At 45.1% G+C, this 576,716-nt stretch overlaps 11 protein-coding genes and 2 long non-coding RNA genes across 32 annotated transcripts; 7 read left to right on the top strand and 6 right to left on the bottom strand.

Moving 5' to 3' along the window:
- Positions 1-114,369: 114,369 nt before the first annotated feature.
- Positions 114,370-119,995, bottom strand: LOC142813945 (uncharacterized). Its single transcript, XR_012894750.1, has 3 exons — positions 119,922-119,995; positions 115,722-115,807; positions 114,370-114,582 (listed from the first exon to the last, which is right to left on the bottom strand). It is a non-coding gene; the product is annotated as an uncharacterized LOC142813945 (long non-coding RNA).
- Positions 119,996-141,277: 21,282 nt separating this feature from the next.
- Positions 141,278-250,040, bottom strand: LOC119172129 (uncharacterized). Of its 2 annotated transcripts, none has more exons than XM_075893079.1 (6): positions 249,314-250,040; positions 148,420-148,565; positions 146,769-146,852; positions 145,012-145,050; positions 144,422-144,472; positions 141,278-141,435 (listed from the first exon to the last, which is right to left on the bottom strand). In XM_075893079.1, the coding sequence occupies exons 1-6, from the start codon at positions 249,426-249,428 to the stop codon at positions 141,406-141,408; spliced, it is 465 nt and encodes a 154-aa protein (XP_075749194.1). In that variant the 5' UTR covers positions 249,429-250,040; the 3' UTR covers positions 141,278-141,405. The 2 variants fall into 2 exon arrangements, with proteins under 2 accessions (XP_075749194.1, XP_037279032.1); XM_037423135.2 differs by lacking the exon at positions 249,314-250,040 and adding an exon at positions 155,576-155,763.
- On the top strand, positions 178,040-189,740 carry LOC119172739 (facilitated trehalose transporter Tret1). The gene is made up of 3 exons (XM_037423885.2): positions 178,040-178,262; positions 178,981-179,247; positions 187,935-189,740. The coding sequence occupies exons 1-3, from the start codon at positions 178,193-178,195 to the stop codon at positions 189,104-189,106; spliced, it is 1,509 nt and encodes a 502-aa protein (XP_037279782.2). The 5' UTR covers positions 178,040-178,192; the 3' UTR covers positions 189,107-189,740.
- On the top strand, positions 217,092-267,651 carry LOC119172127 (facilitated trehalose transporter Tret1). 3 transcript variants are annotated; one of them, XM_037423133.2, is made up of 3 exons: positions 217,092-217,474; positions 261,678-261,920; positions 264,161-267,651. In XM_037423133.2, exons 1-3 carry the CDS (start codon positions 217,408-217,410, stop codon positions 265,351-265,353), a joined length of 1,503 nt encoding a protein of 500 aa, XP_037279030.1. In that variant the 5' UTR covers positions 217,092-217,407; the 3' UTR covers positions 265,354-267,651. The 3 variants fall into 3 exon arrangements, with proteins under 3 accessions (XP_037279030.1, XP_075749191.1, XP_037279028.1); XM_075893076.1 differs by lacking the exon at positions 217,092-217,474 and adding an exon at positions 234,142-234,326; XM_037423131.2 differs by lacking the exon at positions 217,092-217,474 and adding an exon at positions 250,571-250,938.
- Positions 261,814-286,922, bottom strand: LOC119172131 (uncharacterized). Its single transcript, XR_012894930.1, has 4 exons — positions 286,856-286,922; positions 280,226-280,283; positions 264,136-268,574; positions 261,814-261,934 (listed from the first exon to the last, which is right to left on the bottom strand). It is a non-coding gene; the product is annotated as an uncharacterized LOC119172131 (long non-coding RNA).
- Positions 286,923-286,954: 32 nt separating this feature from the next.
- Positions 286,955-303,445, top strand: LOC119172128 (facilitated trehalose transporter Tret1). The gene is made up of 3 exons (XM_037423134.2): positions 286,955-287,104; positions 292,416-292,664; positions 300,940-303,445. The coding sequence occupies exons 1-3, from the start codon at positions 287,098-287,100 to the stop codon at positions 302,133-302,135; spliced, it is 1,452 nt and encodes a 483-aa protein (XP_037279031.2). The 5' UTR covers positions 286,955-287,097; the 3' UTR covers positions 302,136-303,445.
- Positions 303,446-303,708: 263 nt separating this feature from the next.
- On the top strand, positions 303,709-323,731 carry LOC119172132 (facilitated trehalose transporter Tret1). 7 transcript variants are annotated; one of them, XM_037423137.2, is made up of 5 exons: positions 303,709-304,148; positions 304,223-304,364; positions 309,215-309,371; positions 319,065-319,304; positions 322,377-323,731. In XM_037423137.2, exons 2-5 carry the CDS (start codon positions 304,326-304,328, stop codon positions 323,573-323,575), a joined length of 1,635 nt encoding a protein of 544 aa, XP_037279034.2. In that variant the 5' UTR covers positions 303,709-304,148; positions 304,223-304,325; the 3' UTR covers positions 323,576-323,731. The 7 variants fall into 7 exon arrangements, with proteins under 7 accessions (XP_037279034.2, XP_037279033.2, XP_037279038.2 ...); XM_075893073.1 differs by lacking the exon at positions 309,215-309,371 and adding exons at positions 305,238-305,335; positions 305,436-305,563 and having other exon boundaries at positions 303,710-304,364; XM_037423136.2 differs by having other exon boundaries at positions 303,709-304,364.
- Positions 323,732-325,023: 1,292 nt separating this feature from the next.
- Positions 325,024-328,007, bottom strand: LOC142814363 (uncharacterized). Its single transcript, XM_075893077.1, has 4 exons — positions 327,746-328,007; positions 325,981-326,081; positions 325,744-325,897; positions 325,024-325,323 (listed from the first exon to the last, which is right to left on the bottom strand). Exons 1-4 carry the CDS (start codon positions 327,978-327,980, stop codon positions 325,295-325,297), a joined length of 519 nt encoding a protein of 172 aa, XP_075749192.1. The 5' UTR covers positions 327,981-328,007; the 3' UTR covers positions 325,024-325,294.
- A 14,410-nt stretch (positions 328,008-342,417) lies between these two features.
- LOC119172133 (nonsense-mediated mRNA decay factor SMG9) lies at positions 342,418-378,963 on the bottom strand. The gene is made up of 13 exons (XM_037423143.2): positions 378,724-378,963; positions 378,517-378,594; positions 373,889-374,084; positions 372,287-372,378; positions 370,734-370,850; positions 367,451-367,555; positions 363,326-363,427; positions 360,768-360,853; positions 357,538-357,635; positions 356,560-356,667; positions 353,267-353,368; positions 344,524-344,668; positions 342,418-342,600 (listed from the first exon to the last, which is right to left on the bottom strand). Exons 1-13 carry the CDS (start codon positions 378,775-378,777, stop codon positions 342,522-342,524), a joined length of 1,362 nt encoding a protein of 453 aa, XP_037279040.2. The 5' UTR covers positions 378,778-378,963; the 3' UTR covers positions 342,418-342,521.
- Positions 363,298-396,549, top strand: LOC119172136 (uncharacterized). Of its 4 annotated transcripts, XM_075893053.1 has the most exons (5): positions 379,140-379,215; positions 380,246-380,461; positions 384,721-385,089; positions 389,039-389,153; positions 391,773-396,549. In XM_075893053.1, the coding sequence occupies exons 3-5, from the start codon at positions 384,777-384,779 to the stop codon at positions 392,521-392,523; spliced, it is 1,179 nt and encodes a 392-aa protein (XP_075749168.1). In that variant the 5' UTR covers positions 379,140-379,215; positions 380,246-380,461; positions 384,721-384,776; the 3' UTR covers positions 392,524-396,549. The 4 variants fall into 4 exon arrangements, with proteins under 4 accessions (XP_075749169.1, XP_037279046.2, XP_075749168.1 ...); XM_075893054.1 differs by lacking the exons at positions 379,140-379,215; positions 380,246-380,461 and adding an exon at positions 363,298-363,429; XM_037423149.2 differs by lacking the exon at positions 380,246-380,461 and having other exon boundaries at positions 379,096-379,215.
- Positions 396,550-403,361: 6,812 nt separating this feature from the next.
- LOC119172134 (facilitated trehalose transporter Tret1) lies at positions 403,362-468,956 on the top strand. Of its 5 annotated transcripts, none has more exons than XM_037423144.2 (5): positions 403,362-403,605; positions 424,401-424,652; positions 426,197-426,594; positions 463,526-463,921; positions 466,921-468,956. In XM_037423144.2, exons 1-5 carry the CDS (start codon positions 403,512-403,514, stop codon positions 467,314-467,316), a joined length of 1,536 nt encoding a protein of 511 aa, XP_037279041.1. In that variant the 5' UTR covers positions 403,362-403,511; the 3' UTR covers positions 467,317-468,956. The 5 variants fall into 5 exon arrangements, with proteins under 5 accessions (XP_037279041.1, XP_037279045.1, XP_037279042.1 ...); XM_037423148.2 differs by having other exon boundaries at positions 403,382-403,605; positions 424,406-424,652; XM_037423145.2 differs by lacking the exon at positions 403,362-403,605 and adding an exon at positions 409,146-409,169 and having other exon boundaries at positions 424,406-424,652.
- On the top strand, positions 468,438-571,040 carry LOC119172137 (uncharacterized). 4 transcript variants are annotated; one of them, XM_075893058.1, is made up of 9 exons: positions 468,438-468,768; positions 523,471-523,608; positions 531,145-531,242; positions 535,969-536,066; positions 539,089-539,210; positions 539,334-539,500; positions 565,329-565,408; positions 565,765-565,925; positions 570,828-571,040. In XM_075893058.1, the coding sequence occupies exons 1-5, from the start codon at positions 468,438-468,440 to the stop codon at positions 539,168-539,170; spliced, it is 747 nt and encodes a 248-aa protein (XP_075749173.1). In that variant the 3' UTR covers positions 539,171-539,210; positions 539,334-539,500; positions 565,329-565,408; positions 565,765-565,925; positions 570,828-571,040. The 4 variants fall into 4 exon arrangements, with proteins under 4 accessions (XP_075749173.1, XP_075749172.1, XP_075749171.1 ...); XM_075893057.1 differs by lacking the exon at positions 539,334-539,500; XM_075893056.1 differs by lacking the exon at positions 539,334-539,500 and having other exon boundaries at positions 565,250-565,408.
- On the bottom strand, positions 562,002-562,775 carry LOC119172740 (tigger transposable element-derived protein 6). The gene has a single exon (XM_037423887.1). The coding sequence runs from the start codon at positions 562,773-562,775 to the stop codon at positions 562,002-562,004; it is 774 nt and encodes a 257-aa protein (XP_037279784.1).
- Positions 571,041-576,716: the final 5,676 nt, after the last annotated feature.

Raw genomic sequence — 576,716 nt, 5'->3', positions numbered from 1 at the left:
CCAGGGAGCTTTATTTCGCGAACACTGTCGGAACAGCGAAACTCATTTGCGCCCTTCATCAGACTATATCTCGATTCGATATCTTTTCAAGTCTTCTTTCAATGGCGCTCAGCTTAGGCCTGCCTGGCGCGAGCATCGTGATTGGCTCGGCGACGACATGCCGGTTCTCGCGTCCGCTCACGTCGGGTGGCTTCTACTTCGGGAGAATGAGAAAGGTTCGCCATCTTGAAACCGCAATCACCTTAGCATTGACACTAATACGACGCTATCTTACACTCCCCTGCACCTCGCCGTTACCCAATTTGCCATGTTTCTCGAAGGTTCACCTCTCAACATCTCCCACTCTCGGCCTCACCTCTCGCAGCACGGCATTCTCCTTCCTACCAAGGCACGCTCTCGCCACAATACGAGGCCACGTGATCAGTTCTATGCTGGCCCATGACACGGAAGCATTACTAAGAACAACTTCCCCCTGTTAATAAAGTAATGGAGACTTCTGGGAATATAATGGATAAATTCGTGTAGAAGTTATAGCACGAGTCGACAAAATCAAGCGTTGGGTACAAGGGTACTAAGAACATCTGGAAAATAAGGCATACAACTAATAACAGCCGTAAGCTATAAAGAGAGATTGCCCACCACTATAATCTTATGATAACGTTGTAGTATCAGGGTCACAAGTTTTATTCTAGTTTATTTTATTTTACCTTCAATGAAGAAGGTACATTACAGAGGGGAAGGGCTGTCTTATATGTATATATATATAATAGGCAAAAATACTATTGAACTTGGCAAGGGTAAACAACATATAACCTACAAAACACGTAAGTAGAATTATACACACAGTAAATATACAAAGTGATTCGCAGTAGTACAAAATAGAGAAAATTTCACAAAGGCAAAATGTAGGTATTTAATTAGTTACCAAGGCATTTTTAAAATGTTTGTGGTCTTCAATGCTTGTCATAGAGTCAGGAAGCTGGTTTTATTCTCTAAAAGTCTTGGCTAAAAATGACAATGAATGGGTAATTGTGTTACTTTTGCGCACATGAACCTTCTGGCGATGATTTAGACGCACTGATATGAAAGATGGCGCATGTATTAACAGTGAAGATATGTGTGTGTCATGATAGTAAATTTTATGATAAAGAAATAGGCGAGAATGTGTCCTGTGAATGGCAAGTGAAAAAAGTTGTAATGATACTTTCATGGCGGGTACGCTGGATGTTCTATGGTAATTAAATAAGATGAAAAGGGCAGCGTGGTTTTGTATTGTCTCTATGCGTTGGGTTGATGTAATAAGTTGCGGGTCCCACAAGGTTGACGCATACTCAAGCTGTGGGCGTACGTGTGTGGTGTATAAAAGTTAGTGTTCTGCTTGGGGTAGTTTTTTTTTTTTTGTAAACACGTGTGGTCATTGCATTGTGCCGCTTTTCTTCTGCCTTATCTTTTCCAAAGAAACCATACAACATAAACAAAAACGTTCAATAAGACTTTAGTGTCACAATGACGGCAAACAAAGCTTCACTAAAATAGATTTGATGTGTTTCGAATATATCTAGTAGCCTGAAAGCAACACTTCACCTGGATAGAGCAATGGGAAGGGTATAATTCAATAATAATGAAATAAAGAAGCTTTAAATAATTGGTGCTACTGGGTTACAGAATGCGACGCGTTGAAGGCAGAAAACGAAGCGAAGATTGTTCTATGCAATAGCTGGTTGATACAACTGAAGAATATAGAATGGCTATCCTTTACTTACTTGATCTTTTTCTAGCACTTTATGCATAAAATACTGAAGTATGGACGATGGTCGCCAACGGTAAATGCCACATTTTCGTGAAAGTATAAAAAAAATTACCATAGACGCAATCAAGGGTTCGCTATTTTGTGCGGTGAACTCTTCTCGAAACAGGCGCGGTATATTTACTTCACAAGCGCCGAAATACAGGAATTGCAAAAGATACTTTATTGTTTTTCCGCAAAATTACAGGAAAACTAGCCGGGAAAATATGCATTACTGGCGAGGAACCGAGCATGTCGGTTGCCATATTCCTCTCGCGGTGCCAAATTGTTCACTTCAGAAATGCAATGCAAAGTGTCGCCGGAGAACTTGCAGCGAAGGCCGCCTTCGCCGCCCCCATAAACTCACGGTTCAACCCACCGCTGCAATTTGGCGCTAGCTCTGTCCTTATGATAGAGAAAGAAATAATGTTTCTTCAGCAGCACATTAGAAAAAAATCATGAGTCAAAGGAAAGCCGGCAAACAAAGTGCAACCTTTGGAGCTCACGTACCAAAACAATTATGCGGCTAGGAATAATCTTATTACAGAGACGGCGACACTCAGCAAGCCCGCAGTCCGAGAAGGCGCTTTGAATATTCATGATCCCCGCAAACGGGTAAGAACCAACGGGAACGCCCACGAAGCGGCACCTGTGCTCAAGAGAGAAAAAAATTACAAAGCAAAGACTGAAAGGCTACACACAGCCGCAGTTTCTGGCACCAAAACAAGGGGGAGGTGAGCTGCGTGGATACAGCGGTAAACGACTCGCATTTGTGGATGCGCGCATATCCAAGACGTAACCTCCTCGCATCAGCCTCTGCTCCTGTTCAAGAACTTGCCTGGCACGCAATGATTTCATTACGACGTAAATCGTATCAAGTGGCACGGCCGCTGGATAAATTATCCAGCGGCCGTGCAAGTGGGTTTATGTCTGTGCGCGCACGCCACTAGCGTCTTGGTGAATTTGCGTGGCGCTACGCGCTTCCAACCGAGAAGTGGGCTGGTGCTTATTCTGGCCGTTATTTTAATTTGATGTGTCTCGTCTCACTGGTGTCGACTGCCGTGTGTTTAGATGCTCTGGAAATAGGGAACGTGTGTACGAAGCTGCATGGTTCGGTGGAGCGTCGATTGGCAACCAAAAACATTCCAGCCGTTACGTAATGTAATGAATGGAAAGCAGTGGCTTGCCTGCTTTGTTGCATAAATCATACATTGCAACAACCGACTCCGCCTCCAGTTTTTATTTTTATGTTTCTGAATAAGCACACAGAAGAATGGCACAGTGATTATGAGTGAAAAGTAAACTGTATACGTAATAATTTGGTATGTAGCTTTAGGGGTGAAATTAAATCCGCGAAACAGCGTAAATGAGTCTGAAGCTTTTTTTTAATCACAATTTGGGACAGAACAGTGATTCAAGCAATCAGATGAACGAAAATTGTTTTATTTGCATTTATTGTGTGGCTTTGCTTACACATAAATTTGAAAGGTGCTTTTCACCGGTTCTCAAAACCTAAGAGCTGATTTCAAGACAAAACTATCTTTAATATTGCACCTATAATAGCATTACCAACACGAAACATGTCACTTTTTTATTTATTTATTTATAATACCTCAAGGGCCCCAGTCAAGGGGTGTTACATGAGGGGGTAGACAGTTCACAAACAGATGATTTGTTCGATGGCTTCTTTGAAATGAGCGATACTGGAGTGGTGCACAATGTCAGCAGGAAGATCGTTTCATTCTGTTGATGTTTGCACAAAAAATGAAGAGTGATGGGCAGTGGTATGCGCACGGGGTGGATAAACCGCTTTCGAATGGCTGATATGGCTTGAAAGACGATGGGCTGGAACGATAACATGGTTTAGGTGCAATGCATGATAAAATGTGTGAAACAAACACAGTCTTGAAATTTTGCGGCGTGAAGCTAAGTTAACCATGTTACCTTTAGATTTTAGTTCGGTGACGCTGCTAAGATAGGAATAGTCAGAATAAATGAATCTGGCTGCACGATTTTGGATAGTTTCAAGCATTTTAATAAGATTTATTTGATGGGGATCCCAGATGGCACTTGCGTATTCTAGCTTCGGGCGGACTAGTGTTAGATAGGTTAAAAGTTTAACAGAAGGTGGGGCTAGACGTAAGTTTCTTCTGAGATAGCCAAGCACGCGGTTGGCGTCATTAGTGATATTCATAATGTGGGATGACCAGGTCAGACCTGAAGTTAGAGTGATACCGAGGTATTTACATGAATTAGCTGCTGTTATTTCAGAATCGAATAGGAAGTATTTATTGGAGGAATAGGATTGACGGCGATGGAAGGAAATGACACAACTGTTTTTTATGTTAAGGTACATCAGCCATTTTTCGCACCATGATTGAATCAAACAAAGATCAGACTGTAGGATGACAGGGTCGTTAGGATTGTGAATAGGACGATAAATGACACAGTCGTCTGCGAACAGACGAATGTTTGACGCTAAGTTATTGGGGAGGTCGTTAGTATAGATTAGGAATAGTAGAGGAATAGTAGAAACGAACTGCTTACGGTTAGTCAAAGTCATATATCCAAATAAAAACAAGACAATTAAGGTTAAGACGTGAAAGCTTCAAAAATAATCTGTTATGAGAAACTTTGTCAAAGGCTTTTTCGAAATCAATGAAAATGGCGTCTACAGGTATGTTATTATCCAGGCTAGAACTCAGGTCGTTAACGAACAGGGCGAGTTGAGTGTCACATGAAAGTCCTTTTTGAAAACCGTGTTGGTTAGGGTTAAAGAAATGTACTGAACGTAGAAAAATTACTATGTGGGAATAAATTATGTGTTCCATTAATTTAGAGCATACACTTGTGATGGATATGGGGCGATAATTACTCGGTGAAGATGAAAGACCTTTTTTCGGGACAGGAACGATCTTACCAAGCTTCCAGTCTTCCGGCACCACTCCGCATGAAATGGACTGCTGAAATGTGCGAAAGAATAATGCTTGTTATAGGCTTAGTGTTTTTCAGAATTTTGGAATTGATGCCATCCATTCCCGCGGATGACGTTAATTTCAATTCGTCAATCAGTTTTGCAATACCGTATGAATCGAAAGTAATGCCTGGCATGAGAGGATGATCAAGAAATGGGGAGTCTGGAAGCGGGCTGCAAGATTCAGGGGTAAATACGGAAGAGAAGGCAGTATTTAGTACTTGAGGGGTAACATGTTCTTGAATAGGATCGCCGTGTTCATCAAGTAAGGATAACGTTTTTGTGGGGTTGGGTTAATGGCCCTCCAAAATTGCTTAGGGTTATTTCGTAGCATATTAGGTAATGTAGCAGAGAAAAAAGAATGCTTAGCCTTCGCAGCGAGTGATTCAAATTCCTTTGCCGTTCCGCGGTACTTGTTCCAAGCGCTCGCGCTGTTAGACAGTTTAGCCGAGCGATATAATCGCTTTTTCTTATTGTTAAGACGCTTATGAGATATGTTGAACCAAGGTGAAGATGCCCGTTCCGTAATTGTAATTGTGGGTATAAATCTATTGATCAAATCATGGATTTTGCACTTGAACAAGGACCAGTTAGTTTCAAGGGGGCGTTGGAAGAAGTCGTTTAAATACCATTCACAAAATATGGATAGTTCGTTGTTAATGGCGGCATAGTTACCCTTATCGTAGAGTGTGAGGGTTTTCTTGGAATGGCTTTTGCCTGGTAGTTGATTAGAAAACGAAGTGTGAAGCACAGCGTGATCACTAATCTCTGGGAGAGGAACTAGGGATGCAAGATTGTCGTGGTGTGACGTGAAAATGAGGTCGAGAATATTTGAAGAGTGCTCAGTAGCTCGCGTTGGGAATGAAACAAGTTGAGATAAACCAAATGTTAGGCACGTGTTAACAAAGTCCTTTAATTAACAAAATACTTGAATGGTAACAAAGTACTTGAATTATATTTTCAAAGCCTACTCAGCTATTGTGCAGCAACGAGGGAACACATGTAGCCTGTCGTTATACTTACGGCGTCCAACTTGACAATGCGGTTAAGTTGGCACTCATGGCATTCAGGTTGCGATGAGTTCAAGAATGCTCCCGGGCTCAAACTTCGTCTCGTCCTATAGAACCCAATCTGACGTACAATAGCTAGTCGTGAGTCGCAACAGATATGTCTGTACCACAGAAACAAATAGCGAAGCAAGAAATGCCGTTATTCAATATTCGTAGCGAGTGGCAGCGGAGTAAGTCAAAGCAACTGTCCGTGTTATGTACTTGGCGTATTTGGCGTAAAGCTCATATATACATGAAGGAAGAGCCTGTGTGAAAAAAAGGGAACTGCCATACTCATAGCTAAACGTAGGGGCGGAGTCCTCGCTAATCAACAAATCTGCGGAACTTGATGTTCTATCCCCACAAAATTGACCCATGTTCTTATCCTTTTGCCGCTACGATAATATGTATGACCGATGGAACCATTGGAGAAAGAAGACTCTGGTGCTTTTACGACTAGTTTTACAACTTCCGTAGAGCATCATGAAAGCACTCTATAGCTCTTGCAGTTGATGCGTCGCTGGTGACAAAGCGAGCACAACGAGCCACATTTTCCAGGAAAACAGGCCGTCAGCAGTGAGAGAAGAATGACCGCGCGTTTTGACTGCGTCAGCAGTTTGCTTCCGTAGGATGCTCAGTCAGAAGATTGTACTGATCGGACGCTTCTCCGCAAGGCTTTCTAGAAAAGCGGTGGTTGTTTATCTTTCTCCTCTGAACGCACACTTGCAGGCAAACAACAAACTAGCTATAGCACTTTCATTAGAGCCAGCAGCGCTCAGAAAACACCCCAAAAAAGGTACACAGGCAGACGCGTCACTTTCAGCCAAATCTGAAAGCGTTTAAGCGCCCCTTTTACAGAAACTACGGTGTCAGCATCGGCGTCGTTGATCGTGGAAAAAAAATATCTTTTCCGTCACCAAAAAATCAAGTAATATCGAACAAAATAGATATACTATTCCGTTTCAGTGAAAATCAAATCCAAGCTGTCTGCGTGGCAAGCAGACATTTTACCATTCGGTAATGCTTTTGCTTAAAGCTCACTTGAAAAAGCAAACGCTCTCTGAAAGCTATCTAGCGGGTGTAGTGTTCAAAGTGCAACTAATATTGAGTGGCAGAAGCCTATCGTGCCAGTTGGGAAACAATGTCAATCAGCTAATTATTGACTGTTCTAGTTACACATTCCTTACAATGTGCTCATATATATTCAATAATCATCACTCAAAAAAAGCATCAACAAAGTGAGCACCTTAGCAGGTTTTCGTGTTTACTTACAGATGCGTAGTGGGCTCTCAGCTGATCCGTAAAAGGGAGAATCACAGAACAGTGGCTCATTATTTAACATCTGTACTTGCCGCAAGCACTTTAAGACAGTTTGAAACGGGCAATGTTACTAGCGCAGTCATTTTTTCCTTCTGAGACGTTTGAGGCATGCATTGAGAACGGAAGCAAGTCTAGCGATTGAGAAGGCGATGCGTATGGGCTCAGATTACGCAGTCGCGTTCCACTTTTGAAAGTGAAGCCGAAGAGTCTTCCAACTCCTTGCTGTTCTACCATCAGATTGATTGATTGATTGATTGATTGATTGATTGATTGAATGATTGGTTGATGTGTGGAGTTTAACGTCCCAAAACCACCTTGTGATTATGAGAGACGCCGTAGTGGAGAGCTCCGGAAATTTGGCCACCTGGGATTCTTTAACGAGCACCCAAATCTGAGCACACGGGCCTACAACATTTCCGCCTCCATCGAAAATGCAGCCGCCGCAGCCGGAATTTGATCCCGCGACCTGCTTGTCAGCAGCCGAGCACCTTAGCCACTAGACCACCACAGCGGGGCGTTCTATCATCAGGACTTACAATGAAAATTAACAGAAGGGAAGCCAAGGAAGCAATATGAGACGTTATTTGCGCTCCTTTAACTGTGTTGTAGTAATTCTGAAATAAACTTGAAGGAAGCATAATGGAATAAAAAGAAACAATGCTGTCTTGTCGCTCATTTTGCTTCGAATTTTTATCATGGTTACACAAATGCTGTTACGTTAGCTCAAATAACGTCCGCTATCTCTGCTGTATGCCATCATTTGTTGCTTCTCATTAGGGTTTTGTCAAACAAATAAACGATCCCTTAACATTTTCATTTTTTGTTCATCACAGCCGTGGTGAACGCACTTTCGACGGAGGTGAAAATTCCTGAGGCTCGTGTACTTTAGGTGCACGTAAAAGAATACCCCTGTTGTTCAAAATTCCCGCCGCCCTCCAATGCAGCATCATTCATAGTCATGCATGGTTTTGAGAATATAAAGTCCCAACAACAAATAATATCCTAGGAACGGATATAGAAGAATCTCGTTTTTGTATGCATGCTGAGGAGACTGAATACTGGCCATTGGCTCACCAGCCTCACTAACATATACACATTCAATTAGAGACTGTTGGGGGACTTTTCGCAGTTTTCTGAACTCTGTTGTGGCTTCACCCAACGAGTTAATAGGTTGGTTGGTCCGTACTTGTGGCTTTTACAAACGTAGTCATTAAAGTGGATAAAAGAACAAGGGCGCGTAACAAGGTGGAATATTGTGTTGGGCACGTAACTTTATAGATGAGGCGAAACTGTTCGTCAGGGTGTTCATAGAATTTTTTTCGTTAAGTCTCGCAGGTGAAATAGCAGAAAAGGTTAACTTTGAGACATATAGTTTCGATAAGCTTGCAGTTTCTGAATTTTCATTTATCTGTAAATCACTCTAGTGCGTCGAAAAAGAAGGAAAAAACTGCGTTTGAAACTGCATTAAACATATGCAACCAAGTTCCTCTTGTATAAATGCTAGCTGTCTAAAATGAACAGGTGTTTCCTCCAGGAACGTCTCTAGGTTGCAGTTTTCTGGTTAAACACAACGTCGAACCTTCAGCCTTCTAAAATTTTGGATATGTGTCAATAACAGGATATGTGAACTATAAAGTCATCTTGCTCGTGAAGCTTGTGGGCTCTCAATCAAAGAGTACTGTGATATCTTACAGGTTTTATTGTCAGTTCATGTTGATCGTTGGTTTTGACCGTGGTTACGGTGTTGCCATACTGAAAAAGAGGAGTGGTGAGGTCTTTGGCACTGCCTGATCAGTGGTCGGTACATTTCAAGCTCGAGTTACTGAACGAACACTGACCCCGCATTGGAACTTCAGTATTACAAAATAGCATTCACATAATCACAATTAAAGGACCTGTACCTTGCCGAAAAAAGCATGGGCTCACTTATGTTAACTTTCAGTGCAACTGTTCAATTTGCATAGGGTCGATTTTTCCAATCGATGAACCTTTATTTGCCATTCTTTTTCGAATAACTGATGTCGCACCAGCCATGACAAATATTTCTTATCTCTGCGCTGACGATAAGGGAACCATCGTAAAAAAATACACGCACACATTTGTTATAGTTGCTTAGCATTTGACTGCTCTGAGAAACAGGAAGTGATTCCTTTTTTTTTTATAATTTAGAAGATGACTACATGGAATGAGAAAAGTTAAGGCAATTTTCACTGGTAGACACCGACCAGGTTTGTTTTTTTTTTGTTGTTGTTGTTGTTCCGTAGCGACGATTCGTGATTTCACTGGTAGATTCGGAGTGCGTCCGCGCTTTTCACTGGTATTTTCAGAGCAACTCTCTCCAAGGCGAATTACTCACTTCTCCACGGCCAAGTCACGAATTCGGGCGGAAATACGACGAGCAGCATACGTCACTTCCGTCATTGTGCGTGGACTGAGCTTTGCAAAATGGCTCCGTTTGCTGCTGTGGAGGAACAGCTACCGCAAAATTATCTTTTTGATCCATTTCTTTCTTTTTATAATTTGCGTCTCTACAGTTACGTCATGATTTTAGGATCTCAAGGTAGGCCGCGGAAACTTTGATCCGTGGATTCTAGGGGTCGTGCCACTACCCTTGAAGTGATCGTGGTGAGTAGCGGCAAGACGCGCAGGCGGAGAGATTTTCATGTGCCCGTACATATTCATCCGCTCAATGCAAGAAAACGGTATCCCAGCTTTAAATGAGAGTGTGGTTCAGATTTACGCTCTGCGAAGCGACATGTTTCCATGGAAACGTACAGAACGGAAAAAAGAATAATTTCTGGCAGTGTTTTACTGACGTTTACGTAAGTAACTTCCGGAACGACCTCCTACTGGGCGGGGCATTCACGTGTTTCACTGGCAGACTGGCTTGGTGCAATTCAAGTGCTCGCTTCATAATACCGGTGGCTGCTACGGATCTCCCAGTGAAAAAAAGCCATTATTGACCGTCTTGTAATCCGCCAAGCGGATAGTCAAAAACGTTCCGGAAGCCGTTCTTGAGGACAAGCACCTCCCAAAAGGCGTAAATTGATTTTGAGGCCTCTGGGTAATTTTTTTTTCATTCCGTACCTCATCCACACTCGACATTTCTTCACAGAAGAAATAATCTGACAAGCCGGTAAAGAAGAGGAAAAACCAGACAGGCACACGAAGCGCCTAGAAAAAAAATTATTTTTTGGTGTAAGTCACTGTCACACGGCAAAGCACTCACGCACCAGTAAAATGAAAACTAGCAAAGTAAAGACAAAAAGACGAGAAGAGCAACAATGAAAGATAAGACTTGGCAATCCGCGTATAAAAATGTGAGTACCCAGTAGACTCACAGAAGTTCACCAGAAACAGTCTCTCACATTCTCCTTCTTCCGTTCACTTTGAAATGCGAAGCATTTCTTAGCGAATTTCGGTTACTTTGAGCATATCTATCTATCTATCTATCTATCTATCTATCTATCTATCTATCTATCTATCTATCTATCTATCTATCTATCCGCCTACGACATTTAGCTCTTTTCGATAATAGTATCGATACCGAAACTTGCTATGGCATACCATGACTGTATTACGAACATAAGTGACTAGTCATAACATGAAGATCAAGTCATGTACGTCATGAATGCCATGATTTACATTTCATGGTCTTGCTGCTCTTGCAGTGGCTTCGTTCACATGACATGTTGCAAAACTCGTATGGTATGACATTACTACATGGCGAACACAAGTGACAGACGGTAACATGAAAATCATGACATGCCTGTCATGTAACAACATGATTACATACCACACTAATGATGCACTCGCGGGCGTTTCGCTAGTGCCACATATAGCAAATTTGGTATTACGGTACATGAATGGATGACGAAGGCATGTCACTGGTACAAAGATGATAATCATGAGATGCGTGTCATGTAACATGACTACAAGCCACGCTCATGATGCGCTGGCGGCCGTTTCGCTAGCTCCACTTATACCAAATTACGAGACGTGAATGGATGACGAAGGTATGATACAGGTGCTAACATGGTAAACATGAGATGCGTGTTATGTAACAACATGACTACATGCCACACTCATGATGCGCTCGCGGCCGTTTCTCTAGCTTCATATATGCCAACTTTGATATTACGTCACCTGAAGGGATGACAAAAGTATACGTGTGACTGGTGCAAACATGATAATCATGAGATTGGTGTCATGTAAGAACATGAGTACATGCTACACTAAAGGCGCCAATACACTTCAACATGACCCGGCGCGCGTGCCCGCCGGCCTCGTATTGTTGCCTTGCTTTGACACATGCACGTTCGAATTAACTCGGCGTCCCTCCGTCACGAGGAGAGGCAGACGCAGTGCTGTCTTGGTAACGGCATCGGCGCGAAATGTCGCATTTCGCAGTGGTTGCCACCGGGCCACGCTGACGGACGCCGGTCGCGGCTGGCGTCAGACTATAGATTATTCGCGTTTTGCTAGCGTAGCGTCGCTGCGCCCACCGTACGCGCACGTCAACGTTACGTCGCAGTATATTGGGCCTATCATGAGACGCTCGCGGCCGTTTCGCTAGCTCCACATGTACAAAATTTGGTATTGCGATACGTGGATGGACAAAGAATGTAAATAGCAGGTCCACACATGATCATCGTGATATGCGTGTCATGTAAAACATGACCACATGCTACGCTTGTAGCGCGCTCGCGGCCGTTTTGCTAGGCCAAATATACCATAGTAGGTACTACGTGACGTGAATATACGATGAAGGTCTTTTTATTACAGAAGCCACAAGATTAACAGAAAACATCACTATACGTGACTTCACATGTGTGTAACAAACATGATACCATATCGCTGGACTGCTAACAGTCATCTTAAGCGACCATTTACCAGTCTTTTGTCTACTGCCAAACACGCAGGTCAAACGCACAACCACCATTGAAGCCTTATCTTGCAGCATCAATGGCGCAGGCTTGGAAGTTTTCCGCACACATATTCAGTCAACAGATTGGGCATGCATGTTAGAACCAAGAAACCCCAAAGCAGCATACGAGGTTTTCTTTGAGAAATTAAAGCATGTTATAAACAAGCGTTTCCTATGAATTTGCAAAATCAGAAGCACAAACGGAAAAGGAAGCTGTGGATTGACGGAAAACTACTTAAATGATTAGGACGAAGAATAAATTGTACCACACATTTGTTCAGACAAGAAATTTGGAAGCTTTGTCAGAGTTTAAACAATACCGTAACAGGTTGACTACCGAGATAAAGCGAGCGAAAAAAAGTATTTTATGAAAAGCTGTTTACGAAAATAAAAGATGGCTCTAGGAAGGTGTGGAATGAAGGGAAAAAATCTAATGCAAGACAGACATGCCCCACCGCTTTGTCTTCAGACTAATGCAGACCTCTTATCTGATGGTGAAGTAGCGAATAAGATGAATGAGTATTTTGTGACCACTGCCGAATAAAAAACAATAGCAATACAGTTCCTCGTATTATATGAAAAGAATACATTCTTAGAAACTCTGTGTGCCTATATGCAGTGACATCGGATGAAGTAATACATTTGATAAATGAGATTAGGAATAATATAGGAGCTGGTTTTGACGAGATAAGGGCAACTCCATTAAAATTCATTGCTGATATTGCAGCTCCAGTCATTGTGCGTATAATAAATAGATTGTTCCAGTCTAGAATTTTTCCAGACCGCCTAAAAGTAGCGAATGTATGCCCTGTCTCTAAAGGTGGGGATAAAGGGCAAATAACTAATTATAGGTCAATATCCGTCCTTCTTGTTCTCTCTAAAGTGTTTGAGAATGCAATAAGCATCTGTTTGTATAAGTTGTTTACCAAGTATATTGTGATCAATGAGGCTCAATACGGTTTTTAAAAAAATCCTGTGAAGCAGTTTTGCTAATTGTTAAACATGAACTAATTGAAAATATCGAACATTACCTGTACTGACTCGGCTTGTTCGTAGATTTTAGGAAGGCATTTGATTCTGTATGCCACAAAGTACTAACGTGTAAACTTAGCAAGTATGCGGCGTACGTGGTGTAGTTTTTGAATTATTGAAGGACTATTTATCAAACAGCTCTCAATATGTTTGTATAAAGAGTAGCACATCATCTTACGGAAATATAATAAAAGAAGTACCACAAGGGTCCATACTTGACTTTCTGTTATTCATAATTTATATAACTGACCTGTGTTATATCCCACGTTCATCCAAGTTAATAATGTATGCAGATGACACTATCATATTCTTCAGTGGTACATCCATCCTAGTGCTTGAACGCTAAGTTAATGACTACGTATATCAGCTGTCTGGTTATCTTAGTTCAAAAAAATTGCAACTAAACGTTAGCAAGACGAAATACATAGTATTTGCCCCACCTAATAAGCCGCGTAGCTACAGTCCGACTGTTTTATTTGAAGGCAGCGAGCTAGATCCGGTCACTAGCCAGGAGTTTCTAAGTGTATGGTTTACCGGAGGCTAGACATGCAATAGACATGTAGATAAATTAACGATAGAACTTAGTAGAACCGTTGACTGCTTATAAAAGCTCAGTGCAGTTTGGCCAAAATGGTTTAAAGCAGAATTATATTATGCACTTTTCTATTCTAAAATGACACACTCTATATTAGTATGGGCACAGCTGCTCGATCTCACCCGTTGGTGCGGCCCGCCGAATGCTGCTCTTCGCCTTGGAGACCGCTATAGTTCCCTTTCCAGCTGCCGCATCAGCTGTGGCGTTGGCTATCGGCGACACATGTGTTTCTCCCTAACCTCCCTTCAGCTGTAGTGAGCTGTCTGCGCCGGTAGTGTCACGTGTTTCAGATCAGTGCGTTGTCTTGGTCACGTGAACAGGCCGCATTACTTTAGCTGGATTAGTGGTCTATGAATAAGTGACAAACATTATCGCAAGCAATATAACGAACACGGGAAACAAGATTACTCCGGCCACGCGGCCAAGGCCCGTGTACTATGCGATGTCACTGCCCGTTAAAGAAACCCAGATGATTGAAAATATGCTACCCATGCTCCCACTTCGGCCTGTCTTATAATTTTATTGTGGTTTCGGCACGTAAAAGCCAAGATTCTACTATTATTAACAATGGTGTGCCTCGGTGGAACAGTGCTTAATGTGCTCGACTGTTGACCCCATAGTGGCGGGTTCGATCCCTGCGGGTGCTTTTCGATGGTGGCCAACAAGCTTGAGGCCCGTGTGCTATGCGATGTCAGTGCTCATCAACGAAGACCAGATGGTCTAAATTTCCAGAACCCTCTACTACGGCTTCCCTCATAATCTTATCGTTGTTTTGGGACGTAGAACCACACATATGTATAGGAAATATGAGTTGTATTGTATCTAGATGGTTCATTCGCTGCTATTCGCTTTTTTACGGGCTAATTCAAGCCCCGTGAAATCCAAATCTACCCCTGAATATGGAAGAAAGTGGGCTGTCTAGGTAGATTCTGGGGTATTTTGGAGACATGGGCACACGGGCGAAAAAATTATTAGAGCAAGCGTAACGATATTGGCCGTAAAAAAACTACGTTTTTCTCGGTTTCTCCAAGAAAACGCATGTGTATATGTGCGCCGTTAAACCGATGATGTGCATACAATAAAGTAAAGCGATATGTCATATGCTTGCGCAGACGCGTAACCAGAAATTTTTTCGTGAGGGGGCTTGATTTCAGCGAGGGCATCACATCACTCTTTGCTCTGTATGCCATGGCGAAAAATATTTGGGTGGGGGGGGGGCACTGTCCCGGTGTGCAACCCCCTGGCTTGCAGTAATATGTCAAAATTAATCATGCACAACTAATAAGCCCCGACAGTTAATTTTTAGAAGGTTGATGGTTCTTCACACAGGCGCTCTATTAGATGCACGCGGCGAGTTTGGCTGTCCGATTGAAGCAATTAAAGAAGCACAAGATCCTTGCCTTGATCTCGTTCGTAGGACAACTCATCATTGCAGTATAGTGTTATTGGAACTATTTATAACGTTGTGGCTCTAAATTCAGTCTCAACTAAATGGCCGAGGTCAATGTGTATTTTATTTATAAACATATACTGTGGGGATTACGCATTGATTTCTCCAACATATGTGTTGGTATAATGTCAATCAGACACTATGATCCATAATGATTCTTTATATATATACCGTGTTGTAAAGTGGGGGCAAAAAACGTCTGGTTCTGGTCGGGACAAAATGACCAATAGAGCAAAGAAAATTCCGTTCACGACAGCAGCATATGGAGACGAGATTCCTTCGTACTCATGTATTCTGCTGCATACGGAAAAGCAGAAAGTTGACTCCGGTGACTCCTTAGTTTTTCAAGCTGTCGTGGGCTATCTCGAGCAGAATTCGATTGAGATGACTGCAAGGGCGAAAAGAAAGGCTGCTGTCGAGAGGAAAAAGGTACACGCGAACGAGTGCTTATACCGAGCAATCAGAATCATTAAAGACTTTCCGATATTATTCAGAAACTAAGTATGTGTCATGCATTATAGGTGCGAAATTAGACAGACAAACACAGAACTTTATTTAGATCCTGAGGAACACACCTCAAGAAGGTAGAGCCACGGACCGCTCCCACGTCGGAACGAGTAGGCCGAACCTCACTGCCGCATCATGGGTCCTCTGGACAGCCCAAAATTGATGTGCAAGTTCTGAGCTCCTGAGCGCAGAGCTCCATTTTTCTTCGGTCATGTGCCGAGAATCGCGTGCTGAGGGGCACTGCCAGAGCATGTGGTCTAACGTAGATACGGCGCCACAATCTGGGCTGTAGGATCAAGGATTTTAATAAACTGGCTGTGGAAACGAATACTGGGGTACGAGCTCGTTTGTAGCATGCGGAAGGTAGATGCCTGGGCCCTACAAAGTTGCATACGAGGGAGGGGGAAAATCCTTCTGTTCAGTGGATAATGTTTGGCCACCTCGTTGAAAGTTAGGAGAACATTCTTAAAGACCACTAAGCTGGAGTCTAGAGGTCCCACAGGCTGCCCAGCACGATGAGTAAGTTCGCGTGCTAGGGCGTGGGCGATCTCGTTTAGGTTTGCCATCCAAATTATGGCGTGTTCAGAGATATCCATATTACCTAAGGTGCGAGCCACTTCACCGATACCAATCCAGAGGCAAAGGCTCTCACTGCCTCTCGTGAGTCTGTATAGATGTGTTGCCGAGAGTCGTCAAGGAGAGCGAGAGAATGAGCAGAAAACTCTATTCATCCCAAGAGGGAAAGGTGCGGTGGTGGAGTGTCAGAGGAGCTTACCCCGCCTAAGACTCCGCTACCCTCTTGGCCCAATCCAAGATCTGGTCCTGGAGCTATGGCTACCTGTTCAGCTTTAGCGGGAGTGGTGTTCCTGATAGACTCGGAGTGAATAACACAACCTGCGTGGTCAACTGCAACGACCGTGAAGTTGGCTGTTCGACAGTATTGTGCCGCGTCTAAGAAGCATGCAGACTCCGGGTTTGCACGAACACTCTTGAGCAGTGATTCGCCCCTGGCGTTCCGCCTGTTCGCGTTGTGCTGCGGGTGTACGTTGCGGGAAAACAGAGCGACCATAATGTTGTCTCTTTGCTTCTTAGTGGGAGACTCACTACGTTCCTCTTCTACCGCACTATACCCTAGGATTGTCACGATGCTCCTTCCTGCAGCCGAGGAGGAGAGCCTGGCCATCTGAGCTGTATGCTTTGCCTCGATGATCTCTTCCAACTGGTTGTGTATACCCAACTGCAAGAAGCATTCCGTTCTGGTACCCGAAGGGATCCCTAGCAATCTTTTGATGCTCTTGTGGATCAGGAGATTAATCTTAACATTTTCATGACTTTGCCAACAGTGCATGGCAGCAACTTAAGTAATGTGCCTTATTAAGAAAGCGTGGAATATCCTTAGTTAACTGTCCTCTCTCAAGCCACCTTTAGATTTGGAGACCCTAAAAATGCGCCAAAACATGCCTGCCCTTTTAGCTGTGAGCTTGTTTATGGTCTGTCCAAATGTACAGACCATTTGCGCCATTCGCCTCTATAAGCATTTTAGGACTCTGATTTCCTCTACCTTAGGGATGATAGGACCAGAGCTGGTGCGAAGCACTATATTGATATCTGGAAGGGGGACCCAGCCTCGAGGCTTTACACCCCTTATATTAGGTTTGTAAAGCAAAAGTTTCGATTTGGTGTGAGAGAGTCGTAGTCCAGTGCCACTAAGAAAAGCTTCGGTGTATTCTACAGCCTCTTGGAGTGCCTCTTCTACTCTGCCCTCACTGCCACCCGTGCACCAGACGGTGATGTCATCGGCGTAAAGGGGGTGAAACATGACATATGCCTTGTATTTCTGAGAGCCTTTTGGAAAGCTCAAATATAGCGATATTGAACAGAAGTGATGAGACCACCAAACCCTGTGGCGTATCTTTGGAGCCAAGAACGAAGGGTTCTGATTTCATATCTCCTATCTTAATCATGGTCTTTCTGCTTTTCAGGAAAGAGCTGATGACTGCGTGGAATCGATGCCCCAAGCCAAAACTAGAGAGGGAGTTGGAAATATAAGTATGGGAGAGATTGTCAAATCTTGTTCTAAATCTAGTCCCAAGATTGCCCTGACATCTCTCGTTTGAACGTCGAGAATCTGGCGTTTAATCAACTTCATGGCATCTTTGGCCGATAATGCCGGTCGGAAGCCAGTCATGTACGAAAATAAGGCATGATCTTCAATGTGTTGAGTAATGCGGCAATTAATGAGGTGTTCGGCCACCTTTCTTATATGCAGGATGTAAGCGATATGGGTCATAGATTACAAAGGTTCAGTGGACGTACCGGTTTCGGGATAAAGATGACTGACGCCAGCTCCCACGATTCCAGGACACTGCCCTGTTCCCATACCTTGTTAATCTCGTCCGTGAGTATTTGTATGGAAGCATCGTCCAAATTACGCAGAATTTGATTTGAGATACCGTCCGGGCCGGGGGCTGATCAACTATTCAGTTTCATGAGAACTTCCCTCACATCAGCCGTGCTGAAAGGTTCGTCTAAGCACTCCACGTGCGGACCCTCGTTAGGGGGATAATTGGCATCGCACGAGAGATCAACTGGCAGAAAACTTTTCGCGAGGCATTTGAAAACGTTTCGTTCTGAGTCTTCTTGTTTGGCCATATGTAGGATTTTGTGTATTGCACCCCTCTGGTTGAAATTTGAGTTAGATTCTTTTACCAGGTGCTTCAGCAAGTCCCACCTGCCTCCTGTGCGCATCTGGGCATCGATTGAGTTGCAAACTTAATCCCATTGTTGTCTGGAGAGCATCGGGCAGTGTTCCTCAATCTGGTGATTCAGCTCAGCGGTTTTTTTTTCGCAGCCCACGGTTCAGTTTCGGTCCTTTCCATCTTGGAGAAGGGCGTTTTTAGCTTCGAGCAAATGCGCTGAACGACTATCCATTCTGTCAACTATAAAACCAGTAACTATGGACTTAAGGAGGATGTTGCTGCAGCTACATCCTCCTTCAGCTGTGCGACCCAGTGATCGAAAGAATCTGGTGATTGCCGGTTTTTACTTTACTGCGCCCTGAATTCGCGAAAACGATCCCAATCCGTGAACTGAAATTCCCTTGGAGGTTTGCTCTGTATTTCCATCGAAGTGACGAGAATGTAATGATCACTGCCAAGACTTACGCTGATATTGTGCCAGGTTACCAACCCTGAGTTTGCCACAAAGGTTAAGACCGGGGTAGTGTCCCTGGAGCATGAATTTCCAATTCTGGTAGAGAATGAACGATCCATGAGCAGAGTTAGGTTGTAGTCTGAAGCAGCCTGCCAGATATCTCTGCCCTTAGCATTAGTGTGGTGATATTCTCACTCCTGATGTGGGGCATTGAAGTCCCCGGCAATAATGAATGAGGCCCCAGCTGCCTTTCCTACTGCCCTGGATATTAGAGACGTGAAACGCTGTCTCATGTCCCTAGAAGTACTGCAAATGTTCAGGATGTATAGGCTGTTACAAAGCTGCCCGCTTGGTATAACCTCGACAAACAAGTGCTCAGTCTAACTATGGCTCATGGAAAGATCATGAACTACGGTGGTAAACTTCGTCGAGACAAGGGTGCAGATACCCCTTGTATCTTGCCCAAATAAGCAGTGGGACCTGTAGCCCGATAGGGTAAATGAGTCCGTCAATGTTTCTTGAAGTAGGACATTATCCGGCTTGTTAATTTGAGGCCGAATAAATTGCTGAAGGACTGCCTTCTTACGCAAGGATCCACAACAGTTCCACTGCCAAACTACGATGTTACTATTACTAGTCAAACGCGTCATGATTGCAAATTTAGTTTGATTTACATTGCGGCACATTAAGTATAGGGGCCTGCTTTCCACCCTTTGGAGTGCTCCTAGCTTTGAAGATACTCGATGAAAATGAAAGACTTGCCACTGTCTAACCTGATGACCCACTATTACCCTTTGATTCGAGTGTTGCAACCCTCATGCTCAAATTAGAGCGCTTCTCTAAGAGACTTGAGCGTGTTCCTCAATTCATCCTGAAATTCTTTCATGTCATTTTTAAACTCCTTAAAGGCAGATTTAACGTCTTCCAGCCCCTCATCTCGTAAAGGCTGGGAGAGAGCTCTCTTTTTTGCGGGACGTTCGTCTGCAGGTGCCTCAGACGGCACCTCAATGAGCACGTCTGCTGTTCCCGATGGGGGACGTGACTGCGAGGGCGACGACGTGGTCACCAATTTTAGTTCAGTTACCTCTGCTTGAAGACGCTCAAAAGCACTCCTTAGCAAAGCGTTCTCGCGTTCGAGGTTGCAATCCTAGCCGCGCCGTGCTCTGACAGTGGAGGCACTGCCCTTGTTACCAAAGATGGCGTTCCCTTGACACAGTCGGTCCAACGGGTATCCCCGGTGGGCGGCGTTTGTAGTCGAACAGCAGATGGGTCCTTGGATCGATAGCGTCCCCTGGATCTGGAGCAACCGCTCTTGGATGATGACCGTGGCGCTGGTTGTCCAGTGCGCCCCCTCGACAGCGATCTGCTGCGACTCCGCAGGTGCTCGGTGCCGGTCAGCACTGGGGACTTGGTGCGTTGACGTTCACGTCTTCGTCAGCGAACTACATGTGGTACTTGAAAGCGTTGTCTGCATAGCCTGTCCGCTGTAGGTTGAGGCTCTCCACATAGGCCACACTCGAGGATGCACACGTGATCATTGGACGGTGACGCCTCGCCCCAACTTCTGCAAATCACATCTTCTGGCGCCGGGAACACGTCGGCGCCATGGCCTAGCCTTCTGCATGCATAGCACACATCGGTTTGTCTACGATAAAGCATGCACCGTAACATACGTTGCCCACACATCACGTAGTTAGGCACTTTCGAGCCGTCGAAGAGAACGATGACCATTGTGGTGTTTTTCATGCACTTGACCTTTAGTGCTCTCAGGTTTTTCGGTTGAACAATCATGCTGCTCAGCTGCTCGGGATTGAAGTCTAGTTCGACGCCTCTGACGACCCTCTTACACGTGTTGTCTGGTGTGGCCAAGTACGAGCTGACCTCATAGCTGGTCTTCCCGATGTGATTGCTTTGACTCTTGAATATGCTCGGGCGTTCTTTTCAGCCGGTGTACTAAAGACGAAAATTTTCTGCGTAGGGTTGGGTCACACAACGTCATCGGCTATTTCGGCCGGGCTGAGTTGCGCTGCCAATGTCAAAGCACGAGCCACTTTGATTTGACTAACATTCTTGACGTTCATACCTACTCGGTGTCTGACGATGACTCTATAGTTCTCCCTTGGTAGGCGAAGTAGTCTCGATGCAGACATGAGAGGCTTCTTTACGCCGGCGAGTGCATGACCTTCACCGGAGACGTCACAACGTTGTATCAAACTCGCATGGGCGTCTTGCTCGGATGCATCGTGTTGCTTGCGCCTCGAAATGGCCGTTGTCCAGGCAGACTCAAGGCACAGTTCAGGCGCAATGTCCACCTATTCTACTTCAACTTACATAGACATGTTCTTGTTCGCAAAAGCACGGCCGCGCAAGAGGCCACGTGAGGCACTGCATGAGAGGCGCGAAATGCGTTCGACGTGGCCTGGCAGAAAAGTTCCAGAAATTCCGCAGTGGGATCACTCACCGAGAAAAGTCCGGTATCGCTGTGATTGATAGCGCGAACTGCGTTGAAGGACTTGAAGCTCAGTCAAAAACAATGTTGGCACTAGAGGCTCCTAAAGCGTTGGGGTTGCTGACGTTTGTGTGAATTGCTTCAGTATTGGGAAATGCGCTGTCAACACACCAACTATTATACGGATAGTTACTTCTTTCTACATCATTATTACTATTATTATTATTATTATTATTATTATTATTATTATTATCTGATCATTGCTTCTGCACGCTTCGAACATGCAAGTACGTTCTGCTTTGAAAATTGTAACATGCTTGTAATATTCTCATTCTTAACGAAAGGAAAAAAGCATTAGAGTGATTCTGCGGTAACGATGACGACGCACTACTTGTAATCGAGAATTCTTCTTATAGTAATACTTTTTCGCCTGCTGATCAAAGACGGAAGCGTTCCAAAAACATCTAGAAATAGCGTAGAAGTTGCGATAATTCAGTGAACTTCGAGTCGGGCAGCACTACTTCCTGACGTGCGCATGCGCGTGCACTTATAGCAAAATGAGAAAAAAAGAATGGTCATATGAACGGTATCAAGTCTGTGAGGGCATGTGCTCTCTAGAAAATTTTGCGTTTTGCAGATGCTCATCGCGTAATTGTTTCTGCGATTCTTTTATTATTTTCCTGCATGCTGAATCAGGACGTACTTCATTCTGACCTCAGAACTTGTGATTAAGTTAAACCGATGAGCAATGTTCCGCAAGAAAGAGATCGGCAAGAATGTAGGAATGTTTTGCAATAAATGAATAAATGAATAAATAAATAAATAAATAACTTCAGTAGCGTGCGTCTATGTATGGAAACCACTGAAGTGAAGTAACCAAAAAAAATCCTAAGTGCCAAGTACATTCACACAACTGTAAAAGCATGTCTTCTTTCAGTAACGCTTGTCCCAGGAAGGCGCTACAATATAAAAAAGATAATGTGTTGTACTGTTTAGTGCCGTAACCTTTGGAGCTGCTCTGAAATAGAGATTGTGTGTCATTTTATGTACGAGCAAACGGAAATACTGTAACTGATTGCGTTGCGATAACTGAGGCGGCGTTACATCATGTTGTTCAAGAAAATTCAAAAGTGCATTGATATCAAAGTGTCCCGCTGCATAGCTCAGACCTTGGTATCTATACGTGGACAGTCCAGCAACGTGAGGCGGCGTTGGGGCAAGGCTTGACGTTCTCCCGTGGAAGACCTTGGACCCGGACACGTTAAACCTTACCAGGTGTCCAATAAAGCTGTAACCATAAATCAATGCATTATTGAGACTCAAGATCCCGACACGCACTACGTAACCATACGTGAAGCCTAGGCTGATGTGAGCTATACTGCATAATTCTAGTGCATAGCTTTATTGAATCACCACTCTGTACTAGAGCGTCATTAATATAACCGAAATAAACTAGGTTTTGCTTATCCGTTGCGCAAACGCCTATTTCTCCTAAAGCTCGTGCACTGAAGTGAACAAGGGGATGTGGGCGATAATCTTGTGGTTGCATATTATCGCGCGTCGATTTAACTGAAATCAATGCCCTTTCTGCGGTCGCGAAAAAACCTGTCTCCGTGGGAATAGAGGAATGATCGAATGGAAGATAAAAAAAAGCGAGACCAATCGTTGCCTTAGAATCAACGTCGAATAGCGCAAAAGGAGAGCAACATCTTTACAAAGTCACGTTACGGTGTTGATAAAAGAGAGAGAGAAAGAAGTGGCGATTTAAGAGAAACTTTTTCTTTATGACCGTGAGCCACAATCTACGAAAAGGAACAAAATGCACGTCGGGGGGGGGGGGACAAAGAGAGAGACCCTAACGACATTCTACCCCAAAACCGACGAAATAAAAGGACGTGCGAAGGTTCCCGAACAATCCATTGCGCTGTCGAATCAAACTAGATGAGGAAACAATGCAAAAAACGTGTATCGGTCAATCACGCTTCGCCAGCGCTGCCGCACTTAACGCTCTGTTACCCCCGGGTCAGCATTTACGGGTCTTTTGTGTGTGTGTGTGTGTGTGTGTGTGTGTGTGTGTGTGTGTGTGTGTGTGTGTGTGTGTGTGTGTGTGTGTGTGTGTGTGTGTGTGTGTGTGTGTGTGTGTGTGTGTGTGTGTGTGTGTGTGTGTGTGTGTGTGTGTGTGTGTGTGTGTGTGTGTGTGTGTGTGTGTGTGTGTGTGTGTGTGTGTGTGTGTGTGTGTGTGTGTGTGTGTGTGTGTGTGTGTGTGTGTGTGTGTGTGTGTGTGTGTGTGTGTGTGTGTGTGTGTGTGTGTGTGTGTGTGTGTGTGTGTGTGTGTGTGTGTGTGTGTGTGTGTGTGTGTGTGTGTGTGTGTGTGTGTGTGTGTGTGTGTGTGTGTGTGTGTGTGTGTGTGTGTGTGTGTGTGTGTGTGTGTGTGTGTGTGTGTGTGTGTGTGTGTGTGTGTGTGTGTGTGTGTGTGTGTGTGTGTGTGTGTGTGTGTGTGTGTGTGTGGCTTTGGTGCTCTTCGCTCTGTGGGCGGTCATATTTCTTCTTCTTTTCTGTAACCTTATACGTTTCCATTCTCATTTCGCTTTCCCGGGAGCGTTTGCAGCTGTATCCGCGTTTCGTTGCGGCGCAGTTTGGTGTAAAAATGAGAGTAGACAATGAAAAGAAGGGCGTGCGAACGTACATTGTAACAGGAAGTGCTGTAAGAGAAAACGGGGAAAACACGGAAGCGAAGCACCGTGGTTATTTCCGCGTTTCTGCTTTTGGTATCTTCATACTTTGCACACGCTCGGAACGAAAAGACATAGATCAGTGCTACGGCCTCAGAATTCGGCCGTTCGTTTGAGAAGCTAAGCATACATGTTCGAAGGTACCCAAATCACATGCAGGTTTCGCAGTACGAGAAGCAATCCTCAGCGCGAAGTTTTCGTTGGGTAAAAAAATTTCAATTCAGCGTAGATTATTTTAGAATATTTTGCTCTATTGTCTCCAGTGCCTTTTTTATTAAAACCAAGAAGCTCTTCTAGCTTGGCTTAAATTGTGTAAAATGTGTTAACGTGCAAGAAAAAAATTGGCAGACCCCACGTACAGTGAGAATCGATGATATGCGAAGCACGAATCAGGAAGTATGATAGCTCACATCAAAATCAACACAACGTTAAGAGGCGGAGGTAAATTATGCCATACGTGACTTACATGTCATGATTATCATGTTTGGACGTTATTTTACCTTCGTCATCTATTAACGTCACCTGGTGACAACTTCGGTATATATGGAGCTAGCGAAACGGCCGTGAGTGTGCTATGGGCGTAGCATGTAGTAATGTTTTACATGACAACCATATCATAATTATCATATTTGGACGTGTCATTTACTATTATCGTCCGTTCACGTCACGAAATACCAAATTTTATATATGTCAAACAATAGAAACGGCCACGACAACGCTATGAGCGTAGCATGTAGTCATGTTTTACATGAGACGCATATTATGATTATCAGGTTTGAACGTGTCACTTACCTTCGTCGTCGGTTCACTTTTCGTGGTACAAAGTTTGGTACATGTGGAGTTAGCGCAAGAGCGGAGAGCGCGTCATGAAGGGCCCAGTATACTCCAGCGCAACGTTGACGCACGTGCAGGCTGGGCGCAGCGACGCCAGGCGTACTGGCGCCTTGAATGTGGCGTGTAATAATGTTGTTACAAGACACGTTCCTCATGATTATAATGTTTGCACTAGTCGCACACCTTCTTCATCCATTCACGTTGCGTAATACGAAATTTTCGCATATGTAAAGGTAGTGAAATGGCCGTGATCGCATCATGAATGTCGGACGTAGTCACATTGTTACATAAAACACATGTCATGATCATCATGTTTGGCCGTGTCATTTACCTATGTCTTTCGTTCGCGTCACGTAATACTGATTTTGGTACATGTGAAGCTAGCTAAACGGCTGCGAGCACATCGTGAGCGTAGCATGTAGTCATGCTTTTACATGACACGCATCTCATGATTATCATGTTTGCATCAGTCACATACCTTCGTGATCCATTCCCGTACCGTATTACCGAATTTGGTTTTTGAGGAGCTAGAGAAACGGCCGCGAGTGCATCATCAGCATGGCTTGTAGTCATGTTGTGACAGGGCACGAATGTCATCATTATCATGTTTTCACCAGTCGCACACATTCGCCATCCATTCACGTCCTGTAATACCGCATTCAGGATATGCAAAGCTAGCGAAACAGCCACGAGCACATCATGATCGTGGCATGTAGTCATGTTGTTACACGACACGCATGTCATGATTTTGATGTCAGGGTCTGTCGCTTATGTTCACTGTGTAATCATGTCATACCATCTCAGTTTTGCAACATATCATGTAAATGAAACAACCGTAGCAGCAGCAAGACAATGACATGTAAATCATGACAATTATGGCAGGAATGTCATGATTTTCATGTTGTGACTAGTCAGTTATCTTCGTCAAGCAATCATGTTATATCATACCAAGTTTGGTATCGATGCCATTATTGAAACGGCCAGGAGAGCTAAAAGACGTAAGCGGCTAGATAGATAGATAGATAGATAGATAGATAGATAGATAGATAGATAGATAGATAGATAGATAGATAGATAGATAGATAGATAGATAGATAGATAGATAGATAGATAGATAGATAGATAGATAGATAGATAGATAGATAGATAGATAGATAGATAGATAGATAGATAGATAGATAGATAGATAGATAGATAGATAGATAGATAGATAGATAGATAGATAGATAGATAGATAGATAGATAGATAGATAGATAGATAGATAGATAGATAGATAGATAGATAGATAGATAGATAGATAGATAGATAGATAGATAGATAGATAGATAGATAGATAGATAGATAGATAGATAGATAGATAGATAGATAGATAGATAGATAGATAGATAGATAGATAGATAGATAGATAGATAGATAGATAGATAGATAGATAGATAGATAGATAGATAGATAGATAGATAGATAGATAGATAGATAGATAGATAGATAGATAGATAGATAGATAGATAGATGCGTCCAAAGCCGCCGAAGTTCGCTAAGAAGCACTTCGCATTTAAAAGTGTGGCACTTAGAACATTTACCTTCAATATAATAATACCGTCTTTACTCTCCTGCCTTCGCAAATAACATTTGTTGTAACAAATGTTGTTCGGCATAACACGCACTCACAATACAGCCTGTAAAGCATGTTTTGTCTGTAGGACAACACTATCTTGCAAGGCAGCCAGACTTTGAATAGATTGAAATATAGGGGGAATTAAGCTATGCATAGTGTATATTGTATGGCTCACTCTTAGTTTATAATCCTTTTGATCTCTGCCTCTTTCAGTAACCTCTCGCTCTCTCGTGTAATAACTTTGCGAATGAATACACACAAGGAAAGAAGCATACGAACAAACAGGAATAGAAAGGAAGATATAGAGAACTATTTAGAGAAAAAAAATAGCCTTGAAAAAATTTATTCGCGATTCGATATTCGAACGCACGTACCTCTGTTTCAAAGGTGTGTTTCGTAACCTGTCCGCTCTCCACACTTTTTCACAGCGAAGGCTATATATGGCTAAGAGAAACGGAAAACTGTTCGGCTTGGGTGTCACGAGTGGTGTCGATTGGCTGTACTGTAAGTTACGTCGTTCTCAGCGTAGTACCCAGGCATGAGCACCCCTCGCTGCCTTGTTAGTGACGTCGTTCACGCCGTTGCAGCTGGGGCGCCGAGCACGCGCGCTTAAGTTTCTACTGAGACCTTTCACATGGGTACGCCACAAAAAACTCTATCGTTGATAGTGGAAACATAAGACAGCTCGCATATGCCGGGCAGATGACACAAAAACAGGCACAGGGGCCGTGAGTGCCGTCAGAAACTGCGCACCAATGATGCGGCAGCCTTCTAAGCCGCACTAATACGCGAACGAAAATGCAAGCTTCGGTGGCGGGCGGATCCTGCAAACCACGCAGCCGAGTTACCTCGCGATGTTGATTGATTGATGTGTGGGGTTTAACGTCACAAAACTACCATATGATTATGAGAGACGCAGTAGTGAAGGGCTCCGGAAATTTCGACCACCAGGGGCTCTTTAACGTGAACTCAAATTTGAGCACACGGGCCTACAACATTTCCGCCATTGTGCTGTGCTCATCTCTCTTCCCTCTCTCCTCTCTATCTTTCATCTCCCCATCCTCCTCCCATGTGCAGGGTAGCGAGCCGGCTGCCTACAGGCTGGTTAACCTCCCTGCCGTTTTTTTTCCTGCTATTTTCCTTTAAATACGCTGTTACGTATGAAGTTATCAATGAAATAGCTGAGTGAGATATTGTGTAAAAAACAATGCAGAAAGAAGTGGAACAAGAAATGCATAGTTTTACAGAAGTGAGCCTTGACATTGGTTTCTGGCCTTCCAGTGTTCGCCGTTTTGTTGTCCATGTGCGAATTGTGTCGTTTAACTTTCATGGCACACATCAGTGAGTGTTTATCTAAGTATGGCGAGGCTTGGCGTGGGAAAACTAGCGAAAGAGTAGAAGACGAGCTCCCTCAGTTCACTATTTTACTTTATCTATCCTTAGACTGAATCGAGTATTCCTTTACTCGTCGCCATGGTCAAGGGGATACGTTGAATGGCCGCTGACCTGAGGAACGTGGGATCCGATCCCTGCCGCAGTGGTTGCATTTCGATGCAACACAAGATTGTAGAGGCGTGTGGGCATATATTTAGGCGCACGTAAAAAAAATTCAGGTGGTCGAATATTCCCAAGCTCATTACTAAAGCGCGTCGGATAATATTGTGGTGTTCAGACGTAGGGCCCCAGCTATTATTACTTATTTATTACTTTTCCATACGTCTCATTTGTTTTCTTTTTTTACTCCCTCTTCAGCAAAATTGCGATGTGTCTTTGTTTTTGCGTTATCAGTGCAGCAATACAAGCCTTTCATTTTATACGGCCTTATCGAATGTTACCGCCTGGTATTTTTCATATGTAGTATGAGCACGCAGCCACTAACAGTCGAGACCAACGGCTCGTAAGAACTTCGTCTGTTTTCTTTCTTACGAAACTCGTTATCACCTTCGATTTACCAGCCTTTTCTACAAAGCCTACTAAGCACCTTAGAAGCGTCGAATGCATCGGCCGTCGTGCACCTGATGTGTTGCTACCTCACTGGTCATTACCATCCACTAGACCGGAAAAGCACAGTCCTCACACATGAAGCTGCAGCTGCTTTCTCATTGTGAAAAGAAATGGCGACAAAGAAGTGCGCAGCTCCGCCCCTACCTTTTTTTTCTTGCTTTTCGATGCCTTCATTCAGTGTTGTGTTCCATTCATCTTTTTGTGCGTTTATCTACCTGCCAGCTATCACGATCTTCCTCTCAGCCCATATCTGATAAACAACCCCAAAAAGGGCCCCCTTCCGCCTTTTCGGCTTTCTTTCCTTTTATCGCAGTGCTGCAATCCATAGCACGCAATCGAACACTCCCATAATGATCCTCCAAGCCGTGGCTCCCAACTTGAGGCCGGAACGAGACAGACTGGCCGCTTTTATTTGTGTTGACGAGGGTTCGCTTTCTTGCTCCGCATGGTTGCTCGCGCGAATCGATGTATTCCCACCTCTGTGCTGCGTTCACAGGCAAGTTTTGGCCGGGATTCCGAGAAGTGTCATTTCAACTTGCAGTCTACTTTTTCTGTGTTCGTTTCTAAATATTTAAAGAAGTAGCCGCTATCCCTTTTTTTCTCACGTGTTTTCTGGGTAAAGTCAACAAACTAATCCCTGTCTTTCCATTTGAAATCGGACAGCCTAGGTTCACTCAGGATGCGCCGGCTAAAAAAAAAAGCTCTGGTTAACCAAAAAAGGCAGTTTCTTCGCCAGGCTCAACGAATGAATTCAATAGTGACAATATAGAATGTCGTATGCAGTAAGGCGAGCAGACGTAGGAGCCATATAAAACGTAGTAAATACAAGCGGAGTAACTAAGCAAGCGTACCGTGATGGGGTCACGTATATAAAGACCGCGAGAACCTGCATGTAGAATGATGGTGGTGTTGATGACAAGTTAATTTCATTGTCAGATCGTTTTAGTTGTGAAACACAAGATGACTTCCAAGGCGCGTAGGATAGTGAGCGTCCCAAAGTACTGGTGTTCCAACATGGTGGTGATGGGGTGACGTGAGTGCATCACACTCAATGACATGACACACTGCCGGCGTGTACGCGTAAACTTACGCCATAGCGACGGCGAACTTCAACGTGTCCGGGACACAACGAGGATGTTTGTTCTCATTCGCAGGTCCACGTTCAGGTGGCAGGGAGCTCTAGCAAGCCAGCCCTGTTTAATCAAAGGCTAAGACATTCGGCTGCTTACCTGAATGCTTCAATTCCGGCCGTGGGGTTCCCATTTCAGTGGAGGTGGAACGGTAAGCTCCCCTGTGCTTTGCACTTTAGTACTTCATAAAAAACCGCAGGTGGTTAAAATCATTCAGCACTCTTCACTAAGGAGCTCCTCATAGCGTGCCACTCACTTTGGAACGTTTCCCACGACAAGCTAGCTAATGAACCAACCTACCAAACACAAATAACTTAATGGTGGGGGAGACTTCCTGAGCAAAATATAATATATTTATCGGGCAAGACCTGCTCAACGTACGTCAATGACATAAAACTGCGCTAGTTAATTAATATTTATGGTAACAAAAGCGAGTGCCGAGGATCCGGAAGCACACGTGACTTTGTTCTATGAGAGCGCATTCATCTCATTCGTAAATGCATTGATATGTAGGTGCAGCTTAGCGAAGTATCAAGCGCGATCACTTCCAAAACACGAGTAATTCGCCGGTACCATCTTCTCGACGCATGCGACTGACAAAAGAGCATTAGGATGATGCAGCTAAGATAACAGGCGAGAGGCGCTAATTATCATCCAATCGTACCTGACTGACCCTTTCTGGTCGTATAACAGCGTTGGGTTGGTTTTAACAGAACACGCTCTGGAAAAAAGGCGGATGTTTGCGCCACGCTGACATTATTTTATACCGTTCACTCCTCAGTGCTCAAGTTGCAACGCTGATCCGTAATTGCCATCGCAATCAACGCTAATCTCTGTTCGATCTGCTCTTTGTCGCATGCTGCTGCACGCAAAGCACATTTTTTATTTGATGTTCTCTGCTTCTCTATCAGTGCAGAAAGATTTGGTAGGCTTGCGTATGTCTTAGTCTTACCTCAACGATTTTTTCTTTTGCTATCCCTATCTCTTTTTTTTTACCCGGCTTCGCTCTTCGGCATGTCTTTCTGGCTTTTATAGTAGTTTGAGCATTGTCTGCTTTAATGAATAAAATAATTCATTTGAGCTAGGCAACTGATATAGTGATCTGCAAACTCGAGAACTATTATTAAGTCGTGGTAGCAAGCATGCGCTTTGGCTCTGTAGCTTCTACATTAAAGTCAAGACAACTTGTCGCCGAGTGTGCATAACGCTAATAAAATTCTAAAAAAAACTGAACAAAGCATGGGCAATGTGCAAGCTATAGCGTATGCTAGCAGTTTTTCTTTATTATGTCGCGTGCTCGCTGACTGCCACCTTTTTTGACTTCCTAGCATGATACAGCTTCTCTGCTAAAACTGCCTCAACTCTCTAGCTCCCGAAAGGAATAAGATTTTAGGTGCGTATATTTGTATGCGTTATTATCTACGCGATAACTTATTTTACCGGAAAAACAAAAGCGACCAGCCATCACAATGCATAGTCGCTTGTGACTGTTTTATCTGTTCTCAAATATTACAATTCGGGTACGCAACGAGGGTTGTATAATAAACGACAGCTTTTCTGTCCCAAGAATTCACGGCTGAGTTTCTTCAATTCCTCTCTAAATCACAAGACGCCAACATTGAAAAAAAAGAAAACTTTCTCGCAAAGTCGCGACAATCACAGCCATTTCCAGACAGCAGGAATTTAAGAAAAGGCTTTGACTCTATGCGAGGCTGCAAAAAGAAGCTTTGCGCGCTTAATTATTTCTTTTTCAAAGAAACGCACATACGAGTGACACATTATCTCCGGGATCGGGGTTCATTGTACTCGTCACTCTGATTCCTCTGGTTCCTATGCCACCTTATTCGTTATGTTCTTCGTGCTATTTTATTCATTGCGTTTGTTTTGTGAGTGGTATGCGAATTATCGCTGTCATTGCCTAGCGAAGCAATCGTAGCCTCCCACTCTTTTTGTGCCGAAGCTTGCCATGAAGATATAATGTTGGTGGTAGTGATTAGTCTGCTTCCGCCTTCTTATTAAGCTTCCGTTCAATTTTCATCCCAGGCGATGCACCGAATGACTGGCGCAAGGCTTCTTAAGCCTGAAAAATGGTCGTAATTTCCGGTGGAATACAGTTTAATGTCCGCGATATCTGCTAGCATGACAAACTTTTTATTCAAGTGCTAGGGGCAACAGAGCCCGCTAATAGCACCCGAGAAAGAGAAAATAAGAGAAAAAACGTGGCATTATGAGCTCAGGCTGGGAGTGGGAGAGAGAGGAAAGCCAGGGGTATTCATCATCAGCGTAAGATTACTCGATATGCTGCGGAAAGGAATGCGATAAAAGGGGATGTTGAAAGTGGTACGCAGGAACGCAAAACGTAGAGGGGAAGTGGAGGAGAGAAATGTCACGAAGTCACAGTTGTCACCGTCATGACCTTACTAATATTCTATTAGCACCTGTGCAATGTTTTTGCCTACAAGAAGTTCAAAAAGTAGTGAGTTTGAAAGAAATGAAGCAAGAGGGTTAGTTTTTTTTTTTTTTCGCTTCTCCAGATTCCTTTTTTAGTTCTCCTAATGACTTACTTCAATGTATATATAGCGCAATCTAACCTCAAAAGAATCGTTTAAAAGTAATCATGCGGAGACAATACACGCAAAGCCAGTAACCACAGTGGCTTAGTGTTCAAGTTTAACCACCCAGAACCAAGACACGTTCATGAGAGAAGCCCGTAGTGGAAGTCTCCAGAGATTTCAACCACCGGGTGTTATTTAATGTGCATTTGAGTCAAAGTACACGGACCATTAGCATTTGCGGCTCCGTCGTAAATGCGGTCACTGGTCGAGAATTATAACCCTTGACCTTCGGCTCGGGCACCATGACCAGTAGACAACCGTGGCGATAACCTAAGGGTGCTTGGCTGCTGACTCAAAAGACGAGAGTTTGATCTCCGCTGGAGCAACCTTATTTTAACGGAAGAGAAAAAAAGAAGCTCATGTACTATGCGACATTAGTGCACATCAAAAAGCCCGATGGTCGATATTATCCGGAGCCTTACAGTACGGCATCTTTGAGTCGCTTTGGAAATATGACTGTTTGAAAACGTAACTATGTCATATTGCGGTACATGGGAAAGGTGGCTAAAATGGTTAATATGAACTTTATTAATAGAGCACGACAGTTATCGTAACTCTGAGTTTTTAAATTTGTTGAGGCACGCAGTTGGAGCAACAATGTTGAAAAATGGTCGCCATCCAATTAAAGTTTTATCTTTCATTTCACTTCAATGTAACGCACCACGGGCCCGCTTTTACTTCTGTTTGATAGCGTAATGAAAATAAGTTGAGGTGTTGTGTGCGACATGACAACTAAGCTTTGTTTGAGCCCACATAAAGAAAAGTTCGCTCATTGAGCCACGTGTCATCTCTTGAAGAGATAGTGCATTGTGACCGTGACCTGCTTCAAAGACGTGCATTCGCATTGATTATCTTTCACTCGTGTTATTGTACTCTTGTTTCCACGTTGTCATAATCATTGCGAGGGCTTGAAATGCGGGGAGAGAGATAAATAGGGAAGAAAGGCAGGGAGGTTAACCAAGCTTGGCTCGGTTGGATACCCTGCACTTGGGGTCGGGGAAAGTAAGAATACTAGAAAGGAAAGAGATAGAAAAGAATAGGAGTAAGAAAGAGAAGGATGAATAGTCACTTCGACACTAAGCAGCATTATCTCATACTGTCCTTTCATAAGTGGTCGTGAAATCTGGTGATCCTTAGGAACTACAAGAGGGCTTTCATGGCTTTGCGTGTATGGGAAACTGTCAGCCAAGGTCACAGGATCTTCTCATCTGTAAGCGGCCATGAATCAAGCTGACAGAGCTTGGCTTCCATAATACGTCGTTCAGACAAGTATGCTGGGCAATGGCATAGAATGTGCTCGAGCGTTTTCTCGCCGGCGCAGATGTTGCATGCTGAAGTGCTCGCCATTCCAAGGAGACGAGAGTACGCATTCGTAAATGCCACGTGCAACCTCATGTGACACAGTAAAGTTTCAGCGCATCGTGGGAGCCCGGATGACAAACGAAGTTGCAAGTTTGGGTCAATCTAATACAGGTGCGTGTTGGAGAAACCCGGCGAATTCCGTTATTTGAGAGTTAAACGACGAACAAGTGGCATTATCAGAAATGAAATCTAACCTTGACCTACCCAATTTAACTGTCCGGAGGAAACTGGCGCGACTGCATTTTTTTCATAAGATATTTTTTCACAATCCATCAATGAAGCGAGACCTCATTTCACAACCGTCATACCACTCGTCGCGCATTGATCATCAGCATAAGGTTGCCATTCCGTTTTGCCGCACCAAATTCTTTTCAGGAGCCTTCTTACCGAAAACAGCCGCCGATTGGAACCACCTTCCCTCTTCCGTTGTATCAATAACAGACCCTTTGTTATTCAAGACTGCAATTTCTCAGCAATGCTTGTAACTATACGCAGTTTCCACTATCTATCTTTGTCTTGTATGTGCTTGAATTCTTATACATTTTTAGTTGACTTATGTTGCCTTCCTGATTTGCGCATCTGATACTTGTTTCTTTATTTTGTCTTTTTTTCTTGTGTGTTATATATGTTGTACCCACCCCCTCTGTAATGCCCTACGGGCCCTGAGGGTATTCTAATAAATAAATAAATAAATAAGTGATTGTAGTTGCCTTGCAGCGTCCGTTCTAGAGAGAGGTATGGGCGCACGCAGGTCTTGTTCATGAGCCGATCGAGCAGCTTCATCCGCGCGGTCATTGCCGACAATTCCGCAATGACTTGGCAACCACTGAAATACAATAGCGTGACCTTCCATGAGCGCTTCGTGGTAGTCGTGCCTTACCTGATATACTGATTATTCGTGTAACCCGTGCTGAATTACAAACTATAGTGTCTGTAAGGCTGACCTCGAGTCGCAAAAGATGGCCCATTGGCTAGGTTTCTGCCGAAGAATGTACTTTGCTGCACATTGAAGCGCTGCGAGCTCTACTGCTGTCGACGTCATGGTGTGAGAAAACTTGTATTGACGCAATACAGTATCAGATCGAACAACCACTACTCCTGTAGAGCTGTTGGAATTAGTGGAGCCATCGATGTAAACATCTATGCGGTCAAAGTACCTTTCCTCCAACAGACGCAGAGTCAAATGCTTCAGGGCTAGCGGTGACATGCGTGCCTTCTTAACAATTCCAGGAACTGATAAGGGCATGTCATGTTGATGGAGACTCCATAACGCAGCTGCTGGATGCATCGCAAGTTTGAAGCCAGGCGGTAATATGTCCTCATGTTTTGTCACAATACCGCAGAACGAAGAATGGGGCCTCCACGCTGTCAAACACGCTAAATGATGAGACGGTAGCCGTTATAAATGCCGAATGTGCGCTCTCAGCGTCTCGAAAACGATGAGCGATATCGATCGGTATAGAGATGTCGCCGGCGATCATTGGACAAAATTTACTAGATACATTAAGCTGCGAGCGACGTTGAAGTAGCGCCAGAGCGGCGAAGGGATGGAGCTGTTGCGGATGCGAATGAATACCTCGAAGAGTCCTCCATACGGGAGACAAAGGCTTTCGAAGGTCTAGCATATCATGGGGAGGACACCACGATATGCTTATGAAGTAACCCGCAGTTGAAGGCACCAGAAATTTCGACAGTGTCGAGTTCTATAACATCCGTCGAAATCTAAGTGCACAGGCTCCTAGCATTCAACCGTCGTTGAAATGAGACCACCACGGTCGGAATAGAACCTGCGACTTTCAGATAAGAAGCTGAGTATACAGTACACTTCGTACGACCACGACATTGTCTTCATCATGGCGAGTAGTTACGAAGTAAAGGTATTGAAAACCAACATTTCTATTCCCATTACCCTCCCTGCTTTTGATGTTTACTCTCGTTTAGTTTCTGTCTCCACAAAGACGTGACGTCATTGACATGTGAGAACACATCCAATGCCGTTTTCTGAATTGTCTGAAAACAGACGTTCCTACGCGCTCTGTCACAATATTGTTTCCTCTATTGTGTCGCATATGGTTCCTACAGCGAACATCTTCGTCGTTACTCACAAAAATGCAAGAAAAGGAAAGAAATGCGGAGTAAAGAGACAACCTACTGTGTATGCAACGGCCATTGTGCGCCATACTCGTTGTATACGAGGAGACAAGGAAAGAGGAACGCTGCTCCTCATTTCTTCGATCTCTTGCAATCTACCAAAGAGAGACGGGCATTTTCCTCTTCTCACGGGCCTCTCATAGCAGTAGCAGATTATCATCTCTGCTTGGATTGATTCTTAGTAATGACACAGGGCTGAACCGTTTCTTCCTTTTACTTCTGTCAGCGCTGCATCGACGCTGCAACCAGTCCACACTTCCCGTTTGCTGTTTCCGTTATGTCGTCCTTAACTATTATTTTTCTTCTTGCCTGCTGCCAGCTGAACGACAACGTTCGCAAACCAGGACGGCATATGTCTCGTCCCGTTCCTAACAAGCCTCGCTTACACACAAACGTTGCCGCGTAACAGGAGATGATCAAATTTGGCACGAACAAGAGAAAGTTTCGGAGAGTAAAATCGACATGCTTTAGGCTTGTAGAGGGAAGACAGTGATGCGAAGGGAGCTAATGCGAGCTGATTGGATCAGGACAGGTCAAAACACGATGAAAAAATAGGCGCTCTTTTTACGCTTCGCGTGGTCGCGCTTGTACACCCATTCCATGATCTTATCGTTGATCGGCCGTCTCAGAAGGCAAAGTACTTTTGCTCGCACTGACGGACGGTATACAGTGCCGCGTTAGTGTTGATAGTTTAAATTTCCGGTCATGTGCTAACGTGGAGACTGAGGCAATGGGTACACCCTTATTCGACATTGGTCCACGGGGGTGTGAAGCCCATATTCTTAAGTCCTGACGCGGATACAGTGTGTACGCCTTGGCAAGTCCCTTCTCAGAGGCGCCTGCGAAGCTGAGTAGAAGTGCCTACTCTTATCTGGTTTCGCGGCCATTGAAACGAGGCACGGACACTTCGCCACTGCTCACTTCTTTTAAAAGTCACACGACCGCATTTCCCCGGCCACTTGTTCGTCTTTACGCGGTATTACGCCATGACTGTCTTTCTTCCTGCAGTGTTTAAGGTAACTCTGTATGCCTTATATACCAACACATAGCCGCATATCAAAAAATGGCAACATATCCACGAGGTGAATGATGAGATTGGGGCGAAGCATCCGTCCGTCCATTTCTCCGTCCAGAACTAGGAAGGTGTGCTTATGGAAGTTTTGTGGCAATGTGAACATGTGCAAGCGAACTGTACTTTACCATGTTGTTTTAACCTGTATAGGTGCAATTGATGCGTTCTTTTTTTCTCTTTAGCTAATCAATATGTAATTTGATAACCTTCTTTGTTTTCTGTGGTGAAGTATTTAGAAATGAATCAGCTGCAGTTATATTAACCTGAACCTCTACACAGCGAAACGGGTATAACATAACAGATGTTCTTCATTTTTTTATGGTGCTGTATTGTCCATGTTTACGACTCAGCTATTTTTTCAGTATTTTTACTTTTACTATTTGATGTTATCGGTGAATAAAACAAAGGCTTGCACATTGAAATGTACTAGCCAAGACGCCACGCAATTTTTTCATAGCAGTGTGGAGAATCTCTCGAGGTAAGGCTCGAAAGCGAAAAAAACAAGAGTCGGCCCGTTCAGCGAGGTCATTACCCAGAGCACTAATGAACAAAATGAAGGTCCTTGTGTGCTCATTTCCCGTAAAAAAGGCCGCGAATCACTTTTCTCTTTTACCAGCCAAGCTGCTCAGGCTAGCCGTAATTTGTGCGGCTTATTGAGCATGTGCCATGGTGTGGCCGGCGCAAGACAACTGTGATCGTCATAAAAGGAAATGCACCGCACAAATTGAGTAAATTCCTCAACTGTGTTTCCAAAAGATTTATTCTTAAGCGAAGATTGAGCCCAGGACCAACACTTCTCTTATTCTTTCCGCCACCTTGCTACCTTCCGCCATGATGGGAGTGTGATTGTTACAGAATAGCTGATAAAAATCACTAAGAGAGAGAGAGTATATAAGGTTAAGTGAAATGCAGGGCTGTTGACCAGAAGAAAATTTTTGATTTGCGACCCTACTTCAAGAAAGGGGCAAGGGTGATAGCCAGACAAAAGGACAAAATATAAAAAAACAGTTCAGAAAAGTAACGAGAAAAAGACGCACAAACGGTCAAGTACAGGAGCGTCATACTCGTTTAGCGAGGCCTGCTCAGAGCAGAAACTTCGGCACTTTTCTCTTCACTTATTTGTTGGCGTTTCGGCCTTCCCAAAACGATTATTCATAAACGTGCAAAAAGACGTACTGTATATCATAAACGGACAGATAAAATGCGTCACTAAATTGCAAAAATTAAAGGAGATTGACTTAATTTTTACCAAACGCAAAGCATTGACCCAGAATCTGCAAGGCGACGAACGTCATTGGAGCTGACCTAAACGCAATGAAAGAAGATACGTGGTGCACAGCAATGAAAGCTCTCATTCGACAGAATTGCTATTTCGTAGAACGTGACGTACTACCAAGTCACGAATCGGCTTCCTATTCGTGGCAGATCATTCAACTAGCCTACGGACAAACAGCATCGGAAATAGCAAACCTCGCTCTGTACGTGATCGAAGCATCGATCACGCGGCTCAGACGATGAATTGATAAACACGGAAAGAGATACCAGGCCGCGCGGTCATTCCTTACTACTCTGCGAAGAAGCGTGGAAGTCTTGCGCGTGTATGATCTCGACAAGTGGTCCCAGCGTTTTGCTGGTCTATTCGTGCTTTGAGCAGGTGGCACGTTCCTGTTTCTCGTATCTGATCAGAGGTATGTGACATGAATAAAACAAACTAAGCGAGACAGCCCATTTACAAGATTGGTATTGAATCAAGACAACTATTCTGTTAAAACAGATAATAACAAATACTAATATTTAGTATCAGCTTGACAGAACAATTATAGCTAATATAGGTGAACTTAATCTGCTGGTTCTTTCCCCGAATCATTCTTTCATTTCCGAAGTTCAAGCAGTCTGCTACTTTCCACCAGTACAGCGAAAACTCGACTTCAAAAAAACATATAACAATAATACAAAGAAAACAAAGAGAAAGTCTCCTTATCCAGTCGACGTAAGCAATACGAACAAAGTATATTTAAAACAAGGCAAAAAGGCAGGACGCAAATTCACCGACTGAAACCTTATTCGATTCACTGACCTTTGAAGCGAAGTTTCCTTTCCTGGAACGTCAACTGCAATAAGGTAAGGTCCAAACACTGCGATCAATCCTAATCCCGGACACGCAGGGCTTTTATTGCTACTGTCGCACCGGTCTCTGATCTCTAGCAGGTAGTACGGAAGTATGCCACCTCCTTCAGGCACAATATGTCTTGCTATATTCGTTACCTCGATGGTCCATACGAAAGTCAAATACGTTACTGAAATTTCAGTCTGCTGTCAACGCACTTGCGACTTTGGTTTCTTTAAACGAAGTTCACTTCAGTGCGTTTCTTTTTTACAAAGCTTGAAAACGTAGAAATGTTAGGAGCGTAAGGTTTTATCAACGTGCATTCTGATATATATATATATATATATATATATATATATATATATATATATATATATATATATATATATATATATATATATATAGGAGCTTGTCACATAAATAGACATTTTAAAACATTCTCCTTGTCGGCACACAAAACAGGAAAATAGCCTATCGACACTACGCTGCCCTCCGTGAGATTTGAGCATGTACTTCTTTTCAGAAGCACCACAGGCAGTACTCGGAAAAACTTACGCGGAAGTCAAAAGATATTATAACTGAGAAGTAAAGGACAGAATATCATACTACGAACTAGCTTGTAAACAAATAACAGGTCAGCGCCATGTCGTCGGCAGTAAAGTGAAGACAGTAACAATAATCCAGCAGTGTTAGAACGAGATCCAGAAAACTTCTTGAGAAACGATGGCTAGAAAGGCTTACGATATTTTTTTCTTGACTCGCCTAAAGGTGTTACTGCTGGATTTGCCAATGTCATTTCAAATCACAGATGCATAATTGAGTTGAGGAAGACATATTGCTGTGTAAAGTTTGCGGAAGACTGTAGGAATTTGAATTCTCCAGAGATTCTGCAAACATGGCCGACAAGATGAAGGCCTAGCATGCCAACACGCTTAGTGTGAGCCAGAAAAAACTAGCGTGCTATCAAAAACAACACTAAGATTACTGAATTCATAAATCTTTCATAACGACACAAAATTAAAAAGCATGTGAATGACATGATGAATGTTTTGCGAGATATACTCATGACTTAGTCTTTGAGATATTGAGATAAAGGTTATTGTGGCTATAATATTAATAATATTATAACCTCGAATATGGTTACAAGACAGGCCATAGTAGAAATCTCTGAAAATTTAGGACGATCTGGCATTATTTAGCGCGCATCGACATTGCACAGTGCATGGTCGTATAGTATTTCACCTCTACCGCAATGCGACGGCCGATGCTGCAATCGAACCAGCGTCGTTCGGGTCAGTGAGTTAGCACTTTAGTCATTGTGGTGTACTTAATGTAAGAAAACCAAAGAAAACTGCATGAACAATGACCTCATGTCGTCTGAAAAGAATGCTTCTACTCGCCCGCGTAAATGTGACACAACCTGCTTAGTCGCCGAAAATACGTGTAATCTGGTTACAGACACTCCTCGAGATGGCTGTATTCACTTTGGCCAGGCTTGTTTGTGAACGCGGCTGGAAGGTTGGGAGAAGCGGAGTTTTCTTTTTTTTTTACGTAGTACGAATGACAAGTCATTAAAAGATTCACATCATACACACTTTCAAAAAGTGTAAATGGGAACAAACTGCGTGAAATAAAAGAATAACGCTAGTTTAAAGAGTAGCCGAAGCAGCTCGATATTGTAATGCCTGAGTTCACAGAGACGCTTACAGCAATGTGAAAGTCGGAGTTCTTGAGCCAATAGTGTGGATATAAGCAGTGCTCGGGCTGATCGATTTTGAGATTTTGTTCTACATTGGTCTCAAGTATTATGAGGTTGCAGATTGAGCGGTGCAGTGGAATATTTGCAGACCTAACTCACCTGCGAAGCTTGGCGTAAATTCGCTAAATCGAAGAATGCCAATGAGCGCAAAGCTTGCTTCGTAAAAAAAAAGTTACCATTGCGACAAACGGCTCTTCTCTGCATGTCTTCGTAGCATTTGTAGACACGTTTTTGTAGGCACCAAGTTGTCAAGGCAACCTCGTGCATGTACACATAGATTCAATATACAGCTCTCTCAAAGCTTTACTAAAGAATAACCACCTTTGAGAGCTCCCAAGCTAGCTTTCTTGAATAATCATACGTGGTTTTTTTTATAGTAATAGTTGCTAATATTTTAAATTGTGAAAGAGGCTTGCTTCTCCTGTTTTTTTTTTTGTGTGTCGATTGCTTAACTGTCGAAATTCAATGTCCGTGCGGCATAGTGGGCCCGGTTTTGTTGCTACACAAAATACCGCGGGGTCATGGCACTGTAAAAAACTGCGTCGTCTTCGTGGCGAGTTCTGTATTAAATTACCCACCACTCGCACATAAGTCAAATTCTCACGAACTTGTCAAAGGCAGAGCTACAACGCGAACGAATTAATACTGAGAGCCGCTGAAGCTCCACATCGTCCTTTTGGCATGCTGGGTTCGCTATCTGGAGCATTTTTTTTTTGCCCTGAAAGCAATTTGAAAAATAATGCGTACTTGAATTTGTGTTCTTGTTGTGATGGTCATAATATTACGTAAATGTAAGCGTAGAATGCAGCTCCCATGACTTTTCTGACTCTTCGCATGGCTGAGCGAAACGGCCGATTGTGTCGAAAAGGCCAGCGATCATTAGAGATGGAGCTACTTCAAATTCTTGAACTGCGTTGTGACACTGAATAATATGATGTAGCGCCAGACAAAAGTAAAAAAGCATGGGGCGCCTCCATGTCACAGATTTGGTGTAGCTGCGGGTGAAGGACTGATACACGACTCGGTTAACAGCACACCCCTTATTAGAAAACACTGACATCACTCGAGAATATACAAAAAAATGTGCAACACAAATAGTAATAGCCCCAAACTATAATACCGCTAATTTACAAACAAACCCGCATACAGACTAAACTTTCCTAAATAGCGTCATCAACTATGTAGCCTTTGAGCTCTTTGTCGACCTTTCTTGTCACAGCAGACACTCTTCTCGTCATTGTCCCGCTCAATTTTATTTCGAAAAAGATTTATTTCGAAAAAAAAAGGGTACGCCTGAGCAGTTACTGGGTGACCAGAACAACGCAAAGTAAAGAAACCATTTTCTGAATTTCAGGGCATACTTGGTCGGCATCATTGTTTTCCTTTTTATAAAGATGCAAGAACTTCCTGGAGACGCTCACGTTAATTTTTTTTTTCAGTTGACGCGAAGTAACAATGGGGAACAGAAATCCTGGCACCGATCAGTTGTGAGCGGGCGTCTGACGTTCGATAATTCAAGGGGGTGAAAGGCAATCTTTACTTGACCATGAACGCTGTTTTTGCACAGTGAACAGGGTAATACACATGAACGTGTCTGTTACTCAGGCAAAGTGCAAGGAACGGCTCCCTCTGCAGGCACCGACGGGGGCCGTGTTACGTTACGCGATCTTCAGCGTTATCGTATCAATAATATTAAGCATCCAAAACACCGAATATGTATGCAACGCAATTTAGGCAAAGGGTAATTGGCTTTACGCACAGTTTACAATCGTACATTTTCTTCCAAGCAGCGCTGGTGTTGCTGAAAATTGGCAGGTCGCCGGTGTCACTTTCGAGGTGGCTATAGCGATTAGAGTCCCACTTTCGCTGATGATATCACTCACACACAAATTCTCGGTGATTCCATATGCGGAAAACAGAATATTTCACGATGCATCGCTGCCTTCGTTTCACCCTGCTCGATGAATACAGATCACCTAATGAACGCGCCCTCATGCTCGCTCACAAGCTTCGATGTTAACTTGCTGCAACCGAACAACGACATCGATGTTTATTGAGGCAGACAAAAGGTGAAATGGCACCAGGAAACCAGAAAACTAGAAACGGCAAAGAACGAAAGACCTACACGGGTGATCCTTTTTAATTATTATGCGAACAATCTTGAACATAACATTTACTCTTTTTTTGCTTATATTTCCCATTATGCTACACACTATACAAAAGTTAGCGTTCGTGGACTACATGCAGAAGCGTAGTAAAAAATGGCATGCTAGGGCTTTGCAGCCTTGGCTGTGCTGCCACAAAAAGTTATCGCCTCTCCAGTGAGATATCTGGATGTGCCAAGCGTGTGCCAACACTAGCGTTGCAGCATCTTGCCTCGACGAAGGTATCTTGATGATTTCTGCCGAAGCATCATGTCCAGCTTTCACAGCGTCACCAGCCCGATCGTTGCCTTGTGTTCCGCCGTGGGCAGGTATCCACTGCAGGACAATGCGGTAATGGGGGTGGCAGGCTTTCTAGCATAGGCGTTTGATGTCCTTGACGAGTTGGTCCTCCATGCAAAGAGACTTCAGCTACCGCAGCGCTGCTCTTGAATCAGGGAACATGAACGAGGAATGAGCTGTTTGGTCCACACTGTAATTTAAGGCAGCCCACAGTACACCCACTTCAGTGGCTGCGGATGAGGTGCAGTGACAGAGAGTGACAGAGATAGTGACATTGGCACATGAAATCCAGATGCCAATGTTGAATGATGTAGATGTAACGGTGCCGTCAGTGTAAATATGACGATGAGCTCTGTAGTTGTTTTCAAATTCTCTAGAGTGAAATATGTGAGTGCTTGCCCAGGTGTCGTGTCCGTCTCTTGTCCCCACACCCGGCAACAAAGTGGCTATGGTCCACGAAGGAGTTTAGCGGGAGTAGACAGGACCACTCCGTGAAGCAAGCGTATGATCCGGAAATCTGGTGGCATAACGCAAATGTACTCGTGATCGCCCTATTTTCTATAGTCTCCGCGTTCTTATGCATACCTATTGCTCCATACCAAAGCAGCTTGTCATGCCGAATGAGTATCTGAGGTGACAGGCAAGACTGGTTCATATACATCCGATTGCGGTGTTCCTGCAAATGGCGCTAAGGAACATCTGTTGGTGCATTGGAGCCTTGAGCAGCTTGACATGAGGGACAACTGTTTTATGAGGACGTAGGACAAAACAAATCGAATAAACGTCCCTGTAAAATGATGGTGTTAACCTGCCCCTAAGAAGTGTGAGACTGATGCGAGCAGCATCAAACAAGGTATTCTTTATGTCTGCTGATTTATTCTGCTCTCTACAGAATTCGCTACATTGGGCCTTCATTCTATAGTACAAAATAGCGCGAAGTAAACAAGAACGAGAACACACAGTAGCAGCACTGCATTTGAGTGATTTCTTGTCTGCTTTTTCTTCGCGCTGTTTCCAACTACGAATACTTACGAACTGGCTTGCATTTGCTCTTTTTTAACTTCATTCTACTTCATTCTTTGAATGTAGAGACCAGACCAATTCAGTGACCTTCACTGAGTCTTTCAGGTAAATTTGCATATAGGTAAGAGCAAAAAGCAGGCGTGGGTCAGTGAAAAAAATATATTAGGCAACTTATAGTACGTTGACGCTTACTGAAAGCAAAACTATCTTCTACCGCCAAAGCAAAAAAATATTGTAAGGTGAAGGGAAGGAGTAGACATAGATTAACTGTATGCATAACATTATTTTATGAGAACAGACAGAGTACACTAGTAAGCGATAATGACACGATGGCAACAATAACGTCCATAAAAGCACGTTGTTGTCATGTCAATTTATGTGAAAAACTGTTCAATACATTTTGGGCAGCATATCTCAAGCTTTTTCTTTGAGTATTTAAAAACTAATACAGTCATGTACATTACGCTGTGACCAGCCATACACACTGCACTCCACTGGTCCTTTAATTCAGGCCTTCTGTCCTCAATAGATTACCTTTTTTTTACTTCGAGTATTTCTTTTATCACGGTCTCACCACGAGGGTTATTCATCACGCTTACACGGCTGGATAGAGGTTTACAAACTGCAAGAATGCTAATTACGTGGCACTGGATTCCTGTCGATGAGTTCTTCCATTTAGATAGTTGCCCAACTGCCTTGCTTAACACCCATTTCGCAAATACCGCCCCATGAAAAAAAAAACAGTGAACTGGTCAGGGTAAATATCTCAGACCCCTCCTAATTAGCTTTGGATTTACGAAATACCAAGATATCTTAGAGTTTGGCATAATTTATGAGTGTCTGAGCCCATTGCGCAACCGCGAAAGTCAACAGCCGGCTTCGATCTTCGTTGCTTTCGAACTTGATCGCCCCAGTATCGATCTTTACGGGCAGTCTGCTTTTTATGCGCTTCAAAACGGCAGAATACCGTGCACTAATCGGTCTATATTGAAAGGAAAAACTAGTAGCTTGCTATATTACTGCACGCTTAGATACACATACGATTTTCCATGCGTGGTTTCTTCCTTCGAGTATATGTGGTGCCACAACACTATGGTCATCTTCCTAACATGGCCGCCCTTCTGCCATAGCCTTCTGCAGCACTGCTCAACATCCGCGTCGCGTTGACTGCTCGGCGTCCACGTAGCATCTGCGGCGCGAGCAGATGCTATGGGAAGGCTGAGAGAGGCAGACGAACGAGCCGGAAAATAAAAGTTGTAAAAGCGAAAAAGACTGGCGCGTCGAAAAACCCAACATGGCAGCACCGATGGGTGCAGCTTTTTTTTAGCCTCGATCTTATCAGCTCATCGTCCTGCGCTGTGTGGCCCATAATTTCACAATGAATGCAATTATTTGTTTCATATTTACGTCCTGAAGCTTCGAAAGCGGTGTATTCGTTGGTATCTTACAGTTTTATAAGATCATTCTCAAACTCTCGAAGATAAGGTTTAGACAGCATGGCTGAATAAACACAGCTATATCTTATTTTTTTCAAAAATACAGAACATACTTGATACTTTTATCCACAGCGTGAACTAACTGAAATCGCTAGCTGATTTCACCATTTATTTATTGGTGTGAGGACAGTGGGCGAGCGGCAAGTGCGAGTTTCAATCGAAGCGGGTGGTAGCGTCGGAAAAGGTGCTGGCATGTTGGCTTCTAACCACAGCTACGGCCTCCGTCACTTCGCAGGCTCAGTGTGTCGGCTGAGGAAACTAGCTGGGAGAAGGCCACTTACAGTCACGTGATCAAAAAAGACCGTACTGCGGAAAATTGTCTATACACAAAAAAAACCACCAATACTGAATATGCTGACATATAGTGTTCACAACAAGCATAATTTTCATACACTCGTACCTATAGTACCACAATTAGTGTGCTCGGCGTGTAATCTGAACATGCAAATTTGCTTTTTATGAGTGCACAACATTTTGGAGACTATGTGTGGTATGGCTATACCAACTGTTGAACAAAGAGAAACGAGAGAACTGAAGTTTACAGGGCATGCAAGGGGGCAGGTTCTTCCGTGCATTGAATTTTCTTACTAATATTTGGAGTGTAGTAGTGCCAAATTAAGCCAACCATTTGGGCGAAATTCGGAATATTTTGTTACCGTCAAGGTATAGATGCACCAGCAAAATAAAAAGTACAAATTCAGTGCTCTATGACAATAAGCATGTGAAATAAGTGTAACCGGCACATCCTCTTTTGCCGTGCTCAAATTCGCCTGAAAGCTTAAGCACCGTGAACGAAGGTAGCAAATGAAAAGGTTATGTTTACGAATATAAAAGTATGTCCCTTTATTTTTGTAATAGTTATTATGGCTTTATAGTCTGTGCGTTTGAGGCAAATAATGAAACTAGTGTTTTGGGGTCCTAATATTTCTAATAATAAAATGTTGAGGACTTAAAGGAATGTAAATACAAAAAATACTTGCTAAGTGCGTCCGCTATTATTATCTTTGTAATTTTATTTATACTAATTGCGAAAAGTTCATCGACATGCATTCAGAACTGTTTTGAGTAGGCCTGACCATGAAATATTTCTTTTTCGTTATGTCAATGAGCATGATCATGTTGTTTAGTTTTCCCGACGTTTACTCGCAGTGAAAATTGTACAATGTTAGGGTGCTTGAGGTTGCTAAATTATATATATATATATATATATATATATATATATATATATATATATATATATATATATATATATATATATATATATATATATATATATATATGTATATATATATATATATATGTATATATATATATATATATATATATATATATATATATATATATATATATATATATATATATATTATATATAACCTAGCAAGCTCAAGTGCCCTAACATTGTATGATTTTTACCGCGAGTAAACCTATCTTTTGCCACAAGCTACTTAATACGTTTATCTTCTCATGCCTCATTCGCACTTGCCGTTCCTTCATTTCGTATGCAGTCATGTCCTACGCAAAACATTTTTGCACATTCAATAGTTTCACGTTGTTTTTTTACATGCATTTCATGTCCGTCTTTGCACCCATACAGAATGTTTCGTAGCAAGTTATGGCAAAAGACTATAAAAAACGGCAAAGATCGCATGTGCTATAGCATTTAAAAATAACATCTCTAATGACTGGGAGAGGTAGTATGGTACGTTCAAAGTAATTATAACAAAACAAAACTAGAAAGCCATTGCATGGGGCAAATAAGAAAGAGCAAAGAGTGCTCACTGCGTACTGGATTATGTATCAAATAAAATCGAGCGCTCTTGCCCTTCTTTCTTGGACAACTTTGTTGAATTCACCTATAGTTTGGCACGCCATAAGAAGATTGAACCGCCGCTGGGTGCGTCGCCTTACCTTGATTTCTCAAGTGGAGTTCATAAGTTAGATTGTGCATTACAATACTGAAGGTGTGAACCAATGCTTGCGTACCATTAACTGTTGCCATTCGCCAGCTTCGAGAATTGCAAAAAATAACTTAAAATACACAAGCTAATAGTGTACGTATACTTCAAGTTTCACTCTGATATGTTTTTTGTATTACGTCATTTATGATGCATGATGCTGACATACATATTCATTGTAAGAGTGCCAGATTTGCAAGAAACGACGATGCCATGCATTTATGCGTTCATCTGATCAACTTTAGATACCAAGAGCCACATTCCAAAAGCCTGCATCTGACTCTGATTTACAATAAACATTAAAAATTTGGTTCATTTACAAAGTATGTCATGAGCTTTGTGTTAGATTAAAGATTGGTGGTAGAGGCAAGTATTCATTTTATGTGTTCACCACTTACGAGTCATGCTAAATTACTGTAGCATATATTACTAACTGCTGCTTAGTGTGGATCTCCGTGGAGATTTACATCAGACCTCTCGACTAACGAGACGATATGAAGGTGATTCTTCTTGTCTATTTGTGTAATCTACTTTGGCACCTGTAAAGATTCTATGGACCGACACTAGAGCAAAATTGAAACCTATCATTTTGTTCTTACCAGGACTAAAGCTCGACACAATATGATAAAACTTAAAACCAAACATCAACGGTGAGAGTCTGGTACTTAGTGTTTCATTTCGTAGACCAAACTGGAAGGTGAGACGCAGGTTTCAGAGGACTCGTAAATCCGAGTTCGAAGGCCGGAGAGTTGTTTCTTCATCACTTTCACTACTCTTGCGACAAGCACGAAGGCCTCTCTGACACTCATTTTTTCTTCAAACACAAGATCAATGCAAGCACTAACTGTGAGCCAATTACGATTTTTTTTTACTTTTTCAGTGACACGCTGTTATGTTCGTTTTTGAGCGGCGTGCTGCAAGTTTTGAGCTGCTTGCCGTTCTTGTGGCATTCTCATTTGCGGCTATCGCATTCATTGCTTCACCCCTGTGGTGAAAATGTGACCTCTTTTTTAGAGGTTGTTTAGGGCCCCCTGGAAGGTGGAAGGCTGCCGGCAAACTCAGTTCACACCATTGTGAACGCAAATTCCCTTGTTATGCAACCAAGTAACTCTAGAACTTCTACTTAATACACAAAACAGGAGAAAAAACATCTCCACAAGACACGTACGGGCAAAAACTGGGGTCATTCAATGAGACAGCCGACTAAAATGAGTGCTAAATCGGGACCCTTCATACAAATATGAATATTGCGTAATGATGGGAGGAGGAGTGGTTGCCGTGAAATTACTCCCATAATTCTACGGCGGGCGTCAGACACAGGTTAAAATTTAACACCATGCAGATCAACAGTTCTCTCTGCTAAAGAAGCCTTTTTTTATTCTGGAGGTTTCTTGAGCTAGTATTTGCTTAAATTGCCCTGCGTATCTGCAATAACTTATATTATAAGAATCATGCACTTACCCTGTCTTATTTCTTGTTCTTGGGTCTGCTATCTGCGCTTTCAAGCCCCACATCAGCAGCAGCGCATTAAGCATAGAGAGAAAGAGGGTAAATGTTGAGTATAAGGGAAAGAGTCCAGCCGGAAGAAAATTAGCCAGCTTTAAACTCTGCACTAGAAAATGGCTTAGGCTTCATTCATATAGGTATCTAACAGAAGCCGCCTTGTGTGCCCCTTCTTAAAGATGGTACATGTCTTGCAGTATGGTAACTGACCCGTGTAAGGAATATGTCACCTCGCATTTTGCACCATTTGTTTCGGAAAATTGCAGTTTCAAGAATTTGAGTGCAATATTAGTAACCAAAAAATCTCGAAGGAAGAAATACAGAAAGCTTTATATCTATTTCGCATGTTTTTGCATTAACCGTGCTTAACTCTTAACAGGGATCAACTCATCATATTAAAAAAAAATAAGCACACGACGCGAAACAAGAACGCGCAGAATAATGTAGTCTAGACTCTGCTCTAGCCTCGTTTTTTGAAAAATTATTATTTTTTTGTTAGTCTTCAAGTGTGAAGAAAAGACGCCCGTCTTGAGACAATTCTGTGCCGGCAACTCGCTATGAAGATGGATGAGGCGCATTCTTTGGCAGACTCCCTGTACGTGATCTGCATGATTATTACCATCGCAATTTCAATTACCATCGCAAAAAGATCGGAAGAATGTGGGAATCGATGATATGCTGTGGGAATCAAATATATGCGAAGCACGAATGAGCAAGGTAGATATAGCCCTTTAAAATAAGGCCAACGTTATGAGATGAATGTAAATTATGCCGTACATGACTTCCACGCCATGATTATCATGTTCGGCTGTGTCATTTACCTTGGTCGTTTGTTCATGTGACTTAATATCAACTTTCGTATATGTGGAGCTAGCGAAACGGCCACGAGTACGCGATGAGCGTAGCATGACCATGTTTCACATTACACGCATATCATGATTATCACGTTTTGGCATGTCATTTACCTTGGTCGTTCATTCATGTCACGTGATACCAAGTTTGGTATATGTGGAGCTTGCGAAATAGCCACGAGCATGCTATGAGCGTAGCATGTAATCATGTTTCACATGACACGCACATAAGATTATCATGTTCAGACATGTCGTTTGCTTTCGTCGTCTATTTAAATCACCTGATACCAAATTTGGTATATGTTGTGTCAGCGAAACGGCTGCGAGCGCGCTATGAGCGTAGCCTATAGTCATGTTTTACATAACACTATTATCAAGATTATTATGTTTGGACATGTGATTTATCTTCGTCGTCCATTAACGTCCCATAATACCAAATTTGGTATATGTGAAGCTAGCGAAACGACCGCGAGCGCACCATGAGCGTGGCATGTAGTCATGACAAGTCATAACATGAAAGCGGTGACATCCATGTCATTATATTCACGTTAGAGTCTGTCACGTATGTTTGGTATGCAGTCATGTCATACCATGCCAGTTTTGCAAAATGCCATGAGAACGAAACCACCGCAACAGCAGCATCCCATAAAATGTAAATTAGGAAATTCATGACATACATCTAGTGATTTCAATTTTATGGCTAGTCGATTACGCTCATGTTACAGTCATGGTATGCCATACCAATTTTGGTATCAATACAATTATCGAGATGGCCAGGAGGGCTAAAAGACATAGGCGGATAGATAGATAGATTGATTGATTGATTGATTGATTGATTGATTGATTGATTGATTGATTGATTGATTGATTGATTGATTGATAGATAGATAGATAGATAGATAGATAGATAGATAGATAGATAGATAGATAGATAGATAGATAGATAGATAGATAGATAGATAGATAGATAGATAGATAGATAGATAGATAGATAGATAGATAGATAGATAGATAGATAGATAGATAGATAGATAGATAGATAGATAGATAGATAGATAGATAGATAGATAGATAGATAGATAGATAGATAGATAGATAGATAGATAGATAGATAGATAGATAGATAGGCTCAAAGTCGCCGAAGTTCACTAAGAAGCGCTTTACATTTAAAAGTGTGGCACTTGGAACTATGAGCCTTCAATAAAATGTTGCTACGATACTGAGGGGACGCGTGGAAGAAGAGAACGAGGTTGGCACGAGCGGTGATCGGCCAGATCTCGGGACTCTCGCACTCATCATTTCCGTAAATAAAGGCATCTCACCGTAACAAGATTGGTGGAAGGTGCGGGGTACAGCGGAGCGATCCCAGACGAACGATCCCGGAAGCGCTACCTCAAGAACTACGCCGAAGCCGCCGACTGGCTGGTCTACCACCGCTCTCTATGGATCCGATTGCTGACGGCAACACCACGCACACTTCGTCTGGCGCTACGTGGCCCCGACACATAGTACCACGAAGCTTTTCTGGGAGGGTCGGAGAAGACGTCGACGAATGGCTGAAACACTTCAACCGTGTGAGTAAATAGAATAGTTGGGATGCGGCCTCCTGGTTGTCCAACGTCGGATGGTTTCTTCAAGGGACGGCGTTGGTGTGGTTTGAAAACCACGATGAAACAATAACGACCTCGGAAGCGTTTGAGAAAGAAATAGTGAGCTGCTTCGGGAACCCATTGATGAAGAAGAAGCGCGCTGAGCAAACCTTGATGCAGTGTGCTCAAGCTCCCGGTGAAACATGCACAACGTACATTGAAGAGATTCTGAAATTGTGCAAGTCTGTATACACACTGATATGCCCGGGGAGGGGTTGAGGCTGCCACCCAGGATCCGGCGAAGGACGACGCGTCTCACGAACAAGTAGAAGATGCGTTTAATTTACAAATTAAGTGTGAATGCACTTTATAAGCGACCCCAAACCATCCGCGGCCGTCGGCGGCGTCCGCAGTCTTCTCTCTATCTTTAAAAGAAAGAGGACTTGGCGGGCCGCAGCGCGACGCTCTACCGAATAAGCCACGGACACGACGCTGATATCGGTAACGCGCCTTATATCTTTAACGCCGCTGCGCGCGTCCCCCTCCCCCTTCACTCGCTCCTCCGCTCTCCTCGCTCGCTGCAGCTGCGCGCGCACCCCTCTCTCTCGCGCGCCCGCCTTCTCTCTCAGTCTCCCGTCGAGAGCGGGTCGTGCGATGGATGTCCCGGAGGCAACGCTACCATCAACAACGAATGCAGTACAACCGAATGCCAGCACTGCACTCGTCGTTGGATGTGACGGTACCGCGGTGGTTTCACCGACGTTGGAAGACAAGGCGGCGCTGCGAAGGGCTCGTGAGACCCAACGTAAGCGGGCGAAGCGTGCAGCAGATGCCGAACTGCGCGCTCGCGAGGCCGAGTGCAAGCGGGCGAAGCGTGCAACGGATGCCGAACTGCGCGCTCGCGAGGCCGAGGACAAGCGGGCGAAGCGTGCAGCGGATGGTGAACTGCGCGCTCGCGGGGCCGAGATGAGGCGTCAGCATCGAGCCGCGAACGCGGCCCAAGAATCGGAACGACAACGCAAGCGTCAGATAAAGGCACCATAGTGTGATCAATAAATATAATAGTGCGAATTAATAAATACTCCTCATAGCATCACCCCGTGCATTCGCACTTAACCATGTTCACCCTCGGGGTGAACATGGTTAAGCTTGGGAGTTTTTTTGCAAGAGAAGTACATTGCAACGAGAGCGTACAGACGCGTCTTTCCATCACAAGGACCCAGAGCGCACTCGAGACGAGCGTGCCAGCGAAGTCCAGAGAGAGAGAGCTCCGACCGCACACGCGACGCGCTTTTTATACCCCCGTCCGTGCACGTGCATCTTCTGAGACGCAGGCTGTGTGTCCCAGCGACGCTGATGTGCGTTTCTTGCGGCGCACACGCCTCCCGCGTTCCTGCAGGACGCGGACAGCGTTTGACCGTTACGCCGATGAGCATCTCTTGCAAGCCACCTCCTTGCTGGGCCGGTCATAACAGCCCGTCCGCCGCCCGAAGAGGTCACGGAAGGGCTGCAGTGGCGCTGCTCCCTGAAGTGTCCGTTGTGCTTCCTCTCGGGCGTCTCACTGACTATCAACCACCACCCACACACGCACACAACACAGCACAGCACACCCCTGCACAGCACAGCACAAAGCAGATCACCCAACAAGCGCATCTCGGCGTCGCCACGATCCACCGCACACCCACACACAAGGCTAAATAGTAGCACTTGCTACCGTGAATCGCTTGGGACTTTCCTGGCGTCATGCAGCTCTTGAACATCGCGTCAACTTTCATGCCGATGGGCAAACGTGCCACGCCCGCCTCCAGTGTTGTTGCGAGCTTGTACAGCCAGGCCAAGTGCATATCGGTCATCTGGGAGCGTGACAACAGGAACTTTTTGCGAGATGCCCAGCCTCCACAAACGTGAGCACCGAAATCGTCGCAAGGATCCACACTTTTGTTCAGCTGACCTTTGATGCGACGCTTGCGTTCCTCGCAGCCTTTCGTGGTGCAAAACCTCTCGCGCTGCGCATTTCCACGGGCTCGCAGAAAACTATGAATCCCAGGACGACAATTATGACAAACAGTACCAGCAGCACCTTCACAATGCGCCACAGATCCAGGCCGGCCTTTTCTTCCTTACAAGAGGGTGTCTCGGCACGAACGTCGAGCAATGCGATCACGGCATTCAGTGATTGCGTACCCCTCTTGCCCTTGTTAGGAGAGGCTCTTGGCGCAGCGGTATCGCTTGAAGATGAAGCAGGATGTTCGGATGACCCAAGTAGAGATGTAAAGGCTGTAGCCTTGGGGTTCTCGGAAGTTGCTGGGTGAGCAAGTTCCAGGTCGCCTGGCTTAGCGGGACCATCTGCTGTGGCCTTGGATCCAGCGGCGCTTGGAACGTCGCCTTTTTGGACCCCGCCCTCCGCTACCTTCTCGTCTGCCTGGGTGTCGTGAGTCATCCACGACTTCGATGCACTAATCGATACCGGTGCTTGTGGCCCGCGCTCAGCTTTGCTCTGCCTGTGGAGGCGCTGCCGATTCTTGCGTCGGGCCGGAGCGAGCTTATGGTGCGAGGCGGCAAGTTTGGGGTTCGCCAGGGCACCGTCCGTCACTGAGCCCGTCGCCGAGCCCGTCACTGAGCCCGTAAAAGAAAACACTACCTTCGGTTTCCGACAGCCAGCCGCTATGTGTCCTGGCTCTTGGCACCGGAAACACAAAAGTGGCCCTTTCAACTCAAAACTCTTTTCCTTCCCCGAGTTTTCCTTTGCTTCGGTCTCCGGCGCGTTCATTGCAGAGCTGGCGCCCTTACGCACTCAGCAATTTTTGAGCGGCCGTTTGCTGAATGGACGAACGCGTGCTTTTTCTGACTGGCGATGGACGGTGTACTCATCAGCTAGTTCAGCCGCGCGTTCTTGTTCCTCTCCCCAGGTCTATCTTAAATCCACAGGCGCATCTCCTCATTCAAGCACCCGTAAAACTGCTCAAGGCAGATCAAGTCCACCAGCTTATTCCGATCCTCGTAGACACCTTCTCCCTTCAGCCACTCCACAAAATCGGCCTTCATGTTGAATGCGAATTCCTGAAATGGCTCGCCCGTTTTCTTTTGTGCGTCCCTAAACCGGCGGCGAAACGCTTCTGCTGAAAGCTGGAATTTCTTTAGAAGGGCAGCCTTCACTTTGTTATAGTCATCCGCGTCTGTTGCTGGCAAACGCGCAAGCGTGTCCGCTGCTTCGCAGGGCAATACCATTAGTAGCTTTTGAGGCCACGTGGTATGATCAAACCCCATCCTCACACAAGTTCTTTCGAAATTTACAAGGAACAACGCTATGTCCTCGCTCATTTTGTAAGGCTGCAAAAGGTCCCTCATGCTCACTCGTGCGCCTGCCTGAATCTCTGCATTTTCGGTTCCCAGATCTCTAGCGCCTTTTGCCGCAAGCGCTCAAGCTCCCTTTCTTGGCTTTCCGCTTCTTCTTTGCGCCTGACGGTTTCTCTTTCAAACATAAGGAGCTCTCGCTCTTCGACTTCTTGTGCCCTGTTTATCCTCTCCTGAATTAGCTGCCAGCACTCGGTGAGCTCCTCCGCATCCGCGCCAGAATCCCTAACCGCCTGTATTAAAAGTGGCTTTCTATGTAAATCGCCACCTCAATACCCAGCTCCTGGCACAACAGCACTAAATCCGGTTTCCTCAATTTGTTCAAGTCCATGGTGACCCCGTGCAGACTTCCGTTACTCAAACTGCCGTGAAGGTATATTTAATAAACCCAATCCTTCGCAGAGCAGCAACTAATCTACCCTTTTGGATAAACATCACCATCTATCCAAAACACCTGGCAGAATCTCTACGGAAAGTGAGCACTCACCAGCATCGGTACCAGGAAAGAACACGAACCGATCCCGCCGCTGCCAACCAGTTGATATGCCCAGGGGGGGTTGAGACTGCCACCCAGGATCCGGCGAAGGACGACTCTTGCGACGCGTCTCACGAACAAGTATAAGATGCGTTTAATTTACATATTTGCAAGATAAGTACATTGCAACGAGAGCGTACAGACCCGCCTTTCCATCACAAGGGCCCAGAAGGCACTCGAGACGAGAGGGCCAGCGAAGTCCAGAGACAGAGAGACAGCTCCGACCGCACACCCGACGCGCTTTTTATACCCCTCGTCCGTGCACGTGCATCTTCTCAGACGCAGGCAGTAGGGAGCCTACATGAGCGGCCGTTTTTAGGGTGATGTCAGCCTTTGACCCACTACATGCCGCCAACGCACCGCCGCCCGCCAAAACACAATGCTGCCAGACAGCAACGCCGTGCTGTCGCCCCATCTTGGTGCCCGCACTGCGTCTATGCCCGGTTGCGTTTAGTTCTCAATAATACGGCGTCGAACGTTGCGGTAGCGTGTTCAACGCTGCCGGTGAAGCCTTAGAATGCCTGTATGCTGCGTACCGCTCTGCACTAACCACAACAGAAAGGGCGAATGTTCCGCTTCCCAGCGAGCCCTGGCCGACGGCAACTATGGCTGGCTCAAGTGAAGCGAGACGGCTGGGAGCCCACCAGTGCATCTCGTATTTGCTCTGTGAGTACTGCGTATTTCGTTCACTGTTTTTTCCTGCGGCACACGTATATGTGTTTCGAGGTGTTCGCGAATGAGTAGATAACCGAAGTGGTCGTTGCTGCGTCTACGCATTGCGAGTAGAAAGCCCACAAACGGGACGTGTCCGCGCGTTCGTACGGAGACGCGCTCGCTAGTCTGAGCTGTTGCCGCGCTTGCGTTCGTGTCAGCGTAACCTCAGTATTATGTCGCAAGTGTTTGTGTGTGGGCTGCGAATTTCTTCGTGCGCTCACTTTGAGAACTGGGTCGCTTACACGGTCGGCTCCTTTTTGTTGCGCCGTACTTCGCGTAGCTGGAGGGAGCGGCGGCTGGCTCCAAAATGGCGGCGCACAGAAAACGATGCTGAATTTGGTGGAAGCTGGCAACAGCGTGCCCCGTTGCCCGCTGGTTTTGGCAGAGTTTCTTGAAGGCACTTATTAAGATGTCTCCACCCTAAAAACGGCTGTTCATGTAGGCTCCCTAGCAGGCTGTGTGTCCCAGCGACGCTGATGTGCGTTTCTTGCAGCGCACACAGACGCCTCCCACGTTCCTGCAGGACGCGGACAGCGTTTGACCGTTACGCCGATGAGCGTCCCTTGCAAGCCACCTCCTTGCTGTTCCGGTTATAACAACACGCATGAAAGAAGATGATAAGGTAGGGCATCTCCTCAAAGGGGTTGCCGAGGGTGTCTACAATTTCCTCATGGGCAAGGACACCTTGGCGTCTGTAGCGGCCCTTGCCACCCCTACCCTTGCTTCTGGACTGCTGCTTCTGTTGATGACGACCGTTTCACTGCTCAATTAATCTTTGCTCTTCTTTCCACTTTTCTCCCTTTTCCCTTCCCCGCAGGCACTGCGCCGTGCTCCCGACCGGGTTGCAGAAATTAGGTGCCTTTTCTCATCTTCTAACCACTACCACCACCGTCTGTAGCGGACGTAATACAACACTGCCGCACGTTTGAAACCCTGAAGGCTAGGTGTATCACTCCGATATTTGGTAGACTTGCCACCGTCACCACCGTTGCAAGTGTCGACGTCCCTCCAACATCCTCCTGGGATTTTGCCTCAATGATCAGGCAAATCGTACGCGAAGAACTTGGACGATGTGATGCTGTCAACCCGCCGAGGGCACCTGCTATCAAAACCTCCCCGCCATACGATGCAATGTGTGCTGCCGTTGATGCCACGCTATATGATGTGCCCCAATCAAGAGCACCAGAGCCTCCAACCGACAACTTACATCATCGCCGTGGTTTCCAGAACGCCTCCCGCCAACCACCTACATTGGTGTCTTATTGGGACGATCATGGGCACATGGCACCACGTAAAAGGTTTGGCGACGTGCGTGAGGCTCCTGTGTGCTATAACTGCGGTTTCCGTGGACATGTGGCTCGATTCTGTGGTCAAAATCCTCGCCCCCAGCAGCACTACTACGAGAGATTATCAGCTTTTTTTCGACAAAACCGCTGGCGCGGTGGTATGCGCTCAATGCGGGACGCGTACGTTGGGGACGGCTTCCAGCAAACGACCCACAGTGATACACATGTAGGACGCAATTTCCACCGGAATTTACGCAACGAATCGCCTTCCTCCGTGCGAAGCTTGACGCCCCCCACAACACGCCGGTTCCGTTCCCCGTCTTCTGGTCGACGCGTCACCTCCCCGCCTCCGGGAAACTAGGTGGTGCGGCCAATGGAGGTGAGGTCGCCGAACATTTTTCACTACATCCGCCTATGCCTCCACCCGTTTTTATGACGCAAAATAGGATCCCCGTGCTTATTGATCGACTTCATACGATGGCTTTGATAGATACTGGAGCATCTGTTTCAGTGATGAGTCTTAACTTCAAATTGCGGCTAGGACATAAAGTAATGTTTCTCTGGGACAGTTGTGCATCATTTCGTGCAGTGAGCGGGGAGACACTGTGCCCGATCGGTGTGTGTGTTGTTAGTGTCATTTTGGGTCACAAGGTCTTCGAGGATGAATTTGCTGTCCTGACCAGCTCCACCCATGACATCATCATGGGGATCGATTTTCTACGCGAGTGCGGGGCTACTGTAGATTGCGGTGCTGGCGAGATTTCGCTATCGGCATTTACTGACGATACTAGGCGCTGTCAAGGATTTATAACCATCATTGAGGATGTTGTCTTGCCACCCAACTCGATGAAGACCGTACGCGTTGACGCCTCTGCCCAGGACGCCAGAAAGTTTGTTCTTGTGAAGCCCATAACTCTCAATTGCGCCAAAAAAAATGTGCTTGTTCCACGTTGTGTTCTGTCAATCAGTGATTGGCGATCGGCCTTATGGGTGTCGAACTATTCAAATGAGTCTGTCATGCTACCCTGCGGAATGCGACTCGCCCTGTTCGAACAAAATGCGACCAGTTTTATTGCATCTTTAAGCGACGAGAGCGCAGATCCTATTCGTGTAACGTACCATACCGAAGCTAACTTTCTGAGTGTGGTAAACTAGTCGCAATCGTTAGAAAAACGTCAAGCATTGGTCGAAGTCCTTGCAAAGCGCGCTACTATATTTGATTTTGCGCAGAATTATGAGCAAATAAGTATACCCGAGTCACGTACTCGCCATGGGATGGACACAGGATCCGCTCACCCTATCCGGCAGAAACCATACCGTGTCTCATCTGCGGAACGCAAGGTCATTGCTCAACAGGTAGAAGAGATGTTAAAGGAAGGGTCATCTAAGAGTCGTATAGCCCTTGGGCTGCCCCTGTGATTGTTGTCCGAAAAAAGGATGGTACATGGCGATTCTGCGTCGATTATAGACGGCTTAACTCTGTTGCTAAAAAGGATGTCTTCCCGCTTCCCAGGATTGATGATGTCATTGATTTTGTACATTTGGCATAGTATTTCTCCTCCGTGGATTTGAGATCTGGTTATTGGCAAATCCCCCATGCACCCGAATGACAAAGAGAAAACGGCCTTCTTAGCCCCAGACGGTCTGTTTGAATTTATTGTAATGCCGTTTGGCCCATGCAACACTCCACCCACGTTTGAGCGCTTCATGGACTCTGTGTTACGTGGACTAAAGTGGGAAGTTTGTCTTTGCTACCTGGTTGACAATATAATTTTTGGCCGTACATTCTATGAACACAACCATCCTCTATACATTGTTCTCACCTGCTTTGAGAGAGCTAAGCTCACCCTGAACTCTAAGAAGTGTCCCTTTAGCAGCCGTGAAACTCTCGTTCTCGGTCACCTGGTGGACAAGCATGGCGTTCGACCCGACCCCAGAAAGTCACTGCAGTGAGTAGCTTCAAACAGTCGGTACGAGAGTTGCGAAGATTTTTGGGCCGATTCCCGTACTTCCGTCGATTCGTGCCCAGGTTCGCCGACCTCGCTTACATTTTGACGTCCGTACTCAACAAGAACGCACCTTTTCGGTGGTCAGCGGAATGCGAGTCGTCTTTTTCGCAACTCAAGTTTGTTCTTACTTCAGGGCCCGTACTTCACCACTATGACCCATCTGCTGCCACAGAAGTTCATACCAACGCCAGTGGTGTAGGTATCGGCGCCATCTTGGTCCAACGCCATGGAGCTGCTGAACACGTCGTTGCCTATGCCAGTCGCTGTTTAAGTAAACAGGAGCGAAACTATACTGTCACAGAGCAGGAATGTCTCGCGGTCATATTCGCCGTGCACAAGTTTCGCCCTTATATCTATGGACGCCGATTCTCGATTGTCACGGACCACCGTTTTTCATGTTGGCTCACTGGACTACGGGACCCATCTGGTCGTCTTGCTCGTTGGGCGTTGCGAATGCAATAACACGACTTTGAAGTCTGTTACAAGAGCGGTCTGCGTCATGCCGACGCTGATTGCCTTTCACGACTTCCCCTTCCGACAACCGAGTGTGACGCTGACAACTTTGATGAATATTTGGCTGTAGTGGATACTCCGTTTCCTGACCTAACAACTTTTCGAGCAGAGCAACGCAATGACAACAGTCTCGCTTCTTTCTTTACTTCCGGAACGAACGGTCAACGTGGTTTCGACGCAAAGGATGGCGCTCTTTACAAAAAGAATTATTCCGGCGTAGGCCCTCGCCTACTTCTAGTTGCGCCTACACGCCTACGACAACACGTACTTCGAGCAATGCACGACGACCCAACGTCTGGCCATATGGGTTTTTCTAGGACATTTTGTTGCACGCAAGAACGCTTCTTCTGGCCGAAGATGCGTTGCGAGCTGTGCGAGCTGTGAGCAATGTCAACGCCACAAGCGTCCTACAACTCCGCCAGCCGGACTACTTCATCCCATAGCATCCCCGAGTTCACCATTTGACGTCGTAGGTGTTGACCTGCTCGGCCCTTTTCCGCGATCAACGAATGGCAACCGATGAATTATTGTGAGCGTTGATCACCTCACACGTTACGCCGAAACTGCGGAGATTCCTGTGACAACGGCCACTCAAGTTTCACAGTTCATGCTATCCCACATTATATTACGCCATGGCAGTGCCTCCTGTATGAAAATCTGTGCCGGGCACACCACCATCAGGGGGCCGTCGAACGCCACTTTTCTCCGCTCCCGCTAGGGGCGCTGGGTAAACAGGGTGCCGCTGTTGCCATTCTGTCCGGGTGTTGCGTGCAGCCTGTTCAGTGGTGCGCAACTTCGTTTTGTGGGACAGTTTTCGGCAAGTACATGCGTAGAATGCTTTACGATGGCCTACTGCTGTGTTCCGCTGTGCAAATCGGATGAGAAAAAGAAACCGGCAGGGCTTTCCTTTCATGAACTACCCGCTGACGCAGACGCTTGAGCGCGCTGGCTTGCCGCAATACGACGAGACAAGTGGTTGCCGAACACCACCTCATGCTACACCAAAGTATGCAGTCGCCACTTCAAAGAAGAGGACTTCATCGAAGGCAAGCGGCGACGCCTAAAAAAAGGCGCTGTGCCGTCAGTTTTTGAAGAATACCCGCCCCATCTCCAGCCTAAATCAACTCCCGCGAGAAATACAGCAAGCATCGACAAACGAGTGAGTGCTACAATGGCGTGCAGCGACTCCGCGAGCGTCAACGTTGCTTCCGCAGTGGCGGATATGTCGGATTGTTTCGCGATGGACACATCGTCGGAGGCCAACTTGCGTGATCAAGGCGTCCAGGTAGACAACAGGTCAACTTCAAGTGTGCTTGTCGCTGAGAAAGCGAAGTGGAGAAGAAAATAAAAGGAGTTGAGGAGCCAGCTGCTTCGACTGCAACAGACCGTCGACAAGTACAAAATGGAATTGAAAAAGCTGCACAAGGACGCCCTGGTTGCGGATGTTTCTTTCATCAACGAAAGGGCGCAAGAAAAGGAATCTGCAGCTTTATTCTTGATTGATCAGATTGAGAACTTCAAGAAGAAGAGGCCGAGCTGGTCTGAGGAGACAACCCGACGTTGTGTAGTTTTAAGGCATTTGTCGACAAGGGCATACGAACACATCCGCGGTGAAATGCTTTTGAAGCTTCCTTACAGAAAGACTCTGAGCAACTACTTGGGAACCACCAGTGGAGAAACGGGCTTCAGCAAACTCACCGAAGCCCGCCTCAGAGTAGAAGGCGAAAGCTTGACTGTAACACAGTCAAGGATGTGTTCACTCATAGTCGACGAAATGAAGATCAAGGAAAAGCTGCAGTACAACAAACAGCAGGACTGCTTTGGGGGGCACGCCGACGTCTCTTTGGAACAACATGGTGGGGACCTCACCTTGGCAAACTCTCTTCTATGCTTCCTAATTACAGGACTCTCAACGTCGTATCGCATTCCAGTGGCCTACTATATTACCAAGCGTTTAACAGGCCCACAGCTTCACAAGTTGTTGATTTTTGTGCTTGAAAAAGTAGAAGCCTGTGGTTCCAGGGTAGTTCGCTTAGTGAGTAATAACCACATAGTGAACGTCATTGCCATGACACTTTTGGGCGATGGTCTTCTTACGTACCGGATAGAACATCCCTGTGACCGCGACAGGCTCCTCTTTTTAAGTTTTGATGCATGCCATGTGTTAAAAAAAGTGCGCTCGCAGTTTCTGGCCCACGACATTGGTCCGAAAGGAGAGGGCTCATCCTGCTACATCAAGAAGCTCTACGAACTACAGAAGGACCTGGTTGTAAAGCCTGTCCGCTACCTCAGCCGAAAACATGTCTATCCGAATAACATAGAAAAAATGAATGTCGCAAGGGCAATTCAGGACTTCTCGCCTGATGTTACTGCAGCCCTGGAGCATCTCAGAGACCAAGCTGGACATACATCGAGTGTATCATTCGCAGCTGCAGGCCAGACCATCATTTTCATGCAAAACATCTATCGATGGTTCGTGCTGCATGATACAAGCAATACGACCCAGCACATCCACAAAAAGTGGCCTGACACTCGGCAGTTTGACGATGCTGAAGATGCAAGACTGGAGTGGCTCGAGGTCACGCTACCCATGTCTGTAAGACAACCGTGTCTTGAAAAGCAGCCAGACTTCGAATAGTTAGAAAAACAGGGGGAATTAAGCTGTGCATAGGTTATATTGTATGGCTCACTCTATTCTTAGTTTATATTCTTTCTTGGGAAATAATAATTCTTTTATTCAGTTTTTTACTCATATTAGTCACATTTTGTACGCTGCAGTTCTTGTTCGAAAAGGACTAGTGCCGGAATCGCAATCAATTCTTCAGCTTGTAAAGCGTGCTTTGTCTGTAAGACTTTTATGGTATGCAAGGCAGCCACACTCCAAAAAACACCCAAGCATTTCCCCAAGGGTGAACATGGTTAAGTGCGAATACACGGGGTCATGCTATGAGGGGTATTTATTAATTCGCACTATTATATTTATTAATCACACTATGGGGCCTTTTGGGTGTAATGGTTCCTGGGAATCGCAATTCGATCACGCGGGGGAGTTTACGTTAACTCACTGGCGAATGCCAATGGATTTTAACTTTACTTCCCCTCACGACCCGCTCTCGACGGGAGACTGAGAGAGAAGGCGGGCGCGCGAGAGAGAGGGATGCGCGCGCAGCTGCAGCGAGCGAGGAGAGCGGAGGAGCGAGCGAAGGGGGAGGGGGTATAAGGCGCGTTACTGACACCGATATCAGCGTCGCGTCCGTGGCTTATGCGGTAGAGCGTCGCGCTGCGGCCCGCCAAGTCCTCTTTCTTTTAAAGATAGAGAGAAGACTGCGGACGCCGCCGACGGCGGTGGATGGTTTGGGGTCGCTTATAAAGTGTATTCACACTTAAAAGCCGAACAAACAGTGAGAATCACACCGTGCGTACTCTTTGTCATATGGTCTGGTTAATGCATAATTTGAATTTCACATTATGAAATAATCTTTTTTTTATTTTTTTGTTTTTTACTCATATGCTGTGCGCTACAATTATTGTTCGGAAAAAAATCAGTGCCACAATCGTTCTTTAGCCTGTAAAGTGTTTTGTCTGCGAGACAACAATGACGTAGAAAGCAGCCAGACTCCAAGAAGCCAAACAAATAGTGGGACTTAAACTGTGCGTAGTGTGAAAGACATGGCCCACTTAATTCTCAGTTTGAGTTCTTCGTTTAGTAATAAGCACTCCTTTGTCAGTCAGTTTGTTTGTTTATTTGTTTGTTTGCTTGTTTGTTTACTGACAATGTGTACTCTACAAATTTTGTTCGGAAAAGGCTGGTGTGGCCGTCGCAGTCATTTCTACCTTGTAAAGTACAACTTCTCGGTAAGATTTTTGTGGCTGAATAGGAAGCTGAATTTTAAAATCCGGGTTCGACGGAAAATGCAAGCAGTGTGTAGTGCATCTGGCCCCCTAAATTTATGTTTGGTTGAGAATACGTACTTTTGAAAAAAGCCGGGCTATTAATTATCAGATCATTCACATTTCATATAGTTTGTTTTGTGTTCTGTGACTGCGCAGTCTTTGAACGCAGCGGCTGTGCATTTACTTTATTGTGACCTAATCGAGAAAAATCATTACGTCAGTTTCACTAAGTCGCGTCATACATCGCAGAAATCCGCTACCTCTCACTTTTACGGCAGGTTTCTAAGACATATTTCTGCTCATCAATTCGACAGAACAGTTGCAGGAACATAGACCATCAGATCTGCATGATCTGTGTAAATTATATGTATAGACCAAATATCTCTCCTGTAAGAGCACAGAAGGTCACTTACGCATTTTTAATATTATTCGCAGCTGAAAGCAGGCATTCCTAATATCAAAATTATTTTAATCTGAACTTGAAAAAACACGTCAGTTCTAATTCTAACGCATTTCTTTGTCGCACGATGTCGCGCTTCGGCCTCAACGGCACCGTCCACACCCCCACTGTGGAAGTTCGCATCCCGTGACGACCCAAGGAGATATCCGCAATACTGTCGCTCCAGGAGCCATTAAAAGATAAGGCATAACCGGGGTTCAGCAAGCCGAGCATGTGCAATGCGGGGGGGGGGGGGTCCTCTCCTCCGTACTCCTCTCCCTCGAACACGGGTGGTGTGTATATAAGCGCGGAGCGCACGTTCGGAATTGAGGCAAAGTCGTCCTTACTTGTCATTCGCTTGACTTGACGCTTTCTTCAACCAGTAGTAGGTCACAACCTCAAATAGGGGCTGGGTTTTCTAAATTTTTAAATAAACTTCCCAGAGCTCAAAGTAGTGAAGGTACCCAGATGAAGGTTTGTTATTTTGTACGCTTCATGTCAACATGTGATAAGCAAACAGAATGTTATACTGAAGTGATATCATTACATCAAAGAGTCCAGCTGATCTCAAAATAGTACCTGATACTTCCCATTATTATTTGGTTTCGTCTACAAGGTTTGCATCTTCCATTCACAAGAACAATTGTTATGTCGTTGATATCGTGAAACATTTTTTCTGGATATATTTTCGGGATCTTTTTGGTGCCAATAATGTACTATTTGGCGTTTAGTTCTACCCTTACCTTGTTACGTATATTTCTCCATGTTTCGTCCACGTATTTGCGTATGTTAGTGATTAGGCTGTACTTAATGTCGCATTTGATTCTATGAGCTTTGTGTAAACAATAGCGGACACAAGCAACGGCGATTCTATCCATCGTTGCGCAAGAGATGGTTGACGCACTAGCTCTTGCAAAATAGGTGAAAGGTTCTGCCGGAGCTTAGAACGTATCACCGCAAATGTTTCTTGAAAGAAAGTGAAAACATACAACAAAATGACAATGGCTTGTTAGCACGCTGTTAAGCCCAATGGTGGGGGTCTGATTCCCGGCTATAGTGGCCACATTTCGAGGGGGTGAATTTCAAACAACTCTGCGCTGATTTAGATGATTTTAATGCATTCGAAATTTATCTGAAGTCGCCCCACTACGGTGTCTTTCATATTCATACCATGCTTTTGGTACGAAGAACTTCAGTATTTTTTTAATTGGAAATCTTTGTGTTAAAGAGCCAACTGGGAATAACGGGCCAAAACAGCTGAAGGATATTGGAAATTTACAACGTGTTGTCCAAGTTTCTTTTTCACGTCCACAATCAGATGTGTAAAGATGTCCCTTTAAAGTGTAGTGGATGGTCTGTCGTGCTTGTTCTGCTGTATTATTACTAGAATCCATTCCACCGTGGTGGTCTAGTGGCTAAAGTACTGGGATGCTGACCCGCAGGTCGCGGGATCAAATCCCAGCTTCGGCGGCTGCATTTTTAATGGCAGCGAAAATGCTGTAGGCACATGTGCTCAGATTTAGGTGCTCGTTAAAGAGCTCGAGATGGTCGAAATTTCAGGAGCCCTCCGCTACAGCCTCTGTGATAATTATGTGGTAGCTTTGGAACGTTACACCCCACATATTATTAATAAATACTCATTATTACTCAAATTCATTTCGTTTTCTACCATATCCTCTTTTTCCTCCTTCATTTAAAGCTATGAGAAGCACTCAAGCTGTGTCCAGGGTTCATATAAATAAAAAATAAACGAGATTTTTATGAAAATTCGCATGCACAACTTTTCGAGTGGTTTTTGTGATTCGGTCCTATTTAACCAGCTACCATGTTTTTGCTGAAAAAAAAATAACAGTCTCTACTACTTGCGCACTACATCGGCTTCATCGGCTGCTTAATTCTTACGTATTAAAATGACTGAAGTGCTTCGTTTCGTTATTTTTGGATATACTGATATACCAATCAGCCGCTAATTTTGAAGCTGTCCACTGCACAACGTCCGTTATATATTCATTATTCCGTTACTGATTCCATCCGTTACTTATTCAAAATAGTCAAACAGTAAATACATACATTGATGTGATAAATTAAAACGAAATTTATACTTAAAACATTTTCGAATGTTTCGGAAATTCCATAGAACAGAGGCAAACGTAAGGATCAATAAATCAAGGCGTTCGCATTACTCAACTTAAACTATTAATTTAAACAAAGCACCACTAATGGGAAGCCAACAGTACAGAAGAAAGATCGCACATGTGTGTATGCAGCGCCAGAGTGAAAACAATAAGAAAGGGGAGAATGTATGTCAGAGCGTATTAAATGACATGTGCGATTTTTTCCCTACAAACTAGGTTTCAGGTGCATGGCATTATTATGTCAACTAATTAGGGAATAGAGCAGACACTCACTTTATTTGCTCCTCGAATGTATGTTCGTTGTGTAACGCTTTTTTTAATCAATCGTTGATTCTGCAGCTTGTTGACCACTTTTACCCTAATCCTGCAAAGCTATACGTGTACAACGTGCACGTATAGCTTTGTAATATAGCTTTATATAGCTTATAATAATTATATTATTATTATTATTATTATTATTATTATTATTATTATTATTATTATTATTATTATTATTATTATTATTATTATTATTATTATTATTATTATTATTATTATTATTATTATTATTATTATTATTATTATTATTATTATTATTATTATTATTATTATTATTATTATTATTATTATAGTAATAATAACATTTTTACTAGTATTATGATTAATATTCTCCCTTTATTTTTCGCTTCCTTTGTATAACTCTCGTCTTGTCATTTTATTCTTGAAATTTCATGCTGTTTTATTTTTTTCTGTGTATTTTCACTGTTTATTTGATTTTTCTCAAGAGTACCTATATTGTTCTTTTTTTTGCATTGTTTTATTGCTATTTGTTGTTTTGTTTATTCGTGTTGTTCTATTTTCGCGTGCGCCTGCACTAAGACCTCATTATTGTTCCTGAGCACAATATATTATTATTATTATTATTATTATTATTATTATTATTATTATTATTATTATTAATATTATTATTATTATTATTATTATTATTATTATTATTCACATGCGCTATGTTTGTTGGACGCAGAATTGGTTCACAATAGTTTGTGCGGCAGTGGGAAATCAACCAAGGCGTTTTGCAGTTTAGTTCAATGCATTGAGTCAAACTCACGTTATAGAGAGATGATTGCCTAGACATGATCACTTCGCTATTATTGCAATGAGCAGACAAATTGCAAACTGTAAGTCGTACAAGAAGAATGATTCGTTCTTTGAGATCCTCACTGCCCCAGTTAGGTAACATAAAAATGCATCGCTATGTATAGTAGTAACTTTGAAGTGTGCATAAGCTGAAGAAAACAATATCGAATAGGCAACTAAGAGTTCGGAAGTTGAACTTTCTGATTTTTCAAAAATCAGTACCCTGTAACAAACGCGAGTCGTGTGTGCCACGATCCAACACTTTTTAGCCAGTTTCAGCAATGACTACAAACAAAATCCGGAAGCGCATCCAAGTCAAGAACGTTCGTACTTATTGAACGATATTTAAATGTAGGACGCGGAAGTTATTAGCAAACAGCAGCCGACTTAGGATATTCGCGATGAAGAAATGCTGCATGGAAATCCACTTCATTTACTGCCTGCATTTTTTCATTGTTGTTTTTTTTTTATTTTGCACACTCGCGTTTAGACTGAATCTCATCTTTTTCTTGGTGCTCACTCTGCCGCATGCATTCACTGTCGTGCGTGTCTGCTGCTGAAATGAGAGAACTACTGGGGCGGTCCCATGGGGGCCTCTTTATTGCGTATTGATTTAACTGAAATCAATGCTATTTTTTTTTTCATTTAGAAGCAACGGCTGTATTAAAGATGTTCATTTCAGGGTTAAAAGAAAAAAAGTTGAGGAAGGCTGAAATAAAAATTTAGAGCGAAGATCGTGTTTCGACAATCTTAAAATACGGACAACCATGCATACAATGTTTATAACGAAGAAAAACTCTGTAAAAATGTTAGAAGTAGAGGAGGATGTATGAATACAAAGTGCAGGAATGAGAGGATAGAAAGATACCCGCGTGAAGGCAACGCGTATGTAAGGAAATTTGGTTGAAAATTACGAGGAACTTTTATTTGTAGCTTACGCTCTAGCGGCGTTCAAATGTAGGGCATGATACTCCACGACAGCGTGCGCATTGGTTTTCCCCGAAGCGTCATGTCTAACGAATAGTTATGTTTATATCTGTATGCTGCTTCCTGTGTTACCTTGGTGGTCAAGCATGAAAATGTGGTGCTTGTTTGACATATTTCTTTTTTCTTCGGTCCGCAAACCTTGAAGGCACAGAAAGTAAGCCCCTTTATGCTACTGCGGTGCCAGTGTTGCAATATAGGGTACTAAGACTAGACGATGGACAAAAAAGAGGCTTAAGTTGGTTGGAATATGGGGAGATTTTTCTCAATTCCAAAGATATTTTTCTGAAATGCTGCTATAGTTCACTTTCCGAAGAATACAAGGCCAACACTTCAATTATTACCTTCTTGCATACTATATGTTTTTTCGTCACTATAATTGTATCAACAGCGGTGAAACAAATATTTTTGCCGCTATATTCATTACTGCAAAAAACGATCCTTGTGCTAGCAACACTACCCTAGAAACTAACATGGCTACGCTCAACAGGGTCAACGCGGCAATTTCAAGTGTTACTGTGCTGAAGTTTCTTCATTGTGGTATCTGACGGCGTTGTTTCATTGAAAACGAAAAGGGTGCTGGCCGCGGACCTACCTCATTCGCATCGTCCTACAGGATTTCACCTGGGAAACAGCGGAAATAGTTGCGCTGTGCGCGCAAACATCGAGCCCTTTTGGCGAACCGCATCAGATTTAAAAACCTTTCCAGCGAGACCGAGAATGAAGAAGGCATCTCCTTTTGTGCAGTGGGTCTCCCTGAATCGTGCAACCACTTGTGTGCTTCGTTACTGCTTTGCTACGGACAGGGAGTTCGCAGTTTTCGAGATAGCTCTGCTCTGCTACTCGTGCTGCCGATTACATGTGTGCCAATGAGTTTCGTTGTACCTTCAAAATCTTAATATGCATGCCAATCACTTAATTAGAGATGTAACTATGCCTGGGTCAGTGTATCTTGTGATAAGGCTAATCGTTGTTTCGATCGTAATATAGGTCATCATTTGTTTTCATTCGCCTATTCATATGTTTTGTAATAAATAAGCTCGTGGGCTTCCGAACACTCTCTTGTTCGTGTTGGCAGTTACGGGTATGACAAAGATATTCGCGCACACTACGCATGCATGAACACACTACGTACGCGCGTGCTACACACTCGCGAACTTACTTACTCGGTGGTGTAATCCCCACCCCTGTCCACCTAAAATGTCAGTAGTACGATCCTCGTTAAAGTATTGTTACGGGGTCGTGACGTGGCCGAAGACAGGAGAGTTTATGTTGGGGTTTAACTGTTTATTTGGGCGAACCTGTGCCCGATAAACGGAAAGTTCGATTACAGTAGCAGTCTTGCAGAGATAGCAGTGAACGCAGCGTCGGCCGTCGATCAACTACTGACAAGCGGCGAAGCGCGTCGGCATTTATAGTCTTGCCGTCGAATGTTCTAGCGTTATCTCTGGCGGTGGCGTAGGCTCCAGAATAATCTGTACAGTTCGCAGAGTAGGCGTGACCTTATCGAAATGATCTACTACAGTCCGGAAGCTTCTCGAAAACTGCAGGCGCGGCTTGCGCTGAGAATTGTGCAGTGTTTTGGGACGATAACAAAACTTGGGAAATCGAACGTGGCAGTATTATTAAATATAAGAAACGACTAGCTAATTAAAGTAAATCATATAATTAACCTTGTTATGTTTCCGGAAACAAGCAATCGGTTATTCAGGAAAATTGCGATAAAAGCATCACACGAAAACAAGACTGTAGCGAAACAAGTTACGCTTCACTATGTCAGAAAGGAATCAAGTGATGTGCCCGCGATTCGAAGGCTTCAGAAGCTGAAACAATCACTTTTTGCAGTCTCTCTTCAGCTTACCTAAAAAGGATCTGAAAGTCATCGCGCTGCGTTTATTGAGAAGCAGCACCGTCTCTAGACACTGCAGAGCAAACGCAGGCATAAACACTGTAAGTTTGTCTATAATACATATATTTTCGGTTTTTCGAGTAAAGTGGCGTAGCGAGAAGTCTTTTCGATGAGGTACACCCATTCTTTATGTATGTTCGCGCATGCGTTTCTGCACGTGTATATACACACATGTAAAATCAAATTTTAGAAACAAAGGATTACAGCGGTCACTTTTAGAATGGAAAGCACAACGACTTATGCAGGAAACAAGCATACGCGGAACACACTCACACATAACAGAGCTGATTTCTTAAAGCACTTGCTTATATGAACGAAACTATACTCCGTGTTTAGGGAAGCCCGAATATCTACAAAGAAGTACAAATGCTAAATAACGGTGTACTCGCTGGGGAGCACGAAGTCGTCTCGAGCGAAATAATTAGAACTGACCACCATAGTCTTCGTCACCTTCTTCCCAATGCGTATGTTTCTGATTAATGCCATTCTCCGTCACCCATCATCTGCATCCTTCAGGAAGTAATACCACAATGCACTGTCATATTTAGACCACGCATTCCGGCACACAGCAATAGTCATTAGACATGGCTTTCTTCTTTTTCGGGCTCCCGCGTTCGGCATGACGAAAATATGCCCGCTTCTAAACGTTCGCAACATATAGTTTCGTACAATAATACCTTGGTAGGAATCTGGCGCTGCGATTGTGTACCTACATGAAAATTATGGGAACTACAATCTCCGGATTGGATAGGTTTAGCTAGCGACCTGTCTACGAACTTGTTTCTACAATTTCAGTTTCATTCTTCCCGCAGCGCGGGTAATGGGGTGCAGTAAAAATCACTGAAGCAGCGCCTTTCTTGTTCAAAGAGGCTGAAGACCAGTAGGTGTGAAGTTTGCTGCAACGTTGAAGCTTTACGAGTCGTATTTGACAGTTTAAACGAAGCGTCATCCACTCACCGCTGCGTATAGATGTAGCGTCTCATGCCAGTGCAGGATATTTCATCGAGTTGATGTTTTTTCACGAGCGTGCCTTTCCTAAACTCGTTTTAAATTGATTGCAAAACGATGGCGAAGCTAAGTAACGTGCCGTCACGCTCCGAAGACTCTACTTCACAACAGAACCAGAGGTGCTTTAGGGAAAGACCACTTGGACAGACACACCTAGCATCGCAGGAGACGAAACGTTAAGCGTTTCTCACCAAATACTGTACTGGTATTTCCATAAATAGATCATTCGAGATCATTCGTATTTTCGAGAGAAAAACAAGCATGTTTGTTCTCAACTGTTGTAAAAAAAATAATCTATTGAATCTTGATGCCAAATCTGGAACGCCATTGCAGAACAATGCATACCCTGATGGTTAAATTTGCCAAGGTTTCACTTTTGCCGGCTCGTCGCAAAAACTTTTTGGAATAAAGCTTGCATATATACAAATAGGACAATTTTCAGTTAAATACAAGTTCCTATCGCTTCGTTTTCACACTCGGAGAAGGAGCGTCGCGAACCTCAAGAACGTAATTGTTCCGAAGCGGATCCGAAGCCTGAACTTCCTATAATTTTCATCTGGGTACAAGCACCGCTGAAGGAGCCCGCGTAGACACTAGTGCCAGATTCCCCTCGAGGTATTATTGCGTGAAACTCTATGGTGCACAACGTGGTAACATATCTCATTTCAAGGTTAAGCCTGTCGGTGCTGTTTTCAGACGCGACCGCTAGGTGGCCAGCTCTCACTTGAAATCGCTAATTTCTCTTTACATTTGAATTGCGAAAACTGCTTTTGTGTGGGAACATACTTTATTTGATATTTATTAAGAAGTTTCTGGTCGCATAAATGAACGCTGCAACAAGAACTTTGTTTTAGAGCACTTTTTTTTTCGTTTAAAGGCGTCTATGTCCGTTTGAGTATTTTATGCTAGGAAAGGTGTTCTTGCTTGCAATCTTTTGTATTTCGAGTCTAAATTTATTTGCCGAGTTTCCCACAAGCTAATCCCTTGTGAAGAATTTCTACGATTGTGCGAGTTCGTTGCATGCCTGAGCCAATCATTCACCAAGAACTTAAAGGTACCGTCTACTGTCCTTCAGTGGTTCTCTGTTTTGTGTCGCAATAAAAAGCACACCATCTGAATTGTCTAATATTGCAGCCGTTTCTCTGGAAAGTGTGTAGAAACTTTTAAAATATATTTTTTATCTGCGTTCTGTCTCCTTCCACCGGTGGGAGGAATGCCCACAACACAAGTCGGTGGTGGTGATGGCAATCGTACTGCCAGTAAAAGTCCAAAACTGAAACCACGCGCGGTTTTTGCAGGCTTCATCAAGATTTGTTTAATAATTAAACAAATACTTTAGTGATCGTTAAAAGCACGCATGCACTTTTTTGTTATTCCTATGAGCGGCGGAAGACGCCGTGGACGGCAGACTTTTGAGGCACCTGTCGGAACCTCAGCATGGAAGACGCCGTGCAGAGGTTTTCACAGGTGCCCCGCAATAGAGACCATCCACGTTTTCTTTGTATATATCTCGACAGCAATCAACATTTTTATACCAAATTTCGGCAAATTTTTCTTGTATGTGTCCCTGCTTACAGGCGTATTATTATTATTATTTAAGTATGGTCAGTATACTCCTATGGAGCTCTATCCAAAGTAATAAATATTTATTGAGAATCAATCATAAGCATTTTATTAGTGCATACAGAAGAAATTTATCCAAGTCTGAAACAAAGTTATGCTCCAAATTGACATGAGCCAAACATTACCATTACCATACTCCAGAGCCTTTGATTTTGTATCGGATTTATTCAAAACATCCTGAAAAACGGCCTGTAAAGTGCATGACAGCGTTAATTCATTCAAAGTTAAAAACAATATATTGCTTGATATCTTGAGCATTCTTTAGGCTTTAACAGTATTATCAAATACAGAAAGAGTCGGCAAGTAGTACCTTATTAGTACTGTTGTGCGAGTGTTGCCTGAAAACGAACGACAGAAATCAAGTACAAGACCAAACGCTGACTACCAACATTTTTTTTAAAGGAACATTTGCCGATATCTGTGCAGCCTTCAGTGCATGGGCCCTACAGTGATCAGATGTCCACATCGTGAGATTTTCGACTCTCACTTAATCAAAACACTAACAGAGGATTATGTCAACACGCAATTACGGTGTTTATTAACAGTGAAGTCATTCGAGCTGGGCGTCAAAACTGCGCGAGTTTTGCACTAGATTACACAAAGCTAAGCTCTGCGAAGCACCGGCGTGTCACCGCTCACACTCGGCTTACATCACGTCGGGGTCTTGGCGTAGCATCCTCTTTTTCGCTGTTTCTTCGTCGCTTTCTCTTCGAGTGCAGTCACGATCGGCTCATCACTGCCTATTCGCGTCTACCCCAGGTGGTCTAAATTTCCGGAGTCCTCCACTACGGCGTCTCTCATAATCATATAGTGGTTTTGGGACGTTAAACCCCACATATCAATCAATCTATTCGCGTCTGCTTCTCTGGCCAAATAGGCTAGATCGGCCCGTCAAAGCTGTGGTGTTCCCGTCGACCGACACGCTTAGCTTCGAGGTGCACAGGTTCCTCCTCGAAAGTACGCCCTTCCTCAGAACGCCGAATGATTGTCTAGGCGTAGTCGGGTGTAGCCAGAGGATGTACTGCAGAGCGGATGTTGCGCGCGATGTCTCCATTGGTGGGCGTGGCCTAAATATTGCGCATGAGTCGCTTAGTCAGGTGGTGCAATATGTAGTCTCTAGACGACGCAATGCGAGTCGCAGCTTGTACGGTATGTATTATTTTCGAGACAGCGCAGTGTGGTAGGCAGTTCCCCTTCAGTGGTGCCTAATCTCAAAGAAGGGTGGAGTCAGATGTCTTTATTTGTTTCTGCGTTTCTTTTATCGGGGAAACACCAAAGGGTCGAGCCTTGTCCGTCCACAGTGTTAAGTGTCTCAGTATCTCCGTCCACGAAGATACGGAGATGTGGGACACAGTAAAAAGTTTAACAATGGACTAACATCAAGTATATTTGTCACAGGGGTATATTTCTAAAAGGTGTTAATAGATTCCAAATAAATCCCAATGAAAAACATTACTGCAGCTTGCACGAATTCTCCCAAGGAGAAAGAGACGGATAACGATGCGAAAGCAAGAACGAAAGAAAGAAACAATTTAAGCAAAAACGAGCGAAAGTAGAATGAAGGGAAAAAAAGAGGCAGCAGAAAAGGAAACAAAGGAAAGCAGGCAAGAAAAGAAGACGGAAGAAAGAAAAGAAAGCAAAAGAAACATAGAAACAAAGGAAAAGAAAGAGTAACAAAGAAAGCGTGAAAGAAAGTAAGAGAGGGAAAAGAAGGAAACAGGGAAAGAGAAAGGAAGAAAGGAAAGAAGAAAGGTAAGTCAGCTACACGCACACGTCAAGCTTTGCTTGCCTCCATTTTCCCAATTGGGGAATACCTCCCGAACTTTTTTTTTTCATTTTTCTACAGAACCTGCAAAATGCCGCTTAGTACGACAACACCAACACATAGGAGATGACTAACACACATTGCCAGATCGCGCTCTGTACATGTCATGTTTTCTAAGTTCTCGTCGAGTCACAGTGCACATTATTATGGTTTTCCTCGTCGCGGTGGCGCAGTGGCTAAGGTATTCGGCTGCTGACCCGCAGGTCGCGCGTCGCGGTGGCGCAGTGGCTAAGGTATTCGGCTGCTGACCCGCAGGTCGCGCGACTGCATGTCGGCTTCGGCAGCTGCATTTTCGATAGAGGCGAAAATGGCTCGTGTGCTCAGATTTGGGTGCACGTTAAAGAAACCCAGGGGGTCGAAATTTGCCGAGCCGTCTACTACAGCGTCTCCCATAAACATATAGTGGGTTTGGAACTCCACATATCTATTAATTACCTTATGTGTTTGAATCAACCTACCAACTAACAGGTATTTGAATACGCGCAACAAGTAAACAGGACGCAGGCAGCCCACATCGAAGTCATTGACGTTATTTTTTTTACATTGGAAGATTGTGCGCTCAGTGGTGAAAGATAAAGTGCGCCGACGGAAGACAGGTTCGCAGCCACGTTTCCCTCCCTGTTCTGCAATGCTGATGAGGAGACATTCATAGCTATGCCATGCACCGCAGGGTTCCCTTGGTTGGGCAAGCTTCTCAAAAGAAGGCAGCAGTTTATTCCTGAGGACATCATCTTCGCGCCTGCAGTGGTGTTGCTTTTTTTCCTGCTTATCTGCAGCAGGCAGCGCCTTAGTAGAATCACGCTCTGTTTGCGAACTTAGCCAAATGCCTGCATTTGTACGAGCCTTACCATCTTACTCGAAGTGGCTTACCCCTTTAGTTTAGTTTGTAATTTACCTTCTCCTGTCCTGGCGAAGCATTCGTCCGTCCATTCGTTCTTGCTTCCGTCCGTTCCTGCGTACGTCTGTGTAACCGTCCATGCGTCCATCCACCCGTCCGGGCGTGCGTCTGTTCGTGTGTTCGTCCCTGCGTTCGTCCATGCATTCGCACCTGCGTCCGTTCATGCGTCCATCCATGCATCTGTCTGTGTGTCGGTTCGTCCATCTATTCAGCACTCCAAGTACCACCATCTCGCACCTTTTCATCACATATACTCCATACACAAGCACCGCCATCCAGCGGACATTTCAAGGACTAAACGAGAGGTGGCACATGCACACTTTCTTACGGCTTGCGCTTCGGGTTTACTTCCCACCTTTAACCACCTCGAGTTCATGGTATATACTAGTTCATTGTATTCATGGCCCTGCGGCTCAACGCTCGCTAAACCTTTCTAAAACTAAGGCGGTCAAACCCAGCGAGTATAATGTAGCAACCCTTTCTTGTCAGATCGTGCTCAATGTACATGCCAATAGTGGGGATCGCAGCGTGCGCGTTACCTAAAGGCCGAATGCTCCTGTCTCTCATTCCCCCTTATCAGCCATTAACATGTGCATTGAGCACTATCTTTTATTGTTCAACAACGCACAGAAGAAATCTCTCACCGGAACCACCTTGGAGGTCAAAATCGTAAGGACCGCCATTTCGGGTATGTGCCACTGGTGGTTACGTACTACTAGGGACGCACAAGCCACGCCATAAGGAGCTTCGCCCCTAAAAAACAACTATCTACGGATATTTACTGCATAACACAAGGTTCTCAAACACGTGGCCCGCGAGCTTCTCGCTGGTATCCCGTGATCTTTACACGACTGTCTTCACCCCCCATTTTTCTCTTAATAGGTATTGTTGTGAGCTTCCCAGCGGTGACTGGTATAAAGCATTGTTTGCGTGAGGCACCCCATGTTGTCAACATGTCATGAAACGTAACCGTGAAAAAAAAACATTTCAGAATCGGCGTCCAGATATTATAAAACATTGAAGCTCGCTATCTTCTCGTTTTCAGGTTCCTGAAACAAACTGTTTTTCGAAATTGACCTGTATAAAAGGGATTAGAAAGAACTTCTTTGAAACGGCTGCATTTTCTTAGCATTCCTGCAAAATAGTCAGTCCCTCTTTCCAACCCACTCTTACTTTCTTCACTTCCCCGGCCCTTAAGGATGTTATGTCTGCGATTTCAAGCCGAACTTCATATCTTTTCCAAGGAATTCAAGCTGGTCTGGTCTGATGCAAGTGGCGTCAGCATCGATAGACGGATTGACGTAAACAGCGTCGAAACCATCGAGCTATAGCCAGTCTGATGCAACAGACGGCATCTCTTTCAGTGTGTCCTACGCAACACACGGCAATCCCTTCACCCACAGGCCCAATTTCATCCAGCGACCAGCAGCGCTTTCTGATTGGAGGCTTCGAACTACTGGCTGATGCAAGGGACCCCCGGGGCCAATAAAAGTACCAAGCGGCGCGAAGAGAGAGTGACCGAAGAAATCCTGGCTCGTCGTCGCAACTCAGTGCGAGCTCCTTGAGCTGTCATCCCCAGTGCCGAAGATGTAACGCCTCTGTTAGTATTGTACATAAATGTTGTCTTAACTCACCTCCGCCTTGTCCACTCCGTCTATCAGCTCTGCGCAGAGGCAGCCGCTAGCTAAGACACGCGGTACCCAACAAGGGAATAAACTGCGTGACCTTCGGCCCGCTGACCGAGATGAGTTTGAAACCGCTGTTATAAGTGATCACACTCATACCTGCAGTGTAACTAGAAAGTTTACTGTGGCATCAGAGTATAACGTTCAAGTGAACAAAGCACGTAGACCATAATGTGGCGTATTGGTAAAGGGCGCCTACATAAGGGACTATGTCTCTCGGCTCTACAGTTGACGATAATTCCAATTCAGACCTTTCAGAACTAAAGCCTGCAAATTCATGCCATATGTCGCTGGATAAAGATATGGTGGTGGGCAAGACTTGCACACCATTACGTGGTGTCGTATATTGAATGCGCAAGCCAAGACGCAACATTTCCAAGGGAAAGCAGGTCATTGAATTTGATTGTGCTCATGCGATTTTACTGATGGCAGCAACCTTCATGACCATTTGCACCAACATAAACTACCATTTGTCTCCGCTATCTGTACAGCCTCTATACTTCTCTCTGGCTTCCCTGAGGCAGCGACGTGCGCACGACAAAATCAGATGATTTTTTTTTTGCCGAGTGTAAAACACTTCAATCGGAAAACCACGTAGCTTGAAAAATGCATCAGCGTTGGAAAGTGCCGCGCTGAAAATCTTGTAGCTGGTCCCGCTTATCGTCTTTCGCACCGAGCCCTTTTCGTCAACAGCTGGTGGCCATTGAGTGTGTGGACGCTACCCATCCAAAACTGCGATTGTTGAGCAACGTTGCCCCCTTGCCAAGCTGCGAAGTGTCGAATCAAGAGCGCCAAGATTTGTAGTAAACAACTCTGGTCGGTAGTATGTGGTCGCACACACACACAACTTCAAGCGAAGCGTTCAATCGCTCATCTTTCCAGTAGTTGTCGCTTTCCCAATAAGCCTATCTAGAAAAAGCTGTCCAAGGCATCCAACCATTTCCCGGAGCCTATCAGCCAGTTGTTTTTAAGTGCTGGAATTGAGAAACGGTTTCTCTGATGAAAAAAATATTAAAAATAAAGATATCAGGAGCACTTGCGGTAAAGCAATTGTCCAATACGCTATCGAACGACAGCCGAATCACTCGTTTCCCCCGCTCCAGCTGACAAGCACACGAAGTGCTATTGTCTGCTTGTTGAAAAGTGGAAGTAAAGATAAAAGTGGTGACATTTTGTTTCCCCTGCCAACATTTAAGATGATTGCTTTGCATTTTATCTAATATAATAACGTGTCTCCTTATTACAAGGCTGCATTTCAACGACTTACGGTCAACAAAACTATAAAACAATACCATATCAGTTGAAAAAAATGACTTCATCACACTGTTCATGTGGAATTTATTCAATGGTTAGGTGGTATTTTAGTGTTTAAGGCCTTGGTCATCATAAGGTCTGGTGTATATACCATGCTCTATAAAGCGGTTTAACATAACCTGCCTTTGGACCCTCATAATCGCGTAATTTGCAAGTGATACCATGGTTGTAAACGTAAGGATGGCTTAGTTGTATTGATACAAGGTGTAACCAGTGTTTCAAATTCTGAAGTTCACAAAGACTGAACTTATTATTTTACATGTCTGCTACCGTTTTGAGAATAGCTCCGCTTCTGGTTTGCATTCATAGTGCCCGTAAACGGTAAGCCTTGAATAGTTCTGGTGTGAAATTTATAGAAATTTTCTCCTCCCTTGGTAATCGGCAAGGGACTCTGTTCTCGTGATGTTTATTTCAGAGACGATAGTCTTTCTTGGGCACCTTCGACGCAAAAGTTTTGGTCTGTCTCTCTGTCTGTCTGTCTGTCTGTCTGTCTCTCTCTCTCTCACTCTCTCTCCCTCTGTCTGTCTGTCTGTATGTTTGTCTGTTTGTCCACTTTTAAGGCCACCGGGTACTTGAAACGGCCGACCCCATCCGCGGCGCCCACCAATGTTGCTCAAACTTCAGCGTTCATACTTGTGCAATTTTCAATCATTAAGCCATTATTGCGCATGTCTGGGGCACCATAACAAGTATATATTCTTCATGTGCATCTTTTACTAGAAAAGGCATACATAGGTAATTTTAAGGACCGTAGCGCTTATCACGCTGCGCTGATCATACAATGCTTGCACGAAAAGGTGAGTGTTTCCAACGCTTTGTTAAGACGAGATGGTGGTGGCCCCTACCCGTCGCCTTACGTTCTACACCTTATCACCTCTGAGACGGGCGCGCACATCAGTCTCAGAGTCACGCTCTTCGTTTTCGAAGATAACAGCCAGATGGCGCTCATGTCGCACGTGTGACGTGACTTGATGCACTCGTTCGTCTCCGCTGCACGCTTTAGGCACTCTTATGCAGCGCCTCCTGAATACCATTCACCGATTTTCTTGTGTAGAACATCAAATAAATTGTTTACTCTCTCCACACACACAAATCAACGATATTTGCACATTAACATGCAGATACGGGGTCAATTTTTGTTTTGTTTTCTCGATGTTCCCACGAATGGATTGGTAATCACGGTGATTGAGGCCTGGTTTTCGGTCTTGCTGCTACTTATAACCACACCTTGTTTGGTCTTCCTCTCTCGACACAAGCTTTTCACCGAGACTTCTACATACCGAGCCACCGCAGCGTCCATCTCGCTCACAAACTTTATCACATACTATGTACACAAACTCCCTCTAAAGCATATAAGGAAATATGCGGCAATGGTTTTCTCTACAAAAAGAATGCATCTCACAAAGTGAACCCGGAGGTATGTTGCTATCACCTCTAAGTGGTGCACGCACAATGCTGCGAGAACTTTCGACCAGACAAGAGGATGGCAAATCGTGCCCTGATACAGCGCGAGGCGCAGGTTGTTGTCGATGTCGTCAGTAAGTCTCTACGGTACGTACGCATAAAAGTAGCAATAGAAAAGTAAAGCAAGTAAGTTGGCGAGGAGTGCAACGCTGTGTTCTCCTCCTCCTCGCTCAGGCGGCGCGTCTCATTCTGGATCGAGCAGGAGACTAAATCGAAACGCTACTTTAGAGCCATTTCGCCCTTTCATAAAGAGGTAATATCCTCTCTGTCATCCTCAGAAATTGTTGCGCTCTTTCTCCATTCTTATCGCATGCTTTATCTCCTCCCCTTTCCCCCACGCGAAGTAATACTAATTAGAAGAAAGCAGATGGGAAGGCACGGGCAGTTTCAAATAGGAGCTGGAAGTAATAACAACGACCCTGCTTTTATTTTCCCGAATACCATTTTCTCTTCGCTACGTGGCATTGTCACTAAAACGGGCCCCTACGGCGAGCTATTCGGCGTTAGAGTGACTCAATCGTTCCAACAGCTGCGTTTAGCTGTTGGGCGTGCATGTTCACACACCTAGCTGTACGTGCGCCATCGATAAAAATATGAGCGGTCATGGCTGCAAAAAGTAAGACGAACACAAGGACCGCGTCAAAAGAATGCAAAATTAGGATTAGCGAGCAGATGACCAGCAGAACAAGCAGGCAAGAAGAGATATTGAGGCCTATTGATGTGTAGGAGTATGAGGACCGGCAGCTAAAAAGGAATGAACAAAAACGCGTGTTAGTGGCCCAAGTGTGTCTAGAGTGTGCTAACTCGACACTGGCGAGCCGAGTTAGTCGCTTCGTAGAGGATTTATGCACTTTGGATATTGTCTGTCGACGCCTTCCTAGGGGCCTATGGAGCAGGTCGTGAACAATTGGGCACCGTTAAGGGTAGTTCACTCCAGCTTTCTTGCTCTTTGGATTCGTCAAGCTTTACCACGTGCAAGCGCTGTTGAACTGGTGAGTAGTATAATGACCTGGTGCACTGAGTCGTTAGTGTTCGCCCCGAATGCGACCTTCCCTGATCACCATCGCTTCTTGGTTTCTCTATGTTTTGTTAGGTGAAGCTTCTTGGGGCTAGTCTTGTAGGCGTCCGACACGCTACCCAAAACCGAGACTTACAGTGAACACCTCCAGAACTAAAAACTAAGTTATCTTTGTAAAGAAGCGACTTTATGTGTAAATGAATAAAGTATATGCCAGCATAATACATGATGACCTACATGAATACATAATCCGTACATGCATGTGTCCATCCGTCCATCCATCTGTGTACCCGCACATTCGTTCATCTCTCCGCCCGTCTATGTGAGTGTCTGTCCGTCCATCGGTGCATCCATCCATCCAACCGTCGGTCCTATATACTGGTTCGTGACTTCTACGTAGACGTTATAGAGGATAGATTGGATTGGATAAACTTTTATTTGGTCCTCCAAAACACAGATCACTGTGTTGCGGGCAGCTCCCACGTGGGGACTGAGATGCCAATAGAGCATAGAGCCTAGCTTAAATCTCTCTTCATCATTCACTTCGGGGAGATGCAAGAATCGTTTGAGGGTGGGACAGAGTATAAAAGGCGGGTGGGGGGCTTTTTTGCTTCTAATTCGTTTTGCATCATAATTGCAGACAGTTATCTCGAGGAAGCGTGTCCCAACGAAGAGTTTTCATAGATTCCGTGTATATCAGCACATCGGTACACTTCGCGACACCTCCAGTGCTAAAGGTCAGGAGTCTTGTAGATGTCTGGCTTCAAAAGGGAAACTTTTCTAGTGCAACTAAATGCAGGCGTGTAATATTTTACGCGCTGTATACGGCTCATTCGTGCACATATTCGAGATAGATGATCACTTGGCGACATTTTCGCCACCTAACAAAACGAAAGTGTTCAGCCTACAATAGTCCATTTTGTGAGCATATTCACACCTTCACATATGCATCAGGGATGAGGCACTTCAACTTTATAAAACGCATTGCTGACAAGACGCATTAAACATGGCAAATGAGAAAACAATGCTGCATCAGTTTTGAAGTGTGGTATGCGCATTTCTTACTGTTTCAGCAGCATCATGATGAGGTAGCGCCCATGCAACGCTACAACCTCCTCCCGCCTCCCCAGTTATTTCCTTCCTATACCAATGTCATTGAGTTCTTGGCGTTCACCCTAATCTGGCACATGTCGATCCTGATTCACAGTGGCAAATACGGAATCTTTGTTTTTAAATGCGAAGCATTTCTTAGCGAACTTTGGCGACTTTGAGCGTATCTATCTATCTATCTATCTATCTATCTATCTATCTATCTATCTATCTATCTATCTATCTGTCTGTCTATCTATCTAGCCGCCTAGGACTTTTAGCTGTCCTGGCCGTTTTGATAATGGTATCGATATCGAACTTGGTATGACTTGACATGACTGTATGAAGAACATATTTGACTAGTCATAACATGAAAAACATGACATGTATGTCATGACTGTCATGATTTACATTTCTTGGTCCTGCAGATCTTGCGGTGGTGTCTAACATGGCATGTTGCAAATCTGGTATGGTATGACATGATTGCATGGCAAACACAAGCGACACACCTTAACACGAAAATCATGGCATGCGTGTCATGTACCAACAAGACTACATGTCACGCTCATGATGATGCGCTCGCGGTGGTTTCGCTAGCGTCACATATACCAAATTTGGTTACACAGTACATGAATGCATGACGAAGGTATGTTACTGTCGCCAACACGACAATTATGAGATGCGTGTCATGTAACAGCATGACTACATGCCATGCTCATGATGCGCTGGCGGTCATTTAGCTAGCTTCACATATACCAAATTCGGTATTACGGGACGTGAATGGATGACGAAGGTATGATACTGGTGCAAACATGATAAACATGAGATGCGTCTCAGGTAACAAAATGACTACATGCTACGCTCATCATGCGCTCGCGGCCGTTTCGCTTGCTTCACATGTACCGAACTCCGTATTACGCGACACAAACGGACGACATAGGTACATGAAACATCCAAACAAGATAATCACGACATGCGTGTCATGCAACAACATGACTGCATGCCACACTCATGATGCGCTCACGGCCATTTTGCTAGCGTCACATATGCCAAACTTGGTATGGTATTACGTAACGCCAATGGAGGACGAAGATACGTGACTGGTGCAAACATGATAATAATGAGATGCGTGTCATATGAGAACGTGACTACATGCCGAAGTCAAGGCGCCAATACACTTCAACGTGACGCAGTGCGCGTGCTCGCCGGCGTTCATTTCGTCGCGTCACGCCGGCGTTGCCACGCCAGGCGCTGGTCCTGCCATATACTCGCAGACGCGCGCCGCACTACGTTGCTTTGACCCATGCACGTTTCAGTGAATCTGGCCTCCCTTCGTCATGAAAAGAGGGAGACGCAGTGTTGTCTGGGTAACGCATCAGCGCGAAATGCATCGGTAACGCATCAGCGCGAAAGCGTCCGTCGGGCCGCGCCGACGGACGCTGGTCATGCCGGTCGCGCCTGGCGTCCGACCATAGAATGCTCGCGTTTTGCAAACGTAGCGTTGCTGTGCCCAGTGTGTGCGCGCGTCAACGCCATATTGGAGTGTAATGAACCCTTCATTATGCACTCGCAGCTGTTTCGCTAGCTCCACATATACTAAATTTAGTATGTCATGACGTGAATAAATGACGAAGGTTAACAACACATCCAATCATAATAATCATGACACGGAAGTCATGTACGGTTATCATTTACCTCCACCTCGTAACGCTCTCCTTACCTTAAAGTGACAAGTAAATCTTTCTCTTTCGTGCTTCGCGTATCATCGATTCCCACTGTAAATGGAATCTGCCAATTTTTTCACCCATATACATATGTGAATGCAATGTATACGTTAGGCCTCTAATACTAACGAATACTCAGATGTCTTTCTTCTAGTCACCTTAATTGACACAGAACGAGTAAATCCTGAATAAAAGTGCCCTAAACGTCCTTCATTTATAAGCTAGAGCCCATTCTAATCAATTTCGTGCGTATAGTTATTAAACGGAGCCGTCAGTACAATTACTTCTTTTGTTACAGGAAGCGCACGTCATAGGTTATAGAACTCTTAATGACTCAGGGTTTTTGTTTTGCATTCAAAATCTCTTCAAAATTTCAAAATGCAAATTCTAACGTGCGAAAAGTGGTTTCCCGGGATATGGACGAGTAACTATGCAACTAGGCTCTGATCGCTTCTTTCCTTAATTACATGGAGACTTATCGCCATAATCTTTAGAGCTCAAAGACTGAGCTCAAAGACTGAACAGGGACTATTACAGATTTAAAACGATGAGCAGATGGCGTAAACACCTATGCAAATGGCGCCGAAGAAGCAAAATTTGCATTATTGAGCGGGTTTTCAGCACTCAGAGAAATTTTGCTGTCCGCGTTTAAATAATTGTTAACAATTATTTAAGAAATTTAAATAATTGTTAACCCCGCCTCAGAAAAAAACCTTTGCCTTAACTGTGCGCGATTACTCCACGCGCACACATTATTTGTTAATAATAAAAGGCAAACTTCCCTGCCAAGCGCATTTTGGTATTTTGTTTCAGCGCGTCGATACGAATTTGCATGGCTGCCTCGAGCTTTCAATGGTCGAAATATCGCTTAAGGGAGCCTACTAATCCTCCCTTCAGTAGACAAACTATTTATAGCATCAAACTGTTGCTCCCCTGGCATGATATTGAGATATATTTTCCGACTTCATAATCCTGAATACCGCACTGCAGTGTGAGCAACGGTGGTCTCGAATAACACGTGAGGGGTTATCGCCTGCCTTCCTGAGCGCACGAACATGACCTCCGAACTACACGTTGGTGAGAGGTACTATGCTAGTCTCTTTCTTAACATACCTTCTTAACCTCAACATTGAAGCTGGTCGGTATTCATTGAAAACCGCTTTGCAATCACGCATTCTAACGTAGACCGACCCGCAATCTTAGGGACGACGCACCTTCGGGTACGTTGTCCATTGAGCGTTGTCCACTTTCTGGCACAGTACATGCAAGGTGCCCACAATGCAACCACCATTTATATTGATTGATATTTGGGGTTTAACGTCCCAAAACCGCCATATAGTTATGAGAGACGCGGTAGTGGAGGACTCCGGAAATTTTGAACAACTGAAGTTCTTTACGTGCACCCAAACCTGAGCTCACGGGCCTGCAACATTTCCGCCTCCATCGGAAATGCGGCCGCCGCAGCCGGGATTCCATCCCGCGATCTTTGGGTCAGCAGCCGAGTACCTTAGCCACTAGACCACCACGGCGGGGCCACCATATTTTTTTAAGAAGCACCCACTATGCCTCTATGTCATTCGTCATTATCCTGATAAGAGAGGTACCCGCTACACATCTGTAAGGTATTGTCACAAGGTGGAAAGAATAGGACAGAAGACTTCGTTTCTACAAGAATAAGAAGGCTGTATTGGCACACATGATGAAAACGCAAGAGCAGACACCCAATGTCGTCTTTCTCAGAACGCTATTAAGTTGCCACTCGTGATGCTCGCTTCGTTTTAGATGCGGAGCATCTTATACTCGCGCCTTGTAGTGCGCCGTCCGCACCGCTTCTCGAACATTCGACAGCTGACGCGCGCGCATGCGCCGACGCGCCGTCGCCCACTCTTCCACCATCTGTGCATCCCTTCCTCCTCTACACACCGCGCGCGCTTCACTCCTCCACCATCTGTGCACCCTTCCTCCTCTACACACCGCGTTCGACATCTACAATTCTCCTGATTCTCCAGTGGACGCGCATGTGGCGTCGCGCTTCGAGAACATTCAACAGCTGACAGTGCATTGGCCGTCGTGCTGTATATATACTCAAGGTCGGCGCTCGCTCGCTCAGTTGCCGCTCGTCGGTTGGTTTGTACGGCGCGTCGACGTCCAAGGTCGCGGTGAAATGAATTCCAACGAATCCACAAACACAATGATCGACGTCCCTTCGACCAGCGCCGCCCTTTCGCATACGTGTGTACGTGTTCACTCATTTAACACCCCCTCCTACAACCACGTTAACCAATTTAGCCATCGACCCAAGTAAGTCGCAATTTAACACCCCATTTCACAACCACGTTAACCAATTTAGCCATCGACCCAAGTAAGTCGCACTTTAACACCCCGTTAACCAATTATATGGTCCGCATCCTCCTCAGTGTTCCCCCGAGGGAAGCTGCGGGCAATTTTTTTCTCTGTTGTGCTGCCGGCTATTAATTATTGTGGCAATAATATGTGCACTTTGGGCTGATGCTCATGATGATGAAAAATAAGTGCATTTCGAACTACACATTTTCTATATCCGTTATTTCTGATCGCACATTTATCATTTATTTTTGCCCTTTTTCACTAGTTTAAAAACCGTGAGTTTGCAAATTAACAGGATTTCGTCAGAAATATCCGGTTCTTGGCCAATCTCCCCGCGTGGGTGTGTGCAACAGTTTTCAGGCACTTCCTTCCTTCCTTCCTTCCTTTTTCTGGCGTGGATGAACATGCACGTGAATATGCTCTCACCTGTGAAAGGCCACGTCGACGCAGAAAGCAAGCTGGCCTGGAGGTGTATATTCGGGAATCAGCGGCAAAGCGGCTACGCCGACCAGAAGCGGCTACTCTGGAGGCGAGAGTGCTGCGTGCCGTGGCCCGTGGCTAACGTCCATGCAGGCAGCAAGCTACCCCAGAGATGCGAGCTCGTGAATCGGCGACTAATCGCTCTGCGGCTCCCGTTCATCAGGCACCTAACTTGCGGCAACGAGCATTACATAATCAAAGGTCAAGTGCTCAACGTCTCAAAAAATGTTCAGAAATCGAAGCAATGCCATGCTAGAAATGTATTCGATGAAGCAGCCATCGACGTGCTCATGAAGCGAAAGCTGACAAGCAATTCCTCGTACAAGTCCGGCCTATAGATAATATAGTCAAGAAACGAAACGTTCACGCGTGTTTGAGGTACCTCAAATACTCGCCCCTAAACTAATACCTAAATTTAAATAAAATGCGCACAGACCATCTTTTGCCCACTTCATGCTAAATCCCATCAAAAATGTCTTGTATCTCCATTTCATGGACCATAAAGCATGTCGTAATAATGAAGGCATTAGGAAATGTAGATGCATGGATGAAAAAAAACTTCTTTAATTGTCCGGTCGGTTAATGGCGCGGGCTTAAGTCTCCCATGTCGGAACGTCAAGGCCATGCTTCTCCCCCGCTGCACGTGCCTGCTCGACTGCGTAGAGTCGGTCGGTGAGCTTGGAGCTCCTCAGAGCGGCCTCCCACTTCGCCTAAAGAACATTCGAAGTAACACGTTTCGCTTTACACATAACTCAACAGAACATACTAGTTGTGACTAATAAAACATTGTATTTGCTGTACGCTCGAGTTGTCACTCATTTACATGTGTGAGTGGGCGGGCGACTGAACTCCCCAGTGGTTCGTTCACTCGTAATTATTCACGTCGTGGATATGCGTGGATTTTTTTTCCTGTATGTGCATCGTTCATGTAATATTCCATGATACCTTTGAGATGCTGTGAGTGAGTTAGTGAGTGAATGGGTGAGAAAGAAAATTTGGTCAAAATAACTGACACTTATCTAAGCGGGTACACGAACAAAGAAGCACAACGACAAAGACAAGGAGCATATCAGCACAAACACAACATTATCATGTATCAGACCTTTTTATCAATGCGGCGATATTTTGACAGTAGACCCTCGCTTTAATAAATTCGTAGGTGATGGTTTATTCGTCTTGTAAGTCTCTCATTGTCATGGAAGACATCATTGTGTGTTTGGAAAAGGGGTTAACAATTTTGAGTACTTGATACTCTACCATGGGAGAGCATACACATGCATGTATATTAAAATGAGTGAAGGAAATGGAATTCGTTTTGTCCCAGACAGCGCCCACCATGAATAAGAATAAGCTGATGAAAATTATGTGGGAAGAAAGCACAAATAGTACGACGGCAACTATTCAAGATGAGTATGACAACTGTTACGATCTGCGTGATTTTTAAAGTATTGAAGTAATTATGCCCTTCTCAATTTACACCAAACACAACAATGTCCCAAAGCGTCTGTATTAGTGTTTAGCATAGGCTTTAACTTTGCTGCAGAAATGTAGGAAATAGCAATTCGTTTTCTCTTGGTAGGCGACCACAAAGCTCATTGGTGTCTGTTGGCCTCGTTGTCCTCTTGGCGACTAACATCCCTAACTTACTGCAGTAAATGGCACTTTGCCACAGAAGCGCAGAACTTCATCATATTTGCTGAAGATGTATGGCATTTGTGACATCGTCAGAATTAGGAGCAAGTTAATAAAAAACCGTCATTTCAAATTCCGTATTTGCGGACATCTACAAGAAATTACGAGAATAAGATATCAGAGATCTACTTTAACGATTTTAAATATGCACTATTCTATCACGCATTTCAAAGATTTTGTCTATCGCTTCTAACTCTCCATACGCTGTTGGAGGGTGGGCACGCATACATTAGTTTTGAAGCGAAATATTCTTGCAACACAGGGTGCAAGTGGAGTCAACGTTTCGGCAAACAGTCTTCTCTTCTTCAAGGCGGAAGGTTAGAAGCACCACTTGTGAAAAATTTTACACCATCGACATTTTGTGTTGAAGAATTCATCTGTTTTGATGTCAGTATTCGTCTGAGCATTTATGCTTTCACAAAAACATTTGTCACTGTTTTGTAAACTATTTGCACTACCTGAAAAAATACGTTGCGCGTTTTCAAATGATGTGCGCATGTGCGCATGAATTTATAGAAGGAGTTAAGAGAAGATTCTCATGTTAGTTTTCATATATCATGGCACTAACACATTTTAAAAATGTCCTATTGAAGACTGCCACTGTTAGGGGCATTCAGTTTTAAAGCATATTTTGTATATATATAAAAAAACTGTTTGTCAGTCACTCAAACTTTCGCCCACCAGTCCGTCAGGTCACGACGACCAAAGATAACGCCTGTGCAACCCTTCTGAAGCATGGTTCTCTGTGACCCTAATACGAAGGCTTGTTAAAGTGTGTGTGGTGGGAGTGGGGTCAGGTAAAAAAACTGCGGAATGAGGATTGTGCACTGGAGAGGGAGGTCGATGTCCGCAATATGTTTACGCGAGCGCCAATGAATCGTGAAATGGGTAGCCGCAGTCATTTTTCGGCTCACTAGGTTGTGTTAGATGGAAAATGAAAAGACAGATAAACCGACTGAGGAGGCGACTTCCATTTAGTAGCAGGGCCTGACCCGCAGCCGCTGTGAACCATCGGGCCGCACAGGACTCTAATGATTTTTTTCCCGCAGGCGTCTCTGTCGTCGGCCGGTCGAGGCCACAGTAATTTGTTGATGACTCCTCTACCGACCATGTCTGTGGAGGCGACAGTTTCTCGCTTATGAATCGGGAATCGAAGTTCATGGAAAATAACAGCTCACAAGGTTGCAGAAAAGTGTGAGACTTTGCTTCTCTTAAACCAGAGAAACAGAACCAGCATTAGAAAAATACATATATAGTGTTATAATGGAAAATTAGTTAGAGCATATGCTAACTCTCCACCAAGTGTTTTAGATTTTATAGCGTGTGGGGTAAATAAAACGTTACACCATCTCCTGCAAAAGTGAACCATGTGTAGGCGTGAAGCAACGGGCGCTAGCGCTTACAATGGCGGTGGCCCTGACGCTGACGCTTATCATGGCGCTGCGCAGGAGAGAAACTAGGGAAGCCGCAAAGCACACAGTGAATGAACTGGTGTTTCTTTAATAACATGCCAATCACTGTTTATGGTCAATGAGTGACAGAAGACTCCGATTGGACAGGGGGACCTGCAGTCTGCTTTTAGTTAACGCGCACGCTGTGAACTTGTACTGTTCAAAAATTACCAGGAGAAATGACCCACCCACACTGCTTTGGAGGTATAAGTACGTATGCGTATATGTATGGGGTGGTCATTGTACGGTTATGTGCAATACGAGCAGTGTTTTGAAATGCGTAGAATCGTTAACCACCTCTTCTAAACACACATTTTTGCGGCCTCAGTGAGGCCAATGGTATGGCTTCATGGTATCCCGTAATAGAGTACCTTGTACTATAAAACGTTACCAACTTTTTCTATAGACGTACCATTTATTAGTCACACTATGTCACGCACCGGCGTCCGAGTCGTCCAACACCCCTACTGGGCATGTCCGGCTCGTCGCATGTCTCGGGTCTCGTGCACGTGACATGAGTGGTGGAGCGCACGTTCGGAGGCGTATTTACATGGCTTTCGCTTGACTTGACGCTTTGCTTGATACGAGTAGACACAACATTCACGAGTTACCTCCACCACTCCGCGACACATTTACTCGATTTGCTCCATGGGAAGATGCGGGGGCCAATTTTCGAATCACGAAACTTCCTAGCAGACGCTGCCTGCGTAAGAGTTGTGAGGCGAGAGTGGAGGGGTGCAAGAGAGTAGAGTGGGGGAGGGGCGTGCACGTGCTATGTGGGTGGTCACGCCACACACCGGACTGAGCTCGACCATGAGACGCTTCGCATCTTATAATCCATGATGGAAGACCTACGTTACATAGTCGGACTAGGCGCGCGTGCTTTCCGTGAAACCATTATCCTAACCTTCTTCCATCCCGATGTCGGCCAAACTTCCTGACACCTGTAACTCCTTGAACACCTGCAACTCACTATTGAATATTCATTATTCTCGTCTTTGTTTGTCCTTCAGAGCACTGCTGCGCCTTAACGGATTGTGTGCGCACTCACCACTTGGTCGATAAAAGGCAGAACGGTGACACATTACGTTTTTTTCTATTTCTTTAGCAGAAGCTGATTAGACAATCCTAATTTGTTCTCAGTCATGTAAAACTTCTAGGGTGGGCCGCAGGAATTGAGCGACACCCACTGCCCCGGTGCAACGGCTGCGAGCATTGAAGGAAATCTCTGCACGGTGAAGTGAATCGCATGAAAACACGTGAAGATAGAAAGGAAAAAATAATATAAACTGAGAGATGGAAATAGAAAGAAACAGAGAAAAAGAAGAGAGTGACAGAAAAAGGACGTAGAAAGATGAAGAAATTAAAAACGACAAGCAGATAGGAAAAAAGACAGAGACGTGATATCAAAGCAGATAAAAAGTAGGACGTGATACAGGAAAGAAAACTAAATAAAGAGCAACAAAGAAAAAGAGAAAGAAAGAAACGGAGTGAAGAGAAATATTAGTAGAAAGAGGAAGAGAAAAGAAAGAGATGTATAGAAATAAATAGAAACAATTATAAACAAAGCATTAAAAAGAAACACGTAAAAAGACTAAATACAAGACACAGAAACAGAAGCATTGTGAACTTGAAAAGAAAAATAAAGAGAAACAATGGAAACCACCCAGCTGCGCTGTCGTTTCACACTATGCATCATTTATTAATAAACACATGGCGTGCAAACACGCACACAACAAAGAAGTCGAGACAACGCAGTCAGTCAGTCAACAAACTTTATTCGGGTCCTCAGTAACTACTGAGTCGTATTTGTGGGCCGCACCTTCGTTGAAACCGAAGACCGTGGTCCTCTACCCAATCACGGGCCCTTTTTGGCAGCCCTTAATTTATCCCTCAGTTGTTCCTGAAGATCGTCACTTTTGAGGGCGTCCTTCCAGTTCTCTTGTTTATAAAGGCATGTTGTAAGACCGAACAATACCAAAGCATCTGCGTTAATGAGCCACTTCATAGCACTCAGGGCAGTGTGGGCCGATATCCTTATCAAATCGACTAAACCTTTTTTTTGAGTGGAAAGATGTCGTTTGTAACATTTTCCGTGTGGAATATTGGGGTCTAGTCAGCTTTGGGTGCTGATAGTTTTTCGCTATTTGGTGAAAAGAGAGTAATGGGTTCGAGTTATGCTCACGACCTGGATTCTCTAGCGTATCGGCACCATCACAGAATGTAAAAACTCACGCTTGCAGACGCCGATTTACAAATACAAAGGTATCCTTCAGGGGAAAAGATAGGAGGCGTGAAAACTTACTTTCGCATACGCATGAAATATAGGTGACCATATCACTCCGGCATGCGTGAAGCCCTTGTATCCGCTTTTTTTATGCTAGGTATTTTAGAATCATTACATACTTAGCAATCAGTTCAGCTTTCTGCTATTCTTACCACCTCTAGTGTGGTGCTCCCTTAAATTTTCACGGGTGCTGATTAATATCACATTTATTCTTTCCCACGCAGAGACCCGTGTCACTGCTGCAAAGGATGATGAAAGCCTCCCCCCCCCCCCCCCCCACAAAAGAAGAATGCCCATGATTCGCATGTCACTAAAGCAACAGCCATTTCATTTAGGTCTGTTATTTTTTTTTGTGCTCTTTCGACGAACTTATAAACTTTGCTTCAACCTCGTACGTAAACACTACAATGAATTCGCACAAACGAATTTATAAAGAGCTAGCTTTGAGGAACCACTCGCTATTTATACTAACGCGCGTAAGTAGCTGCGCTTTACGTCGAAGCTTAGCTGACTGATAGACCAACTACGCTAGGCAAGAGCATCACTAGCTGAGTCAAGCAACTGCTTTCTCAACTTGCGAGAAGTAAAAGCCTCTATGTGTGATGTCAAAAGAATGATCAGTGTCAAGAACGAATACTGCTTTGTCTCCTCGGTGCTTTCTTTGTCGTGTTAATTCTATTTTAGACGAATCTCATTAGCTTAGTATGCGAACGAATTTCCATACATGACTGTGAGTGACCAATGTAGCTGCAACAAATTTAGGATTACAGAAAATTATCAGCCGATAGAGAGGTCGTAGTGTATGAACGAATCTTAAAAATTGGCCCAAGTTTCATATACTTAGATAAACAGCATAACCACTGCAGCCACGCCTTCGCGAAAGTAGTGTAATTTTAATTGTATATTCAGTGGAAAGCCATGTTTCTTTGATTGTTTTTTTTCTAGAAATTCTGCCACTAGGTTTCTGTCGACTATGTCCAACAATATAGAGAAACAATTCAGTGTGCGTGAGTGCCTGCTCGGCATCACAATTCGATCATTTCTCATGCGAGAAGTTCACCATGATAACTGGTGATGATGATGATAACTGATTATGATGGTGTGTGGCACATAGTGGTGTAAAGGCTAGTTCTGGCCAAATATTGCCGGGGCATAGTACATTCTATGAGCAATAGCGTAATCTAAGACACCAACCTAATGTAAGGTGGCTGTGGTAATAACAGCTGATAATGGAGGTAATCAGCAACACTCGTTTGAGTCACAATATAAAGAGGCGTGTGCGGCGATGGCGTAGTGGTTAGAGCATCCGCCTCGCATGCAAGAGGTTTGTGGTTCAAATCCCGGGCTGCGCAGTTCCCAACCGGAAAAAAAATCCGCGTGTTGATGGAACTGCATTAAGAGGCCTGGGGTGCGGCCTCACCGGTAACCACCGCCGGGAACGCACTGCCTCACCAGAGAAGGATTGGTCACCCTGGTGCAGTATCTGGCCACTACCTCCCACATGCATACGTCAAATAACTCACGGCCCTCAGTTCCCAGCAGCTGCGAAGCAACTGACCATGGCGGCGGTCAGATCTGCAACGCAGCAGAGGGTGCTAAGAATCTCTGGACTACACGCCGCCTTTGGAACCTGAACTTGGCAACGTTTAACGCTAGAACCTTATCTAGTGAGGGAGGTCTAGCTGTACTATTCGAGGAGCTAGAGGGTGTTAAATGGGATATAATAGGGCTCAGTGAGGTTAGGAGGACAGATGAGGCCCATACTGTGCTACAGAATGGGCACATCCTTTGCTATCGGGGCTTGGCAGACAGAAGAGAACTGGTAGTGGGGTTCCTAATTCACAGAAACATAGCTGGAAACATAGAGGAATACTATAGCATCAATGAAAGGGTGGTAGGTATTGTAATTAAACTGAATAAAAGATACAAGATGAAGGTAGTACAGGCTTACGCGCCTACATCCAGCCATGATGACGCTTCAGTTGAAAGCTTCTATGAAGACGTCGAATCGGCAATGAGTAAGGTAAAAACACAGTATACCATAGTGATGGGCGACTTTAATGCAAAGGTAGGGAAGAAACAGGCTGGAGACCAGGCAGTAGGAGATTATGGCATCGGCACTAGAAACGCCAGAGGAGAGCTACTAGTAGAATTCGCAGAGTGCAATAATTTGCGGATTTCGAATACCTTCTACCGAAAACGAGAAAACCGCAAGCGGACATGTAGGAGCCCTAATGGCGAAAATAAGAACGAATTAGAATTTATAATGACTGCACACCCAGGAATCGTGCAGAATGTGGAAGTGGTTGGCAAGGTACGATGCAGTGACCATAGAATGGTACGGTCTCGAATTCGCCTAGACTTGAAGAAGGAACGACAGAAACTGATACGCAAGAAGCCAATCAATCAGCTAGCACTGAGAGGGAAAGTACAGGAATTCAGAGTGTCGCTGCAGAACAGGTACTCGGCTCTTAGTGAGGAAACCAACCTTAGCGTAGATACAATGAATGATAATCTGACGAGTATCATTACGGAGTGTGCAGTGGAAGTTGGAGGCAGGGTAGTTAGACAGGGCACTGGCAAGCTTTCCCAGGAAACAAAGAACCTAATTAAGAAGCGTCAAATCATGAAAGTGTCAAGTACAACAGACAAAATAGAACTGGCAGAGCTTTCGAAGTTGATTAATAGACGTAAAGTATGCGATGTAAGAAAGTATAACATGGAGAGAATTGAACACGCTCTGAAAAACGGAAGAAGCGTCAAAGCAGTGAAGAGGAAACTTGGGATAGGCAAAAGTCGGATGTATGCACTAAGGGACAAAGAAGGCAAAATAACTACCAATATGGATAGGATAGTTAAAATAGCGGAGGAGTTTTACAGAGATCTGTACAGTAGCCGAGTCAACCACGACCTTAATACCATAAGAACTAGCAGTAACCCAGATGACACCCCACCAGTAATGATAGAAGAAGTCAGAAAAGCTTTGGAGAGCATGCAAAGAGGCAAAGCTGCTGGTGAGGATCAGTTAACATCAGATCTGCTGAAAGATGGAGGACAGATTGTGTTAGAAAAACCAGCCACCCTGTTTACGAGGCGTCTCCTGACGGGAAGGGTACCAGAGTCTTGGAAGAACGCTAACATCATCTTAATACATAAGAAAGGAGATGACAAGGACTTGAAGAATTACAGGCCGATCAGCTTGCTCTCTGTAGTATACAAGCTATTTACAAAGGTAATTGCTAACAGAGTGAAGAAAACATTAGAATTCAATCAACCAAAGGAACAAGCAGGATTTCGAACAGGCTACTCAACAATTGACCACATTCATACTATCAATCAGGTAATAGAAAAATGCTCAGAGTATAACCAACCACTATACATCGCCTTCATAGACTACGAGAAGGCGTTTGATTCAGTAGAAATATCAGCCGTCATGCAGACACTGCGGAATCAGGGCGTAGATGAAGTATATATAAACATTCTGGAAGAAATTTACAGGGGATCAACTGCTACCATAGTGCTTCATAAAGAAAGCAACAGAATACCAATCAAGAAGGGTGTAAGGCAGGGGGACACAATCTCCCCAATGCTATTTACCGCGTGCTTACAGGAAGTTTTCAGAAGCCTAGAATGGGAACAGTTAGGGATAAGAGTTAATGGAGAATACCTTAGTAACCTGCGCTTCGCCGATGACATTGCATTGCTGAGTAACTAAGGGGACGAATTGCAACTCATGATTACGGAGTTAGACAAGGAGAGCAGAAAAGTGGGTCTTAAAATTAATCTGCAGAAAACGAAAGTAATGTACAACAACCTCGGAAAGGAGCAGCGCTTCGAGATAGGTAATAGTGCACTTGAAGTTGTAAAAGACTATGTCTACTTAGGGCAGGCAATAACCGCAGAGCCTAGCCACGACATTGAAGTAACTAGAAGAATAAGAATGGTGTGCAGTACATTCGGCAAGCACTCTCGAATTATGACAAGTAGATTGCCACTATCCCTCAAGAGGAAGGTATATACCAGCTGTATCTTGCCGGTACTTAGCTACGGAGCAGAAACCTGGAGACTTACAAAGAGGGTTCAGCTTAAATTGAGGACGACGCAGCGAGCAATGGAAAGAAAATTGGTAGGTGTAACCTTAAGAGACAAGAAGAGAGCAGAGTGGATTAAGGGGCAAACGGGGGTTAAGGATATCATAGTTGAAATAAAGAAGAGGAAATGGACATGGGCCGGGCATGTAGCGCGTAGACAGGATAACCCCTGGTCATTAAGGGTAACTAACTGGATTCCCAGAGAAGGGAAGCAGGTTAGGGGGAGACAGAAGGTTAGGTTGGCAGATGACATTAAGAAGTTTGCGGGTATAAATTGGCAGCAGCAAGCACAGGACCGGGTTAACTGACGGAACATGGGAGAGGCTTTTGTCCTGCAGTGGACGTAGTCAGGCTGATGATGATGATGATGATAAATAGGCGTCGTCTCTCCCTACACAACAGACTCGCACGATAGACCGAATTACCCTGCGTCGTGCGTACGACGTCCGCATATTGAATTATGCAAAAGCATCACAGTTCCGCTGTGAAGTGTCGGCTGAAAATTCGCATGAAAAACCACTGACCCCAATTAAGGCCACGATGTCAAAAACAGATGCGATAAACATGCTAGTGAGTCCCAGTGGACATCACAGCAGCAGAGAAGCTATGGCGGTGTAGCTGACTTTGACCAAACCGGAGGGTGACCGTCTCTTCACAGCGCCGAGTTGAAACTTTTTAAACAGGGTCACTCTTGCAGAAGGGAAGATGAATAAATAAAAGTCGTGTCCCACAGAGTAATTTTACATGTGCCATGCACACTACCCACTCCTGTCTTCTTTCCAAGAGTGCGTGATGGACAACGTACCACGGTCATGGTCAGAGCTACTGCAGGGACAGTCGCGGGAGCCGGTGTGTTGCTGGACAAACGCAGAGCACCCCCGCGACAAAATGGCTCGCGGGGACGACCGTGATGCGCGACATGGTCATGTGCCTTCGACTCACCCGAGCTCCTCCTCCCTTCGGAGCTGTTTTCCCGAGAAACTCAGTCCACCAAGCGGAAGCATTATAGGTTCCGCGCTATACAAATTACCCCATGACCCCTGCTGTGCACCCAACTGAACCCGCAATTACTCACATTAGCTGAGCGTGGAAAAGGAGAATGAACGGACCTTCTTCTAATGACCACCCATTCGCCACGCTCAGTCACCCATCATTCCCTCCCCCCTCCCTCCTTCTACCCCAGTACACCAGGTTCGTTGGATCATGTACGTCGATACGGGCAGGACATAAAAGTGCCGTGTTACCACAAGACGTATGCAGTCGCCGGTGATATATGCTAATAGCGGCGAGGAAGAGACCCAAGATGCAGAGACTATTTGGTCAGCAGCCAGCTCGTAATAAGTTCACGTGCTACGTGACGCCACACAGGTTCGGGTCCTGCTCACGGCAAGGTATCTTTTCACCAACTTCTCTTTCTTCTCATTTAGTTTTCAATTCGGTCTAATAACTTTCCCTATACTTTGCTTGGCATTATTGTCTGTTAGATCTCAATAATACTGAGTCAAAACACAGAAAAACGAGTCTATATATATATATATATATATATATATATATATATATATATATATATATATATATATATATATATATATATATATATATATATATATATATATATATATATATATATATATATATATATATATATATATATCATTAAAGCCTTGCATCTACGGAACATGATACCAACTCGCCGACGTATACGTGGTTCAACTAATGCCATAAAGGACGAAACGATAAACTATATGCACTTCTCATGGCGACCGCAGTTTGTGGAAGCTATAAAACACCATGGTGAGCTCGCAGCCAATCTGCTTAGAGGTAATTGACACCTTTGAATAAGAAGGGAGCACTGCGAGTCAGCGTTTCCTCGATAACTTTTCCTAGCAATAAGTAGAAGGTATTTATTATAACCTTGTAAGCCAAAGTACTGCTCGATCACACTTAGGAATTGAGCACGCAAGTCACTCAAGTTTACGTCGGCATATCAGAATTCGTCAAATAAATCAGCTGAATATTGACACCGATTCCGTCGTCGTTCGTAGTCCGAGCTGTGTGTCTTGTGTTTTATATTTAATTATGGGTTTGACGAAGTTCGTCCGTGTATGCCTTCACGTCCACCCAATTGACTTACTCCATACACTGGTAAGATCAAATATCGAGCGTCATAAACCTAAAATAGCTGACATTACTTCGATGTCTAACATGTACGCATTCCACAATGGAAACGAGGAATGCTTATGCCCTATGTCTATTCCTCTCTCCCGCTTCCTCAAGAAAGACTACGATAGTGTTTGTATCGACACTTGTAACGCTGCCGTTTCTAAACTTCATCACGACTCAGATTCAGTCAGCAGCATACGCGTATATGCTGGATAACTCTAAAAAGCAAGTTATCGACACCTACGTGCAGTAAATAGCGACGGGTGGTGTGAACAAAACAAAAAAATCATCACCGTGAGCTGCCACGCGCTTTCTTTGTCCTCTTCCTCTTCTTTGCTACCACGACACGTGCGACGATTTATAAAGCCGTGGAACGCAACAGCTACGATGAGAGAGTATGGTAAGTGCTTCACGCACCATCCCGAAACAAGTAGCCGCGTCTCCAAAATCACGCAGCATCGCGTCACAAACAGACGTAACATCTATACTCGTGACTACAATTATACGTAACATTTACTCAGTGAATAAATAACAAACTGATAACCAGAATAGTAACGTGACTGAAGAAGTAACATCACCGAAGTAGTCACCTATTTGAAATATCTTAACATATGACAAAAGTCCGTCATGTGAGATGTTCCCGCCATAAACAATGCAACGTACCGCAACTTGACTGAAATCACGTAAGTTCTACTCGTGAGATAAAATGCATGTCAAATTGCACTACAGCTGATCTTTTGGGGTGTTCCCGCCATAACCCACATAACTGGGCACGTATGTAAAATTGCGTTACACCACGCAACAACTAGTTACGAGACCAAAATATGTTAAGATTCAGTGACTATTAGTCACTTGACTAAAAGCACATGCCAAAGCGTAATAATTAGCTCCGTCACATGCTCTCGCCAATACATACGCAACAGGTAATCATGGGACTAAAATGACGTAACAATATGTAACAACGGATCACGTGAAAAATTATGTAACCTGAAGTAACAACCAGTCATGTCAACAAAATAAAGTAGCAGCGCGCAACAACTACTCCTTGAATAGTATCATGTACCATCACGAAAGAAATATTCACGTCGCACGCCCCGACCAAAAATCACGCAGCCACTAGTCACGAGTTCCGTGACTAAATTCACAACACATTAAAGTAGTTGGTAACATGAACTGTTCTCGCCCAAAAACGTAACACGTGCGTATACCGACTGAAACCGGAGGATACTAGTCAAACCTAGGCGCCCTTCGTGCCCTTGCAAAAACCTTACTAGCGAAACCTCAGTATTACTACTTACAGGGTCAATCTCATAACCCTTCTGGTAACTGCTCGCAAAAGCTTAGAAGGCTACTCGAGCTCTAGCTCCTATGTTGGTTCCGTCTCTTCACTACTTGTGCCAGCTGTGAACGTTTTTTTTTTGTCTATTTTTTCAATTGTTTTGTTCACTTGCAATAAAGCATCAGTTATCAAAACTTGCACAAAAACAAGAGGCAACCTTCTGTGTGAATAGAGATGCTTCAGTGTTACGAAATCCACCATTTTGTCCTCCGGTGGTGCATCCTCTGAAATACGCTCATAATAATACGATAGGGCTGCATCTAGATTGCTTTTGCTAATAGTTGCAAAACTCGGTATTGCTTATGCCGAGCATTTTAATAGGCTAGACAGCATTGATGAGTCCGAAATGAGGCCCTCCATTTTTCGTGAAGCGCGTCTAGTTTGATGATAAGTAAACGCGAAGTCCAGACGTCTGGCTGTTATTTCTTTTCCCGGCGAGATGATGCGCCATGAGTTCACGTCCCGATCGATACACCTTCATCTCGTTAATTACGGCAAGCAGCTTTAACGGAGCATAGTTATCTCCGTTTCCTCCAATGTTCTACGTTACAGACATCACGTGATGATGCCGTGTAACGCGTTCTCGTTAGCTGACAGGATTGGCAGATTTACTAGGACATCATCCTAATATGTCGTATTAGGATGATGTCCACCGCTCAAGAGAGGACAGGCAAGTTTCGGACACCATCTTGTCGGAAAGCCTGCACGATGCCTGCGCAAGGATCGATAGGGGTAGAGTCGTGTCATGATGCCTGCTGTATTACTGACACAAATTCAAGGGGTAAAACGGCCGGAGAGGGGGATGGGGGGTTAGGAGGGACGCCAATCGGTTATGGTTGTGAAATTAGGTTGGTTAGAAGAAAACTCCCGTGTACCGCAAAACATACTATCACTAACACGCAGCCCCTTCGCATGAATCAATATACTATCGAAAGATACCTTCTCCGGAACAAGTATTACGCAACTTGCCTCCTTCGAGATTGGTACATGTCATGGCTTATGAACAAACCGAAAAATTAACTTCAACACGAGGCACGCAGTGGCTTTATTTAGAGCCGAAGCAGGCAACCTAGACACCACTCCACAAAACGAATGAGTGGTCAACACATTCTCGCAACATTTTGATATTTGGTAGACCTTTCTCACTGTAGTCTTTTCACTTTTTATGTTGCATATGAATGAATGCTATAAGCGTACCCTTCGTAACAGGATGGTGACATGTTTTCCACTAGGCTTCAAAAAAAAAACGAAAAGAAAACTTTTTTATGTTGGCCAAATTCTTATAAACTTCGATAAAATCAATCTTATTAAGAAAAGCAATATGAAATCATGGACTGTCTCTCAGCCCCTTCAAGCAGAATGACCTTATTTTCCTCACTACTTCTGTTCTTTATCTCTACTTTACTACCACAAATACTGTAACGGTCTCTTACATGCTTCTATCCCGGACGTATTCAGCTTTCCGTGGTTGTCCCTGAAACTCAAGGCCTCGTGTAGGCTCGTGCCCACACGTATACCTGGGTAGATATCGCCACATTCAACCAAACATGTTCCACCGTTTCCTTAGCTTCCTCGCAGCATAGCCCGAGCGTAGCCGCTCTGTCCCATCTAGGCCCCTTAGCCTTCCTCATCTTGTTTCGATTTTTTCGTGCTTCTAAGTGTCTCGTTCTCCATTCCTGAATATGCACTCCCTGGTATGTATTCGGGGTAGGAGAACGAGCACCGGCTGGCAGGTTATTCGCCCTTGAATGATGCAGGAAGCACGAGAACGCCGACAATATTTTTTTTTTAAATATGGCAAGTGGAATTATAATAACAGCTATAAAAAACTCGCAAGTGCAGGGCGACTACTGTACACACTAAGATATCAGTGGATGCAAAGCTGCCCAGATTTATACACGTTGTAATAAGCTCGTAGGCAGAATATTGTATAAAAAGGATGTCACTCGAGTAGCAAGGAAGCATCTACATATTATTAAGCTGACTGGCTGCTAAGTCTTACCTCAAATATTCGTACGCGGTATTGTTCGTTCACAAACATAGGAATGTGCAATGTCGACACTCAATAAGAAATCAGGTGCACAAACGGTGCTCTCCGTAGTATGTTCCGTTTGATGAAGTATCGCAAATTTGAGTAAGGGAACGAAATACAGAGCGAAGGCAGCAATTCTGCTGCAGGTATGTTTCCTAAAGAATAACTTGTAAATAGCAGGGGTGGAAACCTATGTTAAAGCATTGGCGAAAATGGCAATATCTAAGGCTAGAATCAGGTTCTTATTAAGGCAAGAAAATTTTAAATCTATGCCATAACACGAAACACAAAGACGCTGACTTAAATCATCGTTACGGACAATATACCACGGACCACAAACTTTAAGGACACTTATGGAGGCATGGCCAACAAGAGATTTTCAGAAGTGCGCTTCAACATAATTGAAACTTTTTTGAAGTTTATGGAATTCTTGGCCGTTACTAGCCCAATTATTGGGTGCTAGTAACCCTCTTTCACCTCGCAAGGCCAACAAAAGCAGCGTCTGCTAGTGAAAAACTGACTGTTCGCGCTGCACAACCATTCAATGGCCGCCCAATATATGTGGGCACTGGATCGTGCGTTTGGAATTCAGTCAATGGCGTCTTAACTTGGCTTTCCCATAAATCGACGATTTGCTTGACCAGAGTAGATGCAACAATCCAACATCAGTGCAACATCGAGTAGATTGAAGCAATAGTACGTTCAACCAGCAGTGGAGCACAACCGAACATCCCACCACTCGTTGAAGGAAACGCCTCCCCTTCTTTCAATAAACGGGAGTAATAGCGACGAAATAACAATTAGGCATTCTCAAACCATACCCAATTACGCAACATTCACGCAATAACCCACAATTCTGAAACGCATTTACTCGAGTTCCCCCCCCCCCCCATATAAAAATGCGGTGTGCTTTTCTTTTGTTTCTTTTATCTCTTTCAACATCACCTCATACGATTTTCAGAGTTACGATAATGCAGATTTACAAACTTTCTTTAGTCAATGTCAAGTACGTTGGGCATACACAGCATTAAGTAAGCGTTACGACTAATGAAAAAAAAAATCTTGTAACAAAGACAGTGCTTGTTTACCAGGGGAAGGTTTAGCAGGACTTAACGATTAAAACACAAGAACAACAGCTACAGTTTAATAGTGTAGCAACTAGCACTCTTTTCTAATATAAAGTACTTCGATACTGACCTGCTGGAATGATTGAGCAACAGCAACTATGATAGGAGTCACCTTCATGAAATACACACAAGGGATACTATTGTGCTTTCATCTGCGTCGCCTGAATTGTACCGCGCGTTATATATCTACCAAGAATCTGGTAGTATATTGCGTAGACCTGACCAATTAAACAACGGGTGTATACGAGCCAGTTCCGAAATATTTATCAAAAGGGAGATTGTCCTTGCCAAAAGAAAGAGAAATACATAACACGAAATACCGGACTAAATCTGAAACGTTTGATTTCATCTAGCTTGCGATTGATAGCACCCTGAGAAAAACAAACACGGCAAGATAACGACAACAGCACAAAGAGGTAGAAAGCGATCAGTGTGCCTGGAGAGTAACTTCACTTGTCGTTTGTTGCATAGAATACGGGGCTACCCAGACAGAACGCGAAAAAAAAAGCAGAGTCCACAAAACAGTGCACTCGCACTTAATGACGGGCTCGGCGTATTTTGGGAGACATCTGCAAAGTTGAAAAAAGGACAGTATGGGCGCGGTGACAGCTCTTTTTGTAAAGGGGAAGGGATGCAAAACGCTCTAGCAGGCAATCTTTTCTAGGACTACAATTCTCGTGATTTTCGCCGGCTTTCGAAAACAGGGATAACAGTTTGCAGATGTCACTCCACCTGCCTTGTCAGCCGACTCGTCAAACTGCCGCGGAACAGACATTTTTTGCTGGAAAAGCACGTGATTTCTGGATTCATCAATGAACTAATATCTCTCTGTATTCCCCGCAGCAAAATGCACGACATTTTTATAGTCTTGGAATTTGGAACCAACAGGAGCCAGCCGCACCCTTGCTCAGTCCGCACATTTTTCGCCTATTTCCCGATTCTCCTTTGACCTCGTTTGTACGCAGTCACCTTGCACACTTGCGGTGACCTATATACTCTCTATAGTGTACGCAGGAAAATACATGCACTTACAATTAACTTCTTTTCTTCCTTTCTGCCACAATTTACTAAAACGGACGCCGACACACACACAAATATTTGTACATCGGTATGCTGAAACGTCCCGCCATTTACACAATGCATCACTGGTTTCCATTCCGGTCCCCGGTAGAGCATCATACGGGGAAGAAAAAATAAATCTGAGTACAAATGGAAATCCATTCACGCTCCATTGATCGCTATTTTTCTCCTTTTTTCCCTCTCTCTTCGTGATTCTTCGCGACTTGTTTCTCTCTGCCCTCGCTCCATTGAACACCCCTTTCCACCGAGCTCCTTGAACATGCAATAAGGAGGCAGCTGCTTGAAGGCGACATCGGCGAGCATGACGTCATGCTGCTTGCGGATTCTGCTGCATCACAGCAGCACGGAGGTTGATATATCCACCCTATGGAATGGAGTCGCCGTTCCGATTTCGTCGCATTCGGTTCGCCCCGCAATAAAGGTCCAAGAAGTCGCACAAAACGAAAGAGCCGCGGCTTCTGGCGCGTATTCTCCGACTTTTACCGACTCTCCTTTGATAGTTTTCTCATCTGCTCACTCAGTTTGTACAGTGTTTCAGACGAAATGACGCCTACGTTGCCTGTTGGCGATGGCAGTGGTGGACGCGTATAGAGAGTGAAGCAATTTGTCTTTGAGATTTTGCGACTGTGCACACACTCCCTTGTTTGCTTGCTTGTAGTGAAGTGGGGCAGCTGTTTCCCGCGGTGCAGGAAATATCAGTAGCGAAAAAGCGACACGTGGGCCCTAAGACTTCGCCTGTTTACGTCCGTTATTTTGGACAATTGGCTTCTCAATGGCACTACGTTATGCCTGAAGCGTTTTCAGGACATTGCAGCGTACCGCTGTTATTGTCATTGGAGATTTAGGTAAGGTACATGGGGGTAATTTGCGACAAAAAAATTTAAAACAGTAAATATTTACTTTCATTTCAATCCTTAGAATTAAACATCAACTTTGCTTTGGTTACAAGGTATGAGCTACGTATATATTGTCATGTTGCCACCGTTCAAAGCATTTTGAAATTAAATATATACGCTCATGGTGGCTCATTTTGTCCCACCTGGAAGGTGAATCGAGACGCTGAGTGGGGCAAAATTAAACAGCGTGGAAAAAATGTATTCCTTCAGTTATCGCTGTAAAAATACTTCTGATTCGCTTTGTTAGCCCTTACAGATTCTCAATGAGTCCAGCCCTAGGATTCCACGCATTTAATCTAGACAGAACGTGGTCTTGTCTTACTCCAAAACTTCTTGCAGATGAAATACTGTCGATCGTTCATTGTGCTAAAGTTGTCATTTGTTGAATGCTTGCGCCTCATTTGACTATTCAACAATTGGGGAATAGAGATGTTTTGATGTATCTTATTCACCCCTTTGTGCCGTTTCAATGCATACCTGCTCAGGGGTTTCACGGCTTTTAACTTCGTCTGGTGGGCTTTGTGGGGCAATGAGTTTAAAACTGAGCTCGATTCACATATTCTAATGCTTTTTTTTTTCAACTAGGGTATTGTAGAAACGTCCTTTAAATTCAATTTCAAGACATGTTTGGGAATGACTTGACTTGGAGATTCCGCCATTGTTTATGCGTCTCATGAGAGCATCGTTGAGAACACAGAAAAACGTCGATGCAGCGCGAATGGAGGGAGTCGTGTCCTGAATGACAATCAGTGCTTATTGTTGTTGTTTTCTTCCCAGGAATCTCTATATAATATTTCTTGTAAGTCCAAACTCTTCGAAACCACTAAATATAATATATCATTAGCGTAAGTTAATGGTTAATTAATAAGACACGCTCCAAAGCATGTGGATGCCTTTTGTCGCGTTTGGCTTTCTCACATACCAGTATAAAAAAAAATCCGCTTTGTCCCCGGACACCAAACAAACTAAACTTTTGCTGTTATGTAGGCCGTAATTTAAAGTAACAAAATAAATATGTACGTCGCTGCGCTGACGCAAGAGTAACTTCATGCACGGATCCGAATGTTCGGCTGAGCAGAATATCGCCCCTTTATGACGGGTCACAAACACACTGACACCAGCCACGAAATTTTTACCACGCGAACGGTGCGAGCAATCAACTTTTACAGATGAAAAGGTGGACAAGAAGCAGCACTTGTCACTGCAAAAGGAAAGCAAAGAGGTAGTCTTTGTATTAGCTACACAGGCCGATAAAGTCAAAATGTCCCAGTTAGCCCCATGTGTTATTTTACCCCACTCTACCCTATACATAGAATAACTATCGTAGTTGCAGCAATTTAGTGTTTACCTCAAGGGGACTTTTACTTAAACTCTTGCTCAGGTGGAAGTTTCACTAAGCAGAAGGCACGTACGTACACGGGCCACTTGCTTTATCGCTGATCAAACAATGAATATTGCTACATAGTTCATAATACAACTTGTTTAAACAGATCTTGTTTAAACAGACGCATATGACACTGATGCTATTGATAGAGGCTACAAAAAATACTAAGAAAATATGGCCATATCAGCCAACTCCGCTCATTCCTTCATTGCTCCAATAAGCGTCTCCTTAATTAATTTACATATTCTGAAAAGCACATAAAAGCAGCAGCATAAGTATCCACATAGGACTTTCAAGCCACAAAATTTGTTTCCTCAGCCAAACAAGAAACGAAAATAGAACACACAACATACAACGACCCTGCAATTCAATTACGTCCACAATGTAGTAGCGCTCGAGCTGAAGTTGTCGGATGAGTTTGGCTAACAAGTTTTATCAACTACCTTTATAGAAAAAGAATATAGTTCAGTCAGAAGTAGATTCTAATTATGTAGGACTTTTTCTCTGGGTATGTTTCGAGTTCCCAAGCATCAAATAAAGTTCTTTCTTCCTCTGTTGTTCTTGTCCTCCCCCTTATTTGCATCTTTCTTTCCCCTGCTCGTTAGTGCATGGTAGCAAACAGCATGCTCTGGGGGACCTCCCTGCCTATCCCACAGCTTTTTATTTCTCTCTCTCGCTCTCCCTTTTGTGAATTCGCTCTATTTACGTACAGCGTAACGTCAGAATAATGCATGCCTGATGGCAAGGCAACAACCAATCAACAGGTCGGCAGACAGTAGCGCAGATCTGGGCATAGAGCGTCACCAAGCCCCACTGAAGTTGGCGATATGACGAGTGACACTTTAGCAAACTAATGTACAACACTCTGCCGAGTAACTTCACCAGAGAAAATAGATGTACCGCGTGTCGTGCATGTTCTGTATGTGCAGGCTTCCTCTATGTGGAAAATGGGGGAACTACAGTCCAAGCTGCAAGTGCCCCGCGAAACAGTTCCATGTGGTATGCGTACTTGGCCAATTCGGTTAAGAGAGAGTGTTACCTCGAAGGCTTTAATCTAAATACACGGAAACGCAGACACCGTTTTGCCTACTACGTTGACGAACTTGGTTGCATTTTTTACGTAAAACCTTAAGCTTCGAGTGTTGAAAAGCGGTCCTGTTTTACGCAGTGTTTATATAGTTCGTCAGCTGGCACACAACCCGAATCTTCAAATGAACCGACCCATGCTTCCTTCGTCCTCTTCTTCATCATCGTCGCCCCCTTCGTCACCTCCTGAGATAGCAGCAAAGGCGAGAGGGGAAGCAACTCTGCCTAGATGATAAGTTCCTTGTGAATGGTTCGTAAATTTAATGAGCTCTTTGTCGTGCAGGAGTAACTTCGACCAGTGAGGAACGAATAAGTCCCACGCTAAAGATTTAAGAGACATGAGGCGGCTCAGTTTGTCCACTAAGCGCAATCTTCTTCCCGCGCAAAGACTTGGCAGCTTTCAACATTGAGTCCAATATTAGCGGTGTCATTGCCTGTTTGCCTTCTCTATCTATAGGCAACCTATCCTGTTATACTCATGTGAATATTAATGCCGTGAACACCAACAAGAAAAGTGGCTTGTTCGCAAAACAAGTTCAGCTGTTAGAAGGTTAGTAACGCCTGTAACTCGATTTAAAATGTCTATTTCATAACAGTACAAACCAATTCTCAAAATTTAATCAGCCAGTGTCTTATACACTGCCGAAAACACCTTGTATTTCCAGCATCGTCGTGACAGCTCAGTTTCCTAGCACAATGCTTCGAATGCAGTGAGTGGCATTGAATCGTTGTTTGTAACTTTGAATTTTGACTTTTATGGGCTATTTGGAATGTTTATGGCCCTTTTGCTGGTCTTAGTGAACACTATTATGTTAACGTAAAGTTTTGTCGCTTGTATAGCCTGTTAAAGCTGCTTTTACTGTGAATAATTTCGTGCTTTGTCATAGTAAAGTACAGTCTACAAAATGCGTGCCTAGTGCTAGAAAAACAAACTTGGGAAGCGTACCCTAACGCAGATATAGTTTCAGGACATGCCCGTCTAAGCATTCAGCTTGCTAATTTTCAAACTGGCTTGAAATTAACTCGCTTTAAAAACAAACCCTACAAGTAAGCAGCGCATCATTGTCAGATATAAAATAATTCAGCAGATCTCTACGTACCTTGGAAATTGATGCTATGCTAAGCATGAAGATGGAAGGTGGCTGTGTTTTAATGTCTTTATTGAGCGAAACGTACGCACGCACGGACATACGTTGAACAGCCGCATAAGTTTTATATAACCAGCAGTTTAATGTTACGTGGTGGTGCGAACAGCAACAAGGATAGAGGCAGTATGCTGATAGGAAGCACTGATGCTCGAGAAGATGGCAGCCCTGGAAACTGTTATCAATCTACTTCAGCAGATCAGTGCACTCAATAAAATCTTTTTGCGCAGCCGGTATACAGAAACTATTCCTCTAGATTAATATTTTGACTAGAGCCCTTTTGGCTGATGAATAGATGCGCTGATAGTTGTATACGTGGGTACATACTATCAGCAAAAACACAAATATGCAGGGATGAACATGCCAAAAGCAACACACTATTATGACGCCTCCTCCTCCTCTTACCCCAAAGCAGAGTGTCTACCACCTGGTGTTTTCAACGTGCAATTACATCCCACAGTACATGGGCCCTTTCCACTTCCTTTTCTTAGAAACGTAGGGGCTGTGAGCGCCTCCTTTTGACGGGGTGGTGGCATAAACACCACCACGCTCAGTTCATCTACTTCGGCCTCATGAATTCTGCAGCATAATTACTTTTCTTCCTTGCGAATGTTTTCCTTTCTTTTACCCAATTCATCCACCACCATCCTGCCCCCGCTGTGGTGGTCTAGTGGCTAAGGTACTCGGCTGCTGACCCGTAGGTCGCGAGTTCGAATCCCGGCTGCGGCGGCTGCATTTCCGATGGAGGCGGAAATGTTGTAGGCCCGTGTGCTCAGGTTTGGGTGCACGTTAAAGAACCCCAGGTGGTCAAAATTTCCGGAGCCCTCCACTACGGCGTCTCTCATAATCATATGGTGGTTTTGCGACGTTAAACCCCACATATCAATCAATCAATCAATCAATCACCACCATCGTCTACATATCTTTATCATGGACATGTTTACTTTTTCATTGCTGTCCTTTGGAAGCAAGGCTCAACGTAGGCCCGCTGCCAAATACATGCAATAACGGAAAACATCGCATTCATTTAAAATGTATTGTATTCTCTCCAAGACTTTATCATAGCATGTACATCCATTTTCTTCCGTACTGAATCTTGCTCTAGAATTACGCATTTGACGCGTACTTATGAAGCGTTGTACGCCTACTTTCCCCGGGGTTCCTGATGTTCTTCTTCCCCCGCCGCCACGGAGTGTGGAGGAGGTAAAGCATCTAAGCGCCCTTATTTTCACGGGCTAGCAGCGCCCTCTCGAGCAGCGCTGAGGAACTTCCTCAGATGCGCGGTGAAATTTGAGATTTGGAGCGCCGTGTTCCAACACAGAGGTCGTATGAGCTCAATTGCGCTGTGCTTTCTCTCGCGCACCATAAATAAGCGCTTACCAAGATATATATCAGGCGGTAGCCCGTCGGGGCTCAGTCAGGAGAATAAGGTGGGTGCTACGACGATTAGTGTTTGAAATCATGCAAATTAGCCATTGCAAGAAGCCCTTTGTGCACCGGTGCATTGCCATGATGAAATATTACTTTTTCCTTCTACATGCCTGTTTTTTTCTTGCGAATTGCCTCATCTATTAAGCTAAAAAGTCATAATAATAATCCCCAGTTATGTTTTTACCCCTTTTAAGATAATCGACAAACAGAATGCCTTTAGCATAACAAAAGAAGAAAGAAAAAACAGAGACCATCACTTTTCCTGTGGAGGGAACTGACTTGGCTTAATTTATTTTGTTTTATTTTTTGGCCCTGAGGGTAAGCTTCAGTTCACTGCTTTGATTGTTGTTTTGATTCCGGCGTGTTACAGTGAACGTTCATAATTGAAATTTTGTTCAAGCGCATTGAAACAAAGCGGGCAGAAGAGGCTGGCAAGGACGTCTGTTTTTCGGTGCGCTTCAAAAAAATTCCAATTATAAACTTATTCAACTGGCCCTACTTGCCGTTTTACTGTAACGGTGAATTCAAGTTTCATTCATTGTGATGAATCTGCTCCAAAGCATGGTGTAACATCGTCATGTGGTTGCAAGTTTGCTCGGGGGTAAAGATGCACGGCACCCATCTTGCACAAACTTTTTCATGTGTAGTTAAACAAATTGACCTACACGTTTCATTGAAATACCAACATCCTCAGCATTTTCCGACAACTTCTCTCTCCTGTTTTTTAAAACCATATCGTGAGCACGGTCGATCAAGTCCGAAGTTGCTGCACTTTATGGATGCCCTTCGCGCAGGTCATCTTCAATACTTTTTCTTCCCCGCCTAAACTCAGCAGCCAATTTCTTCACTGTGGAGGATGAAAGTGAATCTTTCATGTAAACTTTGCCATAGCTTTTGTGAATTTCATTCAGAAATAAACCTTCCTTTACAAACAACATTGTCACCGCACGGCACTCAAGCTTCTCCGTACCCTTCGCTGCTTCCCACTACAACCACAGTAATCGACTGTCAAAGCCAACTCGCTTGTCGGTGCACTATGACATTTCATCCGAAACTTTCAGAGACTTGTATGAACGTCCAAATGAGTGCTGCAAGTTGTAGCTCACATCATTCTTATTGAGCCCGAGAACCTTCCAGACCACCCTCGTAGCCTATATGTACGGAAGCTCACGATTACTTGGCGCCTAATAGCTCGGAGCTATTCTAAACGTCACGAGGCATAACTGAACTTACAGGAAAGTGACACGTGGAGTACTCTGGAATTTACCTTTCAGAGCCAGTAAAAAAGACTACGTGCCTCATTGGTGATGAAAAAAGCTTGCTTTATTTTCTTTTCCAGACCAGGTGAACACATTCATTTTAGGGGTTGACTTTTGAAGGGAGGCGGGGACAAGGAGTCGATACAACTGACTCAAAAAAAATGGTATTCACCTTCGAGTCAGTTTAGTGTGATTGGTGAGGGACCCCGTGAGCTTATGCTAGAAGGTCTGCTACCATTCCTCGTCACCGTTATCAGCAGCGACCCACCGCGATTGTCTGGTGGCTAAGGCACTCGATTGCTAACCCGCAAGTCACAGGATCAAATGCCGGCCGTGGCGGCATTTGTTCCTGTGACCTGTGGGCGGGCAGGCCGGCATTTGATCAAATGCCGGCCTGGCGGCACCACAGATAATTGTGGCGCACATATCTTGCGTACTGCCTCACAAGTAACACAATACTCGTTCATGAAAGGAACTGCTATTTATTTGGCGAAATGCTTCGATACAAAGAGCAAAGTACCTGTTTATCCGTTTTTGTATACGGTGTTAATGCTTTTTATGTGGCATCAAATCCGTTTTCCTGAAACATTAAAATATAAAAGAATTAGAAACAGCACAGGAACTTTGAGTCATAAATCATCAAAGATTAATGAAAGTTTGTACTCAAACTTCTCAAAGTGGAGTCGCATACGTGTGCTAATTGGAATGTCGTAAACGGATGCGATTTTTCAGTTTGTATGACTCCTCTCAATGATATTCCTGACTGCGTGACTGTGCTCAACAGGGCCGTAATAACTAGTTCATGACAAAAGCGAGAAGCGGGAAGGGGTAGACTTTTGCCTTCCTCCTCTTCTTTTACTGTACATCGTAGGTCGGCACCAGCCACTGCTATTCCATGCTTTCTTTTCTCTCTTTTGAACAGTCTCTCTATATTTCTTTCTTTATCTTTCTTTTTTTCCTGTTTCTTTCTTCCTTTCGCTCTCTGTATTCCTTTTTCTGCCTGTCTTTCATTCTTTTGATGTTTTAACACCAGAGTGTTTTATACCAGGGTCCATGAAGGTTTCAGTCACGTACTTCCGCTACGGAAATGATGTCGAAATAAATATGCGAATTCAGAAAACAAAAAATTCCCTCATCGTTACTCAAACCCATGACCTCCTCGCTAGCGAGAGCTTATGCTGGGCACAGCATCGACTGCACCATAACTTTTAGTTATTACATTCTTTTGTACATCATACAGTAATATTAAATACAGTGCATAAACAGCGCGTTAGCAAAAATTATGGTCAATATAATTATTTTCTGCACATCAGCGGCTGACGTTTTCCGAGCCACTCTGGTAACTCGTCCCTCATTTCACAATCTTTAGCAAATTTTGTGATCACCTGGCAGATATTTTCTCGAATAGGCAGTGTATTGATATCGGCATGGCAGGCCGCTGACATCAAGCCCCGCCGTGGTGATCTAGTGGCTAAGGTACTCGGCTGCTGACCCGCAGGTCGCGGGTTCAAATCCCGGCTTCGGCGGCTGCATTTCCGATGAAGGCGGAAATGTTGTAGGCCCGTGTGCTCAGATTTGGGTGCACGTTAAAGAACTCCAGGTGGTCGAAATTTCCGGAGCCCTCAACTACGGCGTCTCTCATAATCATAGGGTGGTTTTGGACGTTAAACCCCACATATCAATCAAGGCTGCTGACATCAATGTCTTTATTCCTTTTTGAAGTACTGTAAGGCGAGCAACATAACACTGCCATATGGTGCTCCATCACCTTCTTCATTAAGTGGTAAAAACCTGATCTCACAGACATTTAGTCGCGGATCTGTTCTTTTCTAGTTCTTTGCAGAATGTTCCAAAAATACGTGCCCTCCCAAGAATCCAGAGAGACGTCTTCGATGGTTCCAGGCTTATGACAGATATGACAGCGCGTTCTCCATGGTACAAACAGACCCCTCCTTCTCATCCACTTAGAAGTGGGGTGGTTTGGGCTAGTTGGTATGACATGACGATAGTTAAGCACGTGAAACGAACGACGACAAAGGGACAAGAAGGAGACGAGCGCTCATATCCTTCTTGTCCCTTTCTCGTCGTTCTGTTTTCGTGCTATAACGTCCTCTCATCCACGTTTCAAATTCTATAGTCTCTGTACGGAGCTTAAATAAAAATTATTTTAAACTATATATGATACAGCCTTTTTTTTGCACCCGGGCAAGTGCAGTTTTATCATGTCCAGCCCGATACAAGCTCTTGTAAAATGGTACCAGTAAGACAATGTTGACAAAGTTTTTATACAACGTTTTTCTCTTTGCTCCCGGTAGATACTCGCTAGAAAAATGCTTCATTAAAAATGCATGTGTCAATGACTTCTTTTAAATAAGCATGAAGCGCCCCGTGTACTTGATTTGAGGGGACAAGGAGTGAAGGCAGAACTCTTCCAAGCCTCAGCACAACAACTGCACGTAGAAACGGATCTCTTCTCTTTTGGAAAAACATAAACGGCTAACAACCTGGCTTAGAAACACGTGTGACAGACGGAGACAACCGTACCGAACACGACGAAAAAAAATTGCTGTGACTAGACCGTTCCCACACTAATTTTCTTATATATACTGCGAAGACGCGGTGCAGCTTTGCAGATTCTGCGAGTTTACACGTGAGCAAGTCAAAACCTGTCTTGCGTACCGGAGTTTAGAAACGAAAAAAAAAACATTGCATATCGCGGCGAGAAGATCGAAAAATTCCATCCACCAACTTTATCCACTTTTTCACGCAGTTCAGTGGCTTGCCGCCACCATTACGGCTCACTATCGCGACAAAATTCCAACGGTTAACCCAAACATTTCACAGGCTTATCCGCCTATGGCTTGTTGCCTACTACCGTTAAAATGGTCGCAGGGTGATATCGCTGTCAACAGTACTTGCGAATATATTCCCACTGCTTGCCAACTCTACTCTGTCGCCCCGCCTTTTATAAAGCACGAATGAGAAAGATATTATTCCAACGTATGTGCGTATACACTGAAATACCCCTTCACCACTGTATACTCACGACTACGGCCCGATGAATATAGACGTTGTCACTAAATGCGGGAGCATCGTAGTTCAGGGTCTCCTTGCGTTCGATCAACAGTACTGTGTTGAGATAACTTGTGTGCACCAGAAATCCCGAAGGGGCATTTCGAATGTAGACCGTGAATGACTCATTCTTCTGCAAGTTGATGTTTACATAACCGGATGATGAATTCGACGCCCCCGTAAAAAATGTCAAATATAATCTGAAATTAGAAAGACCCAACAACGAATTATGTAATGGTACAAGTTCAATAAAAAACAAGTACTCATGACATTTCTCCTAAACAATCAAGAGTTATTCTAGAAGCTGATTGATACATATATGACATACCAATCAGCCCACACACCTCGACAAAACTTGCTAAATGGTGCATTGCCGCTGCCTCAGTGGGAGCTTGCGCACTGAAAGTTCACTCGGGTGTCATGGAAGCATTTTCGAGTTCGCATAAGACACTTTCATCGGCTTTTTTCACCCGTACATCTGTCCGTCCGTTCGTCCGTCCGCCAGGCCGTCCGTTTATTCATTCATTCATTCATTAGCCGACGTGAGTGCACGGCATACACGATGCGCACGCCATGACATGAGTAACGTAATTTGCCCTTTGTGTAGGTTGTTTCTCCATCAGTTATGTGTATCATGTACTCGTATACATTGCAGCCTATATTATACGAGTATGCACCATAGATAGTTCACCGTCTATCTCATCCTTATGATAACAGCAATATACTTAGCAAATTTTAACACCAATGAGCCTATGTTGCAGAATGATTGCGGCCAGATTCGGTGACAATTTCAGTCAGTGAAAAACAATAGGCATCTGTGCAATGATTCAAGCATTGAAAACGTAATAAATAGAAAAAAAGGAAGAATATTTCATGAAAAAGTGTCTGAAGCCCATATTGCACGGCTTCACTGGCCTCAGTAGTCCACCGCGCCTGGTCCAGGAGCGCCAGCCACTTGGGCATTCCTTTCCCAGCTGGTGAGCAAGGCCTAGCATTGCTTCCTCCGAATTTCGCGCGCCAAAATCAGTCCCACGTGATAGCCCTCTGCATCCTGTGCGGTACATTGGCTAATAAACTTCACAAGAGAGACTTCTATGACACTCTTCAACTTCCTTGAGTAAAAGCCCACCTGAATAGCTTTTATTTAATGCTTAATTTTTGCACAACCTCACTTTAAAGAAGCCATGCCAGTCATACATTGACAACGAACGCTGCAGCATAGCGAATGCGCCGTAGTGTTTTCGACGTCATCAAAGCGCTACGGTGTGGTCGTATTAGCACAGCGACATAATAGGCAAGTCCGTTTCAAATCCCATCAATTGCCAACCACCACACTTACTTATCGCTTCCTCCTTTGTATACCAGGTCGTAGACAGCAAAGGTACCAAATCCCGAAGGGATTAGCATGCTTGGGCTTCGTGTTCCCTGTGTAATAAAGTTTTGATATCAGAACATTTTTTTTTTTTGGTTCTCGTATTGACACTCTGCCCTGAAAAGCTTCCTTCTAGCGATGCAAAGATATCATGCAAGCATTGCAGTTTTTAACGCACTCAAATGAATAAACATCCGTTTAACTATTGCTAGCAGGTTGTCGCGACAGTACAAAAGCACTATTTAACTGACCCGGCCTTGCACTGTGCTTACGACGAACCTTGTCAACTTCGGAAAAAGTTGTCATTTTCCTGACGAGTACGTATATAACCATGGCCTTATACGCCTGTTTCTACGTTAGGTGGAGCTACGTTTTTCCCCTCGATCAGCTTCGGAAAAATAAATACTTCACAGTTGGCGGGAGAATGTATTTGGGTGAGCACATACTCATTAAAATTGCTGGATTTTGGTTTACTGCTTCCTGATGCAAAAAGTGGTAAGGACACAATTTTTGGAATGCCACATCGGGGGTCATCAGCCAGCATCATTGTCAACAATCGGCGTGGCCACGACTCTATAAAATGACGGGATGGGTAATACGGATATGGAGGCTGACATAACGCCCATATATATATATATATATTGTATGTCATAGCAACCACGAAGCGCGGCAAATTTCAATACGCTTTCACGCGTCTTCTTTCTTCTTTTTTTTAGGATTTTAGGATTACCTCAGACAAGGCAGAAGAAAACAGTTAGGTCTAATGTGGTTACTTCGGGTATCTCTCTAGACCGTACGTTGGACGCCAACCTACGCCACGTCAATCACCATCGGCTGAATCTAAGGCCGTTGGCAAGATTTTGCATCGTGACCTACATAGTTACCACGGCCTCCCTGGGTGTCGCCACGTGCCCACGTCCACGCTCATGACCACACTGAAAGTAAGCCACGCGTTTTATGAAAATAATGATCGGAAAGTTCTCAAGGACATGACGCGCGCTGACGAAGAGGCGCGTCTAAGTGCCACCCTGTTATTCACCTCCCTGCGTAGATTGTATACCACTCGCTGGTACAAAACGAGCGCCAAAACTCTTAAAGAGTGTGTAGATCTCTAACTCCAGTCGTACTGCATGGGTTTTAAAACATTTTAGGCTTTTAATTAGTTAGGCAATAAAATTTTATTAGTGAAGCTGTCAGACGATTATTTGAAAAGCGTTGCAGGGCCAGTTCATCGCTTGGCTCAAAACGCGAAATGTGCCATAGCCTGTCGCATTTTGACTGTTTCGTATAAATTGAACAATAATGCGTGGAAACTATCAGATTCCTGTTGTAATCTTATTGCTATCGCCCCGCCACGGTGTCTAGTGGCTAAGGTACTCGGCTGCTGACCCGCAGGTCGCGGGATCGAATCCCGACTGCGGCGGCTGCATTTCCGATGAAAGCGGAAATGTTGTACGCCCGTGTGCTCAGATTTGGGTGCACGTTAAAGAACCCCAGGTGGTCGAAATTTCCGGAGCCCTTCACTACGCGTCTCTCATAATCATATGGTGGTATTCCGACGTTAAACCCCAAAAATCAATCAAACTTATTGCTATCAAATCGGAAGCCTTTGTTAGTGAACCAAAAACACTTTCATGGCTTTTATCCATCGATCTATCTATCCATCTATCTATCTATATCTATCTATCTATCTATCTATCTATATCTATCTACCTATATCTATCTATCTATATCTATCTATCTATCTTTCAAGCCACCTACGTCGAAGTGCTCTCGTGATTACCTCTTTACCTTGGAGTGGACCAAAATTAGTATGGAAGGGTAGGAAGTTTTGACGAGTATGATTGCCTGGTCATGACATAAACAACTTGAAAATCCTATGGCGTACCTGACCAAACCCTTTCCTCTAGATACGTGGGACACATACCCGTACACCATGGGCCATGGTCTGCGGGTGTGCACCATAGGTGTTTGACAGTCAACAATAGATAGCGATAACTCACCGAAGCAAATCTCCCCAACCAGGTCGATACACTCAAGCCCTAACCCACAGGGTGAGCACTCCTCTTGCGTACAGGTTATGTAACCATCCTAGAAACTCACAAAGAACGCAAGTCCAAAATGCCGTATCAAAATTCGCCTGGAAGTTAAGTGGATTTCTCGCAACATGCATCCTCAACGTCAACAAAGAAGGTGGATCGTCAGAATAAATTCTACCATGAACAATCAATCAATTAATTAATTAATCAATCAAAAAGCTAGAAATCAGGCCGAGAAATGCTCGTTCGTTGATGTGGCTTTCTAGTCGAATAATGGAGCCTTCGCGACAGTACTTTTGAATGGCAAACATGAACTCTGCTACCACCTACACCACAGAATCTGAAATCGCCTGCATAGGCACTTTTCGACACAAATTGATCGATGATCCACACTCATTTTAGGGCAGCCGTCTTAGCCTTGCCAAATAAGTAGGCTCTGGCCATGCACAAGAGGAAAGTGATTAAAACCACACACAGTTGCTTCGTTCTCTGCTCACATGCGAGAAATCAATGATGCTCCCGCGAAGCTCAAAGAATCTGCCCACAGTGCTGTACGGGGGCTTGTCGACCATGCAGCCACAAGGCAAAAAGATGCTAAAGTTTCAGAATGCAGGGATCACCTCCTCTCGTAAATGAGCTAACCGAACACTCAGATGCAGGTTCTCCTCTCCTCCACACAGTAAAAATTGAGGAGAGCTCAGACAGTCAGGCTAAGGCTATCACAAACAACTTACTTTAACCCGCTGTTAACAAATTTTATTCGGAGTTCTCTATTCCTACAGCATGCGATAAATGCTAACTCACTACGAAACCATACATCTCGCTCCTATGCTCTGGCGTTGCTCCGCGTTACGCAGTGACTAGGAAAGATGGAAGAACGGTTGGACGCAGCTATATGTAGCCCTAAATTTTAGGGACAAATATGGGTGGTCCAACAGGGACCCAAAGCGGCAGCAATCGCTCCCAACAAGGAAGTGGTCTGCTTCGGACTCGGACACTAGCACACCAATTGGAAATTAATAAACTTCTTTCATCCATCCAATCATTCATCTTCAACACAGCGTCACTCATGATTATATCCTAGTTTTGGGGCATACAACCCCACTTTTTAAACCTATAGCCACTGGGATATTTCAATTGTTAGTCAGTAATGCATTGGTTCTGCCTTCTCATCTGTCCACGTTGTTCTTTTTCGTTTTTCTTTGTTGTTTTTTTTTTGTGCGCTGTAAGGCAACTCGGCATGGAAAGGCAGCTTGATCGAAAAATAGCCCTTTACAGTATTGTCAATTTAGGATTTGCTACTTTTTCACGGCCAATCACTTTGATGTTTAAAGTGAGATTTGCGTAGATCATGCATGTAACGCTATTCTACCCTTGCTGCTCAACAGTACTCCCAGTATCAATGTTTTTCTGCTGCAGATTTCGTACCAAAGTTTTTGTAGTTTTTTTTATCTCGCGACTGCGCAAGCATTGGTGGCTACCATCGATTATATGGCAAGCATTTTCCCATAAACAGTGCAGTTTCCCTCTTAGCATAGACACGATGACTCTGCTGTTTGTCAGCAGTATTGTCCGAGTGCTCTTGGTTTTTCTGGGCACAACGTCTCTCAAAGAGCCGAACGTTCACTTCGCTTTTCTGGATGGCTAGACCATGTAAGTACGAAGGAGAAAACTTTTACCAATGCCATTCTAGGGATGCAAGATTGTGTCATAAGTGCATCAGTGCTTGTGATGACAAGCTAAATTTTTTGAAATGGTCAAAGTGCTTTTTTCAGAAAGATTACTGCGCAAAAATTTTCATTGTAGACAATGATGATGATTGATTTGTGGGGTTTAACGTCCCAAAACCCCCATATGATTATGAGAGACGCCGTAGTGGAAGGCTCCGGAAATTTTGACCACCTGGGGTTCTTTAACCTGCACCCAAATCTGAGTACACGGGCCTACAACATTTCCGCCTCCATCGGAAATGCAGCCGCCACAGCCGGAATTTGATCCCGCGAGCTGCGGGTCAGCAGCCGAGTACCTTAACCACTAGACCACCGTGGCGGGGCTGTAGACAATGGCTCACTCTGAAATATAATGATATGCTATTCGTTCTTACGTAGAAAACAAATGTGATTCTTACTAGGCCATTGTGAGGTATCTTGGTCTTGTTTTCGCAATATGCATGTGTTGATACCACATAACAGTTTAATATTTGTAAATTGTATTCCCACGTATAGGCTGCAGAAAAAGAAACAAGGTAGAGGTTAGAATTATTGATGTTTTAAAAATGTTGCTAATAAATCCAATCAATTAACTTTGTTACAAGATTGGAATGCAGAGAAAATGCAGCTTTTTTTCGCCAGCTTCATTTAATTATCGTGTTTCAGTTTATTATGAATTAAAAAGAAATGTGCCACGCAGTCCACAATGAAGCCTGAAACAGCATCCCTTGTGCGTCATCTATGACTCTGAGAAAACCAGCATTCAGTGACTAGTCAACGGGAACTTGCCATTCTTAGTTTATTGAAAAATGCTGCTACGACTCCTAAAGTATAAAAATGACCTGTATGGTCACGCATTACCGTGTGCATTTATTTGCGTTCTGCAGGCCCATGGAGCATTTGTATATCTATCTATCTATCTATCTATCTATCTATCTATCTATCTATCTATCTATCTATCTATCTATCTATCTATTTATTTATTTATCTGTGAGTAAGTAACCACCAAGGCTCTGACCAAATGCGCCGCGGATCCAGCACTCAACAACTTTGTGTTAACTTGATCCATTGCCTGCATGCGCAGTGTCACTAAAATCAAACATGGCGCAAGCTCTCGAGCTTTCAGCTTTGGTTCGCATGCGAGCATTATATTCGTTAGCCGCAATGCGATGGGTGAGCTATCAGTTGATAATTTTCAGTTCACCAACAGATTCAACTGCACGAGCACGTGGTGGTATTGGTCACAGCAAGTAGCAAAAAACAAAAAAAAAGGTGTGGGGGAAGGGGGGGGGGGGGGCGCTGCAGAGCACATTTTCGCATAAGACAAGGGAGGCTTGTGACGTAGTCACAGTGTGGCAGAAGACACGATAGACGAAAATGACGGCCTCTTCCCTGCTGCTATAGAAAATGGATAGAAGGCTCATTGAATAAAAAAGGGGTATTGATGCAACAGGCATTTATTTATTGTTTTTGTGATAATTAATGCGGCAATTTTTTCGCCGTTCTTTCAGATTCGAATCACTGGGCAACACAACAGGTTTTATGCTGCATTTTCGCGCTATTTAACCAATTCCGAGTGAACGTAACATTTCTTTTTTTCTTTTGTAGATTTCAAAAAAGAACAATCAAGTATAAAATAGCTGCGAGTTTCTACATATTCAACAATAAAAATAATTACTTATGTCGTTTATGAGCCACGATACCCATCGTTGTTTACCCAGAACCACGATAACATTATAAAAGACGCCGTAGGGGAGGGCTCTCAAAAATTTTGCTGGAGTGGACTCCTTAACGTACACCTATATCTAACTACATAAGCCTCGACAATTCCTGTCTCCATCGACGATGCGGCCGCCACAGCACGACCCATGACTCAGCAGTCGTGCTAAGCCACTATAAAGCAATAGCCACTAGAGCAATATGACGGGTTTCTGCGTGTTCATTTCAAATGTAACGAACTATTGCTGTACACGCAGAGAGGCGTAAGCATACATGGCATGAATGCCTCATGTATAGTGCCTTTCTGTTGATGCTTCCAAGTATTTGAAGAAAACGCGCTATATTGCATGGTGAGTGAAAACTATCAGGAGTCAGTTGTCTGTGTTATGTCTGATTAGAGCACAGGGACTGCAACGTACAGCATTCGCTTTGAAAAATGTGCCCAAAAATTTCTGACATCGCTCTAACATCAGTGACGCACATATCAGAAGAATTGTATTGCTTATTACTTACACATTACTGCTTTCATGTCCTGTAATGGGGCTTTCGCCCTATTGCAGATTGCCTGCAACATAGCAAGAGTGGTAGAAAGTTAGATTTTCATGTTTACTACTCGCCTCACAAACTTTCAATCGCGATGCTATTTAAGCTAGCCATAATTTGATTGGCCTCATCATCATCGGCATCATGAACACGTATGCGCTACCGACACTGGGTAAATACTACTGTTCACTATGGGTCCAATTTAGACGAAGTCACCTGCGTTGGTGTAAGTCTAGTTTACACTGACTGCCTGACCTAATGCCGACTGATGGCGAATGGTGACGACTGCCTGACCCACGCGCCTGTTGATCAGCCGAGAGGAAGTGCTCACTATGTCAGCAGCTTCGGAACACTGAGCGTGATGACTTCGCTGAGCATCCTCAGAGAATGAAATGGTGATTAGTGCGTGTAGTTGAAATACATATAATGCGAACCATCCAGCAACGAGCTCCGTACAATGAATTTTTTTTTCTTTAGTACAGATCATTGCAATGTTGTATCTACCAATGCTTTACAGCTAATAAATCAAACTTTTGAACGGAACACGAGTTTATATTTTTCATTTTTTTATGTTTGTAGATATATGAAGATTTCCGCTTAATATTCACTTTTTAGTAATAAAAAAATACAAACCTACTTAGACTACCTAGTATATTTACAGTTACCTAAATGGTAATAACTAACGTTTGTGAGAATTTTGTTTGAGCCACAATACACTACAAAAAGTTAAGCACTGCCATGAATAATGAATGTTATTTTGAGAAAAACACACAGACCCCATAGGAGTACGCTACATATTTCTGTCAACGTGTCGAAGCAAAAGTATGTAGGTTATTTCGAAAGTGCGAGCACTCAAGTCTTTTGCACAGTCTATATCACATGGCTGCAAGATACAAAAAAAATTGTTTTGTTTTTTTTTACCTAACGAAGCGTCATTCCATTTTTAGATGTAATAGGCATTTCGCAACTGTGCCTGCAGTACGCAGTGGCGTAGTAAGAGGGTGGAACTCCGGGCCTATGGCGCCCTCTCCCCCGAAACGCTTTTTTGCCATGCATACATAGCGCAAATTGACCATTTCCCTGTCCGGCTCCGAATTCAGGTCAATAAAGTCCTCCCACTAAAAAAAAAACTACTCATAGCCTGCGCGGTAACGCCAGACTGTCACAGCGTAAGCTTGAGTAACGGCTTCTGTAGAGGTAACCCTTGGGGCAAGTGGTGCAGGTACGTGTGATAGGCACCACTGCACAATGTTTTAGTGATTTGGTAAGTAAATCAGGGCACACTACACCGTATTGACTGTGGTATTGTAACATGCAAACCTGTACACCTACACGTCTGGCTCCTGGAGAGATGAAATATGGTTGGTGCTGGGGTTGCTCGAGATTATCAATTCCGGCACACCCGTTTTTTATTGGTGATGAAGGGTTCGTGGAGCTTGTTCTCAGCAAAGATTTAAGAAAATGGGGCTGTTTTGTTATCAATCATTCATTGCAACATTGTTAGGTTGGCTTTGCGATCTGAAAAGTATGTTGCGAATGACATGCACACGCATGCAGAGTTCGAAATGATCAGTGTTACTATTACGAACCTAACACAGCTCACGCTATAAAAGTGGTTCAATTACTTACTCGAAAGCCGTTTCCATCTAACTCAATGGCTAATGAGCAGACGCTACCATCAAAATTCTGTCTTGGTGAATGTTCTTTTCTCTCCATTACGCCACCTGTTGCACTGGCACTCCATGTGATATAGCCGTAACCTAGGGCTATCGTACTAATGTACCAGGACTTGTTATAGTAAACTCCAAGAATCGTGGTCGCCCTGGAATAGCAAAAAAACAGTGCAGCTGAGTTTAAGTAATAGGAGCCGCAAGGTCAACTGTACATGTTTGGCCTTTGTGAAGACATCTTTATGAATGGTAACGTTTTAGTGAAATCTGCGTTTGGCTAATTAATGCTGCGCTTTATATTAGGTGCGCATGTGCGCAACTAACCACAGGCTTTTGAATATAAGAATGCACCTATTAACGAAGCACTTATTAACGAAGCTTTAAGATGAAAACCTAAAACATTACTCTACCAGCGAAGTATTTCGAGAAGAAATGATCTTACTCCGCTTATTGCATGTCTCAACTTGTTAGTGTTTCTGGGTCTAGTTCGTGTGACTTGTTCAAAAATCATTATTCATTTGAGACTTTGCACAATTATACAAACTGAGTCTGTCTTCAGATGAGTCTGTCTTCAGGTCATGCGCATGCGGAAAGAAGCTAACTGTGGTGTATTTTTTTTTTTTTGAGATACACGTTACGAATTTACGGTAAACGTATGCAGAAATGTTATTGCTGCTGAATAGGCCCCGCCGCGGTGGTCTAGTGGCTAAGGTACTCGGCTACTGACCCGCAGGTCGCGGGTTCAAATCCCGGCTGCGGCGGCTGCATTTCCGATGGAGGCGGAAATGTCGAGGCCCGTGTGCTCAGATTTGGGTTCACGTTAAAGAACCCCAGGTGGTCAAAATTTCCGGAGCCCTCCACTACGGCGTCTCTCATAATCATATGGTGGTTTTGGGACGTTAAACCCCACAAATCAATCAAATCAATCAATTGCTGCTGAATAGTCGCACATGTATATAACCGGTTGTGTATAATTCCTGTAACAACGCTAAGACCAACAGTGGCATTATCAACGCCAGAAGTGTTAGGCTGCAATGTAGCGTTTGTGCTTGCGATGATGGTACGCCTGGATAGCGCTACGTAGACCAACTTCAGGGGATGGCACTTAGGTATACAATTGAGGCCAACCTGTTGTGAGGTCTGTATCAATAAAGTAGATATGTAATGTTTATAGAATTAGTTGGGCATCACTCAAACCACAATAGATGTTTCACTAAAATGACGCCTGCGCATGATATTTTACGGCGAAAGATGTCTATGGCTAAGAGAAACGAAAACCTTTGGCAGATACCATGTACCTTGGGAATTGACGTTAGGCGAAGCATGCGGAAGGAAGGTGGCCGTACGTGTAGTAATTTTTACTGACTAACATGTTATCAAATCACACTAAATTGATGTACAAATGTTGCCTGCACAGACATATGTTGAGCAGTTGCAGGTGTTAACATAACCAGTTGTTTGCCCCTGGGGAATGATGCCAACAGTAACATGAGTATTAGCAACTTCAGAAGCGATAAGCTGATAAGAAGCGCTGGTGCTCGCAAGGATGGTCGCCCTGGACACTGCTTCATAATTCTAATTATGTGGATGACCCCTAACTGCATTTGATGTTAAGCCGACGTGGCGGCTGTATCTTAGGACGGCATATGTAATGTTTAGGAAATTGGATAACTAGCACTGCAACCATAACTGACATTTCACGAATATTAGGGTCTATTTGAAAAGTCGCTCCAAAATGTGGCGTGGGTTTGTGGTTCAATACGTGATTTCCACGCAGAATCCCAGGGTTCAAACCCAGCTGGGATCCTGACACTTATTATTTTCATTCGTTGTTTCAAAGCGGCCGACTTCAGCTTTTTTTAACGCTCACGGGTCAAAACTACCCATGCGGGCTCTCGCTGTTCTTGTGTAGATACAAAGTGTCAAGCACCTGTGTCATTTACCCGCGTACCAGTGGCACATAGCTGCCCGCGGGTCCGTGCCACTGTGTTGCGTAAAGTGTTAGACGACGTATGCGATGTGACTCCCAACATATTCATGTCTTAGTCAGCGCACCCCATTTGTAAAACCATCTTACCCTACTATACTACTTTTGGTTCATTCTAAATTAAGATGGATGGATGGATGGATGGATGGATGGATGGATGGATGGATGGATGGATGGATGGATGGATGGATGGATGGATGGATGGATGGATGGATGGATGGATGGACGGACGGACGGACGGACGGACGGACGGACGGACGGGCGGGCGGGCGGGCGGGCGGGCGGGCGGGCGGGCGGGCGGGCGGGCGGATGGATGGATGGATGGGTGGATGGGTGGATGGGTGGATGGATGGATGGACAAACGAACGGACGGATGGATGGATGGACGCACAAACGAACAGACGGACGGACGAGCGGATGCACGGGTGGACGGACGGATGGATGGACGAATGTACGGATGGATGGATGGATGGATGGATGGATGGATGGATGGATGGATGGATGGATGGATGGACGTACGGATGGACGTACGGACGGACGGACGGACGGACAGACGGACGGATGGACGGATGGATGGATGGATGGATGGATGGATGGATGGATGGATGGATGGATGGATGGATGGATGGATGGATGGATGGATGGATGGATGGATGGATGGATGGATGGATGGATGGATGGATGGATGGATGGATTCAAAAGGCCTCCAGTTTACAAAAAGATTCTTCGCACTCAAATATATTACTTACCCGTCACTATACCCGTAGAAGAATACTCGGTAAATTAGGCCATCATAGAGTTCATCTTTAAAGTTTTTCTGGTGGGTAATGTCGTGGAAGTAACCGTACTTGAAAAGCATGGTAGAAAAGACAACAGAATACCCCATCCGGGTTAAGAACGTCATAAATTTACACTTGTTTCTCATAGCATTTTTATTAACTTGACATAAAAGGGGGTGAAATATACAAGGGCTGCATACGACTTGCCATTTATTCAAGCTTAGCCACCTCTGGTATTTGTTGTATACAACAAAGTTGATTCCCTCACCTCTGTGAACGTATACTTTGAGCTCTGTTTCACAGCTTTCAAAAGAAACTCAATTTCGCCGCAAGGGCGAATCGATGAACGTGATAACAAGAAAATGTAATGTTATATGAAACAAGGCTTAGTGGCTCAGTCCTTTAACATGACAGCTGGCGTAGAAAAACGCCGTCCCTGCAGAGAGCGAAGCGACCTTCGTGCTGTATACGGTTCAACACAAGCTTCCAAATGAAAAAAATGGGAGATCCTTAAGCTTCACCTTTCAGAGATGAACGTGACAGCGAAATCCGGCGCCTAGTGCAGCCTTCAACTGCTAAGTGCATACTTATTCTTATGTTTTGTTACATACACACGCACGCACACAAACACGTGCACAATAGATTAGACTAGCGCGTGCTATTATCCCCGATTGGGTTCGCTTTTGTCGTGACGCCTGTCGAACAAAATGTGTCAAAGGTGACCTGAAACACTTTTTCAAGTAACCATGGAATGAATTCACCAGAAGAGCTTATTGCCTCACGTATTGAACACCGCAAAAATTTTAAGAATCCGTACAGTGTGAGTGGAGTTACAAAAGCTTGTCGCATGCTGCAATGCATTACCTCTTCTCTCGTCCCAACGAAAGCGCTGGAAGCTATGCAGAGAGGGGTGGCAGGGCAAATAAACTACCACTCCTCGTGACCTTGAGCACTTTTTTTTTCTTTAATTGCGCGGCTTTTCAGTGGGATCGCGGGCGCGCGCGTCCACAAGTAGCGGCCTCCCGCGGCTATCTCGGTAACTTGATTTTTCGGTCACAGACGCACAGACGATTTTTCGCTCACAACCAACGGGGCCGACGCCGGCGTTAAGTTTTTTGCGACATGGGCTCTTTAACGCTATCGTGTTAAAAGCAACCCCTATCCGTTGTTTGCTCATCCTCTCTCAATGACCGGCACCTGCACCGCGGGCACCAACGTCTTCTCGGTCAAAGTGCAAATTTCATGCCACACCCACACAGTGCCTTCCTCTGCTCCAACTCCTTTCTCGAGATGGAGACGGCAGCTGGATCGCTCCACCTTTGCTTGAGCTGTGTTTCTTGGTAACGCTATCTCGCTTTCCCTCTGATCTATTGTACGCGGATATACGGTGCACGGAACATGACGGCGATCAGTCTGCTATTGGACAAGGTATTGGGCAACACAGCAGCAGTAGCAGCACAGTCAAAAAAAAAGATCTACGCATCTTCACCAAGTGAACGATGACGAGTGGCAGGAGCTAGGTCCTAAGGTCAGTGATGTCTACGTGGAAGCCACCGCCTAGTATAAAACTCGAACGGACGAACAGACGCACACATTTGCGGACTGATGGACCGACATAGGGATGGATGCGAGGAGGCGTGGACGTACAGATCCACGGACACACGGACGATGGATGGATGGACGAACGCACGGACGGCGCAGATGATCTTGTACTGTGTTGTCATATACTCGATTGATATACACATAAAGTCGAATTTAGGGGCGAAACTCCTTAGTGTCTGGGTCGTTCCCTCGTAGTGAGGTACACTAGCCACTTCTGGTTAGTTTTAAGAATTGCTCACAAGATTGCCTTTTGTGTATGTCTTGGGAAATAATATCACTAGATGGCGTTGGTGGTTTTCCTATAGTTGACGATTAAAGAGGACAGATGGTGCTGTTCTAACAATAAACTCACTGCATATTCACTGGCGAAGCGTTGGACCGTCCGTCCGATGCGTGCTCTAGTGTGATAGGAGCGGATGAACAGACAGACAGACAGACAGACAGACAGACAGACAGACAGACAGACAGACAGACAGACAGACAGACAGACAGACAGACAGACGACCGGACGGACGGACGGATAGACGGGTAGGCGGACGCTTCACCCCACTCATCATCATTCACTCTTTGGATGTGTTATGAATTTTTTTAGATGCAAAGCATCTCTTGCTCGGGTCTAGGTCCGGCGGTATCGGCGGTGTCTGCACTCACACCACGTACGCGCACCTCTCCTCCTTCCCTCTCTCCAACAGCTGCGTGTTACCATGGTGGACCATTGAGGGACCATGGTGTTACTTTCTCCACATCTCTCCCACCACAACTAACCTGCTTGCGTGCTATCCCCTCTCTTTCATTTAGACAACCCTTCTAGCGGCGTTAACACCCCCATTGCGCATGCGCTGCTCTTTACCTTTCTTTCTACTCCTACTCGCTGTCACCTCGCAACGCCGACAGCATCTGCTAACCTACGCCCACTTCCCTCTTTCTACTAGGCATTCCTACCCGCGACATTTTCACCGCCATTACAGTGTAAATGCAATGGCAGTCCTAAAGAGTGCCCATGCAGCCCTAAGGAGCTTCGTCCCTAAACATCTCTTTATTTGCCCTATTTCACCGTCAAGCACACAGTACACCAAGCACATTGACGACAATAGTTTACGAACCGCATGGTCACGTGCTGAAAAGCGCCACTTACCGCTAGACACAGCACTGCACCTTATTTGTGAATTTGTTATTTACTGACACATCGGATTTCTAGCGAATCCCGGCTTTGGCAGCCGAGTTTAAATGGAGCCGAAGCGCTTAAGAGTCATTTACTTCAATGAACTGGGCACAGTAAACGGCACATAATGGTGAAAATTGTCAGAGCCCTCCACTTCAGCCTCCCTCATAACGAAATTTCAGTTTTATGCTGAAAACACCCAAAATTAATTACTTTCGGCACTAATTACTCACTTCCACGAAAAGCGCTCATCTGCACAATGAACTTCACAGTTTCATTTTGAATTTAAAAGCCACCTTTTGCGACGTGCCATCAGCAGTATGCAGTTGGGCTATTTATCGGCATAACTTTTTTTTACAGTTGTGCTGATAGACCCTTGTACTATAAATTGAACTGCTTTATTGTAAAGTATCAGAAGCGTAGCCAGCAGAGGCACTCATCATCTGCGCCTAGCGACATTAGGTTTTATGTGAGCATGCACGAAAATATAGACGCCCACCCATCCCACCATAATACAGCAGTATTCATGCAGTGCCCCTCAGGACGAGGGTTATTTGTACGCGGTTCAAGTTTGGTCAAGTTAGGTTAGACCTTTGATATCCTCGAGCCATCATAATGCCGAGAAGGTTCCATTTCATAGAACACGTGTCAACCCGCACCATACGCAGCTTCATTAACAGTAGACGTTCGGCATTCTCCTGACGGGAAACTAGTAGATAACATAGTCATTTGAGCACAGATAACTTCTAATAAATTGGTCCAGTTACTTGGAATAAGCGAGACGCCTAGCAATCACGAGAACAAAGAATTAGGACAGGAGAAATAAAAATAGCGAACGCCCTGTCTGTTTGTTTTTTTTTTTTTGTCTCTTACACCTCGTGGTGGTTTTTCGGCATCTTGTTCATTCAGAATAATATATCAACTAGTGCAGCAAAAAATGAAGCTCTCTTGCACTGATATCGTGGATCTTCACTACGGGAACCAGCCCTCTCTACCTTTCTTTTAAAAAAAACCTAGCGTACCTTGCAGCGGTCGCTTCGACTACAAGAACTGGTGGTATTTCTGATGTAAGCATCCATGAAAACTTTTGAAATTTCATCCATCTAGGCTTACGACAAGTACAGGACTCGATAAGAATGGACAACAAATGAACATCGCATCGGAAATAGCACCGGGTTAGCTGGGCACCACCGACACGCCTATAGCAGTTTTTGAGCATGGCGCTTTCACTAGTGAATGATTGCAGTGGCGCCGATATGGTGGACGAGGAAGGCATCAAGCAGCGCGACTGGGTGCTGCCACTCGACACCTTTAGTACACTACCCTAGACTGTGGCACATAAACTATGCTATACAAGGCTGGTCCATGCTTTTGCCTCTCTACTCATTTTCTTATTTCTCACCCTCACATGGCTCCTCCTCTCCCACAGTTCCTTTTCCCACCGTTTTGCTACTATGTACTGCGCATCGCTATCCTATGCTAGTATATGCTTAGCAGACACAGGATTTACTGGACGCCTGTATCCACCGATATTCCTTTCTAAAACGCCGACCTTACTGCCAAACTAATCAGTACCGCTGTATAAAGAAAAAGTTTGGGGAGCGCTGAAGCTTCGCCAATGAAAATTCCACTCAACCAACACTTTGCTCGCCTCTGAGTGTGCAGCCTAACTGGGCATTTGTTTCAAAAATCAATATATATTTTCTCTACAATTCGCAATAAGCAAGACACCAACTTACCGGAAATCTGAGATGAACTCCAGGACATTCCATAACTTCCAGCTGAAGGCTGAGGATGTCTAAGGGCATCGCAACGAATGGTGGCAAGGCCATTGGTGAAAAGAGTCTGTGTGTACGAGAGAGTAAATAATGATTTCTTGATGGTTGCGCACCAGTGTCCACCTTCCTTCATACGTCAGGGACGTAGCTTCACAGCCACACAGCCATGAAAAATTAATGCCATGCACGGTTCAATAATAATTTCTTTCAATGAATTTTCGTCAACCACGTCTGGTTTTTAACTCTATAAAATACCTACGTACGCAAGTTAGGAGGGCCAGCTATCAAATAATAACGTGCCCAAAAACCTAAGGTAGCACGCAGCGGGACATTCCAGAAGTGCCAAACACCCTGGTACACATATACCAACCACTGTATTCTGTATAGACCCACGCTTGCGGCAAGTGCCGCTTTATCTTTTCTGAAAGTGAAAGAGTCTTTACCTGTCTGCGTTTGAGTGCAGCGTTCAACAACGCCTATTCCTTTAAGGTCGAACTCCGTCATGTAATGGCGCCAGCACAACGCAATCGACACAAAAGTTTTATTAGCTCGCATTGTCTCGGCAGCATGGAGCTTGTCATGCCGCGGTGGTCTAGTGGCTAAGGTACTCGGCTGCTGACCCGCAGGTCGCGGGAACAAAATCCCGGCTGCGGCGTCTGCATTTCCGATGGAGGCGGAAATGTTGTAGCCTCGTGTGCTCAGATTTGGGTGGACGTTAAACAACCCCAGGGAGTTGAAATTTCCGGAGCCCTGCACTACGGCGTCTCTCATAATCGTATGGTGCCTTTGGGACGTTAAGCTTCACAAATCAATCAATCAGCATGGAGCTTCCCCTTGTACTCAGAGGATTTAACTCCTATATAGTTTCAGCGTGCAGGTCGTCGGTAGGCTCCAGGCAATTTTATACTTTGAATGAATATTTTGGGAAAATCCTTCGTGGAAGCACGCAAATCATTGAAAGATTCGTGAAATAACTGATTTCCATGCAGAAATTTTTTCGAGGAGCTTTTACAGTAAACGCGGATTGCCCTACACGGAATGCCCAAATAGCAGTGGCTACGCTTGTGTAAGCAACATTAAAAGATGATAGTTTTTCTTAAGCACCTTCGACGCCGAAATTTTGGTCTGTCTGTCTGTCTGTCTGTCTGTCTGTCTGTCTGTCTGTCTGTCTGTCTGTCTGTCTGTCTGTCTGTCTGTATGTCTGTCTGTCTGTCTGTGTCTGTGTCTGTCTGTCCATTTGTGTGTTTATACAGTTTTTAACGATTTTGAGTACTTGGTACTCTACTATGGGAGAGCATAAAGCCATCCCGCGCTTAATATTATGCGATCTACGTGAAATGTTCCGTGGTACACCGCACCTCTGCCTGTCTGCGGTAACAATATTTTCAACGGCACCAAACGACATGTTAAAGGGCCAACCCCATCCGCCGCGCCCACCAATATTTCTCAAGGTTCAGCGTTCATACTTGTGCGATTATCAAATAAACAGCAATTATTGCGCATATCTGAAGCACCATAACACCACCTCGATGTGTTGTATGTGTGCCTTTTTACTAGAAAAGGCACACGCAGGTAATTCTAAGAACCATAGCACTTATCCCGCTGCGCTGACAGTGCAACGCGAGGCTCAAAAAAATCGGCAGATACCACGTACAGCGGGAATCGATAATATGCGAAGCATGAATGAGAAATGTTTATACGTCACTCCAAAATCAAAACAAATAATGTTACGAGGTGGAGGTAAATGATGCCGTACGTGACTTCCGTGTCATGATTATCATGTTTGGATGTGTCGTTTGACTTCGTCGTCTATTCACGTCACGTGATACCAAACTTGTATATGTGGAGCTAACAAAACGGCCGCGAGCACACTATGCGCGTGGTACGTTGTCATTTTCTTCAATCACACGCTTGTCAGCATTATCATGTTTGCACTAGTCATGTACTTTCGTCATCCATTGACGTCATGTAACACCAAATTTGGTATATGGAGAGCTAGCAAAGCAGCCGCGAGCGCATCACGAAGGACCCAATATACTCCAATGTAGCGTTGACGCGCGCGCACGCTGGGCATAGCGATGCTACGTTAGCAAAACGCGAGCACTCTATAGTCTGATGCCAGGCGCGACCAGCGTCCGTCGGTGCGGCCCGATGGCAACCGGCGTGAAATGCAGCATGTCGCATTTCGCGCCGATGCCATAGAGTAACATTACTCTATGCCGATGCGTTACCGAGACATCGTTGCGTCTCTCTCGTTTCGTGACAGAGGCATGCCGGACGCGCTGAAACGCGCATGCATCAAAGCAACGCAGCGCGGCGTACCTGTGAGTATATGGCAGTACCGGCGCCTGGTGAAGCAACGCCGGCGTGACGCGACAAAAGGAACGCCGGTGAGCACGCGCACCACGTCATGTTGAAATGTATTGGCGCCTTGACTGTGGCATGTAGTCATGTTCTCACATGACCCACATCTCATGATTATTCTGTTTCACCAGTCAGATACCTTCGTCATCCATTGGCGTTGCGTATTACCAAATTCGGCGTTTGTGAAGCTAGCGAAACGACCGCGAGCGCACCATGAGTATGGCATGTAGTCATGTTGTTACATGACACGCATGTCGTGATTATCATGTTCGGATGTGTAATTTACCTATGTCGTCCGTTCGCGTCACGTAATACCGAGTTTGGTACATATGAAGCTAGCGAAACGGCCACGAGCGCATCATAAGCGTAGAATGTAGTCATGTTGTTACATGACACGCATCTCATGTTTATCATGTTTGCACCAGTATCATACCTTTGCATCCATTCACGTCCCGTAATACAAAATGTGGTATAAGTGAAGCTAGCGAAACGGCCACCAGCGCATCATGAGCGTGGCATGTAGTCATTTTTTTAGATGACACGCATCTCATGTTTATCATGTTTGCACCAGTCACATACCTTCGTATCCATTCACATACCGTAATACCAAATTTGGTATATGTGACGCTAGCGAAACGGCCGCGAGCGCATCATGAGCATGGCATGTAATCGTGTTGTTACATGACACGCATGTCATTATTTTCGTGTTAGGGTCTGTCGCTAGCGTTCTCTGCAATCATGTCATACCATACCGATTTTGCGACATGTCATGTGAACAAAACCACCGCAAGAGCTTCAGGACCATGAAATGTAAATCATGACATTCATGACATACATGTCATGATTTTCATGTTATGACTAAACAGATATGTTCTTCATACATTGCCATACCAAGTTTGGTATCGATACCATTATCGAAATGGCCAGGAGAGCTAAAAGTGGGAAATGGCTAGATAGATAGATAGATAGATAGATAGATAGATAGATAGATAGATAGATAGATAGATAGATAGATAGATAGATAGATAGATAGATAGATAGATAGATAGATAGATAGATAGATAGATAGATAGATAGATAGATAGATAGATAGATAGATAGATAGATAGATAGATAGATAGATAGATAGATAGATACGCTCAAAGCCACCGAAGTTCGCTCAGAAATGCTTTGCATTTAAAAAGGCAAGTGCTTCTAACACTATGCTAAGACGACATGGTGGTGGCACCTGGACGTCGCTTTGCGTTCTACATCTTATCTCTTATCACCTCCGAGGCAGGCACGCATCTTTCTCCGGGGGCGCGCACGCCTTCCTTCGTTTTCTAAGATAACTGCCAGATGGCGCTCGTATTTAACGTGCATCGATGCACTCGTTTGCCTTCGCTGCACGGATTGAGACTCTTTAACTCAGCGCTTCCAGAATACAATTCACCGATTTTTTCGCGCACGATGGTCTTGCAACCATCGGGACGAGAGAACAAAACGATGGTCTTGCAAGTGGAGAGACTGAACAAAACATCAAATAAACGTTTTGTTCAGTCTCTCCACTTGCAAGACCATCGTTTTTAAATGACATTTGCAATAAAACATGCAGATACGGGGCGAATTTTTATGCTAATTTTGTCAGCATGTGGCGAAAACAGAGCAAGACCACTTGGTCATTGTATGAATTTAAAATCGGCATCACCCATTCGCAGACATCAGCAGTCATGCAGACACTACAAAATCAGGGCGTTGCCGAAGCGTATACAAACACCCTGGAAGAAACCTACAGTAAATCAACTGCCACCATTGTGCTTTATATAGAAAGCGACGAAATAGCAATAAGGAAGAGCGTAAAACAAGTGTAGACATTCTCCCCAATACTATTTACCACGTGCATACAGGAGGTTTCCAGAGACCTAAAATGGGAAAAGTTAATGATACGAGTTAGTGGAGAGTGTCTTAGTAGTATGTGCTTCGCCGATGACGTTGCATTGCTGAGTAGCTGAGGGGACGAATCGCAGTTCATTATTGCCGAGGTAGAAAAATAGAGCAGAAAAGTAGGTCTTAAAATTAGTCTGCAGAAAACGAAAGTAATGTACAACAACGTCGGAAGAAAACAACGCTTCGAGATAAGTATTAGTGCACTTGAAGTGGTGAAAGAGTAGGTCTACTTAGGACAGGAAGTAACCATTTATCCGAACCACGATATCGAAGTAATTAGAAGAAAAAGATTGGGGTGGAGTGCATTCGGCAAGCATTCTCAAACATGAATGGTGGATTGCCGCTATCCCTCAAGAGGAGGATATATAACAGCTGCATTTCACCGCTATTTACCTACAAAGCAATGGAAAGAAAAATGGTAGGTGTAACCTTAAGAGACAAGAAGAGAGCAGAGTGGATTAGGGAACAAACGGGGGTTAAGGATATCACAGTTGAATTAAAGAAGAGGAAATGGACATGGGCCGGGCATGTAGCACGTAGACAGGATAACCGCTGGTCATTAAGGGCAACTAACTGGATTCCTAGAGAAGGCAAGTGGGGTAGGGGAGACAGGGGGTTAGGTGGGCAGATGAGATTAAGTTTGCGGGTATAAATTGGCAGCAGCAAGAACAGCACCGGGTTAACTGGCAGAACATGGGAGAGGCCTTTGCCCTGCAGTGAACGTAGTCAGGCTGATGATGATGGTGATGATGATGATGATGATGATGATGATGACCTACAAAGCAGAAACGCAGAAGAATACAAAGAGGGTTCAACTTAAGTGGAGGACATCGCAGCTAGCAATGGAAAAGAAAATGGTAGGTGTAAAACTAATGCACAATAAGTGAGCAGATTGTATTACAGAACAAAGGGGTCTTAAGGACCTCATAGACGAAATCAAGAAAAGTGGTCATGGGCAGGGAACGTAGCACAAAGGCAAGATAACCGCTGGTTATTAAGGATCACAGATATGATTCCAGGATAATAGGCAAGCAGGTGAGGGGGAGAGAGAAACTTAGGTGGGCAGATGAAATTATGTAGTTTACGGGTATAAAGTTGCAGCAGCAAGCACACGACCAAGTTGACTGGCGGACCATGGGAGAGGCCTTTGTCCTGCAGTTGGTGTAGTCAGGCTGCTGGTGGTGGTGATTGTGTTCAATATGTTATGGCTGAAACACACTGTGCTTCGTTTGGCTGTAGCCGACCACTTTGTCGAAGGCACTATACACGTTACTTGACAAGGTCGTTCGACGTGTCGCATATCATATTCTAGGTGAAAAATGTTACTTTTTCTTCCTCGATACGAATGCCACCAAAAACTAATTGCACGCGCATTTCGAGTGTATTTAATTTTCTATATGCCCAAGTAGAACATTACTGACTGCACAAGAACGAAATATTGAATATCATGCTAATTAAAATTGGTGTCAGGAAGTCATACAACACAAAACAATACTTCATTTTCTTTCTTGCAATGTAATACTGATATCCTTATAATTATGGTATGTGAATTTCGCGCGCCAATATGCAGTGCATCATAATTAGTGACTCAAGAAGATATTTCCTCGTTCACAAAAAAAGTCCTAATCTGGAACTTGAACCCGGAACTAACGCTTCCTCAAACTGTTATTCCGCCTTCAGAGCACACTTGGATGTCTTTGATTGCATTGTCTCCTGGTTCGCTTCGTGATTAGTAGCATGAGAGAAGTTTTTTTTTCTTTGTCGTATTTGGACTCACTGTTTTGAAGTCAATACAGGAGAATCTGAAATACAACCGTGAAGAACAAGTAGTTCGAGGGATGAGTTAGACAAACTGGAGCTGCCGGCCCAACAATTGTTCGCTCTGAATACTGGCTTGATCTGCTGAAGCTCAGGCGGCGGGGATTTCTTGGTTTAAGTAGAAAGTGGGGAGTCATAATGTCTGCCAGTTTCATCCGCAGCTGTCATTCCCTGTGCTAAGTGCGCATGCACAAACGGGGCGATAATAAATAACGTGGAGTAACACAATGCTTATTGTGACCAACTTTGAAGCCTCCGATCAAAGGCGTTAGAAGTTTCATTTGGCATCCTTTGCACAGATCTTTCATACCTATTCTTAACGGTATCATTTCAATACTGTTTCTTTACCATATGTGGAATGATACAAAGCCACTTGCCTCTGTTTATTGCTAAATTGCGTAGTTCTTTCACGCAACAGCTGAATGTGAGGTTTATTAACGGCAAACGAAACAATCATGGTGAAATCAGACGTCATAACTCATGACGGCTTGTGAATGAGGTCTGGCCATATGATTAGATCATTTTTTATGCAATGGCTATTCTCTTTACGTACGGTGCCTCCATTAAGTAGACTGATATACTGCATCGAAATCCCTGAGCTGACATAATTGATGGCATGTTGGTACCTTTCTGCTATGGGGCATTCATCTAAAAAACTTTGCTATTCTTAATTAAGAAATATGTCCAAGATATTTCTAGCGTATTCGTTAGATTATAATAACAACAGTAAACCTCCTAGAATAGCCGAACTTTTTCTGATCAGCGTATAACGTAAACGAACACTAAACATTTTGCGTGCCTACAACGTAGAGTGCTTTCGTCGCTTGTCATGTCATGTCAATGAGGTGGCTGTTCCGGAGAAGGCAGAGGCTTGATGACGTCAATATTATGGAACATGGGGTGGTGTTGGAGATAACTATTCAACAAATGCTGTCATCTTCAAGGCAAGACCACTTGTGGAAATGTTCCCCTCAATAAAAATAAAGAAACACCACAGTCACCTTCCCTACTCATGTTACGCATAACCTTCATTTCCATGGGACGTGGAATCGACCGAAAAATTATTTATTTATTTATTTTTGAACGTCTGCACGTCTGCACGTAAAAGGTTGAAGCTTGGGGCACGAAAGAGATGCTCGTTCTAAGGGGCTTGTGGAGAAGACCAGAGGACTCCTCTTCCTCGAGGTGGAATGGTCGTAAGTGCGGCTGTGCAAATAGACGACCAGATCCATTGTCCTCATGAAAGCAGACCAAAAATACACCCATATCTGGTGAATCTGGTTGGGTGCGATTCGGGGTGACTGGTCAAACAACTCATACAGGACACCAGGCTGACGCCCGTGCGAACAATAAAATGTCCTTTATAGAACTGATTCAAAGGTGGAGCTTCTCCACAAGAGGTGTGCGGCCATACCTCAGGCTAGACAAACCAGGCACTTAAGGCTGCGTTACGAGCGTCGGTTTGCCTTGCTGGTGACAAAAGTTGGCCGGTCTTGGTTTGATGGTCTCTGCCCCACATTTTGTGAATGTGCCATGTGGTGGACGATGTACATTCCCAGGATCGTATGCAGGTGCTTGAGGTCGTTACGACGATTGCTACACACGTACGAGGGGCCACGTTTTGGCCCCATTCATAAAAGGCAAGTCGGGTGCGCAACCGAGACGGGGGCCCAAAAAGTGGAAACAAAACTGGACCTAGGTAATTGTGTGGAAATAGCAACTGTGCACGCAGCCTAATGGGTATTTTTCGCTTCCAGTTACTCCTTCATGTACAACAATACATTTGACACTTGTGATATACCCCTCTGCTCGCAGGTGGTGTACTTCAGCTCGAGTTGTCCTGAAAACGGCATAGTCTACTCCCCCCCCCCCCCCCCTTTCAGTGGCAGGCAATGCAGGTTGCCTGCGAGTGAGTGTATACATAATAAGGTCACGGAGAACGATGTAGCCTTTCTGCTATGCTCATAATGTCCAATGTATGACCAGGGGTCCAATATTAGTGACAGTTTATTCTTTAAGCCGTTGGACTGTAGTAGTGCCTGACTCGTAATCATGGCAAGCTATACCGGTGCCATCTGGTGTCTCAATGGTGCCTGCATATAGTTGAATGAATTCTTGTGCCAGCTTGTATGTCGTCCTCGCATGTCGTTTTTCGGCAGATTTACACCTCAGTTTATTCGCGCAACTCATATATTGGGCAGTGGCCTAGCATGCCCAAGGTCTATCATTTCCCATAGTGCGATAAGTTCACAGCTCGTAAAACTAATTACTTATCAGTCACTCAGCTTCCCACCGTGGTGGTCTAGTGGTTAAGGTTCTCGGCTGCTGAGGTGCTTGATAGCGGGATCTAATCCTGGCAGCGGCAGCTGCTTTTTTTTTAGAGGCGAAGCTCCTTATAACGGCCCCTTGCGTCCTCCGTAGTATGTAACGATTATAACATTTTGACCTCCAAGGTGGTGCCAGTGAGAGACTTCTTCTGTGCGTTGTTGAACAATAAAAAATAGTGCTCAATGTACATGTCAATGACTGCTAATGGGGAATGACAGATAGGAGCATTCGGCTTTTAGTTACCGCACAGGCTGTGATTACCATTAGCAGCCATTGGCATGTACATTGAGCACTATCTGACAGGAAAGGGTTGCTACGTTATACTCGCTGGGTGTAACCTCCTTAGCTTTAGAAAGGTTTAGTGAGCGTTGAGCCGCAGTGCCATGAATACAATGAACTTGTATATACCATGAATGAACTCGAGGTGGTTAAAAATGGGAAGTGGATACGAAGCGCAAGCCGTAAGAAAGTAAAAGCCGAATTCTCCGCCTCTCATTTCCCATTAGCCGCCATTGGCATGTACATTGAGCACTATCTGACTGAAAAAGTTTGCTACGTCATACTCGCTGGGCGTAACCTCCTTGGTTTTCGAAAGGTTTAGCGAGCGTTCGGCCGCAGTGCCATGAATACAGTGAACTAGTATATACCATGAACTCGAGGTGGTTAAAGGTGGGAAGTGGACCCGAAGCGCAAGCCGTAAGAAAGTGTGCGTGTGCCACCTCTCGTTTAGTCCTTGGAATGTCCGCTGGATGGCGGTGCTTCTATATGGGGAATATATGATGAAAAGATGCGAGATGGTGGTACTTGGAGTGTTGAATAGATGGACGAACGGACACATAGACAGATGCATGGATGGACGCATGAACGGACGCAGGGGCGGTTGCGTGGACGAACGCAGGGATGGACGCACGAACAGACGCACGCACGGACGGGCTGATGGACGCATGGACAGTCACACTGACGGACGCATGGACGGACGGAAGCAAGAACGAATGGACGGACAAATTCTTCGCCCCACTTTCCATCATTCACTCCGTGGATATGCTGCCATTTTTTTTTTTTTTTTTTGTAGAGGCGAGAACGCTGCAGGACCGTGTGCTCAGATATGATTGGTCGTTGAAGAACCCCAGGCGGTCGAAATTTCCGGACCCATCCCCCATGGCGTCTCTCATATATATATATGGTGTTTTGGCACGTTAAACCCCACATAGCAAATAATCAATTATCAGTCACTCGGAAAGCCAGATTTATTCATTTCGCGTATTCATATGACGTAAGTGTAACTTTAGCAAAATCATAGCGTATGATTTCACCTTTCACATATCGTCACTGCCTCGCTAGCTTATCGTTCTACCAAAATATCTTTTTTTCAGCGCTCTTCCCCAAGAACCTTACACTTGACGTCCAAATTCAGTGTGCACATCTATCCGCCTGCATCATTTGCACCAAATTTCGCGTCTACATGTATCTCTACTTTTTAATCTGCATTTTTTTAGGAGCGGAGGTCCTTAGGGTCAAGCCATGCCCGCCGTCTTTCGTGACAGGTGATGACGATGACGCTGATGACGATGAAATACAAACGCGTTCGAGACTACTCATTCTGTTTCTGCCATCATGGCACAGCAAATGCAAGATGCCCACTATACAGCATGACGATTACGCTGATGGCAATGAAGAACACGTGCGTTTCAAGAAAAAAAAAAGAAGATCGTGAAAGTGCTGTGACACGCGAAAGGCAAAGCGGCAACGACGACAAGCTCTTTCTGCGGAGTCAGAGCATGACACGAGGTGACTCAACGTCTCATTTTTTCTGATTACTCTCACCCTCATTTCTCACCCTATCACTCGGTCGATCAAACATCTCTCAAGAGAAATAAGGGTGTCTGATGGATCGTGCCATAAAAGCCTTTACCGCAAAAAGTACACATGCACTGTCAGCCGTGACGTTTCAGATGACGCACTGGAGCTTCTAAGGCTGATGTTGATGAGCAATCAACCACACTTTAACTAGGAAAATACTCATTAATAGCTTATCACCAACTTCATGTTTTTGTTTTTGTTTTTCAAGATAAAAGGTAAGCAAAACTGTACTATATATGTCTTCTTTTTTTCATTCAACCTTTATTGCGTATTCAACCTTTTTTGCGCAAGGTATTGCGTTAAAAAAGTACAAGGGAGTGTTGGTTATGAGATTTTAATCAACAGCTTTTTCGAAGTCCAGCCGGATTCAAGACGGAACACTTGCTTTGATGCATTTCTGAAAGAAAAGGAAACAACGTTTACGCTGTACATAAGCGGGGACAACGTGAACAGGGCCCTCAATGAGAGCTTAGTTTGGTTGGGTGAAGGGAGAAGAAGGAAAATGTGGCACACTTCTGGTTCCCTAAGCTTCTTTTCACTACAGAGCCAAGGGGAAAGATCATTGTTACGACGGGCGCTTCCCTCTTTGAACCTTCATATGCATAAATCTCCCATTTAGTTTTACGGTGAGGCTTAGTACCTCCCGTTGGAAAGCACCTCCCGTTGGCAATATTTCGTGGCGTAAGCCCCAAACACCAAGTTAAATGGCCCCTCCCTTCCAGCAGACGCTTGTGCACTGTGTTAGCAGATGTATGTGCTCGTTGCGTTTTCGTCTTGCACGCTAAGTGAGGGCTTCGCAAACAAAGAATGGCAAGCTGGCAAACTCGTTCGCTGTTAAGTCGAGCCCAACTGCAACGCCACAACTGAATTTGGACCTCTGGGTGGTTTAGGAACACTTTAACAATTAAAAGCGAACGACATGTCTTCTTTTGCAATCAGGCGTACAGCATAGACTTCAATATTCGTTTCAATAGAAAACACAAAAGCATTAAAACTGAACTGCTGTATTATAAGGTGCTAGTGAACTATGGAAGCACCCTCCCACGCGTTCCTGATATATGTTAAGCTGTAGCTGTTTTGAGCTTCATACGAAAGCTCTGAAGGAAGTCAAACGGCCCTTTGTTCTCCCCACTTGTGTTTGAGGAAAGAGAGACCAGCCTAGAAACTCATTCAGATCCCTATAAGGTGGCCATTGGTAGGCTAAAAAAAATAATGACACCAGAAAGCATGATTACAATGCCCAACGAAAGGAACCAATTCCCCTCAAAAGTAATCGCAGCCTACCACAGTGACCACAAAGTGATTACCGCTATCATTACTGTAAAGTACTAATAAACATCCTCTCACTCACGAGGTGTTGTTTGGGGTACAGATTCAATAGAGGCGGAAATGTTGTAAGCCCGTGTGCTCAGATTTGGGTGCACGTTAAAGAACCCCAGGTGGTCGAAATTTTCCGGAGCCTTCCATTACGGCGTCTCTCGTAATCATATGGTGGTTTTGGGACGTTAAACCCCACATATCAATCAATCAATCGATCAATCGCGGTACAGCTTCATTGGAAATTCATCCTCGCAAGGCGAGATGGCGGCCAATTTTTTTAAGGCCAGTCACTTAATCATCAAGCAGGCCTTTTCAAATATTATAACTTCCTCTTTCTCACTAAGGACTACGCTATACAACATTCCGCCTGAATACGCAGAACAAATGCTGCATTTCCTTCAGGACGAAGGGGGTTGCTAAGCAGCTTTACTACTTTCCATGGTTTCTCATGTTTTATCATGCAAACATGACAATTTTGATAGCTTGAAGAAAAACCATGCGCATCTTTTTATTTCATTTTCTTTGACGCTAAGGACCACCAGAAAGAACAAGAAAATGGCGCATAAAAGCTATGTTTTGCTTGTACTGTTAATATTCAATTCCAAAATTGGGCCGAAACAACATATTGTGAGTGCTGATTGCTGAGACCTGCCGGGGAACTAGGCTATAAGGGTATGAAAAGGCTAGACTTGTCCAGCCAACCCATCACAATGGCTGAATTTGCAGCCTCACGGGAGGACGTTCCCACAGAGACGAAGACGAAATGTCAAATTTCTGGGTGCCATTACAGGTGGTCCGCATTACTTTTTCAAGTAGTGATCTAAGAAACTCAGTATCGAAGTTTACTGCCTCGCGAGTGGATCACCGCAAAAACTTCTAGAGTCCGTCAAGAACATGCGGAGTTACAGGGATTGGTCTAGCACATTATTAGCTTTGTTCTCTCGTCCCGACGTGTGCACTGGAAGCTACGCAAGGATGGATGGCAAGGGGGAAGGAAGCTACGTCAAAGAGTGTCATGACCTAGTGAGCACGCGAACTCTTTCCCGTGGTGATATGTGTGAGCGAGTGTGGCTCACTGTGTAAGCTGAGAGGACAATGGAGCCTGTGGCAAGACACGTAGCTGATAAGATCGCTGCTCTTGATTTATGTCGTTTATTGCGTAGAGTTTCTTAAAATTAACTTGAGGAGACTCTGGCGCTGCGATCATTCAGCGACCAAGGGAATGATGGGTAGTACACGGATTTGCCTAGCCTTCGTACTTGCGGGCAGCGAATCGCACTTGCGGCTTCGTTTATTGCTGCTTTCGGTATCGTTTTTATGGAAAAAACGATTTTTTTTTTACTTTGTGACCTGATTCGAAATGGTAAGCCTAAAAAAATAAGGTTGTGTAGTGCAACCGCTGAACATTTACTGATTTTCGTTTTGATAGGAAACAGCTCCAAGCCACATGGACACACATTGAGGCAGAAGTAGGCCAGAAGTACGAATATTAGACAAATACGTGTACTATCCGTCAATCCCGTGCTCGCTGAAGCACCGTGCGTTGCAGCTGCCACAGACACTAGCGCCATGATATCCCTCTAGCGTATATTAGAAAACTCTATGGTTTATTGGCCAGGAATGCGCTACGTGCACTATTCGACGTCAAACAGCAGGTGCCCATAGATTCGAAGAGAGTGAACACATGCCCCTGTAGTAAAAGGAAGTCTCAGAAAACGGCAGCTTGCGAGCTGCACTTGTGAACGTTCCTTGTCGCGGACGACCACAACGTTTGGCAGACCTGTTCATGGCACTGTCTGGTTTCTGCGGGATGTGCTCTTTTTTTTCCCACCTAACCTATTCTGGTGCATGGTTCATTACCTCTTTAATTAGATGCACTTGTAGGATACACAGGCGCTATAATTTATCCGAAGCTTCTTGCTACGGCTTGCAGTTACAACTGCTAACGAAGGTCTCCAGCTACCTACGAAATTGCTAATGAAGGTTTCAAGCTACCTCAGGTATGAATAAAATACACGTGGCATGATCAACGGAGTAACCTGGAACATGCAGATGATACTCACTCCGATATTGTCAAGGATCCTCCTTTCATCGTGTGTCATTCCGTTGGATTTCTGCAGATAGACAGTGTTGTATACGTCATGCACCATTGTGTGCAAGCGCGCCTTTTATGCATACTCATATAACGTCGTTGCTACCTTGTAGCACTACAAAAGCTAGAATTCTCGAGTTTTAAAAGATAAAAACAGTGTGAAAACAGTTACAAAAAGTGCATTATTTCAATACAAGTACCCATTGTATAGCTGTGGCTGCAAAATATCATACCACGTGACAGTGTTCCGAAGTGTTAACAGTACTAAGAAAGTTTTATTTCTTTTCGTACAGTTACAGGGGACAAAGCAAGCAAAAAAGACTGAAATGGTTCTAGGAGATTTCCCCTCCTGAGAAAAAAGGATGGCTTTTGTTTTTCGCTATAGCTCGCCATGGTTTAAGTGCTTACATACGTGCGTTCAAATAAGGCTTCAGTGTAATAACAAATGTGGGCACTACCAGAAGTCAAAACGAAACGTAAGCTACAATGGTCAGTGTGAACTATAGGATTAACAATGCAACGAGGTGTGAAATGCACACAAAATGGACTGAAACACCTTACCATGAATTCCTGTAATTTTTCAGTGAAGCACTGTTTCATCTGAGGGGTAATAAGATGGCAGATTGAATTATTTTGGAAAATGTTGAAATTTCATAGGTTGAACTTTCACAGTCGTTATTGAATACAAGCATTAAATACGTTGTTATGTAATTGCCTACGCAGAGAGCTCTTGCCAGACTTTGCTGCATAGTTGTAAAGGTGGCTGTAAAATGTGAACTAAGAATAACACGTACCACAAATCAACCAGGAATGCCTTGAGAAAAACAACTTGGTATGAGCTAGCACCTAAATGTACTGAGCGCAGTATTCTGAACATGATCCGCTGATGACTAAAAAGACCTGTGGTGTATCCGTCTTAAGTCTAATGCACCCAATTTTACTTCAACTCAAGTCTAATGCTGACTGCGAAATCTCTGTCTTATATTTGAGAACAAAAGAAAACAGTAATCTTGGATAATTTTCACAAGGTCTTCACGGAGTGTAACACTAGTTGCTGCACAACATTTTGAATGTCACTGATATAATTTCGTGTACATGAAGATGTAAAGCGTGCATGTGTTATACCATAACAAGGGAACAGCAGCAAAATTAGTAGAAAGAAACGTGAGTGTATGGTTAGCATCCTTTATATTTTTATTTCTGTCAATTTACTACGACAATGCCTTCTAACTTACTGTTGTGAACGTGTTATCGCTGGTTTTATTTCGACGCGACTAAAAAATGTGATGCTTATGTATATAATCAACTCCTAGAACTTGTGATAACTGGATAATTAACTAGTAAAAGTTTGAATGCACAGTCATGTACTCATATTTTCTCAATATAATTGTCATCTTCTACTAAATTAACAGATTATTCGTCCTACAAATACGTTGCACAACCCTCACTGCGACTGTTAAATAAGTTTAGGGGTTATTTACTTCGCCCACGTACGTGTTATTGTCCGGGGAAAAATTGTAGCATAAGCTGCACGGGCCGAGGTTGAGCGTTTTTGCGTGGTTTATCAAAAGCCATGCTGTGCAGCCCAAGAAACAGTGACGTCACACGGCGCACAGCCGGCTCCATGAAGAAGACCTAGAAGGTCCCGGAGTGACGTGTGACTAGTTCGCTGGTGCTTGATTTGCGTGAGCTCACTCACTAGTCCGTCTGTCCGTGCATCCGTCCGTCCTTCTGTATGTAGCTCACGCTACGTATATCGTGGCATAGCCGAGCTAAGCCACTGCTAAGCTTTTCATTTTGCTTTTGTTTTCTTTTTCTGGTTCCTCATCATGTAACTTTAGAAGCATGCAAAAATCATACACATCGTCATGAAGTCATGACGTGGTTGAAGGCGAGAGACTGAATGGACAGATGAAACTGTTTATTTGGGCAAACCTGTGCCCGGTAAACGGAAAGTCGGGTTACAGTAGCACACTTGCACTAATAGCGGTGAATGCAGCGTCAGCCATCGATGAACTGACAAGCGGCGATGCGTGTCGGCATTTATACCCTTGCGATCGAATATTCTAGCGTTATCGCTAGCGGCAACGTAGATTCTAGAATAATCTGTGACGTTCCCGAAGTGGGCGTAATCTTGACAAAAATGATCTACTAAAGCCTCGAAGCTTCTCGAACATCATAGGCGCGGTTTGCGCTGAACTTATACTATAACGTAACGGGGTGATAACAAAACTTGGGGAAAGGAACGTGGCAATATTGGCTAACGGTTTATGATGCTCTAAATCTTTAGAAATTTCTTGTGAAATTCGGGTACTCACTGCAAGTATTTTTGCTGGAGCTTCCATTATGTCTTTGATCCTACCGGCACATTCAGTCATGGTCGGGATGATACCGCTGGTGAGCTATTCGTGAAAGAAAATACAGCCAGGTAAGACATTCAATTGTTCTTTGGCATGCACCACAGTGTTCAAGTCAGGAACTACATGTTAAACAAAAATCAGAGAACATCCATCATGCTTTGGGGAGCCTTCTTGCACCTTACCATTTTGTGCAAGTATGGAGAATGCGCAACTTATGTGTTACCACAAAGCAGTAAAATATCATATGGCTAATAGGTTGGCTAATCGCCACGTATAGAACGGCAATTTGTCATGTGTGATCTTTTTCGCTATCTTCCTGCCCTGAAACAATGTATCTTGAAATTATAGTTTGATTTAGAGGAACGATATGAACGTACACTATGCGATGGGCAAAAGTTCACAGCGTGAAACGTACGGAGCAGTGCCTCCCGGTAGATCAAGCTCAAAATTCACATATCAGTGACGCGGCAATGAAATAACATATATAGATGTATTCACTGTTCTTACAATTACCCGCCCTAACACCGGGGCACAAAAAGAAAGAAAGGGCGAAGTGTACACTAATTCTCCCAAGACATCAAACAGTGAAACTTTATGATTCGGGAGTCTAATCTGTCAACGATTCTCACCGCAGAGAGGTTCGCGTAAAACCCAAGACAGTCACAGACACGACACGGATGTCCAAGCTACAGGAACGAACTCGGGCTGAAACAAAGTGTTCACACCTCTCATATATCTACGGACACGTCATCATTAGCGTAGAACATCCATCCCCTCGGGAACCTTTCGCAGCTGCAGTTGCTGTTCCCGTTCCCGAATATTCACTCGCAGCCATTTGTTTGGCTTCTTTATTTTTTTAGTGTAACAGGGAAATTTATCCAATTTTTGAGGCCCACAACCGTTTATGAGGATGATATCGTTTTCCTGTCATATGTTTTACGTCCATCTTTAACTGTTTCACTGTTAAGTTTCGCCGCAAGGGCGAAGCAATGAATGTGACAACAACTGGAATATTAAGCGAAGAAAGACTAGCAGCAAACTTTTTGGCACCTTATCTCGCGTAACTGAACAAAAGCCGCCGGTTTAAGAGAACATGGCCGCTGCTTCGAGCGAGGTGATTTTGGGGCTGTGGGTTGTCTCAGTGCGATGAAAGCTGTGAGAGCGCAACACGTAAACGAGCCGCCTAGTGATGACTGTCGAGATAGCTTACGTGACTTCGCCCTTGCGAGCAAAGTTCGCAGTTGCTGCAGATTTTATGGTATATTTCGTGCAAATGCCGCAGGTGCCTTTGCGATGTGAATGTGCAAATCGCTGTCGCAAAGAGACACATGCTGACTCTATGAATGAACATTATGAGGGAATATTCTACACTCCAGAACAGAAAAAAAAGAATGAAGGAGCACTGGAGAAAAGCGCCTAACTTGCTATCAGTGGTGCATATGTGTCTAGAACTTTCTTTCATAACTCTGTACCAAATAGTCCCGCAACAAGTATCTCCATTAGTAAATATTTACTTTGGATGGCACCGCGTGAGTGGGTTGTCATGTTGACTGCCTCAACTTTGTCCACGAGATTTGATCTCTCTGGTTAGACATGTACCAGCGCTCACCTTTTTCATTACCTCCTCTCTGATTCCTCCGGTCATATTAAGGCATTCACGAGCGCTCTCGATCTTCTCGACCAATGTTTCAGCCTTTGCTTTGTCACGAACAAAGTCATTCACCATGTCCTTAAGCTGGTCGATGATGGTGTCCACTGCGTCATATGAAATAATGGCGCTGTAAAGTTGTTTTAGCACAAATTAAAATTGAAATGACCAAGAAACAATCGCAATGTTTGCTGTCATGTCATTGCAGCTACTTTCATGCGACATCATATGAGAGGACATTTTCGAGGTCGAGAAGGGGAAGAGTAAAACGAGATGCCTGTTTCTACTAGTCGTTGTCCTTTCGTAGCTTTCATCCCACCATTTTGTGACGCAGCTCTTGATTCTGGTAGAACCAACAGCTTGGCTAGTTGATTACATGTCTCATGTACACACATATACAAACACACACACACGCACGTGTGTGTCTGTTTGTGTGTACACGAGACATTAAATGAGACATGCACACACACACACACACATATTCACTCACATGTGTGTGTGTGTGTGTGTGCGCGCGCGCGCGTGTGTGTGTGTATGTGTGTGTGTGTGCGTGTGTGTGTGTGTGTGTGTGCGTGCACTTCCGTGCGCGCGTGCGTGTGTGCATGGGCGTTCAGTGCAATATATATTTGGTTGTTTTCTTTCTCTACTCCCGCAAAATTCTAATGCGGCTTGTAAAACGATTATATTCAATGTTGTCCCTACGTACACCGAGCCCAAGCTTGTTACGTCATCCTGGGAATGAGTTTTTATGCCATTGTTGTTGCTTTGCTGCATAAGCACGTTATCGTCTACCAGAGTGGCTTTCGTTCGTTCATCGTACCTTCGACTCCTTATCATTCAGAAATTTTACGGACTTTTTTTAATAGGAATGCATTTCTTAGTTGAGACGTGTCAGGCGTCCGGTGGCGTCTACGCGCCGGCCCGCGTTATCTCTCTGCTCTCACTCCCTCTTCCATAGCAAAAGCTGCGGGCGCCCACGCTTATCCTCGACCCTACAAACCGGAGCAGGTAGTGGGGGCGGAGTAGCGTAGAGAGAGTGGAGAGGAGGAGCACACTCTGGCTTGTGAGGGCGCTTGCATCGTGGCAGCTCGGGGGAGCTCCCACGTGCGTGAAGGGAGTGCAGGAGAAGGTAGGTGAGTGCTTCGCCGCTCCTTCTCTAGCCGTTCGCTCGCTTTCCTCCATGCACTCCACTCTCCCGTACCGTCGCTCGTTCGCATATATAAATGGAGTGAAGCGCACGCCTCACTCTCGACCTTTCGCTGGCTGATAAATGTGTAAGTGGTCGTGGTACAAATCCTCCTCTTGTCTTCAATTTACGCCATTAAAATTACGACGCCATGTACTCTGGGTGCAAGAAATGCGTTCGCATTTCCTCACGATTTCCTTCGGGAGATTGGAGCAAATTTTAGCGGCGAAGCTCCACTTAAACTAAACTTGCGCTGCGTCAGGCGTAGCCGGCCACATGGACAGACATACGGACGGATGGATGGACAGACACCCAGACAGACGGACGGACGCTTTGCACTACTCATCAGCCTTTACTCCGTGGTTAGAAGGGCAAGAGTGGGGGCTAGTTGGTTGAACATTGTTGAGACTCACACCGCGCTGGAATTAAACACACAAATAAAAGACACACTGAAGCACAGGTAGGACACACACGAGCGCGAACTAACAACTGTTTATTCGATGGAAATGTGACACACACATATATAGGTTGAAAGGAGAGAAAAAGAAGAAAAAGAAAGAGCGTGAACATGCGCACTGCCCACCAAGATAAAGCGCCCATCAGTGCTAATCAAATCCAGCCTTGTCAACTATCTAAAATGTCTACGTAAAAAAGTATATTCATTGTTTGACAAATGAATAGATGGCACACTAACACATTTGTCCTCACCAAACCTGCGCATCATGAAAGCTTCAATGATTTCTCTTTCCCTTTTGTCTTCTGATCTGGATAAAACAATGGTCTTTTCAAAGTTCGGCTTACATTGACACTTCATGCAATGGGTAGCTAAGTTACTGGGGTGACTGATTTGCTTGCAGTTATAATCATGCTCGCGTAAACGTGAGTTAAGGCACCTACCAGTTTGCCCAACGTACCAATTTCCGCAAGGCAAAGGAGTACCATATACAACATTTGTTTCACATGGAACAAATTTGTTAACATGCCTAACCGAACATATGTGGTTGTTCCCTTGGTTGCCGCTGTTTACTTGGTGACAAAGCGAAATTAATTTGTGAGGTGCCGTAAAGGTCATGGGTATGCCATGCCTACTTGCAATTTTTTTCAGTCCATGCGAAATGCCGTGAACGTAAGGCATAACAATAGGCCTCTCCTCTGGCTTCTCTTTTATTCCTACGTTCGTGTTGTGCGTGCTGCCGATGGTTTTTAAAAGCCTCTCGGCCAAGGCTGTGATTAAGGCATCAGGGTAATCACTGTCCCTAAGTCTATCAATCTGTTATGTTTCCTTCAATCTATTATGTTTCCCTAGGTCGAAATGTGCCAACATAAAACCCGAAGTTTTTGTCGCGATGTTTAAAACAACATTTCGTGGTCTTGATTTCACTTACGAGTTGCCCACAAGTTCTGGCATAAAGTTTTTAGACATCATGATTTCGCAAGGTGAGGGACACATGTGCTGGGAATATGACGTTAGAGGTGATAAAAGTTTGTTAAGCTACAGCTCGGGTCACTCCAAGCTTGTGAAAAGAAGTGTTGCATATGCGTGCATGTTAAACAGCTGCCAAAAGTCGTGTGACCACATGGTTGCACGTAGTTTGATGAAGCAGATTGATAGACTTAGGGACAGTGATTACCCTGATGCCTTAATCACAGCCTTGGCCGAGAGGCTTTTAAAAACCATCGGCAGCACGCACAACACGAACGTAGGAATAAAAGAGAAGCCAGAGGAGAGGCCTATTGTTATGCCTTACGTTCACGGCATTTCGCATGGACTGAAAAAAATTGCAAGTAGGCATGGCATACCCATGACCTTTACGGCACCTCACAAATTAATTTCGCTTTGTCACCAAGTAAACAGCGGCAACCAAGGGAACAACCACATATGTTCGGTTAGGCATGTTAACAAATTTGTTCCATGTGAAACAAATGTTGTATATGGTACTCCTTTGCCTTGCGGAAATTGGTACGTTGGGCAAACTGGTAGGTGCCTTAACTCACGTTTACGCGAGCATGATTATAACTGCAAGCAAATCAGTCACCCCAGTAACTTAGCTACCCATTGCATGAAGTGTCAATGTAAGCCGAACTTTGAAAAGACCATTGTTTTATCCAGATCAGAAGACAAAAGGGAAAGAGAAATCATTGAAGCTTTCATGATGCGCAGGTTTGGTGAGGACAAATGTGTTAGTGTGCCATCTATTCATTTGTCAAACAATGAATATACTTTTTTACGTAGACATTTTAGATAGTTGACAAGGCTGGATTTGATTAGCACTGATGGGCGCTTTATCTTGGTGGGCAGTGCGCATGTTCACGCTCTTTCTTTTTCTTCTTTTTCTCTCCTTTCAACCTATATATGTGTGTGTCACATTTCCATCGAATAAACAGTTGTTAGTTCGCGCTCGTGTGTGTCCTACCTGTGCTTCAGTGTGTCTTTTATTTGTGTGTTTAATTCCAGCGCGGTGTGAGTCTCAACAACTTTACTCCGTGGATATGCTGTGAATTTTTTAACACGAAAGTGTTTTCTGCCGGTGTCCATCAATACTTCATTGACGTATTTCTGCCGCGCATATGAAGTCGTAAAACTAACGCTACTATATAAGAAAAAAGAATCGTTCGAAAAAAAAATTGCCCGCAGCTTCCCTCGGGACAACACTGAGGAGGGTGCGGAGCATATAATTGGTTAACGGGGTGTTAAAGTGCGACTTACTTGGGTCGATGGCTAAATTGGTTAACGTGGTTGTGAAATGGGGTGTTAAATTGCGACTTACTTGGGTCGATGGCTAAATTGGTTAACGTGGTTGTAGGAGGGGGTGTTAAATGAGTGAACACGTACACACGTATGCGAAAGGGCGGCGCTGGTCGAAGGGACGTCGATCATTGTGTTTGTGGATTCGTTGGAATTCATTTCACCGCGACCTTGGACGTCGACGCGCCGTACAAACCAACCGACGAGCGGCAACTGAGCGAGCGCCGACCCTGAGTATATATACAGCTCGACGGCGCATGCACTGTCAGCTGTTGAATGTTCTCGAAGCGCGACGCCACATGCGCGTCCACTGGAGAATCAGGAGAATTGTAGATGTCGAACGCGGTGTGTAGAGGAGGAAGGGTGCACAGATGGTGGAGGAGTGAAGCGCGCGCGGTGTGTAGAGGAGGAAGGGATGCACAGATGGTGGAAGAGTGGGCGACGGCGCGACGGCGCATGCGCGCGCGTCAGCTGTCGAATGTTCGAGAAGCATTGCGGACGGCGCGGACGGCGCGGACGGCGCACTACAAGGCGCGAGTATAAGATGCTTCCGCATCTAAAATTCACACCATTTCCCAAAGAATACCGCGATGGCAGCAGCAGCGTTGCGCACGGACGCAATCGGCGTTCTTCACTCGCGCCTCGTCGGTGTCGTTGATCTTCCACTGCTGATGCTTGCGTTCAGCTTCCCTGGCTCGTGTCTCGTCGGTCTTGAAGGCGTGACGTCGCCATTCGCAGACGTGATCGGCTTCGCCAACCCTCGCAACGCTGGTGACAACCAGGCTGGGCCTAATCGCTTTGGCGGATATTTCGGCGGGCGAAGGAGCGTCGTCTTCCAACGTCCTTGTTAACGAGCCGAAAGAGTGTTGCCACTTGATATGCGCTCGAGCGTTTCGAGTGATATAGTGGGTGAGGCGAGAGAGAGGAGCCACGTACAGACATCAACGTGCTCATTTGGTGCACAAACTGAGAAATCAGTGCTGTAGCGAGAGGTGGTAGCTTCAGGTGTGGCGGGCGAAAGGAGGAGGCGGCAGCTGCGGGCGCTACGGCGAGTGCGTGGTAGGCGAGGCGCAGAGCGACATCAGCGCGCACTGCGAGGGTAGCGTGACTTCAACGCGCAGCTACAGCGTTACTTGCTTACACCGCTCCAACACCTGTTACAAGGTGAGAGCATTGCCGCGCGTTCATACAGATACACGGGGGGACAGTGTTACACAGGCTAGTGAAAGAGCTGCTTCACATATGAAATTTCTCTTGCTTGGCGTTGAACCTCTCACTCCTTGAGTAACTACGACAAGCGCCTGGTGCTCTACCGACTGATCCATTGAGGCATTTGTAGAGAGGTGTACAAATGCACTTTATATCTTTCATACATTCTCTCTCACTGCCTGCTCTCTTTTGATAAAATGGGACGATGCTGCCGCCTGTGAGTGCTCAATAGAATTAATGCGGCATCACACAGTTGAAGCATGGCGTCCAAGATTGCGTGCCGGTGCGCAGCCTTGGATGCCATCGTAATAACTTCTCGATAGCAATGAGAAGTCTTGACCGAGCGTGCATCATAGAGTCGCCGACGCAGTTATGCGCTTTGCCTTTCGTTTCGTGTTAGCGCATGACAGCTCATTGTTGAAGTCGTGGAGCTTCAAAATTCACCAATGATGGTTCACCACCGACTACTTCGAGTGTGAGAGCAATGCCTTATTGAATAAAACTGCTCTAGGAACTACTGCAGAAAGGCAACGATGTCGACGGGCAAATGCGGTAGCTTAGCGGATCGCAAATGAGTTCAGAAGGACGTGGATTTAGAACGCCGGCACATGTTCCCAGATCAAGCTACGAACCTCGGCGTCCCACTTTGCTGAATCGCAGTATGCGCGAGCACTAGCCTAGGTTTCAGCAGCACACACCGTGGTGTTTCCATAACTTACCATTTTTGAAGACGCACGTATCGAGCAGCAGTATGTAATGGGAGATTGTTTTGATATCAACCTTGTGCGTGATTCACGGTAGGCTATGTTCAGGTGTACGCTAAAAACTTCAGTTACCACAACGGGTAACTCATTACCATGGGTGGTAGTCGTCGCGATGGAGACGTTTTACTAGACGTGAACGTGGCTGTGTTCACGTTAAACGGTGCTATTGCTTCAAAACTCTTGTAAAAACTGTACAAGCTCTCATATATCACTACACAATAAGCACTTCTATGAAGACATGTTTCACTTTCGTGTGATACCGATTCCTATGACGGAGAGATCAGCCATGGTATTCCCTTGTTATTTAACATAATATTTGTATACGGTGAATATATATACCTTGCTTCCAAGTCACAAATGGGAAAATGCTGCGGGTCACATACAACGAAATAGATCGTAGAAAATGCTCCAAGAAACGCAGTGTGGAAGCATATTCAAAGACAAATTTTTGCATCATTGTTTACCGTATGATTGCACATTTCCCCTTAATACTGGAAACTGCGATTAAGATACGACCGCCCAGACGCAATACGTTTTTCACAATCAGTCGGGCTTCAGAAGCATGCGTTATTCCTTGTCGATATCTATTTTTGTAGCTTATCGCAAAGGACGGCGTATAGCACACTTAGGCGCAAACTGCTAGGACTTCCAGACAATCCCCGAATGGCACATGTTGTTAAAATGTAGCCAGTGTTTATTTTCGTCTGTAGGGCAAATTATTTTGTTCTGTGCAAGCACCGGGCACACACATTCTGGCATTTCTATAGCCAATAAATTCCGCAAAAAAAGGTTTTTATATTTATGTATACACAGTCGTAAGAAATATGAGGGGGACACTGGAATTACCTGCTAACGCCATAGCAGCGAAACGCGGATGGCGAGCGCAAAACTAAATGCTGAGACAAAAAAGTATCTAATAAAGTTTAGCACGTAGTATTCATATATGTACATTGCCGGCAATCGCTGATTAAAAGAGAACGTCATGTTTCCTTATATATTGCCCCTGACAGCATGCACCCACAAGGTTACTAAATTTAACAGCGGTGGAAAATGATATTCCTTCAAGAGGTTGATTTAGGACAGTGTTCTGCAAGCATTGATTTCTTCCTGTCTATATAAAAAATGGAATAGGGGTCAATACCTCTCTGTCTCCAAATTATCTGGATAAAAGTGAGGGTCGCATGGTCGTTTACAAATGAAAAAATCACCAACCTGTCATTGGTTCCTCAGTGGTACTTTGAGCTGCAACGAAGCTGATGCATAGCATCGCAACAAGTACCACAACTAGACCCATGATGCTCAAGTCAGTGAGAGTATTCAATTATTCGTAAACTGATCACTGGTTCAAGTTAACGTAAACTCCTTGCCGTACCTCAAAGTACGCTCCAGGTGGGGCTTGTTCCTCGTGTGGCGTCATGTACATCACCACTCGCTTTTTATAGAACATTTCTAAGTTATTCTCGTTTCAGCTGCACCCACATCCGCAGTCACACCTCCGCGACGCGCCCACTGAAAGGCGTACAATTCCATTAGGGGCACCATGCCAAGTGTGAACAAGCGCCACTTTTTTAGTGCTTGTTTGCCCCTCTTCTTTTCTTTTTTGAATACGCGGCATTGTGGGCGCATTGTTCAGTTATTTGCGTGCTCTTACATCACCAGAATTCTGTGTGGCGAAGCAAATACTCTCACGGCCATTGCCATAGTATCAGCTGTCCAATTGTGCTACGGCAGTCAGAGGCGCTCACACCATGGTCGCTACATGCAAAGAAACAAGTATTTAGTGTCCACGCTTGCACATAGCCTGAATGTATTGACGTGGCATGCGTCGGGCATAGATCTTCAATGAAGGCAAGTACACCGAAGGTAACAAGTGCAACTGTTTCGACGTGAAGGTAATATCACGTGAGCTACAGATAATTACACATTTTCTTTCAGTATTTCACTTGTCGTACAACATTCTGTTTCCCCAACACGCTCCTTGGTGGCCTCGTGCTAAGTATAAACAATGGCTAGAAAATAGAGAAGCACCTATCTTTCCACATCACTGACTCTTACGTCAAACATTCTATCGGACAAAAGTGCTATCATCTGTAATACTGATCTGTTTAAAGCAAGGAATTGCTTGTTTAAAAAGAATGGTTAAAATCACCTCTATCTGTAAAGATATATCACTTCACCACATTTTCAGTTTTTATTGTATTAAGTAGCGACTCAACAGCTCTGACAACCCCATTACATATATAAAATAATAAATAGGAGTACTTCATAAACTCTTGATAGGATATGAATGTATATATATATATATATATATATATATATATTGTAAGATGGCGTCGAGTACACTCAAGACTCTCCTTTATTGACCCGAGTATGAGCCCCACAACCTAAACTTGACTGGTGATGATGTAATGCACAGATGAAAATATGGGACGCATAAATAATGCTCACACTTATTTTCCCCGCGCACTTGAGCGGCCGGCCCGGCCGAGACTTAGGCGGGAAAGGTACGGCGCACAAAGGGTTTAAGACGTGAAACGTGGACTATCTCGGAGGCACGTTAACGATGGTCCGAGGAACCCTCGACGGGAGTGACAAGGTAATTGACAGGAGATGTTCGTTCACAAACAACGTAAGGTCCTACAAAGCGAGACTGAAACTTTTCACACAATCCGGGTGTGCGAACAGGCGTCCAAAGTAGTACTTCATCTCCAGGATGGAAGGTGACGTCTCGACGAAAGCTGTCATAGCGTTGCTTGCGGTCTTGTTGACTGGCCTCCGTGTTGAGTTGAGCACGTTGCCGGGCCTCAGCAAGCCTGGAGACGAAATGTTCTGGCGTAGTCGTCGACGTTTTTGACATTGCATTGAAGAAAGAGGCGTGAATGGTGAATGTTGGCGCACGACCATAGACGAGGAAGAAAGGTGAATACCCGGTGGTTCGTTGAACAGCGGTGTTGTGTGCAAATGTTACGAACGGCAAGATATGGTCCCAATTATCGTGGTTCGGTCTGATGTACATGGATATCATGTCGATTAGAGTATGGTGGAATCGCTCTGTCAGCCCATTTGTCTGCGGGTGGTAAGCGGACGTGGTCTTATGAACTGTGCCACAAGTTTTTAGAATTTCGTCCAGAATTGTCGACATGAAGGCCTTTCCTCGGTCACTTAACAACGTGCGAGGTGCACCATGACGCAACACAATGGCTTCTAAAAAGAAGGCGGCAACGTCTGAGGCGGAGCTAGTGCGTAGAGGAGCGGTCTCCGCGTATCGTGTGAGGTGGTCGACGGCTGTGACGATCCAGCGGTGGCCCGCTGACGTTACGGGAAGTGGCCCGACGAGGTCTATTCCGACAACGGCAAACGGTGTGTCGGGACATGGAATGGGTTGTAATAAGCCAGCAGGAGCTGAAGTTGGTCGTTTCCGGCGTTGACAAAGTGCGCAAGAAGCGATATAATTAGCCACAAAGGTGGAAAGACCAGGCCAGAAGAAACGGCTCCTAACGCGGCTGTAGGTCTTTTGAAATCCCAAGTGTCCAGCTGACGGTTCGTCGTGCAATGCTTCGAGAACTTGTTTTCGCAGCGAACGGGGAAGTACTGGCACCCACCGATGCCCATCCGCATTGTAAGTATAGTGCTGCAGGACATTGTTCTCTAGCTTGAACAGCCGTAGCTGACGACGTAGTCTGGCATTAGGTGGAGAAGGCGAGCCATTCAAGTATCCGATGATGCGGTTACAGTAGGGGTCGTCACGTTGGTACGCGGCAAACTGGGCGCTGTTGTTTAAAGGTAGCGACCCAGCAACTGCCAGGGGTGATAACGTGAGTGAAGAGGAAGCCGCTTGATCACCTGAGGGGCATTCAGGATGCGTGGTTGGAGGTGAAAGTGACAGAGGGCAGCGAGAGAGAGCGTCAGCATCCTGATGCTGTTTGCCGGATCTGTACACAACGTCAAAAGTGTATTCTTGCAAACGCAGTATCCAGCGACCGAGGCACCCAGACAAATTCTTCAGCGAGGGCAACCAGCATAGGGCATGGTGGTCGGTAACCACAGTGAAGTGGCGTCCATACAGATAAGGTCGAAATTTCTGGATGGCCCAAACGACAGCGAGACATTCCTGCTCTGTTATCGAGTAGTTCTGCTCTGCAGGTGTTAGTGCACGGCTGGCATACGCAACTACTCTCTCACGTGAAGTGTCGTCGCGCTGGAGGAGGACAGCACCGATTCCGTGGCCGCTGGCATCTGTGTGCAGGAAAGTGGGTGCACTCTCATCAAAGTGACGGAGGACGGGGTCTGATGTCAAAGCACGCTTAAGGGCTTGGAAAGCACACTCGCACTCGTCAGTCCACGTGAAATCCGTCCCTGACGTCAGAAGCTTGTGTAACGGCCCCGCAATGGCAGCAAAGTGACGGATGAAGCGGCGAAAGTAAGACGCCAGGCCCATGAAACTTCGCAATTGTTTTTGATTGTGCGGACATGGAAAACTAATTACGGCAGCAACCTTGTCGGGGTCGGGTCGAACGCCGTCTTTGCTCACAAGGTGACCCAATACTTTGATGCTTGTGCTGGCGAAGTGGCACTTTTTTGTATTGAGCTGTAGGCCAGCGTTCGAAATGCACGTTAGAACTTCGTCCAATCGCTTAAGGTGCCGAGAAAAAGTAGATGAATAAATGACGATGTCGTCTAAATAACATAAACAGGTTTTCCATTTGAGACCACGTAAGACGGTATCTATCATGCGCTCGAATGTTGCTGGAGCGTTGCATAAGCCAAAGGGCATGACGTTAAATTCGTAAAGCCCGTCAGGCGTCGCAAACGCTGTTTTCTCCTTGTCTGCTTCGCGCATACGTATTTGCCAATACCCGCATCGGAGGTCGAGGCTGGAGAAATATTCTGCGCCTTGTAGGGAGTCCAGGGCATCATCTATGCGTGGCAACGGATATACGTCTTTTTTCGTGATCTTATTGAGCACTCTGTAATCAACACAAAAGCGGACAGAGCCATCCTTTTTCCGGACCAACACTACAGGAGACGACCAGGAGCTGGATGAAGGTCGAATAATATCCCGTTTGAGCATGTCGGCGACGTTCTCCTCAATGATTTGCCGTTCTGCCGAAGAGAGACGGTATGGGCGGCGGCGTACAATGTAGCTGCCTTCGGTTTCGATGCTGTGCTCTGCAACGGAGGTGCGGCCCAGAACTTTGCAATGTACATCAAACGAAAGGCTGTGCTTTTGGAGAAGGTCTAAGAGGTCTCTCTTTTGCTCGGCAGTGAGGTGAGGACTTATGGTGTCATTTAAGGTAACAGTGGTAGTCTTGATATCAGTAGTAGCAGACAAAGGCGGTGATTCTGCGTGAAGGGGAACCAGCGAAAAGGGCTCACTGTCAGCAAAGCAGCTCACAGCAGTGCCCTGGGGCAGCATCACTGGCGAAGAAGTTGGATTCAAGGCGGTTACCAATGCTTTACCGTCGTTAAACCACACACAGCCGGGTGCTATAGTAAGCCCTGCAGGTTTGGAGCGAACTGATGGAGCTATGAACACGTCACCATTAACTATAGTATCCGAAGCGATCGTTAGAAGTTGTTCATCTCCTGGCGAAATGAAACAGTCAGTGGCAGCAACTAAACGGAAGCTGTATGGATCGACATCCGATGAACTCTCAGTAGCTGACATTTGAATGACTCGCTGACGACACGATATGAAAGCTGATGCTGAAGAAAGGAAGTCCCATCCTAAAATTACTGTGTGAGTGCACAAAGGAAGTACAAGAAACTGAATGTGGTGAAGGATGCCATCTATGAAAACGCGGACTGTGCAAACACTTGAAGGCTGAATAGGGACTCCATCTGCGCAACGAAGGGGAGGACCATCGTAGGGCGTCCTAACTTTCTTCAAGCGGGTACAAAAGTCTGCACGAATTACGGAAAGTGATGCGCCTGTGTCCACCAGTGCCTCTGTCTGTATACCTTCAACATACACCAATAAAACATTCGATGGGCGGTCCGGAGGAGTTTGACGCAGTTCGAAAGATGCAGCTTTCCCTCCCGAAGCTGCACTGTTCAGTTTTCCAGTTGGCGGTCGAGAATTAAAGTAGAAGGTCGGAGAGGAGAAGAGGAACGCCCTTAAGCGTGAAGGAACGGTGAAGCCCTTAAGCGTGAAGGAACGGTGAAGGTTAGCGACGACGTGAGAACCGGGAACTGCCAACTGGGTCAAAGTTCTGCGGAGACGGCGACCGACGTGTGCTGTTCGGATACAGCCGACGATAGGGTGGGCCAGTCGCGTAGAAGTCGTCCCGTTCAAGGTTATCGTAGCTTCGTCGTTCGTCTTGCTGACGGCGTCGGCAAAACCTTGAAATATGACCACGGATGCCGCAATAGAAGCAAGTCGGTCGCGAACTGCGCCAGGCGTTGTAAGGCTGGGAAGATGGTCGCGGTGCGAGTGAGTTGAGCGAACCATGCACTTCGGGCGCTGGTAGCTGCATTGGGCTTTGCTGGGGTGCAGGTGTCCTAGCAGCAACCTGAGCATACGTTGGCATGGCCACAGGATATGAGCTCGGGACAGGTGTGACAGTCATCGAGGCCAGGCTCTGGTGGGGCGCAGGCGTCGTTGCAGCAACGTGAGCATAACTGGGCATGGGATGTGAACTCGGAGCTGGTGTACTAGTCATCAAGGCCAGTTCCTTCCTCACGACGTCCCGTAAACTAGTAGCAGGTGGCGTCGTTCGAATGTCAAGGTGGCGAGATGAAGCCTGTGCATAAAGCTCCTCGCGGATGAAACAGCGGATCAGTGCACGCAGCTCTGTTGTATCATGACTTGAGCTCAGATCAGACATATCAGGTTGTACCCGAGTGGTCTGAAGCTCCTCAAGGCGCCGACATGTAGCGACAACATCGGCTACGGTTTGGGGATTTTGCACCACAAGCGCGTTAAAAGCGACAGTCGCAATTCCTTTTAGCAGGTGGCGCACACGGTCGTTTTCCGCCATATCGTTGTCGATGCGGCGGCAAAGGGCGAGAACATCTTCGATGTAAGAAGTGTAAGACTCGCCAGGGCGTTGAACACGTGCACCAAGCCTCTTTTTGGCGATATCTGAGCGCACTGACGGGTTGGCAAAAATTTGGCGGAGCTGACGTGTAAAGGCGGGCCATGTCGGTAAATCTGTGGCGTGGTTGAAAAACCACGTCTTCGCGACGCCGCTCAAGTAGAATGCCACGTAGGTGAGTTTTGCAGGCTCATCCCAGTTGTTGATAACACTCACGCGGTCATACTCCTCGAGCCAGTCTTCAACGTCTTCACCCGGAAGTCCTGCGAACAGCGGAGGATCCTTTTGAGGGCTGGTGACCAGGTGAGAAGGGTTTCTTGGCGGTGGGAGCGGTGGCGAAGCTGGCACGCTGGACTGGGCGGCTTGCGACATTACCGGACCCAGGTCGTTTAAGCGGTGGCCTGAACGGAGCTCCAGGGATGTATTCTAGAAGACGCTGGGGTGTCCGAGAACGCGAGAGGACGCAGGAACCGGGCAGTACTCTCCACCACTTGTAAGATGGCGTCGAGTACACTCAAGACTCTCCTTTATTGACCCGAGTATGAGCCCCACAACCTAAACTTGACTGGTGATGATGAGTATGTACAGATGAAAAGATGGGACGCATAAATACTGCTCACAAAATATATATATATATATATATATATATATATATATATATATATATATATATATATATATATAAATATAAATATATATATATATATGTATATGTATATAAATATATATATATATATATATATATGTGTGTGTGTGTGTGTGTGTGTGTGTGTGTGTGTGTGTGTGTGTGTGTGTGTGTGTGTGTGTGTGTGTGTGTGTGCGTGCGTGCGTGCGTGCGTGTGTGTGTGTGTGTGTGTGTGTGTGTGTGTGTGTGTGTGTGTGTGTGTGTGTGTGTGTGTGTGTGTGTGTGTGTGTGTGTGTGTGTGTGTGTGTGTGTGCGTGTGTGTGTGTGTGTGTGTGTGTGTGTGTGTGTGTGTGTGTGTGTGTGTGTGTGTGTGTGTGTGTGTGTGTGTGTGTGTGTGTGTGTGTGGACAGACATCAGCTCCTCTCCCAGTAGATTCCGGCGTACCGCAGGGTAGTGTTCTAGGTCCGCTGCTGTTTATAATTTATTGCAATGATATTGTTAATACTATTACTGGTCTGGTTAAAATAAGACTTTTTGCAGACGACTGCATTATTTTCACAGATGTACACTCGCCAGATGACCAGGTCGCTCTCGACACTGCCCTTAACAATATTCTTTCGTGGTGTAACAAATGGGGCATGGTGCTCAATTTCGATAAATCTGTTTGCCTTCGAATTTCTAACAAGAAAAATCCCCTTCAGTTTTCCCATTCCTCCAAAATCCAACCCTTAAAAGAAGTCAGTCAATACAAATACCTAGGTATAACGATAACGAATAAGTTGTCCTGGAATGCACACATTGCCGATGTTTCGTCATCGGCTTTCCGTAAACTGTGTCTTTTAAGGCACAAACTCAGAGACGCCCCGTCGCAAGTGAAACTATTAGCTTATAACACTTTAATACGTCCAAAGCTAGAATATGCTTGTATTGTATGGGATCCGCATACTAAGTCTAACATATATTCCCTCGAAAAGATTCAAAGACGAGCAGTGCGTTTTATTTACTCGAAGTATGGTCGTGGTACATCAGTTACTGAACTAATGCAAGATAACGAGTTCCAGATGCTACAATCGTGGCGCCAACTTCTCGGTCTGAAATTCTTGGACTCACTAATTAACAATAAACTTGGGCTAGAACCATCACATTACGTTACCCCATTTTCGACCAGGCAAACTCGTCATTCTCATGTCCGATCTTTAACTCCGTATTCCGCGCGGACAGATTTATTTAAGTTTTCCTTTTTTCCGAGAACTGTAACAGAATGGAATAACTTGCATTGTGATTTCCTCCAAACCTTCGATCTTGATGAACCCAATGTTTAATTCTGTGAATCTTGACCGCCCCCCTCCTCCAAATATCGCTTGATTTTTTTTTGTTTTGATGTTTCTCTTCTACTCGCTCTTCTCTTACACAGATGTATTTTAGTCAAGCTGGGTTACTCGTGTACTGAACGCGTGCTTTCTTTGTTTTGATGTTTCTCTTCTACTCGCTCTCCTCTTACACAGATGTATTTTAGTGAAGCTGTGTCACTCATGTACTGATCTTGTGGTTGTGTTTGTGCCCCTCCTGCTTGGTCCTTTTTGGCCTGCAGTATTCCACAAATAGAATATATATATTCAATCGAGAGTTCTTGCATTACTCCTTTTTATTATTATAAGCATATATTTTTTTCCTTTCTCTAACACTACCAGTGCGTTCATACTGCAAACCTGACGATAGTTATAGCGCGAGAACCAACTATAGCCATACCAACTAGCCCAAGCTACCACACTGCAAACCTGACGTTGTGTACCCGAACAAAACATAAACCGCTATACATAAACTCCTTCAATGTCGTCAGTATCATCTACGTCTGAAAACGTAATAATGATTTGTGACTACAGTTGAATTCTGGTTCTCGTAAGCTTCTCTGGTCGTGCTTCTAAAATCAGGCGCAGGGCTAGGGTACCTTGTCCCACTTGCTGTCTGCTCTGCGTTTATTCGTTTTAGTTCACTCTTTTTTGTCCTTTATTAGGTCGGTTCCACCCAAATATATAAGTCGAGCCCGGAGGACGCCTTGGTATGCTAAGACCTCTACGTGTCCCCCCAATCTTCAGGTGCTCGTTCGCGTGATGCATTCTTCGGCTGGACACTCCAGAAGATTGTGCCGTTTGCTGTGCTCGGAATGGTGGCATCAGGTTCGTTTTCCCAAGGATTGTTTGCGTTTGACATGTCAACAAGATGTAAGCCCGTCCTCCGGGAACTACAACTATAAACAGTGGCTGAAGCTTTGCAACCAGGTTACTGAGTGGTTGTGGAACCAGGTCAGACCCACGCTTCCTGCAAGAACAAAAACTATGGTAACATAAGAGAGCAAAGTGCTCAGTTTGAGCGAGTGTGATGTGTTCCTCAAGCACTTTAACATGTTGAAAAAGAGTCCTAAGTTTTGTGTGGAACCAGCCCTTCTCCCGGCAGAACTATTGTCGTTGTCAAGGTCCGTGGCTCGAAGAGTGCCCGAGGACGGCAGGACTACTTGTGTGGCGTAGTGCACCGATGCTCTGCTTAAGCATAGACCAAGGCCAGTGTATGATAATGTCATGTCTTCTGTTGTTGATTTTTTGCATTCCTCTAGCCTCACCTGTGTAGTGTCCAACAAGGAAGGGTTCTTCGTGATTCTGTCTCGGGGAATCTTTACCGAGAAAGCAAGCGCGGCCATTTACAAGACTTTTCGCGAAGTGTCGCACAACCTTTCCAAAGTAAAAAAGCAAGCAGCGTAACTGCTCAAAAGCCTAAGTTTAGATAAACTGGTCAATAAGGTAAAGAAATAAATAGGCCATTCTCTAGATGTTTTTATTACCACTAAGACCTATAAGCCCGACATTCCTTTCCATACCATCGTTTCTCAAAGGAAGACTTAGCTTCAAATAGTGTCTCAATACCTTCAAAAGATCCTGGAATCTCTGGTTGTGGTAGACCCTTTTCAAGTGCCCAGTTCCGACATGTCCGTATATTTTCTTAGGCGCAACGAATCAGGAGGCTCAAGGGCATTTAGCCTGGACATCGAGGATCTTTACTACTCTTTACCGCAAGCCCCTCTTCTCCATAGTGTAAAAGAGTGTACTGGTAATCAAGAGGATGAACATGCGTTCAGCTCTCGTTCGGATGTGTCGGTTGACGGGGTCCTCGAGGTACTGAGGTGTTACCTGGAAGCGACGTTCGTCACCTGAAAAGCGAAAGTGTTTGCTCTAAAATTTGGCGTATGTATTGGTAGTTGTGTCGTGCCTGTTCTGAGTACAATATTTTTAGCAAAAGTGGACAGGGCTATTCAGAATAGTCTTTTTGATCTCTCGCTCAAAGCATTTTGTTATGTTGACGATTGCTTGGTTTTCGTGGACAGGTTCGATTTCATCAGAAAGATGATTAACGTAATGAAGGTGTTCATAGAGCAAGGGCAAGGTCTGAAGTTCCCGTCTGAGGTACCCTGGAACGATGCTTTGCAGTATTTAGACCTCTATTTAGCATTTAGCCCTGGTAGGATATGCTGGTGATATAAACCAAGGTACCAAAAGGGCTTGCTCGACTGCCAGTCAGGTCATTCTAGACTTGTAGAGAAGGGGATAACCAGTTCTTGTATCCGGTCAGCAATCTCAAAGTCTTGCCACACCTGATGAGACAAAGCATGTGCGCACAAGCGGTGACGATGAGTCAGGCAGGGTACCCTGATGCTGTTATAGCCGCTGCTAGTGAAATGTTACTTAAGACCGTAAGAGCAGGTGGTAAGCTAGCGCTGACGAAAAGGTGTGAAGGAAGCAGGCCTTTCTCGGAAACACCCTACGTTCACGGAGTGTCCCACAGGTTCAAGAGAGTGGCGGCACGCTTTGGTGTCAACGTGGTGTTTCCATATAAAATTAAGTCTGAGGGCATTTGCCTAAGGCTGCAGTACCGTGAGAGTAGAAAAAGTGGTGAAAAATGCTAGTGCACCATGAGACATGGCATTCGTTTTGTGCCTTTTGTAAAAGGGGTACGAGACCCCTTTCTCGTGCGGACATGTTTACGCGGGCCAAACTGGGCGGTGTCTCAATATCCATCTACGCGAGCACCACAGCTCATTGAAAGGTACGCCGTCGTCCCACTTGGCCTTACCCCGCCGTCAGTGTGGCTGCACTCCACTGTTTGAACAAACAGCTGTGCTATTTCGTCACTGTGAGCAAGTAACTCGTGAAATAGTTGAGGCCTGCATCATTCAAAACATGGCGCTAGATGCGTAAGTCAACCTTTTCTACTCCTTCACGATCAGAAATTTTCATTCCTAATGAACCTGTTTTCTTAGTTTCACCGAGATAAGCCTGCGCAATCGATGTTTCCTTTTTCGTTTGTGGGGTATTTTTTTCGGGGGGCTGTTGGGAGTTGTAGAGACGATAGTCTTTCTTGGGGACTTTCGACAAAAAACTTTTGGTCTGTCTGTCTGTCTGCACATCTGTCTGTTTGTCCTCCCTTAATGATACCTCAAACGGCACTAAACGGCCGACCCCACCCGCAGCGCCCACCAATATTGCTTAAGATTTAGCATTCGTAATTGTGTGATTGTCAATTGAAACGCAATGATTGCTCATACCTGAGGCGCCATAACAACACTTCGATGTTTGCTATGTCTGCCTTTATACTAGAAGAGGCACACACAAGTAACTCTAAGGACTGTAGCGTTTATCGCGCTGCGCTGACAGTTCAACGCGATGCGCAAAAAGGTAAGCGTTTCCAACGCTTTGCTACGACGACATGGTGGTGGCACCTGCCAATCACTTTGCGTTCTACACCTCACCACCCCCGAGACAGGCGCGCATTTTTCTCAGCGGGCGCGCACACCTGCGTTTTTTAAAATAACTGCCAGATGGCACTCGTGACTAACGTGCCTCGATGAGCTCGTTTGCCTCCGCAAAACGCTCGAGGCACTTTAACGCAGCGCCTCCAGAACATAATTCACTGATTTTCTTGCGCAGAACATCAAATAAACGTTTTGTCCACTCTCTCCAGACGCAAGACTATCGTCTTTCGACGACATTCGCAGTGTAAGATGCAGACTCGGTGTCTTTTTTTTTTTTTCGCTAAGGTTTCTTCGTTCCAGTTACGCATGCACGTTTACCTGTTTATTTCTCGATTATACGTTTGTTGTTTTTGTATGGTCTTGGATAGTACTATATCTCTAAGAGAGGAAGCGTGAGATTTCAGGGATTAGACTTTATATACGCTCATGTGTGTTTCCAAATAAACGTGGTTTGAAGGTAGCGCTCATTTCGTCTACGTCTCTTTTTTTTGTCTTCGTTTTTTTTGCGCTAAGATTTCGAAGTTATGCATAGAGTGCTCGCGTTTTCCTAACGTAGCCTCACTGCGGCAAGCGTGCGTGCGCGTCAACGTTACGTCGGAAGAGTGGAAGCTTGGGCTAGTTGGTATGGCATGACGATAGTTATAGCACGAGAACAAAACGACGACACAGTTTCTTGTCTCTGTGTTGTCGTTTTGTTCTCGTGCTATAACTATCGTCGTTACGTTATATTGGGCCCTTCATGATGCGCTCACCGCCGTACCACGTTCATGATATGCCCGCGCCCGTTTCGCTAACATCACATATACCAAATTTGGTATTACGTGACGTGAATAGACGACGAAAGTAAATGACACGTCTAAACATGATAATCGGGGCATGCGTGTCATGTAAATATTGACTACATGCTACACTCATAGCACGCTCGCGGCCGTTTGAACAGCTCCACATATACCGAATTCGGTATTACATACGGGAATGGACTATGAATGCAAATTACATGTCCGAATATGAAAATCATGTCATAAAAGTCATGTATGGCGTAATTTACTTCTGCCTCGTAACATTGTGTGGATTTTAAAGTGAAATATCAACCTTCCTCATTCGTACATCACATATCGATTCCCACTGTACGTGGTGTCTGCAATTTTTTTTCATGTGCTTTCTCATGTTCTTTTTTGGTGCGATCGTGGGTGAGGAGGTAGCTCGCGTCATGTTTCCTGTGCTCGAGTACGATTCTTTGGTGCACGCGTCTGTGGCAGTTTTTTTTTTTTTTCCTTAGTGGTGGACACCGCGAAGCTGTTGTGTGCCACTGAGCTGCTCCAATGCGATAAAAAGACGCTACTTTGAAGTACAACGTAGTTCCCTGCGATCTACAAAGTTGAGAAGCGTGTAGGGATTCGTATTATTTGTAACGGATCACTTACCCCCGTATTTACAAGCGCTCCTCGACTCGGCTTTCACCCTTCACTTGACAGAGTTTGAGCAGTGCGGCACTGCTCAGCTGAAAATGAAGCTGCGCTACTCATGAATGAGAGCAGATTATCTCTCATATGTAGTGACTTCGTTCTTAGAGATGGCGCTCCCATCGGCTTTCTCAAGTGAAGGTGATGCGTTGAGGGAAGGGACGTTCTAGAATACGGGGGTAAGCCCCGTATTCATAAACGCTCCTTCACTTGAACTTGACTTGAAACCGCCTTCAATGCAGTGCGTTTGAAACGTGTCTGTGCGTTCGTGCTGCCTTGGCACCAAGAATGTTTTTAAAAAATGTGGAAATTCTTGCCCACGAGTGAAGCCGTGCCAACCGTAAGGGGGCAGTTGCGGCAGCCATCTTACTAGAGGCATGATGAGCTGTTGGCGTTCGGTGATAGAGAAGCAGCGTTTTCCTCGCACGCCTAACGAACTTAACGTGGCAATATTTCATGGTCAAATAGTGCTCAAAGGGCGTCCTTGTGTTACTATAGTTTTCTTAAGTAAGCCTTGATATAAAGGGTTTTTAGTTGAAGATTAAATCAGAGATACTAGTCTCTGCTGACTATTTCTTTGGAAACAACTATCTTTCAATTTAAAGTTAACGTAGCCTTTAGACAAACAAATCAAAGCCACTTGATGTTTAAGTGGGCACCACCAGAAAATAGCATGTTTATGAGATCTTTGGAGGGCAAAAGCTGGCTTCACTTCTGCTGGCAAAGCATTACGGAAGCTTCCACTTCAGCAATTTTTTTTAAAACCTCCTTGCTTGGCAACGCCTAAAGACAGCGCGTTCGAAACGCGTTTATGCTGCATTCAAGTCGGTGACAAGTTAAGTTCCAGACAAACAGCGTTTCTGAATACGGGGGTTATTCTTGTCAAAAACGAGCGCCGAATCACACGCGGGCGGCCGCCTCCAGAAGACAGCATCATAACACCATGCTAAACATTCCCTTCAAGGGCACGCGCAACGAAGCAAGAAAACAAGTATCAAAACGCACCTGGGGCGTGCCCTTAAGGCCTTACCCCACGTATCCGTCAGAATGCGTCTTCGCGAGGCTTTTTGACGCAGCGCCACGCCCTCTTCCTATAGAAAGAGTGGTACCTTGGCTACACGAAGCCACGCTCTCTCTCTCTCTCTCTCTCTCTCCATATGAGAGAGGGCTCACCACCACGTCAAAGAGACGCGCCGACACACGGCGACGGATACGTGGGCATGGGCCTTTACCCCTTACACACATGACAGCCAACCAGCACAGATCGGGAGAATTCGAGATATCAGAGCGGGTTTTTAAAATGAAAACGCACTACTTGGACGTGGACAGAAAGACAGGGACAGAAAGACAGTCTAAGTACTGCGCTCTCATTTTGAAAAGAATCATGTATCATCAACTCGCCCAATCAACCATATAGAGCGGGGTCAGCGACCGTCTAGGCAGACGAACCGGCGAGACTAAACCCTTTTCCCTGGCTGTTGCAATTACTTGGAATGTTCGCAAACCCAGGAAGGATCCAAACTATAGGTGACGGAGGGTAGGACGGGTAGTGAACTCGACCAAGAAGTTGTGATATTCGAACACTTTGAGTGAGTCGTGTAGTGCAGTCAGTCGATGTTGAAGAATCAAGTTATGATGCCGCTGGAGTACTTTGTTGAAGGGTGTGGCCAGGACGACTACCAGCGCTGGAGTCCATTTCAGTGTTTCCTCTAATACCTGTGTCACACAGGTGCGCAAAAAGTCTTTTAAGTAAGTGGTCTTTTACGAAGTTGAAAGACTTTTAACAAAGAGTTGTTGCGGCGCAGACACACGGCAGCAACGATCTCCTTTTAGTGTTTTCGTTGGAAGACGTTGTGGCGCTAGCAGTTAAAAAAGAAGCAATGAAAATTAAACAATGTATCACTATGTACAAATTAAAGACTTGTTGCACTGCTCGTTTCTTCAAATAAATTTAAGAATAAGAGATGAAAAAACACCAATGTGAAAGTTTGTTGCACTAGTTAAGGAAGCATTCTCATAACTAGCGACGTGCACAAGTCCGTCTGGCACCACTGGGCTTTTATTTACCGTATTTGTTTTTCGCTGCTCTCGACTGCTCTCGACACGTTATGGGCGACCGTACGGAAGAAAAAGCGAGGATCCCAAGCCTCACGGCCTGTCTTTTCGCTCTGGAAAGTGAGGCAGACGCTGCAAAAGCCGCCAAGGAGAGGATCAAGCAGAAACTGCTGTTCAGCAATTCCTTGCTGTGCGCACTGGAGCTGTCGGAGAAGGCCTGCGATCGATCGATCTGGGCGTTCAGACGAAACGAGAGGTGGTTCGAGGGAACTGTAGCTCACCTCGGTGAGCAAAACTTCAAGCAATCTTTTCGAGTGTACCCGTCCACCTTTCGTTTCATTGTGGAGAGCTTGCGCAGTGAGCTCGAAAGACAGTGCACCAGCATGCGTGAAACCACCAATCCTGAAAAGCGAGTCGGCATTGCGCTATACAAGCTGTGCTCGTCAGTCGAAGATAGGACTGTGGCCAACCTATTCGACGTTGGACGCTCGACAGTGAATACCTTATACAGGCAGTTTTGTGAGGCTGTTGTCGCTGTACTGGAACACGAGTGGATCAAGATGGTGACCACGGGATATTGCCGACGCGTTGTAGCTGCTTACGAGAGTAGAAAAGGAAATAACCATTAAAAGATTTCATTACACCTTCTGCAGGATATGAAATTTGTTTTACAAAGAGTTTTGGTGACATAAAAATAAGCATTCGTTCTTTTTTTTTCCCACCACTCGAAAATTGCTGGCGCCCACTGGTTTCGAGGCTACTCATTCGGAGCCGTAAAAGAGATCGACGAACTCCGTTTACGAAAAAGACCGCTTCTGAAAAGGAGTTCGCTCTGTGCCGTGTGTCGGCTGTCAGGAACTCTTTTTCGGAAAAAGACTGCTTACTTAAAAGACTTTTAAGTGCCCGTGTGACAGGGGTATAAGTGAAATATCCAAGACACGTTCAAGGAAATCTGGAGTACATGCATGTGGTGAATTTATGGGGCCGCTAAGTGTTCTTGTGCAGTTTATAATACGTGAGATTGCATTTGTAGCGTGGTAAGTTCGTTTCCGTTGTTTTAAATACCTTTAAGTGATTTTTTAGCTGTAATTAGTATTTTATGAGTGTGAAAATTCGTTTGATGCATTTGCTGAGAATACATGTTTTGTTTGTGTCATACACTCTTGGTTTTCAACTTGGTCGGACCATAACCAGCGTCGTTGGTCCACTAAGAGCACCTACATATATATTGTGCTGCCTTCGTGGTACTTTTCAGTGGGCCGGTACGTTAGCCCTTAGTATCTGCCCGGCGATTTCTTCCCCGTAAACCGAATCAGTGACCCTTTTCATTTCAGGTGAGTCAAACGGACAGCAGTCAGGGACAGTATTGAGACCTATACTCCACGAATGATTGACCCTCCTAGGGCAAACTGTTCACATATTTTGTGTAATAGGTACTCCTAATAACCATTCAGAATCTAACCTGTGATGTGCAGCTACGAAACGCGTTATTTACGGCCTACTATGACACGTAGCCATGCGTGTGAAAGCATTTATTTTTTAAGGAGTGGTGGCACCAGAGTGGGCGTGAGGTGAACTAGGCCCGGGAGCCGCTTTGGCGGCTCGCAACCGGCTTCTTTTTTTTATCCAGCGTCCTTGACTATATAGTGTTTATTAGTCATAAATGATGTTATTACAGTGTTGTTGCATCAGTTCTTGCCTCCAGTTGGCAAAGACGAAGTCTGTGCATGTTACTCTGAATCTGCACTTCGTCCTCCCACGTTTGTAGCACGTGTGGGTGCGCACGTGGATCTGCGTTCACAGAAGCCTCGGTAAATCTTTGTCCAAGGTCATCAGGATCTCGGCTATCTGCAAGGTCCGTGACATGTCGGCATACAACTCTTCTGGTATCATCGTCATCATCTTCATCGTCATCAGCGTCATCGTCATCATTATGGCGTATAGTAGGTACGTTGCGTGTGTTCGGCTACGGCTCACAACAACGCCAACGCCAACGGACAAGCATCGACCTTAAAGGCCAACTCCGGCAATTCTTTGACAATGTCAAGTGTATGGTGTTTCTATGTTCCTGAGACACCCTTCTCACGAGCCCAATAGCTGAAATGCTCAGGAAATTTGAAAATAGTTTTTAATAAGCAAAAATTTCCAATACCGAAACCGAAACCCAACCGAGCGCCCTGTCTCTGTATGGTGTACTATTTGGTAGAGCTGGAGGCCGTATATTCGTTCCGCCGGGGTGGAGTATGGAAACTGTGAAAGCCAGTCCAGCGAAGCACCGGCCAAACACAACAGAAGCAGGAAGAAAGCATCCCCGTGCTATACCCGTGCCAAACACCGCCACCGTCTTCATGTGGAAAGCGCAATAAACGCTGTAGCGGCCAAAGTAGCGATGCCATTGGCTGCGTCACTTCCGTTGACATGCCAAACATGACGTCACACGCGGACAGTGTTGCCAATAATTCTGGCAAGTGAGGTGAGCTTTTAGAGGCAATCTATAAAATTCATTTGCAAACGATCAGTGCATCACTCAAATTTGTGATTTGGCATAAAGGACTGAAATGCGCAAGTGAACATACCCAGCAAATTTCATTGAGATTCATTCACCTCAAAAAATCGCTGGATTTGGTCTTAAGGAGTTTCGCCCTTAAATATCCTTTCCTCCATGACAAACGGTCCAGGCTAGCAAATGTCACAAAGAAAGGCGTTGCAGCTCGTTACTGGTGGTGGTAGTGGTTAGAAGATGAGAAAAGGCACCTAATTTCTGCAACCCGGTCGGGAGCACGGGTAGGGAGCAACGCATTTCTTCTGTGCGTTGTTGAACAATAAAAAATTCGCAGCGTGCGCGTTAACTATAAGCAAAATTCTCCTGTCTCTCATTCCCAATTAGCAGCCATTGGCATGTACATTGAGCACTATGTGACAAGAAAGGGTTGCTAGGTTATACTCGCTGGGCGTAATCTCCTTGGTTTTAGAAAGGTTTAGCGAGCGTTGGGCCGCAGTGCCTTGAATACAGTGAACTAGTATATACCATGAACTCGAGGTGGTTAAAGGTGGGAAGTAGACACGAGGCTCAAGCCGTAAGAAATTGTAAGTGTGCCACCTCTCGTTTAGTCCTTGGAATGTCCGCTGGATGGTGGTGCTTATATATGCGGAATATATGATGAAAAGATGCGAGATGATGGTACTTGGAGTGTTGACTAGACGGATGAACGGACACACAGACAGATGCATGGACGGACACATTTATGGCTGCACGGACGGATGGACGCATGGACGGAAGCAGGGGTGGATGCATGGATGAAAGCAGGGACGGACTCACGGATGGACGTGTGGACGCACGAACAGACGCACGCACGGACGGGCGGATGGGCGCACGGGCGGTCACACAGACGGACGCTTGGACGGACGGAAGCAAGAACGAATGGACGGATGGATGCTTCGCCCCACTCTCCATCATTCACCCCGTGGATATGCTGCCATTTTTTTTTCGCTTGGGGTAGAGGCGCCCCCTGTGACGTACCATGACCTTGCTCCAGCTGGAGGAGATCGAAGAAGCGGCGCAGATTAAAAGAACGCTGTACTTTTCGGAAGGTATAGAGGCTTTACTCGTTACGAGACACAGGCAAAAGCAATCGGGACGCGTGGCTATCTGTTATCGAAAGCCCCGATTCTGGGTCTCAGCTATCGGCTGTCCAGAGGGCTCACGATGCGGATGTTGGTCTTGGCCTGACTTCTTCACCGTGAGAGGGGCCCGCAACGATCTGATTCGCCCACCACAGATATATTGTTCAATAACGTTTTTCATCAGTCCATCCATTCATCCTCCGGGGCATAAGGCATCGTATAGTACATATCAGTTTTTACGAAAGTTTAAACAGTTTGAAAGGCGGAATATCAGAATACACATATGCAATCGTTAAAGTTGCATTAAGTAAGCCGTGAGGCGTGTTCGGATTCAAAAGAGACCAAACCTCTGTACGTTGTGGTTTTTGAAAAGATGCCGCACTTGCCCCATTCGTTCAATTTACGGCCCTCAATTTATGCTGATCTCGGCAGCTCATTTCACATTATTGTTCAGTGACAATATCGGCGAGAAGAGGACATGGTGTTCTCAATAACGAGGAGGCGCGTGAAATAGTATCTATCCGGGTGCTTGTTTTCTCTCCGTCTTGAACGAACACAAAGGGTCATTGTTCGTTCAAACCTTAGCGTTCAAAAGAAGCAGCGCTTCCGGTCTTTTACTGGTCTCTTCGGCTGATTCGATACCTTGCTCCAAACGCTTTCAAAGCACTGTCTTCCAAAAAAAAGTTCCTTTGAAGTGGTTGCCCCTTCACCTTTCAATAGCGCTGTCTTTCTCATTATATTCCACCAGGCACAAAGAGCTTTTTTTTTCAGGAATGATCTGCAACAAGAACAATGCGTCCATGTTTTTTTTTTACTCCCTATTTTTACCCGGTTAACGTTCAAAATTTTCTTTCGTTAAGGCCATACGCCTTTTCGAAGGAATTCACACAGGTTGTGCTTGCTTCCGCAAGTAATAACAACGGTGACAGTTTTGGTGTGATCTAAGCCGTATTACAAAAAAAGAGCCTTTGCGTGAAGAGTACCCATTGTAAAGAAGCAATTATTCTATAGGCTTTGTAAAGTGCGTGCTGATATTCAATCATCAGACTTTAACCTTGTCACTCGTTCGAATGACTCTTTCGGTTAAAATGCTTGGTTTTTTTTTTCATGAAATTGTGACAGCGTAAATGAATTTTATCAGTTCTAACTTTTCTATTAAAGCACCCTAATAACAACACATCTAAGATACCAGCACAAGATAACTATGCCATTCAAATTCATGCTTCCAAAACGACTTGTCTAGGTTGAGGTCAGAGAGGGGATTCCGACCTTATCGTGGTGAGAACAAATGTAACGTGAAAATGAAGAGCGATGGAGGTGGGCGAAGAGTAACTAAGTCATCATCTTTTCTCTGCGTCTTTCAGAAAATCCACAACAATATGCATAGCCCGACAAGTACCATGTGCCTGCGCTTATCCTTCTACGAAGAATTTTTTTTTCACACAAGCAAGCATTCTTTGTGGATGTAGATGATTCTTTGCACCCCCCAATAATGACGTCATTTACACCTTTGCTGGTTGTCGATCAATGCAAAACCGCACACACGTCAAGCGCTTCATTTGTGAATCGTCTCTCTGGTCGGTGTTTCACTCAGTTACGAACACGAGTAACTCGTCAGCCCGACTAACAACACTCGAGTCGTTCGATGAATTAGTGACTGTTATTCTTCGACCTAAACTACAATTACTAAAATACATGAATATTCATCGCATGTCTGCGTAGCCGAACACAATGCGTATTTTCTAGTAGAAGGTACTTAAATTTTTCGTATAGTGGTGTGAAGAAATGTAGACAATTTACAGCAAGAATTGCATAAATGATGCATGTAACAGCTGGAAGTAGACACGCATGTAACAGCTGGAAGTAACAGACAAGTTAAGAAGTGCGTCGGCATTTATACTCTTGCCATCGAATGTTCTAGCGTTATCGCTGGCGTTGACGTAGGTTCGAGAATAATCTGTACAGTTCACGGAGTGGGCGTGATCTTATCAAAATAATCTACTACAGTCATGAAGCTTCTCAAAAACTGCAGGCGTGGTTAGCGCTGAGAATTGTGTAATGTATTGGGGCGATAACAAAACTTGAGAAATGGAACGTGGCAATAGCCTTTCTCAAAACTCGTTTTTAGTTTTATTTTTTTTTTGAATCGGGAAAAGTTTTCGACAATAACGATGATCAGCCACCGCTATTGCTGCTGACCGAAAAAAAAAAAAACCCGAGCTCAATCACGGCCATAGTGGTCACATTTTGATGATGGCAAAGTGCTAAAATCCCGTAAACTGTTCGACTTTTGTGCACAATAAAAAACCCCAGGAAGTCAACATTATCTGGAGTCCACCGTTACGACGTGCCTAAGTTGATCTGTAACGTCAAATCACACAAGCTAACTAAAAATGCCAAATGGAAAAACAAATGCTCAGCCTACTTGGTTTTCTCCTGTCCTTTCTTTTTCTCATCAAGGTCCCGAGCCTCCATCCCTCACTCTGCTAGGCATCGGTTTCGCGTGAATAAAACAACGCAGAAACTTCCCACCATTGCGAAAACACTGAAGCCTTCGTAATCTGCTGATACGGTGCAGACACTCTCTCGAGCATAATATTGCCTATATAAGGGCACTCTTACGCTATCTCGTGGCCTACAAGTGCTGCTGTCGATACCACACTGCATTTGCGCGTCTTGTAGATTGGGAGGAAAGGGACGAGTCCTTTAACAGCCCGCGCAGCCAATTGGCGTAAGTTTGCAGGGGCTTTCGATTTTTATTGCTATCGTGCCTTGTGCGACCTCACACACTTTGAACACTGGAAAGCAAAATTGGGAGTCAAAAAAGTGAAAACTTCCGTCTAGAGAAGCACTACAACTGCATATTTCTCTAAGGGAGCTAATGATGGAAGGAGAGATTTTCGAAGCACTGTCATGCAGCAGTGTTTTCAAGCAATGGCCTTGTTTGGGTACTTCGGTTCATATCACTAAATAAGCAGTGTCCTGCCACCGCTCCATGAAGCCTTTTTTTTTTATCTAAGGCTACTTCGTACTGGTGGTGCCACGCCTGATGGAAGTGCGAAGTGAGGCTTCCTGCTCTGTTTTTTTTATATATTAACCTTCTTTTGTCACTCTCTCTCTCTTTCTCTTTTCCCCTTTCTGTTTTCCTTCTCTGTTTATCTCGCTCTCTCGCTCTTTTGTATTCGTCTCTCTCTCTTTCTCTCTCTCTTTCTATATATATATATATATATATATATATATATATATATATATATATATATATATATATATATATATATATACCTTCTAGGTCTGTTGCTTTCCGTCTTTATTCCCTTTCTTTCTCATGGTAACTTTTTGCTCGCTCTGCACACACCAGCGGTCGGCTTTAACAGCTCCGCTGCTGAAGGGGCCCTGTTCTTTTTTTTTTTTAAGGCAATGATCTAACGCACTGGTTCTCAGTCTTGAATACTAGAACGTGTTATTGGGCTAGTTGGTTCACGCTGAAGAAAAGTTGAAGACGCAATCCACCTAGACAAAAAAAGAGACTAGTGATGTACATTTCTTCGATAATGGGCCCAGCTTTTCCGTCTTTGTTTTATATAGCCTGCTTTAGTGATTGCAACGATTGCTTTTACGACATGCTACACGCGATACTTGACGTATTGCTTGAACACGAAACAGGTGACAGCTCTATAATGTTCCCTTTTCTTTCATCCACGGGGGTTGCATCCTTGACCTTTCTTCAGTCATGCTTGTTTCGGGGACCTCTTGTTGACGGGTGGAAGTGATTAGGGGATTCCTTGCAGTGAGAGAGAAAAAGGGAATGGTCGTGTCGTAAGTTCACTGAACATGCCGCGCGAAATTGGTGCCCTTTGTTTCTCCCCGACGACGAATGGCTCCGCTAAAGCGTCAGGCCAATTTGCTTTCAACAGCTTGTCTATAAGTTGTTCGTTCTGCAGCCATGAAGAACACGTGCACGCTGTCTCACTGGAAGGGCCACTCGATACGTCGCTAGAGTACATGGCAAACAGTACTGAGATAAGCACGCTTGTCACGTATGATTCGATTCTCTTTCTTTCGAGAGCTTCGGGGCACGATGCACCTTACTTTCACCGCTAGTACAGTCTGTATCGACCGTGCAGTCGCGGAGCAAAGTGAAGACACCTGCCGAACAACAAACTGGTGTTTTCTTTAGTGTACTAACTTATCGTCACGTGCTCGGAAAGAAGCCAAACATCCGTAATGGGCATTGTAGAAAAATGTCGCGAGCCTTCAGGGGTGACCGACTACGCGGGTGTCAACTTCCAAAAAGGTGAGAAAAATGGCCGCTCTAGACTACTGAGGATACTGCGGTGATTGTGTGCCTAACAAACGCCGCAACGTGAACCGAAAAGCTCTGCGTTCTGTCTAGTCCCCCACCTACGAAGGCTACTTACCCCTGAGTTCCTCGTTCACAGTTCTCAGTCAATCGTAATGCTAGCCGCATTTCTAGTGGTCCATAAAAGTCAGTAGAGCTCGATTGGTTTAGTCGCATCGAGAAACAACCTCTCGGAAGGAGGTATATATTGTCTAGGGTCATTCACTTGAGTCCAATGAATTTATGTTCCTCAATCAGCGAAACTCGCTGCTTAGTGAATTAGGAACAGTGCGCTATGAGATGCTCAAGTATTTCGCAAGAGCAACAGGCTGCCCGCAACGGACTGTCATTACGCCCTTGGTAATGTAATCGTTCACGCACTAGCACAGAGCCCACTCTCAGTTTATGTAACAGCGTTCTGAAACGACGAGGCAATCCACGGCCACAAACACTGGGAGTGACCATGCCTAAGTTTGCAGAACCGATAAGGGGCGGAAAGTAATTGAGTAATAGCAAGTAAATTGCACTCGACTGGGAAAATTAGTACGATTTAAAAAATAACTCGCGAGAGTATGAGGCCGCTGCTCTGCTTAGCGTTAGCTGTGTGTTCTGTGAATATTCATTTCGTTCGGATTTCTTCGCAACTGAATGCCGAACCCACGTCACTGCACAGTGCCCATCAAGCCGGCAGATGACTTCAAACAACCGGAAGCCGTCGATGCGCCCTCAGTCACAAAGATCCCAGCAGTTCCAGCAAGACGTCCACTGTACTTGGCCGTGCTTGCTGCCTACTTGGGCACCATGGCACTCGGTTTCTCCGTCACCTATTCGTCGCCGGCGCTTCCCGACTTGCGGTCCAAGATGAACTTCACCGTCGATGACAGCGCCTGGTTCGGATCGCTCGTCAAATTTGGTTCCATTTTCGGTGGGCTACTTGGAGGTAATGACCGCAGGGTGACGGTAGTCACGGCTAGATATTATATTTTTTTTCATCTGGTGCAATACTTTTCTCACGCAAAAAAGCTCCTAATCTTTTCTCGTGTTGCGCACTCACTTCTGCAGCCCAAAATTCTGATAAAAGTGGAAGAGGTGGTCATTTAGCCTACAAAGATGCTTACAAATGGAGTGTTCCTCTCAAGGCATCTAATGTTCGCGAAGGTTGAGTAATCGCTTTGTGAGAATCTGCCTTTTTAACAGAATGTAAGTAATGGCATGGTGGGCCGCCCTGTACTTTTCAATTTACATGAGCGGTAAGCAACACTGGAAGGCCGAAGTTAACCCCAGTCATTATTACGGCACGTCTATTGTAGTTTCAGCACGTGAAACCCCACTATTACACTTTATTCTGTCAAGAAAAACTGTGTAGACACACTTACCAGTTGTCTACTTGTCTTCCCTTTGTATCCCTCATAACAACGTTGGCGATTATGCTGTATCTCACGCAAATTCATGAATGTGGCAGTGTTCGTTTTCTCTTATTCAATGAAAAAAATGTCATGCATACTTCATAATATATTAATTTGTAAAGCGGACTTCGTAAAACACGCGAAAGAGCACGGCCAACTGAACCGACAAGTTATTACCTTAAATATTGGCTCAGAAGCGTTGACTGTTGGGCCAGGTGGAGCACCATGCATATAGTGTCATCGAGTAGGAAGCGGGGCAGTAAGATATTATGTGAACAGAATGCACGCTTATCCATATCTTTATTTTTTTTTTTGCGAGTCCGGTATGTTGTTCTCGATGACGCAATCCCTTTTCTTTCTTTTATTGCCATTTCTGTTGTTCATTTATTCCAACGAATCTTACTCGAAATAATTACATTACAGAGACTCACTTTTGAAAAACCATGAAATTCGCAGCTTCAGCGTCAGCCGAGTGGTCTTCATGAGTAATGAAGCAGTCTGAGACGCCTCATCGTTTTATCAGCCCATGCCATTCGTAAGGAAATAAGTCTACTATAGAGACAAGGCACAGTTGTAACCTGGCAGTGCTGTTGGCAGTGAGTGATCCGCAGCCCCCATTTATAGCTTAAGCTATAGCAACGTCCTCCTCCCAAATACTCGCAAGCACCACTGCATGCCTTCTCGGGCAATGAAGCCACTACACGTGGCCACGTGTTACACGTGGCCGCTGTAAAAATTGCTATGAACCATCGAAAGGGGGTTAGTGTCGCTGCAGCAAGCGCCAACTTGTCTTCTTCAGGGCGGCTGCCCTGGCGAAGGCAAGTCAACTTCTCAAATATTTTTCCCCGACAACACCTCCGTTAAACGATTGCTCGTCAATTTAAGCCTTATTGTTGGGCTTTGTACTTACGAGGAATAAAACTGCTAATTATTATAGCAATTTGCGCGGTTCAACATGCCGAAACCAGATAGATTCTGAGACACGCCATTGTGGAGCGCTCCATAAATTTAGGTCATTCTGTGTTTTCTAATGTGCGCTGACGTCCCACAGTACGTGAATTCCCAGCTTTTCACCATCAGCAGCAGCAGCGGAACCAGCACTGCAGCAGCCTCACTTCACCCACTGCAATGCAAAAGCCTTGCCTATTTTCCGCCACTACACCCTGTTCTGTGCTTGCTGATGCAACGTTATACCACCTCAAGCTTTTCGTCATCATCTAAATCTGACCGACGCCGCCAGGTTAAACCCCCGAAACGGAGTTGTGTGATGGAGTGACTCGGCAAAATACACTAAGTGTTTGACTAATTCTGTTACACCCTTCGCGACGTCCACGGCAACGCAGATTTTTATCACATGTGGGGAGATAGCATCTGTACATAAAAAATCAAGTGCTTAGAAAGTGAATTACTTTGCAGATAATGGAAAATAACACCGTGTAGATTGCCTTGCAGTGTGCTTGTACACTTAAATGTAGAAACATGCGGATATAGCGTACTTATTTGCTTTATAGTTGTTATTCGCTTTTGTGTTCTGTCCTGTGCAATGGTGCATTTATAAATGGTAGTGGCTGAGCTGGTCACCATTATCAGTGGCCAGTTGTGTAACGTCACAAAGTTTTTGTTTTTAAGTGGATCGTGCAATTTCGTTAAGCTGGGTCCCGACTTTCCGAGTTCCTAAATTACAGAGAAGTATTCCTCGCTTAAGTGAAAATTCGTGTAGGACGAAGTGGTATTGCTTGTTGTATTGCCTTAAATCGTGTGCGTTACTTGAGATAATTTATTCTGGCAAACTAGTTCATCTGTGGCCTGCCAAACATTAAATATGTGCTGTACGCTACTTACACAATAATTTCGCAGCACATCAGCGACATTGCATTATGTTACTGCTGTGAAAAAAAAAACGTTAGAAAGTTGTTATTGGTTTCTTTCGAAAAAAGCCTAGCATCATCGCGTTAAAAAGTTTTAAAAAGATATCCCAATAACTCAGTGTCACAGCATTCGAAAAGTAAAACAAGAGCATGAGAGATTGTGCGTGCGCACAGTTCTTGTTTTTGTCAAGTTTTGGTGGTTTACAAAATGCTTAGCTGATTATTTAAAGCTTATGGTGGGTCACACAAGCAGATACATCTCGATAATGTTATCAAGGGAATCATACAGCACCACAACAATGGCGTGGGTTACCACATCTTCAGGTCTAGCGGTCCTGGAACTCATTATTACCGTTTAATATGAGAAACATCCTATTCCACAACAGTGAATCCCGATAACTACGTCCCGCACGCACCACTATGCGATGTTGCTGTAGTAGTAGTAGTAGTAGTAGTAGTAGTAGTAGTAGTAGTAGTAGTAGTAGTAGTAGTAGTAGTAGTAGTAGTAGTAGTAGGAGTAGGAGTAGTAGTAGTAGTAGTAGTAGTGTAAACGACACTACCTCGCCCCAGAACCGGTTGCTCTTCAGAAACCAGCCCGACACAATAATATATCGTATTGACAATCCAAGTGATTCGGAGGGCAACACATGATGCGCCCTGACACGAAGCAAACCTTTCCGTTCAACCAGACTCTGGTACGCATCGACCAAAGCGAACACAATGTAATCGTTGACAGTCTGCCAGGCTGCTCCAGATGAACATTCTGCTTCTATCGTAAGGTCGCGTACTTGGCACGTAGAAATCGTCAGTCAAGGACAGGCAATGCCTGCACTCCTCTTTGAAGTACTTAGGTGCGGCAGGAGTACCAGGCCAAAGCTACTGCGGCATTCTGCACGAACACAAAAGAATGCACCTATAGGGAGGAGAGGTGCTAGCGCGCACCACTTCAAGTGACCACCTTACTTTTCTAGTACATCAAGCAGTTACAGCAAACAGTGACACTGAGTTCGACAAAGTTGAGCAGTGCAAGGATTAGGTAGGTCTATTTACAGTGACAACAGCAAACACGCAGTAGACGCCCTTTCCGAGAAATCCTATTGGCTATGTACACACTGTCGTCTTCGCCAATTACATAATTACTATCTGCGGTTCCTAAAACGCACGCACGAAGGCCAGAACTATCAGGTTCAGCGTGCTGCGAGGTATACCCGGAACAAATGCTCAGTAGTTAGTGTTGACTGCAGAAAAACTGTGCTGTTACGTTCCCAGCCGCTGCGTTTCTCTGGCTCTTACGTAGTCTTCAGCTGGCCCCGGCATAGATTTTATGGGATGCGATGCATTGAGAACACTGTTACGTCGCAACTGAGGGACCATTCCCGCATTGTACGTTGCTAACCGGCCTTCCGAGATGACACAAGCGGCTATGTTGTGTTTTCACGGGGCTTTGATTGGTCCACTTGATGGCTCAACAATCGAATTGGCCGCCACAAGGGGTGAGGGTGACATCTATGATGAACTTGTATGACGCGCCACCAGGAACATGACCTCCGAGGTGTGCAATTTTTATTTAAACATGGCGTGCACGATGTGTTGGAGTGCTAAAGGTTGGTTTCGGTGCATTGAACAAAAGTAGGGACTCCGATATTACTTTTCGTTGCCCACCGTGATCTTGTTTAAGTATAGACTGGGAGCAAAGGTCGACTCATCGCAATCGCTGGCAGCATCACGAATAGTGATTACGCTTCCGTTGACCACGCCATTGTCGCTTCCGCTATGTTGTTCGTTGACGATATCGTGGCCGTATACGCGGATGTGTGCGACAGTGATGGCGGAAGTAGAAGGGTAAAGCAGTTGCCAGAGCCAACGGCTTCATCGACCGTAACAGCACTCGACTCGTTGTGGAGATGTGTGCACAATAACAATACTGAATGTCACTAGCACTGCAGGTGCGTCACGTTCACCTTGTACATTGAGCGTGAAAAAATGCACCAGGTGACGCTGCGCAATTTCTTCGAATGAAACATTTGAAATAAAATTGCTACTTCTGTATAAACTATTCAACTTTCTAATTTATCTAAGTAAGAAGAGGTGAGAGCCGTTTCTCGGCTCTTACCTGTGAAGGAAAAAAAATGAAGACGATAGGAGACAACTACGGCGTCTCGGCTTTTGTAGTTCTGCCACAGTGTGTTTCAAAGAGACATCTCGTCTACTTGTGAGCAAGCCATGTACTTTGCAATTCAGTTTTGGAGGCCACCTGTGTCGACCACTGATACTGACAGTTCCCAGTGGTGCATGACCAATAAGCAGCAATTACAGTGTGCATGTAAACTACCCAGACCTACGTCAATTTAACCGCTCGCACAAATGGTTCACCACCGCGTTCTTTTAAAGCATGTCGAAGATAAAAATTTTGAATTTGCTTTGTTCGGACCTCAAAAAGTTGGTGAATGTGCTCAGTGTGAGCAAAGATTACTCTTAGAAAAACAGGTAGCATCCGAAACCAAGATAGATGCTATGAGAAAAAAATATCTGATTGAAATATTAAAACTGAAAAGTTGACGGACTATTTTAAAGTTATTGAAGAAATGAGTGAGCGAATTTGCAGGCTAGAAACTATAGTTAGGCAACAAGAACAGAAGTTAATTGATTACGAAAACTGGAGTATATAGACGTAATAATCTACTCGTTTTCGGCCTACCAAAAGACTCCGGTGAAACCAAGTCAGGCCTAACGGAAACTATTGTTCATAAACTTTTTGACGCAAAATTGGGTATTAAAGTAAAATCAGTTGACCGAATTCACCGGCTTGGCAAGCAAAAACCAAATAGCTCAAGAACGGTCATCATTAATTTTTACGATGACCGCGAAAAAGAAAGTGTGCTAAAAAACTGCAAAAAAATTGAAGGGGACTACTATTAGTGACAGCAATGATTAAGCATAGGAAACTGTCTACGCTAGGAAAAAGTTATGGCAAAGCTGCGAAACCAAAAGGGCAAAGGGAGCAAAAGTGAAGTTGATTTATGACAAGCTTAAAGTGAAGGGCGAGGTTTATCAGTGGGATCCGACACGAAATATTCGTAGTCAATGCAAGCAAGAAAACGATAACAAGGAACGTAACCACGGCTCTGAACATTCTGCTCATAGCAGTTCGAATGTGCCAAAACTGACCGATGGTAGTGGCATAAAATCATCTGAGAAGGCGCGTTCATAGCTAAAAATTCTTTCACTGAATGCGCGAAGCATTGTAAATAAAGTAACAGATTTAGAAATCTTGTTGATTACACACAGCCCCCATGTTGTTGTCTTAATGGAGACATGGTTGAATAAGGATATAACAGATAACTGCATCCTACCACCAGGATACAAGAATTTCCGGTGGGACAGGGACACCCGAGGTGGTGGTGTGGCAGTGACAATTAAAAACAACGTAGCGGCAACAACAGTACATTGCCAGTTGCCAGAAACGGTGTGGTGCAAGGTCAATTACGCTAATTATACGGATCTCATTGGAGCCGTCTACAGACCACCCGGAAGTCCACCCGAGTTCTTAGGAGAATTAAATATGTTTTTGTGCGATCATGTAAATGAAAACACAAGGCTGATAATGGCTAGTGACTTTAATTTAGCGCATATAAATTGGGTAAGCTAACTGGTCATGCGGAAACCCGTAGTGCTGATAGGTTATTAGAGCTGATGTTTTCTCATAATCTCACACAAATCGTAAAAGATTACACACGAGTTACCCCTACGTCACAGTCATTGTTAGACTTGGTTTTCATATCGAGTAGAGTGACTGATTATGCCGTATCCGTTGAAGACGGCATATCAGACCACAGAATGGTTGCGGTTGACGTGTTTTTTTTTTTTTTGATACCGGCTTTTGAGCAAAGCGTCTTGTGTATGCATATATTAAAGATTACGATCGTGCTGATGATACAGCAATCCTGGACTTTTTAGAAATGTCGCTTGGCGAATTTCAGGAGGCATCAAAACTTGAGTCCGTTGAACAGATCTGGAAACGTTTTAAGGAAATTGTAGATTACTGTTCAGACAGCTTTATACCCACTCGCGTTAAAAAGACAAAACGAAGAAATCCATGGATAAGTAGGAAAATAATTCACATGAAGCGTAAACTAAAAAGACTGCGCAAAACTCATAGGGCCTCGACCGAAATATCATGTGCTAAAAAAAACTTGAAAGCAGAGATAGCGCAATCCAAGAAACATTTTTTTTCAATAGCACACTCACTAACTTTCTAATGAACTCACCACGTAAGTTTTGGCTGTTTTTTAAGGAAGCGAATGAGGGAATTGATCTTATTGTAGATGGAAAAGAAGTAATCACAGAAAAGTCAGATATAGCTGAAAGACTCAATTAATTTTTTCAATCGGTTTTCTGTAAGGATCAGGATGACAACGAGGAAATTGAATCGGGTGCTACCTTGACACTTCAGGAAGATGATATAAATATTAACCGAGAAGGTATATTCAATCAACTACTTCTTTTAAATACCAAAACGTCATGTGGACCTGACGGTAAATCGAATCAATTTTTGCGATGATTCGCGGAGTGGCTGTCGTGCTACCTAGTGATTATTTTCGAGAAATCTTTAAAATGACACTCGTTACCTCAAGATTGGCGTAGAGCAATTGTTGTCCCAATTTTTAAAGGTGGTGATAGAACAACATTGAACAATTATAGGCCTGTCTCACTCACGTCAGTATGTTGTAAAATGTTTGAACATATAGTGGCAAAAAATATTCGGCAATTTTTAGAACAAAAGGAATTATTATGCCCCTTTCAGCATGGATTTTGCGGTGGCCTTTCAACAGTCACACAACTGGTTGAAACTATACATGACTTTTGTATAGCTGTAGATGCCTGTATGCAAATCGATGTTATATGTATCGATTTTTCAAAAGCGTTCGACAGAGTTTCACATTATAAGCTGCTATTCAAGCTTCGCAATGTCGGTATTAGTGAGAATGTTCTCAGTTGGATCAGGGCTTATCTAAGCAATTGACAACACGCAGTTAGAGTGGGAGATGCTATGTCGGGAAATCGGGAGGTGTATTCGGGGGTGCCTCAAGGATTTGTATTGGGGCCCCTACTCTTCCTTTTATGCATAGATGATATTTCATCAGTTGTCCAACCACCAGTAAACATTGAGCTATTTGCAGATGACTGCCTAATCTATTGTCCGGTATCGTGCAGAGAAGATCAAGTGAATATCAATCAGGGCTTACAAACCCTAAACTTATGGTGTTCTAAATGGGGTATGGAAATTAACATTAAAAAATCCCCTTACACACACATTACAAAAAAGAAGGAAGTGCTTTCATTTGCATATAGCATTGATGATAATATGCTGGTGAAAGTCTGTAATTTTAAATACTTGGGTGTAACTATAACTGATAAATTGAGCTGGCGTCCTCATGTCGATAACATCTGTCAATCAGCATGTCAAAAATTGTGCTTCCTACGAAGGAAGTTAGGCCGAGCCACAAAAGATGTCAAGCTGCTTGCCTACAAAACTATGTCCGTGCGAGATTAGAATACGCTAGCGCTGTGTGGAGCCCACACCAAAAGGTCTTAAAAAATAAATTAGAACGCATTCTGAGAATGTCAGCTCGCTTTATCTGCTCCTAATATCGAAGAAGGAATTCTGTTACTGAAATGTGAAAAGTATGTAAATTAAAATCGCTAGAATTAAGAAGGCGAACACAGAGGTTTAAACGTCTTTTTCAGATCTTGCATGCCGGGGTGAAAATAAACAGGGATGATTATTTGAAGCATTCTTACAAAGGGTTTCCAAGAACAACATGCACTACATTCATACAACCAATACATGCTCGAATAGATATCTTCCAATTTTCCTTCTTTCCCGATGCTATTATTATGTGGAATGAATTACCGAACGATATGGTGCAAAAAGGAGCTTTGAGTGATATTGAGGTTGCTCTTGGTAGGCATTTTGTTGAGAATGTATAGTTATTGTGTTCATGTATGTGTTTCCTTAGAAATGTTTCATTGGCCATAGAGATCATGTTGTAAATATATTGAGTGAAAAAGCATGTAACTGTGTTTCTCATATAGTTATGCTATATGTTACAGAGTTCATTTTACGATTTTTCAAATATTTAATTTTGTGCAACTCACTTCTTCACCCTCCCTGTAACGACCCTCAAGTGAGGGTTAACAGTATGACAAATAAATAAATAAAATAAAAAAGATCACACTGAACCACCGAAAACTATAGCTGAGCTTGAAATAATGAGCGCATAGTTTACCGTCAAATTACGGGCCATAAAGCGTGATTTTATTTGTCTATTGCATTCGTTTTCATCTACCAGGGCCACTCGTGAACCTCGTCGGTCGTCGAACAACTCTCTTCGTCTCCTGTGGCTGGTTCCTGGCTGGCTGGTTGTGCATCATCTTCGCCAAGTCCATACCTGTGCTGTTCATCGGGCGTTCGGTGACAGGCGTTGCTGTCGGTATCGTGGCACCCGCGGTGCCTGTATTCATATCCGAGATCTGCCCGTCACACATCCGTGGCCTACTCAATACTGGAAGCAATGTTTTTCTCTTCTGTGGCATGCTGGCCACGTACGTCCTCGGCAAGTGGCTCACTTACCAGATTCTCGCCGTCGTTCTCATGGCACCGACAATACTGATGGTCATCCTTCTGTTCTACACCAAGGAGTCTCCACGCTGGCTACTGCAGAAGGGTCGACGCGAGGCAGCGCTGGAGTCATTACTATTCTACCAGGGACCGGAGGGCAAGAAGGAGCTTGCGGCTATTGAAGAAAGCTTTTGCGGAACCGAAAGCTTTCACTTACGGGATCTGGCTCTCCCGTACATCTACGGGCCATTCTTATGCTTGCTGTTAGTCATGTTCGTGCAGCAGTCATCGATGGTGACTGTCATAGTCGTTTACACCCATGACATCTTCCGTGAAGCGGGCACGTCGATGGCGCCAGAAGACTGCAGCATAGTCATCGGAGTCGTGCAAGTGGCCGTGGTAGCGATGGCCACATTCCTCACGGATCGCGTCGGTCGTAAAATTCTTCTTATAGTCTCTACTTTCGGGACGAGCATGAGCTTGTTCCTGTTCGGGTACTCGTTCTACCTGAAGCAGCACAGCCCAGACGCATTCGCCACCTCATATACTTGGCTTCCGATCGTGTCCATGGGCCTCTTGTTCGTTGCATTCAACATCGGTATGTCCCACCTTCCCTGGGTGCTTCTCGGCGAGATGCTGCCGCTGCGTGTTCGAGGATTTGCCACGGGATTCTGCACGTCGTTCGGCTTCGGCTACTCATTCCTCCTCATCAAGGAGTTTTTCAGAATGCAGCTTCTGATGGGAGCTGCAGCTACCTATTGGCTGTTCGGTGCTTTGCTACTAGTGGGTTGCATCTTGTTCTGGAGTTTTATTCCAGAAACAAAACAAAAGACGTTAGAAGAAATTGAGAGGCTCTTCGGAAAACGAGTGGGAGACTTCACTAGTGATGCGGCGACAAGCTAAAGTAATAGTGTGAACTAGTCCTGACTCTTTTTTTTCACCTTTTAGTGGCATCTTAGCGCACATTTACACCCGTGATGGCTCCAAACCCGGACGTTGGACGCCCTCAATGTATCTACAGAGCTATTTGTAACAATACGCACAGTATTATTTAACGACTTTATAATATGAAGTTTGGAAAGGCAAGGGCCGGCAGTACCTCAAGTGTGAGAAGTTGTTTCATAGAAATACGCAAATCATAAGAAACAATTAAAAAGTATCTTGGGTACCATATCAGCTGTGGTATGCGAACGAAAAGGCAGTAAATTGGTATAGATCAATCATACGCCTACTAGTTGTAACATATCATAAAGTTCCGGGGATATTGTAATGTTACGTATACAATTACGTTCGCCATACCAAATCGTTAAAGAGAGGTCGACAGTTTATTTCTTATGCATTTCACGAAAACATTTTGTCTTTGTTCTCTTCTCCTGAACTGCACTTAGATCTCACTCCATATATGCTTTTTTCGTGTGTATTATCTCATCAAATAACCTCAATGACTTCTTTTCTTCAAATTGTATGTCTGGCTGTGACATCCTCATCGATAAACCATGCCAATGAGTGATAAATATATTTGATGTACGTGTCAGGACACGACTGCGTGGTAATTCTGCATTCTGCAAAACTACTCAGGAACCACATTGCTGCCTGTAGTTAGAACGAGACTGTATTTGAACTCCTAGCTGAAAATAATCTTTTCGGTGCCAGACCCAAATATCCTGTGTTTACTTAATTAGCGTCCTTCGTTATTTCACGTTGTATTTACACACTTCCGTGTGCCAATAAAATCCCCCTCCCCCTAGGTAGTCGCCCCGTCGCGGTGGTCTAGTGGCTAAGGTACTCGGCTGCTGACCCGCAGGGCGCGGGTTCGAATCCCGGCTGCGGCGGCTGCATTTCCGACGGAGGCGGAAATGTTGTAGGCCCGTGTGCTCAGATTTGGGTGCATGTTAAAGAACCCCGGGTGGTCTAAATTTCCGGAGCCCTCCACTACGGCGTCTCTCATAATCATATAGTGGTTTTGGGACGTTAAACCCCACATATCAATCAATAATCCCCCTAGGTAGTCAGCAGCCTGTCCTGCTTCCGTTGCCCACCCCCTTTATATTTTTATGCTGTACTCGTGGCAGATGTTGTACCCGAGACAAGTGGGTAACTGTGGTACGTCGCCGGAGCTGATTCCGAAGGTCATGGTGTAACTTGGGCATATGCAGCTGTTCAGAGCGGACTCATTCACGTTATAGAAAATACCTAAGCAATTGCAATTACAACCATTTTCTTTAAAATACAGTTGGTAGCAATGGTCGATTACGGCCATAGCAAACTAACTGGGTCATTACAGAAATGTAATCAATTACTATAGTGTCAACCCTCTACAAATTTTCCTTCTGTAACACAATAACCAAATTTACTCAAACTCAACTTCTCTATGTTGCGCGGTAAAAAGAAGACTGAAGGCTTGCGTAAAGAATCGTAGTCTGACGGTCACTTCATTGATGTAGTGTTAGGTGTTCATAACTTTCAACAGCGGTGGTTTTTCAAAGTTGTCGTCGCTGATTATTCCACGTTTTCTCGTTAAGAGGTACGCTGCTACGGTGAACATTGTCTCAGTACATGCGCAGGATTGGGAAGGCTGGTATCACAACGTAGGAGCAAATTTCAAACTATCTCGTAGCTGAGCAGTGCTTCATTCCTGCAGTCCATGTCCTGTATGAAGGGTCGTGATTCGCTGATGCTGGCACTTGAGTAAGGCGTGGCAGATACGGCAAAAGAAAGGCTGACAAAGTAGGCTCCGTGCGCACAACAAGTCTTAAAGAAAGGAGTGTCCCTGTAGAGCCATCTTATACCTTTAGGGACAAGAACTGCCATGAAAAATTGGTCACAACGGGATTCCGGGAAAAAAAGTGACTGATTATTGGTAATCAGTTACAAAGCAACGTAATTGAATTGCGCAAGAGGGTTTAAACTTGGGCTCATCGGTGGTTCATCTTGATGGAGGCAGATGCGCACAATAGGCATGGACACAACAAGGAACACAGATAGACAGACGAAGGACTTCGTTGGTCTATCTGTGTTCATTGTTGCGCCCCTGTCTTTTGAGTGCATCAGTCCTCATAGAGACAAATTACGCAGAGCACTACAGTTTCGAAATAGTAATCACTTACACTACGAAATTACACGAAAGTGTGATTCATTACTCGTAAGGCCTTACATTCATATCTGGTTCAGACAAATGTGAAAGCTGATCCTCTTCATCACACTGGCTCCACAGTACGCAAGCAGCACTCAGTTAAGTGTAAAAAAGAAGTCTATATAGCTGAGAAGTTAACATAAATTATTGTGGCTTTATAAACGCTGACACGTACCCTAAACTGCTCCCCGTTGGGGAACCTAGCGGAAGGAGTTGCACACAGTGGGGATATTAAGGTTGTTATTTTTTTTTCGCTCTATCGCCCTATATTCTACTCGGCGTAGTGACTGGGTGGCCATCACAGCAGTAACGCGGTAAGATGATGGATTATTTTAGCGAACACGCACTGAGTATTTCACAGAACCGCACCGGGGAAGCACTATCATTTTTTCTGCGATGTCCTGTCTCGTCTGCAGTGCGTGTTCTTCGGAATAATGGATGCATCATGTCACTACCAGCCAGCCCAGCTATACTCATGAACAACATCACCCAATTACCCCTGTCTTCTGACAGCCCTCCCAATTTTCCATCCATACATCTTTCACCTTTGTACCTAGTTCAGGGTAGTAAACCAGAATTCTTTCTTCTGGTTGACCTATCGGCCTTTCACTTAACCTTCATCTGTCTCTCTGTTTTTTGCGGCCAGAAAGTGCTCTTTGGTGAGATACGCGTACATTTGGCGTCAAAACTTTAGAAACTGCTAAATCAGAGAAAACGTTTGATTTCTCATCTATTTGCGAGTGCATTCGGTCCTACTGTACAGAGCGTTTCGTTCGTGCGTTTTAGAACAGGCCAGAAATCCAGCTTCAGGCTTTTTCGCTGAAGCAGCGTGACTGTTCAGCTTTCTCGCAAGTCTCGTGGTCCCTAGACTTGTGGCTATGAATGCACATAACCTTATTAAACCACGTGTCTCCTGTTTTCATTGCGATTCTGTTGGAGGAGTATTCTCTCAGCAAGCTTCAAATTAGGCTCACCATTTGACCGTCCGTAACGCGGGTTTGAGGCTTAACACTCTTACTCTATGAACAGCTGAAAGTGCTAAGCGCCTGCTTTACTGTGGACTCTGTGTGTCTGCTGTGTACGCCTTCGGGGGCCGCAACCACACGAAAGGAAAAAAAAAAAGCTTAGCGCTGTCGAGATCTGAGAATAAACAGACTAAGCTACCAGTTGTAGACAAGTACGACAAGCCACTTTTCGGTTTTTGCCAAAGACCCACAGTACTTTACTTAACAACAAAAAAATGTCGTGTGGCAACCCGTTCCGTGGGACAATTTGTGGAATGATAATGCGACAGCTCAAACGCTGAAATGTGTAGGTCGACTTGTTGGTACGGCATCATTACCATCGGCTTTTTAGAAAGAGTTCATGATTGGTCACTAATATCTGGAGAACGTACAATAGTATGAATATATGTGTTATTCATTGACAAGGCGGCCTACTAATGAAATGAATGTTTGCCCGAGAATAAGGACGGGCTGGAGCACTTGCGTACGCCGTTCCCAAATCATCACAGATAATTTATTGCATCATCAGAAGGGCGAACTGTTCAACCTTTTGAATAATTCCAGTACTAACAGACACGGCAAAACCTTTGAGAAATTTGAGGTTAAAAACTACGCATGAGCGATGGAACTAAAATTGATATGCGTAACATTAGAACATAGGAAGACAGCAGAGTGGATTAGGGAACACCACAGACCCATCACTTTTAGCGAGGCAATGGATATCGAGAGTTTGGAAACATGCCTCTTCCCCTGAATTGTTCAATCTAAAAGCTACCACGAGTGCTGGCGTCCGTTCCTGAACATTAAGTATCAGACTTTCAATAAGCTGACAACACTTCACTTCCACTTCCGTCAGAAAAAAATCTAGTATACGCCCTTGGGTTTTAAAAAAGGGGGGGGGCGACGTTCACAGGATCAAAATAAAACAATCTCCCACGAGGTACGGTAAGTTGGAGATAGCTGAAACTGCAAATATGTCTTCACCCTCAAACGAGCGCGAAATAGGCTGAAAATTTTTACGTTGCTCCCGCCCAGCGGAAACTGAAGATTGCGCTCGCAAGGTGCGCAGTGAAATTGAGTTTGTACCATACAGGCCAGTCCCAGAAGGAACAGGTATTGTAATACAAAAAAAGGAGTTTTCAAGGCTCTGCGCCGTTCATGAACATATCACTTGACTCCCGATGATGAGAGCCCTCAGCGCACACAAGGGAAGACGCAAAAGATTAAAGATGTTTTTTGTTTTTTTTTTAATTTTCATGAAACTTCCATTGCTTTCACAAGAGTCGTTTTAGTAGGAGCAAACTAAGCGGTTAATAGCTATATGAAAACAGTGTCATGAAAGGGGGCTGTTTTGGTCGACGCGACCACAGCGCAGGCACACCTTGTTGTGTACACAGTTGAGCCGATCAGGTGGCCTTACTCAAACTATCTGGGAGCACTTAGAATAGCGTCTGATTCTTTTGTTGTAGAGAGACAACATTAAGGCAAAGGTTGCTTGAAGCCATGCGTCAGCTGCCGCGCAATAAAAAAGGAAGAAAAACGAATAGCCACATAGGTGCAAGCTTCTATAGGAAGTGTGCCACTTACATGAACTGTTATGTTTGAACAATCGGGTTCATGATGTTTATACGAGTTGATGGAATTTAAATGAAATGGTGACAAGTAGTCACTTAGCATGTGCGTCGCAGCATGTAGCCCCCTACCTATCGCAGCTTGCTCTCAAAATGAAAAAAAAGAATGTGTTTTAATCTTTTCGGCAAATACTGACTGGCCACGTATACAACTCGCTTCAAATACACATGTTGGCTATCCAGTGGGTCCCACGACTGTCCGACGGATGTACATTAATTTGCAAAATTAATTCACGTGTGTGTTTGCGCGCGCGCGCGCGCGCGTGTGTGTGTGTGTGTGTGTGTGTGTGTGTTTGTGTTTGTTTGGTTGTTTGTTTGTTTGTTTGTTTGTTTGTTTGTTTGTTTGTTTGTTTGTTTGTTTGTTTGTTTGTTTGTTTGTTTGTTTGTTTGTTTGTTTGTTTGTTTGTTTGTTTGTTTAGAGAGAGTCGCATATGTGGTGAGTCAGAACTGTCGAAACTGACGGGTGTCAAAACACTTTTTTTTTTCAGAGAGCATCGCATTCTAGCTATTTGTCTTACTTTCATAAATGCTTATGCATATGTGTGCTCACGTTGGGGGGGGGGGGGGGGGAGGAGCGAAGCACCCCTTCTTAGTCATTTCAGAGCGGACCGCAAGGCCATCCCCACGACATAATAAGGAAGGGGGGGGGGGGGGGCTGCGTATCGGAGGAGAGGGCAGTAAGTTAGCCTCATAGGTTGCCACATTAGGGAGGGGGCGCTGCTATAAATTTCTGACCCTCCCCCAACTAAAGGGAACCTTGCGCGCGTTTATGTGATTTTGTACTTACGGTGCACTGTTATTTACTGCAGTAACGATTCCTGCTCGATCAATCTGATCCCTAATTTCATTTTCTTCCCCTTTACAAGATACATTCCCATCCGATATCAACCGCTGACTTGGTTTAATGCTTCCATCTAATTAGAAACGCAGAGCCTCTGAAATATTGACGCATTTCGCGGATTGTGCTAGGAAGACTATTTTCGCTTTCCATTAGAATTTGCTGAAGTTCCCAGATTTTTCGTACGACAGGCACATGTCTTTCCTGTGCAGTAAACATTCACAACTGTTTATAGCTGAGCACTCAGCAAGCTGGGCCGGGTGTTTGAAAGCGAACCATCGCGGGTGATTTAACGCCATCTTTTGAGATAGGAGTGCGAAGATCCCTCCTCCGTTTTACGAGGCTGACGCCGTGGGGCGCGTATGTCTACAATGAAGTTCGTTCGACGCCGGCGGCTGGACGAACAAAACATGGCTGGAAAATTAGAAACGTAATTTCATTTGTAAAGGAATCTGGGTATAGAGCGCGAATTATAACCTGAGAGTGTATATGCACCTAATTTCAAGAGCTACATGTTATGACACACCATATGCATGCTAATTAAGCGCTCTCGTTACGACATCTCAATCCGCTAACTGAAACTGCTTTTTATTTACCAAGCCGACACGCTCCAAAAGAAAATAAACCTAATAATCATTTTGTTTATAGCCGTGCACAGTGCAATATCACTAATAAATGAAGCATCACATTCATTCGGGAAAACTATAGGAGTTATTAAACGAGCAAAACATTAATAACAAAACTGATATTTACGTAACAAATATGGCGGTCTTATAAAGAGGTGCGCTATTGTGGGGAGCTGATGCCCATGCTCTTTAACATTGGCGTAAAATAACAGAGCACAAAAGCTTTCCTTTCTTTTTTTGCATCGCAATGAAATGTAGCCCCCAACAGTGAAGGGGATAGTAGCAATAGTTGCAAACTATGGAATAAATGTTTGCTTATTTGTATCATAACTGTTAATATAAATTCTGCGCGAGGTTTTTTATGCTTAAATCAGTTATTGCAGCTTCCATAGGCGTGCGCAAGGGTTCCCATTGAGGGGGAGGGGTCGCTGCGAAGAACCTTGCACCAGATTTTGCACACCTCCCTTGTAGAGTAGACAACCCCCGGAACTCCCCCTCCTCCTCCCTTACCTTGTGCGCACACCTTTCACAATTGATACATTCAACGTTCCAAGAATATTATGTTGGGCGCTGTACAGCGAAATAAGTTTATTCAACATACTCGCAAAAGATAAACGGTGTATTGCTTTCTTCTTATAATTCCCACTTTTTCTTCTAACAGTCCAAAGCAGCGTGAATGGAAACTTTAAAATATACCACTAGTTCCATAAACATCAACTAAACCAAGAAGGAAACTTCGGTAATTCCATCAGGCTACACAGCGGCGGCCGGAGATTGCTATCAGAGTTCCAAAACAAACCTGCAAGCAATCTTGTCATCAACAACTTTCATGTCCAAAATGTCTCTCTAATTCATTTATCTAAGTAAAAAACCATTGAAATTCAGTGTTGTAAAGAAGGTAAATGTTCCACATGCTTTCCTTAGCCTGATTTCAGTTGCTTTCACTAGCTGTGTCTAAAAATGAAACGAGCCTCTCAAAAAACTGCAGTTATTCCGTGCTCTCTTTACACCTTTTTTATTTGTATTATTCTACCTGGCTTAGTATCGTTACCATGTGTTTAAGCTCTGCGTGTGAATTGCCGCAGGGTGGATTTTAAAAGGAGTCCCTATATACTGGAACTAAAGGTAGCCAACTTATACATGTCATTTATTTTATATCCAAATTTGCAGCGAGTTGGAAGAAAAGTGGTATTATGAATAGTGTTTTTGTTTTGGACTATAAATAATATGACAGTAATATGAATAGTATTACAGTAAATTGACGTCTAAACAAACATAAACATTAAAATAAATACCGATTCAGTGTCTGGCTTGGTCTTGAAGTGATTCGTTGCAAATAAGTGAAATAATTACAATTACTTCAATGCGCTTTCGCATAGTTTATGTAAAATCGACAGAGTTCTACTTAGAGAAAGTGCAATTATGGAACATTGCAGTCAACAAGTCAGAGCGAATACTGAATACCGCGGTCGTTTTTACTTGATGCCGAAGACCCTGAATTGGTTAGTAGAGTTACACAGCACCATTCCAGCTTGAAGTAGTGAAATCTAGTTGAATGTGAAGAGTCCGGGTTAATTTGGTCACTGTTCTTTTTTTTTCGTGCCTCATGAAACACACAAATCGACCGTCCGCGTGAACCAGACTGATACAAAAATTTTATCACGGGACTACGGTGTGATATCACCTCATCATGACATCACAGACCACCCAATCCAGCATCACTAACACGTCATCGCATGACTTCGTCCCTTGTCCTCAAGGTGTGCTGATCACGGAGGCTGTGCAAAACGAGGTAAGGTGCAGAAAGGCTGCAAAGCCTACCGTTCTTGGGGTAGTGCAAGGTCACGTCGGGTAAAGAAAGCGCTCCGGGTTGGACGGGGGACGATCAGTGCATCGATTGAGAATAAAAACCTAGAAGACAACTTTGGCCTTCGAGTCATCTTAAGCGAATGCATAAGTGACACTGGTAGTTTTTTTTTTTTTTGTCAAGTGTTCACGCAAGAACACGCGTTGCGACGCAGCATTCAAAACTGGCGCGCAGCTTCACACAGGTACAGGGCAGCGTGAACAGTGTGCTAGCGACGACTGCAACATGGTATCTTCAATTTCGTATCACAAAAGTTTATTCCTTCTCCTCCTCATCTATGACACATATGGTGATGTGCACGATACCCAACTTCGTCACCATGTACTCGCAGGCCTGCACGCCTGTCATTGGGTCGCCTCAGTGCATATTAGCCTGATCTGATACCGAGGAAGAGAAGGGGGAGGGGGTCATAGAAGACATGAGTGTGCATCGGCTGGCACAAGATAACACCACTTAAAAAACTGTGAGACATCTTCGAATGATAAGACAAGTGGCTACCAAATGTGCTAAAATATAACTTCTGTGTAGCTAGAATATGGTCATGTAGCCACCAAAGGCAAGTCCATATTTTAATCAACTGTATGACTGCAATGTTGCTCATATATTACTAGTTATCTGTTTCATGTCGTTGTTTAACGGTCGCTGTTGGCTGTACACTAGCCTGACGTCTTCAGATAGATCGCGAACTTTATTGCCTAAAATTCATGCGTTAAAGTTTTGCTGGTGTTCGCGCTAAGTCAGCAGATGTACAGAACTGATGTCTTCAATGTTTTATTACGAGCCATCAAACGAGCATGCTTCATGAGTGGTTTATTATGTCTGTGGGTTTCATACACAACGCTGTCTGTCAAACACACAGCCTTTAAAAATACTTATGCAGCAGCTAACAAAAGCATTACAAAAAAAAAACGGATCCCGGCTGCGGCGGCTGCATTTTCGATGGAGGCGGAAATGTTGTAGGCCCGTGTGCTCAGATTTGGGAGCACGTTAAAGAACCCCAGGGGTTCGAAATTTCCGGAGCCCTCCACTACGGCGTCTCTCATAATCATATGGTGGTTTTGGGACGTTAAAGCCCCCATATCAATGAATCGATCAATAATAAAAACTTTTGAACTTACAATGCTAACCACCATGAAGGTTGTGCACCTACATGTAGAGTCCGCTTCTTTGCTGTCACAGCATTTTCATGTAAATACTATAGCCGTATTTATTTTTAGCGAATAATACGAGACGCTGACGAAGCAGCCAAAAAAGGAAGCTACAGTGTTAGTGGTCCAAACGGCATTACACAGTCCAAACGGCATGACTTTGAACTGGTAGAGGCCATCGGGCGTAACGAAAGCGGTTTTTTCACGATCCATGGGGTCGACGGAAATTTGCCAATAGCCGAACCGAAGGTCGATAGACGAAAAGTATTGGGCACCATGGAGGCAATCGAGGGCGTCATCAATCCGAGGCAAAAGGTAGACATCTTTGTGGGTCACTTTGTTTAAATGGTGATAGTCCACGCAAAAGCGCCCGCTACCATCCTTCTTCTCAACGAGCACGGCTGGGGAGGCCCAGAGGCTGAATGAGGGTTCTATTACGTATTTAGTAATCATTTTATCCACTTAATTTTGAATTACTTGGCGTTCCTTGTGAGATACGCGATATGGACGCCGCCGTATAGGACTGGCATTACCAGTGTTGATCCGGTGAGTCACTGCAGTTGTTTGGCTGAGAGGGCGGTGGTCAAAGTCGAAAACGTCTCTATATGATGTTAGCAGACTACGGAGGCTGGCAGCTTGCACTGCAGTGAGGTCGGGAGCAATCATCTTGTTAATGTCATCTGCAGGCAGAGTGTAATTGCGGCCAAGACAGGGCGATGTAGTATCGGTGTCCAAACCAGTAACGTTGCAGCTGTCAAGTGGAGATAGGGTGGTCAAAGACATGTCTTGCGGAATAACTTGAGTCAAGAGACTCACGTTGAGTAGTGGTATAACCACTGTATTATTAGCGACGGCGACAACAGTGTGAGCAAGGGCGACGTCTCGGGCCATCAGTACGTTGACTATAGGAGTTACGAGGTAGTCACCATCGGGCACATGACGTGAGCACGACAAAGTGACATATGTAGCAGCTTGCGGAGGCCAGCGAACGTGGTGACGAGAGCATAAACGGGGAGAATAGTCAGCTGTAAAATCGGCAAACTGCGGCAGTTCAAGCTGAAGAGCACCAGTGGCACAATCAATGAGCGCAGAATGACGTGACAGGAAGTCCAAACCAAGTATTAGGTCATGAGGACACATTTCAATGACGGCAAACTGAACGAATGTAGGATGACCGGCAATGGACACACGGGCCGTGCACATGCCTTGAACATCAGGGGTCCTCCCATCAGCGACACGAAGTTTGTGGGAAGCGGCAGGCGTGAGCACTTTATGTAGGCGTCGGCGAAGGTTCGCGCTCATTACAGAAATGTGCGCTCCAGTATCTATAAGGGCAGAAATAGGCACACCGTCAATGGCAACGTCTAACAAATTTTGTCTCGTCGGAAGTGTCAAGAGAGGATTTGTGGAGGGAGTCGAAAATGCAGCGTCACCTGCGGGCGCTGCACCACTTAGTTTTCCGGGTAGGCAGGAGCGGGGTTGAATGGGGACGACGGCCTGCGAGTCTGCGGTGAGCGAGACGACTGGCGACGTCCTGGAGGCGAACGCGACTGACGACCATGCGGTGACGGAGATCGGCTGTTGAACCTTCTGTAGTTGTTTTGCGGAGAAAGCTGCGCGGAAGACGCGAAGCGGGTGCTGTCCTGTCGGTAGTGAGGTTGAGATGAAGTCCGAGGTGGCGAGGACCAGCGGTAATTGCAGTAACGGACGACATGACCGATACGGTGGCAATGAAAACAAATTGGTCGATTGTCGACGGTTCTCCACGCAGCAGAGTCGCGAGATCGGGCCGTAAACTGCTGCTCGTGATAGGACGAGGGTGGACGCCAAGAAGCTCGCTGCGGGCTGGGCAAAGCGCACACCGAGGGAATACCTATGCTGGCGAGTTCTTGGCGGACGATGGCTTGAACCACGTTAGCAGTGAGTGGGGTCGTGTCACTTGCAGCGGTGTGAGCCGGAGCAGAGGCAATGGCTTCAAGTTCGCGCCGTACAATTCGGGTCACCTGATCCGATGAGTCTAGAGGTGGTGGCTGTGTTCTTGCACGGTCTTCGCAAGATGATGTTGCAGCCGTATTCGAAAGGCGAGTAAACACGCTGTTAATCCGCCGGCTCTTCGCTTGCTCAAAGCGCCGACATTCTTTTATAATGGCGTCCACTGTAGAAACATTTTTGCAGATGAGGAGGTTGAATGCGTCATCCGCAATCCCCTTAAGAATATGCCCGACCTTGTCAGCCTCCGGCATCTCGGCATTGGCTTTGCGACACAACGACAACACATCTTCTATATAGGAGACGTAAGACTCGGTCGAGGTCTGCGCCCGAGACGCGAGCATTTTGTTCGCGGCCATTTTTCTTCCAATCGGCTTTCCGAACAGGTCCAACATTTTCTCCCTGCACACTGCCCAACTCCCAAGTTCTGTTTCATGGTTCTCATACCACGATTTGGTGGTTCCTCTAAGATAGAATAACAGGTTTGCCAGCATAAGAGTCGGGCCCCATCTTTATCGAGTACTCACACGTTCGTACTCTGCCAGCCAATCTTCAACGTCAACTTCATCTGGATCGCCGGAACCACTGAACGTGCCAGGATGCCGCGGGGGTTCAAGCACGAAGGTTGTGGTCGCAGAAGGAGATGTATTTACCGCATCATCTCCGGCCGCAGGAACACCAGGAGCAGATGCAGACGCCGTACTCTCCGTCATCGTTGTGGAATGACCCTTCAAACGTCGGCCGCTGCGAAGTTCCGTTGCGAGGCGGTTACCCAGCACCTCCACCAAATGTGACGGGGCGAGGTCTTGGCTTACAGGATAGCGTCCACCGAGAATCAGCAGCCGAACAAGATGCCTGAGTTGCCTCTCACGCAATCACCTAACGCACAGGCGTCTTCTTCATCTTCGCTAAGTGCCACGCTTGCTCCTGTCGATGATGCACCGTAACAATATATTTCTCGGCTCACTCGCCCTAAAACTCACAAGTATTTGACCCAACAGTAGTCACTCGGACACACGCTCAACAAAATTTCCCTAAACCAGACTCACTCTGTTTCAGACTTATGACCCAATCTTAGTCTGATTGAGTCCAAGTGTGTGGATTAATGAGTGAGCTTCCCTCCCAGCCACTGTTAATCCGCTTCACAGGTTCGTGTACGCTTAGGCACGTGAGGATCCATGTTTGCTTCTGTTCCTCTGCTCAGGAGTGTTAAGTGGAACAACTTTTGCGTTCTTTGCTGTGGCTGTTTTCCTGCTTTGCTCGGGGGACGCTCAATCAAACCTTCCCCCTGAACAGTTGCTCTGATCATCCATTAAACATGGAGTATTTGCTATGCGACGCCGCAAAGCTGCCCGAGGATAATACCCATGCTGATAAAACACCTGCATACTCGTTCTTTGGAAGCGTCTAAAATGTAAACGTAAATTGCCTATCCTTCTGAACGGAGAAGTTAAGGCAGTAATAAGTGGGCCTAAATCAACCAAATGAAAAGCTCTTGGTAATATGGAAAGGCTCAACGCACCAAAGGAAATGTTTCTAAAAGTTCATATCAACTTGAAAGCTTCCAGTTTGACAGAAATGGCTGAAGAAGCTGGCGCTCGGAATGGTCTTCTCGAATATCGTTCAAGTGAGCTGGGAGATCGGTCGCTCCTCGGCTATCTTAGTTTGGATAGTATCCCCGATAGTGATGAGCCGTGACAAAAAATTGAATCGAATAGAGCCGCAGTAATTGAAACCACTATCGTTACATCGGTATATTGACGCAATTCAATTGGCGCACTGCCCAAGCTTGTTTATGCCTTTTAAATCCCGTCCTGTTATTGTGAAGTTTTAAAGCTTCAAACCCAAATAAAAGCTCAACCAGCTGCGCTTCACGGACACCGACAAAAAGCATAGCTGGTGGCGTTCCCTTCGTCAAACTAACGCATTTTTATGATAAGTATTTCAGGCAAGTTGCAACTATGGTTTTTTACTAAACACTATTTTCAAGCTCTGAGGTGGTAGTATAGTTCTCTTGCATTTTGTCTATATCACTCCTATGCATATGTGTACATAAAGTATTCGCTTAGGGGTGCACGTTAAAGAACCCAGGTGGTCGAAATTTCAGGAGCCCTCCACTACAGCGCCTCTCATAATCATAAGGTGGTTTGGAAGCTTAATCTCCACATATCAATCAATCAAGTATTCACTTAGAATTCTCTGATATGTGTTAACACTGGTCTTTATTAACATTCTTAGTTATGCTGCGTGGAAGTAATATTGCCCCACATTTCATAACGACAATGTGTAACGTACAGAGGTGTGGCTATGTTAACGCGCCCGCCATTAGTTCGGCTGTTGCCTTCATTTTCAGTGAACCGGTAGTTTGTAGTAGGATTTACCCATTGTGTGTCGAGGGCCACAGTGGTCCTTGACATATATGGCTGGACCAAGAAGAGGTTCGTTGTTAAACCACGGTCTCTGCGCAGAACTTCAAGCACAAAATTTCAAAACGAGGATTTTTCAGGAGCTACAAAGAGCGCACGAAGAAAAGTCAGCCACAGCATTCGCTATGAGCCAAGCTGCTTCCTAACTTTTTCATCCACGTTACGATAAGTTAACCCTGAGCGGAAAGTCGTATGTGTACCAAGGCTCACTGTTATCAAAATAATGACGTTTCGGCAATGCAGTATGGTAATTCGCGTGCATGTGCTGTTTTACCGTCTTTTGTTCTGGGTATACGCGAGATGGGCTTTGGTTCATATTTATGTGCTCGAGTTTGTTTTATTTTATAACGTCATAAATGCTTTTGAAAATTTTGATTATGTTTATTACGTGTCTCACACGTGTTCCGCGAAAGTGATTGCGTGAACTGAATCATGGTTGCCGGAACATGTCACCGACGCAGACTCGTTCAATGGTGCAGCGCAGTTTCTTGTTTATCGTTAATATCTTTCTTTCTACCGCAGCGGTCTCCTGTCGTTTCCCATGCTTATCTAAAACTTCGCAGGAAGAAGTGCCGATAACACTGGCTGTTTCCGCAAATCGTTTTAATGTGCTCGTGAAATACCCACAAATGAATGTTCCTCTCTTACTAAAAGGGAACCACTAAGAACAAAAACCAATGAAAACACTAGAAACGTGCGACCATTAGTATCTGTCAAAGGAACGGCAGCCAATATTTATGGCGTCTATATAGATTTTGTTCTAGCGCTACGGATAGCCTAGTGACCGGGGTGTCCAACCACGGAATGGCAATGCATAAAATACCGTAAAACGTTAATTAAATCTTTCAATCGACGCAGATATTGGAGTCGTTTGTGCAAAACGCATGCCGTAAACAATGGAAGGCTCAAAGCTTGCTGTTTTTTTTTTTGCCCCGCAAACAAAACAAAATTAAGTGGGTAGGTTTCATAGTATACATACTACTCTAATTTTCCCCCTAATTATGGTGCAAATGACAATATCTCACTATACATATATTTACGTACACCAAAGTGAACGAATTCGTTATCCAGCTTCAAGGCTTTTCCGCTCGACATGCTAGCTTACTGCGATCTTTAAACAATGTTTAAATAGTTTAAACCCTACTCAACTCGCAAAAAGAACACCTGCATTTGTCACTCTAGTATATCACCGTTTTTCTAATACCACCAGGATTTAATCACGTGCTATATCAAGTAATCAGTCTTTTTATTAACTGCCAATGCATTTAGTGTGTTTCTCCTGTTGTTGTACTATAAGAACTTTCCACTCTCATGACGGGTAAGCGACCTTTAACTGTTATGTTGCAACAATGATAAACTCTCCTCTAGAGAGAGCCCATTTTGTGTGTGCGGCCACTGATTCAGTTAGAACGTTCCTGATGTGTGGGTAATTATAATAGATCATTGGCGTTGGGTATCTGAACATCGAACAATGTGTGAGTGTTGCGGTAGTGGGATCAGGTGGGGGAAAGACAGCTTGCGTGTCAATTCCACACTCTTTTGCGATTATTGAAAACTTCACAATGAAAAGTATTGTGTAGGAGAAAAAGAAGTGATTGCAGCCAAACCTATAGGCTTGAAGCACCCCTAAATGAAATGTATTGCAAATAATAAGTATAGCAGTTGACAAGCCTGCCGGCGTAGTGCAAGCGAGAAACTTTCCCGAAGTCGCCAAGCTGTCTGTGACGTCCACGCTGAGAAATATGTCCCACGAGGTCGTGCCCCGGCAGAGATAGAATGCAGAAACAATAAGGACTCAGGCGAAACTCGTCGCCTGGCCTGACAGCTTCTGCCACGTCACAAAGATTGGCGTAGAGGGCACTTTTAGTCATATACAAGAAGAAGAAAAAAAATGATATAGCGGTGAAAGCATGCTGTCACGGTGAAAGCATGTCTACGCAGCAGCCACATGACGTCGACAGAGTGGCACCTAATAGAGCAGTTGTAAAACCAAAGCAGTATAAACGAATACATTCAACGGATGTCGGTCGTCGGCGTGGATATCAACTGGGGTCAGTCGATACGTTACGGGGTTACCCCTCTGGTGAGTCGTACAAATGATTCACATGAAGGTTGCAGAATATTCCAGCGATGCTCAGGGCCATCTAACGTAATCGCCCGAGGAGACCCAGTCACAACATCGTTTAACTAGCTGACTGAATGAGCATAGGCTTGCGCAGGGTGCACCATCAGTGAGGAAGGGGGTTGCAAAGTTTTTTTCTCAGTGGCCGGCCCCCTTCCTTTTGTTGTTCGAGATTAAGAGAGAGCTCGAATAAATATAGATGTAACGAAAATGAAAATGAATCGATGACGTGCTTCTTGTGCAGGCCTGCCTTTGGTCCTTAGCTTTCCGGAAGGGAAGATTGGAAGTAAATAGCTCTTGTAATACGTAACGCCAGGGTACTTCTATTACCATCATCGTTAAATGCCAGCGTGGCTATAATCCTGCTCCTTGAGCAATAACATGACTGATCCGACTGAGTAAAAGTGTGCGGCAAACAATGCACCCCTTTCAAGTGATTATGGGCGGGGGAAGGGGGGTAATGGGCGGGGGGAGGGTGGTAATTGAAGCTGCGCTAGCGATTTGTTAGCTCACACAGCTTCCTGATTTATGTAAAAGTGACAGTTAAAGACGAGAAAGTAGCGCAAGCTAAGCAGCTGGAGTATTGTCTGTCGAAAAACTTCCGAGCCACGAACACTATGAGGTCTGTATTTCACCACAACGCCAAGTGTTTTAATACAACTGAGAAGTCAATATGATGAAGACGGAAATGTTGTAGGCCCGTGTGCTAAGATTTTGGTGCACGTTAAAGAACCCCAGGTGGTCGAAATTTCCGGAGCCCTCCAATACGGCGTATCTCATAATCATATGGTGATTTTGGGACGTTAAACACCACAAATCAATCAATGAGAAGTCAATATGTAAAAAACGAGTGTATTGAAAAGCCGTGCGTGCGCAGAAATCTGTCACAGATCTTGAGGTTGCAAATGCTGGGGCACCAATGAAACCGTGGTGCTGACGTTATGGTTACCTGGTTATGCGGAATTGTATGGTCATGGGTTGAAAATAACAGAGGTTTATCGCAGGCTAGTCATCTCGATAACATCTCGAGCAGCATCCATACACACTAACTCACTTTCTTCCTCAACGAGTATATTCGTGGTGTGGTCGTATATCTGTGAAACCTACTATTGCACTATTTTACATTTGAGACGTACGAAAAATAATTCAAGTCAGTTGAACACCTTTAGTTAGCAGCGAAGCTGGCGGGCAAGCACTGACACTTGGTGAACGCAGATTTTCTTTCTTCAATTCAATTCAATTCACTTCTTTATTTGCAAACTGTAAAGCATACAGAAACATTACGACTGATTGGACCCATAGCCGAAGGCTAGTTGGGGGTCTAAAAAAATAAATAGCTAAGGGTTCCATGAACAAAAAAGATATATCACACGCATACAGGTAGTTATCGTGCATCCTTAATTTGCACGAGCGAAACAAAGGGAGAGCAAAACTGTCGGTAAGTACACGATTGATTGTTTTTAACAGTTCTAACTTACGAAAACATAAGTAAACAAAGCAGATTGTTGCATTATTATGAAGGTTAAAATATGCATGGCTAATACCGAAAACAAAAACCAAATCACTAGAGACAATGGTATTTTTAACCGATTTCACAAGTTTCACTCGCTTATCTCAACTTCTTTGTCTTTCGTTCCCCGTTGTTTCTCTTTTTATATCTTTCTATATTGCCCTATCTGCTATTTTTTCCTCCTAACCCTCACATATTTTCCCCACCGTGCACCTCAGCAGTACTGTGGTTACGGTGATCGGCTGCTGACTCGAATGTCGTGAGTTCGATCTCGGCCGCGGTGGCTGCATTTCGGGGAAAGCGAAATGTTAGAGGCCCGTGTATTGGGCAATGTAGGTGCACGTTAAAGAACACCAGATGGTCGACATTTCTGCAGCCATCAGTTAAAGTGTTTCTCATGATCCTGTCGTAATTCCGGGCGTAACACTACAGATATTATGATCTCTTTCCCACTCCTTGCTGTATTACACGGCACATAGCTATGCTACAGCTTACCTTCTCACCACCTGCTTTTTTTTTCTTCCTTTTCTTCCTCTTCTCCTTGCCATTACTAATTCCAACCCACCTTTTACACTACGTTTGCTATGCTGTACTGTATACTGTACTAAAATAATTAGTATCAGAAGGACGCACTTTGAGCACTATCTGACCAGAAAGGGTTGTCATGTTAAATTCGCTGGGCATAACCTCCTTGGTTTCAGCGAGGTTTAGCGAGGGTCGGGCCATAGTGCCATTGATATAGTGAACAAGTATATAGCGGATTATAGCCATGAACTAGAGACTGTGAAAGGTTGGAAGTAGGCAGGAAGCGCAGGCCGTAAGAAAGTGCGCGAGTGCCACCTCTTTTTCAGTCCTTGGAATGTCCGCTCAATGGCGGTACTTGTTTACGCTGAATATAGGATGAAAAATGCTAGATGGAAGTACTTGGGGTGTTCGCAAAATGGACACATGGATGGACGTACGGACAGACAGGTGCAACGAACGTACGCACGGATTGACGGACGCACAGATGGACGCAGGGACGGACGCATGGACGAACGCACAGATGGACGCACAGACGGACTGGCGCACAAATGGACGAACGGACGGATAGGCACACGAACGGTCACACAGACGGACGCACGGATGGACGGAAGCAAGACGAACGGACGGACGGATGCTTCGCCCCACTTATCATTACGCAATCCGTGGCTATGCTGGGATTTTTTTACTTCTTGCTCTCTTTCAATTCCCTTCCTACTTCCTTGATGTACTGTACAATGCATGGCTATGCTATGAGACACACAAGCTTTCTTTTACACATACCCACAGAGTTTTCGAGGGTTGCCCTCAAAATTTCGACATGCTTAAACATCATCACTGTCGAAACGGCATCTAAAAAGACATGTCTGTCAAAACATTACGAATAGGACATTCCAGCCGACCTAAAAAAATTTGTAGTGTTAGCCCAGTGCTACTGAGACCACTATGGTGGTTGGAAGAGCTTAAAACAAATAAATTAACAAGCTTCGCAATGTATGTACACTTTAAAACTAAGCAATGGTGTGCAGCTCACAAATGTCGGCTTTTCATACGCGCTTTCTGCACATAAAAGTGGGAAGTGAACAATTATTTTTGTAAAGCAACATCAAGAGTATTCGGTCACAATTATCGTTCAAAAAATTCATTTCCATAGCCCTGCACATTGAACGAATACTGGACAGGTCTCACTGAAGAAAAATCTTATGCGGCCCTGGAGTCCCTTAGATGATTAGCGAGGCACCCCATCCTAATCCTTATTTCCCAATAACGTTCCACCCATGCCCCCTTCGTTTGCACGCCTATGACAATGTGGGATATGTCAACACTGCCATTAGTCTATCAACAATGACCAGCCGGAAAAGTTTTGACAAAAGAAAACATTTTTGTTGATAGCCCCCATTCCTATCATCATGCCTCCGTAAAACAAACGAGTGGGCCACAAGGCAGTCGTAATCGTCGGCTCACCCAAAATGGATAACAGTTGCCCCAGTAAACAACAAAAACATTCGAGTAACTTTAAACAAGCGTGTTAAAAATCTTTCGTAGATTCGAAGGCCTCGAAGGACGAGGCTACAGCTCAGTGACTATAGCCCCATCACGTCCTTGTAAAACCTCGCTGATTCACTCCCTCGTGTGCCAGATGATCTTGATCGCGCAGGCCTGCCGTCTGGTATAAACAAGCTGTGTCCGGCCCCTCTTGATGTTTGTTTCTTAATATGACCCCACCGGTTGGTTTGGCACGGGCCATTTCTTTCGAAATCGTCACTCTAGTGCAAGTGTGAACGAACAACTTCAAGACGGCTATGACATTCTAACTCCACTCTTCGCAGTGCCTCTTGTTGTAACGCTGACCTTTCATATGGCTGTGCAGCACGAACACTGAACCAACCAGAACATCACCTTCATTTCTGTCGCGATGGTTCTTCCAAAGCCTGGATCATGGCGACGCTTCGCTTCATCGGATGAGCTGCAGCCTCTGTGGCCTTATGCACAGAGTAAGTTTTCTTATTATTATTTTAGCTCCTCAACAGCATTACTAGCAATTTTTTTAGATCTCCTAAGCAAGGGGTTTTAGATGACATCTATGAAGGGGATAAAACGAATCTTCTTGGCAAAATCTATGCGATCTTCTGTGCATAGAGAGAGAGAGAGAAGTTTTTATTGAGAAGCAGAAAATTTTGCAGCATATATAAATCGCTGACTTCAAGCTCTGCGTAGGGAAAGGGATGGAGGATTGAAAGTTCACACACTTGGACAGCATAGTTAAGCTAGACAAACTTTAGCTGTAGCTTGACACCGCGGAAAAACTATTCCCGCGAGTCCTCATTCAATGATCAAAGAGGTGGTCTTTTTCTTTCTTTTTAATTCTATCTTCTATCTTTACATCTTGTTTCTTTTTTTTCTCTATCTCTCTACCTATTCGTGCACAGAGAAACTATTCTAAAGTACATAGTTTCCTGAAATATTACTTCAGAATATTGATTCGATTGATATGTGGAGTTTAACGTCCTACTTGAGAACATTTACAAACATCTCCAGAGTAGCCGCATTTTGACGCTTCAGCAAGCATGAGATTGACGAGTGCTCCATAAATATGCATAATTAGCCTTTTTTGCTACATTGTGAATTGAAGATGTGTAAAAATTCGGTCTGAAATTTTACATTTCGAACAATTACACTAAATAATTACGGTTACTACTAAACAGTAACTCTCATACAATCTTTTATTTGAGTGCTCGGATAATCGGGAATGATTTAGCTACATGAATGAGTAATGCCATGTAAAATTGTTCACAGCAACAAGCCTGAAGATGAGGCAAACTATATGTTTACAATAGTTTTCATCGTCGCTGAACAAGCGTGACAGCGCTGTTATTTCCTGTAATTTTTTCGTCAACTCTCTATGTTAAGTGACTAAAGGAGCAGCTCAAACATACGCACTGACGAGTAGGTTAGAGTAGAGTAGAACCTTGCACAGGGCGGCGAACTCACTCACGAATCGTCGCACTCGGAATCACTCAGACTCATGTTTAACTACGAGACTGAGTTTGAGTGAGTCCGGGTCAGTAACATTTCGGTGCATCTGAATTCGAGCAAGTCATGTTGAAGAAAGTTTTCGCGAGTGTAAGTCCGAGAGAGTTAGGCCCAGGAAAATTCTGGTGAGTCCAAGACAGAATCAGTTCAAAGGTAAAGATATCATTCTTGAGTGAGTTCAAGTAAGTTCCACTTTCTTTTGCTGACTTATGGTCCTATCTATACACAATTCACTATTACTGCCAATCTTATCTGGACTCATGACTACCTCCACGTATTCCAAAGTAGTGTCTATTTCAATATTTATTGGTTGGAGGCGCTAATTATTTAGGAGAGTGCCTTGGTCTCCCCCTCGTCAACCCTTCCGGGTAAGTTCCTTTTAAATATATTGCATCTTGTCATCTATTCCAAGAAAAAATAAGCTTACTCATAACACGTCTTTCAAGGTACTATATCAATTCGTGCCAAGAATAGCACCGATTACGTAACATAGTAGTGTTGAAAAGCATACACACCATATTTGAAAAAAGTCACTTCAAGGCTAACGGACTCACGATTTGACTCAACCGTCAGTCTGAGTCTGAGTAAGTCGGGTGAGTAATGTTTTGCTGAGGTTGAGTCTGAAAGAGTCCGGTTGAAGAAAATTTGGTGAGTGCGAGTGCGAGTGGCTCCAAAACGCGAAATATATTTAACAAATGAGTCTGAGTGAGCTCCACAAGTTTTGACGACCTCTGGAACCTTGAACAGTGGTTCACACCCACTCAGTGGGATTGGCCAAGCGATTGATTTTGATATGTGGGGTTTAACGTCCCAAAACCAGTTTGGCCAAGCGAAAGCTCTTCCCAAAGAGGAAAATCGGTACACCCTAATATAGCCCATGTGTGCAAACATACAACTTTAGCAGATGCATATTTATCAATTTCCCATTATGGGTCTCTTAGAAGCTTCAAGCAACAGACATCTTCATAACATGCGCTGCATTTTTTGTGTAAATTGTACCCCACCGCTGCATTAGGCTATTTAGTGCCCTGTACTATTTTTCTAGTCACATTCTACCGCCAATGGTTCACGTTGCTCGTTTAGATCAAGAATGAAGGAACAGCTTGTTATAGGAATACCGCATATACTTATGGCCCTAGATTTTCATTCCACAGTGTTACAGAAAATACTGTATAGACCACACGTCACGGTATTTGTATTTCCAGCGATTCCATTGCTGTGGATTGGGCAGGCAGATGAATTATCATAAAGTGAGCGTAACGATAAAGTTTTGTATGTATATTACTTTGAACTTACAACTGCTTTCATTCCCAAGCATAACTTTGTGTCAACGCTTAAGCGCGTAGGGCTTTGGCGGCCCGAGTATGCCGACGCACGCAAAACCACGCATAGAATAGCCATCTGTAGCATATTTTGAGATAATTTAATTTTGTACGTCATAGGTGCAGGTTTTTTTTTCTCGTGTAAGTTGTGGGCCATTTTTTATTACTTCATTTTCGTCAATGTGTGTTCCCCATCCACGTTTATCTTTTCATTTTTATTACACCCGGATTTCATGTGATAGATATATTGTCAGGAAGATCATTACCGTTTTGCTATTGCGGTGTCACACGAGCACTTTCTATCGCCATCATGGCCGATCCAGATCGAATTTCTTGCTTTCTCGATCGCAACTAACAAGTTACTCGCTGCTACATAGTGCAGTCTAACTGGATAAGCTATAGCGTTACGTCAGCGAAATCGCAATCACGAAGCCAGATCGCGATCGTCTTGATCCAGATCAGGCCTGATCGCGAATAAATGTGACCGTACAGCAGCATCTGATTCGGATCTAGTTCAATTCGGATAGTCACTGATCACGATCAAAGGTTTCCGTGTTACATCGGTATTAGAAATCCGCTTTCTTGATTTATTTCAATCCGACACTTTTTATGTACAACCGGAGCCCAAGTAGTTTCTCGTGTCGGTTCGTATGGCTCACCACTCAGGTCTTTCTTTTTTGAGCCCACAGTAGGTGGACAAGACCCGTTATCTGTCATGGTCACTGCATTTTGTTGGCGCAGGAAGCGAAAAAATATTCGTGTGTTCCAGAGAAAACTGTTGTTTCACTGAGCCTCACTTAAACCAACTTCGGTGGATTCAGACTCCGTCAATCTATCCTTGACGACGCTTCCCATAACCTTGTATTTCTTATAGCCCCCAAAAGCCTCCCACAGCGGTTGTGCTTACTGGGGTTTCATCTAATTTAAGGCCAATATTTGCGTTTACACACTACGCAATACTCATTGACTGAAACTTCCAATTACTACGCGACATGCCTACCCGTGTCCAAGATGAATGGTCTATGAACTTTGTGCCACTAAGCAAAAGAAAGAAGGAACGACGAACGACTGGAGCGTCGTTCAAGTGTTCAACACTGACGAGCTATCTCTGGGGCACTCGGGATAAATTCTTATCAGTGGACAGACGACATGTGGTGACCCGATATTTTACACTTTTTGGACGTAAACCTTCCTTCGTTCTATTTTTTAGAAGACGGAACGGGTCATAGATTACCAAGCAGGTCAAAACATACTGATAAACTAACACGGCTCAAGGAGCATCAATTGAAGACATTTTATCTTCCCAGTTTTTCTATGCCCCAGGTTTTGGGCGACAAAACGGCATCTATACGAACAAACCATTCATTTATACACACTACAATTTTGAACTTGCATCGCATTCCTTGCATAATTCATGTGTTCTATTTACTACAGTACCTGTAGTGTCAATCAGTCTAAATTCATAGGATAATTCAACTAGTGTCTTTTTTTTTTACTAGTATAGTCTACGGCACAACGTAAAGCAGGCGAACTTATCGCGCGAGTATTATGAAAAATGCACTTGAAGCTTAGCCAATTACGCAATCTGAAAGGCATGCGTGGAGGAGTTACAAGAGGTTGTGAGCTTTAGAAAGTGCTGTTGTTTGCACCAAAGTAACGGGGTACTGACGCAGAATGTCGCGGGCGATATGACACCATGGGGTTGAATCTCGTGGACATGTCCATATCATCCTCAAAATATAAACAACTAATAAGACTTTGAAGGTATTTTATATGGGCATTGAAGCTTGCGTGCGTGATCAAGCGGGACACGCCACACCTCGTGGCAGAGAAACCCTGGAAAGTGGCTCGATGGTGACGCTCCTTATTTTCCCCACGTCACCATTATGTAGCCAATACCATAGACTTTCCTGCAATCTGGGAAACAATACTTACTAGATGGAACTCTGGCGATAATGTCTATGCTCCAAAGTGCGGCGCTTCAGCCAGATGCGTTGTACACAAATTTGCCAGTCTTCTTTCGTTCGGCTTCGTTTCAATTTCTCGGGGCCAGAATTCGCTTTGCCGTGATGCAAAGTTCAGCAAAAATTTAGCTGTTACGCTTCAACACCTTAGCCTTTTTAAACTCACCAATTAAATTCGGCTCAATAAGTTTACAATGTTCCATTCTTTCATTCGAAACAAAACCAAAACACGGCAGTAAACAAAGCCACAAGTGCGTTCAAAACCGAGAGCTCGAAGACTAGGCAAATCTGTGTATTACCCATATTTTCCATGGTGGCTGAACAATCGCAACGCCAGCTTCCTCGCTCGTTGATTTTAGGAAAGTCTAGGGCCGATACAGGGGTGGTCTGGCAGGAGCTAGCGCGCGCCTCTAGAGCGGCCGTGGCCGATACAAGTTATGGTGACGTCATAGCCGCCATTACTATTTTTCTGCGTTTGTGCCCACAGTACACTTTTCGGTAGCTGCTCGCGATTTCGTGGCCACGGCACACGCGTCGGAAGCTTTCTTTTTGGCAACACAGTTTTCCCGTTTCGTCTTCGAAAGCACTCCTTAATGCGGACAACCAGAAGTGCGTCACCGTTTTGTGTGCGGATGTGGTCGAGCATTACACACGACGGGTGTTGATAGTTGGACCCACTGGCTTGTCAGTTTTGGAGACCTCTTAAAACGTAGCGGATACTGTTGGGTAAAGAGAGCCTGTAATTACCAGTCATGCACTGCAGCGCGCGATCTGCCGAGTTATGGCTAACCATGTTAGCATAGTTGGGCAATTACCATAACTTGGCAGATTTTTTATGTTATTATTCTGTTAGAACCCTTTTAGAAATGGAGTTTGTGTAAGCATTAGTATCGTCATTTGCGATATTTCGAGGAGAAAACTTTCTCGATGCAACAGGCAATGATATCAGCGAAGTGAAGCTAGCATTCAATCTGCTCAGTAACGTGGGCAGACCGTTTCGCCCACAAGGACCTTAACAGAGCTTATGATATCACTTCGGCTTCAATCGGCTTCCCCTCCACATCTATCGGCAACAGAAGGCGCTGACATCAGTCTTGTACACTAAGCACTAATACTACTGATACTAATGCTTGTTTATAGTGCAGTGCGTGTAAGTGATTGTATGTGTTATGTGACTGTTATGCGTGTATTTAACTGTATGTGTTGTGTGTTTATCATTTTATATATCATTGTCATGACCCGGCACCTGGAGTAGTCTCTCAGGTGATAAACCAGGCAAACCTCTCCAGCTCCCCACTAAAATAATTCTCTCTTGAAACCAATGGCGAGAGTCCCCAAAAACGTGCAGTTTCTATCAAATTTATCCATCTTGATATACGTACTCTCCATATACTTCCAACGGTGCTACTACAGTACTGTCGTATACCTCCCTGCTACGTCATGTTTACACAATTTTTACATACACAGTAAGAAAAAACACCCCATGCATGTATAGCTGCCCTCACATGCACGTTCCTCTCGCTGTGTTCTTAGTGACGTGAAATATTCTTTGCTAAAACGACCTATATCTCGTGGAAGGATGCGAGCAACTCTTTGGTATATCCAAACACCATAGAACGAATCAGTGCGTGGCCACAGAGGACTGAGTCTAAGCGTAGGCTGCCCTATATAACAATTTATTGTGTACATGAAGACTTGCAAGCTGGCTTGTACAAAAAAAACACTAGATTTTTATTGGGGAGTTATCGCCCTTCATCTGAAGTCCCCTTGCAAATACAACTTCCTTCACGGAGTGTCGTGGTGATTGTCATCAATCGTTTGATGCAGAAGAAATTCTGATTGAGCACAAATCTGTGAATCAATCAATGAACCGATCAAACAGTTAGTCAACCTGTTAATCACTCAATAGAATAACCACTAACCTAATCAATGAATCAATCAAATAACAGTTTATTTGAGTGTCAATTCTGCTCAGTGACGCTTGATGGGTGCATACAAAAAAACCTCATATCAGGCTTGACAGTGTCAGTACCCCCAGGCTTGGTAAACAATCGCACATGCCTGTATAATTCAGAAGAACAAAAAGTACAGATATATAAAACATGCATACGGCAGTTCTCTTCGTCGTAACGTCATAATAAGCTACTGATGCAAAAAAAATGGTGATTACATTGGCCTGCAAGCAGCGATACATGAAAAATGCACAAAGTAAATGTAAAGGGCGAATAAAAAAGGCTCATATACTTCAATCCACATACCAACGTGAATTAGCTAATGAAAATTTTGTATTTTAAATATATTATGAATGAAAAATTTTAAATATACATTACAGCCTACCCATTCCTTCAATAGAAAGAATACTTTGATTTTCCCACAAAGACTCTATTCAGATGGGCACACTTCAATTCTCCAGACACTCAAGTTTCACTCGTACAGCTCACCTGCGAACATTTGTTAGCAAAGGGAGGCATTGGGCTAGTTGGTTTTTTGTTATTAAAAAACTGAGCTACCTATACCATAAAATATGAACATAGAGGGGAGACACGATACCAAGTGGACCCTATAGGCGCAAACTATCATCTGAGTTTGCTGGGGAAAAGAAAAGCTTGGAAGAAAGAAGACGTTCAGGAAAAGGAAAACTCGCTTTTCGATGAAAGTGGGAGTTGGGGCGATTTCGCTTGACTGTCTCCATGTTCTCGTGGGGTAATTATGAATCCGAGGTGTGGCGAAGACTTAAAATTCTTTTCCGACTATGCTAATTTAAACTGCTATATCTGGTTTTTGACAAATTTGTTTTTCGTCGGGGTTAGTAGAACAGAGCTTGAACTGTCGCATGCGTTTTGCTGGTCCGATATGTGAAAGTCTTTCCGGGAAATCGTTTTTTTTTTCTTCCTCAAGCCGATGCTTTTATTTTTAAATCAATAAATGGAGTTGATAGTTTGCACTTGTACTGTCCACTTCGTTTCGTGTCTCCCCTTTAACTTCGTATTTCGCAGTAACTGTAGCGCAGTTTCTTTAATAATTAAGATTTGTTGGATGAGGCACCTGTTGTGCTAAACATTCCACTGTGTGATAGCGCTCGGTAAAAGAAAACGAAGAATGAAGGCGCCCTCGCGCCTCGCGCTAAGCGGTCGCTCACGGGTAGTCCCGGCTGAGCTTTTGAAAAGTAAAGACGTGTTGGTTGGTGTCCTTGTCTTGTCTCCGGGGTGTTTCCACGCCTTCCACAGCCCGACGCCTTACAACTTATACACATTATGCACACAGGCCCTTTCAGACGTCCAGATTCTATTCGTTTCCCCAACCTTCTGCCTTCAATAATGAGAAATTCGCGATCAGTATAATTTTCATTGCCACGGTGAATTATGTATGCTTCTGGAGAACTGGTGCAGTTAACGTCGGTGACTCGATACCAACTCGGCCGCCCCTCCGTTGCTTATTGGTGTGATTGAGCAGTAGAAGGAGCTACTGTGACGCAATCATGTCTCCCTCGAGTTCAGTCTGCGAAAGCGGGAACAACAACGCCATGCCTATCGATATCGACAGCCCTGCTCCTCCTTCTCAAGTCGTTCTTTCAGACGCGATGATCGGTCTCTCACAGAGATCCACCATCGAGCCATGCCTACCTCCTCCAAGCTGTTATCGGGAGGCACTTCAAAAACTGCTCCGTGTCGTCGGCGTCCTGCCGACACGCGGCTTTTCTATCCTCAGAGTGTAAGCATTGACGGAGCAGAGAGAGAGGAGGAAATCTTGAGAGAAAGAGTGAGCAGGAGGGAAAGATGATGGGACGTGAGTCTCAAACTCCAGTAGTGCCCCACCCATGGAAACTTTCTAGCACCTTGAGCCTCGGTGGTGGGAAACGTTTACAGCTGCGAACGTAGCGTAATCTGAAGTTGGATAACGGGCGTCAGATCAGACGAGCAGCGCAGCGCAGTGAATAATCTGTATTGTGGGTATTTAGGGTCCACCACCGAAACGGGCCATTTTAGCAAGGCCATTCTGAACTCATATTTTATACCATCGGCCATAAGTGTGTTGGCTCATAAGTAGATTACCCCGGAAGGTCTTGACAATGAGTTTCAAGGAAGAACGCAGGCCATCTAGTACACCTCAGCACCTCAACTGTCAATTCGAGAAAGGTGAGCATGCGCCCTTTGTTCTCATTCTAAGTTAAAGGCATTTTTAGGACAATAAACTTTTCGCATATATGGCCCTGCAACTTTTCTGGGTGGTCTGGAAAGACGACTCAATTTTTAGAACTGCAGTGCTGACCACAGTTAAGCATTATTTCGCCAGCACTTCCCTGAAATTTGCAACTAAAAGAAGCCTTTTTTTTTGTTCTACCCGGCTAGCTTGTAAAACCGCGGTGCCTATATGACAAACATCAATCAACAAATGCTTTCAGCGTCATAGGTGCAAAGCTAGCTTAATGGTACTGGAGAGACAACGAACACCTGGGGCAGAAAGGCTCAATATGCAAATGTATAAAATGTAAACAAGAAGTATCTTCCCGTCGTCACTTGGCGTCAAGTTATCTTCATCTTAATTTGCATTTTTCTGAAGCATGCACAGGACTGACTTTTATCAGCTTTAAAAGGCTGAAAAGCAAAACATCCCAGCAGTTCAGCTAATGTCTGACTGTGTGGTTGAACGATGGAGACATCTCAATATTTATTTCGTTTAAAACTATATTGTAAATAATGTCTCGTTGCTCACAGCGCATAAAGTTAGCAACACATGCTTTTTTCAAAGAAACAAAAGTGGCGAAGCCTTCTCTTTGTCACATAATACATAACGTTTAACGTTTTCACGGCCACTGAGCTGTGAGGCCTTGTTGAGGAAGCGATTCCCTCTGATATACTTTACTGCTCGAATCCCATTTTTCCTGTCTATACAGGAAAAATTGGATTCGTAATGTATACTACACCATCTGCAAAATTGGATTTAGAACGTATAGATGTAATGCTGTAGCATTATATTTCATATCTCTGCTGTCTAATTCACCTTGTTGCATCCTTTAACTAGCGTGAGACATTTTTCCACACTAACACGCTTTTTGCCGATGTCCGCCAAGACTTCGATGACGTATTTCTGTCCCGAAATGCCGTCAAAATAATGGGCGTGATGAGATGGCAAAGAAAAAAGTTTCATCAATGGAAGTCGATCTTAAAAATCTATCGGTCCCCGTAAACAGATACAGAACACGTTATTCACTGCACCATTGTCCCAAACACTTGACGTTTTACAAACGCGCCTTTTGGTATACACTCTAACCTCGTAAACGTTACAGTGGCCAGTTTATTTTCTCATTGCTATATTCTACCTTTAGGTAATATTTCGGTAGTAGTTGTGTATACGATTGTGGCATTTATGTATATCATTGGAAGTAGCCCTCGCACATCGAACACCCAGGCGAGTGTGCCACTATAGGCGCCTAGGTGAAGTATTACGGTCGCTTCCAGTTTGGTTTTAGTCAACAACTTCCCAATCATTTTCTATGACCTAATGCGTCAGTAGAGTGAATCAAAGTTTGCGATGTATTATAGCCCATCGGGCAAATCAAGCGAAAGCGTGTGCACATTTTAGGAGCGAAGCTCCTTAAGGCGTGGGCTGTGCGTCCCCTGTATGTAGCCACCTCTCGTTCAGTTCTAAGTATTACGCTAGCCACCGCCCGATCTAAAGGGTACAGCCATATCCATCCGTCCATCCGTCCGTCCATCCATCCATCCATCCATCCATCCATCCATCAATCCATCCATCCATCCATCCGTCCGTCCGTCCGTCTGTTCGTCCGTCCGTCCGTCTGTCCGTCCGTCCATCCATCCATCCATCCATCCATCCATCCATCCGTCCATCCGTCCATCCGTCCGTCCGTCCGAAAGATGCAAGACGTTATAAACTAGACGGCGGTACGTGTAGTTGATTATGAAAGATGCGAGGTGTTATAAAATAGGAATGATGCCACATATGGCGCGTGTCATCGTTCGATATAGTGCGGCGACATACGCTAGGGGGAGCGTTGCAATAAAATCGAGTGGGAAAAATGTACGGAGGATTCATGGTTTACCAGGTTTACCTCCGGAGCTTCGCCCACTCATCATCATTCACTTCGTGGATATGGCGGCATTTTTTTAGCACTTACCACGTTTTGCTAAGAAAATATACACATTCTTCATGTGCTTGCAAGAGCATGTCTATTGAACGGGTCATCTGGCGGCACAGGTGCCTAGACAAAAAGGAAGCACGCGAGCTAAGGCCTAACTACGCAAAACCAGGGCACACTACGCAAAACTGCATGTCAAGAGCTGTATTCAAAAAACATTTCTTTATTTAATAGTGGAAATGTAGGCACTATCTTCAGTTTGTAAATAAAAACCCTTTATGTGATAGAGTGGGCTAGCATGCAGCTTTGCGTAGTTTGGCGACAGCTTGCATGCTCCGCTTTACTTTTGGGGCACAAGGACAGCTGCCTGTGGTGTAGCCACCCCTGGCTATATGCCATTGGAAACTTCGGTGGCAGTGGCGTGGCCAATGCCACCGATGTTGGCACGGGCCCGGTTGGGCGTTGCACCCTGGGTCTGTGCCCGACCGGACCGAAATTTTTTTTCGCCATAACAATCAGAGCGAGAAATGAACATCTCCAAAAGAGGTGCCCCCCTCTCCCTCGTGGATAAAAAATCTGCCTGCAACCTTGACAGACGAAATTACACTTGTCTAGAGCGCCCGTCCGACCGCTTTAACTGTCGTTTTTTCTGCATAAATATACAAGTACTCACGCCTTCATAATAGCTAGCATATCCCTAATGTAGGACTTTCCGCTATAATTTAGGCATGAAAGAAAACTTGTTGCTAACGCGAGGTAGCGGCGGCGGACAACAACAGCGCCCCCAGCCACGCGCTCCGCCACTTGATGCGATTCAGTCTGTACACCCGATTTGGCCCATCCCATTCTCATGGGGTGCATTACGTCACTATCTGTGTCACCATCATTTTGTCGAAGAGATGTCCCATTACTGAGATAATAAAACGTGACGCAAACGTCATTCCTTCCGTGAATGCATTTCATCAACCAGACGTCTGGCTTTATGATATGCCTCGTTTGGCACCTCATCTTTCACGCTGGAGAAACACTCTTGAAAGCTGGTGGATGTGCTTTATGAATTCGTGATTGCGCCTTCTCTGGTTCTTTTTCATTATTATTCGTTGGCTTTTTATTACCACGTTAAAACGACTGTCGGCCCTTCTGCTATCTGGCGAGTCACACTGAAAATACACCACAGATTGGGACGAGACCGGATAGATTTGCTTCGCCGCCTTGTCTACTGCATTCTTGATTTCCGCAAGCATGCACGTGAATAATATCCGTCATATCAGACACTGAAGACGTCAGTAACATTTCTACACCTACGGCCCTCTTAAACAGCACAATTTTTTTTAGTCTTTCATCGATGCAGTGATTCCCTACCTGCGTATGATATAGCATGTCATATGCTTATGTTTGCCGAGTACGTGCTTGTGAGCAGCGCAGTAGCATGTGCGCTAATGCTCCAGGTCAAGGCTTTTTTTTTTCACTTTCCTTGCAATCCGCAATAAAATACCCTAGACACATTATGCAGAAAACGATTGTATTCAGTGGTGGTTTACACTGCAGCTCTGCGGTTATATTTAGCCGTTAATTTTCAAAATTAAAAGTAGGTGACTATGCATGAATAGGGAACTAGTAAAGCATAGAATGAAACATTGCCTGAGTACGAACATAGACAAGCGCGAATAGTATCCGCCCGATTCGATTCCCCTCCAACATGGCTTTGATTTTTCGTGTTGGCTCAAGTTCCCTAGGACAGCACATATGTTATCTTCACAGTTGCTCGAAATCGTTCCTTAATACCCCCGGTCGGTTGAAGATGGGTAATCGTTGTGAATTCACCCGCGCCTCCCGTTGTCAGATATTACGTATACCTCGCAAACGCCATGGTACGTCAGGGAGTAGACTTCGACCAGTTCTCACTATCTTGCATGGGTAATCGTGCGAGTGATCTTAGCGTACTGGGCGCCTCACCGCGATAATTATCATATCACACTGTGTCGCCCTGAATACGCGTATTGTGTGCAAATGTGCTCTTCATTGCAATGCCAGCGCTTAATATTAACAAAGCCACCAATCTTTGCCTCGATCCCCCTATATATATTGGTCTACTACAATTTTGCTTGTTTGTTGTTTTGTTTACTAGTACTGTTACCCGTTGAATTGTCTTTATAGGAATCAATAAAAAACCAAACACATTTCTATGAGAAATGCACGCAACATAAACACAAACTTTATTTCAAGAAGGGCACTGCTTCCTTCGTACATATGCAAAGAACACTAAAATGAGAACAGGAAGCAAAAAACACTAACGCACTCGTCGTGACCACTGCGTGACTTTATTGACTTAATCATTGAACGGCTTTGAAACATTTTAAAGTTGGTCATTTGAAGCAGGATTAGCAAACTGCCGTAAATGTTTTAGCCTCCAAGAAGGTCGAAAAGCTGGTCACGTTCCTTGCCGGTTGCCGTAAATGGACGTCTCATATTTTAGGAATAAGTATATCTTGCCGAAATCCAGGCTTGAAGCACAGCTCAAGTCGCTGCAACATAATAGGATGACGTGCCTAGCCAAAGTGGGGCTCGTGAGCCTGTGGCGAAGTAGTTCCCTGGATAGAGGTAAAATATCTGAGCGAAAGTTATGATTGTATAATCAGCTGGCAGGGGACCACATATGCGCGCAGACATTTATCGCTTCGTGGAACCGCAGCATGACGGGGCCTCAAACGTATGTCTAAACACAAGGCAGCGTGATGCTTTAGTAGTGATTGATTGATTGATTTCTGGGGTTTAACGTCCCAAAACCACCGTATGATTATGAGAGAGGCCCTAGTGGAGGGCTCCATAAATTTCGACCACCTGGGGTTCTTAAACGTGCACCCAAGTCTGAGCACACGGGCATACAGCAGTTTCGCCTCCATCGAAAATGCAGCCGCCGCAGCCGAGATTCTTTAGTAGTGAGACTCGGATGAAACAGACACAGCAAACAAGAAATTCGGAGAAAGCATTCTAGAAGTTGCACGGCGGGCTTGTTGGTTACCCATAGAATCCGAAGTATAGCGCATCCAGGACGGGACAGAGAAGAAGACCCAGAACACATACGCAGCACTGTGTATGTGTTATGTGCCTTCTTCGTTTCTGTCCCGTTCTGGATATACCTCAGATTCTAGAAGTGCTTGCCTTGTAGGGCCAACGGAGCTTTCTATACCGTATATATTTTGTGATGGTCTTATTTCGATACTTCATGTAGTTTTTCTGCGTAGTTATGTAGGAATCACATTTAGTTATCACACGTATAGGTAAGTATTCATTCTTCCTTTTTATATTGAGAGAGAGCTGCCTTGGTGCCAAATAAAACTGCTGCGTCATATACGACTCGTATTGAAGTGCTTTTGATAAGACTAGTGCCGATATTTGCATGTCTTTTTTTTTTTCGGGCGGCTTGCTGGTATCCCATAATAGAAGTCTATAGGCTGTAGCCTCAATCATCATTCTTCTTTACAAACTCATATAGCCCGTTCGCGTCTTGCGGCTTTACGTTATTTCTTCGGAGAGCCGAAATCCGGCTATGCTTCATTAGATGCAGTGTGATTTAAGGGGCGTTCACACTTGGCATTGAAGGGAACGAAAGCAGCAAAGCACACCGGAAATTCAGTCGCTTCGCCGCCTTGGCAGCCGGGAAATCACGCCGCGAGTTCGACGCAGAAAAATCAGTCTAAGTTCATTTGTTTTTTTTTTTCATCTGCGATAGATGATCGCCTTTCCGCCTCACTGCTTTGGCAGCACTTGTTCAAACCCCGTGATGTAAACAATCGGCCGCAAACTCAACATGGTGGCAAATGCGTCGGAGGTCACTCGCACGCTTCGCATACTCGCAATTGCAAGCTACCCGGGCCAAAGCTCACGGCCTCGACAAGGACGCGTACATCGAGAGCCTAGTTTGGATTACGATCGCCCAGAATACGGGAAGAAGGTTCCGCAATAGTGAGTTGGCATGCCCCTACCGGTCTCGCTTTCGCACAGCCGGCTGAATCCACCGCCGCCGTTGCCGGTGTTTCCACTCGTGTCGTTTTGGCCGGCATATCTCCCGAAGTAACGTTTGAAAAGATGCAGGCTGTTTCTATTTAGTGCTTTGCATGCATAACTAGAATACGGTACGACATTTCTTGCTCAGGAAACGTGCAAAGTGGAATGAGTGGAATGAATTCTCCAAGTTCCCAAGTCGGCGGTAGGATGTGCTTACACTGGTCAGCACTGTCAAGGTCAACGTGCGAGCGCGTAACCGATGGCACTGTCGGAGCCGCGTAACAGCCGCCAATGAAAGCATTGCACTTTCTGTGCATGCGCACGGCGATGCACTCTTTCCATCGCACGCACCACGTCATGGATACGCTTGTCCGTGGTCTTCTAGCCGCATATTTGTCTGCTAATGTGAGGCATCCTGCATTCTAAGTTATTTTGTTCTTTGCAGTTTTATTCCTTAAATAGTTGAAATGAATCTATATTCACCTTTATATGCAGGATGCGCCAGCTTAGCCGACCTAGCAGACGACGAACAAGCGTATCCATGACGTAGTGCGCGTTGTGGTAAGAGAGTTCCACAGAGCACATTTGGCGCATGTTGGATGTTTCTTATTATGGGTGTTACGTGGCGCTGACACCGCTGTTGAACATGTGCGCATGTGTTCGCCCTAACATGTTCACGGCTTCACGAAAAAAACAACGAATGTAAACGTTTTTTGTTTTTTTTTTTTTCGCGTGCGGACGTGGTTTTCCCGCCGCTCTGGAGTTTTCGTTTTCGCTTCGCTTCTCAAGTGTGAATTAAACATTAGCGAGAAGTAGCGTCACATTGTGAGATATAAAGAAACCTAGCGTACTTTGACATGGCGTGGTGTTTTAAAACCACACGAGATCTCGAGAGACCATGTGTACAGGTAACTAATGAATTAAACTCATTATAACACATAAAAAACGGCTGCATGCTGGCAGCAGTAGCTCCTTCTACGAGTGGAGCATTACCGTGTCCTACCATTCGTTGCAGTAACAACATCCTCGTTTACCTAAACACAAGACTGAAAACGAGAAACCTCCACGTTTCGATGCCACGTCTTATATTTGCAGTATTCTAAATGATGCAGTATTCAAAAACACATTTACTACGGGCCTTTCGTCATCTGTGATGATCGACATCGAATTAGTACCAACGCTTATAAATGTTAATCGCAAGAATACGAATTAACCACATCCAGGCTGATCACCGGTAGCTGAACCAATTCGGGAGGAGTATCATTTGCAATTTATTGCCTCAAAATTTAAAAAAGAAAGATGGGTGGAAGTTAGTAACATCATTCACGGATGGTCTAGGAGACAGGCAGGCAGGCAAAAAACTTTATTTGATCCGGAGAGGACGCTCAATTCCCCCTTCGAGGGCGACATCTGTGGGCCGCACCCACAACGGGATGGGTAGATGCATCTACTCAGCTTTGTCATGGGCTCTATGGATAGCCCGTAGCTGGCCTTCCTCCTCGTTGCTTGTGGGAAGGAAGAGACAGCCCTCCTCCGTTGAGGGAGACCGGGGCTCTCGCGCAAGGCAGGACATTGCCACAGCATGTGTTGCAAAGTGCAACGCGGGTTACCACATGTAGCGAGGGCAGCCTGGCTCTATACCGTCCATCTATTTAGAACATTTAAGGGGATAAGCGTATGCTTCAGTTTGTTGTTGACATAACGTGACAGACAGAGCTCTGTTTAGAGTTAGATGCGAGAGGGGGAACCTCTGCTGATCCAATTGATAATTCTTGCAAATTTCGTGAAAAGTTAGGAGCGGATCTCGATAATACCAAAGCGTGTCCTCAGCCTCCGAGTGGTTCTTCCAGGCGTGAAATGTTAGACCTCACGCCCGGGAGTGTGCCAGCTCGTTGGAATTAAGGATAGTTCCATGTACGTGTCGGTCAGCGCGTGCCGGTAACGAGATAATGAGCTTTTTGTCTGTAAAACTGCCAGCAGAGAGAACACGAGCAGCTTCCTGGCATGCTGAACCCGTAATAAAGGCTTGGGTGGTTGATCGCGAGTCTGTGTAGATAGCTGTGCGCTTGGTGGTAGCGACAGCTAGTGCTACCATGACCTGTTCAGTAGCCCCGCCGCGGTGATCTAGTGGCTAAGGTACTCGGCTGCTCACCCGCAGGTCGTGGGTTCAATTCCCGGCTGCGGCGGCTGCATTTCCGATGGAGGCGGAAATGTTGTAGGCCCGTGTACTCAGATTTGGGGGCACGTTAAAAAACCCCAGGTGACCGAAATTTCCGGATCCTTTCACTACGGCGTCTCTCATAATGATGCCCCGCCGTGGTAGTCTAGTGGCTAAGGTACTCGGCTGCTGACCCGCAGGTCGCGGGTTTGAATCTCAGCTGCGGCGGCTGCATTTCCGATGGAGGCGGAAATGTTGTAGGCCCGTGTGCTCAGATTTGGGTGCACGTTAAAGAACCCCAGGTGGTCGAAATTTCCGGAGCCCTCCACTACGGCGTCTCTCATAATCAACTGTTGGTTTTGGGACGTTAAACCCCACATATCAATCAATCAATCTCTCATAATAATATGGTGATTTTAGGACGTTAAACCCCACAGATCGATCAATCAATCAATCATCACGAGCTGTTCAGCGTTATCGGTGTTCGCGTGTAACAAAGTCAGTGACGTCATATGGTCGCCTTCAAGTGTGTTTACAATCGACGCAAAGTGATCCGAGTAACCGTACTGCGCTGCATCTACGAATGCCACGTGATCCTTCATAGCAGTGGCAGTACTGAGTAGGGCTCGCGCCTGTGCCTGCCTTCTCCCAAAATTTTGTGTAGGAGAGTATGATGCTTCGTCTCTTGTTTCCAAAACTTGACCTCACGAAAAACCTCTGTAACTAAGCCGGAATAACTCGCTGTCGTGGTGTCTATGACCTCTTTCGAGCATCATATACTTCACCAGGAAATTCCAGAAACCTATCGGCTGTTCGATAAGACATGGAACCAGTGTGTCGCTGCTTTATCTTATTTGGGTTTCTTGCGTCTCAAGGCATCCGATGTTTGCTGCGCACGAGATAACACGTAATGGCGGGCACGTACGTGCTATCGGCCATGCTCTTTGATTCCGTCGCTACTTGAGAACGTTGTCCTTTATTGACGGCAGATACGTGACTCGAGCACGTGCACAAGTGCTTCGCATATGACCGGAATGCTGTGGGTAGACAGCGTGCTTCGCCGGATGCATACACACTACCTGATACATGGACAACATCCGCTCATAACCCTTCAACCCGAGTTCATGTACTTTGCAGTTTTTTTTCTGACATAACGAACGATGGTGCGTTAAGAATTCTTAAATCCAGTAAAGTAGGTGATTTGGACTTTACTATTACCAAGTGCAACTTGCTGTTGTGATGTTTGTTTATGCAGTCGAGCTTTTTTTTTAATCAATGTTTTGACGGGCAGACTGAACGAAAACTATCATCATGATCGATCTCAAAGTTCTAGCGCGTCGCATGGTTGGTGCTCTCTCTCTCTCTCTTTCTTCACTTTTAAAGACGATAGTCTTTCTTGGGAACCTTCGACGGAAAAATTTTGGTCTGTCTGTCTGTCTGTCTGTCTGTCTGTCTGTCTGTCTGTCTGTCTGTCTGTCTGTCTGTCTGTACATTTGTCTGTTTGTCCACCATTAACGATACTCCAAATGGCCGACCCCATCCGCAGCGCCCACCAATATTGCTCAAGGTTCCGCGTTCATAGTTGTACGATCGTCAATTAAAAAGCAATTATTGTGCATGTCTGAGGCACTATAACAACACGTCAATATCTGTATCTGTGTCTTTTTACTGGAAAAAGCATACATAAGTAATTCTAAATACCATAGCGTTTATGACACAGCGCTGACAATGTCATACTTGCACGAAAAGGCAAGTATTTCCAACGCTTTGCTAAGACGACATGGTGGTGGCACTTACCCGTCGCCTTGTGTTCTACACCTTATCGCCTCCGAGACAGGTGCGCACGCCGCCGCGCTTCGTTTTCCAAGATAACTGCCAGATAGCGCTCATGTCTCACGTGTGACGTGACTTGATGTGCTCGTTCGCCTCCGCTGCATGCTCGAGGCACTCAAACGCAGCGCCTCCAGGTTCATCTATTTTCTTGCGCAGAACATCAAATAAACGTTTTGTTCACTCTCTCCAGGCGCAAAACTATCTCGAAAGTGCGGCAGTTTGAGCTAGTTAATATGGCATGACGATAGTTATAGCCCAAGAACAGAACGACGACAAAAAGACAAGAAGGATACGAGCGCTCATCTCCTTCTTGTCTCTTTGTCGTCGTTCGGTTCTCGCGCTATAACTATCAAGGCAAGACTATTGTCTTTATATTACATTTGCAGTGTAACATGATGATACGGGGCCAATTTTTTCATCTTAGGACTTCGTTAATTGGGTTTAGCCAAGGTTCATCGTTAATTTACACCTTACTGGTGGTAGTATACTAAGGTAATGATTATTGAAATCTTACTAATTATGGTCATGCCAAGTATTACACTGCTAATATTTTGTTAATTGAGACCTTATTGTTAAATACTTCAAAATGCAAGATAATTGAGAACATTATAACTAATCATTCATTCGACGTAGCCATGACAACGCTTCGCCTAGCAGTATAGTTCGAGGCACCACATAGACATTTCTTGCAATGCCTAGTCAAACCTAGCAACAAACTTACTCGAGTTTGTAGAAACCAACAGATTAAAAGTCAGCCACATACCCCTGTTAGCATTGCCTTGCAACACTTGCACAAGCTTCCCACATATTTTTTTTTTACTTGCTTAACGATCCTCCTTATTCTCTTATTAGTTCTATTAAGGGTGGTCTAATTCTTCTTCATATGTTGTGGTTTAACGTCCCAAAACCACAATATGAATATGAGAGACACCGTAGTGGAGGGCTCTGAAAATATTAACCACCTGGGGTTCCTTAACGTATCCCTAAATCTGACTAAAAGAGCCTCAAGCGTTTGCGCATCCATCATTGCATCTTCAAACACATCTGTCTTGCGTGGTCCAGAACCTCACTTTATGCATCCATAAAGTTTTCAATGTCGCGAAACCAAAAATTGTATACCAATACTAATTAATTACGTATTTTCTTCACTTATTACCTTCGGTTCAAAGTTGTTCGTAACCACTGTGACCTTCGTTGTAGCTTTCCAAAGATAAAGGTGCCGATTTGTTGTTTTCAAATGTTGGACAACTGTGCCAACCTTTTGTGCCCACGCCGATAACCAGACCATTGTTTTCTGCATGTTATCACTCCCTATTTTTCTATCGGGAGAACATTTTCTAAACTTTGCAACAATGTCCTAGACATCTGCGCATGATTATCTTACGTTATGTATCCTTCATCTCCAGCAATCAGACGTCTCCTGAAAAATGCCCTTAGTGTAGGCAGAGCTGAACGATGTTTCTTTCGGTATACATCGACAAACAGGAAACTAGATACTTGCGTACAGTTGCCTGCTGTTTTAACAAAAAAAAAACGTTTAAAGAATTGAAAAAAAAACAAAAGATGTACTGAGACACGCGTCATTGTGTTACGTTCAAAATTAAGTGTATAATATATGCAAAGACAAGTGTGCACATTGCCCATTTGAAATTTAGCAACTAGTTTTCAACATTAAAGTGGAATGCTGGGCCAGTTGGTACAACATAATGTGGAAATATATGAGCGCAGAAGGTAGAAGGAAAAGCACTTGACCAGAAAAACGTTCAACATAATGTGGAAATATATGAGCGCACAAGGTAGAAGGAAAAGCACGTGACAGGAAAGACGCTTGACAGGAAGCAGGGAGCGTCTTTCCTGTCAAGTGCCTTTCTCTCAACCTTGTGCGCTCATATATTTCCACATTGTTTTTCAACAGACTCACCATCACGTTGCCCACATGTGGAGCATATTCCTAGCAATGAAATGCCAGACATTCGTTCAATAAAAAACAAGTAAAAAAACAAAGCATTTTTCATGCTATGTCCTCTCTATGTAAATGTTCATTTCATTAATTCCAACTTTGTTTAATATTGTTTGGTATGCGCCATAATATGCGTTAGCTGTAGACAGAGCAAGTCAGAACAAGCACCCTCGCATATCTACAGTCAATAATGTCATAGCAAAATAATTAACGTTTTTTTTTCTGCCATGTAATTAGAATAGATTGGTGGTACTCTTGCAGGCAAGTTAATTAAAGCATCTTTGAGCTAGTCGTGAATAAGAAATAGTACTGCGCGACCATGAAATCTGTCAGCGACTCTATATATAGCAGGATACGCAGACAATTGTCTTCATTCGACCACACTTTGTTGCGGAAGAATATCGTTTTCACCTTCGGGTCGTCCTAAATGAAGGCATAAAGGAGGTTTGCGCGTGCCATGATTTATAACCACTAAAGGCTTCTCATTCTGATTTTAACAGCACCTGATTTAGATTTCTGAGGTGTCTAGACGCTGAATTAGTTTTTGTTAATACTTCACAAGTACTACAGTTTTACAATGTGGGTGGCTACATCGTACGTGAACCATGTACTGACACTGTCAACCCACTTCATACTTGTCACTCGGACATATTACGTGCCTGTCGTGGCGCGCACGTCGGGAGGAATTCTATAAGGCAACCAAATACAGCCTTCGCGGGCCGTAACTGAGAACGTTCAAACGGATGCGGGGATCATTTAGCAGCTCTTTTGGGTATGCCGCCGCAAGAGAGAGAGAGCTGCGATAAGCAAGCGTGAGCCAGGCGGTTACGGCGGGGCGACGATCGGGGATGGCGTGAAACCAGCGCGAACGGGTTTAAACCAGAGTAAGCTGACGCACCGCTTGGCGACGCGCCGACATCCTGACGCTCTATAGCGAATACAATGCGGGCGAGCGCAGTCACTGTTGGGTATACGAGAGAACTTCGTTTGTGCGGCACTCCGTCTTCGGTCTGGCCTCGCCTGTAGCTCTCTCCCACGCACTGCAGCGTCGCCTGATCACCCGACTTCAGCCGTGAATCGCAACACGCGACGAGTTCAGCGCATGTCGCGCTCATCACGCCTCGCTCAATAATCTTATCGTGACAACCGGCTTTACGTCGCGGGAGAAGCATGCTGGTGGTGAATCACGTTGCGTTTGTTATGCATGCGCGTGTTCCGAGAATCAAGAAATCAAAATGAGAACTGGCCTCGATGCGAACGAATTGATCATTTTTGCCCGTGGTGATACACTCCTTTTACGCGTGTCTGACAGTTCTCGCCGATGAAGCCTTTTGTTGCTTGCATGGAATGCTTCGGCAAACCGGGCGGAGTGACAGATTGTGACTGTTCAGCGGCAATGTAGCGGTCGTTGCCATTGTCATGGCTTCATATATAGTGTCGTCGTTACAGTCTCTTCATCTCTTTACCTTTTTTCGCACACCATTTACACTTCCCAAAGGCAGAAAATACGGGGTAGCGAACGGGAGACTCCCCTGTATTCATCTTTCTCTCTGATTGATATGTGGGGTTTAACGTCCCAAAACCACCATATGATTATGAGAGACGCCGTAGTGGAGGGCTCCGGAAATTTCGACCACCTGGGGTTCTTTAACGTGCACCCGAATCTGAGTACACGGGCCTACAACATTTCCGCCTCCATCGGAAATGCAGCCGCCGCCGCCGGGATTTGAACCCGCGACGTGCGGGTCAGCAGCCGAGTACCTTAGCCACTAGACCACCGCGGCGGGGCTTCATCTTTCTCTCTAAGGAATGCGCAAAACCTGCTCTCGGCAAGTAAGACTTCAAACAACGAAGCTCGCGCCTGCATTTTCCATCATTCTTCGTACGCAGTGTTATAAAAAATATTTGCGTCGTACATTTTTTCTTCCCGACCAAATGCAGTGAGAAAAACAGGATGCGTCAGTAGGGAAACAATTCTTTCGAATTCCTGGAGCAGTGCTGAAGTGAACACTGGCGATATTTCACTACATTACTCATAGGCTTCTTTTCAGCGCGTTGGCATTAGATACGAGAAGGAATGCGTCTGTTTCTTATGCAGAGAGGTAAGAACTGAATGCAAATCTTCTATTGTTAGACTACTCATGCCTGCTTAAAGTGTGGCGGAATAAGTGTACCAGACGTGCGAGAACTATGGAGCAGTGGCAAGAACACTTTTGCATTCCGTTTGAATCGGTTTGGACAGTGTAGGATCCAGCCACTCCAATCAAGAAGGGGGGGGGGGGGGTCACCAAATGTAACACCGAAGAGGTAGGTGTGATCATGATTTTTTTTTCTTTTCACGAGCAGAAAGACACCTTCATAGCATAAATACTGTTAACGTGTGTTCACAGTTCTTTCACTACAATGTCCTAATTGGTGATAAGAGGTGGAATGCAAGTGCTGAATTGGGGGGGGGCGGGTTACAGGGGTTTTGGGAGGAGAGGGGTGATTGCCTCTACTGCCCCCCCACTCCCTATGGATCCGTCAATAAGCTAAAATCACTTTTTTACGCAAGCTATTGTATTCATCATTAGGGATTTGCTTTAATAGAGGTACATTGGCTGGCGTGAGCGTATCTTTCCAGGATACGGGGACTAATCCCAGAGAACGCAATTAAGCCGTGTTTCCCAGACATCGGACATTTATTTGTGGTTAATTACATAATTTTCCAGCCTGTCATCTTCAGCTATGAGCGATTTTAAAACGGCTGCTTCGTGCACATTTCGCCATCGACTAGGATAGCTTGCGTACGTGTTTCAACTCTTCGTGCGTGTTTGCGCGCACTACATGATGCAATAAACGGAAAGAGGCGAGGAATTTTTCATCGTGGAATCTGCCTATACTTTGTGACAACGCCATAGTTAGGTTGTTGGGTGTTGCTAAGGCAACTGCAAGGGACTGTGGCATCGAGGAGATCGATCAACCACGCTGTAAGCCCAAAATTCACACACCGAGACAATTACCTCTTCTTAATAAAATAATAATAATAATAATAATAATAATAATGTTATTATTAGTAGTAGTATTTGGATTCATACCCACTATAAGCAGTCAAGTCACATAACCACTACACAAACATGGCTGGTATGCAACATTTTGAGGAAATTTTATTGTTGTTGTTGTTGTTGTTGTTGTTGTTGTTGTTGTTGTTGTTGTTGTTGTTGTTGTTGTTGTTGTTGTTGTTGTTGTTGTTGTTGTTGTTGTTGTTGTTGTTGTTGTTGTTGTTGTTGTTGTTGTTGTTGTTGTTGTTGTTGTTGTTGTTGTTGTTGTTGTTGTACGTCCTAAAACCACGAAGTGATTAAGAGGGATACCGCAGTGGAGCGCTCCGGATAATTCGGCTCATCTGGTGTTCTCTTACGCGTATACCTAAATCTTAGGATGCGGTCCTCACGCATATTGAATGCATCTAAAATGCAGCTGTGACGGCTTGGATTCAAAGCCACGATGAGCAGTCGAGCCACATAACCACTACACAAACGTGGCTGGTATGTAACGTTTTGAGAAAAAATGATTTTTAAAATGACAAATTGGTGGTCTTGCTGCAATAAAGTTAAAAAGAAATCTCCTCTCTTTGGCATTAATGGTCTGGAGCTAGGCATCAGGTGCTCAGCGAAAATGTAATTCTGAATGGTTTTCGGTTATTTGCTTCTTGACTCGCCATGGCTTTCTTGGGATCAATAGACTGCTTTGAAAACTTCGCCGCTATCACGTCAATCGCCAACGTTATCCAACCCGTGTGTATTCCGACCACCGCAACCCCAAAATTTCAAACACACTGTGGCGACGACAGAACTTTTGATAAGCCCTATAATATATATAGTATGTACATAGTGCCTCTGATTAGTCTTTTTTTCTTCTTTTGTTCCTAATTTTTTGTTTGTGGGTTAACTACTGCCATGACGTTGCGATAGCCGGCTCTAACATAGCCTATACCTTTTCATATTCTACATAATATAATTATAATAATCATTTGATAAATCATTGTCGTGCAAAGTGACGAAGAACTACGAATGTTTCTGTAAGTTTAGCTATTACATCAGAGTTCACTATAGCGCTTCTGAAACTAACGCAAACTCGTTTCGCTCAACAATTTCTCGTTCTCAACCTTTAATTGGGACTTGTTGATTTACATTGTCTATACGTGTGTAGCGAGAGAGACTTAAGGCGACGCGTAGGGTGCCGACTTGGCCGTTCCGATCTCGCCACTTTATTCTGAACTGTCGAAGCGGGGCGGCGGCGTCTGCGGCGTCTGTACCGCCTGTCGTGTGAGCGCGTTCCGACTATTGCACGGCCCTCAAGCTGTCAGCATAAGCTGCGCAAGAGGCGCGGTTCTGCGGCTAGAAAAATGTAGATGACCATGAAAGGCGATAAAGAGGATGCTACACTTTCAACCAAGAAAACTGCAAGCAACCGAACACCCAGTCGCTACTTCTCAAAGAGATAAATTAAGATACGGCAACCAGCCGGCGGGTGCCGGGCTCCAAAGATGCTAACCGTAGTTAACTTATCACAGGCACCTTCTAAAACTCTGCACTTCGTTATTACGCGAGTGAAGTTATCCGGTCGTTATTTGATACGGAAGTCAAGGCAGTTCATATCCTTCTTGACCTTGGAGGCTGCTACCCTACCACGAAGACGGTCACCGCAAAAAACTGTGCGTCCCACATTGGCCTAAATGGCTGACTGCCATGTCGTTCCATCTGTTTCTTTCTTCTCTTCCTCGACGGTGCTTCAGTGAATTCCTCAGGCTGAATTCACAAACCTTCAATACCGCAGAAGTGTTTATTCACAAATGAAACTGTGAAAAACAAATGATAATCCACAAAAGGCAAATCAGCTGATACAAAGCTCATCATACTGTGCCAGCAGGAGAACGCAGGATTATGAGAGGTGAGTGAATATGGCAAGCATTCAGTTCTTAGTATTCTTTGTCCTGCACTTTTGATCTGCACTCAAATTTGTAAATAACTATGCAAGAGTTAGCTCACATAGTTATCCTTTTACTATATAAACCATATCCTTTACATTAAAAAACTGGAATAATAGCTTAAAATTGCAAAACGACGCAATGTGCTAACTACGCAGGTCCGATGCAGCTCTTCTGAGCACTAGCTCAGTATGCGTTGTTTGTGGTGATTTTGCCGGATAGGCGTATCCACGTATGTATCAAGTCTTCACTGTGGGCTGGTAGGCCGGTGCCTAATCAGTCGTTGACCTATTTTAAATGCGAAGCATTTCTGAGCAGCAAACTACGGCGACTTTGAACGTATCTATCTATCTATCTATCTATCTATCTATCTATCTATCTATCTATCTATCTATCTATCTATCTATCCGCCTACGACTTTATCCTCCACTGGCCGTTTCAATAATGGCATCGATACCAAACTTGGTGTGGCATAACTGGACTGTATGAAAAACATAATTGACTAGTCATAACATGAAAATCATGAGACGTATGTCATGAGTGTCATGATTTACATTTCATGGTCCTGCAAACCTTGCGGTAATTTGGTTCACATGGCATGTTGCAATACTGGTATTGTATTACATTATTGCATGGCAAACACAAGCGACAGACCCTAACATGAAATTCATGACATGCGTGTCACGTAACAACATGACTACATGCCACGCTCATGATGCACTTGCGGCCGTTTCGCTAGTGTCACGTATACCAAAATTGGTATCACAGTACGAAAATAGATGACGAAGGTATGTCACTGGTGCAAACATGATAATCATGAAATGCGTGCCATGTAACAACATGACTACATGCGATGCTCATGATGCGCTCGCGGCCGTTTCGCCTACTTCCCATGTACCAAACTCGGTATTACGCGACGCGAATGGGCGACATACCTAAATGACACATCCAAGCATAATAATCCTGATGTAATGTAACAACATGACTACAGGGCACACTGATGATGCGCTCGCGGCCGTTTCGCTAGCGTCATATATGCCAAATTTGGTATTACGTGACGCCAATGGATGACCAACGCACGTGACTGGTCAAACATGATAATCATGAGATGCGTGTCATGTGATAACATGACTACATGCCACAGTCAAGGCGCCAATACATTTCGACGTGACGCAGTGCGCGTGCACACCGGCGTTGCGACGCCAGGCGCCGGTCCTGCCATATACTCGCAGGTGCGCGCCACGCGGCGTTGCTTTCACGCATGCGCGTCTCAGCGCATCCGGCGTCCCTCCGTCACGAAAAAAGGGAGACGTAGTGTTGTCTGGGTAACGCATTGGTGCGAAATGCAGTTTGTCATATTTCGCGCCAGTTGCCTTCGGGCCGCGCCGACGGACGCTGGTCGCGCCTGGTGTCAGACTATATATAGAGTGCTCGCGTTCTGCTAACGCAGCGTGGCTGTGCCCAGCATGCGCGCGCGTCAATGCTAAATTAATGTATATTGGGCCGTTCATGATGCGCTCGTGGCCGTTTTTCTTGCCCACATATACCAAATTTGGTGTTACGAAACGTAAATGGATGACGAAATATATGACTGGTGCAAACATGATAATCCTGACACACGTGTCATGTAAGAACATGACAACATACCACGCTCATAGCGTAATCGCGACCGTTTTGCTAGCTCCACATATACTAAATTTGGTGTTACGAGACGTCAATGCATGACGAAATATGTGACTGGTGCAAACAGGATTATCCTGACACGGAAGTCATGTACGGCATCGTTTACCGTTGTGCTGATCTTGAAGTGACATATAAACATTTCTCATTCGTGCTTCGCATATCATCAATTCCCACTGTACGTGGGATCTCCCAATTTTTTGTTCATAGAGAGAGAGTACCTCAGAATTCCATTGATAAGTGCCTGATAAACAGAAATGCCTTTTGTGGGACGTGTGGAAGAGGGCGACTTGTGGAAGAGGGCGACGAAGTGTGTGGAAGAGGGCGACGAAGAGGGCGACTGCCCTGCCGGGATATGCTTCAACATGTACTAAGTAATGGCAAACTAGTTCTACGCTCTCGGGCTTCCCTCAAAGCCCAAGCTGGGCCCGTCCCGCAACCCAAGGCCGAGGGACTGGGCTCTCGCCGGGTAAGCAGTCGCCGACTCTGACAGTGGAAGGACTCCGGCTATAGGAGCGTCGGCCTATAATACTTCCATCATTACTTTTGTCAAACCTAAAATACTTTGGTGCATGCGGAATCGTAAATTTAATAAGCTGGATCCTCGTCACAATTTCAAGTGATTGGCGTCGGTCAGCTTGTGGGAAACCTGTGAAGCAGCACACGTGGTCATTCCTATCAATGGGGTTACATTGCCAACGGTCCTCCACATCTACTAGATGCCCGTCTGTTTGCGTCTTCGTGACATCGAAAAGCTGTAGACAACCTTCGTCCCAAGTATACAAGACATCGGACTATTTGAGCTAATGATGACTACGTGTGAACCAATAAGTTGTGAAATATTCATCTACAAACTTAGTTGTGCTTTCGGACATAATAAATGCCACTAATATTTCCTACTTATTTGACCTATCTGTGCGCACAGGTGAGTTAAAAAGTTGTATAGTTCATCATATATTTACTTTAACTTATCTTAACATATCTTAGTTCTTAGGGCGAGCTGTGTTTAGCTTTCCACCTTCTGAGCTATTGTTCTTCGCGTAACTCACCCAGCAGTCCATGCTTCTCAAGTGTCTTCCTTTCACTGTTCCCTCTTGCAAATCTAAAAGCACGAGTTGGGCTTCTTGGTTCATAAATCTGGCACACTATAGTAATAGACACTCGAAGTGGACGAAAGGAACACAAACTGTGACAACAATACACTCGCCGTCGTTCTGTTCCTTCCTCCCGTTGTTTGTTTTTGCACTGGGGTGTGCAGATCTGCCTATAGCAAATAATCAATGTGAAGTTAGTGTTATAATAATTTAAACATATAGAACTCGATAGCGATTCGTATTTAGTATGAGAGCTCAAGACTAGCTTTACTGCGATATTCAGAGCCTTCACTGCCAAATAAAGCGGCTAGAGTTGTGAACGTTTAGAGATGAAGCGCGTACTTTAGTTTCATCTTTGGTACAATTTCGCTGCTTACGTCAATCGTGACGTCACGTAGCATTTGACACGCCCTCTCTAAAAGTCAAACGACGACAGCGATCTAGAGCTTGCAAGAAACGGCTGTTCGAGCTTGAACGATTGATCACCCCTCGTTGACGGCCTCTGTGTAGTTAAAAGTGAAGCAATGTCCGTGTCGCTGGCGGGTTGCGCGCAGCAAAAGCCAGCAGATATAAACCAAAAACGCAAAATCGATCCCCGATAGACGACTTCTCGGGCCAAAGTTTTGACGAAAGTGGCATCTTAGTGCGCTATACGCGAAGCTTTGTCTGTCACAGATAAGCTCTACGTATTCTCACTAACCGGCACTCAAAAAACGACTTGCAGAGCCACGGCGAGTCATTTACGGTAACACACTGAGCCAGTCATCTTCCGCTCGGATTCAATGTAATACTCTTAAGTAAACTTTATATTTTAACTTTGTTTCGCACGCTGTACAGCTGCGTCGTTGTTATTTACGCATGTATACTGGACTCATACTCCTGTTATGGTCGCTCAAATTTAGTCGGAAACTCCTCTCGGCGAGCGTAGATCCTACACGTCGGCTGAAGGAAAAGTGTAGAGCCTTGCCAGAAGCTCTAATCGCACTGTATACAGTGCGAAAACTCCAAACAATTTGAATGAGAAAGACAGCGAGTTGTGTACACCTTTTAAGTAAAGACTGTAGTGAAAGTACTGCATTATTATAAATTAATCATGTTCTGCGCGTGTAGTAGTACTGACGGATTCAAAGTCGGCGCTACAACGACTGCACCGTGGCCTAGCCAAATCATAATTCAAAAGGCAACGTTTGATGGTCATTAACCATCTGATCCGCAAGAGCTCCAAAGTTTTAGTGAATCCCATCCCCCACGGAAAGGCTATTGTCACGCAAATTGCAGACCGGTGTTGCAAAATACGTGCTTTTAAATCTTATCATATCGACAACGGTGTAATACGCTATTACTTAGGGTTATCAACAATATTCCACATGAAGCATGTGGGATCCACAAACTTGCTATATAACAAGCGACACTGTTGTACCACACGTGAAGTGACTCAGTGTACACTTCAGCTTCGTCATCCAAGACTGTCTTGGGCAACGCGCTTCTCCTTTCTGGGCCTTCTGCAGTCGCATCGTCGACATTAGCCGTTTTATTTAAATTTGACCGAACTTAGGCAACGAAAGAGACGCGATTTTCAGCAGCATACAAAGGGGTTGTAATTGGCGCCGCACATTTGAAGATGTCATCTTTCCTGAAGGGCCTGCAGCAATGAAGATCACTGTACAACTATTTCCGATGGCCTTCCTGCGCGACACTGGGCTTTTTTTAACCGTTGTGACCGATGCCTACGGATTGGGAGATGCTCAGCCGTAACAGCTTTCTGCTACGTAAGCCAGGCTAACCCCGTCTACTGCAAAGTCAGAACCCCTATGACTACCACCATCACCACCACGTTAGAGTTGTGGCTCGAACACTTACAAAAAACAAGCAGTTGGGTGGGAACTAATCATAACACTGTGTTCATTCCAGTTTTTTTCATTCTGTTCGTGGGTGTTCCTACAATTAGTTTATTCTCCTGTGAATTATGACACGTTTGATGCTTTAAAACGTCAATTCGACTGAAAGGAAAAATTGTGCTATGTGGTAATTGCGCTCCACTTAATCTCAACGAGAACCTTAGCAGCAAAAATAAATATAAAACGGATGAATACGTAATATATGCAATAAACTGTGCCAATTTAACAGCTTGCTTGAATGACGATGAACGATGTTGACGCATAATTCTCACTTGTACTTCAAAATTAGCCCGTTAAGGCAGATTTTACTTTACAGAGTACACTTCCTTTTTGAGCAATAAAAAGTACACAAGAGAATATTATGATTTTGCTCATCGGAATTTCGGACGCTGGAGGTTGTAGGCAGATAATCCGAACTTGGCATACTGGCTCTGTTTTTTTTTTCTATTAGTCGTTAACCTCTAGAAGAACAAAAACCCGTCAAAAGTACGTGGTCAGTGCTTCTTTTTCTAAATTTAACTCAGGTTGTAGTTCACACTGGTTGGATATGAATTCCTTGTGCTTCAGCAGGAACAAAATAATCCCTGTGGAGCACCGTGTAGAGAAAGCATAGACTTGATCTGAGGTGTAATAAATTGTGGTTGTGCTTTCCATGGCAAAATTGGAGTTCTTAAGTGCAGACATGTGCCTCTTGACGGGTGGCGCCCAGAGATTGAACCAGCTATTTTAACACGATAGGGTTTAAGAGCTCGTTTCGCAGAAATTCCGGTGTTGGCGTCAGCGTCGGCATCGGTGTCAGCATGGGGTCGTTAGTTGTGAGCGAAAAATCATCTTGTGCGTGACCGAAAAGTCGAGACCGATACAAATAAAATAAATAATAAACATTTTCTAGTCCATGTGAGGATCGAACAAAGGATCGATCAAAGGACCGAACACCTGTGGCAAGCAGGTGTTCTGCTGCACAGCCACGTGTTCCGTGTTGCTTTATTTTTTTCTTGGGGTTTATATCCAAAATAACTTCCACTGCTTGAAAATGCCGTGAAAATCATGTTCATTCTTTACAAACGCGACACGCGCTTTGTGTATAGTCTTCACAATATAACACGTAATATCACAGCAATATGTCATGGCACAAGCGTAGATTGAAATTGGGTGTCAGAACTTGTGATTACCCAAACGCCTTCATGGTTTAAAGCCGTCCACTCATTAGAAAAGGCACATGTGTTACTGCACGTATTCTCGTTAGACCACGTAGTTGGTGCATAGTAACATCGAAAAGATTTCACGCGCACAAATTCTTGTGGTTCGAAGCATGCTGCCTATTGCACAGAATGCACTCATATGTGAAAGCTTCGCTGACGCAAGCCACTTTCAAGTTTATTGATTACGTGTAAACTTGTCGAATAACATCATAAAATAAAAAAGTATGCACGAAGTGTTTGAAGTACGAATTAGGGAGAGGATATCGCAATCGCGTTGAGCTCCTAAGGGCGAAACATAAGGGTCCCCTTTCTTTCTTTTTGCGTTATCTGAGACTGACGAGCTGCATCAGATGCCGCTGTGAAATACAAGAGACCATTAGTGTCTTTGTTGTCCCTTCTGACCCTAAGATAAAAACTCAGGAGGAGGTGGGGCCTGACGATGGTATGACTGGATGCCCTCTACCAAAAATTAAAGAAACGGGGAATGAAAGGAATGTGGGAAATACAGTTTCTGTTTTGATCTAGGAAACAAGTTTTGTTTCGCAACGGATAAATACGAAAGCATAGTTGCTATGCTGGCAAACAACAACACAGTGCAGTATGTATGCTCTGAAACTACGAGGCCATCCACTGAGAAGAAAAAAAAGAGAAGTGTCATTTTTACCTCCGTTCAGCATCTGTAACAATGACATTAAAGAGACTGAGCTCTGCGATAGTGCTGGGAATAACTATGAAATTTTTATCACTGAGAAAAAGTGATACCGGCTCCTATTTATCTGGATGATACAAATTGACGCAGACAACGCACTGAATGTTTCAACAGATTCTTTACGCGTTCACGATTGTCCTGTAGTCGCTTGATAGCAAGACACTCTCTGGGCCTTGTACCACACAGAAGTACCAAAAGATCACCAGCTTCCGTTCTGCTTGCTATCCCTCTATCCGTACGGACATTGTCATAAGGAGCTTGTAAAACAAACAGGTCTGCCACAATACATCGAAATGGTGTTGCAGAAAGCGTGGCGTTACGGCTTCCACAAAGTGCTGGTGCTTAAATCACTTCCATAAAGGCCAAGATGAATTTGTTATTCTGTTGACAAGGGTTTAGTGTGCTGTCCATTCTTGCATCAGACCAGCTTTACTATTGCTATGTCGAAAGCCCAGCGTATACTTTCTAAAGTACAGTATCATAACTTCTGACGAAAATATTGAAACGGTATGAAAATTTCCACGGGCTGCTTTCTACTTAATTTAATTAAATCTCAATAAACTTCAACCAGTACTTCTTGCAGGGGCCTTCATGGGCTAAGCCATGCATATTTTCCTTGCATGACCATGTAGATATTTGTAAACAATGCCCGATGTTATCACACACCTAAATTCAAGAGAAACCACTATACTTCACTGAAGTGAGTGAGCGTCGTGCGACGTCATGCTGTTGTGGCTACAATAGTGGCAACAATAGATGAGATACCTGAGAACAAGTGTCACTTTGTGCGTCCCCGAACGTGATCCCTGCACAATAAAACACTGCACAGGGATATTTCCCCGCATGAGTGCAAGCAAACTCTCAACGCGAAGCACACAGTCCTCCACCAGAACGAGTTGCATACATTGAAAAGAGTTTCGCATGCATACGATATGCTAGGCAGTCTACGTGCTCTGCAGTACTTTCAATCCCCTATTATCCTCGTGATTTTGAGCACAACGGATAATGAATATCTTATCGTACGTGTGCTGCTGCTTCTTCTTGTTACCATTAAATAGTACTGCTGCACTTTATATATGAAGACAGATATCGCTGGATCCACGAGTTCTTTCAAGTCATCTTGTGGCACCATCACTGCGTCCTTCAGTAACTGCTAATTACGTCAAAGCTATTAAGAGCTCATCAAAGGGCCGTCGTTATAATTTGTTATCAATTTCTGTGTGGATATCACTACCCTTGTTCCTTGAATGTAACGCGTCTTGAAACCACGGTGTAAGAATATTTTTCTTGATGAGTGCTTGAAATTCATTAAGACCCATATACAAAATCACAGTTCAATCTATTTTTAAGGTGAACACTTTCTCTTCTGGGACTCGATAATGAGTCTTTTTTGCTGCCTCGGCTTCATGAAGTTTGTGTGCCTCTATGAGATCAGATGAAATAACTTTATTGAGTGCCCTGCGAATCGGTAGGATGGGCCTGAATTCCACCTAGGCTTTGGCCAAGGGTTGCTGGTCCTTGGCGGCTTTCTCGGCTCACGGGTCGGTCGAGATTTCATGCTCAGGTCTGAGCTGAGCAACGCTGACTCCCAGTGCGTGCAGAGCCTGTCGTTGTATAAGGCTGCATGCATCACGGCTATTGTTAATAACGCCTGGACATCCGTCCCTAAGGGATATGCTCTAGGGGGGCCTGTATAGGGTCGCAATGACTGCACTTGTCTGTCGTATGAAAATCTGGGTGTATTATGGGCGTGACAGTGGGACTCGGGTAGGATCGTGTTTGTAACAGCTGTCTTTCGATTGACTCGAGTCAGAAATTTTTAGTTGTTTTTTTACCATTCTTTTGGACTCTAACTACGCCAGATTTTTCAATTGATGAGGTATACAAGCATTTTGCCTTAATAAGTTTTGTCTTTGAGTAGAGAATATGCAGAACAGCGTGGTGCATAATCAAAGGAGAGATGTAGATATTTCTATCCGCAGTCAAGAGCCTGACGGAATGTCGTCAGCTCGGGAGCAATTGTAGTGAAATAAAAGAGAATCACCGACCAATTTTTTTTGCCTATTATCATGGTCATTGTTTATATTTTATTCGACTATATTTTGTTCCTTGTGTAAGACAGTAGTCACGTTTCACCGTAGGCACATAAATTAGTGATCAAGGCCTCGTTCTAGTGCACATTACTCCTAACATAGCCGTTGTTGTCTGGATGCAAGGTAGAGAAAACAGCTTGGACTTTTGAGGGCATACGGGTGCAGGCATTCATTGCGCCGAATCATGACGTAAACTCCTCAGAAACACACTAGTTTATCCAGAACAAAGATACCGTAGCAACATAAAGCGATTTCAGCGGAAATCCCATCATAGTACAGTCATGTGAGCCCACCCAAAATTTAAACACAGATTATATCACTTCATATTCCCCCGCCCCTGTAGCGTTCTCAGCAAACAAGCCTTACAAGAACAGTCGCATAAAATAACCATATCACCTGCTTTCAGTGCAGCAAAAACGATGAACGCGATAGGAAGAACATTGCGACATCTGACAGGTAATGTAACACAATTATTGGTGACTGTATACTGAGAGAGAGAGAAGTAAACGTTTATTTCGAAACAGTGTTCCGAGCAATGCCCGATGTCACCGTGAGGTGGGAGGGCTCCTTAGTCCAGGAACCCTCTGGCTTCTACTGCCCTCTTGGCCCTGGCGACGAGTTGTTGTTGCTCTTCCAGGTCCTCGAGGGCGAGCTTCGCCTCCCACGTTTCGGTTAGGTGTTCGTTCGTCCGTCCTGCTTCGTTATCAGTCGTGTGTTGTTGCAAATTACGTCTGGTAATACACTGGCATGCAAGAAGCAAGTGCGCCAGGGTGTCCGGTACGTTGCAAAGCGGACACATAGAGCTATATCTCGTTGGGTAGAGAAGGTGCATTAGGGCCCCATGTGTGTATGTGCTGCTTTGCAGGCGTCTCAGTATTACGCTTTCCTCTTTTGTAAGTTTTGGGTGTGGTGGAGGGTATACTCATCGCTCCAGCCTGTAATGTTGGAGTAACGACGAGTAGGTGTTTTGAACAACTTCCGTCTCTTCAACGACGGGTCGAATGTCCTGTGGGCAGGGGGCAGCCCGGCTGACGTGCTCGCGGGCAGCGGCGTGGGCCGCTTCATTTCCCTGCAGACCCTCGTGTCCTGGCACCCATAATACACAAGTGTATGGGAGTGGAGTGCTTCGCCGTTTCAAAATATTGATGGCATTGGCTGAGATACGGCCCTTAGCAAAATTCCTGCAGGCGGCTTGTGAGTCGGTGAAAATCACCGCGGCGTCTGTACATGTTGTGGTTGCTAGGGCGATCGCCGATTTTTCTGCAGCGTCTGAATTGAGTGCGTTGACCGTGGCTGACGCTAATTCTCGGCCTTGAGAATCGACGACGCTGACAGCGTACGCGTTTCTATGCGGATACTTGGCTGCGTCAGTGTAGCGGGCGTCCGGGTCTTGCTTGAACTTTCGTCGAATAGCTTTAGCTCTAGCCTCGCGTCTACTTTTGTGGAAAGTAGGATGCATGTTGCGTGGAATAGGTGCGATGGACAGCGACTCTCTAATGTACAGCGGGATGCGCTTTTTCCGGTCTGCATCGGCGATGAACGTGTCGCTGTAGTTGAGGTACCGGAGCACCGACCTCCCCGTAGGCGTCAGCTTGAGCCTCTCCAGCTGACTATTCCTATGCGCTTCAGTGAGCTCTTGCCACGTGTTGTGGACGCCCATCTTTAGGAGACGTGTGGTAGAGGCCATTGGCGGAAGTCCCAGGGCAACTTTAGTGGCCTTTCTTATCATGATATTAAGTTTTTCAATTTCAGCGGTTTTCAACTTTAGGTACGGCGTGCCGTACGTAATGCGGCTGGTGAACAGAGCTTGCATTATACGTAGAGTGTCATGCTCTTTGAGTCCGTTTCGTTGATTCGCGATCCTCTTGACGAGGTGCGTGAGTTGTGATAGTGTTCGTTGGAGTCTCGGTATGGTGGCAGCTCCCGATCCATCCTTGTAGATGTGAACTCCAAGCACTCGCAGGGTCTCGACTTTTGGAATTAAGGTCCCTTTCAGCGTTACGCTAGGGTCGGTCTCGTCGTATAGAGGGGGTCTGCCTCTTGTTCTCACTTTGAGGACGAGGTGCTCGGATTTCTCGGGGGCACAGTAGAGACCGCAGTCTCTGAGATACCGTTCGATAGCATCTACGGCGGTTTGTAGGCACGTCTCTTGTCTCCCAGTGTTCGAAGCCCTGGTCCAGAGCGTGATGTCATCAGCGTAGATCGCGTGCCGTAAATCAGGTATTTTGTCGAGAATTTTTGGCAGATTGATCATAGTCACATTGAAAAGTAACGGCGAGATGACCGAACCCTGCGGCGTTCCTTTTTTCGGTAGTTGGAAGCTTTTGCTGCGGATGTTGCATATGCCCACAGTTGCTGTACGGTCTGTCAGGAAGTTTCTGACATACGTGTAGGTTCTAATGCCGCAGCCAACACCTTCGAGGTTGTTGAGGATCGCGTCGTGGCTGACGTTATCGAAGGCCGCCTTGACGTCAACTCCGAGTATGGAGTACTTACTTCGATGGGTGAGGTGATCAAGGAGGTCTTCTTTGAGTAGTAAGAGCACGTCGTGCGTCGAAAGATGCTGCCTGAAGCCAAACATGGTGTCCGGTAGGTGTCCACTATCTTCCAGGTACTGGGTTAAGCGGTCGTGCACCATGTGTTCGAACAGCTTTCCCACGCACGAGGTGAGAGAAATCGGGCGTAGGTTCTCGATGCCGAGTGGTTTGTTAGGCTTAGGGATCATGGTGATTTCCGAGTGCTTCCATACCGCAGGTAGCTCTCCTTTATCCCAGCAGTCGTTCTAATAACGGAGAAGAGCCGTGGTGGCCTGGTGCGGTAGGTTGCATAAGTGCTTGTTGACAATCCTGTCTATTCCGGGGCTGGTATTTCTTCTCAACTTCGTTAGGGCTGTGTGCAGCTCAGCCAGGCTGAAGGGCCGGTCGAGTTCAGTGTTTGGTGCGCCAGCGTATTCTTAGGTGTGAATTGAAGCCCTAGTGGGTGCATCGCCACAGAGCTTCTTTTGTAATTCTTCTAGGAGGTGTTCTTCTGTACCGGCGTAGTTTCGAATAAGCCTCTGAAGGTGCTGCTTCTGTGCTGCTTTGGAGGGTTGCGTGGCTAGAAGTGTGCGTAGCAGATGCCAGGTTTTCTTGGTGCTCAGAGTCCCCTGCAGCTTGTCACAGAAAGCATGCCAGTTCTGCCTGGCCAATCGGTTCGCATAATCTTGAGCTTGCTCGGTGAGGAGAGAAATGCGTTTCCGTAACTTTCTGTTTAGTTTTTGTCACTTCCACCGTTTTAGAAGTCCTCTTCTAGCCTCCCAAAGGTGGAGGAGATGTGCGTCGACGGCGGGTGTATCGACGTCAAGCTGTATGTCCTTAGTGTAGCGTTCGGCTATTTTGAGCACATTCTTAAACCAGTCTTCAATGTCGATTATGGTGGTTTCAACGTCGAGGTCATTCCTAAAGGATTGCCATTCCGTTAACCGCGATATTCCAGTCTTGGTCTGTTTACGAGTGTGCGCTACGGAGAGTTGGATGATGTGATGATCACTACCTAAAGTTTCCGGTAGCACACTCCACTCTGCCCTAGTGACGTTCGCCGTAAATGTAAGATCTGGATTTGTATCCCTGGAGACGCTGTTCCCGATTCTCGTCTTCTGAAGAGGGTCGTTCCACAGGGTTAGTCTGTGATGTTGAGCAGTATCGTGCACTCTAGAACCCTTCCTCGTGGTGATATGATAGCCCCATGCCGTGTGAGAGGCGTTAAAGTCTCCTATTATTATGATCTGGTGGCCATTTGTGCGCTTCCTGATTTCTCGTATTAAGTGATGGAAGTCTGGTAGTTGGTCTCGTGGGGGGCTGTATATATTGGTTATGAAAAGACTTTGCTGCGTCTTTCGTTCCGGCAGAATCTCTATTAGGGTATGCTCTAATTGAGTGTCCTCGATTTCGTGTTATTGCGTTGAAAGTGCTTTCTTGACAAGTATGGCAGTTCGATGGGTTTGTGCGCAGGTCGTGTAGCCTTGCAGTCGTACGTTCTGCGTGTTGGTTTCCTGAAGTGCAATGATGTCTGGTTGGTTAAGCTTGATGAATTCTTGTAGGCTTGCGTGTCGAGGGCGGTATGACCGACAGTTCCATTGCCATATGCGTAAAGTTGAATGCTGGTTCTTATACTTATGGTTAGGGACTGCCATCTTCAATCGATTCGATGTCACGCCTGCCATCGCGACTCGGCTAGACTGAGCGAGAGGCATTGTGACTGTTCGCTCGTGCCTTCTTCCGAGTCATTTGGCGTGGGTTGTTCAAGCTGTCGAACTGTGCCATGATTACGTAAGTTTTCTTCACGTGTGCGATGAAATTGTTGACTTGCGCAGCAATCCCATCAATTTTGGCATTAAGCGTAGTGATCTTGTGTTCAAACATTGAGGCTGTTTTTTCTATTGCAGACTGGACAATCTTTTCCATCGTGGCGTGCATGCTATTCATGAAAGACTCTTCGAATATCGTGCACCTTGCGTTCACTAGGGCTTGGACGCCTACCTTGGTCAGCGTCGTTGCCGGCTCTGTGCTTGAGTTTGCTTGTTCTTGATACTGTTGTTCTGCATTGTCCGAATGTCCTTGCTGATGCGTGCACTTTTCAAGTAGTTTGTCAATGAGCTCTTGTTCTCGTTTTTGACTCTGAAGCAGTTTATGAGACTTTGTTGGCTTTGCAGTTGGCTGTGCTGATTCTGGAGCTTTTCTTGCTGGTTTTTCAGTCTATCTCCGAGACCATGTATGGATGAGGTGTCCGACTTCGAGGAGGTTAAGCTGCTGCGGTCATTAGATCCACTTGCCATGGCAGCGTAGCTCGCACGTTTAACGGAACGCGAGCGCGTGTGAGAGCGGGAGCGTGAACTGGAACGCAGTATTTATTTGGATCTACTGCGCGCAGAGACGGAACGCGTGCGAGAGTGGGAGCGCGAACTCGAACGAAATTTTGACTTGGAACTGCTGCGCGTGGAGACGCGGCCCTCATTGTTACTGTTAGAGGTAGCGGCCGATATGCTAACCTCAGGGAACTCTTCTCCGCTGGCGTTCCAGTTGTTGTCTATTTCTTGAAGCCTGTTGAGGCGCTGTTGTCTTACGTTGAAGGGTGGTGGACTTGGCTTTAGTCTCCTTTTGCATTCTTTACTTGCTGTTTCGTGTCCTTCCCCGCAAATCTTGCAGATGGGTGCGCATTCATGTCGCTGCGTTTGTCCGGCCTTGCCACATTTCTAGCAGAAATCCGGGATAGGTTTCGGACAGACGTCTTGGCGGTGACCCGTATTGCCACAAGCTCGGCAATACTGCACTGACTTACGATATGGTCTGCAGCGGAAGTCTACGCTCTGGAAAATTATGTAGTAGGGAACGTGCGGTCCTTCAAAGAAGACGACTGCCGCGGTCGATTGACCTAGCATTCGGGCATGAAGAACTGTGTATCTTGCCGGTGCGCGAATTCCAGCCATGAGTTCTGCGGTGCTCGTACCGGGTATCAAGCCGCTGATGACGCCTCTGGAGACATCGTCCGGTGTTCTGATGTTGCCGTTCACAGTGTAAAAATTTCCTCCAAGCTGTATTTTTTGGATGCTTACCAGCTTCTTGGCGTCTTCTTTGGCGGCGGTGCTTGCGATGATTAGGTTTTCCATTCTCTGGACTTGTACGCGTACCTTGTCGTTAAAGTCTTGCTGTGATAGTCCACTCACTCTGCCGATGGCATGCGTGACAGCGACGGTGTTCCATTTGGCGAGGTCAAGACCTGCTTGCGAGCGGTAGACGATCTTGAAGTCATCGAGCGGCAGAGGTGGCATCTTGGGCCGGCGTTGTTGCTGCGTTGGTGATGACTTTAGCGTCTGCTCATTGATAGGTGGCTGCTCTGTGGGTTGGTTGGCCGGTGACCTTGGATTGGCGACAGCCTTCTTGTCTTTCTTATTTCTCGTGATCCAAGCGCTTTCCGTTGCAATTGTTCTGCCACTGCCAGCGTCATAGGTCCACAAATTTTCTGTTGTTTTGTATGCGTCCACTTGGTCAGTTTGCATTTTATTTTCTTCGTCTTGCTGGTTTCTTTGCATTTCGCTTGCTGCGGCTGCGTCTATGCTCATTCTAAGCTTTTCGCCACGGTGAGCGCGAGCGCTCGTGCCGTGCCGTCAGGAACGCCTGAGCGCGTTGTGCACGCGCCGCGCGGCTTTGCCCAGGAACGAACTTGGCGTTAGGCTTAATAAACTGGACGCGCGCTTGTCGGGAATTAAGTCTTATATCTTGAGACAGAATGCACTCACCCAAAAGAAGCAGGTGTCCGCCGATTCCTCGTGTCTTGGCGGCTGAGGCTGTGAAACTCTTCGGTTCGTCACTGGCCTTGTTTCGGGTTAAAAAGCACGAAAAGCAGGAGCCCATGCGAGACGTGTCTGGTCTATACGGCCCCCTAGCGGTGGATCCACTGTATACTGAAACTAAGTTTTTTGCAAAAGTACTGCTTTTGTGAAGCGCTGATAAGGGTTGTCAAAGTATCAATTGCGGCAATATCACCATGGGAAATCTTGCAATTCAAGGCGGCATTACCGTTATTGTGAAGGTCACGGCGATGACCTCGTCAAATTAAGACTAATTGTACTTGTTTCACAAGTGCAGCAATGTCAGTCATGTGGTAAGCAATACAGAGTGAAGTGATGCCATCAATATACGTATCCATCTGCTAATGGTGTGCAAGCACGACGTCGACTAGCTTAAGCCGGCCTATGTAAACCTAAGGCATGGAGCTTCTAGCCTATGTCACTTAAATGCGTTTGCTGCGTTCAAGAATTCATTACCGTTGTACCAACCCTCACGTTACCTTCACCAGGAGGCTTTACTCTACTTAATACCCCGGAAGTTCATAGGACGGCGCGTCCTTATTCAGTCGTCGCTCCTGAATCAGCACTGAAGTAAATATACAAGCAGCCAACAGGCAACAGGTCAATGCATGCCACACATTGCATCGTTCTAGCGACAAAAAAAAAAACGCGTCTGAACTGAGAAAGGCTGAGTGTGAGAGAACTCGGGGACGACTTCACAAGGGCGAATTAACAAGCGTCCACCTCGCCGCGAGGAAACCCCGCTGCCGACTGTCGCGCCGGCAGGCGCGTAGTGCGATCACAATGTGCCCTCGCTTCCGCTTGTCAGGGCGAGCCCGGACGGTGCAGCTCTGTCATAAGTGCGAATCGTGAGCGGCGCGCGCGCCTCCGCAGCACGTGGCCGAGACGGCTGCGTTACAAAACTCGCAGTACACGTCATCGAAAGAGGCGTCAGAGGCCCCACTGGGTGGGCGAGGATTACAGGTTGAAACGTAGTGAAGGAAACGGGTGAGAGACCGCCGTAACCGTGGAACGCGAAAGGCGAGTGCCAAGTATTGCTTACGCAACGAGGCACGCAGCCCGACTTGGCATCTCTCCTCCTTTTGACTCCGTGGTTCAAACCAGCTATGTTAAGCTCGCATGCGCTCTCTCTCTGGCTTTCACAAACCTCGCGACGTTCTCTCCGCGCACTGTGACGTGTATGTTTCCTTCTCGACTCGGTTTCGTCACAGAATACCTAGCGGGCTTCGTTCTCGTCGGACGCTTTGCGCTGGCGGAAGTCAGCACGCGACTCCGTACACGCAGTGTGGGAACAGCGAACGTCACGTTCAGAGGCGCTTCGGGGCAAGTGCGCTGGGTGCTAGCACTGCAAACAGCGGGGTGGTCCCCCCAGTATTCGTCGTAGCCTAGGGAAGCGATTCGTAAAGCAGCCATGCAGATACGCTACTTAGACGAGTCAACGCTCGATGAGCGCAGTATATCTCTTTTAATCCCTGCTACGGATTGCAAGGCTGCTCGGGACGAACTCGCCGACGGAGCAACGTGGAAGGCTGCGATGATCGCCGGACAAAAAAGTTTGATGTCGTTCCTATCTATTCTATTAATTGGAGAGTGCAGTAGTAGATTGACCGTAGTGAGTGCAAGTTTAGAAAACAATAATTCAATTCACACTCGGCAACATTCGCATAACCGTGCTTTATTTTTCCTTGCAATTTGTCCGTACTTTTAACAGCAATCTTGGCGCATCATCTATCGTTTGCTAAAAGATGGTTTAGGACGTTTTTTTTTTAATCGCCATTTCAGCTTACATAAATAGTTATGAATGTCGCAGTTCAGCCAATTATTTTAGGTCATCGAATAATTCTATCTGCAGTTTTTTATCTCTCTCTATCATCGACATATGAATCTATTTCGTAAACTCACTATTTATGTCCACTTTAAGTGCTGCTGAAGCACAATTTCAGATAGATGTTCGCTTTTCTTCTGAAAACTTTGTTTTTATGGAGCATGTCTTACTTCTGACCTCCCATGGATGTGTGGTTAAGATTGAAACACACTTGCAGTTCGCTTGGGCAACGTGTGCTTCCAATTTCACTCTGTTGTTTTCACGTAACACTCCAAGAAAAAAAAGAAAGAGCCTTTTGACTCTTTTTTGCCAGTCCTAACATATGACGTCTATGACTCCTTTAAAAGAGACGTGTTAACTCTCTTTTAGGTTTCATGACTCCAGACGTGACTGCCAAAATCTCTAAAAGGAGTTCACATTTACATTTAAAACGAGTTATATACATGGCAAGCGGGGGCTATCCAAAAAAAAAATTTGCTCTTCTGCACTCTTAGAGCACACTTATGAGCACAATCCTGTACGGCAAGTTATCTTTTCACCCACTTTTCTTTCTTCTAATTTACATTACAATTGGCATAATAACTTCCCCTATACTTTCCTCGGCATGATTGTCTGTTAGATCTCATTAATATTGTGTAAACACGAAAAAACGAGCCCTCAAGTATACACTTGTTTCCCTTACTCATTAACGAGGGTCTCGTACTGGCAGACTTGGTGCCTCTAGGTTGTATACAAGGGACCATCAGTCAGCTGCCAGTTAGTAATAAGTTCACGTGCTACGTGACGCCAAACAGGCTCATAAAGAGTGTGCGACACTCGACGCCATGGCTACTAGTGGCGCTGACTGACACTTCCACGTTTAAATTGACATAGATACCCAATAAAGCGGCTGGAGGATAGCTGTCGTGGTAGCTCAGTGGTAGAGCATCGAACGCGTTATTCGAAGGTCGCAGGGTCGGATCCTGCCCACGGCAAGTTATCTGTTCACCCACTTTTCTTTCTTCTCATTTACATTACAATTGGCATAATAACTTCTCCTATACTTTCCTCGGCATTATTGTCTGTTAGATCTCATTATTAGTGTGTAAACACGACGAAAAAACGAGCCCTTAAGTATACACTTGTTTCCTTTATATATATATATATATATATATATATATATATATATATATATATATATATATATATATATATATATATATATATATATATATATATATATATATATATATATATATATATATATATATATATATATTATGCCAATGGAGTGTCTGCGAATCTAAAACACACGTAAAATATATACCAGGAAATTACGCAGGGTAGATTTATCCTTGCTAAATTGCCCTCAACTTGTTAAGCACTAACACCGATCGAGGCACTTTTTTGCACAGTTCGAGAGCAATAACTGAAAACTTGAGCAGCGTGGACGCATGATTATGCAAAAATGTATGAGTATGTGCATTTGATATGACTTATTTTATCTGCGGTACATAGCTTCACATCCTACACATTTGAAGTGGGATAGTGTTTAAAAATGTCTCCCTGTGTGACTTCTCCTGAACTTCAACCATGAGTGATAGTCCCTCCCGTGAACGTTAATTAACGATTATTGTAAGTTCTTCCCTCGTAGATATGTAGTGAAGAGGCATTTTATGCGTTTAACACGTCTATTCTGCACTCGCAACGTTCACTTCCGACTGCGATCGTATGCACCAGGAATATCCTGGCGTTTACTATTTCTAGTATTCAATACTAAGGGCCATTGGCCATTACATAAGGTGACCGTGTTTGGGGAAGTAAAGGGGCAGAGCTCAGGTTACAAAAATCGATTTTTCTTATCACAGCATTAGAATTACGGGAGGAAGCGTAGCAAAGATTAAAGAAAGCGCCCCTTTTACTATCAGCCAGACAGATACATAGCACAAGTAAAGAAAAGTTAACGGGTGCGACGAAATTCGGCATCTTCAGCAATTGGCCATACTTGGAATGTCAGAAAACACTTCTGTCATTTGCTGTTTTTTTTTCTGTTAAGATTTAAAATTAGTCTTTTCGTGAAAGCTATGGTATCATTGAGTGCCGCTACAACACCTGCTATAGCATTTCACTGTTCTATCGCAAGTGAAACAATGGGGGCAATGTAATACTGATTGATTGATATGTGGGGTTTAACGTCCCAAAACCACTATATGATTATGAGAGACGCCGTAGTGGAGGGCTCCGGAAATTTAGACCACCTGGGGTTCTTTAACGTGCACCCAAATCTGAGCACACGGGCCTACAACATTTCCGCCTCGGGCAATGTAATACTAAAATCACTGCTATGCATCAACAAGGCTAGTAGTGGCACGGCCATTTTCAACAAACTGTATCGTGGAACGGGGTAGTTCTTAAAACTACACTAAAGAGACACGTTGCCTTGTTTTAGAGTGACAAACTGCACTCTGAACACTGTAATTCCATTATTTCCATGCGAAGTTTATTATTAGTATAGGAAGTCAAGGTTTACCTATCACTTTTCAATTTCGCGTTGAAATTACCAAGCGTGACGTCAACAATTTCACGTTATGTTTTCCGTATTTTCGCGACGTTAGCTCGGTGAAGTATTCTGAAACTTTGTATGTTGGCTCTGACGGATGACAACGTACTTCATTTCTATAAATTATAAGATACGTAGAACTCGGCAGACATCTTCAAAATTTATGACGTCGTGTTGATTGGAGCGGGAATCTCAACGTGGTGTCTCCACCCACATTTTCTTTATCGCGTTTTTTCTTGCTTACCAAGCGTCATCCCGTGGTAAAGGTGGGGTTTTCAGGAGGGTGAAATCAGAGTTACCTAATACGCTAAAAATAGCTTTTCTTTCAAGTGTCCTTTCAAAACTGCGTACAACAAAAGTACACTATAAAACAACATGCCACTCCACATATCTAATGATGAGAATGCGGCGGTCATGAATTGATTGCATCGAGAAGCGTGGTACCGAAAGGAGATGGATGGCTTGCTTCGACTCGAGTTCAACGTGATGAAACAGGAAGCGTTGTTTTGGGCGCCTTCGATGTGATTAGCTAAAGGGGACGCATATTATTTTCAGTAATAACTTCGTGCACTCTATATTTCAAACTTATTTAAACTTTGGTCAATACTTATAAGTTACACTGCATGGAACATGATCGAATTGTGCCATCAAGCGCACTGGAATTGCGCAAAGTTTGAAGATCACAGCAAACACACTTTCTTGGATGTTTTTCTGGTGTTTTGATATATTGTTTGAAATATATTTTTTTCTATGCTTGAACTCCCGAACGACAGTTCTCCGTGCGTGTTTTTTGGCATTGTTGGCTTTTATTTTGCAGTAGCAACACAAACAAGGCCCAGGCTTCCGCCACCGCCCTCAAAGTTATTCCAGCGAGTTCAAAGGTCTTATAGGAACGCATCCTAGGTGTTGTAAAAATATAAAGTGCGTCCAAGTATGCACATCACGAAGAAAGAGAATAGTAAACTCTGTTTTTTTTTTTTTGCTGATGTACGTGTAGTACAAGTTCATTAACCGCGCGCCTATGTACAGCCCTTCCAAGAAATGAACACTTAAAGCGGAGGTGAAAGCTACGCGGTCATTAACTCAAAACCGGCCCTACAGAGCATGCAGTCAGTCCTTCGATGAGGTTGCCATCAACAGTTAACTTACGAGCTTGTCAAGCTTCTTCACCACGTCACAGAAACAGGTCACGAGGTCAAGTTTCAGTGGCTTCCTTGCCATTGTGGGATCAGTGGCAATGATTCCGCAGACAACGCGGCTCGCACATCGCACCAAGAAGAGCACATCCTTCCGATTCCTTTGTCAAGGACTGACACCGCAAAGCAACTTCATCACCTGGCACGTAGTCTGTGTCTGCTGGAGTGGAACACCCCAAGCATAAGACATACGAGACTCTACCAAATAAACCCTTGACTGGAACTTCGACCTCCATCCAGACTTCGTCCACGTGAAGCTTCGCTTCTTTGTCGCCTTTGGTTGGGGGTCGCCTTCACAACAGCATATACAACCCTCATTGGATTGACCGACATTGCGGAATGTGACGTCTGCTGCACCAAAGAAGACATCGACCATCTGATATGCCATTGCCCTCGATTTGCCTCTGAAAGACAGAAGCTTTCGGATGCATTGCGACAATCGGACGATCGGCCACTCTCTGTGCAGATGCTACTGGAACACCGTCCTCACCTTTCGTCTGCTCAAAAAGCAGTCAAAGCTGTCTTGTGCTTTTTGAGGACTACAGGCCTACGTGATTACCTTTAACTTTTGTGTAGTGCCACCGCTGCATACGCGCCAGCCTCTCTCTTTCTCTTCTTTTTCCTCTCTCTCATCTTTATGCCCCCTTTCCATTCTCCCAGCGTAGGGTAGCAAAGCGGGCATGTGCCTGGTTGACCTCCCTACCTTCTCTCTTGTTCTTCATCTCTAAAGCGGAGGTACATCAGTATTCTGCATTTTCTTTTTGCCATCAAGTACTCGTCGCTTACAATAGTAGGAGTAAAAACGTTTGACTTCCGAGTCCACACACGGCACTTGTAATCGTTCGGTTCGTGAAAAGTTCCCGTTCACTTCCGAGCTCTGCAAAACGGCAAGCAACCAACGCGCATTTTCTTCTGTTACAACGATGAAATCCGTCATTGTTTCGTACGTAAACGAAATAGCAATTCCAGTATCATAGGTGACACAAACAGTCATTATTTTGTGAGTCACATATCAAAAGTTAATAACAACTTTTAGAGGCGTGCGAAAGACACAGGGGCTTCACAAAAAAAGGAATACAGTGAAGAAAATAGTCTGACCTAACGTTTCGACGAGAGTTATTGTCCGCGTGAGGCAATAACTTGCAATAACCATATTTATCCTGACAGCAACCGGCTGCCCTGGCAAAGGGAAGCCTCTCTATCAAATCATTCGCTTGCGAGACATGCCCTGTTCTAGCACTGCATCTTTTATCAATATTAGAAATACAGAAAGCATTTCAAGGTGTTTTGGGAATGGTTGAATGGCAACATTATTAACTCTTACTCTTTTTTTTTTGTAATTACAATGTTACTTCGTATGCTAACGTTACTTGTGTGCATGACACTCCGACTAACGTGAATTATCTGCTGTAGCATCTGTGTTCTGCTATAGATAACCAGAAATTTAAATAACCAAGAATAGATTATTATACTATCCATAATTTTCATTTTTTCCCTGACTTCTTCCCGCTCACATTTAACAATATCAGCTAAAGTGTAGAACCCGTTCAGTGCATTTAAAATGCTTCTCGTTCAGCTGGTGTTTGATGATTTACGGTAGCGATAAGTGGTCTGAGATGAAAGAAACAAACACAACATCAAGTCGTGTTACGTTAAGAGAAATAAGACTGCCATGGCTAACGTAAGACGTGCTAGTGAAAACATATATTTCCGAGCTCGTATATCTTTTATATAACCGCCTGGGCAGCTTCACGACTCAAAGGCCGTGCTGGTAATCTCGAGGTCCTGGGTTCGTTTCTTGACCCCGATTTCCGCATTTCGATTAGTCGAAATGCAAGGCCACCCACGCTCTCAGACTGTTTTTTATTACATGACATTTAATTGATCTTGACGCCTTTTTATAGTATCGGCTACTCCTTTTCATCGTTGATAGAATCTCTGAAAAGCATAGCTATCAAAAAATCATGAGGAGCTGCTAGGTGTTCGCGGTCTCGTTCCTACCAACAGTGCTGGAATATGAAAAAAGTAAGTCGTCTATCCAAACAGGGAGGCCACTTCGTAAAGTTTGACAATTTCAGGTCACCCTGACCAAATGTACGACTGTGTAGCTGCTCAGTCCTGACAGAAAAAAAATATGTAATAATATTAAACATGTAGTTTATCTCCAGTGTGTCAGATGAGACTCATTAAGTTGCTACTTCTAAGTTGTAACGTCAAACTGTCACAGACAACCCACTGATGAGCCGGGGTCCACGCCTGCAATTATCGTGTGTGTGTGTGTGTGTTTGTGTGTGTGTGTGTGTGTGTGTGTGTGTGTGTGTGTGTGTGTGTGTGTGTGTGTGTGTGTGTGTGTGTCTGTGCGTGTGTGTGTTTAACGACTGACTTGTGTTTCCCCAGCATCAGGAAAATGTGTGTTATAGTGTAGATACACCAGCAAACGTGATCGCATCTGGAAATAGAAATACCCCCACGTAAATAACTGAAATGTGTGACTGCGTGAAACGATTAGATTATTAAAACTAAACTTTGTAGAGAAGCTAATTAAATCTAAAACCCTAAATAGGATAGGTACGGCCTAATTGCTGAGTAACATGCAATTTAATGCATAATTCCACTCAATGTCTCCATCACAACCATATTAGAAAGGATATTAAAACAGTCCTGCACTCGCGACTTTTGAAAGCGTTCCTCAAGGGTTGTAGAGTTTTCAGGCTACGTGAAGTATACATGTATAGTAAGAGCTGCAGCAAAATGAAAACGAAACGGGACACGGAGCCAACAAGCTGCAGGATGTACGTCAATAATGCGTAATACTGACGCACCCGACCGAAGGGGCAGAACGCACCGTGAGAGCTGTCAGCACGACACACCCATCGCTCCGAGGCAGATGAATACAATACCCATTGTTTTGGCCCACGTGCAACTGCGGAGTAGTGCAGTCACCACAGTACTGTCGATATAAGCGATTGCGAAATTTAGAATACCGAAAGCAATCTTTTGCTCAAACATTTCGTTTTTTTCTTTTCTTTTGTCATCAGCCAAACTATTAAACTTGCACGCACAAAAAAAATTAGCAGTGATTCGCCGAAGGGGTGCGAAGCCTAAAGGAACTGTGGAGCAGGGCAGACCTCTATGTTTTTCCTCCTTTCTCTCTTTTTTGTTCTCTTTCCCCGTTTCTTCTGTACTTTTATCCCTTTATGTCTGTCCATGTCAATTTTTCTTTCTGTTTTTTTTTCTTCCCTTCTGTGTCTTTATATTTCTCGCTTGCTTCCCTTTCTATTTTTATGCGTGGTTTATGCTGTCCTATTTCCCTAGCCACAGTAGTAATTTCTGCACTTTACATCATCGCTTGGTTAAACTCACTGCGTGCCTTCCTTTTTTCTCGTTTCTCTCTCTGTCTCTTACATCATCGTAAATGCTCACGAAGAACAACAGGAAGAAGACTTCAGTTTTGCGTGAGCACGTGATCAAAATGCTACGGCTGGCTATATGCTACATGTGGACCGTTCGAATCTTTCTTTCATCAAAAATGTTTTCAAAATTTTAATTTTTTTCAGCCACCAGCACAACTAAGTTGCGAACATTACGAAAACTTTGCCCCATATTGTTCACTGACATTCCAGTACAATACGTGACTCCTTTCTGATGTTTTACCACGTCGTTAGTGAGAAAGAGAACAATCGAGAAAGTAGAGCAATGTACGAGCACAAGGGAAGACCACGCACCGGCTCTCTCCTTCTCTACTCACTCGTGTACTCAATCATACAATCGGAAAACTTGGCACTGGGCGCTGACGTGTATGCTATTTCATCGCGTTTTGACGTCTCGGCGCTCTAACTACGCAGTGTCGAATTACCCGCCCATCACGATTTTTCGCCCTACCAAGGGTGAGAAGCCGTACCCGTGAGAAACGCGCACATGCTTACTCACAGGTAAGCCGATGCCACGAAACCACGTGTTCGCCGAATGTTAAACATCGTCGAATGTTAAACGGCGCGATTTGCGTGCCTGAGTCACACGATAACGCGCACTGGCAATACGCGCGGCCAGAGCACGCAGTTTATTGCGAGCCTTTTCAGTGTCGTTATCAACAAGGGGTAGAAACCGAGAGTCTCGCGGTAGCGTCGGTGGGAGCAAGGCGCGGGCACCACTCCAAGTCAGCGTTGCTTCAGCCAGCGCGCATGCTGTCCGAAAAAAGGGCAGAGGAGGCTTCTGCCCAGATTTAAACTCTCTCAAGGCCACGAGTGCACGGCGGCCAGCTGGGGAACACAATGCTAGGGCGACACCGATTGACTGACTACCTGGGACGGGCGATGCCTTTCAGCTGTACCTCATTTGAGATTTCACAAATTTAAAAGGCGAGAAGGAGATCATCGACAGCGGAGCATTAGGGCGTTGGCTGCAGCATCCCTTCATTCCCCTGGGTCATGGGTCACCACGTTTCGTCCACAGTGCAGGCGTTTGCAGTGCCATCGGAGAAGCAGGCAGATCGTATAAGAAGCAAGTGCAACGCGACAGAGTTATAATATTCTCAAATCCCTGCCTGCCCTCAATAAATGCTGGCAACTGCTGAAATCTTTCGGCTCCTAACAACTCCGTCGTTGTGTTTAAAGTCTTCTTGCTTTTTTCCGGTACTCGTATGAAGCCTTCTTATCAATTACAACCTTTTTTGCGGAATTTGCCGATGCATTTCTTCGTGTGAAGTCAGTGGTTCTGTAAGTTTGGTAGCATGACACTCCATCTAACAAAATCGAGACGCTTCTCAGACATTATGACGTTACAATCATGTCTGAAATGTAAGGCGGCTTTGGGACATTAAACCCCACATGTCAATCAATCAATCAAATGTCAGAGAAGAGTCCGGCAATTTAGTTGCCTATTTAGCTCAGCATGCCTAGCTCACCAAGAGACTAGCAAATGCTGGCGACTGAAAGTAAACGCCGATCAACCAAATCGATTGGTGAAGTTCAGTCAATTGGTGAAATTAATCTTCAACGTATAGATGAAATCGGCGGTGGGAGGAATGTAGGAGAAAAAAAACGACTCATGATTTGTTGTTTTTGCTGCTACATTATGCATAAGCATAAAGTCACTCGTCCAAGAAATTTTTTTAACACGATGAGCAACTCTTAGCTGCAAACGCCCACTTCCGTTTGCAGCTAAGAGTGAACTCTGCTGGACATGCAGACGGTGCACAGCGAAGATGTCTGAAGGCACTGATGAAAAGTCCGTCAGAAATGTCTGGCTTCTTGTGGTATGACTTCAGCGCTTCCTGCAAAATGATCTTACTGCGGAAAGGCTCCTTGTCCTATGCTGCTGTTATCGCGTAGATCTTTGTCCTAACTCGCCCAATGTCAATGCCAGACATCGTCGCCTTAGCAACGATACTGCATTTACTTGCGGCCTAGTTCGTCGCGTTTCACAATATCTCACGCGGTGGCGCCATCGCTCGACCGTTACGCTGTCAAGGGCACCTCGAATATCTTCGGGTGCACTGTTACACATGGTGTCTCTATGAATTATCTCTGCGTACTCGTAATTATTTATCACAGCCTCGGAACTTACAGACCCCGTGTTACCTCGAGGCGGATCATATGTCACCTTGGTTTGAAGCACGTCTTGTCAACTGCTCTTTAATAGGCGTCCTTAGCCCTTGTTTGTGGTAAGGCTTGCAAAAAAATGCAATGGGGTTTTCTTTGCTTCAATTAGTCGGAAGCACACTAACAATGCTGCAAGCGCTTACTCCAACCTATAATGTCTCACGTTGCTCCCGGATAGGGGCGGCCAGTACACAAGGGCCACTTGCATACATATATATACATGTACACTTTGTATGGAAACTGTATATTTGTCTGAGAAGATGAATACACCTAAATTATAAAACATTTAAACGTACGCTTGAACAGCAGATAGGACAAAAAATGTAGTTGAAACAGAAAAGGGACGAATGTCAGTTGTTTTCCGTAAATTGTTTTCTCACATTTTGCACATGTGTGCCTCGCTGTAAGTGTCCTTGGTGCTGAAAAATTGAACACTGGTTCAAATCTTGCTGTGATGTGTGATGTCCTACTGCTTTAATTGTCTCACCTATTGCTCATCAGAGCAGTTAAAGAAAGAAAAAAGGAAAAAAGGAAGACAGAAAGAGAAAACAAAACAAAGAAAGAAAGGAAAGAGTAGGAAAGAAAGAAAGAAAGGAAAAAAGAAAGTGAACGAAAAGAGATAAAAGAAGAAAGAAAGATAAAGAAGTGAACATGCTTTTCGTTGCTGATACTGAATGATGTTTTAGTGCTTATATGTACGCAGAACTATAACTGCGTGCATGTGGACGCTGAATTGCAATTAGGACTCCGGTGAGTCCACTGTACATTGCCAAGCTATCTTTACTTGTTTCAGTGCAATATGTTTTTAGTTGTTCATTTCTTACTTTGGGAAACCTCTTTTTTTTCTTTTTTGCAGAACTTGTAGAAATGCAGTAACACCGGTAATATAAACCTCAACCTTTCCGCAGCAAAACAAGTTAAAATAAAACAGAACATATCAATGTTCTGCCGGCTAGCCTATACTTATATATGGTTGGCAAACATGCACGGGTTGTAGATGAGGAGACACAGAGAAAGAAAGATACGTAAGGGCACCAACTAAACAAACACCCTGCTGTAAAGTGGTGCCAAGCATCTTCCCATCGTCGGAACATTCAAGGACGTTTTTTTTTCTTTTGCTTTAATTGCGCAGTTCCTGACAGTTGCGATGTCGAGCTACCACCCGCCTGCTTCGGCACGGAGAAGGACGCCAGGAGACGGCTCTACCTGACCGCGGCGACGGCGTACATGGCCTCGATGTCCTTTGGCTTCGCGTGCACCTACTCTTCGCCCGCGTTGCCGGACATACGCAAGAGCATCCCGTTCTCGTCTTCCGACAGCGGCTGGTTCGGCTCTCTCGTCACCCTGGGAGCCGTGTTCGGTGGACTCGCCGGTGGTGAGTTCCCCTACCTACATTGTGCCGATCAAGTGTAATAATTTAGCGTTAAAAACACTAATCAAATGCTAAGCTATTCCAAAACTCTCCTGTATAATAGAGTGCAATGTGAAATAGCCAACTATCTGATGTTCCCTGCATCATATGTCCTATACTTCCTAGATTCCTTAAAAGACGACTCTCTACTGTGAAGTCGAAAGAAAAAAATTTGTTGTTGAGCGAAACTACTTGTACGATATGTTACCCAAGGTGATTCGTGGCGTCGCAATCACCATGAACTGTCGGAGCGCTAGCGTGGCAAGTGCGACTTCACGCTATACGTGATACCCTTGCGCAGAGGTGTCGAAGCTGCACTCGCCTGGAGGTTTTCCGTGGCGGCATCATGTGATCTGTCAAAGGTAACACTGCGTGCATAGTCTTAGCGAAACCAAGCCAGACAAACCTTAAATTCGCGATTACTAGGTTTGCAAGAGTTCAACCTGATTATGGCAACAACTTTATTAAAAACTCGGAGCCTGGGCCTGAGCCACCCGCGAGGACGACCGGAGGCCCTGTCTCCTCGCCGCCTCATGGGCTTGCTCAGCCAATTTTTATTTCCAGGCTCAGATTAAAAACCTTTAGGCTTTCTTCCATGGCTCAATTCCTGGAAATAGATTTGTGCGTGTGGGCTGCAGAACTTATTATTTGTCTTTAAGATGCCAGAAATGTTCTACAACTATTTCTATTTCACCTCGTGACCATTTAATATATTTGGCACGTGTATAATACATTTTCCAAGAAAGTTTAGGATAAGCATACAACAGTTCAGCAATAGTGGCCAAGAACTCACGCTGAATTTGTACTGAATCTGCTTATCTGCACATTGCAACCTTTAACACCTAACTGTAAGAATGGCGTATTTCCGTAACGGAAATACGTCACTAATATTTTGGTGCACCCCAGCATAACACGTGTTGGTGTAAAAGTTGATTTCGTTTTCTTGCATTTGCAGGTAAACTAGTCTCCACGGCCAAATATTTCTGATCAAAATTGAGCAGGACGTCCTCTTCTATCACCTCTTTCTAAATTCTACGTGTGTGGCCGATTTGATTCCAACATGCAACATTCTGGTTTACACATCTTTAGTGGAAGCTCTGCATACTGCAGCCCTTACTATATTTCACTATTTTCTTTCTGCACAGTGGCACCTTTCGCCCCACCACGGTGGTCTAGTGGCTAAGGTACTCATCTGCTGACCCGAAGGTCGCAGGATCGAATCCCGGTTGCGGCGGCTGCGTTTCCGATGGAGGCGGAAATGTTGTAGGCCCGTGTGCTCAGATTTGGGTGCACGTTAAAGAACCCCAGGTGGTCTAAATTTCCGGAGCCCTCCACTACGGCGTCTCTCATAATCAAATGGTGGTTTTGGGAGGTTAAACCCCACATATCAATCAATCATTCGAATGTTTTAGATGGGCTTATCAAGGGACAATTTCTTCGCTCACTTCCACTTAAATATGTTCGTAATCTTATCAATGATAGCTCTATCATGGTTACCAAGTCACATTTGACCATTCATGTTCTCTAAGCATACGCTGGTGCTGTGCATTGCATGTACTACATGCAATGCGCATCTGGAAACGGCGTTTTCAGATGCCTAGATGAAGTGGTTATACAAAGTAAAATAATAATCAGCTATAGTGTAGACGGTTATTTTCATAAATAAAGCATGAGAACTAAAATAAAGCGCTCATATAAATAAGGGGTGAGAACTTGGCTACAGAAAAGAAGATGAATAGCGTAAAAAATTGACTACGCACAAAGCATTTACCGGTATGGCAGCCACCATGTTTATTCTTACAGGAACTTGCTCAATATCACTCTATAAAGAATAAATATTCCAATGTGGTTTAAATATTTTGTTCGCAAAATTTTGCATGTTTTAACCCAGCACCACATGCAGAGCATCATAAGAAAAAGTTAATGTTTGAGCGTCATGCATATTTTTATTGAAAACATCCTACCCCTATAAAACGGGGGTGGAATCCTTCAGGACCCCAATAAAAGTTTTTCATCCATCCATCCATCATCGTGCTTGGACGGTAATATGGTTGTTTTGCTAAAACATATCAGGTACATTGTCATCTTATAATGAACAATTAAGAAAATGCTTGGTCAAACATTTTCGCGCGTAGATCTATTTCTCGCACTTTCGGGTGACGGGGTTGTTGAAACTCACCTTGGTCTTTTACCTGTCTGCGCAGGCCAGCTGGTGAACCTGGTCGGTCGACGTGGCTCGCTCTTCGCCGCCGCTGCCTGGTTCATGGCTGGCTGGTTGTGCATCGTGTTCGCGCCGTCCACCGCGTTGCTTTTCGCGGGTCGTGTATTGACCGGCATCGCCATGGGCATCACCGCTCTCACCGTGGCCGTCTTCATCTCCGAAATCAGCCCCTCCAGCATACGTGGCCTTCTCAACACCCTCGCCAACGCGATCCTCTGCGTCGGCATCCTGCTCACATTTTTCCTGGGAAAGTACCTCTCCTATCGCTGGCTGGCTGCCTTCTGCTTCACGCCGAGCGTCATCATGGCTCTGGCGCTCTTCTGGGTGCACGAATCACCACGCTGGCTGCTTCAAAAGGGACGCCGCGAGGCTGCCATAGCATCGCTGCACTTCTACCAGGGTCCCAAGATTGCCGAAGAACTGAGCGCGCTGGACGCGAACCTTGCCAATATGCAGCCTTTCGCACTGAGGGACGTAACCATGCCGTACATCTACAAGCCGTTCTTCTGCACACTTCTGCCCATGTTCATGCAGCAGGCGTCTGCTGTCTGCGTCATCCTCTTCTACGCGCAGGATATATTCGAGGACGCCGGAACGTCCATTTCCGCTGACGACTGCACGATTATCGTGGGTGCCATTCAAGTGGTCGTGCTCTTCGTCGCCACTGTGCTGGCCGACCGGTTGGGGCGCAAACTGCTTCTCATTGTCTCTTCGGTAGGATGCATTGCTAGCCTTACCCTTCTGGGCATTTCCTTCCACCTGAAAGCCACTCGAGGGGAAGAGTTTCTGGACTCCTTCGGCTGGTTGCCTCTCGTAGCTATAGCCATCTATTTCATGTCGTATGCCACTGGACTTGGACCGCTGCCGTGGGTGCTGCTGGGGGAAATGATTCCGCTCAGGGCCAGAGGCTTTGCCACGGGCTTCTGCACGGCGTTTCTGTTTGCGCTAGCCTTCCTGGTCACCAAATGCTACGACGACTTGGTGTTGCTCATGACAGCGGCGGGCACTTACTGGATGTTTGCGGGGCTTCTCGCCGTCGCACTTGTTTTATTTATATTTGTTGTGCCTGAAACTAAGGGCAAAAGCCTAGAAGAAATAGAGCTCATATTCGGCAAGAGCGACTCATCGGCCTCCCTCGACACTATGGACAAAAACGTCGAAATGAACATGAAATAGAAATGCTTGAAGCACTTCAATTCGTCGTGGAATAGACATCCAAGGTGCCATTCCTGCGCACCTGGCGCACAACAGCAAGTTCTGTAGAGGTGCCAAATATGCCGAGATTTTCTTTTTCTGAACTTTACCCCCTCAGTTGAGGGTACATTTTCTATGAGCACATTGCACTGCTCAGTCACTCATTAGTAAAACTGTTGTTGCTGTTTCTTCTTTAGATGCCATGAACGACGTTACCGAAACAGATTCACCTCGAAAAGTCCTCGTATCACGCTGCTAAGCTCTATGGCGTGGGCTGGGTTTTCGGTCACATTGGCTGCATTTTGATGCTAGCGAAATGCAGAGAACACGCGTGTGCTTACAAAAAGATACACGTTAAAGAACCCCAGCTGATCGAAATAAGTCAATACTCGCCCACTATGGTGTGTCTCGTAACTATATCGTAATTTTGTCACAACGCTGATTACCGTAAAAGCGGAACCAGGCGCATTAAAGGCGCCTCGGGAACGCAAAGCTTTATTTATTTATTTAATTCATGCCCCTCACTACTGTGTATGGTGCCATAAATTCATGCCCCTCACTGTGTATGGTGCCATAAAGCAAAGTACAACTGTACCAAGGATACAATAACGACTACTCTTCCTTCGTTTGTGGGATCCATTTCTTCGTGAACTTTCTGAGTTATGTTCGTCCAACAACATTCAAGTACCCAAGCTTCTTACACTCCGAGATCATGCCCTAAAGATAAACTACGGTCTCTGCATGTCGTGTGAATATGGTAATAGGATGTCCTTTGTGTTCTGTAGGGTTTCCGATTGCTCAATCATAAGTGATAGGAGATAATCGTTGTATGCGTCATGGATTTTGATGAGGGGATGTGGCTTTACCACCTATGGGTTATTCAGCTCTGTGTCCTTGAAAACGACCCGTACAGGTCATGACGTAAGCAATACAGTAATAGTAATAATAGGAGATATGCGTTGTGTGTGTGATGAATGCTAATGGAGAGATGTGGTTTAAACACGTATGGGTTATTCAGCTGTGTGTCATTGAAAACTACTCCTACAAGGCATGACGTAAACAATGTAGTAATAGTAATGATAGGAGATATGCGTTGTATGCGTGATGAATGTTGATGAACAGATGTGGTTCAAACACCTAGGGGTTATTCAGCTGTGTGTCGTTTAAAACGGCTCGTACAGGTCACGACGTGAACAATATAGTAATAGTAACAACTGCGCTTTTGTATACGCATTTATTTTTCCCCCAACAGCATTTACTATGTAAACTAGCTTCGATAAAGCCAAGTGATAAAAGGCCTTTGTCCTTATGAATTGTGTACCTGAGGATAATGCTACTTTTATGTGGGAAAAGATATGCATTTTACGTGCCCTCTGCTTCCCCCAGAGCACGTTAGAATCGAGTGCATTTTGTAAAGACTTCAGTTTGTGTAACATATCCCTTTGTGACATTAGTGATCGGCTAACTATGCATGTAGAATGTGTGCTTGTGTGATCTATTTTCTTTTGAGACCAACATGTATGCAGCAAGGAAAGTGTGTGAAAGTGTTCTGCAAGAGCAATGTATGATATATCACGATGCCCATACTGTTTTGTTGAAGTTTTTTTTTTTTTGTTTCGTGTTGTAATTTTATGCACTGTGTACAGGCCGGATTCTTATGTTCCACTCTCGGCCTTCTGCTTTTCTTTTTTTAGGCTAACTGTCCTTAGGTTCAGCATTTACAGTATTCAAACATAGCTTCGACCCATAAATGTAATATGTGGCCAGAAAACTCAAATATATAATTAGTGGGCACCTTTTTTTTTTTCAGAAAGCCCAGTCTCTGTGTACTAGATTACGTTGAAAACAATTGATGACTGTATTATTTTGAATTTCCCATGTGCATAGTTACCTGTATGTGACACTACCGATAGTACAAATTCGTCGTGTTGCACGTTTTCAATAAGCTGTAACTTAAATTGAGAAAATGATGCGATCTTAGCGGATGACTTAAGCATTTCATTTCATGTTACTGTACTTTTAATTCATTTTAGACAACTTTTTTAACTCGCATGAACGTACTGAATAATGTGGAGAACTGAACACTCAATCCCTGCAGTACAACTTGGAATGTTACTCAGAGTCATCGTGGAATGGCTTGGCCAGCACCGCAGCTACTTAGCCAACCATCCCCTAGCAATAATATTTTGGTATTAAGGGGGCACATCTGAAAGGTTGTCACTTTTTGTGTACGTGTCTTGTTTACGCTTGTCATCATATAAAGAAAGGCGTATTTTTATATTCCCGGCTTCACTTATTTCTTCGCTTTATCGTCCTACTTTCTTTTCGCACTAATACGTTACTGCGAAGAGTTGTCCCTGAAGGTCTCATCTCACAGGCAACTCACAAGACGAACCTCTGACGCTACCTCACAAGGGCGGGAATGAGAGCAAAGAGGAAGAGCAGTGAGTGAGTGAGTGAGTGAGTGAGTGAGTGAGTGAGTGAGTGAGTGAGTGAGTGAGTGAGTGAGTGAGTGAGTGAGTGAGGACATTATTGAGGTACTGAGAAAAAAGAATGTAATCAGGTGGCTACACCTAGGTCGGTACCGGTACACAGAGTCAATGAGGTTGACGACTTCGATTTCATTACAGTTCAATTTGGCTGCCCGGTTCGAACTATGCTGTAGAACCTAGCCCAGCTGCTGGAGTGGTTACTCGATCAAGCGTGCAGCATTCGGCGTAGTATTGCTGTATTGGCAATAAGAATGCCCTGTGAAAGTCGGGTGCTGACGTACAAAAAGCAGCACTGTCTTCGGTCAAATTCAAAGAACGAAGCAAACAGAAAGGGAGAAGGCAGGGAGGTTCACCAGAAAGGATTGTGAAAGGACAGGTATCCCCACTTAAGTGGTACTAGGCCCTGCTAATAATGTGATACAATGAATCAATGCATGTGACAAATGTGAAAACCCAGCAAGAAGTGTGTGAAATCAGGTTTGAAATTGTCGCAGTGATTGAGGTGTTTTCTACCGTTATGGACCAGGCCACGCGATCTACGCGGCTCGACACGCCAATGCAGGGTAGGCCGACGTGCAGCTGTTTGCGCACCGATCCGTCTTTGCCCTTGTACGTGGCTGCGGTACGTGGTGTTCAAATTGTGCAGCACAAGGAACTTTGCTTCCGCAGCTGGAAAGGAGAGTCGTGGGTTTCGCCGGTAGGTTGGGTGCACTGAGAGAGAGAGAGAGAGAGAAGGAGAGAGAAAGAGGTTTAATATGAGAGAAAAGCGCAGACGTCAGCCTGAATCAATTTTTCTACCTGCTACTCGGCGTTAGATAAGGGAATGAGGTAGAAAAGAAAAAAAGACAAGTTATTATTATTATTATTATTATTATTATTATTATTATTATTATTATTATTATTATTATTATTATTATTATTATTATTATTATTATTATTATTATTATTATTATTATTATTATTATTATTATTATTATTATTATTATTATTATTATTATTATTATTATTATTATTACATAGTATTGATTGTTGTGGTTCAACTTTCCTAACCTACCATATGATCATGAAAAACGCCGTAGTGGGGGGCTCCGGAAATTTCGACCACATGGGCTTCTTTGTTGAGGATAATGAGCACGAAAGCGCTGAAGGGTAGAAGCTCTGAAGTTATAGATAACATTCACAAAGAACCTATGTGGGTCGGTAGGGCTCCACTTAGGCCATTTCTAGCCTAAGTATCATAATGTGTTCCTCGCCGCGTATAAATGGGAGTCTTAAGCTTTCGGGAGCGGCGTTACGGATTAGGAGAGCTGTTCGGAAGCTTATACACCCTGGTTCACACACCAGGTGAAACGCGGAGGCTAGTGAGTTCGTAACAAATAATAGCCCAATGATTTTACCACCGTTCTCGTCTTGTATTCTAGGCCACTGTTTGTTTTCGCTTTTGGCATTTCATTTGCAGCCCACGTGTGAGCTCGTGCTCCGCTAGAAGCACCGTTAACCAAGGCCTATATAAATAGGTCGCGAAAGCTCGGGTGAAAAGCGATTCAGAAGCCATTGCCAGTGGCATCAGCATGGGGAGTTACGGGAGCTGCGATTAAAGCACGATCATGTGCGGAGGAAACAAACACTAATAGTGAAAAACCGAGTTTCATTCAATGCGGAAGCAATCAATTGGTTTTACAAGTGTGATTTATTTTCCGCAACAATATTATGCCGGTGTGATGAACAAATAATTTATGTTGGTTTTTATTATTAAAAAACGTTTTTTTTCTAACGCCCTCTGCCCATGCTATTATTACTCAGTGCAGCCCTTGCACTACGTTGGTATACGTGGCAAGTCTCGCTTGTAACATTCGTCCACGAACACACACGCCCTCACTTGTTTTAGTGTTGGGCGCTACCTTGCGTTCTTTGTTATGCATGAAAGAAACTGTTAGGTGAATTTTATTGTTGGTAAACGTCTTCAGTGCGTGCAATGTCCAGCGGGTAGCGGAACAATGCGGATCACATCTAAAGCTGAGTGTTCTCGTCGGTAGCTGCGGAAACGATGTGCCACGTGCGAGGATGCAGTAGCAACAAACGTATGCCCGGTGACCCACGTCTTATAGATGCGAAACAAGGACGATGGTTTGGGATTCACTGCTCGCTGGACTTCCATCCATCAATATGCTCGCAGCCCGGTGTCCTTCGTCGGCACGCAGTGCCTACTATTCGAGTTATCGGTGAGCAAATTGCCTAGTTATCTATCACGGTAAAATTCACACGTCTTCATTCGCATACGTATATAGTGATAATTTATCAGAGCATAATGCAATAAAGAAGAACAAAAATTAACAGCAGGGAGTGTCCACAATTTTTTTTTGCTCTCCTCACCATTTTGTGCAGTGCAATAAATTTTAGTAATTGTGACCATTCAATAAAACTAAAATGTCATCATTTTGGCATGACTAGGCGTCATTTCTTCCTGTTATAACAGAAGATCACAAGCATCGTGCTTGCTAAAGAACCTGCGTATGTGTGAAACAAATAAGCCACGCTGCAGATATCACATTTATACGTCGCTATGCTGTTGGCTGCCTTAATCCATCGGCGGAAGATGCCACGAACGGCGAATAAACGTTCGAGCAATAAGTTTCCTTGTAAAACCGAAGCAAACTGAACAGTAGTACACTTAAACATCACCCTTTAGTCATGAGTTTGTATTAGATTAGCTAGCGTTTACTTGAAGCGCACTCGTGGATGACCCACCAGCGATCGCCTTAGCGTGACTCCTCAACGATCAGGGGCCTATGAAAAGTAATTTGATATTTAATTTTGCGCTAGTGCACACAAAATTACGTCACTTGTTTCAGAGCTAGTGCGTCACATTCACTTTATTTTTTGTTTCGCCGGAAGTGTTCTCTCTTCACAGAGATGGCGCCAAGCACCATGAGCAGCTAATCAGCAGCCATTTTCTGCACGTATGGGCTTCTATGGAGCTCTCGCTACCAGTCTATATATACCTTGCGTTCACAACGACGAAAGCTAAGCGCTAGACGCGCGTACTGACGCATCTTTCTGGCCGAGCTTCTTTCATAGCTTCCACAGCGTTGTTCAACTGATATGGCTCATTACGGTAAAGAAGCTGCGGAGCAGACTGGCACAAGAGAACATAGTGTTAGTGCTCTTGTGTAGGTCTGCTCGGCCATTTATTCTTTACCATAATGTGTTATACCAGTTCAAGTACGGCGAATCAACTTGCTTAATATTCAACACTTGCGAATTACACTGCATTGTGCAATATGTATAAAACGGATAATAGGTACCACCAGAAAGTCACACCAACCACATGTACATAAAGCAAATGTGTGTTGTACTTCTCGACAATGTTTACTGATGTTAATATATATATATATATATATATATATATATATATATATATATATATATATATATATATATATATATTGTGAAGAAGAAAGAGCGTCGTTGGCAAGCAACATCGCCACCGCTTGGGTACTGGGTGCTGGGCTTGGCTCGCTCGGCTCGTGCTGATCATCGCCGGCATCTGCTTGACCGTTGCTCTTGCATGATCGTGTTTCTTCGTAGGACCACCGTCGCAACAGTCGTCAATAAACCCTTTTTCAATTGGTGGAAGGTGCTGACATTCCCCGTCGCCTGAACCTGGGTGCTGCCATTCGCCGTCGCCTGAACCTGGAGCTGCGCAACCGAACGCTACCTCCCATCATGGCTACCAACAACGCGCAACCTGACTCTTCCACTCCATCCCCCAGCAACCCCGGCGTTCTTCGTTTGCGAGAGCCCAAGGTCTTTAGCGGAGCTGATGAGACCGACGTGGAAGACTGGTTCACTAACTATGAACTGGTGAGCGCAAACAACAAGTGGGATGACGCGGACAAATTGACTTACGTCATCTTTTACCTCACTGACGTGGCCGAAATGGGGTATAACAACCACATAAACGACATCACGACGTGGTCCATCTTTAAAACCTTGTTTGCTGAAGTTTTTGGCCGACCCGCAGTCCGCAAGTCCAGAGCCGAAGAACGCTTGCGGACTCGCGCACAAAAGCCAACGGAATCTTTCACAAGCTACATCGAAGACATTATTGGTCTTTGCAACCGTGTGACCACCACCATGCCCGAGTCGGAGAAGATTCAACACATCCTCAAAGGGATAAATGACGGTGCATATCAGCTGCTCCTGGCCCGTAATCCTGCCACCGTTGCGGAACTTGTCACTTTGTGTCAAAGTTTCGACGAGTTGAACAAGCAGCGCGCCCTGACTCGGCCATTTTCCTCACACGCCGACTCGCTCTCCAGTCTCACTTCTGTTCCCGACCACTCACCAACCCTGCAAGAGATTAAAGACTTTGTGCGTGAAGAAGTAGCTCGGCAACTGTCGTTGATTCCCTTCACGCAGCAGCCGCCGTCCTCTCGTCTGCCCTCACCACTCCGCGACGTTATTGCCGAAGAGGTAGCTCAGGCTGTTCCCGTCGCTGCCCACCAGCAGCCTGTGGCCATGCCTGTTGCCCATGCGCCGGCTATGCAGCCCGTGGCCGCGCCTCTCACGTATGCCCAGGTGGTACGTAGCAGACCCCTCCAGCAGCATTTGCCACCCATGTCTTCAGTCGCTCCCCACTCCGCCCCATTTTCGACACCTTGGGCCGCACCACGAGTCAGCAATTCCTGGCGCACTCCTGACAATCGACCGATCTGCTACGCCTGCGGTACTCCAGGACACGTGGCACGATATTGTCGCCGTCGCTCCCAACCACTCCACGACGCTACTCGGCCGTTACCGTATGACCCACAGCCCATGCACATACCTGCTCCCTATCCCTCACCGCAGTATGGATACACTAACTTTCCTGAGTCTCGGTCACACCAGCCTCAAACTCACTCTCCCCGCTCCCCATCTCCTCGCAGGCGATCACTGTCCCCAATGCGTCCTAGACCCGCTTCCTCCAACCGGGAAAACTGAACGCCGCAGTTCCAGAGGCAAGAACTGCGCCGTCATCAAAATGCTCAAGTCCTCGCACTTCACCAGCTAACGTCGTCGCTATATCTGTCGATGGTGTTTCTACCTTTGCCCTCGTCGACACAGGTGCTGCCGTTTCTGTTATAGCCGCCCAGCTCTGCCGCTCCCTACGCAAAGTGACCACGCCGCTCTCTGGACTATCGCTTCGTACAGCTAGCGCACAACAAGTTCGACCTCTTGGCACCTGTACGGCCCGCATATTCATCCAAGGCTCTATGTACGTTGTCGAGTTCATCGTCCTTTCGGTGTGCTCGCATGACGTTATCCTCGGGTGGGACTTTCTGTCAAATCATCATGTCATCATCGACTGCGCACGCGCTGAAGTTCAATTTTCGCACCTGTGTGACGAACCTTTGCATGAAACCCTTGAGCGGTCGCCAAAACTTGTCGTGCGTGAGGACACTGAAATTCCGCCAGCCTCTCTTGCCGTTGTCCCGGTTTGCTGCGATGACTATAACGATGCTACAGTAATGTTTACACCTTCCGACATTTTCATGAGCCGCAGAGCCGTTTCCTTGCCTTTCGCTACACTCGACGTCACTGCGGGCCGAAGCAATATTTTCGTTCACAACCCCCTTTCTGCACCGCTTACGCTACTTGCCGGCGAATGTCTCGGTCGAGTGGAGTACCTCGATTCCTCTTTATTCCTTAGCATGCCAGACGAATCGTGCAGTAGCACCTCGACCGAACTTCATGCCTTTTCCCCACTGGAGTGCTCATCGAGTGACACCTTCTCGAGTTCCATCGCCGACACCTTAAGTGCGCATGAACGCGCCAAGCTTCTTAATCTCCTCCAGCACTTCGCGAATTCATTTGACGTTTCTCAGCCGCAATTGGGTCGGACTTCCGCAGTTCACCACTACATTGACACCGGTTCGCACCAGCCATTGCGTCAAAGACCGTACCGTGTCTCTGCTGCAGAACGTCACGTCATCAACGACCAGGTCGAAGAGATGCTACGCCGTCGCGTTATTCGACCATCGCACAGTCCTTGGGCATCTCCTGTCATTCTAGTTCGAAAAAAAGATGGATCGATTCGATTTTGCGTCGACTACCGGCGATTAAATAAGGTGACGCGGAAAGACGTCTATCCATTACCGCGCATAGACGACGCCCTTGACAGCCTACAAGGAGCCGAATTCTTCTCCTCCTTAGACTTACGATCTGGATACTGGCAGGTTCCTATGGCAGAAGCTGATCGCCAGAAAACTGCGTTCATTACACCAGATGGCCTGTACGAATTTAACGTAATGCCATTTGGTCTTTGTAATGCTCCTGCCACGTTTGAACGGCTCATGGACAACACACTGCGTGGACTGAAGTGGTCTGTGTGTCTATGCTACCTCGACGACATTGTCGTTTTCTCTCCCGATTTTCCTACGCATCTGCTTCGGCTCCAACTGGTTCTGACGTGTTTAACCAACGCTGGGCTCCAACTGAACCTTAAAAAGTGCCGCTTCGCCGCGCGAGAGCTGTCCATCTTAGGGCACATCGTCTCCAAGCATGGTGTTCGACCCGACCCTGCAAAACTGCGAGCAGTCGCTGAGTTCCCGAAACCTACTACACTGAAAGAATTACGCAGTTTTGTCGGACTATGTTCGTACTTCCGGCGCTTCGTGCGAAATTTTGCATCGATCATGTCACCACTGACCAACCTCCTACGCGGTGATGCAGACCTTTCATCCTGGTCTTCTGACTGCGACGTCGCGTTTACCACGCTCCGTAGTCTGCTAACATCTCCTCCAATTCTTCGGCATTTCGACACAACAGCTGCAACGGAAGTTCACACAGACGCTAGTGGGGTTGGTCTAGGCGCCGTCCTCACCCAACGCAAGCCGGGCTACTCCGAATACGTCGTCGCTTATGCGAGTCGCACACTTACTAAAGCTGAGGCCAATTACAGCGTCACTGAAAAAGAGTGCTTGGCGCTAGTGTGGGCGCTTCGCAAGTTCCGCCCTTATTTGTACGGTCGCCCATTCGACCTGGTAACGGACCACCATGCACTTTGTTGGCTCGCCACATTGAAAGACCCTTCTGGCCGCCTAGCTCGGTGGGCACTGCAAATCCAGGAGTACGACATTCGTGTCATCTATCGCAGCGGACGCAAGCATTCTGACGCCGACGCCCTGTCGCGTTCGCCTTTACCTCCCGACTCGGCCTGCGGAACCACTGGTATCTCCATCGCATCTCTCGACCTCGACTCCTTTACCAGTGAACAACACAAAGACCCGTGGATCGCTTCCCTTTTTAACTGTCTTTCTGGATCGTCAACCACTGCGGTACCACGATCTCTCCGACGTCAAGCTGCTCATTTCGCCATTCGTGATCGGCTACTACACCGACGCAACTACGCCCCCGAAGGTCGTAAGTGGCTCTTGGTTGTCCCGCGCAGCTTGCGATCACAAATCTGCGCCTCCTTTCACGACGATCCCCAATGTGGTCATGCCGGAGTTTTCAAAACTTACGAACGCATTCGCCATCGCTTCTACTGGCGCGGAATGTATAATTTCGTTCGAAAATTTGTTATGGGCTGTCCTGACTGTCAACGTCGCAAATCACCGCCTTTCCACTCGTCCGGTGCGCTTCAACCGCTTCCGTGCCCTGCCAAACCTTTCGATCGGATCGGAATTGATATCTATGGCCCTCTACCGACAACATCAGATGAAAATCGGTGGATTATAGTCGCTGTGGACCATTTAACACGCTACGCTAAGACCGCCGCCCTTCCAAGTGCCACTGCGCGGGACGTAGCATCCTTCATCCTTCATCGCTTCATATTACGACATGGTGCACCTCGAGAACTACTAAGCGATCGAGGTCGAGCCTTCCTATCAGAAGTCGTCACGTCTCTGCTTTCTGAATGCCATGTTGTTCATCGCAAGACCACAGCATACCACCCGCAGACTAACGGGCTCACGAAAAGATTTAACCGCACCCTTGGCGATATGCTCGCCATGTATGTGACATCCGATCATACTAACTGGGATCGCATTCTTCCATTCATTACGTTCGCATATAACACCGCGGCACAGTCTACCACTGGATTTTCACCTTTCTTTCTTCTTTATGGACGCGAACCATCCCACACCATCGATACTCTCCTTCCATACCGTCCTGACGCATCCGAATGCCCATCTGTGTCCGAAGCTGCCCGAAATGCGGAAGAGTGCCGTGAACTCGCACGCACCTTTACGTCTCGAGAACAACAGCGCCAGAAAGAAAACAACGTCGACTCTTCCCAAAGCCCCAGCTATTCCCCGAGATCACTTGTATGGCTGGCTGTTCCTTACCAAACCCCCGGCATTTCCTCAAAACTCGTTCCAAAGTACGAGGGCCCATACCGCGTTTTGGAGCAAACCTCGCCGGTGAATTTTCTCATCGAGCCACTTTCCCCATCTGACGACATGCGCCGGCGTGGACGTGACGTCGTCCACGTCGCCCGCCTTAAGCCATATTATAGCCCTCTGCCTCCAGACTCTTAGGTCGCCAGGATGGCTCTTTTTCGGCGGGGGCAAATTGTGAAGAAGAAAGAGCGTCGTTGGCAAGCAACATCGCCACCGCTTGGGTACTGGGTGCTGGGCTTGGCTCGCTCGGCTCGTGCTGATCATCGCCGGCATCTGCTTGACCGTTGCTCTTGCACGATCGTGTTTCTTCGTAGGACCACCGTCGCAACAGTCGTCAATAAACCCTTTTTCAATATATATATATATATATATATATATATATATATATATATATATATATATATATATATATATATATATATATATATATATATATATATATATATATATATATATATATATATATATATATATATATAGTCGTCAGCAATCTTAACAGAACACGCCGCAGAGTATCTTGAAACAGCTTTGATGACGTTAGCACCGCGTAGGTTCGCATACTGAGGTGTTAACTTAGACACAGCGCCCGGATCTTCGCGGCTGACATCAATCAAATTCGTCCAGGTCATGTATCGGAGCGATCGTGTTAAGCTGAATGACGACTGTACACATAATTTCATATCGCGTGCTCAAGAAGCTAGCAGTGCTAGATCATTTATTATTAGTTGTTTCAGCAATATCTCAAAAGTGCATGCAGAATTGGGATACACAAGGCCCAAGAGTGTGATGGGCCCGAAAAGCAATGTGAAAGACACTATGGCGAGGTCTCTGATTCCTTGGTAAAACGGAAACGAGAACAATCGATTGCACCTGTTCACGTATCTATCGTTTCAATAGGACACTAAGAGAAACTCCTAGCCGGGTTAATTGGGACGAATTGTTCTTTTAGCCACTTTGAGCGAGACAAACATGGGCGCGTGACAAGGAGTATCAACAAAAGAGTGCGAACAAACGGTTTGTTTATACTATGGCTCGTTTTTTTTCATAGCTTGCTTCGTCTTTGCTTCGCGCAAAATAGCTAAAGCACCAATAAGTTATCATTTCTTGTATATTTGAAAAAAAAAAGAATCCGTGCCAACTTCAAGTATAACAGCTGAGATTCAGTTTGCACGCAATACCGACAGGCTATTTTAGTCAAAGTATGTGCCACCTTCCCTAATCTGCATAAAATAAAAAGAAAGCAATCTAACGTTTGCAACAGTACACATGCGGGCTTATTGGTTCGCGGTATTCTAAATTAGCAGCACTTGGCGAGTGCAGAACGATGACGAAGGAAGAATGACAAAAAATGACGAGGCAGACACAGCGCACAGCACAGGGGCACTGGGCACAGATACTAACAACTGAAATGTCGTTGCCTCTGCATCGCGTTAAGTATACTGCAGGTTCTTGTGAACAACCAACTAGGCCTAGCATGGATTGCACGCGAAACTATTTGTACTGAACTAAGGTTCATATCAATAAGATATATGACAGATGTTGCTACTGCATTCGGGGCTCAGGTGTAAGATAACGCAAGCTTCAATGCATCGTTTTCCCAGACGTCACAGCCGGGCTGTATGACGTAGATGGCAACAACTGCAGTGACCCACTGCCATTTCGCCGGCCTTCGGTACCTGTGTCAGGTCTGTTATATTTCCGCAGTGCGGGTTTAGTAACAGTTACGACGTATGCGATGATCTACTGCAGTGCGAGATTCATGTCTACAGCACAGAAAACGAACATGAAGCCTCGGAGCCGGGCTCTACTGCTTGCCGAAAGCAATGGCGCAGTGTACAGCATCACTGAAGAACTGTCGAGAACGCGTCGCCGTCGCTGACTTTCTCGCATCAAGGGCAAGGACGTCAACCATCCGCATTATGTCCATGTATGCGGTCGGCATTTCATTTCAGGTAAGCAGCACAGGATTAAATGAATACTCAGAAAATTAGCCAGTGACATACAGTCGCCTTCAGAGCTTACTCTTCCTGGAAGACTCCCAACCCGTTGCGCGGGGCCCGGTTTGCAGTGATTTAAACATACAGCTGTCACAGGAAGACATAGGTGTCACGTTCGAGTCCGTTTGCGGTCCAACCATCTCGATCGAGATAAAATCCGTCATGCTGAGCTTAATGGTGATTGACACACTGTGCTTGTACGACGAGTAAATAGCCACCATATGTGATTGCAGCTCACAAAAAGTAACCGTATCTGGCTAAGTCATTAGATGCTTAGTTAATTCTGTAATTTTCGGTTTAGCAGCGTGTAACAAGTGCACTTAATGAGGTAATCGGTGCAGCTTGTAACAGGGGCCTTGGTGAACCATGGCTATAGTGTTCGGCTGCTCACTCAAAGGTCGCGGGTTCTATATCGGCCACGGTGCTCGCATTTTGATGCAGGTGAAATGGTTAAGGCCCGCGAACTGTGTAATGTCAGCGCATGATAAACAACGTCAGATGGTCGAAATTTACAGAGTCTTCCACTACAGGGTTCCTCGTAATCATAAGGTGGTTTAGGGACGGAAAAGCTCAGGTAATACTATAATAAGGCCATCGAAGTGTTACAGCTGCATTTCACACGTGGAAGCGTGCCAGGTTTTATCGATGTGAGAGGGTGCGGCTCACTTGCGGTACAGGTTCACTGATATTTCGTAATTTTCAGAAAAGCTAGCGTGTGTAACAAAATGACACAAACTCGAACTGGGTGCCGAGCGAGCCGTCAGGGCACAGTTAAGCATTACCGATGGGTAACTGTGTGGCTCACTACAAGCTTTAAAAAGATCGACGGTCCAAAATAGCGGTGGCAAGAACGGCGAACAGGCTGAGTCAACCAGCCGATGATGGCCGCCCTGGCAGTCTTCGTAACTGGTGGCAGGTCGACGACCATCGTCTTCATCATGGGTCAGTGCCACGGCATGTGTTGACTTTGCATAGCGAGAACGCGTCCTCCCACCAGCCCGGCTAAATATGATGGGCTGAATTTAATTGATTGATTGATTGATCGGTATGTGTTGTTTAACGTCCCAAAACCACCATATGATTACGAGAGACGCCGTAGTGCAGGGCTCCGGAAATTTCAACCACCTGGGGTTCTTTAACGTGCCCCCAAATCTGAGCACACGGGCCTACAACATTTACGCCTCCACTATGGGCTGAATTCCTTCCAATCGGTCATCATTTACCACATGGTTAGGAAATCATATGCGATTCGATGTTGCCTTGCTAAGGAACTCGGGATATGAATTACACATAATGATTGTGGAATTACACACGGAAACCAGAAGGATAGGATTGAAAATCAGTACACCGAAAACTAAAGTACATAACGTAAACTAAACTATATTGAATTATGATATTTCAATAACCATTCAACGTACGCGTAACAGTCTAAGAATGAAACAACGCTTTGGCCTAGGTGCAGGTCACTTGAAGTACTAAAGAAGTACTTCAAACGACCAATTACAGCAGATGCGAAGCATGACAGAGCAGTAACTGGAAGGTTAAGAGTGGGTGGAGCGTGTTTATGTGGCGTTCAGAAACCATGAGTCATGAATGCGCCATCGCTATGCATGACGCCTTGAATTAATCGCACTAAAAGCAGCTCCTTGGTGAACTCAACACTTCAAACGCACAGCTTGCTGCGCAAGTCGACCAGCTAACTGCTCAGCAAAATAACTTACCCACCCATCAAATTGGCTAATTGTGTGAGCCTGTCATTCATCAAACTAAACATGTAAGCGCATTAGCAAAAAAAAAAAGGAGGCATACGCAGACAGGAACCAGTGCGTACTGCTAACTGAAAGCTTATTCGGCCCAAATCACCAGACAATTTGAGTTAAAAGGTCAGTATGGCAGCAAAACTGTAATAGATAAGCATAAAGATGACCACTGCAAGCACAACGCGAGATCAGTTTACTTGTCTGAGCACACTATCACTTACCCGGTCCGATAAGCAGCTTGCGTTCTTGGAAAGCGGCACATGTCGTTGGCGATATGTTCTGCAAAGCAATGCATGCTCTGTTAAATCTCTGACTTCTAAAGTGTAATAGATCACAATTGGTTCCCGGGTCGGCTTTAAGCTCTCTCATAGTAGAGTACCTATAGTGCTCTAAATTGTTCACCACTTTTTTTAAACACACAGGTGTTTCTTGTCTATTTCTCTTAGGGACGGCTTTCAGCTCCCCCATAGTAGAGTACCTATAGTGCTCTGAATTGTTAATAACTTTTTCTAAACACACGTACAGCTCAGTGCTCTCCCATAGTTGAGTTCGAACTACTCGAAATCGTTAAACATTTTTTTTTCTAAACACAAGTACAAGTACTGTAAATCATTAAGCACTTCTATCGAATACATAGCAACATCGAATGTGCATGTTCTTTCACGTCATCTCATATCCATGTTCGTGTAAATTAAGCCTGTTTTGTCATCATAGTTATTGTATGTCTAAAAATAAAATGTTCTGTTCAAAGTTATTGACGTCTTCTGTGAGAATAAATATTTCTAAACAGTTACATATATTTAGGGGCGAAGCTTCTTGTGGCGTAGCTTGTGCGTCCCCCGTTGTCCGTTACCTGTGGCACTTACTCGCATACGAGGGGCGCATATCCGTATGTCCACATGTTACGAAAAACGTAGGACGGCGTCGTTGTCACGCTTTCGGTGTTAACAAAGCGCTGACAGCAGAAATGTGGCACATACTCTTGTTTAGTCTTTGCATTGTCAGCTGGATGGAGGTATTTGTATATGGTGAATATATGATAAGAAGAAGCGAGATGGCGGTACTTCAAGTGTTCACTAGATGGATGCATGGATGCACGGACAGACAGACAGACACACACACGAACTGGCGCACGTAAGGATGAACTCGCACACGGATGGGCGCATAGACGGATTGACGAATGCTTCATCCACTCATCATCATTAATTCTAGGGATATGCTGTGGTTTTTTATCGATCGTCTTTTTTTTTCGTTTTTATCCGTGTGTGTGTCACGGATTACTGAATAACCTTTCAGTTGGTGGTGCGCACTTATCTTTCTCTGTGCCTTTGTCCTTGTTTAGGCTTTGTTAGGTTTTGCGCACAGGTTCTTAGTTGTCCTTGTATCTCTCTGTTTTTATTAACACGCTCGTATTACATTTACCCTTCTATGCAAATAGAAACCAGTCGCGTCACCGCTCACCCAACCAAAGCAAATCCGGCAATTACTCTGCCCAAATTTGTTGGTGCTAGCTAACAGACAATAGTGCTAGGGAAAGTTTAAGGCATGTTATTAGAAGTAATTGCAATTTAACTTTCAAGAAAGGAAGGTGGACGAAAAGATAACTAGCCGTGTACAGGGACGTCAATGCCGCATTTTGGACTGATTCTAGATGCAATGAACAGTGTGCTTCGCATCCGTGGGGAAGAACGAACGGGCCGGTAAGCTCGCATATCGTGGCTGTGAAGTCAGTTTAGTTACCCCACTCAGAAATGTTTATTTTGGGCCTTCGCTTCCCGCAGTAGCTGACTACTATACTTCAAGAGAAGGGTATATAGCAGGTGCATCTTGCTGGTGGTTACCTACATATCAGAAGCTATGCACTTAAAAAACGGTTCTGCCTAAATTGAGAACGACGCACCGAGCGATTGAAAGAGAAGTTGTAGGGAACAAAGTTAGTTGGGCCGGTGAGATTAAGAATTGTGCGGTACTAACATGGCCGCCGCAAGCACAGGCTTGCGGCGGCCATTTGTGAAATTTGGGAGGGGTCTTTTCCCTGTGGCACGTGGTGATTTCATTAAGGCCGATTAACGGAGATTGATGGTGATTTCACAGATCTCGCAATCTTCGACGATGACGGACAACAGATAAGGCACTCACGTGTGCGCTTCGGTGCTGTGCTCCATTAAGTTTGACGACTGCTATAGACGTCGGTAAAATGCCCCGTGAAAAAATATGTATAACAATATATCAATAATCCAGTTAGTCTATCATGCTCTTTCTAATGATGGTATGGTAAAAAAATTGTGCGCAATCTCACTATTTTTGATAACTTTGGTAAGCCACCTATTGTGCGCGTTCGATATGCTCTAAAAATGTCCGATTAATATTACAGTCACATTCGCCTTGTTGGTGTAGTCGTTGCGGGTGCTTGTCTGCTAACCCGAAGGTCACGCTATTGAATCCCAGCAGCGGCAGAGGCATTTTGTTGGAGGCAGCATGCTAGAAACCAATGTGCTTAGATTTAGATGTGCGCCCTGCCGCGGTGGTCTAGTGGCTAGGATACTCGGCTGCTGACCCGCCGGTCGCGGGATCGAATCCCGACTGCGGGGGTTGCATTTCCGATGGAGGCAGAAAAGCTGTAGGCCCGTGTGCTCAGATTTGGGTGCACGTTAAAGAATCCCAGGTGGTCAAAATTTCTGGAGCCCTCTAATTAGGCGTCTCTCATGATCATATGGTGGTTTTGGTATGTTAAACCCCACATATCAATAGATTAAAGTTTGCGTCAAGGAATCTCAGTTGGTCTAAATTTCTGAAGTACTCCTATATGGTGTCTCTCACAATCATACGTGGCTTTGGGACTTGAAGCCCAACGGTGCTTGTTATCACCCTTGCAGCAATCGGCCCCCGTCTGCCCGACATACTGTGCCTCACAGTAAAGGGGAATCCAGTTCCGAATGCTGATAACCAATGTGCATCATCTTCAATCGTTCTGACGCTACATTGCAAGACAACAGCAAGAACACCGCCACTGCCATGGCCTGAACATCTTGGTTGCCAAGGGGCAGCCTGTCGGAGCATTCGTCTCTAAGTAACAATGAGATTACGCAATAATATACATACATTTTTTTTTCTTTTTTACTTTTTTTTCAGACCGATTTCAATGCATGAACTATGGGCGCCGATGTACACCTTCACAGGGAAAGTTGGTGCAATCTACAGTGTAGAATTCTACACACCTAGCTCACTTTTGACAAATCAAAGACATTTACATGAATTTCACTACTTCAGCTTATTTACTGGCTGCGCTTAAGTGAAACTTCTCGCTCATGCTCCCTGTTGTATGAAACAAAGGTAAACGCTTCGGTGTGTTTATGATGCCCATGCAGCAGCTACGGCGATTCCTCTAACTGTATATATACATTTTATAAACCCGCTATCAATTATTCACCGTTTGCACATTTTTCACAAGGCAAGACGTTGAGGCGAACATTATTGACTTTCGGGCATGGAAATAAGGCCGCCACTTCGCCAACCTTTTTTTTTTCTAACATATTGTGGAGAGGGGTGGGTGTGGTGAGGGCGATATTTTTCGCAAGCTACTGCCACGCCCGCCTGCGAAGGCGGAACACCGTGAGGCAGAGCCAATGGCAATCACGTGTTCACAATCCCTGCGCTTATCACCACCCACATTGCGGAGTAGATAACCAGATTGTTAAACTTGCTAACCTTTCCGCCATTTTTCTCTTGTTTACCTCTCTCTCTGTCAAATGCCAACGTACTCAAGTGAAACCATAACGGCACACTAACACATATGACCCATGCGTGCAACAGCAATGTGCGGTATAGTTTGCTTGTTTATTTCGGAATATTTCACATGCCCGTGAAAAAGCATAGGATGAGGAAGCATGTGACATGACTACAGACGTAGTACTATATTGGATGCAAGCAAGAATCTACAGGCTGCAGAAGAACGAAGAAGAAAAAGAATATAACGGGGAAAAAGAAATGAACAGAGAAGCAAAAGATGCAACAATATTATGACAGTAAGTATTGCATCGAAATTGCGTAGCACCACCAGAATATTTATTTATTTATTTATTTATTTATTTATTTATTTATTTATTTATTTATTTATTTCATCGCAGTCCACTACGGTAGATCAATGACTATGGTGCTCGGCTGCAGACTGGAAAGTCGTGGGTTTGATCTCGGCCGCGGCAGTCGCATTCCGATTTAGGCGAAAGGGCAGAGGTCCTTGTACTGTGCGATATCAATGCCCATTAAAAAACACCAGATGGTCAACATTTCAAGAGCCATCCACTGCGGCATCTTTCATAATCATATCGTGGCTTTGGGAAGTATAATCCACGATATTATTATTATTATTATTATTATTATTATTATTATTATTATTATTATTATTATTATTATTATTATTATTATTATTATTATTATTATTATTATTATTATTATTATTATTATTATTATTATTATTATTATTATTATTATTAGTGTTGCTGGGGGTGGTGGTGGTGGTGTACCCTCTAGGTATCTTGAGCGTCTCTCCGTAATATAGCATATACAAAGAAAATCAGTGGCCACATTTTATTACATACTGTCAAGCAACGAGTATCGAAATTATTTTTTTTTCTGAACCCACACGTGATCAGCGCAATGTTTTCATATCTTCGAATCAGATTTTTCCGTGAGACAGAACTCAAAAAGAGACTGCAAACAACTTTGGGGCATTCAATGTTGCGATCTATCATCGACTTCATCCTCATCATCGACAACCCTGTCTCTCTACTTTATTTACCACCCCTTTTTCGTACCCAACTCTGAGTAGCCGGCCAGAAAATTTATTCAGGCCAACATCTCCGCTTTTAACTCTTAATAAATGTCGCTCTCTTGCTCGTCTACAAATAAATGCGTGTGCCGCATGCTAATAAGTGAGGTCCTCTTACAGTCGTTCCGGCATTCACTGACCGTAGAATTGTAGGAGTCAAATAAGTTCAAACAGCGCTAAGTATAAATGAAATTTTATTGGTAGTATGCATACTACTCTTTACTCGGGTTATTTCTTGCAGCAGAACTGTAAATGCTACACTTCCTTCATTGGCGGCATTCGTCCGCAAATAAAACCGCGTCACTTTCTCGTAATAAGTGATAACGTCAGGCAACGTTATCATAACTTCACGATGGTATCTCTACATGACGTGATCAATTGACCTTAAAAAGGTCAACGCTAGGCCGATCTCGGAGACCCCGCAGAAAATTTGAGTGGAGTAGCACACCTTCATAACCATTATTCAGGTTTGCCGGCTCAAAAAACACGATATCGTTATTAAAAACGCCGCAGGGGAAACCTCCGGAAACTCTGATCACCTGCGGTTTCCTAACGCACACCTAAATTTAAATAGACGAGCGTTCAGCGTTTCACCTCAATCGAAGTTTGGACGCCACGGCCGGGACTCGATTTCGTGTCCCTTGGGTCAGCAGCCCAGCACCGCTACACCACTGATGGCGCTACCGGTAGGTCATTTGTACGTGCTTCCCCACGTAAGTCACGTCTGGCCACATCGTCGTCATCGTCGTGCGTGACCAGTATGTGTCGACCACTCTTTATGAGAACACCCGAGAAGCAGAAAGCTTGTGGAGTATACGCTTCCCGTCAGCTCAGCAGGCCATCCACCTTTACAAAGTAGAATGGCTCCATCTCTTGTCAGGTACTTCGCTTCGAGAAAGATGTTAAAGCGACAAGCGAAACAAATGGCGCGTCGCTGTACCCCTCTTCGGTGACATCGGCGATGTCGACAATGCAGGAAGGACTTTCCAGGAATTTACACCTGGCGAGAGGATTCGTGTACTGGCTTTGTTGTAGCTTAAAGGGTAAAGATAAATCACCGTTTCCTGAAGTGAACGCACTTGAACCATGATGTATGTCCGCACATCTGTTGATCGTCTGAACTGCGCCCGCAAAGTTGGCGTACTGCGGGTACAGGTGTTCACTCGACTATGACGTATTATCTCAAACCTATAATTCTTGAATGGCGAGTACCATCGTTTCCATATGAAATTACAAGACATTGCTCGAAAGTTTTTCGCTTACAATTCTAGAATTGAATGTTTCTACGCACATTGTTGAACAACTTACTATTTTGTGCAAAATATAATAGGTACGGATTGTTCAGTTTCAAAGGGCATTTCTGCGGTATGTGTAACGTGAAAGTAATAACAAATCCAGCCTCAAAGATTCGTTCCTTTATTGAGGTTAATCACTAATTTCGACTCATCATTCAGGCCACCAGCTTGATAGCCGGTCGCATCTACGGCTACAAAATAGTTCCACTCATTCACTCGAAAATGTTCTCCGAAGACAGGGCCCCTGGTCGTCCTACTCATGACGCCATATTGGAGTGCGCTTCCATTGGTGCAAGCTTGTGTAGATACACCTTTGAGGAGGATGTGCCGCGTACATGTGAAGTTCTATTCGACTACAAGTTATACAAGAATTGAATGCTACGTACTATTCAAAGTACTAATGTCCACATTTCATACGACAATTTAAACTTTGACAATATTCATCATGTGCATATAACACTTTAAGACTTTAGTTTTCATCACAATGCCCTAGTTAAAAGCAAGGTGCCAACTGTATACAGAATTGTAATGTATCTTCCATTTTCTGTGGGCTTGCGAAGCACGCCGATGACGTCCGCTGGTAATTTTCTTAAATAAATACAAATGACAAAACGAAAGTCACATTCGAGTCACCTGCGAGTCTTTCTGGCACTAAGGCAAGCAACCCGGATAACTACGCGAGCTTATTTCACAGCTAGAAACGCTTTCGAATAAATGTGGATGCTTACTACACTCACCACCACATCCCCATCCGGTCAAGACAGCTCAGGTAGTTCGACGCGCCTTCAGCGAAGACGCATCAACTATTAAACACCTGCGCCGCTGTGGAATGCTCATTTCTTTCCCTTTGACGTCGGGACTCGCTTCTTGTTCTGGCAGTCGCGGGGCATGCGTCTTCAGTGCGCATCTATTGTGTTAACCGAATCCCCACACTTGGTCTCTCCGTGTTTACATTCGCCGAAGCGCCAGCATGACAGGTAGGACTCGCAGTGAAGGTACTTTTTTACTGGTTAACGACTCGAAACTTGGTGCCATTCTCTACCGGTTTCGCCCAATCTATACTTGTGGGTGCTATCCAAGTTAATGCCTCGTTTAAAGAGAAGAGATCGAAACGTTTTGTCGCAGCTGGATGCTTGGGATACCTTAACCTGCAAATTGCTCCAGCTATTCTGTAAGAGGTTAAGGGCTAAATAATTATGCCAGTGAAATCGATATACATCACTATAGCTTTCCGAGTATCCACAGGAAGTCTATTGAATAATCCACAATAATTCCGCGGTATCGCGTGCCTAAGTCAAAATGTGGTCATGAAGCGCACCTTTGTGTGAGACTCTTGATTAAGTTCGGCTCATCTTGTTTTTTTTTTACTCACACCTAATCTAAGTATACGACTGTTTCGCGATTCGCCGCCATCGAAAGATGTTCGCAGTGCTCGTAAATCGAACTCGCACCGTCTAATTTAGCAAAGCGACATCCACAGAACGGCTTACGTCATGAGTGAAGTACTATAATGGACGTAGACCAATGATTTCGTGCATATTTCTTGTGCACCAGTGCATCCAAACCTCAGCACGTGCGGAGCTAAACATTCTCAAAAGTAATTTTGAGAATGTTATTTTATCCTTCTTTTATTATTACTCGTTTATTATTCCGGCGAAAATCATGTCACGGATGCTCAAACATCACAACGAATATGTACCGACAGTGTATCGCTACATTCAAACGGTTTGCCTTCCCAGGATAATATTCGTGGCGCCCAGATGTGAAAGCTTGTGTAAGAGCTCTGTGTGGTTATACTCTACTCCAAACGTGAGCGCGCTTAGAAAATCAATATAGTTACGCCTATTATTCAGAACACAAACCAAACTGTTCATTTAAACAAACGAAAAAATGCACGAGGCACACATTAAATCAATTTGAATGAAGCATTCACTTCAAGGTGTCAAACTCTAGCGACTGGTGATGCCGTTGAATCTCAGTTCGAATAGTTCATTATGTATGGGGAAACAACGCCGCAGTTTCGCTGCGAGCATCGAGCAATAAACGCGATAGCGTGTTGTAATGCTGTTAGGAGCTAACTCTTTTGGGTCCAATTTCACGCTGTTCTACGAAATGCTGCTGAAATCATGTCGTGATTTTTGTATGTAAATCTAGAGATATTATTATCTGTTTCCCACTCCTTGCTATACTATATGGCCCATAGCTATGCTACAGCTTGCCTTCTCACTACCTGCTTTTTTTTCTTCTTTTCTTCCTCTTTCTCCTGACTTGACTAATACTAACCTCCCTTTCTTGCCCCTTTCGCTATACTGTTCTGCGCATGCCTATTGTATATAGATATATATATATATATATATATATATATATATATATATATATATATATATATATATATATATATATATATATATATATATATATATATATATATATCATCGTGGCAATACATGAGCATTCTAGCATACTCGCTTGCAGTGCCGATGACAGGACGAATGAGTGGCATAGGCTTAGCAGGACATTGGTATTTTGAGGTATTTCGCGTGGAGCGAAAGATAAATAAATGTAGTGGAACGTCATCATCGAGTAAACAATAATAAGAGTCCCGCAGTGCTGCACCTGCCTTCTACCCTCTTCTACAGGAGATGTTCAGTGCACTATTTTCTTTGCTGGTTTACGTCATGCGAAAAACAATTATTCATCAATATAAACCATACATCCCCGGGTAGTGCAGACTTTCGATATAACAGGTATCTAAGAATTGTAGAGGAAGCTCTCATAATAATATAAGTTTATGCATGATGCAGATTTCGTGCCCCCCTCTAAAAAAAGTGCGTAATAAAGGGGCCTCCTTCTTCCTCTCTAATGCATGAGCCCCCCTCCCCTCCACGTACGCATGAGGTTGCCCCTCCCTCTGGCCCCCTCGTGCGGACGCCTATAACCATGGCGTCACAAGTGTTCCAACTTTCACACCTAACTATTAATTTATTATGATGTAGTATTACGTCACGTAATATGATGGCGTCGTCACATGACTTCGTCACTTGATCAATAATGGGCCGATCCCCGAGGCAGCGCAAAACCCAACTGGATGCAGAGAGCTTAGAAGGAGGTGGGGAGAGGCGTAAGTCTTTCATCTCTTTAATCTCTATCTGACCACTCCAGTAACAAGTCGCCGCAATGAAAGCTTAACCTTTATGCAGGCCCTGATAAACTCCCCACGCTGTGCCGGCCTGAAAATGAGTACCTCCAGCTTGCTCAACTTTCCTGTACTCGTAACTCACACAATCTCAACATATTGTCACTTATATCTAGAACTGGTTGGTACAAATATGCAAAGCTTCTTTCCTGCAACGGCTTTGCCTGTGTTTGCTCGCGCTTTGACAATGACCAAATTTTGTGTGTGTGTTTGTGTGTGTGTGCTTTGTCTCTACGCTTGGCATGTGATGTTATCACCGCTCCTGCAACGGCCTATAATGGGCTGCAGTATGTATGAATAAAATAAAATAAAATTATTCAAGGGTACATCTTGTAGGTTTCATTCGTATAGCCTATACGCATGCGCTAACGTGTCTTAAATGAACTATCGAATACTTAGCTATAAGTGTGTTTCCGAGGAATGACTCGAATGCTGGTAATGGTAATATGGTAATGGCGTCACTTTGTGCGTAAGCTACGTTCTGAGTTTTAGAGAATGCTTCAACGAAAAACTGAGTATGTGACTATGGCTACAATAAGACATATATTCTACAATAATACATGCACCGACTCGCCCAAGTAAAAGTTCTTATAAGATGTGAATCTCGGCTACAACCTGTTCGCGCTTGAAATCAACTTTGTCCTGTGGGATGTGAGTGCCAGTGCTATAAATGTGATCTCTTCAAAAAATAAAACAAGTTGAAGGAAAGGAAAAAACTAATTAAAAAAAGCAGTGTGGGTACTTTTGTTGTTGTTGTTGTTGTTTGTAATCAGATAGAAGCATATGTAGCCTGCAAGTATTGAAGAAGCAAATCGGTGACCGCATTTCAATGGAGAAAAATGCTATAGCCCAGTGTGCTTAAATTTCGGTGGAAGCTTAAGAACCCCAAGCGGTCAACATCAATATTTCCGGAGCCTTCCACTACAGCGTCTCCTACAATCATATTGTCGTTGTGAGACGAAAGCACTTGCATCTATTATATTACTATTATTAACATTTACCAACGCCCACCTGTTTTAGTTAGTAGAACTTTCGGTGTAGGACACCACATCTTAGTCTTTTTCTTTCACAGCAGATTTTTTTGGCCAGAACTTGAGATGTCTCCTCAAATGCAGAAACTGACCGTCGACGTACAACGTCAACGGCGTCAGCGCCCCTCGGTGTCGGGGACTAGTGATGAAAAAAAATTACACCACGTGATGTGACCACCTTATAATGTCATGACTACGCTACAGTTCTCCGTGGCGTCAACATGACGTGAATGTGACATCATGTGACTTCACAAGATGGTGTGATTTCACATCGCGTAACATCAAGTTCTGTTTACAGCGTTATTTCAGTGCATCATTCTTACAAAGGGAATTCAACTTGTCATCTCTCTTCGTTTTCTTTACTGCGAAAGGGCTAAGGCGGATATTGGACGCGACCATTTCAAGTATTACTTTGCACCCCCTCCCCTCTCTCGTGTCACCGTTTGCAAATAGATTGTATTTAGCTTTGACGAAACGAGGGCAAGTTTCTTGCGTGCTTTCTTGCTCTTGCACATTAATGACAACATAACATGTACAGCGGATGAAATTATTACGACAGTGTGTATACTCTCGAGAGCACTGAGCTCTGCTCGCTACACGCTGCGCTTTCTTTTTCACTGCATGTAGAGCTTCTGGTAACTGTATACCAGAATTATTGTGGACCTGTATTCGTTTGGCCAGATCTTATTCATATAGCGTCATGATTGCCCAACCTCTTCACTTTCAAATGCCTTCGCGTCCTTCTTGTCTTTGTGTGGTTGTTTTGTTCTCGTGCTATAACTATCGTCATGCCATACCAACTAGCCCAAGCTGCCACACTTCCAACTTAGAACCACCGTTATGTTGTAATAATGTACAACCACGTTTTTTTTGTACAATTTATGCTGTACGCGTACTTACCAGATGAGTTGTGCTGTAGATAACCTAGGCTAAGCATCACCAATTAAGCTGGATCAGTTCTTGCAAGCTATATCCTGTCAGGAGCACAGACCTGGTGACATGTCCTTAATGGGGAGCTAGCTAGAGGTACCGGCACCAGGTACGTGCCCTCGCCTTGAGCCGCCTCCTGTAAAAGTAGGTACAGTTACCAAAACAATCAGCGAATGCCTAAGTCGCTCTTGTAGTTAAAATGTACTGGTAGTCTATAGTTCATTGGTCATTATAAAATATAGCTGCCCACACCGGGTAAACAGACGATGCAAAATAAAAAAGACATCGCCAAGCCCTCAAAGTAAACGGGAAGTACATAAAACTATTGAAGTGTATCGCATGCATGTACATAACACAGCGCACACTGTTGATCAAAACAAAACATATGTGTCATGCTCTCGTGAATGTGCAAGTTCGCTTGGCTGTGAGAGAATCCGATTTTGTCGTCACGTGGAAAGCAAACGCCTCAGCTCTTGTGTCATAACTGGAGCATCACTTCCTCCGATTACAGAGAGATGTACCCACCACGGTTAGAATAACCCACCGTGGTTCAGCCTATATAGGTTGATTGATTGATATGTGGGGTTTAACGTCCCAAAACCACTATATGATTATGAGAGACGCCGTAATGGAGGGCTCCGGAAATTTCGACCCCCTGAGGTTCTTTAACGTGCACCCAAATCAGAGCACACGGGCCTACAACATTTTCGCCTCCATCGGAAATGCAGCCGCGGAAGCCGGAATTAAAACCCGCGGCCTGCAGGTCAGCAGCCGAGTACCTTAGCCACTAGACCACCGCGGCCGGGTCAGCCTATATAGGTTGGGTAGCTCGTATGCTGGCCCGCAGATCGCGGCCTTGAATCCCGGCGGCGACTGCCACGATTTCGGGAAAGGCAAAATGCGAGGCCCGTGTGGTTAGATTTAGGTTCACGTCCAAGAATTTTTTTCGAAAATTTTGAGAAATTGTGAAAATTTTCGGCGCTTTCTACTACGGTGTCTCTCATATTTGTTTGTTTGTCTTCTCTCTTGCTGTAAATGCCCTCCTTTTTGGGCTAAAGTATGGGCCTGCAGTATTTCTTAATAAGTAAATATTCTAATCGTGACATTAAACCCAATCCTTCTTACACCTAGATGCAGGGTCTGTCCGCAATGGAACAGACGCGAGGGGCAGCGTCGTGGACAACGCATCGGGTGGGCGGCGCCGTGTGTACCTGGCAGTGACGGCCACGTACTTTGGCACCATTGGCTCGGGACTCACGTACGGGTACTCTTCGCCAGCACTTCCCGACATCCGGCGCACTCTGGACATTAGTGAGGAAGACGCGGGATGGTTCGGTTCCCTCTTGCTCGCCGGCGGCATCGTCGGTGGAGTGTTCTCAGGTCAGGAGCAGTTGTTTTTTGATTTGTTGAAGTATAAGACTATCTAGCGTGTAAAGTGCATGCAGTGAAGCAGAAAGCACTGATCAATTTGCTAAGACATGGTGGGCTGGTTCGTTTATGATAGCTTACGGGAGCTCGTGACAAAACAAGTATGAAATTGGCGCATAAAGATAGAAGTAAACGCTGATCAGCGCTTACGTTTCTGTCTATCTAAAACAATTTTTTTTTAAACCTCATTGGTCTATCGCTAAGTCTATTTCATTCTCGTTTTTGTTGCACGCTTCCATGAGCTATCACTGTTGCACAGAGACTTCAAAAGAAAAAAAGAATGGGCAGATCTCACGTACAGTGGGAATCGATAATACACGAAGCACGAATGAGAAATGTCGATATGTCACTTTAAATTTGGTACAACGTTACGACGTGGAGGTAAACGATGCTGTACATGACTTCCGTGTCAGGATTATCATGTTTACACCAGTCATATATTTTGTCATTCATTGACGTCCCGTAACACCAAATTTGGTATATGTGGAGCTAGCAAAACGGCCACGAGCGCATCATGAAGGGCCCAATATACTCCAATTGACCATTTGCGGAAAAGTGAGCGCCCCCTGTCGTGTAAACAGGAAAGCTTCGCTTTTGGTTAGAAAACAAAACGCTTGTTTTGTTGCTTTAGGACCAAAAACGCAAGCCCGTTACTGAAACAAGAAGGTAAAGGAGAAAAACATTCTGTTGACGTTTGTATACACGGTGTAAAACACGAATTTCTCGCGTTTCAGCCTGAGAAATAACCAAGTGAGGTGATACCTGCACTCCGCTACCTAGACGGTTCGCCAGGCTCATTACGCCTGCTCTTTTAAGAAGAACATTATGTTATACACTTGAAGTTGAACCTTGAAATGTCTGTCGATTAACTATAGATTCAGTGAGGACGGCTTGTGCACCGTCTGTGAGGTACGGTGTTTGCGTGAAAACGGCAGTGTTCGCCGTTACTACGGGTCATATTGATGGAACGCCAGGCTGATGTTTTCCAACCAAAACCAAAACGCCTGTACAGGAACGCTACCTGTGCGGTTACTGCTCATGCGCAGTGGTTTTCCCGCAAATGGTCAATTACGCGTTGACGCGCCTGCACGCTGGGCACAGCGACGCTTGCGTTAGTAAAACGCGAGCACTAGTCTGACGCCAGGCGCGACCGGCGTCCGTGGGCGCGGCCCGACGGCAACCGGCGCGAAATGCGACAAGCTGCATTTCGCGCCGATGCGTTACCCAGACAACACTGCGTCTCCCTCTTTTTCGTTACTGGGAGACGCCGGATGCGCTGAGATGGGCATGCGTCAAAGCAACACAGCGCGGCGCGTGCCTTCGAGTATATGGCAGGACGGGCGCCTGGCGTCGCAACGCCGGCGTGACGCGACGAAATAAACGCTGGTGAGCACGTGCACCGTGTCACGTCGAACTGTATTGGCGCCTTGACAGTGGCATGTAGTCATGTTCTCACATGACACGCATCTCTTGATTATGATGTTTGCACCATGTCACATACCTTCGTCCTCCATTAGCGTCACATAATAAAAAATTTGGCATATGCGAAGCTAGCAAAATGGCCACGAGCGCATCATCAGTGTGGCATGTAGTCATGTTCTTACATGGCACGCATGTCGTGATTATAACGTTTGGATGTGTCATTTACCTATGTCGGCCGTTCGCGTCGCGTAATACCGAGTTTGATACATGTGAAGCTGGCGAAACGGCCGCAAGCGCATCATGAGCGTAGCATGTAGTCATGTTGTTACATGACACGCATCTCATATTTATCATGTTTGCACCAGTACCATATCTTTGTCATCCATTCACGTCCCGTAATACCAAATTTGGTATAGGTGAAGCTAGCGAAATGGCCGCGAGCGCCTCATGAGTGTGGCATGTAGTCATGTTGTTACATGACACGCATGTCATGCTTTTCATGTTAGGGTTGGTCGCTTGTGTTCGCCATGCAATCATGCCATACCATACCAGTTTTTCAACATGCCATGTGAACGAAAGCACCGCAAGAGCTGCAGGACCATGAAATATAAATCATGACATTCATGGCATGTGTGTCATGATTTTCATGTTATGACTGGTCGAATATGCTCTTCATACAGTCATGTTATACCATATCAAGTTTCGTATTGGTACCGTTATCGAAACGGCCAGGAGAGCTAAAAGTCATAGGGGCCTAGGATAGATAGATAGATAGATAGATAGATAGATAGATAGATAGATAGATAGATAGATAGATAGATAGATAGATAGATAGATAGATAGATAGATTATTGATTGATTGATTGATTGATTGATTGATTGATTGATTGATTGATTGATTGATTGATTGATTGATGATTGATTGATAGATACGCTCAAAGTCACCGAAGTTTGCTAAGAAATGCTTCGCATTTAAAAAAAGGGTCATTCGAAATACCTGACTCTCACAAACGCATCACTCCTCCTTTGGAAAGACTTACGTCGCACTGTACATTTCGAAAGAAAGTTTACGGGGGATTTTGTTTTTTTAGGGGCGAAGCTCCTTAGGGCGTGGGCTGTGCGTCCCCTGTAGCCTGTATGTAGCCACCTCTAGTTTAGTTCTTGCAGTGTTCACTAGGTGGCGGTACCGTCCCCTGTATGTAGCCACCTCTAGTTTAGTTCTTGCAGTGTTCACTAGATGGCGGTACCGTCTCCTGTATGTAGCCACCTCTCGTTTAGTTCTTGTAGTGTTTACTAGATGGTGGTACTTGTAGCTGATGATGAAAAGATGCAAGATGTTATAAACTAGAAAGCGGTACTTGTAGTTGATGAAAGACGCGAGATCTTATAAAATAGGAATGATGTCACATATGGCGCGTGTCATTGGTTGAAGGCAATCGTTCGATTTAGTGCGGCGACGTACGCTAGGGGGAGCGATGTAATAAAATCGAGTGGGCGAAATGTAGAGAGGATTCATGGTTTACCAGGTTTACCTCCGGAGCTTCGCCCACTCATCATCATTCACTTCGTGGATATGGCGGAATTTTTTTTTCGTGAAAGCCACATTGTTACTCGATGGAAGAGTCGCTTGCACCATAGACTATTTACACGATATATTTACAACAGCGGTTGCAGAGCACGCTCGCTTGCTTGCTCGCTCTGATTTGCTTTGCTTTGCTTTGTTTGGCTTTGCTTTGCTTGTACCTATGCTGTGGCTCGTACACACTACGGGAGATGGGCTATTAAACCCGTGGTCACTGTAATGGGTAAAAGACAATTTTAAATTTTGGTGAAGAAAAAATAATTATTTGGTCATCTAGGCAATATAAAATTGAACAATCGTCAGCTTACCTACGAATAAAGTAGTTAAAGAATTATATGTGAAATGAATAAATAAATTATACTTCCAAAGAACTAGAATTTCATTTGCAAAAACCTAACAAGCAAACCTTCTTGTGGCTCTTAGGAAATTCGCAAACTACTATGTAGAAGTTGCTGTTGTCGTTGCCCAGAGGAGAGGCCTCAAAGGAAAGGATATTTTCAGAATCGGGAGCAATGCTTAATTTTCTGTATATAGTTTCGAAATGTTTGCTTCTATGGCTTGTGAAACGTCGGCAAGTTAGTAAAAATGATCTTTTTCTGGCTCTTGAGAGTCAAAGCAAAGGGTAGATGGCACCTGACCAGTCCTGTATAAAGAGAAATTAAAAGATGGAATCCGGAATCAAAATTTTGTTCTCAACACTTCCTATTTGCGAGAGGGGCATCATTTATTATTTCAGGCAAAAGAAAGATTACCGTATTCTTAAACTGGTACTCTAAATTCAGCTCAGAGAGCGAGCAACGAGACATCTTCGCTCTCTTCGTCGGGCGCACACGCGCATGGTTCAGGAGCCGTGGCCATGTGCAAGTAGGATAATAACGTCTAGACGTCAACGTCACTGGGAGAAATGTACAGTGACGTGTACAACGAGAGTCTGTGACGTGTAAGATGTCGCTGGCCACTGGCCTGCGGTCAGGATGGAGACGACGAGGTGACAGGATCGATTTTATATGTTACGGGAGTTACCGCATGAAGCACTCGATATAGACCTGTGTACCAAGACAGCAGTTTTTCCGACAGGCCAACGCGACGGGTCAGGGACCACAGCATAACCAAAGAACCGGGATGAAAGTGCACACCCCTGTGTCACCGATCATACCAACACCGTTGGTTCTCAAGGGAGGTCCGAACGCGAGTACGGGCTGTTTCCCGCGCATGCGCAGCTCAGGCAACTGCGTCAAGGGCATATTCACCAGCTGCTGCTGTTGAAGACGGAATGACCGTATCGAGGGGCAAGGTTGTTTCTCGGCCGAACGATAGGGGAAAACATGGAACCGTATCTGTCATGGCGCGAAGAATTGTGGGCAAATGTCACGCTACGGTCCAACAAAGTCAAAGTCAGATTGATTGATTGATTAATTGATTGATTGATTGATTGATTGATTGATATGGGGGTTTAACGTGCCAAAACCACCATATGAATATGAGAGACGCCGTAGTGGAGGGCTCCATAAATTTAGACCTTCTGTGTTTCTTTAACGTGCACACAAAGCTGAGCGCGTGGTTCTACAACATTTTCGCCTCCATCTAAAATGAAGCGCTGCAGCCGGGATTCGATCCCGTAACCTGTGGATAAGCAGCCGAGTACCTTAGCCACTAGACCACCGCGGCAGGTCCCATTCAGAGTAGTCTGAGGAAACATACTCTGCAAGCATATCTGCCCCACCACAGTGGTCTAGTGGCTATAGTATTCGGCTGCTGACCCACTGGTCGCGGGATCGAATCCCGGCTGCGGCGGCTGCATTTTCGATGGAGGCGAAAATGTTGTAGGCCCACGCGCTCAGATTTTGGTGCACGTTAAAGAATCCCAGGTGGTCAAAATTTTCGGAGCTCTCCACTACGGCGTGTCTCGTAATCATATGGTGGTTTTGGCACGTTCAACCCCTCATCTCAAATCAAATTAATTTGCAAGCATATCAGTAAGTGTTCTCTTCATACGCTCTGTGAGGCCGTTTGTCTGCGTATGATGTGACGTAGTGAGCTTGTTTCTCATCGCACATGACTGCAAGATGCCTGCTATGACTTTCGATAGAAAAGTGCAGCCAGTGTTTCTAAGCAGCTGGCGTTAAGCTCCAGGCTGCATGATCACATAAATCTGCCACATCTGTTCCGTGGCTTGTTGAAAGAGCTAGTGTGAAAGTATAGCGCGTGGCGTATTATGTGGCCACAGCTATCCACCCGTTTCCAAATACAAGCAGAGAAAAGGGGCCAAGTAAGTCTGAACCAATGCTGAAAAATGATTCGGACGAAACGTCGAGTGGTTGAAAGCACCCTGCGGGAAGCTTCCACGGTGGTTTGTGGCGCTGACATTTTCACAAGCTACAGCAATACTTCCGACTAAGCGTGCAAGCCCAGTTCAAAAGAAGAGCGAACAGATCCGGTCGTATGTGCGCGAATCAGAATCACAATCGTTTATTTCACATCAAACAAAAAAACAAGTGCAAGTGAGAACATAGAAAAAGGTCACGTAGTCAGACTGAAGTGGGACCTCCTGTATATGATAACATGGTGAATAATACACCCAAAATGTCAATATTAATAATTAATAAAAGCAAAACCTAATATGGTACAAACAAAAAAAAACAAATATCGAAAGAGCATTAACAAAAATTATAGAGAAATGGTGACCGACCGGTGACCAGCTCTGTCCAACATGCCAAGGTGACCAGCAGTCGGAACGTCCTGAAGTTTGTGGAGAACAGTCAAGGGGAGGTGTTTAAGTATAACGAGCAGCGGGGTTGGAAAAAAAAAGGAGTCATGGAATTTATTTATTTATTTATTCATTTGTTTATTTTATTTACAATACTGCCAGTCTCTTACGAGACCAAAGCAGGAGGGCATGAGTTACAGAATACAATGAATGCTAAGTACTTTCCTACAGGCGGCATACAGAACTGTAGTTATTTTAAAATTGGTAATAATAATGTTAGTTACATAGAAACATTAGACATAGGTATTTATGCACTCCAAATATTCACACTTCGGAAGCAGCGAACTGAATCTTTGCTGCATAAAAGAATCAATACAGTTTTATACAGAGAAGGCATTGTGTACACTTATACACCCAAATTAATACTACTGGAAAACAATAATGGAGGTCATGGCTGAAGAAAGCCTTTGTCTCAAAGTATAGTCTCAATTTTTTAAGTGAATTCTGCCAGTGATGGTGCGTTAGTAATGGAGGGATCTAACCTATTCCATTCGCTGATTGACAGGGGGGAAAAGGATTGCTTGAAACAGTCGTTGTTGGAAGCGTATTCTTTGATAGTGTATGCATGTTTATGTCGTAGTGTTCGTGATTCTGCCAAAGATATGTACCTGGATGCATCGATCCGGCTGTGGTTATGCAGAATGTGGTATAGAAATTTGAGACGCGCGATTTTTGCTCTTGTTGCAAGCGTGGGTAGACCGGAGGTTTCTAAAAGGTATTATTTATTTATTTATTTATTTGTTTAATTTATTTATTTATTTATTTATTTATTTATTCATTTATTTATTTATTTATTACTGCAGACCTTTAGGTCCAAGCAGGTGGGCAGTTTCAAGAGGACATAGTTGAAACAATAAGTGGCATAAAAATCGTTTGGGATGAGTGTTTCATGCACTCACAGTGAACGCAAGGAGCGACATAGAAAATTATTTCATAATAACGTATGTACCGGACGAGAGAGAAAAAAAAAGCACACCCCAAATTCATACTTCATATGTTGTGCGATTAAAGTAAAAATAAATACATAATAAATGCAAAACAATAAACACAATAATTTTCACTGTTCAAGCCAAGAAAGTAATGAATACATATGTATACAATAAGTACAGAACATACAAGAAGAAAAAGAAAAAAAAGAAAAACGCTGTGATAAAAGGTCGTTAACCTGGATTTGCAAGACAATACTATTTAGAGTGAAGGAGAAATATATTATATGAGCATGCCTGAGTTGTTTTATTCCAATATGAGACCGTGCGTGGAAAATATGAGTACATATAAGCGTCTGTCCTGCAGAAATTAGGTGTTAGAGATTTGGCGTGATGATGCCTTGTGGGTCTGATTGATAACAATATCAGGTACAACGATGGGTCAATCGCAAGTTTGTGGTTCAGAAGAAGAGAAAGAAGGTCAATTCTTATCTGTTTTTGACGTGTGCTAAGAAGGGAAATGCTATTGGCTTTCATTATTTCAGGAGAGTCGACTCGTAAGAACTTGTCAAAAATGAACCAGACGGCTTTCCTCTGTATTCTTTCCAGGTACTTGATGTTAGTTCGAGTGTATGGGCCCCATATTGCACTTGCGTATTCTAATTTAGGTCTTATCAAAGAATAGTAGGCCAGTAATTTAACATTGCTTGGGGCATTGTGAAGCTCATGTTTTAGAAAGCAGAGCTTTTTGAATGCAGAAGAGGAAATAATATTGATATGTTTATTCCCCGATAAGGTAGTTGTTATTGTAACACCTAAGTATTTATAGCTATCGACTTGCCTAAGTGGCGAAGAACCAAGCTGGTAAGTAAAAGGCAGGGGTGCTTTTTTACGCGTTATAGGGAGCAGTACGGTTTTATCGGCGTTCAAAACCATTCCCCATTTTTCGCACCACTGCCATACGTTATTTAAACTGCTATTTAACTCATCTTGATTATCGGGAAAAAATTTCTTTGAATTTCTTTGAAATTTCTAAGGGAGAAGCTTCTTCTAGCTGACCGTAGTTAGTGCGATGTTGCAATAAGCTGTCATCATCGGGCCGACACGTGCATTCGTCGTCGTTTTCTTCATCTCGGCAATTTTCCAAGTTTGGGCTAATTCTAAAATGTAGCTAAACAACGTCTTACAACGCTTGATCAAACCAACATTTAAAAAGGGGCTTCTCGAGTGATTTTTGAGGCCATCACACTGTTATCTGTAATAAAAGGGTAAAATTGTGCAACCCCTTTTTCTTTGGGAAATGGACAGCCCTTCTGGTCGCATACTTCTCACCACTGTTGTTATCAACGTTCAATAAAAGTTATCACTTGCAGCATGCATTAGTACAAGTACGGTAAAGTAGTCCAGAAAGCTGTCCCTCTCTCAATCAAATACGACCAAGAGTGGTCAATATAGTATACCCTTATGGGAAGTACCGCAGGTCGTCCATGTAGAAGGAACACTGACGTCACTTTTTTTTCTACCCCACAGGGCAGCTGCTAAACCTGATAGGCCGCAAGGGATCCACGGTAGTTGCGGCTGCATTGTTCGCGGCCGGTTGGATACTGCTCGCCTCCGCCAACTCTAAGGGTCTCCTCTTTTCTGGCCGCTTCCTTACTGGTGCAGGAGTGGCCGTAATGTCCGCAACGTCCTCGGTGTTCGTGGCTGAGGTGGCTCCTACCAGCCTGCGGGGAGCGCTGAACACGGGCTGCAACTTCATACTCGCTCTGGGAATCTTCGTGGGCTACGTCTTGGGCAAGTGGCTCAACTACCAGTGGCTCGCCGCAGCCAGCTTAGTTCCAGCTGTCATCAGTGGTCTCTCTTTTTTGCTCTACGTTCGGGAGTCGCCATTGTGGCTCCTGCAAAAGGGGCGCCGCAAAGAGGCCATGGAAGCGTTGCAGTTTTACCGGGACTCGCACGTAGAAAATGAGTTCAAGGCGATGGAAAGCAGTGTCACCAACGTGTCCTCAGGCCTCGCTCTCGGCGACTTGACGCAGCCTTACATCTACAAGTCTTTTCTGTGCGCCCTTCTTTCCCTATTCATGCAGCAAGTGTCAGTCGTCAATATTCTTCTCTTTTTCGCCCAAGACATTTTCCGAGAAGCCGGGGTCGCCATGGCTCCCGACGACTGCACGATCGTTGTTGGTGGAATACTGGCGTTATTCTTCCTGGTCGCCACCCTGCTTGCTGACAGAGCAGGGCTCAAGCTTCTCTTCGTATTTTCTACCGCACTCTCTGCAGCCAGTCTAGCAGCGCTGGGCCTGTGCTTCCACCTGAAAGACGTCAATGGCCAAAGCTTTCTGGACAACTACAGTTGGCTTCCATTGGTGTCTATTGTGCTGTACTTTATTGGTTACTCCCTTGGGCTCGGCCCATTGCCCTTTGTGTTCGTCGGAGAACTGATACCTTTGAAGGCCAAAGGCATTGCTACCTCTGTGTGCGTCGTCCTCTTCTACAGCTTTGGCTTCCTCATAACAAAGACGTTTGCAGACTTAGTGCACCTAGTAGGCACTGGAGCCGCATATTGGTTCTATGGCTCACTACTGGCCGTAACGTTTCTTGCATTTTTAGTACTTGTACCCAATACTAAAGGGAAGACACTCGATGAAATTGAAGAAATTTTCGGCAAGAAAGTCGTACCCACACAGCTGTACAGTATGAATGAGTTAGTAACCTACCATCTCTAAAAGGCCATCTAACAAGTTTCAAACTCTATAGCAATCTTCACACGAAGCACGGCTTCTATAGCTTAGTGGAGGGACGTAGCGGCACGAATTGTGTCTACATAGTCCCAGCATCTCCTTGTTTTATGTTTAACAAGAACTGATAGCCGTGAGTGCAGTCAGCTTCTACAGGTCTAGCTGCTATCGTTACAGCTCCGAAACTTGACTTTCTTTTTACTTAGGATTGCTGCAGATGTAAACAACGTGATGTAATTGCAGTGGCACTTCATTATCAGCAGGTGCTATTAATAGATTTTTCTACAGACCACGCCTTAGAACCCTCACCTTTCTCCCTATTGGTGCTGAAGATACTGGAAGCGTTGTTGCAATTTATAGCTGTGCGAAAAATATGAGTCCTAATAATATGAACGTAAGTGAATTGTATAGAAAGGTTGTGCCATTGCGAAATGTTTGAGCCATTCGCTTCAGATCAAGCCCACTCTGCATCGTGTTCGTGCTGTAGGCGAGCAAGCAACAGATGGTCCATTGGGGCCAAGGAATAAATCGCCCGGGATTACCTGATTTTCTGGAGAGATCAATGCTACTCTAGCTATTCTGGAATTGGCCTGTGAATTAACGGACAAGGTGCATAGAGCTGTTTGCGTAATGCCTACTGTTTGCTTTTGTGTGCGCAATATTCGTGGCATACAGCGTCATCCGATGACATTAGTGACACACGTAATGCGAAACGGTGTAGCCCCACCGTGGTGTTCTAGGGTACTCGGCTACTGACCCGCAGGTCGTGGGATCGAATCCCGGCTGCGGCGGCTGCGTTCTACATGGAGGCGAAAAGGCTGTATGCCTGTGTGCTCCAGTTTGGGTGCACGTGAAAGAACCTCATGTGGTAGAATTCCGGAGCCCTTCACTACGGCGTCTCTCATAAACATATGGTGGTTTCGGGACGTTAAACCCCACATATCATCATCATGCGAAACGGTGTATGGAGCAGAAGCACTAAACGTTTGCTTTTGGATACTTACAAATGCCAACATTCTTCATCTCCTAGTAGAAGTCAGATGCATCCCAAATATTATTCATACTTAAACTGCGCTTTCAAGTTCGTGTAATAAGTGCAGCTCAAGTTTGAGTATTATGTCGCACCAACTAGCCAAACAACACACACTTCTCGTGTCCCGAATACACCTGCTTACATTTTCAGTAACCTTGAATTTGAATGATTGTAGATTGTACTTGTGCGATGGGTGCCACGAGCTGGAATAAGACAGAAAAAAAGCCCCAATAAAGTAAAGTGCTTAACGCTTAAGTTCTCCATAGCTTCACCCATTCAATACACGTGAAGTATGGCACTATATGAGCACTGCACTGAAGTCAGGCTGCGAATTCGTCGAATTACTGGATATCGAATCGTATACACTATAACTTAACTTGCCGGCAGCGCAACTTTAAAGTTTAACTCTGTGGAAGTGAAACCAGGACAGTAAGGTTATAGCGGTGACGAACGGCTAACATCTATGGCAGCTCTTCAACGAAGGTGATTGGGACGAAGGCGGGGGGGGGGGGGGGGGGGGTAGCGCGCTGTTGCAGGGAGTCAGCGTAATCAGTTTTCTTTATTGTGGCATTTTGAAAAGAAAGCTATACCTACTTTACTGTTGTAGCATGTTGAAGTGGTAGCTGAGCTGGCTACGTGCTGTTCGCCGCACTTCCTGTTGTTGGAGGATGTACTCTTTAATGTTGTCGCGTTTTACACGGAAGTTAATCTGAAGTGGCTAAAGCGCTTCGCAGTCACCTTGACCTTTCTTCGTGTGCGCTATTCGTGTGAATTTCGTGCTTTCTTGTGCGACGCGCTTTGTTTGCCATGCGTTGGACCACATAACAGTTTTTAACTGGACGGTGCGGAACAAATCCTGGACATACAGGTCTTCCGATAATGACTTGGTACGTTGTGTGAAACGTCGGGACAGTCCCGCTATATCCGAGCTGGTTAGAGACTCTGCCCTCCCGTTGTTGGACACTATGGTGAGTAGCCAGCCGAGCTATATTGTCAGCGCGTGACCAGTACATGCACTAATCCGCATCATTTCATCTTGCAGTTGGACTAAACGTATTTCCATTGTGTTATCAACGTCTGCTACAGCGTTTCGATGGCACTGACACACGCTTGACAGGAATGCCGCTTGTGCAAGCGGGACATCTATGGTGCATGTCCTAATTTGCATCATTTTTATCTTGCAGGTAAGCAGACAATTCTGTGCTTTTAGTTTTGTTGTAATATACATTTTTTTCGTGGACACTAAGGTCGAGCAGAGTCAACATGCCACTTGAATTTGTATTCTTTTCGTTTTTGTCTTCACTGATCTTGTTTCCTAAAGCACTATAAAGATGACCGGCAGCAACACACACAGAAACAGAAGAAATGACACTAACGACAAATGTGGCGATTCTGCAGCGCAACTTGACATAGGTAACTACAGAACAGAAACTCCGTCGCAGTTGCACTCCTTGATGAAGAGTATATAGTACATCAGTGCTTCTTATTACAACCAGGTGGCTAAAGTTGTGCAAACCAACAAAAGCACATTATGGAATTCAAAGCGCTCAGATCAAGCAACGAAAAACTAAATGAAGACTTACGCGAAGCTGACGCAACCACTTGATACCAAACTATGGAGATGACAAACAATGCCTAACCAATCTGTCCCTCACAGTTATGCTTGTGGATCTCCCATGATAGAATCACCCTTGGTTCTTGTTTAGGATAGGAAAAACGCAAGTCAAACCTTTCTTTGGCATTTCAAGAAAGGCGTGCTTGCATATTTTGTATTTTGTCACAGTTCATGAACCAATAATTTACTTGACATGGAAAGACAGCTTTGTCAGTGCCCTCAGAGAGAACGAAGTAGGATTGTGGGATAAAGCCATCAAGTATGAACAAAAGACTGAAAATCTAGAAGCAACAAGTGAGAGACAAACATTTTCACCAGTTCCAGTGTACCTTTTTTTGCTGATTTTTCATTTTGGTATCATTCATTGTTATTTTTTTTATTTTTCTGCAGAGGTTATTGATATGAAATAGCTGATTTAATATAAACCTCGACCTCTCCACAGCAAAGCAGTTAGAAAACAACGAAACTGAGAAGCAACAATTGTTGTACAACGCTGATTCGAACCTCCTAGAATCCCGCATCGTGCTGCTTATAATACAGGTAATGAAAAAAAGGAATCGAATACAAACGAAACTGAAGGCACCTCTAAAGCATTAGGACGTGTTTCATGGTTTGAAGTACCTTATTTTTGACTCCACAGAGGCACTCGGTTTAAAAGATGCACCACTGCTATCGAATCGTGCCAATCACGTTACTTGGTATACGTAGACTTGGCATGTAACATGGCTTCGAAACGCTACGCTAGTATTGCAAGTGCGACGAACAAATGTAAGTTACCAATTGATAATCTGCGTATATTGTCTAAAGTGACGTCTTTAATTGAATGTGCTGATTGCGTTCTTGAATGTTAAATGATTTCTGTAATATTTTTTTAATTTCAATCCTTCATGCATTGACTTTAATGAATCTTTATGTATGTATATCAGAGTTGTTATTTTATTATTTGCTGTCATGTGTCACATGTGCATTCTTTTTCTATTGTCACTTCCCGCTGCATCTAATGTTTTGTAATTTTGTAATTCAGAATTTTTTTTCTGAAGATACCAGTCAATCTGTGACATGCAGCTTTTCCCTTTGCTTCAAATTCATATAGAGTGTGTTTTCAAGTACTTATCACGTAGTTGCATAACCTCGAACTCGAACGAGGCACGTGATCTTCACACCAGATGGCAGCTGACCAATAAACTCTTTCATACTAACTTGAGGCATCAAATCCACTGCGTCGAGGCTTTCGCTGTATCTACGAAAGAATGGGGTCTTTTCGATTCACTTTGTTGTATTTCACAAGAAAACCAGACGATAAAAAATGTCTTTTCTTTCGTTCATTCAGAGCGCTGGCCTCACCCGGGCAGACTTAATGCCTGAAGTCCGCATGCGACGTTTTATAGGTCAACTGCCATTTTGTCGAAAAACCGCGTTTCACATGGCGCTCTCTGGCAAGAAAAGAATGCTCGATCCACAGTGACCCCCTTGACTACAAGGTGCTCTGGCTAACGTGCTCGGGTATTACAGATACATAAACACTCAACGAATTCCACAGAGAAGTATTTTTTGTCGTAATAAAAACTAGACAAATACATATTCGTTGAAGAAAATTTTAACGTATTACGTTTTGAAAACGTCGTGAAAATGAACAAATATTATTGAACTAGCGAAGGGTGACAGGTAATTTACAAAATATAGTTATAACAAAATTCATTTGCGGGCAAGTTGGTTCGTATAGGAAAGGAATTCCAAAATAATGTTCACTGAACTGTAACACAAATATAAAGGCTGCGTCTTGAAAAAGAGTTCAGATGCTGTTTTCAATGCGTACCTATTGTCCCGCTCCAAAGCTGCGCGTTTCAGCATTCCGTGAAATATGTTGCTGTTTGCATTTTAGCAACGAAGGCGTAAAAAGTACGCAGTACTTGCAATGACCATGTTCTTCAAAAGCCAGACCTTTTACACGAGACAAAACTCACGAGGCCCTTATGTGTTCATCAGCATTGTCGCTCCCAAAAGAGTCAGAAGTAAGCAACCCGCGCCCACCAACATGCGCAGGGTTCGAAAAACAACGTACTTCGCAGCGGACGAGAAAATAATTATAACGCGATGAACTTCTCTCACAATAGTCTGCCTTCGGTTCTTGGCTTTCCGAGCTAGAAATGGAAAATAAACAGTTCTTGGAATGCAGCATCAAAAGCCTTCCACCACCACTATTGACTAAAGCTGCGGGGCCATAACCTTGCTCTTGAAACGATGACGGAACACGTACGACTGAGTGAAAATATAGGCGAAGATATTTCGGCCTACCTTCGATGATTAGACGAGGTGGTCACTCCCCATGCGGTGGCCTATGCTCATGCATATGCTTTGACCCACGATCTTGCTTTCAGAAACTTAAATCTGAGTTTAGTGACACATAATGGTAGAATAGAAGCAAAATCACACCAAATGAACTTCCCACAAAGTTTAAAACCGCAACTGCCTGTCCAACCAGGAGTATGGTGGTTCAGTCAATCAAATTTGGTCCCCTTAGCTTATTTGAAATCTAGCGTACAGGACGCCATGGAACATTGAGCAAGGGGGCTAATAGAAGAATTTGAACGAAAGTGTTGCAAGACTGCGCAAAATTCCCACATGTCCGGTGAAATTTTAGTGGAAAACCTCAGACGTGACAAGAAGATCAAGTAAATCCACATGAACCTTGATCTTAGACAGTATGAATTAGGTATTAAAAACAAAAGAAACTCGTAATCAGATATTTCTTTGTTGACGGCCTGGAATTATACAAATAGAAGTAACTAAAACATATTGGCTTTTTCTTATAGGTTTGCTATACACTAATATTGAACTAATAAAATCCAACATATGAATTATTTTTATCAAGAATCTATAGTCTGAAATTTCACCGACAGATGTATCAATTTTTGTCATTAGATTGTATGTAGACAAATAATAAAAACCTTGGCTGTCTGATTTTTTGTTTATAGACAACCTAGAGCATACAATTAAACGAAAAATAACATATTTTTTTCTTTGGTTCTTAGGCAACATATGGAATAGAATTAAAAGATAACATGCAATTTGTAAACATTCACTAATGAATTGTCAATAATTCTTGTTTAAACACTATATTAAGTCTACTTAGAAATACGTTTGTTTACAATAACTCTATAGAACCTTCTATAGACTGTCTAAATTCATTTTTGTAAAGCTACAGATCAACTGTGTACTGCACCCAGACGTATAAATACTCTAGGCATACACATAGCTTTGGTATAAAAATGTGACCGTAGGAGTTTCATGCTTGTTGTTTCGTCTTGTCTGCGGAGTCTATAGGCACGGCGCTGGCCCTGCAGTGCGTGACAAGTAGGCTCGACATAGCATAGTGAGAACGCCCGGGGAGCTTGCACCCGTTCGCACTTCTCTTACAAAGTTCGCACTTGTTGACATCATTCACACTTATCTAAATTATTTGCAGTCCTTCAACAAAATACACACTTCTTTCACACAGAAGTGCGAACGACCAATACTGGGCGAAATTAGAAGCTCATTAATGCGATGCTTAACGTAAGCGATTTGCGAGAATGATCCCCGACTGAACAACGGGAGCCAGGGGATGTGCCACTCCCCACAAACTGGTGGCGTTTTTTTTTTTTTTTTTACAGTATCACACAACTTCAAAGTTAAACCCTACCACTGCAGCAAAAAAACGTCAATCAATCAATCAATCAATAGACTTTATTTCCTTTCAATAAAAGGAGTATAATACCAAAAGCCCGACAACTTGACGAGGTCCCGACCTCGTTATACATGTTAGAAAAGCAGCACGATGACAGACAATCATACATGTAGAATACGAAAATGCCATTAAGTGGGGGCGGGTTTCTTTAGGCTGTACGCTGATCGTTCACCTGCACTGAGAAGAATGTCTCCTATACTTCTCCATTTCATACATATAAAAAGCCCGTGCTCACAGTTCAATAGTCACCTGCTGAACCACGTCTCCGTGACAGTCAACCAATCGGAAGTTCATCGCTTGCGTTTATTAGTGCCATCGACTTCCGTACGGCGTTCAACTAGCACAGCATCCAAACGAAATATCGCCTGTATACAGTCGATTAGCGCACAGCGTAAAATCTTCTCACCCACTTCCGAAGAGCGCTCTCGTTACGACCTCTATCGTCAGTGGGTTGAGCTGCTCAACGTTGTAAGTGATACGGACTTGTCGATAGATCTTCGCACTCATCGAACATTCACCCGTCAATGATTATCCTCATACGTTGCTCCCAATACTCAGTCATGCCCTGCACACGGTGCCGTCTTCTCCACGGGGCTGCCACAGAACAATGGGTCGTCAGTTTTGGAATTCCTTCTCAATACTAGCCTTATCTTTGATGCTGTTTGAGTGCTCCCCTCCCCCTCCTCCGCCAGATGCGGGAACCGCGCACACCAAGATGCGACAGAGATGAAGACTCGCCCATAATCGAGAGTGTTGACTCCATGTCGGTGCAGAATATTTCAGCCTCTAACGGCATGCTTGTCTCGGAGAAACCGATCAGTGCTGACTACACGCCAGGTTTGCTGAAAGGTACGACAACGACGTTTTTGTTACTTTTGTTACATACATGGCTGTCGCGTACCGTGAGTCGGTTTTTATTGGTTATTACAGCTTTCGTTCCCTACTGTTCTTCATAGTGAGAGTGCGGGTTTTCTTTCTTTCGTGTTGCATGACGTGGCCGTAGTGATGCGCTGTTGTGATGCTGAAATGCTTCAAAACTGCATTGACAGCCCTTAACTGTCCCTTGGCTCACTCAATAATCAAATGCGCAAGTCCTCATACCGCATACTTCGAACGCGTGATAGTGCATCTGATGCCTGGGGTTATAAGCAGTTAATTTACGTACTACTGCAGCGTTTATTTTATCACCTATTATTCGTCATTTTCGTTCTTTTTTCTTCGTCATTTCACTTAATTGTTTTTACATTGTGCTAGGCGGGGACGTTGGCAGATTTTTTTTTTTTAAGTGTGGACAGGTGTGTGATTTTCCTGAACAATTTGGATCATTTCTAATAATATAATGAAGCTGCGCGGTACATGGCTTGTAAACGATAGGGGAAAATATATACACGTGACGTGTGCGGCGTTATGAGGGAAAACTCCTTTTGTCGTGCAGTCTTCAGTACGTTATAATGCAATTTTTCACGCATTGTGCCTGAATGTAAAACTATTGCAGCCGTCCAGACAAGCGCGGGTGATTCTGGCATCGAAGAAACCGCAATACGATTAATCTGTTTTCTATTCGGACCGAAGTTGGTCGCCATGATTATACATATTTAGGAGCGAAGCTCCTTAGGCCCGCTCCCCGTCATCGAAGCTATAGCTCTCCGTGGTGTCACCGCTCCCCGCCCCAACGTTTCTAGAACTAAGCCCGTGTCGAAGGCTCTCCATAGATGGTTACTCTCTGAAGCGAACGTGACGGCCGACGCAAGAACTAGCGGCTCTGATAAGGCAGCGTCTCTGCAGTTCCATCTTGCAGCATGCCTCACGTGTTCGCAAGTCACGATTTGAGTACTGAGAAACCGAGCAGGGAGAAAAATGCAACGCGTCGCAAGAGAACACTTCTCGCACACCTCAGCTCGTTGCGGCATGAGCGTGACCTCCGTGATTGGCTTCAGCAACACGCCATTGAGAGCAACGCAGCGCTGCCGTATCCGATTACACGGTACACAGCAAGCGATGCAAAGTGGAACAGCAGCGCTGTATGTTCACGCGTCAGCCACACGTGCCGGCTCGCCAGTGGAACTGTGACACTGTTCCGATTCTGAAAACATTGCCCCACCCTACCACTTTCATGAGAGCCGGCAGCGAGATCAGGTGCGTAGTCGTTTTCGTCCCATTCATAAGGATATTTCCCATCAATTGTATTCGTACATGGAATAACTGCTAATTTTGTTTAAGTCCAGACTTTTAGTGCGTCTGAAGCACTGGCGATGGGGTGTTGAAAACCACTGTTCCGAAATGAGTGGCGTGCATCCAACTGTTTCCATGTTGTAAGACTCCTAACGCGACTACCCGTTCTGTGATTGGGTGGCAAGCTACGTACATCGCTAAGTTTAGCGCGCAAATCATAATCCCGAAAGCAACTACAACATGTTCAGTGAATGAAGGGATACTTCGGAAGGTTCGTTTGTCCTTGTTAGACACAACCTTAATCAGAAGCAGCCGATGGCGAAGCCAAGAAAGGAATAGGGGACGATAATTTTTAGGCATACGAAGGTCACAGGTTCATTCTCTTCCGGCGGCAGGTTGTCTTTTCGTCCACTCTACTTTCTTCACATCTTTATTACATTTATTACAATACAATTAAAACCGTAGAATTGTGGTCCCTTATATCTTACTTAGCTTCATTGATTATCTTCTGGCTTTCATTCATATTTTAGAGTAAATCAAGGTCTGCCGTCATATTACGTGAAACATACTGACACGCAAAAAAAAATAGTAGTCTGAGCAATTAAAGGAGTGAAAAAAAAGCCTAGCTTTTTCTAGATAGAGAGGGAGAAGCGGGACGCCAAATCAATCGGATTGCATTACGTTCTGTATACATATTGCGTGTTCGCAAACAGCAGTAGGCGTCGTCGACATACTGAGGTGCTTGTATAGCGACTTCGCGGCACGCAGGCACCGGCCAGCCCGAAGCTCGCCACCGACGCGCTCTGCCCGGAGACAGCCTTGCAGCCGCTGTGCCTGTTGTCACGCGATCGTAGAGGCTAGTAGCGAGCTTTGGGCTGGGTCGAGCCTTATAAGCGCTGCGACGTCGCTACAACCGCTTCAGTATGTCGACGACGCCTACCACTGTTTACAAACATGAAATGGGTCTATATTAAGGTTGTGAGACAGGCGAAATGCGATAGTAGCGGAAATATAATAATCAAATGAACAATACCGGTGTTACATGGGTAATATTGATCGCGATTAGGGCTGATTCGAATTGGGCTTGATCCGGATCAGTTCTGTTACAGGGCCACTTTTATTCGCAATTTGGTCTTATCTGGATCAATATGCCTATGACCTGCGCGTCAAGATCTTGTTCTGAAATCGCGATTTGACTGCTGAAGACGCTAAACTCAATTCTTGTTAGTTTGGAGGGTGAACGACGACCATATTTTATCGCGATAAAGAATTCAGATCATTGATTGATTGATATGTGAGGTTTAACGTCCCAAAACAACCATATGATTACGAGAGACGTCGTAGTTGAGGGCTCCGGAAATTTCCTCACCTGGGGTTCTTTATCGTGCACCCAAATCTGAGCACACGGGCCTACAACATTCCCGCCTCCATTGGAAATGCAGCCGCCGCAGCCGGGATAAAAACCCGCGACCTGCGGGTCAGCAGCCGAGTACCTTAGCCACTAGACCACCACGGGAGAATTTAGAGCAGGATAGGCCCTAGTGGCGATAAAATGTGCCTAGTAACGCCGGTAAACGATAACTGTGTTCGGTAATGGTGATGGAACACATAATATCTTTATAGCGTATCACTTGGTAGCCGTACCCTGCTCGTGGTGGAGTAAAGAGGTGATCTGTTTTTAGGACCACCTTAAAGAGTACCCAAAGAGAAAAAAATTTCTCGTGTATTAATAATGTGCGATTTCACAATCCCAAAAGCACCACTCTTCTTGCGAGACGACGTAACTGGGAAGCGAGAAAACGTGATAATGAAGTACACGTGGAGACAATACCTTGAGATTCCTGCACGAAACACTGTGACGTCCTAGATTCTGGAGGCATCTGCTGGGCCCCATGTGGCTTCTAGTCAATTAAAATCAAGTACGTTGCCATGCAATCTATTCTAGCATACGAATTTTTCAGAAAGTTTGGTCGAGCCAATGTCGCGAAAATGCGAAAAATGCATTTAGAAACTTTTGACGTCACGTGCGGAAATCTCTGCAAGGAATTTAAGAAACTGAAACTTCGACCTTGATTTTCCTCGCTCATAATAAACTTATGATAATGAAACTTATCGCATTAAAGCTCTCAGAATGCAGTTTATCATCCTGTCCCGCTTCGGTAGTCTAGTGGCTCCTTAAGGTACTCGGCTGCTGACCCGCAGGTCGCGGGATCTAATCCCGACTGCAGCGGCTGCATTTCAGATGAACGCGGAAGTGTTGTAGGCCCATGTGCTCAGATTTAGGTGCACGTGAAAGAACCCTAGGTGGTCGAAATTTCCGGAGCCCTCCACTGCGGCGTATCTCGTAATCATATGGAGGTTTCGAGACGTTAAACCCCACATATCAATGCAGTTTATTAATCTAAACCAAGTCATTATCGTTGGTGTCCCTTCATGACATTACACGGCGTTGCTCTTGCACCCGAATGCTTTGCTCAGCCCCTACGACTGATTTTCTGACGCAGTCATTTTTCTCAGTCATGCGCACGTGACCGCATCGTGGCGCGCTTCACGGGGTAGGCATTGTTTGTTTGAAGGGGCGGCCCAACTGCGTGACGCACGCGTTCGATGGCCCGGCTTAAATGTCATCGTAATACAAGAATTTTCTTGTGCACAGTAGGGTATACACGCAGCTTCTCATTAACACATTCCTGGGCGCTAGTCATCATCACCATGACGCAGCGACATATCTGACTGTCATAACGCAGCTTACTGGTTGAAATCATGGTCAGTGTATTAAATACTCTCCGAAAATGCACAGTGCGTTTTGGTAAGGTTAGACAAGAGACATCTTAAATTTATAAATGCTGCCTGATGACGTATCGCCTGCTAATGTCCCGCTATTTAAAAATACATTGAAAGAAATTTATGTGAGGGGGAAATCGCAAAAACTTCAAAATACTTGATGTTTTGAGTGCTGTATCTCCCTCGGTAGCTCCTTTGAAAGAGCAGAACACGAGACGCTGTTTCCGCAAAAAGCAACGCGAGCTCATGGCATATAGCTTCTTTTTGGTCGTTTACACTCGACTCGGACTCGGACCAAGTTGATGTCGATGTCGGAAGGTGCTCCACTTCAGTTGCAAGGGTGTGGTGAACACCGCGAAATAGATTTTAAGTATATTTTGAGCTGCAAGTGCTGTCTATATTTTCTTAACGATGTATGTGCGTACACAAACACGTATCTCAAAAGTTACCTCCCCTTCGAAATTTTGTAAGTACTCTTCTGAGAGGGCCAACAGCCTATTTTTAGTAGCATAGTAGAACGTTTTGTTGCTATTAAATACGACAACTATAGCCGCCATTATTAATAGATAACATTAAGCCAAATCCGTAGCCAAGCCTTCGTTAGCCAAACAAGTGGGCATAGTGCATATATATATATACTTTGCGCGTATTTCAAAGCAAAGACAGAATAGATTCCTTTCTTCATTGTACACATCTGCGTAGGCATTTACAGAAAATCGATCTAACGTTGATGAAGAATATCAATTTCACCACGCATCAGGGGGCAGTGCAAACATTGTTCCGACAGTTTCAAGCCCATCTGCGAAAGATGTGGTGGGAGGGAGGGAGATTTCGACAGATGTTCTTCGTATTGTTGTATTTCAGAACGACTTACAGGAAAAAGCATTCCTTACATTTGCGACGATCACTCTTCGAGGCTACCGAAGCACGATGCCCTTTCCGGTGCCGTAAGCACCGGTTGCTAAGCTACGTATGCTGTACTTGTTTTGTTCTGCCTGTATGACAGATGCGTCCCGGCTTTTTCTTATGTGATTCGTGTCTGTAGAAACTTACCCGCACTCGTTAAACTATAAAGGTTATGTTAGTGCATGCGTAGAACCAGTTACTGCTCTGTTATTTAGTCATGCTCGGAAAATGCTATTTCTGTTCAGATTAAGTTCAGTAAAACCAGGTTCACACATTTGCCTCACAGTCCTTGGCATCGAGCAAAGTTTTTTTTTTTTTAATGTGTTGATTTTTACTCACCGTGGTCGTCTGGTGGTCACACGGTGCTTGGCTGCTGACCCTAAAATCGCGGTATTAAATCTGGTGCCACGGTTGGGGCATTTAGATGAATGGTAAGTGCTAAACGCCTGTATTTTTAAATTCAATTACACGTTAAATAACACCAATTGATCAAACTTTCCGGATCCCTTCGCTACGGCGTCTATCATAAATATATCGTGATTTTTGAGACGTAATGCTGCACTGGTTATTATATTATTATCATTTGATCTTGAGCGTCAAAGTAAAGTGTGTTGCTCCATATCATGAATGTTTTATTTCACCCTGAAGTTGATGTCTGTTTACGCATACGCACATAAACCTCCGCCTGCTTGTACCCAGAAAACAAAGAGAAAGTTGCAGCGTATTCACGTCAAACATACACGCTGTAAGATCAGGAGGCGTCACTTTGTAATCATTGTAAAGAAAGATGCGCAGGTCGTAGCAGACTCGAGGCATACCACAAAGTGGTCTCCAGGGAAACCGTCTTATGATGAGCGAAAGAAAGGCTCTGTCAGTTGGTTGTTTGATTGATAGGAGAGGTTTAACGTCCCAAAACCACCAGATGATTATGAGAGACGCCATTCCTTATTCTTTATTCAATGATTACCCCGCTTAGCCCGAAGGCGCTGCAGCAGGGGGGTTACAATGTGGAGAAAAACACATCTTCATTAATACAGCACACTTGTTCATTTGATAAGTGATTCCATTCTCTAATAGAACGAACAAAAAACGAATTAGCATACAAATTAGATCTGGTACGGTACTCTGAAATCTTGAAGCAATGATAATTTCTCGAAGATATATAATGAGGACAATGAAGGTACTTTTCTATTCGAATGCCGGTTTTACCATGAAATATTTGGTACAGGAGCTTTAGCCGCAGTTTCTTTCGACGCGATGAGAGTAATTCCCACCCCATAGTGGAGGGCGCCGGAAATTTCGACCGCCTGGGGTTCTTTAACGTTTACCCAAAGCATAATGGCATTGGAATTTCCGCCTCCATCGAAAATGCAGCTGCTACAGCCGGGATTTGATCCCGTGATTTGCGGGTCAGCAACCGAGTACCTTAGCCACTAGACCACCGCGACAGGGCCCTCTGTCAGTTCCGGTTGGTTATGGGCGAAAATGTGTATTAGTATGCTTCTGTACAAGTGCTGTGCCTTTGTGCAAGTGCAAGTACCTCTGCGCAAGTGTTGTCACTTCATGGAATACAAAGCTAAGAGGCGGGCAATCATGAGACGGCCTTGCGGACATAAGCCTTTTATTGAGTATAAGACTTGCGCCCAGCCAAACGTACAAATGGGGGACGATAGCGACGAGCGAGCCCGATGTCATCACTTCGGATTAGAAGTGTTACGCCTCAAACCTATCTCCTCTATAAGGTGTCCGCGAATGTTTCTGATAAACTCGGGGGGTTATCGCGACGATGAAACGAACTCTGAGGCAAGCAACGTGGAGAATAGGGGCAGGGGCATTCTGATAAAAATGTATAGCGTCTACCGTTGAAAGAGGAGCTTGATAAGGGTTAGGAGTGTGGTTAAGGAGGCCACGACGATTAATATTATTGTAAAAAACACGCACAGTGCAAGTACTTCTTATACTAGAGGCACGTAGTGTTAAGTCCGCCTCGATGGATCAGTGGCTGGGATGCTCGGCTGCTCAACAGAAGGTCGCGGGTTTGAACCCAGCCGTGACGTTTGCACATGGATGGAGGCCAAATTGGTAAAGGCCCGTGTACTACGATGTCATCGCATGTTAAAGAACAGCATATGGTTAAAATTTACGGAGCCCTCGATTACGGTATCCCTCACGATTATAATGTGGTTTGGGGACGTAAAATTTTATTTATTAAATCAAGTAAATAGTATTCACCATGCTTCGCCTTTGCAATCTTAAAACAACGGATGCGTGCCTGTGTTGGCGTCCCCGCAGTATATCGGGTATGTTACTGCATCGCAGGCAACATTGCCTGCACTCTCTTATGGGGCATCATCAGCCCCTGCCTCTTTAGCTTTTGAATGGTAAGCGCGAATAATTAAAATGAGCCGACGCGGCAGTTAGTGTTCATATCCCGATTAGATTAGTTTTAGTCCAACGAGCAGTACAAACCTGGCTCTTTTGGTATGACTGGAGTTATGCGGGCTGCGTTGCGTTCATGAGTTCTGGAATTAGCTGCTTTCAAAGTACCAGTGCTGCTTCATGTTCAAGCTACCTGCATGGTGAGGTATGGAATCTTCACTTTCACTTATGCAACTGTGGGATTTCATGGGGAAAACTACAAAAAGGGGCTTTGACCAAAATTGTTCTCCCTTAATTGGCTCGACTATCATATTCTTTTGACGCGAGAAACATCCACCGAATCAGTTTTGCGGTGGGTCGCTGAATTGGAGGCTACCGAATTTCGGTGTTTCTGCTGTAACGAAATCGAGATTCAATCCTTACTTTTCTGTTGAATCTCGGCCATGCTGACACATAACTGACCCTCTCTTAAGCGTATAAATGCTGTCGTCGTAAATCACGGTGCAATTGTGGCGAAAATTTGAAACGAAGTCTGGGTTTTTGCGCGCCAAAACGATGCTTGTTATTACGTGGCATGCCTTAGTGGGCTGGCTATGAATAAGTTGTGAAGACTTGGGATTCGGTAACATGGACTTATATGAACGGAGACCGGTGTTCCTGCATTTATTCTTAATAGCGAGATGAGGCCACCGTGGCTGGGAATCAAACCTGCGACCTTGTGTGTCACACTTGAGCCACTAAGCCACCACTGGGGGATGCGGTCGTTCCACTACGCATAAAATTTCCTTACGTGCAAACATTCACCTTTATTTTCAGTGCTTTTGTTCTAGACATTTGTCAATTTGTGAAATATATTTATACTGACCGTAATCAATCACGGTTGAAGTGCAATGAACCGAATGTGTTATGAAACAGAATGTTGACCACTGTTTTTCACATAAATGATATTTAACGTCAGTTGAATGCTCTGTAATTTCTTCCCTGGAAGAATCAGCACCTTTGGTTAATATTATTTAGCTATATATACCCGGAAACTAAAATTCTGACCGCTTTAGCGTTTGTGTCCTGACCTTGGCAAAAGGGTTATCATGAAAGTTTTCATTGAGGACAGCTTCTTTGTTGCTACTTTCTTGTAATCTATATAAGCATGGGAAGATACAATTGCTGTAATCATCACTCTCGAACTGAAATGTCGCATATTCCGATGCTCACCAGACAGTAAGGCCCATAAGCAATGCAGTTATCAATGATTTCGCGCACAGCACACATAGTTCATGGGAGTTCGCGGTGCTATACAGCAATATTTTCTTCACACCCTCACGATTAGAAGTTCTAAGCGAATGAAGAAGCACTTTCAAGGACACAAAAATGTTGACTACAAAACCAGAAGTTCTTGGCAGATCTATTTTTTCCAAGCAAACGCAGTTGGCATTTACAACTTCCCAGAATAACACACGGTAACATTCAGGGTATTACGAACAGAGTCTGTGTCTCACCAATACCAAGATCTAACAAAAGGAGGTCTTCTGCGGCTAGTCCTCATGACAGATGACTATTCGTATGTCGCGCTTCGGTTCCCAGATACACCAATAGCTAGCGTAACTGTCTCGGTCGTGGTAGAGTTACTGCATATGCTCCCACAAGGGGACGATATAGAGTAACTCTTGGTCACGGAAGAAGCAATAGCCGCAGAGCGAAATGGATGAAGGCGTTTGCTAAAAACCGGTTTCAAGATACAATCACGTGACTGCCTTGGTCGTGGGAGAGTTACTGTATATGCTCTCCCAAGGGTAACCTATACAGTAAATCTAGGTCGCAGAAGAAGCAGTAGCCGCACAGCGAAGCGGGTAGGGCGTTCCTCAAAAACCGGTTCCCAGTACAACCATAAATGATATGACCGCTTCGGTTAAGGTAAAGTTGCTGTTTGTGCTCTCCTAAGTACAAAACATATAGGCGCTGTGCCGTGCTTCCCTTACCGGGCTGCAGAAATTAGGCGCCTTTTTCCTCTTCTAGCCAGTACCACCACCCAACATATACAGTAACTCTAGGTCGTGGAAGAAGCAGTTGCCACACTGTGAAACGGGAAAGGGCATTCATCAAAAACCTGTTGCCAGACACACTCATAGATTGTGTAACTGCATCAGTCGCGGGCGAAGTGGTATCTGCACAGTGATTTCAGAAAATAACCTGGGAAACACCACTGAATCGCAGCCCCACTGTTTCTGCACTTTTCCCATTGTGAGGCAATGGGGTAATTTTGTATTTCTTCCAACCTATTCCTCTCATCCCGCCAACGTGCAGGTGCCGACACAGCGGAGGTCCAGTGGGGCGGCGATGTGTCGAAGGTGGCAGCCTCTCGTTGCCGCCTTGCCATCTGTGTGGCTGCCGCCTACCTCGCCATGATGTCTGTCGGGCTCATGTGCGCCTACTCGTCGCCAGCGCTACCCGATATCCGAAAGCGGTTCAACCTCACAAACGACGAGGTCAGCTGGTTCGGCTCCCTCGTGTTGCCCGGCGCTGTGCTGGGTGGTCTGATCGAAGGTAGGTCGCCCGAACAGCTTAGGATAGCGAAAACTTTCTTTCAATGAAGCCGATCTTGTCGAGCCTTTCACCGGAACGCCTTAAGCTAAGGCTTCTTTATAAACCTGTGTATAGCAGTGGTATAGTATAACAGATGCGATAACTATACCACCACCTCAAAGAGCGTTCAATAAGAAGTGGTGATACAACAAATGTGTAAGACTAGCAAAATATAGAAGCGTTATCCTGACGAGGAAAAGGCCACTATGCAGCTTCGCTGTTTCAATGGTGCCCCCGAAGCGTGGCTGGTTGAATTTTCCGGTGGTGTCCACGTAAAGATTTAGTGATACATCAAGCGCCAACTAACGCCACTTTTCCGCCTTTGGTGCCTCTGAAACGTATGAAGTCACTTTTGCGGCGTAAGGGTGAAATGGTTCGAAAAAACACACGATCGCAGATAACGTCATAATGACCTCACCAACAGGCAGAATCTGTGACGTCTTCGTTACGTCATTGTAACATCACTATAAGCACATATGTGACATCAGGTGATTACGTCATCACACAACATCGTCGCTTTGTCAAGGGTGGGTCCATCTCGAAGGCTGTGCATGAAACACCTCGTGAGATGCAAAAAGCTTCATGAGATGCATGCCGTGTTTTAGGAGCGACAGAGGCAATAAGGGAAGTGTAGAGAACGTTAAGCAAGCCAACGTCGTCACAATACACGCTACGCACGCAAAAAAAAAAAAACGGACATCGTCTGACGTTTTTTGTTTAACTCTGTCATTGCAGTTATACAGCGAAATTTTAAAAATCGATCTCTACCTTAAACCTCTCTAGTAGTAATGAAGCTCAAATGGTAAAATTAGCGACAACAATTCCTAAATGCTAATTTATGAACCTCAGCTGACTAAGTGTTTTATCTTGTGCCCATCTTGCATTATCTATGCCACCAGCGCATATCTTCTGCTTCAATTCTTGCATTTACTACTATGTTCATCCCCTGAAAGCAGGGGTGTAGCTAGGGGGTAGCACTCCGAGCACGTGCCCCCCCCCCCCCCCCCCGAAGTTTTTTTCGCCATGGCATAGAGAGCGAATAATGACCATTTTAAGGGGGTGCCTCTCCCGAAATCAAGGTGGTGACCTCCCCACTCTCCCGGAAAAAAAAGAAAAACATTTCTGGCTACGCGCCTGCCTTAAACGCTCCCGTGAGCAGAAACAGTTCGCTTTAACATAGGTGCGTTCAGGGGAGGGGCGCAGTTATCGATATACAAAACAGAATAAATCGTTGTATTCCAGTACAAGTCACAATTTATGAACGACCCTCCTGTCTCTGGCATTTACGCAGTTGGCTTAAGGTTGCTTTTTCGTTTCTGTCTACGTCAACGTTCCCCACGGATAACAAGATCCGTACCTACTGATCAAACCAAGTTAATAAATGCGAAAAACTGAGCTTTTCCATCAGTCTGTCTGTCTGTCTGTCTGTCTGTCTGTCTGTCTGTCTGTCTGTCTGTCTGTCTGTCTGTCTGTCTGTCTGTCTGTCTGTCTGTCTGTCTGTCTGTCTGTCTGTCTGTCTGTCTGTCTGTCTGTCTTTCTTTCTTTCTTTCTTTCCGGCCTTCCACATATGTCTAGTGGCTCTCGTGATCACCTCCTTAACTTGGTGTAGACAAAAAATTTGTATGAGAAGGTAAGAGGACTTGACGAATATGACTGACTAGTGATGACATTAATAACGTGAAAATCTTGCCACATATGAACCATTTTTACCGAAACAGCGAGAAAACACATAGGCGATTTTTCAATACTAGAACGTTAAAAAAAATCCAGTATCTCCACGTAGTGAATGATAGAAAGCTGGGCAAAGCTCCGGACGTTTTTCGGTGGTACCGTAAATCCTCCGAAAATATCGCCCGACAAAACTCCGAGAAGGTCACCGTTTCCCGCACTCGCATTCCGTAGTCCTGTTCTCGTTGAGCCCGTTTCTCAGCGGCTTCCTTGGCGTGCAGCGTCTCGTGATCCGCCCGGCAGCGAGCTCGTGATCCGACACGTACGGTGACGATCCACGAGAATGAGAGATAATGGGCGCGCCGGCGCAGCCCCACGCTGCAGCCAATAGGAAAACAGCGGTACCTCCAAAGTCATTTCATTCACCCAACCGCCGTATTGCACACATCTCAATGGGACAGCGTCATCTAAGAAACTTGACAAGAAATGGCGATGACGACGCAGAATGCGTACGGCGACATTTAGTATATCGTCACCCCACTGCTGATTGCATACACCTCTATGGGACAGCGCCATCTATTGTATGATAAGGGAGACACTACTGGGGGGTACGCCGGAGGGACGACGGATCGCCCTACAACATAAGGAGCTTCGCCCCTCAGAATCTGAGATCAGCAGCACTCATCTGACGAATGCAAAAAATAAATTCTGGGTGCCAATCAAGCATTCTACCACAGTCATGCCAGGTATAGGAACTGCTTTTGAAAAAGACCTTATATAAGAGTAATGTGAGTGAAATGTCAGTTGAGGTTGCTGGGCTGGCAATATAATTTTATAAACATTAAATAAGTACTCCTACGCTACAGGTGTCAAGTCTGGTTAAGGATAATTGTACTTAAGCGCCATGCACTTAAGTTCAATGACGTAGTCCTGTCTAGGGCCACCCCTTTCGCGAGCATAAGCACTACATATCAGCTTACACTTCTGCTGTCGCTAATACCCATATTGCCGCTGGCAGTGTTGTGCAACAGCAAAAAAGTGGTTGCATAAAACATATGTGCGACTGCTCAACGTATGTGCCTAAAACATTTGTACATATCTTTAGCGTCCCTGACGTTCCGCTCACTGAAAAATACACCACACTGCCACCATCATTCCACATAATTCACACAACATCAGTTCCTATTGTACATTGGATCTGCCGAATTTTCAGAGTGAAAGGAAAACGTCGTATCGAAATGTGTATGATACAATAAATTACCGCAGCATTTGTTATACTTAAACGTTCTTCTAGATGTTACGCTTCGCCCATCAAATATGTCTCCTGGAACTGCAGCAAAATAAATCGATTTTGTTATTTTTCAGGTCAACTTGTAAACCTTATAGGCCGCCAGAAGACCATGGTCACAGTCGCCCTGTGGTTCGTGTCTGGTTGGCTGTGTATCATCCTGGCCCCATCGACGCCATGGCTGATGGTCGGTCGTTTTCTGACCGGTGGAGGCATGGGCACGGCAGCGCCTGCTACTTCGGTCTACCTGTCCGAAGTGTCTCCCGCACGCATGCGAGGCCTGTTGAACACGGGCTGCAACCTGCTCTTCTCTGTCGGTATCCTCTTGGGCTATGTCATGGGCAAGTGGCTACACTACACCTGGCTCGCCGTAGCCTGCCTCGCGCCAGCTTTCGTGTGTGGCGTGGCGTTCGCTTTCTACGTTCAGGAATCTCCTCGATGGCTCATCTTGAAGGGTCGTCGCGTGCAGGCCTTGGAAGCGCTGAAGTTCTACCAGGGACCTCACGTCGGTGAAGAGTTCAGCTCTCTGGAGCGCGGCGCATCAGACATGCCGGCTCTCACGCTAGCCGAAATGCGAAAACCACACATCTACAAGCCGTTCCTCTACTCCCTTCTGCCCATGTTCATGCAGCAGGCTGCGGCTGTCAACGTCGTGCTCTTCTACGCCAAGGACATCTTTGACGAGGCGGGCACGTCCTTAGAATCCCATAACTGCTCTATCATCATGGGTGGTATTTCCGTGGTGACGTTCGCTGTGGCCACGGTGCTCGCTGACAGAACCGGGCGCAAAAAACTGATCATCGTGTCGGCAGTCATCACCATGATCGGTCTTGGACTGCTTGGCCTGTACTTTCATTCGAAAAGCATGCACGGTGAAGAGTTTTCCAAAGAAAACGGCTGGTTCCCGGTTCTAGCCATCGCCCTGTATGCCGTGGGACATTCTTTAGGCCTGGGCCCGCTGCCATTCGTCATCATGGGGGAGCTTATCCCGCTAAAGGCTAAAGGCGTGGCTTCGAGTGTGTGCACGGCATTTCTTTTTGCGACAGGCTTTCTCTTTGTCAAGGAGCATTTCGACATTCAGAGCTTTCTGGGCGAGGCCGGTGCGTACTGGCTCTATGGTGCCCTGGTCTTGGTTGTGTTCGTGCCTTTCGTTGTGTACGTGCCAGAGACGAAGAGCAAGACTCTGGAGGAGATTGAGAAACTTTTCGGTGACAGCGACTCGGAGCGTGAGGGTTTCTCGAAAGCTGCGGACGATGTGAGACTAAATACTTTTTAGCGCTACATTATCTTCATACGCTTTCGACAATCATTGCGTATGACATGTCACCCGTGAAAGACAGCCTGTGCTGCCTCTTTCAAGACATAACAATGTGGTACAAATGACGAGGCTAGGAAATATAGCCGTTTGTAAATAAAGCGAAAATGTTCTTTCCTCATTTTATCATTTGCTACGCTGAAATTCAGCATAAGCACAATTAATTATCATCCTCATTGATGATTTTTTTCCATTGAACTAACGAGGACTCATGTACCAAGAATTCAAGTGAGCACTCAGGTGCCGATGGCATACTCGATGTACCTGTTAGAAACACGCTCCCTCGTATTTCATTGACGTCACAACGCACTTACGTAGTTATTCACATATTTTACGTGTGCTTAACGTTACCGATTGATGAATTCTGCCTAAATTTCATAATTTTATTACACTATAGTAGGCATTCATTAAAAGCAAGTTGCATTCCGATTGATGGATTCTGCCTAAATTTAATACTTTTTTTACGAAATGGTGTAGACATTTATGAAAAGCAAGTTACATTTGGTATTGGAATGGAGGTTTGTAGATACACCTCTAAGCCAGTGGGGACCCATTCTATTCAAGGTAGTATAGTAAATGATTAACACAAAAAGGAGAGATTTAGCACTTTAATGCAAGCATTCGCTCTATTTCAAAATGAAAGAGCCGAGAGGCTCACCTCGCTACAATAAAACTAATCTTCCCATAAAAAAGGGGGGAGGAGTTGGGGGGCTACACTTTTCAAGAGGAAGTAAGTTATCACGGGAGTGAGAGGTTGAGCTGAACGTGGCGTTTGATTCATCGCATTGTGCACCAGCTAAGGATTAACATCGACTACATATCAAAGCTTGAGTGTGAGCCTTTACACAAAGCGACACGTTATAAATTTTCAGGTCGTGTGATAATTTGCCTCGTCTCAATGTTTTTCGCCTTATGTAATAAAAAAATACTTTGTATCGACCCGCAGAGAAGAGCTGACTGATTAAAAACTTGACTAAGCTGACCAATATAAAATACACTCGGGTACTTCTTTGATCAATTCACAATAAAGTCGGGCACTTCTTTGTGTTCACTAATGCACTTGTCGCGTACTACCGTGGCATAGGCCACCCACTTTGAACCAGCCTGTGTTGATAGAGGCACATCTAATACGCATATTTCGCGACATTTACGAATTGATGGATGTGTTTGCGCTTGTTGCGTTCTCGCTCATATGTGCGTGTGAAAGGCGCCATGTACGAGTTGCATGCTTTCACAAAATTGATTGATCGGCACTGATTGGGGCACGCGCCGAACGACCACCACTGACGAGCAATTTGACAACGGGAGGTGACATCAGAGCTAACGTGGATTTCGAAACCATTTGACGACACCCGTTTGTGTGAAAAACTTTTTGGACTGTCTTCATCTGCAATATGACTTAAAACACATTTGTCGTTTTATAAGATTGATCTATCTCTACACTCGGTGCTTAGTATATGTCCTAACTAAAACAGAAGATTCAAAAGTTTAGGTAGTGGCAGGTTCGAATGTAGAGCAGTTCCCGATGAATGACGTCTTTCACAGTGCGTCGTCAATGCTGAGGCGTCGTTTTGTGGAAGCCAATCCCCAGGACCGTCTGCAAGGATGCAAGAATTCATCGAGGTTCACTGGCAGTGGTGCATTATGTTTTTCCAATCCTGGTCCACTGCAGCCGGCTCCCTAGTCGTCCTTAAACTTGTATCCGCCACCTGCACAATCAAATACACTCGTGCTCATTGATTTACAATAGGTTCAGGAGTTTTTTATACATCGCAGAACTTTAGAGTGGCTTGCCGTTCTTTATGTGAGATTTCAATTTGTTGCTATCGCAATCACCTTTGCGGGTGAACATGTGACTTCTTCTGACAAGGCATGCAAACTGAAGCAGAGCACTGATGCGGACTATAGTAACGTTCGTCTTTGAGGTCTTTCTTAACTGCGGTAACAAATACAGACAAAGAAGGGGAACTGGACGTTCACTGCACGACGCATGTCAGACGTGTAGCATGCAAGACGAGATCGGGAGGCGCGAACAGTCTTCTGCCCACTTCGCTGTACGTTTTTTAGTACAGTTAAGACAAATCTTTGATACGTTTTTTTAGCTTCCCAAAGCAACACAGCCAACATACAAAAAACCTGGGCACCGCCACATCCGAGTGGGTCGCAAGGGAAGTCCTTGCCCGGCGAGTTGGCACGGGCGCCCGGGAAGACGTACATGATCCAGCAGCGTCCCAAACACTGGCTACACTCGCCGCTGAGTACGTTGCTTGTGCAGTGAGGACTCTGCATCAGCGACGACAATCTCGTCAGTACACGGCCACCTCCTGCGCTTTCCTGAAAGACGTGCAATCGTACCACAAGCTCACCTCTCGCAGACAGCTGCTGGGGTCGCAGTACTTCCAGGCGCCTCCCTCCAGTGATGCCAGCCGTTCCACGAGCTCACGCAGCTTGTGGCACACGTGCCCTTCTGTGTGAGAATGGCGTCCATAATGAAGGTGGACACATTTCTGCTAGAGGACTTGTTGGCGTGCTTGTTCATGTTTGCTGGCCGTCATAACGTAGCATGACGATACAGGCGAACAAAGATACCTGTGGTTCATGCATATGTGCCTTTCTGCGTTCACGTGGTATCATGACAATGGACAGATTCATTATTTAATAATCATTGCGTCTAGCAGCCAGTTTACACCAGCTGTCTATCAGCCAACGCCTGGATAACCTTGAATATATGCCCGAGTCTTTCCATGGACGTAGATCCAGCTCCACTAGCGCAACAGCCAAATGTATACACAGAGGAAGTTGAACAGCAGCTTTACTGCTTGGTTTTGGAACAGCAGCTTTACTGACCGAGACGGCGCTGGTTGCAGTAACACAGCCTGAGATAGATTTCAAAAGTTAGGGGGGGGGGGCAGTGGTAATCATGTTTAATGCATATTCGTGAGTTCGTTTGTATGCGTGCGCGTATGTATATACATGCATATTTGAAATTTTCGGGACAGCCTCGATCCCCTAACCCGTCCACCCTTCCTTCTTTCGCCACGATCATGCGCTCCTCTTCATCTCTTCTCTTGTCTAGTTTCAAACTTTTGCACTACGTCATCACTGATCAGTTATGCGTTACGATTATGTCCAACTTGATACGCATTCCACTGGCTGGTTCTATTTTCGACAACGGGTGCAATGCAATGGGGGTGAAATGCAAAAGCGAATGCTGAATGCAAGCACAGTGTCAGCAACATGATTGGGAACACGGAATTTGTGTTCCATCAGTTTAAAATATATGTCAGCAACATTTAACGCAAAGTGATAACGCCAGAAACCTCTCTCTCTCTCTCTCTCTCTCTCTGTGTGTGTGTGTGTGTGTGTGTGTGTGTGTGTGTGTGTGTGTGTGTGTGTGTGTGTGTGCGTGCGTGTGTGTGTGTGTGTGTGTGTGTGTGTGTGTGTGTGTGTGTGTGTGTGTGTGTGTGTGTGTGTGTGTGTGTGTGTGTGTGTGTGTGTGTGTGTGTGTGTGTGTGTGTGTGTGCGTGCGTGCGTGCGTGCGTGCGTGTGCGTGCGTGCGTGCGTGCGTGTGTGTGTGTGTGTGTGTGTGTGTGTGTGTGTGTGTGTGTGTGTGTGTGTGTGTGTGTGTGTGTGAGAGAGAGAGAGAGAGAGAGGAAAATTCAAATTGTGGAAACAAACTGTTTTGTTAACACAAATCAAAAATTACAGCGGGGACACTTCAGACGTACAGGCAAGTGAACTGGCACGTGTAAGCGCTGATAAGCGTGCGTGAAGCTTAGATTATCGTGTAATCCACGTGACGTGCACGGTGATGCTTCTGCGTCTAAAAGATTGTGGTTAAACAGATAGACATACATATTGAACGTGAACTGCAAAGCTGTGTTACGGTGGTTTTATTCCGATCCACATGATAGCAACACAAGAGATAAATACCTGAACTGTCATCTTAACAGTGCTACAAGCACGCTTAATTCAATTATTGTAATCTATCTATCTATCGGAGCAAGAGGGGCGTTCACAATGCCACGTATGAACAGATTGCACGAACGCGGGATAACATCGACGTTGTGCGCTGGTCGTACAGCGAGTGTGGAGCTCCTAAAAACGGTCGTTAAAGCTGCACTGACGTACTGTGAGTGCGCTGGCCGTTGAAAGCCTCCGGCTGCATGGATAGGGACGTAGTGGTGGCGGGTTGCGCCTGGGACACCTCGACCGGGCTGCACACGATTTTGGTGCGGTTGTGGGTGCGCAGGTACTGGCACCGGTAGCGGACCACCCTGCGTCCGCCGGCGGCCGCCTCTGGCTGCCCAGGCAGCAGCAGGAGGAGGACTGCTACTGCCAGCTGCAGCAAAACGACGCACCGCATCCTCGGCTTCTTCGTCTTCGCTACTGTGAAAAGAGGCGGGCACGTTTTTCTTGTTGTCCTCTAGCAATGTATCGTACCCAACGAAGGAGATTCGCCCGGTGACAGTGACACCAGCGTTATTTAATAGTCCTGAGAACAGTGCTTGAGGAAGCCCTATAAGGCTTTCCATAAAGTCGGCGACGTCATCCAGGACAGAACAAGGAGGCGGTGACTCTCGGCGACATTCTGAGGCACATTCTGCGGAGGACTGCAAAAGAAGCCGCCAGTTCAAAGGTTCCGATGATTCTTTACAAGCCCATTGAGCCGGTATTGTGGGCTTTTCGGGTCACTAGCGAACCGATTTACCATCTCAGCGTAAAGTGTACAGTTTATTACGAAGTTTTAAACGGGAACATCACTGTATATCATCCTGCAATGCCACACCGATCATACGGCCGCTTCTGTTTTGGGGCTTAACATATAGTTTTGAAGCATTAGTGTTAAAGCAGTCTTTATAGCTTTACAGCGTTTGTACTGGAGAAAAATGCGAACGGCATTTTGTGTCACGGCAACCGGTAGTGCAAAATACGCCCGGAAAAGGAAAACAACATAACGTTAAGTAGGAGTTGCTCAAAGAGCGTAGATTATATGCCGAGTCATGTACTCGTTCATGCGCGTGCTTGTATCTACCGCGTGCTTCTCCTATACTTCGTCGTCTTCGTTCATATAGGCGAACTCCTTACTCACCAATGACCCTCGGGTCAAGTTCCTTGAATTTGTGGCGCACAAGTATACGCTGTGGGATTGGTCAAGAACCATGTAGTCTGCATAAAACAATTTTTTTAATACTCGACCACACCTGCCTGCCCGGCCTCTATTTCAAATCAATGTGGTACCCGCCGCCTCCCCCCCCCCCCCCCCCGTAAAAAAAATTCTGTTTATGCTCCTGGTTGCACATACCTACTCCGAATGGCTGGGCAAAAACTGGGTCGTTCAAAATAAATTAACATACCTAAAAAAGAATACAGGTTCAAAAAAAGTCACAATTTTCGGGCTAAACAAGGAACATTATTTGTGTTGGTTGCTTTTCGTTTCTGATTAAGTAGTAACAAATCATGAGTGATTGGCCATAAGTAAAACAAATAGTGACCAAGAAGAGGAGAAAGAAGTTCATGACATAATATCGTACGGTACGAAGAACCTTATTTAAGGATCTTGAGAAGTGTCACCTCTTAAAGCGACACCACGGGGTGCTCCCACGTGGGGACAGTTAAACCTATAGCTTAACCACCGTAGCGCAGGCCCTCTGGACAGCCCAAATCTAAAACTATTATTATTATTATTATTATTATTATTATTATTATTATTATTATTATTATTATTATTATTATTATTATTATTATTATTATTATTATTATTATTATTATTATTATTATTATTATTATTATTATTATTATGCAATTTACATCCCATAAATACGATATAATTATGAGAGTTGCCTTTGAGGGGAGGCTCCGGAAACTTACCATATGGTGTAACAGGCATATTTTAACATTTAGCGAATTAAATGTCCTCTTTTAGTTGGAAACTTCGCAGCAGCTGCGCGTACCTCGCTATCACTACCGAAAATGTTCCCAACGAGCAAAAATATTCGGCACGTGTCCCGATCGACTCATTTCGCCGTCATGCTTCACACAGGCAACGCACACCCACTGTTATCAACGTGGTGATGACGTAGTTTGCCGGTTCACGCAGCAACTCGTGTCTCTGTTCTGAGCTCGTTAGGGAAGTGAACGCGTCTTTACCGGTGTGAAGTCATCTGCCTCTGTGTCCGAATGAAAACCCGCCTCCGTCGCTTGGCCCAAAGGTTGAAGCAACAAGCAAGCAACTGAATTCAACGTGATACCTCAAACAGGTTAGTACTCTGCTACTTCTAGCCCACCTTTGTTGCTTCCCTGTTATCGCGAACGTCTGCAGTGTCAGTTTGAAGATGCCGAAGTGTGCTAGTGAACGAAATGACAAAGCTGCGTGACGAAATAGCATCAACGCATGAAATTGTTTGATAGACTGCATGAACACGTGAAATCAATAAGCTTCAGGGTCAGTACTGTCATGGCTTGAAAGGGAAGGGCCCCCTTTGCAACCCGCTGCCATGACCACGTAACGCGAGTACAAGACAAGCACTTGCTCGTATTCCTGGAGAAGACAGACGCGTGAGGGTGGGGGTGAAAGCTTATTGATATGTGAGGTTTAACGTTGTCGAGTCATTGTCGTTCCGTCGGAAGATTTTGCAAGGCTGTGCTTGTTCCATAGGCTTTACTATAACTTCCCACATCTTCACGGTAAACTCTTTATCCCGCCAAGCCGTACATCTCGTCGCCTTTTTAACTCGTGCAGCGTCCAGCGTTTGCACGGTTCTACCAGCGGTTGCACGGTTTTTTGCCAACAGCCATTGCAGAATGGAACACTTTGCCAGACTGTGTTGTCGTTGAGCGAAACCCTATTGCGTTTAAGCAGTTGCTCACCGATCATCTTACGCTGTAAAATTCTCTTACACTGTTCTTTCTTTTCGCCTTTATATGCCTGATTCAAATTGTAACATTTTTTTTAAATAAGTCTGCATTTCTATGTGTTATGTTTCAGTATTGTGATCAGATATCTTTTGTAACTCTTTATGTAACCTCCCCCCCCCCCTTATGTCATACCCCGAGAGGGGCCTTTAAGGGAAAATAAATGATGATGATGATGATGATGATGATTATGATGAACGTTCTAAAGCCACCATATGATTATGAGAGACACCGCAGTGAAGAGCTCCGGATATTTCGACCACCTGGGGTTCGTTAAGGTGCACCCAAATCTGAGCACACGGGCCTACAGCATTTTCGCCTCCATCGACAATGCAGCCGCCGCCGCCGGGGTTCGATCCCGCGACCTGCGGGACAGCAGCCGAGTACCTTAGCCACAAGACCACCGTGATGGGGCGTGGGGCCGAAAGTTAGACGGGCAGATGAGATTTAAAGTTTCCGGGGGTAACGTGGCCACAGCAAGCACAGAATCGGGTTAGTTAGCTAAACATGGGAGCTTTTCCCCGCGTTCATCATCATCATCAGCCTGACTACGTCCACTGCAGGACAAAGGCCTCTCCCATGTTCCGCCAGTTAACCCGGTCCTGTGCTTGCTTCTGCCAATTTATACCCGCAAACTTCTTAATCTCATCTGCCCACCTAACCTTCTGTCTCCCCCTAAACCGCTTGCCTTCTCTGGGAATCCAGTTAGTTACCCTTAATGACCAGTGGTTATCCTGTCTACGCGCTACATGCCCGGCCCATGTCCATTTCTTCTTCTTGATTTCAGCTATGATATCCTGAACCCCCGTTTGTACCCTAATCCACTCTGCTCTTTTCTTGTCTCTCAAGGTTACACACAATTTTTCTTTCCATTGCTCACTGCGTCGTCCTAAATTTAAGCTGAACCCTCTTTGTAAGTCTCCAGGTTTCTGCTCCGTAGCTAATTACCGGCAAGATACAGCTGTTATATACCTTCCTCTTGAGGGGTAGTGGCAATCTATCTGTCATAATTTGAGAGTGCTTGCCAAATGTGCTCCACCCCATTCTTATTCTTCAAGTTACTTCAATCTCGTGGTTCGGCTCCACGGTTATTACCTGCCCTAAGTAGACATAGTCTTTTACAACTTTAAGTGCACTATTACCTATCTCGAAGCGCTGCTCTTTTCCGAGGTTGTTGTATACATTACTTTCGTTTTCTGCAGATTCATTTTATGACCCACCTTTCTGCTCTCTTTGTCTAACTCCGTAATCATGAGTTGCAATTCGTCCCCTGAGTTACTCAGCAATGCAATCTCATCGGCGAAGCACAGGTTACTAAGGTACTCTCCATCAACTCTTATCCCTAACTGTTCCCATTCTAGGCATCTGAAAACCTCCTGTAAGCACGCGGTAAATAGCATTGGGGAGATTTTGTCGCCCTGCCTTACACCCTTCTTGATTGGTATTCTGTTGCTTTCTTTATGAAGCACTATGGTAGCAGTTGATCCCCTGTAGATTTCTTCCAGGATGTTTATATATACTTCATCGACGCCCTGATTCCGCAGTGTCTGCATGACGGCTGATATTTCTACTGAATCAAACGCCTTCTCGTAATCTATGAAGGCTATGTATAGTGGTTGGTTATATTCTGAGCATTTCTCTATTACCTGATTGATAGCATGAATGTGGTCGATTGTTGAGTAGCCTGTTCGAAATCCTGCTTGTTCCTTTGGTTGATTGAATTCTAATGTTTTCTTTACTCTGTTAGCAATTACCTTTGTAAATAGCTTGTATACTACAGAGAGCAAGCTAATCGGCCTGTAATTCTTCAAGTCCTTGTCATCTCCTTTCTTATGTATTAGGATGATGTTAGCGTTCTTCCAAGACTCTGGTACTCTTCCCGTCAGGAGACAACTCGTAAACAGGGTGGCTAGTTTTTCTAACACAATCTGTCCTCCATCTTTTAGCAGATCTGATGTTACCTGATGCTCACGAGTAACTTTGCCTCTTTGCATGTTCTCGAAAGCTTTTCTGACTTCTTCTATCATTACTGGTGGGGTGTCATCTGGGTTACTGCTAGTTCTTCTAGTATTAAAGTCGTGGTTGTCCTGGCTACTGTACAGATCTCTGTAAAACTCCTCCGCTATTTTAACTATCCTATCCATATTGGCAGTTATTTTGCCTTCTTTGTCTCTTAGTGCATACATCCGATTTTTGCCTATCCCAAGTTTCCTCTTCACTGCTTTGACGCTTCCTCCGTTTTTCAGAGCGTGTGCCCCGCGTTAGGGGTAGTCAACTAAATGAAAGTGGTTTACCTGGCTAGCCGAAGATGCCAGATTAATGTTTAACAATGCGATCACCTTGAAGAAAAGGTAAATGGTGAAGAATGAAAGCACAAAACAGTCTCTTGGCTCCCAAGCATTGTTGCTGCATGAATGGTGCAAAATTAAAGGGCGTATTCACCACTCAAAATACAAGGTTGTCACACAGGTCCCGTTAATTAGGGAGGCCATCGCCGGGCTAATTCCAAGGGCCGAAGTATCGGCCCCCCGGACCGCACCATGAAAGCGTCGACAATTTAGAAGTGGTCCTATTTGGCGCGCCAGCGGACGCCGGCTGTGGCCCAAAGAACAAGTCAGAGCCGAGAATTGATAAACAAACAAAATTATATTTTCAATATTGGCAGATCAAAAACAATACACAAGAATGCACACTCCACAATAGTTGCATACGATATGTCACCAATCAAACAACGTACTACACAGTACAATCAGCCACACTCGAAACAACGGACACAGACACAATACGCACTACAATGAAGTCGCATGCATTGGACAACCAAGACACTTAAAGACTAAAGAGATAGAAGACCTATTCAGTCCAAAGTTCTTAGAACAAAAGTCTGGATGATACTCTTCCGAGAATCACTCACTCAAAGTCCAGCGTTGTTTTCGTTCCGCTGCCCTCGAAGTTTCTCTTCCGGGAAACCTCGCCGAAGTTTCTCTTCCAGGAAACCTCACGTCTTCAATAGGCCACTCTCCAAGCTTCACACACGCAGCTGTTGCCACGCGTCTTCGCTCGATAGCGGTAAACACACACTCTTGCCTGTAGCTCGAGTCGTCACCCCTCAGGTGGAAATCATCTTCTCCCGCTTTGTCTCTACGGACAAAACCTTCGCCGACTACACGGCGGTATACCCTACGCGCTCTGGCGCTAACTTCCGTCTTCTCCTGATCTTTCGTCTCGGCTGCTCGATTAAATACCTTCCGCGCGAGATTCCAGAAAGTTCTCATCATTTCGTCGGCGCGATGCGCAGCGAAGGTTGGGGGAAAGGTCGAGACGATACGAGGTCCGTCCGCGACGGATGACTCAACCCGGCGTCACCACGCCTCTTTCCATCGAGAAATTTCGAGTGCTTGCTCGGCCGCCGATGTGGGGTGAGGAGGTTCGTCGGCGAAGCCACACTTCCGGGGGAGAGGCGCGCGCCCGGGGGTCTTTGGATGTTTGTTCATTTTTCTTTTTTTTTATCGTTGACCTCGCGGCGTCACTCTGGCGCTTCATCGCGAGACTTTGGCGGCGCGCCCTTTTTGAGCGCTCGTTTTGTGACAAAGGTGCATGGCCGTATATGCAAGCCCTTAGTCAAATGGGTGACTGATGTACCGTACCCTTCGGTATAAACTGTGTTCCGTCAAAAATAAATAAATAATTGAGCTTTTCAGTTCAAGGTTCAAGCGGGAGAAATTCACCATCAAAGCAAACAAAAAAACGTTATTTTACAAGAATCGAAGAACAACCTACTTTTTGTGCAAGATTTCAAGTTTAACCAATAGATGCGGCTTGGCTTGTTTGCTTACTTATGCTTGTTTACCCACGCAGCCTATGCATAAGCGTGCGCAGGGTTCTCTCTCAGGGGAGGGGGCAAAGGTTCCTTGCAGCGCTCTTCACCATACACCAAGTCTGTGTATAGAGCAGATTTTGTGCCCCCCCCCCCCCCGTCACGCACACGTCTATATATGAGGCTAAGCACAGCTAGTTTGTCAACTGAACCATATAGCTAGTCGAACGCTCCACACTACGTGCACTGCCGTAGTTTCGTCGGTTTCCGAAGCCGTCGACATAGCCGAGCGCGAGTCGTTGATTGACGTCTTTAAGGCTTGTCACTGCCGTCTTTCTGCATCCTTCTATCGATATTTGGCTCGCCTAAGTTGTACTGACGTTTCCGCTTCAAGAGCTAGCCGAACGACATCCGCAGAATGGTCTGACGCAGTTGGCTGCCGTCGCCACTGCGACTGCGCAGACAACTCCTGCACAGATGGAGCAGCGTCTTCGCTCCCTCCTTCGATTGCGGGACCATTGGCACAATGGCTGAACAGAAGCCCGTTCGACCAGCGTGGCTGAGAAAGCGGCGATTTACGTAGCCAAGGCCTGACCACACGCACCCGCCGCAGCGCGGGGCATTTCGACGCAGCTTTGTGCCCTCTCCCTATGGAGAGGGTGGGTGCGCAGAGAGAGAGAGAGAGAAACAACTTTATTGATGGCATAGCAAGGTCGGTAAATTTAATTTGCTGGTGGTTCGAAGGGTGGTGGCCAAAAGCTTACCACGACCGTTTCGGCCCAGCTAACCACTTCTCTCTGAAGACGGTAGTCAGCTGACGACAGGAGCGACTCCCACGCCTCGAGGGAGGAAGCTGGCAGTATTGTTCTTGGTGGGTGGTTACCCTCGCATTCCCGAAGAATGTGATTTCGGATAGCTTTCACACAGCTGAAATGTCGGCAGTTTGGTGTAATCTCTTCTGGATAAATTTTAGACAGCCGATGAGGGCTGGGCAAAGAATCTGTTTGGATTTGCCTCCAGATTGTGGCCTGTTCCCTTGACATATCTGCCTGCGGGGCCGCGTTTGTCTTGTGGTTCTTTCAGTAATACGCTGTAATTTCGTTATACGTGGTGATCCCTTCCTGCGGGAAGTCCAGGGTGGAGGGGTCCACGTCCCGGTTGATTACACCTGGGGCTACGCGGTGGGCCACGCAACTTCGCGTAACCACGCATGCTTTTTCTCTATATGGAAAGGCCACGATGACGCGTCGAAAAGCCCCGTACTGACGCTCTGCAACTGGTGCGTGTGGTCAGGCCCTTGGTCACGTGATCACGGCTGGCGAGGCAGCGCTATACTCGGCGACAACTTTTCTTGGCATTGGAGCGAATGCTACAGAGCCAAATCACCTGTACATCTTACCGCCAGTGAATATAGAAGTACCCTCCTTTATTTTCTACGTGGAACTCTTCGAGACAGAAGGCAGCTCCCACCATTAAAATAGCCGTATTCGCTTTAATTTATTCGTGGTGACTTTGCATTTTTGAACGCGCGAGAAAGTCCCGCCTTTTAACGTAGATAGTTATAGCGCGAGAACAAAACGACGACACAGAGACAAGAAGGACACGAAGGACACGGTCCTTCTTGTCTCTGTGTCGTCGTTTTGTTTTCGCGCTATAACTATCGTCATGCCATACCAACTAGCCCAAGCAGTCACACTTTTCACGTGTACCGCGAACGCTGATAGTGCGCCCCCGTCACTTGCTACAGCGTTACGAGACGCGCGCCAAAACGGACTACTTCGCCTAGTGCTACATGGGCAGAAGCTCCGACTCCGTAGCTTTCCCTTCAGTGCCAAGAAAAGAAACCGGCGGAGCGCGGCTCGTCGCGGGGTATTTGTTTTTGCCTTCAGGGTGACGCGGAGATACACAGCGAAACTCGCTCGACGATGCGTAAAGTTTTCACTTTAAAAATACTAAAAATAAAAGTCGCGCAAAGCTTGGCAGAGCGAAGTACAAGCCGTTCGCCACTCGCATTCCCCGTCGATCGACATGTCTAGCATCGAGGTGCATGGCTTAAATTCAAATACGTGAATACATTATAATTTCAGAGAATCGGGTTCTTGCCGCAAACGAATAATTGTTTTAGAGTTCCCCACATGTTCCTGTGGTGAACTCCAAGTGCGCCGCAGTTCAGCAGGTGGCACTGCCAGCGTGTCCCAGACCGACATTCTTTTCCATCCCTCCGCTCTCTACCTTCGTGCTCGTGTCTTTCGTGTCCTTCTTGTCTCTGTGTCGTCGTTTTGTTCTCGCGCTATAACTATCGTCAGGCCTACCTTCGCATCGCCAACAAAGGCGCGAAGAGGGAGAGGACGAACGAACCGGTCCCCGAGTCGACCGAACTGACTTTCAGCAGCACGCTTCGTCTCAGCGATCCTCGCACATACCAACGAACATTCTTGGCAACAAATAAGTTGAAAATCAGATGCTAAAGCAATTTATCTTTTAATTTATGGAGCACAATTGATTAGTTTCCATAATACCAGTTCAGCTTGGAGCAGTGATATCTGGTTTAAGATAAGCGTGTCAGGTGCATTTTTTTTTTCGTATCTCTATGTATCTGAAGTTTGGGTGATAACACGCACTGCATAACCGTTAAACATGCGCAGCGTGATTCGGGTGCTAGTCATCCATTTGCCAACATCAATGGCTTTGTCAGTTTGTATTATCAGGCGTGCCTCGCGTTACGTTGGTGACCTCGATGCACACAAGCCTGCGGTTTGGGCGAGGGTAAGCGCGCACATAGGTGGCACTACAAAAAGCTTGGACACGATTTCTTTTGCCAATATTAGGAAATATGGCTTATGAAGGCGCCAAAATTAAATTTCAGTGCAGCTATAAAGTAGCCATGAATCCAGCATGAAATTTTCGTCACTAGAATGGGTCACGAAGTGTCCAATTTAGTGAAAAGTAGCCGCCAACAGCTGAGGTACACTAGCCATTCCTTAGTATCCAATCCCTTGCTCTAACTGACCACCGGTTGTATGTCCTACTAATTACATGGTCAACCCAAGTTAATTGATTGCGCTTCAAGGAGCCCTGCAACTCTTTTCGAGCACTGTCAAAAAACGCTGCCGATTGGTAGTCAAGCATGCAGCCGGGAATATACAGTAAATTCTCAGTCAGCTGAAAATCACTTTCTCTGCACTCGAGAAATGACGCTACAGACTTCAAAATCGCTGCGTCACAGGCCATTATTACGCGATTGGCCGATTAGAGCATGACGCACTCGGGAGTTGCTAGGATGCCGCAACCTGTCCCCACGTGATCGCACTGAAAAGCAGCTCGTTCGAAGTAAAAAAAAAAATCGCAGCATATTTCCAGAGCGAATAATGATGGGTTGAGCGAAGCGTCTGTCCATGCATCTGTCCTTGCATCTGTGCCGGCGTCCATCTGTCCTATTGCGCACACATCTATTAGGCCAACGTCATCTAGGAAATGAGATGAGAAATGGTGATGAGACAGTGCCATCTAATACTCTTCAGGAGATACTGCCGGTTACGCCTGATGCAAGACAAGGTTACACTTAGGAGCTTCGTCCTTAAAGGGAGAGAGAGAGAAAAGGTGCTCGAGATCAACAAGCGCGTGTGACATGTCCTCTTCCCCCATTTCATCTCTGTCTACTTAGCTTCCAGCAATTTCGTCAGGACGAGAGTAGGCGCTTAGCCATGCACCCATATGGGCTGCAGAAATTAGTGCCTTGTTCTTTCTTCCTCCGAACCACTATGCTATTGAGAGAGAGAGAGAGAGAGAGAGAAATCAATTGCTGCGTGCTACATATCTTTGTACCTCCGCTCGTACTTGACGGATTCTGAAAATTTCTGCGGTAGTCCATTCGTGAGGCAATTGGATCATTTACTGAATTCATTCCATGCCTACTTGGAAAAGTGTTGCTGGACCCCTTTAATATCCACGAGAATATCTGCTATTCTCGTTTGTTCTACACCCCATAATGCTGCCTTCGGGTCTCATAACGTTCTGCCTATCATTGTCGGTTGCGTGTTGCCCCGCTGCGGTGATCTAGTGTCTAAGGTACTCGCCTGCTGACCCGCAGGTCACGGTATCGAATTCCGACTGCGGCGGCTGCATTTTCGACGGAGGCAAAAATGCTGTAGGCCTGTGTGCTCAGATTTGTGTGCACGTTAAAGAACTCCAGGTGGTCGAAATTTCTGGAGCTCTCCGTCCCGGCGTCTCTCATAATCATATGGTAGTTTTCGGACGGTGAATTGCACATATCGATCAATCAATTATTCATCGGCTACGTGACCCTTGATAATTTTTCCCGACATCCTACGTTGTCCTCCAGGTCTCAGCTATGTGTGTTTTCACGGGCAATGTGCAATAGTTCAACTCTTTCCGCTTTAAAGTTGGTACTGACATGACATTTTTTTCAATTGTTTTTCTGCATCAAACAAAGTTCCAAAGCTTTCAGAGCCTATAAAATGTACTGCTGACAGTCAGTGCACTCTAAAAAAGCTATTACAGCAATTACAGTGCATGTCTTTAAAAGATAATTTTCATTCCTACTGCACCCTAACGTCTCATGTGCTTCTCCTCACGTGCTCACGCAAAATTTCGTGACGTTTCCGCTGCAGTTCAACACCGTGGCTTCATTGGCGACTGAGAAAGCGGCCATTTTGAATGTTTCGGTGGCGTATGAGCGGCCACTTTAGAACTTTCAATATTCCCGCGCATGCCCAACAACGCCCGCCATGCTGCGGAACGCAAAGTTCGCACGAATCGCACTCGCGAAGCAGTGTTGCGATGTCGATGGGAGTTTTTTATCCACATTAGCTTAACCTGTGCGTGCAGTTCGACAACTTTTCCTAGAAGTGTTGCAAGCATACTCAAGTACACAAGCACAGAGAAAAAATGGACAGAGCAAGCTGGAGGGGTATAATGCCTGCTTACCCTTCCGGGCTCAATTAACCTCGCTCCTTTCACGAAACCTTTGTCTATCTTTCTCTACTCTTTCGGGAGGAGGGAAGAGATAGAGGAAATGAAGATAGAAGTGAATAAAGAGAAAAAAAGGGAGAAAGTAAATTAAAAATGACGGAGACTTGGGCAAGCATCAGTAAACACAAAAAAAAAATTCTATAATAGTGTGGCTAGGTCTGTTAATTTAGTCCATAAAAGTCACTTGAGCTCGATGGGCCTGGTCGCCGGATTCATCCGGAAATTGCCACAGTAACTTCCGGATAAAAAAACTGACTTTGCTGGCTACCTAGGTCCGTATTTGCCCCAACTACACCACCACCTCCCCGCGACATCCCGACTTTCTTATTGAAAATCTGGTAACCCTAGTTAGGGTTAACAACCATACCAAATTTTTCTGAATAAATGAATTGTTTGCAAGCCATTTTAAAGAACAAATTCTAGATTTTAAGTCTGTTCTATTAGGCTGTATAATAAACCAAATCGTATATATACCTGTTTGCAGCCGTTTCAAGACGTCCTTTAGGAGTTCTATATTTAGTGGGTATTCGTCCAGCTCAAATAACAAGTTCTGTTCAGCATTAGAGATCTACGCTTTGACGACAGCTCCATTTTCTTCGCACAGTGTCCTAGTTTGACTTTTCGCCTGACATACAAGCCTACCCGTTGAAAGTTCTCATCGTTGAGCTTGTTTCTTGCGCGATTGAAGCAACTGTAAACCACGCAGTTGACCAAAAGTGATTCGATATAACACGATGCACAACGATGGGCCTGGGCACTTTTACAGATCCATGCAGTGCGCGGTAATAGATGAAACTTCCAACACCGTAATTTCGTAAATGCAACACATGATAACATGAAAGGCAAGTGAATGCCACTAAAATCCCAGCACATAAAGACAGCAAACACGTACAGTGACAAGCATGGGTCGTCTCTTTCCGGACAACCTCAAAAATGGCGCCCGTCTTGGCGCACCTCACCTCTATGTGGTGGCTGTTTCAGTGCGTTCTATTGTTCATGGGTTTGTCGTAAGTGCCGTACTCGCAGATATAACAAGTTCATTTGACACTCTTGAACAGTGGTCGGTAACCTTTTGAGGCGGAGGGCCAAGTTACATGAAGCCAATGCAGCGGAGAGCCGGACAGCAAATCAGATGGGGGGAGGGGGGACTGTGCAAAATTCGCAAATTAGATTATGTATACATATCAAGTTAATTTTCTACATGCATGTCACGAAGTTCTCATCAATTATAGACTACGAAGGAATGTCATTGTAGGTCAATCATAACTGTCATGTCGGCCTTCAGATAAGAGTATACAAGAAAAAAGAGAGGAGGTCGATGTGGCGGCAGTGGGGGGAGGGGGCATAATACAGCCCTGTGTACCACATCTGGCCCTCAGGCCACAGCTTGCCAACCCTTGCTCCAGATGTAGAAGCTTGAGCACTTCTTCTTACTAGCCTACTTTTTAACTCTTTACAGTTCACTGTCAGTTGCTCCCGACAACGCAACACCACCCCATCAGCTTATCTGAAGCTGTCTGACAAGATAATCTGTGGTTGATTCATGAACATCTTTTTTTGGTGGCATTATAAATAATTTATAAGTTAGTAGTTAAACTTTTTATTTTTAACTTTAGTTTAGGGCTGCAATGGAGGGAAGATGAGTAAAGGTTTGGGACCACTAAAGGTTAAATCTGTTGCTTGTCTCACAGGCCTCAGGCACTGTGCTTCAATGGCCAGTTCTTTTCTTCACAATGAATTAACTAAGGTTGATATTCCCCAACACCCAATACTAGGGTGATTGTCGTTCCTGTTATTGTAAATGAGCTACTTAACCAGAGCCACAGCAAGAGTGGTTGAAGGCGTTCCGACCCTTCACCATACCCTTGCCCGAAATTTTTCCCGTCTCATAATTGTTTGGGGGATGCTAAAATATTTACACTCCTTCACAGCGACAACCTACTGCCAAAGTTAGCCACTGTATACACAAACCATTCCTTTAAAAACATTCCTGGGCATAGCCCTGCACTTAAGGAGAGATGCAAGTAAGAAAAATCTGTTCTAAAAGCACTTTGACTTGGGCGAGTTGGTACATAATTGGATAGGCTTCAGCGCAATTTAAACGAAGGCAAATGGAGACACAGACACACAGACGAGTACTCGTGTGTGTTGTCTCCTTTTGTCGTCCGAATTGCACTGAAGCCTATCCAACTGAAAAAAAAAAATGTTGCGTAAATGTTTAGCCCAGTGCAATGAAAGTTTTGCTGTATAGATATACAAGCTTTTATGCTGATTTCAGATATGTAATTAGTTTTATAGTAAGTTGCACAGTTTCTGTTTCATGTCATCACAATGGGTAAAGTTTGTTTTGGGCAAACATATTATGCTACTAAACCCTTCTACAGTTCTAAGCCAGTCATACCCCATATTGCTCCACATTAACTGTAAAATGTAAATAGCTACCAAAAAAGTGCATACAAGACATCTTAATGGACAAAAAAAATTGTAATATGAGTATTTATAAAATGCTCAGCCCATACTAATTGTTTACTTTGTAATAATCAGACAAGCAATATCAAGCTTTAGAGGAGATACTTGCACCTTTCTCATGTTGAAAAATATGTAAGTAAACTTTTATCCTGCTCTGACCATAAGAAGTACAAAAACATGGTGTCCAAACTAATGAAGCAGCCTTAAAATGGATCTTGAGAAAAATGCATTTTAAAAATGTAAGTGAAAGCGCATTTATGCTGAAAAGATACATTTTTAAGATTTCTTCAGTCATAAGAGCTTGGCAATCACGGTTATATTGAGGATCAGGTTTTAGTGAACTCTTCATGCGAAATGCAATGGCAAGCAGCCAGGTGACAATTGCCAGGGGACTGCAGAAAATGAACACTTTAGTTTTGTGTAGCCACCTTGTGCTCTTTAAAAGTGATTATAACCTACTTCTAATTTAATTAAAATGTTGAGTTTTTTTGCCATGAACTTTTGTAAGCAAATAAAAATGAAAAATGAGTAATTTTGGAAATAAACTTGCGTTTTTCATCTTGCATCTCCCCTCATTGCCACTTTAACAGCAGTTACAACAGCAGGCTTTGAGTGTTTCTGGTACATATTTATTTACACAATAACACACGTTCCCCAGTTCATTTCCTTTTGCTTCTTCCATACATCACAAAGTACTATATCACATATTACAACCCCTTATGGAAGCAGCCGACTGTACTCCATGAAGACCATGGACTTCTGCATAGCATCCCATAACCGTGCCGAGTAGTGGAACCTGCAGAATAAGCCAATATAAGTTTTGAGACACATATAGAAGATTTGCTTTGCACAACGTTTATGCTAGGATCCACATGATGCAGTGTGTGTACGTACAGGGGTGGTTAAAAACTAACCATCCCGCAACGCCCGACCGAGCCACAGCAGATCGCCACTATTAGTACGCTGCCATCACAATCGCGCCTTGGCACATGCTTGCGTTGAGCCAGGTGAGCACGCCTCTCCCTCTCTTGCTCTCTGGAATAAAGGCCATGCGTAATGTTCCCTCACTGCTGGCTCTTCAAATTTTCGCTAATGTGCAGCATGTAGCCGAGGTGACAGTGTTCCGCAAAACTGACACATCATGTTTGTAGCCTCATTTAGCTGTACACATTGTATACATTGCCGCAGTTTTCAGCTTGCTGCAGCTCTCTCAGCTATCTATGCAAGTCAATTTACAATTCGCCGCAGACAAAAGTGGTCGGGGCCGACATGTATGGAGAGGCGTTTGTGTTTGGGCTCGTTGGACCATCTTAGTATATTAATAATTGGTGCATAGTAGTATACGATTATAAGAGTGAATAGTGAGGGAAAATGATGCACTATGTTTATTCCTCAGTTTCTCATGAGAAAGAGCAAGAAAAAGAGAGGGATGCACACCTCCCTCCCTTGCACACGCTCGACGTCAGCTTGCACCAAGGAGTGATAGCGATAAGAACGCTCCGATAGCAGCAAGCTGCTGCTTCTCAACCAGGCATTGAGGCCTAGGAACTTTTGACCAACACTGTGGACACATATCCAAAATAGTCATGATAGGTGCATACTGCTATGTGGAAACATATTTCTGCTTGCGTGGTGATACATTTTAAGCATGAAAAGTTTTTAGCTCCCATTGTCAACGGCAGGCAAGTAGCCTTTAGCAAAATGCCAGTGCTGTGATAGGACACTTCAAACTAGATATCCTGGCACTCAATCAAGAACACCAGTAATAGGAGGTGAGGCCAGTCAAGCTACATATACGCACCTTCTTTTCCCACCTTGCCAACCACATCTCAAGTGCAGCAGTTTTTGTACTTTGTGTGGAAAAATAAACCAAACTTAAAACATACGGGTATTCAGGTGAAATTGTCCAGGCACACGCACGATAAAATATGGCACCACATACATTCGGGCACACTACGAATTTTTATCTACAATGGTCAGTAGTGTCAATCTAAAGACGGACAGGACCTATGTTCTAAACGCAGGTACACAACATTAAAAACTTTATTTTCATCTTTTTGCACAGAGACCGGGTCATCAGTGCTCAGAAGCTGAGGCAGCTAAGTATCACTGCCTCCGTGAGATGGCACCATGCAGCGTGAAACTGTCTCGTGGCTGTATATGCAAGGCAAAGCACGGCAGTTTAAAACACACAGGGATAGGAGGAAATGGCGTACATACGGACCATTGTACAAAATGATGTGGTGTGTCCTTGCAAACTTGCACTACACCCATCTTAACAGTGTGGTCACCTCAAGCCAGTTTGCCTTGCTGGTAGCCTTTTTATATTGACATTAACCCTTGAATGGAAACATATTTGACAGAGATCTATTTGGCTGGATAAACACTCTTCGGCCATGTCTAGTCTTCAGTGTTTTATTACTTCAAAAAAAAAAAAATGACTGTTTCAAAACTCATTCGGCCTTTTCAGCTGGTTTCAAAGCTAGTGCTTTTTTTATGTGGTTGTGGAGGTAAAGACAACCCGTACAAAAGCGCTAGCTTCAGAATCAGCCGGACAGTCACTCCCGAAGAACAGACCAAATGGGTCTCTAAACGTAGGGTGTTTTTAGTACTAAAAACTAAAGACTAAACGTGGCTGGAGAGTGTTCATTCATACATCTACTCTCAATTATAAGAGACCCAGCCATTTTATAAAACCGAAAGCTGCCAGTGCACCCACCAGTTTTTCTCTGTGAGGGGCGTGTGAGTGATGTGCTGCTTCGGCATGCAGCCTATTTGGAGGGTCAGAAATGAAGCTAGCTGCTCCAGTCGGCCGCCATCCTGATATCCTGGCGCAGCGTCGCCTTCGCTCCTCCGCTTCTCCTCTGCACAACAGCCATTACCACCAGGATTACCACAGCCCACAAATTCTCCGGGTGCCTTTCCACATTTCATAAGACTCATAATAATCATAACGCAACGAAAAAACAGTGCAGTTTCACATTAAAAGGAAAGTCATGTGATTTGCAGCCAGAAATTTGGAGGGGCCCTGGGAGGGGGGAGGGGAGGAAGAGTCTAAGCACTCTTTTTGCATGTGCATACATGTGTTTATACGTGTGCATGTATATACTGTTAGAATCAAGTGTGCCCTCCCCTTTGATGCCTCGTTCCCTAGCTAGCACGTTTTCGAACATTGTCCATTGCTGTTACTAATTGTTGGCTACAACGCCAAGCCTATTTGCCTGGTACAACCCTTACGTCCGTCCTCTCGGTGCAAAGACATGCATCCAAACATGTCCAGGCATGCTCTCTGCATACCACACTAGCACACTTTGTGGCACTTCGCCTATACTCATTGGCTGCCAGTCACAGCCCTCCCTATTGTTGTGCCACAGACATGTTCCTCGTTCGGGAGCACGTCTCATGAGATTGAGCCCTGTTCCGACGAACTGTCTCCCCCCCCTCCCAGCGCCACCTTCCGTGCAGAAGAACCGTGCAGTTCCGGGGATAACGTCGCTTCCTCCGCCGAACCACTTTGCAGTTCCGGGTATGGCGGTGTCTCCTCAGCCGAGCCACTGTGCCATTCCGGGGAACTGGTCTCGCAGAAGAGTCCCAAAACGCTATTTAAGGCCGTGCCGGCCCCATGTTAGGGAGATTTTGCCCCAGCCGACGTTGTCATGCTGGCCGGCTCTGTACAAACGACAACCTGCTACAGTAAACGCTACTTTTGTTGCTGTTTTCAAAACGGATTGCCTCCCTGTTTCGCCTTCGGGCTAAAGCTTCAGCGAAGTCCGCTCGACAGCTTGCCGCTCTTCGCCACCGCTACCATCGCGACAGAGCAAAATTCATAACACTGGTTGGCAGCTTTGGGATACGATATCCTACGTTTGGCACGCCGGATCAGACCCCTGTCCTCAACGTTTTGCTGCTCTGGGACCCGCTACCCCGATCTCAACGGCTGAAAAGTTGGATCGGATCTCCGAGCACGAGGACAACCATCGTGATAGCGTTTGGCTACGCTGCGATACGCTACCTTGTTCTCATCGTTCGGCAAGCTGGGACAAGTAACCCCGAATCTCAACATTGGCAAGTTGGACCGGATCCCGGAAGGCCTGATACTGTTCGACGGCAGCCACGAGTTGGACCATCGTCGGCTACTTTGGTTGGGTGAGTGCCCAACGTTTACTGTTCATTTCGCCAGACCTCTCTAGCACAGGCAGATGTTAGGAGAGTGTTTTGTTTTGTTTTGTTGGTTATAATTTAATATTCACCTACTTTAAACCACGGGATTAGTTTTGGGGTACAGTGAATATCAGTAGTAGAGCATCACGAGGGACAAGAACGCGATGGAGCAGTACCTGGTGCAGGACCTCCTTGAAATTTGTGGAGCCATGGGGATTTCCGCCGGGTCCGCTAAAACAAGGGAAGCGATTCTCGAGGTGATGCGGGCAGAGAATGTGACGGCCGAGGAAGCTGACGAGTTTTGGGAGCTTATTTGTGAGCAAAAGCAGAAGGCCGAGAAAAGCCACGAAGAGCTCGAAGCTCAAAGGCACGAACAATGGAAGGCCGAAGAAGCTCAAAGGCACGAACGATGGAAGGCCGAGGAGAGCAGAAAAAGGAAAGAGCATGCTCTCAGAATGAAAGAGCTTGATCATCAAATTGAAGCGATTAAGTGGCAACGAGCACAATACCGACTTGAACTCTTCAGAATGGACGAGAACATCATGTCTTTTCTCGTTAATTTTGAAGAGGTCTGCGACGATGTGGTGTTAGGCGAGACTAATGGTGGGAAAAACTTGCCACGTTGCTTCCGTGCAAAGTCGCAAGCGTTTTGGGATGCTTATCCGCCGAGGAAGCGCACGACTGGTAGGATTAAATACGCTTTGTTCCGCCACTTTGCTGCTATGAGTACTGCCGACTGTGAAAGTCGAGCATACAAGTACAGCGTTGAAACGCGCAGCAAAGCGCTAGAAATTGAGACCCATCGCAAAGCGCAGGACGCCAACGTGCGTCAGAGAGAGCGAGATGAGGCGCGGCGTAAGGCGATGGAGGTGGAGGCGCGTGTAAACGAGCCTCGCCGAAGAGCGCTAGAACTAGAAGCGCGTCGAGAAGCGCGTGAAGATAAGGCATGCCGAAAAGCTATGGAGGCTGAGGCCCGTCGCAAAGCACAAGCCCCCGAAGTGCGCCAGAGAGAGCGTGACGCTGAGGTGCACCGCGAGGAGTTAGGGGCAGAGGTCCATTGCAAAGCTAAGGACGCCGAGGTACATCAGAAAGCACTGGTGATGGAGCCGCTTCGCAGCGCACGCGATCAGGATGAATCGCGTCAAAGAGAGCATGAGGCCGACTTCGAAGGCCAGAGAATTAGGGCTATCCACGACAGCGATAGACCCCCACAGATCAAGAGCTCTCTAGGCGTGTTTGTTGGCTTTGATGGCATCGGGAATCCCGTTCTGTCGCAAGCAGAGACAGCTAGCAACGGGCCCGAAGAAAGGCTAGCTAACCAGTCTAGAGTCTTGGCAGTGCCTGTCAAAGGCAGCGAACTTGAAACTAGGTTTGTCGAAACAGCCCGCATTCCTAGCCATTCTGTCAAAAGGAGGCATCGGCGAAAGCGTAACACGGAAAAGACGACAGGCGCCAAGTGCGCTAAAGCCACTGTTAAGGGCCATGACGCCATCAGTCGATACGCCCGGTTCAGGGCTAGGCATAGGATCGCGAAAGGGCCCTGCAGGAAATGTTTGAGGCTCAGACCATCACTGAGATGGAGATTAGGGGGGAAGCACGTCAACAAAGACCAAATTTCAGGGAAATTGGAACGCCGAAATTACCGCCTGGTCTCATCCTTTTCTCTGCCGCGTAGATGCAAGCAAATGGGGAAACGTTGCCAGCGCTTGAGCTCTAACACAAGCGGTTGTTCCCCACCGTGGCGAAAGGGTCACTGGCCGAACGGGTGGCGTAAACGATGCAGTGCAGATGCCCCTTTCTTCGAGTTCAGCGGCTGCGGGTCAAAAGTCGCTGCTACTGAGTTCGGCGAACAGGTTGATTCGTCGTCCTTTTGTCCAGACCGCAACCCTCAGAAGCTGTGGAGTGCGCGACTCCCCAGAGTTCGTCTGAGAGGGCCCCCGCCTTGCTGTTACTAAGAATGAATGTTGTAATCAGCTTTGAAAATAACTTTTCTACTTTTGTCGTCAGCCGTTGAGCAAGGAATGCGTCGGAATGTTTGCAAGTTTTACTTTCCTTCTCATCGAAAAAGCTGACATTGATTTGTTTGTTTGATTATTTTGTTTCCATAATATTTCGAAAGGTAAAAAGTCAGTGTGTTTTATTTTAAGAGAAGGCATAGTGATGGCCCCTGTTTAAGATACCTTCTGTGTTTAGCATTAAGTGTTATTATGCACGTCAGTGTAGGTTAACTTTCAACTTTGTTTTGTATAACGCACGTAAGTTTGATTGTCATCCTTAGTTTCTTACTTTTCAAGCATGTTTTCTCTGGTTTTGATGATAATTGGCTGAGCCCATTGAAGTGAGAGCTTGTAGGAGGACGAACTTTGTCAAGCTTGACAATCTTATGCTTGCAGGCAACGCAAATGTGCGTGATTCGGGAGTTCTTGGTATTCTAAATTGTAGATTCGGGGCCAAATTGAGTTAACCTCAGCAGCTTCGATCATCCCCAATCTGCCCGGGTCACAATCGAGAATCGCTCACGAAAACAAAAATTTTGTTTGGTTTAGCAGTGTCATGCACTGTAAAGGAGTGTCAGCACTGTGTATTCCTCCCGAGATTCGTTGCTCGTGATGCTAATTGTTAGCCCAGCGTAATCTCGAGGAAACATTTGGTTCCTGCTGGTCTGGCGATTTGATCAGCATTTGGAGGGTGCTTGCTTTGGCCAGAGTGGTTCGGCTTTGTGTTTGACTCTGTCGTTCCAGTGAACCTCTGCAGGCCTATGGAAGTCTCAACGGGCGGAGAGAGCGGAACGGCTACCGACGGTCCACCAGCATCCCTCCTTCCGAGCCGCGCTGACGGCTCAAAACTCCGGATGCATTGTCTGGCAGCGGGGGTGCTGTTGTGCCACAGACATGTTCCTCGTTCGGGAGCACGTCTCACGAGATTGAGCCCTGTTCCGACGAACTGTCTCCCCCCCCTCCTAGCGCCGCCTTCCGTGCAGAAGAACCGTGCAATTCCGGGGATAACGTCGCTTCCTCCGCCGAACCACTTTGCAGTTCCGGGTATGGCGGCGTCTCCTCAGCCGAGCCACTGTGCCATTCCGGAGAACTGGTCTCGCAGAAGAGTCCCAAAATGCTATTTAAGGCCGTGCCGGCCCCATGTTAGAGAGATTTTGCCCCAGCCGACGTTGTTGTGCTGGCCGGCTCTGTACAAACGACAACCTGCTACAGTAAACGCGACTTTTGTTGCTGTTTTCAAAACGGATTGCCTCCCTGTTTCGCCTTCGGGCTAAGGCTTCAGCGAAGTCCGCTCGACGGCTTGCCGCTCTTCGCCACCGCTACCATAGAGACAGAGCAAAATTCCTAACACTGTCTATGAGCTGGCTTCTGTCTGTGTTGTTGCTCTGAATAAGAACACTGGTGTCGAGAACTCTACAAAAAAAAATGTCTCGATGCTTAAAAATGTTCTGAAAGCATTTTAATAGTGCTACCTTAAGACAGCAATTTCGGTATCGAGGAGGCGGCTTCGCAGTAACCTGTCAACACAAGTCGGATGTCACGGGAAGACTGCAACTCGTGACATACTACTATTAACAATTTTCACTTTGATGTCAGTTGCACGATGTCGAGCAGGGACTCTGACAGCAGTTCCTGTGATTTAGGCTGCCAAAGGACACAAATTTTGCAAGCACCATGAGCTGTGTTGACTTGTGGTTCGTTAGGATCGAGCTGGCTTGCAGATGCTCGGTGACAGAAACTTTAGGATAAAAGTAAAATATTTGATACGTGTTGTCTCACTCAGAGTGTGGGGAGCGTTGCGAGTGCACACAATTAAAACAAAAAATACCTGTCTCAGGTGGTCCAAAATCATGTCGGCGCTTCCTCAGGTAATTGCTACCTAAACTTAGCCTTCGAAAATATACGTATACGATGCAGATTCTCTTCTAAACCAAAGAGACGTCAAATGACATCAATTAACGATATAGTCACAGGCTATGAAAGATGTGCTCAACAGAGAAGCGCCTATTCACAATGAGTCTATAAGAAAACTGAATAGCCCGTTTTCTTTCTTCGCAACTGCATTACAACTATTTCTAATAACATCTATATTTTCCTTGGCGTAATTGTCCGTCAGTTCTCACTAATAATGTATCTAACAAAGAAAACGAGCCCTTAAATATACCCTTAGCTATCACTTAGTGATACAAGCGACATCATTACATCGTTATTATTTGCAAAAGCCTAGAAAACTTGACAGTTCACCATACTTGGGGTGCTACTAAGGAATTTCACATCGCAAGCTGATTTGCCAGCAGCACCACATTATTTAAAAAGATCGATATGCAAAATGAGCCAATCAAGCATGATACCGAAGCCACATTCATAGGATTAACAGCTATCACTGGTAATTGTAGTGACATCGCCATCACAAAAGGGCGTCAGAACGCATTTTGACGCTAAGCCTGCAAAGGCGCATTTCATGCTTGACTTAGGTGTGCCCACGCCAGGTTTGTTTACGGCAAGGTGAAAATGGTGCGTGCCCCCCTTTTTTTTATGAAAACTATTATCAAAGAAAAGTTATTTTACATCCTTGAGACTGCTAGTCCTGTCTATTTTGCGAGCGTGGAACTTATGTCATGAAGTGATGCAAGCAAAGAAAAATCTTCAGCTGAATACACCCAGCAGGAAACAGTTTTACAGGCCTAAAACGGAAAAATATTCACACCTTCAGGAGAAGCTTGCCAATGTTCTCAAGCAACTCTGAGCAGACCGAGCTTGTCATAGTAATGGCCTTTAAATCAGCGCATGATTGAGGTGTATACAAAACTGGATCACTGAAAGAAAGGAACTGCCAGCAGAACAAACTTCATTTTCTGTGTGGGTAAATTGTGACTGCCTTTTTTTTTTATTATGTTCGTCATATTTGGGTGCGCATTACATTCGATCAAGGACGATGTAAGCATATGGTCTGCTTTGCACTTTTACACTGAACTCTTTCTAGTCTGTGCACTGACTGAGCTATCTTTTCTCAAGCTGCTTCAGGGTAAGGTGACAGTAGTTCACTTAGGCCAATATTCGCAAGAAAAATTGGGTTTACACACATAACTTAGCACCACTGCAAATTGATTTTGCTAATGATGCTAACGAAGCTAATGAAACTATTGATACAGTGGAACACCACTGTTACGTTCCTCACTACTGCATTTTCTCTACTGTTATGTTTGTTATCTTTCATCAGTCCCAGCATACCTCTCATAATATCTTATGTATTTCGAACCCCGCTGTTAAGTCTCAACTGTGAGAACGTTTCTGCATGATGCGCCGCAACCACGGTCGCAACCTAACCGCCGAACCCGCCTGGGCATCATCATTTTGATTTGACGTTTGACAGTCTTGGCCTGGCTTGGCTACGGAACAGGCTGCAAGAAGCCACCAGCGAGTTGTAGAGGCTGCCCCTAGATAGCCATGTGTGAAAAGTGCTATCACCATCATCACTTACAACGAAAGTTTCACTACCGAATGCCGGAAAGGCGTGACAGTCCCACCACCGCACGCCGCTCATTGCAACTCGTCTTTAGTCATTGTTGCGTGCGCTAAGCCTGTTACCATTGAACTTGTTAACGCAGTCTTTGTCAAGCCTTAATGACATCGCGCAAGCGGAAAGCGCTTTCCCTTGAGAAAAATCTAGACGTACTTAAAGCATCGACAAGCAGCCAGCGCAAAAAAAGGTCGATGTTGCCAAAGACATTGGACTGCCACCGTCTACCCTCAACAGCGTCATCTCGAAGCGTGCCAAGATTGAAGGGAATGCCGCTCTCCTCGGCCCGAAAGCCAAGCATGCAGAAGCTCAAGGTGCCAAGCACCGGAAGCTTGACGAGGCTGTTCTCACCTGGTTCAAGCAAGCTTGCGCTGCCGATATCAACTTTGATGGCAGCATTTTACGCGAGAAGGTGATGGAAATAGTTGAGAAACTTGGCATCGCCAAATGACTGGATCGACTGTTTCCACCTGAGGCACGTCATCGCTTACAAAACGATTGCAGTGCCAGGTAATCGCAGAGATCGTCGCAAACTCAAACGCAACTGAAGACTGCGACATCGATGACGAGTACGAGCCACACAATTCTGATGAGTTGGCAGCGTAGTCGGCCGATCTCAACTTTGGAGAAGTCGTCGTGACCCTGGACTACCTTCGCAGGTACGTCGCACACCAAAGCGACGCTCAAAGCAATGCGGCCTTCCATATTATTGCAAAACGTGTGATGCTTATCGGCGAGTGAAAGAAGCGGCAGTCAACTTCCTTCGAATATTTTAAATCTTAGGCTGACCTTACCGAAAGAAATAAACTCTTTGTAGTCAAAGAGCCTGCGCTCTCATTCATTTTCGGAGCTTTCCTCACACTTGCGTTTTCTCAGCTGTTACGTTTTTCCTACCCGGTTCGCTGAAAAACGTATGGACGGGGTTCCACGGCATAATTCTTCAGGAGTTGAAATACTTCAAATAGTAACTTTCCCGTGCGAATCGAATATCAAACACCATAAGAAAAACATTCAAAAGTACTGGTGTTCGCACAGCCTAACATACAACATATGAAATAGTAATTGTTTTTGCTCCTTATTTTTCTACATGTTTGGCAATGTGTTGTACATTGCCTTTACCACCTTGCAAACACTGTAGTTAAAATTCCAATGCATATAAACAAAACTTCTGAAACAAGCACACAGCAGACATATCTGGCCCCGCCGCGGTGGTCTAGTGGCTAAGGTACTCGGCTACTGACCCACAGGTCGCGGGTTCAAATACCGGCTGCGGCGGCTGCATTTTCGATGGAGGCGGAAATGTTGTAGGCCTGTGTGCTCAGATTTGGGTGCACGTTAAAGAACCCCAGGTGGTCGAAATTTCCGGAGCCCTTCACTATGGCGTCTCTCATAATCATATGATTGTTTTGGGACGTTAAACCCCACATATCAATCAATCAATCAGCAGACTTATCTGTGTACATGAAAGATTTCAAGAGTTTCAAACAAATCACCCCAGAAAACTGATTTAATCGCACTGACTTGAGTAAGCACATACTGATTATGAAGCGGCACATATTCGACCGATAATACCCCACGTTACCTCTGCAAGGGCCCTCAAAGTGCCCCTGCAGTTATTAATCATGGCTTTTGCTGGAAATGGAAAGGTTGGAGAGTTGGAATCGACAGACGCTAGTAAAAACAGTGCAAAAGAGACAGACACAGCGAAAGAACACAGGGGCTTTCTACTCATGCGGGTTTTTCTCAAAATTCAAATTTAAAGAATGAGCGAAGCTGACACCAACCTTGCTCAGACAGCCTCTTGGGAAGCAGGAACAAATTTGGTCCTTGGTGTTGCTTCTCCTTCCCAAGTGTGACCGAGGCATCCATACTTATGTGTCCTGGGCCTGAGAATGCAAGCATGGCAGGATGAGCGCACTGCTGATACAGAGCACTTTCGATCTTAATTTTCGCAAGGATTTTCCTTCGGTCCCTACGTGGGAGACTCCTGCTATTTGCTAAGCGTGTTCTGCAGAACAAAAATAAGGCTTTTTATTCCATTTTATATGACATGATTTTTTCATGACTGTTACTTTTATCTTCAACACCTTGCTCACATAGTTTTTACAAGAAGCCAGTTTTTTTTTTTTTTTAATATAAGAACAAGTTTTGTGAGTGCAGTTCCACATATGATACGATTGGCATGCTAAAAGAGAAGTATCTTGGGGCATGTTAAAGGTCCCCAGGTAGTCGTAATTTCCAGGGCCCTCCACTACGACGTCTATCATAATCATATGGTGGTTTTGGGATGTTAAACCTTATATATCAATCGTGAATCAGAAGAGAAGTATTTTTGCAAATGTGTGGCAGTTCAAACAATGCAAACATACAAAAAAAATCTAAGACATTTTTCACTTTCGATGTTCTAGGAGTGGTGGTGGTGGTTGTGATGTTGCAAAGGCAGGGTTAGCTTGGCCTGAAAGGCCGGCAATTGTTCCACCTGAGCATCTCTTAAATTTAAGGGGTCAGTCACCAAATGTCACTCAGCCCACTGTCTCGCAGGAAAGTCATCTGAATGCGTTGCATGCTCTTTCTCGTAGCCATGGTTCCTTCAAGAAAAAGGACATCTTCGAATGTCCCGTGCTCGTGGCAATCTTTCTGCAAGCTGCGTCTCATCTCTGTTTTTTTCTCTGTAAAACTGCGGGCACTGCCAAATGAAATGTTCGATGTCACTGATGCCACCACAAATGGCACGAAATGGGGAAGCACCTCGCCCAGTCTTGAATGACCAAGCCGGCATGTGTGCAGAGTCAGTTCTTATACGGTAAAGCAGCGTCACTTGTTCTCTGGGAAATCCATGGATTATGCATGGCTGATGCGGAAACTTGTGGATCATTACATTTTTGTTGTTCTGGTATGTTTTAGGGGCTCTTATTTTAACAATGCAAGTTCGCGCTTTGCGTGCAAGGGCATCAGCTTTTTCATTGCCTTAAATTCGAACGTGGGATGAAATCCACTGAAATTTCTTGTTGAAGTTCTTGCTGATTCAGGTGTTTAATGAACGCCAGAGATTTTCTTTTAAATTTTTTATAAGGTAGCCCTCGATGTAGTCGCTGTAACGCTGACTGTGAATTTGTCAGCACAACCACATCTTGTGCAGCAAGCATTTGCAATTTTCGCAAAGCCGCGGTGATTGCTGCGCCTTCTACTGTTGTGGACCACACAACACGATCCAGGCAGCCCGACTATGACACGCCAAGGGAGGGTATGCAGAAAGCCGCTGCGCAGCTATTCGTCTGTGTGCACACCAATTCGTCAGTGTAAACTTGTAAGTGACCATGGTACATGGTACTCAAATGGTCCAACACCACAAACTTTGCTTCTTCAGCTGGAACAGTGTGTTTCGACAGCAGTTTAGGAACGCTGAAGTTACATGCAACGTCCACTAAGGACCATAGTGGGTCGATAGAGCTCCGTGGAGGCGATTTCAAGCCTAAATGCCAAATGTGTTCAGCGCCGCGTGAAAATGTGAGTCGGGTCTTGCTCTTAGCCGCTGGATGAGGGCCGTGCCTGTGGATGACTCACCCAGTCTTGAAAGCTGCGTCAACAAAGCCTGAGAATCCAGGAGGCAGAGTGGTAGATACTTGGCTTCATCGCTGACCATCTTGTTTGACGCCGCCCGAGGGACTCTCATCGCCAATCAAAGAAAATTTCTGTGCACTGTTTCTAAGCATTCAAACTAGTTAAGTGAAGACGACATCAGCGGCAGCTGGTAAAGAATGTGGCTTGTTATGAGCACAGCATTCAGCTTAAGCATCGACGTAGGAGTGTTGCCCCAGCGTACACCTGCCATGCGATGAAGAGCATTGAGTCTCTGCATAGATGTGGCCACAATACCACCAACTGCTCGTCGCCATAGTAACTCACCATCAATGGTAACGCCCAGGAAAGAAACACTCCACGCACGACGAATGAAATGGCTTCTGATGATATTCAGCGACAGTCCCGTTGACTTCCCCCGCACCCCTGGGAAAAGCATGAAGGCACATTTCTTTGCTGATAGGGACAGGCCAAGTGGCGACAAATGGCATTCAATGATTAAAATGGTGCCTTGTGCTATCTGGGCCAGATGTTTGTATTGGTACTCTGAGATCCAGATGCAGATATCATTGGCATAGATGGATATTTCAACTGCTTTCAGAGCTACTTTGAGTGCCAGGAAGGCTGGCCATGGCAGCATTAAAAAGCAAGGGAGATGGAACACTTCCTTGTGGAATGCCGAGAAAAATGCTTCGCTCTTCACACGTGACATTTCTAAGCTTAACCCAAACACGCCGGTCTTCGATAAATTCATGTACGAAACAAAGAGCATTTCCCCAGACACCCAAGGCTTGGAGTCTGTTGACGACACCTGTTTGAAGCACACAGTCATATGTTTCGGCAACATCCATGAAGACGGCGAGTGTCGAGAAGCCACTGACACGGTGGTACTCGATGAAGCTCAACAGGTCCAAAACACTGTTTCGGGCGCTCAGTCATGGGCGAAATCGAGTCATACACGCGGGCTATCTTCCTTCTTGCTCAAGGTACTAAGTTAGTATTGTGCATATGAGTCTTTCCATCAACTTAGATACGCATAATGTTAACAATACCGGTCGATATAAGGCGAGGCTCGCAAGATCTTTTCCGGGCTTTAGCACTGGCACCACCCATGCTGTTTTCCATACCAATGTGATCTCTCCTGTGCTCCAGATATCCAAAAGAACACTCCTTTGATTATATGGCAGACTTGTCGGCCTGGAATTTTACGCTGCACTTCAGAAATGCTTTCCTACATACCTGGTCGGAGACATATGATATGGAGATGTAATGCCAGAAAAAACATTCACAACTGAAATATTATACTAAGTATAAAAAAAATAAAGGCTCTTATTGGTGACATAATAGCTCATAAGTGACATAAGTCAATAGCAATAGCTTGTATAACTAGATTTATTATCACTATGATAGCAAGTATAGAGATATGTAGATAGCAAATATAGAAATCGTCTATCTTAAGTTTGTGCCATACTTTAATGAGTGTAAAATAAAGTGGTACCTTTGTACTTCAATTTCGACTTGGTAAAAACGGCATCCAATGTCTGGCTCATGGCTGCAATATTCTCGGGAGAAAAGTCGCCGGGAGTGCATTTGTTCTGCACAAACACTGCGAGGTAGTGAAACAAAGCAGCGTGAGAAATCGTTTGCAAGACATCTTTTTTTTAACAGCCAGGAATATTTTCAAGAAAAAAGTTCAAGTAAGAAACATTTTCAGACTGACGTTGAAGCTTCACAGTGAAATTTAAGCAAAGGAAATGAAGGGAGGCTACACAAGACATTTCCTTTCTTGTTTACTTTCCTACATGAATATATGCACCCAGCTCATCCTATCCAACTTTTTTCTAATTCTTTTTTAAATACATTGAGGGTATCTTCCCACACACGGCCGATGTAAACTAGTAATGGCTGTGTAGATTTTTGTTGAAGAAAATGTGAAATTTTCATTTTCTCTGAGGGATCGCAAACAATTTCAGAACATCATCAATGTCAGTATAGATTTACATTGTGAATTCAAAAGGTGCAGCTGGTACTCCAAGGTTTCACAAGCCTTAAAACTTGTAAAATACCTCGTAAATTTTCCTCAAACACTCAAAACTGAGTAGAGAGGGAAGTTTGTGACAAACATGAAATGCATTGAAATAAATGGGAGGATACACATGATTATACAGTCTACATTGTAAGTATCGAACTCTAGTGCAATCCCAAAGTACAACTAAGTCTTTGTATAAAAGATCACTAAAATTGCCACTTCACAACATTACAACGAACCTTGCTGTACTAAAACTTGAAATTTTTGTAAGTCATCAACAAGATTGTTAGCTGCAGGGGTTTAACTGCATTCACCACAGCGTACGTTTTTTGCATCTTCACATAAACATGCAATTACACAACAAAGCTCGACAGTAGTTATAATTTCATGCCTCACACAAAGGCTTCAAGGGAAGGACTTACAATGAGGCTTCATGTTGTTACGTACCTAAGTGAGGGAAGCTTTCAGCAACGTCTTCGCCGTTGCTGCGACTTTGGTCGTGTGAGGAAGTTGTTGGCCTCAGCATTTCAGCCGTAAGAACAAACCTAAAGTGTAACAGGGAAAGCACGGTACGTCACTAATGGCAGAATTTGTGAGTTGCATAGTAATGGCAAAATAGCAGGCCATCAATACTTGGACATTCATAACAAACCGTTAATTTGCAAAATGAATAGTATAACAAGTATACTTCAGTTTATCCTTTACTGAAAATCGTACACCTTAGTTCAAAAAAAGAATATAAAATTTGTACACAACAAATCTGAGTTTGAACATTGTGAGAATGATAATTAGTGCTCACGAGGCCAGGCATGTGAAAAGTGCTTTAGAGCTCCTCATTTTCAGGGCTTGAGCATTTGAAAAAAAAAAACTAAAAAATTCCGCAGCTTGCACTAATTCGCGCTCGGCTCAGTCACAGTCGAGCTGGCACATTGGTTAGAAAAGTGATTACCCCCAAGCGGCACCTATGGCAAGGGCTGACGCCACTTGGCTATCTATGTTAGGTGGCGCTCGTTGTCGCATACACGTCAAGCTCGCGTGAATATGCACGGTTAGAAGTAATCGGTTGAGCTTCGACATGCCTGTAAAGTGCTCCATATGCGCGAAACTCTCTGTTGCCTGGGTTTGCTGCCTTCGCAGTGCTTTTTGAAGATCTTAGAGGAGCTTGCGCTTGGATGTGGGGCCATTCACTGGCTAGACTCATAAATTGATTCGGTAGCAAAGCCGTCGTTTCGTTCCCAGCTGCGTGACTTGGTATACAACTCCTCAAAGAACAAATGGTGAGGGCACTACGTTTGACGGTCAATTCAACATCCAACCAACATCAGGAGTACTACTTTTCTTTTCTAGAGACGAATGCAACCAAGAACTAGTTGCACACACATTTGGAATCAATGATATCGCTGTTTTTTTTTATGTCAACATGAAATGTCAACAAGAGTGCACAATAATAAAATACTCAATTACTTGCAAAGTACGATTAATGACTGAAACTCCCACGAAACAACACATTGCTTCATTTTCTTTCTTGGAATGTAATATTGAGTGCCTTGGAATTGTGCTACGTGAATTCCCCACATTAGTAGACAGCGCTTCATATTTTGTGCCTGAAGGGGATATAAAATGCAGTATCACTAGACTCTTATATACTACTCGGTTTGTAACCATTGCTAATGGACAGAGTTAAAAAATGACCATTGTATCAGTATTGAAGGGTGGAATACCATACCTATATTCACAAACACGCCCTCACAAGTATACATTCCACCAATGAAGACGTTGCAAAAAATTAGTTGTTGCATGAAAGTTCAGCTTTTCCGATTACTGGTTCAATGCAAAGCTGAAGTGAATGCAAATAGAATTGAACAATTTTGAAGCGTATTCAAATACAGTCAATCCCAGCTAAATCAAACTCGGATATATAGAATTATTGGCTATATCGAACACTTGAAAAATCCCCTTTAATTTCCCACGCAAAAGTATGAACCGGTGCACCCGTATATCAAACTCCTCCACAGCGGGACATCCCCTATATCGAAAGCTGCAGCGCGCCAAAGCCCAGAAAGTGCATTTTTCCTAGCAAATATTGATAAATTTTAGGCCACGTTCTAACAAGTTCCGATCCTTTTTTGCGTGCAGGCAATGAAAAAACGGTGTCATTTCATTCTTCTGATTTGGTTCGTTGCGCGACACTTGCGAGTACATCAGTACGTTTGATGCACGATCTGCAGTTCTTAGGGTGCGGGCATAGTGTTTTCCAATATACCGATTGCCGAGGGCACTAAAAGAGAATGCGAAGTGACTCAGTGATCTCAGTGCAATGTTCGCATGTGGTTCGCATTTCCTTCCTTGTTTGTTAGCGCACAATGGCATGCGAGCCTGAAAAGCATGGCCTTCGAGATGTGTAACCTCGTGACGTAAATTTTTAGTGTTTTCAGTTTCAGAACATGTGTCTCTGAGGCTACGCTTATTATTATTTTTTTTTGTCGTTTCGCATCAGTCGCTAAAAGCAGTGGCTGCCAGCTACAAAGCCACAGTGACATCGATATCGTCGACATGTCGACAGTGAGAACTACGTATGGCGAACTCGGCATTGCGTCTTTTGCACCTTGTGGCCTTCTCACCTCGTTCCTAATAAATCCTCATTCTGGAGTTGAACTGAACCTTGACCCGCACATAGGGATAAAAATTATGACTGGCGCTTGGAGCGACGTCAAGTAAAGCACTGTCGTAAACATTCCTTGTGGGCCAGGTGACGACTTCGGGTGTGTCATGACCACTGACGATGACACACTATTCCTCAGTGAATTCTGCGACTTATCAGCGTTTCCGGGCACCATCTCACACAGTAGCGACTTCATTGGTACAGACGACGTTTCTGGCTGCATCGTTGCCGAGATTTCGGCTGCCGTTGCCGGTGCCGCGACAGTGTAGCCGTGCTATTATAAATATGCCAACACTTTCGCTTCCGCTGCTAACCAAGCTTTTGCCAAGCTACAAAGCTTGCATTGACGTTCTGCGTCAATCAATGCTGCACCCGAAAGAGCTAAATTCGCTTATTTGAAAAGCTTCAATGATATTAAAAATGAGTCTAATTTGACGGCGTGCAAGAAGCAAGACATGTTTACGGACTAAATAAAGTGTGGTAACCTGCAGTTCGCACATTGTTTTTGAGCGAATCGTCATTGTAGCCCTTGTAACAATTTCTGAGGCCTGAAATTCTTCAGTTCAGGCCATATGCATATTTTGTATTTTGAATTTTCGATATATCAAACTCGAGATATCCGGGATCGACTATAGTAATATGACGTGAGCAATAGGTAGTAAAACACAAACACATCAAGTTTCAAAATATGCTATAGCCCTACATAAAACACTGCTAAACTTCAAAAAAAAAAGATTAATTGGGTAGAAGTACAGTGAACACTTAACCTCTACCCTTCGGATCTTAAGTTGGTCTTGCTTCGTGGCAGTGAACCTACCTTTTCCAGATAATTACATACGGTCGAATACCCCTGTTTACTAATTTCGTACATCCCAAAATTTGGGAAACTTTAAATTTGTGTCAAGGCGAATATGAACACTAACATTCATTGAAATATTCGATGCACCAGAATATTAACACAGGTTAATTGTAAATGGTGGATATAGGAAATGTAGGCATGCAAGAGTGTGCGTACCTGAGAAAATTTGGATCGGCAAACCAATCTTGCACGACAATGACCGTGTGGCAGATAGCCATAAGGAAAGAGGCCATCTGCAGAGACTGTTGTGTGTGCAACAGCAAAAAAATTGAGAAATGAAAGACTGAACCAGTGAATTTAGTTACAAAAAAGGGCAGCAGTTACCTGATACCAAAATTCACTATCAGACATATTGATCATGGCGTGATGAAAGTATTGAAGATGAAAGCTTTGGTAAACCGAGACAACTCAAAGACAACACAAACAAAAGTCTATTCTTGTTAATTGCAAAATTCTGATTAACCTATGTTCACAACATCTGCCCATGAGTTGCTTATTTCAAAACCGTTCACAGTTAAACATTTACAACATAACTGAGCAGTAGATGAAACAGCAATACAGTTAAACCTGCTTATAATGAATGTCCATATAAGGATTTCCTCAATATGATGAAGTTTTTCCATTATCCGCCGTTACTCCATAGAAGCCCATGTATTTGAGACCTCTATGTAACAAAGTAACAGTGGGAGACAACGTTGACATAACGAGTTTTCGCAACAGACAATGTTGAAATTTCGCTCAAGATTTTGTCATTTTGGTTTGAGCTTTGCATCTTCCGCGGTCGGCCCGCTGCCAAAAAAGTGCGAAGCGGAGGCGGCGTGCTCATGGCCCCGGCAACTTTTACGCGAGAGCGAGTGCTCATTATTGCACGCAGGTGTGCGCGAGGCGGCAGGCAGGCGAGCCTGTGCCCCACAAGCTTGCGTTGCCACCGTTCTCGCCGCCGTGGACCCATGCGCAGATGTGCCCTCCCCCTCTAAAAAAAAAACTACTTTTGCAGTGGCAGTGCTATACATTTATTTAGCGTCGCATATGTGGGGCCGCCCTGGATACAGAGGGCACTTTACCGAACAGTTTTCCGCGGTATCTGTGTCGTTTGTTTTTTGTTGTCAACGCCGTGCCCACCTGCAAGGTGTGACACCCGACGACGTTCAAGTATGCTTTCTTGTTTGTTTTAGAATGCGATCAACCTTCTCGTCACTATCGAGGGGATGTCAGATTAAGCATTGATGGAAACTCTCCGAGACCATCGTGATGACGACAGATCTTCGGAAGCCGACTCGTCACGCGCTTCAATTGGTGCTGCAAGTTCGAGGGACTGCAGCCTTCGCGATTAGCCAATTAGCTCTGGCTACAACACAATGACGCGTTGAATGCAATGTAATGAACACAATAGCAACAAATTGTAAAGTTATATGAAGTAAGGCTGGCAGCCAACTCTTTTGAATCCAACATCACGGAACACCGACAAAATGCCAGTGTAAGCAAATACGGCCGCTCCAGGGACAAATGCTCTTTTCACAGTCTCTTCACCTTGAAAGCACCTACATGCTTGCTAAGATAGCACGCGCGCCAGCGATTGATCGCGACCGCGCCCTTGAAATCAAAGTTCAGCATTGCTACTCCAGCGACCCCTTCTCCCCCTTCTGTTTTTAATGCTCGTTCAATAGGGTGGTTTCCTTTCTGTTTCAGCACTCTACGGCAGTTCTATCATGCGGGGGTGGAGGGCGGGATGTTATCATATACACTCTCCAGGCGATACAGAAGAGCTGGCTCATTCGATATCTGCTTCAGCAGCACTCACACACTTTTACCCGCTTGTAAAAGTTATGATGCGCTGGGGAATCTTATAATTAGGACTTGTTACAGAACATCGCATAATGACCCCATGATTGCTATCACAATAACAGTTTTTTTACCGCTAAATGAGTATTTTGAGTTATCTCTGCCTTCGGTTTTCCTTTTTTTAATGTGTATTTATTTTTCGAATTTTTGTACTGAACCTACATATAATGAAATCATCTTTTAACGAATGTTTCTGGAAATTTGTCAATTTTTTTATATCCATACTTAACTGTACATCGTTATACACCACTACAGTTTGTTTACAGTTTGAAAATGCACACAGGGATCCACTGTTAAAGGGACATAAGACCTCGTGCCATTGACTTGTTGCCACCGCCGGACGGAGGCTGCAACAGGTTTCACACAGGCGAAGCAAGCACCACACGCGGTTACGCTTTTGTCACGTGATCAGTTGACTTTGCAATGATTTGCAGAGCGACATCAGATGGCATGAAATAAGAAAGAGCATCACTCGCAGCACGCACTGCGTTAACACAAAACAGTCGCAGCTGCCATCCAACGGTGGCGACAAGCAGCCACCACGCACTCTGAACTTCCCTTCAACAGTGGACCTCTGTGTCCATCATACCGTGATCACACCTGAGCAATAGATATATTTAGCGTGAAGCACCTTGCAAGAGCCATTTCTTGCTACATGAATTGTTATTTTTCACCATGTTTACTTGTATACAACTATTTCTCACTAAATCCATCACCAAGCGTGAAAAGCTAGAACGCACCCATCACCATTTTCTATTCACACTGCTTTGCACGCGGTAAGTGTTGCTCCAAAATGACGCTGCCAAACTTCCACGTGCAGGTTGCAAGAGACGTGCTGCGCAATGCATGGCCGAAACAGAACTCCTTCTCACCTGCATGACATGAGCATTTTCCAGTGAATGGAAATCTCCCCCACCGGGTGTCTTCTTCTCAAACTGGATCATGTGGTCCATCACCGAGGCACTGATGACTGGCTGTGAGTAATGCAGAGAGATTTGAACACATTTTGGAAATTTGATTGACGGGCTTATCAGGGAAATAACCACTGAAAAATCTGGCACTGTTCAACGACTGTCTGAACTGCTTCTCGACCTGTGACTCTGACTTGAGCAAGAAAGAAACCATCTGCTTTGCCAAACGTGCCGCAATATTGATCATATTGTAAGCTATCACTTTCCGGTGTGCTTTCGGTTGAACTCCATCAGGCCTTCAGACCTGCCGTGTAGAACACTCTTTGAAGTGGACTTGTTATGTTTTCGATCGCTAATTGACCTTTGGGAGTGCTGCTGCTCTGCTGCTTTCTAGAAATATGCTGCGAGAATGAGTGCCTTTTTACCCAGCTTTGGTAATCTTTGCACAGCACTTTTTCACTCAACTGTAATCTAATCTTGCTTTTCAGGTTCCTGTACAGTTACCACATGCTTCTGCGCATTATTGTTCCTGTTCTGCTTCGCTTAAGATGCTCGCTCTTCGCAATATTGTCTCACTCTCCGCAATATTGTCTGTATTGTAGCAAAAAGCGTTAACATGTCTACACGCACCCGCACAAGGTAACCAGGTGCACCTGGTTACCTTGTGCGTGCTTGTGCATTCAGAAGCTGAAAAAGCCGTTCGAACGATGTTGGCCAAGTGAATTCAATGTCACGGCTGCATTGCAGCTAGACTGGAGGAGGGTACATGCCACCATATGCTGACTTTGCTCGCACATCCTCATCGCACATGCTTTATATGGCTTTGAGGAGTCCACTACAGCAGTATGATGCTCTAATAATTTTCGTTACATCTTAATGTTGCCTCAATAAGCTTTTGAAGATTGCAAGAGTGTAAATTCATGAAAATGCAGACAGGTAGATGGAGGCATCTTGATCGTAAGAAGGATCAGCAGCATTCAAGACTGCACTAAAATTTTTTTAAAAGTTGAATCTTTAATCATTTTTTCATTAGTTCCACGAGTTCAGTCTTTAGTGTAAGCTGAAAAAAAAAATTTAAAACAGGCAGCAAGAAAAACGCGAAACATTCTCACTACAACTGCGAAAATGTTTGAACACGTTTAATATTAAAGCAAGTATTACAGTACTCAAATTCACTTAATTTGCTTTCAAATGATTGGAACTTTTGAAGAATTCAAAATGATCAAATAGGTGTGTACAGTGGAACTTCGATTATACATCCAGTAATTTCGCGATCACCCACATTTTACGATGAATTGGTTCAGTCTTCACAACATCGCCACAGAAACAATGTATTGAAAACCTTGGTTATACAACGCTGTTTTACGATGACCACGCGTCTTATGACGACTTTCAGATTTCATCCAAAAGAAAAACACTTTAACATCGACCAACTATTCCCAAGTGCAAAATATGAACTTGTGTTCCCCTACGTTGACTATTATAAAAGTAGAAAGTGCGAGAGGATGTTATCTTAGAATGCAAAATTTATTCTCCTGGAAGTTATGCATATGTACCCGGGTTCGTTACCTAGTCAAGTTCTACCCATACAGAGTAGCTTCAGCAGGCCAAAAAGCTGATACTTTCCTGTTTTCGGTCTGTCAATCTCCTGCCTTTGTCGCACTGGCAGTCACAGGCTTGCACATGCACAAGGGCGCGAAGCTGTTTTCACCGCGCACAATTACTTTCACTTAACGTCAACGTTCATAATAACAGTAGGACATCATTAGTTGCACTTCACAAGTCCAGAAACTACAGCGCGCATAGCTCAGTTAGCTAAGTCGCGCACGAAGGCATTTTATGCAAACTCGTGGTCCATCACCATTATGTGATAGTGATGAGACTATGTCTGAACTCTTCTGATGGGCGGCTGCTGCCAACACGATTTCAGTTTCGTTTTCACATGCACGAAAGTTTCGGACTCGATTTATCAGTAGAAAAATGCGTGTTGGATTGAATTTTTTCAAAGATTGAGAATGAAGATTTGCTGGCACTTCCTTCAACTAAGTAATGCTGCCATTAGCGGCCACTGGCAAGAATAATTTAATGTACCTTCCTTGCAGATGTGCAATGTCGAGCAGTAAACTTATTCAGGAAGTCTGCATCCATTTTTTGGGGGAAGGCTGAATGTCACTTTCTGTAAGCTTTGTTTATCGATTATACGAAACCCGGATTATACGACGGTTTCGAGTGGTCCCCTGAAAGTCGTATAATCAGGGTTCTAGTGTATTAGTCCACATGTAATCCCCTGTAAAAGTGGTTTCACTGCAGTAGGGAGGGGGGGGGGGGATTCTAAGTTGTGAAATCTATAAGATACTAACCAAGAACAAGTCCGCACTGGGATGAAGACTCACTTTAAGGTTAAGCAAACATATTACTATCACAATGTTTGATAATTTATTTTTAAATATAACAGCTCATATGCTTAAAGGTTATATTTTCTAAGTACAGTAAACTCCGTTTAAGACTAACACGAAGAAACCATAATCATTTATTCATCTTATCAGACGTTCGTCATATTAGAAGCACCTCCAAAAACCAAATCCAAATGCTACCATGCTAAGTACGCCCAAATATATTGCTTTAAAACACTGAATGATGTATACTTATAATGGGGAGGGAAGGAACAAGAAAAAGCATTTGGCTCAGCTTGAAAAAGATATGCTTTCAAGTAGAGTATCTTAACTAATCTAAAGAGTACTCAGTTTGGTGAATTATCAGCAAGTAAGCTCATGAATAAATTGCTGCCACATTTCAACAAGAAGACTGTACCACGACCCTATTTTGACAATTAGAAAAAAAAAAAAAAGAGAGACAAGCACAATTTTTCTTCAAAAAATGCAAAGTTTATTCTCCTGGCTGTTCAGCTACTGGCTTTGATATCGCTTTTCGACGGGCCTAACTTCATTGCATACCACTACTTTGACAAAGCCAATATATTTCAAGTTGCATATGAAAGTCTGCAAGCTTTTCTTTAGGGTTCAGATACTTTTTTTATGTTCAGCACACAGTAACTTTTTCTGAATAACATGCAACTGAAGATCTTCGTTAACACTTTCTCTTCCACTTACCTCGCTTTCTCTCTTCACATCGAGATTCGCTTCGAGCCAGGCTTTCTCTTGTTCACCCAAACGCCGCCATCAAGACTATAATGTTCGTTGTGCAGACTAACTGTCACTGTTGGTCACTGTGAGAGTTGCTTTCTCTTTTTCACCCAGATGCCGCCATCAAGACTACAATGTTTGTCACTGCGAGAGTACATCTTAACACAAGATGCCTATTATGCAGTTCATCTAAACCAGATTTTATTTTAATTGAGTCCACGGGAAACGAAACAAACACCTCCTGTGTTGTTCATCTTAAGCAAGAATTTGTCTTAACAGAGTTCATCTTAACAAAGTTTACTGTAAAGGCAATATTAAAACATAGTACATTTTACAGGCTATCACATGCACTCTACCAAAAGTCGAATAGTGCTACTATTCAAAGTTGTTCCTACTTCCTCTGAAGCAAGAAGAATGGCATTTGCACAGGTCTTGCTTCAACCTTAAGAAAAATATTGTGCAGGTTAGTTGGATCATGATAATATGCCCATTGTTCTTTACAATATGGGATATAAACTATATGAATTTGACTCGAAACTATTTGGCCAAGCCACTATTCTCTTCGAACCCAAAATTTACTATTTGCACAAGCCTAATTCTCACCAAACAAAGTGACCACTTGCTACTAAGTTTGCCGAGTGATGCACTGCCAACGTAACCTGCCCTTATGTGTTTTTACGCGTGAAAATAGAAGCAAACTATCGTTAAACAGGACCTGAAGGGACCAAGAAAATATTGCATTTAATAGGAGTTCTGTTTACTGAAGCTGAACGGGGATGCAGAATACAAGTACGATACTAATCGTTTCTGAGGCAGTCGTTCCATCTAAGCAGCAGTTCTGTTTATGATACTTTTGTTTACCGATTCTACTGCAACTTTTTTTTATCCCTCAAAGGTTCCTGCAGGCGCCTTTTGAACTGGTGAGCAAAGTCGAACAACCAACCTGAGTATCGAGCAGAATCATCCTTTCTGGAGTGACGTAAATGTCCACACCTGTTGTACAATGCTGGCCGAGCTCCCGCAATTCTCGGCTCTGCGGACGAAACAGCTGCCTGCCAAAAGAGGTGAATATTGTGTCCGAAACCAAACACCTGCAATTGCATGTTTAGTCAACAAAGTGGCCGCAACTGTTACTCCCAGCCATGCTGCTGATAGTCTTGTAGGCCAATCGCAACAGAATTTTACATTGCTAAGGTTGCAGACTGAACGTGTTGGTAAAGCATGACTGTAGATTGTGCGGCACACGAAATTTACGGGACACAAAGGAAATACACACACAGCTAGCACTTGGCGTGCTTGTATGTTTCTTGTGTCCCATGGATTTGATGTGCTATACAATCTAGCAAAAATTTTAAACTGCACAGATTCATATACGCTCAAACCTCATTAAAATGAAGTTGCATCTTAAGAAGATAACTTCGTTATATCTGAAAATTCGTCACAAAGGTTTCTTCCTAACACTATATATATATTGCAAGAATACTTCATTCACTTTATTATAAACAAAGTTGAGTTATATCGAGGTTTTAGTGAAAATTAGTCAATTTTGTTATATCCATATTTAACTGTATATCATGATACACCACTACAGTTTGTTTACAGTTTGAAAATGCACAAAGTGGAAGATCACCTAAACAAAATTCTAAGTTTCAAATATAAGCTGAAGCATGAGTGCACAATGATTCTTGGCTGTTCAGTTCCCTCTCTCCTCTTGACATTGAAGTCGCTGACTGTACCGTTAAATGAGTCCCGACACAGAAATTCTAACACAATTTAACTGTTATAGCATCACACTGATAGAAACATACAGGTGCCCTATATACAATATCAGTCACAATTGAAGCCTAAACCTCATTTTAACCAAGTTTTGAAGTTTGTGAAAGGACCAAATTTGAAAGTGACGCAAGAAGCAATTAGGTCCACACGTAAGTACACTTTGTGAACAATGTAACGAGAATCTGCAAGTCTGTCGGAGACGAGTGCGAGACGAGCATCGCCAGTACCAACACCCAATGATGCAGAGCCTAACCAGAGACCCAGAAAACTAACATTGCAGCAAATTATTTGCATACTGACTCTGAGTAAGGCATCGACAGTGTTGTAATCATAAACTTGCTGTACTCTCATTTATTATTTTCCCAAATGAACAGTGACACAATTGAAAAAAAAAAAAGGTTAGAATTTATTACAGTTGGACAAAACACCATAATACGTCACCACCAGCTCCAGTAGCATCAACAGCTCCAGTAGCAGAATAACTGCCAATGTTGGGAAGTCTACAGACCAACTAAAGCACTCTACTAACTGGGATCATACCGCCTAGTGGGCAGACAACTGCTTGGCAATCAAACGTACATATGTGGGATTTGTATACCCTTAGGACGCTGCTTTCCCCAATATACCTAAATACGAGTCGGCAATGCGTGCATCATGCCACCTGCGCATTACACATTTACATATCGTTACAAAACACGAATGTAATTCTACTGCTTCCTTCATCATTTCTCAGCATGGCAGATTACAAATGATTGGAGCAAGAATGTTTCAGCAGGTGTGATATCACGGCTGCTCCAGGGCTTGAACACCTTGCGTCAGACAAAGATGACAAGAACAAAATCACAGCCTCCAGCGAGATTCGCACAGTGAATCAAGCTTTCCCAACAACTAAATTTTTACACTTGCTGCCTCCCTCGCAAATCGTCGCATTAGGTAAGAGCTGTAGTCTGACGATCGAGAAGAGAAGCACTTGCTGCGCTGACAACATGGCAAAAGGTGCCAAGTAAGGTCCCTGGCATTCAAGGCCATGTAATGGTAATTTTTTAAAATTCAAATGGCCTTGGCTCGTAACATACTAACACATACTTAAACATTAAATTCATGCTGAGAGAAACTAGTTCTTTCACTATGATCAAAAAGTTAGTAGCCACTCATATAGACCCAAAAAATAACGAAAAACAGAGGTTAAGAAATTTTGTGTCGGCACTCCTTTACGGGGAGATGCGATTTGAAAGGAACAAAAAAGTTTCGTTAATCTGAAACCTAGGGCAAATAAATTTTTTTGCTGCATATATAAGCTTTTATACTGATTTCAAATATGCAATTAATTTTATAGTAAGTTGCACAGTTCTTGTTTTGTGCCATGACAATGTATATAGTTAGTTTTGGACAAACTTTTTATGCCACTAAACGTTTATGCTTGTGAGCCATCAAGGGCTCATACTTCGCTTCATAAGCTGTAGAAGGCAAATAAGGAAAGTGCATGCAAGACACTTCAATGGACATGAAAAATTGTAATATGAGAATTCTTAGAATCATCAGACCATACTTATTGCTTGCTTTAGGTTTGTAATAATTATACAGGTGATATCAAGCTTTAAAGGAAATACTTGCACCCTTCACACGTTAAGAAATATCTGGGCGAAATTTCATTCTGATTTGGCTATCAAAAGTACTGAAAAACATTATGTCTAAACTGTGGAAGTTGCCCAAAACTGGATCTTGAGAAAAATTCATTTTAAAAGTATAAGTCAAAGCTCATCTATGCACCAAAAATGTTTTTTTTAATTACTTCTTTCATTATGAGAGCTTGGTAATCATTGTTATTTTGAGCATGTGGCTTTGGTGAACTCCTCATGCAGAACTGCATTTCCTATGAAGGCAGCAATGTTGTAGGCCTGTGTGCTCAGATTTGGGTGCACGTTAAAGAACCCCAGGTGGTCGAAATTTCCGGATCCCTCCTCTACGGCGTCTTTCATTATCATATGGTGGTTTTGGGATGTTAAACCCCACATATCAATCAATCAATCAATCAACTCCTCATGCACAATGCAATGACAAGCAGCCAGGTGACAACTTTCAGGAGACTCTAGACAATGAGTTTTTCTTAGTTTTTATTGGACACCTTGTGCTCTTTATTGTGAGTTTAATTCTGATCTCCAGTTCATTTTTTTTTTGTCGTAAAAGTAGAGAAACCAAACTTGAAAAAGCAAATAAAATCAAAAGATATGTAAGTTTGGAAAATGCATTTTTCGACTCTCATTTCTCCTCAACAGGCTAAGAAGCTCTTTCTCGACCTTCATTCAATTCAGTGAGCCCAGTATCATTTCATTATGCTTGTCTTACAATGTGCCAGCATTTCTAGCCATTACAAAACAAGGCACTCGGTATGCTATCATAAAAAAAAAACTGGACAAACATAGCCAGAACTAACGTTCAGCAAAAGATACCTGCCTCGTGCCTGCTTGGCCATATTGACCAGCGAGTATGGACATAATGGTTGACTTTCCAGCGCCCTGCATGCCAATAATTCCAACCACGTAGAAGTCTGGCTGGTCCAGAAGGTACTAGTCAGAGAGAGAAAAAAAAAAGCACACACATTACACAGCTTGGCAATCGGACTTAAAATTAGGAATTTCTCATTCCAAATACAGAATTTAAACACAGCAGAGAACTTAGCTATTGAAACTCAGGTTTCCTAAAAAATCGGTGCAAGGGTTATAGAAACGCCTTCTAACTAAACAATATATTGCCACAATCGTTTCTCAATATTTGTCATCGCCCCATTAGACGTGCACGTGCTGCTTTGCGCAACCGCCCCGATTGATTAACAACTGTCGAGATAACCGCACAACCTTCCAGTGTGATTACGTGCATAATGCGAACATTACAGATTCTTCTGGAACTTGTAGGGCCGCTAGCGATAATGGTGGAATATTCGACGGCAAATGTATAAATGCCGAAGCGCGTCATCGCTTGTCAGATTATCGATGCCCGCCACTCTGTTCGCCACTACCAGTGCCAGTGTGTATTGCTAGAGTCCGAGCTTCAGTTTTCCAGCCAATTTGGTCACTTTTCATGGGGCAGTGCAGTGAAGACTATCTCCCACATATTTTCAAACAAAAAAAAGTTTGCTTGTATCTTGCGAATAAAGCATATTTAAATAGTTTATTTGTTTCGAGACAGGCAAAATCGAATAGGTAAATGAAAGGAAATCTGCATTCTCGTGTTGTTTTTTGCCCAAAAACTTGGTAGGAAAACAGTTTTGTGCAGCTATGTACAGTGCTCAACTTGCATGTCTATAACAACAGAGCGTCGCTCACGAAACAGCATGAGCGACATCTGCAGTAACGAATATGTCACATTTGAGCATGCACGGCGCCAGTGATGTGTCTGCCCTGCAGTTTCCACCCTTCTTTATCTCCGCGGCCGTAATGACTGCTATCGCTGTCGAAGCGCTGTCAACATTATAGAACCAAAGAAAAGGAATCAACAATTGTCAGGATAGGTGCCTTTTATACTATAAACTTATTCTCGCTTCGTGATATCATATCACAGTGAGAACGATTCACTTCGTTTTTATTGCTTGCTTTTTGTTTTTGTTTTTTGCTAAATCGTACAGAGCACTTTTAATGGCCAAACAGGTTGTTGCATCCGCGATGATAAACAGGGATCAGTATTACAAGGCAGAAACATCACGAGCGCCGCGCATGCTCAGATTTAGCGTATTTGTGACTGCAGATGTCACTTGTGCAGTTCCGCGCGCGACGCTCCGTCGTTATAAACATGCGAGTTGAGCACTGTACATGGAACTCCAGTATTTTGCCTCCATTAAATGCAGCCACTTTCCCTGGGATTCGATCACACTACATTCGAGTCGGCACTTGAGCACTATTGTCACTAGACCACTACTGTAGCAAGTATATCACATAAAACAACAAAAAAAAAGGCAGTTTGACAAGATATCACAGAGCAATGCCTAGCGGTGAAAATGCAGGCTTACCTCGAGCGCACTGTCACACCACTGTAAGGAATCGTCGATAAACTTGACAGGGGCAGCCATGTCGGGAGGCGCTGCGAGTCGGTCACTCAAGCCTGCAGCCGATGGCATATCAACAAGCTTTTAGTCTACAGCTGAGACACGATGGCGCACACTGAAACTTGAATGACGCTGAGGAATAGACAAACACAAGCGTTTTTTGCAGGCCTACAGTGTCGGCTAGCATTATTTATACAGTGAACTTGTGGCTTCTTTGAAGAATAATACATGGAGACCAGGAAGCTCATTTTTTCAAATGTTGAAGTCACACGTAAATTTATTTTTCACATGTTGGCTCAGTTAAACTGGCCCTAAAACATTTTTTTTAGCATGGTCAGAAAATGCTGCCCAACGGTGGTCAAGCTCCCGAGAACACGCGAGCCAAACTTTCAGTGCAGCACGCGGCCCAAAATTCATAATTAATTCTCAAAGTCGGCGAAAAATCACTCTTTATTCTTTGGAGAAATGAAGCCGTATACCCAAATTGCTGCGCTATATACCCAAGTGCATGGCGGTTGCCTGATTTGAGCACCCTGAGCTCTGTATTCACCATGGCCACCTCGAAATGCTACCACGTCTATGCACACGCTCGCAATCGCACTGAAAGCAGGAAGTGCATTCCAAGAAAAAAAAGTAGTGCTCTAGGTCACGATGCACTCCCACGAAGGGACGAATCTTTTCGCCTCCTTGTCATGCCGCTTCCTGCATAACTTTCAGCCCGCTTGCTGGCATAAAAGGAGGGAGAAAGCACTTGAAGCATGCGTCAATTCACTTAACTCCGCTCGTGTTTCACAGATTATAAATATTTTTGCTAGCATGTAATTTGCACAGCCTCATGCGCTATTAGTGGGACTATTCCATTATAACTCGAAGTGTTGCAGGGCCCTGTTAACCCTCTGTGGTCTATTGCCGGGGACGACAAAATTTGCTGCACCCCTGTAAACGCACTCGCTTTTTCACAGAGTGCGTTTACAGTGGTGCATTTAGCGAAAGCGATGACGACTTTAGTGCGAAGGAGAATCGCGTGGTTCCATCAGATAGTGATGACAGTGATTGGACAGAAAACCGTAATGAAAATCGTGAAGGCGGAGACAGCATGCCAGTTGAAACACGAGGGAACGGAATGCTTTGAGCAGTATCACATGCAGGTCAAATATTGGTAAAGAAGTGGCCTGCAGAATGCAAGAAAGAAATAAGTAATCGTGCGAGTATTTCTTGCACAGTTTGCATTTTTTTCCGTGGTGCCTGACACTAGCAAAATTTTAGACCAGCAATTCCGGAAAGTGGGTAAAACTTTTGGGCAGCAAAATGTTAATATAGCTGCCAACTCTGTAATTAGGATAGGTCATTTAAATTTTCTGGAATATATAACACATCACAAGTTAACATCTTTTAGTGAGACAGGTTAATGTACTGTTCACTCGTAATGAACTATGCCAAATTGAAACTTCAATAAAGCTACCTTCTCAGTAATACTCAACAATGTGTCTTCTTTGATCATACAAATGATGACGAGGGCGACAAATTTCCAAAGCCTATATAAAGGATGACCCACAATTCACTCACTCTCGGGAGGCGGTTGCTTGATGGATGGGTTAGTGGCTACCGATGCCGATGGCGGGGCATCGTCTTTAGATGTGCTAGATGATGACGCCGGGGATTCAGCCCTTGACGATGCTTTGCTGAGCAGAACGGTTGGCTTTGAACTCTCTCCGGAAGTGGCATCACCACTTGCTTGCGACTGACTCTGGGAAGAAGTGCCCTGCCCAGACCAGAGAAGCAGCATTTTTTTCCTTATTATTTATTTCATTTTCTTAGCCCCTCCAACTCAGTGATGTCATAGGCTACTGGCCAGTTGATTAATATAGCCAGCACTCATGAAGACAAAATCCGGATAGGTTAGCTTACATTACTACACAAGAGCAGTAAAACAGGCTCAACATCTTGTTCACAACATCAGAAAAGAAAGGCTAAGTTAGCTTGGATTTTACATGTCAGAACCTTAATATAATGATGTGAATACTAATGGGGTACATAGGATCAATACTAACAATCCCGAGTACAATAACTTGCATGTTAATCTAAATACATAATTGAATTCGCATTTGCAACCCCCCCCCCCCCCAAAAAAAAACTGCACCCTTGAGCATAGTCCTACAAATTGGCAGCCTAGACGCCAATGTGGAATAAACAGATGGGAATAAAGTAACAGGAACGAAGTTCAAAAATATTTTGCTACAGTTTCATAAAGTAGTGTTTCTCTACACAAGCCATTCTTTCAGGTTTTATTGGATAGCTAACACTTATTTATCTATTCAGACACAATTTCATTGTCCCTGTACACAGCTAAAAAATTTGTACTCAGTAGTAAACCTTTATGCAATGTTTTCGTTTCATTGTTATAACATTTTCATACACCATGTAACCAATTTCCATGTAAAGGCTTGGAATAAAACAAATCTTGTAGAGTTGTGTCCTTAGAGGGACACTGCAATGCTTTTGCATCTGCATCCTGCAGCACTGGAGTTCGTGCAGTGCCGTGAAGAATACTCAGACGAATGCAACAAAAATTATCAAAATCAATACACGATAACAGAAGTTAATAGCCTTCAAACTTCGAAACTACAGCAGACGATGAGAAAAAACATTCTCTTTCACATTCTGCTCTCCCACTGACGTTAAAAGCCATTTCCAGTCTCCACGCGCCTCTTACAGAGATGCCCTGGACGACTTGCCTCGCGGTGCCTGTTGTGTAGCACTCCTTGGGTCGTTTCGCAATTGTTTTCATTTTCATGTTCTAAAACAGAAATCCTTTTGTATCAAACAAGAATAAATAGTGCGTTTATAATTTTTAGCACACATCAGTATGGCATATCTCGGACAGTATGAATATTATACACAACTTGTTGCGTTGAACCAGTCAAAACTTATGGCCCATGTCGTCATGCCCACTTGATGAAGTGTCACTTCCGATTCCAAAAATAGTTGCTGTGTGCCACCCTATTTCAAAAATGTATGGCTTATCCACAGAAATAAAATTGTAACCGCTTTGTTTCAGGCATCAACACTCACTCAATGATATCAGTGAATCGCACAGTTTGAGAAGAAGCGATGAAAACAACATGCTTAGTTTATGTAACTGGGACCCTACAAAACGCAGTGGGCAATTTCACTGCAATCCTAAAACAGCCTTCAATGTGTCCAGAAAAAAAGAGAAGCTTCAAAAAAATTCTAGATGCGGGACCAATAATAGGAAAGAGATACACAACACAAATGCCATTTATGTTGCTCGATTCTCTTCTTTTCTTGAGCATACTCACACATCTTCACTTTCTTCTGTGATCAATCCCAACCAAAGTAACTCGCCTCCACCCTCAAATATGGTTGCTTTTAATTTTGTTGTCAGTACTTCTGAGCTCTGACTTCGTGGTGCTGCTTAAATTTGCCATTTAGAATGTATATTGTTGGCAATTGTCAGAAATAAGCGTAGAAAATGCCGAAATTAAAGCAGCGATGCGCTCGTGCGTTGCCATTATTGGGGCGCAACCACAGAGGAGATTGTGGGCGCAACTCTAGAAACTTGACCTCACGAGCAACAGTGGATGGATGGATGGATGTGGCTGTACCCTTTAGATCGGGCGGCAGCTAACGCCACCTAGCCGTAATACTTAGTGAACTAACAATTAGATTTATCTTTTTTTTTCCTTTAAATAGTGAGGTTGAGGATTCGTACTTTGCAGTGAAGGGTTTAATTTTCACTCGTGCCTTGACTTTAGCCACCAAACAGATAACCTCCTTCTAGTTAAGACTACCCGCTTAAAGTCTATTTTGCTCTCCCTGTCCCTAAACCCCAGTGCTTTGAAAAACTCTGTGCCATCATCCTGAACTATAGGGTGAAGCCCTTTACAGAACATTATCAAGTGTTCGGCAGTTTCTTCTTCTTCTCTACACGCACTGCGTACTGTGTCTACCCCTTCGTATTTGGCCTGATTCGTCTTGGTTCGCAATACTCCCGTCCTGGCCTCAAACAGTAGAGAACTACCCTGAGTATTATCATAGATCCTTTCCTTGGCAATTTCCTGCTTAAAAGTTTGATAGATCTCTAGTGCGGACTTCTTAATCACCCCAATTCTCCACATGTCAGACTCCGTTTCCTTCACTTTCTTCTTAACCGATAGTTCTTTTTGGTTTGGCCCCCTGCTGTTTTCCAAGTATTTACCAGTCAATTTCCTAGTTCGCTTCCTCCATTTTGTATCGACATTCTTCATGTACAAGTAGCTGAAAACCTTCCTAGCCAAACGCTCCTCCCCCATTTCTCTCCATCGCTTCTCAAATTTTATTTTGCTGCTAGCTTCCCTGCCCTCAAATGATGTCCATCCCATATCACCTTGCACTCCCTGATTTGGTGTATTCCCGTGAGCTCCTAAGGCAAGCCTACCTATTCCATGTTGATTAATTTCTAATCTTGCTTGAACTTCTGATCTCATGCACAAGACCACATTGCCGAACGTCAGCCCAGGAACCATGACCCCTTTCCATATTCCTCTCACAACATCATACCTATTGTGATTCCGTAGTGCCCTATTTTTCATCACTGCTGCATTCCTGTTACCTTTAGTCTTCACATATATTTCGTGTTCCCTTAGGTACTCGGTCCCATTGCTTATCCATACGCCCAGATATTTGTATTTATCTGTTATCTCTAGCGTGACCTCCTGTATTCTGAGCTCACTACCTTCGTTGTCATTGAAAATCATGACTGCTGATGTTTCCTTATTGAATCTAAAATCTAACCTATCTCCCTCATTACCACAGATGTCCATCAATCTCTGCAAATCTTCCTTGTTGTCGGCCATTAGCACTATATAATCTGCGTACATTAATGCTGGTAGTGCATGATCAATGAGTTTTCCTAGTTTGACTAAAGAGAGGTTGAAGCCAAGTCCACTTCCCTCTAATTTGGCCTCTAATCCTTGTAGGTACATCATGAATAACAAGGGTGGCAGTGGACACCCCTGCCTAAGTCCCCGTTTCACCTCTGTGGGCTTGGATACCTGTTTTTCCCTCTTTATAACTACCTTGTTACTTTTATAGATTTCCTTTAAAAGATTAGTGACTACATCTTCCACGCCTAGTGTGTCCAGTATTCCCCACAAGTCCTCTTGAACCACGCTATCGTACGCTCCCTTAATATCTAAAAATGCTAGCCACAGGAGCCCGAGTTCCTTTTCTGCTATTTTGATGCACTGCGTCAGTGAGAACAGATTGTCTTCCAACCTCCTGTGTTTCCAAAACCCAATCTGCAGTTCCCCCAGCACCCCCTCATCCTCCATGCCTGCACTCTTTCCTTTATAATCTGCATCGCCAGCCTGTAGACCACTGATGTCACTGTTATAGGACTCAGTTAAGAGACGCGGCAGCACCCCTATCGGTGCGGTGACCTGTGCCCAGCCATTCGCTCCTCAGTCACACCGGCGGTGCGTGCAAGATCGTGCCGCAAAACAAAAGAAAGCGGAAGAATCGGCGCAGACGCCACGCTGCATTGATTCTTAATGATGCGGGTCCCGACCGGGCCAGTAAGAACGTGTAAAATAAGAAAAACAAAGACATCGACGCGCCGCCTCGGGCGGTACGTGACGGCGAATGCAGCGCAGTGCGTCTTCTTTCAGGAACAGCTGCTCTGATACTTAGATCTAAACTGGTTCTACGTGTACTACGCTCGAGAAGAAATGGCGTTCGGTCAAGAAGCTAGCAGCGACGGGCCTGCCACGTACGGCGCAACGCCACGTAAGTCTATTCGCAAGCCAGCTCCGACCTTTGGGATCAGCGGGCGCTGAGTGAAAAGCCGCACTCGTGACACGACAGACCCGAATGGCGTACATAGCCACGCAGTCTTTACTTCGTGGTCAGTCCTGCATGAGCAAGATCGGTGTGCTTGAGACTTCAAGCAAACGTTGCTGCAACAATGTTGGAGCAAGCGTTACTGATCGAGAATTTCGGCTATAATTTTTCGTCCGCACAAGTTCTGTTTCGAAAGACTGGACTATAGTATGTTTTCTAAAACTAACGACAGGCTTTGCTTTGAAGCGGTGTTCAAAGTTCACTGCTACAACTATTTCTGTGACGCAGAAAGTGAGATACGTAGAAACGCGCGTTTTGGGGTACAGTAACCGCTCATCACACAGATCACTCACCCGGTCCGGATGCTTGGCGAGTATGAACACCGGTTTAATCTGCTGACTCGAGTCCGCCTCCTGCTCACGCTCCTGGAACTGTAAAAACAAACACAACGCCAGGAAATCATACTGAAGAAGGCGGTCGCGAGTGGTGAAGCATGTGCAACAATTTAGCTTAGATTTGCATTTGAAAACACAGTTTCTAACCAGCACGACGTTCAGTACCTTGGCAGCGTAAGGACGCTTTTTGTAGTAACCGCGATCATATGGGTCCGCCATCGCGGTTTACGGTTTCAGTCGTAATATATAATCAACACTGAACATTCAACCCCGAATGCAACCCCAAATGTGAGCCGCTAACACCTTGCCAAAGTGAGCTTCAGCGTCGTTAAACAGTGCGCTCCAGCGAAACCGCAGACAAACCACGCGTAGATAAAAGAAAAGTAAACAAATGCATGGTTGCCAGACAGCGTAGGCGTTTTGTCGCCGCTTTGTTCAAAATATTATAAGCAGCTGTAAAATAAGCCCAACACTTGCACCACAACTACTCTGTACGTAAATAATACCAAATATACGCGTAACTCATTTGTTTCAGTTTGAGTGTGAGAGTTATGATACGTTTGAGCCCTTAAAAAAGCAGCGCCGCCAATCCACTTCCCGTTGTAGCGAAACAAGCGGACGCAAACAAAGCAGCTCCAGCGCTGTGTCATCACAAAGGTACAATTAAAATTTCTTAATTTTCCCTCTGAATGTTTGGGACGTGTTTTGAAAAACCTCGGGGCTTCCTGTCGTAATGAAATTTGTCATCGCGTCCCAGCAGCCTTAATTAGCCACGTAGGTGCTGTCCGTGCCGTGCGCGAAGGCTGAAAAAAACACGGAAAAAAAAAAATGAAAAACAAGTTTTAGTTGCGCGATGTCAGCGATGTGCAACTAGAAACGTAGTAAACAATGCACAGCTTCTAATGTGCCTTGAATTAATCGGCAATTTCGTTTTCTCAGCGCGCCTGGGAGAAGAAAAATACGCTTCAGAAGCGTCGGTGATCGCGATCACTACTACTTGGTACTTCCGCAGCCGCTCGGAGCTCGCGCTTCCAATTGTTAGGCTCGTGCTCCTTCGAGATTTGCTACGTCGGCTGGCTGTTTTCTATTCACAGGTAAAAAAGACAATGCGCGTCTCGCATCCGTAGCACGCGCAGATAGCTGTTGCTCGCCTGGCGATGCCGTAGCCTTCTCAGCGCTTGTGATGCGGCTGCCTTGAAACGTCCTTGGCACACTGCGCTCGCTCTTTCGAGCAGTTGTTTCGTCGTCTTTCTTTTCCACCTTTCAGTTCTGGTCTTTGGCGCTGTTCTGCACTAAGCTGTGTGGAAGTCAGGACGCATATATTACCGTTGAACATCCTTCCGATTTTGTGCACGCGTTTGATGCAGCTGTTCGTCTTACCGAATGAGGTTATTAGTTAGTGCCTGGTGGTGTAGCAAGAATAAGGAAAGGGTTCTTTATGCAATGCTTCTTTTCTTTTTTTTTTTACTGTGATAACCTGATCGCTGGTACCTATGCAAATGATGAAAATGGGGAGGGGGGCGCAAGTGGTTGCTTCTGGCGAGTCGTATGCCGCCACTAACAGTACAAAACTTTCTATAACGTCACACATTATCCACGGCACGACAAAAATGTGTGCGCGTGAATTCTGCTCAAGATGTCAGGACTGCTAGATATTAGTCTTTCTTTGACATCACACTTTGCCCAGGTGGCACTGCGAAAAACGCCGCCACCAGTGTCCTCATCGCCGCGCTGACCATAACTGGGTAGTGCAAAGAGAGCCATCTGCAAGCGAACGTGCATAGGCCCCTCTCTTTCATTGATGTCGAGGCATGGTTTCCTGAAAATCGAGGAACTGGCAAGCTGCTCCCGTCAATGCATCCTCACTTCAGAAAAGTTGGAAGCTCATCGAAGCGAACCGCAGGTACAATGCGAAAGATATTTCAGTTATATCAATGAGCTGCAGCTTCCAATTTAGGTGCAAGCGAGCGTCGCACATCATTGAGTTTTAGGCAAGCACTCCGACGAGTGGATACATGAGCAATGCATCGTATGATCAGTGGTGTGAAGCTCGCTTAATATGGCACGAATAGCCCCGGCGATTATTGCCTTTGCAGTTGCATTCTTCATCTCTCGCTTCCTGTGTGTTGAAATCTTTTATTATATGCATCCTAGAATGTTCTGCTGATTGATTTGATTGATATGTGGAGTTTAACGTCCCAAAACCACTATATGATTATGAGAGACGCTGTAGTGGAGGGCTCCGGAAATTTAGACCACCTGGGGTTCTTTAACGTGCACCCAAATCTGAGCACACGGGCCTACAACATTTCCGCCTCCATCAGAAATGCAGCCGCCGCTGCCGGGATTCGAACCCGCGCCCTGCGGGTCAGCAGCCGAGTACCTTAGCCACTAGACCACCGCGGCGGGGCTGTTCTGCTGATGGTTGTCCTCTGTTTGTATATACTGCAAATGGGAATACATGTGTGTTCACCTCCGCGATGTACAACAATGAAAACTGAGCCCTCCGTTGGTCTGCGCAATCATGGAGACCAGCGGCGAGAAAAACCCTATTGTGGTCATGACCAATATTTTGCGATTTACCTATATAAAGTACGTGTTCACATTTGTTAGTTAAAGCTGGCCGGAACCTAGAGCCTTCAAAGCTTACGTGTGCGGTGCTGTGTGGTGGCAACCACCTTTGATTATCGATAGTCGTGGCCTGTGCGATGTTTATCGCTCTCGTCGCCAATCTACTTTTGCATGGCGCGCTCTGCAGTGATAAGATCTGTTGAGCTTCAAAATCGAAATTACCACGGTTCTATGTCAAGGTTACTCAAAACACTAACAGGAGACCTACATCATCACACTTTGTCGTGCAACCGGCTGTGGAGAACACAAGTAATCCGCTTGTGCAACGCATTCGCAATTGCCCGTATCCAGCGCTCTTATCGTTCTGCTTCACGGAAGCTACGGGAATCGTCTAAAACTGCAGTTTTTTACGTCATTTGGCGAACACCTTGGCGATTCACAACACGTAACTAGCCTCGACAGAGGCTTTTCTTCGTTGAGCGTGAAGCTGTTGCGTCTGCTCTTGTTTTCACCATCGTTCTGGCAAGTGAACTGGCAAGCACGGCTCGAGGGATGAAATCCCGGCTTTGGCGGCTGCATTTCTGATGCGGGCGGAAATGTTGTAGGCCCGTGTACTCAGATTTGGGTGCACGTTAAAGAACCCCAGGTGGTGAAAATTTCCGAAGCCCTCCACTACGGCGTCTCTCACAATCAAGTAGTGATTTTGGGACGTTAAACCCCACAAACCAATCAATCAATCAGCAAGCACTGCATGGCGGTTCGGTGACGCAACCAACTAGCGAAGAGAAATTCGTAGTTCTTTTTTTGAGAGTTCAATGCTCAAACACATCTAATATTTATCTCAATCGTTGTTTCGCCCGCGCTAGTTGCACCTGGTTGCGCAGCAAACTGTGCAAAGGAGTCGGGCTTCGCACTTCCCAAAACTGTGTCAGCAGGTGGGGTTACTTGTCTGCAAGACTGCAGAGTCTGACATGTTTTGTGCGGTCATGACAACAATGACATGCATCATCCACGATCTGCTCAAGTGCACAAATCCACACATCCACAACTAGGTGATACACTTAACATTTGAAATGAGTGTAACCTTCTTGAGTTTTCCAAGCCATAGACATCGAACGTGCAGGATGTAGCAAAAAGCCTTTTGGTTCTTTGAGAGATTTTTACAAGAAAGGGATATACTTAGCATGTGTTACCAGTGCTGAAATCTCAATAATGGTTGGTGAAATCTCACCAAGAGATGGAGGCTGGCCATTATATGTGGAGAAGACGCCTTTTATGCAGAGACTCTCTAGTGGGATTCACTCACATGCAAGGCTACCTTGAGCTGCATCTTGAGCATACGCATGCGCACTGGGGAGTGGAGGCGGCCCCGTCCTCATATCACCGTGTAGGGACACTAAAGAGCAAAATGATTTTTCGTGTATTGGTCAAGTTCAATTTTGTAATCCCGAAAACGCCACTCTTACCGCGACACAACAGTTGGTATAGCGAGAAATTGCGTGAAAAGGAAATACTGGTGGAGACGTCGCCTTGCGATTCCCGCACCGAACACCACGACGTCCTGAATTTTAAAGGTACCCACTGGGTTACATGTAGCTTACATTGTCATCTGTGGGTGCCATATATCTAGCGTACAAAGTTTCAAAAAATTTTATCGAGCCAATGTTGCGAAAATATGAAAAATATGTTTTTAAATTTTTGACATCACGTGCCAAAATTTGAGTGAGAAATTTAAAAATTAAGCTTCAACCTTGATTTTCGCTGCTAATAACAAATTTATGGTAGTGAAATAAATGGAATTTCAGTTCTCAGAGTGTAATTTATCGATCTAAAGCAAGTCATTGTTTGTCTTTAGTGTCTCTTTAAGGGGTGGTGGGGCCCAAAGTTAGCACACATTGACTTAATAGGGAGGGGGGGGGGAAGCTGTGATAGACCTTTGCACCCCCTGGATGAGAATTTCGTGCACGCTAATAATCATGAGCACCCTCAACTGGCTGTCATGTGCAAAATCACCAGTTTTTCTTGCAAGTCCAATGGCAGGCCAAGGAGTATTACTTCATTAGGAGCCTGTGGGTTGCTGCATTTTTAGTCCCACTGCTGCCATTATTGTGAACCTATTGGGGAATTCAAGATGACGGAAATTTTTGTAAAATGGCGCTCGGTAATCTGGGCTCACTGCTGAACAAACTTGCGACCTTTCCACTGGATCAGTAGATCGCTGTGTTTGCATGCATTCCTCATTATTTCGTTTCTCTTGTGGAAAATAGAAGCATGCAGGACAAGTGCTCTTATGCTATTTTCTTTGTCAACATTGTTTTTCGTGGCCACTGCACTTTGATCAAGATTGTATAGCTGATTGACCACACTACGGCTCTTTTCCTTTGAGAATGCAAACAAGAAAATGGTGACATGTCCAGAAAGAGTCTCTGCTTTCCTATTTCTTCAGTTGCTAACCTGGAAATGTGACAAACGATATTTCACCTGCACATAATTTTTTTATCTTTTTCCAACATTTGCTAATTTCTTGGAAAATTGTAGCAGACTTGGTCAAATGCTATAATAGCGCACACGGTGTCTTATACTGCAACTGAATCTTCGTGCCCTTGGGCAGTGGGGTACGCAGAGCGTAGATGGACATCGGTGCCGTAGCTTCCAGCACGGTGTAAGGCGCGCAGGTGAAGGGGCCATGTTTTTTAAACGAACTTAAGAACACAAGCACATTGGTGTGCTTGTGAAAGTCATATGTGGGAATCAAACAAGCATTATGCAGCTAGAGATATAAACAGGGAAAAAATTCATTCGATGTGCAATGCAGCCGGCAGTCACTGCCCTTGCTGCTTACCGTAATAGTGATGGCATCTTCAACTGTCTCTGTCATATGCCAGTTTCCAAGAGAGTGCAGTTATTCTGACTTGAGCTATTTGAGCTCTGTGCTGTTCATTAAGCATAAGTGACAGCATGATGAACAAGGACTTGTTCAGAGTTGCCCTATCGGGAGACTGCATTCAAACGCTAACAAGACGTCATGTGGACATCAGTGCACGTAAATGTTATCTCGGCCTGTCCATATGTCATTCTTGTTACGTTGAAAAATGTACATTGATGTGTGTTGAAAGGCTTTATTTGTTATTTGCTCCAGTTTCATCCCATCACCTGCACAAGCTTTACTCAGCCTTGATTACATAGCAAAAGCATTATTTACCAGACACATTTGATATGCTATCAGAGTCTTGGGACTATGCACACTAATACACACAAACCTTAATTGCATCGTTTGTAAGCTTCTTACACTTGAACATAAAAAAATGGGTTTGACTCTTTTGTGCAAGTTCTTTTTGGAGAGTTAGGTTTGTGGGTTATTTATGCAGCACTTTTGTGCATCAGTATTCTTCAGCATCTAGAATTGGCACTTGTTAATGAGCAGCTGTACGGCATAATATAGGAAGCTTGTAAACTCTGAAGAAACATATTTTTAAGGCCGCATTCTTTGCATTTGGCACATGTAAACAGCCTTACGGGAATTATTGGTTGTTAAAACCTGGCAAGAGCCCGAACCAGCGTCCTTACACCGTGCTGTGTCGCGATTTCCAGCTGGTGGCTTGCCGCGGCCCTCGTCCCAGGTTAGCAGCTTCTCATCCTTGTAGTGCATGGCAGCAGCGGTGGCTGTGGCCGGCACTCAGATGGCCGTGTATCGTCAGAAGCGCCCCAACTGGACCGAGGACGAGCGGCTGCGACTCGTGCAAGAGATCGGCGAGCGCATTGACGTCATTCGCGGCAAGCTGGGTCCCACACTGACGCTCCGCGCCAAACGATCCGCCTGGACTGCGGTGCAGCAGGCACTGAATCAGGGCAACAACTCACACACGCGCACCGTGCCTGAGATCAAGAAGCAGTGGAGCAACCTTGTGCAAAGGTGCAAGCACCGCGTGAATGCACATAACCGCGGCACCAGCCGGCAAGGTAAGCAGCACCTTTCTTTTAGGAGAGATTCTTTTTGTAGTATAAGTGGTCGTCACAATATGTGGAGCCAGATGGACATTTGAACATATGTCTCTCTATTTAACCATTTCTTAGAAAACACTCTGGTCTTATAAGCTATCCATATTTGTTCTTGCTTCATCTGTAAAGCTCACTAGATCAGAGTATAGAGAACTTCACTGACTTTAGTTGAAGCTTACCAGCTATAACTTGTTGCCATTATTTCCAATCACATAATTGCATGTGTTTGCAGGTAGGGAAGGGAAGTACATGATCAATCAGCTAATAGCCATCACCCCATGTATTTGGTAGTGTCATAGAATGTCAGAAGTGTTGTGAAGGCTGTATTTAGCTGTCTGAAATTATTTCCAGAGAAAATGTTCCCATTTAAAGTCCATGTTAATTTTAGTGAAAGAGTATAGAAGTGAGCCACACTTGCTTGTGTTAGGTTTTGTAGCTTATTGATTAGTTAGTCCACCGTAGGCAAGCATGGAAAGTTTTAGGTACATTTTTGTTTGGCATTCGATTTTGTAATCTGCCAAAAAAAACAGCTCTTTCTTGGGTAATAGGTTAATAGCTCAATTGTGCATCATCCTCAGCGACACTTCGGGTTCAAGGCCTACCGCTTAGCTGCTTCAACGTGGTTGTTACCAATGTTGCACTTTACATAGAACAAAGCCCGCAGTTTTCAGTGGGCACTTGAGAATGAAACACAGGGAGCAGTGAGGGATAGGATCGAAGCACAATGGCCAGTATATGCAAAACTGATGCTTTATAACATGCAGGAACTTTTCCAAATGAGCTCGATTTCATATTTTTGAGCACCAGTTGTGGCCGCCTCATAAACGGTGACGTGTATTGACACATGCCAAATGTCAACATATGTTCTCAAAATAAGGCGACAAGGACTTCTGAGAACAATACAGGTTATCGGAGTTGCAAATTAAATAATTTATATTAGCACACCTGCTCTCTGATATTGATCTCCTATTTATGGTTAAATACGATGGCAAAAATGCAAAGCAAGGGGAATGCCAATTGAACACCCAATAATTCCCTATGGTGGTGGCTAGGACATAAATCAATGGACATTGCTTCTGAAACAAAAAGTGATGTGGTATGACATTTCTGTTGTTTCAGAGACATTTGGGTATGAACGACTGACATATTTTGGGTGAGCTTGGCAAGAGAAATGTCTGTTGCAAATGCAGCGATTTGCTGCTACGCAACGTAAGTTCCAGTCCTGTGAGGTAACAGACCCTCAAGGAAGCCATGGTTTATAAGCTTCAGGTTTATAGGCGAGGCTTGCTCAGCTCTAAAGTGAAAAATGTTTTACTCGCGTACAAACTCAAGATGTGCTTGCCTCACAATAGCACACAAATAAGTTTACGGGTTCTACTCGTGAAAACAGATTTACTGGTATACAAAAAAACGCATACCATACGGAAATGTGCAACATATCTCTGTATGGATCAAAAAATGCACACTATGCACTCTCTGCTAATAAAAAAACTGGGAACATTTCTGGAAGTGTATGCCACTTAAACGAATCGGTGACCGTTCGAACAACTCATAGCTGTCCAGAAGGGATTTCATTTGTTATTCAACTAAGCTGCACAAAAATCCCAAGGTGTTAAGTAATTTGTGCGAAATAAGTGGATTGTGACTAATGATGGAAAGCTGATAGTGACGGAAGAAACAGCATCGTATGATGGTACAGTATGTTGAACTGGATGTCGATGCCGAAGGCACTGTAACTTGCAAACCTTTCCAAAGAATATGGTTTTTGCTATCCACCCATTGTCGCCATATACAAGCTTACCGTAATTACTCGAATCTAACGCGCACCTTTTTTCCGGTTAAGCGAGTTCAAAAATCGCATGCGCGTTAGAATCGAGTACGAACAAAAAATTACGGTCAATCTATTGCCATCGCAAATCCAAAATGGCCGCCCCCTACGTGCGTCAGCATGGTGCGTTGGCTATTTCTGCCTATGTGTTTACCATGTGCGGCACTTCGTACGTGTGCTGAGGAGTTCGTCATCTAGTAGTGCATTAGCATCGACGACGTGAAAAGGCCGACTCCAAAAACTCAAGTGCACCACGATGCCGCTTTTAAAAGAAAAGTCATCGCGTGTGCAGAAACGAACGGAAGTCGGGCCGCATCGCGGTCGTTCCCAAAACGTGCGTGCGGGACCGGCGGAAACAAAAGCAGAAGATTGTCGACAGCAAAGCTTCACGCAAAGGCTTCAGTGAACCACAGCAGGGTCGGTTTCCGCAAATTAAAGAGCTGCTCCGCGAGTATGTGCTTGAGGAGCGAGCGGCACAGCGGCCCGTGACGACAGAACTGCTCCAAGTGCGGGCTATGCAATTAGTCTTAGAAAAAAGTCTGATGCGGAGCCAGTTTAAAGCGAGCAGGTGCTGGCTAATTAACTATATGAAGAGGAAAGGCTTTTCCCTCCGAAGGGGAACATGCATATGCGAAAACTTTTGCGGAGGAGTACGATGAAGAGCTTCACAGTTTTCAGAGGTTCGTCCTAAACTTGCGGCGCAACAACGGCTACCTGCTTGGGCAAATCGGGAATGCCGATCAGACGCCTCTTTACTTCGACATGCCTGGCACCACAACTGTCGAGAAGAAGGGGGCAAAGCAAGTTCGCGTGCTGACATCGGTCCACGGTAAAACTACAGTGACGGCAATGCTCTGTTACACGTCAGATGGGCACAAGCTTCGCCCGTACCTCATATTTAGATGGAAGACAATCCCGAAAGGAATCGTTTTTTCGAGTGGTGTGATCGTGCGGGCCAGCGAAAAAAAATGGGTGCGCGTTGCAATCGATGTCTTACGTTTTTTTTTTTTCGCGGTGGAAATCGGGTGCGCGTTACAATCGAGGGCGCGGTAGTATCGAGTAAATACGGTATGCTTTTATGTGTTTGTGATCAAGAGAGATGAGGCAAGACTGTTAAAAGACACTTAAATATAAATGTCAAGCTGAATTTGAAATTCCTCTTTAAATTTGGTATGTTATAATGGGCTGTTTGAGCCTAACATAATGTTGTTTGTTACTCTCATTCCATGTCTTTGCAACGATGTCAATACTCCTGTCTTACAATGTTATCTTAGAATAAGTTTTTATGTGTAGAACTTGAAGTCATGCTTGCGTCAAAACAGATTACCAATATGTCTACAGTACGTAGATCAGGGCAGCTAGACTGGTGTTGGAGTCAGCATCAAAAGTTTAGAAACTTCGGAATCTGTGGAAACTGAACTTTCTTTGTGACCACGCAGTGAGAAACTATTCAGCACTATTCTGTGTGAGCGTATATCTGCAGCTATGAAATCCGATTACCTTGCGGCACGCCTACCCAAGCTATGGAAATGACTCTGCTTTTCTCAGACCTTGTGAACTGTAAGAATTTCACGCTGAGTGCACAGCCACCATCCCACTCAAGTACTACATTCACTGTCCTTTAGCCTACATATTCATTTAGCTTTGCACCTGACTTCCTGGCAGATAATAGAGTTCTGAACAGCTACTAAATTCTCATTCATATTTACTATCCTATTCAGTTAATAATTTTTCCTTGGAAAGCTCTTCAAGAAAGAGAATTCAAATGCACCTTTTAAGCTTTTCACAATTAATAGTGTCCTTTCACTCGCAATGATCTACAGTGCTCAACTGCTGACTCAGGTATCGGGATTAAATCCTTGTGCTTAGATTTGGGTGCATGTTTAATGACTCCAGGTGACTGATATTGCCGAAGCTCTCTACCATGGCATCTCTCATAATCGTGTAATGGTTTTAGACAATAAACCCCTACAAATATTATTAGTAGTGCCCTTGCATCGGAGTCTGCTGTTGATATACTGATGCCTGGCGCACTGTTCATCCTGTCATGACTGATTTATTGATTTATCTTTCTGTGCTTAGGTGAAAATGGGCGTTCCTTGGATCTGTCTCTTGTGGAGAGAACCATACTCGACGTCATTGGTGATGATTGCTCGTACGCTGACTTTCTTGATGGTGCCGGCCCCGACATCTGCGGGTACGTTCATGTGCAACTTGCAGTGTGTCTGTCGCAATAGTATTGCGATTCTGTTGGACACTCTGGCAGCGTTTGTAGTGTTTTCAGAGATTTCACGGCAAAGTTTTATTGTGCTGGATCACAAATGTAAAGCCCTAAGGAATCCACATTGTTTTTAGAATAATTATTTGTTGTTTCCATTTCTACGGTGTACTAAATAGAAGGCACAGATAGTTTGCTAAATAAAGAGCTGCACGTCATTCCATCAGTCTACATATATCAACTAAGCATTTTTCCCCCTCATTTGACACATTTCGCAGCATCAGTGGCCTCCTCGACAAACAACATAATATGCAAGGAGCTATTATAAAGGAACCATGGAAGTGTTTGGACAATCTTTTCTTACTCCCACACATGTAGATAAATTATGGGGTTAATTATTCTTTTAATGAAGTAGTGTGCCAACTGCTTTCAATATAAGAAAAAGGGTTTTCATGGATTCTTCAACAGAATGGGGCAACCTAGGGAGCAGATTGTTCGGGATATTAGCGGAAATACAGATTAGCCAAGACAACATTCATATATGCAAATTACAGATCTCTCATGTATTGTGTTAAATTTCTCTCGAAGTACCATCACAGTGTTATGAGCTTGTGAAAGACAAAAAGCATCAGTGTAAATGTCGCATGCTTTTCAGCAAAAATGAAAATGTAGAGGAACAAGTTAGGGCTACCTTATATCATCCTTTTGATTGCCATCCCAGCAATTATTATATTGTCTGGTCTGAAAGTTGATGAATAATGACAAGGGACTCGTCATAATTCAAACCATTTTCTTTCTTGCATCACATAGCTTATGAAGTCCATAAGGCTACCACTTTAGGCTTTTTAAGTGATGTTTTTTTACGCAAGTGAGGTGTCAAAACTGCAAAAGCTTGATTTATATTTTTCAACCGTATGTAGTATTTAGTACATATTGTTTCCATTTCCAGCTCGACATCTCGTCCTTCACTAGCGCCTTCATAAGACTTCTGCACATTTATGCTGGTGTCAAGTTTTGACTAGATCTGCTTGTTGCGTGCTTTAAATCGCTACTAGCATTATTGTACTTATGCTTCACTCTCCGTTACATTGAAAAAAATCTATTAACAGGGGTTGTGTGCTCGAGCTGACATTTCAACAAGTAGATGTCTTCTTCGAGGCTAAAGGCTAAAACTAATATCTGTAGTGTTAGTGTGTACTATAATCTTCGTACCCTTTCCTTCAATCTAAATAAAGAAGGTGGAGAGAACAACTGGGGAAGCAGGGTAGCAGGTAGGCGACAAGTGCCGTGGTGGATTGTGTGAATCAAGGGAAGAGGTATGTCAGGAATACAAAAATTTAGCACTGACTTAGCTCTGCTATGCCAGGATATATGTGGCGTGAGCTAAGTCATACCCACACATTCGTGAAGTTTCACCGTACAGTTGGTCAATCGGCTAGCCTTTACAACACAGATGCCGTCTCGTTGTTGCTGCAGCTGAGATGGTCGGGCAAGTCAGTCAGCTTCCTGGCAACGCCGCTTTGCTAGACATTCCTTCTTTTGATCCGATGTCCTCGCGTGATCTGGTGTCCTTGCGGCACGTTTAACCTTCTTCCGTTTGTTCTTCCTATGCTTATGTGCTAATCGCCAGGCAACTACTTTGTGATCTGATGAGTTTCTCCGCTCTTTTGCGCTGCTGAACAGAAATTTCGCTTTCCGTCTCCATGGCTGTGCCATACTGGAAAACGCCCCACTATAGCAGCGTGGCTCGAGCTGCGCGAGCCACAAGGTGTGAGCAGAATGCGTCTGCTGCGACTATGACGTTGCTTGTTTGGAATGCGCACACCGGCGAGGCGCGTGTGCCAGCTGTGCGTCGTGCGACGTCGCTGCTTGTCGTGGATGTGCAGCATGGCTCTCCAGGAGTCACGCTAAACTATTAAACCTCTGCTACTGTAGCTCATGCTACAAAGAAAAGAAAAGAAAAACACCGAGCCTGTGAAGAATGTACAGCAAAGGCACAGCAAAAGCTGGAAGAGTGGGCTTTCTAAAGCCTTTTTTAAACACTCTTGGGGAAACTACAGCAACTACACTTGAACGGTACACACTACACCATAAATCATCATAGTTTCGCAGTATGGAATCATGGACTATTTCGTTGGTATTCGTCATTCTTCGAAAAAATGTGGTACCTGTTACAAACCTGGAAGACATGTGTACTTTGTTGATGCTACGACTAATGACAGTGAACAATTATGTCTGAGCCTTTTGTAATGGATTGGAAGAATTCAACAACCGCTAGTTACGCAATATGACAACATAGTATCACATTGTGCGACACCACGTTACTTTACTCTTCTGGACTAAAGCAAGCTGTTAAGGACCTATATACACTTTGTATGTGTAGCCATTACAACAGGAGAGCCACTGCACCATCATCTTGGTCTCCTATCAACTAGAGGTTACTGATATGAATAACATTCTCCCTTTCCAATTATACTATTACGTAAAACATTCATCAGAACATGATTGATTGCATTCAAGCAAGATTGTTTTATTAATAATGTGTGTCTTTTCATATTTTTGTCCTTGTCACTAAGTTTTTATGTGGCTTTCCCACAGTGACGTTGATGGAAGCCAAGACAACGGCCTAGGTTCCTCTGAGGACGAAACACTCATCCAGTCATTGGACTCGAGTGTGCCAGAGTGGTTTTGGAAAACTAGCGCTCGAGCGTCGGGCGCAGCATCTGCATCTGCAGCACTGTGTGCCATTCGTCCATCCACGAATGGTGCCATGGCCCCCACAGTTTCCATGAAGCGAGAGCACAGTGATGATGATGAACACCCGTCGTCTGCTGAGTGTCTAACAGCCGAGTTCGAAGGTGATGATGACCATGACGATGTTGCTGAAACGCTAGGCATTGTTTACGAACGACCGGCCGCTGCTGCCTCTGGCAAGCAGCCAGTGCCTCAACAGGCAACGTGTTCACAGATGGGTGCCAGCCGTCGTCCCGCCGTGGCACCGCAGCAGAGACAGGCGTTGCCGCCAATACCCCCTCCTCCACCTCAGCTTCCGGCAAACTCCACGAGACACCAACCTAGTGGTCCCAGTGCGGAGACAGGTGGGGACGGGGAAGATGCCGGCAGCCGCTGCGACGAAAAAGCAGGAGAAGATGAGCTGGCACAGCTGCGCAAGACGTTGCTAGTCGAGCAGATCAGGGCTGCCCGGGAGCAAGCCCGAGCGTTTCAGGCCGTCGCCTCTGCTGCACAAGCTGTGCGCGATTGTGTTGCGAGGGCTGCCAAGTCTCGCGTGCACACGGAAAAAGTGAAGCGCCGAAAGCTGATGCTGCAGATGAAGAAGATGGCAGAATGACGCTGCCAGCAAAAGTAGAAAGCAAAGATGGGTTGCCGTTGGTGCCCGGTCATTGCGTTGCCTTGAGGATATGCCAGTTATGTCACAGTGTGCCTCCTGCCTGTTGTTTTCGGATTGTGGCTGCCGAGCAGCCGTTAAAGTGTTTTTCTGGTGGTCTCATTCTCAGGGATTCCCAGCCCACCGCTGGTAACAGTGCTCTGAGGTTCTAATGACCATGAGTGCCCATATTGAGATATTCATATTTAGCCGGGTGCACTTTACCTGTGCTTGAAACTTAGTTCAGAGCCTTGCCTATTGTGCCCTTGTATGGTTGATTTTCACGTCTTGCTCACATTTTTCTTTTTTTTTAGTCACTATTTCATTTCAAGTTGTTTCCCTAGTGCAGTAGTTCTCATCCATGGATGTGTCGAAATCCCTTGTGGACTGGTGCAAGTGATGGGGGATCCCTTGCAGCGGAGGAGAGGGAGGGGGGGGGGTAAGTAGGTAAATAACAGAATTTGAACGTGAAACAGGTGCCCTTTTGTGCTACCAAAAACATCAAACAAACATTCCACATCACTTCATTTCAAACAGTTGATCAATACGTGGCATAGTCACGCTTAAAGAAAAATGTGAGTGAGGGTTTCGCAGATCACAGAAATTGCTTCCGCGGACCCCCACTTGAGAAGCACTACTCTAGTGAATTGCTTCTACATCTCGCAGCTCTTCTACGTGCTCGATCGTCGTTCCCTGTAAGCCGTTCGTTTCTCCAAGTAATCATTCATGTAGAGTTTCCTCATACTTGCCTTTTTTTAAGGAATTCAGTTTGGATAATAAGTAAGGCAGGTTCATAGCATCTGCTTATGTGGCACACAAAGTGTGGGTGCTAGATTCAGTGAGAGATCATTGATATATATATATGTGCTAACATTCCCATGTCCCGTGCATGTCGTGCCTTGAATGTACATGCACTTTTCTAGGCATGATGCCAGCGTTTTGCATGTGATAGAGCAATGTTATTAATTCAGGCCAGGCAACAAACAATGCACTTTACCTCGTAGGTACCCTCACTTTGTACAGAACAGAGCACAGTGCTCACCTATTGTAAAATTAACTTCACTTGAGAAATGGGGACTTCATTAAGCGTTTTGCATAACAAATCACTGTTTTGCATAAAACGGGAGCTTTACACACATTTGAAAGAATAAAAACAAAATGTCTCGCAAATCTGAAGGAGAAAGCAGGAAACAGTGAGCCAGCTTAGACTGATGAATTGGGCTCTGAAAACTCAAATGCTAAATTCGCCATAATAGGTTTATCAGTATAAACAAAATCTGGGCCAAAGCTGCATTTTGAAATGTAAGGCTAAAATTTATATGTACGACGTCAAGGATATCAAAGCGGATCTTTCTTATTTTGCCGACATTGGCTCGACGAAGTTTCTCGAAACTTGAATAAGATTGAGAACTTGGCAAGTGGTTTGCAATTCATAGTGGGTGGAATCAAAACAGGGCATTAAGAATGAGGAGAACTAACAAAAAGTGGACACATGACCACTGCCGCTGTTGCTCAAGATCGCTCGCGCTCGTGTTTTCTCCACTCTTAGTCCTTTTTCTCTTTGTGCCATTTTGCTTCTACTCACTAATATTCTCTAAACTTGGTACGATAAGTCAATGGCATCTTCAAAGGTCATTGTACTTCAATTTTACTGATTAACTATTTGATATCTAGTAAACTCAGTGAAGATCTATAACGTCACAGCATTTGGTGCTGAAATTTAAAGTTGGCATCGCCACCAGCGCTTGCTTTTTGCGTGTTTACTCACTTGCCAAGCGTCTTCTCATGGTTAACGTGGTTACATCAGAATAGTGACGGGGCAGTTTACTCGTGTGATAGAATCGTTTTTTTTTTTCAGTGTGCCTTTAACAATGATTATGAAATATGCTGAGGAAAAAAAAAAAGTGGGCCACTAGAAACTCGTAGTGTACAAAATGTCACGTTTTTCAAGAGTACTGTAGTACTGCTTGTGGTGGGCTTCTCTTTTTATAGAACTGCACACTGCCAGCATCTTAACACTGCATGTTTTAACTAAACTCTACGATATGGATGAGCTGCCTGGTTGACACAAATGCTGACCACAGCATTGCCTTTGGTCAACTGCCTCTTATTTGATGGAATAATGATCTAGTCGCATTGACTTTAGTGAATCGATGCTTTACTATAATATTTCATCATTTGTGATCGTTGAAGAAGCCACTTGCTGAAAGTGGTAGTTTCTTTCATTTTTAATTATTTTTGATGCAAGCTTAAAGCCGGCATCATTTTTATTTTCCCTGTGAATTTTTCGCCATGTATGAGATTCTTGGCAGCATGAAATGCAATCATTGCTACGTGCAGCAAGTCATGAGCTAACGGTTGTTGCACTTGTGTAGCGTAATGAAATTTCCACCCAGTGGTTTCTTGCCACGTATCAGACTCTTGGCAGCATGGAATGCAGTCATCTATACATAAAGCGTCATGAGCTAACGATTCTTCCTCTTGCGTCACCTAATGAAATGTGTAACACCAAGTGGTGCTTGCAGGTGTCTAGATTTCAGCGCATATTAGGCTGAGATATTGCATTAGTGGCATAGTGATCGTATTGAGATCATTGTACGGTTTAAAGTAGTTGTTACTGCTTTGGGAAAAGTTCACCGTACATGCATGCCTTAGCACAAGGTTTTGTGGGTGGTAAACATGCTAAGCTGCTTTCGCAGTATGACGCAAATGACAGTGCTTAAATATAGTAGGTTGAATAACTTATATATTTGGAAAAACCTGGCTGAGACTGTGCATTTTAAGACCAGAAAGCTTTTGCAAGAACTAGCTTATTCTCTTATGTTCTGTCTTATATTTTCTTTCAGTGAGGATTGTCGCGTGTTCACGAGCATCTGTATCGTGGTATCCAACTGCAAACAGGCATGTTCAGCGCTTTACGGGCACTTGAGAATTCCTTTGTGTGTGTGTGTTTTATTTTAGTGCGATATACAAATCTGCTTGTATACAGTCATTGATTCAGGGCTGCAACTTGTGTGATTATTGTGTCTACAGTGGTAGCTGAAAAGTTGTTTTATCAAAATGTGACACCTATCATTGTGTTATGCAAAATGTGTGTTCATTGTCTTGGAATGGCTTTGGTGTTCAAGCCAGACAACGAAAATTTATTACTTATAAATATCAGCATGCATGTAAATTACAGAAAGAGATATGAAGGCTTGGTGATTTTTACAATGCATGCAATGTGTTGGACACATTGCCATGTGAATGCTGTTGCTTGCGCATTGCCTAAGAATATGCGTGACATCTTCGAAAAAGCTCCCATTCCTCTTGTTTTAACTTTTCAATAATCATCGCTTTTTTAACCCTAAAAAATATTTTGAAGAGATGCTATTGCATGTGAAATATGCCTTTTTATAGATTTCATCACGGTTCGGTCTTTCTGAATCGAAATATTTATTTTTGCACTCTGCCAAGTTGTGCGGGTAGCTCCATTAGATGAAAGCTGCCCTGTTCACGTGGAGAATGCTGCCTGTTACTATAGAGGTACTTTCCAGTATTAGATATTTACGAAGTTTATAGCACGTTTGACACTTTGGATGGTTTATGTATGACAGGGTCAATTGCTTACTGAGAACACGCTGTACCAACATTCCTGCTTTAGTTATGAAATAAATGACGGTGTATAAACTTAGTTTACTGTTTTGCACTGTGTCACTTTGCCTTTTTCATTCCCCTATTTATGCTTGCATGACATACCTCACGTGTGTGGCTGTGCGTTGTGCATTGTTCCGAATGTTATGCAACGCTGTCCAAAGTATTTGAGAAGAGCCGGTTAGTAATTCCCGAGTGATTGCTCTACAACGTGTGCATAATAACAGCGAAGAAAGTCATCGCAGAAAATGAATGTTAACGAAAGTCGTCATGAATGTAAAAACTGGACCAATCAAAGTGTAGAAGGATATTGTGTTGTTACATGTACCTGCTTTAAATAAATTTTGCTGCACTATACATGCTTTTCTTTTCTGTCATTTTTCACTGTGGAGGTCTGCGCTGCAAGTCCTTACTGCTACCTGGTAAACATTCGCCTGGAAACATTGTAGGTTCAACTACGCCTTCACCAGTTCATTGTTGTTGAGCCCTCTTCAGATTATTGCAGAAGTGCCCAATGAATAAGTAGGTTTGCTGCACATTTTTTGTGAGAAGAAATGTTGTATGTTACTTCATTCATATAAGGGCGAAATGCGAAGAACACTCGTCTACTTAAAGGGACACTGACACAAAATTTCGCGGCTGAGATAGCCTGTCGGGTCGATTCCCACAAACATTCGTATATCCTCTGCAAAATATCAACAGCAAATATGGCTAGGACGGTATGGTTGGGAAGGTAAGCTAAGTGAAAAAATTCGGCCAACTGACGTAATTTATAAAAACTGGATTAGAAATCATGTATATGTTCAGCGTGCAGGTTGCAAAGTTTTAGCCCCGCCGCGGTGGTTCAGTGGCTAAGATACTCGGCTGCTGACCCGCAGGTTGCGGGATCGAATCCCGGCAGCGTTGGCTGCATTTTCGATGGAGGCGAAAATGCTGTAGGCCCGTGTGCTTAGATTTAGATTCACGTTAAAGAATCTAACGTGATACGAATTTTCGGAGCCTCGCACTACAGCGTCTCTTATAATCATTTGGTGGTTTTGGGACGGTAAACCCCACATATCAATCAATCACAAAGCTTTATTCAAGCATAGGTTACTAACAAAAACCCCATTTCATGTCATAACGGCTTTGTCGGCCTTCAGTAAGAAACGGTGATCGGAGAAAGAGGGCAGGAAGGTTCTGACGCCGTGCCGGGGGCCACACAATACGCGGCGCGCAGGTTGCCGACCCTTGCCGCAGAGCATCGCTGTGCACCCACTCCACGTAAAGGAAAGACTGCAGGCATGGATAGAGGATGAGGAGGTGCTGGGGGAACTGCAGAATGGGTTTCGAAAACACAGGAGGTTGGAAGACAATCTGTTCTCACTGACGCAGTGCATCGAAATAACAAAAGGAACACAGGCCCCTGTGACCAGCTTTTTTGGATATCAAGGGAGCATGCGATAGCGTGGTTCAAGAGGAATTGTGGGGAATACTGGACACACTAGGCATGGAAGATGTAGTCACTAATCTTTTAAAGGATATCTATAAAGGTAACAAGGTAATTATAAAGTAGGAAAAACAAGTATCCAAGCCTGCAGAGGTAAAAGGGGGCTTAGGAAGGGGTGTCCCTTGTCACCCTTATTATTCATGCTGTACCTACAAGGATTAGAGCCCAAATTGGAGGGAAGTGGACTAAGCTTCAACCTCTGTTTCGTCAAACAAGGAAAACTCATTGAACAGGCACTACCAGCACTGATGTACGCAGATGATATAGTGCTTATGGCCGACAACAAGGCAGATTTGCAGAGATTGGTGGACATCTGCGGTAATGAGGGAGATAGGTTAGATTTCAGATTCAGTAAGGAAAAATCAGCAGTCATCATTTTTAATGACAATGGAGGTAGTGAGCTTAGAATACAGGAGGTCACGCTAGAGATAACAGATAAATAGAAATATCTGGGCGTATGAATAAGCAATGGGACCGAGTACCTAAGAGAACACGAAATATATGTGTCGACTAAAGGTAATATGAATGCAGCGGTAGTGAAAAACAGGGCACTGTGGAATTACAATAGGTATGATGTTATAAAGAATACGGAAGGGGGTCATGATTCCTGGTCTGACGTTCGGCAATGTAGTCTTGTGCATGAGATCAGAAGTTCAAGCAAGCTTAAAAATTAAGCAACGTGGAATAGGTAGGCTTGCCTTAGGAGCTCACGGGAATACACCAAATCACGGAGTACAAGGTGATATGGGATGGACATCATTTGAGGGCAGGGAAGCTAGCAGCAAGATAAAATTTGAGAAGCGATTGAGAGAAATGGGGGAGGAGCGTTGGGCTAGGAAGGTATTCAGCTACTTGTACATGAAGATTGTCGATACACAATGGCGGAAGCGAACCAGAAAATTGACTGGTAAATACTTGGAAAGCAGCAAGGGGCGAAACCAAAAAGAACTATCGGTTAAGAAGAAGGTGAAGGAAGCTGAGACCGATATGTGAAGAATTGGCATGATTAAGAAGTCCGCACTAGAGATCTATCGAAATTTTAAGCAGGAAATCGCCAAGGAAAGGATCTATGATAATACTCGGCGTAGTTTTCTACTGTTTGAGGCCAGGACGGGAGTATTGCGAACCAAGACATATTGCGCCAAATACGAAGGGGTAGACACGGTATGCAGTTTGTGTGGAGAGGAAGAAAAAACTGCCGAACACTTGATAATGTTCTTTAAAGGCTTCACCCTAATGACCTTTTCAAAAATGCCTCCTTGGGTGCCGCCATACTCTTTTTTGGGCTGCGCAAATCGGCGTGACCCCTCAAAAATGCATTGACAAGGCTGCGCCCTTGGCCTTTGTACTCCCGCGCGCAGCCCATCATCGCGGTGTCTTTTTCCCTCCTGTGAAAAACTGTATAGTTCAGGATGATGGCGCAGAGTCTTTCAAAGCACTGCGGTTTAGGGACAGTGAGGGCAAAATAGACTTCAAGCGGGTAGAATTAACTAGAAGGAGGTTATCTGATTGGTGGCTAAAGTCAAGGCACGAGTGAAAATTAAACCCTGCACTGCAAAGTACGAATTCTCAACCTCACTATTTAAGGGGAAAAAATAAATCTAGTTTTTGGTTCATTAAGTATTACGGCTTAGTGGCGCTAGCCACCGCCCAATCTAGAGGGTACAGCCATATTCATCCACCCATCCATCCATCCATCGTAAAGTTACTGTATATGCTACCTTTAGGTAGCATATATAAGGTTCGTTCGATTCACCTGCACTAGTCAGAACCGGTTCACGGCTGTGCACGTGAAGTTCAGAAATTTTGCAGCGTGTGTTCAGCGGTGCAGGCACAGCCAGTGCCTTCTCTATAAAGTTATAGAGAAGGCACTGGCACAGCACGACACCCGAAACGAATGACAATGTGCCGACAAGGTGCAGGCCTTATTTCTTTTCGCTTAATTTACATCGTTCAGCTAACACTGAAGGATGGTAAACCGCACATGTGGACAGTTTATGCGGCGCAAACATCTTGGCAAAGCACACCGCGTTAGTAGAGGCGGATACGGCACCTGCGCCTAAGTGCTGCGTCGTCTGCTCAGCTGCACGCGCGGCTGCACCAAGCCGGCACCGTCAGCGTAGGAGGTGCAAGAAAATCGTGAACCAGTGCCACACCTCTTCTGTACCTTTCGAAACGAATGGCAGGGTTCAGAGGCCGTCATTGCTACACCGCTGAAACGAATGGCAAGGTGCGGCACCTCGTGAACTGGTTCACGTGGTGCAGGCGAATCGAACGGACCCATAGTAACTCTAACACCACGGGCATACGAACGAATTGCCGCCAAAAGTTTTCGAATCTGTATGTAAAGAGCTGAGTTGCGGGGATTTTCTCGTCTCGTTACCTCCAGGTTTTTTCTTTGTGGGCTGTACCTCTCGTTCGAATATGTGTGCTGGAAGCTACATCGGGAGAAATGGCGTTGGAAAAAGAATTTGCGTCAGCGTGCGTCATGAAATGTGATCGCCATCTATAAATTTCTTTGTCTGTCTGTCTGTCTGTCCCGGTGGGATTCCTGTGCGCGGCGTGTGGTGAAAAACGCATGTGATGCAAAATTTTAAATACCGCTGCATGTTTATGTCGGCTATCTGCCAACAGCGGCACTCTGCGTCTTGGCGACATACAGCTAACACTGGCAACTCCGAAGTGCGTAAGGCCGGGCATATATGTATGACGAAAAGGCGCTTGAAGTGGCGACTTTCCGTTCCGCTTGTCAACTCTCCTTGCCGCGCGCGACTAAGATTTGGCTGTGCTGTTCAATGCAGTGCCTGCTTTTTGCAGTGCGCTTTTTCACCATGCCTGAGGGTTGTCTTAGGATTCGCTTTAAATTTAGGTGATCAAAATTAATCGGGATTGCTCTGCTAAGTTGTGCCTCATAATTGTATTACGGTTTTCTACCCGTAAAAACCCAGGCGATATTGTAATTAAATGCTCCATGGTTGATTATTCTGCGGGTTACCTTTTCGGCTGATCTAGATTCGATACAGACCACACCGTCAGCCTGAACCACCGCAGTAGTATCATCATCATCATCATCATCATTTATTTGACCCTTAAGGGCCCCTTAGGGGCATTACTTAAGGAGCGGGGGACATTTTTCTAAATACAAAATCAAGGAAAAAAATAGAAAGTTGTACAAACACACGAGCAATACTTTTGCAGGATCCGAGAACAGACGCACAGAAAATGTACTTATACAAGTATAAAAACATGCGCGCACAAGATTTACACATACAAGAGCGCAAAATACAGTGACCGTGGTAGAGTTTTAATGGGCTTCCAAGTTTAAGTGAGCTGTTAGTAGTTGTTTGAATGCGCACCGCACGAGTCACGCTCTGAGACGATGGTTCCGGTAAGTTATTCCATTCCTCGATGGCGACAGGAAGAAATGACTTATTGAATGCAACGGTCGTACCGAAAAGACGGAGGCTTCTGGAATTAAATAGCCGGCGAGAATAGCGGGCGGGAGAAAGCAAGAGAGAACCATGCAAGTGAGGAAAATAATGGTATAATTTGTGAAATAAACAAAGTCGAGAAAGTATACGTCTGTCAGCTAGATTCTGCAAGTCTAAAGACTCCTTTCTAAAAGTGATGCAACAATGAGTGGTCGTAATTGGACATAATGAACCGGGCAGCCCTATTCTGTACGGATTCCAACAGATTAATCAGATAGGTTTGGTGAGGGCTCCAAATGGACGACGCGTATTCGAGCTTCGTACGAACGAAGGTTACGTACGCAATTTTACGGACTGTAGGAGGTGATAGGCATAACGTTCTTCGGATGTAACCAAGCTTCTTTGATGCGCCAGCAACTAAGTGTGTGGTGTGATCCGACCACGTGAGAGTGTTAGAAATAAGCACGCCAAGGTATCGGTAACTGTCAACATACGCCAAGGTCGTTGAGTTTAATTTGTAGACGTGTTCCGGGTTATAGCTGTTTGTGAGATACGCGCATGACTTTGCATTTGGAAACATTGGTCTGCATCATCCAGAGTGAACACCAGTTTTCAATTAAGGATAGGTCATTTTGTAGAATTTCGTGGTCGTCAGGGGTGGTCATTCGGCGATAAAGGACGCAATCGTCCGCAAATAATCGAATGGATGATGAAATTCCTGATGGTAGATCGTTCACATATATGAGGAAGAGTAAGGGGCCGAGTACTGACCAGTGAGGGACACCGGATTTAACGGGAGCAGCACTGGAGTGAAGACCGGCAATGTCAGTGAACTGAGATCGGTGTGATAGGAGGCATCGGATCCATGACAGGGCTAAAGGGTCCAAGTTCAGACAGCAGAGTTTGTTTATTAGTCGTTGATGAGCGACACGATCGAAGGCTTTAGAGCAGGTGACCAACTGTGAAAGCTGTCGAATGCGGCATGAAAACCTGCAATAGAGACGACTTGATTGAAAAAAAATCATACTACGCAATGATAGTTGCTTTCTGCTGAGTTATATATAATGCAAACTTCATTTTACAATTATTCGTTATTACATATCAAGAGCAATGCGCGTTTCCGACGCAAGCACGGTGTTGCTAGCTGTTGTTTCATTGATGCCAACCATGCGACTGCTCACCGACATTTTGTACGCCCTTCGCCACCGGCCTAAAACAGTTGCGCACCTGACCACACGTAACTATTGCAGCGCGTCAGCGCGTGGCCGTCCGATGCGCCGCCGCGCCCTCTATCTATGGGGAGAGGGGGTGCGCAGCAAATCGTTATTCTCTGTAAAAGACGCGGGCTGTTCCAATGTCGCCTGCGCAGCTAATGCCGCTCCAACAATGCAGTGTGGTGGGTGTTTGTACAACGTGAGATCGCGACGCGCCGCACCGGCCACGAAACACAAGTCTCGCCCGTATGCCGCGAACAAAACGTTTTCACAAGCGTTTCAACTTGACGTCACGCATGTACGCGTCGCTTTCGTGCGATGATGACGATCGCTGAACTGCGCCATCAAGGGTGAGCGATGCTGCGTGGTGACGTCACACGCACGTGTTGTTCGACTCGACGCATCAGCTGGCGTGTAGCGCCTTGCGCGCAGGCATATAACACCTATTCACGGACCTCCAGAAGGGATCGAGGGGAGGGGGGGGGGCTGCGCCTTTTTTTTTCTGAAATTTTAGATATTTTCTATGCAGCAGCATAAAGCTACACTATAGCTTAATTGATTGACACACGACGTTCAGTATTTACTATCCGACTCTGTCTTGCTAGTCATGTCATGGCTATCAAAAAAGGAAGGCCTTCTAAGCTGGATAAAACCCCACTTCTGCGGGTGCTTCCCCTGCAAAAAGTTAAAGTTCTGGGGACGCCTTTGACATTACCGTAACCTCATCTCATGTACACGCACCGTTGTTCCTCGTACAGTCGCGCTTCGTAACGTATGCCTCCCCATCGTTTTCAGCTACCGCATACGCGAAGTGCGCAGATATCTCTGTAGTCGTGGAGTGGAAGGCCTTCGCTCGCACTTGCTCGGCGCCCGTGCACGCCTGCTGCGTGATCTGCGGTAGCTGTAGAATCAGCAGCATCGCGCTGGTGCGTCACTGCTGGCGTTTAATTGGCCTGCGCTTTTGAAAAAACACGTGAAACTCGGCGCTGTCGGGTCCGCCTTTGCCGCTGCTCTTGTCTCGAGTTTCCGGCTTCCGGAGTAGGGAGGGCGAGCGCATCTAGACGATGCACGGCTTGCCCTTTCGAAAGGGCGATACGAACGTGTCGTGCAAACGTGGCCGGCAGCCTCGGGGTGCGTGCGGTGAGTTCAGTCACCGCTGGAGGTCGGCTGGTAGAAGGGTCGGAGATGGGAGCCGTGACCACGTCTCGGGACGCTGTTGCTCTTCAGGAGGAGCCACTCGTGTGTCCCACTGGCCAGTGCGCACCACCATCGTCGAAGGGTATGCCGGCCGATATATATTTCAGTAGCGTACGACGCGTGTTCCGAGGGAAATGCAAAAGCCGTATCGCGACGTTGAATCGTCATTCGTATCGGTGATGAGGTTAAGGTAAAGTGCAGACGTGTAGGTTGTAAGGCTGGATTGGGAACCGACAGCAGGCACTCCTTGTGTGCATGGTTGTCATTCCTTGTACTCAACGTTGTTTCAGCCATCGAAACGCACCAATTAAAAGGCCACCCACCACCCCGCGTTTAAAGACGAGGGTAGCGATTGCCCCCTCTCCTTCATACGCACGATGCATCCTCCTCGCCCCTTAGTTCTCGAATGCACGTGAGCAATGTCAGTACTAAACGCTAGAGCCTATCAGGATTTCGCGCTTCTCGGCTGCATGCTTTTATAGCCGCTTGCGCAGTTGTAAACACAAAAAAAAAGTGAAGTTTGATCGATTGACTGTGCACGATGTTCATGCGATACAAAGAAGAACGGATGCGCGGCTGCATGACAAAGCAGTGCAGGAGACAAATCACATGGGATATTTCTCGTATACTAACGAATCGAGAGCATGTACGCTGTAAACGTCGCGGGAACTATTGTGTGTGTCACATAAGTTCTCAAGAAAGACAAGATATATCAGGAAAGAATATTGCGCTCTTTTATTGTATTTTGGCAGCCTGGTGAGTGGCCCTTTATAAATAACGTCACATCCGTTGGGTTTTGGCGTCTCAAAACCACGATATGCAAGCTTAACGGAGGCCTCCAGTGATTTCGACCGCATGGGGTTCTTTAATATGCACCTAAATCCAAGTACACGGTCCTCAATCATTTTTACTGCCATCGAAAATGCTGCCGCCGTGGCTGGGATTTGATCCCGTGATCTTCGGGTCACAGTCGAGTACATAACCATGGCCTAAAATTGATCGCGGGGAGGGGGTAGAGGAGGGTGGGGGGCTAGGGGGAACTGTTTTTTTTTTTTTTTAGACAGGTCAACTGTAGCACTGAGGTAACCGTTTGACATTCGCTGGAGTTGAGTCTGTTGGCAGTAGTGCTTACTGCAGGAGCATTATGACTCTCCAATTTTCCCGAATAATACTTGAATAGATGTAGCGTCAGAAAAACAGAAAACGAAAACGCGGATCTTCGTACTCTACTGTGTCTCTTTCTCTTAGACACTGCATACCTCGGGCCACTGCCATGTTCGGCTAAGATTTTTGGCAGAGCGTATTGTTGCACCTGAGCGTGAAGCTATACGAGCTTCTGATCGAATCAGGAAAGGTTTACCTTGATCTCTTTAGATTACCAGCCAATTTTCATTCGTTCAGTTGCACATTACCAGTCTGGTGTAATACCAAAAACGCAAACATTTTGCCTGTACTTAGTGTTAAAGTAAAATGTACTGTTATTGTGCAAGGGGTTTCCAATGCAGTCAGACAACTAGTTTTCTGCATTGCAGCCAGTCATTTGCTTTGAGCTCGAATGTCATAAGTCCCATAGATTAAACCGTCTCCAACTATGTTTTTTTATCGACTCGTTGGGTCGGTGCAGTCGCTGATCTGTGACGGCGCCTCCTACAAGGATAAGAGACTTCAAGCTCAGACCCATAACCTCCACGGCACCGTGGCGGGAAACGCATCGATTAACCTAACGGTTTTCTTTTACTGTGTGCGCAAACGATTTCGTATTATCGCTGAGGTGCCTGTGCATCGTGCTGACGGTATACCGATTCACTATAGAGGCGGTAGTGAGCGCCCGCTGAGGAGTTCCTGGAGCGCAAACCTTCTCCAAATAATTTATGCAAAGAGAGGCACCGGAATGACAATGCGCTGGTGTGCTTACAACTGCCGCATGTGTGACACACTGTTCAGGTTGCACAAACTTTTCTTGGTTATATATCGTCACTGTCTTTTCAGCCATGATCGAAGTGCTCAAGCTTGGCCAGTACAATTTATACTCTTCGGTAGCATTATGAAGATCTTCTAATGCTCTGAGGGGAACACGCTTGTCTAACTAGAACGCCAAGCGTCGTGCCCGGTGCTACACAGGCGACATCTGCAACTAAATTACTATACATCTATTATGCACCTTGGGAGAGTTAGTACTCACACTTTAAAGAAAAAACAGGGTGCAGGACATACGGCTAAGTATATATACGGAGGACAGCGGCGCTCTGTCTTTTGCGCTGTTTTCGTTTCAAGTACGACATCTACGCAAAACACGTACGTAGTGTGGCATGGACAAGATACGAGCATTGGCGGCCCCACAATAACGAGTCTGCTTTGCGTTTTCTCTCTCTTATTTATTGCCGCAGCCAGAAACTGTTTCGGGCATCAGTAGTACGCTGTTGGTGGTGCAGCGCGGGAGAAAAAAAAAAGCGGCAAGATTGCAAAGTCTCGCAAACTTGGTAGAGTGAAGCTATAGTTGACGCTCAAGTATTCTGACTAACACCGGTAACCTTCTCTCTCTCCCCCTCTTTAGTTCTGTCTTTCTCTTTTTTTCGATTTTCTGTCTCTCTCTTTCTTTCTATTTCCGTTTTTCTTCCATTTTCGTCTATTTTTCTTTCTGTCTTTTGATCCGTGTCACGAACAACTGCAATTTTCGTCTCGCCCGCGCGCCCCATCGTCTAAGGAAGGGCGCTTTTGTGTTGGGAAGACGATATCCCGCGACTAACGATGCAGCAGCGGCGCCGCCGCGTCTTCCCTACATCTGTACGGAAAGGAGGGACATGTGTCCGAGGGAAAAGAAAAGACCTCGAGAGGGGACGGGACGTCCCGAAACAGAAGTGTGGCAGCTTGGGCTAGTTGGTATGACATGACGATAGTTATAGCGCGAGAACGAGAGTTATAGCGCGTCCTTCTTGTCTCTGTGTCGTCGTTTTGTTCTCGCGCTATAACCATCGTCCCGAAACAGTTTTGACTGCTTTGAAATCTGCATTCGGCAGTTGACGTGCAACCAGAACGAAGCGTGGTCGTCGGTGTCGCGAGGCTCGAACGTATTAAGACGGCTGCAAAATACCGGGCACCCTCGTCGTCTATTAAGCTGGCGATATCTTCAGCGGCACCCGTCAACTCCCCTACGTGTACCAAGAGCTGGCCTGGTCCGTATGGAACTTTTTTATGCTATTATTTTATTATAACCAGCTTTTCAATGAGTGTAGTTGTGTGTGCTGCGACGCACGTAGACGTTCAGAAGCGCGCGCATCATCGTTGTTTCGTAATTATTTTCCATCATGTTGTTATTTTATTAACATTCCGCGTTGTGGTTACTTGTACCTTCTATAGCGTTCTTTTAGAACATATAGCTTGTTTGTATCTGTTTCTTTTCATTCGCGTATTAGTGTTTTTTTCGCTGTTATTTTCGTAATATTCTTGGCATTTCCCTTGTTTTAATTAAATGCTTGTTTGTGTTTAAGCAAATGTCCGTACCTGCTCTATGAGTACGGCGGTCAGGCTCATACATTACCACACGTGCAACTCCGCACGGGTCGGCCGTAGAGTGGAAGCCTGCGAGTCTGCCGCACGTCGATGTTGGAATTGACGGGGCCTCACCCGAAGTGTGTTACAATGCTATATGTTTCTTTGATTCTATATCCTTCTGTCTTTCTTTTCAATGACGTCTTCTCTTTCTTTATCCTCTTTACTCTTTTTTTCTATGCTGTATACTCTCCCTCCCCTCTTTACTTCCCCCTTCTCACTGCCACTTTGTTCGTTTGCCCACTTGCTGTCATCATCATCATCATCATCAGCAGCAGCAGCAGCCTGACTACGTCCACTGCAGGGCAAAGGCCTTTCCCATGTTCCGCCACTCAACTCGGTCCTGTGCTTGCTGCTGCCAATTTATGCCCGCAAACTCATTAATCTCATCTGTCCAACTAACCTTCTGGCTCCCCTTACCTGCTTGCCTTCTCTAGGAATCCAGTTAGTTACCCTTAATAACCAGCGGTTATCCTGTCTGCGTGCTACATGCCTGGCCCATGTCCAATTCCTCTTCTTGATTTCAACTATGATATCCTTAACCCTGGTTTGTTCTTTAATCCACTCTGCTCTCTTCTTGTCTCTTAAGGTTACACCTACCATTTTTCTATCCATTGCTCGCTGCGTTGTCCTCAATTTAAGCTGAACCCTCTTTGTAAGTCTCCAGGTTTCTGCTCCGTAGCTAAGTACCGGCAAGATACGGCTGTTATATACGTTCCTTTTGAGGGATAGTGGCAATCTACCTGCCATGATTTGAGAGTGCTTGCCAAATGTGCTCCACCCCATTCTTAATCTTCTAGTTACTTCAATCTCGTTGTTTGACTCTGCGGTTATTACCTGTCCTAAGTAGACATAGTCTTTTACAACTTCAAGTGCATTTTTACCACTTTCGGTACTATATACTATACAAGGCTATACTACGCTCCGCTTGCGTGTCGCGATAGTGAAGTCGTGACGACGCTAATCCTACATTTTAATAAAGCTCTGCTTTTTATTCCACTATTTCTCTTTTCTGAAATATTTGTTAACGTCGGTCCAGAAATCATAATTGGTATTTGCCGCCCCTCTTTCGCCTTGTCCATTTGCAGAGGACCAATGGCGGGTGGTGGGACTTGAGACATTTTTGCGGCAGGTTCATGATGATGATAGTTGTTTGTGGTGACCCGTTTCACTTCGAGCTTTCACAGCTTCGCTGCTAGAAAAAAAAAGAACAGAAAATGCGGGGAACCGCCCGGCTTGACGCCCGAAATTAGCGGTGTCATCATCCCCTGCACGTATATCGTGCATTGTCTTTTTCCATTGTGTGTGTGTGTGTGTGTGTGTGTGTGTGTGTGTGTGTGTGTGTGTGTGTGTGTGTGTGTGTGTGTGTGTGTGTGTGTGTGTGTGTGTGTGTGTGTGTGTGTGTGTGTGTGTGTGTGCGTGCGTGCGTGCGTGCGTGCGTGCGTGCGTGCGCGCGCGCGCGGCACTGCTCCACCGGCAGCTGAACTTCCGACTGACAAAAAATTCGCTATCCGCCATGGTGATCATGTTAGGGTGGTCGATTGCTGACCCGCAGGTCGCGGGTTCAAATCCCTGCCGCGGCGAGGGTGTTGCTTATTATATATCACTATATACGCACGTTACACCTCCGTATCGCGCAGACTGAGTAGCGCCCGGACTGTGCAGATTCGCAGATGCCGGTCTGTGCACACACACACGTTACTTCGGCACAACGGCGCAGTTATCCTATAGCATTCCTGCTGTTATTCTTCGTGACGGCAACGTTTCCTATCGGAATGGAGGCTTGCTCTTCGTCGTGTTTTCCGCTGACGTTTCCTGCGGGCTTTGACCTTGCCGCTGGCGACTATCGAAAACCAATGTTTGCCTCCGAGACCCGAGGCTTGAAACGCCGCGTTTTCGAGAAATCTGGGCGGGGCGTTTGAGGAGAGGAGAGTGGGCCCGCGCTTTCTTTCTTCGCTTGGGCGGTACACGTTTAGTATATGTGCAATTGAGGGATCTTTGAAGTGCCTCCCGCCGGCTTTTGGTTCATGGAGCTGGTGTTTCTTCGTGAGCTACGTCCATCGACTCAAGAGCCGCAGATTTGATGTCATGGGTTCCGTAAGCCATAGTGATTCTTACAATATGAGAAAAAACTGACGATTGTAGATGTGTGTATCGGTGGCGTCTGAACTTTAGTTGTTTTTTTACGCCACGCCCGTGAAATATCTTCGAACTGGTTGTTTCCTACTACTAGCTGGAGCACCATCAAGATGTGTTCGGCGAGCAGTGTTTTCTAATATGTATGCGCAACAAATGTCTTTAATCTATCACAATGTACGAGCACTCTTTTTTTTAATTGTTTGAAACAGCAGTTTCTTCAGAGCGTTCTGAAGGTAAACAGTATATCGCAGGAAGGTCTTCGATCTCGCATCAGAACATTGTAGGACTTCGATTGCATGCACTTGTTACATTCGTTTGGTTCATTGTTAGAAGATATGCCAGAAATTTACGCGCTTATGTATGTCGGGAGGCTCTAAACCTCTCAGGAATACTTCATTTAAAGAAAAACGTATTTTCGCAGCCAAGACGCGGTCTTACGGTTCAGTTAAGCAACGTCAGATATAAATCGAAGCACAAAAGACCCGCTTTTACCATCATAGTGTGGCGTCAGATCGAAAAGGAAAAAAAAAAAGTCACCTGCTGCCAGAGACATCTTTAGGTAGACACTGCACAAAACTCTGGCATCAACCAATCTCTCATGAGAAGCTTTAGGGTGAAAGGCCAGGCTTATCCATCGTGCACGGGCTATGCTCCCTCTACGATCAATGTGCCGTACCCAGCGCCGCGCAATATATTGCTGGCGAACAGTGAACGAGATATACTCGTAGTCCTCGCCCCTAATTGATTCACTCGCAGGGTGTTAGCTTTCACGGGGTGTTTTTGCGGTTCGAAGTACTCCAAATCGTGTACATAAGAGAGCGGGTCACTAGTGGCTCTTCCTGCTAAACCAACGACCGCCTTGCCTCGTTCGCACTCAAGTACCTCTTTCGTGAAGAGTTGGGTTGTCCGCGTTGTTATACCTGACACGATCTGACAGATGTGGCAGCGCTGCTTTTCATTGCTGCTGCGCAACGTAGCCCGCGTTGCGTTTTTGCAGTAGCGATGGCAGACTTTGCTCTTTTGGCTGTGTCATCGCAGAAGGAAAAAATAAACAAGAAAATTTGGACGCGTTGCACTAAGGTATACCGAAAAGCTCGGCACAGCGAAGTACAGGCCCATCGCCGTTCGTACTTTTCGTCGACCGACACGTCTAGGCATAGGAGGCTATGGTCTAGGCTTCGAGATGCGAGGCTGCCTGTTCGGTCCCTATTGCTTTCTTTATCATTCACTTTACGCTACGCTTTACTCTCTCTCATCCTCCTTTCCACCTTTTCGTAATCACATCACTCAACCTCACGCTTTTCTCTTTCCCATCTCATTGGTATACGCTACACTATACAAGGCTATGTATAGCTCGGCTGTGCTGGCGTGTCTGTATAATGGCGAGTGATTAGGACCGTAGCCTTAGATCGAGGGTTCGTGGGTTCGAATACCGCTTCGTGAATACCATCACATGTCTCTTCACGCTCACTTCACCTTCCAAGCCCCTTGCTACACTGCCGCAGTGATAAGTAGTGGCAGTTGCCCAATTTATGTGGCACATGCCCGTTCGTTATGGTAGAGCTTTGTGACATGGTTGACATTACGGCCTGCTTAAAAAACTAAGCTCTTAAAAAGAAAAAAAAACACTGGCATCGCTGCTGAAAAGGCAACTTAAGTGCCACGCATACAAAATACAACATTGAAAAACAAGAAAAAAACGTTTTAACAGCAGAATTCAACGAGGGTACCTTATTTGAGCGCGAATAGCGCTTAATTTTGTTCAAACTTCAAAGGCCTAGGTTTGCAGGAAATGCAGGTTTTGATTTGGGTATACGCTTTTAAGAAGCCCGGGTAGTCAAAGCTAATGGTAAAATACTTCAATACTTTCGCTCTTCCTTTATACCAAATTCTTTCATTTCGCTGACAATTTCATGGACATTGGAGGCGCTCTCCTGGCGTCGCTGTCATGTTCTGTATATAGTCCAAATCGATAACATTGCCCCAGTAATCGTGTGCTCTACGTGCGATTGAAAGCTTACGAATGCTGTAAAGGGGTGCTGCTCAAGCACAAATGACACGCTCGCTATCTTGACAGAGACCAGCAGATACCTGTGTATGTGGTGTCCTATATCCGCCTACTTTGCGTTTAACTGACAGACAGCGCGAAAACTGCTTATCTTACTGGCTGTTTTGTCTTACGACGTGCTGCACATGACGCCAGGTCCGATCCTGAAGGAGTTCGCTGCTCTTCTTACTTAGTATTACATTCCAATTTGTTGCTATCCCACTCATTCCTTTTCATTTTCTTTAGGTGCTTAGCAGCTCTTTGACTAGCTTGTGTAACGCTGTCCCTCCGTACAAGCGCGCCGCAGGTGTTGGCGCGTTGCCAAGTAGGTCAAGCCGCTGCTGCGCGTTGACCGCACGCTTCCCTCGCAGTGCGCGTTGACGTCATTCTCTCGCCTGCCGCGCGCTCGCAGCTGCTGCCTCGTCCATTCGCCCGCAACACCTGACGCGACCGCCGCTCACTACACCGCCGACAGGTAGCTTTACGCGCAATAAACCTGACGCGCGCTGAAACTAAACGGTGAAACGTGTTTGTACGTCTCACCTACAAGACCTACGCCACAGCCATCGCTTCAAACGAATCTTTCAGTGCTCACCGCAGTAACCGCGTTAGCGCCGTTCAACCCGTGCGCAACACTGCTGCTTGGCATCCCATCAGAGTTCCTTTCGGTGAAATGATCCAAGTTTTTTGTTTCATAGTGAGCCAGAGTCACTGAGGAATAAATATTAGAGAGTTTCGCGCTTACTCTAACAGCTGGTGTAACCTCGCGGATTGCGTAATACAATCCTTCCGATGCTTTTTTTTTTTCAGCCCTGCAAGTTCTACGCAACATGTTCAATAAAAAGAGCAAATTCAATTATAGCTTTGTATACTAACCAAGCTAGGGTTGTATACTGGATAATTATACATATGAACAGCATTAAGGCCGAAGCTGGCTTGTAGCCGTGGCTTTATTTGTATTCGGAAGCTAACAAAATCTTTACTTTTTTTTTACAACAGCGGTGTTTACTTTGTTTTCATTGAGGGGAATCTCGTGCTGTCCATCACATGCTCGTCGCGTTTTCCGGCAGATGTTACTTTTGAAGTGGTATATATATATATATATATATATATATATATATATATATATATATATATATATATATATATATATATATATATATATATATATATATATATATATATATATATATATATATATATATATATATATATATATATATCCCTCTCGCCTTGAAAGATGTTTGTGAGAGTGAGAGGGAACTAAAAAAAGGAAAAAAACCAAAAAAAAACAAAAAGGGGGAAGAAAAAAGACGAAAAATAAAGAAAGTAAAAAAGAGGAAGAACCACTGTCAACAACGAGAACGAAACCATTGCAACTGTCCGTGTACGTCCACATACGGTTCTTATCACGTGCTGTTCAGTTCTCGACGTGTGTCGGGCCACCCAAGATTGTCGCCGCGGTGGCGGGAGGGTCCGTGACAGCGTGCGTAAGGAAAGGGTTTCCCCTTAATGGGTCGGTATATATATATATATATATATATATATATATATATATATATATATATATATATATATATATATATATATATATATATATATGCCTTGTCATTCTGCGAATTATAGCATTCACTTCTGATCGTTGAAACGCATTGGGTCAGTGAATGAAGCAGTATATTAGTTACATAGTTTAGCCCTTTCTCACCTACAGCACACGTAAATAATTTTTTTTGCGTGTATATAGCTCCGCATTTACTGGCAACTTTTAGGCGAGCACTTCAAAGAACATTTTGTTTACGTATAAGCTTTTCTCTCTGTTTTTTTTTTTTTTTTGCTGCTTGTTGTCAAAACGAGATTTCCGTTTGGTGTGGTGGAAATATGAGCTTTCAAAAAGAAGATCAGCAATCCGATATGGGTAGTTGCACGGTAGACAAATCTTGCGACAACAAGTGGAACATATTTCGTGTTGGTTTATTAGTCTTAAAAGCAGATAATTGTAACTCTGTACCACACTTTATTTTCGTCAAAACGTGATTATTATATCATTTGGTTTAGAAACGTTATTTAGTCGCTTCATTGTTAAGATCGCAAATTTTGTGAAGAAATTTTGTGCTTGAAGTCAGCAAAACTTTGCTACCAAGCCCAATTAAATTCATCAATGTGAGTTTAATTGATGAATATTGCCATTAAAAACAATGGCAGCCTTTTTAAAGCAGAGGCAAGAGGCAGTTTTGTCACAGATGAAAAACAGCAGGGGTTTTTGACGAGAGCGATCCGAAAACAAAGCGTGTTTGTCGGCCTAAGACAGTAAATATATAATTCATTCCTACATACATACATACATACATACATACATACATACATACATACATACATACATACATACATACATACATACATACATACATACATACATACATACATACATACATACATACATACATACATACACACACACACCCACACACATGAGCCTAACTACGTCCACTGCAGGACAAAGGCGTCTCCCATGTTCCGCTAGTTAACCCGATCCTGTGCTTGCTGCTGCCATTTTATACCCGCACACTTCTTAATCTCATCTGCCCACCTAACCTTCTCTCTCCCCCCAACCCGCTTGCCTTCTCTTGGAATCCAGTTAGCTGCCCTTAACGACCAGCGGTTATTCTGTCTACGCGCTACATGCCCGGTCCATGTCCATTTCTCCTCTTGATTTCAACTATGATATCCTTAACCCCCGTTTGTTCCTTAATCCACTCTGCTCTCTTCTTGTCTCTTAAGGTTACACCTACCATTTTTTTCCATTGCTCGCTGCGTCGTCCTCAATTTAAGCTGAATCCTCTTTGTAAGTCTCCAGGTTTCTGCTCCGTAGCTAAGTACCGGCAAGATACAGCTGTTATATACCTTCCTCTGGAGAGATAGTGAACATACCTTCCTCTTGAGGGATATATACACGCACACATACATACAGAACATATCTTTGCTTACTCGTAATCATCACATTTAGTAGTTTTCGAATATACTGGCAGCGATACCATGTACATCTCTCGTTTGCATTAGATACCTCCACATCAATGTCAGCTCTTGCCGGTATCATTTCTTCGGCATTGTCCTCGTCTATAGCAGTCGCGCTGGTATCATCAAATCTTGTAGAACCACCTAACCAAAAACTTGGATGCTAGGAATCACGCAAACTTTCTACAGGAAGCTCGACTAACAAAAGTTCTGAACGCTGACTAATAAAAGCTTAAGAGAAACGACGTTCCATCTTCCACACGAAAGTCTTCTTAATAGACTGATCGTGAACAAGGCTTCTTTACGTATGGCAGAACGCTGTCAGGCGCACAAAAACAAGAGCAGATGAAGGTGATGACACGACGAGGCTTGTCGGCGTCTAATGTCGTCGCGGTATGTGGTGTAGTCACGGTCCACCAAAACGGATATATGCGCCACCAAAGCTGGGCAAAGCACACAACTCGTCACTTGTCCTCTAAGAAGTAGGAGCCAACAAGCCCTGCCAATATAGCCGATGACTTAAGCGGAGCTTAAACACCCTTCCCTACATGCCCGGTTTCAGGCTTGGTGCCACCAGTGCCTCATCAGAGAAGTTTCTCTCCAGAAACACTGCATACTTCACCCCTCTCCACGTTTCACGACAATACTGAAACACATCTTCCTTACATACTTCGTCTCTCCCCACTTTCTTGTTAGATTTGTGTACGCTTTAAAGGGGCCAAGATGGTAAAAATTAATACTTCGTGCACGGCAGCCACTATTCGCCGTGCCTTACAATTACACCGTGTTCTTGGCAAGTAAATAAAAAAATTATTATTTATTAACGTGCTCGCTCGACCAAGTGTTGTTAGATCTAACACTTAGCAGAGACGCCTCGCGAAAAAGCGCCGTGCAGGTTCTGGTACACGAATAATCGATAGGTCAGTTCTATTGGAGCAGGAAAATGATGAAAGGCGGGGAGATGAACAAGTGATACTAGAAAACTCGGAAATTTAGTGATGCCGAGTTGGCCTCACGAAGCAAAACGCGCGATGTGAAAGAAAAGAAAAGAAAGCGGTAATTCTGTTTATTTGAAACAAAGAGGAAAAAATGCTGCCATATCCACGAAGTGAATGATGATGAGTGGGCGAAGCTCCGGAGGTAAACCTGGTAAACCATGAATCCTCCGTACATTTTGCCCACTCGATTTTATTGCAACGCTCCCCCTAGCGTACGTCGCCGCACTATATTGAACGATGACACGCGCCATATGTGGCATCATTCCTATTTTATAACACCTCGCATCTTTCATAATCAACTACACGTACCGCCGTCTAGTTTATAACATCTTGCATCTTTTGGACGGACGGACGGACGGATGAATGGACGGACGGATGGATGGATGGACGGACGGACGGACGGACGGATGGATGGACGGACGGACAGATGGATGGATGGATGGATGGATGGATGGATGGATGGATGGATGGACGGACGGACGGACGGACGGACGGATGGGTATGGCTGTACCCTTTAGATCGGGCGGTGGCTAGCGTAATACTTAGAACTGAATGAGAGGTGGCTACATACAGGGGACGCACAGCCCACGCCTTCAGGAGCTTCGCTCCTAAAAACCTATGGAAATTCGAATGGATAGAATGTAAAAACGGAGATACGTAGATTGTGTACGCGCCCCGCAAATGAATGGCGTATTGGCTGGCCGTCAGTTATCCCATCGGTATGTTCCTTAATTTTTCCGGTCTTCATTTTACCTCTTTTCACCCCTCTTTGCGCAAGTGTTAGAAATACTGCCATTATATTTCATTTTTTCTAATAAATTGAAGCGAAACATCGACCAAGACGAATGGCGAACACCTGCCAAACGAAGCTTGCGTTCATCCGAAAGTTCGCTTAACTGACGACGTATACAGTGTTATCGGCACCTCGGAGCTTCGGTAGTCTTAGATGAAGTTTAAGGTTACGCTCCAGTATCATCACATCGCATTAATATCCGTGGGGCAATTTTTCGTGCAGAAAAGATCGCTGAGCACTATACGAGCGAGGAGGCACCCATGTCCGGCCGTATGCTTCTCTGCTATCGGCTGAAACAATACCGACTGATACCGATGCGCTGATGGGCGTCGAAAGCAAATGAAGTATTCTCGTAAGCTCGCCCTCAGTGTTATCTCGTGCTCCACCTTTGGCAATGCTACAGTACGACTTTCGCTCCGAAGTGACTTGTCGTGAGGTACGGTACGTCATTCCGGCAGCAGAGATCAACATATTCGGCGGCACCTGAAAACACTGTCACTCGCAGTAACTGCTGGAAACTCTTACGCATTTCAGCAGGGCCTATCGGTTCGCTATCTGCGTCCGCACGCGTTGCTTAACTGATACGCTCCTCGTGGCAGCTGGCCCCGCGTTATCTGCCGGTTATCCTGACGCAACCTCGGCTTTTGTTTTCTTACGGCATACGTCAAGAGGCATTCCGCGGTGAGAAAGCTGACGCCGCGCCGTGCTCTCTGCTAAGATTGCTGCTTCGGCCCCGTGCTGTCCGGTGCAGATAGATATCGATAGATCTCGATAAGGATCGCAGCCACTCACTGTGGCAACGAAGGAAACACGCGCTGTCTATAGGCATGTGGCGGGGCGGTTTCTCCTTCTCGTTCGCAGCATTCTCGGTATTCTTCCGATTGCCCGAGCCCGTCGTCGTGTCGGATGGGTGTTGGACGGCTTTACCGTAACGAGCTTTTTCAGTGGGTCTCCTTCGTTGCTTCCATTCGGGCGCTGCGTTTCGCGCGGCGTCGTATGTCGCTCTGCTGCGTGCTCGCATTTGCGGAATGCGAGCGGAGGCTTGAACGTCGAGCTTGTCGTCTCGAATGGCGTGACGTGACGCCCGCAGCAGCGTGACCGATCGAATTGCCAGCGCGGCGAGAGCGTGCGCCGAGCTTCAGCGGCTTCCCCGTGGAAGCTTTTTCTGATCGACGTAGGTGACTGGATGGAAGCCTCGTGACTCGGGTATAGATCCGCCGATCCCGCGAACGACGTGAGTCAAGGCAATGCTAATGGCCCTGTCTTTTCTTCGATCTTTTGTGTTGTTCGTTCATCGACTCTTACCTTTTTTGTTTTTGCTTGTCGGAAATCTCCGCCGCGGCGTCTGAGTCAGCGCCAGTGTTCGCCGATGCATCACAGCGCGCTTTGAAATGCACGGAGTTTTTGAACAAAATTCAAAATAATAATTATTGGTATTTGAAGTTCGAGAACCGTAGTTCGATTATGAGGAACAACGTAGTGGAAGGCTCCGGATATTTCGACCACATGGGAGTTCTTTTACGTGCACCTAAAGTACACTGGCCCCTAGACGTTCGCCTCCATTTAAATGTAGCTGCCGCGACCGGGGCTCGTCTCCGTGACCTTTGAATCAGCAGTCGACCTATAAAAAACTTGAACTAAAAAGCACATACGAGCAAGAGTTCGTGAAATATCAGTTGGAGTGTATGGTGTCTGTTTACTGGTCCATTTTCGCCATCAGTTCGTGTATGAATGACTCGGTTAATCAGTCGAAATAACTTTACCATAAAACGAACATTACATTGCCTTACGTTAGCTTTGACGCCCTATAAATCGTTGTGCGCTGTGAGCTCGTGAAGATGCGTATGATAACTGTGTGAGTACACGTGAACGCCCAGTCGCGCGTGCACAGGAGAACGTGTGCAGACAGCGCACTGTCTGTAATTTACGCACTCTTTCAAATAATGCTGCCGCGTACAAGGAAAGCGATGTGTCAAGGTCTGTGTTCTAGTGTTCAGCCAATAGATTTTCGTGACCAAGTACTGCTCCGCAGCGCTGGCCACGGGGAATGACAAAACTCGCACTACGGTTTTCCAAAGTTTCACGTATGGCATATGAATTTCACGATATGCTGTTGCACTCATTATGTTTCGCTGGTTAAACTTCTTTTTTTACAGCTACAGTTGATAGTGTTCACGGATGACAAACTATGCAGTCCCACAAGAAGCATTGAAAACGCCAATTATCATGTTTAGGCACTCATGTTTTAGACAACATTGTGAAATCATGTTACGCGCTTTAGTAGTCTGAGGCCCTTTACAAGATTTAGAGTAATGCATCCAAGTCTCTTTAGCTGACGTTGAGGAGGTCACAGGCACTCTGAAATCACTCGATTCACCTTAGTGCACGTTCGCTCGCACTTCAGTTACTTTATTCACTCTGCATTCACACTTTATTCACTTGATTTGCTTTATAGTGCGTTGATTACTCTTGGTTTGCGTTCGTGTAAGCCGATTCTCTCCTTATCCAGTTAATTGGATGTTGGATCGCATATAAGTAATTTGATACACTTTTTATTTCTCGCTAAAGTCGCTTGACTCCTTCTTGCTAGCCACCTAATTCACTTTATTCGCTCTATTTCAAGTTGATTTACCCCTGGTTCACTTCTGTTGATCTTGATTTATTTTAATTCACTTGAATCACGCTTAATTCACCTTATAGTCTCTATATTTCAGACTGAGTCGCTTTTGATTTGCATTAATATTCGATCATTCACTCCTGATTTACATTAATGGATGCTGGTTCACACTTAAGCCGCTTGATACACTTCTAACACGCTTGATTATTTCTTGATTCACACTGAATGCACCTGACTCTTTTGTACGTTGATTCACTCTTGCTTTCTAATAATGTCAGTGGACTTACTTTCTAAGACAAGTTGAGGCTGAAATCCGAGAGTGGGGCTGCTTGGAGGCGGCTATACCTCTTTTGATTCTGCTTGAACGGGAAGAATTGGGACAGCACTAACAAATAGGTGACCCAGTATTGGCTAACGTAGAGACACGCACGCCATCTCAAGTGATTTCCTTGAGAATTGATGAGAGACTACAGTGTAGAGTGTTGTCTCATCTTTCGAGCTATCGTCGGAGGTTGGTGACAGGGCACGCGTTTCAGGACTTCCACTGAGCTTCTACTTTGAATATTCTAGTGACATGTTCTCTTTCACCGCATCCGCGGCATTCTGTGCGGACGTGATAGCACAGCCTGTTCGAGTGAGCTTCACTGCCACATCTATGGCAAATGTCGTGCTTTCGGCCTTCGGTTGCCCTTTTCTTGGCTGCGCTCTGCTGCCGCGAGTAGATGATTCTCTGATCCGCCGATTGCATGGATGCTTCTAGCATTAGCAGCAGCGTTTTGAACTTATAGAAAGAAATTCTCTGCTTCGTTAGCGTCAAGCTCCTCAATGTCAGCAGGTGTCGTCTCACATCTTTAGTTAAGACTCCACATGCGATTCGGTCTCATAGCCTGCGTTCGAGAGACGATACGAAATTGCATTTTGCTGCCAACTGCCTATTTCGGCAATAAATACCAGTATGCTGTCTCCTTCTTGCGGTCGCGTGAAAAAGATTATAGCTTGAAGCTGTTTCGTTGGCTTCCGGGGCGTAGCACTCCTCAAGGTGGCCTACGGCGTCGTCGTAGCTGAGTGCGTTGATCAGCCTCGGATGACAACGTCCCTGGATCACTCGAATCGCACTTTCCCGTAGCGAGGCCACTAACAGTGCTCGTCGCTTCATCGCCTCCGTGGTGTCTTGCGCTTCGAAGTAGGCTTGGAGGCGAACTTGGAATGTACTCGGAATGTTCACCACATTCCTACAAACACTAGTGGCTGTCCCCCGCTCATTGCTTTGCGGCTCGAGGACTCGTTTAGATCCTCGATCGTTTTCCTCGTCGCCACTGCTATAACGCATGACATGCAATCAGTAGAACATCTGCAGAATGTTATTTCACATCAGCATTTAATCGGGCAAAGCCCAGTTCACTCGACGCTCGCGCTACGAGTGAATTCGGATTCCGATCATCATCACGAGCATGAAGCAGCGCTATGTGCTGGTAATGATGATCGGAATCTCAGATTCCGCTTAAGTCGCTTCATTCACACCTAAATAACTTCGTTCGCTTTATTGTTCGTTAATTAGTTCCCTCTTTAATGGTCGGTAGACTCAATTTAATGAACATTAATAACAATAGTGTTTCACATGCGAAAACCACTACATGATTATGAGGCACGCCGTATAGAAAGGCTCCGGGAGTTTCAACCAAGTTGTGTGTTTTGACATTGCGCGCACAATACGTGGACTTATGGCATTTTTCACCGTGGCTGGGATTGCGCCCGTCACACCATAATTGATGCTGGTTCACATTTAAGCCACTTCATTTACTCCAGATTCACACTTAATGAGTTGCTAGACGCATTATTTATTCACACCTAAATTGCTTTATTCAACCTTGATTCACAATTCATTCACTGGAGTCATCAGCCATCACGGTGGTAAAGTGTTTGTGCAGCTCGCCTTCTGATTCCTAAGGTGCGGGTCCAATACCGACCGCAAAGGGAGGAAGGGGGCATTTATAGGGTGACGAAATGCTAAAAGTCCGTTATAAAGAGTGTAGTTCAGTGAGATTATGGTATAGCTGGTCCCCGTCGTCGCCGCATAGCCGATGTTTTCCAGAGAGGAGACGCGTTCCTAAAAGAACATAGGTTTATTTACACAGTTAAAAGACGAACCTATTTTACTTATTCCATTTAGCTTCATATCTCATACTTCAGTACAAACGCTTTCGGCTTATATGGCTGCGCCTCCGCCAACACTTGATGCCGGAGAAGTTGTGACAGCAGCTCCCGCCAATCTAGTGCCTTGTCGTCTGAGTTTTCTGGGCAACAGAAAGGGAGAAGCGGGCCACTTGAGGCATCCGATGGTAAGCACGGTCCAGGTCGATATTCAATGAGAACCACAACTGCACCACACGATGCCAACGTACAAGTATTAAGCTTCGGATCCCGAAAACTTCAGAGGTTGAGTTCGTCAGGATGGATGGGGGTCGGCTTTTTCAGAGATTACGGCCACGTTTAATTCCGACCACCCGAAAACGACGCTGTTTGCGTTAGGGTGAAGACATGTCTTGGTTCGATGGGAGCCTTTCCAGTGGCCTGGTCTCATGTTGAGGCCACCTCGCAGAGAGGAGGGATCGTGACTCCCCTGCTTGTCTTCCGCTAAGGCACGATACTATGCCTGTGTTGTGCTTTTCTGTGCGGGTACTTTTCGTTCGTCCTTGTTCGTCGCGAGCAAGGGTGCTAAAAGACCACCTTGCTCGCTTGACCACTGGTGCTTAAGCTTGTTCCAGGAAAATACGGGGATGAGTGCCCCGTCCAAGCGCTGAACCCGGGGGGAAAGCTGCCTGGTCAGCAGGTTCATACGTAATGGCGTCTGTCACGTTGAATTCTAGGGCCAAACTACTAGAACACTGTAGCCATACATAACACCGTGTTCTGTGCGGTATAGCATCACACTTTAAGGCGCGTTTACGCTAGAGACACGAGACAGTAATTTTGATCTGCCGACTATCTTTGGGAGTGTCTTTTGTCTTGTCATCATTTTTACACTGCAACGACACACAGTCCGCCGTTCACAGCCTTTCGTTGGCCAATTCTGTAGTCACGCTGGAGGCACACGCACGACACCAACTAAACTTGCACACCTGCACCACATTTTCAGCCATGCTTTGTGCTCTGCCATTCTCTCTCTTCGGCCATGCAGCGCAGCCCCCGCCAAAATCCACGGCGTCGAGGAATTGGGGTGCATAGACACAAAAGGGATGCGAAGAAATGACTTTCGTGGGGTGTCCAAGATGCCTATTCAAACGTCGTGGAAGTCGCGGAGGGGGCATTGTTATTTCCCCCAAGATTTCCCCCTTCGTGGTCGTTTGAAGCAAATACTTGGGTGAATTTTCGCTTAGCCGCAGATCTCCCGACGACACGCACACAAGTCTGCCGATGCGTTTTGCTGGTGTTTTAGGTCTGTCATACGCAACGACGATATGTTGTCTTTTGAGACGACGTCGTCGGCGGCGGCCTAGTGTGACCAGGGGGTCTGGCGACTTCGTCGAAGGGCGACTCCTCGGCCGATCGTCTGCATCGTCCTCGTGTATTCGTCGGGGTTGTGTCAGAGTCGTGTCGCTCTGGTGTAAACGCGCATTGACAGACCGAAAATACTAGCAAAACGCATCGGCAGACCTGTTCTTGGGTGAACTGCGGCTGAGCAAAAATTTCCCCATGTCCTTGCTTCAAACGACCATGAAGGGGGAGCTCTTGGGGGAGATAACAATGCACCCTCCGAGGCTTCCGCGTCGTTTCAATAGGCGTCTTGGCACCCCATGGAAGTCTTTTCTTCGCTTCTCTTTTGTAGCTACACACCCAACCCCCTGTACCTCGACGCCACGAATAATGGCGGGAGCTGTTTGCCGGAGATGGACAATGGCAGACCAGGAAGCACGGCTAAAAATTAGGTGCAGGTGTGCAAGTTTACTTGGTGTCGCTGCGTGTTCCTGCAGTGCGACTACAGAATACAGAACTCTCCAACGAAAGGCAGTGAGCATGACAAGGCGCGGATGGAGTCTTTCACAGACCATGGGTGGACTGCTTGTGTCGCTGAAGTGTAAATATGAGGACAAGGCAAAAGACACTCCTAAAGGCAATCGGCCAACCAAAATTGATGTCGTGTCTCTCTCGTGTAAACGCGCCTTTACACTACGACGACACTATGTCTTTTGAGGCGTCGTTTTCGTCGTCGGGAACCAGGGAATCTGGCGAATCCGTTGGCAGACAACTCGTCGGCCGATGGTCTGCGTCTGCCTCGTGTCTTCGTCTGAGTCGTGTCATTGTCGTGTCGCTCTACTGTAAACGCGCCTTTAAAGAACAGGAGGTGGTGGAAGTTTCCGGAGCCCTCCAGTACGGTGGGCCTCTAATCACATCACGGTTTGGGCGTTTAAAGCACCGCACATTACTATCATCACTTTATTCGTTTTGAGCTAAATTTAATTAACTGTTTCACTGTTTGTAAATCGGCGAGCCGACTTACCAGACTCACTCAGACTTGGATGAAAGTGCAAGTCCTAGTCTGAGTGAGTATTTATTTATTTATTTATTTATTTATTTGTGTGTGTGTGTGTGTGTGTGTGTGTTTGTGTGTGTGTGTGTGTGTGTGTGTGTGTGTGTGTGTGTGTGTGTGTGTGTGTGTGTGTGTGTGTGTGTGTGTGTGTGTGTGTGTGTGTGTGTGTGTGTGTGTGTGTGTGTGTGTGTGTGTGTGTGTGTGTGTGTGTGTGTGTGTGTGTGTGTGTGTGTGTGTGTGTGTGTGTGTGTGTGTGTGTGCAGCTGAGAAAATCTTGATTGAATCTGAGTGAGTCTGGTTGATGAAACTTTCGGTGGGTCTGAGTCCGTGTCAGTCCTAAAGACGAAATGTATTTCCTCAGTGAGTCTTTGTGAGCTCCACAATCACCTGTTTTATTGATTCTAAATAACGTACTTTTATTCACTTTAAGTTCACTCGCTGTTGACTATGCTCTTGCCTTTTCAATATGTACGCTTAGCCATTGTGCAAAAGTTATATTTGTGTCTAACGTCATGACGCCTCAAATACTAAAGAAGAGAAAAAGCACTCGGAGTCAGTGATAAGTTCCCTTAGCGCCGCCTACATTTGATGGAGACAAAAGCTTTTTGAGGCAGCAAAGTGGGATATATAAATTACATCGAAAGCTGAGAGATGTGATTCAGAGCTTCTTTGATCACAACTTATTGCATATTTAAGACTGTTAGTGAAAATGTGGCCTGTACATTAGAGATTCCGTCTGATCTTACGTACTAGCATTTTTGCCAAGCATACATTTACTTCACCTATAAAAATTGACCGATTTCACATTCTAGTGGCTGATACAAAGTGTCTGTATATTATAGACATCTTTGTGTGTTTTTTCAATGGTAGAAAACTGGAGAAAGCACTTCTATTATTACTGTATACGGCACACTATATTGTTTTTTGACTCCCAAAACAATGGTTCCCGGGCAAGTGACCCGGCTTGTATTTACATTCTAAGCGTCACGTAGGCAATCTAGCTTGACCTAATATTTCGCTATGACGTGCCTTCAAGCAAATGTTATCTCCGTGCAGGCATTTGCGCTGCACGGGAATTCAGAGACGCCACACACTATTTCCGCCTCCAGCGGAGCATAGCCTTAGTTTCTGTAAACCCAACGTAACCCACTGACTAGCCTTCCACGATGCGTTCCCAACTGCTCTCTTCGTCAGTGCAGGGTCGTCAAGAGATGGAGGAGGATACGCGGGCGCTCACCGCCCCCGATGGCCGGTCTCCGTGGCGCTCTCGTCTCGTGCTGTCCGTGTGCTCGGCCTGCATGAGCGGGGCCTCGTTCGGTCTCTCGCTCAGCTACTCGTCGCCGGCGCTGCCCGACATCCGGCGCCGCATGCCCTTCAGCGACAACCAAGGCGACTGGTTCGGCTCCCTGGTCACGCTGGGAGCGCTTTTCGGGGGACTCGTCGGAGGTGAGCGTCTGCTGCCCTTTACACCCACGTATCCATGAACGCGTGTTCCCTGTGTGGCATCCTAATGAAACCAACAGACTACAGACTAAAAGTAAAGTATAAGGAGCGTTACTTTAACTGCGTCTGAATGTCTGGACTACAATATATATATATATATATATATATATATATATATATATATATATATATATATATATATATATATATATATATATATATATATATATATATATATGGCACAACGGGAGCGTTGTCAACAAAGATAAATATATTTATTTCCCAACAGGTTCGGGAGGGGTCCTCCCTTCATCAGGGGATGAGTTATACTAACATGAACTTCCAAACTTCGTTGCTGCCGCGTCCCTCTCGCCTTGGAAGATGTTAGCGAGAGTGAGAGAGAACTAAAAAAAGAAACAAAGAAAAAACAGAAGTTAAAAAACGAAAAGAAAAAAAGAGGAAAAGAAAAAAAGAGGAAAACAAAAAGAAGAAAGTAAAAAGAGGAAGAACCACTGTCAACACTGAGAACGAAACCAAATGTCCGTGTACGTCCACATCCGGTTCTTATCCCGTGCTGGTCAGTTCTCGACGTGTGTCGGGCCACCCAAGATTGTCGCCGCGGTGGCGGGAGGGGTCCGTGACGGCGTGCGAAAGGGTTTCCCCTTAATGGGTCGGTCGGCTCTTTACCTTTAATCTTCGTCCGTTTCCCTTCAATGGTCATCAAGTGGTAGGCGAACATAAACACTGTATGTGCATGTGAAAAAAAAGAAAAAAGAAAAACAAAAAAAAACAAGAAAGGACAGTGTACACGTACGAGTCAGTCAGAAAAAATAAGCATGGTCTCCAGCTAACAATCTTTGTCACCAATTTCCTCCTGGCTTACTTCTCGGAGGCAGGAGAGTCTTCCGGGGTTCTCGTTGATGCCGGCTACTAATGTTCGAAATTTGAAAATAAAATATGCCTCACGCTGTTCGCGCTCGCGCCTGTTTGAGAAACCGGACTTTTTTTCTTCTCTCTTTTAGTTCTCTCTCACTCTCTCAAACATCTTTCAAAGCGAGAGGGACGTGGCAGCAACGAAGTTTGGAAGTTCATGTTAGTATAACTCATCCCCTAATGAAGGGAGGACCCCTCCCAAAACTGTTGGGAAATATATTTATCCTTGTTGGCAACGCTCCCGTTATGCCATATCCCATACCTTCACGAAGACTAAGTGGCCGGGCAAATGATGTGACCGATTGCTTTGCCTTCATTCAAACATGTCTGCTTCTCTTTAGCGAGGGAAAGTATAGTCTGCGGGGAAACTAGAGGGCCGTACTGTCTTTGCTAGTCCAGACGCGCACGCTTGCGAGATCGCCTCATTACCGTCTCGTCCGCCATTTTGACCTACCGTTGCGCTGCCTGTGGTCACTGGAACGATCTAATAAGATGCTCAAGTGCTTCACAGCTACCACAATCGCGACTCAGTGAATAAATCCCTTTCTAATGCTTGCAATTTCGGAATTGGCCGTGCCGCTGGCGTACCCTAATGTTTTCGTTGCTACACCCAGGCCAGCTGCTCAGTAGACTTGGTCGAAAGGACACCATCATCTTCTCGTCACTTGGCTTCGCGATCGGCTTCCTGTTGATCGAGGCTACGTCGCTACCAATCGTCATGTTCCTTGGCCGCTTCTTGACGGGCGTTTCTACGGGCATCACCGCAGTGGCGTTGCCCGTGTTCGTCTCCGAGGTGAGCCCGCCCCAGATACGCGGCGTGCTCAACACCATGTGCACCATCGCCATCACGTCGGGCGTGCTGCTCGCCTACGTGCTGGGCAAGTGGCTCAACTACCGGTGGCTCGCCACAGCCTGCATTGTGCCCCCGCTGGTGGTGGTCATCTCGATGCCTTTCGTGGCGGACTCGCCGAGGTGGCTGATCCACGCTGGTCGCTCCGAGGAGGCTCTAAAGGTGCGGGCCCGCTGCTTAATTGGCCGTCGCTCTGGCTGTCAGGCTGAGTTCGTTTTGTGTGTACAACTTGTATGTTACATAATAGTAATAGAGAACTGTATCCAGGACATTTGTTAGCAGCTGTTGAGTAAGCCAACAGCTGCAGAATCATATTTTTCACTCGGAATGCAAAATATATGGAGGCTGTTATCAGAGCTGTTTATGCTTCTTTGTTCACCAGGTAGCCGAACAGAAATTGATGATGATGATGATGATGACCTCTTATGGATGGCGCTCACCCACAGAGGGGGATGGGCCAAGAACCGGGCGGCAGCATACTTAAATGAAACTAAAATGAAAATGAAGCCAATCTGAAAAAGTAGTTCAAAAATAATTCTACCAAAAAAAAACTATTTGCTGAGCAAGCGGTCAAACAATCTCTTGTTTTTGATAGACATAACTACGAATTATAAACTAAAAATCTGAAAAGGTTGGGGTTCACTAGCACGGTAATCTTTTAGTTGCATTGATGTAATCAAACACAGTGGAGCATACATCCCTGTGGGAGTAACCAAATGAAGTTCCGCCAAGTGATAAGATTACTGGTAGATTTACTTGTATTCCTAGCTTTTGTAATGGGGCTACTAAAAATCTTTTTCTCTGATAAGAATAACGACGGCAGAATAAGAAGAAATGTTCAATTGTTTTAATTTCGTTGCACCAAATGCATAGCGGTGACGTCTTGAGTCGAGCTTTGTTAAGGTAATAATTTAGTTGAGGAACTGCACAGCGCAATCTGGTATAAGTGACCTCTAACTGGCGAGACACACACCACTGTTTATTCCAGCAATAGCTCAAATGCTCGAAATCTTTGAATTTATTCAAATTACATTTTCCCCACTGCAGACAAGCGTTTCGGAACCTTAGCGCTGTCACGTAAGCCGTATCTGGCAAAACTGGGATGGTGGGCCCACCCAGGGATACTGCTGCTAAAGAGTCCGCCATTTCGTTCAAATATAATCCGCGGTGGCCCGGAACCCATAGCAAATGCAGTTTTTTTACGTTTTTCGGTACTAAATGCCGAAACGTATTCATCAGCTCTACATTTAGTGCCGCAGAAAGTGCATTACAAACTGATAACGAATCTGTAATGATAACTGCTAATGATTCGCTTGAGGGCAATTTGCGTAGGGCAAGAACAATGGCCAATAGTTCTGCAATGAATACTGGGCTATAATCTGGGAGTCGAATCGAAAAGGACCAGTCCAAAGAAGGAGAAAAGATGGCAACGCCAGCCTTTTCTTTTGACACAGATGCATCAGTCGCTATGATATTGCTTATTTCTAGGTGAGCTAGATAATCTGCTAACTGGTCATTTAAATACCTATGTGCCAATTTTTTCGCGTTATGAGGAAGTATTTCATCAAATTGTATGCTAAGCATTGACTTCAGGTTGTGTATTGGACCAATATGTTTAATTTTTACATTCAATTGCTGTAGTAGCGCTTGTGCAAATACTATTTGCGGGGTGGGTAGTCGCGACCAATGGGTTTCGAAAAATAAAGCCGGTTCTTGAATGAAAGCGTAAAATGAGAGTGTTTGGTGTGAACTGTATATCTTTAAGAATGCCTGCACAGTAAGAATTTTAAACCTATTTAGCAGAGAAGGTAGGCGAGCTTCCATATACAACACGTTATTTGCAACAAATTTTCGTAGACCCAGACACAAACGCAACGCTTCTCTTTCCAGCGGTATTAGGGGTCTCGCTTTATAGGCTGCGCTGCCAGAAAATAATACACATCCGAATTCCATGACGGGCCGCACATAAAGTTTATATATCATTATTAGCACATCTCTTCTTAAACCCGCTTTACGGTTTGCAAGCTTCCGTAGCCACCCCATGGCCCGTGTTGCCTTGGAGTACAGATCATCAATGTGACTTCTCCAATTTAATGTGTCATCATATATGATGCCCAAATATTTAAGGGAATTCGCCTGCGGAATGAGCTCATTACTGTACATTAACGAGATGTTGATAGGCTGCAGAAAAGAGAATGCAAGGAGCACACTTTTCTTTACGTTCAGGGTCATATGAATGTTTTTAAGCCATCTTTCTATGATATTAAGATAATTTTGTAGACTCTGGTATAGGGATTGAAGGTCGGTATTACTTGCAAAGAAAGCAATATCGTCCGTGTACACATATAACTGAATATCCTTAGTTGATGGAATGTAGCTTAAGAAAATGTTAAATAAAACTGGTGACAGGACAGAACCCTGTGGGACGCCACGTGTCTGCGTATATCTATTCGACGAGTACCCATCTTTAAAGCAGTAATATTCTCTCCCTCTTAGAAACTCCGACACCCACGCAGTGATGTAGTTGGGAAAGTGGTGATATTCCATCTGTTTTAATAAAATGGAATGCTCAACCCTATCGTACGCTTTAGCCAAATCTAGAGTAACTAATGCACATTATTGGCGCTGACGCTGAGCCAGTTGTATTCGGCTCTCTAAATCAACATGCGCACACCATATTGAGCAACCGGATCTAAAACTAATTTGACTGGGGTGTAATGTTGTGTTATTATCAATATATTTCATTACCCGGGCATTCGGAACTCTTTTAATTAGCTTAACCAGATTCGACGTGAGTGATATTGGCCTTACATTGTCCAAGGCGAATCCTTTTTCCTGCTTTTTAAGAAGTGGAATCACTTTAGACAGTTTCCATTCCGCAGGTATCCAAGCTTTTGTCAAAGAAAAATTCACCAGATGTCACACCCGTCCCGTTTATTAGGGAGGCGATCGCCGGGCTAATTCCAAGGGCCGAAGTATCGGCCCCCCGAACCGCACCACGAAAGCGTGGACAATTTATAAGTGATCCTTTTTGGCGCGCCAGTGGACGCCGGCTGTGGTCCAAAGAACAAGTTAGAGCCGAGAGTTGATAAACAAAACAAATATTATATTCTCAAAATGGCAGATCGAAAACAATACACAAGAATGCACACTCCACAATAGTTACATACAATATGTCACCAATCAAACCAATCAATCAACGTACTACACAATACAATTAGCCCCACTCGAACAACGGACACAGACAACAATACACACTACAATGCAGTCGCATGCATTGAACAACCAAGACACTCAAAGACTAAAGGGATAGAAAACCTATTCAGTCCAAAGTTCTTGGAACCAAAGTCTAGATGATACTCTTCCGAGAATCACCCACTCAAAGTCCAGGGTTGTTGTCGTTCCGCAGCTCTCGAAGTTTCTCTTCCAGAAAGCCTCCCGTCTTCAATTGGCCACTCTTCCAACTTCAACTTCTTCGCCGGAACACGTCGGCTTCACACACGCAGCTGTTGCCCCGCGTCTTCGCTCGATAGCGGTAAACACACACTCTTGCCGGTAGCTCGAGTCGTCACCCCTCAGGTGGAAATCCTCTTCACCTCCGGCCTCGTCCCTACGGACAAAAACCTTCGCCGACTACACGGCGGAATCCCTACGCGCTCTGGCGCTCACTTCCGTCTCCTCCTGATCTCTCATCTCCGCTGCGCGGTTAAATACCTTGCGCGCGACATTCCAGAGGCTTCTTGTCATTTCGTCGGCGCGATACGCAGCGAAAGCTGGGGAGAGGTGCGAGACGGTTCGACTGCCCTCCCCGGAGGATGATTCAACTCGGTATGACCCCGCCCCGTTCGTTCTAGAAAAATCGCGGGCTTGCTGGGCCGCCGATGCGGGGTGAGGAGGTTCGTCTGCGACGCCACGCTTCCGCGGGGAGAGCGCGCGCCCGGGGAGCCTCGGACGTTTGCTTTCTTTTTTTTTTTGACCTCGCGGCGTTTTTCCCGCCCGTTGTCGCAAGAATTTGGCGGCGCGCTCTTTTTTAGCGCTCGTTCTGTGACACTGCCCCCCACTTTAAGAATATTATCTCATAATATTCAAAACCACACAAACGAGCGCGAACAGTCACCACACATTCTCACAGACTGTAACACAATCCGTCGCTCATGACACTTCACATTCACAATATATCACTTAATACGATTGGACATTGTAATTCAATTACACAACACGTGAAAACACAACCACAAGCGCATGAGTACAACACTCCACCACACATTCCCAACAATACAAATGTACAAAGTTCTCTCATTACAACAATGGTACAATACTATACATCACATCACAGCACAACACTTCGACACTTGTGACGCAGGATAACACAACATTAACACAACGTATGGCACTCAGCACTGCCCAACACATTCTGATTCGACCTCAGCACTTATCCTGAGTACTTCGAGCAGCGCTTGCGCCCCTTTTTGCGGTGCTCGCTCGATCTCTTCTTGTGTTTCCACGTTCTTTTTCGGCGAGCCCCTTCCAACGACGATATCTGAGGCGTCGTCTCAGCCATCGTTGTCTCTTCCGACACCGTTAACGCGTCATTACTTTCGACGGGTCCTGTCTGATTATTTACCCGCTTGATCATGCCTCTACATTTTGCCCGGCTGGCCAACTCCGTCTCCTTTACACTGTCGGTCGGCTGAGGTCGTGCCGACGTAAGTCCGGTTGCTCGGCCCGTGAACGTATTCGACACGATCGTCTTCTCCTTCGCTGTCTCTTGCGCCGCAGTTTCACCTTGGGTTCTAGTGAGATCCGTCACGGGATGCTCCTCCACTGTATCTCGCGGCCGCTGGGTTGGCGAGGGCTCTATCTTCGGGTCTTCCCCCAAACGTTCTGGATCATTCGGCCCTCGCGCCCCGTCGATGTTTCCGATGACAAGGTCATACAGGGGGGTCGTCATACATAAAGCAGTAACCTTCCCGCTGAAGTACGGGGTTTCAACCTCAATCTCTGCTTCGGGAAGCATCCGAACCGTACGGTCAATTAGACAAACCGGTTTCGTTCTGCCTGTCAACTCACTTTCCCGTACCAAATTTCTCCGCACGATAACAGTGGAACTGCCGGTATCTCTTAACACCGTAATCTGTTTGCCCGCAACTTTTCCAGGCAGCGTTGGCATTCCTTTCGTAACACCGGTTGGCTGTTTTGACATTACAGCACCCACAATAGGAATTTTCTCCCCATTCTTCAACTCTACGAATCCATCGGTGACGGCATTATTATCAGATTTTGGTGCCGCTTGCACACAAGATACCTGGTGAGATTGACTCACTCCGTTCCGACAAGCATCTGCTTTGTGCCCAGTCTGACCACACTTAAAACATTTCACTACCGTAGGGCTCGTAAAGATCGTTCGACAGTTTTTCGCGCGATGACCCACTCGGTTACACAGAAAACATCGCTGAATGCTCTCTGGTGCACGCTTCTTTTCTTCGGGAACCAATTTCTTCGAATCATCGGGACACTCCTTCTTGACCTTGGCCAAATTAGTTCCACCTCGCGCTTCCAAGAATTGATCAGCCAATTCAATCATGTCTTCAAGTGAGTCAGCCTTCCTCTCTTTTAAGTACAGTGACAGGCTTGGGTGGCAACTAGTAAGAAATTGTTCTCTAATTAGCAGCTCTCTAAGCTCATCGTACTCCTGTGCTGTCCCTGAAAGCTCAATCCATCTGTCGAAATAATGGCTAAGTCGGGCGGCGTACTGTGCAGCCGTCTCACCATCAGCTGGCTTTCCTGTCCTAAATCTGTCCCGAAATCCTTCTACAGTAAATCTAAATCGCTTCAGCAAAGCAGCTTTCACCTTTGCGTAGTTGGCTGCATCGGTCGGCGTCAGCCTACCGTACACACTGAGCGCTTCACCACTCAAGCAAGTACTCAAAGCAGTTGCCCATTGCTGTTCCGGCCAATTCTGGCTCTTCGCAATCGTCTCAAATCGGTGAAGGTACGCGTCAAGGTCGTCCTTCCTTTCATCAAACGCTACGAGCAGCTTGCTTGGGTTCAAGCGGAAGCCGTGATCTTCCCCTTCGCTGCTTTCAACTCTAGCTTGGACGGGAGTTTCGCTTCGCTGTTGCAAACGGAGCCGCTCGAGTTCCATCTCGTGCTGCCGCTGCCGTTCCCTTTCAGCCATCTCCGCTTCTCTTTCTTCTCTCGCCCTTTCGGCTGCCAACTTTTCTCTCTCCAGCTCCAACTTCAATTGCTGCTCTTTCTTCCTTCAGCTGACGCTCTTTTGCCTCTCTTTCTTCTTTCTTGCCCTTAGTCGGCCTTGCGCCATTAAACTCTAAACATCATCATCATCTTTCTTCTTTCAGCTGTCGCTCCTTTGCTTCTCTTTCTTCTCTCGCCCTTTCAGCGGCCAGCCTTTCTCTCTCCAACTCAGCTGCCTTTTCTTCCTTGGCCCTCTCTTTTTCTTCTTTTTCCTTCTGGGTGACCCACTTCCGTAGTTCGACGCCAGAAAGACCCATCTTCTCACCAAGAGCAACTAACTTTTCGAGATCCATTGTGTCTCACAAATAAGACCTTGCCGCGTGCAAAAAGTATCTGCCTAAATTAGTCTATCGGAACACTCCCCTGCACTCGTTAACGAGAACACTGAACAACACACAAAATCGTCCCGATAGCACTATCAACAACTCGAGGCTCTTTCTCACTACTTTGGACACACTGTGCACCAAAAGGTCCTGTCGCGGACGCCAGATTAATTGTCACACCCGTCCCGTTTATTAGGGAGGCGATCGCCGGGCTAATTCCAAGGGCCGAAGTATCGGCCCCCCGAACCGCACCACGAAAGCGTGGACAATTTAGAAGTGGTCCTTTTTGGCGCGCCAGCGGACGCCGGCTGTGGTCCAAAGAACAAGTCAGAGCCGAGAGTTGATAAACAAAACAAATATTATATTCTCAAAATGGCAGATCGAAAACAATACACAAGAATGCACACTCCACAATAGTTACATACAATATGTCACCAATCAAACCAATCAATCAACGTACTACACAATACAATTAGCCCCACTCGAACAACGGACACAGACAACAATACACACTACAATGCAGTCGCATGCATTGAACAACCAAGACACTCAAAGACTAAAGGGATAGAAAACCTATTCAGTCCAAAGTTCTTGGAACCAAAGTCTAGATGATACTCTTCCGAGAATCACCCACTCAAAGTCCAGGGTTGTTGTCGTTCCCCAGCTCTCGAAGTTTCTCTTCCAGGAAGCCTCCCGTCTTCAATTGGCCACTCTTCCAACTTCAACTTCTTCGCCGGAACACGTCGGCTTCACACACGCAGCTGTTGCCCCGCGTCTTTGCTCGATAGCGGTAAACACACACTCTTGCCGGTAGCTCGAGTCGTCACCCCTCAGGTGGAAATCCTCTTCACCTCCGGCCTCGTCCCTACGGACAAAAACCTTCGCCGACTACACGGCGGAATCCCTACGCTCTCTGGCGCTCACTTCCGTCTCCTCCTGATCTCTCATCTCCGCTGCGCGGTTAAATACCTTGCGCGCGACATTCCAGAGGCTTCTTGTCATTTCGTGGGCGCGATACGCAGCGAAAGCTGGGGAGAGGTGCGAGACGGTTCGACTGCCCTCCCCGGAGGATGATTCAACTCGGTATGACCCCGCCCCGTTGGTTCTAGAAAAATCGCGGGCTTGCTGGGCCGCCGATGCGGGGTGAGGAGGTTCGTCTGCGACGCCACGCTTCCGCGGGGAGAGCGCGCGCCCGGGGAGCCTCGGACGTTTGCTTTCTTTTTTTTTTTTTGACCTCGCGGCGTTTTTCCCGCCCGTTGTCGCAAGAATTTGGCGGCGCGCTCTTTTTTAGCGCTCGTTCTGTGACACCAGATGAAGTACTTCAGATGGACAAATCTCGAATATAACTTTTATCATTGCATTTGTTACCCCGTCTGGTCCAGGTGCTGAAGCAGATAAGTGCCTTATTATCTCTGCCAGCTCATCTAAAGTAACCTCCTCGAAATCCTCGCCTGCCATTGGGTTCACAATGTGCAGTGGTATAGTTGACATAAATCTATCTTGGAGCCCTTTCGCAATATTTTCTACTAAATCAAGGAGCTCACGGGGGGAAAGAACAGAAGAGTCAATATTTTCAGCGGGTGGTAACATCTTTTGAGATCTTAAAAATCTGAAGAGCACTTTTTTGTTTTTAGCCCTAGAAAGATAATCATGTCGTTTCATATTATAACCATCTTTTGCTATACTTACTGTGCGTTTGAAGTCTGCTGCTGCGAATTTATAATTACACCAATTTTTGGGACATTGGTTTACTAGCAGTTGTTTCCATGCAGCTTTCCGTTTTCTATAGCTCCTCGTGCACTCTTCAGTCAACCTTGGACTAAAGGAACCTCTTGTGGCCGAGTCTAATTTAAAAGTTGCGTCTTTTACTGATCTTTTTAGCACTGCACACAGACTCATAGCCCTAATGTCACCTTGTATGTCCTTGCGGCGATCAAAAGTAGCCCTCAAGTCTTTTTCTAATTTTCTATAGTTGAGGAATGAGCGGGCCTTTTCGGCGACATGTATTTTTGGAAAGTTCAGTAGAAAACTAATAGGCAAGTGGTCACTGTTAGTAGCACAGTCTAAAGTTTGCCACGAACATATATTTAGAGATGAGCTTGAAAATGTCTAGTCAATTACAGATTTAGAGAAACCTCGGACAAAAGTGGCAGATTGCGAATATAAACAAGATAAATTCTTGTCAATAGCCCATTCCCACAAACGTTTTCCACTTAAATCTGTTTTAAAACCCCAAGCCACATGATGTGAATTGAAATCTCCAGTGATTAATATATCCTTTCTGCAGGCTGAGAACATATCGTCTAGACTTCGTGTGTCTTGCACCCCGGCTGGGAAATACGCATTTACAAACGAAAAGGAAAAACTGTCGGGTAATATTATGTCTACTATCAAAATTTCACAATCTGGAGTCACACAACGATAAGAGATCGTAGCTTTGTGACTAAACTTAGTTGCTATCAAGACAGCAAGCCCACCACCTCTGCTAGGTCGGTCCAATCGAAATAGCCGATAATTTTTTAGGTAAAACTTTTGGCTGGTTGAAAGCCAGGTTTCTTGCAGTGATATAATATCCGGGGAAAGTTGTGAAGAAAGGTATGATAGGTCTGTGGCTGCGGAAAATATAGATCTGCAATTCCACTGTAATATGGTTAGTGAACCTATTTTGACGACAGAACCGTCACAGAAACTGCTTGGTCCAAAATGTCCTTTTGCAAAAAGTCCTTCTTAGACATGTTCTCAAAGAATTCTTTTTTGGATGGATACTTTTTAGATTTCGAATTATGCGAAGAGTTTTTTGATTGGGGAGATCGGGTTCGCTTCAGATTCTTATGAGAGTCCATATCCATATCTGCACATGCTTGTGAATCATCCGTAAGATCCCCGTCTTCTGTTGTTTTGGAAGTCCCTGCCTCAGCATAAACCGCTCGCTGACGTGTTGTCGCACTTTCTATTTCCGTACGCGGCGATACCAATGATGTCTGAGGATCCCAATTGTTCGTAGATGCTACACCTAGAATTTGAGATTGTGCCAAGCTACACCGAGTGTGCCAAGCTTTCAAAAAGGTTGTTTGCGAGGCGTTCCATTGCCTTTTCCGTAGCCTTCTCTATGGCCTCTGCGATAGAAGTTGCGAGAGATGCATCCATGGCGGTAGTATTACGTGCTGCAACACTGGCATATCCTTTGGATCTCTCCTGCATTTCTGCAACGGCTTCTCTGCGAGAGCACCGCTTGCGTTCTATAATATCCAATACGGCAAGCTCCCTTTCTTTTGCTGCACAGTCTGCGGAGTATGCAGGGTGCGCCCCATTACATAAGCAGCACCTCTCTTTCTCAGAGCTGCACTCGCGGCTGTCATGATTTTCACCACACAGACGGCATCTAAGAACTGATCGGCACCCTCTGACGCTATGTCCATATCGCCAACATTTCAAACACTGCAGGGGTTTGGGGGAAAGTGGCTCTACCTTATAGATCAGTGGCCATGCCTTAATTTCGGAAGGTCGGACTCTTCCTAAAAAGGTCACGATCACCGATTCCGTTGGGGATTTTATGTTGTCAATTGTACGAGTGCATCTGTATACGAAAATTACACCCGCCACCGAAAACAAATCGAGCACTTCTGCAGGTGTCAGGCTTGTGTCTACACCGCGGACTAATCCTTTCGAGCATGCGAGGTGTGCCGGAATAAATGGGCTTACCGGATGCGCTGCGAATTTGGAACATTGCAGGAGCTCACGAATGCATTCCTGATCTGCGGAACAGCACAGGATGCCTCCGCGACCAAACTGGCGGACCTCAGTTATCTCCTGGAATCGCGAAGTGGCTTTCCGAATCTCCACTTGAATCGCCTTTGGGTTCTTCACCGGAATACTGCCCCCATCTGTAGGTACCAGCGCCACAGGTACACTTCTCGCCCCACTGCGTAACAAATAGTCTATTGGCCAATCCTTGGCGGGAGTGGAAGCTAACCAAGGGGAGTGCCCTTGGCCGGGGGAAGAAAATGACATCAAGATCGAATGACTCGCTTCAGCTGAGAAAGACCGATACAGTTACCGGAAAATAATGAACTCTCAAAGAACAAAAAGTATACTGCCGCCCGATCCTGAGCCCGGGCAGCGCCTTCACAGTCGAGCCTCACAGTCGAAGATCACAGTCGATCCTGAGCCTGGGCAGCGCCTTCACAGTCGAGCCTCACAGGCCGAAGATCCTTCTTCCAACAAGTCACAAAAACAGTCACAGAACAGAAATTATCGTGATCCAGCGTGGCATTCTCTTCATCATCTTCTTCTTGGTTCTGTTGCGATCCCACCGCTGATCACCAGTTGTTGTGATCCCGGGGGGCTGTGGTAGCGTGGTGTAGCTTCGGGTTGAGGAAACGACCGCTTACAAGATGGGGATACGAAAAACAAACAAGGTTTATGGCACTATTTACAAATATTTACAGCATGAGGTTAAGAGTTCACAAACCACGAGCGTGGTGGTTAAACCTTTAGTTGGTTCAGAGCCTTCACAAACTACGAACGTGGTGGTTGAACCTTTAGTTGGTTCAGAGCGACGTCCTGCACTCTGCGGCGCCGTTATAAGCCCTGTCGGGCTCCTCCTTCTTCAGTGGAACACCAATCACATACACACACAACAGGTGAGGGGTACGAGCATGCACGGCGCACGTGAACAGCCAATTTCGAGTCAAGATCACTGCACTTAAAGGTGGCGCCAGAGAGTCTCTTGCTCGTCGTGTATGTCGCTGGTCGAGGGGTTCCAAGCTTCGGACAGCAGACATCAAACGGTCCGCCAATCTGTCCGCTCAATTGGCAGGGCACTTTGTGGCGGCGGTCGCCGTTTCTTCAAAGGAATACGCTCTTTGTTGTCCCCTCCGGAACGGCTTACAGCTTCGTGGCGACAGGACGTCTCATCCGCCGGCTAGCAGGGACAATAGCCGGCGAGCATAGACATTCGGCGAGTCAGCTACTTGTTTGGGGATTAAAAGAGCGCCGCTCCCCCGTCATCTCTGGACGCTGGTTCCGAGAAAACTGGAGTTCCAGGCGTGGGAACGCGGCCCGGCTACGCTTCTCAGCGACAGCATGGCGCCTGCTGACGCCGGTCATAACAGTTCCCAGAACATTCGAGCTGATTTTTTCCGGTGTGGGCCTCAATAAATCAGACAGAACGATTTATTAATTGGATGGATATGTGGGGTTTAACGTTCCTATACCACCATATGATTATGAGAGATGCCGTAGTGGAGGGCTCCGGAAATTTCGACCACCAGGGGTTCTTTAACAGGCGCCCAAATCTGAGCACACGGGCCTACAACATTTCCGCCTCCATCGTAAATGCAGCCGCCGCAGCCGGGATACGAACCCGCGTCATGCGGGTCAGCAGCCGAGTACCTTAGCCACTAGACCACCCCGGCGAAGCAAAATCAGACAGAACGAGTGCCATGAGAGGGAGACAGAATAAATCCTGGCGAAGAAAAGTGTCTCGGCGATGCGGGATTCGTGCCCGCATACCCACGATCGGATGGTGAGCGTCATAGCCACTCGGCTATCCAGACATGCTAGCAGATGATGGCATATGCTTTTGTAGTATAGCATAGCAAGGAAAGAAGAGAGAGAGCATAGTATAGAAAGAAAGAGAGGTATAGAGAAGGCTGCCCAGTTTCGCACTTCCTTCAGGCTGCCTTAATTTTTTTTATGCGATGTAGATTTGCCCTTAAGGCATAAAATCTTGGTGCGTGTGCATTATATGGTTGCGCCAAAGCCTTTGTTTCGAGTTTCAGAACACAGACATTATCGGTTCCAACAAAGAGGCACCTATAGCAGATTTCACCAGCACCATTCAAAAGGAAAAGCTACTGAACCACTAGGAGTATGCGAGGTGCGTGTATTTTGTGTTAGAGGGGCACTGATGCTAATTTCAGAAGGAAAGTTCTTTCTGCCATACGAATATCTTGCAGGGACGGTACCGTGCATGCTTGAAGGGTCAGTAAACGCTGATATTTTATTTCAACATTGTAGTCGATTTTCGCATTGCGCACGGACTGACATCGACACTATCGTGACGTGAGGCTACAGTGTCAATTCTGGTGACACCGTGCACCGGTAAGCTTAGTTGTGATGACGTCAGGTGCCTGTCACGCACTTCGGGTGAAGCCCCGCCGATTCAACATCGACGTGCGGCAAACTCGTGGGCTTCCACTTTACACTTCGGCCTGCAACGCCTGAAAGGCCTCGTAGTGGCACATCTCAAATTTATTTGCAAGTCGGTCGACCCGTGCGGGGTTGCACGTGCGGTGATGTGTGGGCCTGAGCGACGTACTCATAGAGCTGACACAAAACACACATAGAAGCATTTATTTAAATCAAGGGCAAAGGCAGGAGTTAAAAAACATAACAGAGGAAGAAAGCTGATACGCGATGGAAAATAACGGCTGGAAAACAAGAAATGCTCTAAAAGAACACTACAACAGGTGCAGATAAAACACAAATACGCGAAATGTTAATAAAATAACAACATGATGCAAATAAAAGGAGATACAAGAAAAATTACTTGAAAAAGATTATGGTCGCACTTCTGAATTTCTAAGTGCGATGCAGCGCACACTACTACAATTAATTAAAAGCTTTAATTTTAATTAATTAAATGTCACAATAAAAAGTTTCATACGGACCGGGCCAGCTCTTGGTACACGTAGGGGAGCTGACGGGGTGCCGCTGAAGATCTCGCCAGCTTAGTAGACGACGAGGGTGCCCTGTATTTTGCAGCCGTCTCAATACGTTGCGCGGGTCACTCCATGCTCGCCGCCTACACGAGACTCGCGACACCGACGACCACGCTTCGTGCTGGTTGCACGTCAACTGCCGAATGACGATTTCAAAGCAGTCAAAACTGTTTCGGGACGTCCCGTCCCCTCTCGAGGTCATTTCTTTTTCCTCGAACACATGTCCCTCCTTTCGGTACAGGTGTAGGGAAGACGCGGCGGCGCCGCTGCTGCGTCGTTAGTCGCCGGATGTCATCTTTTTAACATAAAGGCGCCCTTCCTTGGGCGATGGGGCGTGCGGGCGACACGAAAATTGCAGTCGTTTGTGACAGTACCAAACATTCAAGATGGCTGCTTGTGCGCCAACAAAAGAGTCTGGGTGTGTTTAATACTCACCGTAGACGGCTAAATATACAGCTAAATGGATGGCGGCCATCTTAAATCCCATTCCAATTCTCACGTAGCCGACAAATAGACAGCCATGAAAAGACCGCATCGTAGACAAATATTATCTAGGCTACTTTGGTGTCCAAACAAGATGGTGGCTCAGCGAATCGCTCAGTTAGATCGGATCTCACCGGAACGGGCGTCTGCACACAAGCAGATGTTTCTTCAGACGCTCAATGTGCGTAATGTTTATTTTTTTTTATATTTCAGCATGAAATATGCCAGAAAATACAATAGTTACGTTTGTTAATTTTAACTTTCTCTTCTCGTCATGAGATGGCGCATCGTTGCGTAGAAGCCGTCTAGACGTGTTCCATTTCTCGCACAGCATGGGCACGGCAACTGTCTTTTAAGCTGTCTGCGTAGACTGTCCACGTGCTAAGAATTGGAACACAACCTCTGAGAGTGCAGCGGCTGTTGAAACGACACGAAATTTGGCGCGACAAGTAGCTATAGTACCGTGTTATGACGTCATGGTACGGTACGAATCGAAACTATCCTCTAGAAACGTATTGTCGTTACTTCTTCATGAAGCACTCATACTTACCAGTACATTGGGAGATGATTTAGATTCCAACCAAAAGTTTCGAAGAAACCCGAAGTTTCAAAACCGACTTGGTTCGTTCCTCAGGGGTGACTGCGAAGACTACGTAGCAGCAACTTATGCTACGTATCAGCAACTTATGCTCCAATGACACAGAGCGAAAGAAAGAAGAGGCCCGTGTAATTGTGGACCTCAGAAAAAACGGATAACCAAAAAACTTAATTCGAGCCGCCACCCGCCGTGCAGAGCAACAGAGTATACGAAAACCCCAATCAACCTTAATTGGCAGCCCCCCGAAACGCGTACCGGTCCCATACATTCAGGGAACCAGCAAGATGTTGGCGAGGATCTTCAAGAAGGAAGGGGTTCGCATCGCACACGTGCCTTTGTGTACGCTGGGCCGCCTCCTCCCCCGCCCGAAAGACCGGCCAGCAATGGACAGGACCCCCAGTGTCATTTACAAAATTCTGTGCGCCGAGTGCCCCTCTTCGTATATCTATGAGACGAAAAACCTACCGGAACGATTAAAGCAACACGCAAACGATGTGCGGAAGCTCTACAAAAAGCGCAGCGCAGTCGCCGAGTGTGCTGAGACGTTGGATCACCGGATAAATTACGAAACGACGGCCATACTTGAAAGCGAGTTGAACTGGAGGAGAAGGTTATTACTCGAGTCGTGGCACATACAGAGGACAGCCCATAACATCAACCGCTCTCTCGGAACCCTTCCCCCAGTGTATACACATAGACTGCGGTCCACGGCAAAACGAGATAGAGAAAGGGGGGGTCATTATCCGCCCCGCGAGTGCTTTGAAGACGCCGCTGCTACGTATCCTCTGCGGTCACCCCTGAGGAAGGAACCAAGTCGGTTTCGAAACGTCGGGTTTCTTCAAAACTTTTGGTTGGAGTCTGAATCATCTCCCAGTTTCATACCCAACTAGACAGACTTCTGTTGAATGTTTACATTCAAGTTTCTGGTACATTTTGTAGGTTACCAAGCGTTTGGCCGCTTCGTTTTACGCAAGAACAAGTGGAAATTTTTGTGTCAGTACCGCTTTCACATACGCACCCAAGGATGCTTCTAGCATCTGCTCCATCACAGGTGTTTATGTATGTTTGTGCAACTAAAGAACTGAAACGACGTTTTTGTAGCAGAATCTTGCTCTTTTACGGCTGTTCAATATCTGATATTTTGTAACTCACGAACTGTCCAGGTTTATGTGGCTATTGAGATAATGCGCCACACAGGAAGCAAACGGTTCCAGTTGAGGGACGGAGTGAGCAACGACACCTAAAAGAATACACTGCGATGAAGTCTTTTAATAGGTGTCTGAATTCTTTTGATGAAATGGAAAACTTTCATATCCACAGTTAAACCTGCTTATAACAAACCTCCATATAACGAATTCCTAGATATAACGAAGTTTTTCTATTCCCCGCCGTCGCTACAAGGAGCACATGTATTTGCGACCTCTATGTAACAAAGTAAGTGTGGGAGACAACCTTAATATAACAAATTTTCCCCACGGACAATCTTGGAATTTCGCTCCGCATTTCGGAATTTCGGTACGAGCATGCATCTTCCGCCGCTGCCCCGCCGTCGCCGAAGCGGTAGCGGCGGGCCGCGTCTGCGTGAGGCGGGCAGGTGGACCTGCACCTTACGAGCCGGCGTTGCCCGCCGCCGCGGTGGCATGCGCGCATGTGCCCCCCCTCCCCTTTCCAAACCAAAATAATACAAAAAAACTTTTGCGCGTTGGCAGTGTCACGCTATTAGTTAGCGTCACATATGTGGGGCGGCGCTGCATATGGAGGGCGCTTCACCGAATAGTTTCCACGGTAACCGTGTCGGTGTCGTTGGCTCTCCGTTTTCAACGCCGTGTGCGCGTGCATAGTTTCACTGCGCGCGCATGGTGTGTGTGTGTGTGTGTGTGTGTCCACCGACGACGTTCAGCTTTGCTTTTATTTTATTGTGGTAGCACGACATTCACCATATATATATATATATATATATATATATATATATATATATATATATATATATATATATATATATATATATATATATATATATATATATATATATATATATAGGGAACACAGGTGCATATTTAAGGGCTCGTTTTTCGTGTTTACACAATATTAAGGAGATCTAACAGACATTAATGCCAAGGAAGGTATAAGGGAAGTTATTAGGCCAATTGTAATGTAAATGAAAAGAAAGAAAAGTGGGTGAAAAGATATCTTGCCGTGGGCACGATCTCAACCTGCGACCTTTGAATAACGCGTTCGATGCTCTACCACTGAGCTACCACGCTTGGCTATCCCCCCAGCCACTTTATTGGGTATCTATGTCAATTTAAACGTGGGAGTGTCAGTCAGCGCCACTTGTAGCCATGGTGGCGAGTGTAGCACACTCTTTATGAGCCTGTTTGGCGTCACGTAGCACGTGAATTTATTTTAAACTGGCAGCTGACCAATAGTCCCTCGTATACAACCTAAAGGCACCAAGTCTGCCAGTACGAGACCCTTGTCTTAAGGCTCGTTTTCATATACTTAAGGGCTCGTATACTTGAGGGCTCGTTTTTCGTGTTTACACAATATTAATGAGATCTAACCGACAATAATGCCAAGGCAGGTATAGGGGAAGTTGTTAGGCCAATTGTAATTTAAATGAGAAGAAATAAAAGTGGGTGAAAAGATATATATATATATATATATATATATATATATATATATATATATATATATATATATATATATATATATATATATATATATATATATATAAAATAAGGGAGAGAAGTGTATACCTAAGGGCTCGTACTTAGCCCTTAGGTATACACTTCTCTCCCTTATTTCATTGAACGAGGGTCTCATACTGGCAGACTTGGTGTGTTTAGGTTGTATAAGAGGGACAATTAATCAGCTGCCCGCTCATAATAAGTTCACGTGCTACGTGACGCCAAACATGCGAATAAGAGTGTTTTCACACTCGTTGTTTGGCTTATAGATGGCGCTGACTGTCACTCCTACTTCTAAATTCACATATAAACCCCAAAAAGTGGATGGAGCGACGGCCGCTGTGATAGCTCAGTGGTTAGAGCATCGAACGCGTTATTCGAAGGTCGTAGGTTCGTTTCCTGCTCACAGCTGGTAATTTTTTCATCCACTTTTCTTTCTTCTCATTTACATTCCATTGGTTCTAATAACTTCCCCTGTACATTCCTTGGCATTACTGTCTGTTATACCTCATATATATATATATATATATATATATATATATATATATATATATATATATATATCGCAACTCAAGAAAAATCCGCCCGCGCTCAGCTTGTCAGGATGTGCCAACGGGAGCTTATCTCCCACGCGTACTTTGCCCCGGTAATGCAGAGGGGGGTTTCGTGCGCACGCGATTATCCTTTAATGGGGAGAATCGCGGGCCTTCGACCGGAATGATTGCGTTTGCTCTTTTCACTAAGTCCCTTCGCGTTGAAGCCGCACTGATACTCACCCAGACAGCAAACGCGCCAGGGATCGCGACAACCCTTAAAATCCAATTTCATTATTGCTACTCGAACGATCCCCCCCCCCCCCCGCCTAGCCACGTTGTTTAATGCTCGTTTAAGACAGGTGGTTTACTTTCTGTTTGAGCATTCGATGGCACATCTGACACGCGGGAGATGTTATATGCACTTTCCATGCGATAGGAATGGGCCCACTCATGTTATCTCTGCTCATGTGATCTCATGTGATCTATGCGCGGAGGTTTGGCGGCGACAGCAAGAACCTGCCGAGTGTGTCCATATAATTGCTATCGCAATAATAATGCAGTTTTTTACTGTAAAATGAGTGTTTAGGGTAAGCTCTGCCTTCAGTCCCCCTTTTCTTTAATTTGCACGTTTATTTTCGGAATTTTTATACCGACCTGGATATAACGAAAACCTCCTTCTAACGAATTTTTCAGGGAATTTATCAATTTTTTATATCCAGGTTTAATTGTATATTGTCACTTGATACCAGTCTTCTTTATTATTTTAGCGCTGCTTTCACGCAACAAGTGCCATTCTCTTGCGTTACCTGTCTCCTTCTTTGTGTTCTGGATCTTTTCTTGTGCCGCGCTAATGCATGCTGCAGTTACTGAACACTGAGGATACGTACTCACTACCGGGGAAACCGCGTAAAACCGACAGCATCGCCACGCACGGCGAGCGAATGCGTCCGTGATCCAATTTTCACGCCACGTCGCAAAATGGGAACCAATCAGAAACAAGCCGCGCAGTTGTGGCGCCAGCTATCTCTATGCAAAGAATTATAGTGCATGGCCTCAGAGACTGGACAGTTACTTGCGCCCCGTAAAATCTTGGAGGCCGCCACGGCATGAGCTGAGCATTTACCATCTTTGCAATAAATGCTTGGCTAAAACAGAAAAGAAAAAAGAGAATGCGATGTTCTTTATTGTGGTTCAAAGCGCGCAGGCTGCGCGTTATTTGTCTTTTCGGCGTTCGCATTAGTATATAAATTACAGGGTGTGGTGGTTCTTGGGCCCTGAGACGCAGAAACACAAGACAAGGTCAAGAAAAACATTTATCGACTTCACACACACAAAACAATCACAACACTGTGGCCATCTATACAACACACTGACTCCACAACTCAATCATACAGTCCTTATTCTACGCGCACACGAGTAACCCACGCGTCCTCACTACTCGGAAGTCTTAATTCCATCGGGTGCCACTCACGCTCCCGCTGAAGACGACGGCGTCGACGATGCAACCTCGCCACGGGAAGGTTGCCAAGTGCATGGGAGCTCACGAGCAGACCATCAGCTGATCGTGCTGGACCAGGCGGCCCCATCCTGCGGCCGATGCAATGCCGAGGTCGCACCTTCAATTGGCGGTTATGCCGGACCGGCGCCGACGTGGCACCGTGGCCACAATCTCGGTGACTGGTTGTGCCGGACCCGAGTCTGGACAGGATAAGCCGCTTGTCTTGCCCGCATGCTCGTCCGCCACAGGAACAGCATGTCAGGCCCGGCCCGGAACCGCTACTCGCTTCAAGAACACGCCACGCTCGTCCCGGTTGGGTTGGTGACATCGGCTCATCCGTTCGGTCCCCTGAGGCCCAACGCCTAGCGCTCTTGCTAACTGGCCGCGCTCTTCCTCTGCCCGTCGCTGTTTGTCTTGTCTTGTCGCCTAGGAGATCTTGGCTCATACCCACATGGGGGATTGGCCACACTGTACCTTATAATAGATATTTTTTTACAATGCTTGCTAAACAAAGAAAGAGAAATTAGATAAGAACAATAATAATGTTCCTTTAAAAAAACGTGAAAAAAGTGCAGAAGAATTCGATAAACCAGAATATATAAAACAAATTAACAAGAATGAAGAAGGGGGACAGAATTGGATATATCTGGCAGGACCACTAGCAGCGTATCCACCCGGTTGGCTGAATGAAATCATGTAGCGCTGACAGAATAGCACTGCGGCCCACACCTAACTGACTGGCTCCAAACGATAATAGGGTGGATGTATTGACTGGCAATCCGAGCATACCAATCGGTCTTTCAAGAATTATTCGGCGCAGTGAGGCGAAGCGGCGGCATGTGAGAAGAAAGTGATCTATTGTTTCTGGTTCATTGCAAACTGCACATAGGTTAGTTAATGAAAATCCTGATTTGTTGAGATAAAAATTTAACCGAGAAACTCTACAGTAAAAGCTTGTGAGGGTCACCTCACATTGACGGGGAAGGCATTTTGCGGTGTTCCATGTGAATTGCAAGTGCCGAAATTCTTCAGATTGTAGGAGCGACATTTCGTTGATTTTGAAGATTAACAGGTGTTTGAATCGTTCGACAGTAAGAAAAGGAAACTGTGGAGCTACTAGCACCACCGGGAAGTTTAAAGATGCCGAAGCGAGCGAATCAGCCATTTCATTTAGTACAATTCCAGCATGCCCGAAGACCCAAATAAACCGAACTTCTGATAGGCTATGCGGTACGAGAGACCAAAATATCCTGAGAAGAGGAGACTGCTTTGCGGACGTTAGATGTGTACGTACAGACAAAGCATCCGAAATAATAATAGCTTTTGATTGCTGATAATTTAGTTTTCGAAGAGCCTATGTAATAGCCAGGAATTCTGCGAGATAAATTGGAGTGAAGTCAGGCAATCGGAGCGCAAAAACCAGTTAAGCTGATGAGAAAAAATACCTACTCCAGCCTTCTAAAGATTTTGCGTTGTATCCGTCAAAATTACTACGTATTTGGGAAAATGACTAATACCCGTGACACACGGGCAAAAGTAAAGTACTTTGAAGTAAACCCCTTTTGTCACCTAAGGGGACCATTTGCAGAAAGGAGTGGCGCTGATGACACACGGCACCGGACTACTGCTTTAGGCGGTGCCTCAGAAGAACGCTGCAGAAAAAATGGCGCTGTTTGTGGAAGCAGCAAGATTGGAAATATTAAAAAGAATCTGCGCATGTACATCACATTCAGCGACGCCGGAGCATAAAACCGTTTTTTTTTTGTTGTTGTTGTCTGGTGGCCTATATTGCGCATACCTGCAATTTTATTTCGCTTTTTTGCGTTTTTAGCAGCAACTTAAGTTCGTCTGGCAACTATGAACAGTCGGTGTTTTGCTGTTTTTGTTTTTTGTCGTGCTTTTTACATGGCTGCGTCCAGCTGGGTCAGTGACGGCGTGCCGCGTTTCATTATGGGGAATACCGGCGTCGGTGAGGCACTCGGCAATCGCCTGGTACACTCCACTGTTGTGCTTTTGCCCTCGCAAGGCGTCCAAATGGTCCTCCCATAGCTTTATCAGCGCCCAGGTCTCCTTTTCAGTCCACTGGACGCGCGGATTTTTGTTCACCGACTGAGCCGACTTCATTGTTACAAGATACTACGTCGCCGACACAGCAACTGCCGCTGCCAACCCTAACATGATCGCGCTAGTGACGTAATGCAGGCGTTTGAGAGTATGGACAGACTATAGGCCTTCACTTTTCAACAAATCGCACTGCTGCAGAAAATGAAAACATTTTTTCAGCGCAAAAAATACTGACAGGGCACCGAAGTATTGCGACACGTTTTCTTCTATTGATAAATTATGCACACTGTGTGCGAGAGTACTCCCTTCCTGCGAAAAAAGTAGATGCGGGATCTGCTTTTGCGAAAAGGATCTTTGCCGGAAAGGAGTTACTCCTTTGTCGTGTGTCACTGCGCCCGAACGCCTTTCCGAAAGATATCCCCTTGTCTAAAGGACTTCAGGGTGTCCGTGTGTCAGGGGCATTAGATGGTCTTGAAGGAGGCCCTTCAGAACGTGCTTTGGAAGTAACTTGGCATCTTTCGAAAAAATATCATCGAAAATTAAGTCAACTGGCACCGAGCATTGGGTTTGGAGAGTTAAATGCTGGAAGGAAAGGTGAAGATTTGATAACAGAGACTCGACGAAAATGACTTGGTGTCTTTGATAAAGAAACCACGGGCGCTGAAAGAAACTGGATGTTTGATGAAAACTGTCTGTGAACAGAAGAGGGGCACATCGTAAAGTTTTAAGAATGCTTGCACAGTAAGTTGTCGAAATCTAGCATCAAGTGGAATGATTCTAGCTTCCAAATAAAGCACGCTATTCATGACACACCTAGGTAGCCGGAGACACAGCCGCAGAGCTTGCCTTTCTAGCAATATAAGAGGTCTTAATTTGTACTCGGCACTTCCGGAAAACAGAACGCAACCAAACTCCAGAATTGGGCGTACGTAAAGTTTGTATATCATAAGTAACGTATCCCTGCGCATCCCTGAATTCTTATTGCAAAACCGGCGTAGCAATCCTAGGGCACTTTCTGCTTTACGGGTGTTTGATTCTATTTGTTGCTGCCAATTTAAATTCTTTACGTAAACAATGCCAAATATTTTAGCGCTTTTACTTGTGGAATCGGATCATTTCGATAATGCAGTGAAAGAAATACGGGAACGGATAGAGGGAATACAAGCAGAGCACATTTGCTAACATTAAGTGAAAAAGACAGCCCGCCAAGCCATACCTCAAGCTCACTCAAATATGACTGTAAGATTTGATACAAACTATTGATATCTTGAGATGACGAGAAAAAAGCAATATCATCAGCGTAGACGTAAAGAGGAACATTTTTATGAAACGGGAATGGAAGATAATAATATATTAAATAAAAGAGGTGACAGGACTGATCCTTGCGGAACACCTCTTGTTTGGTTATTTGAGGCAGAAGTAATTCCCTCGAGGCAACAAAGGAATTGTCTCTCAAAGAGAAACTCCTGAACCCAAGATATAATGTACTTGGGCACCTCACAGTCCACTAATCTTGAAATTAATGTACTGTGTTCCACACTATCGTAGGCTTTTGCGATATCTAACGGGACTAATGCAGAAAGCTCACCAGATACTTTTGCAAGGCGAATTCGGCTTTCCAAATTAACATGAGCCGACCATATAGAGCACCCCTGTCTAAATCCTACTTGCCTTGGTGAAAGGATGTCCCGACGAGTAATGAATTCACTGAGCCTTCTATGAAGAATTCTTTCAATTATTTTAACTAGGTTTGAAGCAAGCGAAATTGGCCGAATGTTATCCAGGACATATCCGAGGCTTAAATTTTTTCGCAGCAACACAACTTTAGCAATTTTCCATGCGCTTCGAATCGCTGTTCCGAAGCTCACGCGCTCACGTTTGTCTGACCCCGCACACACCTTCGTTGGTTGTTTTTTCCGCTGTCGGTTTTACTTCCGGTTTCGACTTAGGTTGTGGGAAGCATTCTTACCACACTCCTTCTCAACTTCCAGTACGATGTACACACGTAACACACAGTTCCCGAATATAACAAAGGTTCAACATACTTTAAATGTCTAGAGATGCCATAAAAAAAACAATTGCACTATGGTGACAACACGATAACAAAAATGTGTACAACGGCAATAAGTCACTGCTCGGTAAAAGCCGCATGACTCGTATAGTCGGCACCAACGTTGTCCACACCACCAATGTGTTCTACGTGAAAGTTACCGTATATACTCGTGTAAGGGCCGCACTTTTTTTTCGAAAATTTTGCTAGGTGCGGCCCTTACACGAATCAGGCCGATTTAGTACAGGCAGTACAGGCCAAAGGTCTGTACTGTTTATGCAACAGTAGCAGAGTGCAAGAGTCACAAATGACATGCCAGAAATGTTTTTACTCGGATTCCATTTCGCTGTCCTCGTTCTCGGAGGAGCTCGCCTCGGCGTCCGCGTCTTCCCAGAGACGGTCATCTTCGGTGCCGTTCATGGAGTTCGAAATTCCCGTTACCTTGAAGCTTTTAGCAACTACTTCTACTGACATGGCACGCCACGCATTCAAAATCCATTCACACACCTGTTGGAGCGACGCCCGCTTCAGCCGTCCTGTAGGGGTCTTCTCGTGGACGCCTCCAGCCATCCATTCAGAGTAACATCGGCGAAATTCCACTTTGAATGGTCTGTTGACGCATACGTCGAGCGGCTGCAGCACACTCGTCAGGCCACCGGGAATGACGGCCAAGTCCGTACGAGTTGCGGCAACTCGGTTCTTGACGCGGTCGGTCAAGTGGCCCCTAAAGCTGTCCAAAACAAGGAGGGCTTTCCGTTGTAACAGCCCTCCAGGTCTGTTTGCCCAGACGGTCTTAATCCAGTCAACGACCAGTTCCTCGGACATCCAGCCCTTCTCTTGCGCACGTACGACGATTCCCTGAGGGAACTTCTCTTTTGGGAGAGTCTTCCTTTTAAATACGACGTACGGCGGAAGCCTCCTGCCGTCTGCCGTGATGCACAACATCACAGTGCACCTTTGGCGTTCTGCACCAGTCGTGCGCACAGACACACTTTTCGCACCTTTTAAATCCACTGTGGTGCTTTCCGGTGCATCGAACCACACAGGTGTCTGGTCCGCATTCCCAATTTGGGACAGGTCGTATTCATGCTCCCTCCTGAGAGCATTCACGAAGCGATGAAACTTAATGACGTGGTCTTCGTACTCGCGCGGCAGTTTTTGGCAAATCGTCGTTCGGCGCCGAATAGAAAGCTGGTTACGGTTCATAAACCGCGTAGCCCAGCCCCGACTTGCCTTGAATTGTGCCGGGGGTATTTCCATGTGGCGAGCGATGCTGAGGGCTTTGACGCGTATCATGTCAGTCGATACGGCGTAGCCGTCCCTTCGTGTGTCGACGACGTAGTTGACGAGCTCGCTTTCGAGTTGCGGGTACTTGCACTTTTTCCCGCGAAACGCCTTTCGGCTCCTGTTAGTAGCGGCGAGGGCATCTTTCTGATTCATCCAGTAACGCACGCGCTTCTCATCGACGTCGTACTTTCGTCCAGCTTCCCGCTTCCCGTGCTCCTCGGCATAGTCAATCACTTGCAGCTTAAATGCTGCAGTGAATGATCTCAGATGCCGGCCCATCGTCCGTCACGTGCGCTGGCTTCTGCAGGGTTCACTACAACCAACAAAGTGACACCGACGACACCGATCTGAAGTCGCGCTGCCAACGTATCGACACGATGCTAGGAACGATGCCAACCAGTGGTGGTAACTTTTGGGGGGCCTAAGTCGCCAGAACGCTTCCTAAAAGTCGTCAATTTCAGCCAAAAGTCGCTAAGTGATGATGATGATGACGTTTTTCCTGAGTTTTTAGTTTTCGACTGGATAAAGCACGTTAAGGGATTATTTTTAAACAATGATTTAAATAAATTTCTGCTGTGGTGAATAAAGTGAACAGTCAAAATAAAATAATCATTTCTAGTGTCGGACTGCGCTGTTCAGTTTTGGTCTGGACAAGCAACTCTGGGTCTGCCGGGAGACGTGGATTGCGCGGAATAAACTTCTAGGTCTGAACCACAGATCGGAACATGGAGGAAGGAAAGACAGGAGGGAGCGTTGCGCAACTCGATTGAAGCCCACCAAGTCGGCCCAACAAGTGACCAAAACGTCAGCGCTCGCGGTAGGTTTTAGTTCTCTCGGCGCTGTTCCGTCTTTGAAACACCTCCGTGAGCCGGCCAGTCTGCGCCGAACCAGTTCATTTCGATTAAAAGCTACCGGGCGCCGTATTTCGAGGTATCGGCAAGTCTCGTTTATTGCGTGATCTCACGGCAAAAGGGCCGACTTTGTTGGCTTCAAAACGGGTTGGCTTGCCAAGGCTGGGTGCGTGACGTCATGCTCCCTCCTGTTATTTCCTTCCCCCATGATCTAGCCACCATACCCATGGGTCGGAACCCAGCGCAGCACTCTGCCGGAAATTAAGTTTTCTCTCTCTCTCTCTCCGCGAAGCAGGGGAACGCGTGGTGTGCATAAATTTTGTGCATGCACGCCACGCACGCTTTTTCTGCCTCATGAAGGTACTGCAATTCCACCAAAGAGCCCATACTTCGTCAATTAGCTTTCAACAATAACCTACTGCGTGCACAGCTGCTATCTAACGTTTGATGTAATATGTTACTACAATGCTAGGAACGAGTGAAACCTAAAATTATTTTATTGGACACATTGCACTCAAGAAGATCGTTTGACCAAGTATCGTCTCGTAGGGAAGAAGCATGAAGAACAAGCAAATTGAAACAGTGCCGGCCAAGATGACAAGATTTAAAACATCTGAAATGTTTTAAATATTTTCATTTTGGCCGGCGCTCTTTCATTTCGATCGTTCTTCACATTTCACTCAAGTCACTAAAGTCTATATGTCAAGCAATAGTTCCACCTCACCAGTCCACACCTCCTCGTCTGCAGACTCTCCACTGCTTTGCGCACGTGCACTACTTCTTGGCGCGAACGCTGAGGAGTACGCTTGCATGGTTCCAACTTTTCTTGTCACTGTGTCAGGCAGGTCATAGGTGTGGCAGCACTTTCCAAGACGGCGAAGTCCGCTACGAACACTTAAGACCGCATTTGTGCTGGCAGTGCTGAGAGAATTTCTGAGTTTTGTCTTAACCACGCTTAGTTGGCTAAAAACTCTTTCCACTTCTGCGTTTGAGTGCGGCAAGGAGAGCACATCAACTGCGAGCTGCGCGACCTCGTGAAACGGGTTCGAGCCAGCTGCATCACGGTACGCAGTGGCCTCGGACCAAAATGCAATGGTGTCGGTGGTGTTGGCCCAGCCCACCAGGGTCAGCTTCTTCCACTGCGCGTTCACGAGATCTATCTCGTTTGGTTGAACACCGAAATGTTCCGCCAGCTCCGTGATAGGCTCCTTGAGTACTCGCAAGCATGCTCCCACAGACAGCCGTGCCATGCCCTGCAATATCTTGAAGTTCGATGGCAGACGTTGCCGGAGCTCATTTGACAGCTTTACTGTGAAATTAACGCATCGCTGGCGCACAAAGTCAACTTCAGGACCAGCTGGTAGCGTGCTCGCCAGTTTCTCGAACTCGTATCCCAGGTATGGCTTGGGGTCCAGGTGACCATCGATAGGCTGGCGCAGCGGATCTATCTTCGCCGTTGGAATGAGCACTTTGCTGCAAACCATCTTAATTAGGAGCGTGAGGTCTTCAAGAAGCTTTGCGGGATCCGCGTCGTTCCTCTCGTAGGCCTTGTTTGTACGCTGAACTTCTCGTAGCATTGGTCGAAGGTAGAGTAGATAAAGCTTATTCAGCGGATCAGAGTACATCTGATACAGGAGCTCTGCGGTGTAGCATCCTTCCGTTGATCTGGCTTGTTCGAAATGTTTCAGCAACATGTCCCATTGATCGAGGACTCTGACGACCGCTGGCTCCAACGATATCCATCTGGTATCGCACACCCTTGGAATTGATAGTGGTTCTTCCCCATCGCAGAGGCTACGGTAAAGTTGACTGTACGCGGCTTTACGCTTTGAAGAATGGGAAAACCACATGTGGGTTTCGCGCACCAAGAAGTCCACATTCCTGGGAAGCGTTCCCTGAACAGCGTGGGAAAGTGCGAGTTGCAAAGAATGGCAAATACACCTTACCATTATCAAGTTCGGGAGTTGCCACTCACGCTTAATTGTCTCGAAAATACCGTTGTTGACACCCGTATTCACCGAGGCGTTGTCAACTCCAATGCCGAGGAGACGCTTCTTGTCAAGTCCCATACGCGTGAGGAGGTTTTCCAATGCCCTGACGATTGTCACAGCTGTGCCATCGTCCAATTCGATAAGCGCAAGAAACGTCGTCACAATGCTCTTCCGAGCAGCACTGAAGTATCGCACCACCACACCCAGTAACTTAGTGATCGAAATATCTGTACCCTCGTCGATTATCAGGCTGTATTTTGAGTCACCGATGTCAGCCACCAAGAGATCCACGAAATGCGGAGATAACACATTCACTATGATCTTCGTGCATTTGCGCCGGTGCATGCGCATGCCTGCTGCACTTTTGCTGTCCATGAACTGTTTCTTGCAGAGTTCTGTCAGGTGGTCAGCGGTGAGGAATGCAGTGTGCTCGCATATAAACAGACAAAGAGCTGCTTCACTTCTGCCGCAGGAAGACTCAGTTGCGGCTGAATACTGCAGTTTCTTCTGCCGAGAAGAACTGGAGTATGGTTCAGATGACTTCTTGTGCTTGGTGGTGGCGGCATGCTTCTTGATATCGCACAGCTTCGCGTAGAATTCGCTCATGCAGTAGGCGCATGATGCTTTTGTTCTTTCGCTCTCCACAGGACGTAGCCAGCCTTTAAACTCGGGCAGTGATTCCCAACTTTTTCGATAATGCTGCTCATACTTTGGAGGCATGATTAAGCTAGAGCGAGCGAGTCGGCACGCTACACCTAGTCCTTGAGTGTACTGGAAATAGAGATGTGTCGCTCAGGAGTGAACGAAATCTTTTGAGCGGCTGTTTTTTCTACAGAACGAGTGATCTGCGGCTCAGTGAGCCATGGTGAAGCAACGCTACCACGTGTTGTAGGTTGAACCGGTTGAACCACTTCGTTTGAGTTCGTGTTCTCTGAAGGGGTACGCTGGGTAGACCCCCGCAGAATCGGCCATGAACATGCCCGGATTTCAGAACCCGAGGAGCGAGAGGGATGGTGTGAGAGATAGGCTTGCCGATGCTCGCGGAAGCACGTGGCGCACAAGTGCGCATTCAGAACTTTTAGCATGGGTATGGTGGCTAGCCACCATAGCATGGGTGTGCATTAGCGAGGGGGGGGGGGAGACATCCAGGCTCCAGCAGTGACGAGCGCAGGCATCGTTTCTTTCGAGCTGCCTGCATAGACAAGGTATTCGAAATTCCAGGAGGAAGGGGCAAAGGCCAGCTTTCCTGTAGCTTCCTCTCCATCCTTGTATTTTCAACGAAGCGAAAAAAAGCGCTTGGTCCGTCTCTTTCACTGTCCGGTGTTCCGCGCAGTTTTTTTTTTTCGCTTCGTCGATCATGTACCAACCAGCCCAAAACAGCCAGGTGGCCACATTGCACGCACGCTAAAGATCGCAGCGGCTCAAGAAGCTCGATCCTGTGTGCCCTGGCCTCATTTTTGAAGCTCGTTCCGAGCATTCCCCAGTTCTCATTAGTTTCCTAATATTCTATGTCTGTTTTAAAGGACCCCTGACACAAAATTTGGAAGCTTGGTGTGCTTGCGACGTTTGAGACTCTTGCATGCACTTCTTAACGATTATTAGGGGTGAGTGCTGCCTGTAAAATATTTCAACTTGGTTTTAAAGCGAAGGTGTGTGCTCATCCGAGTATTCCGGTAAAATCGACATTTTTTGTGGTTTTACGTAGACAAAGGCTCCCCTTGCGTGGTTGCAGAGGTCAAGCAAGTATTGTGGGCATCGGAGATTCCGAGAACGTTTTCGGGGTGAGTACAATTCGCCGACTGGCTCCCGGCGAGGACTATTGTTCGTCACCCCTCTCGCTCTGTTGTCGGGCTGCTCTAAGGTGGTTTTCGCTGCTTACGCCAGGAATGCTCTTCTTTTTCCTGAGGGGAACACGCTCAACGCACCCACATCGTTCTATTCTTCCCCACTCTCGGGTCACCCTATTTGGAAACCGCACGTTCAGCGTCACCGAAGCTTGAGCGCATGTAGTCTCAGGCACTGCCCCGCTGTGCGGCGCTAGTTTCTTATGGTATCTAGGCGGGCGTTTTGAACTGAAACAAAATCGTCCTCAATTAACGATGCTAGCATCAATTATACGATGCGTTAGAACATTTACGATTGAATTTTGGCATTACTAGACGCAAAGCTACGGATTACTGTAAAAAAATGTCGAAAACAAAACTTTTCCTGTCAGTAGTCCTTTAAACATTCAATTTCAACTTTTCAAAGTCTCCAAAAAAGTCGCTAAGACTCCAAAGTGATAAAATTGTCGCTAGCACGACTGAAAAGGCGCTAAATTTAGCGACTTTCTCGCTAAGTTACCACCACTGATGCCAACAAAGAGGCCGCACAAGGCAAATATGGCGGCGCGCTGTCAACAGCGTGGTCGGCGCGTCGGCGAAAGTAGAATAAAAGCGGAAAAGCGTGCAGCGCCATCTGGCTGTAAATGAACTAACTACACTTTTCTGGCGGGACATTTTGAACTTTTGTTTTTTTTTTTTTTCGAAATATCCGCTTTCAAAGTTGGGGTGCGGCCCTTACACGAGGGCGGCCCTTACACGAGTATATACGGTTATATTCCATAAGAAGGAGATTCCACCGCAGGACTTGATTATTTAGGTGCCTAGCTGACTGAATATAAGCCAATGGCTGGTGGTAACATTACAACGTGAATGGCTTGCCATAGAGAAAAATGTGGTATTTGTGAACAGCCCAGACTACGGCAAGGCCTTCTCTTTGAATTGTGGAGTAGGCTGCTTTGCGGGGTAGTAATTTATGGCTCGCGTAGGAAACTGGGTGCAGACGGCCTTGATGTTCCTGGAGCAATACTGCTCCTAAGCTCCATGAAGACGAATCCGTGCGCAGAACAAATGGCTAATGTAAGCTGGGTTATTTCAGCACAGGCTACGCGGACAATAGATTCTGCACTTGTCAAAACACTCTCTCATGTTCTTCACCCCATAATAACTTATCGAGGTGGCCTTTCTTTGTAAGTTCTGTCACTGGTAGGTGTTCTGTGGTTCCGTGAGCGGTGTGGTGTTGTGGCGCCATCCTTGAAAAATATGTGCACTGTTTGTTGTGTTGTTGTGTGCTTTACATATAGATGTCACTGCAGGCCGGCACACAACTAAGCAGCGGGGTGAACCGACAGATGATGATGAAAGAAAATGGGGCATCTTTCTAAGCTCTAGAGGGGAAGCATCCCTCCTGATCAATGAAAAGATTAGAAGAAAGGGTGCTTAGTGGCTGGCAGAAGTACATAAAAAGGACATAAAGGCAGCTGCGAAATTTTGGAACCATCTAAACTCCCGAAGAAAGGAAACAAGCCTACAGCAGAGTTTTATAAATGCAGCTCAAGGTGCTAGGCTAGAAGGAGACGAAGCTATTGAATATATAAGAACAAGGGTTACAGAAAAATTTCAACAAAGAAGTGCCTTATGCACCACAATAGACAAGGATGAATCAAGTGTAGCAATGGCTCCATTTTCACAACGACAGTGGGAAAAGGCTGAGAAGAGGGTTCCAAGTAGTACATCAACAGGCCCAGATGGCATTCCAAGTATGCTGATAAAGACATTGAGTCTGAAGTCTAAACAGACTTTGAGAGAGGCAGTGAGCAGAACTGTAATCGATGGTGAAGTCCCTGATGGATGGAAACTTAGCAGGATGAGCATGATTTGTAAAGGAAAGGGGGACAAAGATGACATAAACAACTACCGTCCCATAACAGTGACATCAGTGGTCTACAGGCTGGCGATGCAGATTATAAAGGAAAGACTGCAGGCATGGATAGAGGATGAGGGGGTGCTGGGGAAACTGCAGAATGGGTTTTGGAAACACAGGAGGTTGGAAGACAATCTGTTCTCACTGATGCAGTGCATCGAAATAGCAGCAAAAGAACTTAAGCCCCTGTGGTTAGCATTTTTGGATATCAAGAGAGCGTACGATAGCGTGGTTGAAGAGGACTTGTGGGGAATACTGGACACACTGTGTGGAAGATGGAGTTACTAATCTTTTAAAGGAAGTCCGTAAAAGTAACAAGGTAGTTATAAAGTGGGAAAAACAGGTATTCAGCCCATAGAGGTGAAATGGGGGCTTAGGCAGGGGTGTCCTCTATCACCCTTGTTATTCATTTATGTACCTACAAGAATTAGAGGCCAAATTAGAGGGAAGTGGACTTGGCTTTAACCTCTCTTTCGTCAAACAAGGAAAACTCATTGATCAGGCACCACGAGCATTAATGTACGCAGATGATATAGTGCTAATGACCGACAACAAGGAAGATTTGCAGAGATTGATGGACATCTGCGATAATGAGGAAGATAGTTTAGATTTTAGATTCAGTAAGGAAAAATCAGCAGTCATGATTTTTAATGATAATGAAGGTAGTGAGCTTAGAATACAGGAAGTCACGCTAGAGATAACAGATAAATACTAATATCTGGGCGTATAGATAAGCAATGGGACCGAGTACCTAAGGGAACACGAAATATACGTGATGACTAAAGGTAACAGGAATGCAGCAGTGATGAAAAATAGGGCACTGTGGAATTACAATAGGTATGGTGTTGTGAGAGGAATATGGAAAGGGGTCATAGTTCCTGGGCTGACGTTCAGCAATGCGGTCTTGTGCATGAGGTCAGAAGTTCAAGCAAGATTAGAGATTAGAAATTAAGCAACGTGGAATAGGTAGGCTTGCCTTAGGAGCTCACGGGAATACACCAAATCGGGGAGTACAAGGTGATATGGGATGGACATCATTTGACTGCAGGGAAGCTAGCAGCAAGATAAAATTTGAGAAGCAATTGAGAGAAATGGGGGAGGAGCGTTGGGCTAGGAAGGTTTTCAGCTACTTGTACATGAAGAATGCTGATACTAAATGGAGCAAGCGAACCAAAAAATACTGGTAAATATTTAGAAAACAGCAGGTGGCCAAACCAAAAAGAACTATCGGTTAAGAAGAAAGTGAAGGAAACGGAGACTGACATGTGGAGAATTTGCATGATTAAGAAGTCTGCACCAAAGATCTATCAAACTTTTAAGCAGGAAATTGCCAAGGAAAGGATCTATGACAATACCCAGGGTAGTTCTCTACTGTTTGAGGCCAGGATGGGAGTATTGCGGACCAAGACATATCGGACCAAATACGAAGGGGTAGACACGGTATGCAGTGCATGTGGATAGGAGGAGGAAACTGCCGAACACTTGATAATGTTCTGTGAAGGGCTTCACCCTATAGTTCAGGATAATGGCACAGAGTTTTTCAAAGCACTGGGGTTTAGGGACAGGGAGGGCAAAATAGACTTTAAGCGGGTAGAATCAACTAGAAGAAGGTTGTCTGATTGGTGGCTAAAGTCAAGCCACGAGTGAAAAATTAAACCCTTCACCGTAAAGTACCAGTCCTCAACTTTACTATTTAAAGGGAAAAAAAAGATAAATCTAGTGGTTAGTTCACTAAATATTACGGCTGGGTGGCATTGGCCGCCGCCCGATTTAAAGGGTACAGCCACATCCATCCATCCATCCATCCGTGGTTGTCAGCAACCAATTACGTGTGTGCGCGTCGCTTCATGGTGTGGTCACAGAACACAAAGTGGTTCTAAAAGAGAAAGGAAGAGAAAAGTGAGCCCCGTAACTGTCTGCTTCAGTGAGCGACACCTCAACAGCAGCTCACAAGGGGTGGGGGTGAGGAGGGATGAAAAGAATAGGAATTAAAAGAGTAGGTAGAGAGAGAGAAAGAGGCATGAGGTAAGCCAGAGAGCGACGACATGTCGAGGAGAAGGGAAAGATGGAAACACGGTCACAGGAGTCCGAGGACGGGGCACCACTTGCGAGAGCTCTTTTCGGCGTCAGAAGATGGCGTAGAGCAAGTCCAGTCGATCAGAGCTACACTGTCGTCGGAAGTCGGCATCAGGAGAGGACGTAGGGCGAGCCCAGTCGGCCAGAGCTACGCTGATGTCGGAGATCGCGAGGGCACAACCGGTCGGCATGGAATCTAGCGAGCGAGTCCGGTCGCAGAACACCTATACACTACCATGTGGTCGGGTAGGTGTTCTGTGGTGTGGTTTTAATAAACGGCTGCTGGTCAGCCGAGTCGTTGTTGGGCTTCTGTTGAATTTGACTCTTGTTGGTGGGCCGATCGCCGGCGCACGCCGAGTTCCGCGTCCAGTCGTCGAGCCCCTTGCCGTCGTTCGGATGCCACTCGCCTACACTACAAGTGGAAATGTCAACTCAGCGTAATTGGGCAAAAAGTCATGGTAATAACCTGAAAGATCGAGAAAGGCTTTCAATTTTTTCTTGGTGCTTGGCGGCACAGTTGCTTGGATCTTATCAGTAATGCTCTAACTCGTCTGCAGCATACCTTGCTCAATAATGTGGCCCAAAAAAGTAGTAGTCGGACAGCCGACCTCATATTTCGCCGGTTTGATAGTTAGACGAGCCACTCTGACGTGCTCAAACAATCTCTTTAGGGTTACCAAGTGTTCTTACCAAGTTTCAGTAGAGACGAGCACATCGTCAAAGATATATAGCACATTGGGAGTCCCCTCGATGACGACTCGCATTAACCGATTAAATACTGCCGGCGTAGTCTTGATGCCGAAAGGCATAAAGTTGAAGTGGTACAACTCAGATCCACATGAGAAGGCCGTGAGCTCTTTCGACTGACTGGTCATAAATACCTGCCAGTATCTTTTAGTAAAATCAAAGTTTGAGAAGTAGTTGCACCCCGTGAGCTTGGTGAACATCGTATGTGTGCGAAGGATCAGCTCACAATCCGGAAGTATGACCTTGTTCAGTTGTCAGAAGTCAATACACAAATGCATGGTGCCATCTTTCTTCTTGACGACCACTATGGGCGAGTGGTAGGCTGACGTTGACCTTTCAATGACACCGAACTGTAGCATATCCTTCACTTCGTCCACGACGACACCTTTGACAGCAAAAGGTAGTGGGTACTGTCGCACCTGTATGGGAGCCTCTGATGTACGCTTCAACTCGCATTGAACAATGTCAGTATTCCCAGGTACATCTGAGAAAACGTAAGAACCGCTGTGGCTTGCTGTCGTGCATCAGCGTTGAACTCCGATGCTATGGTAACATTTGTCCAGTCCTGTGTCTGTTCTAGTGTGATATGGGGCACTTCGTCGGACTGAATCTCGTCTATGTCACTTGGCAGCGTCATCGTAACGCCTGCAATCGTTCATCGGCTTAGTGGCTTGCGCTCCTCATACTTCTTTAACATGTTGATATGAAAGAGCGTAACCTTGTGGCCCAGGTTCACGAGGTAACCCAGTTCGCTGCGTTTCTCAATAACCAGGAAGGGGCCCTTCCAGGAAAGCGCCAGCTTGTTAGCATCGGCTGGTAACAACACCAGCACCTTGTCACCAGGGACAAGTTTGCGCTGTCTTGCTTTCTTACCATAGTACCCTTTCTGCAGCCTTTTTACCTTCATCAATTTTTCGTGTGCGAGCGCACAGGTGCGTTGTAAGCATTGCCGAAGCTCCATCATATGCGTGTATTGGTCTCATCATTGAGGCGAGCGTTTGTCCAGAGCTCCTTGAGAACAGCCATTGGCCCTCACACATATCTTCCATATAATAATTCAAATGGAGAGAATCCAATGCTGCGTTGCGGAAGCTCTCGGTAGGCGAACAGTAATGGACCAATGTAACGGTCCCAGGTTTTCGGACGCTCTTGACACATGCACCCTATCATGCGTTTTAATGTCCCATTAAAACGTTCTATCAAAGCATTGGCCATCGGATGGTATGGTGTAGTAAGCAGTTGTTTGAGTAAAAGCAGTCGGCTGAATTCGTTCATAACTGCCTACTTGCTCTGTGTGGTAAGGGTGCTTCCCACACAGGGCGACATGCAGCCTAACTGAACAGTTGATCCTGCGAGTTCAACAGTGAAGCTGCGTATGGCTATATGAGGCACGAAAATGTGGCGGTCCGTCAGTGTGCAGATACCATAATGAAGAATGGCTGCCAGCACATGTTACCTCGAAGGTGGTTAACCATTCGTATGGGGTGCTTGGGCAGTGATTTTTAAGGCGAGTGACTTAGGCGCCTCATCAAACGCGGAAGGTGATCATCGGTGGTGCCAATAGGCACTTTTAGCTGACCAATTTTGTGCTCTGTTCCCGGTTCCGCTCAAACGCTCAAGTTACCGGTGTACAACGCGCATTTTCGGTTTTAGCCAAGCGTCGTTCGGTCAATGCAATCGTGACACCACTGGTGGATGAAAGTTGTTGTAACGGAAAACAAAATTTTTCTTGTATTGCAGCAAAATAGAAAATTATGTTTTAAAAGTGTGTTAATTTATTTATTGTTTGACGCGTGAGCACTATTTTTTTTTTTTTACCTTCGAAGCTCAACTATATTCAAAGCCATCAAGCAGCCCAAACGCATTTCAAACGCCCTGCCCAGACGCAGCGCGTTCACTGCATTGCCTTGTGGCACATCAAACTAAAAAGCTTATCTGAATAGGTGGAAGAGTGGCTGCTGTTAAATATTAGATTGTTACTATTTTTACATAAAACCGCTTACCACCGGAGATTCGCGAAGTCCCTTTGACGGAAGTACCAAAGAAGCATCTCGAGACGCTCCTTTATGGTCCGAAGTGTCAGCTCTAGATCGTTTCGTGGAACTTCACCCTACATGCGCGGATTCTCGAAGGAATTGGCTGCGACAATTTCTCGAAGGAGGCACAGATCCTTGTGTGTCCTCTAGTGCCGTCAGTGCTTGCGTGTTTGCCGAACTATCACTGCGTTTCTCGAGGAATGCGGACTCACGGCACAAGCGGCTGCCATTTTGGTCATTACTCCTTGAGTCACGTGATCCTTCGCTCGCTACGATGATCCGCTCACAAGCTCAGTGCCTGACTGTATAGCGCATGCGCAGTGGTGCAACAAGCGACTGGCTGAGCGGAACGGGAAGCAAAATATGGTTAGCTAAAAATGCCTATAATATAATGTCAACAAAAGGAGACGTCGTTGCGTGATGACGTCGCAGGTCGGCAAAAGTTGGGACTTCGTCATGTCACATAATGGCGTAATGAGATGTCAGCGGCGCCTGGTCAAAAGTGGGCCGATCCCTGAGGTAAAATAAGGTGCAGAAATCTCTCAATGCTTCCGAACCCAAATGCAGTACAACTACATTGGGTACTGAACGACATTGGGATGGGGCGGGTATTAGTTCAATTGGCTGAGAAAAAGATGGCTGTGGTATTCGATTCGTCTCATGTAAATGCTTAACGTTTTCTTACACTTGCAAGATTTGTAGCTGCATTACAGAAAGCACCACCGCTGCACCCGCTGTCCTTGGATGCACCCGCTGCACCCGCTGTCCTTGGATGCAAGGACGTTAGCGCGGCATTCGTGCTTAAACTATATCCCGATAGTTTTATTATCAAGATGACTCTCCATTATTTCTCACTGCACACAATTCATGTCACACTCAGGATTTTAGTACTTGTAAACATACCCATTTTAGTGCATAGAATTTTAAGGCCCTTATACAACCACTTATCATGATCACTGTTCACGCATCTTGTCTGGTAAATTGGCACTCTTTGGTCGTGAAACGGCCCTTGGGGCCATACAAAACTCGTATATATCATCATTATATCCGGCAGATAAATTTCAGTCGCTGGCTGCCTGCAGTTTTTTACCACAAAATCACGTTCTAATTTCGAGGGTTTGTCTGTCTCGCACATGCAGGCGCTGAAATTTTATGAGGGCGAGGACAGGGCTCGCGAGGAATTTGAGAGCCTGCAAGCGGCGAGCACGGCAGACGAGAAGTTTTCCCTGGCTGAATTCAAGCTTCCGTACGTGTACAAGCCATTCCTGTGCGTCTTGCTGGGCATGTTCCTCCAGCAGTTCTCGGGCATCAGCATCATGCTACTGTACACGCAAGACATCTTCGAGTCTGCCGGCTCGACCATAGAGTCCACCGACTGCACCATCATTGTCGGTGTTGTCCAAGTGGCCAGCGGCTTCATGGCCACGCTGGCCATTGACCGTTTGGGTCGCAAAATACTGCTGCTCATGTCTTGCTTCGTGTCCTCGATCAGCCTCATCCTTCTTGGGATTTCATATCATTTCAAGGACACTCAGGTACGTATTGCCTGTTCTAAAATAAGTATTGTGTTCTGAGAGAATACAGCATGATTATTTATTTATTTATTTATTTATTTAAATACCTTAAGAGCCCGGAGGGCATTACATAAGGGGGGATACATACAAGAGGTTACTATAGCATCAGTAAAACAACATGTCAGGGAGTAATACTAGTAATCAAACAGACCGATAGCCCAAGCAACATTACTAATAACACAATAAGCAAAAAACACAGTAAGCAGCCCACCATAACAGGAAACATATTTCAAGAAATAGCAATTAACATTCTCTAAGCATGCGTTACACATTAAATGTCAATGGTGGTTACAAATTATTGTCAACTTCTAAGTAAGTTTGTACTGCAGACTGGAAAAGGGAGGGTTCTGTAATAGCGACGATGTTTGAGGGCAGCGCGTTCCACTCGTTAATGGATAACAGCAGAGGTGAAAATTGGTATTTCTTAGTGCGTGAATATATTGTATTGACCTTATGTGCATGACCAACGCGATCAGAAACGTAGGGAGCTGGGTGAATGAATGATCGGGAAAATGACGAGTCACTATGATATAAACTATGGAAAAAACATAGGCGGAACAACTTTCTGCGCGTGGCAAGCAATGGAAGGTTCAGAGAACGCTTAAGACATGTTACGCTTTGGTGGCGAGAATGACAGGAGGTGATAAACCGAGCTGCTTTATTTTGTACCGATTCTAGCATATCAGATAACATTGCCGTATGTGGATGCCAGATGGTTGACGCATACTCTAGTGAAGGCCTGATCAGAGCTTGATATGCGTGAAGTTTAGTTTTCAAGTTTGCGCATCTGAGGCGGCGTTTCAAAAGACCGAGTTTTTTTGATGATTTGCTGGTGATGTATTCAATGTGACTGTTCCAGGTTAGGTCGGAACTAAAGAAAATGCCGAGGTATTTTGTGGATGAAACGGTCTCAATTATGGTGCTATTGACTATGTATCTGACGAATGATGAGGGTTTGGCTACGGAAGTAAATCTAATATGTTTGGTTTTTTCAGCGTTGATGTGCATCTGCCACAAATTGCACCACTCTGCGAGTTTTAACAAATCTGACTGTAGAATGCTACTGTCATTCGGTTCGGTAATCTCCTTATATATAACGCAATCATCTGCGAATAGGCGTAGAGAAGAAACAATATTAGATCCAATGTCATTGATGTAGACCAAAAATAATAATGGTCCGAGCACGGAGCCCTGGGGGACACCGGATTTTACCATGCACTTTCTGGAAATTATGTGGTTAAGTTTGACCGATTGCGACCGGTTACAGAGGAACTCTTGAATCCATTGGATTGTTTTCTGATCAAGCTGGAGGATTATAGCTGCTTTATTAGATGCTTTCTTGCTCATGCCTCATAAACACACCTTCCATGCCCATTGCGTTAACGTAAACGCGTTACTCGCAAACTATCCCCGCAAAAATGTGAAGTTAGGATATTTATATTCGTTTTCCTTCTCATAATCAGGATATTAGTGAATTTTATGTGGTAGAGTAGCACTTCTGGTAATTTTAAAGAAGTAAATGTTTTTCGTTTAGTATCCATATAAGCAAAAATAACCTTCATGAAAGCCTTCCATATTGATTTACTCATATTTCATACGTTGCTTTAAAGTAACAATAGACGATAGACCTCACCAGATAGGTATTATTCTCTTCATCGTGATGTGGGCTGTGCCATTAAAGCATTAATAGCTTGTGCATAATCCTTATTGGCGCTTTGTTCGACTGCCATGTTTTAAAGTGTTTGCTTTTGTCGTTCTTGTTGGGTCGTCACGTGTCTAAGGAAAATTAGAACTCAAGACGTGTGAACTTTTATTCAAGCACCAACTGTTATATGCGTATCTGTAATAACAGCTTATATTGTAGTGGTGAAAAAGCAAGGCAATCACTAGTCGGGCCGTCTTTGGGGGCGAGGCGCGAACGCTACATATGTATATCTGTGCACGTGCCGTTGACGCCGGGCCTGTTCGACTGTTTCTGTCTGTACCGGCTGTCAGCCTGCTACCTGGCGTCATTAATAAACCCTCTTTAAATATTATTTCCTTACACTATTTACATAATCATTTCCTACTATTGCACTGAGGAATATTCTACTGCAAGCGCTTACACTGAGCGAACAGTTTGACCATGGCAGATCACTATAGTATTGGCCATCTCTTTTTTTATTTACCGGCTGTGTATTGGCTTTGTGTGCGTTCTGCCTAATCTGGTGCGTCTCAGGATGTTGGCACTAATATTGCTGTGTTTCTACAAATGAGGACAGTAAATTTGGAGGGACCACTGCGTAAAGATGAAGCCATCTGAATAGCCATTACCCTTGCAGCGTATAGTCCAACATGTGACCCCGCGGACAGGCGTGCTGCCCGAAGACATTTCATGCTGTATAGTTCGTGATGAGTGGCGAGCCAGAAATTATGCACCCTTTAGGAATATTTAATTACGCTTCATGTGTCTCTGTGCATGCGTTTGTATTTGTGCGTTTGATACACACACGCAAAATTGAAAATTTTTGGGGGTATCGCCTCCCCCTCCTCCCACCTCCATCTTGTTTCAGGCAGTTGTTCGGCCTATCTCGCTGCAGCCGTATACATTAGCGTATAAGACCATGCAGCTTCAAAGCGCCAGGGTTAAGACCTATCACGCGCTCAGACACATGATCGTGTTAAGCTTAATCATTTGGCTCAATGCAAAGTTGGTGCAGTGGCGCTTTTTTTTCTCTATGCAGATTTCACCTCTCAAGTAGCCCAGCATTGCTAAATGTGTGTGTTTCGAAACAAGCTGAAACCAATATCTCGCCATGTAGCCTTTTGCTGCATATTCCTTCGTTTTACTTTTAAATCAAAATTGTATTGTGATTTTTGGGCGCGAAACACCAACAGTTGTCAACATGATCTAGAAGTTGATTGATTGATTGATTGATTGATTGATTGATTGATTGATTGATTGATTTGCTTACAAATAGGGTCAGGTGTTCCTGGCTTCATACGGCTGGCTTCCACTGCTTGCTCTCTGCGGCTTCATGGTCGGCTACTCAGTGGGCCTCGGACCGCTGCCGTGGATGCTGATGGGCGAGATGCTGCCACTGCGCGTCAAGGGCTTCGCGACGGGCGTGTCGACTGCCTTCAACTTCGGCTGCGGTGCCCTGATCGCTAGGGAATATCACAGCACGATGCGGCTGCTCGGCAACGACGGCATCTACTGGTTCTACGGCACTGTCATGGCCCTGGGCTTTGTTCTGGTGCTAATATTTATTCCTGAGACCCGCGGCAAGACTCTGGAGGAGATTGAAGTGCAGTTCGGCAAAAACTCTGACAACTCCGCGGATTCTAGAGAACAGCCAGGCCTCGTGAACGCATAGCATTTTGCATCGTGCTTGGGGAACTGGGAATACCTTTTCTGGACAGTGTCTAAGGTACTTCATTGCGTATTTGTTGTGGACAACTAAGCGCAATGAATGCTTTTTGTATAGTGTCCTGTACTGTTTACTTACTTTTGCTGGGGCGGTTGCTCCCAGCTGAAGCCTTTAGGCCATATCCTTGTGTCTAAAGTGCGAGCCGTTTACCTACAGTGTGCAATGACATTAATCAAGGCATCTGTACATCTTTTTAATGGGTGCAGTTCTTTCTGAAAGATGTATGATTTCTAAACGCCTGTATCTCTTTTTTTTTTTCGACGGTAGAGTTGTTCATCCCCGTACGGCTAGTAGCAGTATTTCATTCAACAATATGCTGTCGGCTTGTTTTGATTGACTGTATTGTAAAAGACTGAGGTCGTACGTTCAATGAACTCCTGCATGAACATTATAGGCTGTAAAGAAACGTAAGTGCTTCCATACGAAAATGAGGAACAGTTGAGCCTGCAGATATCAGCGAGGAATTCTTTTATGCAACACTCGAGAACTCTTCTACACATGGGTCCACCGACTGTCTGTTCTTCAAATGCCAGCATGAGCAGTAGCAAGAGGAAGCAACTACTTTTGACTGGTGACCAGATGGTGGCTGGGGGATTCAACTTCTTTTTCCCCTTGAAGTTTTTACTTGCATGTGTGTGTATACATGCACACACACAAACGCACGCTTTTTGGAGGATTCTTACCCCTCCCCCATTCGGAAAATACACCTTGCTATGCCACTGCACCATTTCGTGTCATGTCCCATTCTTTCAGTGCGAGACAGCTAACAGTGTGCACCTCGTTAACCTAATCTTTTCTATCATAACATCTCTTCCATCATAACATCGGGTCAAACTGCTTCTGGCTACCACTTACACTTATGAAGCCTGCTCACAAGCATGTACTGGCGTGCACCCCACCTAATAGGACCATAAGGTATACCGGGCAAAGATTGGCGCAACTTGCGTTTTTCTTTGAATGCAACGGCGTTTGTGACGTGTGCTACCAATTGCAGTGCCAAGGTATTCAGTGCCATCGACAAGGCTTTCTTGTCATCGCCTACATCACTTCAAGGAAGGCTCATTCACATGACATTAATCTGTCGCAGACATCACTGTTATTCTCTTCTTTCTTTTTACATCTTTTACGTCATTCTTGCCAGTGCACGCCATTCTTGTCGCATTGAAAGATCTTCTAAGTTAGTGATTTCTGGTGTAAGACTGAGTGCAAGTGTTGTCATATGTGGCGGATCTCTCAAAATTTTAAGCTGGGCATCCGCCTCCTTGCTCACATTTTTTTTTATTTCTGGTGTAGAAGTGCTGCGCCAATCTGACCTGCTTCGCCAAGCTGTTCCTGCCCGGCAATTTGTGTGTGGAATGCCAAATTTAGCCGAGTTTTATCATCATCTGAGCAACACGGGTGAGCTACACAAAAGGCGCAACCGCGTCCATATCAAGTTAGTTCAGTGACATCGTATTTCGGTTCATGCATGGATCCTGTTAAGGTGGTGTTTGTGTGTATACCTCATTATGCGACTCTATATATCTTTTAACAGCAACAAACCATGTAAACTGAAAAAATAAAATAAAGTTAGTTTCACCGGTGAAGCGATGGCTGCAATAGCAAATACTTGTAATTGTAATGCCGCACGCAATTTCTATTTTGGCAACCGCACCATTACGCATGTAACGCTGCCTTGCCCGATCTGCACCCGATTGAATGGGAACAATCTAGATAATCTTAGAACCTTTCTATAAGATTACGCGCACAAGGCGTACATTAGAGTTTGTTCTGGAACTTGCGCAGCCTTTAAAGATAACGCGGGAATCTTCGATGGCACATGTATAAATGCTGACGCACTTTGCTGCTTAGCAAATTATCGATGTCAGACGCTCTGGTTTACAGCTATCAGTCAACAGCTTGTATTGCTTGTAGAGTGAAGTTTTGTTTTCCGGGCACAGGTTCATTCAAATAAGGTTCACTCATGAAAACAGCGGCTGCTGCCTTTGTCAAACTCACGACCGCGTGACAATACGAAGGTTGAAAACTAACGCTTTTGAACTTGACATCACGACACTGCAAAACCCTGGTGGGAGAAAGGATGTACGGCTTCTCCAGGGAAAAATGCTCTTACCGCACAACCTCTTTCCCGTTGATAGCGCTGATGCTTGCCGATAGCCAGCTTATCAAAACCACGCTCTTAGAATCAAAGTTCTAGGGGCGAAGCTCCTTGAGGAGCTTCGCCCCCAAACTATGTCGCGGTGTTTCTCAAGCCTTATCATTTTGTGAGATTTTGGGCAGGAATCTCGGCCGCAAGTGTTTCAAGTTGGCTCGGAGACGAGATTATTGCTCAAGCGGTGGTCATACTTGTACCCGCCGGAACAGATCTTGCCAGAGTCGATCACTACAATAATTTTCAATGGGGAGAGGTTAGTTTTAATGGAAATAGCCAGACACAGTTCTAAAGTCTGATAGGCCACGTTCAAGCATGTTACAGTGTGACTCTTCGAAGTGTGCCAAGATATAATAAGCCAAAGAATAATATTTCTCTTTAACCTTCGCACGTTCTGCTAATATCTAAACATGCACACTCCCATGCATGCACACACACACCCACGTGCGCGACAGAATATTCGATTTATGCACCTAACTCAGCTTGTATGTGAGTGTGCAATATATTTACACGTATATTTATTACGCCCTAACGTCTAAGGCACTTGGAAGTGTTGCCTAGTGACAAAGGTGCAACACAGGCAAATGTGCAGGCTAATTGATATGTGGGGTTTAACGTCCCAAAACCACCATATGATTATGAGAGACGCCGTAGTGGAGGGCCCCGGAAATTTTGACCACCTGGGGTTCTTTAACGTGCACTCAAATCTGAGCACACGGGCCTACAACAATTCCGCCTCCATCGGAAATGCAGTCGCCGCAGCCGGGATTCAAACCCGCGCCCTGCGGGTCAGCAGCCGAGTACCTTAGCCACTAGACCACCGCGGCGGGGCAAATGTGCAGGCTAATCACAGCCTTAGAAAGGCCTACTAAAATACTCATCTTAAGCTTAATACTCATCTTAAGCTTAAAAACTTAAGCTAATGAATAAAAAGATGGTGGTCATAAATCTAAAGCAGCATAATGAAAAATGCAGTGTGGGCAGCTGTAGTGAGCACAAGCTTTATTCTTCAGCACTGTGGCAAACAGCACAAAAATAAGGAACATAAAGCTGAAAAAAATATACGACAAATTATATATATTGATTCGCTTCATCTGTTCGTCCCTTTACATTGACATGGCTAGAAGTGCACACGAAGAAATTTATGCAGCTAGCGACATGACTCGCGACAAGAAATGCACAGAATAGAGAAACATGGGTGGGCGTGGTATCACATAAAATTACGAGCAATATACATAGTAATCATAATTTTTTTACCAGAAATGAAAGAAACGCAAGCAGTGTCTCGCGTCGCAAACAGACACAGTACATAGCGGAATACTGTTATCTTTATCAATTGACAAAAAGATTACCCTGCGCATTGCACGTCACATTATATGTCCCATGTGTTACTCAAAATTTGCTAGAATTGCCACATGCAAATTTGGGTTGTTGCATTGTTGTTTACACCTTTCGTCTCCGCTGACCACGTCTGCAAGTGAAAGGTGCCACTGAAAAGCAAGGAGTAAGCAACGGGAGGGAACGGAATCGCTCTGCATGCCGTCAAAGTAATTCTCAGCAATATGTCTCATACAGTTGAACTTACTTTCTTACAGCTGGACAAAAAGTAGCGCATACTGATTTTACCAAAACCATGTTTTTTACTACCTGCCAGGGTGGTCCAGTGGTTACGGTGCTCTATTGCGGGCCCGCAGGTTGCGGGATCGAATCCCGGTCGTATTTTCGATGCAGGCGAAAATGCTTGAGACCTGTCCACCTTGATTTAGGTGCATGTTAAAGAAGCAAAGTGATAAAATTTCCGGAGCACCCCACTACGGCGTATCTCGTAGTCATATCGTGGTTTTTGGATGTTCATTATCATCATAATCATCATCATCATCCTGACTACATTCAATGCAGGACAAAGACCTCTCCCATGTTCCGCCAGTCAACTTGGTTCTGTGCTTGCTGCTGCTACTTCATGCCTGCAAACATCTTAGTCTCATGCATCTGCCCATCCAACTTTCTGTCTCCCCCTTACCCGCTTGCCTCCTCTGGGAATCCAGGCAGTTACTTTTAATGACCAGCCGTTATCGTGCCAATGCGCCACATGCCCGGCCCATGTCCATTTCCTCTTCTCGATTGCAACTATAATATCCTTAATCCCGGTTTGTTCCCTGATCCACTCTGCTCTCTTCTTGTCTCTTAAGGTTACACCGATCATTTCTCTTTTCATTGCTCGCTGCGTCGTCCTCAATTTAAACTGAACCCTCTTTGTAAGTCTCCATTTTTCTGTTCCATAGCTAATACCGGCAAAATGCAGGTGTTATATACCTTCCTCTTGAGGGACAGTGGCAATCTACCTGTCATAATTTGAGAGTGCTTGCCAAATGTGCTCCACCCCATTCTTATTCTTCTAGTTACTTCAATCTCGTGGTTCGGCTCTGCGGTTATTACCTGCCCTAAGTAGGCATAGTCTTCTACAACTTGAAGTGCACTATTACCTATTTCGAAGCGCTGCTCTTTTCCGAAGTCGTTGTACATTACTTCCGTTTTCTGCAGATAAATTTTAACACCCACCTTTATGCTCTCCTTGTCTAACTCCGTAATCATGAGTTGCAATTAGTCCCCTGAGTTACTCAGCAATGCAATGCCATCGGCGAAGCGCAGGTTACTGAGGTACTCTCCATTAACTCTTATCCCTAACTGTTCCCATTCTAGGCTTCTGAAAACCTCCTGTAAGCACACGGTAAATAGCAGTAGGGAGATTGTATTCCCCTACCTTACACCCTTCTTGATTGGTATTCTGTCGCTTTCTTTATGGAGCACTATGGTGGCAGTTGACCCCTGTAGATTTCTTCTAGGATGTTTATATATGCTTCGTTGACGCCCTGATTTCGCAGTGGCCACATGACTGTTGATATTTCTACTGAATCACACGCCTTCTCGTAATCTATGAAAGCTATGTATATTGGTTGGCTGTATTTCTCTATTACTGATTAATAGTATAAATGTTGTCGATTGTTGAGTAGCCTGTACGAAATCTTGCTTGTTCATTTGGTTGATTGAATTCTGATTTTGTCTTAATTCTGAGATTGAGATTTGGATTTATTTCTTTTTCCTGTACATAGGAAAAAATGAAGCAAAAGCAAAAGGCTGTAAAGCCTGACGGAGGTTTTTGCTCCGAAATACAGCAGCAATTATCTTTGCAATTACCTGTTAGCAATTACCTTTGTAAATAGCTTGTATACAACAGAGAGCAAGCTGATAGGCCTGTAATTCTTCAAGTCCTTGTCATCTTCTTTCCTCTGTATTAAGATGATGTTAGCATTCTTCCAAGATTCTGGTACTCTTCCCATCAGAAGACACTTCGTAAATAAAATGACTAGTTTTTCTAACACAATCTGTCCTCCGTCTTTTAGCAGATCTGATGCTATCTGATCCTCACCAGCAGCTTTGCCTCTTTGCATTCCACCCAAGGCTTTTGTGACTTCTTCTATCGTTACTGGTAGGATGTCGTCTGGGTTACTGCAAGTTTTTGTGTTACGGTCGTGGTTGTCCCGGCTACTGTACATATCTCTAAAACTCCTCCACCATTTTAACTATTCTATTCATATTGGAAGTTACTTTGCCTTCCTTGTCCCTTAGTGCATACATCTGGTTTTTGCCTATTCCAAGTTCTCTCTTCACTGCTTTGACGCTTCATCCGTTCTTCAGAGCGTGTTCAATTTTCTCCATGTTATACGTTCTTACATCGGATACCTTACGCTTGTTAATCAACTTCAAAAGCTCTGCCAATTTCATTTTGTCTGTTGTATTTCCGGCTTTCATGCTTTGACCCTTTTTAATGAGCTTCTTCATCTCCTGGGACTGCTTGCCAATGTCTTGTCTAAGTACTGTACCTCCAACTTCCACTGTACACTCCGTAGTGATACTCGTCAGATTATCATTCATTGCGTCAAAGCTTAGGCTGGTTTCCTCGATAAGAGTTGAGTACTTGTTCTGAAGCGAGACTCTGAATTTCTGTACTTTCCCTTTCAGTGCTAGCTCATTTATTGGCTTGTTGCGTATCTGTTTCTATCGTTCCTTCTATAAGTCTAGGCGAATTCGAGACCGAATCATTCAATGGTCACTGCATCTTACCTTGCCAAGCACTTCCACATTCTGCACGATGCCAGGGTGTGCACTCAATATGAGGCCTATTTTGTTCTTACTTTCGCGATTACGACTCCTCCATATCTACTTACGGTTCCCTCGTTTTCGGTAAAAGGTATTCAAGATCCATGAATTATTACGTTCTGCGAATTCTACTAACAGCTTCTCTCTTTCATTTCTAGTACCGATGCAATGATTTTCTACTGCCTGGTGTCCAGCCTGCTTCTTTTCTACTTTGGCATTGAAGTTGCCCATCAGATAGATGTTAGACCCCATCAATTGATCATTAGCAACTATGTTTTTAATGTTGTTCAGATCATCTCAATCCAAAAATAACTTCGGTTAACTTTCATCTTTGATTTAGCCGACGCCTATGGTTGATATTGCACACACACGTTCAGATGAAGAAGGCTACGTTCCCGTTAAAGAACAGAGAGAATGTCTTCCGGACGGACTTGTATTTCACTGTGGATGTTCAAAGAGCGATGCCAAACAATCTTTCATGTATTGTTTCAGCTCTCAAGTACAGCTTTAGGCGTCTCAGCGATGAAAAAAAGCGTTCTGCTTCAGCTGTGCTCACAGGCAGAGTTGCCGGAATCTTTAGAAGATGGTGCACGTTTGAGAAGAATGTCTCTGGGCAACTGCTTGCATCGCAGACATGCTCAGTGTTTCTCGCTTCTCTCACTTTCATTTCGCAGTCTATACTGATAACTCCACTTGCAATGCTGGAGTTGAGATAATGTTCGAGTTATACATGTTAGTAACATAAATGAACGCGAAGGAGGAGATGGCAGTAGTGAAATTCATGCGACTCGCATCAGAATGCCCGAAACAGACAACCAACAGGCATGAAGGGTGCACAGTAGAGGGTAAGTAAACACGTGTTGCATGCGCTGGCAGTTCTCGTCGAAGTTCACGTGTTCTGAGAAACGGATTATGGTGCACTATCCTCGGCAACTCCGGAGTTCATTCCTTCATCACTGGTGAACCGATCACTAAAGATTTTGTGTGGTTCGAGGCTGCTCCTGTTTACGCTGGTATAAGTGCTGGAAACATGAATGCACGTATGCTGCATGGAGAAATATTTTGTACAGTTCTGAATCTGTTCAGGTAAAGAGAAACGTCAACTGCACCCTTGCAAACAACGGAAGACTCCTTGCCTCAACGCTATCGTTTCAGGAAGCCGAGTGAAGGGAAATATGAAAAAAAAAAAGAGAACATAGCACGTTTTTTGCACGTATTTAAGTGTTTTAGCGCATATGGGCAGTGATAAAGTTTTGTGTGAGTATAGTCTGGTCGCACGTGCACTTTTGATTGAGGCCAAGTGAGCATTTCTTATCAATGATTACCTTGCCCTCGCAGATTGCACGATAAAACTTCTGCTATTGGAGTACTTCATTGCTATCTAGTCATAGTGCAACTGAAAGTCTGCCCGAAAAATAACGTGTGCAAAATGGTGCTGCCAACATGCAGCATATCTTATAAAAACAATTACTTATTGCGTATTGCAAGCGTGATGCACGCAGTAAAAAAAAAATGTTGACTAAAGGCTACTACTGCATCAGGGCGGCTTCACATTAATATATAAATAATTCCCATCGGCATGAGATCAGACATCGACAGTAAGAAATTTGCTCAGCAAAGAAAGCAAAACGAAAATGTATTATAAATGTACAAAAACATGCTGTGTATACCTCTCATTCCTCATTGTAAGCGAAACCCTCCTTGACCTGTCAAACGCACTTTGCCCCGATGAGGACTATGCCATCTACGCTTAGCAAAGATTAATGATTAACGATGTCTTCTTCAATCGGGTGGGTAATTGCAATAATGCGTTTTCGAAGACTAGTCCGTTCGATGGTGCGGTGAAAGGCCGTTGCTCCAAACGGTCACTGCGCCTGTCATTTACTGTATTTAGAGTACTTCTTACAGTACTGCCCCGCCACCGTGGTCTAGTGGCTAAGGTACTCGGTTGCTAACCCGCAGGTCGTGGGATCGAATTCCGGCTGTTGCGGCTGCATTTTCGATGGTGGTGAAAATGCTGTAGGCCCGTGTGCTCAGATTTGGGAGCACGTTAAAGAACCCCAGCCGGTCTTAACTTCCGGATCCCTCCACTAGGACGTCTCTCATAATCATATGGTGGTTTTGTTTCGGACCGTTAAACCCCACATATCAATCATTCTTACAGTACTTTTACTTACTCTTCACAACCATATGCATGGGGAGAGGGGGAATCTTATGACTTGATATACATGTAAACTATCTGTTATATATACTTGTAAACTATCTGTGATATACATGTAAACTACCGCCGATAGTGACGTCACAGAAAAAAGCTGATGCCTGTGCCCCCCCCCCCCCCCCTCCCCAGTTGGGTCCCTGTGACCCCCCCCCCCTTAAAAAAATTTCTGGCTACGCCCCTGGCTTCGTTTAATGTCTGCTTGCGCAGCGCTCACCACCCCAGCTTGTGCAATTTTACGCGCGGGTAAAACATATGCGCTGGTAACGTTACCAACTTGTAGTTTACACGAAACATGGCGGCAACGGTGAAAACCCGTAAAGTGCCCATGTAGCAGTGATGTGGCGAGCCCATCTAAATTTCTTGGCCGTTCCCTTGTTGGCTGTGGCACTTCAATGACCAGAACATAAGTTTTTTACATTAATAGAGCGTTATCAGTTTAGTATGAAGATAACTTTTATTATATTAGTTCATCTCTAGTCTTGAGTTGCTGTTCATGTTATATGCGGTGTTTTATACATATTTTGAACATTGCAACATTTTAACATTTTTTTATTTGTCTGAGTAGCGGTTCAGAGCACCACTTATGTTTTTTCTTTGAGTTGCTGTGCTTTCAACTCTAATATTGTAAGAATTATATATATATATATATATATATATATATATATATATATATATATATATATATATATTTGGGGTAAGTCTCGTCACTTGATCATCATTAAATGGTTAGAAGAAATGACTAATTTTTTTTGTTGATGAGAAAGCAAAGACAAAACAAAAATTCTAATTAACAGTAATGTGTGGCCAAAAAAATATGCTCCTAAACTGAATTTTGATGCTCCAAAACACGCCTTTTGGTGCTCAAGAGCTGCTCCAAAATGCCCTTTTTACTGCTCCAAAGCTGTGCCAAAACCGTGTTATTACTGCTCTGAAGATGCTCCAAAAGACTGAAGCCCGCTTCCACTCCTGAATATGCATGTTAGACTGTATTGAGCGGCCTTTTAGACAGCAGGTCTGAGGGGCACCTATGTATCGACACTGCAAATTGAAATCTGTTTGAAAGCACCTTTGCAAGAATTTTGTAGTCAATGTTACACAATGCAATTGGTTTGTAGCTATCAACGTGACGAAGTTTTTTTCGATCTCAGTATTTTAGGATTAGAAAAGTGTGGCTTTTAGTGAAAGAACGAGGAAGTGTCTTCATATGAAAACTCGGCGTGACAATGTAGAGCAGTACAGGGCACAGTAATGGTTTAAAATCTTTGTAAATCTCGCCAGACATTCCATCAGGTCCTGGCGTTTGACAATGGTAAATGTTCAATAGCAAGTTCTATTTCTTGTATACTGATTGGGCCACTAATAAAAATAGAGAAAGAGAAAAGCACAAAAATAGAGTAAGCATAACCTTTGCTGGATAGTATAACTAGGGGCTGAAAATAGGTGAGAGCAAGGAGTACAGAAAAGAAGGTGAGACTGTAATGCACAACATAGTTCTGTAGGCTGTAATATAGCAATGGGTGGGAAAGAGAAGTTAGGGTGAGGAGGAGGGCAACGCCACCAGCTACGCTCTTCAGCCTTCATAAGCATTTGTTCGGAACTGCTCCATTGTTTTCCTTCTGTTTTTGACACCTAGTTGGCCATATTTGAAGCTATTTCAAAATAAACTCGTCTCCTGGTATAAACACCGTTACCCTCAACTACACGCACCTTTTTTTTTACCTATTTTTCGCATATCTTTATAAGAGAGGAGCCATCTTAAGTCGAGTCTGCATCAGGGGCGGATCCAGCCACTCATTTTAGGGGGGGGGGGGATGCGATCGCCTAAAGTAACACCGAAGAGAGGGGTGTGGTCATGACTTTTGTTTTTACTAGCAAAAAAATCCCCTTTGGAGTATAAATACTATTAATGCGTGCTCACAGTGGTTTCACTCATGTGTCCTAATTTGTGATAGGAGGTGAACTACGAGCACTGAATCAAGGAGGGGGGGAGACAGAGACTGACAGAGTTCGGGGGGGGGGGGGGAGATCACCCCTACCGCCCACCCTCTGGATCCGCCACTGGTCCGCATGTATATGTGTGGTGTCCTGCAGGAGCAGGTTCCCCGCCTCATTGCTAGGGGGGCGCAGGGTTCGTTTTGTGGCGATATCCACCCAGGAATAAGTGTGGGCACAAACCTACATGAGACCTTGGGTTTTAGGGACAATCATGGAAAACTGAAGATGTCCGCGATAGAAGCAAGTAAGAGGCGGTTGGAGTATTGGTGGCAGAAAAGTATAGATAAAAGTCAGAAACAGTGGGAAATGAGGTCATTCTGCCTAAAAAGGCAGAGAATTATAAGATTGATTTGGTTGAAGTGGATAAGGCAATGGGCCAACAGAAATGTTTTCGGTTTTTTTTTTTTTTTCACTTTCGAGCCTGGTGGCATAGACGTACCACCCGGTTATAAAAGGGACGCTCATAGCAACCATCAATCTACCGAGATTGTTGATTCACATGATCTCGCTAGCCAATCACATATACTAGGGCGCTTGCCGCTTCACGCCATGGAAGAGGCACAATGTCTTGCCGTAATGCAGTCAGTAGGTGAAGTAAAAGGGCGAAAAACCAGGGTGTCGCTGGGTGTTCGCGCCACAAAAGCGAAGGTTGTTTATTACGCTCTGACACTCATGTTACAGGGAATGCATAGCAGAAAACAGCACGAGAGCGACAAGAAAAATGAAAAAGAGCACTGACTGTTTCTTTGTCATTTTCGTGATGTTTTTTTTTGCTACGAATGTGTATCAGCAAGCTCACATTCACACACTTTACAAGTTTGTAGAGAATGCCGAAGAACACATTAAATTTCACTTTTTTCTTAATAAGTGTTAGTGCCGTTTTACCACCGAATGCGAGCTAAACGCTTTCGACGAAACTATTCGCAGCTCGGAAAGATGTAAACAAAAGTTTTCACTTAACTTACCTTCGAAAATGCGCACGCCACGACAATGACGCGCTGCCGGAGCCAGTCACGAAGGCCATGCTTTTTTCTGCTCTAATGAGCACTAACACTGGCCGCTGCAACCCAGACAGACTCAAAAACAGTCATATTCCCTAACTGTAAATTTCTTTATTGACAATGTAAAAAGAAAAAAGTTTTGCAGGGCAGGCCATTGGCACAGCAAATGCACACATAGACTGTTGAGAATACTCACTAACATGTCGTCAGGGAAGGTGGCATCGTAGTGTGCAATGTTACGGTAGAACATGAGCCAGTGCAGAAGTGTTCTCTCTTCTTGTCGAATGAGAGGCAAAGCCAAATGAAAAGTTGAAGGCAGAAGAAGCCGCCCTAAGTGGACAGCACGAGGCACTTGGTCGTCGGCGCGCGCACACACTTAGTCATCTGCACGAAGCACAACTCGTGCACACTGTGGGCACTAAAAATCACTGCTCTCTGAACAAACACAGTCCACACCATCGTGCAGCGAACAAATGTACATTTTTATACAGTGTTCTTACACAACGGCGAGCTCGTCAGCCAAATATAACACACAAATGAATTCAAGCAACTCACCAAACAACCAAAAAATGACAATATAAAACACACAGAACCATAACACATACAATGTACTGGGATTGACGTGTCGCCGACGTTCAACTCACCACTGGAATCTGTGGGAACAAGCCGCGGTCTCGTACCCACAGACCTCCTCGAGAGTCGTGTGTCAATGACTGCGCCAAACCCATAAACAAGAGAGCACCTACTATAACACCCATGTAACCTCTCTCTCGGCCAGGCTGCACCACTGACCCCACCACGTAAAGCCCTTTGATCACCACGCGACCCCAAAACGTCATCTCTCACGCGATGGAGAAGCTGTACATGATACAATGCAAGGGCACCATCAAGTGAAAATGTTTTTACAGAGCGTGACAGCACCCAGGACAGACATCTTGGTCGACATGAAGCACAACTCGATGCACACGTGGCTGTCGACTGAAGCACAGCACGGAGCACACACACACGACTTGACCCTTGACTCAAAGCACAACTCGACGCACTGGTGCACACAAGACGTAGCCGTTGACTGGAGCACACACACACACACTTGACCGTTGACTCGAAGCACAACTCGACGCACACGCATGACTTGGCCGTCAACTGAAGCACAGCACGGAACACACACACACACTTGGCCGTTGAATCGAAGCACTACTCGATGCACACGCATGACTTGGCCGTCAACTGAAGCACAGCACGGAACACACACACACACACTTGGCCGTTGAATCGAAGCACTACTCGATGCACACAAACACGATTTAGCTGTCGACACACAGAACAGCACGAGGCGTACCACAGATGGTGGTAGTGGTGTTGCATCTGATGGGGTAATCCTGGGGGGCATGGTAGGCAATTCTTCCGACTTGACATCTCTTGCTTGGCAGGGGTATGTCATTAGGTGTTAAGCATACCTGTGCGGTTCAGAAAACTAATAAGCAATCATTGCAGTCTCCTGATTAGCTTGGTATCTTGGCGAAAGACGTCTTGTAATGTCCAATGACTTCTCGTCCAATGACAATGTCCACGTTTTTGCAGGCTGTGGATCACTGCTTCTCTTTCAATGTCAGTGTGGGATAAGTCCACTGAAATGCTCAATGTTGCCGATGTCGCCCCCGAAGACTACCAGTGGCGTATCGAACCTCTGATCTCGAATCACCATAATTTTGTGTATGTGGAATCATCGATAATGTGGTAGAAAGTGCCACTTCTTTCCAAGCAAGTTCATGGCTTGATGTGAAGTCACCTGTAGACCACTCTTGAAAGGATTTCGATATGTCCGCAAAAAGTACCCGAGCATTTTGTCTGTCCCGCACTCAATGCACGCAGGTAACAAAGCACTGGCTACTTGATAATGCCGGGTTCAACAGTCTAGCAGGATACAATGCACAGACGCAGTAGGAGTGACACGTAACTCTTGCAGAGATCTCGGTTCCACAGATGTTTCGGAGGTTCCACCCGAGCAACACGTTCATCAGGATTGCAACTTAGCAAAAAACACCTCAAGGACAGCCACCAGTGTGCCTGCTATTGTCCGTATATCCCCACATGAGATGAGGCCCGATGCAGGGAGGCATCGATGTTACCGACAAGAAAGCCATGCAGCTTGAGTAGCAGCTGGGCGTCAAAGCCTGTTTCATATTTCTGTCTCGCTGTGGCCAGGTGCAGGATGCATGCGATAAAGCGGGGCCCCGAGGAGGTTTTGCTACCAGGTCCACGGTCAAGTGAATGCAGACTGTCTCTGCGGCAGTAGTGCAGGCATCCTGTCACCTCAGCTTCTTCGCCGCCTGGACAGGAAAACAACTAAAAATAATGTGGTGAAAAGCCCGCTCCTACATAAAGCAATAGAAAAAATAGCGTCTTACCTCGTGACGGTAACACGCAGGCTGTCTGTTATTAAGCAAAAAAAATTGCAGCATATTCACAAGGTGAATGATGACGAGTGGGGCGAAGCGGACGGACGCATGGACACACCGGTGGACTCTTCCCCCCACTCATCATCATTCGCTCAGTGGATATGCTGTGACACCGTTTTTGACATGCAATGCAAATGTCTACTGTGGGCTATGACGTGGCTTCACTGACATCGTTAGTGCCACTAGCGCCATTTTCCTTTCCTTGGTCAAACACTAATTGAATAAATGTTCTTTTGTTGTCAGCCATCAGCGCGTCCTGTTGTCTGCGCGCTGGTTTTATACAGCGTCTCACATGGTGTCAGACGACCTGAAGATGTATATGCCCAGCTTTGTCGGCCTAACCAGAAGCCTTCGCAGGACAGCTACGCACCCGTGCAACCTTGCCATGACTACAGCTATAGTAGGGACTGTTACATCTTTGCTTCCAGCACCGAAGCCCCTGGATACGACGTGGAAACTTTGGGAAATCGACTAAAGTGCTATGCCACTGTGACTGGACTCTCTGGTAAGCCAAAAAAAGTTCATGCGGCAGCATTTCCTGTCATAATTGGAGAAGAGGGACGGAGCACGTTCAACTTCAATGCCAAAGTGGACCGTAACGATGTAGACAAGCTGTTAAAAATTTTGAAGAACACTGCAAGCCCATCGTCAACCTCGCATACCATGACTTTGTTTTCGGCATGAGAGATCAAAAGCCAGGAGGGGGTTTGAATGAATGGCTCTCAGAACTCCGAATGCTCGTTCGCAACTGCGAGTATGGGCTACTTGAAGAGAGAATGTTGAAGAGTCGCATCATCCTAGGTATAAAAGACGGGCGTCTACTAAGCCAGTTAATCAACGACAACCCAGATTTTCACAAGCTCTTTTGAAATTTGTCGCACGAGAGAACGAAGCAAAGAGCAAATAGAAGAGATACAAAGAACAACCCAAGAAAGTCACGGCAACGCTGACAATCGTCCGGAGCGCCCTGAAGAGGTCAGCTTCATCCTGAACGATAAAAAAATGCACGAAATGTGTATATGCGTTTCACAAGAATCAGTCCTGCCCTGCAGAAGGCAAGAAATGCAAGTGCTGGAAACGCAACCACTTCCCGCGCGTCCGTCTGTCAAAGAAGCCCAGCAAGAATAATGCGACACAGTTAAAAACATGAAACGTTGATAGCCTCGAATGCAAAGAAAACTACTTTATCCATGCTGTCTCGCAGACCCACATGCACACGAGTGGCATGGTTGAGGCCGAGGTTGAGGGCAAGTCAGTGCTCTGCAATCAGTGATTTTGCTCAAGCAACTGAAAGCAGTTGCAAGCACGCAACAGGAACCAATCAACACGTTGCTTAACAGGTTTTCTTGGGCACCAGGAAAAAGTGATAGGAAAATTGACCCTACAAGCTACAAGTATTAAGACTATCGAGACCAGGGACTGCTTCAAACGAATACCATTTATTAGAAGAAGTGAAGTAGCACACACTCACTCCAGGCAGCAGTCTTTTTCTTCTTCTGGCGTTTGATGATATTTTATAGGCTCCCGCCCGCCCAAGTTGCAATAGGATAAGCTCTCGCGGGCTATTTGAAACAACCCTCCATAGGGTATATCACAGATCTTCTTAAAAGTTCTTTTTTGCCTGTGCGAAGGAGACAAACTCTTGTTATTCTGTCTCGCTAAGGGTAGAGTTTTTCAATCCGGCACATTTTCTAAAACGTTCTTGGAGCCTTGTCCTCAACAAACACCATGTCACCCTGTGAGAGTGGTTTTGCTTGCCGCGTCTTGGCTTTGGCCGTAGCTCCTATTTCCTTGATGTATTCTCGATTCCATCTCTTCCACCAAGCTCACATGAGTTTGCATCTGCTTCGCCATGCGTCTTCAATGTTAATGTTTTCATTGTCCGTTTTAAAGCTGTCGTCGTCCGTCTATGATGTCTGCGGGCGTTAGTGGCATTCGCTCGTTGGGTTCTCCATACACTTACCTAACTCAACAGTCGATTGTTGAGGGCTTCAACGTCTGCTACAAAAAGTGTAGCTCCTCTACTGAAGCTTTACTTTTCGATATTAGCTTTCGCATCGATGTCTTCAGGCTTCTTATGAGGCGCTTGTAAAATCCTCCCCACAACAGCGCGCACTCTACTAACGTTTTCCACTGAATTTGTTCCACTGAAATTGAGACCTCGTGTTTAATGGTTTTGAGCATTTTGTTGAATTTCTTTTCAGCTTTTATAAATGTTTTCGTGTTGTCCGAGTAGATAACTGCAGGCATTCCCTGTCGAGGTGTAAATTGTCGGAATGTTGGTAGAAAACTTGACGATGACAAATCGTTGGTCACCTCCAAGTGTACTTCTCTCGTTACAGCACAGGTGAATATCAGTACATATTGTTTCCCCATCTGGTACTTGTCCTTTGCGTAAAGAGGTCCTGTGAAGTCAACTCCCGGAACTTTGAATGGCTAATTTCGGTGACTCTATCTGCCAGAAGTGGAGGCATGTTTTGAGTGGTCGGTTTGAAGTTATGCCTCTTGCAGACGACACCCTGCAATATCCAAAACTTAGTTCGAAGTTATGCCAGCGTCACTTGAACTCCTCCGTGTGATACCATTTTATGCACGTGACGTATAGCAGTCCCGTGAAATGCCCGTCCTTTAGAATTACTATGACGTGCTCGTTGAATTCTTGGCTGCACTGAAAATGTCCCATCTGTCTGATGGTTCCATCGTCATCAAGGTAGACTTCATGTCGATTAATTTCAAATGATTGAGTGTTTGAATAGACCTCACCCTTTGTTTGTCTCAGTGATATTTGGGTCTGCCTTGTCCAATATTTCTCTGCATTTGTTGCGTCTTTTCCTGTCAACGGCCCTTCGTGATTTTTTCTTCTTGTGTCATCTATGAATCTGAACACCCACGCTGTCACTTTTACAAGCCGTCTGTATAATGAATACTTTGTGATTTCCAAGATTGGTTCAATTCCGGCTCTACCCATGAATTGGTGGCATTGTGTTTTATGCCGGTCTTCCACGTCTGTATTCGTGCCAATTATGCTTGCGGAGTTCTTTTCCACTGATATCCATTCGAAGCCGTTCCACCATAACTATGAATTTATCAATGCCTTTGCGCTTATTCCTCATGTAAGTAGGTCAGCAGGGTTGTCGTCACTTTGAACAAATGACCAGCTTGCTTGAAGTGTTTTTTCTCCGATTTCTGCGATTCTGTTGGCAACAAACGAATCCCTTTCTTGTTTCCTTGATCCGGTGAAGCAGAATCATCGAGCCCGTCCAGCAGTGTATTTCCTGAAATCTTTCGTTGAAGTGATCTTTGATGTGTTGCATAATCTTGATGCTACCACCGCTGCCATCAGTTCAAGTCGGGCCAATGTCAGCTCTTTAATTGGAGCTACACGGCTTTTTGCTGTTACCAGCCTTGATTCTTTGCTTCCATCGCAGTATACTGCTATCAAGTATGCTGCCGCTCCGTATGCTAATGGGCTCGCGTTGGCAAATACATGCAGCTTGTATGCTTGTACTGATTTATTCTTGCTTGGGTAGCATCAGGTGATTTCTAGAACTTGAAAAACCTCCACTTCAGACATAAGGTTTTTCCATTTATCGCGTTCATCTTTAGGGAGCGGATCGTCTCACGTGCCGTTCATTTTCCACAGTCTCTGCAGTTAAATTTTCGCGTGTACTGTGAACGGCGACAACAAACCGAGTAGGTCAAATATCTTCGCTGTGGCTTTTAACACGGCCTTTTTTGTGAAATACGTTGTATCTGTTAATAAATCCCACTTTTCCACAGAGAAGCAAGACATGTCCTTTGAGTGTTTCCATATCAAGCCCAGAAGCATTGTAAATTTTCTCGATCAAATCTTCATGTGAGAATCGTCCCTTTCATTTTCATCTATTATTTTGTTTAATCAATATTCATTGGATGTCCATTTTCTCAAATTCATCGCTGCCTCTCTGAACACTTGCTTTGCCTCTTTGTACAACTTGACTGCTTTATCAAGCGTTGCTGCTCCCAGAATAACGTCATTCATGTAGATTGCTTTCTGCAATGTCCTTGTCGTACCAGAAAATTGGTCTTCCACTTGTTTCAAATGGTGCTTAATTGTAGCTGCCAGAGTAAACGTGCTTGGTGTTGTTCCGAACGTTACTCTTGTCATGCGCCATGTTTGCACTTATTCATTCATTTATCTTTCCTGAGCATCATGCTTCCACCACAGAAATCTCATTGCATCTCTATCCTCTTTGTGTATAAAGATTTGCAGAAATGCCTTTTTAACATCTCCTATTAATGCCACCTTTTCTTTTCAGAAATTAATGAGCAGCAATAGCATGTCCTCATTCAAATTGGGAGATAACGTGCGAGATAACGTCAACTTGTAACGCTTCAATCACTGTTGTCGTTCTTTCTCGTGATCCTATAGTCACACCACGTTCATTAGCTTGACATTTTTGTCTCCTCTAAATGAACCAATCATCAGCCTTTCCTGTCGCAACACCTTCGCACCTATTTCTTTCGCTAAACCGGCTTCAATAAATGAATGTTGACTTTCCGCTGTCTAATAACAAACGGCAATGTTGGCCACATGTTTCTCTTTCTACACATGCTACAGCCGTCTGCAAAAGCACAAACTTAAGCTTGATATTTTTGGTTGCGTGTAGCGTAGACGTCGTTGCTTCAGCTTGTGCTCTTGAGACCAGCTCTGCCCTTGTTTTCTTCATCACAGTTCTACATGATCACATGGCATGTCGTTCTTTGCATTGCTTGCATTTCACTTGGGCTTTGCAATTGCGTGCAGTGTAGTTTGGTCGCGTGCATATGAAGCATGCTCTATTTTTGGTACACATAGCTTTCTTTTCATTCGTTGGAATGCTTCGACATCAGTTTTCGGTTGCGTGGGTTTTCTGCTTGTAGAATAAGCATATACTGTCCGCTGAGCTATAGAAGCTTGAAGTTGTGCGTATCTGTCGGCCGTTAGCTCTTGGTTTTGCAGTTATCCTCTCTTGTTCACGTTGTGTTTCTTCACAAAAAGCTGCTTGCTATCTTAAGAATAACATAAGCGTGTCCAGCTTTTCCTCGCACGCTTTTTCTGTTGGGTTGCCTTGCTCGCCGTGTTCTGAAGCTGAGTTGTTTCTCATAGCCTCTTTTGACTTGAACTGCGCCGCCAATAATTTTGGTGGAATTGTTCTTTTAACCCTGGTAACAACATCGGCGCATAGCTCTCGGTTTCCACTTTTAGGGACTTGAGTGCCAATAATTTAACTTGCACTCTCTGTACTAGCCTATTTAAGTCGTCGGTATTTTGAGCAGACCTCACTTTCTCCAAACTCAAGAGCTCATTCATGTGCATCTCAATTAAATGTTCACGATTTCTGAATGTTTTTGCAGTATTTTGATTGCGTCATCATAATTTTCCTCTTCCGAGTACTGAAGTCCTTCAATAGCAGCCGCCGTTTTTCCAGTTTGTGATGCTAACAAGTAATTGAACTTCTGTCCCTTACTCATGTTCGGTCTCAGGTGAACTGCCGACTCATGCTGAACCCAAAAGCGGTTCCACTACAAAGCTTTTCCCCCGAACTTTACCATTTCAAGCTTTGGTAGCTTAACTAGTTACGTTGCTTCTTGTCCTGTTCTTGATGGTGTCACCTGCCTTGTCCTATTATTTGAATCTGATCGTGCAGGCTGTCGAAGTGTGAATTCTGTTGCAGACAAGGTCGTCGTTAATTTCATGTCTTACTCTATGACCTTTTCGAATACAGCTTCGGAATTGTCTTCTGTTAGAAACTTTTCCATTTGCTCGCTTGCGCTCTTGAGACTGTCGCTTATTCCTTTGATCTGCACCTGCATTGTAAGCAGCTGCTCCCGGTTGGCTCCATCACTAATTTGCCGCTTGGCTGCATTAATCAGTTGCGTGATCTGGGAGCCAAGTGCTTTCCTTTTCTTTCTTATGACTTCCTTGCTCATATTTGGCGGTTAACAATGACCCCTTTACATGTCGTTCGTTCTAATGCGCGTACTGTCCACCCTGGTCTCGTCGCTCAATCCAGGTCGATCCTCTGCTCCTCCGCCATTTTTTTTCTCTGCTGCTCCATGGCAGGTTGACACTTCTTACCAGCGAAGAGGTAGCGTCCTGGTTCACAGCACCATTATTAAGACAGTTGAGACCAGGGACTGCTTGGAACGAATACGATTTATTAGAAGTGAAGTAGCACGCGCTCGCTCCAGGCAACAGTCTTCTTTCTTCTCCTTCTGGCATTTGATGATGATATTTTATAACAAGCAAACACGGATCTGCTCAAGCCCATTTTTTTTGTTGTGCAAAAGCGCGTGCCAGCAACTCTCAGTGGTGAACTGTCTGAGAAGCTAGGACTCATTCAGCTTGTGGCCACACTCACAACTACAGAGAACCAACTTTTTGAAGTGAAAAAATCATTTGCTGACACATTCAAAGGCCTCGGTGAGCTATGTGGCGTGATTTATCACATGAACCTGCTCAAGGATTTTCAAGGCGTAATCAAGCCCGCCCACCTGCAGCATTTGCACTAGCTCTCCATGAAAAGGTTAAGGCGGAACTAGACGGAATGGAAGCAAACCGAGTCCTCGCACCTGTCACTGAACCGACTGAATAGGCAAGTCAAAGTAGTTGTGCTAAAGAAAGGCAACATAAGGATTCGCTTGGATCCTGTCGGCCTTAACAAGGTGCTCAAACGAGAGCACTACCAAATGCCGACGCTTGAGGACGTCATCACCAAGATAGACTCTGCCAAGTGCTTCTTTACGTTGGACGCTGATACTGAATTTTGGCAAATACAACTTCACAAACCCAGTTCATACTTATGCTACATGAGCACGCCATACGGAAGATACAGATTTCTATGGATGCCATTTGGAATTCCCACAGCACTGGAAGTCTTCCAGACAGCAATGCATCAAGCACTTCAAGGTCTTGAGGGCGTCGACGTAGTCATGGGTGACATACTGTTATGGGGTTCAAGTAAGTAGGAGCACGACAGACGTCTGCGAAATGTTTTGCAACGGTGCTAAGAAGTAAACCTCAAGCTGAACGAGGCCAAGTGTCACTTCTGCAAAACCGAGGTACGCTATCTAGGGTTCAGGCTGACCGACCAACTCTCGATCAACCCCAAAAGAGCAGAAGCGATTCTCGCAGTTCAAGTCCAGAGAATAGCACGCAACTCAGGACATTCCTGGGAATGGTGAACTTTTTTGCCAGATTTATCCTTAACATGTCGGAGATAAGTGTGCCACTGCATGACTTACTGAAGAAGGACAACGCATGGGTGTGGACAGACGTGCAGCAACAAAGCTTTGACTGCCTGCGAAAAGCCTTGTCACAAGCACCGGCCTGGCATACTACGACAACACAGCCCATTGCTAAAAGTAGATGCCAGCCAACAAAGAGTAGGAGCAGTCATTCCACATAATGGACACCTCTTGGTTTACTGTTCTCGCTCGCTAACAGAAGCACAAGAAAAGTATGCACAAATTGAAAAGAGATGTTAGCCATTGTACATAGATGCACCAGATTTCACGATTATGTCTTTGCGAAGCCAAGCATCTCGGTGGAAAGTGACCACCGCCCACTCGAGGCGATCATTGAGAAAACCTCTCCACCTGCAGTGTACATTACGTCTGCAATGGATGCGACTGACACTCAAAAAGTATTCGCTTTGGATAATATATAAACCAGGAACCGATATGTTTATAGCAGATGCCTTGTCCCGGTTTCCATCAAAAGAGAAAATTCCGGAAGAACAGTTCCAAGTAAACGTTGTGGGATGTCGAAGATATCTTCTTTTGATCCAACCGACTGATTACTCCAAGCAACATGAGGAACTATGTCAGACCTCCTGCATGCAGACCATAGAGGAGCAAAAAGATGAAGCAACGTGTCAGATGTTATGCTTCGGCTTGCCATGTCAGCAGACATTCAAGAGAAAGCAGATCAATGTGCACTCTACAGGAAACAAACTCAGGAACCAATGACTGCCGATGATGAGCCACAAAGTACCCGAACTACCCTGGCAAACAGTTGGCATCGATTTCTTCTGCCACGAGGGAAAGGAATATGAGGTCATTGTCGACTTCTCGTTTCATTTTGAGATTATATGCTTGAAGCATACGACCGCTGATGCCGTCTTTATGTTCTGCAATGTAGTCTTCGCTACTCACGGTCTTCCTCCTAAGCTTATCAGCGACAATGGACCACCGTTAAATAGCCACAAGTTTGCTGAACACGTGACATCAAGCACACCACATCAAGTCCTCACTATCCACGTTCCAGTGGGATGGCGGAACGAGCTGTTCAAGAGGCAAAGAAACTTCTTAAGAAGACTGTCTACGCATCCGCGGGGTTTTACAATGCCCTACTAGGGTAGAGAAACACTCCAAGAGACAAGCTGTTGCTATCCCCAATCCAGTGACTGATGAAAAGAACAACAAAGACACAGCTGCTTGTCCACAACAAGCTACTAGAGCCTAACACAGTGCCTCCCTAGCAGGTGACAGCAAGACTCAAAGAGATCCGCCATCGGCAGAAGACGTACTACAACAAAGGCACAAGACACCTAGCACGTCTATATCCTGGATTAGAGATCAGTGTCTAACAGCCGAAATTCAGAGTGGCATGCAGCGATTGTAGTCTCCGAAAACCCCAACACCGAGATCGTATATCGTGGCCAACGAACATGTGGAAGACTTCTGCCACAACCAAGAGCATATCCGAGCCCACAGCTCAACAGCAACTACATTGCCACAGCCCCCGGGACCAACATCCCGACTAACAAGGCGTACTACCAAAAAACGCAAAAAGCCACGACGCTTTGAAGAGTGCTGAAGCAAGTCTTCTTTTACAGCAAAATGAATAGGAACCAACGACGCTTTGAGGAGTGCTGAAGCAAGGCATCTTCTTTCACAGCGAAAGCTGTTAAGAAACCAGAACACAGGTCACGTGCGGCGCTGTAGTTCTCCGCCGCCGCTGCCACCGGTATACGTAACCTGTATGGAACGGAAAAAAAAAAGCTCCATAGAAAAAGCACTAATGACACAATGGCGTGCCTGCCCAGTACTGTACCACTGAGCCAAGCCAGTGCTTAAAACTCGTTTCTAAACTGGCCTTAGGCAGGCTTGATGTCGGGAAAGTAATTACGACTTTAAAGACTTTAACAGTGAAAGAACCAGTCATCGCACACTGATGCGAATATGTAGCGTAACGACTGGGTCGTCTAATCCTCCAACCCATTACGAAAGCTTGTTCTTTTACGCCTATCAACTGTGGCACATACGCACTTGATGCATACATCCTCATCGTCGTCAGCTATTGCATGAACAATAGCAGAAAATTCCTTGCAAGTGTTTAACGAATATCGTGCTTCTTAAAAGAATGACGAAAAATAGCATAGCGAGTGCCGGCCTACTACTAAGAAAGTATTATTAATAATGACATAGTGGGTATCAAAAAGTGTGCTTGCAGCATTTACCCAATGAGTGTTTAAAAAGGCTCTGAAAGGCTGCTCTTCTAGCTTTCGCACTGTGACTGTGCAGTGCCTTCCGCGCAGGCCTGACGTTTTTCCTTAATTATGAGTGAACTAGCTCAGAAAAAGCCCTGTTGACTTATCTGTGGCTGAGCGTGAGGCTGGGAGTCATGATCCTTCGCGTGCAGCCGCCTTCGCGAGCAGCCGCCTGTTGGAGAGTGCAGTTAGCTGAGTGACGCTTGAAAAGTCACTCCAGGTTGGTCGCAACAGCCAGTGGTTACTTCGTTGCTGGTGATGGGGGCAATGCTAGATGTTGTATTCTGGGTTTTCGGTTTCGAAATGACATGTGAGGATGCCAGGGGGCGCCGCTCTGGCATCTAGGATTTCAAGGCGACTGTAAAATAAAATCAGAGTGTGTGTTGGGTAACCGTGGAGTGCGGGTGTTGTTCTTTCCTTGGGCGTTTCGCGCCAACCCGCGTGTTCAGGCTGGTCGGCGTCCCCGCCGGCCGCGTACGTCTCCGTCGGCCGTGTTCTTCTTCTGCTTTGTCGGGACCAGCCAGCCGCTACACAGCACTAGAGGCACCGGTCCGGCAGTTTCTGGGTATACCCAAAGCAGCTCGCCCATCCAAGATGTTGGTTGGCGTCGCCACTGGGCAAGAAGGGGTGCCTGTGAGGAGCGCACGCCAGCCGATGAATGAGCAGGAGTCCGCGCCACTGTACGATCATGGAGTGGGCTAGTCACCTCTCTCGAACGGCTTCAACTCTCGAAGACGGCGTCAACCGAGGAAATCCCGAGTCAGCTCCCCATGCAGAAGCTGGAGTTCACTCCAAAAGCCTTAGAGGAACTGCCACCACAGGAAAGCTGCACAGGAATCTTGAGGTTGCTGCTGCTGCATGAACGGTGACATCTCGCAAGCTTGGTCGTGGTCGTCGTGGTCAGCACTCGATGCACACACACACCACTTTGCCTCGACGCACACACAAACACCACTCGGCCGCCGCAGGGAAGCACAACACGGTGCGCACACACAGTGCAACTTGGTCGTCGACGCGAAGCACAGCACGAGGCTCACACACAAGCACGCACGCAAACACCATTTGGCCGCCGTCGTGAAGATCAACTCCATGCACACACAAACACCACTTGGTCGCCGTTGTGAAGATCAACTCAATGCACACACACGCAACTTGGTGGTCGACGCGAAGCACAGCACTAGGCACACACACGTGCACATACGCACACACACACTATACACACACACAGCACGACCCGGAGCCCGCCTCAGCTTGGCTGAAGGAACGAGCGAGACCTGGAGCCCGCCTCAGCTTGGCTGAAGGAACGAGCGAGACCTGGAGCCCGCCTCAGCTTGGCTGAAGGAACGAGCGAGACCTGGAGCCCGCCTCAGCTTGGCTGAAGGAACGAGCGAGACCTGGAGCCCGCCTCAGCTTGGCTGAAAGAACGAGCGAGACCTGGAGCCCGTCTCAGCTTGGCTGAAAGAACGAGCGTGACCTGGAATTCATACACACACTCACAGACAAACACACACAAACAAACACACACACACGCACATACACACTCAGACGCGCACAACACAGCCACCGTCGTGAAGATCAACTCGATGCGCACGCGCACACACACTTGACTACCGTGGTAAAGAACAAGGCTACGCGCACACACGATATCCTGTGGTGGTGGTGTTATCCTATGGTGTGATGCCGTGGTGTTATTCCGTGCTGTTATCCTGTGGTAGTGTTATTAGCTAGCGGTGTTATCCTGGCACACGTAGCAGGCGATTTCTTCTGCCTTGGAATTTCATGATCGATGGGGCTGTGTCAGCAGGTTTCAATCAGCCCTGTGTGACATAGTAGGTTGTCCGGCACTCTTAATGAAATAACTCTCAGGTTTTCTTGATGTATTAATCATCTCACTCGATGTGCTGATCCTCCCTCACCACCTTCAGAGAGATTTTCATACCTCAAGAAACCTCACCTTTGAACGAGCGACACTGTTTTATGGTGATGTTACAGTGAAGCTATGATGACGTCACAAATTTCTGCTATCTGTGAAGCCAAATGATGTCTTCGGGTAAACCTGGCGCGCGTCGGCAAATCGACGCAGGGACCACGATAAAGTTGACTTGGGTGCGTGGAGGCAAGAGCGTGGGCCATAGAATAATTGTTTGTTTATGTGAAAAAAGCCACATCATTGCCTTTTGCCTGCCGCTACTGGGGTTACACAGATGGGATACAACCAGGCGATGACTTTCTTCAGCACTTGGTTGACGTTTTTGACAACGGTGGTCAACTTTCTCATTTGATGAGGTGTCTAAGGATTCTGCTCGAAATGTCCAGTGCTTTACTCCACCTTTTTTCAGGCCGAGGACTAACGCTTGCTTTCCTGTAGCATAGAGAGCGAAACCAAACATTGTATCCAGCGTCGCCGATATTGTTCCGAGAGGTCGGGGATGCCCACCATTCAGTTTTGAGTGACCACACGGGGGTGTACGAGGAGGCAGCTTCGAATTGGTATAAGGGTGCCGCTTCTTCTCGAGCCAGTCCGTGGCTTGATCTTCGGTCTCGTTGATTGCCCTGAAATGATATATGACGGCACTATTGTAGTTAGGACAAAATTAGAGCACACTTACAGAAATGAATTGCCTCACATATGGTCACACAATAATTTCTTAATGGTGATAATTTCTCCAATCCCACTAAGTTACTAGGGAAAGATAAATTAGATGTTGCGCGAGCCATACTAACTGTGCATGGGATTGTATTGCAGTCGAACTCAACTCTACCAAACTGTGCTTCGTATTGAACTATTTCTAAACAAGCAAACATATTGCTATGCCGAACAGAAATAGCCGGAATACTTCATATATAGAGCATCGGGGCCGCACGAAATACCCCAAAAACTTGGCTTGTTCTCATGGTAAGGGGCTTTGCCCTATGCATTACGGAAAGCGAGTGGTGTGAAAAATAGGGCACCACGTGGAGCGAGTAGAAACTACCGCTTGCCACGGCGCAGTGGCATAGCCAGGAACTTGGTTCAGTGAGGGCACGTCCTTCAATAGGGGGGTGGGGGCAGATTGCTGAGGTCCATGGTGGTGTGGTCGCCATGCCATAGACATAAATAAAGCCAGAGGCCCATGCCTGGTTGGTCAACATTGGGGTGCTATTCTGGACACTGTCTAATTCCGCCATATTGTCAAATTTTGTGACGGCGGCATTTTAAGCCAATCGTAGCAGCTTATTTGACCAATTAGCATCGATCAATGACGGAATCTGACAACATGGCAGAACTCGACAATGTCCAGAACAGCACCCCTGGCTACGGCTCTGCCATCTTATGAACTCTCCTGTTCCCGCCCGTCGTGGGCGGTCGTTGTTAGCTTCCTGATTCTCCTATCCCTTTATTGTTAATGTCATAGATATTGTGCGCAGATGGGGCAGTGTGGTGCTTTCCTAGTGACATAATATGGGGGCGCAAATTCATTGACACATTAGAGAGGGGCGGGTGCTGTAGTAGGGGGGGGGGGTGCTAGGTCAGCTAAATACATTGCATAATATGGAGCGGTGCACTACGACAAACTTTCAGCCCCCCCCCTTGAAGTGGAACCGTGCGTACAAGTGTACATGCGATGGTGTCCATGAAACACAAAAACCTGCTGTCCTTCTCCTTCGCAGACATAACGATCATCAATACCTTCACTCAGTGCTGCTTGCGATCATTGCGGCAGCGATGAAACGATAGAGCACAGTCTCTGTCACTGCCCTCGTTATAGCGTGCAAAGACGGCAGCTAGCTGCTGCGTTAGCTTGCCTTGACGACACACCCTTGTCAGAACAGTCCGTGCTTTCTTTCTTTTCTTTCTTTCTGTCTCTTTATTTCCCAGAATAAAACCAAAATATTACATTCGGGATGGTCTCCTGGGCTAAAAGCTGTAATGAAACAGCTTGACTAAGGCCCAGAAGACCGGTTACATTGGCAACAAGTGACAGCTGAAAATTTTTGCACCAAAAATGTACAAGTCATAATCACACACAGTAGAAAAAATATTTGCGAAAACAAAGCATATAACAATACCTGTACAAACGTAACAGAGAATTATTTTGAATGAACACATTTCTAATAACAAAGAAACAATAGCAGAACACTCAAGTTTATTTACAGAAAAAAAGTAATACTGAAAATACAAGAAAAAAATACACCAATAGTACACCTGAAATTTTGGCAGTAAGCTACACGAAACAATAATATCCACACAATATAAGAAAAAGAAAGCATGGCAGCTAGCCATACATAAAGGTATACAGTGAAATGTACAGCATGAATAAATAGTTCAAATGTATGAATACATTAGTAATTCAAAAATAATTCATGTAATGTCTTTAGTGCCAGTTTATGTAAATGTTTATGCTTCTTAAGGATACATGGGAGGTTATATTTCAACGACTGAAATTTATAGTCGGTGCGAAAGCGCAGTATAAGCCAGCCTCCAACATTCCGAGTATTGATAGTGTGACTGTTGCGTTGAAGGGCAGCCGTGAACTCGATAACTTGTTTACATGAAGAAGAACATATGTAAAATGATAGCAGGACGCGGAACTCATACATATACTGGATTTTAATTATACTGTACTTGCAAAAATATGTCGATGTCGGTGATAAATAACCAGTGTTGGCAATGTGACGGACAGCTTTCTTTTGTAAAAGCAATATTCTGTTGATGTTGCGTTGAGTTATGTATGTGTGATTGAAAGAGTGCTGAATATATGCTGACTTTTATTTGTGAAAGGAGAATTTCACAACATCGTGACAGAGGTCCCACTGTAAAAGAAAGTTTCTTGCATAAATGACTTACATGAAAGTCCCAACTTAGATGAAACTGTTACACCGAGAATTTTATGTTCTTCTACAATATCTATTTTTTGGTCTGCACAAATAATATCTTGTTTAATGTCCAGAATCTTATTCCTAGCTCTAAATATTATTACCTTCGTTCTCTTAATTTTAAATTTATTTGAATTGGTTAATTTTAAATTTATTTGATAGTGACCATGATGCAATATTACCAAAGAAACGATTACAACTTTCTACCGACGTATCTGTATCTGCATAAGAAAACAAGACAGTGGCATCATCAGCATATACAAATTTTACTGACTTGTTGATATTCACAATATCATTGATAAAAACATTGAAAGGAAGGGGCCCTAATAAACTTCCTTGCGGAACACCTCTACTGACAGGCAATGAAGATGAGTGATGGTTACCTAAACACACAAATTGTGATCGCTCTGCTATATATGGTTTTAATAAAACCAGGGGAGTGCCTCGAATGCCACAGATTTCTAACTTATGAAGTAACGTGCCATAGTCAATGAAATCAAAAGCTTTAGTGAAGTCAATGAACATACCTAGTGTATATAGCTTGTTTTCCATGTTCTCTAAAATAATTTCTTTTAGCCTTAACCAAGCTAATTCCATAGACCTTCTTTTACAGAAACCAAACTGAGTGTCGCTTATACTGTCACCTTTAGTAAAAAAAAGTTGGATAATCGGGAATATAGCATTTTTTCAAAACCCTTAGCAAACACCGGAATAATAGATATTGGGCGATAGTTTCCCAGCAAGTTTTTGTCGCTGCCTTTGAACAGAACAGAAACAGAAGATCACTTCATATCACGGGGAAATTCGCCTTACTCTACTGCTAAATTAGATACACAAGTACTGGGACTAAATGTTCTAAAACAAATTTTATGGGACCGATCTGAAAATCGTCAATATCTAATGCACTACTATTTTTATGATTCATAAATGTTCTGAAAACTTCTGGTTCGTCTGCCGGGTTGAGAAATAGGCTTCCAGCATTTCTAACAATTGAGCTATGGATTTGCAAGGTATTATTAATTGGTGGTATACCAGAAGTGAATTACCTATTGAAAGAATCAGCGAGCATTGCACCACTTAATACACGATTGTTTAACGTGGTTTCATGCGGCATGAAGTGTACCTTGTGGTGCCCTAAAACACTGTTTATTGCTTTCCAAGCTGCATCAGGGTGCCTTGTACAGATATCAGAAAACAACTTTTCACAATACGCTATCTTTGCCTTCCGAAGAGCGCTGTTTAGTTTATTTCTGAAAGCTTTATACTGCTGTAGTAATTCTTCCTCTTGCGATTTCAGGAGTGCATGGAAAAGCTTAGTTTTTCGGTTTATCAAACGCCTAATAGCAAGTGTGACCCAAGGTTTTCTCATTCTCTTTGGCGGTTTAAATGTTTTAAAAGGAAAATGAGTGAAGTAGACGTTTGTAAATGATTCTATGAATTTCAGGTACGCTTCATGAACATTTCTAATCATATAAACGAAAGACTAGTCATGCAAGCTAACGACACGCTTGAAAGCCTGCAGGGATTCATCTGTGATATTTTGTATTTGGGAAGTCTTATGATGATGTTTGTTTACTGTTTTTGAGGAACTGAATTGCATGAACACTGGACAGTGATTACTTATGTCTGATGAAATGGTACCGGCGATAGAAACAAGTGTGTCGGCATTCGTAATCATGTCTAACAATGATGAAGTGGTTACTGTGATACAAGTTGGCATTGATATTAGATTTATAAATCCAGATGAATGAGGGCACGATATGAACTCGCACGTGTTTTGAGTGTCCTCCAAAAGGTTTACATTGAAATCACCACCACACACAAGCCGATAATTATTTGACTTGATAAAGTCTAAGAAAGACTCAAAAAAATTAAGAAAATTGACGATGTTGCCATTTGGAGTTTTGCGTCCACATACTGCTTATGCCAGAGGGCGCGCGGCATACTGTGGCCTTATCTAGGGACCTTATGTGGCGCTAGGGTTACTGTAAATGGTATACCTTTAGGTATACCTAAAGCTGGCATATACAACCCCATTCGGCACGGCATTTAAACCGCTTGGAGCAACCACTCAAGCTCGGGCTTCCTCAAGTTTTTTTCCTCAGAATACAGTGAAGTTTTCTTAATGTCAAAATTGCGAATTCAAGTTCTCACGGGGTTTACCCTACCCCCTTCCCGCTTGCGCTTGCCCCGCGAAAAATCACGGCCGGGCACAGGCGCGAGCACGACGAGCTACACGTTTCCCTCTAGTCCACGGGATGGCGTCCTTAGCCCAAGGTTTGAGCCCCATACCAGCCCTCTTCTGGCTATAGTGCCTTTTTCTGCGATTATGCTGTCGCCGTTAAAATCTAAAGCATGCGAAATGGTTTGTTTATCGACGTCACTGATGACCTATAGCGCTCCAAAACGAGTTACTAAAATTTTATAAACGGTGTAGTGATTGGTTAATGGTGGTGAACACTAACAAAACGTCTCTGGTTTCATGCAATAGACGGCGTGACTACCCGACATTCAAATATTCTTTAACGGCAGCTTGATCTCCTCGGAACCTAGTGCTAAATACTTGCTATTCATAGCGACTTCACCTGGGCTACTCACATTACCAATACGCCACTAACCGTACTCTCATCAGCAGCATCAGCCTGACTCCGTTCACTGTAGGACAAAGGCCTCTCCCATGTTCCGCCAGTCATCTCGGTCCTGTGCTTGCTGCTGCCAATTTATACCCGCAAACTTCTTAATCTCATCTGCCCACCTAACCTTCTGTCCCCCTAGCCCGCTTCCCTTCTCTGGGAATCCAGTTAGTTACCCTTAATGACCAGTGGTTATCCTGTCTACGCAGGCAGAGGGACGCAGGCAAAAATAGCAGAGTAAACCACAGGAGTTAGAAAGGGAAGTGAGGGAGAGGAGGGTGAAAAGAAGGAAATGAGAAAGTATAAAGTCGGGAAGACAAAAGCATATACATCTGAACTTACTTATAACAATACTCAAGCGCCACAAAAGTTTCATTGTTAGACACATTTTTCGGTAACGCCTTTATGCGTCCAGACCATATGATAAACAATATTTGATAACCCAAGAAAAAATTTCTGGAAAGGCAACACTCATATGACATTGTGAGAGATCGGGGAATTACCCAGGCGACCTAAATTTTCTCTCCGAAATATTTTAGCCGTTCACTGTTCACGGTATTAAAAAAATCAATGCAATTTTTTCAAGCTATCTTAGGATCGTCGCCAAAACTGTGTTATTTAGAGTGGAAAGATCTAGTTCAAAGTGCTTGAAACAAAAATTTATTGTTCTGAAATTATAAATAAATCATTAAAATTTGTAATTATTACAGTAGTAAAATGGTGATGGCATTTTGGAAGCTCTCTTTATATGCAATGCACATACATCGGCCAAGTTCTGTTTGGCGTTGCATATCTCAGTTGCCAGACTTTGGGATGGTTGTTGCCAGACTGCCACCATATTTGGCAAAGAAACTTGCCTCTGTAGTTGTGACTTCCCCGTGTGAGCTTTATATCGTCCATGGTGCATGTCACCTGCCGTGCCATTCGCGAGTGCGTGTGCGATGAACTTCACGTGTGTGACGCGGGCCGTTTTAATTAACGGAATAAACCGCGTGTTGCCGAATTCGGGGCGCGTTCTTTTGCTGTGCAAATAAGAGATCGTGTCTCAGTACGAGGGACGACGCCTATGAATGCTTAAGGGGTAGCGAATACACGTGTCGCCGAAGCACGCAATTTCTCCGTAGCGGTGCGTACCTAGTCGAATGCGCACAACGACTCATCTTCTGGGGAAACTGAATAGAGTCGCAGGAGGCGGTGCGCTTCCCTTCTCTGATCATGTCCGACGACCATATCTCAGAAGTAGACTCTCTGCAGACCTGATCGTGCCGTGTCGACCACGCGCGATGACGGGGACGCTACGCTTATATAGCTGTGTCAGCACAAGACATATCGTTCGGACTCTATTCAGTTTCCCCAAACAACGCGTCGTGCGTTGTCCGCAGTCGACTAGGTACGCACAGCTACGGAGATATTCCGTGCTCCGACGACGCGGCCGCTCACAAATTCACTTCCCCGCATTCATGCGCGTCGTCCCTAATACTGATCGAGACACGATCTCTTATTTGCGCAGCTGCGCACACAGCAAGAGAAGGCGTCCCGACTTCTGCAACGCGTTCCGTTAATTAAAACGGCCAACGTCACTCACGCACTCGCGAAATGCATCGCGGACGAAACAGAGCCTTCACGGAGAAGTCACAATTACAGGGGCAAAATTTCCCGCCAAATCTGGTAGCAGGCTGGCAACTCTGACTTTCCCAATCTGGCAACAGTTTATGCAACGCCGAACAGAACCTTGTTTTTACATCACCCATATGCTTCGGCGGAGGTGTAAGTTTCACTTTATAGCCCATCGAAGGGGTGGTCATTCCGCGCCAGACATCCCTAATATTTTGGCGGGAATCACTAGCCTGAAATCTGGTTAGCACTTTCTGAACGCTGCCGCTCGGTAGTAGAGGCTCCCGACAACACGCGAGCCAAATATAAGCACGTGGCCTAGAATTCACAATAAATTATCAAAGTCAGCTAAAAGTTACTTTCTCTTCTTTCGAAAAATCACGGAAAAAGCTCAACAATCACTAAATCACTAGTAAGCCCATCTATCAGTGATTGGCTGAATTGAATATGGCACGCTAGGTCGTTACAGAGATCGCCGCGGGAGGCCGCGACTTGTCCACGCGTGCGCGCGCGATCACAATGAAAAAAGGAGAAGCGGCCGCAGGACGAAGTCAAATTGAATGAAATTTGCATATTCATTTGATTGTGACCGGGTGAGATAAGCTCGATTGTCTGGTCTACTCAAAATTTCTGTCTTCCACTGTAGTATTACCTCACCTTTTCTCTTCTTGATTCAATCTTCAATTATTTGTTTAGTTTAATATTCCTTTTTAGTTAATTATTATTTTCTATTACATCATTAGTTTTTTCATTAAGGATAAACCTTTTAATATATCTCATATAGGATACTTCTAGATTTCATGGCCAATCCCCCATAGTGGGTATGTGCCAGTGCGAAGGGGCAACAACAACAACAACAACAACGAAGTCAAAAAAATATGGGAAATATATTTGGAGAAAAAATCCCTTGTACAGAAATTGGTAGAGGCAAAAATTAAAGGTGAAAGTGAACGCTGGATGACAGAGATACACGAAAAAAAGGAGGCCGCGCCTAGGATTTTTTGGAGCCACATAAAGGCGCTAGGTAGGAAGTCTGTCACAACGCAACAACATATTCTAGATGAAGGAGGAAATCAATTGGAAGGGTACGAAGCGCTAGGTTACATCCAAAAGGTAACAGCCGATTCGTTTCAAAAGAGCGTCCAGGGGATCTCCCCGGTGAGTAAAAGGGTGGCGGAGAAAGCAACAGAGGAAGAGCTAGTACTAGATAATTTCAACTGGAAAAAGGCCGAAGGAAAAATTCCAAAGCGCACTGCCGCGGGTTTAGATGGGATTCCCGTTAGCCTCATTAACGAACTAGGACATAACACTAAAGAAGCATTGTTAAAAGCAGTAGAAAAAAGCTTAAAGGACGGACAAATACCGGACAGTTGGCGACAAAGTAGAATGAACTTAATCTATAAAGGCAAGGGAGAAAAGGACAAGATTCGCTCGTATAGACCACTAACCATTACATCGGTACTATACAGGTTGGCGATGCAAGCAGTAAAAATGAAAATAGAAACATGGGCCGAACATAACGATATTTTGGGAGAACTTCAGAACGGATTTCGAGTCGACAGGCGGTTAGACGATAACCTGTTTGTTCTCACTCAGTGTATAGAAATATCTAAAATAGAGAATAGGCCCTTGTACGTGGCTTTTCTAGACATCACTGGGGCATACGACAACGTTAATCAGGAAATTTTGTGGGATATATTGAAAGGAATGGGCATGGGCGACGACTGTATACAGCTTTTGAGGGAGATATACCGAGAAAATACAGTTTGCATAGAGTGGGAAGGAATGCGTAGCAAAGAGAACGTTGAGGTTAGCAGGGGTCTGAGACAGGGATGTCCTTTGTCCCCGCTGTTATTCATGCTGTACATGGTGAGTATGGAAAAAGCGCTAGAAGGTAGCAACATTGGTTTTAATCTGTCACACAAACAGGGCGACATTATGATTGAGCAGAAGCTTCCAGGTTTATTTTATGCGGACGATATCGTCTTATTTGCGGACAGTCGAGATGATATACAGCAGCTGGCGAATATATGCGGAAGGGAAGGTGAAGCTCTTGGACTAGGATTCAGTGTAACGAAGTGTGGTTTGATGGTATTTAATGATCCCTGTGATCAGACGGTGTCCATACAAGGCCAAGAAATACCGAGGGTAAGTGAATACAAGTACCTTGGAGTATGGGTAAATGAGAGTGATAGATACATGGAGGTACAGGAAAAAGCCTCGGCAGCAAAAGGAAAGAGGAATGCGGCAATAATGAAGCACAGAGCGTTGTGGGGATACAATAGGTATGAGGTGCTTCGAGGTCTGTGGAAGGGTGTAATGGTTCCAGGGCTTACTTTTGGGAACTCAGTGGTGTGCATGAGGGCAGAGGTGTAATCGGGAATGGATGTAAATCAAAGGACTGTGGGACGCCTCGCGTTGGGTGCTCACGGGAAGACGACAAACGAGGCTGTAAAGGGCGATATGGGGTGGGCAGGTTTTGAGGCGAGGGAAGCGCAGAGCAAAATAAGGTTCGAAGAAAGGCTAAGAAATATGAAGGAGAGTAGATGGGCAGAGAAGGTGTTCCGTTATTTGTATAGGAAGAGCGTGGACACACAGTGGAGAAAAAGAACTAGAAGACTCACTAGTAAATATACGGCTGGTATTGTGAGCCATATGTCAACAAAGAGCGTTAAGGGAAAAGTCAGGGAGGCGGAGAGGATTTACTGGATGGCAGCTATGGAGAAAAAACCGGCTTTGAGTAACTACCGAAAGGGCAAAAATGAAATAAGGAGGGAGGCATTTTACGATAATTCAAGGGGAAGCGCTTTACTGTTTGAAGCGAGATCGGGTTGCCTTAGAACGCGTAGTTATAAAGCAAGATTCAGTAAAGAAGAAGAACAATGCACATGCTGCGGGAAAGATAAGGAAACGGCGGAGCATGTTCTGATTGAATGTGGAGATATCCACCCAGGTGTACGTTTGGGCACGAGCCTACAGGACGCCTTGGGTTTTAGGGACAACAATGGAAAGCTGAACACACCCGCGATTGAAATAAGTAAGAGACGGTTAGAGTATTGGTGGCAGAAAATTAGAGAGAAAGGACAAAAATAAATATTGGAAAAATAAAATATGGACAGTGTGCCGTAAATGGCAGAGAACTTAAGCTGAAAATTTACCTTTTTTCCACTAAGATAGAATTTATCGAAGTAGAGGCATTAGGCCAACATAAAAAAAAGGGAAAAAAGGTTTTTTTTTTTTTTGTCGAGCCTGGTGGCATACTTGTCACCACCCCGTTATAAAGGGGACGCTCATAGCATCCATCCATCCCAAAAACCGCACATTCAAAGAAAAAAAAAAGAGAGAAGAAAGTGCTCAAGGTCAAAAGGCGTGCGTGACGTTTTGTCTTTTTTTTTTTTGCGCCTGTCATCCCTCCCTGCTTAACTTCCAATGCTTTCGTCTGGACGAGAAGAAAGAATGCAATTGCAGCATTCGACAAATCTTTGTACCTCTACTCACACTGGACGGATTTTGAAAATTTTCGCGGCGTTGAATTCGTGAGGCAATAAGCTCTTCCAATAAATTCCTTCCTTGGTTACTTGAAAAAATGTTTCAGGGCCCCTTTAACCTTTCTCTGTTTTCTATCTGAAACGGCTTCTAAAAAATATCGTGCGGATTTCTCGCATGAAAAACAGCGTGCTGCTAAATCATTTCGGAGATAAAAAAAAAAACTTTGGACACATGGAAGCCTTCCGAACTTCGCCAAATGTCACCTGGTTGGCCAGAAAAATTATTCCGAAAGCATCTGATTACTTCAGTTTTAAGTTTCGTTTAAACACTAAGCAAAGGCACATGAGTAAGGCTTTCGAAGCTCAAGAGTATTACCACATTTTTTTTTTTTTGTGCGCTCCCAGGAAATGTTTTCGAGACGTGCTGTTTCCATGTTTCTTTGCCTTGTAATATTCCGCCAAGTATTAATATCTGAGTATTACTCTCTCTGTAGAAAGTATATTTTGAGGCGTCTGAGATTTCTCAATTTTACGATTAAAAAAAACGCAAACTAAAAAAAATCAGTTCAGTCCACATTGAGCCGGAATTTACACCACTTGGTGCTCTAAATAAAAATCGCTTTTAAAACCTCTATAGAGAGCAAATAAGCATCTCTTTTTATATGCAAGTGTCAGAAACTGCAATTTTCGTTTTACTGGGGCATTTGATTTTTGAAGTTCACCATTGACAGTGATTAAGACGGAGGCTGCCGTGTGGCCAACTGGGTTGATGGAAATCAATGGCCATCTGCCCATCTGATCGAAGGCATTATCAGCCTTCCATCCAGGTATAAAGGTCATGGTTATTGTTATTGGTACAAGTGGTGCGAAATTGCGTCTGAATGTGGGCCATAATGATTTTCTCTCGAATGTAGTAATATTGAGAAATATCAATGTCCTGAAAATAAATTTTACGCGAAATATATTATCTGTACAATGAGTAATGAACACTCGGATATTCGTAGATAGCGCAATATTACAAGGGAAATAAAAATGAAAGCAGGACGTTTCAAAAAATTTTCTGCAGGCGCTGAAAAAAATTGCGGTAATGTTATTCAGCTTCGAACGCCTAACTAAAACGCTTTTGCTTAGAATCTGAACTAAATTGAGAACTTAAGAAACCCGTCGCCATTGCGCGGGCATGTCCTCGCATGAGTTCCCTCCTCCGCGGTCCATCAACGCTGGGAGAGAAGCATTCTCACCCGGTAGCGGAAGTTAACTGTGGCGCTGCGCTCGAGTCCTCGGTAAGGTCCCCAGACGAAACCACGGCACGGAAACCACGGCATCCGAGTAGCGGGCGCGTGGCGACACAGGCCGCGCGCCCGCAATCTCGGAGGCCATGATGAAACTTAAGTCCTTCTGGACGTTTTCCGCGCGCGTCGGGAGTCAGTGAGAAAACTCTCCGGAGTGCGGACTACGAAGGCTCGTCACGCATTTCTTTTCCATCCGTCGGTTTCCTTTGTTAGGAACTCGCTCGGACTTCGCCAACGGCGACTTGCGCTGGCTCGGGAAGTATATCTGAATTGTGGGGGTGACGTTTGTGGGGAGGATTATATATTTAAAAAAAATAAACAAGGGGGAGGGGAGAAGAAAGAAGGGAAAGAAGGCAATAAACTTCTACGAAAAAACGGCGACACGAGACCGGAGGCATCATCATGTTTATTGTTGGTTTAGTGGCTAAGGTTCTTTGGCTGCTGACCCGAAGGTCACGGGATCGAATCCCGGCTGCGGCGGCTGCATTTCCGATGGAGGCGGCAATGTTGTAGGCCCGTGTGCTCAGATTTGGGTGCACGTTGAAGGACCGCCGGCGGTCGAAATTTCCGGAGCCCTCCACTACGGCGTCTCTCATAATCATATGGTGGCTTTGAGGCGTTAAACCCCACATATCAAATCAATCATATTTGTTGTTGGCCCGAAAAAAAAAAAAGCCTGCGCTGCGCCGAATTCTGCCTCCGGTCTCGTATCGCAATGCACCGTGGCAGCCGCTCTTTCGTAAAAGTTTAGTGTGTTTGTTTCTTTCTTTCGCCCCCACCTTTTTTTTTAATGGAACCATCCAAGCATCGCTTAATGTACATCGTAGTCACCGATAGCCTGTTCAAGCAGCCTTCGTGTATAAGAAGCCTTTGCAAATTTTTCAACTTACGTTTGAGGGCACTCAAAGCACCGCGCGTTAAGCGGCAATCACGTGTTTTTTTTTTTTTAATTTCGTGCACCTTAAACAAACTCTAAAAAAAATTACCCGCGTTGTTACCTTACCGTAACTTGAAAGTTTTCTTATTTCTGGATAAGAGTTACAAATCTTGTACTGAATTTTTTTTCTCTAGAGTCAGTATTTAAAAGTACATTAAGCAATCCTTGTTAGTTACCGTGCTTGGCGGATCAAAAAAATATTCTGACGTGCTACATACCAACGTTTATAGTATCTCTAAACGTTGCCAAATACAGCCAAGAACATTAGCTGGAATCGCTTAGCATTCATTTAAAATTTTTATTGCTTCGGGCTTTTTGTTTTTGCTGAAACACCCTGTATATAGGGGGGAGGGGTTTTAGCAGCGTTCAGTAGGGAGGGGGGGGGGGCATGCACCCCTTGGTTTCTGATATGTAGGGGCGACGCCCCCCCCCCCCCCCCCCCTCCCGGTTCCGGAGCCACTGCGCTTGCGGCGAACGCTTACCTTTCGTTTCCCCGTTCGAACGCTAGGCCGAGGCGCGGTGGTGTCTTTCAATATTCTAGCAACATGCTGTTTTCAACGCTATAAATCAGCACGACTTTTTTTTTTTTTCAACCCATTTCGGATGGTCACAAGAATGCCTGGGACGTTTGGCGTCCAATGTCCCTGGGGGAAAGTGGGGAGGGGGTTGCTAGCTAAACCAAAAAGCGCAATGAAGGTAAATCTGGCACGGCTGAATAAAATTTGGAATGCTTATCCAGGAAACGTGCGCCATTATATTACGTGACTAAATGCATTATATAAGGTGACCAATAGGGGCTGCTTATGCTGCCTCAATACATGATCGGGAGAAAGAAGTGCTAGGCACCCCTTTCCCCCTCTATACTTGACACCTGAGTTCATGACAATGCAACAAGCTGCATAATCTTAAAAAGATAATGGCCATTGCGGCGAGGCTCAAACGTGCGGCTCACCTTCAATGCGTCGAGGTCGCGACCCGAAGCACATGTCAGTTGCGTATCCGTTAGATGACGAGCCCAGAAGTCTTGTCCACGCCAGTCAGACTTCAAGGTTCCGAACGACGCGAGCGTATGGCTCCAGAAGTCTTCCCCAGAAATCTCGATCAGCCTTCCATGACCACCGTGGATCCCCCACAGACCGTCGGTAAAGTCAACGTTCACGGCAACGACGACCTCGAAGCTCCGAGACGACGTGATCCAGCCGCTGGTATAAAAGACCTCTGAGCTCGGCTCCAGGGCTGAAACCTTTGCAACCGCCGTCGACGACCGCAGTCAAGGCGCATAACACCACCAAACTTGACGTCCTCACGATCTCGCACATCTAGGACTGGGGCCGTTCCAACCGCAGCCGAAGATGAAGGCCACACGTCATAAACCTCGACCGCCATCAACGTGCGCGATGATTCCCCGAGTCGCGCTTGCAAGACTTACGTATAAAAAAGAAAACAACGCGAATACAAACGCGATGTCTCCCTCTGGCATCGTCTGGAGGTCGTCTGATTTCCCGCCCAAGTGATCGGCTTTTATACTAGGCACCTAGGGGCCTTGTTTTCCCCAATGCGTTAATGTTCTAGGTACGACAAATTTAGCACTGTCAAGGCTGGGAGTGAGGAAAAAAGGGAAACAACTTGACCGAGATTTCTGGACGCTAACGCCGGCTCCTCCCCAAGTTTCCCGCCAATTTTGGTGTATTTTTCCAGATAGAGTCGTCTGCTTGAGACATTTTCTCGCGTCATGCCTGCCTATAGAATTGCTTCCCAATTGAATAAAATACGCCGAAACACTTCTCGGCCGTGTAGTGATCACGTTCAGCGTGCTTTTGACGAAGCTCGTATTTGTTTTGTGTACGCGCTCTCGATTATAGCTCAGCATAATGATGTATACATTAGTATGTTTATTCAAATTCAGGCGAGATAAAATACGTCGTCGATTGCCATTAATGAATTTAAAGCTGTCGTGATGTGATTGTAGTGTAAGTTGACACACATTTTGAACAAAAGCAGGCGCACGTTTAAGTTTGCCGCCTCCTAAACGATCCATTTCTCATTTGTGTGGCTCGCGAACGAGCGTGAACACGAGAGGCGAGAAAAGCGCACCCATGTTGGGGTGTTTCTGTAATTTTTTCTGTAAAAACACAGAAATCATATACTGTACGCCTGCCTGAAGACGTCCCAATTAGCCGGGCAGAAGTGCGTGGTACTCTAGTGGTATCGTTCTGCTGATATCGAGCTCCAACTAGTTCAAATAGACCATGCAATATGTAGGAGACGTCGCAAGAGCCCTCGGGCCGACGTCTGTGCGGGGTTAGCCTTCTCCTGTATCCGCACAAACTTTCGGGCAAACCGAGACTTATTTTATTCATTCAGCCAGAAACCTCCGTGGGTAGACGCTCTCAAAAAAGACCTCGCACACTCAAAACCGACCGCACAAAAAAGGCAGGACCACTTCAACATGCTATTTTAATTACTTCAACCAGCGCGCACTTATTAGGATCAGCTGCTGAACCCCGCGGTTCGAACAACATGGCGTAACCACAGCGCCGTGGGGCTCCAAGTGAAGAAAAAGACAATATGGCGGCCGCCGCGGAGAACCCCAGCAGCGATATATTTGCAGCGGCTCGCGTTTCAGTCGCGTAACAGCTAGAAGCCATAGCGCGTTACACCCAAGACGATCGAGCCGGGTTCGCACATATCACTCATGCGATCAGTGTAAGCACGGAAAACATGCGAGCGAACGTGACATTTCAATTCTCACTAACGGCTCGCAAGCGAGTCAACGAGGACCATCATGTTCTTCACGGCGTCAAGCCGTAGCGAAGAGCTCGGTAGATTGAAAGAAGCCCCCCCCCCCCCCCAAGTCGTTTCAAAAAGTGCGTCGGTCAACGAATTAATGCAGAAAGGTTCACGCGACCAGGGCAGTGCTTTAGCGTAAAGGAAAAAAAAAAAAGCCATGTACTCGTGTAATAACAGGCTCTTTATATATACTCTTAATAAAAAAGCCGCGGACTAAAACCGTTAAAGCTCACCCGCACGAGCCGCGATCTATAAACGTAGCACGTGCAACAATGCGTCAGTAACTGTCCCAGAGTTATAACAACGCCCAATTGTGGTTAATTAACAGCACGAACTTGCCGTGGTAGCAACGAAAGTGCGGGCGAACGATCTCGCAATATTGCATCGTAGTCTCGCTTCGACCACGCAGCGTTATTTCTCGACCAAGAACAAAGCTCTCGAGTCGACAGATTGTCGTTTAAAGTTCGTCTTTGCTCACGAAACGCATCGCTTTCACGGTCTTATCATGCTACGTGACCCGAGCATGGTTGTGTACGCTTTTATTCGTCCATCATGGGTTAAAACTTTGCGAAACATCAGCCCTGCAAGTTCAATCTAAAAGACGCAAGCCGACATGGCTTCAAATTCATCTTAGATAAATCAACGTTTCTCTCGGTCAGCCAACGGCAACCGACTACGAAACATTTGCCAACCAAAAGCCCCATCGAAGCGATTTAGTTTTCAACCATTCCAACGGTCACCCGCTCAACAAACAAACAAACAAACAAACAAACAAACTCGTCTCGGTGTCTCTTGCCCGGGCAGCCAGTGGTGCAACGACCCCAAAATATTGCATCATCCTTTCGAATACCTAGGTACCATTTCCAACAAACAAGCAAATGCACGGGGACAGGGCGACTCCGCGATTCCCCTAAATCCGTCCGTTTTTCTTGAAGCTTGAATCGCGGTGCGCTTGACTGTGGCGGCCAGACATCTGCCCAAAAAATCCCCAGGTATATAGGCTCACATTCGCCCATGGACGCCTTTGTGGCGTCTTTTCGTTATTTTTGTATTCCATTCCGTGCTAATTGAATTGCGCGATATCGGGACGGAAATAGTGGTGTAAGTTCATAAAGCTGTTAGACGGATTTAATACGATCGTGAGCTTTCCGTGCGGTGCGCTGGCCGTTTGATATCGTTGAGTAAGATTTGATATAGGGACAGTAACCTTTTAGGCGCTGGGATGCTTAAGCTTTCCTTCTTTTTCTTTTTTTTTTTGCAGCTCGCGTGTGATCGTAGATAGAAGTATTTTATTGATCCGCATGGAACAAAAGTTGCTATGCTCTGAGAGTGTGGTGGGTTGTATGACAGTGCGCGTGGCGATACGGGCACTGCGAATTGAAACGTTTACGCGAAACCGTCTCGACTCGCGTTAAATAATCGAGGTAGATTCTAGACAATCAACTGCCCACTATATACATACGGCTGTATTCAATGAGGTGGTGGGTGCTTTGTCATCATCTCGTGAGTTGAAATGAGTATCCAGTTCTGTTGCTGTAAATATCTGTTGCGCATTCAAACGGTGTGGCCCCGATAGCACTCGCGCAAATTTAATTCGAAGGATGTGAGGTACCAGATTTGAACAGAGGAAAATGGTTACCCACTTCGGTGTGGATAAGAGAGTTTTTCCACGTCCAGATGGGAAGAGAAACAGAGCGCGCAGGCGCTGACGTTGAAATTACTTCAAACGTAAACGTATCCCAATTAACCGTGCCTGTCAAGCTTCGTCTTAATGTTTACTTAACTCATATACGAAATGGCTGGTTTAGCCACGTTACACCGCGTGTTCTGGGAGCAACCTTCGATACGCGGTGCCTGTGCATCATCGGCCAGCAAGTGGGGCTCCGCTCTGAGGAGTCCGGAGAGGGCCCACGATGCTGTGGGGGCCTGACTATCCCGTCGTCGGAGCGGCCCGCCGTAGGCACTGCTATAGGCACACACCTCCGGGCTTATTAATAAGGTTTTGCCTAACCAAATCAAATCGGTCTCTTTACTCAGTGAGAGTATACACAAAGCCGCGGTCTTCGCACGGGCCAGCCGCGTGAAATGTAATTCCCGTCGATGAATGCACCGTATAGTGTGTGATGAGTTCTTACTGATAGAAAACATTTAAAACATTTGTTGGTGGGCGTTCACATAATAAGCAGTCTTCTACGCACGCACGTTTGGAACATACACACACCATATATATATATATATATATATATATATATATATATATATATATATATATATATATATATATATATATATATATATATATATATATATATATATATATATATGCCATGAAAGTGTCCCAGAAGTGGCGCTCGACCGTCGCTGATTCTGCCGATAAAATTTATTGGAAGAGAGGGGGCACGTCCTTGACTTGAAATAGGAGCCGGGCAGTCATACGTGGTCATGTGCGTTGTAAGCCAGACAAAATTTGTGAAGGTGTGCGCTGGTGGTGTGTCACCTTTTGGCTATACTTGCGCCACTGCCCTTTTACATGATCCAGGCAAGCTGTTCTACTCAACGCTGTTTCTCCTGCGTATTCCTTGTTCTCGAGCCCCTCAGCTCAAAGTCTTCGCCTCGTCGCCTCTACGTACTGCAACGCAGTGAATGTATACATGGGAAACTGCCTAAATCGTAATTATACTGCGCGCGCGACTGCATGTTTCGTGAGGGTCGAAGTTCGTGGCGCCGTTGCGCCTTCACTGCTTCATTTTAAATTGACATGGCGTACGAAAAGAGGTACGACAGAACAGTGTCGTTGGTGCTAGAGTTGTTCAATTACACGGATTGCTAACGATCACACGAATCGTGCAAACTAGGTTTCCAGCCATCATGAGTAGGTCATAAGCGACTACAAAAAATACAATGCGCGAAACTACGCGCATTTTCTTTTTTAGATATTTGACAAAAAATATGGGAAGGTACGCATTCTTGACTAATCCCCCAGAGTGGGTATCCTGGCATGGGCATAGAGGTTAGGAGAGGACTGCTTGAAGTCGTTCCTCCCCGTCACCTACTGTCCTATTGCCCTTTCCCTTTGATCAAGGAGAAATGAAGTTGTTCATTCATTCATTCATTCATTCATTCATTCATTCATTCATTCATTCATTCATTCATTCATTCATTCATTCATTCATTCATAGGTTTTCGACACGCCCACGCTCCCTTACGACCACAGCAGTGAAAAGGAAACAAAGACAGCGATAGTGAACTCGGAACTTTGCGCTCACACTTACTCATTCAATACAAACATATCCTGTTAGCATTTAATCACATCGAGATCTGGTCGTACGTGACATTTGTAACGGTGAAAGATCACAAAAATCCTGCAATCTTGACAGTGTCTGGTGCTGCACGAATCCACGGAGCACAAAATGGAGCACAGACGTAGGCGTATCAGCCGGTGGGGGGGGGGGGGGGGGGCAAGGGGAGCGCGAGTCCCCCCCCCCTTTCGACAGGGGTCACTCTTGGCTGCACGCTGGGGAAACCAAGAACTAAGGCGTAGTTTTTCATCACAACAGTAATCACTCAATTATGTTCTTACGGGAGAATGAAATTGTTACGAGGCTATGGTACAACTTAGTGAAATATTGACAAATCCTCCGCTGTGAAAATTTTTCTTGTAGACCCCTATATATATATATATATATATATATATATATATATATATATATATATATATATATATATATATATATATATATATACAAGTTATATGAGCAAGTTATCATTTCCTGATCTTTCCGGATCCTGCCCACGGCAAGTTATCTTTTCACCCATTCACCCACTAAGTTTCTTCTCATTTACATTACAATTGGCCTAATAACTTCCCCGATACCCTCTTTGGCATTATTGTTTGTTAGGTCTCATTAATATTGTTTAAACACGAAAAAGGAGCCCTTAAGTATACACTTGTTTTCCTTATTCATTAACGAGGGTCTCGTACCGGCAGACTTGGTGCCTTTAGGTTGTATACGAGGGACTATTATTCAGCTGCCAGTTAGTAATAAGTTCACGTGCTACGTGACGCCAAACAGGCTCATAAAGAGTGTGCCACACTCGCCGCCATGGCTACAAGTGGCGCTGACTGACACTCCCATGTTTAAATTGACATAGATACCCAATAAAGTGGCTGCTGGGGGGATAGCTGTCGTGGTAGCTCAGTGGTAGAGCTTCGAACGCGTTATTCGAAGGTCGCAGGTTCGGATCCTGCCCACGGAAAGTTATCTTTTCACCCACTTTTCTTCTCATTTACATTACAATCGGCCTAATAACTTCCCCTATACCTTCTTTGGCATTATTGTCTGTTAGATTTCATTATATATATATATATATATATATATATATATATATATATATATATATATATATATATATATATATATATATATATATATATATATATATATATATATATATATATATATCCCGGCACAGGAGTGAGGTAGGTTTGCCCCTCCCCCCACTCGCGAAAGAGTTGGTACGTCACTGAGCACAGAAACACAACGAAAAAATTACACCAACTCCCTTTAAAGCAAACCTTGTGTGGATACGAAACAGTGGGGAGGTGGTTCGCTTGAGCGGGATATGGTTTACTTTATTGAGAGGTTGTGCTGATACTAAAGGCCTGACCACGCGTACCTGTCGCTGCGCCTTGCTTTTGACGTGGCGCCACCTCTCCCCTTATGGGGAGAGGTGGTGAGAGAGAATTTGAGTGCAGGAGAGGAGAAACTGGGAAGGGAGAGCCCTTGCGGTGTGGACGCATGGGAGGGAAGAGAGAGGTGAGTGCAGAAGTGGGGATAGAGAGGGGTCGCACACACGCAGGGGGAAGTGGACACCAAAGGAGTGAGGGAGGGGAAAGGGACACAGCCTTTGGCATAAGATGCTTCGCATCTAAAAACTGGGCTCACACAACGCATTACGAGTGCAGCGCAACGTTGCAAACTTGACAAAGATGGTACATAAGGAAAGCACAGGCGAGCGGGTCACCAAGTCCACATCAGTCACTCTTTTGTGCTTTTTCCCCACAACTATTGCACCTACAAGGGCATTTCGGTATAGTGCCCAGAATGTATTCTAGGCACTATAATTTCGGGGGTCAGAGAGGGCTGTTTTGATTGCATTTTACGAAAGTTCTTGGTTCTACCATCACTTTCCTGATTGAGTTATCGAAAACATTGCTCGCTTTCCCCTGCGTTGTATGCAGGGCGGTGTTATGACCGGCGTCAGCAGGCGCCATGCTGTCGCTGAGAAGCGTAGCCGGGCCGCGTTCCCACGCCTGGAACCCAGGTTTTCTTGGAACCAGCGTCGAGATCTGACGGGGGAGCGGCGCTCTTTTAACCCTCAAACAAGTAGCCGACTCGCCGAATGCTTATGCCCGCCAGGTATTGTCCCGGCTAGCCGGCGGATGAGACGTCACGTCGCCACGAAGCGGTAAGCCGTTCCAGAGGGGACAACAAAGACAGCGTCTTCCTTTGTAGAAACGGCGACCGCCGCCACAAAGTGCCCTGCTAATTGAGCGGACAAATTGGCGGACCGTTTGATGTCTGCTGTCCGAAGCTTGGAACCCCTCGACCAGCGACATACACGACGAGCAAGAGACTCTCTGGCGCCACCTTTAAGTGCAGTGATCTTGACTCGAAATTGGCTGTTCACGTGCGCCGTGCATGCTCGTACCCCTCACCTGTTGTGTGTGTATGTGATTGGTGTTCCACTGAAGAAGGAGGAGCCCGACAGGGCTTATAACGGCGCCGCAGAGTGCAGGACGTCGCTCTGAACCAACTAAAGGTTCAACCACCACGTTCGTAGTTTGTGAACGCTCTGAACCAAGAAAAGGTTTAACCACCACGCTCGTGGTTTGTGAACTCTTAACCTCATGCTGTAAATATTTGTAAATAGTGCCATAAACCTTGTTTGTTTTTCGTATCCCCATCTTGTAAGCGCTCGTTTCCTCAATCCGAAGCTACACCACGCTACCACAGCACCCCGGGATCACAACAACTGGTGATCAGCGGTGGGATCACGACAACTGGTGGCAGCGGTGGGATACGAATCAGCACCCCGAGCCTCAACAACTGGTTGGCATCGGTCGGATTCGAAGCTACAAGTGACAACAACAGTCGGCCCAGGAGATGCAGCTGGCTCGAGACATGGATCACGTATGGGTGAGTGCTTGGCTTTTCCTTTGAGTGAACCAGGTTCTAAAAGAGGGTAAATTTTAGAACTGGTAGTTAACTTTGCCGAAAGACTCAGTTTCGCCGTTTCGGAAAGTTGTTTTGGAAGTAGCGAGCACTCAGTACGATCATGGACTTACGGGAGCTGCAGATGTCAGACTTGTTGCTGTTGTGTGAGGAATTGGGGATCGATACAAAGGGTTTGGCACGAAAACCCATAATCATTCAAGCGATTAATGATTTGGGGGCTGATGATGAGGAACTAAGTGAAGAATGGGACCTCATCATCGAAAGAAAACTAAGAGCAGCTCAGATGGAAGGAAAGAGTGAAGACGAAAGAGAAAGCCTCAAGCTAAAGTTTTTCAAACAAGACTATGAGTTGAGTATGAGGTTGGGACGCCAGCAAGGAGTACTCGAAAATGAGGCAGAGTTCGAGATGTCTAGGTACATGCAGCCATATGAGGTATCATGGGATATGGGCCTGTATCTTAGACTCTTTGAACGAAAGTGTAGTCAACTTAAGTGTGAGCGAGACACCTGGTCTCAGAAGCTACGCACGGTTCTGCCCTGCGAGGCAGCGGATGTTGTTGCGCGACTCAGTGAGCAGCACGCGAACAACTACGAAGTTGTTAAATCAGAGCTAATCAGAAGATTCGGAACTTCTGTTAGCCAAAATAAAGAAAGAATCAGACCGGAGTCTGAAAGTGAGGCGCGTCACAAAGCGCTGGAAGTTGTGGCGCGTCATGAAGCGCTAGAAACAGAGATCGCGCCAGAGAAGGGCCCGCATATTCTCGAATGCATCCATGTAAATGATGTAGAGAACGAGGCCGTGGCCGGTCTGGAGGTGGGGACGATGTCGAAAGACGCTCATTGCGCGGATGAAGAGTGTGCCAGCAGCCCTAATGGGCCCAGTAAGAGGCTGGAAACCTTCTTCGTGCCTCAGGGGGACCTTTCGACATTGTCAAATGTAGGCATGGTTAACGCAGTGGCAGATGAGAGCAAGAGCGCCACGCTTCAGCAGTGCAGCGATAACACCGAGCAGCTTTGCAAACATCGCAGAAAAAGGAAGAAGCGGAGGCGTTCGTCACTGCGCAAGCCTAGGTCGGGCCCCACTCCGTCTCAACAAAGAAAGGGTAGGCCACTAATCCGTTTAAGGAAACGTCAATGGTGGCGTTCCGGTAAGCACAAGCGGCGAGCCAGGTGCAGAGGGAGGAAACGAGGTACGCCACCCAAACGAAGCACGCGGTTCTGTTTGACAACTTCGGGAAAGCGGCTTTTGCCGAAGGGTCAGAGTCGAAAGGGCAGAGTGGCTAAATACCGCATAGGCGAGAACACAAAAGAAAAATGGCACAGGCTTCCCCCCTGCTTCTGGTACCCCTTTCACATTACCGAAGAAAGCCGGCCGAAGTGCAGAATGAGGCGTGACGGCAGGACACAGCCTAGCGGTTGCACGTTTTGTAGCCTCCGGCGTGCTCGAAAACCGCCGGGACCGCGACCCCATCGTGTGCGAATAAAGGAACCATGAGAAAAGGGGGAACGATCAGTTCGAGTAACTTTTGCACAGGCGTGTCAAATATTGTTACTCAGTGGAACGTTAAGATGCGTATTCAAGTCTTTTAAATTTGGTAAGTTTGATGCGGAGTAAATTTTTCAAAAGGAAAACCGCCGGACTAAAGGCTGAAAATTGAAGTTAGTGCGAAAATTCGCATAAGGTAAAAACCGAGAAAATATGTTATTTTTCTCGTTTTTATTAAAAGGTTTAGTGTTATATCGTATGCCTTCACTGTCATGTGGATTTGGAGTGAATGAGCATTTGAGGGAGATGTTAACATGGACCAAGTGATTTTGTAAAATGATTAAGTTTGACGCGACACAGTGGAGTTGTCGTTGCGCGCATTAAGAACTGAAGGTCATTGGGGCACGATTTTAGCATAGAACTTGTGCATTATTGTGAGGTGCTTTTGATGAGTATCGCACCTAGGATTATTTTTGTGTTGTACACGGTGTGCTACAACATAACGTAAGAAAGACAAAGTGTGAGGCATTAAGCGTTTGGTTAATAGCGCCGTGTATTTTGCAATGCTGAGAAATGAGAGTAATTGAACGCTCAGGAGAGCCCAGTGAGATTTACTCAGAGGCATTAGCAAGGGCAATTTGCTTCAACCAAACGAACCTTCTAGAAAGAAGTGTTTGTCTCTGTTTTGTTGGTTTTCTTTGAAGACAATTGATCAAGGATCATATGAGCGAAACGGTAAGCTTTTTCTAATTCTGAGCAAACTAAGAGTATTTTGGCCACAGTGTAGGCCAAAGATTCAGAAAAGCTAGAGAGCTTTATGTCTCAGTGGTAGACAATTATGGGCGGCCGTAAACAAAGACGGACGTTCGGACAAAATTAGCGCTCACTGAATCCGAGTTCCTGACTGATGCTCTCAGCGGGACAGAACCGATGAAAGTAGTCAGTGATTAAAAGGAGGAGGCAGCCTTAAGTGAAGAGGCAATACTGATCGTCATCCGGTTTTGAAAGCTTCTGTTGACTACCGAGAATTAATGGTTCGGTGTTATGTGAGAGATCGAGGCCTAGGTGCCGTACTATGTCAGGACGACAGTGGAAACAAGCAAAGCTGCACTTTACTTGAGCCAGAAATTGGGCTACAGGAGATAACGTACTGCGCTTCAGGAAAGGAGTGCGCTTGCCTTGTGTAGGGCATTCATCAGTGGCAGTGTTATCTCAAAGGGGCTAAATTTAAAGTAGGAACAGACCATTTTTTCCCCTTACTTGGGTGCAAACCATGACATCGAAGAACAGTCGCCTTGTTAGGCAGAGCGTGATTCTTAAAAAAATATCATTTTGACATTAGAAAAAAAAAGGGCAAATTGAATGGAAACGCTGACGCGCTCAGCCGCTCTTTCTAAACCATTCTGGAGTGCTCTTGGTGTAACAAAATTGATATTTTAGTTTTATCGTGCATCGTATGCAAATTTTTAAGGTAGCACGTTTGATTTCTCAGCACAAGTGAATCCTGAGAGTTCTGAGTGTGAGCTTTTGTTAAAGCTAGTAATTAAAATTGGTTTGCTATCCCTCTTTTGGGCTTGGTTTGTTCGAAGGGGGCCGAGTGCTTGCTTGTACAGGAGGTCGAGTATCAGAGATGCTGTCGAAGATTCGGCCTTTACTCAGACCATGCCACAAGCGAAGACGAGTTCTTGGGATTCGACTACGGACCCTTTCGTCGTCCCTGCGAGCAGCAGTGTTGACCGCTGCCCTCCGTGACTCATCTGGCGAGGGGGAAGCTGTTATGACCGGCGTCAGCAGGCGCCATGCTGTCGCTGAGAAGCGTAGCCGGGCCGCGTTCCCACGCCTGGAACCCAGGTTTTCTTGGAACCAGCGTCGAGATCTGACGGGGGAGCGGCGCTCTTTTAACCCTCAAACAAGTAGCCGACTCGCCGAATGCTTATGCCCGCCAGGTATTGTCCCGGCTAGCCGGCGGATGAGACGTCACGTCGCCACGAAGCGGTAAGCCGTTCCAGAGGGGACAACAAAGACAGCGTCTTCCTTTGTAGAAACGGCGACCGCCGCCACAAAGTGCCCTGCTAATTGAGCGGACAAATTGGCGGACCGTTTGATGTCTGCTGTCCGAAGCTTGGAACCCCTCGACCAGCGACATACACGACGAGCAAGAGACTCTCTGGCGCCACCTTTAAGTGCAGTGATCTTGACTCGAAATTGGCTGTTCACGTGCGCCGTGCATGCTCGTACCCCTCACCTGTTGTGTGTGTATGTGATTGGTGTTCCACTGAAGAAGGAGGAGCCCGACAGGGCTTATAACGGCGCCGCAGAGTGCAGGACGTCGCTCTGAACCAACTAAAGGTTCAACCACCACGTTCGTAGTTTGTGAACGCTCTGAACCAAGAAAAGGTTTAACCACCACGCTCGTGGTTTGTGAACTCTTAACCTCATGCTGTAAATATTTGTAAATAGTGCCATAAACCTTGTTTGTTTTTCGTATCCCCATCTTGTAAGCGCTCGTTTCCTCAATCCGAAGCTACACCACGCTACCACAGCACCCCGGGATCACAACAACTGGTGATCAGCGGTGGGATCACGACAGCGGCTACATGGTAAGTACACAGCGGGAGAGATCTTATATATATCAAACCAACGCCTCCTTGAAAAAGTATGCCTTGAACCATTGAGGGTGGCGATTTGGGCTTGTTGGTATGGACAAGAAAAGGCGCATTCAAGGCAACACAGCGCGGTTGTTGAAAGTTAGCACTGTGTTGTCTTGAATGTGCCTTCTCTTGTACGTGTCCTTTGTAGGCGCTACCATATATAATCATTATATGCCTGGAACGTCGCTCTCTTTTTAATTAAGAGCTTCCTGCTAGCACGCAATCTCGGAGGCCATGCTTCCTGCCGCGTGTTGCAACCGTGCTACGCGTGTGAACGCTCGCCTCCGTAAGGTACCTAGATAAAACTAGTTTTATCTATTATAGGAACCTTACGCTTTCGTACCGCTCATTCAAGTGACATTACCATACCACTCTGTCACGTGACTTACATCACAGCTGCTCGGAGGCGACTTTGAGAGCATTGCTGTGTTCGCAAGGGGCGGCCGCCAGAGGCGTTCGCCTTCGTACCAGAGGGTAGGGTCAAATCAGTAGGTAAAGTAGCGCGTTCGTAGCTCACGTTTCACGCATAATTTAGGAAGCATTGATCAAACCAACGTTGTAACAAACCTACGACACAGCCCCTTCTCACGTTGCGTTTGAAAGTTCCGGAGTATTATCGGTGTTCTGTGGTATTATGCTTTCGAAACTGAAACTGTTGAAACTCATCAACCCACCCGCGAAGAATCAACCAATCAGCGTCGTCGTAGAGTAGGCAGGCCTACATGAGCCTAGGGCCCTAGGGACATACGGGCACGCGCCACGCTGACTCGCTACGCCGTTAGCTGTTGGTAGGCTTAGTGCTACAGAAGCAACAGTTAGGTTTGTGTTCTAGGTCTCGGCTACTGTATCTCGGCGCTCGCAATACAACTGTCATTGCCTTGTGTATATACTACATACAACGCTTAGAAGCCGTCATGTCTGGTAAGCTCTCTTGATATCGCGAGACGGGCCGTGTTACAGCTATCGGCTATTCGTTACACGTGCATATCGTGTCTGTTCAAGCGACAAATACGATGGTTCTGCTGATAAACGCACGAAACTTTGAAATTTATTGCAACATCGGTCGATACCTAGCATTACAGCCGCATCTGCGATCGCCTATACTCGGCTTGAGTATAACGCTCTTTTGCACAGGTTTAACGGTATCTTGTGGTTTTGAACCACGAAATGAGACGCGCCGCGATATGTTGCATTATAACGTGCGTTCGACGTTCATTTACTAAACACGTCAACGAAATATGTTTTCTTCTCGCTGTCAAACGATCGACTCAGGGCCGGGCATCCGAAATAGTCACTTTATTTGCCTTGGAAATTAAAATTCTTATTCCTTGGAGAAAGCGCGTTCGAAATGATGGCGGCCGGCGATTAGCCGAGCGTGTGGTCCGCTCTGGTGAGTTCGCCTGCGCAGAACAATCATGCGAGCGGCGGAACATGGAACGTATCTCGCTCCGCTCGTGGAGGGGTTTGAACGAATCGTGAAGGTGCGTCCACTGTGCTCTGCTGTCGTTTTGCAGCCAAGTTGACCGCGTCTCGGTGAGACGCGCTCGTGAAACGCGCGAGAAGTTGAGCAGTTCCCTGGACTGTCTCGAGGCGCTGTATCTGCGCGGGGCTGAGCGTTAGGGGCGCCGAGCTCGTCTTGTCGCTAAGATGAAACAAGTTTCCAAGGTAGCGTCACTCATTGCTCTCGATGCCATTCTCCTCACTGTCTCGCTCACCCCTCCTTTTCTCTACGATCCGCGTCAGTAATTAGTGCATTCTTTGCTCGTAATCTTGCAAATGGCTGCTGGTGTTATTTATTACCATACAAAAGGTTCAAAATCAGTACGCGTGCGCATATGGCTCCAGCCGCATTCTCGTCGTGGCGAAAGGCGATATTGTAGCCAGGACATAAACTGAAGAGGAGGAGCGTTTCAGTTGGTGCCAAGTCGGCCAAGATGGTTTTGCGGTGCTCGTTCAATACCGTAAAACAACAGAAAATGGCTTTGCTCTCTTCAACTTACCTCATGCTTTCCGGTATGAAGCACACTGTGAAGTGTAGCTATGAAACATTTCATGCGAACGCTTTCGTGCAACTCGAATCTGTCGACGTAGATCTACGAAGCGAGCTTATTTGTCAGTTTTTGTTGAAACGCCAGCAGCGTGTCTAATGCGCCTCTGGTGCATGCTGGTTGTAACAAATACTTGCGCATATGCACGTATACAGAGCAGCTCGAGGGTGTAATCAATGCACCTTCAGGAAAATTTCTCGCTTGACCAGTTGGAACCACTTTCTGTCGAATGCGACATAAAGGAGCCAAAGCACGCTGCTTCGGGACGCCTCACCAGTAGAACTCTCACTTTTCAGTAAGTTCCACATGTGAAAAACGCCATAACTTCCTATCGAAGTGGCATTGGAGAATAATTTTTGTGCCAGTGTATAAAACAAAAAAGAAAGCAAGGCCTGGGGCGTGGCCCTCACTGGCGATCACAACCAGTCAGGTCCCTCTCAAGAGCAAGGTTAGCGACCCTGGTGCAATACTCTGCCGCTGCCACCCACATGAATACACCAATTAGCCCTCTGCGGTCAGACATGTTACGCAGCAAAGGATAGCTGAAGCGCTGTGTATTGCAGCTCTCATAGACACCTGCGCCAAAGTTCCCTCTAGTGTGCTAGAAACTCTATGACTAGCTTTGTTGTGTTGATGCAGGCACAGCCTTTGGTCAACGTTGGAACCCTCGAGGCGTGAGCAGATTTTGCTATAAGTCCACTAGAGTGAACTCTAGTGCTGGTGTCTATGGAAACTGCAACGTACGGTGCTTTAGTGAGCATGAAAATGATGGGTAGTACACAAAATTGTCTAAGGATCGCTCCATGGCACACTTACCGCGAGTCACCTTGGTGTCTCGCACAAAGGACCGTGTGTGCCGCCGTTTCTACTTGCCTGGCCTTGTGTGCTTTGTCATCCGTTATCCCAATGCTTGCGAAGTAGGCCAGCACTGCAAGAAGTTTCTGGACTTCTCCCTGCCGGGTATCTTCAGCTCATTGACATCTCATCGAAGCCCTTCTTCCGTGTCGATTTTGACCTTCTCGGTCTCTTCCCAACATCCGCCTCTGAAAACAAGTGAGTCGCAGTTGCTACAGATTACGCGACCCGCTATATATTTACACGAGCCAGGCCAACAAGTTGCGCTACAGACTCCGCAGATTTTATGCTACGCGATCCCATTTTAGTGCACGGAGCTTCGCGTCAACTGCTGACAGACCAGGGCCGTACACTCCTACCTACTGTGGTTGTTATTCTGTGTGCCTGCTCCACCCAACATAAGCTCACAACATCTTACCACTTCCAAACGGGCTTACAGAATGGTTAAACTGCACTCTGACAGACATGCTATTGAAAGAAGTCTCGGCCGACCAGCATGACTGAGACCTTGCACTACCGTACGTGACGTTTTCGTACAATTCCTCTTGGCAAGACACTGCTAGGTATTTGCCATTTTACCTTTTGTTGAACCAGCATTGCCATTGGATACCTTGCTGCTGGCTGCTGCACAGTTTACCTCTGAATATGCGAGCTGACCCTGCCCGTCAGCTTGCGTACAGCAGATTAACGGCTTTCCAAGAAACACAGAAGCATCGCTTTGACGAGAGACATTTGCAACATAGAATTTCCGACCTGTCTTGTCCTTTGGTCTCCTACAGGGCAGCCCATACCGCATGCTTCGGCGAGCGACAGATGCTACACAGGAAATTGTTCCTGATGATCTCTCAACCTCTCCTGCTCTGTTGTCCCATGACGTCGTCCATATATCAAGGCCCAAACGTTATTGAACTCCTGCTGTGGCCCCGCAGATGCTCTGAGTCAGTGCTTTTGCCAGCGGTTGTTGTGTTACCTGGTTTTAGTTGAAAGTAACAGGGCATAGTGGGACATACCTTGAAATGTGCCTCAGACTAGAAATGAAGATATTGTGTGTGAGCTATGCTGTGGTTACGGACCGACTGCTGTTGTTTCCACGTAACAATATTTTTGTTTTGTCTCTTTTTCATTTAAATATTATGTAGGCATGTACTATAAGGCCGAAAGCCTGCCCCCAAAATGCATTGCGCCAAACACTTGTGGTGGCACAATCAATCTGAAGGACTGCTCTCAGCATGGTCGCTGATAAAAGTTAATAAACTTGGCTAGTAAAAGCGTGTGTGGTTACTTTAAGATAAAAAGTTACTTCTTGTTTGATATGAAAAAAAAAAAAACTTTTTCAAATTTAAGCATGAAACGCACCTTGAAGTTATTTTCTTTATTACTAAACAGCGTGCTTTACTTTTATTTTTGTAGTAACTACCCTTTGACATTTTAGTGGCGCTAGAAACGCAAGATGCATTCGCTAAGAGCAAAACCCTATTCGAAAACTCTCATTTCCTGCCTCACCCAAAACTAGCGTACACAAAAGGCTTTGGGGCCCCGAAGTTTTGGGACCCCTGTTCGAAAACGTCCTGTTACCTTAACATTACATCATCACTGATGCTAGTGGGGCTGACTGCCACATCACTTTGAAAGAGATGCTGCCGGTTGTATCACTGGGATGTCTTCCTTTGTTGTTGATGGATGCTACATAATTGGGAAATCTGTTCTTGCAGTGTTCCTGTGGTGCAGCCAGCTGCCGAATGTTCTGGGAAACCATTCAGGAAATTCCTTACTTGGCTGGGCCAGAAGCGTGAAAGCTGTCGAGGGCGTGCTCTACGAACTGCAGAGCATCATTTCGCACCTACCACATGGTAAGGGGCTTGACCACTGCTTGTCCGACAAAACTTTTGTAGCTGCTCAAGACACCTGTTGGACGTGATAAAAACGCATTCCACTGTACAGCCCGGAAAATGTTCATAGTAGTGACCCCCTTGCAAAGGTTCCAGTTACCAACAAAATGTGAAACTTGTTCATGCTGCTTGGCGTTAATCGACTTGGGGACCTCCGCTGTCCTGTGATCACACATGCCAGAATCGGTGCGGAAGTAAAGGCCGTCGATCGTTCGCTTGTACGCTCGGACATCTATTGGCCTGTCTTCCAAATCTTTGGAACAATTGAAGGAATGGGTTTTTGAAAATCGTGATGTTTTAAAAAGTGCTCCCTGTAGAGATTTAATCGACTGCCTCTCGGCAGCTGAGGCATACTGAAGAGACTCGGCAGCAGTACATTAATCAGATGGCAAGATTACTTGCAGAGTGTTTAGCCAAATCAGTACGAATACGAGATCAGTGGTGCAGAGATGTGGTTAGCATGCTAAATAAATTACTCTGGCACAAACACTGCAAGGGGCGGCACGGTGCACGTTTGCACACAGGCAGTGACCACTTGTCTTAACTCCTTAGCGGCAAGTTCAAGATTTATGTAGTTATTTGTGGCTACAGAAAGGGCGACAAAATGGCCCTCGTATCGGTCATCTAGTATCTTTTGCAACAAAAAAAGTAGCATGTTATGAAGCACTCGTAACAAAGTGCAGATGCTATACTTGTGCTTTTCTTAACAATCTGAAGCTGTTTGTTTCCAAGTGGCTTGTTCTCTTTTGAAGACATTGAGCAAAATAAGGTATGAAATCAACTTCTGCTCATTTACAAGAAATTTGAGAAGAAACCTCTAAAGCATGCATTGGACTTAGATTATGTATGCGTCATCTGTCAGTGCACTTACCAGACTTACTCGTTTAATGAACCCACTCGCATGATAAACCAACCTCCGACCTTGGTCCTTGAAAAAAAAATTTTAATGTATTGGTTCATTTCATTTTGGTGTTATAGCCAGTGCTGTTGACAACCAAAACAACGGTAAATAAAGTCATTACGGGCAACATACAACCACGGCACGTGCCCGTCATCTCGGAGGCTATGCAAAGGCCAGCCACTCAGCGGACAACACATTGTGCACCTGCAACGTTTGGGCACCGCCATCCTATGCTGTGTTTTTGTGTCGGCCTCGCAGGGGCGTCTACGCAAGCAGGCGTTTGGTGTGTAGTAACACCACGGACCCGAGCTAACGGGGGGGGGGGGGGGGGGGGGGTTCGACTCCCCACGCCCAGACGTGCGTGGCTTTGCCGTGTCCGGGGGAAAAGGGGATTCTGGGGGTTGAGCTGACGCTGGGCAATTGGACCTTCAAGGCCCCCTAGCTGAGGCAACACACCCCTTTGGCCCCGGCTTTATGTAGACAGCACCCCTGGGCTGACCCACCCCTGGAAAATCGGCCGGCAGTGGCCTTTTCCTATCTCTCCCTCCCTACATCTTCGTCTTTATCTCTCACTTTTTAACTGTCCTGTCATCTTCTCTCTTCTGTTTACTTCCAATCTTTCCTGGCGGCAAGGGTTAACCTTGTGTATGTCCTCTGTCTTGGGCACAATGAATTTGGTTGTAGCGGCTGTGTACAGATGACGTTGACATGCCTCATATAATTTTAGGGCCTGTCACGTCCCCGTGTTGGACTCCATGGGGAGCGGCTGGCATGGTTGCCGAATTTACGCCTGTTTTATGGATTTTACTTCTCTTCACTGCACGATCGTCCTCTCTCGAAGAGAGGGTGCACTGAAGACATTTCCAATTTTTTAAAAAGCAAAAGAAACTCCCCTGCTACCATGTAATTCACTGCGAAACTGCTGAAAAGAACGCCAGAACAATCTCGCCTTATGTTGTCTTCAAATGCCTCACCACTCCACTTGGTCCAGGTTACCAGTCTACAAGAATGACCAGTGGGGATCTCCTCCTTGAAGTAAAAAGTCAGGCACAGTATGTAAACCTCTCGAAACTAGAATCGTTTAGAAACATCCCAACATTTCTCGAGGCGTTGTGTCCGATAAAGACTTACTTGGCCTGACTGAAGGTGAGCTCCTCGAGAGTTGGAATTACCAGCAGGTGACACAAGTACAAAAAATAAAAATCAGGCGTGATAAGACGGAAGGTCCAACTAAACATATAATTGTGTCATTTCGCACCAGTGTCCTTCCTGAAGATCTCAAAACAGGATACTTGAAGTTGAATGTGCGACCCTAAATCTCCAATCCACGACGTTGCTTTAAATGCCAGCGTTTTGGTCACGGCCCAATCCACGACGTTGCTTTACATGCCAGCGTTTTGTTCACGGCTATGAGTTGCCGCGGCCAACTCACCTGTGCAAAGTGTGCCACTACAGGACAGGCCACAGATGGTTGTAAGGTGAAGGCTGGGGCCCACTGCGCAAACTGCAATGGTGTCCACCCCGCATACTCCCGAACGTGTCCAACATCACAAATAAACCATCGTTCGCCAATGTAGTACAACAGGGGGCAGCACTACAACGGCCTGCGGCAGCTGCCCATGCCAGGCACAGTGTGCCCAGGCAGTTGCCAATACCCCCGCCCACGGTGGGAACAGCGAAGGCTGCCCTGCCACTTGTCCCCACTGCCATGCCCGCGGCCGCTGCAAGCTCTTGCAGCAGCCAGAGTAACCCAGCAGCAAAGGAAGTCCCGTCGACCTCTTGCCCGATAGGACCGAAGGTTTCGCCTCTCGAGGTGAAGGAGACCCCAGGCTCGGCCGGTATAAAGGCCTCGTCTCACCAGGCGAGGCCCCAAGCTCGAAACACCAGCTCGCAAATGCGGGCACGCAGTGCCTCTGAGGAGGCAACGGACACCACGGTACCCCTGGTGCCGAAAGATCGGCGTAGCTCCCTGGAGCGCGCCAAGAGAAATAAAAAGCTGATAACAGGGCCCGATGACGGCCCTGTTAAGTCTTAACGCCCAGCTTAAAGAGTAGACACGCCCATTTTGTAACACAGCACTACATTACCCCCAATATGGCAACACAAATAATACATTGGAAAGTCAGAGGACTGCTTAGAAACCTCAATGATGTCCAAGAGCTCTTATACAAACATTCGCCAAGACTGCTGTGTGTATAGGAAACACATTTAAAATCTAAAAACACCAATTTTTTGTGTCAGTATGTTCTATTTCGAAAGGACAGAGATGATGCTGCGGCGTCATCTGGCTGTGTAGCCATTATTGTTAATCAAAAAGTAGCATGCACACATTTACTACTACAAACAACTCCAGAGGCAGTGGCTGTTTGGGCAGTTCTTTTCAAGAAACTCTTCACCATCTGCTCTCTATACATACCCCGCCACTACTGTCTTGAAAAATGAGAATTCTAGTTCCTAATAGATGCACTACCTGAAGCTTATCTGGTCCTTGGTGACCTGAATGCTCATAGCAGTCTGTGGGGCGATTCTTGCTGCAACGCACATGGTCGTCTCATTGAACAGTTCTTTTTCTCTTCCAGTGCCTGTCTGTTAAGAAAAGAGGCAACAAATTATAACCTGGCCAACAAAACTTAGTCCCCCATAGACCTCAGTATCCCATCTCCTTGACTTGTACCATTACTCCAATGGAAAGTTATAAATAATCCCTTTGGAAGTGACCATTTTACTGTTGTTTTGAGTACAGAAACATCATGCGAATGTCCTTGAAGAGTTCCCAAATGACTGACATACAAAGCCGACTGGGAACAGTTTCATAACATTACTCGTTTAAGTTGGACTGACGTATGTGGGTTAAGCATAGATGAAGCTGTGCAGTACTTAACAGCTTTCCTTATTGACGCAGCAGCCAAGTGCATCCCGCAGACATCTGGACTGCCCGGCAAGTGACACGTTCCATGGTGGAACATTGAGTGTCCTAATGCGCGAAAGGGGGCAGAACAAGGCATGGAGGTTGCTTCGGAACTCACCGACAGCCGAAAACCTTGACAGCTTTAAGAAAATAAAGTCTCAAGGCAGGAGAACGTGTTGGCAGGCCAGAAGAGAAAACTGGCACAAGTTTTATCAGGGATCAATTCATATACACAAGAGGCTAAAGTCTGGAACATGGTTGGTAGGGTAGCAGGAAGACAAGTACATTCACTCCCACTCGTAAACACACAAGGTGACAGCCTGGGAGATCAGGCGAACTTCCTCAGTGCACACTACGAGCAGATGTCTAGCTCGTCACACTATACTGAAGCTTTCCGAAGATATAAAGCAAGAGTAGAAAAGTGGAAACTAGAACACAAGTGTACAAAGTACGAGGCATACAACCAACCTTTCAACTTAGCTGAACTACAAACTTCACTAAACTCCTGCAGTGATTCTGCCCCAGGCTATGACCGTGTCATGTATGAAATGTTGAAAAACCTGTTGCTCAATATGCAAAAAACTTTACTCTTTCTATACAATGCTATCTGGCTTTCTGGCACCATCCCTACTTCCTGGAAAGAGGCTATTGTTATCCCTATTTTGAAACAGGGCAAGGACCCTTCCTCAGTTTTCAGTTATAAGCCCATTGCACTTACAAGCTGCCTTTGTAACCTTTTTGAAAAGATGATAAACCACCGACTTTTACATTTCCTTGAAACACACAATCTGCTTGACCAATTCCAGTGTGGGTTTCGAGAGGGTAGATCCACCACCGACCATCTGGTGCATATTGAGGCAGAGTTCCGAGGCGCTTTCGTCCACAAGCAATACTTCCTCTCTGTGTTCCTTGATATCAAGAAGGCTTACGACACAACATGGCATTTTGGCATATTAAGAGACTTGTCTCACTTGGGTGTGCGCGGTAGAATGCTTTCCATAATCGAGAGTTACTTGTTCAATCGGACATTCCGTGTCCGTGTGGGCAGTGCTCTCTCCCAAACATTTGTCCAAGAAACGGGAGTACCGCAAGGTGGTGTACTTAGTTGTACACTTTCTATTATCAAAATGAATTCCTTGCACCTGTCCATCCCCCGCAATATGTTCTATTGTACATATGTCGATGATGTCCAGCTTGGCTTTAAGTCATGCAACCTGGCAATGTGTGAGCGGCAGGTTCGGCTAAGTTTAAACAAGGTTTCCAAATGGGCAGAGGAAAACAGATTCCGAATGAACCCACAAAAAAGCGCGCGTGTCTTGTTCTCTTGAAAGAGAGGCGTGCACTCGGAACCTGACATTCAACCGCACGGTAAACATCTGTCTGTTAATGCCGAGCATAAATTCTTAGGCCTAATCTTGGACAACAAGCTGACCTTCATACCGCACATTAAGTATTTAAAAACAAAATGTGTAAAAGCCATGAGTGTTCTAAAAGTGTTGTCACGTTCTACGTGGGGTAGTGACAGGCAATCTCTCACGAATTTGTATAGAAGCCTCATTTGCACGCACTTAGACTATGGGGCCGTTGTTTATCAGTCTGCGAATAAAGTGCTTTGAAGATGCTGGACCCCCTGCACCATTTGGGCATTCGCCTTTCTACGGGTGCTTTCTGCACTAGCCCTGTGGAAAGCCTGTACGTAGAATTAAATGAGTGGTCACTCCACTTACAGAGATGTTACATATCTTTTGTGTACTACCTCAACGTGAACGCAGACAAAAGAACATCCCTAGCTCTCTGTTATTCACAATCAATGACCGGTCTTATTCTGCCCTGTTCCACAGTCGTCCTTCGTTGAGGCAGCCTTACTCAATTCAATTCAGAGGCTTCGCCGAGGAAACATATGTGCCACTTCTAGAACACTGTTTGATGGCTCCTGCTGCATATCTGCCACCGTGGCAGTGGCAGCTTACAGACTGTGACACATCTTTTGTGGAAGTCGCAAAGCATGCGCCTGTTGCACACACCCGCACATGCTTTCATGAACTACAACACAAATACAGTTGTCCCAAATTCCACACCGATGCCTCTAAGACGAACACTACTGTCTCGTACGCTGCGGTCAGCCCATCCTTTTCAGATGCCGGTGCTCTTCATCCTAACACAAGCATCTTTACTGCAGAAGCTCATGCGATACTTGCGGCTGTTGAACACATTAAAGAAATAAAACTACAAATTGCAGTAATATACACAGATTCCCTAAGCATGGTAAAAGCCCTCAAAACCCTGAAAAAAACAAACAAAAATTCTGTTCTTGTATCTTTTTACTCACTTCTCTGCACAGTATACTCACTCAAACAGCATGTCGTAGTGTGCTGGGTACCAGGACACCGCGAGATAGAAGGAAACGAATTGGTGGATTGCTTGGCTGCTTCTGCCAAGCCTTGCAACCAATGCCAATAAAACAATGGCGATCCTTGCACTCGACCCTGAAACTTCTCCTCAAACGAAATCTCGGAGCTTTTTGGCAGTGCACATGGGATACGCACACAGGAAATAAACTGCATGTTATCAAGCCGCAACTCGGTCAGTGGCCGGCAGTACCTAAGTCACGCCGCACACAAGTTACACTAACACAGCTAAGGATAAAACACACACACAAGACACGCTCATACCTTTTGTCTGGTGACGGTCCATCATTGTGTGCATTGTGTGAGAGATGTCGTGAAGCACAACCTGTGCTTCACATTTTATTTGAATGTAAGGAATTAGACACCCTTAGAAAACAATTCTTCCCATTACGCTACCAACAACAAATAGGTAGGGAACCACTTTTTAAACTCGAGCCATTGCTGCCGTTTTTAAAACAGGTGCAATATTTTCAAGTGATTAACCCAGGGAATTCGTAGCACGACCTCAGACGAGAGGTGGTTGCGTTTATGACAAAAACACAGCACATGCCTCCCGACCCTTGTATAAAAGTGTGTTCAAGAGGCATTTGTGCTAATGCCAATTATCACCATAGTTATATTATCACGATCCTTCGATACCAATTCTCTCTAGACACCTTTCACCTCACTGTCATAATTTTAATACTGCTACGTTTTATCCGCCACAGTGCGTGGAATTTTAAGGCCCTTATGCAGCCACATACCATAAACATTGCCCACTTTCTTTGTTTCATGAAATGGCACTCTTTGGCCATCATATGGCCCTTGCGCCATAAAGCTCCATACATCATCATCATTTTTGTGTCGGGCTTGCCGTGGTTGGAAAGCTGCTGCACATTGCACGATCGGCTGGTATGTTAGCTATACGACTGCTTTCAAACATTAAGTATTATCTAACTGACCGACTGGACCACACTTTGGCGTCGATTCGTGCGCGTTTGTTACGGAAGAAAACAAGTGCTTCGGGCAACAAAAATGATTCGTTGTACATTTCGCGGGCCCAAACAAGCAAGGCCGCCACGCGAAATTTTCACTGTTATAAGTCCCATGACTTGTTTTTTCCCGCGTAATGAACCCTCCCCCCGAATAGGAGTCAACATTTCTGAAAAACAAAAAAAAGTTGGGTTCTTTGCGCGTGTAAATATGGTATTTAAAAGTATTGTCTATCTGCTAGTCAGTCATAAATACTGTGAACACAAGTGTTGCAGACAATGACAAAGACTTGATGATGGCTGTGACAGGGCACGTGTGTCACCGTGCTTATCTGGAATGGCGAGCTGCCTCCTCACCTGCTCCTCGAGCGGCCACTTGCAACCTCACTGCCGGAGACGCTAGGAGAGTAAGCCTTATACCCGCCATGTATTTTAGACGAAGTTTATGTACCTTTTTCTCCATGACCACAAAAGTTACAGTAATTATTTTACTATTGGTATTGTCGTCATTAGCCATTCCTTACCTTACTGAAGCAAATTTAGCACTGGAAATTTTAATGCTAATTTTTTGGGAGTGCGTAATTATCACTCGGTAATAGCCATTAGATGTCGTGTTGAAAAAGAGCACTTTCTCACTCAACAATAATTCTGCTTCAGTATATATTTCCTGTAATGATATCTAAATACTGGCAGAGATCTATGTTTCTAGATACTGTGGTGGAACAAAAGCACAAAAAAGCATGTTTTGAGATAATTGCATGTGTAGCTGAAAATATCCTATATTTCAAAACTACAACGACATAACAGCAAATTGATGAACCCGCTCAATAGGCACCAGCCAAATACTGATCATGAATATTTTTTTTTTGTGTGTTGAAATGTCTTGCCTAGTAAGCCTCCTCAGTCGCCTTCTGTGCAGCCCTCTCAGCAAAGTACTCTCGACGCAGGTCAATGGTACGTAGGCCCTGCACTGTGCAGTGCTCTGATAAAATTCCAAAGGAGTTCAGCACATTCACACAGGTTATATAGCCATTATTAAAAGTGAGCACAGCATCAAGAGTGCATATTTTCAGTGTTTGGTGTTATGGAACATGCACTTTGTGTTATGCACTTTGGTTACGATGTTATGGAACAATCGTAACCAAAGTGCAGATGCTGTACTCGTGCTGCAGAACTTTCCAAATTTACTTAACAATCTTGAGCTGTTTGTTTCCAAGTGGCTTGTTCTCTTCTGGAGACATTGAGCAAAAGAAGGTATGAAATCAACTTCTCCTGCTCGTCTACAACAAATTTTAGAAGGAACCTCTAAAACAGGTATTTAACTAAGATTCAGTATGCGTCATCTGTCAGTGCAGTTACCATACTTACTTGCATAATGTACCCACCCCGCACCTTGGTCCTTGAAAAAAGAAAAAAAAAAAACATTTTTTAATGGGTAAAGACGCTTATTGGTGGACACTCTGCAATGATGCACGACAGCGACAGTCAATGCGGGGACCGACTCTCTGCACGAGCTGCTATTCTTCTTCCAAAAAGGGCATCCCACTAGAAGGCACTGGAGAGGACGACCCACTGTTCGAAGGCTTCGCTACAACTACCCCGGGTGCGAAAAGACAGCCGTCTGGCGACCTAACAGCTGGTTACAATGAGCGGGTCATGGTAGGCCTTCAGGCGCTCCACGTTAACAATGTCGCGTCCTCGACGACGCATGTCCGAAGATGGTTCGATGGGTTCAATCAAGTAGTTGACTGGGGAAGTGCATTTGACGACACGGTAGGGGCCTTCGTATTTGGGCAATAGTTTTGTTGAAGATAGGCCAGTTGCAGTGGTAGGGATCGAGAGCCAGACAAGCGCTCCAGGGAGGAACGTGGGCGTAGTAGTGCTGGCGTGAGTGCGAATGCTCTTCTGCCGCTCTTGATCATGCGCAGTAAAGGTCTTTGCAAGCTTTCGACACTCTTCAGCAAGCTTGGCTGTAGCAGAAATAGACGCACACCCAGACGGATCTGGCTTGTATGGAAGTATCATGTCGATGGTGTGCGACAGGTGCCTTCCATATAATGAAAAGAAAGGTGAAAAGCCAGTAGTGCTCTGAGAGGCGGTATTATATGCGTCGGTGACGAACGGTACAATGGCATCCCAATTTGTGTGATTGGCGGCGATATACTTGGAAAGCACGTCGCCGAGCATACGGTTGAAGCTTTTGGTGAGGCCATTCATCTGCGGGTGGTAAGCAGCAGTTTTGTGGTGAATGTGGCACTCTTTGAGAATGGCTTCGAGGACTTCGGACAGGAAGACACGGCCTCGATCACTGAGCAGTTCGTGGGGTAGACGTGTCGCAGCATGAATCGCTGGAGCAGGAAAGAGGCCACATCGCTCTGATGCCGCGGGGACAGCGGTAGTTTCGACGTATCGCGTGAGGTGGTCTACAGCGACGATGGGCCAGCGGATACCAGCCGACGTTAGTGGAAATGGCCCATAGCTATCGATGCCAACACGCCCAAACGGCCTGGCAGGGAAAGGTAGAGGTTGCAGACATACCGGTGACAAGTGGGTTGAAGTTTTGCAGCGCTGACAATCTATGCAGGAGGGAACGAATTTCTGCAGGAGGGAACGAATTTATGTCTGCACATAGCAGTACATGCCGCGCCAAAAGTACCGTTGGCGAATGCGGTGGTAAGTCTTCAATACCCCGGAGTGCGCACATTGCGGATCAGAATGAAAGAACTCGCATGTGTCAGAGCGCAGACTGCGCTGTATGACTAGTAGCCACTGGCAGCCGTCACCATCGTAATTGCATCGGTGGAGGAGGTCGTCGCGAAGGGCGAAATGGTGGGCTTGACGATGAAACGCGCAAGTGGATGGATCAGTCAGGAAGTCTATCAGTGAGGCAATCTATTGATCCTTGTGCTGTTCGGTAGCGATGTTATGAATGTTGATAGAAGAAATGGCAAGGTGAGACGCTAAGTTATGGTCATTGTCGTCAGTCAAGGGAAAGCGCGACAGAGCGCCGGCGTCAGCATGTTGCCTTTCGTTGCGGTACAGCACGCGGATGTTGTAGTCTTGCAGGCGAAGTGCCCACCGGGCGAGAAGGCCCGAGAGATCCAATGACGACAACTAGCATAGTGCATGATGGTCGATGACGACATCAAATGGGCGACCGTACAAATAAGGTTGGAACTTTGTAAGGGCCCAAGCAATTGCCAGACATTCTTTCTAAGTGACGGTGTAATTAGTCTAGGTTTTTGTAAGCGTACGGCTTGCATAAGCCACGACATATTCCGGGAACCCTGGTTTGCGCTGCGTAAGGACAGCACCGAGGCCGACACCGCAGGCGTCCGTGTGTACATCCGTAGGGGCCATAGGGTCGTAGTAGCGGAGTATGGGAGGGGATGTCAACAAACGACGGAGCCTTGTGAAAGTGTCGTCGCACTGTGGTGTGACCACGAATGGAGAGGCCCGTTACTTCCGAGGAGCTTCGTCATTGGTGATAGTTGCAAAGTTTCCAATGAAGCGCTGAAAGTAGGAACACAGTCCTATGAAACTGCGCAGTTGCTTGAAGGGTGTCGGCTTGGGGAACTCGGTCACGGCCCGAAGCTTGGCTGGATCAGGGAGAATTGTGTCCTTGGGCACGACGTAGCCGAGTATTGTCAGCTGCCAAGCTGCAAATCGGCACTTCTTTAGGTTCAGTTGCAGACTGGCATCACTTAGACGCGTTAAAACATGCTGCAGGCGTTGAATATGCGTGGAGAAATCTGGAGCGGAAACGACGACGTCATCGAGGTAGCACAGGCACGTGTGCCATTTCAAGTCGTGCAGAACGGTATCCATCATGCGCTCAAAGGTGGCGGGCGCATTGCACAGCCCAAACGGAACGACGCTGAATTCGTACAAGCCCCTCGGAGGTGACAAAAGCAGTTTTCGGTCTAGCGTCCACAGCCATAGGTACTTGCCTGCCCTCAGTGCGAATCGAGGAATAAAAAGCATTCTGCTCCTTGCAGGCTGTCAATCGTGTCATCTATCCGCTGTAGTGGGTACACGTCCTTACGAGCGATCTCGTTGAGCCGTCTGCAATTCACACAGAACCGTCCTTCGTGAGGAGAAGGACAGGAGACGCCCAGGGGCTGTTAGAGGGTCGAATAACATCGCAGCGAAGAATGTCGTCGACTTGCTCATTAATTACGCGGCGTTCTGTGGGAGATACGCAATATGGACGTTGCTGCAGTGGTGGTTGTGAGCCTGTGTCGATGCTTTTCTTCTTCCGAAGAGGGCGACCCACTAGAAGGCGCTGGAGAGAACGATGCACTGTTCAAAGGCTTCGCTACAAATATATCAGTTCGTTTCATTGCGGTGTGATAGCCAGTCCTCTTGAATATCGAAACAACATTAAATCAAGCCATTACGTGCAGCATAGAAACAGGCCATGCTCCCGCCATCTTTGAGGTCATGCGAAGCGACCACCACGCCGACGACGCGTTGTGCAGCAGCAACGTTTGTGCCCTGCCATCCGATGCTGCGTTTTTGTTGTGTGGTTTGTCGTGGTAAACTTAGCTGAAAAGCTGCTGTGCATGGCGCGTTCGATTTATATGCTAGCTACACGGCTGGTTTGAAACAATAAGTTGGTTGAGCATGCGCTGAAGCATGGTAACCATCCAATGCTGCGTTTTTGTTGTGTGGTTTGTCGTGGTAAACTTAGCTGAAAAGCTGCTGCGCATGGCGCGTTCGATTTATATGCTAGCTACACGGCTGGTTTCAAACAATAAATTGGTTGAGCATGCGCTGAAGCATGGTAACCGACCGGCTAGACGACACTTGGGCGTCGATTCGCACGCGTTTGTTACGGCAGAAAATATAAGCTTCGGGTTACAAAATTCATTCCTCGTACATTTTGCGGGCCAAAACAATCAAAACCGTCATGTGAAATTTTCGCTGTTATAACTCCCATGACTTATTTTCTCTCGCGTAATGTGCCCTCCCCTCAAATTGGCGTCAATTTTTCTGAAAAAAAAAAAAAGGTAGGTTCATTACACATGTAAATGCGGTATTTAAAAGTATCGTATATATGATAGTCAGTCAAGAATATTGTTAAAGCAAGTGTTGCAGACAATGACAAAGACTTGATGATGGCTGTGACAGGGCACGTGTGTCACCGTGCTCATGTGGAATGGCGAGCTGTCTCCTCACCTGCTTTTTGAGCGGCCACTTGGGACCTCACTGCCGGAGATGACAGCAGGGTAAGCCGTATACCGCCATGTATTTTAGGCGAAGTTTATGTACCTTTTTCTCCATAACCACAAAGGTTACAGTAATTGATAAACTATTATTAGGATCATAAGCTAGTCCTCATCTTACTGAAGCAAATTTAGGGATGAAAATTTTAATGATAAATATTGTAAATTTTCTGCTTTGAGTACTTATCAATCGGTAATAGCCATTAGATGTCGTGTTGAAGAAGAGCACTTTCTCACACAACAATAATTCTGCTTCAGTATATTTTTTACTAGGTTATCTAAATACTGGCTGAGATTGATTGATATGTGGGGTTTAACGTCCCAAAACCACCATATGATTATGAGAGACGCCGTATTGGAGGGCTCTGAAAATTTCGACCGCCTGGGGTTCTTTAACGTGCACCCAAATCTGAGCACACGGGCTTAAAACATTTCCGCCTCCATCGGAAATGCAGCCGCCGCAGCTAAATACTGGCAGAGATCTATGTTTCTAGGCACTGTGGTTACTGAGATGAAGGAACAAAAGCACAAAAAAAATGATGTTTGGAGATAGTTGCATTTATAGCTTGAAATATGCATTATTTCAAAACTACAACAACATAACAGCAAATTGATTAACCCTTTCAATAGGCACCAGCCAAATACTGATCGCCAATATTTTTTTTGTGTGTGTTGAAATGTCTTGCCTAGTAAGCCTCCTTTGTCGCCTTCTGTGCAGCCCTCTCAGCAAAGTACTGTCGATGCAGGTCAAGGGTACGTAGGCGCTGGTGAAATTGCAAAGGAGTTGGGCACATTCGCACAGGCTATAATGTTATTGATAAAAGTGAGCACAGCATCAAAAGTGCATATTTTCAGTGTTTGGCGTCCGAGGAAAACTTTTTTGGCGCATGTCCCCACACAATGATTCAACGACTCGATACAGTTTTTAGTTTTCCCAGGGAGGCATTTAGCAAGTAATTCTAGAGGTATTTTTGAATAATTTGGCTTGACAGCTTCAATAACAGATGCTGGAAGGTGTACTTTATTAATGAATGTTTCACAATTCAATTGGGCTTTATTGAATTTACACCAACTTTCGGTGTTCTTCGGTCAAAGGCTGTGGTTTGGACTGGAATCCTTTGATACCATGTGAAAATATGTGGCCAGAAGGCATTTTGCATGTCCTCCAAGCTATTTGTCTGTTTGTCCGTCCGTTCGCAGACATCTGAAATGGCCACTGGCTTTCAGAAAGTTGTGGTCACCATCTATAATATTACCACAACCGCTTTGTTGGCGACGAAGGATTCAGCAGCTGCAGCAAACTTTTAAATGCGAAGCATTTCTTTGTGTACTGCAGGCACTCATAGCATGCCTATCCATGTATCGATATATCTATCTAGCCGCCTACGTCTGGGTGCTCTCACGATTACTCCCTTAACTTGGGGTAAACCAAAATTATATGGGAGGGTATGATAGTTTTATCAATATGACTTGCTCGTCCTGACATGAATAATGTGGCAATCTTGGGTCGTACGTGGTCGAACCCTTTCCTCCAAGCACCTGTGGCTTATCATCATCATCATCATCAGCCTGACTATGTTCACTGCAGGACAAAGGCCTCTCCTATGTTTCGCCAGTTAACCTGGTCCTGTGCTTGCTGCTGCCAATTTATACCCGCAAACTTCTTAATCTCATCTGCCCACCTAACCTTTTGTCTCCCCCTAACCTGCTTGCCTTCTTTGGGAATCAAGTTAGTTACCCTTAATGACCAGCGGTTATCCTGTATACGCGTGACATGCCCGGCCCATGTCCATTTCCTCTTATTGATTTCAACTATGATATCCTTAATCCCCGTTTGTTCCCTAATCCACTCTGCTCTCTTCTTGTCTCTTAAGGTTATACCTACCATTTTTCTTTCCATTGCTCGCTGCGTTGTCCTCAATTTAAGCTGAACCCTCTTTGTAAGTCTCCAGGTTTTTGCTCCGTGGCTAAGTACCAGCAAGATACAGCTGTTATATACCTTCCTCTTGAGTCATAATTTGAGGCTTATACCTGTGTCAAACCTGTGGCTTATACGCCCCTATGCCATGAGTGGGTATGTGCCACAGGTGATTGACAGTTTATATTGACTCAGCGAGAGCAAATACATTGGTAATTTAATGCAGTTGTGTTAACCAAAAGTGACATCAGTAGCTTTCACCCAGCAAATGCAAATAATAAATATTAAGGTCCCAGCAGAAATTAAACCAGAGCATTCTGCATGGCAATCAAATATTCTACGACAGAGCCATGCGAGGTCTTGAAACTGTTTTGGAAAAAGACCTTATGCAAGCGTCGTGTTGGCGAAACGTCATTCGTGGTTGCAGTGCTGGCTGTCTAGTTATATAAATGTGGCATATATACTCCTAGGATAACAGGCTTTACTTTGGGTTAACCTAATCCACTGAAGTTGATTTATGTAGCAGATTCATAGGTGTACTGTGCAAAAAACAGACGGAAACACGAAGTAGAGAAAAAGGACAGACAAGCGCAGACTATCAACTGAAGCTTTATTGCAAGACCTAGGCAATATATACAGGAAAGAATAAAAACAAGGGAGGGCAAAGGGAGAGGAGAAAAAGGCACAAGGGGCCAAATCAACAAAACCTGGACAACACCAGGAAAGCACGCGTCAGGTCCGGTACTACGACGATTGCCTGAGTGTATGGTGTAGCACGTTATACCGGTGTCACACGGGCACTTTTAATTGCGATCAGTGTCGATTCGGATTAACCACGATCCAGATTAGGTGCTGCTACATGGTCACTTTTAATCACGATCAGGCATAATCGGGATCAAGACTATCGCGATCCGCGCATCGCGATCTGCCTGAGAGATCGTGATTTTGCTGTCATCTGCACCCACTAGCTGAGCTTGCTGAAAGCACAATAAACAAGAAAATCGAGCATATTGTGATAAAAACGCTTTAAAATAGCTAGATGTCTATAAAAAAGCAAATTCTAAACTGTTTAAATTGAAACAATATCTAAAGTATTTTATATTTCAGGATTCGCATCGACGACATAAAGTTACGGGAGAGCAGTTGGCAAGCAGACGACAAGGAGTCGACCGTTGCCTTCAGTGCTTAGTTCAACTCTCGCTCTGTCGGAGCTGTTGGAACACCTAGAAGTAAGTTCAACTCTCGCTCCGTCAAAGCTGTTGGAACACCTAGAAGCAAACTGATGATGAGTGTCGCAAGCCTTTCGACTACGTCGCAACGTACGCGCACTTCGAATGAAAATATCTTTACAGTAATTAACCACCGGCAGGGGCGCCTGCAACTGACTTGAGGCGCCAAAAGTGCAACCGTGCACTGGCGCGTATAATGAGATTGACGCTTCGCTTCGACTACACGGCTACAAGCGGGGGCCACCATAAAAAAAAACAACGAAGGTTCAGAATCTCACGCAGCAACACAGGTAAGTGCTAAAAAATTTTTACCGAGTGATGGACTTATGAAATTACTATCGCAGTAGCCTGCAAAGTTTTTGACGTTAGAGTGGTTCTTGCACGAATAACATTGCTGATAAAGGAATCTATAGATATACCGTAAAGCGAGTCTTATCAGTGGCATGTTTTACGGCACGCAAATGCCACCTAAGGGCCCTTACACGCGCTAGCCACACACCCGCTCCGCATGTGGCGGGACCCCTGCCGCCCGCAAACGGAGAGCGAAATGGCGGCCTGGCGCCAAAATGCAACACAAGTGCTAGCCGCATGAGCGGCTCTGATGCGCACTCTGGTTGGACGATGCGACGCTGTTGATGCTGGTAACCACTTGGCGGAGCTTCAGTTTTCGAGGTCGGCAACCATCACCAACAGCAGACGACGCTGACAAGTTGAATGCGTTGGTTCAAGCCGCCGCGTTTATCATGAAATTGAGGCTGTTGTATTTTCACAACGCGTTTTTTGGCCGCAAGTGTTGCGTCGCCATAGTCATCTGTGTTCGAGGCTAATTACGCGCTCCCTTTTTGTTGTTGTCGTCGTCGTTACCGCACACAGGTCGTATCGCTCGAGTTGCATTTGGCGCGAAGGCGTTGTTTTACAGCTACTGTAGCAGGAATGCGGGTGCCAACACGCACAAACGCTTTGTATTACAATGAAGAAAAGGCCTACAGTGGCAGCGGCATTGCACGCTGCGATACCGCGATGCTATCTACAAACAGCTGAAGGAATTGGCTGGTCAGTAATGTTTATGATTGGGCGCTGGTGTATATCGTTGTGTGCGGCTTGCTGACGCGCTCTTTACTTTGCTCTATACAAGTTCGCGTTTGCTCTATAACATGTCACAATGAGCTCGACAAGTATTGAAGTAATTGAAGTTTAAGCCTAGAAGAAAATGTTTAGCATGTGTGATATATTCATTAAAGCTGGAATTAAATGTATGTGCATATGAAGTAGTCATGCATCATATGAGAGGCGCTATAGCTTGTTTTTTAAAGAATCCAAATATGAAGCGTAATGTGTGTTTACATTTTATTCAAGACACCTTGTTGCTGTCGAAAACACATGTCTGCATTTTTTTTGTTGGTGTACATAAAAAATGACACCACAAACATCGCTGTTATTTTAACTCATCTGAAGGTTTCACAATTTATTGGCTACAACCCATTCACTTCTACATTCCTGTTGCTCACCTCATCATCTTTTCCCATTGGCAATATGGTTCATTACATACCCCGACACAGCCTCAATGTTACATGGACTAGCATGATGTCATAACCAGGTTTTCATTTCGGAATATTAGATTTCTCCACCCACTTGAATGTTCTGTGGATGATGTGTGACAAATTTTTGGTGCTTCAACTTCTTTTTCCCCCGTTTGAGTAATTGTTAGCAGGAAATCTTCTGTTTGGCTATGTTCACAGTAGTCCAGTGAAAGGCATGTTTGAATGAAATGCATTTTTCTTTTTGGATGCCAATGAAACCACGAATCTCGTTCACTGATGCATATTTGTGCTTACTCTAAGGTAAACCTTCTTTCTCATCACTAAATATCTCGGTCTCTTCTGGGGAGCCTGAATTCCTCCATTTCATATTCTGCTAGCTGGCGCAGAGTGCCAAATGCAGTAAAACATGGGCGGCATCTAAGGCATTCCCTCTATGATCAGTTGAGCTGTGCACAACGTCTCCTTCTGAGACACATTTGCAGACACATTTTGGGGCATAATTGTATCAGTAAATTCAAATCATTTGTCACTTCTGCAATTCATGAATTTTAAGGTTCTTGTAAAGAAACCTTGCTGAAAATGTAAATGTGTTGAAATGTGTAAGGCTTCAGAAGAGACAAGAACACTTCTGTTTGCTTTAACTCTGGCTACGTTAACAAGAACAGCCACAACGTACTGTAATACGCTGTGCTAGACCATTCTATTGGCACAAGGCATGGCCTTGGCTTCAACTAGCTGTCCTCGGGACAACTTGTGATACAATTTGTGATGGCTTCTTTTTTGGCTGCCAAGTTAACCAGTATAGAATATTTTGCAAAATCTGCCACATTATCCTGAATTCTGACTGGTGTGAAAGTGCTTGAGCTTCAGCACTTTTTTTGTACGCATGTCCTTCTATTCTAAATGTGCATGTAATGTGTGCCTTCACATTATGCGTACACATGGTCATGGCAACGATTGACAACACTGAAGTGAGCACCAGAATGTGTGTGGGCTGCCACAGGGGTGTAGGCTGATTTTTTTTTTGTGGGCGTGGAATTGGAGGAGGGGTACCACTATGATCTTAAGTGGGGCCCGGTTCGTGGATGTGATCGAGCGTCATTTTGCACTCTGTATACTACGGGGGGAAAATATTCGAAAAAGGGAGGAGGGTGTGAGCCCGGTATGCCAACCCCTGGCTTTGCCACTGGGCTGCATCAACGTTGTATGCCTTGGCCTACTAAGCATAAGATGTGTATGCACAGCCTCTTTCCACTGACTACAGGGTGAACATGATGTGACGGGACTGGAGATGGGGCATTGGCATGCTAATGTTTTTGTTGTATCATCCTAAAGTCAAATATCAGTCATGCTGTACTAGCCCATCGAGCCGTTTCGTTCTGTCACCTGTGGTATTAAAGTAAATGTAGTGGGTAGATCACTAATTGTTTTCTGTTGATAACATGAAGTGTTTTCTGCTGATAACATGAGTCTTTCATATTGCTCTTGTAGTACTGAAGCATCATCAGTAAATTGCAAGCCATTCTTGAGTCAGTCTGATGAGACATTTTGTCTGTCTGTGACAGTCTGTTACCACAGAGCAGAACAGGAATGGATCAACATACTCATGAACACACCAAGAAGATGATTACTTGCAGTGTTATTACTTTTGTAATATGTGAAATACTCTATCTGTAGCTGTTGTTTCACTAGAAAATTTTGCTTCAGAAACACCACGTTACTGGAAAAAAAAAGTCTGTTTTGATTTGCAGTAAATTTATATCTTGATCTCTTTCCTTGTCTTGAACCAGATTATCACAGCATCCTTATACAAATTCAATATTGATTTTAATAATTGCTTTTTAATGTCACCACTGTGAGAACAAATAGCAGTAGATAAAAATCCACCTGTGGTATTTCTTCTTCTCACAGTGGTGATGCATAGTGCCAAATTTCATTCATGCATTTATTGAGTATAAAGCATTACAAGTGCAGAGGGGGCACCAAAACTTACAAAACAAGGTCCTGGTGGCTGACCATCTGCCACTACATTTCATTTTAAAAATGTATAGCACAGTGATAAAGTGTCAAAAGGTCAGCACTTGCTAAAAAAAATTTAAAATGAAATGACATACACAGCTTCCCAGTATCCTTCTTTTATTCTTAACTAAACCAAGATAACACACTGATTAAAATTTAAAATGGGTTCAGTGGTGTCATAGAAAAAAAGGTTTACCTTCTAGCACACGTGCATTTCTTCTAGCAAGCTGCTTAAATAGACAATGAGGTGAAAGCTTGCAACAAATGACATAGGATAGAACATTGAGCCACATGTGCTATCGTACTAATTGTAAAATGCTGCAAGGTATGAGCAATCAATTTTTTAATTTTGTCTGAATAACTTTTGCATCCTCTAATGAAATATGATAACGGTTGCATTACGCAACGTAGTTTATTAGCAGCTTGCGCAGGATATAGCATAGGGTACGCAGGAAAACATGTCGCATTGTTCTTGGGTTGTAGTACAGACTCACAGTTCTTGGGCACCCCTTTAAAACAGTGCAGAATACGTTGCATGCAAATGTGATACTGTGAGCATGTTTTACAGTAAGCTATTTATATAAACAAGTATAATGGAAGCAGCCCCATCAGCACTATGAAAACAATTTAAGACTCTGTGTTGTTATAAAGCCACAGCAGCCAAGCCATTGTGCTAAAGGTCAATTGATCGTGCATTCACGTACTCAATGCAAATCCACGCATCACAGGTAATGCTTCACTTTTTCCCATATTGCCCACGCTACAGACCACAAACAAGCTAAAGGATATGTTTGAAACACCTAAAAAATGATTCAGTTTGACTGTGCGAGATCATGTACACTCACATTTGTATGTACATAGTGATTATATTGCCCCCCCCCCCCCCCTCCCCTCTTCTGATTTCCTCAAAATAAAATCTGAGCTAAGTCCAAACACGAGCTTTTAAGCACTAAGCCTGACAAATCATGGGAATTGTAACTTATTGCACTGAAAGCAACCTTAAGTGGGTCTTCGAGGATGGCACTGTACACGTCATGCTTATGCTAGTCGGTATGCATGTTGTAAGATGCCTTCTTCGCAACATATTTGCTCGTTCATTATTTGTAGTAACATCATGGTGTCGCATCAAACCCCAATAAAAAAAACTGCACCCAAAGAGTAATTATTAGTGAGTATCAATCCAAATCGTTTTTCTCAAAACCCGCCTGAACCCAAGCCGAAGAATGTTTGTTGCCAATTTCGAGCAAAACGTTCAAATGTAGGACATCATACCGAACCAGCGGTACTACAACTGAACACATAACTGAAATTATGTTTTTGGAAGTGTGCCTGCAACCACATTGCCAATTACTATACGAGTTATTGGTTTGAAACAATGAAAGTGTTTCAATGCAAGTGTAAACAGCATATGTTGCTACTTAGATGGTGAGTTCAACTTTAACAATTCTCGAGCAGTGACATTTTTGCATGGAAAACTGGCTTCCAGAAAATTGCAGAGGGGATTACTAATGGCAAACAGTTGCCTGCCATTCAGTAAGTACACCTCTAGGGGCAGTGCCAGCAGTGTGGGGGGGGGAGGTTGTGGGGGGCTGGAGCTCTCTGAAAATTTCCACCTGCTCCCCCCCCCCCCCCCCGCCACCACAAAAGCAAACATAGTGAAATGCAGCACAGAAATTCTCAGCGTCCCTGCCCCCCCCCACCCCCCACCCCCTCAATGGAACTGGCGTATCACGGGTGACCCTCCATAGTGAAGAAATCCTTGCGCCACCCCTGTATGCCTTTGTTTTCTGCTACCTGTCATTTTGTTGTCGCATTGGTAGAGCTACCGCCCCGGAAAGGCGTTGGTCTCTGGTTCGATCCCCGGACCAGGATAAATTTTTGGGCAACTAGCTTTTTCTTGTGAAAAATCCGTACAGATTTCCTTGTGGCCTCGTGCCACAAACGGGTGGTTGTCTAGTTTCCCTTTCTGAACCATTCTGCCCCCTTGCAGGTTTCCACAGAACTTATTTGCATTACTTTGTTGTCTCATGTTACACAAAGCAATTTATTATTTCACAAACATCAATAAGCTTGTGTTCCTTCAGAATCATGCATTATGTCGTACCCTCCAGAGGGACCATGTGTTTCAAATGATGCTTGCTGCTTTCTTTCATGTTTTTCAGTAAAAGTGACAAAATCGAAGCATTTTAATCTAAATAATTTCTGGCAACACACGTGACATATTCAAGTGCGAGTATTCATTGGCCCAAAATAAAGAATTTCTTTTGCATGCTTGCAGTGTGGATATTATTATGATGACAAGAATATAACCGTCTTTCATGCTTCTTGAGTAGCAAAAAAAAAAGATGTGCATTCATGCGAAACGGTTTGCTTTTGTGTGCAACCAACACAAGTAGTGTTGACCAAGAATCTACGCAAAGTGAAATCTTACATTGCATTTCTACATTAAGACAAAACTATTTACTTTCTTATAGGTGCTCGCATGCTAGTCATAATATCTGCTGAAGTCACTGTAGTGCTCAGATTCTAGTGTTACGGCCAATGTGCTTACTGTAACTCATAATGATTCCTTCAAAAAACTGTGCTGGTGGCTACGTATGCTTTGGTACCACATTATGTAGGCTGCATTTTCACTGGAAGGAGAAAACCACCATGCTATGCGAATGAAATATTACAAGGTATGCCAGTAATTGTCATCTGCTTTCGTTTTTAATTTTTATGTTTGCCAGCACTTGTTTGCTAGTGCCAACCTTGCTAATTCTTTTTGCATATACCTCAGGATTATGCAAGGAAGATGTTGCCACGTGAAACTCAGCTTGTAAAATATTCTTCCAGGACAGCTTCAACTCGGTGTGCACTCAAGGAACAGTGCATCATGGATGCGTCCACTTGTTTGAAGCAAACTGAGTGTGAAGCAAACAGAGTGTGAACTTTGTTTCGTACAAGCACATGCATCGTACAAGCACATGATGCACTGTACTTTTTCTTTTTATTAACTTCAGTGTGACTGACTTAATGCTGCCGCCATGTCACATGTGGTGTACGCTGCTGTTGCCAGCACAAAATAGACTTTCTTGTTGTATTGCTTTCCAATCAAATTCTGCAGTCAATATTTTTAACACTCCTAATCATCGCTCCCGAAGAATTTCACTCAGTGAACGCCTGAAACAATTGTAATGAAATTCGGTTGACTTTCATTTCTGGAACGTGCCTGTGTAAACTGAGCATTTGTTTAGGCTGGCACAATATGATGACGTGAGCATGTCTTCACCAGTAAGACAATGAGGATGTTATGTGCCCATAGGGTATCCCTTCTGAGGCATATTTATGTAAATGCAAAAGCCCCTGGAGATAGAGGATGCATCCTGAAAATGCAAGGGGACAAGAGGACAGTTAGGTTGTCATGAAGTTAGAGGCTTTGGACATGCAGTGTCACATTTACGACATCTTCCATCAACTGACAGTTTCCAAGACATGGTTGACTGGAGACGTATCTCGATGTGGTAGGGAATGCAGTATCTGGTGAGGAGTTTAAAAAGCAGGCGAGTGGTTCATCAGCCAGACTAAAAGCCTGTACAGTGTGTGTAGGGAACTTTGCTGTCACGACGAAGGAACATTTGTTGTTAATGAGTAGGCCAACTGACAGCCTTTCTTAATGTAATAAGAGGCTACAGACAGCACTGTGCACTCTGATCAGTCAAGGCTGTTAGCCAGGAATGTTTAAAATGTACAGTAGATTTCTATTTGAAGGTTATTACGCGAGCCACAACCAAGAACTACAGTATTTCCATGTCCCGGAATACACTTTCGAGAAGAAGGTGGTATCACGCAAGCTTAACACACACTTTTTGCTGTTCCTTAAGCAGCGATCACTCCGACCTGGAGAAGCTGTTTAAATGAAGCAGTGCCTAGCACCAGCTGTAACATATTTTTCCAAGTAATTCTGTAATCGGCTGCGGAGATAGAAGCCCACGAAGAATCACGCAACACCCTTCCCATCCGCTCATATCCAACATCTTGAACCGTGCTGGATCGCAAATACACCATGTGTACCAACAGTACATTTCCCGGCTTCCTGTGTCGACACATTGGCCACTGAACCAAAACTACCCACCATGGCTGCTTGAGCTACGAACTATTGAAACGTCAATAGAAGGTCTACACAGCAAACATGAAGTGCCAATCGTTGAAGCACAGCAGTTGGCATCACATCATCTGTTTGACAGGTACCAAGGATACACTCACGTGTACACTGACGGCTCCGTCACCAAAGAGACAGCGACATCAGCATTCATAATTCCGGAATTGCGCGAAGAATATGCATGTCGGTTGGCCCACCTCTCCTCTTCAACAACGTCGGAGCTCGTAGCGATTTTGCTAGTCGTAAGCTTTATTAAAGTGTCAACGGCACCAAGAAAATGGGTGGTAATTATAGACTCTCTGGCAGCACTAGCATGTGTGGAAAATGCCACTTCAAGACACATTGATGTGCGTATAGCATACGCTATTCTAAAAAAGCTCTCAGAAGCTACGAAATCGAATCATCGAGTGGCATTTCAGTGGGTTCCCAGTCACTGTGGGTTCCCAGGAAATGAAATGGCGGATGAGTTGGCGAAAACCGCTCATAATTCAACGCAAACGTGCCTCATTGCGGTATCTCAATACAGTCAAACCTCAATATATCGAACACAGATATATCCAATTATTGCCTATATCGAACGGTTCCTATATCACGCGGGAAATTGCGTGCATTATTGATTTTTTTATTTTGAACAAAGTTTGACATATAATGGATATATCGAACTCAGCCACCCCAAACCGGCGGCGAGCTTGACAGGCGGCGAGCTTTCCCGCAACTCTCCAAAGTAGCGGTAGAGCGGCGGGCGTTTACGAATGCTGCACACATCGATGGCGCCGAGAGCGCCACTTTAACGTAGCGTCGTACGCGCGCCGCAGCCTTGCGGTAGAGGTTCTTAAATGAGGAAAGAGAAGAGAAAGGTGCGGAGCTGTTATCGTCTTTCAATACGAAGACACCGACACGGCTTCGCTTGGGGGGAGGGGAGTGGGAGGTAAAGATTAAGGAGGAAAGTATAGGAGGGAAAGGACGCAGACGACTGTCTCGGACGCGGCCCACGCTGCCGCCGGGAAAGGGCAAGCAGTCAGGCGAGCCGGCATGGGCGCGCCATGTGCTCGCTTTACACCCGGACTCACGCCGCAGCATTGTAGCTGGCAGTCGTTGCAGTCTCTATGGTGTCAACGGCACACGGCGCACTTGTTGCAAGCTCCTCCCCCGTAGCATCGGCAGGCATCGGTCGTTGTGCTCGCAGTGTTCGTGCGTTCAGAGTTGGGACTGTCGCGCGCTGTGGTGCGGGACAGGCCTAACTCCGAACGGCGGAGCTCACGGATGTGGAGATTGTCGCCGAAGCTACTGCTGAGCAGCCAAATGAAGACTCTACCAAGGTGGATCCCGCAAGCGCTGATGGTGCCCCGCTCCCGACATCGGTTGAGGTCGTAGCTGCCTTGGCCCTTGTGCGCCGCCACTGCGGCACGATTGAAGGCACCGGCCTATCACTTATGGATCGCCTGGACTATATTCAGGACGCAGTCGTCAAACACGCCATGGCCAACAAAAAGCAGGCTACTGTTTTTCAATATTTTAAACCAACACAATAAATACTATGTTTGAATATTCAAGTCAGTATTTACTGCACCACGCTTGAACGGTTCGTTGGTTGTTTTCAGCAAGCTGTTGACGCATTTTTTGCGTGATTTTTTATATCGAATTCTGGATATATCGAACTATTTTGCGATCGCCGCGCCGTTCGATATATCGAGGTTTGACTGTAGGATGTAAATAGAATTTTAAGAACAAAACATGAATTATGCCTGCCTACCTGGTTCACAGACAAAACAAAGGAATCGATCCTATATTCTGTTGATCCTAATCTTGAACACCAATTAGACTGGACTTCCCAAGACGTATTGACACACTCATTCATTGCCTACGACTCTGAACTGCTTACACAAAGCACTTCCTATGTTGTATTCCGCGTGCAACATCGTGAGCATGTTCATGCGGCCACGAGGACAAGGATATCTGTCACCTCTTGCTCGACTGTCCGAAACATGACATACACCGACTAGAACAGGAACTGCATAAGTTAGATCCCGAGCGGCCATTTGCGCTGAATAAAATACTAGGTCCATGGCCATCTAGAACAAATGGCAAAGCAATGAAGGTGCTGCAACAGTTCTTCGAAGAAACGAAGATTTGTGACGGCTACTGAGCGGACAAAAGTTAAAAGTGAGCGTGGCGTCTACGTGTTTGTTCTGCCCATAGGAGAACTTTTGCTCTCACCCATGTAGGTCTGTATATATGTATATATGCTATTGTTTTTTTATATTTTTATTTGTACCAATCAAGTGGAAAGGGGTAGCCTTCGCTAAGTAACGGTGACAAAAACTCCTCCGTTTATTTTCTATTTCAATAAAAAAAAATACATTTGGATTGCGACGAAGGAGGGGCTCAAAACTGAGAGATATTAAATGTGTACATTTCGCCATATGGGTGATTGTTGTAGCATGCAACAGGCAATGCGGGAGAGAAGAATGCACAATCTTGATTTGCACTGTTTATGCCACCAGGCTCCTGGGATGTTAGGCAAGTCGACAGTCGCATGGCAACTTTCATATCTCGTGCAACTGTACAAGTATGTTGATAGGCAAACGTGAAGAATACAGAAAATCCTGTTTAGTGGGAAAAAAAAAAGGTAGATCCCTGCAGTTGGTCTGGGCCAGGTGTCGTCCCAGTGTGACCTCATTCCGGTACAGCCAAATCACAACCTTGCCCTATCGTGCGCAAGGCAGATACCCAGACCCAGTGCCGTAAGCTCGACAAGTGCAAGCCTCTGCCTCAACCTCAATCTATGTGTATTATTGTTGCTGAAGCTTGGGTTTGACTAGCATTGACAAATCAGACACACAAATGACATTTGTTTATCAACAAAACACATCACTTCAAGAAAATAATTGTACTACAGCACAAGTGTCTATGAGTTGCCACACTAAAATGAGTGTGCCACAATCTTCACAGTTACTGCAATCAGAAACAGTCGATGTGAGTGAAATAAGAATGTAGAAGAGGCTGAAAAGCACGAGCTACCATCACAGACAAGCGAAGGATTCACCAAGCATTAAAAAGGGTCAGTGGATGTCCCCGTTCAACCAAAGAAAACAGTAGCATGGGTCAAAGACAATAATTAGGAGAATTTGACAGGTCGTATGAAGTTCAGTTGGAAGACAGCATCCTGAGAAGGAACAGAGTGCTCAACAGGGCAAGCCCTTCCTCAGACAAACACATAAAAGTCAGTGAGCCAGAGAGAGATCAACCAAATCAGACTGGAATTTCTGCCGGACCTCAAAGAACCATACAGCCTCCAAAAAGGCTCCAGGATATCACTGTTGGTTGAAGGATTGACTTCAGAAAGGGATGAATGTAACAAAAAAGATCCACAAATGCAGGGGCGTGCCGACTCTTTTGCGAGTGGGGGGGGGGGGGGGGGGCAAACCTAACCACACACACACACACGCACGCACATATATATTCATCGTGTAGGAACCACTTATTAACGACCACGAAAAAGTAAGAGAATAAACTATTTTTAATACGGCAGCATATTGTTTGCCATTGCTTCTTTGGCATTTAAAATTGTCTGTGTGCCATAAAATCGCCCGCCTCTTACATCAGGAATCTGTGAAAATTTGTGGTGTTCATTGCAGCGCATGCACATTAAACAGGGCATTCACGCACTGAACAATACCTAAAGCTTTTTGGGGTAGTCGGAGAGCATATTCTTTTAAATAATATTCAAGTAAAGTAGCCGCCGGTCACATTATCAACGGTTACTTATAGCAGCTTCCAAGATAAAATAACATGAGCATAATAAAATATTTTCACTTACAGCATCAAGGCGTTTAAGTAGTTAATGCGTGCACACATCTCTGTGAGCTCGTCCTCGCTGAGAGAGAGGAAGAGAGAGAAATAAACAGTGCTGCAGGTGTGCGCTTCTTTGCTGTCCAAGTTGTATTTTGAGCTGTAAAAGACCATTCGAGTTGAATGAAAACCTACTAGCCTGACTCTCAATTAAGCCTCCATAGCGCTAAAAACCATACTCTTTCACCTTCTCCTTGGTTTGGTGGTTCAAGTTAAAGGACAAGCTTAAAAGCCGAGATTCCCATTGTGCTCGAGTCCACTGCTTTGTTCGTCGCCACTTCCAAGTTACCATAAGCAAGGCTGATCAGGTTTATCGGAGACTAAAGCGGAGACCCCTTTTTGGTGCTTCCAGATAACACTAGAACATTAAAAAAGATTTGTAACATAAATCAGCATTGATATCTATTTTCGATCAAAGAAAATAATTTTCCTCAAGCAGCAGATCGTATGACCAGTCCATAAAAAGTTTGCTCATTCACATACGTAACTGCATCAGCCAGTCGCAGCAGAGCGAAAGTGTGGACAAGGTGTACAATGTTATTGGGCCCCTGTTCAGCGCTGGCCTGCTCTGCAATGCTACAGCACAAAGCGCTAAAGCGCCGCTTAGGCGGCTTGCACCGCAAGAGCCTACAAGGAAAATCGTCACAACTACAATGTTGGAGAAATTTCACTATATTGTAATATTCCCTCGTATTAACATAATTCAGTGAATACTGTGGTGAAGGAAAACTTCGCCTCAATTGTCGCTTTCCCCGGCGTGCAGCCAACAGTCACCACTGTCGAAAGTGGGGGGGCTCGCGCCACCCTTGCCCTCCACGGCTGGTATGCCTATGCACAGATGATACAAAACATCGTTTGCAGCATCATACACAAGCCACATGCTTCTTTGGAATTCTCCACTTCCTCCTTCTCTGAGAAGGCACTGTGTTCAGGGTAGTTGGTATTGATCCATAACATATGTAAGCACTAAATGCACGTATGTAAGACGAGCCAACCGCTTGTCCTATGTCCTTCACTCGTGTCACCTACGTGCATTTAGCGCTTACAAAAGTTACAGATCCCTCTTCTTTGTTCATTTACACCTCCTCCTCCTTTTCGAGCTCATGAAGTATCAAGTGTCTGCCCCTCAGACTCTGCACATAGGCCGCTCCCCCACCTGAATCTCCATTATGCATTCCTGCCTCTATGTAGCCCTACCTATTCTAGTACTTCAACGCTTATTCAACTCGGCGAACTTTCGTTGAAGAGACCCTGAAACGGTTTTTTGAAGTTTTGTCAGCGTTTAGGCTAGAGCATCATGAAGCCATTCGCACCATAAATTGAGTGACACACAGTGTACCAAGGCCGCTACAGACAATTATAGCATGCCCTTTTTCTCACCTATGCCTGACTGCCACAACTCACGAGGCACGCTAACGATCGCAGAGCTCTCATGAGTGGGCTTGCCTTTTTGAGCTTTTACCAGTTTAGACCTTCGAGATGGCACACCGACAGGTTGCGTGCAGTCTCGGAGGCCATCCCGCAGTGCACCTGGCAGCACGCACGCCGTCTGGCAACAGAAACAAAGACCACGGAGTAAGTGGTTGGTATCTGCTCTGATAGGTGCTGCCACCCTACCACTTGATCTTACTTCTGCAAATTCTACAGCCCATGACAGCCAGTCAGATAAGCAGCCATGCTGACTTGGCTGCTGACGTGCTCTTGGAGGAGCATGTTGCTCTATGAATAGGCAGTTTAAAAGGCATTCGCCTGAGTTATAACGATCTGCACCGATTTCCAGCGATTGGCAGCTTTCAAGCGTAGTAATAAATTACACAGTTTACGCAGAGTGTTCAAATCGGTCTCTAAGTAACCCTTGAGACAATCTACCAGCCCAATGTGTTGGTACAAAATCACCAAAACCGTTCCAGGTTTCCTTTAACAAAATTCAGTGTTTTATCCGCCACTAATATAAGTCATACATAGCAAGACAAACCATTACAAAGTGCCCAGCTATAATTCATCGTGATCAACTACCTTAGCATTTGAATAATTCACAGCTACACAGGAGCATGATTTGCTTAACAGAAACATAGCAGGTACATTGCTGTCGCAATCGCAATTGGCACCCTGGGGAAGTTTACAACGGCCAGTATTCTACAATGTGCACAAATTTTCCATCCTTCACGGCATGGTTCTCGTGTTCATAAAGAAATGAAGAATGGCAAGCAAATGTGAATACAGTGAAACGGGTGCTGCTAATGCTATCACACTGCACTCGAGTTTTCTCAATGTTCTTGATAGCAAGGCTATAAATGGCTTGCACTGCTGGCCCTAAAACAGCCATGTTGCAGTACCGACACAGTGCGATGCGAACTCTGCTGTTGCGTCAGTGCTATCAGTACATTACGTGCTGGTTCCTTTGTTATTCATGCACACAGAGACACAACAACATTCCAGCGACGTCGTCTCGCCAAAACAGGTTAATCTCTACGTGATTAGACTGCCTCGAAGTTACCTAAGCCGCGATGTTCGAATCATGTCTCGCATCTTTTAATTATGTCTTACATTCATGATGCATGCTACCAATATACAATAAAATGTTGATACATCTCTGAAAAAAAATGTGCACAATAAATGCAGGATCTGAGAATACTTATGATCTAAATTGGTTTAATTTATTTTCACGATTGTGAGCATAGCAGCCAAGAAATCATTGTCCTGTCGCACTGGTCTAGTGGCTAAGATACTCGGCTGCTGACCCGCAGGTCGGGGGATCGAATCCGGGCTGCGGCAGCTGCATTTTCGGAGGAGGTGAAAATGCTGCAGGCCCGTGTGCTCAGATTTGTGTGCATGTTAAAGAACCACAGGTAGTCAAAATTTCCAGATCCCTTCACTACGGCGTCTTTCATAATCATATCGTGGTTTTGGGATGTTAAACCGCACATATCAATCAGCTGGGAAATCGTATTAAGCGAGAATGTATCAGTGAGGTTCTACTGTATAGGTCCACACAACTCCACGAGCTTACATATTGAACGGAAAATTATGGTCGTCAACAGTCTCTAGATTCAAATTTTGAATTAAGGGACTGTATGCGTCCAGACTGAGTTTAATTGGCAGCTGACGCACTAGGTAAATTGACTGACGTCAGTGCAACCATGAGAATAATAAGTATGGCTGTACTGCGACTCTGCAAACACATACCTAATCTACAGAAAGCTCCTAGTGGGTATGCACCACAGAAATGGGGCAAACATTACCACTCACTACTGGTGCATAAAAAATTAGACCGAAAAAAGGTTAATGAAAAAATAAAAGAGCAAAGGAATAAATGCATACATAAATACATAACCGACATGTTGCACTTCTAGGCCACATAAACTGAGGTCGAACTGCTTTAAAAAAGCCATATGCTAAAATTTTTAAAATCCTAATAGATGTATAAATATAAAAAATAAGCAAACAAAATTCTTGTGCAACGCAGCTTGGCTGGTCACCCACCTTCACAGAGTGGAATAGCTGCAGCTTTTTCCAGAAATCTCTCAACACCTCCCCCGCAAAAACATGCACATATAGCTGGATTTAATCATTATAGCCTGCTTGGAAGATTATGCTGATTTCATTTACCCAAAAAGCCTCAACAACTGCCAACGACAGGTGATCAGTGTACAGGATTGCCAACAAGTTCCTTCAGCTACTTTGTACTAATTGAGAAATATCTAATACCGACAAGAATGATGAATTATCATCGTATTCATGTAATTCATTGATAAAATATTTTAGCTGATTGAGAGACGGCATCCTTCTTTGAAGACAAGGCGTACGTTTTTCAGTTTCTGTGCACTATTGGGAAGGAACAGACATCCAACACTGAGCTAACGACAATAAGCATTTTTGTTGTTTGAAGTTTTCTTGACCTGACATGTACTTGAAATATTTTGCTACACACTTGATGATGACAGATGCATGTTTAACAAGACAGACATGGGCATTTTGGCAGAATATTGAAAATATTGTTTAAATATTCTTCAAATGCTTGATGCAAGCAGATAACCATCGCATATTATATCAGTTGTCATGGTGTTCAAGTAATGTAGCATGACTGCCTGCAATATTGACAAAATTATCGATACTGTATTAGCAGCTACTGTCAAGCATCTGACAATTTATTGGGATACTTACACTTGCTTTAAACTTGGTTTACAATAACTTATTTCACTCATTCATAGACAATCGATCATAATGCGTACCTTAAATAAGGGGGGGGGGGGGGGGGGGCTACATGCACAAAAATGTCTTGTATGCAAGCTCATCTTCAGGGCACATGCACGCAACTACACGAATCGGAAACTGAGCTGTACACTCCTAAATATTTCACGGTTTACATTTCATGAACACACTTCACAACACTGGACAGAATCGCTCAAATGTGACACGGCCCACAGAACTTCACCACAGCGCTACACACAACAGCACTCGTACGGCGTTGCGCATTACGAATGACAACAATGACGGCAATAAAACTTGCCCTTCCTTATCGTAGCAGAAGCTAGCGCTCGCAAGCGTTCAAAATTTGTGCATGCTATTTGCTGCGACGAACAGCACACACAGAACACACCCGACGCTAACACTTGTTGCGATGATTACAAACTTTTCACTTCGGCTCGCACTAAACACATATCCTGCTTCAGAAAGGTGGATGATTACATCACAGAAATCTTCGAAGTTCTTTGCGACTACACTTGAAAGATGGACGCTACAACCCAGGAAACACGAAACGATGATACTCGCATACGCAAACACACTTTCTACACTGTGCTCGTTTCTTCGTTTCCGCTGTCCATCGCACGTGCTGACGGGGCAGTGAACACTGGCTGGCTACCGATATCTCCCCTGGAGTCTCACAGCGCTTACGATGGTCACAACGATACAATCAGCTGTTCTTTTCCTTTTTCCATGTCGCTGCAGCGCCCGCTTCAGCGAGCGCCATGTTTGCCAAGCGAGCCGACGGGGCGGCTATCCAGGCCGTTTTTCGCAGTAGCCAATAAGAGGCGAGCCATGCGAGCCGGCTTGCGGCTTGCAAAAGTTGAGAGCCGCTGTGCCTGACGTCACAGAGACGGCCGCTCTCGCCCATTTGTGCCGTGCGGGTGTGCAGCTAGCGCGTGTAAGGGCCCTAAGACATTTCATCTGACCAAAGCACGAACCGGATTAGCTTGGGCCGTGTAGCAGTGGTCATGAAGTTGATCGCGATCAAGAGAACTCATCCGGATCGTCCTGATCGTGATTAAAAGTGCCAGTGTGACAACGGTATTAAAGAACCCCAGGTGGTCAAAATTTCCGGAGCCCTCCACTAGGCGTCTTTCATAACCATATAGTGGTTTTAGGACGTTAAACCTCACATATCAATCAATCAATGAGTGTGTGGTGTAGTGTGAGGAATGGTACGCCGACCCAACAGTTCCAAGGGAATCGACTCCACAGACATTGGTGTGCTATGGCTGATCTATCTACTGAGGCGCTCTGGAATATTGTCGCCAGATGTTGCCTCCGCGTGAAAAGACTTCTGCTTCAAACGGACTCGTTGTCACGTTGGGGAATGTGCATCTTCCAGACAAACACAGGCAGGTTCTTGAGCTAGGACATAAGTTTGCTATTGAGCCTCGTCTGTCGAATGTAGAAAGGGTCGGTCTTTTGCATGGTATTTCTCACCATGTACCTGAATATGAAAAACAGCGGTGCATTGGAGAGTGCACGGACGCTATGGGTGGGACGACTGGAGACCAGGGCCTTCCTTTAATTGGAAAGGAATGGTTGACTTTATAGCAAACAATGGAGAACGATTACTTGTTTCTGACAAAAAAGGTTATTTTGTTGTTTTGTTGGAAGGCATGTATTGCGAGAAGGCTTTACAGGCTGTGGGGAAAAATTTCCGCACTACACCAGTCAAGCCAATGGAAAGGAAAAAACAAGCTATAGCCCTGTCGCTGGACATGAAGTTGCAGAAACTTGCGCAATCTGTAAAAAAGACAAGCAACTCGCAGCTGGAGGTATTTTACACTGTAAAAACGCACAAGATTGAGATGCCTTTTCGGGCAATAATCTCGGAACATAACACCAGGCAGTTTTGCGTCTCTGGTTTTTTGAAGACTTGCTTGTCTCTACACATAGGTGACCTATACATTGCACCTAACTCGGAAACGATTGTGCAATTCCTGTGTGACGACAACCCCGCTGATTGTGATGTCGTGAACATTGACGTAGGGGACCTCTTTTATTCTATCTTCCACATATAATCGCCTTTTGACTGCAGTGAAGGAATCCATTACGTGTCACAATGATGAACCTGCCTTCATAGGTCTAAGTGGCATGTCAGTTGAATTTTTCACTGAACTTTTGTTCTTTTACTTGGTGTTTTTATTTATTTCCAAGGTGAGGTGTACCTGCAGAAGAAAGGTGTATGTATTGGGTCTAGGGTGGCACCGGTTTTAAACTAAATTTTTCTAAGTAGAGTTGATCGGGCACTTCAACTGATTTTACAGGCCTCAGTAATCAGGGTTTTTCATTATGTCAATGACTACATCGTTTTTTTCCTCCTTAAGGCAACTGAAGATATGTCAGCAGGTATTTTAAAGAGTTTTGAGCAATGTGGTCTTGGCCTGAAGTTCACTTCGGAATACTTAAAGGACCAATGTATGCAATTTTTGGATCTTCAGCTAAAGTTCTCGCCCACGCATGTGTGTTGGTGCTACACCCCTCGGCCTGTTAAACCTGTGCTGAACTATAGATCAGGCCATACGAAACTGGTTAAAAATGCGATTGAACTCTCTTGTTTTAGCTCTGCAATGAAGAAATCCTGCAGCCATTCAGTTGAAAAAAGTTTTGCTGGACAGGTCCAAAAACTTAGACAAGCAGGCTTCGCACAGGATGTATTGTTAAAAGTCTGCGAAAAGTTGATTAAGAAAATAAAAGGAGGCCCCTGTGTTGGTTGCAACTTAGATGAGAAGGCGAAGCATAAGAAATTTGCTGTTCTTCCATATGTTCACGGTTTTACCAACCGTGTAAAAAAGGTCGCATCAAGATATGACACCCAAGTTGTTATTTCTGCCAGGAACAAGTTATCAGCTTTATGTGCCAAAGTAGATAGATGAGTCGCAAATCGCATATATGCCCAGCAAAGTACGTGCAATGTTAGTAACATTTATAATTATGTATCGTGTGTCACCGGGACTGTCTACTCTGTACCCTTGTCATGCAATCGTGTATACTTGCGTCACACAGGTCACTGTCTAAATATTTGACTTGGAGAACATTTTAATTCTCTGAAAGGCCACTCCGGCCTTCATTTAGCAGCCCACTGTAGGGAATGTGGCTGCGTGCCGCTCTTTGATGAGACTTCTGTGCTGCTGCAGCATAAAAACCAAAAAGTGCGCGAGCTTATTGAGGCTGTGCATATTCGCAAGATGTCTGAGTTGTGTGTCAGTGTTCCCTCTGTGACCATACATGATAAGGAGTCGACCTATCTAGGCTTTGCATGACGTGCGTGCTTTCCCGATGTTGCCCAGCTTTTGTTGATTTGGCCCCTTGTGCCTTTTTCTCCTTCCCCTTTGCACTCCCTTTCTTTTTATTCTTTCCTGTATATATTGCCTAGGTCTTCCAATAAAACTGCAGTTGATAGTCTGTGCTTGTCTGTCCTTCTTCTCTACTTTGTGTTTTTGTCTGTTTTTTTGCACAGTATACTTATGAATAAGTACAAACTTGCCCAACTAGCCATTCTTTTTATGTAGCAGAGTCCAGGGCTACCATCCTCGGGAGCTCAGGTGCTACATTTCAGCTTACCGCTTCTGGTATTGCTGTGATGTCCCCGCAAACACGGACTGAACCCCGCTCCTTTCAAGATGTGTACGCTCGTTTGTCAAACCCACACATAAAAAAAAAGGAAAAGAAAACCTTCGGTGTAACGAATGGGCATTCCGAAGTGGAGTACCGGAAGGATTATTTCTACTATTCTCGCGGGCTCCCCCGCGCAAACACGAGGACCGGGCGGCGCCTTGTCGTCTACAGACCGTGGGACAGTGTACGGTGGAGATAATTCGCGCGCACCCTTCAGATTTGTGGCATGGGGAAGCAGCAGAGCACCTTTTGTTGGTTCGGGGAATGCGACGCTGCCGCAGCGCCTGTGCCGGGTCCAGTATGACTTTCCCTCAGCCTCCGTGGCTCCAGGGCTCATTACTGCGTTCTGCGCGGATGGCCACCCCCGGCAGTGGATGACGAAGAAGCGGCGGCTACGGAGAATTTCGCAGGAGACACCGAGCTGCATGTAAGCGTTGAGACTTGGTCTGGACATCGGCTCACCAAGTACCGAAAGCATCGGGACCAGTGTTCGCCCGTAAATAAAGTGTCTTCGGACGGCTCGCCCATCACTCTCCCTGAGGCTTGAGTTTGTACATTGTTACTTGCTCGGCTTTGTTTGGGAGAGGGTTTTCTGCTGGTGTAGGCCACGGGGGCGGCCGCCGAAGATGATACACTCCGACTGAGAAGAAAATATGCCGCGTGGATAGCGGCGATTGGTTTGGTGCCCCGGTAGGGCAGAGTCGGAACCCGAGAAAAGCGGCCACGTGTCAAGGAAGGGGAGAGGCGAGGAGAGTCTTTCCCAGGGGAGAAAAAAAAGTAGATGGCGACGGAAGGGGACAGATCAGACCGCGACGTGAGGAACCAACCTTCGGCCCCGACTCGAGCAGCCAACTCCGAGGCTCCGACTACATGGACATTCTGTGAAACAAACTTCACCTCCTTTACTTGAACGAGTTTTGCGGGAAGGAATGCGGCATATTGAGACATTGTGCGGTTTTATTAATTTATCACTTTATCATTTGTGTCGTCGTATGTTTACTCTGTATTGAGGCACCGTTGTATTGTCACCGTTACTCGCTTATGTATCCTGTTTCGCATGTCGCGAGTATTTGCTGATGTGTTACCCTTTTGTGTAACAGAGATGTCGTTCACGGGCAATATGTGTGTACGCCATTTGCACTTAGTATTCAATTAAATGCGTCCATGATTAATCCCCGAATGCAGAGATGTTACTTGGCTCGCGACTTCAACTCAACTTGAGCAAGTCGGCGTGAAGCAAGCAGCGGACTTCAAAACGCCCAAGTCAGTCTTCGCGTTTCACAGATGCTCAGGCTGTCTTGCTTGGTCAAGTCAAGAACGAGCTTCAAAGCAGAAACACGTTGCTCGCCTGCTAACGAGGGTAATAATGAAATTGTTCGCGTAAGGCATGCATTACGTCAAAAAAAGACTGTACGTTTTAAAATAACTATAAAAACGAAGGGCCACAAGCGTATTCCTGCCATTTTACGGCTAACGAGCGGCACGTGGTGCCTGCCGTCACAGCGATGCGCAGTGTTGCTTCTGTAAAGCGTTCGTTGCCCGCTGGTTTCAGTGGCCGCCCAAATGCGGCGCGTTTCTCCACGGTTGCTTGTTTGGAGGCGAAGCAAGCATCGCGTTGGGTTCTTTCGTCGTTTTTTTTTTTTTTTTCAATTGAACGCCACGGCATGTATTTGTGCTGACCTAACTCACGAGGTGACGCGATTTTCACGGTATTTGCCTTTCTGTTCGCCTGTGTGCATGCCTGTAGTGGACTAGGTCGTAGTCATATATGAAAAAAAAAAAAAGTTCTGGGAACAAATGTGATTCGTATCCTTTTGTTGAGCGTGGTAAACAAGAGAAAAAGCGGGGGTCAGGACATTGCCCTCAGCAGAATTCTGTCTCGCGTGGTGCAGCAGTGTCTCGCTGCATGGTGGTGAAGCGGATAAAAAAACCCGTGATAAGGGCACCTCTTTTTTATGTGTGTGGAATTCTACGTAGCGTTGTGCTACAAGCGATGCTATCTGAGCGAGAAACAGTGCCCTAGACGGGACGAAAGGATATACGAGGCACACAGACACAGCACCGAGTCAATTTTGTACCGAAAGAGGCGGAAATTGTCGTCCTGTTTAAGAAAAACAGAAATGGCCTTTGCGCTTACGGAACACTTCAGCGTCGTCCCCACCGAAGCAATTAATACGCACGTGTGTGTAGTCGACACAGCCTGTAACACCAGGGAACTCAGCCACTTCATAAAAGTCCCGCATAACTATAGAAAGTGGTGCCGGCTGCGGAAAGCGCACCATCATTGCGTACAGGTTCTTTGCGATGAGTAGCGTAACTTTTCCTACTGCATGGCAAACTGTCGACTACGGAATGCGGACGAGATTCCTGGTGACTGTTTGGAATGTGCCAGCGCCGTAAAACCCGAGAGCCATCAGTAGCTGTAACACTGGGGGCACAGGCTGTCCTCGGTTGTCCCCACTTTCACGGAGCGGCAACATACCCAGCAGCTGCCGCACGGCGTTCTTCGTGAATCTGTATCGAGCGTGGAATTGTTCCTCGTCGTACAACTCCATCGGATTTCCTCGGTCACGTAAAGCGGGTCCAAGATTCTTTGGCAGGCAGTGCGCCTCGGAAAATGCTACGCTTATGGCGAGGCAAGCAAACTCAAAAGCGGCCACCCTCTGCACGACGTCCATTCGAGAGGTGGCCATGTTGGAATAACGCACGAAGTCGCTTTCAAGCTAGCCCCGCAACTGACTTGAAACTTGTCCTGACTTCGACCGAGCCAAGTCGCCTTCAAGTCATCCGCAAGTTCGAGAACGATTTATGGTGACCGGCAAGACTGTCTTGAGTCAAGAACGAGTCAAGTACGAGTCAAGTAGCATCTCTGCATTCGGGGGTCAGAAAAGATCGTGACGTCTCTTACTTCCCGGCCCCAGCACGAATCCCTGTATGTGGAAAGTGATTGAGGCACGTAGCCAAGAGGGAACGGGATAAAAAGGGGTTGAGTGGTCTTCCCTCTCTTTGGTAATCGGTGGCGTAGCAGGGGACGTCTCATTGCTAACAGCCGTGTTGTCCGTTGGCAACTGTAAGCCTCTGGTTATACAACTGAAACCCGCAATAACGAAATCGGCTTTGAAAGCACAGAATTTCACTCTTGCGGGAATTTCGTTGGCACGAGAATGCGGCAGGAAAAACATGGAATTTACAAAAAAAAAAAAAAAAAACATTTCATTTCCAAAAGTCGGCAAGTTTACTTTGGCGGGCCTTACCATGCAGCAATTTCATGCCTCTCGACTCACACTGTAAGAAATAGTCCATTGCCACGTCGTTGTCGTGCTAGCCGAAAAACGTGCAAATTGTGTCGAAGGCATTCAGAACATCCTATGGACTTGTTTTCTCTGGCTGCTCTGGTCGTTGCTCATCGGGATCCGCCGCCTTGCACACGCTACTGACGATGGCTTCATCAGTCACTTTGTGCACGACGATGCCTTCATCTGCGCAAACAAACTCATGGATGCTGAGGCCATCGAGAATCTCGTTTGCCATGGCACAAAGTTCGCCCCGTGCACTGGTCAGTGATGGTGGCACTGCCCTGTCACCAATACCGTCATCAAGTGCGCCTACAGGCGAACCTTCTTTCGGTTCTGCTGGATCAGTGCATGATGCCTGCAGAGTGACAAGGCTGGCTTGTGTGAAGCTATTCGTTATCACGGCTGGACTCGTCACAATCCATGCGGCGGTGATCATCTCTAGGGCCCTGAACAAGTCCTCGTCAGTGGGGTGCTTCATACATATATTCAGCAGCAAACGCTGAATCAGCCTCTCTCTGTAAGCACACTTCACGCTGCGAATAACTCCATGATCGAGAGGCTGCAGCACCGAAGTGCAGTTTGGTGGAAAAAACGCCAGGCGCACGTTTCTGAGCTGCATGTCGACGTGATGGGCGCTACAGTTGTCAAGAAGAAGGCAGACCGACCTGTTTGCCTTCCGCATGTCGGCATCGAGTGACTGGAGCCAGCTGCTAAAAATTGGGCGCGTCATCCACGACTTCAAGTTCATGGTGTAGCTTACTGGCAGCCTGCGATTCCCCTTGAAACAGTGGGGCTTCTTGCTCCTGCCAATAGCGAGCAGTGGCCGTTTATCTGTGCCATTCATGTTGGTGCACAATAAAATCGTCACACGCTGCTTGCTGTGCTTGTCACTGAGGCACTTCTGGTCTTTAAAGACCAAGGTTTTGTATGGCAGCATTTCACAAAACAATGCCATTTCATCGGCATTATATATGTCTGAGGGCTTGTACTAGCCGAGCAGTTCTCTGTTGCTCAGCAGCCACAATGACGTTGTCACCGAGTCGACGGCTGCTGCCTCCCCAAAATGACTTTGGCCGCGATGTCGTGGCGAGCTTTGAAACGACTCAGCCAGCCGGGACTCGCCTTAAGTTGTCGTAGCTGAGCACACAAGTGAAGTCCAGCGTCTTCGGTTGCAGGATCCTGCCAGATAAAGGCACCTTGTTGGCACTCTGTTCACAAAACCACGCGAACAACACTTTGTCCACGTCCAGGAACGCTTCAGCCGTCACAGTTTTGCTTCTTGCACTCGTGCCGTTTTCAAGTGCACCAAGAATGGAGGCCTTGTTCTTGAGAATCGTGGACAACGAGCTGCAAGCAACACGGAATTCTTCGGGAAGTCCATTTTTTTTTCTTTTTGGCCCTTTTCCACCTCACTGACGAATTCAGCCTTATCTTCCAGCGTGATTAACTTCCGCTTTTTGGTTGGGGGCAGCATCTTCGCAGGCAGCGAAATCGGATGAAGCAATCGCAACACACAGTTCACGTTGCACCAAGCGACCAAGCAAACTCTCCACGAATGGCTCCACACACGCGACCATGTGTGCGCAAAGCCGACAATGCCAAGCACAGAGCCAAGCCAACGGACGACACTCCATGACGATTGTGGCTTTGACTATGTACGTAGTCCGAGATAACGAGCAAGTGTTTCGGCAAGCCATCATCATCATTTTCGCGAGCTTTGTTTTTTTTTTGTAAGCAATGATGGTGGCTGCTTATCAAGTGTGTTTAGCGATAATTTTGGACAATTTAAGTGTAGCATGAATGCATTTCAGCAGTTTTCAAATGTAAATGTTGCGAGAGTAGATTATTTGCGCACTTGTGTTTCCAAAATTTCATTAATGAGGGAGTGCGGTATGAATATTTTTCGTAGTCGCGAGTTACGAAATGCGTCCAGTTACGAAATGCGTTACGAAACACCGGCGAACTCCTATTGGCGTTCGCCGGTGCTTATAAAATATTTTGTTGCGGTGAGAATTACGTTCGCTCGGGATTTCGTTATCGTGGGTTTCGCCTGTATAAAACATATGCGACTGTTCAACATATGTCTGTGGTACAGTATTTGTACATACCTTTAACGTCATTTTGTAACTTTTCACTCGGTAAAAAGTTACAAAACAGTCTCTTTCCCTCCACATGCTTTGCGTAACATCGATTCCCAAAGTGCTTGCCCATACTCCTGCCGAATTTGTTCTTGTTTTTATGTGTTTGGTGCTTGTGAACTGCATGGTTGCTATCTGTGATGACATCGATAGCGGCTGGGCTCAAAGCTGCAAGAAGTGGCAGTTTCATTTTCGCCATGTGCCTTCGAAAGTGCGTAGTTGCCATCCATGATTGCGTATTAGTGAGCCAGGTTTATTTACCAGCAGTTGCGATACTCAGAAGCTTAGTTCCTACTTAAGGTGTAGGCCTAGGTGCACGCCTTTTGAACTGCGTGGATGTCATGACTTTGTCTTCATGTCTTCAGTGAGCACAGTCTAAATTATCTGTTTCGACTTCGGGCAGTGTGTGCACAACCTCATGAAATTTAGGTGCGATGGAAGCTATTGAAGATGAAGACGTACGGCTATTCGATATGGTGGCATAAAACTTGCTACATTTTGATGAATGAGCAGTCGGCTCCTGCTCGTTTGTTCCGGGGAAAAAATTATCACATGTGCCCGGTTGTTTTGGTGGTAGTGCTTCGTAATAAAGAATGGGTTCAGAGCATTTTCAGGCTAGAGACACGGGCGTCTTGAGCCGCGGTCACATTGTGAATGAAATCGTGAATGACAAAAATTGTGGTTTATTATACACTGTTCCTAAATAAAGCAAGTACTGGATCTACATATTAAAGAAAATTCAGACACTTGTTTGTTGTTCTCTTGATACTTTGACTAATGAATAATTTGGACATGTTTTCTGGTATGTCCCATCAAATCCGAATTAACAAGCTTTTACTGTATTTTCACATTGTCATGTTTGAAATGCATGCAGGTGCCTTCACACTACTTTGCAAGTGCCGAGTGCTAGTCAGTGTTAGGCTGTCAATATCAGTGCAACTTGTTATCATGCCTTAGGCCCTGCTATTGTTTCTTGTAACAGGTACTTAGTAGGGCCATGCACTTCTACTGCGGGGGCTCTTCTTTTTTTCCGTATTCAGAGCATTTAGCTGCTGCAGAATGACTTCATAATGAAACGTATGAGCATCAGTGCCTTTCAAACAGTGTAGTAAATACTACATAGCGTTGCACAAGGAATTGCTCTTACATGCATACTTTTCATTGCATTTTATTTCCACAGATCCTACCAATCTTGTTGACTGCCCCGAACAGTGCAGAGGGATCCATAATACATGAATGCGTGCTCTCATGCCTTACAGAAAATGTAGGGCTGATGGCTTCCTGCCTTGGCTCAGTCTTGCCACAGCTGCTGCAGCTGGCCATGTCATCATTTTCAATGGTGAGAAGAGTTGTAGCCTGCTGCTGTTGCATGTTTGTTGTGCTGAACTAGCAGGCTCTTGGCGAGTTCATATCAAGGTGCTTCTGAAGTAAGCGAGACCAAGCACCACATTGATACTTGGCAATGCAGTATCAGAATAGCTAGCAAATATACTGTATGTGCCTACACTAGTACTGAATGGTATAATGTTAGTGTGTTTCGATAATGTTTCAGGACAGGCAGGACAGGCGTATTTTAAGTAGCCAAGTAATATTCTGACCGGAAAAGACAGCGTTTGGAAATTGGCTGCCAGTGTTTAGCACAGGACCTGTAAATTGAGGAGTGAAAAACATACCCGCATGTTGCATTATTTACAGGAGGTCCGCCAGTCTGCTCCTGAATGCTTGCTCAGACTTTCCAGCATCGAGGAAGACATGTTGCTGCCCTACCGGCAGGAGGTGTTAACAGGCCTGACACAGTGCTTGGCAGATCGCAATTGCATTGTTTGCTAAGTGGCAGCTGGAGCATTGTCTGTGTGGTGAGTGAAAGTTAAAAATACTATTTGATTTATAAAACATGCAATAAATGTTTGCCTATGTGAGTACTGCAATTTCTGTGGAAATTTATCAGTGAAAATCGTTATGTATCTTAAAAATTGTGCCTTGTCTTGTACATCACAAATGTTGGAAATAATAAACCACAAGGTTAGCCTGTTTAAGGAGAGGGACTCATTTCTGACATTCTTGTTCTTATTTCTCCGTCAGTTGATGGAACTGCACGTTTGTGCCGCTTTTCTCGCTGATTTTTTAATTACATTTCTTCACCTGTAAGTTGTTTTGTTTTTGAGATATATAAACTATAGCACCAAGAATGTGGGCCATGAAAATGATATTTTAAATAAAATTATTGCTCACTAGAGCATGAAAATTTGCAGATGTATAGAACAACACTTGTAGAAGCCAACCATGCCATTAAAAAAGTTTGTTCTTTTTGCCATGTTTTCGATCCCAACGACTTATCTGGGAATTCTAGCCTGCCATGCGAACCTCTTTTTCAAGATATGCCTAGTAATGCCCCTCAAAATAGTACTTATAAACATTTCCAAGCTCAGTAGATTTCTGTTTGAATGTTTTTGATGGGAGGGCCTTATCCTTTCTTGGAGAGTAAGAAGTCTACATGAGTCTCAGCGAAAAAGATTAAATATAGGAATGGTTTTGAGATATTTATGATGGAATAATGGCATTTCATGTTTGGACAAGTACGAGTCGGGGTGCCTACCATCTTGGAAAAATCACGAAATCTGAACACTTTGGAAAAGTAAGAGAATTTCTGAAAAACCTGGCCAGGTCGTGGAAACTGATGGCAATCTGTGCGTCCGTCACAAAAATAAGCATTATGCGTCCATCACAAAAATAAGCATTACCATTGATTGAAGCTTAAAATGTTGCTCCTTTGGCTTACTACAGTGAGCAGCTAGAAGAGGTTGAAAAAAGAAAAGGCCGTGCAAAGCTGTCACTTCTCAGTGCAAATGCGAAAAGATACACCAACAAAAAGAACACAAAGCTTACTGATGTTTCGGAACCTCATGCGAGAGCCATGAAAAAGGCACAGCGTATCTAAAGTAACGTTAAATAGCAAAACTATTTTAACGTATTGAAGTACAATTTCGCAATCCGTAAACACCATTCTTACCAGCAAGCGACACGTCGTTTGGTAAGTAAGAAAGCGCACAAAGAGAAAATGCGGGTGAGGACACCTCCTTCATATTCTTGTACCTGTAGGGCACGATCATCATCATCATCATTTCTCGAGCACCACGCCGCGCCTCTTGCGCAGCTGATGCTAGCTCGAGAGGCGCGGCGTTCTTAAAGTTATGATTATTTTTTAGCATTGCATCCATACGTAAATGTATGTAAGTATAAGGGAAGTATCTTAATGATGTTGACACACTGGCATTCGTGATTCATCTCAACGTTACTAGAACCAGCTCAGTTTTGGAGCTCCCTGTAAGCGCGCGCTCTCTGAAGTGGCCGTGGTGGCCGACGCGAGAACTAGTGGCGCTGCTGTGCCATTTTGCTTCAAGCCGCGCACGTCGTCTGCTGCAGCGTGAGTTATTCGCATTTTCGTCGCAGCTCTCGTCAGTCGTGATTCGCCATTGACACTTGAGTGGTAAACTCAAGTACTTCAAAAACAAAATCTGTAAAACATCTGTTTCATAATCACCACTAAAAGTCAGGAGCCTTTCCAATCAGGAAACTAATTATTATTTATTTCTTTACTTATTTATTTACAAACAGTGCCCGGAATGCTGTTTTCGGGCGGAATCGGCTGTGCCCGAGAAGCTTGTGTTGGGCGCTAGTTCGCAATACATTATAAAAATAGAGTGCTCGAAACACAAGACACCAGAATAGAAGTACACAGGACGAGTTGTTAGTATGCGATCGTCCTTCTATATTGGTGGCTCATCTTAAGCGTAGTTTATTTTGTAATCAGCTGTGCATCATTCACGTTCTTTCCAGTGTTCGTCGGCCTGCAAAATTTCCCAGCCAAATGTCCACTGCGCTATAATGAAAACACTTTTTAGAAATACAGTTTGCTCAAGGTGGCATTTTTTTATATTGTGTAGTTAGCAGCCATCTTTCTCGCGAGAGAATTCTCTCATGAGGGCATTAAAAAACTGTAGTTATCATGCCAACTCTTGCGCGAAAGATGGCTAAAGTATTAGCGATCTTTCTCGAATAATTTCGCTGGGTTATTGCCAAACACTCGTTACATTAGTGATGTCATAAATGAAAGCCTTAGCAAATGAGGAAGCTCAGCAAGGGTATTTTCGATTCCCTCATTTGAAACTGCGGAAAGCTTTCGCTCAAGAGCCAGGATCTCCTTATGTTTCTTCCTTTTTGAGGCAGCCGCACGGGCAAACCTCTTCGATAGGTTGCGGACCTTTTGTTTTCTGTTTTTCACCACCTTTGAAGGCTTTCTGGCTAGCAGTGGCCTCCGTAGGACAGGCAGAGAAAGCTATTAGGCCGCTTTGTAAACACTGTACAGTGTTTACGATGAACACTAATAGTTGTGGGCACAATCTAGAGCTACCAACTCGTTCCACAATAGCAGTTTTTTGTAGTAGCAGCTCTTGGTGCAAGATTTCTGCAGTAGAAAAACACCACACGTTATCCCTGACACGGCATCATCGATTAATTTTTGGCTCCTGCACGCGGAAGGCAACGAGAACTTCATCGCTTCATTGAGCGCGAACGGTGTAGCTGACGCGACGTCTGATCTGCCCGGAGATGCGTCGTCGCTAAAATCACTCGACCGACTCCATGACCATGACTTCCCTAGGGATGAGCATGAGCTCATCCCTAGCGCGTGTGTGTGTGCGTGTGTGTGTGTGGTGTGACCTCCTTGTTCTTGTTGTCACATGTGCCTTCGATATGCACTCTGGCAGACCGGGAAAAAAGCGAGGTAATGTCTTTGGCTCTAGCGCCCATTTTCCTCGAGGTGGAAGTATTTAATTTCCCATTTATAATGTACTTATGATATTTGACATTATCGTCTACCTCAAAATGTCACTCACATATAGCGGACTTGTGAGTCAGCCGCCCATCCTTGCGGCACAGCATCTGTGCCCATTTTTAACGCGACAGCGTTGAAGAGTTCGTTTCGCAGAAATTCTCGCGTCGGCGTCGATTTCGTTGGTAATGAGCGAAAAATAATCATCTTGGGCGCGACTGGAAAAGGTCTGAGTGGGGGTCTGAAAAGGTCTGAGTGGAGGTCGAACCCGGGCAGTTTGCGGGGAGAGCGGGAGTTCTACTACACAGCCACGCGTGTGCTTTTTAGAACCTTTTTATTGAGAAATAAATGAATACATATTCATAAAAACCATATTGGTCTACTCGCACCACTTTGACGGTTTAACAACGGTTCATTTTCACTAACTCATCAAACACCTGCATACAATTTTGAGGTTATATAAACGTTCGATCTATCTTGCGCACATATTACGCATTCAATGAAGTTTCCCGTGCCGATTTTGTTTTAGGATCCATGTGGCTCACAGCCATGCTTTTTATCCAGAGACTGGAAAGGCCCAGTAATCACGTCATATTATATGGAACACCACCCTCATTCTGTATTGAAATATAACGTATGCCATGAGGTGTTATCGGCAGATATTTCTTCAGGGTCTTTTGTACCACATCCCAAAAGAATATCTGATCCCAGCACTCACTCACAGTATGTCCAACCGTTTCCGGTTCGTTACACAGAGTGCAGTTTGGGTCCATGCCAGACATAGCCAGGAGGTAGCACACCGGGTCCATGCCCCCCCCTGGAAATTTTTTTCGCAATAGCATAGAGAATAACAAATGACCATTTCAAGGGGGTGCCTTGCCCGAAATGAAACAGGTGCCTCTCGCCCAATTCCCCCTCGAAAAAAAATTTCTGGCTACGCTTTGCTTGACTCGAGTAGATGCGCTGGAAGCAATAGTACCTTCAACTAGTAGTGGGGCACAGCCCAACATCAGCCTCCAAACACTCCTTGAAGGACGCGCTTCTTCATCATTCCGTAAATAAGATGAAATAACAATACCCAATTACGCAACATACACGCGATACCCCCCCCCCTCACTCTGTGACGCATTTACTCGACTTCTTTCTGCGGGAGCATGCGGGTGGCTTTTGTTAAACTCATCGCGATCCCAGGGTGGCTCAAAGAAATGATGATCAATGTCATATCCGTAGCCGCTTTTGCGGCCCGGGGCACAACAATAAGGCATTGTTTATTGGCGCTCTTGTCACATGTTAAAACTCTTTCGTAAGGAACGACAGTTCACTAAATAATGGTGCGAAGCAGCAACCGAGCGCCGAAAACGTGTTGTCGTGTCTAAGCGGCAACGCGCGGCATGGTATGTGAAGCAAGACTAAGGCCCCTGTACAGGGGCCTTAAGCAAGACGAAACAGCAGCGCCATTAGTTCACGCGTCAGCCGCTCGTGCCGGCGCGCGCGGGGAGCTGCGAAACTGACCTGGTTCAAGTAACGTTGATTCATCTATGGGTTCGAGGTAGCTGTTCTGACCTGACAGATTCCTTCTTGCCATCATATTCCGCAAATGTCAGCTCTTTAAACACTACCCTAAGTTTTCATTGCAGGCATCTAAGAACTTCCATCGTGCTTTAAGTGTCAAAGTCCAAAGAAATGAAACACCAACACGCATGTGTTCGTCGAGGAAGAGAAAAAAAAATTGACGGCAGATCCACGAGGTGAATGATGATGAGATTGGGCGAAGCTCCTGGAAGTAATACCGTGAAGTTTTCTTCCGTTAATTCGCCCGATAAAAAAAGACTTTGATTAAACGTTTTAGCAAACTTTTATTGCTGGTTTCCGTTGTCCTTTCATTATGACCGCTGCCTTGTTGATGTGGCTTCTTGTTCCCGTACAGCAGGATCTTGCCGACGCTGCCTTGCTGGTGTGGCTTCTTGTTACCGTACAGCAGGACCTTGGCGGCGACGTCGCGCAGCTTCTTGGCGCGCTTCTGCTTCGCGCGATCTCACTTCAGGGTCCTGTCTGCGAGCGCGCGCCGACGGCAACGAGCATCAGCAACTACAAACCTGTATTGATATGGTTTTGATTATAAAACCATTGCTTTAGAAAACACCTGGCGTCTTTCGTTAAGCAGCTGGCGTCTTCTTTTTATTTTTCTTTAGAAACGTCTGGCGTCTTTCGTTAGGTTATTTCATCAATCAATGGCGCTTTGAACAAAAAATTTTTTATTGTTTAATCATGCACAGGATAAATCTCATCAGGCACTACCTTGGAGGTAAACAATGGCTGGTACTGGGAATGAGAGACAGCAGAAATCGGCTTTTAACACTTCTACTTCTACTAACGTTTCCTACTGGAACACGCCAACGGCTGCTAATGGGGAATGAGAGACAGGAGCATTCGGCTTTTTGTTAACGCGTACGCCGCGAACTTTTTACTGTTCAACAAAGCACAAGAGAAATCTCCCACCGGCACCACCTTACAGGTCAAAATGTAACACTTGTTACACACTACGACTACGAGGGATGAACGAGTGCCGCTTTAAGGAGCTTCGCCCCTAAAAAAGAAGATTTTGCTGTATGGCTTCGTTCTTGTGACATTGTCGTTAGTCATTGTCAAGGCAAGGGGCACAGAATATGCAAGTGGTAGTTATTCTTTTCGGCTGATAAGTATATTTTGGAGGTGTGCGAATTAGGTGAGGATGCAAATCAATAGTGAATACAGCAGTCCATGTCAATCTAATGTAATCCAATCCACATACTGAGCGGTCTAGGCTGTAGCCGTTATATTTAACTAGAATGTACCCAAGTGGCTGAACCGGCCGGGCTCCCACAGTCTCCTTTTACACGGATGCTGCGAGAAGGAACAATTTCTACGTTTCATAGCAGGTTTGGCTGTGTTATCGGACAATTGCGGGCTCCTTCAAACGTTCAGGTGCGGTTAATTTTAACTCGTGAGTTTCCTTCCTGGTTCTTCCGAATGTCGAACAGCCAACTTGCCGAGACGTTTTATTTTGGCCAGATCTACTTTTTTATATTTACCGCATGCATTCAGAATACCCTTGTGCATGGGGTAAATATGTTTGCTTATTCTATATGAGCGCCTGAACAAATTTTTTCCGCTCAAGGTTTTTTTTTCTATGCACAGAGTTTTAGCAAACGTGACGGTTATGGAATGGAATTTGCTTTTAATCGTCAACCTGGGCAGCAATCTAGTTATGTGTACAGTATAGTATAGCTATTAAGGCCCATGCAAGAACTGTTGGCTGGATTTCACTGAAGGTTTGTATACATATTTATCAAGCTTCAGTAAATACCTACAGCTGTGAGTTTTCATGGAGTTACATTTATTTCTTCAGGATTTATGATACTGTACTTGAAAAAGTACGCCAGGCTTTTGCCATAGAATGGGCAAGCTGACTTACTTTGAGAATAACAAACGCACCAGGCCCTTGCCAAACTAATAGCAAAATCATCTTGGCATCTAAAATTTGCAAAGCACAAAGGCTTTTTGCAAAGTGCAATGCCTCATTTTACGCCGCACCATTTATTACTTTTGTGATTGACAGTAAACCAGCTTCTTGTACGAATATGCGTGCAGACAGATGATAATGGCAGGCAAAATGTGCACTTGTGACCGTAGGCGTGTGTACTGAGGGTGCAGGGGGGATAGTGTCTTCCGATCATGCAGCAGAATGGCAGCAGTGAACATCTATACAGTCGAACCTCACTACAATGAAACTGACGGCGCGCGCAAAAAATTTCGTTGTAGTAAAATTATATAGCTGATCTGAGCTAGCAAAACAACGGAACGTTTATTCTCAAAATTCAAAAAGTGTCTGTTGCTTCCTAGTCTTTTCCAGCAGCGTCACGACGTGATTGTCACCCATGCATAGCGAGGCCATGGTGAAAAGCACGCTAAAACAACGCCTAAAACCGCCTTCGTGAACGAACCAAACAGTTGCATTAACACGTTAACACCAGCAGGTGTCCGCCGTCAAAGGTATCCGACAACGCCGAGATGGAGGCAGGGTATCGCGGAGCAAAGACTTTTGCATTATTCTATGCCATTCCTATCATCCATCACTTGCGGCTAGATGATTTTCTTGATAATGCGGACGAGCAGCCGCTCTGATCAGTTTTCACACTGGCCAAGCGCGAACATAATGAAAATCATCGGAAAAAGCATCGTTCCGCGGTTGCAACCAGCAGCTGCGTGAAGAAAACAAGGAACTGAGCGATTGAGCTCCAGCTTCGGATCGTCTGCGGCTCGAAAGCAAGCCAGTAGTAAAGGCAGGGCAGTCTCATTGCCATTGCTATCGAGCAATGGCGACGCTCATGTTCCTCCGCACTGCAGTAAACCCAATCTTTAATATTTCGATGCATTTTCAGAGCCTGAAAATCCGTCAACGAAGTCTAAAACACGCGTTGGCACCACCACAAACCGTCACTATACCGCCGCTGTTTAGCTACAGTGGCTAGAATAGTAGTTTAGCGAACACACGGAGGAACACGGAACTTCCTCCGTGCCTTCTTCCGTGTTCCTACGTGTTAGGGTGGCTAGAAAAAATGAAATGATTGTGCTTTAGAAGGAGCAAAATGGCTGCAAAGTGTAAGATTCAGCTAAAGTGTACAGTTTTTTTTTTTTTTGGTCTGAAGAGTACCTAATCAAATGTTGGTGCACTTTCTGTAGTACACTGGGCCTTTATGGGTGAACATCTTGTACATTGCCTTAGAGATCGTGCAGCGTTTGTTTTTCGTAAAAAAGCAACAAACAACTTTGGGATCGGATTGCAGCCTTTGAGATTTAAAACTTCATCCATGGGCGGTGCATCTCGGAGGCCCCCCCCCCCCCCCCAAAACACACACACACACACACACACACACACATGGTGGTTTTTAAACAACCAAATGGAAGGCAGTGCATCGCTACTGTTATCAGCAACAAGCAACCCACGGATTTGGCTATCCTTTTTTTTTTTTTGGCGCGTCGAACACGTTTGCGTGACGCTTGAGTTGAACTGCTCAGCTCTAGTGTGCTTTAAATCATTTATCTGTATGTAATCAGTGCCATCTGCAGTCTTACTGGTTGCTGTTTTCTGAGAAGTTCGCCGGTATTTATTTCGTTTTTATCACCGTGCGTTTTTTGTGTGTTTGTTTGTGTTGTCTTCTACATGCGCGTGACCACCGCGTGAGCGGCGCCAAGATGGCTTCCCCTCAGTCTCCTGCGGACCGCCCCGACTCCCGCAGTGAAGAGGGCGAAGTACGAAGCAAAGGATTTGTCTGCGAAGGTAAAATTATTGAAGGCATTGCAAGCGGGAGCATCTCGAAAAAAAGTCATGAAAAAGGTCAATGTGAGGAAAAGCACGCTGAGCACTTCCGTGAAGAACGAAGAGCAGATTATGCAAGCGTATGACGGGGACATGTTTGGCGACCAAAGGAAGAGGCTTCGAACGGCAGCGCATCCCAAACTGGAAGAAGCGCTGTTGCGCTGGATTGTAGTTTCGCGCGATGTGCATTTTGCCTTGAGCGGCCCCCTTATCTACGCACAAGCAGAGAAGTTTGCGATGATTGTGAACATTGACTCCTTCAGTACGTTGGAAGGCTGGTTTAACCGCTTCAGATGCGACACGAGCTGGTGTTCCGCAACGTGTGTGGTGAACGAGGTGCGGTTGACAAAAGTGTTGTGCAAGACTGGCGGCCTGGACTATCGGCGCGCCTTTCTATGTACGAGCCGTGCAACATTTTCAACGCTGGTCAGACAGCGCTGTTCTATAAGCCTGTGCCTGACAAGACAATCGCGTTTAAGGGGGATCCGTGCCTCGGTGGAAAATAAAGTATAAAGAGCGCGTGACAGTTCTTCTGGCTGCTAACATGACCGGCACAGAGCTGCTGCCGCTGCTGTTGAACGGGAAGGCTGTGAAGCCAAGATGTTTTAACAATATTAAGCAGCTGCCTATCGACTACCGGTTCAACAGAAAAGCTTGATGACTGCCGAACTCTTTCAAGCCAGGCTGCATCAGCTTGACCGCCGTTTTGCGGCCAAGGCTCGGAAGGTGTTGTTCGTGCTAGACAACTGTAGTGCGCACACAAAGGTGTCCGGGCTCGAGAACATTAACTGCTATACCTGCCTCCGAACACAATGTTTTCCCTGCAGCCGAGTGACCAGGGAATCATACAGTTCGTGAAAAGCCGCTATCGACGGCAGGTACTCAAGCGGATGTTACTCTGCATGGAGTCACGCATGCAGTACGAAGTAAGCCTGCTAAGCTCAATCCACATGCTGACATACATGTGGAACAACACACCGCCTGCAGAAGTCACAAACTGCTTTAGGCATAGCGGCTTCGTTCACGAGGCTGCTGATCCGGGTGTGGTGGCCGATGAGGAAACCGGCGAACAGCAGGACGGCCGCTATGTGAGCATCATGCCAGCTGATGTGCCCCTTGGTGATTACTTCGCAGTTGACAGCGATGTTGCCGTGGCCGGCACAGTGACCGGCAGCGATATCGTGGCCGAAGTCTTGGACGGCGAAGGGGAATCGGCTGATGAGGACGTAAGTGATGCTGTGGAGCGTCCACGCCACACAATGACGGAGGCTGCGCATGCGTTGGCCGTTTTGGAGGACATATGCATGCTTTCCTCGGGCAGTGTGCGCAGACTAAGCCACCGGCAGGAACTTGGCAAAATTGTAACTTCGTCGCACATTGCGCCCGTGAAGCAAACCGCGATCACAGACTTTCTTAAGAAATAAAAGTCTGATGGTGTAGGAGACATTTTTCAAGTGCTTTGTTCGTATACTCGCGATAATTCGTATCCTCGTGGTTGATTCGGACATTCTCTCCCCTCCCGTGAAGTCCGACTTATCTGGGTTTTACTGCATAATTTGTCGGATTATAGTAAGACGAAAAAAGAAAGAGCAGACAGTAAGTGGGATAAGAGCCCGTGTATCCAGTTGGAGAACATATTTACGGGCACGGAGCAGGTCCAGGGGTTGAAAGGGGAATAGCTAGATACAGTCGAACCTCTTTATAAGAGACACTGATATAAAAGACAGATGGGTATAAGAGACACCAGTGGGCCTACAGTGAAATACAGGTTGATAAGAAAATGCATTTGAGGTACCCTGCTCTTAAGAGACATCTCATATAAAAGGCAAGAATTGCTGCCCAGAGCATGCCTCTTTAAAGGGGTTTAACTGTATAAGGTTCTAGACAGCAGCAATATTGTGAGAGTTTGCAGCATGGCCTTGAATCGAGTCTATCCTGACTCAAGCTGCCGTATTACGGTTCATCTTATTGCCTTGCAGTTAATTAGGAAATCTCTCCCTCTTTGAGCCTGTTATGCCCGTTTTTAGATGTGAAGCGTCTTATGGTCGAGCTCAATCCGATGCATGGCGGGACCGCTCTTATTGCGCATGAGCGTCCCTTACCTCTTCTCCTCTACCTCACCCCTTTTCTCTGCTGTGTTGTTGAAAATTTGAAGGAACCTGAGATGTTCCATCTGCGAATTATTGTCTTAACATGTGTGCTTGCTCTCTGGTTCTTCCGAACATCAAACAGCCAACTAGCTCACTGCCTGGCTCAGAGGTTTTATTTTTGACCAGATGTACATATTTTTTCAAATTTATCGCACACGTTTAGAACTTTCTGAGCGCGTGCGGTATGTTTACTTATTTTATATGAGCGCCTGATATTTTTTTTTTGCCACACGAGGGCTCGTTTTCAGTGCACAGAGTTTTCCGAGCAGACATTACGGTCATGGAATTAATTTGCTTTTAGTCATCA

The sequence above is a fragment of the Rhipicephalus microplus genome, chromosome 4 (genome assembly GCF_043290135.1).
Source record: "Rhipicephalus microplus isolate Deutch F79 chromosome 4, USDA_Rmic, whole genome shotgun sequence".
In the NCBI taxonomy this organism is placed as follows: Eukaryota; Metazoa; Arthropoda; class Arachnida; order Ixodida; family Ixodidae; genus Rhipicephalus; species Rhipicephalus microplus.
This window is presented reverse-complemented; position numbering and strand designations above follow the sequence as displayed.

What these genes read in the sequence shown, in the direction of transcription:
- LOC119172133 (XM_037423143.2), bottom strand. Translation starts at nt 378,777, where the DNA reads ATGGCGGACCCATATGATCGCGGTTACTACAAAAAGCGTCCTTACGCT. An exon ending in AGCGTCCTTACGCTGCCAAG is followed by an intron (nt 378,595 to 378,723) that starts GTACTGAACGTC and finishes TTGTTTTTACAG; the next exon opens with TTCCAGGAGCGTGAGCAGGA. An exon ending in CAAGAGGCTGTCTGAGCAAG is followed by an intron (nt 344,669 to 353,266) that starts GTTGGTGTCAGC and finishes GCTGTTGTGCAG; the next exon opens with AGGAGAAGCGGAGGAGCGAA.
- LOC142814363 (XM_075893077.1), bottom strand. Translation starts at nt 327,980, where the DNA reads ATGCGGTGCGTCGTTTTGCTGCAGCTGGCAGTAGCAGTCCTCCTCCTG. An exon ending in CAACGGCCAGCGCACTCACA is followed by an intron (nt 326,082 to 327,745) that starts GTACGTCAGTGC and finishes ATTCTCACACAG; the next exon opens with AAGGGCACGTGTGCCACAAG. An exon ending in TGGCGGTGCCCAGGTTTTTT is followed by an intron (nt 325,324 to 325,743) that starts GTATGTTGGCTG and finishes TTGATTGTGCAG; the next exon opens with GTGGCGGATACAAGTTTAAG.
- LOC119172127 (XM_037423131.2), top strand. Translation starts at nt 250,797, where the DNA reads ATGCAGATACGCTACTTAGACGAGTCAACGCTCGATGAGCGCAGTATA. An exon ending in GATGATCGCCGGACAAAAAA is followed by an intron (nt 250,939 to 261,677) that starts GTTTGATGTCGT and finishes TTAATTGCGCAG; the next exon opens with TTCCTGACAGTTGCGATGTC. An exon ending in GTTCGGTGGACTCGCCGGTG is followed by an intron (nt 261,921 to 264,160) that starts GTGAGTTCCCCT and finishes CTGTCTGCGCAG; the next exon opens with GCCAGCTGGTGAACCTGGTC.
- LOC119172132 (XM_037423137.2), top strand. Translation starts at nt 304,326, where the DNA reads ATGGTGCATGTCCTAATTTGCATCATTTTTATCTTGCAG. An exon ending in GCATCATTTTTATCTTGCAG is followed by an intron (nt 304,365 to 309,214) that starts GTAAGCAGACAA and finishes CTCCTCCGCCAG; the next exon opens with ATGCGGGAACCGCGCACACC. An exon ending in CACGCCAGGTTTGCTGAAAG is followed by an intron (nt 309,372 to 319,064) that starts GTACGACAACGA and finishes GCCAACGTGCAG; the next exon opens with GTGCCGACACAGCGGAGGTC.
- LOC119172137 (XM_075893057.1), top strand. Translation starts at nt 468,438, where the DNA reads ATGACATTAATCTGTCGCAGACATCACTGTTATTCTCTTCTTTCTTTT. An exon ending in CATTTCGCACCTACCACATG is followed by an intron (nt 523,609 to 531,144) that starts GTAAGGGGCTTG and finishes TGGCTGTGACAG; the next exon opens with GGCACGTGTGTCACCGTGCT. An exon ending in CTGCCGGAGACGCTAGGAGA is followed by an intron (nt 531,243 to 535,968) that starts GTAAGCCTTATA and finishes TGGCTGTGACAG; the next exon opens with GGCACGTGTGTCACCGTGCT.
- LOC119172740 (XM_037423887.1), bottom strand. Translation starts at nt 562,775, where the DNA reads ATGAATGGCACAGATAAACGGCCACTGCTCGCTATTGGCAGGAGCAAG.
- LOC119172136 (XM_075893054.1), top strand. Translation starts at nt 384,777, where the DNA reads ATGGCAGCAGCGGTGGCTGTGGCCGGCACTCAGATGGCCGTGTATCGT. An exon ending in CCGCGGCACCAGCCGGCAAG is followed by an intron (nt 385,090 to 389,038) that starts GTAAGCAGCACC and finishes TTCTGTGCTTAG; the next exon opens with GTGAAAATGGGCGTTCCTTG. An exon ending in GCCGGCCCCGACATCTGCGG is followed by an intron (nt 389,154 to 391,772) that starts GTACGTTCATGT and finishes GCTTTCCCACAG; the next exon opens with TGACGTTGATGGAAGCCAAG.
- LOC119172134 (XM_037423144.2), top strand. Translation starts at nt 403,512, where the DNA reads ATGGGAGCCGTGACCACGTCTCGGGACGCTGTTGCTCTTCAGGAGGAG. An exon ending in CGCACCACCATCGTCGAAGG is followed by an intron (nt 403,606 to 424,400) that starts GTATGCCGGCCG and finishes TCTCTTCGTCAG; the next exon opens with TGCAGGGTCGTCAAGAGATG. An exon ending in ATCATTTCAAGGACACTCAG is followed by an intron (nt 463,922 to 466,920) that starts GTACGTATTGCC and finishes GCTTACAAATAG; the next exon opens with GGTCAGGTGTTCCTGGCTTC.
- LOC119172739 (XM_037423885.2), top strand. Translation starts at nt 178,193, where the DNA reads ATGGGCATTGTAGAAAAATGTCGCGAGCCTTCAGGGGTGACCGACTAC. An exon ending in GGGTGTCAACTTCCAAAAAG is followed by an intron (nt 178,263 to 178,980) that starts GTGAGAAAAATG and finishes GTCACTGCACAG; the next exon opens with TGCCCATCAAGCCGGCAGAT. An exon ending in TTTCGGTGGGCTACTTGGAG is followed by an intron (nt 179,248 to 187,934) that starts GTAATGACCGCA and finishes TTCATCTACCAG; the next exon opens with GGCCACTCGTGAACCTCGTC.
- LOC119172129 (XM_075893079.1), bottom strand. Translation starts at nt 249,428, where the DNA reads ATGGGCTCCTGCTTTTCGTGCTTTTTAACCCGAAACAAGGCCAGTGAC. An exon ending in GAGAGGAGGTAATGAAAAAG is followed by an intron (nt 146,853 to 148,419) that starts GTGAGCGCTGGT and finishes TTTCACGAATAG; the next exon opens with CTCACCAGCGGTATCATCCC. An exon ending in AAAAATTACAGGAATTCATG is followed by an intron (nt 144,473 to 145,011) that starts GTAAGGTGTTTC and finishes GTCTATCTGCAG; the next exon opens with AAATCCAACGGAATGACACA.
- LOC119172128 (XM_037423134.2), top strand. An exon ending in CGTCGGTGGAGTGTTCTCAG is followed by an intron (nt 292,665 to 300,939) that starts GTCAGGAGCAGT and finishes TCTACCCCACAG; the next exon opens with GGCAGCTGCTAAACCTGATA.